The following is a 477,102-nucleotide window of genomic DNA, read 5'->3' as shown; positions in this document are numbered from 1 at the left end:
ATTCCTTGTATGTGTAAATGTACTTGGCAATAAAACCCAATTCTGATTCTGATGTAATCTTTAAAATTTATGTAGACAATTTCATGTGTCAGCAAGTGAATAAAAGAAGTGTGAAAAAAGAATGACGGATGCATGTGTTTCTGAACATTACCAAGCCCAAGAAAGCCATGGTGGCCTTTACAACCCACTAAAACATTTTAATTCATGCACAAACCAAAGTCTGGATGTCTGAAGGATCTCCTAAGAACCAGTAAGTCTCAAGACTGCTCTGCAAATGTTGTTATGCTAATGATATAGTGCAGAATGAGCCAAGCCAATTCATCATTCCTGAAACTATCGATTGATGTTCTTTTACTCCACCGGGGGAATAATTTCATTTTCTTTTATACAATATGCTTTAACATTTGTAAAGCCAGTCTGTGTAGATGTCTCCATCAAAACAAACCACTTCAATTAAAAGGCTGTCTTTTCAATATCCCATCACTTTGATTGTAGCCTTCTCTTAGAGAAAAAATGTTCAGCTCCTAATTGTTGAAAGTTTTTTGTTTGTTTGTTTTTTTAGATATTAGGACAACAATGTTTTGGCCTTGATAACCAGAGTTTTATGTTGTACAATAAATATAATTAGGACATGTAACGTTCACATCTGAACATAAATTGAAACCTGTCCGGTTAGAAAACAAGTAAATCCAAATGGGCAGTTGTTATAGTGTCAGGTTTAGGGGTACAGTGATGATAATGGGGGAAAAGATTGTGTCACTTCTTTGTCTTCACCTCTAGAGTCAAATGGCCTGTTTCACACTTGTTTTGTTTTGTTTGTTTGTTTTCCAGGCTATTTGAATCTTTAAATAAATTGTGAGGAAATCATTCAAAGCCAGGCCCTTTAAAACCCACTTTTGGGGATACTGTCCCACAGGCAATCAATTCACACTACATCTGCATAGTTGAAATAGTGCTATTATCAAAATCTGCAGTATATGTACATGTTGGTCTTCTCCAACCCAGATGTGTATTGGTACTGAGTACCAATAAGGTCTCACAATAACTCAGTACTAAGTAGTATTGAAACCATTTCAGTAAAAAAAAAAAACCTGCATTTGAATCTAGATGTATTGTCTTCTTTGATTTAATGAGACATGTGTTTGGCCCCCAGCAGCTACATACCTTACAGTATGAGGTGTGGTGAAGTAGAGCATGGTGTATTTGACGGTGTTGGCAGTTCAACGTGCCGAGATGCCACCAAAACTTTTGAAAGTATGGCTATACTACATGGCTATAGTGACTCATGGCATTTTAAGCAACTGAATGCTTCCATTCACATGATGGGTATTGAAAGAAGTAGGAAAAAGGGCATTAAATTAAGTACTCTCTTGGTATCAGTATCACTTTATGGTATGGGTACTACAGAAATGTTAAATTTTTAAACAATACCCAACCCTAATGTTATGTTGAAGTGTCTGATTTCTATACTGATATTTATTTCAACTGCTTAAGTTGCTACATGTCATAGCCACAAACTCATCATTTGAGGACATCACTCTGAAAAAAAACTACATTTTCACTTCGTTCAGAAACTGATATCACTTTAGGTATGATCAAGGATAGATTGCAACATCTTTTAATTACAGCCAAGGTTCAGGTTGACCCATAACATAGCAGGCAAGTTAACATTTAAACTATAGTGCGGTACATGTATTACTCTGTAAATGTAAAACTAGGTCAATAAACTGATATTACATTTCCCTGATTGCTTGTTTTCTTAGATGGAGTGTGAAGCTTCCCGTATACATTTAAACTGGAACGAGACTGTCTGAGTAGCAGTGACAACAATTTAAAATATCTCACCACATCTGTAGATTTTTATTTCTTTGTAGAAACCAAAGCGAGCCTTTGGGTGTGATTTCTCACAGTCTGTAGTTATAAAAATTACCTCTTTGTAGTGGCTTCCTTGGAAACACTCCAGACTAAAATATTTTCTACTTTAAGAAACATCAAGTTTTCTTTGCAACAAACCAGACAAAAATACAATAATTTCACGCAACACTATAATCTGTAAACTACAGGGGAGCTAATTGGACAACTAATAACATTAAACTAATTGTTTATTTATGGTGTGAATATTACAAAGTAGCACAATGGCTATTGCAAGCTTACTTAAGACCCCAAGCTTATCTCTGACCTCATTTAGAGATTTTTCAAGAACACTTTAATCTTTTAATAGCTATATTGGCAACTACAGCCGTATTTCTCTTGTCTTGTACACTGTAATGTGCGCAAATAATCTTGGCAATATGTCTTAAAAACAGAATAGCAGATTATTATATTATTCATTCCTTCTTAAATGAATATCTAACTTACAATGGATCATGTAAATTTAATCAAGTCGTAGGCCCTGGGAGAATTAGTAATTGCAGCAATCAGGCTAATGGGGAAGCCTAATAAAGTATTTAAAATCTTTGCAACTTCACTGCATCTGTCTTTATGCTTTCTTGTGCAGATTGTATTATCACGCAAGGGTGTGCTGTGGAGTTCATTAACATTAGAGGGGACACTGTGAGAGCAGTTCATAGAACCATAAAATCTTGACCTGTTGTCTGGCTAAGATAAAAGTTTAACTACCTTTATCCTTTTGTCCTGTGGACACTGGATAGTATTTTATATGTAATATGCTTTATGCAAGAGTTTTAGATTGCCTCAATACCCTTTCAGAATCAAAAGAGGTCAAAACAAATCAACACACACTTTGACATCTAGGTAAAAAAAAAAAACAAGCGGCAACCTCAGAGGCTAACAAATGAAGCCAATGCGGAGGTGCAAAAAAACTGCAGTTCATTGAATGGCCACTTGAGGTGGCTCCAAAAAAAGTAATCCCCAGAGACCCCCATGTTAAAATGCTTAAAATTACAGTAGAAATTTACATGTTCACTTTCTGTTACAAAAAAACAGTTTTGGTCTATATAGCTAATTTCAGCATTCATGACAACTGTACAGGGGTGATTTTTTTCTGTTTATTTATTTTTCTAACTCTAGCGTTTACATTTAATGAAGGCCCACAGGAACTAATATTTAAGGGCGGGGCTGCTTGAGTGACAGGCTGTCTGCTATTAGTGTCCTCGTTTTTTCACTCAGATCCACCCCTCACTCCTCCACAGTAAACCTCTCGTCCAAATATGGTCACTTCTGGCTCCAAAAAACACAAGATAGAAAATGTGTCAATATCCGTCCCTGTGATAATGAAAATCCTAATTTAGGTAGGTGTGCTCATTCAATTTCCTAACTCTTGTGATTGAAATCAATCTGAAACTCAATTTTGATGCTGTTCTGTAAATAGTTTTCTTATGAATACTAAATATAGCATCATCTGATCAACCCATATCAATATTAGGTTTAAAATAACAGCTTCTGGGCTGCATTCAGCCCCAACTTAAAGAAAAAGTCCCCCACACTGTCTAACTTTAAAAAAAAAAAAAAAACATTACTTTTATGCAACGTTTATGCACAGTCAGTGTTTGCCTGATGAAGATCTAGTACCCAAATGTCGCATTATACTAACAAAACATTGTAAAACATGCATTTAAAAGTGTATTTAAACAGAAACGGTGGTGTTGTGTAAGCAGGTGCACTGCCTTTTAATATGGCAGGGGATTGAATTCAATTCAATTCAATTCAATTCAATTCAAAGGGCCCTCATTGGCATGAGAAAATTTACATCTACATTGCCAAAGAAAGTGGGAAATAAAAAATGTAAGTACAATAAAGACAAATCTACCAGAATTTTGTATATATTCAAGTCACTGCTGATTGGATACACCTCCAACACACACCATATGGGAGAAAACATCCCTCAAAGCCCATTGCACATCTTTAAAACTGTATCGAGGAAACATGTCGTTCAATTTGGAAACTGTAGCAAACCATTGCACACTGTTTTGAGATTGAACCAGGCTCCAAGGAAAGCCTCTCCCCCTTGAAGCAAATTTTTCACAGTGGCCACTTGTGATATTGTAGTGAAAAAATCCCCTGCGCCCGGAGAGCATTTCCCTATTGACCCCCACTGTAAAAAAGACATCTGTAAAATTGTTGGCGGGACATCTGGAACTGCAAACAAGGTCAGTTATGAAACTTTCTATTCTGAATTTTTGAGCCATGGTGGTTCTATATTTGTGCATCTCTTTTTGAGCCAAGAAAAGCTTTTTAAAAATCAGTGACATCATCACAATGTAAAGTCTATGAGGTGAGCAGGAACTTGCAGGCGGAGCAGAAGTAAACATGCAAGCTAGAAACTTTTTCAACATTTGCACCAAAAGAAAAACTCCATAGGAATGAATAGGTGCCCTCTTTCGTCCACTATCTACTTATTATTAAAGGCTATGGATTGAATGTGCCTCCATCCATCCCAAGTACACGTACGGATAATTTAGCTGGTTGAACAGATACAGGTATGTTGTACTTGTTCATCCCTAATTCTGACTGTTGACAAACATAATGAAGGCACTTTAGAAGCAAATGTTCTTATATGAGTCATTGAACTGCTGTTCACACGAATGGACTTCTGACAAAAAATTCCCCGTAATGGATCTCTAATGATGACATACAGTTCACACTGTCTCTGACTTTACCTCATCACTGATGACCACACAGTATTGCACTGTGACGTGAGAGTTTCCCATTTTGACCTTGTCTTCTAAATTGACGAGGGCGATGAAATGTCTAACCATTTCATTGTCTGTACAGCATGACATCTCCTCATTCAATTTGCACGAACTGTCCTTGAAATAAATGGGAGATAAAATTGAGTAGCTGACTCTGTCGACAAATCACATAGCGGTGCGACACTACCTATTTCTACCCAAATACAACCGCGCATTAACAGCACGGCAAGACTACAAAAATGCCACTGCCCCGAGAAAGAAAAGGACAATTCAAAAGACACTGCAGAGGCATAAAACTTTGAAGTGAAAGTAAATGCGAGGGACGTTATTCACTTCTGTGTTAAGATTCTCTCAGGGAATTTTTCCGCTGTTTGTGACCGAAAAAAGGAGCTCTCTGTACCACTTTTAAGCCATGAATTATTGCACATCACACAGCAGTGATGACCATCTCCCTCATGGCATGCCTTATCCTTAGATCCGAGTCACTGCACCACTGACAAAAACTACATTGCTGATATGAATTTGCCCCGCATAACAACGAAACAGATGGTCAGACGCTTCACTGCTGCATTCTGATACAGTGGGCAATCAGATGACCTGCTGTCTGTTTTTCTATACAATACTGCTTTTCATACAGTAAATATAGGTCTCGAGTCTGTCACCATGTCCAGCCTTGTAAGCCTTTTAAACAGAGCGGCTAATTCAATTTGCCCACAGCAAACTGCAGCAATTAAAAACACATCATCAAACCAGGCTTGGAGGATAATGCTGTGTTGTACCAAAAATACCTTTGCAGCAGCATTTACCGGCCAGGAGCGGTAAGAGGCAGCATTTCTCCTGTTGGCTAAGCCATGATATTCCTGTCACATTTTGGTGGAGTCATTTTTAGAAAAGCCAAATAAGCCAGGGGAGGGGAGAATGAAGAGAGAAGAAAAAGAAGAGGCGGATTGCTTGTTTATGCTGCTGCATCCATCCTGGTGTTGCTGAGGAGTGGGTGGGGAGGGGAGATGTTGTGAATGACTGAGGCAGCAGAGCAGCTGAGTGAGACTAACAAGTGGTTGCCATGCAGCAGGAGCAAGCGTGCGTGCTTCTGGAGGGAGAGATAGAGAAACAGAATGATAATGAGTAGGAGGCAGCAAGTAAGGGAGCATGAGGAGAGGAGCTGTATCTCTGAGAGGAGACACATATCATAGCTCGACCCAGCCTCCCGCTCGCTCCTGCGTTTCTCTCTTTATCTCTGGCTTTGTGTTTAGATGTGAGGTTAGCCTCGCACATCAAGTATGTCAGCGACGGACGGATTAATGGATAGGTGTCCGAGGGCTCAGAGGAAGAGGAGTTGTTCGCAAGACACAGCAGCAACAGGTCTGTGAGGATGGAACGATAATGATGGTGAGACGCCTGCTTTTTTCCCCTTCCTTCAGACGTCCTCACTAGAGAATCTGTCAATGCAGTCTCTGTCTTTCACCCTACCTCACTCCCTCCCTCTCTCCTCTCCCTCTCTCAGCATGCATACTTGTGCAGTGTCCTTCTTATCATTCTACTTCCTTCTCCCTCGTCTGTCTTCCCCCAATTCTCTGTGTTCATTCCCCCTGTCCCTGTCTGTATGTACCCTCCCTCTCTCATCCAATCCCCCCTCCTTTCCTTCCTCTCACTCGAGCCACCTGCTGCTTGTGTTCATGTGAAAGATTAAGGCGGAAAAGAATGACAGACTTCCACTTGTGTGACCACACCAATTTTGTCATTATGTTTGGTCAATCGCCGTCGCTTTCTTGTCAAATGGAATTACGCTGTCTGGCAGGCATCTGCTCGCACGCAACAGGTAGAGATCCCTCTCCTCTGAAGCACACATGCATAACATCACATCTTCATGAGATGTGACGTTCTCATTGATACCTTTGTCTATGTTTAACAGCTGGCTAGGCACTGCGACACACTGTAATTCTAACCCGACTTAAAGGAATGTAGCCGTGGTATTCGTTGGTGTTACTGAACCCATTTTCCTGCAGTCTCTTCTGTTCATGTTTGCTTTTTGTAATTTTCTGCAAAAATTCCCCAGAGGAGCTGAGTGAGAGAGAGAGATCGAAGTCTCCGGGCATCTGTTTGATACCACATTCAAAAGAGGCTATTTTTAGATACCTGTAACCCTCCACGTTTCATGGTCAGCTCATTTAACTGTGGAATTTCTCCCATATCTGTTATTTCTCACAGCCTACACAGTGTGTGCATTAAGTGTGATAACATTTAAATAGATTAAATGGATCCTCTCTGCACAAGGCAGCGCTAATCTGAAGCCATCATGTAATGTCTGTCCAGGTAACATGCAGGCTTCTAAACGCCTGACCCTATCAGAGGAGAGATGAGGCACCTAGATGTTGGTTTACCATGTGTAGCGTCCACTACAACCACTCCCTTGCTGCCATGAGCGGAAACGACATGATGGCGCACTCTCTGACTCTGGAGCAGAAGACGGCGTTTGCCTTCGTGGGGATGCTACTGGTGTTCCTGGGGCTGCTGATAGTAAGGTGTTTCAGGATCCTGCTGGACCCCTACAGCAGTATGCCTTCCTCCAACTGGGCTGATGGCATCGAGGGGCTAGAGAAAGGGACGTTTGAGTACGCCCTCACTTAACACAGGGACACGCACATCCATAGATGTCCTCGTAAAACAGAAATGCCTATAGACACATACACACGGACACGGATACACACATGCAAACACACACACAAGCCCCGCACAACCATTGCACCTGACACACCATTAAGACATCTCTCTGTGACGGACCGAACCAAGAGACTGAAGCTGTGTATGTTGTTCAATGTGTGTGCACTTTTAGTTTAGAGCTGGTGTGGAGTCTCTCTACTGTATGTGACTACATGTCTGTTGTTGTGCGTGTCTGAGCGAGTGTGATGCAGATGCTGTGTCATATTCTTTGCCCTTCTGCCAGGGGGTGTGCATTTCAGCTCATCGATTTACACAGAAATGGCTGAAGCTCCCTTTAACCCATACCTACAAGCTGAATGTCTGTAGATGATGAGAGGTGGATGCTCGTGGGACAGGGTGGGGTATTAGGGTGCAGTGAGATTATTCAGATGTAGTTTGAAGACTCAGGGACAAGAATCCTTACGTGAACTCAGAGCGGGAAACAGAGCGGTTGCACCTCTCCACGGCAGAATGTGTTCTGCACAGGAATGTATATGGTTGGATACAGGGTATTATGTGAAGCTAGTGCTTTGTGGACAAATCAAATCCAGTCTGTTGGTGATCCAAAGGAATGCTGCTGCTGCTGCTGCTGCTGCTGCCGTGTGTACAGATTGCTCTTTTTCCGTGGCATCATGCAATGAAAGGCAACTGAACCAACTGTGATTTACATTATGGTGTTACTGTTTCTAAATGATGCAAAAACAACTCTCAGAGTTTGTACTGCTGCTGTCTTTGAGTGATGGTATTCTGTACGTTGCCACAATTACATGTCTGAGTGAAAGAAACTGTTTACTTTTGACTGTATGTCTGTAGAGACATGTGATGACTTATGGACTGTCAATTGTTCCGTCTGTCACGTCTAAAGGTTGGCTGATGCGATCAAGCCAAAGAACTTTTAAGGGAAATGAGACACTAGGAAGGACTCTGCTGCTCGGCGCTGCTAGTTTTCTAATGACAAGGATAAACTCTCACTACCTGTCTGCAGAGGAAAAGGTCACATGGAAAACAGGGGTGGGATGTCTGTCAGCACTGGACGTGAACATCTTTTTCCTCCTCTTCTCAGCCATCCTCACCTTTCCTCACCTGCTCTCCTCCTCCCACACAGAGGAAGACAGGACAGTCCTGAACAGAGATTCTGTATTATGGCAGACTGGTCAAAGTCTTGAGTGTTCCTTTGCTAATTTCTACGGTCTACGGTTTCTCCTTAGTGCTGTGAATCTGCCTTACTGTGACCTTCAATGGGTTTATGTGCCTTCATCTAGAAACATTAGAGCACCTGTATGTGTGTGTGTGTGTGTGTGCATGTGTGTGTGTGCGTGCGAGCGAGCGAGCGAGCGTGTGTGGCATATCATGATGACAGATAGTGCGTCTCCTGACCTGTTGCTTGCTCAGCTGGTGGTAGAGATTTCTCATTGATATAGATTTGATTCAACGATGTGAAATAAATAGAATTTCTTCCATTTAAAATATTGTCGGTCAAATCTTTGCTTTCTGCAGACTGTGGAGAACGCCGAGTATAAAATAATGTTTGCGAGATCCGTTTTACAAATTAGCATTAGGTTACAGTCTTGGTTACAAGACAGAGCAGAGGCTCAAAATACTGCCTTTTTGTCTCCTCTGCTTCTAAACTGTGGCAGTAGTTGTCCAATATCGCTGCGGCAACAGACAGAGAAGGAGCGAGAGGGTGCATGAGGACAGCAGATCCCAACCTTTTCCTGAAGGGACCCCTTTTCTATGATTGAGTAAGCTGACAATCCTGACTTACTGACATATTTTACGGATATTTCGTATCATAATAGATGCAAAACAGTATTAGTACAGAACAACTTGTAACCAATACAATTGACCCAAATAGTAAATGCAATAATTGCAGGAAGTTTGTGTAAAACAAGCAATTTAAATGAATTTTAAGATTATTTTCTGTAAATATTGCATCAGATATAAAGTTTCTTTTTGACAAATTCAGTTTTAACTGCATACTTCTCTATTGCATGACGAGGCTGTTTTGCAGAGAGGGAAGGCTTTTTAGATATTGTTCATGTTCACTCTGTCCTCATCCTGTGGTGTATTTTTTAAGTTATTATCTTGAATAGTAATCTAAACTTTAAAGATAACAATTTAATTTAGGTTGGGTTTTTTCACAGAAATGCAAAAAATCTGAGATGTAGTGAAATATTAGGATGTTTTACTTGAGTAAATGCAGTAATACTACAGTGTAATACACTCTTCTATTAGTAAAATCCCTGCATTCAAAATCTGTAAAGTAAGTAAAGTAGTAAAGTAAAGTACAAAAGTATGAGCATCAAAATAAACTTAAAGTACCAAAAGTAAAAGTACTCAGTCTGCATAATAATATGTATAATATTATTGTATTACAATTATTTTATGAGTTTAAGTATTCATCACTTTAATGTTGCAGCTGGTAAAGGTGGAGCTCATTTTAATTGCTCTATGTACTGTTGTGTGGCTTAACCTAAGAATACATTAAACCTATTTGCACATTTAGATTACTGATTTAAAATATAAACAGACAAAATAGCTAAAGCTTTAAAATAAATGTAGAGGAGTAAGAAGTATAACACTTAGCTCTGAAATGTCGTGGGATAGAAGCAGAAAGCAGCATAAAATGGAAATACTATTACACTATTCTAAGTACCTCAAAATTGCACTTAAATACAGTACTTGAGTAGATGTGCCTCAAGTCATTGCACCAAAGGGCTACAGTATATATATTTTTAAAACATTTCTTACACCCCTTAAAATCAACAAGGCCTCTCCTCCTTCCATGAAGCTTTGGCGACCTGTAATTGGGACCAGGACCCCCAGCTTGAGAACCAGTGCATTAGGGCAATACGAGCCGATCAAAATTTTGATAATCCTGGTAGGAGTAAAATATCAGACAAAAACTAATGATGTGTCTGCATGTTTTGTGCATGGTCTAGAGAGAGTTATGCACAAAGGCATCCACTGACAGTCTTGTGGCAAAAGTCAGGTCTTGATCTGTGGAGTCTAGCTGTTTCTTCTCCTGTGGCCACTTTACACTCAGAGTCCAGGCCACCGTGCACACCTCCCTCGGCACCCGACATTCATCGGGAATGCAATCATTATTGCGACATTGTCTCTGTCACCTGTGTGACATCCTTATCTGAAATCCATTTTTAGTGGAAAAAAACACTGCCCTTTTCCTTCTTGGCCTACAAGCCCACTAACCTTGGAAGAAGAACTAACCCAGCCGGTAGCAAGGGTTATAAATCTATCAATTTTTAACAAATGTGTCTGCTTTGCATTGTATTTTCATACCTTGGTGAGCGGTATGTTGTTTGAAGCTTATTTAGAAAACCAATAATTTCCTTTTTTTGATTGAAGCAAAGACAGAGACAACTGACCTCATCACTCCATACAAGAGGAAGAATTATAAGGAAACATATTACATTTCAGTGACATCTTCTTTATATTCTTCTGCACGCAACAGCAAAAACAATCACAGTGAAATACTCATCTTTTGTTGGTTCACTTCTTTTAGAGACACAGAAGTAGTTATGACACTAATGTGACTCAAAATCATTGATATGTAAGACCAATGAGTCAGCTGAACAGTGAACCTTACCTTTTGCTGATTATCAATCATCAGTTTTATTACTTGTGGTCTTTGGACTTCACAAGCTATGACCTTGATTTGTTGTGATAAGACCAGGAGATACAATAGCCTTTCTATTACCGAAGCTATCCAAACAGCTTGGTTGTATACAAGTAATGCTTATCCTAATATCTTTATTTACAAATAAAAAAGCTTGAGGCATTCAGGTTGATTAAGTCACGAATCTTGTACCCAATCTGTTTATATTGTTATTATTGTTATTATTAATAAAAAGGCTATATTTGATCCTTTAGCCTTTATGTATTTTAATTTTTTAGTATCACCAGATATAGTGGAGAATTCTGCTGCTGATTCAGAGCTGACCAAGGTGACAGGAACATCTCAGCCCTCCTCAAATACCTGGTGGTAGCTGAAGGGAGAGTTCACCGAAAAATTAAAAATGCACATTTTCCTCTTATCTGCAGTGCTATTTATCAGTCTCGATTGCTTTGGTATGAGCCGTTGAATGTTTGAGATATGGGCTGTGGAGATGTCTACCTTCTCTCCGGGTTATTGGAACTAGATGGCACTCGGCTTGTGGTACTCAATGTGCCAAAAAAAAAAAATACATTTCACAACACAACATCAATGTCTCTTTCCAGAAATCACGACTCAGTTACTCAAGATAAACCACAGACCTTGTTTGAGCAGTTTCATGTAGGAACTATTTTCTGTCTACTGAACTACATCCTCAAACCGCATCACCAGAAGGAAGCGTGCATCTACTTACGGACCAGAGGCTCATGCTCATGAGAGCGTATTATGTAAACATTAATGACTTCCTCCTCGGCTCAGCTGTAACGTTTGATAGCTCACTGGTGCAAGGTGAGCTAGCAAAAGGTGTCACATCCTACATTAAATTGCTAATAACAAGGTCTGTGGATTATTTTGAGTAACTTGGACATCATTTCTGAAAAGAGACATTGCTGTTGAGTTTTTCGAATGTATTTTTTCGGTGCTTTGAGCACCACAAGCCGAGTTTCATCTAGTTTGATTATACTGGAGAGAAGGCAGACATCTCTACAGCTGATATCTCTAAAACTCTGCAACTCACACCAAAACAAAACAAACTAGAGTGATAAATAGCACTACAGGTAAGAGGAAAAATATTTACTTCTAATTTTGGGGTGAACTGTCCCTTTAAGTCAAAGCCTTCATGTCAAATCTGATCCTGAGTTCAGGCTGTGTTGGATTTTAGACTTATCGTGTTGAACAGCTCTAGCAGCCTGTATGGACGGACAGGGCAATGATTACCTACCAGGAGATACACTAATGTTTCATATCAGTTATTAATGATTATAAAGCTATTACGTTTAATAATTTACTTTTAATGGAATCAAAACTACATTGCACTAATGTGTTTAGTTCTTTGATATCCTTTTGCTCATTATTTGCAGGTTTCTTATCAAAAATATTCTAAAAATAGTACACTTTTGAAATGGAAAATGTATCTTGAAATTCATATTTGACAAGTCTAAGCAAAGTGGGACAAACTCAGACAATTTTTTTGTTAATATCTTTTATATTTATGATTATTAAAAGAATTCAATAAAAGTTACCCCAGTTAAACATCATATATCATCATACATATATCTAATTTATTCTAATTTATACACATATATTTAAAAAAAATAACAAAGGTGATTGTTGTCTTGTTTTGTACAATAGCGATTAGTGCAAAGCTTTTCCTGTGACCACTTTATAATAAGAAACAGTTCCTGTTTCACCAGTCAAATGCTTTTGTGAAGCTGCAGCAGCAGGAAATGTTAATAATAATAATAATAAAGTAATAATATTAGTAATAATAATAATAATAATAATAACAGTGACTTAAAATATATTTTTTTCAAATAAAATCTTTGAGATTATGATTTAAACCTCTCTTATCTGAAACCTTTTGACACCGGTTGATAGAATTGATAGAATCTCACGAAGATTCAGGTGTAACATTCACATAAAGCATACATAATAGATCACGTTTGACTGGAGATATTTCCTTTTATTTGCAACTGAGAGATATAATTAGCAGGCCGGTGCTGACTGGAGTAGCATCACCCCTTTGAGAAGTAGTATCAGTAATCTCGTATGCTGCACTTTTGCACTTCATCACTTTTTTTTTTAATATTGCAGTGAGCAGAGTAAGGTTTGATAAATCCTGCAGAGGGATTTTTTATGCCTCTTTTGAGCCCTTTGGACTTTAACTAGAGTGCAGATTCCCTTGTTCTGTGCAAATTGGAGCATATGCACCTGCTGCTGTGGATTCACCATATAGGCTCAACTGTTCTCAGGGGAGTGCTACAAACTCTGAATTTACTCGAGAACAGCAGACCAAGTCTAGCAGCCTTGATCATAAAAAAGGAATCATGCTAATCTCAAGTCCAGACTGTGGGAGAGTCTGCAGGGCCTGAGGATCACTAACTGCACCAAGACAACTGCAGTGGGGCATGAGACAACATCTTGCTCTGGTTTAAACTCAAAATAAACTCAAAATCTGACAATGACAATTCAGTGGTGGAAAATATATTTACTCAAGTACTTTTTATCTCCTATTACTTTAACATCTGTGCTACTATAAAGAGAAATATTGTACTTCATAAGGCACTGAATATATTTAATAACTTTAGTTATGTTGCAGTAATGCTTGTAATATTATGAATACAACTTTAGATAAGATAAAATTTTATTGGGGGGGTACACAAGCCCAGTAGATAAAATAGTTAAAATTAGCTCTACCTCTCCCAGCTTCAACGTTAAAATGATGCAAACATAAATGCATCAATAATTATAATCTGATCACATAATATGCATTATTCTATTTCTTATTAACACTTTCAGGTATATTTTGATGCCAGTGCTTTTGCACATTTGATTGAGTAAAAATTTTAATGCATGACTTTTAATAAGTTAGAGTATTTTTCAGAGGTCTGGACTCGAGTCACATGACTTTGACTTGATTTAGACTTGAGTCACAAATTTGATGAAATTTTAAAAAGACATGCAACTCGACTTGGACTTTAACATGACTCGTGACTTGACATGGACTTGAGTCTTGTGACTTGAAAATACTTGATTCCCTTCCTCAGAGCCCAATTATTAAAAAGTATGTTATTTGAAAAGTCACATCCACTTTGTTTAAACTAACCTGACAGCATCCAATAAAGATGCAGGAGAGAAGCATGAAGAACTAATGTTATGTTACTAAGTGCCAGTTGGAAATTTTTTTCACCAAAGATAATTTGTTTGTGTTGAAAAACTAATCAGTGGTCAAGACAGAGAAACAAAGGGCAATATGCAAAATGTGTTGGTCGCAAATTTTTTTTATGTAAATACAGCAAGTTAAAACTCAGTTAACATAATTACTCTGTTGTTAAAATGGTATGTCATGTGGCATTATGACTTGTTTGGGACTCGAAATTCAAAGTAAGACTTGGGACTTGACTTGGGACTTTTTGTGCAAAAACTTGAGACTTACTTGTGACTTTGTGAAACGCTGACTTGGTCCCAGCTCTGTTATTTCTTCTCTCTACTTTTAAGTAGATCTCAGTATTTCTTCCACCTCTGCAAACATAAAGCAAACACAACACAAATATGAGGATTAATATCTAAAGATCATCATCACCGATTTAAATGACTCATTGCAGTCTGATTAAGACTGAGAAGTAAAGAGGAGAGCTGTACATTGTGTTCCATGTGGAAACTTTTCTTTCTACAGCATGACTCAGTCAGTATCATTCTTGCAGAAAACCATAACAGCATTGGAAGCACCGTGTTCTGAATCTGATAAGCATTGTGAAATTGATTGCCTCCTTTCAATCTGCACATAAAAACACGTGCTGGTGTATTTTTCTCTGCCTGAAATACAGCCAAGGTCAGATTTGGAGTCATTAGCCTGCCTTTCACTGTGTGCATAAATCACCGTGGTGTATCAGTAATAAGGAAGTTTACCTGTTAAGAGGACTTTTAAAGGCACTTTAGAAGTCATGCGGCTATAAAGAAGTGCCTCCGGCATGTTCCCGTAATTCATGGTCTTATATTAACTCTCATTTTCTTCATGAATACGGCTATTTCTTCAGTGTTAGGCGACCCATGCGCCAACTTTCGCTGTTAACACGTTGTGGCAAAGAGAATCATTAGAGATAATATTTATTTAATCAGTTATATACTGGAACGCTTATGGGCCCGATATCTGAGTCACTATAAGATTGATTTCCCTGCTGTTATCACACTAGTTCTATTGATTATATCCCATTGCTTATATATCTCGTGTAAAATGTATATTTTTCTATCATGTCATATTAGCTTTATCTTCTTCATGCACATTATGAAGGAGCTATAACCTTGAAACTTTTCCTACTCGATCTGCTGGTAGTGGGAACTTCCACGAGGATGTTTCCCGATGATTCATCCAAGAGGCCCACAGGTCTGAGGAAATACTATCCACAGCACCATAAACAGCAACCAAAGGACAACATGTGCTGTTGCCCTGCACTTCAGACAATAATATTAGTAATCAATTCTCCAGAACTCAGGCACTGAGCGCCTTTATCTCTCGTTCGGCGTTTATGACTTGGTTAATCGTTAAGCAATGCCTTTGTGTCCCTTGGGATGGAGCAAGGACATATCTGACACCCCTCGTTCAGTTTCTTAAGGGTTGATCCGGATAGTTAGCCAATAGCTGGCAGCCAGATTATGACCCTAGGATGCAGAGTATAAAGGTAGGCCATCTGAGACAAACCGAGCTTAAGCACAAGACGCTCAGAGTGGCGGACGAGATCTCAATTAACCCCATAGTCTAGTCTATACATCCATAAACAAGGGCAGCCACGCCAGTTGATGCTGTTTTGAAACACCGTCAGATGACCGAAGACTTAAGACCTACACGGCTGTTTTATCCTTGACTTTTTAAATCGGAGAGTCTCCTTCAGCATTCCTGATGGAGAGACTCAAGTCTAACGGAGGGGAGCATGTTAACGCCGCTTATGATCCCACTCTGGATGAACCTCCTATGTATCAGGAGACCAACTTCTCTAACGGGGAGCACCGGACGGTCCGGCCCTCGGTGGTCAGCGCCTTCGGTCATGACACTTTGGACCGGCTGCCTAGCATTGACTTCTATCGCAATGCAGGCAGCGTGAGCGGTCACCGGGCTGTGCGACCATCCCTGCAGGAACTCCACGATGTCTTTCAGAAGGTGAGTAAAGATACAGATCTCTTTCGCCTATTCTCGTCTTTCCCTGTAATACATGGTGTGCATGTTTGTCCTTCACATCACCTTCTGCAGAAAGTACTTTCCACCTGCCCCCCCCCCCAGCGTCCCAAATTCAAGTCACTGATTCCTTAACTGCAGTCTCCACTCTGCTCCTGACCTACACAGTCCATTCGCTCAGGTTAAAGACTCCAAACAGAGTGAATGGGATCTTTTACAGTTGTTTAATCATTCAAACATCATCACTTTCAGTGTCCGTAGTGCAGTCATTAAACCTTTACCCAAAGACTTGTGAAACTAAAAAGGACACCGAAAGTTATTTCTGGAACTTGACGGCGACTGACACACTTAAAGAGTTTTTTAGTGCTGTTTTATTAGGCCATTATGCTGCCTTGTGTTGCAAAAGAGATGGGGTTATAGGTCATTTGGGTTTTATAGGTTGAGCATTTCTGAGCTGACTGAAAAAAAAGACATATTTTTTTAGCAGTCTATCCCACCAGAAAATAAAATAAATTATGTGTCATTCTATTGTGAGACAGATGCAAATATGTAATGACATCTCTCAGCCAAGATCTTAAAACATTTCGCTCACTTCAAAAGACTAAGTATAGCTGACTCTGTAATACATTCCTTAATCACTGTAAAAAAGAAAAGAAAAAAGAAAAAAACAGAAAGGATCTGAAATTTAGCTGGGGGGGATTTTTACATAGTTTAAAAAAATGAGGGAAAATGTACATGAAACTATACTTATGATTCTCTTTATGATAATTTTAGAATTATGTTTCAGGAAAAAGAGAAAAATGCATTTTTAGCACTTTCTTGAGGCCTTTTTTTGTTTGTTTTCAGGTAATTTTCTTGTACCTTTTTAGTAGTTCTTGCTAGTTTTTGGGCCAATTCTGTTAAGTTGCTCATCACCCTCTTCCTTTGTTTTTTGAAGAAATCGAGCCAAGTTCCTCAGGTTTTAAAGGGTTAAAATTTTGATCAAATGAATGACCCTTCATGTAGTCAGAGATTTGCATGACTCACGAGTAAAATTCTCTTTAATGACAAACTCCATGTCGCCGCCACTGAAAGGCTGACACGTTGTAGCATAAAAATCTCTTTCTTTCAAGTAAATGAAACGCATCTGAGAGGTCTCACTTAATCAGACGTCAGACAGGAGAGTCATTGAGCAGTCAGTATCCATCTTCATAGAAAGTTCAAATTAGGTTTGTCTTGTTCTCTCTATTTTTCTCTTCAGTTTACAGGAACAGACACGCTGCAGAGTAATGTCGCTGCAAATGTTTTATCAATCTTCATCCAAATCAAACCACTGCGGATTCCTTTGCCTCTCTAAGTTCTCTCCTGTGTATTACAGACAGCAGGAGAAGACAAACACATCACAAAAGTTAGTCTGTGTCTCCTCGTGAGAGGACAGAAAACTTATTAATAATGACTCTTCTTCTTACAAGTGAAAAATAGTCGACATTTTTAGCCGACTGTGCTAAAAGCATCATCATCATGCATATATCCCAGTTGTGTCTATTAAGACAAATTTCCACGTTTCCATTCTGGTATATTTTCCTCAACATTTTCTCAACAGAATGGAGCAATCTCTGTGCCAGACACCGTGGAGGACGATGGTGAGGGGAGTGACGGGACCCCCTCTGATGACCTGGAGTCTGCTGCTCCCGCTGACAGCAATAAAGGAGCAGTAAAGTTTGGCTGGATAAGGGGCGTCCTGGTGAGTTATGTTGGGTCATGACGGATTCCCTCTACTTTATAGAAGCAGGAGCACTTTACATAACTGTGGCCTTGCAGAGGACGCTCAATAACAAAACAGGGTCATGTCTTGGGGCGATTTGCATTTCCTCAAGAGCTGCTGGTTGATCATTTGTGCTCCTGGAGTACAGATACAAAAAGACCCTAAAGTCTTGTTTAGTGCCTTTAGATTTAGTTCCAAATGTTTCGTTTTGTCACTGAAATTGAAATTGTGGATACATTTCTATATGTTCCAGTATGCATCTCATTAAAACCATGCTTCTATCCCTCATTCGACATAATAACAAACAATGACGCACCACACTGAAGACTTTGACCTCAGGTTGTTCTTCTCTTCCACAGGTGAGATGTATGCTGAACATCTGGGGTGTCATGTTGTTCATCCGTCTGTCCTGGATCTTTGGTCAGGCAGGCTGGGGTGAGTGAGACAAGAGTATATGTTTATCAGATGGGACACTCATTCATTTTATGTAATTTATATTTTCTACCTGAAGCTACTTTCTCCCATGTATTTACATGTGCTTTCATTCAGTGTTTTGAATTCACCTCTTGACGTCATGCAGGCATCATGACATCATGGCATCAGGCATCCTTTCCAATGTTTTTATGTCTAAGTGACTATGGGAACAACAATTTTTGATACAAAAATAGAGTCCGCACACTAGATGATGCTCCCATGAACATTTTAACCTCCATGTGTGACGTTTCCAGCCCAAGCCCTTCCTCAGACATGTTTCCACACGAAAAAGTAATAAATGTTCACGGGAGCATCATCTAGTGTGCAGACTCTGCTTCTGTATTTTTTGCATCTACTTTTGTTTTATCCAGCACCTAATATTTAACTACTTTTGGACGTGCATGCTGCTAGACTTTTTTTCAAAGACAATTTTTGAAACTGGTCCAGTAATGAGCGAAACATGCTGCAATGTAACCACTCAGGGTATTTACTCAAAGTCAATTCATTTCCACCGTAAGTGCTTGTTTTTGTCACTGACCAGCCCAGATTATCATTCTAAGTGTCTGACATCTTATGGAGAGATGCAGACGTTTTTGTTAAAGAAGATCCTTTTTAATTATCCACAAACAGCCCCAAAATCACTATTGCCAAACACATCTTTTTAAATAAACTGTTGTTTTTGCCCGTATATTGCCAGCATATTTCCACATTTAAATGATAAACATGAATTGATTTCAAACAAACCAGAGTTGGTGATTGTTGAAAAAGTGTTAAAGCAAACCAAGATGGCTTTTATGAGTTTTATTTTTTGTTGTTGTTTTTGTTAAATTATCAGACACAGCCCCGAAATCACTATCACTAAACACACTAGACTCCTTTGAATAACAGTAATTTTGTCATTGTACAACACACTTAATTCAAAGTCGACAGAAATAAAATAAAACTCAAAAAAGCAGTCTTGGCTTGTCTTAACACTGTTTCAACAATAATAAACTATAGATGAAACTTTTAATTTATCCAGCTAGTTGTGAAAATATATTGGCTATATAAATGCTTAAATTACTGTTTATTTAAATGAAGCCTGGTGGGTTTGCAATAGCGGTTTCAGGTCCGTTTCTGATTAAACAAAGACGATCTTTCTCTTTAACGAAAAGGTCCATCAGTGTAGGAATCCTTTCCATAATGTTGTCAAACACTAATAATCAGAGTCTGTCACTGGCAAAAACAAGCACTTTTAATGGATGTAAATAGGTGGTGCATAATTGCTCTGATTGCGGCTTTGTTGCTCAATACTGGACCAATTCAAAAACTGTTGTTCCCATTAGACACAAGACACAACAACTTAGACACAAAAATAGGGGAATCTAGTCTCCAGGATGAAAAATACAGTAGTTACCCTTTAATGTAGGCCTTAAATAAAGCATGATCAACCATCAGTGAACCCAAAAATGACTCCTTCAGGTGAAGTGGGTTATTTTCAGTTTTATAATGTTATCTGGAGCAACAGCAGATCCCACGTGTCTCTGTTCTGAGAAATGAGGGTGCTGTTACCAGTAATTCTAGAAACTAGAGACAATTAAAGGATTATAGCCCTCCACTCATTAGCGGTGAGTGATTGAATTGGGACAGATTCAACCGAACAAGCCTTTCTGAGGTCCCATAATGATCCAAACTTGCTGAAGGTCTAGTGTGAGAGCCAAACCTCTGTGAACAGTGTGCTTGTGCGAGAGGTGGAAAGAATGGGGAAATTGTGTCAATGGCTTCATGAGTGTGTTCATTGCTTGAGAACCTATCGATCGGCAGCATCTTTTGTTCAGGCGGCGTGACTAAATGGTTTTGAGAAGCAGGAAAAAAAAGCTGCAGGCGTTAGGCTGCGCAGGTACAGCAGACGGCTTCTAACTTATAGCCTCCGGGCTCCTCTGGGATTTTGACTCTGTGTGTTTAACGGTGACTGTGGGGAGGAAGTTCTATGACTGACCACTTAAATGAGTAAATTACAGCTGAAAACAAGTCTTTTTGCATTTCAGGTCTGGGTATTGTGGTTATTGTTCTCAGCTGTGTGGTCACCACCATCACTGGCCTTTCCATGTCAGCCATCTGTACTAACGGTGTGGTCCGAGGAGGTGAGACAATCCATCATCAGCCCTTTCATGCAGACATTTCACTCATAGCAAAAACTCACATAACAGCATCACTGCAGCCAACAGTTTAAACATTATTTATAAATGTATATAGCCCGAGATAACACGCACACTCCTCCTGACATAAAATCTTTCACTGAGAGAATAGAATGACCAGGAGGGCAGATAAAGACACATGGCTCACAACTGCACCTGAATGTCACCTCTCGAAGCCCTCTCTCTGTTTTACAGAGACTTCAACTTGTCCCCGACATTAAATCAATGAATCATTGATGTGGTGATTAATCATCAACCAACATTATGTATGTTGTGCACTTCATTTTGTCTTTTCAGGAGGAGCCTACTACTTGATATCTCGTAGTCTGGGACCAGAGTTTGGTGGGTCGATTGGTCTAATTTTTGCCTTTGCCAACGCGGTGGCTGTAGCCATGTACGTGGTGGGATTTGCAGAGACCGTGGTCGACTTGCTCAAGGTGTGTGACGTTATTATCCTCACATAACTGTAAAAGGGATTAAGGAAAGACACCTCAGGTGAAAACATTTTTATGCACAGATCAACTTTGAGATTTTGGACTATTTTGCTTTAATAACATGTCTTCTTTCAGAAAAGTGCAGGGGTCTTCAACATTTTCAGTCTAACGACCCCTTAGCTAAAAGAGCAATGGAGCAGGGACCCCCTACATATTTAAAATTGAGTTGCACATGAAACTGGGCCTACAACAACGTGTAGAGCAGCCTAAAGTGACAAATACAAACATACTTTCATATGGTCCATACAATGTTAAGCTATTAAAATAATAAGTATTATATTCATATATTTATACATAATGTTTTACAGATAGAAATCATCAGTGTCGTCTACTGTAAATTAAATTGTTTTAATATTGTTAATATACAAACAGTCTGACATATTTTTCTAATAAGATGTTGGATTTGTGTTAATATATATTTTCAAGCATTTTAATTTTTAGAGAGAAGTCTCTTTTTTTTACTCATACTCGGAACCAAAAATCTCCACTTCGGTAGGTCTTCTATACACTACGTTTTCCAGTTTTATTCATATCTATATTCTGAGTTTTTTATCAGAGAGTTTTATTAAAATCTGGGGTTTTTTTTGTTTGTTCTCAAAATAGATATAAGTCAGCACATATTTCATCAGATGATGCAGAATTTGCATATCTAAGCTTACATTTCCAGAAAACTTGTAATAAAAAAAAATATCATAATGTAAGTAATAAACTAATAAAGTTCCATGGTGATATCCATTAGTTGCATTTTTTAACCCTATTTGCCTTGTGTCTTAAAAATGTATAAAAATACATATCTATAGAGCCATTTTCTCAAAACAGTTTTTTTCTCATAAAAATTACTGTAGCACTTAATACGCACCAAACTTCCCAGTTTTATTCCTATATATTGTGAATGTTCATACAGAGGGGTTTGTTTAAGTATCAGTTGTAGCCTGATTTATATACCATTTCATTCCTAAAACGTGTCAAAAATTGACTTTTAAATGGCTGATGACTGTCTTTTCTGATTTATGGAGAGTTGTCCAAAATGTCCACGGTAAAATCTTTTGACTCTGATAGGTCAACAAAATGAAACGAGAATTTGAACCTGGCTTTATTCAATTTTCACATTTTTGTTGTGGAAATGTATGCAAATAACTGCGAACATCACATTTTAGATGACTGAATGACTGAGTAATGTATGTGATTTTGGGGAAGTATCATGGTGATATCTGTTGGTTAAATTTTTTACCCTATTCACCTGTTGTGTCTCCTGTTAATTATAAAATAGGCTATCCAAGATATTTGATCATACACTAATCTGTGTCTGTTCTTCCCTCCGCACTCAGGATAACAACGCCATCATGGTGGATGAATTAAACGACATCAGAATCATTGGCTGCATCACAGTCGTGTTGCTGTTGGCCATATCAGTTGCTGGCATGGAATGGGAGGCCAAGGTGAGAGATGAACATAATGCTGGTTGTACGACAATCATCTGGACTTGTTTTTGTCAAATGTTAATCACTTTTATTGTTTTTGTCCACACAGGCTCAGATTATTCTGCTCATTATCTTGCTGGTGGCCATAGTAAACGTATTTGTCGGAACATTCATTCCTGCAACCGATGACCAGAAAACCAAAGGCATCTTTAATTATGACTGTAAGACACCTTTCTCCAAACCAAAAAACAATAATAATTGAACTCACAAATTTTAAGATGACCTCTATTTCTTTTCTCTATCTCCATTTCTTTTCCGTCTCTTACAGCGAAAATCTTCTTAGAGAATTTCCCTCCTGATTTTAGAGAGGGGCAGACTTTTTTTTCAGTGTTTGCCATATTTTTCCCTGCTGCAACCGGGATCCTGGCTGGAGCCAACATCTCTGGAGACTTGCGGGTAACTTTTTCCTTCAAAAATCATTGCATTAAGAGCCATTGATAGGCATCATTAGCTGCTGTGATATGTAGCTTTCTAAACAAAAGGCTGGAGCTGATGGGGAAAAAGAGAATAAACCTCTGCATTTTTGTACTTTTTATACCAGTTTTGGACCAGTATCAAAAGCTGTTTAATTTATTTATTTTTTAAAATATTATCTTTATTATAGAAACGTTTCTACACAGAAATGTTGAGAGAAATGTTGTGAAAACTTTTAAATATTTAGCCCCCAGCTCATCTACTGCAGTCTACTGACAACAGTAGAGAAGTCGGTATACTATTTTTAGTAGGTTTAACTGTGTTTAAAAAAACTGCATAGGCTCAAATTTTGGAAAAAAAAGGGGCATTTTAAATAGTTTCAGTAGTCATTTTTTGCAGTGTCGATACACTGCTAGCAGCTGCCCATATTTTAGTTTTTCTTAAGGTCAGTGTCTGTCATTCTGTTGTTCTCTGCTACTAACCAAAGAAAGAAAAGTCGTCATTGTCATGTTTTAGCCTTGTTATAATTTATATTTTAACACAAAGTTTTTACCAAATGCTCTCAATCTCAAATATTCCAATTTTGGTATCAAAAAATGGTAGTGATGATCGATATTTTCCACGCTATTGTTTCAAAGTTGGATGCAAATTCTAGTATTGTGACATCAGTACTTCATAGTCACTGCTGTGTCTGGAATATGTGTCCATTGTTTTATAAATTGTTTTATAGGATCCCCAGGCAGCCATACCTAAAGGTACCTTATTGGCCATCCTGATCACTGGCTTAACCTACCTGGCCGTGGCCCTTTGTGTCTGTAAGTGCAGTAATCCATGAAATGCAACTCCAATGAGAAAATTTACTTATTTACATTTGTTTCTTTGTCTTGATAACACATACAGACATATTTAGGATTATTTTTAAGTCTGAGAAATACTAAACAATGCATCTGTTCCTCTCTCTGATTGGTCAGCTGCCACTGTTGTCCGTGACGCCACAGGAAACTTAACTAGCATCATCAACAATACACTGCCATATTCATGTAACGGTACAGCACAGGCTGCTTGTGAGCTCGGCTATGATTTCTCATCCTGCGCGGAGACGCCATGTGAATTTGGCTTGATGAACGACAATCAGGTACACAGCTTCTCAAACTCTAATCTGCATATGAGAAGGAGATTTTTTTTAATCTCTAATGTTTTCCTCTGCTCACCTCTGGTTCAGGTGATGACCATGGTTTCTGGGTTTGGTCCCCTCATCATTGCTGGAACGTTCTCCGCCACCCTGTCATCAGCCCTGGCTTCCCTCGTCAGCGCTCCTAAAGTCTTCCAGGTCAGTAATGCACCACAGTTTTTCTAAATGAAAAGTTTTAGAGGAACTATTAATAAGATTACAACTAGATTATTACTCTTAACATGTGAAAAAAAAGCTTTTTTAATTTAAGCTCTGTCTGTCCTCAGGCACTGTGTAAAGACAACATCTACAAAATCCTCCACTTCTTTGCCAAAGGACACGGCAAAAACAATGAGCCAATCCGTGGCTACATCCTCACATTCTTTATTTCTGTGGCCTTCATTCTCATTGGTCAGTTCAAATGTCACATCCATCATCCATCCTCCTTCACCCACAAAATTACCATTTATACATCAGTTATTCATGTCCAACACGTTCTCATCATGTCACATATTGCCGCTTTATTAATGGACGTCCGTATCTACATAGTAAGCTCTATGTATCCTTCTGCATATGCTGCTGACATTCTGGGATGATACAACCAACGCCAAGATGTCAACAAAAGCACATGCTTAGGATGGGGCAACAAGGGCACGAGTGGTTAGGTGTGGAAAAAAAGCATCACATTCAGATGGGAAGCAAACACGGATCTCCCAGGTGAAAGTCCAGGGTTTGTCAGACCCAATCACCACCCCTCCCACCCACCCTATAGGAACCTTCGTGCTACTCATATTATTTCATTACCAACAATGTCAACCTGTTGCCATGCAGCGGCATATCATGCAGACGCAACAGGTTCTGTCTCTCTGTCCGACAGCATATCATAACATCACACCTGTCTAGCCGCGTTTTCAGCTGGAGTCGCCCAGCAGCATATCATACTGCTGTAAAAGGTGACTTTTGGCATTGGGACCTTTTGCCCAAATCACTGCAAAAGTGGCAGCATTTGAGGACTTTGGAATAAGAACAGGTTGTCATGTTGTGTTACTTTGAATTTAAGAAGAAAACTTTGTTTTTCTCTCATGCATCTGGTGAACAGATAATCCAAAAACACTAAATATTGTTGCTAAATTGAAGTAAACAGCGACCAAATTTAACAACACTAACTGTTTACAAACTCCCACATTGTAACACTAACCAATGACTTGGACCAGACAAGGCTGTTTAAGGTTTCAACAGTCAGTCCAATTAATGAAAGCTAAGTTAGTACACAAGGGATCAGCACTTTTTGACGGGACTGAAAGTGAAAGCATAAGTAAGTTTCACTTTTAGACTGGATAAATGAGACTTTGATTCAAGATGTGTGAGAGGTAATAAATAAATTTTGATATAGTTTTGCTATTGTTAAATGTGATCCCCATTTACTTTAATTAATCACCAATTAATAACAATGTCTGCTGTTTTGGGATTCTTTGCTCAACGGGGCATGCAAGAAAAATAGACATATTCTTCTTGAATTCAAGGTAACACATTGTGACTAATTGATATATAAATGGTCATTTTGTGGGTGAAGTATTCCTTAAGCAGCTTCACAACAAATAAACTCTTGAGTGAATATGAAAATGACTTCATGTTTGTGCATTGAATCTAAGATAATTTCAGATTTTTATTGATGTTTTTATGTTTTTGTCTGTGAAGGAAACCTGAACACCATCGCTCCTATCATCTCAAACTTCTTCCTGGCATCTTATGCTCTCATTAATTTCTCCTGCTTCCATGCATCCTACGCCAAGTCTCCAGGTGGGTCTCTACAGACAAAGCTAGTGGCTTATAAATGAACAGCTCTGCCTGCAGGCTGCAGTAACTCTACACATTACTGTCCACTGATGTCTCAGTTTCGTTTTTGGAATTTTGCTTGAGTGCATGGAAATATATTCCAACAAGGTCACTAAAAACGCCAGCTTTAAGACATTTCTGAGGACAAACTGAGTTGCATTAGAAAATAAAATTTGAGTGTTAAGTGTTAAGGATTTTTTTTGTTTGCACAGTCTGTGTCATCACTTGTCCAATAGTTTGCAGTTACTAAATGTGGCCTATCTTCTGTTATGGTTTTCACAGGCTGGAGACCAGCATATAAATACTACAACATGTGGCTCTCCCTGTTGGGTGCATTGCTCTGCTGCGTCGTTATGTTTGTCATCAACTGGTGGGCCGCTCTACTCACATACGCCATTGAAATCCTCCTCTACATTTATGTCACTGTCAAGAAGCCAGGTGAGCTGCGTGTACATGTTTGCACGTTTAGAACATTCGTGACGCCTGCATGAACTAACCTGTTAGGATTTTCTCTCCAGATGTGAACTGGGGCTCGTCCACGCAGGCGGTGACATTTGTGAGTGCAGTCAGCAATGCTTTGTCTCTGTCTGGTGTCGAGGATCACGTCAAGAACTTCAGGTAAAAGTCCGTACTGCATCACTGTGGGTGCAAATATTTAAAACAATATAACTTGTACAAAATTGTCCTTAAAGGAATACTTCATCCACAAAAGGGTCAGTTACTTAACAGATGTTGCCTTCAAGTTTTGAAGAAAACTCTGTTTTTCTTGCATGCCTCCAGTGAAAAAAGAATCCAAAAGAAGGGAAAACAGCAAAACTATATAAAAATATCTCTTTAAAAAGTCTCACACAAATTGTGAAGTATAATCTAAGTCTCATTAATCCAGTAGTATGTGTAGTACTTCCCAAACACATGCAATTTTACTGAACATTACTAATTAAAACTGAATAAAAAAGATAAACTTATCTATGTTCTCTTCAAAGCCAGACTCTATTGACAAAAGCAGTAATTTTAAGTCACTGACCACGGGTGCTGCTGGTCTACCGCTGCTTTAATCGGTTAGTTAGTTGAAGTATTCCTTCAAAAGTATGACATATAAAAAACTGACACTGATTTGATGATATAAATCAAAGCATGTTTTAAAAATCCTAAAATGCTGAGGGGCATTGTAACACGTGTTTGTTTCTTTCTCAGGCCTCAGATTTTGGCACTGACAGGTTCAGCACGAGCCAGACCAGCTCTCCTGGACCTGGCTCACTCCTTCACTAAGAACTACGGACTCTGTCTGACCTGTGAAGTGTTTGTGGTAAGCTTATATTGTCATCTCATTATTTGCAAATGCAAAACAATGGATATTATCAAGGCAGCACATAACGTCTTTCCAAAATCTTTATTTAAATATCAACCTCATATTTAAATAAAGATTTGTACACCAAGCAAATTTAAATTTGTGCAAAGTGCAGACTTCACATGCAGTGGCTATTTAAGGGAATATCAAGCAGGAAGGAGGGAAATGCCAACTGTCTGGATACCTGAGACTTAAGTTTAGGGTCAGCGGTGTCTTCTGAATATGTAAAAAGGTGTGTTTCTCTTCAAACACTTTCACTCACACACACCTGCATGTTGTGATGTCCTCCAGGGCCCGAGGTCAGAGGCGCTTGAAGAGATGAATGGTGGCATGGAAAAGAACCAGCTGTGGCTGAGGAAGAGCAAACGCAAGGCATTTTACGCCGCTGTGGCCTGTGACAGCTTCAGGGAAGGGGCCGAGAGCCTGCTGCAGGTCAGTGTGGTTTTTATGACACATTTTTTCAACTGAAAAGAAAGAGAAAAAAAACAACAAATAAACCTGCTAACCCGGAAAATCCATTCGATTAATGTGTAACCTGTTTTGATCAGAGAGAGACGGCACATTTAAACATTGCAGAAACAGGTTTTATTGAGCCGTTTCACCCTCACAACAGCAAGTATCTATTGCTGTGTTATGACTCTGGCTTGGACTTGTCTTAAAGATCTGACCAGGACATTAGTGCAGGAGGTAGAGGAGAAGAGAGTTAATGAGGAGCAGGAAAACAGTCTTATGGCTCCGGCTATCGCACTTTGGAGATAAGGCCTCGGTTCATTGTCAGGATTGCTTACTTCAAACAGCACGGCAGATTAAAAGCTATAATTGATTAACACTGCATCGGATGAGTCCCTGCAGACAAAGTGAGATCTGCTGAGTGTTCTGGTCATAATTTTTGGCAGTGAAACAGCTTCACCGCCTTCTTGTGTGGGACATTTTGAACATTTTTTTGATTTTTTTTTTCTTTAGTTAATGAAGACTCCAGGTTTTCAAACCTCAGGGTAACATTGTGCCTGTGTTGCTTCAGAGAGCTGATTTGGGGTTTTATCTTAATGCTGTGAGTTTGGTGCTTTTCCCCACAGGCTTCTGGTCTCGGCCGTATGAAGCCTAACACATTAATGATGGGCTTCAAGAGAAACTGGAGGACTATGGGCGCGGAGGCAGTGCAGACTTATGTGGGAATACTGCAGTAAGTCACACATGAAAATGATGCACCCAAAAATTGAAGAGAGATCTTTGTGTTTAACTTCTGTCCTCATTGTCTATTCCTTTATGCAGCGATGCATTTGACTTTGAGTATGGGACAGTGATTCTGAGGATGAATGAGGGACTTGATGTGTCGCACATTGTCGAAGCCGAAGGTCAGTGTAAAAACTTCTTTAGACTATGTGCTTTAATCTGCAGGAACGCCACCATCACTGTGACAGTTATGTTTTTGAAGTCAAGCAAGCTAAAAATAAGGCTCAGGATGAAACACAATGGCAGGAAATAAGTGCCTTCAAGAAGCCGCATTTAACAAACATAACATGGAAATACCATTTGTACTAAATGTGTTTTAAGATATTAAGGTGAATGGAGAGCAGTAGTCAAATGGAAGTTACTTAAAACCAAGTCTGACTATGTTAAACTACTCAAAAGAAACAAAAATAACTGCTCTGCTGCTGAACTTTTATTCTGAAAATTACCCACAGTAACCAGCAGTAATAAAACAACACTGATAAGACAGGGCACTTTGTTCTGTAGATTATATGAATTTATAAAGGTCGGGTAGTTAACAGATAAGATGCTAAAATAACCACCAGTTTACAGCTTTGCCTCTGAAGAAGTATTTACAGTAAGAAAGATAATCGTAACGTGACACATATTGACAATCGATGGTGGGTCTTCCTGTGGACAACATAGCTGGCTGCCAACCCCTCAACCTTTTTTTAAAAAATGAACATGAGGGAAAAATGCTCCAAAGATCTGGTGTTTACTGTCAGTGTGTGGCATTCAGCTTAAAGTATTCATCAGTGAGTGATCATCACAGTCCGAACATGCGAGAGAATTAGGCATTTTCACAAAAAGTTGTGTTGATTCCCTAAAAGGAACTACCCACCTGAGAGCTCCCCCAGACAACTACATACCTGCAAGGGTTTTTTTCTGTCTGCATTTGCCCCGCCAATAGAGTGCTTATAGGGATGATGCTTTTCTGCAGGCTGACATGGATGTTAGCATTGCCCTGGTTCCCTTGTCAAAAAGCCTATGGGATTTTTCCATTGGGTTTTAGCTTGTTGCAGAAAATGAAGTCTGTGGTAACAAAAGCTTATGATACTCATGATATAGTCTCATTTAGCCACTTGTTAGCAACTGCCTTTGTTCCACACACACACATAAAACTTCAAATTGTGAAAGTCTCTTAAGCTAGTGTTAAACCCAGACCTCATTTCACACCCATTCAAAATCCCACTGACTTTGAGACGAGGGAACCAGAGGAACTGAAATACTAACTAAATTCCAAGTTAGGACTCATTACGTGCTGTTAGCCAACTGGCAGTTGATATGGCAATGCCACTTTTGTTTTGACGAGTCAGTTTTTTTTATTTCCACCATCATATATTGCTCAGTTAAGCATGGACTTCACTAAAGCATTTGTCCATGTTTCCTTCCCTTTTTTTTCATTGCAACCCATCGTTTGTTTTGTGTTGTCTGTTGTTTGCATGGTTAACAGGTTTTAAAAAAAAGGCACTGAACCAATGACTTGGATCCAATAACAAAGTCAGACAAAGCGGTAAAAGTTTAAACGATGAGTCCTTTTTTTGACTGCTGCAAGGCCTCAGTCAGTGAGGCAGGCAGACGTACAAAATTAGCAGGCTAAAACAGGGTCAATAAAGGCAGAAACTGGTCAAAAAATAAATAAAAATAAGACTTGCAGTAAAATTCACATGAAGGGAATGCTACGATGCTGCCACAAGGGAACACGTTGAACTGGCACAGAGGGAGGAGAACAAAAACACTAAATGCTGGACAGGAAATGGAGGACCTGAAATACCAGCTGAGTGTCAAAATAAACTCCTGGGAATTGCAGGGAATTCAGTGTTAACGTTAGCTGATTCAAGAATCAGATTCAAGACATAAAATGACTTTTAAAATGACATACATTTAATCTTTTGACTTGGTATAAAGGTATCAAATATTTTCAAGTCAAAAGTCTCATGTCCGAGTAAAGTAGCAAGTCACTGAAATTAAAGTCCAGATTGAGTTGCAAGTCTATTTGGATTTTGTCTAAAGTCATCAGATTTGTGTCTTGAGTTTAAGTCATTTTACTAAAGTCTACATCTCTGGAAAATGAAAAAATAATAGCTGTCGGGGGATGCAGAGGAAGCTTGTCATGCAGAATGTGCAAGGTGCGGCACTATTCACACTGATTACATATTTATCCTAAACCAGAAATCTATATCTGTCTTTCAGAGGAGACGCTAAGAGCAGCGAAGGAGCAACTGGCCCTGGACAACGAGATGATGCAGAATGGAGGGAAATCGAAGGGACTGTTCAGGAAGTCCAGAAAATCCTCTCAGCAAGTGCTCACGACCAGAGGTACAGTATCTCTCTCTTGATGTTACTTCTCTCTGTTCAGATTTTACCTGACATTTAAAAAAAGGCTTCGATCTAAGCTATGTAAAGCAAAGATTGCATCAAAAGACGACTGTGATCTTTAAATATGTAGGAAAAAGAAGTCTCTATCTCCCTCTCCTCCGCTGAGATAACATACATTTAACAAAAGGAAAAATGGCACACATCTCTTTTTGGGAACTTCTCCACACTCCCTTTGAGATATAATTGAATCAAGCACTCCCACTAAAGATGTCTCTGAGGGTGTAATCCAATAATATGGTCCCTTTCGTTCCAGCTTGAAGAGCATCCTTTAAGAGCAGCCCTTTAACCCAGACGGCAGAGGGTGCTTGCAGCCTCTCGCTCGATCCGTCTCCGTCTCTACGACACACACACACAAACACACACACCACTGAGCTGCGTCCTGGCAGGACTGCAATGGTCGTTAGTATGCGATCTGGATCCCACTCATTGGAACATTAAACCTGAGAGATGGCTGTTCCCGCTGATGTAGAGTCGGCCCTTAATGTTGATTTGCGCTAGTTTTCCCATCCAACTTAACTCTCCATGCTCTGTCAGTGAATTAGATTCCCTCCTACTGTTCCTCTCCTTCATCCACTTCTCATTTCTCGCATCTTTTTCTCTCCCTCTCTCAGTGTCAGTGTGCGGCCCTCCACCCCCACAGGTGGCCAAGATGAATGAGAGGCTGTTGGAGACCAGCACTCAGTTCCAGAAGAAACAGCCTAAAGGCACCATTGATGTGTGGTGGCTGTTTGACGATGGAGGTAGGTGCCGGTTCCCCGAGGCTGTTTTTCTCTTATGTATCTCGCCATAAAGACTGTAACAGATACGTGCTCAGACACACACCACTTTCCCCTTGATGCTGATGCAGACAACCTGCAGATTAAAGAAATCTGACTGAGCGAAATTAATATTGTAACTGAGCCCGGAGGAGCCTACGCCAACGTTTTCCAAAGCTCTCCTCAAGTACCACTTGTCCTGCATGTTTTTAGATCTCTCCCTGTTACATCACATCTGATTCAAATGAACTCCTGAAGCTGTTTGATAACAGGCTGATCATTTAACCCTTTGAGACAAAAACATGGGAAGAAGGCAATGTGCAACTTAACAGGAAATCGCCCAGATTAGCAAAAGAATTGAACAAAAAACAAAGGAAAAGGCAAAACAAACAAACATACAATGTAATTACCTGAAATGACTGCTGTAAATAGACTATTCTGGATATTTTTACCTTTTAATTTTTTTAATTGATTTCCTCTTTCTCTCTCTCTCTTTTGAAAAACACTTTTTTGGGGCCTTTATTGATGGGACAGGTTAATCTTGAAAGCAGGAGAGAGGGGATGACATGCAGCAAAGTGCTGTTGCAATCAAACCTACAGCCAAACGGGAGATACTTGGTGCTCTGAACCTAATTTTTAACCAATTTTCATGTTATTTTTGCCAAGTTGCTCATTACCTTTTTCCCCATTTTTTTTTTAAAGAAGTCAAACCAATTTCCTCAGGTTTCAAGGGTTTAAATGCTTGTGAAAGGCATCTGGATGCAGCACAAGAAAAGTGACGTCAATCCAGGTTTCAAAGCGTTAATTCAGCTGTGTTGCAGCAGAGAGAGATCTTAAACATGCAGAACAAGTCGCCCTCGAGGAGAGGTTCAGGAAACGCTGGCCTAAGCTAAAGTTTTCACAGATCAAACACCACCTTGAGACTTTAACCCAAAGTGTTTGACCCTTATTTTTGGTTCAAACTCACTTTCACTGTTTCTTAGTCTCAGAACAAAGGTGTTCCCTCAAAAGCAGACAAGCCCATAATTAAATCAGAAACATGGATTAAGAATGAACAATATTATTAATATTAAACATATGACAAATCACTGTGTAAACCAGGACAAGGAGATCAAATGTTTAAAAGAACATAACAACATAAATAAGTGTAAACAAACTATGAAATAATCTTTAAAAATGGAGGAACTATTGAAGCAACAGTATGCAACTTTTAGTTGATTGTTGAGTCTCATTCCAAGGTCGTCAAATAGCGACACATTTGGCTGATGGTCGGACCGAAGCACCAACCAAATTGTTTGTATATGACGATTTGGGAATGAGACAACAACAATCAGCTAAAAATTGCACACTGTTGCTTTAAGATAAATTTCAAGGATGGATTACAGTCAGCAAAAATTCACATCACACTAACGGCTAAAACCAAAATAAAACAGCTAAGACCATGCAAAGACAAAGAGCCATTTTATTTGTTTAGTCTCATTTGTTCCTTTATCCCTGATCTCTAAAATTTAATTGGGAATACATATTCATATATAATACTTATATCTTTGTGATAGCTCTTTGATTTTTTTTAACCTTTCAATAAAAAGAAAAATATGCATTATTTAAAAAAAAGAGCAACATGTCCACATGAATAGTGAAGATTCTTAAAATAGTGCTTCACAAATTGAGATTTAAAAAATAAAAGCAACCTATGGAACAAAACCCAATATTAAAATGAGCTAAAATACCAAAATAAAACAATCAAAAGGCCCTGATATAAAAAGTGGGTCATACTCTTTGGGTTAAAGTCTCAAGGTGGCGATGTTGATATTTGTTAGGTGATAACTTTAGCCTACGTCCCTTTGGGCTCTGTTACAATAGCACCTGAACAATAATACAGTTAGTTTTAGTACAAGAACAGAACAATCGACACACTAAACAATCAATAATAACTTTCAAATGTAATCAGGACTTTCGAAATCAAGTCTCTTGATGCTTTTACAGACAATAACAGTAATCTAATCTCAGAAATGCCAGATCTGGATCACGACCAAAATCTGATCGTGTCCTGGCCCACGCTTGATCTGTCCAACAAATTCATGGAACTGCTCCCATAAGTGTTAAACACTGACACACATAAACTGACAAGTCCAAAAACCTTACCATCTTGGCAAATTTGAAATACCATAATATGGATTTTCTACAATAACAACAGCTGGATTCATTGGCTTTACAGTTAAAAAAAAAGCGTTTCCTCTCTCTTAGGTCTTACCCTGCTGCTCCCCTACATCCTCACCACCAGGAAGAAGTGGAAAGACAGTAATTTGAGGATCTTCATCGCAGGGCAGCCTGGACGCACTGAAATAGATAAAGAGGAGTGAGTAAAAAAATATAATAAAATAATGTTTCAATATCTATTTAAGCTAAATGGCTGGAAGTTAGATTGTGGAAATTAATTGGCAAAATCCAGATATGAAAGCGTATAAGCCAAAAACATCCATTTATTTACAGGAGATGTTTTTTAGCATTAACTGAAAGTTAATCAGTGTGTAATAATCTGTCTTGCAGGATGAAGTCTCTGTTGCACAAATTCAGAATAAACTGCACGGACATCACCGTCATTGATGACATCCATGTTCCACCCCGATCTGACAGGTAATTGCATTTTTGCAGTTTTACTGGCGGCAGCAGGCCAGATGGTGCTACAGTAATAGTAAAATGTAATCAACTCAGTATTTACATATTATACAATAAAAAAGTATTTTCCAGTCAGCTCATGTTCTCATCTGCTTTCCTCCAGCCTGAAGAAGTTAGATGACATGATTGAGCCTTTCTGTCTGCATGAGGGGTCTAAAGACACTGCTCAGGCTGAGGCCATGCGGAAAGAGCATCCCTGGAAAATCACTGACGAAGAGCTGAGCACCTTTGAGGAGAAGGTAAAACCACTGGCACTAAGTCAAAGCAACAGATAGATTTTTCACGTTTACCTGTTGTGCTGTTAATTGTTTTGGTGTGGGAAGGCAGACAACTCGCACCAAAACAATCTAGACTGATAACTAGCAGGTCAAAGGAAAAATATACATTTTTAAATTTGGTGCGAACTATCGCTTTAAGATTTTAAATACTGCATAGTTATAATTATGCATTCGTTTGTTTTGGAGGTGGTTAAACAGCAAAGTCAGGTTAAAATTCACTTTTAAAAAGTAACTTGCGTTTTTTTTTTTTTACAGACCAACCTGCAGGTACGATTAAATGAGCTGCTGCAGGAAAACTCCAAATCAGCCAATCTGATCATTGTGTAAGTACAACCAGCTGCTGATTAACACTGAACTACCAGTCCTTAAAGAAACAGCGTCTAACGTACTCTCTGTACCCTCAACCCCCAACCTGCAGGAGCATGCCCATTGCTCGTAAGGAGTCTGTCTCTGACTTCCTCTACATGGCCTGGCTGGACGTTCTGACAAAGGACCTGCCGCCCACCCTGCTCATTAGAGGAAACCACAAGAGTGTGCTCACTTTCTACTCCTGAGTGTGCTATAGGTAGCTATTAAAGGAAATAAATGGCAGTACCATAATGATGGACTATGTTCATAAAGCACACCAGAACCTCGGATGTTATTCAGTCTCCCAGACCAACACAACAATATAACATAAGTATTTTTAGTCAAGTCCTGATTGGGGCATTCATACACACAAGTGCCAAGACAAGAAAATGTAAGAAATACCTAAAAAACAAGATGAAAAGTGGTCAGCGGGCAAAATTGATCAAGGTATAAAAAATAATTAGCTGTTTCAGTTACAGCTAAACCTTGTTAATATTTTAGCATTATGCTGTTTTTATCACCCTGCCTGGGCTGTTTTATATTATCTTGTGGAAATCTGTGATCTGGAGAACAATGACTTACACTGTGTGAAGTTGCAGCCGTCAACTCGGAGAACTTTATGTATGCTGTCAGTGAGAAACAACACTAGTATCAATAAAGAAAAATATATTTCTGACATTGTATTAGAACAGGTCAGACAGTCTGAATGTGAATTTAGGAGCAAAGCCAAAGTTTAAGCTCTTTGCAACAATTGGCAGGTACATGTATAATAATCAGAAGTTATTATAGGTATAGAACAAAAACCAAAAGCTCACATTTTGGGGGTTAGAACAAAGTCAAATCACATGTCTCCCTGACTCCATCAGATCAGTCCAGTGAACAAAGGCAGAGGCTGCTTTCAAGGGTTAAACTGAGGGACTGTGTTGCCTGTCCTTGTAAAATAAATGTACATATTAAATGTCTGAATTCACTAGTGCAAGTTTTTTGAGCAATAGAAGAACTCTTTCTTTCATAAATGATTTACAGCATCTGTTCTTTAAAACCATGTTAGAAATGGTTTGATTCTGAACATTTCTTGATATTCACTGAGTGAAAAATACACTGCTATCATAAAACTGTTTATTTTTTCCAAATTACACTGTTTAGATATGTTTAATGTTACTATCACAGCACACTTTGTTTTAAGGAAAAATTTAGTGAAATAAAATATTGTAAAGCCAATTCTGTATATTTCTGAGCTATTGTCTTAATTCCTATTTAAATATATGACTGCAATTGCTTGAGATGAATGATTAATAAAATCTAGAGCTGTTCTTATTCTTGTTTCTATCATTTATTATGAGATAAGATCAGATCATTTCAGATATTGTTTGTCCACAGGGAACCTGCACTTTTCTGTTGAGGTACACAAGCTGCAGTATTTTCATTTTGTGAAACTATACTTCCTACTGAGGCCTATGCAACGGTTGTTGTTAGAATGTAGCACACAGGGTTTTATGTGCAAAACACAAATATTAAGTCTATGTAAGACTGAAGGCTGCAGGACCAGCTGCTAAAACTACAAAATATTTCATGATCCCCATCTGTTTAAAAAACACAAAGTCTGGGGAAATCTATGACCAAATAGTCATTCTGACACGTGTTCAGCATCAAATAACGTATTTAATGCAAAAGGATATATTAATGCATTAGAGGTCACATTAAAGTCTTCAAATCAGCCCTGAATGTGAATCCTATCATCAACATGCTGTATGGCAATGCTGATTTATTCCCAATGGGGGGCAGCAATGGACTTGAGATCTCAGACTTTTGAATAGTTTAATTTCCAGCAATAACAATTTAAGAAGTTCATTAACGATTGGGCCACTGCAGATTCAAATGGATTTTGCGCACCAGTAGTCAATATAATGATTGTAATTACATAATGAGCAATTTGAATTGTTTTTGAATGACTTTTTGTTTTTCATTCTGTTCTATGAACAGATAATGGATATTAGGTTTATTGTTTCTAATTTATGAGGGTTGCTGTGCCTTGTTGGTCTAAATTTGTTGATGAATTGGAAAAATATTTGGAATCTTCCATACAAATATCTCCTTACCAACAACGTAAAGTTATATATAGATATTATCCAACAAGTCATTATCCTATAAGACATTAACTGTTAAATTTGTAAAAAGTATCCAGAAACAATGCTATACCTGTTCTGGCAGCATCTCTACACTAACAATTTCTGGAAAGATGTATGCAGATAACATTTACCGTGAATTTTCTCCTGATGATTATTTAAGCAAAGAAGGCTGATTGTAGCCTATTTATAAACACAAATCTAGCCATTTTAAACCTTAATTTACAGTACTTGAAAATTAAACTTTACAGAAAATTAAGACCATTTTTAACTAAAAAAAAAAAAGAACAAAAAGAAGAAGAAAGCTGCAAAACACATTGATTTATCTCAGCCAATGTTTTCCCCTGGCTTTGATTTTTTTTGTTTCTATGTCTGTATTACCAATTTCTATGTATATGATTTATATTGGTAATGAAGATTTGATTTAATAAAGCATGTAATTGCTTACTGTTGTCACAAAAAGTTAAGACTGTATTTATTTGCACAGGGAATAGTGTAGTACACTATATATGATGTATACTTTTGATTGTCTTGAAGATATGAAATCGATTTTGAGCTAGCTATATAGTGTTGAGTTTCCAGGTACTTTATTTTCTCAACTACTGAAGAGATAAATCATTATTTAGAGCTACTGTATATATTAGAGTCTTTGAGTTTGTGTTGATTGTTGTGTGTTGTATTGGTGTTGTAAAGTGTGTAGTCGAACTGTCGGTATGAATGTAACGTATATTTATGTAATCTAGTAAATTAAACATTGTTAATGAAGACAATGGAGACCCCGGAAAGAGTAGCTACTGTGTAAAATAGAAGCTAATCGAGATCTTAATAAACAACATTAGGAAATAATAAAATCATATGATCTCAGCCAAAAGGTGCTTTGTGTTTTAGCAAGTTAGACCTACACACATCCTTTACACAACCATAACAAACTACTAAATAAAATAGATTGCAAAAGTATATGCCGAAATAAGGATAAAATAGATTTCTTTGATTTCTATTTACCTCTCTGTTCTTCTATGCCAAAAAATGCCACTGTTTTACATGACAGTCAGCCACAGTCTGCAGAGGAATGCGGAGCAGTGTTTCAGGAGGAGGAGGAGGAGGAGGAGGAGGTGCTGCCAACAGCTGAGAGGACAGAAGCTGAGACATGTTTAGCCGTTAGCATCAGACGACGTTAGCAACCAAAATGACACCAACGTTGCTAAGGCTAACGGATCTACACCTGAAATGTTTTGCGATTTTTTACGCTGCTCCACGTGTTTTAGGAAGGGCAATTCATAATCAGACGCTCTTTCTAAACAAAGGCAAGCAAGACTCTAACATGGATAAGTTTTCCGTCAGTGCGTGTTGACGTTAGCTTTGCTAGCCTGCCTAGCATTTTGTTACCGCTTTAGCTTTAGCATGCTGCGTTATTTGTCTCTCGTGTGCTGAACGAGTTAAACACTACCAACGCTACCTCTGCTTTAGTCTCTGGCAATGCGTAAGTAACGTGACGCTTCATATCATACATATAATTTATTTTACTTTTGTCACATATTGTTCTTTTATAGGTTATAGTGTTTCTATGGGTACTTATCGCGAGAACTTGTTTTCATGATGGTACGTGGTGACGAAAGGGTTGCCATAGTTACAGAGCTTTCTATGCTACTTACCTCCTTGTTGATTTAAAATGTTTCTATCTCAGTGCAGTTAATGACAGCGATTTATCAAGTAATATAAGTTTTCGCAGTGGCTGTCGCTGCAGTCTGTGGAGTATAAAAATGTGTTTGTTCAAAGTTCCGTGTATTTGGGGAGGAGCTAATTTGGCGCAACTTCCAACGCGGGAAATTCGATTCAAATAAATAGCAAGACCGCGAAGACACTGCAGCAGAAGCTAGAAGGGATTTTAACAGTGCAGTAGTCTGACTCCTCGTTAGCCTTTAGTCCTTTTTTTTTTAAAGTGTTTAGTGTTTTATCGGTTTTTAACTGCGAAAACTTTGCCAATATGCCTGTCCTAGAAGTTACAGACGCATCTGCAATCTCTCCATCAAAAAGAGCAAGGACAGAGACAAAGCCTGCAGAGGAAAGAGTTGTCCTCAGGTTTGCAAAGCTCACTGAGCATGCCACGACACCGACCCGAGGCTCGTCTAAAGCAGCGGGATATGATCTGTACAGGTTGGTTATACTTTGAATTTAAATGATATTTGGGCTCACTTATAACTTGTGTGTGCAGCTTACGGACGGTTTTAAATACTTTGACCGCATATATGTTTTTATCAGAAGTTTTAACGACTCGACAACATAATTCTATTTTTAATCTAAACAGTGCATATGATTACACCATTGACTCTATGGATAAAGCCGTTGTGAAGACAGACATCCAGATCGCAGTTCCGCATGGCTGCTATGGGAGAGTCGGTGAGTGTTTTGCATACTGATGCAACAATAGCATAACACGGTTTTCCTGTTTTGCACAATGCATGTACTTAAAAGTTAGGATGATGTTTTACCACTTTGCAGAAAACAAATGGTCATAATGATTTTTTTTTGCCCCTGATCAGCACCAAGATCTGGACTGGCAGCAAAGCACTTTATTGACGTCGGTGGTGAGTCTCCGCCTATTTGACCTACTTATTATGAGAATGCGCCATGTGTGTGCAGGTAATGTTTTAACCCTTGTGATGACGGTCATTTTACTTTTTCTAATGTCTCCCTCCGTGTGTTCTCCTCAGCTGGGGTTGTAGATGAAGACTATAGAGGAAATGTTGGAGTTGTGCTCTTCAACTTTGGCAAGGACACATTTTATGGTGAGTTGTGGTATCAGTGGAATATGTCATGACCTTTTATCAAATATACCAGCAATTATTGCCCCTTATTTTATTATTTGTAGTGTCAGAGCCAAAATCTTCATGCTTGTTTTTGAACTTTTCTGAAAGAGCATGATGGTGTAAGGCTGGAGTGAAAAAATCCACTTTGCCAACAGTGTCATTGACATAAAGCCTATTATGTTGAGTTTAAATCTGCCCCATGTCCCTGTAGGTAATTATCAGATTATTATAAATATCATAAAAAATCTGCTATGTCGCAGAATTGTTGAGGTCACTCAATCTCTGATATTAAAACTACATACATACTGAAACTTTCTGTCTGTGTAATTAAGTCTTTCAGTTTAGTGGAACACAAAGCTTCTCCCCAAATTAACTAGTAGGAATTGATAACAGTTCAAATATTTTGCCATACACATATGTTTAAGTGGGGTTCCAGCAGATCCTTAAAAAGTCTTTAAGCATTGAGTTAATTAATCTAAAAATTAGGCCTTAGTATTAAAATGTCTTCAATAAATATTTAAATAGTTGTAAAAATGCTCAGACATTTCAAATTGGATTTTTTTTTACTTTGCATTGTAAAATCAAAAAGTAAAATTCATATTTATTTTTGGTCTTAAATTTCATTCCAAGTGGTATTTAAAAAGTCTTAAATCTAATGAGCCTTAAGCTGAAGAAACCCTGTCAGAGCTTATTGCACCCTCTCTAGATGTCATGAAAACAGTCTGTTCAGGTCATAGGTTCAATATAAAGACTGAAGATATGAGGATCTTTATAAAACACTGTATCATATATAGCAAATGTGACTTACACATTCTCTCATCTGCTCCTGTTCCTCTTTGCAGTGAAAAAGGGCGACAGAGTTGCTCAGCTGGTGTGTGAGAGGATCTGCTACCCAGAGCTGGAGGAGCAAAAGGTAAACTTCAAGTTGAGCGTAAAACACACACACACAAACACCCTGCTGCCAGTTTATTAGGTACATCAAGGTAAAATTTATGCAGTCTAATACAACAGTGCTGTAGGAATCATACCTTTACGACGGTTATAATGTTCCCTTTTCTGTTGAAACTGTAGAGATATTTAAGTTAAAGGTGTTTTAGTTTATTCACCCCATTTTTATCAGTAAGGACAGGCTCAATAATCTACATAATGCAGAGCTATTCAACAGCCTTCAAAATGATCGCAGTTACTATTTCTCAAGCAGTTTCAACAATAAGTAACCTTCATTATAACCTTCACACACAGTAGCATTTATTGCAGGACTGTCGTATTAGTTTGTACATTAGTTTTAGCCAGATGTGCCAAATAAAACGGGCAGCTGAGTGTCCTAAAATGCTTGTTACATTTCCCATTAGATGTTAGAGCTGCAACTATTAGTAAATTAATTAATTTGTTGATTTACAGAAAACTAATTGGTAACCATTTTGATAATCAAATAATCATTCGGGTAAATTCTTTTAAGCTTAAAGCCAAACATTTGCTGGTTTCATGCCTCTTAAAGCTTGTTCATAGTAAACTGTATTTTTTTGACTGTTGGTTGGAACATACCATTTGAGGATGTCACCTCAGTCTGTAGGGATTACACAGGACACCTTTCATTATTTCTGACATTTCATTGAGTTAAGGACTAATAGCTTACTTTATAATAAAAATGATAGTTTCCGCCCTGTTGGATATGTGGCTTTACTGCAATATCTGATCAGATTACTTTCAATCGTTAAACCGAATAAAAACACAGTTGTGTTCTTTCAGACTCTTGATGAGACGGAGCGTGGAGACGGAGGGTTTGGATCGACTGGACTCAACTGAAAGCAACCAGAGTTTTTGGATGTATATTTTAAATATAAAGTTAATAAAGTTTTCTTTTTTGTACTTTGGAGAGTCTAGTGTCTTAACGGAGGCTGTAACAGTTTTGAGTTTTATGATAAACATGGGTTTCCGCTGTCATAGAAAGGCTCGAAAAGTCGGGGGAATTAGTAAAACTCATTGAGTGGTTTTGGAAAAGTCTTAGAATTTTGTGTATAATTACTTCTTTACAGTAATCTTGCATGGAATGTAACATATAGGTTGTACTGACAGGCTTAAGCATACGCCTATATACAGGGTTCCCACAGATCCTCAAAGTCATAAAAGGCAATGAGTTCATTAATCTAAAAGTAAGGGTTTAATTGGTATAAAACAGACTTAAAATAATGTCTTCACAATTCTTGGAAATGGGAAGTAGGCTGTTAATGTTTTTTTTCCCGTAAAAAATAATTGGTAACATCTATTTTTTTGTTAAATAATTTAGCAAATTCCTCTTCTTAAACTCGTCATGATAACAATCCAAGCAGTGGAATCTCACATGCAGAATGAGAAACACAAAATTGCCCAGAAAACTCTAGAAAAGCCAGATACTTCCCACTTCTGTTGGTAAACCAAGCAATTTTATGATAATATCAATCAATCATTGTCTTTCATGTGTTCCATTCCAAGAAGGGTTGTTTTTTCAACATTTGCCGTAGATAATCTAACTTTTTCACTGGACAAAAAGTCATGTTTTAAATCTTAATTCAACCTTGGATTAAGCTGCAGGAACCCTGTATATACTTATGTTGCCTTTTTTTTTAAGACTTACATCCAGAAATGAGTTTGATATCAAATGCAATCAGAAAACATTAATATTAGAAAGTGTTCAGTTTCTCTCATACTTTCTGAAAGCTTGTTTTTCTTTTTTAATAATACAATATATTGACCAGCCCATGTTTTAAAGCAGCGGTTCCCAACTGGTTGGCTGCAGGTCCATTCTGAATGGACTGCAAGTGACATAAGAACATTTTAAGTTTGTAAAAAACACACTTTAGTTTGAAGTAAAGAGACTTTCCAGCTCAGAGCTTTTATTTTGAAATGCTGTTTCTGTTACTGATATGTGTTCTAAGCCAATGTATCGTTTACATTTTGTGAAATAAAACTGAATATGTGGTTATTTATTTTATGTGTGGAACTTGAACTAATTACAAACAAAAAATCTGGACCTGTTGGGGAAAAAGTCTTTGAAATGAATGTAAACATAACCAACCAGACACTGGAGAAGGCTGCTGTGTAATTTTGTCATTTGGGTTAAAATATACTATAGTTTTGTTTGTGTTATATGTTGTGAATAGTCATAAAAACATTTATTATTAGTTATTTAAGTTTTTAAATTTTGTCCATGAGAATGCGAGAACCCTGAATTATAGAAAGAGGTCTTCCAAATCTCCACAAGGGGGCAGTGCAAGACAAGAAATGCATCTCAGTCTAGAAAGTCTGCACCATAACTGGGGTTCCACAATGCCAGTTTCACCAGCTAAAACAGAATCAGATCATGTTGCACTTACTTGGGTTACACATGACTGAAGAAGAGGGATTTCTAACACGAAGCTAGCAGCTGTCTGTTTTGCTTCATTGCATTCAATCTGGATAAAAGGGGAAAGCACAGCAGTGAATACATATACACCAAAAAATATGTTTTTATTGTGAATTTACAACTAAACCCTCACTGATGTGAACAGAGAACACAGACTGGTGTCAGGCTGGTCCGTGGCAATGCAGCACTGATTGTATTTGTGAGAGAATGTGTGGCCACGAAGACCTCAGTGCATAATCATGAAGGCCCAGGTTTGGCATCATTGATGTGTGTCGTTTGTGTGTGTCTGTGTGTGCAGGTGTGTGTGTGTATGTATACACAGTTTACAAAGGAAGTAGTTGGTCATTATAAGCACCATTACAAACCCCTCTATTCCAGGGGCTTCCTCTAGTTTACAAATGCTTCATAGATTAAAAGTGGCATCGATTATTACAGTATAAACACAATTTACATGTAGTATAGAGGAGAGCAGACAGGCTATGAAGCTAGCTGTTACTGTTGCAAAGACATTGAATCTTCAGAATGACCAAAGGGATTGTATCTTGTCGACTACTGAGTTTTTGAATAGTAGTACAGTGCATTCAGAAGTCTATGTGGTTGTGATGCTAGCACCAGTAAATATGAATTATTCTAGTCAGTAGGAAAAGATGGAAAAGCATAGTTTAAATATGCAGTAGGAGTCATTCAAGCTCAGACATGGCTACATCTCAATAGTCCATAGTGGGTTCCTTTCCTCTCCTAAACATTCTCATAATCGTTTTTTTTTTTTTTTTTTTGTCATCTTCACGCCATTAAATTAATATCTGGGGAAGGAGAAGTGTGTTTTAATGCATCCATGTTTGTTCAAGTCATTTACCTGAGGGGAGGAAATGAATTTATTGCAGACTATTGGGACTCACCCTTTTCTTCCACCTAAGATGAGTTCTAAAAAAACTCCGCCTTTAGAGCTTTCTGCAGTCCTCATGCCCGTCAAAGTGGCACCTGATTCCACATATCATCATACAACATTTAAAAATTAAAAACCGTTCACACTCTCAATAGTGCTTCACACACAGCTGAAGTTGTGTGCCGGGGCAATATCTTCTTCATCTGACTCTCACACTGCCTCATTCAGCTTTCCGCAGAAATTGTATCTATGATATGTAGAATCATCTTTGGCATTCAAACGACGCAGTCCCTCCCCCCCACCCCCTTCTTGTCTCTTTGGTGGCGAGCCCTTCTCCCTGTTGGAGCAAGTAGAAGTTGCCCTCTAACCGCTGATCCAGAGTCAGAGATGTTTGGCCTTTTTTTTTGGAAAGTGTGAGCCTGACACTGGATTAGCAGCCACCGGCAACATCTGCCCGTCTCAGTCTTGTGATGGTTAATGGAGGATGATCTGCACCCTCATCTTCAGTATCTCTCCCAGCTGTCCTGTGAGGTAGTCTTTATCGTGTCTGTCCTCCAGCTCAGCCAGCTCCTTCTTCCTGTAAAGCGGCATGCTGCTGATCTGAAGGGAGTACGCCCCTGGGGGGAGGGCCTTCTTCTTGCTCAGATGCAGATAGCTGACGCCCTCTCTCTGGTTGATCTTGAAGTAGCCTTCCTCGTTGCCGTAGTCGATGCTGTAGCGCACGTGGTCGGTGAGGGTGGATAAGGCCGGGGTGAACTCGAGGATGTGGTCCCGGGTGCTCAGGTCGCTGATGTTCAGGTGGAACTGCAGGGTGTCCTCGATGTCCACGCTGGCCAGGCTGACCATGTCCTGCTCAGTCAGCTGCAGAAAGAAAATGTGGTCCAAGTGACTTTTTTAAAAGATTTTTTTGGGGGCTTTTTTGCCTTTATTAGATTGGACAGTGGCAGCGTGAAAGGTGGAGAGAGAGGGGATGACATGCAGCAAAGGGCCGGGGCTGGACTCCAATCCACGGCTGCTGCAGGGAGGACGTAGCTCCCTCAATTGAGCTGCTGGGTGCCCTCATGTCCAAGTATTTTAGAATAGAATAGAATTAGGGCTGCCAGTGTTGACACATTAATCACAATGCAATTAAAGTCCGTCATTAACACTTTTTCTTTTTAAATCGCATTAATCGCCAGCCGACATTCCGGTCTTTAAGAGGCTGTACATGGCTGAGTTTTAAAGCTCGTGATAATACTGGTATAATCTGAAACCAGAAGACCTGAGGAATCCAGTGGTACCAATGATGTTACGCAAACTTCTCAGGATGGGGGTGGAATAATGCTCCAAATTTAGGCTAAATTTTGGCGATGGAAAAATGGCATGGCCTTTTCATAGGGGTCCCTTGACCTCAGAATATCTGAATGAAAATTTCTTCCATGGTACCCATGATTCTCCCCTTTAAAGACATGTCCACTCTATGCCAGTCCCATGCAGGTTTTTGCTGTCATTTGATTCCTGATCAAGACAATGTGTTCAGAATTGCTTCACTTCGTCAATGTGGACTTCAAAACTGAATTCAGTTTATAAAACACTTACCTTGTATAAAGGAATATTTCACCCACAAAATAATGATCATCTGGAAATCAATTACGCACCCTGTGTTACACTGAATCGGGAAGAAAACTTTTTTCTGCATGTCTCCGGTGAAGAAAGAATCCAAAAACTGAGAAAATTCTGGATATTTTAAAGGAAGCAGGTTTACCAATAGCAAGACTAAGTATAAAATCTGTTTACAAACTCTCATACATCTTGTGCCGTATAATCTAAGTTGTATGCTCAGTACTTCCCAAACACATACATTTTCCCTAAAACCATATTATTTAAAACACTTGAGCATAAACAGTCTCATGCACCTACAAGTAGCACGGCTGAGTATGTGTGTGAGATACACGAGCAGACTTTACATGTACTCACTTGCCCAGGCGCGTTACTCATATGCACGTGAGGTTTTAGTGAAAATGCATGTGTTTAGGAAGTACTGATCATACGACTAGATAATTGAGACTTGGATTATAGTTCAGTGGTTCTTTCAGAGTTTGTAAATGGATGTCTTAATGTAGTATTGCTGTTGTTAAACACTTCAAATCAGACTTTTACCGTTTTTGGATACTTTGTTCACCATTAAGGCATGCAAAAAAAATGTTTTTGTTGCAGATTCAAAGGGTATACAAATGATCATTTGTGGGTGAAGTATTCCTTTAACTTTGTAATTGTTGAATATTAATTCTCCTCAGAATACAGAGGACATGACCTCAGTATAGCTACAGCCCTGCGTGTTGCATACAGACAGACAGATTACCTGCATGTCTTCCTGAGGATCCTCCTGTGTTGAGTTGGTGCTGCGACGTTTGCGTCCCTTCTTGGGATAGCCGTTGATCTTACATTCATAGCAGGCGTCAGGAGACAGAGAGTTATCATCCTCCTCACCTCCCTGTTCAGCAGTTGAACCAGGACCAGTAAAGCCCAGACCTGTAACACAGTGCCTGAAACGAAATGACAAAGCCATCAGTCAACAAGAATAATCTACGGACAGCTTTCACACTCAGTCAGTCACTCACTCACTCACGTACCCTTGTCCTGCACGGAAGTATCCAGGTGGACATCCACAAAGGTAGCCCCCGTCTGTGTTCGAGCAGCCAAACTTGCACGGGTTGTGGCTGGTGGAGCACTCGTTGACGTCCGTGCAGCCTCCGCCCGTCTGCTCGAAGCCAGCGGGGCAGAGGCAGCGGAAGCTCCCCAGGGTGTTGTGGCATGACGCTCCCCCGCAGATCTGGCTGTTTAGACACTCGTTCTCATCTGGGTCACAGGAAATTGATGGGAAGTAAACAAACAAGAGGTCGTTCCAGTTAAAGGACACAAACAATGCTGGGAAAGTCTGCCATGGACGTTGCAAATATGTGGAGAGATTCAAATTAAAAATAGAGGTTTAATTTACGAAAGCTCTTTATTTTGGGGTATACACTGAAGCACACTGTACCACACACAATTACCTAGTTCTATGCCTGAAATATTTCTAATGAATTTATGTCTTTACAAATTTTTACCATCCTGCTCTTTTTTCATTTGTTTTTGTGTCCCTTCTTCAATAGGTCTCTTTGTCCCTTTAGAGTAAGACATTTCCATAAGCCTCTCAGTGTCTCTTTTGTCAACCTCAATTATTATTTTTCAAAATGAATTAAACGTCCAGTGTGTTAAATTTAGTGGCATCTACAGGTGAGGACTGCATATTGCAACCAGTTGGCACTTTTCCGGGTCAGAATTCCTTCAGTGTTCACTGTTTCGGAGGTTTTTACCCAAAGCTGAATCATCTGCAGACATCTCTTCCTCTCCAAAGCAAACGCACCAGGTGATTAAAACCGATTATTTTTCCGTCAATTTTTTCTCTGACAATTTAAGATCCAGATGTTTTGGAGGTTTTAACCAGGAGCTGAACTATCCACAGAGGTGTCTTCCTCTCCAAAACAAATGAACACGGTGATTTAAACTGGTAAAGACACAGAATAAAGCAGTGTCACATTTAAAAAAACATTTTTTTTTTACACTGTTCAGCTCATCGCGGAGGGGCTATGAACTACTGTGGCTAATGTGAAACGTGAATGACCCTGTCTAGAGCCAGTGTTTGGTTTGTCCGTTCTGGGCTACTGTAGAAACACGGCAGTGCAACATTGCAGACTCTGTGAATGAGGACCCACTTTCTACAGCTTACTCCAACAACAAAAATTCTTATTTTCAGATAATTATGCACTGAAGGAAAACATACTTATTGTATTATATTCTGTTTCTGTCAGCATATCCCCCTAAATCCTACGCACTGGACCTTTAAGTGTGCAAACATAATTTATCTCTTTTGGGGTTGTTAGTAGGATATTGAGCATGTATTTTTAACATAATTTCCTTTTCTCATGACCTTACCACAATGGAAAGGGTTGAACTTCCAGAAGAAAAGGAAAAACATTGTTGGCGTATTTATATTTTTAGCGTGGCAGGAAAGAGGTGAAGGATGGATGACTTGTTTTAAAAAGGCTCCAGGCCGGGCTGTAGTCCAGAACATCAAGGCTGCTTGGTACATAGTTTGGCAACCGAGTCATCAGGATGTCCAAAAGGAAAGAATTTTAATATTTGCTGATAAAAAGAGCAGCGGTCTAACTCACCCACACACTGGTTCCACTGGTAGTGCTGGAGGTAGCCCTGTGGACAGCTGCACCTGTATCCACCCACCAGGTTCTGACAGCCATGCTGACACCTGTGGTTACCGTCACACTCATCCATGTCTGTGACGGACAAACACGCAACAAAACTACAATAAGAGCCCTTTTCTCCATAATGAATCAGCTGATATTTAGGTGGGTATTAATTGTTGTCAGACCTTCACAGGATTGTCCACTGGGATCTAATGAGAATCCCCGCTGGCACTCGCAACTGAAGCTCCCTGGAGTGTTTTGGCAGGCACCGTTGGAGCCGCACAGATTGGGGTCTGTTGCACATTCATTGTTGTCTGCACAGAGCGAAGGGAGAGTTCAGACAAGGGTAAAATAGGAAACATGATACAAAGGCTGATTATAACCCTGATTTGGATTTGCAGAGTCATTTTAAAATTCATGGAGAACCGACACTGGTTCCAAAAAATAGTCCACCATGGACTGTTGGTGTGAATGATCTCACAGTCTGCAGGGGTTTAGGAATACAGTCTCTCACCTACTGATTTGATCTCAGACCAGAAGAGGTAATCACAAACATCTGAGTGTGAAAGTTCATTCTTGACCTTGGGAATAACAGCTTGACGAAATAATCCAAACACAACATCCAAGCTTTTATCAAAAACCAAAAAAAAGGAAGTGAGTGAGTCTTGAGTTAAGATTATTTTTTCAAACATCACAAACATGTGTTGACTCTAAACCTGAACCCAATCATGCAGTTTAAACTATTTAGCGACTAAGATGAAAGTGGAGAGGGCTGTAATCTGGAAGTGTCAGTTGTTTAATGTGTGATCGCAGGTGTTTTCACAGTCTTCTCACGTGTTCCCAGCTTTAGATCTTTGTTTGCTGAACAGTCAACATGTGGGACATATTGAAGTGCTTAAAAGCATAGACGGTCTAAGCACTGCCTGCCAATCCAAATACAGATTTCAAACAAGTATTTCTTTAAAGTCTGTGTAAAGTAATAATAAAAATGTGTTCTGAGTTTGTCACATCACAAAAAGATGTGTTATTAAACACCTGATTAAAAATCGGATCATGGGACTATGCCAAGCCCCCAGGAAGTGCGCCATGCGTTGATGCAAAATTCACATAGTGGTCGAAAGTGGAATTACACCGTTTGAGTCAGTCATGTTATGCACACTGGCCCAGAAAGACTTTTCCTATTTGCTAACATGGGGAAAGAGAAGTCTGTATATCAGTAAATTATTTTTTGTGAGCATCAAAAAGAGATTTTTCTGCTTCATGCACCATTGAGCAGCTCTCATAGGAATGAATATTCTAATGATACTTCTCATTTTTATACAGCTACACTGTCAGGGGTGAGGTTATGTTGAGTATAGCTTCAATGCATCATCAAGCTATGGTTTTAGGCATGCCCAAAAAATCTTAAAACAGGAAAATGGAGAAAAAACAGTCCACCGTCTAACTCCACAATTCAGTACTATACAGTAAAGGGTCTTTGTAAAATTATTCAACAACCAGTTTCCAACATTTATAATGTGTTTTGAAACAAATCTCTGAATTCACTTTACACAGACTTTAATGGAGCATCACATCATCACCAGTCAGCGTGACTGACAAACTGATACCTAAACATTTTTATATTGGATAAGGACACGCGTGTTTGCAGCAGCGTAAAGGAACAGACGTATGGGATGGAATGAGACACTGAGTTCTAGTCCATACAGACACGGGTATTTTTGGAAACAGGATTTTTACCTCCTTCCTTCTTTTAAAAAAATCCCATACCATCAAACTGTTAAAAAAATATATCTCAGACAAAATGAAAAAGCAAAAACACAACTAAGGTGCTGTCAAGAGCCTGCCAAACTCACAGGCGGGGGTTATATAACTGTAACCTTAAATCCACGCAATGAAGATGTGATGGTGGCCAATCAGCAGCCTGAAAAAAAACTATTACTGGAAGGCTACCTGGAGCAGTAACCTCTGTAGTAAATTCTGAAGCGTCTGCTCCTCAATATATTGGAGAGGTAACTGTACTTTTATGTGTAAACATGTAAAAAGCTCTGTAAGCAAGGTTAGAACCAGCACTGTTTTAATCACGTCCACCACTGCGCAAAATGCTGCCTCACAAAAAAGATAACAGCTCACACTTTGCCACTACAAGACAAAAGTTGTGACCTAAAGAGTGCATGTGAACAGAAGGCCAAAATACATGAAAAAAGGCTACATTTACAAAAATACCCGTGTCCATGTGGACTAGGTTTAAAGCTGCATCCATGCCTACATTTTTGTTTTCAAACGTAGAGCTATTGACACATTTATGCAGTGCATCCACACTACTCTGATGTATTTGAACCCCTAAAAATGGTTAAAACGCCGCTAACCCCTTTTTGTTTGTAAACTCAGGAGTTTTGTTTTAGTCTGGACGGGCGGAAACTGAGACTTTTGAAAAAGATGATGCAGACACCCACGTTCACTCATCAAAGGGGTCTTATCAGTCACAGCGTGTCAAGCCCGAACATCCTTCATACTTTTGTGATTTCCTTCTTGTGTGGGCACTCCTTTTCTATTGCTTCCTCCAGTAATGAAAAATGCTCCCACCACTCTAACATATATCACTGTACTAATGAACTCAAAGTGACATCAAGTGAGGTTGCTGGCAATTTTGTTTGGGGAAAAAGTGGGGTGTATTCTGTGGTTTGTACACTGCACAATCTTGAGAGCAGTTTTTTCACTCTTTCTGGTTAATTTTACAACCTTGAAATTTTGATTAAAGAATAATGAGGCCATGGTGTTCGATTATTTTGAAGCCTGTTCTGGGGACCCTAAGGCAAGATATGAGAGAAAACTTGCCCGGATCAGCCTTGAATCACGCCTTGGCATGCTTTCTAATAGCACTATCTTTGCGCTGGCTTAAAACAAAGATTAAAGCATGTCAAACATGGCCTTCTAATGAGCTTCTCACTCATCCAGTAGCTCTTTGGGATGTTGGTGTTGGTGTGACTTTGAGATTTGGTTGGAAACAACTCCCAATCTGGTTTCCACTGCATGCCCGTGTGGTACACGTTACCTTCAAAAACAGTTCCACTTTGTCATCAGTCCAAGCAAATACATTTCTGGTCTCGCTTTTTCTCCGTTGTAGGCTATTTTCTGTAACTAAGCAACCAACCATAGAAAACATGCTTCCTGTTTACATAGGCACACGCATGTCCATTACATATAAATGGTCATGTGATGTGTTTTCAGACTTGGAGTATGGACAGAGATTATTTCTTAAACAGTTTTGTTGGGATGTTTGTTATTTGAAAATGCTGTTTTAAAATGAAGATGTATTAGTGTGAATGTAGCTCTAAAACAGTATTTACAATATCTCTGGAAAAATGTTTTGATCAGGAACAATGTTTTGGACCAATGAGCACCTACCATGAAGGAGTTTCAGAGTCCTATGTCATCAATAGTTACTGAGGTATGTGTTGTTTCATGTCACACCCTTGTTTCTCCAACCTCCATACATTAATAACAGGTCCACACCTAATCCACGTCATTAGTTGCCTGGGGTTATTCCTATAGTCAAAAGTGAGGGTTCCCTGTCCCTGATTTGATGTGAGGTCATGGGAGCTGCTTTATGGTCTGGAAAAAAAAAGCTTGTGGTAGTCATGGCAATGCGCTGCAAAGTTCCAAAACAAAGCATTGCTAAGCTGCCACGACTCCGACCCAGTCCAGCCTAATAAGATCAGTGTGATATCAGCCGGAGTCCATTAACTCTGAATGAGAGTTAGTAAAAGCTGGACAACAGGGTGGTTCAGAGGTCTTTTATGAGCTGGAAAATACGATATGAAATGACACTGTGGGAGGACATATTGTGTGTGCATTTGACACCACATAGCAGCGGAGGCTGAACTAGTTTAAGTGTTTTGGGAATAAACACAAAGTTGCATTAAGAGCATTTCTAACTACAAAATATTTGGATGTGTGTAGTGTTCCGTACTCTGTGAGTGTCATATTTACCAATGCAGGCAGTGTGATGCTGAGTGAAGCCAGGTGGACATTTGCAGGTGAACCCACCGATGGTGTTAACACATAAGAATTGACAGTTGTGCTGTTTGGTCGAACACTCATCCAGATCTGGAAAAAGAGGAGAAAAGATGTATAAAATACAACCAGCTATAAATCTGACAGAAGAGTTAAAACTGCTTTAGTAGTTTGAGTAGTTTTTTTTTCAAGATCCTGTGGTTGGAGCAGCGTCAGATCGCTGCGTGGTCTTCTGTGCTGCTCTTTTCTGCGAGTCAAATTCCAGTCCTTCTACAGTCACTGACCTACAAATGAACTGCAAATGAACCAGACACCGGAAACACTGAGGGGGACTGCAGAGGGGGAAACTAAATCTATGGTAAATAAAGATGAAAAGAGGACCCAAAAAGACTGAACACCACGAGCACATTTGTTTAGACTCACAAACAAGCCTGATAAACAGAGACACTGCCAGATGCTCTGTGTCACCGGCTCTGGATGTAGGGTACATGCTCATGAACGTGTACGTGGACACACTGGTCCAAATGGAGCATCTTGGGACAGTGAGCAGAACACTGGCAGAGGGCCCAGCCCACTCAGCACTACAGTGTCTCTAACCTGGAAACTAAGTCAAGCAAGAACTTCAGCTATATGTCCCAGAGGGGGAATTTGTCTTAGAGTAAAGTACCTGCTGCCAGTCGCTTCAAGAGCACCTCTTTCCAAAAGTATGTCACTGAACTCAAGTGATCTGAGTAGCTCTGGGCTTAAATGTTCAGTATGTGGGATTTAGTTGGATATATTGGCAGAAACTGAATATAATATGTTTTCCTTAGTGTATAATCACCTTAAAATAAGAATCATTGTGATTTTGTTATCTTAGAGTGAGCTGTTTACATTCACACAGGGAGCAGGTCGCCATCTACGGAGATCCTGAAGTCCCAGATATGGAGCGTGACTTTTTTTTTAAAAAACGTAATACTGCTTTATTAAGCATTTTAACAAGTTTAAATCACCAGGCCCTCTGTTTTAGAGAGAAAGAGACCCATAAAGAGATTTTGCTTCTGGCAAAAATCTCCTAAATGTTTGGGTCTAAAGTTATCATAAAGAGGAGGAAACCTTTGCGGAGTTGGCTCCTGGTAGAAAAACCCTGAAAGTCCAGACCAGAACTAAGGTGATCACACATTAGCAGGTCCCTGACTTGCGTGCCGTCTGCAACGAGCGAAATAAAAATACTGATTTGCAACACAAAACTGTTTTATTCTGTGCTTTTACAGTTTTTAATCACCTGGTCTCTGTTTTTAAGAGGAAGAGATCTCTGAAGATGATTCAACACTGAAGGAAATAAAACCTGGAGAAGTTTCAGCTGGTTACAATATAATCTTCAGTAGGCATGTTTACATTAACACTCAAAATGAGCAAACTGAAACTGCAAATATAAAATACGCCTAATGGAAACATGTCAATTTCGAAAAAAAAAATCCCATTCATCGCAAAAAAGTTTTTAAACGCACATGAGGTGGTATTTCAGGCAGTTTGAAAAAGCCACATTTTGCAAAACTGCAATGGAAACACTTTTTTCGCTTTTATAGGTAACGTGGCGCTTCGACTATATTTTTGTCGGCAGGAACTGGCTCCCTCAGGCATGATGCGGCAGGCACTAAAAGAGGTGTTACTGAATCACATAACTCTTCAAAAGTTGAGCCGAATCATCCGGAATATTTGAGTTCACAGTTCCGATGTGAAATCGTGTACTATCACCTCCCAGAAATCCCTCATACGTGGCCGATCCCACATTAGGGGCTTGCCTTTCCATTATCGCCCCTATGACACACCTATGTCACCTTCAATCAGAAATAACGACGGCTCATGCGGTGACTGCAGTAGAAATAAACGTGCTAATGTTTTGAACATCCATCGCTATGCTTCTTGGAATATTATCGCAAGAGGAGAAGACACATTACATCACTCAATGGAAACACATACATCTCGTCATTTTGTTTTTTATCGATATTTCGAAAATATCGCTTAAGTTTTGTGCAAATCTGTAATGGAAACCCACCTGCGGCTAGATACCACTAAATCCCTCTGACTTGTACACACTTCACCTTTAACACGGGCTACTCTTGACTATGTAGAGGTTATGTTTTGCGGTGAGTGTGTGTGTGTGTGTGTGTGTGTGTGTGAGTCACCTCTGCAGCTCTTTCCATCTTCTTGCATGACGTATCCACGGGGGCAGGAGCAGAGGTAGCTTCCCTCTGTGTTCTTACAGATGAAGTTACAAGGCTTTGGTGCCTGTATGCACTCATCAACATCTAGACGGAGAAGGAGAGGGTGATGGTAAGACAGCGAGAGAGAGAGTTTGATCCTGTAGCAATAAATTCCAAAAGGGAAGATGATGAGACAGACAGACTTTGGCTGCATTTTTAAGGGGAGTGTGTGGGCAGTCCACCCACGTAGTTTGGGTTCTTTACTAGACAGCAGGAATGAAAATGGGAGGTAGGCATGGTAGGAAAGGAGTCCATAAAGTGTAAGTGCTTGAGTTGAAGTTAAACCTTACCCACACACTGTGTGTTACTGATGTCATGAGTGTAGCCAGGATTGCAGGTGCAGCGGTAGGAGCCCAGACTGTTAATACACTGACCATTCTTGCACAAGTTGCCCATCACACGACACTCATCGATATCTGGACGGAAACAAGAAAAGTAATTTCCGCATTAACCACTCAAATGCTTGAGTGAGAATAACAATGTATGCTCAAAGTCTGGGTTCCTTTCAGCAAATCATTTTACCCAGAACTGGATTTTAAAAGTGAATATCAGACATTGGTATGGTAGTCCAGATCTGTCTTTGTCTCAGGACCACTTTCTGCAGGTCTCAGTCTCATCTTGGAATCAACCATAGCTTTACTAGAAATGGGTATGAGTACTTGAGTACTTGCTTGGATGTCAGTATTCATTCAACGTATGGAGTAAATAATGTTGAGGCGCCTTATGAGCAGAAACCATTTTAAAAACATTGCCTCTTGTTATTTTATGCAAAAAAAGATCAAATTTTATGACTGTTTGCTTGATGTCCTCAGGGTTTGATTTGCTGATATCATAGCTAATAAATGCAATGCTTTCCGGCCAGTTTTAAATCTTGGATGTTGCAGCTTCCATGAAAACAAAGACAGGTTTTCAAAATGATTCCAGCTTTTTACTGAAAGTTACTGAAATGAAGAGAAACCAGTGGTTGCTCAGCAGGTTGTAAGAATTAAACATGTAAAGTGCTAATGGCTTCGGGGCTGAATCATTCAACACTGCCAGTATGGCCATTTTAATAATTTTAGATTTAATATATAGTTTTGCCCCCCCCACCTCATGTTAGCTCAATTCATGAAAAACAACAATTTTTATCCAAACACGGTCAGAGAAAGATCGACAGGGATTCTCAGTTCACAGGGATTTTTAACCAGAGTTCCTACAGCATGAGGAAAGTTAGATTTAAGACTTTTAGGACTTTTTTTAATGCCACTCGAAATGGAATTTAAGACAAATTTTACAATAAGCCAAACTGAAGAAAGAAACATGAAGTGATATCAATTACTTCGAGTCAGGAACAATTTTGCCCAAATGTTTACTTAAATATAAAACATGACTGTATTGATCCAGTTAGATGATCTGTGTCAAATGCTGAATTTTTTAAAAACTGTCTAGAGTGAAACACAAGCAAAAAAGTGAACATATGTTATCACATGTGTGTTTATTTCTTCAAAAAGGCATTTTTCTTTGGATTGGATGTTGTAATGGTATATGGGTGTTGATGGCTTCCCTGTCCTGATCTGTGTGACGTTGAATTCGGCAAATTACCTTTAAAAAATGGATAATACCAATTGCTGAGATTATGCAAAGCAACGTCAGAAAAAGTGATTTTTAAATATGCTACTTCCAATGACTTAGCATTTTGAAGACTTCTGAAAGACGAATTTACAACATTTTAATACCAATTAAGGCCTCATTTATAGGTGAAGGAATTGAATACCTTTTAATTTTTTTTTCAAGGATCTGTGAGAACCCTGTTTATACTTCACTCCCAAAGTGAAAATTTTTATATCAATTGCTAATCCCATTTTACATTTATTTCTAGACAAAACTATTTTCCTTGCATGCTTTCAGTGAACGGAGAATCCAAAAACAAAGGAAATTCTGGATGAATTTATGTCATGAGGGCCGCATTTCACAACAGTAAAACTATGAGCTGAACGCTGAAACTATGAAATATCAAAAATCCACACAATTAAACTAACTACTTAACTGATAGGGGCAGTGGTAGACCAGCATCTCCTGTGTTCAGTAAGTTAAAATTGTTATTTTTATCTGGCTTTGAAGAGAATATAGATAAATAATGTCCAGTTCAGTTCCCTGTTGGAAAGGGCTGTGTGTTTGGGAAGTACTGAGCATAAGGCTGGATAAATGACTCGGTTGCTATACCAAATGGCTCTCAGATGCCAATCACTATTACATATTCTGGTCTTCTCTCTTACTAATTCCTTTCCGGCAGGATGTTCACACAGTTTTGCAGAGACTTTTCTGGCTGGACATTTAAACTACAGACCCTATATTTGGATGCCGAGCATATTGACAATGTGACCTCTGATGATAAGATATATCTAAGCGCTGCCTGCAGGAGAGTGGCTAAAACCAGCAATTCCCACAGTGGATAACTGGACTAACATTACATACTGTATGACATATTTAAGATGGAAAGGATTACTTTTACAATTAGACTGCAACAGGATAAGTTCTTAAAAAGATGGGAAAATTGGATGGAGTGCATAACACCTGTGACGTTCATCATTTGTTTAAAACAGATTTATTTTAGTTTATTTTGTATTTATTTAAAAAAAAAAAATTAATCTAATTTAAGGTTCTCACATACTTGTTTGCAAACTGACTAAAGTAGCATGAAGACAAACCACAACATCTTGGTTTTATTTATGAAGTTTGTTTTTTGTTTTGTTTTAAAAAAAATCTATATCTGTACTGTAGATTACTTTACTGGTCCTTTTTGGCTTCAGTATTTTTTATTTAAATTCTTTTTTGTAGTATCTCCTGATGTATCTGTAATTTACAGAAGGTTTGGAGAGTTAAGGCTATTAAGCCGTATAAGGACTATCTCTTTGAATCTTGTCAAAACTAAATAAAAAGAGAATTAAAAAAAAAAGACTGGATAAATGAGACTTGGATTACACTGCACCAGTTGTGTTAAAGTTTATATTGTAGTTAAAAGCTGACCCCTATGGCTTCAATTTAGCAATATTTTTCCTCTGTTTTTAGATTCTTTGTTTTCATCACAATTTATCATAACATAAGTTATTGATATACAAATGGTCACTATGAGGGTCAAGTATTTCTTTAATATACACCTCTGCAACAGTAAGATACCTTTGCCATCAGTGGTGAACCCAGGTCCCAGAGGACACATCTTCTTGTACTGCGTGGTCCCGGGCAGCGGGCAGAGCTCACAGTTGGTGCCCCAGCCTCTGCCTCCATTACAGCAACACTCTGACTTGGTCACCATGTTCCTGTTACTAGAAGTCATCTGACACAGAGTGGTCAGAACTTCAGTGAAACAGAAGCCTTCGCGGTTATCTGGAGGGTGGGAGATACAGAAAAAGGTAACACGAGAGTGAGACAAACAGACAGACAGACAAACAAAGTGGTGGACCCGAGGAAAGCAGACCAAACCACCCAGACAGGACCCAGTCTCAGAGAACCAGACGCAAACAGATAACCCACACTGCTCTATCACTACTGTCTGTAAGGAGGAAGATAGCCATAGGACCACAGAACTAATGAAATCTCTCCCTGGTGGGGTTTCTCACTGAGTTCAGCACATCATGTCTGTCCAGGAGTATATATTTAGATTAGGGAGGAAGGCTCTGAAAGGACTTCCTTGCCTCTATCTTGACAGTAACAGACGGATGGTTTTTAACGAGACAGCGTCATGGAATGTTTCAGTCTTCATTGAAATGAAATATGACTTTTTCACTTTATTAGCCAATATTCGATAGCATAAAACATCTCTATATAAATATAAATCCCATAAAATCAGTACGTTTTTATCCTCCTGGATAAAAAGCATTTGGCTATGTTAGATTCTAAAATAATAAAATTGTGGGTGATTTCGAGATAAGGAGAAATATATATTTTGATGTTCATCAAGTCTCAGTGGTTGAATCTTGTTTAATAAATTGAAAAAGGACCTCTTATACTTATCCTTATTTTCTGTCATACATAGTGTTACAGTTTTGAATTTCCATATTTAACATTCATCTTTACGGCTTAAGTTCCTACAAGCTGACTTAACACTAGAAGCCCCTTCTTAACAAATGAGGATAAGCCAAATTAAAGATGCCATGAGGACACAACAGATCTTGATTTTTTTTTTTTTTAAACGGACACTAAACTGAAAAATAAGAGTGAAAGCACCATAATTTTGACCACTGTGAAAACAAACATTCTGTTAGAGAAACAAGAACATTGCCAACAATGTACGTACCGATACATTCAGTTTGTGTCGGGTTAGCGATGAATCCTTGGTCACATCTGCAGCGGTAGCTTCCAACTGTGTTCTCACAGCGGCCGTTCTTACAGATACCTGGTTTGGCTGTACATTCATTCAGATCTAACACACACACACACAACATTAGGATTATAATAGACATATTTGTTACACAAGATTTTGTTTTATGTCAGACTTTGTTAAATTAAGCTACAGTGGAAGCTAATTGCATACTCTTTAGGCCTTTGACAGGGTTTATTCTAATTTTATTCTGTGTTATGAATACCTGCATATATAAAGTAATACATTCTTTTAATTGTGTTGGTTTCTTGTGGTTTAAATAACAACTTATTGGCAAAGGGAGGATTTAAAAAATAGACTAAATACTTGGTCAAAAATTTGAATATTCACCATTATGGGTTTTTAAAAGTGAACCCTGATGTTTGATTATATTTTATTGACTGAAGAGGCTGATTGCTCGTTTGTATTTGATTTTTATTGTGTCCTCCAGAACTTGATTTGTCTCTGATGGCTCCATTTTATGACATCTCCACCAATTACAAAGACAGCATGAGAGGGGGTTAACAACTCCCAAGATTAAATCCAAACTACATAACTAGCTTTATAAATTGTTACACAAAAGTCGATGAGTAACAAAAATGATTTATTCCATGCAAAGTGCAGCCAAGATCTAAGGCCATAAACAAAAGTGATGGTTCATTATTTCTTGCACTATGATTATCTCACCCATGCAACCGTCTCCGCCGGGTTGCCGTGTGTATCCAGGGGAACAGATGCACATGTATGTACCAATCAGGTTCTTGCAGGTCATTCCTCTGCTGGCACAGTCATCAACACCGTCTTCACACTCATTCTGGTCTGGAAAATAAACAGTATGCTAAGAGTAAGAGGCTGCACAAATATGAAGAAATATATGTGTGATACACGTGTGTGTTCAGGCTGCAATGACACCAGTGATGTAACACAGACACACTGCAGCCCTCCAGAGTTTAATGCAACCGCCTAATCCAACACAAAGCTCTGTAGCGCTAACAGGCGTGCAGTGGGAGGGCTGGTGGTCTGTTTGGAGATCTAATGTAAACAGTGACGCGATAGACACTGACAAGTTCCTCCTGTCTCAACGCTTCCCTCCAAATACAACCGTTGCCATGGTGCACGAGCTATCTGAGAGAACGGAGGTGTAAACAGTGACTCGGCCGGCTACAGTTTCCAAAGATTGTTTTAAGTTCGTCCGAGACAGAGAACTCTTGAGGATTTCACAGAGATAGTGCGTTATGTAACTTTATGGATGGGGCCAAATTGTCTCTATGAGGTACTTCGTTTATTTTCAACCAACACTTTCCACTTAATGGACCACGACTGAGAGAGCGGAGTGTTACGAGTGAGTCATTTGGCTGCAGTACCTTTACACATCCTCCTGTCCTCGCGCAGCACATAGCCGGTGGGACATTTACACTCGTACGAGCCCACCACATTAACACAACGGAAGGCACACAGTAGAGGATTCTGGGAGCACTCGTTGATGTCTAGACAAAGAACAGAAGGCAACATGTTGCATTAAGGGACAATAAAGACTGCATGATTGTAGTGAGAGTGCAGACATAATTTGACGTACCTTCACAGGTCATCATCGGCCCAGGCTCAAAGCCGTCATCACATGCACATTCGAAGCCACCGATGACGTTAGTGCATGTGCCGTTGCCACAGGGATTGCCAATCTCACACTCATTAGTGTCTGTATTGAAGAATAAACCCCATTAAGCAAATTAGTGTTGGATTATTCATTAGAATAAATCAGCGGTTCTATTTACATGCACACTGATACTCAAATATTTTTTTAGAATATGACAATATATTGAATGTGATGCAGGTAATGTAAAAAGCACTGAACTTCAACAGACAACTGTGCTCCCACAGATACGCACTACCACAGATACGCACTTTACTCATAGTAAAACTGAGGCAAAACTAAAGGCAAAGGCAAATTTGCCTTACCTGGGATAGCGAAGGAATGGCCCACCTTGCTCTACTTCTGACTGGCTCACCCTGACACTCTTACCGTAATCCAAACCAATCCTACTGCTCTTGCCTAAACCTAACCAATATAACCAACAAAGGCAACAAGTCATAGCCAATTATAGGGAGAGTGGTGTAGGTTATTCCTTCCTATCTAGGATTCACAATATTGCAAACAGGAGGGCTGGGAGGTGAACTTACCGTCCTCCTACTGCCAACATTGGGTGAAACTAAAAAGATGACCCTGGAATGTAACAATAATCAATAGATACACTGCTCTTTAAGGATGTAAAAACATATATGCACCAAAGCAGTTTTTGTTTTGTTAGCTTTTGTCTTTTGGTTTGTTATTCTGTTGCAACTGACATGTCGATGTCAGAAATATATGTGTTAATGAAGATTTAAGTGGGAAAAAAAAGAAACTGAATAGATGCAGCTGGGTTTACTGTATATACAATTTAAAACTAAGATCAGCATAGTGAGGTGGCTGGCTCGACTGCAGTGTTTTAAACTGGACTGGAGTTTGAAACAAGAGAGTGGAGCAGGCACAGTTGCCCTTTATATGGGTACAGTCTGCAAAATCACAAAAAAATGGGCTGCACGTGAACGCCTGCATAGGGGTGTGTGCAGAACATAGCGGAGGATATTGGTGGATGACAACATTTACGTCATAAAGACCATAGGTGGCTCTTGGGTGCACACAGACACAGAAATTATAAAATGGCACTTATAACAATTTGTAGCATTTTCTGATTAAGCATTGTGGGTCATGCTGATAGTCTTCTGCTTTTAGGAGTTTGTGTGGAGCACATTCAGAATATGCTCTCCAACCATGCTCTGCGCGTTATGCGAATCTGTGCGAATAAGCTCTGTGCGTTGTTGTATACAAACAAACTCACAAACAGTCTGCAAGGTTGTGGGGCTGAGATGCATGCTCAAAGGAAAAGTTCACATTTCTGTGGCTGCTTGTTAAGATGGGTGTTTTTTTTTTGTTTTGTTTGCTTGTGTGGTTGTTTTCTGGTTTAACTTGCCTAATTTTGGTTTGATTTTGTTTTATTTTTTATTTTTGGTGTTTGTTTCTGACTGGGGATCTGTTTATATCTATATAAGTTATGCTTGTGTACAAAAGTCAATATGTTTTGAATTATGCCAAAATGAATAAAAAATGTAAATGACAAAAAAAAAGAAGATGGTTGAAGGAATGAACGAGGAGGGCCGTGTTCGCATGTTCAAACAAGTTTGCCACCGGTAGAAAACTTAATAAAAAATTTAAAAAAATTAAATCCTGGCACAAGTGAGCTGTTCCACTTGTTGTTTCCATTTTCTGACATAATAAATGATGTGTTAAGGCACTTTAATTGGAGTATGCATGACTGTATGTAAACAAGAATATTAGTGGAATTTTTATTTAGCCATGTAAACAGCTTAGTAGGAATATTGTCATTTTCAGAATAGGGGCAAAAACCTAAATATTTTGTGCATGTAAACACAGTCTGTGAGAGTATGACAGAGAAGGAGAGAGAAAAGAGAAGATAAAGAGTAAACTGGCCTTCACACTTGAATTTACTATAGTCCAGACGATATCCCATGGGACATTCACAGCGGAAAGAGCCGTCTATGTTGATGCACTGGCCATTGATGCAAGGGTCATTGAGGCATTCATCAATATCTGCATTAAAAAACATCAACGTCAAATGAATTGCTTTCCACAACAACAATAGAGATGCAGGACAGTGAAGATTTAGTGTTAATAACACACATACCTTTTGGGCCGTCATCTCCCCGTGTGTATCCCAAATCAGGACAGAGAGTGGGATAAGCCTCTGGAACCATAAGATGTGAGAAGTCATGAATACCATTAGATGACACACATCATTTCATGCATTTTGTGTTTTCCTACATGTGTGTGTAAAAGTGCACGCACCCTCTCCGCTGGTGGGGCAGATTTCACAGGGGTCTCCCCAGCCTTGACCTGGCATCCCTGTGCAGCAGCACTCTGCCTTGGAAGTGTTCTGAGGCCTTGGAGCTTGGCAGCGGCCATTTTCAAACTTGGTATAGCAGTAGTTCACACGGACATCTAAGAGTTAACACACACACACACACACACACACATATACACAGAAGACAAATGTAGTGAAAAATTAGAGACTTAAGGAAACCACGAGGAAGAAGCAGAGGGAGAAATGGAAGCACAACATGTGCCAGTTCTTTGTTGCTTATCCAGTCACTTTTAGTTTGTCTTAAAGGAGTATCATTTTGGGAAATTTGCTTTTTTTCTGGTCTTATATAAAATCTCATGAGAAAATTGATACCACTCTCATGTCTTTCTGTTAAACATGAGGCCACAGCCAACAGGTAGTTCGCTTAGCTTTGCATAAAGACTGGACACAGAAAAACAGCTAGCCTGGCTCTTTGCATGATATTCGATTTTTTGCCGATATCTTATGTGTCAATATATAACGCCTCATTTGGGCAATAACCGATACCTATATGGATCTATCCACTTTTTTCCTCATCTGATTTTAGTAATCATCAAGTCTCTTCTGTGGTGGTATTAACATCATATTATGCATACTCTTATCGTGATGGCCCACCAGCAGATGGAGACATAGAATATGATGGTTTCCATATTTCATTTTAAAACCAGTATCTGCCGATACCGATGATATTATCCCGCATCCCAATCTGGCCCTGTCCAACAGTCAAAAATAGTCTGCTTATCAGTGACTCTCAATCTCACTAATTAACACTAATTATATCTAGTTTGTTCAATGTCTTAAAAAACAAGTTTTTATACTTCCTCAGCACATAGCCCCGCATAAAAATACAACTTGTTAAAAACTATAGAGTGGCGCAGGAATTAATTTGTATTTTCCCACTCCCAGTAGCTTCGTCTTAAAGTCAATAGTTTTTTGGACAGGGGTTTTGTTTAGAAAGCTGAAATAAAGTCTGTGGTTTACACAAGCGTTTCACATTATGCTCTTTGATATAAAATGTGTCAGTAAATACCCTACTCTTGAATTTTGAAGCCTTTATGTGTCTTAAAAAGATGGTTGCTAACAAGTGACTATTGAGACCACAGAAAAACAGCCCCAGAATTTTTAATCAAGTAAACATTATTTTCTTAGCCTTTATTGATATTAAGATAGCAGAGAACCATGAGGAAAGATACGGGGGGGTGGCGTGTAACATCGGTCCCTGGCTGGAATCATACTTAGAATATTGGTATAACAGTATATGATATGTGTTTTAACCACTAGGCCACAAGTCCCCAATCAATGATGTGTTTTGAATTAAAATGTTGCAGTGGTTTTGAAAATTTTCATAATCATGACCATTAAATATGTCGCCACCACCCTCACCACCATCAGCTTTATGTCACCGCTGTCAGACCGTTTGTTGGCCAAGTGTTTATTAATTCCAAATCTTAATTTTTCAAACTAATATTCCTGCCTTTTATGATTTTTTTTCCATTATTAAATTATATCTCTGATTTCAAAAACAGACATAAGCTTGAAATTTTAGGGGACCACAAGAAAGCGCAATTTCTGAACATTTGTATCATGTATCAGTGTACAAAACACAAAATGAAAATGACATATGCACATGCAGATGGACATGTGCATGCACTCATACACACTTGCACAACAGCTGCGCACAGAGCGCTGTAAATCTCTTTTGCGGAAAGGCTGACAAATCAGTTTCATGGAGGAGAGTAACATGACGCTCTTTGACATTTTCCTCGTAGCACCAGGTGTTCATGTATGTGATCCTTGCCTCCGAGCCAGGTGTGTGTGATCTATGGTGGTCAGAAAGCTTATTTGTGTTGAGTTCAGTGAAGGCCGGTGCTAGCAGGAGAGCGCGGCCATATGCTTCTCATTACAACTAAGTGCCTGCCGAGTCCAGGAGGAACAAGAGCCCTCAGAAACAGAGAGAGAGTGAGAGATAGAGACGCTGGCAAGCGCAGATGATTCAGGGTAATTATCCAACCTCTGTCCTCACTACACATACTTAATAGATTATAGATTAGATTACTTATTTTCCATCACTGCTGCAGCAGGAAGCCACGGCTTGACTACAAGTAAGGGTGTGATGAAGGGACAAAATAGCAGCATGCAATTAAAATTAATGCATTCTGTGCGGACCTCAATCGATAGCGGACAACACTATTTATTATGTAAAAAAAAACAACAACATTCTATTAGGGTTATACTCAAGAAATACCCAAGTTAAGAAAATTATTACAAAACTTCCCCAGCAAAAATTACCTGTGTTGCTGGAGTAACTAGTGACAGTAATGAAATAACTAAATAAACGTAGTTGTAATCAGTCACAGGTACTGAGAAAAAAAATGTAACTAAATTACAGTTACTATCAAAATGGTGATTATAAAGGGGTTACATATAAAAAATAATTTTTTTTCTGGTAAAAAAGTTTATGTGCTGAATAAAACATTCATTCTGTTTTTTTGTTTTATATCCCTTTTTCCTTAGAAATCCTTCTTTTAGCATATTTTGAGACAAATTTGAGCACAACATTTATGCACTTCCATTTTCGGTCTTTTCAGCTTAACTGCCCTGTTTAAAACATTTGTTAGGAGGTAATCAAAAAGTTATCAAATGTAATAAGTTACATTACTTTGCTGAAGTAATCAAAATAGCTACATCACTTATTACATTTTTTAACAGGGTAACTTGTAATCTTTAACCTATTACATTTCAAAAGTTAGCCTCTCAACACTGGTTGTAGACTCTTACTTGTTTTAAAGGAACAGAGTGGCGCAAGAATGACGTTTTTTTGTAGACCAACGCAAGTTAGCGTTGCCCTGGTTCCTTCTTCAAAAAGCCAATGAGATTTTTTTTCCCATTGGATTTAGGATTTAGGAGACAAGCTACTTGCTACATGACATTCTATGATCGAAAAGGGGCAGGGAGAAGACATCTTATTTAACAGCCCCTTTCTCAAAACTACATCAACAAATAGAAATAGATGGTCTCTCCATTATTTAACAGTCAATTTACAGAAAAATGAGAGTTAAAAATTAAAAGTCATACACAGCAACTCACCATCAATCAAAAAAAAAAAAAAAACCTGGCAACTTCATATTATCTAATTATTTTCTCCTTATACATATTTTTTAACTGAAAGATATAGATATTACTCTTTAAATCATTCTCTAAAGAATTCCAATTTGACACAACATACTGAAATTCACATTTGTTTTAAAATAGTTCATGCATATTGATGTTTAAAATGAAATTTCCTTCTATGATACTCATCATCTGAACTAAAAACCAATCATTTTCAGATAATACTCTCTTTGCCCAAAACATAACTAACAAAATCTGTAATTCAATTAGATCTTTAAGTTTCAGTAATTTCCCTAATGAATCACAACTGTCTAACTGTCTTGCATGTCTGTTTTTAATAAGTACACACAAAAAACCCACAAATGATTTTCAATCCTGTTGTTATCATGATTTGTTCACTGTCTTCATGCCTATCACGATTTGTAATAAAAACAGGGGTTTTCTCAGTGGGACAGGGTTTGTCCTTCTCAAAAAACCTTGATCTCTTTTACTGCCCATGTTGCTCACCCTCCACCCTGCTCCTCCTGTTTATCCCCACAACGCTCAGCCGAGCTCTCCTGACACCGGAGAGAAAAAGTGAAATGCAAACTGTAAACTGCCTCGCTGAACTGATGATGTCATCACTTCAGTGTTTGGAGGGGGAACTCCCTAACAGAGGACTCAGCGCGCCCCCACCCAACCCAAAAACACACATATGTACATAAACACACACACACACATACACACACAAGTGAGGAAATGGAAAAGTGATCTGTTCAGAGCCACCCTTGGCCTTGTTGAGGCAGCAGCAGCAGAACCAGCTGGAACACAGTGTGCTATCATGAGAGAGCAGGAAAAGTCGAACACCACTGACTGCTGCTTTGTCTCCACCAGCACTCAGAGACAGACTATACAGACACACTGGTATTTACACTTTGCACTTTAAACTTCATGCATAAGATAGTTTCAAAGCCTCTTTTCCTCTCTTTCTCAAACGCCCACACACACAATTACCGAAACATCTGCGTCCGGAGGCAGAGATCTGGAAGCCCTCTGGACACAAGCAGGTGAAGCTTCCTTCGGTGTTGGAGCAGGTTCCAAGTGAGCAGATCTCAGGCAATTGGGAGCACTCATCAATATCTGACACACAAAGAGGAGAGGCATCAAACACTTTACCAAACTTACAAATCAAATCCATCAAATCCCAATACGTACCATCAGAATTTCACCCTGCAGTGTTCACTGACATCTAATTTTTCAACCTACTGTCATAGCTGCAAGGATGAAGTCATACCAGTACGTCATGGACTATCCAAATGTGATAAAACAGAATATAATCTCACTAATGGAAAGCTGGATAAAGGCGTATTATAGCCTTCATGTCACGTGTTCGTTCATCTCAGTACGCAGCTGATGCTGTTACTGATGCTGAGAAGTCTGTTCCTCCCTGCTTCCAGGAACAGAGCACAAAGCAGGAATGTGTTGAAGTCTGCCGAATATCTCTTCATCAGCCCCACTGTATAAACAACCCAAAGTGTTCTGGCTTGGGCCCACTCCCACGTGTGAAAGGGAGACGAGGGGTGTTTTGTAGCAGCAAAGCAATTTAAGAGAGCAAGGGGCGAAAATCAGTTTATTCTCTTCTCGATCACCTCCGCAGAGCTGCAATCTGTGTGTGTGTGTGTGTGTACAGTATATCTATGTGTGTATGTGTGTGTGTGTTGCACGTCAGCAGGTGTTCTCGTCATTGCCTGAGGTGAGATTCAACCAGCCAATGCAGATATTTCATAACTTAATAAATGACTATTTTTATTTCTTGTGTTGTTGTTTTATATTTATGACCATGACGCACAAAAAGACTTTATGCCGCCGTACCTTCACAGGTTTCCTCATGGACAAAGTAGCCAGGTGGGCAGATACACCTGTAAGAGCCATCCAGATTCAGACAGGTTCCTGCACCACATGTGCCCGGATTTACTGCACATTCATTAATATCTGTGGAAAAAAGGAACACACAAAAGATACCCTGTAAAACATACACTCAGATAATCACAAACCAGTATTACAGCCTAGTGGTTGTATGCCTCCCAGAACCATGCAGACATCAGCATCTGTCCAGACTCATATGTAGCCAGAATAGTTGAAAATGCTTCACATGTTGCTGCAAAGAAACTACAAATTCTAAAATGTGGATGCTTCACACACATCTTTTACCCAGCATCACATAAGATCTATATCAGGCATGTCAAACTGGTCCACAGGGGGGCCGGTGTGGCTGCAGGTTTTGTTTCCAACCAAGTAGCAGCACACCAGACTTGACTCATTTAATCAACTGATCTCCGTCTTCAGACAGTTGATTGGTCAAACTGTGTGCTCTTGGTTGGTTGGCACAAAAACCTGCAGCCACACCGGCCCCCCTGTGGACCAGTTTGACATGCCTGATCTATATAATCAGCACAGTTCCAAGATGGGAACCCTACATTAGTGCCATCAATTCAGTATAAAACCCAATGTTTCCCCTCCTATACTTTCAGTAAGAGCCTGAAAAGTATTTTGCAGAACATTATGATGTCACTGTGACGTTAACGTTTGACCTCTTGGATATAAAATTTCATCAGTTCATCATCTTATTCTATTAGACATTCGTGTGAAATTTTGTCATTATCAGCTGATGAATTCTTGAGTTATGGCCAAAAACATTTTTTTGTGAGGTCAAACTGACCATTGACCACCAAATTCTAATCTGTTTATTCTTGAGTCGGAGTGGACATTTTTGCCAAATTTGATGAAACTCCCTGAAGGCCTTCTGACGATATTGCATTTGCGAGAGTGAGATAGACATATGGTCACAGTGACATTGAACTTTGACCATCAAATCTAATGAGTTCATCATTGAGTCCAACTGGATGTTTGTGCCAAATATTAAGAAACTCCCTCCAGGTGTTCTTGAGATATTGTGTTCACCAGAATGGAACGGATGCTAGGGTCACCTTGCACTTGAGCTTTGACCACCAAAATCAAATCAGTTCATCACTGAGTCCAAATAAACATGAGTAAATTTTTTTTTAAATCCATCAAGGTGCCACCAAATTCTAATCAGTTCACTCGTGAGTCCAACTGGATGTTTGTACCAAATTTGAAGAAATTCTATTATGGCCTTCTTGAGATATAACATTGGGATGGAAAGCCAGAAAACCTTGTGCCTCTAGCTATTGCTAGCAAAGAGGAATAAAGGTAAAAAAATGATGTTGTCTTACCTGCACACAGTCTGCCGTCCAAAGTGAGCTCATAGCCATCTTGGCAAACACAGAAGAAGTTGCCCACGGTGTTGATGCACTGGCCGTTTCGACACAAGCCCCTCTGCGTCACACACTCATCGACATCTGATCAAAGCACAGACACAACAACAATCACATAAAGACTAAAACGCTTTCTCTATTCTATTAACTCACATCCACAAACGCACGTACCGATGCAGTCACCGTTGTGGGAGTTCTGGAAGCCGGGGTAGCAGAGACAGTTGTAGGAGCCCACTGTGTTCTTACAAGTCCCGTTGCCACACGGCTGTCTCTCGCACTCGTCAACATCTGAAACACCAGGGCATCATCACAGTGTCACCTCAGACAGCACTCATATTTCTCACCCGCAGAGTGAGCTTTAGCAACAATTAAGACAGATGCAGACCGTTTAGGGATCTTATTATTGGCTACACTTGCAGCGCACATTAGGTGTGATGTTTTGTGTATCACAGGCAAAAACAAGACAGTTTACATTAGTTCTGGGATAATTTCTTCTACTTTTGGACAAGCACAGCTTTGTGACACTTCAGAAGTTTGTCTAATATGGGTCAGTTAACATCTACAGTCCACAGTAGGGTAAGTAAGGAACAAAGTTAATAAGCAACCGCCAGCTGGTACTGGTAAAATAAATGCCAACAAGGTGATCAAGACCCCAAAAAAGAAGACCCGATGATACAAAGTGGCCAATATGCAGTTTGGCTAATGTACTCTTCAAAGATAATTCTAAATTAACAGGTAATACTGGTGTAAAAATAGGGACTTATTGGTGGTGTTATTATTAAAATAATGTCCTGTTAAAACAAAAAAGAAAGAAAATGTCGGTATGCTGTGCTGTATGATGTGTACTAATCTGATTTTCCTGTAAATCAGTTAATAATATTTTAAAACTATAGTAACTTTATGACCCATTTCTGTGTAAAATGGTACACCTCAGAGCAAATGTCTATGGAATATGGACCACCTGGGTGCTGCTCTCATCCCTGGTGTGGCCAGTTTCACTGATTATTATGGTGGAAGTGTTGTGTTTCAGCAGCCACTGCACGAACAGTCTGCATCTGTTACATCTTCAATGCAGCCACATCATAACACTGCAGAGATGTGGAAGAAAAACCAGTACCAACAGGCACCAGCCCAGCTTACCGACACACATTGACTGGTCCCGTGTTGTTTTGAAGCCATTGGGGCAGATGCAGCGATAGCTCCCCAGCGTGTCAATGCACTGACCAGGACTGCATATGCCAGGATTCTCAATGCATTCATTACGGTCTGAAAAAGAAGACAAAAAATTGTTAGTGAGTCAAACCACAAAACCCGACACTGCACAGTGGTGAAATATACTACTATGCTATTGTTTGGGGATATCAAAACAATCCAGGCCTTAACTTTGTTGCATAATGGCACAACAATGTTGCATGATACAAGAATAACCTCACTGTAATTTATTTAAAGTGAAAAATATGTTCTTAAATATTTAATATAATATAAATCTATATTTTTTTCAAATTACTGTTTTATTAATCACTATTTTTTTCCACACATAAGGTCATCATTATCTCTGCTTCAGTTTTCTCTCTCGGGAGTCTGACTATTTTGTTTTTAGGACTTGCAGGAAAAGCAGGAAGCAAAACAGGATGTTGATTTAACATTTTGCTTATCGGTGAAGACTCTCCAGTCTGACAGCGACGTGTTTCAGATATACAGCAGCACATGTTCAACAGCTCAACACATGCTTCACATTCTCTCTTCCTTAAAAGCAAGCCCACCATGAAGAATTCCTCCTCAGTCCCAACTGTCATTGCGCTGCCTCTGGAGCTTCATCTTTGGCATACGACTGGCAAGAATGTGCAGTTCAAAGAGTTTCATATGACTAGGTTTGATACAATACTTTGGGGAGGCACGAAAGCATAGACCACAGGAAGATCCACAGGTATCACACACTTAAATGTAATGCTTTTTAAGACAATCTTGAACCAAAAAAGACTCTTTTTTTTAATTTAAGCATTTCTGGTAAGTATGAAGGAAGGCAGGGTAGGTGGTAGGTTTAAAGATTTGTAACCTTCTTGCAGAAGAGCTCGACTTATTTTGACAAAAAGAAATTAAAACATGGATAAATAAAATTAGATCAAATTTTGTGGCAATTTAGACCTCAGAAATTCAAAGACTGTTTACTTACTTTAAATTCCTAATATTTATACAGCTGAACTAAAGACATTTTCAGATTTTTTAAAGGAATTGCACACACTCTGCAGACACCACCAGGTGAAAACATGCACGAGTAAATTTTGAGATTTTGGGTTATTTTGCGTTCATCGCATGTCTTTTTTCAGACAAGTAAAAGAATATGCCCAGAATTCACATTAAGGTGTTTATTTTGGTTCAGATTTCTGTTTTAGAAATGTTTGCAAAAGGCACGTATTTAGGTAGATAATGCCTCATTTGCATATTCAGACATAAATTAAAAATAAATTATAAAACTAATACGAAAGTAATTGTCTTCATATGGGTAATTAACTGGACCGGGAACATGGGGATATATATTAGTTAATTATTTTACACTCATGTCTTATTTTTTGTCTAAAAAATGTAATGAATTTTGCAATATATAATTTTCGAAACTAGTTTTTCTTAAATTTGTGGCACTTATATACATAAAACTTTCCAGTTTTATTCACATCTACATTTTTGGGATTTGTATGAAGGGATGTGTTCACATATTATTTATTGCCTGATTTATCTAAAAATGTTATTACCAAAAACATGTCAAAAATAGATTTTTTTTATGGCTCTCGACAGTATTCTCTGATGAATTAAGTTACAAAAAGAGATATCCGAAACTCCCTCAGTGAAAACCTTTAACTCTAATTTGTCGACAAAGTAAAGCAAGAATGTTGAACCTGTCTTTATCCAATGGTTAAACTTCTGTTCTGGAAATGTATGCAAAATAGCACAGATTCAACTAGATGCCCCATTTGCACATTTAAACATACAACTTCAGAAAATTTGTGATATAAAAAAATATTTGTCTTACCTACTTAACTCTTATATGTCCCCAGTAATCAACTGGGGAAGTTTTATGGTGATATCTATAAGTTAAACATTTAAGCCCTATTCACCTCAGGTGTCTCCTCTTAAAAGCCATAGCTGAACACCAACACAGGTTTACCTAGACATTGTCCAGTGGGGGTGAAGCGATATCCAGGTTTACATTCACAGCGGTAGCTTCCTGGCATGTTAAAACAGGCTGCATTCTGCTGGCACACCGGTCCATTCTGGCACTCGTCAATATCTAACGACAACAGGGACAGAGGTGTTCAAAGACTGTCATCTACTTGAAATGCTTTTATAAAGAATGATTAAATATTAAAAGACTGACTTTGGTTTAAAAACCTGAGAAGACTGACAGAATTTTACATTGTTGCAGAATTTTCAGCAGAATTTTAATGGAGCACAGGCCTTACCTTCGCAAATCAGCAGCTTGTCGTTGTAGATGAAGCCAATGGGGCACTCACACCTGAAGCTGCCAATCATGTTGATGCACACTCCATTCTCACACACACCTGGGATCTCCCTGCACTCATCGATATCTAAGCACACGAGGAGGAGACAAGGGGTTTAAATGAGAACAAAACAAAATTTTCTTTTCAGCACATCAACCTTTGAAAGGCACAATCATACCAATGACCCGTCCAGTGAAGATGTCAATGTAATATCCGGGCCTCTCGCTGCCGCACAGGATCGCAAAGTCATCTGAGTGGACATATGACACGAGTTTATAATACCTCATTTTTAGTTCCTTAAATTTTCTACACAAATATGTGCTAGAATGTTTGAGACCTCACCAGTGCTGGGCACAGGACACTGTTCACAGGGTTTATTCCATGCACGACCAATGTTGTAGGAGCAGCAGCACATCTTTTTGGTCATATTGAAGGTCAGCTCTCCGTCACATGTCCCGTTATCAGAGTAAAAGTTCCTGTAGCAGTAGCTCTTCCTCATGTCTGCGTGTGTTTATGAGAAACAGAAAGTTAAAATGTCCTTGCATGTTACCACCACTTTGCTCATCGATACAGTCATGAGAGTGCAGCATGCAGACTTACCCATGCAGTTGTTCCCTCCATTGACCTGCATGTAGTCCACAGGGCAGATACAGGTGTAGTTCCCAATGGTGTTGTAGCACTGACCTGGGCCACAGATGCCTGGCCGTTCACACTCATTGACATCTGCACATGGAGAGAAGAACAGACAGAAATCAGTTCGTTTTTTGATGAATACAGGATACTGAGTCTTTACTTTTCTTTACAGTGTTTCCCACAGAATTACAGTGTGTGTAATGTAATAAAATCTAGGGTTCTTCTTTAGGAACTAATCATGTTTTTCATTTAACGCTAGGAAATGGCTTGTTGCTGCAACCGTCTTATCTCTTCTTGACTACGGTGACATTGTTTACATGAACGCCTCTGTCAGCTCTCTACAGATGTTGGACGCCGTCTATCACGGAGCATTAAGATTCATGATTGGCTGTAAACCGCTCACTCACCATTGCACTTTGTAATTTCTGGTCAACTGGTCATCATTATCAATATTTAGACTTTTGCACTGGTACAATTTCATTTACAAATCCATCCTTGGGCTGCTACCAACATATTTATCCTCCTACATGTCATGCAAACACTGTAATCATAGGCTATGCTCCCAGGCCTTTATTTCTTTTCTTACTCTGCCCCTTCAACCTGGAACACGCTACAGCAGTATCTGAAGCTGCCCAGCTTGATCCCACAAAGGGACTTTACACTTATTTTAAGAGCACTGGAAAACGCATCTTTAGAAACTTGTTCCTGTTTTTAGTATTGTTAATCTGCTTCCACTAGGCACTTTAACTTAAATGTTGTATATACTGTATTGATAAATCTGCCTGTCTGTAACTAATTGTTGTTATATTGTATGTTGTCCGAAACAGGTCTCTCTTGTGAATGACATCCAGTATCTCAATGAGATTACCTGTATAAATAAAGGTAAATTAAATAATATAAACAGCAGGGACAGCCAGCAATCAATTTAATCAATCACATTTTCTTTTTTCATTTTAACATGTGCGCATCCCTTTGTATTATTGTGTCCCCTTTCAGAGGTTTTTATGCATCTGTAGTGCAGGTGGAGCTCTCCATGAGTTCTTTATTTTCTCAGCAGCAGATTGTGACTCACAGGATTGATAATTTATCTGTCGATCTGTTCAGAGCTGATCAGAGCTGATCAGAACGAAGGACGAAAGGAGCAGCTGCTGCAGAGTTAGACTCAGTTTAGACCCTGCAAAATGAATTCACCAGCACTCCCAATGAACGCTCCATCTGCAAAACTAGAAAATCTGTTTGTGGCAGAAGATCTTTTAATTGTGGCGGGCAGCCACAATTAAATGAGGGTGTGGGAAACCCGGCTTAGTTGAGGTGCCACAGAATAATTATTTTACTTATTGAAAACTTATGACTTAAAAAAACAACCTGATCTAAAAGCCCAGAGACAGCAAACCAACAGTAAACAAAACAGTGGCTACGAAGGTTGGCTGTTCTGTAGTCTCACCGGGAATTGAAGCAGTTGCCTATGTTCTCTTGAAAGCCACCAGACTCTACTGACAGAAACAGCTACATAGTGTCCACAGCAGTATGTGGCTCAATGTTACAGTGACTTTGTGCAGAAACCTATGTCAAAACACTTGGAAAAGTGTTTCAAAGGGGTTGGGAAAATAGCATTTTGAGGCTCAAACACACATACCTTAACCCAAATTTTGACTTGAAATTTGAATACATCAGGAATACTACCGAAAAGCTACAGAACTATATAAAAACCTAAAAAGAATACAAAAAAGGAAGAATGGAGCCACCCTTTAATGGCTTATTTTTATATTATATAGATACATGTATATAATTACATGCATTTATAATGACATGCAATACTCTATACTAAAATTCTTTCTCTACCAACATTACTGCCAAACAGCGAACACAGAGCTGGCTTCGTCCAGCCCAGCTAACAGCTGAACTGCTGATTGACTAGAGACAGAGGATGTGCAGTCCTGGACTTTATGGAGCAAACACCCGCTTTTGTTCTCTGGGCCAACAAACACACGCTAATTAAAATGCCGCCAGCCACATGTCATTGTCTAACCCTCAGCCCCCTCCTCTCCTCTCTTTGTTCGTGTTTCTCTTTTCTAAACACCCTTCTCATTTATCTATCTTTTTTTCTCCTCCAATGTTTCGTTCCTGCGTCTCTCCCTCCCTTCGTCATCTCTGGCCTGTCTACAGGGGACTCAGTGTACTTCCCTGAGGAGAGGGCTGACCACATCAGAGCCCCGCTTCTCTGGACACAGTTAGGCGCTCAGCTGTCTCATCATCCTGACTGAGCTTTGCCGGGTTAGCAACAGACGGAGAACTAGAGCAGAGACATATTGAGCTAGAATGAGCTGCAGTGGGACAAACGGGTCCAATATTTCTTTGTCTGTTTTGCTCTCAGTGCTTTTTCCTCTCTCCATTTGTTCTCGAAGGCCTCGACGGCTGGACTCAATTTCCTTTCCACTGAAACGTCCCAGGGCAAGAGCGAGAGAGGAAGAGGTCACCTGTGTGTTCATGTGCATAGAAATACATGTGTCTCATACCTTCACAGACTCTGGTTTCTGTGTTGAGGGCGAAGCCTCTTGCGCATTCACACTGGAAGCTGCCAAAGGTGTTGATGCACTGTCCTCCCTGGCACAAGCCTGGCAGCTCCTGGCACTCGTTGATGTCTGCCAGAGAGAGGAAGGAAAAACACTCAGCTGTGTGTGTGTGTGTGTGTGTGTGTGTGTGTGTGTGTGTGTGTGTGTGTGTGTGTGTGTTTGTGTGTGTGTGTGAGTGCCTGTAAGGCAGGAGCAACCTGACACATGATATCATGTTGCTGTCTGACCTTCCAAGATGACAGTGATGGGGTTCGGTCTGAAGCCTTCTCCTCCAGGACACAGCGTCTTGTACTCAGCTGTAACACAGCACCAAATCACATTAACAAGCAACAATAACACACCACACAAACCACAGTCGAGGTCGCTTTATTGCAGGATTTGACCATAACAATCTGCTGATGGTGAGACGCTGAGTTAGGTCGCATTTCCAAAGAAGTTTCCTGTCACCCTCTGTTTTGCTTTTCCATCTCAGATCTCAGAGTTATCCACAGAGCCCAGTGGACCAGACATGACTGCAGCTTCTCAGAATTACAAAACGAAAAGAAAAAGGTTTTGTTCTCGTCATAGAAGCAAGCATTTCCTCGAGCTGAAATGGATGAGTCATTCCCTGTAATGTTTTGGACCATCTGGTGGTAATTTCAAGTAAGTTGCACAAAGCTGTCTCATCTTTACCAGCAACAACAATTACAGCAAATACACACTCATCGCATGATAGGAGCAGGCAGCATGTAGTCTGTGTGCTGGCAGAACAGCTAACTCGCACCGTGGGGCTAAACAACTAATAGAAGGATTTGACAGGGTTGTTGATTAAAGCCAGTGACTCTGAAATTACTTTGTCCAAAGTGTGCTCACATCTTTACTTGTTAAGTGATGGAGGACTGTGTTGTGAGTAGAGACTGAAACTTTAAGACAACTCTGCTTAATAAAATGAAGTAGAATTACCGCTTCACAGTTGAATGCATCTATGTCTGGCCAGACACGTTTAGTTAATATAATGAAGACTTTAAAGGAATTTAATAAAAAGTGTTCATTGTATTTTGGGGCAAAATGGAAGTTATTACTATACTGACATGTAGCCATAACGGTAGACAATGTTTCACATATAAATGTTGCAGCAAAGAAGCTTTAAATTCTAAAAACATCTCATCACATCTATGATGTGCAACACAAAACATCTATACAATCAGCAGTTTCAAAGTAGAAACTCAAGATTAGTGTCACTAATTCAGTATCTGATCAAATGTCTCCCCTGTTCCTGAGTTATCGTGGTAAATAATGACCAGAAAAGTGTTTTGGCAGGTCACAAACTTCACTACCAAACCAAAACATTAAAAATAAACATGCATAATACATGCAAAGTCTAAATAATGATGGGTTGACTCACTTGAGTTGACAGATGGGCACGATTCACATGGATTGCCCCAGCCCTGGCCCAGGGAGCAACAGCAGGACGCCTTGGAAACACCAACTCCAATCTCATTGGAGCAGTCCAAACTCTCTGATGCATCTCCTCGGGAACGAACATCCAGGTAGCAGCTTCCAGAGCGAGTATCTGTACACATACACAGGTGTTCAGGCATACAGGTATGTACAGGTGTGTGTTCATTCACAATGTCAGATATCTGGATCACACTAACTCATTATCCTTACAGTCAAAACTATTAAAATTTACAGATCTTGTGGAATTTCAAACAGCACAAATAATGTTTAAGGCTAAAACTGACCTTATACCAGAAAAAATAAAAAAATTATTCAGTGATCGAGAGGGTGGTTACAATTTAAGGGAAAAACTTAATTTCAAAACGTATAGTGTTTGTACCACAAGAAAAAGTTTTTGTTTAAAATAACGTATAAACAGGTATGGAAAGGGGGTTTGACACTCACTAGGTGTTTACAGGGGTTATTGTTTATTTATTTGGTTACTAAATATTTAGTTTTTTCCTAGTTTATCTTCCTCTTTTTTCTGTAAATAATAATGAAAAATCCTAGATATTTGATTTTGAGTATGTGGGCATGTGTATATATTTAATTAATTACAGTAAAGGTTTAAATGAATTGTAATTGTAATTAAAATTCAGTGATTTATGGAGAAGGGGTGGGATTAAATAAGTTTTTACTTCTTCTGACTCCTTTTCAAATATGTAAATCAAGTCATCATGTGTTTGACCGTTTCGTTTGCTTCATGTTTTTCTTTGTCTGTAAATATTCATTTTTTGTCTGTCTGCTTTTGTATAATTTTCGCTATTTTCTTTTTTACATGTTTGAAATAAATCAAAATCAAATCAAATCAAATATAACACAAAATCAAACACCAACAATGTGTGGTGATAACTTGTTGAGTCTCACCTACACAGCCCACCCGGGTGGGGTTGAGTTCAAAGTCCGGAGGGCAGTTACAGTGGTAGCTTCCAGGGATGTTGACACACATTCCATTAATACAGATGGTTGGGTCTGCACATTCGTTGATATCTGAGAGAGACAGACAAAGCAATTATTTCATTATTTGCCACAACACCAAGGAGAGTATTTCAGAGAACATGAGATATATTTATCGCTTCACTGCTGTTGCTCTATTTCTTTTACACTCTTTCAAATCTCATTGAACTCATTGGGGCATATGCAGAGCATTATTAGGGCAGGCAGCTGGACTTGTCTTACCCGTGCAGTTGCCTCCACTCCTGTCCAGTTCATAACCAATGTTACATTCGCATCTAAAGAGTCCTGGGATATTCTGGCAGCGTCCATTGACACAGATGTCAGCAAAGGTACATTCGTCTATGTCTGCAAAAGAGACAGAGAGAGAGAGAGAGAGAATGATAAAGAGAGGGAGGCAGAGAGAGGCCCAGCTGTGAGGGATTAGCGGATCATGGGATCATGGTGGAAAATTGGCAGCCAGCAATAGGAAGTGAAGGCCGCTCACCTCTGCTAAAGAATGACAGTTCTGGGGCAAAAAAATGCCCAGACATATCCAGACAGACACACACATACACGATCAGAGCAGCAGCCAAGGTTATGAAATTGTGCTCTTCCACATCATTACACTCTGCACAAGTCATTACTGTCCAGTCCTGCCTGAGCTGAGGCAGGGAGGACTGGACAGGTTATTTCAGGATGTTTGACACATCAGCACAACGAGGTCAGTCTGCTCGTTCAATTGAATCCAGCAATGTCTTATCACTGGAAGCATGAATCACACTCGTCTGCTACCGGTCGTAAATGTGCTCATATGTCAACTCTACAGTAGCTCAGCTCAGGACTCATACAAGACTCCTCCTTAGTTATTTAGGCCTACATACAATCTTACGTCAACTTCATATTTTATTCTACTTATGGAAATGCTACATAAGATATTCCTAAAAAGGTCTACAGTCTATGGGATTCCTCAACGCAGCCAGCCTGGATAGCATGAAAGCATATCTTGAAGGTTATAAATCCAGGGATATGTCTGAAAGTTGCATGCAGCCAGTAGGATGTAAGAAATTACTTTTAGATTCAGGCTGCATGTTATGTATCCTTTGTAGGTCTGCAGAGAATATATGCAGTCTATATTGAAAATAAAAGTTTCATGCAATCACAGTTTACACTTTCAGTAAGCAATCAGTTTTTTTGTGTAGATTTCTAAATAAGAATTCCTTTCACCCATTTCACAGTTTTTCTGCATCAGATAAACTCAAACAACTTCATCACTCTTTACTGTCACTCTTAACTGTATAAAACCAACACTAGGGAAAGACGGCTATGTTTAATTCAGTCAAGACAGCACATAAGTCCAGTCAACCATGTGTCTGATACCCCTTTGCCACCCAACAAGCTCTGGTTCCTGAACCACTTAAGTTCAGGATTCTTGAAACCTTGGTTCTGTCTAGTTAACCAGCCCATATTTTCTCTGGTTTTGGGTGAAACCATTGTAAGCAAAGATGAGTCATCAACGGAGGTTGTTGCATAATGCACAACAGAAATAGTGGTAGAAAGATGGTTGATCGCACTGATTACCTACAAGCTCTATTATTAAAGATATTTGCTTTTATACAAAAAGTAAGCATGAACCAACTAATAAGGATAAGACAATGTAGAGAAGTTTTTAGTGCAAGACTCCATCAAATCCTGGAACAAATTGGCTTCTGGTCTGATGACAATGAACCTCTTGGGGCGAGGACAGTAGATATCACAGTCAAGACTTCCTCCTCCGACTGCCAGTCATTTGGCTAATTTCAATAGAAAGATACATACATATGAATGTAGATGAATTTTTAAAAAAGCTAAGATGGCATATACACCATACACCATCCTCTCTTTTTATCCTCTCAACCTGTAGAATATGACACACCTATAGATGTTATCACGGTTTGTACTTCAGGTGAAGGAAATCTGCTATTTTTGGGTTGCAAAGGCGCTGCACTCATCTCACAAACAATTGAAGCAAATGGTAACCAGGGTTCAAAGGTTTAAAAAATACATAATAAAACAACAAAATGTCTCCATACTGTTATCCAAAGTAATCCAAGTGTCCCGAAGCCCCCGGCATGCCAAGTTGTTTTGAAAAATGTGAATAGCGCCATATTTTTAGCCACAGAGAGAGAGCAACAAGTCACTTTGTCAGATTTAAAACTACTGTGTGTCGGGGAGACTTCCAGGTAGCATGTAAACACTGGCACTCAGATAGTGTACACATGTAAACACTGCCGTGCAGGTAGCGTGTGCATACATGAATGTGGCTCCCACACTTGGAGCTACAGGCTACAACAAGGCTAAAAATGTGATGCCAGTGATGTTTTTCAAAATAACTTGGCACGTTGGGGCTTCAGGAAACTTGGATTACCTCGCACAAGAACTATGGAGACATTTTGTTGTTTTATTATGTTTTTTTTTAAGTCCTGGTCACCATTTGTTTAAATAAACGCTTTGTCTCCATGAATCTCTGGCAGTGTTTTGTGGACCATAAAACTTCAATCAACTTTCCCTCGGCATGAGGGTGAGTGAATAGTGACTGAATTTTCATTTTTGGGTGAACTATCCCTTTAAGTAGACCGAGGCTGGCTAAGTAAGCAGGCTGACTATTGCAGACTAATGTTAACTTGCTATTTACAGTTAGTCCTGTTACCGGTGATATTTTCTTACACTGCACAATCACACACATAGATGATGGGAGTGAAAATAGGTGAAAAAACCAGTAAAAGTAGACTGCATAAAAAAAGCTAAATAAAAATATCTACATTATGGTTGAGAGACAGGCAGCATTTCATTGGGAGTTAACAGATTATCTGACATAACGTTCACAAACTAGCAGATGTTATGATCACAAGGTTTTCATCAGCCTTTGTCTGCTAATTTAACCCTCTCACAAAAACAGAAAAGGGGATAACCACCAAACAAAATCAACAAATAAATGTGAAAAGAGACCAAGGCAAAATCCATTGTTTTTGTCCATCTCTTCGAAATGTTCTCACAACCAAAACCACTTAAATGCTGAGCATATTGTGCACTTTCCACATCCAAAATACTATCTCATGAGTTCCATTTGAAGGCAGCATCTGTTTGGGTTAGTTGTTTCTCCAAACAGGAAAACAAACAACCATTCACCAGAGCAACACCAGACCTTTTTGAATCACTCAACATAATTCAGGAAGCGGGCACCAATTCAGAAGTCTGGAACCGAGATAGTCAGGAATAGAAGTATTGTGTTGTCTTACCCTCGCAGGCCTTGCCGTCAGGAGTGGGGATAAAGCCCATGTCACATTCACAGCGGTAGCCTCCTGGCAGGTTCAGACAGTGGCCACTCTCACACAGGTTTCCATTCTCTGCACACTCATCACTGTCTGTAGTGGTGATCAAACACAGTCTGTAAACACACAATGCATATGTGTATCTCTTAAAATGCCAAAAACATGGTGTAGGATGTGTGACCTGAGCAGTAGAATCCATCTCCAGTGAATCCTTCCTTGCACGCACAGCGATATGAGCCCATGGTGTTGAGACAGTCGGCGTTGTTGCTGCACATGTGCGTCCCATTGGAGCACTCATCCAGGTCTGAAACAAAACAAAATCCAAAAGCAATTACATGTTTGCAGGTGGTTCTACTTCATCCAAATGTTGAGGGAACGATGCAGCTGGTGATATTCCATATTTTTCTAATTGTTAACAAAAGCCATTAAAATAACAAAACCAAATGCATTAGTCCATCGCTCAAAACTTCATGACTACTCTACCATGTCTGTGGCACTCAGCCACAAGCTGATTTATTCCAAATGAAGACATAAATCTTAAAAAAAGGTTCAGAAATATATTGTTTTCATTTAAAAAAAGGCTAACTAAGTCCATAAAACAGATGGACATTGTGGTTTTTAACAGAGGTTACACAGACAAGGGTAAATAGTGCATTTGTTGGGGGCTTTTTTCAGTTGTGGACTAATACACAGAAGCATTAACAGCACCAAGATGCTTAATGTTTCCCCTTGGTTGATTGCCTCGGCCTGGCAGATAGACCAGTGTTGAGGGTTGAGGGGGAGCTATCACAATTTCACACTCTAAATTCATCTGACATTTTGGGCCCCTGGGCCTGTGCTCAGTAGGCCCCTCCAGTAACCCATCCATGATCAACCTGGTTCCCCTGTTACTCCTGTTATTTCCCTCTTCAAAAGTGGTGAAAAACAAGTAAATTTCATAGAGAACAGTAAGAGAAAAAACAGCATCAGTGATCTGTTTTGACCGAATATTATCTGGTTTACTTTACTAAAAGCATAAACACAAAACTGGTCAGCACATTAGCCTATTGAAAACATTATCTTCACTTCACCTGTTTAAGTGACTTCAGCAGTTTAGACAACAGACACATGACTGTGTTGCTGTTATCACAGACAAGTGAACTAACCACAGACACTTCTCTGCAGTGCGCCGTCGCTTACAGAAAAAACACTGGAATGGCGTTATTTTTGGCATTTAATTTATTTTTGGTCTAGTCGGGCTTTCCTGTTGGCCTGGTGGCCTGCCAGGCTGTACACTTAAAGGGGAAACACTGTTGTATGTGTTGCTGTGCATTATAATAAAGCACAAAGAATACTGTTAGCTCTTGCATGTTAGCTACACAGGAAATACCTGATATGATCACCTCATTGTTGATTTGGGTCATTTCAGACCAACCTTAAGCAAAATGTAAAGAGGAACACCACCTAACTTATGAATTCCAATATATTATTTCCATGGCCTAGAAAAGTTCAATCAATATTTGTGAACATGAGCTAGCCTTTGTCAAAGCCAGAAAGCAGAGAAGCAGTCATATCAGAAGTCTGTGGCTGCTCCACAGAAAGTGACTGGGAGCCTGATTTTGTAGACCCACACAATGTTTTTCTTTTCCTTTTTTTAAACTTAAATTAGCCTAATAAAGCCATTGTATTTTTTTCAGTTCAGAAGCAGAAAATATACCCATATAGTGCTGCGTGCTCTTAGTTTCATCTGTAACATCTTTCCCAATTAACTTTATGGAGTAGCTCCAGACTTTATACCCCATCACAGTTCACACAAACTTAAGTTCGAGCACCCTAGCTTTTGGATTTGGGAGAAAGTTCTTCATATTTACTAATATTTTTGGAATGTGTTAGACCATATGAATAACATGTATGAATTTTAAAAATGGATGTATTTCCCCTTTATTTTTTGTCATGACAAGAAGGAAAATAAATATATATCCTTTTCCTTAGGTGTTGAATCCCGAACATTTCTTTAACAACTAGATATTCTCTCCTCTGAAGTCTTGAATGTCGGCAAAATATCCCAGTAATGTTTGATTCTTCTATCAGATACTACAGATTATATATATATTATTTAAATCAAGTAATTTATTGACCGTGTTTACCTGTGCATTTGAGGCCGTTGCCAATCCATCCTGGGGCACAGTTGCATTTGAAGCCTCCAGCTGTGTTGGTGCAGGTCGCATGTCTGTCACAGTTATGGGCTCCGATCTCACATTCATTGACATCTGACAAAAACAAACGAGAAGCCATGTAAAGAAAAAATAGATGTTGCTCTGATGGTCTGATGATTTGGGTCTGCATTCTCATTCCAGTGGGGTTCTTGGCATTGTGGAGTGAGTTGATGCTTCGTTTGAACTGCATAAAGACAGCAGCAGGAGACGACAGGACTAAGTCTTTCTGGGTCACTGTCTTCACTCATGTATTTCAAAGCAGAAGGCACAGAGACATTCTCATGATCTCTGATACTAATAGCCTTCCTGCGGAGGTTTAATGAGCAGACCCCGTCTCTGGATTTTCATCGTGCAAGTCTGTCCAGAGAGCAATAAAAGAGGCAAAGCGGGAGAACGATATCCTAATGCTGAGGCCTTGTTCTGTCTGCTCTGTCTCAACTAGTGTTTCTGAGGTTATTTTAGGCAAAGATTTCCCTCTTCACCCACAGGCCCACAGACACTGCACCGCTCATATGAGGCCCTTTTAATGCTCATGTTTGGTTTTCTCACCACCCCCAGATGTCAACTTTGGAAATGTAATCTTTCCCAAATATAATTTCTATAAAAAGGCAATGATTTGCCAGCTCTACAAATAAACATTCCTTCACGGCAAAACCATTATAATTATATCTGAACTCTGCCAATGGATGAAATATTGAGGCACTTAACAGATAATGTGGTTATAACAATATCACGCTATATGCGCTAACATAATGTATGCATCCCTGGATTCTAAAAAATGAACAACAATTAATGGTAACAATTAAATTGGCTACTATTAAAATCTGCCCTGCCCATGAAGCTGTTTACATCCTGAAGGGTGTAACCAATGCAGATCTCCGTGAAGCAGCTGGCAGCGATAAGACCCTGTGAATGTGGCTCTGCAGCTCTTGTTCCTTCTGACATGATCAACTGCATGGCACAATGGAAAAAGCCTGTATGGTGCTGCAACAATGACGCCTGCTAATATGAGCCAAAACAACCCTGTGAAAAACTGACCAACACAATACCTGGCCCCGAGCCTGAGGAGTGAGTGTTACTGCTTTGTGCATGTGTGTGTGTCTCTGTACATCAAGGGGAAGCCATGCTGTGAACTCGATCAAGATGTTAGGACTTATCAGCCAGTGAGACACACTCCTCTCTGTGTGTCTGTCTACATGAGGGTAGTAATTCAAAACACTGTCAATTAGAGATCAGCGCTGCTGGTTTACAGTCCTTCCTGAGGAGAGGGTACGTTATATTTACACTACATTTGATGATGGGCTTAATATCAGGGCTGGGAGCAAACGAATCTCCCTGGATTACAGACAGAATTAAAGATCATTTCCCCGAGCCTTTGATGACAGGGAGAGCACAACAAACACACACATGTTCTCATGTGGAAATGTAAAATGCAAACAGGGGTTTGTTGCATGCGAGAAGCGTGTCAGCGGTCACAGCTGGTGTCAAAGAGGAGGTCTGAGTTAACTAGAGCTAATGTTTGACAGACAAAGGGCAAAAAAGTATAAAAAGGGAGAATTACACATCTGCCTACCTGGCTGTGTATCTGTCTCCTGGTTTGTGTGCCTACGTGAATGCCTGTCTGTTGATCTGTCTGCCTTTCTGTCTGTCTGTCTGTCAGTCTCACTAGAAGTCTAAATGCCTGATAGCATGGCTGCCCTACTGACACCCTGGCCTTGCAGTAATCGCAATTATGCTACAAAAGACCAAAGGAAAGAAGCCATCCAAATGCAAAAAAGTGAGAAAATATAAATACCACTATATTAAATATTCTCATTTCTCTGCATTTGAAGGCTCTACCATTACTTTGTTTAATCACTGACAAGCGGTTTTCCTTTCAAATAAATGAAATGCAATTCAAAGTGCTTTACATTTTGACTGCAGAAACAAACACAAGAACATATGAAATAAGCAAAAATGAATCTTAAAAAATATAGAGAATAAGTATGAACCATTAAATAGTGATAGTAAGACATTACATGAAAGACAGACTACAAAAGGCTCTTCTAGACCTCTGAAATGTTATCGGACTAAATAGAGCAAATAGTGAAATGGGTCATTTTGTGGGGGTTGTGACACTAAAAAAATAGAACAAGTCTTTTTTTTGATATGGTATCACTTGACAGATTCAGAAGTTGTGATGCCAGTATGTCAAATTGGCATCAAAGTTTTGAAACCAAAATGACTTTTTCACTATTGGGATTTTATCCATTTGGTCCAATAACATTTTGAAAGTCTACCAGAGCTGCACATTTAAATCATTTTATCCCGATTCAAGTTAGCAGAGCACTTAAATGAAAGTAAGATGTTTGGCCAGCGGAAGTCTCTGATGCGCCTGCTCTATAGTCCACGCAATGCAGAGGCAGCGTCGATCGTCCAGGTCATTTTATATATATTGCAGCTGAACTTCTTTTGGTTCATGCGCTGCTGAGCAAATTTCATTGCAATAAATGGGGCCCCGGCTCCAACACTGAATCCAGTTCCTATCAAATTATCCTCATTATACATACATACATACATCCAGGCCTGACTCAGTGATGTCAAGCTCAAATTTGTTGACATTAGCCACCATATTGTTATTGTCGGGCACAAACCTCGTAGCTCCACATTTCACTATTTTCATTTTTTTCATAAATTAATTCTACTGGTCCCTCTCTACATCTATCAACGGGTTTTACCGCTTCTCAACCATTGAAATGTATTTTAAAAAAGCTTGTGATTAAACTTCCCATCTCTACTAGATCATTTTAAAAACACTGTATTGTTTCTAATTACTGAAAAATAGCAATTTTGGAGATGGGATATACTTTTTAAGTTACATAGTTTTGTTTTAATTGCTCATATTGTTTTACAGTTTTGTCATTTAGCTGAAACATGATAACGTCAACACACTTATAAGCCCTTATTCACCCTGATCCGTTCCTTAAAGCTAAGACATTCCCAGCCTTGTAAACTCCCCCAGTAGATCCCCACCCAGTCCTAACTTTCCAAAACACACGCAAAGACACAAAAGTACTTAAGTGTACATACAAATACTCACACCCTGCCCACTGAGGTCCCAGTGTTGTGGAATAAAACAGAGAAATATATCTTGTGGGAGCTTCATCAACAGCTGGATCAGATCTGGGTTTGAGAGCACCATTTACTCATTAACACTCACACACACGCAAGAGGATTTAGGCCATGCATACCAACGTGGTCACATAATGAATTTGGACAATGGCAACCAATTTCTTATGCATTTTTCATCTGAATATATTGGGGATTATAAGGGATCCAATCCAAAAAAAGAGTAGCAGGTTTGTCTATAACAAGACATCCTGCCTGCCTAAGAGGAATGAGTGTTTTGGTTCTCTGGTATTCTCAAGCTGAAATTCCAAACCTGTGAATCAGAACCGGCTGCTTTGCTGCGACCCCAGCTTTCTCAAAACAAGGAAAATACTGTATGGACATTTTAATGAGATTAGAATGAGCAAGAGTACGAGTGAGTGAGACTGAATCATACTTCAGAAAAAGCTGTTTATTTGCGTCTGGAGGAAGACGTGCTGCTGCTGACTGTGTGTCTGACTCATTTTGCAAGAAGAGGGCAGATTAAGATCATTGACCAAACTAGCCTTCAATTCGAAACTTTTAAAGTGGACATATAAATCTGACTTAACTCTGGCTAGACAAGAAGTGAGTCCAGGAGAGCAAGAGGACTCGACCAGCCGGTTGGACTTTGTATTTATGTGTTCTGGACCAGTTTCAGGTGATTACGTGTTGCAGAACTCTTCCAACCATCACGTAATGTTTAACTAGACTTAATGAAAGAGAAACAAAGGAATAAACAAAGGTGCAATGAGATGCATGCATCTGACAGAAGATAGTGATCTCACTGCTCCTGCTGCTGTTGCCGCTTGTACATGTGAGCATGTGTGTGTTAACGTATTTGTGTTTGTGAGCGTGTTTCTCGTCAAGTCAGACAGGAGCTCTTGAATGAGGGTGAGTAATGTTATAGCTGCTTCTGGTTAGCCCAACATTCTCCTTGTATCCTCTCATTTCTCACCTCTCTCTTGCTCTCACTCCTGTAATTCAGCAAACACACACACACACACACACACACACACACCTCCTCCACTACTTAATCAGCAGCAGCCCTCTACTGACTCACCATCCTTTCACTCACATCCTCGTTCTTCCACTGACAGGATGTTTTGTTGTGGGTAGGAATGCTCAGTGTGTGTGTTTGTTTCGCTCACCTGTGCAGCCTGTGGTGCCCTTGCGGACAGAGTATCCAAGATCACAGTGACAGATGAAGGATCCCTTCGTGTTTTCACAGCTCCCACTCAGACAGATGTTTGGATTCAGCTCACACTCATCCACATCTAGACAGGGAGGGAAGAAGACGAGTGGAACAAAGACAGGGCAAGAATGTTAATTTTCTAAACACGGCTACAATAAAGGAAGAGTTCATGACAATGAATAAAACCAAATTAGCTTTTGTTGATTCGACCTGCCACACAGGTTTTGATAGGCTGTGATTTATGTACGTGAGTCACAGAGGAATTACATCACAAACTATATAAAGGCTTTAAAGTGTGTTTAACTTTATAAAATACAGCAATAAGACAGTATGTGTTTGCAGAACCATTTAGAAGTCCTGACATCATTGATGGCAGGTTTTTGTTTTCTCACTCAGTGGAACCAGACGTCTAAATGTCACGCATTCTTCCCCTGCTCGACCCAACTAACACAATGTTCACCGTCTTGTAAATCAACAACAACAACATTAGACTCTGTTCTCGTACACAAACAGACTCATAGATCTGAGTCATTAAGTCTTATTCTCGTGACTCATATCTTGGATAACCTTTAAGATGATCATTATGTTGTTTCAGTAAATCTCTGTAAAAACCCCTGGATCTAATAAGCAAGGGTGTAGCTGCTGCAGTGTTTTCATTTCGGGCATAAAATGGGCATCCGTTACCCAGGCAGGTCTTCATATCCTCAGATGACATAAAACCGTCGAAGCACAGACACTGGTACGTCCCGGGGGTGTTGGTACACTGGCCTCCGTCACAGATGTCTGGGCTTTCCTCACACTCATCAATATCTGAAGATTGAAGATAGAGAGGTGTGTCAGAAATGAAAAGGGAGCAGACAAAGTGTAGAGGACAGTAATAGTTGTTAGTAATGCAGGCTTATGTTAAGGTATAATTTACCATGCAGTTTTAAAAGCCTATACTTTCCTAAACAGGGCAGGATACAAGTTCATTAACTAAATCTGCAAGGTCAATTCAGGACACAGCTGGTGCAATAAAATGAATGTTATGCTGAGCTATGGTGAAGTAATTTCCAGCTCTTCGTTTGCAAAAAAAACTAACCCTTGTACTGCCTTGATCTCTGTCTGTATATCTGTTTTCGGTAATTAAAGGAAGACAAATCACAGACAACATAAACAACACATGAAGCCTACTGTCATGGTCAAAAAGAACATCTTATGACTGAGAAATGGCAATAATTTATCACCAATAAGCACCATCTAATATTATTTAGTGACATTTTGGACGTAATAAGAAATGGTCAGTCTTCACATTTGTCCACCAATGTATATTTTCTTTGAACACGTGCCAGTCAAATAACAGCAGCGACTCTCCATAAACCAGGTTTCCTCTTAAATCATGTCTCCCTCAAAACACAACCTTTAAATTACTTCTGTAACACTACCACATGTGCAGTCTTTAGAAAATGTTCTGACGACTGAAACCCATCATTAAAAGGCAGTTTTCCTTAGTTGCCACATTTTGATGAATACAGCCAAAGTGCATTTAAAGGGAACTTGTAATGCTCTTTTTTTTGGTTCATACTTGTATTAAAGGTCCCTATAAGAACAAACTTGAATGTTCAAAATACTGTCTGTGCTGGCACACTTGTACTCACTTTACTGTCTACCATGAAAAATAACCAATAAAAGCTTTTAAACCAAAATCTTAAAACCAGACACTTTCTAGAAAAAATATGATCTGAAATTGGGGAGAAATTAACTAAATGTGTATCAGGATGTACATGTAGCTACATGCCCCGATGTTAGCATAACGTAAGCACCTGTGGCTGAAACGGACGACTGTGTAAAGAAAATCATCATGAGCTGACGTCAGCTTGTCTCAAAAGTGGAAAAATCTGTTGGAGTATTCAGAACGATCTGAAGCTTGGTATACCAGCATTATGACAGCATGACAGACAAAGAAACAGCAGAACTACTTACCAGTGCAGCTTCTCAGATCAGGCATCAGGGCGTAGCCACTGTGGCAGCTGCACTCATAGCTTCCCTCTGAGTTGGTGCAGAAAGTCTCACAGCCACCGTTCTCAATTGTGCACTCGTCAATGTCTGGGAGGCAGAAAAAACACATATTGCTTACGTTCAACCTCTAGATCACCTCAATAAAAACAAAAGGAACATCTCCGAAAAGAAACAGTAAGTAATACGTTCAATACACACCAACACACTCCAGTCTGTTCTCTGTAGATTTGTATCCCGTGTTGCAGGAACACTGGTAGCGGCCGATCATATTAACACACTGGCCGTTCCTGCACAGTCTGTCACTCAGATCACATTCATTGATGTCTGTGAAAGAACAAAGCACATTTTTTACACACAACTGACATGGAAATGATAAGGACAGTCTACATTTTTAAAGCTGAAGGTACCAGCAGCATATATGTATGATGGTTTTAAATCTCTGAATATAAAATGCAAGTCAGGATGGAGTAAATGAAATATGTGGGTCAGCACCATTACCACACCAGTGTACAGCTGTGGTGCGCAGAGTGGGCCAAGTCTGCACACCATTTGACAGTCATCATGACTGGCAGATCCAGCGACTTATCCAACAGAGAGCAGCATTTACATTACAACAGCCACATGGCCCATATGTAAACACAAACAAGGCAAGGGAGATTGATAAAATAGAGAACTACTGAATGTAATTTAGGCTTACATAAAATCCTATTTTTAACATCACTGGTCATGTAAGCCATTGTTTGTCAACTAGGAAAGCTACCGTGGCTTTTGCTCGGCAGGCCGACATTGTTGTTCGTTTTGTCAGCTAACACTTACATGGTTGCTGCTGACTGACAGATTACACAACATTTCAATATTTTATATTACAATATCTTTTACCTTCAAAGTACTATTTAGCAAGGCGCCGACCTATGACTGGTGCCACGATTATTTTAATTATTGATCAATCTGTTGACTATTATATATAATATATATAAATTCCTTGTTTGTCTGATCAACAGTGTAAAACATGTTGTTATTGAGTTTAACAATACAAAAGACTGGAAAAAAAACAACCATTCGCATTTGAAAAAATCAGAACCAACAATTTTCTGAGTTTTTAGTGAAGAATGACAGACCAATTATTCATTATCAGAATGGCTGCCTTTTAATTTTATGTCGATTGACTAATTGATAATATTTGAGGTCTACACCCGCTCTTAATTGCAACCATTAGAGCTTCAGTTTAGACCACTCATCAGCGGTCAAGTAAAACTTTGACAGATGTTTCATGATAGACTCAATGATGGATTTAATGGTGATAAATGGGACAGTCCAACAAGGAATCTGACGTCATTAAACACGCTGTATCACACCCATCTGTGTGAAATTTGAAGTATAACTGAAGTTTATTGTCATTTTAATCGTTTTAGCACTTCAGCTTGTTTCTTCACCAGAGATAATGAAGACCATCGTCTCAGAAGGGACGAGGTGGGCAGTGTTCTGTAGCGCTTTCATTGTTTTTATTACTTTGGGTGGCAATAAAGAAAATAAATGAGCATAAAGAGGGGCAGTGTTTGAGCATTAGGTCATGGACTGAAACATTCACACATTGCATTAGGTCATGAGAATGACACCCTGTGAATAATGCATGATCAGCTTAACACCATAAACTCAATGTGGGAAACTCGAGAAAGCACGGAAAGTCAGGGACTTCTTTTGTACTTGTGGAAATAGTGCTGCTACTCCTCTAGTCATCTAGGTGCTCAAGCAACCAAAATGTAAAAATAAATAAACATAAACTGACTTCCTGGAGGAGTCTGCTTGTTATTCACCCCACATGTTTCATTCTTCATTTAGACATTGTAAAGAATGGGTAAAAAAGTGCTTTTATATACACAACAAGATGGCTGAAGCTCAACGTCAATCATCCAATGAGAGCTGGACACATAAAAAGCCCGCCTTTAAAGGATGCTATAGCTCAAAAACAGAAATTTCAGAATAAAGGTCTACAACAAAATAATACCTAAAAAGTAAAAGCTACAGCACAATACAATCAAAGAAATAAGAATTGTATTAAAGACCCAAATAAAATATTTAACAGTACAAATTAAAGTACTGTTTTACTAGATAACTATAATAACTCTACTAATAAAGTCTTTTTTTATTTCTCTATGTTTGAGATCCAAGTGGACCGAGTCTTAAAAAACACAAAAAACATTGTACAGCTGCAACGAATGATTATTTTCATTGTTGATTAATTTGTTGATTGTTTTCTAGATTAATCCATTGCTTCTCTGTAAAATGTAAAACATGTTTAGAAAATGTCAAAAAATGGCGAAAAAAATGTCCAAAGGCGTTTCCCAAAGCCTAAAATGATGTCCGCAAATGTCTTGTTTTGTCCAAAACCTAAAGATATTCAGTTTACTGTCATAAAGGAGTAAAGAAACCCCAAAAATCCACATTTAAGAAGCTGGGATCAAAGAGTCTGGACCTTTTTTTGCTTATCAAATTACTAAAGCAGATTAATCGATAATTCAATTAGTTAGCAATTTATTCAATAGTTGACATGAATTAGTCATTGGAGCTCTAAAACACGCGGACCTGACAAACTTGCACCTCACACAGCGCCCCAGTGAGCCCACACACAGAGGTAGAAAGAGAGGCAGATGGAAGGGGATGATCCAGAGCTAATTTGTCATTCGAACTGTCTCCTGTGTGACAGCGTCTGGACTTACTGAACGTCTTTTCACCCTTTTTGTCTTTCTTTCATCTCTCAGAAAGATAAGAGGAGAAGCTACATTCTGAGGCGCAGAAGAAGAGGAAAAGGGCAAAAGAGAGAAAGAAAAAAAAGTTCAGAATTTGACCACCAAATCTCTCCGATGACCTCATCACTCACCTAGACAGGCCGACCCATCGGGTGCGATCTCGTGTCCTTCGGGGCACACACACTGGAAGCTGCCCTCCGTGTTTACACACTCGCCTCCACGGCACAGCAGAGGGTTCCTCTCACACTCATCGATGTCTGCGGGAGAACACACAAGCAGACAAGGAGATATTAGAGTTCAGTCTCTGCAAATATTTGTTTCGCCTGTCATCAATCACCGGTTTGATTTTGGTTACACTTTGACCTGCAAAACAGTGAGAGACCACTTAAAAGGAGATAGTGGGACTTTATTTGGGGAGTTTTTCCTTGTTTATGTAACTGCATGGTGAAAGAATACAAGCAGCAGCTCTATGGTTGGCAGTGATGCGAAGAACTGACGACTAAATAAAGAAAATAAGCGTCTACTTGTTGTTTTTTTTAGCCTGCTAGCCCCTTCAGTACCAGCAGCTTATGACTGCAACCCTGCCCACATTATTTCCAGTCCTGGCTGCTTTTTTTGCCACAGCCTGCAAGTAAATGTGACGCGCCAATTTTGGTCTAATGACAGCTTGAAGCCAACAAAAGTATTGAGCCTCTCCATTTTGTGTGTATGATTTCTCCCAAAAATTTAATCAAACGGCGTCAAAGGCAGACCAGGACAGAAACAGAGTATTAAGTATTTTCACAGACGGCAGAACTTTAGGACTTAGCTGCACATAAAAATAATTTTGCTGGGCAGCTGATTGTGTGTTCCTCACATTCAGGTCAAGTATGTAATGAAGAACAATTATCTTTTAAGACTTTATGGAGCAGTTTTGTGATTGTGACGACACTTGGGCTACACAGACTAGACCCCTTTCAACACCCCACAGGGGTTTAAATAAAGTCTGTTAAATTCTCCTCTCTCTCGCTCTCTCACACACACACACACACACACACACACACACACACACATATACAAACGCACACAGCTTGCAAATTTCAGATTACATCAGCCATCTAAACAGTGAGTTCCAGGTCTGGCATGTTAGCCAAAGCACCTCATCCAGAGCTTACGGCCCAAGAGGGAGCTTGGAGGAGACGGCTGGGTTGTGATTAGGACCGGGGTCGTGTGGCCGGTCTTCTCTGTATTTGGAGACCTTTACGACCACTTTAACAGGGTCTGTGAGAGCAGTTGTTGCATGGATCGAGTTTCTCATCCATGTCCTCACAGACTAAATGATTTCATATGAAAGAGTGCTGCCTCTGCATGTAACTGTACCAAATCATCGCCAGCTAAAGCAAAGATTAAACGTTTGTGTTTTTAGGAGTGGTTGGTGCGTGAGGATTCATCACTCACTTTTTTAACATATATGTGGCTTGAATTTATGTCTATGCGTAATACTGAAATGTATTTTGCATTGCATTGCAACCACTGATTTGCAGCTATTGTGGCATATTAATTGTTTTTATATGCATTTTGTATATACATCATGGCTTTTAATCTGGAGACCTGTATAAAGTACTATACTTATAGGGGATACATGATTTGTATATAAACTTTTTTTTATGCCAATATTTTCAATTCGTACATTTTTGCTCATATACTCATATGCTCATACTCATATAATGTATTCTTTATTATCATTTAATGATGATTTTTTGGTGAAATATATCATATGACTTGTACAGGCATTATGGTTATACAGAAATTAAAATTAAATGTTGCAGATGTGTGTGGTGTGCAGATCTATTTCTTTCTACTCTGCAATATCCAACACCCACTTGGGACACACTGGGATGTGCGTGTTTTGTTTTTTCACAGTTTTGAAGGGATTTGTCACTCACCCATGCAGTTTTTCATCATCATGAAGCCACTCTCATATCCTTCGAAGCACTCGCATTCAAAATCTCCTGGTGTGTTGATACACTTCCCTTGTCCACACAGATCTGGGGAGATGTGGCACTCATCGATGTCTACAAGACAGGAAAGCAACAAGATTCAGCATGGTGGAACTTCTCTTTAAAACAGCACTATCATTTATGCCTGCAGAGAAAAACATTTGGAGAGCTACCTGTATTCATTTTTATAATAGAGAGATATGAATAAAAAAAAACCTGACATGAAAAAAAATTAAGTTTTTGCAGAGATTTTCGACTCTGAGATAAGTAGCGAAGAAGCTATATATAAATGTAAGACAAACAAAGTTCAAAAGCACAAAATATTTACCAAAGATTACTACATGAAAGACAGACTATAACACAGGATTAAACTCTTCAATCAGATTCTTCCAAAGTCGAAAGCTAAAGGCCTGATCCCTTTTGAATTTAATCCACATTTTGAAACACTCAACAGAAAGACTCTGGGCTGGGATCTCACTCATATGGGGTTAAAAGGTCCCAGATATCATTTACTTACTAAGAGCCTATAAATTATTTCAGAATAAAGCCATGGCACAGGCATTTAAACCTAAAATGATGTGTGCACATTTCAACAGAGCTGTAATGCAGCTAACCAGACTGCAGGGACCGGCTCCAACAAGTCCAGAGCCGCCAGACTCCCATTAGACTGAATGAGCTGAATGTAGGCAATGGCTTTACACCACTTTACTGTGATTAGTGTTGGCAGGGGGATTCAGAGAGGGGGACTGATGAAGAATGGCTAGACTTGTACAGATACAATGGAGGAGAGATATGAAGCAAACATCCCAGCCAAAAATAGCAGCTGCATGTGTTTCAGCTCTTAAATTACTGGCAGTGTGTGAACAGCCAATTGCTAAAGAGTAGAGATGTTCTGATGGCCTTTTTTTTTCTTAGCGATACTGATTCAGATTCCTGAATTTGCATTTTCAGTCAATACCGAGTCCAAAACCCATACTGTGGGGTTAAATAAATAAATAAATAAATAAATAAATAAAAGCTGTATATATGACTGTTGCTATCATTTTTGTGCAACATAGCTCAGGTTACCTTTTGTGAAATATTAACAAATACAGAAAAGAATGCCATAAAACTATCATTTAATCTGACATTTTGCTAATGGCAAAAAGTTACACTATGTACCGAAAAACAACTTTTCTCCGCTGCTCTAATACATTAGTTGGCAGTGGCTGAGCAGCACAATTTGATATGTAGGCTACTGTTTTAGAGTCACACAGAATAATCGATTTGCAGGAAATCTGCCATTTTAGCTGAATGTAAAACAACATTAAAGTTTATTTATAAGTTATGTGGTTTCAGATCTATACATAGACTCGCGTACTGGCCTTGGCCGAATCCCTCATTAGAGGCATTTCTGATACTGGTATCACTATTAGAACCACTCTGTACTGGTAATAAACTCTTGAGTGTTGTACTCACCAGTAAGGCTGCAACTAATTATTATTTTTTATTATTATTTTTCTGTTCAGGTGTCAAGTATTTTAATAATCAATTTGTTGTTTGGTCTATAAAATGTAAGAAAATAGTGCTTTACGCCTGTCACAATTTTCATTTTATAGGTTTCTTGTTCAAATTGCCCCAAACCCCTAAAAACTGAGTTTACAATTATATCAAAAAAAAAAAAAATTTAAACAGTCCAGACTTTTGAATCCACCCACCCCCCAGTTTGAGCTGACTGATTCACCTGGCAGTGTGACATGGAACAGCTATTCTCAGTTAAAATAAAAAATGGCCCATCAGTGCCACATGGAGACTTGGTTAGCCAATCAGCGACACGAGCGGGACTTACGCCATTGTCATGCACTTGTCAAGCAATGCACTAGAAACTAATAAGGAGTGATAACAACAATAACAAGCGCTATAGACAAGAAAGACGCTGCTACTGAGGCTGCTCCAAATTGACACATCTTTTCTGTACTCCCTGACATCAGTTAGTTCTTCTTTGCTGTGTGCCATTCTTAAAACCCCGGCAAACCAGTATGTTGGCATGACTACACATCAGTGCGGACTCAAAATGACATTTGAGTCACTAATGATAAGTTAGAAAAAAATTGAATCCCCCTTTCCCATGAAAATCAGTTAGAGTTTTAGGCAATGTCAGACTAAAGATGGAAATGGAGCAAAGAGCTGTCAATTCTGTCTGACTTCAGGTTTAGAGAAAATCAACAAATCCTCATGTTTGAGACTCTCCAACCAGCAGATATTGGACATTTTTTGCATGAATTACTTCAAAGATGCATTAATTATTACCTTGTTGATACATTTCTTTGGGGACTAAATGGCTAATTGCTTTAGTGCTACTCACCAGTGCAATTCCTCTCGTCTGAGTCCAGGGCATAGCCGTTATCACAGCGGCAACGGAAGCTGCCGATGGTGTTTCTACACCTTCCATTTGAGCACAGGGTGTTGATCATCCTGCATTCATTTATATCTAAGGTGTAGATCAGAGGGATACAAACAGGTGAGAAACTTTGATGAAACAACTCATGTCAGTATTTGTAGTCAGTGGAGGGTATAGGTACCTTTGAGGAAGGGTCTGCCATTGATGAAGTCGCCTCTGTGTGAGAAGCCTGGGCCCCGAGGACAGAGCTGGGTATATTCTGGAGTGCCCTTCTCTGGACATTCATCACATTCAGGGCCCCAGGCGACACCCACTGAGCAGCAGCAGGCGTCCACACGCTGCTTCCCTGAGATGGGAGTCCCACAGCGCTCGTCCTCATGGGTGAGGTAGCAGTGCTCCATACGCAGGTCTGTAAGTCACACAAGTATTTGATATAAGATACCAAAAGTATTGAGCCTCAATTACTAATATTATAATAATAATAATAACGATAATAATAATAATAATAATAACTATATATATGTAGCACCTTTAAAAACAGAGTTTACAAAGTGCTTTGACAGACAAGACAAAGCAAAAGCAAGAACGGTTTCTTGCAGAGGCAACATAAGTATAAGAGCCAGACTTTAATGCTAAACTAATGCCAGACAAAATTTAAAGTGGAATTAAACAAGGGAGAAACAATTACAAAACAAAAATAACAACAACAACCAATATCAATTTGAGTAAATACAATTCAAATATTAGCAGTAAGCACAGAAACAATAGTACTAATATTGGAATTAAATACGATTGAGACAGAATAAAATAGTTAATCAAAAGTTAATTAAAAGACAAACTGAAATTAATTAATTAAAATAGAGAAAACAAAATAGATGACAAATTAAAATAGATGGCATCATATGAAAGCAAGTCTATAAAAATGGGTTTTGAGAGGTGATTTTAAAGTAGCCACTGGATCTGCGAGCCTTATCTCCTTGGGAAGGTTGTTCCAAAGCCGAGTGGTCCTGATGGCAAAGGCACCTTTAGTTTTAAGCCTCAACTTTGAAACGGCCAGAAGGCCCTCACCCAAGGATCTAAGGCTGTGAACTGGATCATAAGGGGTGAACATTTGTGTGACTTGGGGCCAGACCTAAACGAGCTTTAAAAGTGATCAGTAAAATCTTACAATCAGCTCTAAAACCAACAGGGAGCCAATGGAAAGAGGCAAGGATTGGGATGATGTGAGTATAAAACAGTATAAAATATACATTTAAGACAGGGCATTAAGACAGTAAGATGACATCATGTGGAAAACATATATATTCGGTACCCACCAATGCATGTCCTGCCGCTGACATCAACAGTCATTCCTGGAGGGCACTGGCAGAAAAAGGAACCTGGTGTGTTGACGCATTTCCCGTTGATACACACTCCGGGAAACACTTGACACTCATCCACATCTGATAGTTAGCAGAGGAGAAACAACATAAGAAACCGGTCAAGTGTTTGACATGATCTCAAATGAAACATAAGTCCATCAAAACATGCCTTACCTTCACAGACGTTCCCCTTGACTCTAGCGAAGCCCCTACCGCAAATTGGATCTGAAAAAGAAGAACACATAATACAATGTCAGTCAGAGCAGTTACTAAGATGTGGAATAAAAGGTCCATGTTGATGTTCTCACCTTTTTCACATTTGGCACATGGACTGTTCCAGGCTTCTCCCAGTGTAGCGCAGCAGTGGGACTTCAGTGTAGCCCCGTTGATGTTGACCTCACAGCGAGTATCGACAATCTTCAGCCAGCAGGTGCTCTTAGTTGTCTCTGTTTTTATTAGACAAGCCTCATTGTTACTAGATATTCGATTATATGGAATGAAATAACATGTGAGTCAACGCAGACTGGTCTGGCACTTACTGTATGTCAGGACATGTTGTTTGAGGCCAAAAGTCTGTATTTAATTATTAAATTAAGGCTACGACTTAAGTCATTATCAATTTTTCTGCCCATTTTCTTGATTAATCTTTTTGTCATGCCCTGTGTTTAATTTCCAAGGGTGACGTCTTTAATCTCACGTCTTTAAAACTTTAATTTATTATCATGTTTGACAAAGAAAAGCATCAAATTTCCACACTTAAGAAGCATGAAAATAGTTCATGTTTGGCTTTTTTGCATTAAAAAAAATGCCAAAACTATTATTGGATCAAAATAGCTGCCAAAATAATTGTCTGTCAATAAACCAAAATGATTAATCAATGGATCATTGCAGGTCTATTGCTAATCTAACCTTTAATTAATCTCCACAGCTATTTTAAAAACAAAAGAGAAAGCTATTTGGCTTATGTAATAGTAGTCAATGTGCCCTAGATATGAAAACCAGTTTCTCCAGGCTTCATTATGCACTCATTTCATTCAAGTGTTCCAAATGTTGGCTGTATTTTGCCAAACTGTAATGGGGACAGTGCTGGTACCGGGCATTCGACCCAGTTCTTATCACATTGTTTAATGTAGTTACTGACTGAGCTGCTGTACTGTTAAAGACCAAGTGAAACTAAAAATACGTTTTCCTAGTTTTATTGTGTCCCTGTGTTGATTGATCATTTATCTCTTGTTACATGCAACATATAGGTTAAGAAATCAGTAACAAAGTATCTTCACATCAAAATCACTGGCTTTTTTCCAGTTTTGTTTGAGGTTTGAAGACTCATGCGGCACTCGGGCGTGTTTACAAAAGTTTATCCAATTAAATGAGACTTGAGGTGACTTGTTAGTTGCATCAGTCACATAAAAATGCACTTCACTGTGGGTTGTAGGAGCTAACAGAGAATATGGAGAGAGATAGAAAGACATATGTGTTTGGATATCAGTGGGCCAAACCCTTGCTTTCATTTCCAAAACAATATGGCGGAGGTCTAATTCATTCATTTCTCCCTTGTCTTCCTCCTGATCTAATGGCGAGGAAGGAGTTCATTGAGCCAAAAGTCCCCCATATCTTCGTACTGCGCTAAAACCAAAGCCTGCTTTCTTTTTTAGCGGTCCAATCATATGTGAAGGTTCTGATTTAAATCCCTTTTGCAACTGTACCCCACTCAAATATTCTATTTTACCTAGAAATATGTTACAGTACAAAAGCAAAAGACCCTCTAATTTCAGTGTCACTGGGACTTTAAACTTGAAGCTAGAGAGCCTCTTTGTGTAAGTAAAAAGTAGGGAAAATGCTTCTTCTTTTAAGCCATATTGGACTATTTTTTATAACTGACACTATTAAATAACTATAGGTTTGAATAAATCATAGTGTCATATATTTTTGAAATTATTCTGGTGATGAAAAAAAATCAACATTTGCCATTTAAAGTAATGTTTCGATAATATCAAATTCAAATAACAGGATGCTCTCTCACCTATACACTCCAGCCCAGTGCTGTCCAGCGAACTGCCGACTGAACACAAACACACAAAGGACCCTGGGCTGTTCCTACATTCTCCATTGACACATGGGCTGGACAGACACTCATCCACATCTGTCGGAGACAAAAATAAACACCATTTTTTTTTTTCACATTGGCCATCTCTTATCAATCTGACATAGCAGACGAACAATAGATGGAGTGACAACAGAATAATTGAGTCTCTGACCTTCGCAGACATCTGTGTGAGGATTGAAGATGTATCCTTTGGGACACTGACATGTAAAACTGCCTGGTGTGTTTCGGCACAGACCGTGTTCACACAGCAGCCTGTTCATCAGACACTCATCAATATCTGAGGAAAAACACAGAGAGAGCCACACAATTACTCACCTCAAACTAGCTTTTTATATGAGGGGCGTTCACTTTAATTTTCAAAGAGGACAAGGAAATTAAAGAGCAGTTCACCTACCAATGCAGTTTTTGCCTGTCAGGTCTACCTCAAAGCCTTCATTACATGTGCATTTGTATGTCCTCAGCATGTTCTCACACACTCCATTCTGGCAAATGTCCGGATCAAGGGCACACTCGTTAATATCTGGAAAGGCAAAGAAGAACCTGTTAAATGTCGCAGTAGGAAAAAAAGTAATAACCACATCCAATTTATATGGCTCTGCTCAGTTTCTTTGTAAGCTTGCTTTGGTTACCTCTTGCATCACCACTTAAGCCAATGCCATTGGGGCACAGAGCCAGGAACTCAGCTGCAACGAAACACACAAACAGCACAGTTTGGTTGACAAAAAAGAAAAAATAACAGCGTCTGAGAAAGTATCACATTTGCCAAAATCCAAAAAATCTCAAAGCAGAACATTTAATACCATGTCATTATCCATTTCCATGCTTTCTCATTTAGCTGAGATGTATATAAAACCATCTCCTTAATGTGGTGCAGCTCTGGCGTCTTTTGATACAGAAACTTTAATTGGAAAGGACTAATGAGAAGTGACTGGATGATGTGTGTGTGTATGTGTGCGCTTGTGTTGAGGCTGTCAATGTCTCCTGACTGTGGGCGTCTCTGTCAAACAAGTTAGCCGTGACTATTCTGTCATTTATGAAATCCAGGCGGGTATGTCAGAGAAGACGAGGAATTTCATCTGGCCATCCTGACTTTGACAGGTGTGTTTTGAATTAAACCCAAACAGAGTGTGTGTATGTGTGTGTCAGGCAGCAGGAGGTGGCTCCATATGTGTAAAGGGTGGAGTGATTTGAATGGCCGTACCAGAGCTTAGTGGCGGGCAAGGTTGGCAGGGCTCTCCGTAGGCGTACTCAGTGCTGGCACAGCAGCACTCTGACTTGGTCACAGCTCCAAATAAAGGCCTCACACACTGCCCTCGCTTGTAGCCACCATAACATGTACTGCGCATATGTGTATCTGTTTGGGACAAAACAAGACAAGAGTGTGTGAGAAGCAGAGATGAGGCAAGAGATCTGGAAAGAGGCTAAAAGAGACAGAGCGAAGGAGAGAGAGAGAGAGAGAGAGAGGAAAAGGGAGGCGAGAGTCCGCAGCTCCAATAAACAACAACACTGGCAAAACAAACAGTTGTTCTCTCTCCATAATATCCAGGGATTTGAGGCATTCTCCTGCGCTGATGTCATCCTGACGAAAAACTCACCCAGACCGAACAACAGCATTTCAACACTTCCCCACAATACACAAAGAGATGTCATTTGGGGGAATATAGGAATGTTGAAAATAAAGGATAAACAGATCTGGTCTCCGAGTGCCAGTCCAGGGGAGAGGAGCAGAAGGAGGCAGGGAAACATTCATCAACACAGGCATCGTCACTGATAATGCGCGTGAGATTGCAACAGGTTAACGGGATGAGTTGTTCGTAAAGTTCATAACAAGATGATTATTCTGTGCTTTGTCACATTCAGTTTTGTTTGTTTTATTACTGGACTGGAAAATATGTGCGTCGTGGTTATTCTGGTTAAAATTTGCAGACAGTTGTGAGACTCATTATTAAAAACATGCTCACTCCGAGCTTTCAGTCACACAAAGAAATGGTAACAAAATATTTAGAAGCGTTTTGTACATTCATTAATGTGAGAATTATTGTGAGTATTTAATAGAAACTTAAGCATATGTGCTGGTAGGAAACTGCCGAATGTACCAATTATTTCCAAAAGTAGTCAATGAGCCTCTGAAACAGACAAATTGTGCAAATGAAACTGAAAAAGATCATTATCTTTTCTGTGCTTTCCGAACTTGCACCGTGCATCATTATAACATCAGAAAGACATCTGACTTTTAAATCAGACAGACGTAAAATTCTGGATGGAATGAAAATCTGGTTGACGATATTTTAAATTATTTTAAAATTTAAATTTAAATTTAAATTCATGTTGTGTTGATGTTACATTTTGACATTTTGCTCAAGTTGGGCTTTGTTCTCCAACGACTGAATGTTCTTATTCTATGTCAAAATGATGTTGACATAAGACATTTGGAAGACGTTGGATTATGGTTACTTATCAACACAACTAAAAACCAACAAAATATCAATGTCATCTGTCTTCAGTGTTGTACGTCAAACTAATGCTGACATTAGACGTCCTGAAGTTGAATTTAAGTTACCCGACATCACAAGTAAATTCAACAACGTGTTGGCCAGCTGGGTTCAGAGCAGTGTCAGTCACAGGAGCGACATGCAGGATATATTTAGAGTGTTTGTGTTGCCTGTGAGAAGACACAATATCCAAATGAACACATGAAACATTACTTCAAACAAAACATTTACTCACCAACACAGACACGTCCATCCAGGCCCACTGCCATCCCAGCCATACACTCACAGCGGAAAGATCCCTCTGTGTTGATGCAGTGGCCGTTCATACACATGCCCGGAGTTTCACACTCGTCAATGTCTGGAAACAATACAGAAAAATCATTTCTCCTCTTCATAAAATTAATTGTAAGAGGCTTCAGCAGGAAATCAACCAATTTCCTGCTTAAGCAGTCGTTATTTAAGTCCTCAGGTGCTTCATTCATTCATTAAAAAAATGCAGCCTGAACTGCTGCACAGTTTAAGTTTTATGACCTCAACTAAGAAAACATTCTTTTCCTCCCCCTTGATCCCAAAAGTGTATTACAATAGTTATTATAATGAGCGTAAACAATGATATGGCTTGCACGCATTAAGTGTGTGTTTGTGTTTGTGTGTGTGTTCTGTCTGGGTGCGTTGGGGAACAGACAGACTGCAGATAGAAATGATTAGGCCCCAGGGCCACTTTAGACTACACATTTCATTAATGACTGCATACATCAGGACACTTCACCCACACCCTGCGCTCCTATTTATTTATTCTGCTGTGACTTAACCAGGTCAGAGTGTCTGAGCTCAAACGTCTGTGTAAAGTCATGTGGAGCAAAATGGCTTTCTCTGCATGTGTTGCAGACTGCCTTCCCTGGTGTTGGTGGAGTGTATTACGCACACTTTTTCATCTATTAATTTTATCAGTGATATTAAAATAAAATGCCAATACAGATAATCGGCCAAATCTTAGCCCCAATAATCGGCTAGGCCGATAATCTGTCGAGCCCTAATTCAGAGCATCAGTGATTCAGAGTCTGACAAGGGATTGTCTGCACACGGCTTTTAACATGGAGACAGCTGAGCAGGCGGCTTCCAGCTCACGTTAAGAGCAAAAAAAAAAAGCCAACAACGGCAACAGTGCAGTTGTAACTATGTGAAACCAAGTAAACTTTGAGGCATTTTTAAGTACGTCATCACCATGTTTCTTGTTCTATACCTAACCTACATCACTTAACTTGCCCAAACCCAAAGATGGCCAACCATGAATCTTTTCCTTAACCTACCCAAAGTAACTTCAGTTGCCTTTACCTAACCTGCTTAGCTTTACATTAAGTACGGTAAGTTTAGCTCAGATATATAACGTCACTGGTGGGGAGCTAATTCATTAGATATCATATGAATTGTTGTATGTGGATATGTTACCCTTTGAAAGACATTGTGCTGTGTTCAGATGCGAGAGGGCAATGTTTAAAAGTCAATAATAGTAATTAGGGATAAATGCGTAGAAAAACTATATTAATTATTATTATTGTAGTTGTTAAATATTCTATCTATATATTTACATTGTTTTTCTTTTTCTGTTGCAAAACTTCATGAAATTTGCTTGAAACTCATAACTTGTAACTTCTTCCCATGTTTTTTAAAGAAATAAAGCAAATTTGCTCAGGTTTTGTAGGTTAAACTCTGTCTTTCATCTAAGATTTCAAACAGCATATGATAATGCCATATATGACAAAGTGGTTGATCAATTGTTATGTCACTCAAGTTTGTCTCTAATCCGGTGGTTCTCAACCAGGTGTCTTTGAGGTAGTTCTAGAGCCCCCTCAGAAAAAAAAAATCACTATAGAAGTGAGCCGAAAGTTAGTAAAAGTCACAAGAGTGACTATTCTGATCATAGGTTTCACTTCCTCCGCTTTTATTTATTTATTTATTTATTTTATTTTCAAATGGAGGTCCCTGAAGCAAAATCTTATCCAATGGGGGTCTGTCACCTAATGTTTATGAATTTAGGGGTCCTTGACACAAAAAAGGTTGAGAACCTCCATCCTATGGAAACCAGTGCTTACTGTGGCATGTTTTGTCAATTTTAAGAGAAGGCCAAATCTCTTTTCTCTTTGCATTGAACAGGTTTAGGGAAGGCTGACTGCAAGAATCTCAAAACAGGCGGGTCCCAACTATCTGCATGTCCAGCTGGCCTGCCAGGAAGGCTGGGGGATTTTTCCAAGGCTTTTATGGGGATTTTTGGCTTGTTTGCTAAGACTCACATAATAGAACCACTAACATGCCAGAGAGGTAGCCACCTTCCAAGCTAGGTCAAAAGAAAAACTGACTCCCAAGTATCTTCAGGTGATGTAGCCTGTTAATTTTAATGTAGTGATGTGATTGTAATAATCTGTGGGTTTTCTGACAAACACACCTACACACATGCGTCCACTGGTGTCAAGCAGGAATCCAGGTTTACAGATGCATTTGAAGCTGCCATCTTCATTGATACACAGCCCATTGAGGCACATGTTCCTGATCAGACACTCATCCTGATCTGTGGATCAACAATTAGACACGTGAGAAAGATACAGAAGTTAGAGGCAAAGACATGGTTTAGTCCACTAAATTTCATATACTTTGTATGTTTACTTAATTCTATCTTGACAATAAGAGTGTCATAGAACTTGCTTGCGTAAATCAAACTGCAGGGGCAAGAAAAGACCGTATTCAAAACCCTTGTATGTATGCTGTCAGAAAATCAAGCGCAGAGTACAAAAGAAAAACCCCAAAAAATTAAACATGAGAATCGGGAATTTTTTGGAAAAATTGTTTTTTTGAGCAGCCAGTTTTTTTATTTTGGATCTTTGAGCATACTTGAACAGAACAGACAGGAATTTTCAACACACCCCGTGTCTAAAATTTAATTCCCATGTATCAATAATATAATTTGACAAGAGATTTGACTAGTGTTAGCTGTTCTGAAAGGCTTCATTGGAAAAGCCAGTCATCATAGACAGGGGGAGACTTGATATCCTTGAAAAATGGGGATAACGGTGCGCATTTTCAGACAGTCTGTCCTGGAAGGTATTTATAAGGAGGGTTCCAAAGCTATTCAACCATCCGTAGCAGTTCTGATGGAGTATACTGGCCCCGTAATGGCAACAAAACGTTTCCTGTGATAGACTATCTATCTAAAGCAAGTTTCCAAGACTTCATAGTAAACTAAAATGAACGGAAACAAATGGATGCCTGCAAGGCAAGAAGTAAATATTATTAATATAGAGTCTTTTGGAAAAAGGTTGGTAATAATATAAAATGTACATATGTTGTAGTTAATGGGTTGAAACACACTAAAACCACCAGCATGATCATTTAAAATCCCAACTATTACGGCACATGCCTCCAACAGGCACTGGTATTAAATCACCCCCTCCAACAGATCCACAGTCCATTAAACATAAACACTACACATACTGTGGTTATGACAGAAAGCTGCCCTTTAAAATGTCTCTACTCCATAAATGCAGATGTCAAAACTTGACAGACCTTGACAGTTTTTGCCATCTGCTGTAATCTCAAATCCAGCATTGCAGACACAGTGGAAGCTGCCCTCCGTGTTCACACAGCGGCCGTTGTTGCAGATACGACCGTTGGCCACGCACTCATCCAGATCTGGCAGAAACAAACAGATACCACAGTAAACACATACATCTTCTTTTAGTGTGTGTACAAATGTTTGTGTCTGCTTGAGCGTGTGTGTGTGTGTGTGTGTGTGTGTGTGTCTGTGTGTGTGTGTGTGTGTGTGTGTGTGTGTGTGTGTAACCTCGGCACTCTGTCCTGGTTGAAGTCGTCTGGAATCCAACAGGACACTGACAGATGTACGACCCAGGGGTGTTCACACATTCTCCGTGTGCACATGGGCTTCTCTCACATTCATCATCATCTGCAGATTTAAAATAAAGCTCATAAACCAACATCACCTTCATGTAAACCGAGTTAAATGCTGGATAAACTGTCAGGAACTTACCAATGCACTCTCCTCTTCCGTCCAACCTGAAACCCATGTTGCACTCACAGCGATATCCAATGCCTGGCATTGGAATACACCTGCCATTCAGACAGAGATTGCGATAGGCCTGGCACATGTTGGTGATGTTCTGGGTTTGGATAATAGGGGGACCTGACAGGAGCATTCACAAAAATATATAATCTAAGGATCATAAAATTCTGTGATGAAAAAAACATTTGGTCAACAGAAATGTGTATGGTGTACGACCTAACAAAGTATTATAGGAAACATAACATCTGCGTGTAAAAGTAAACATGTTATTTCATTACGCATAGTCTTGCATTGGCAAGTCTTGGCATTGGATGTCTTCAGGTATTAGACATAAAATGTAATGCTTTTTGGACAAATAGTATTTCTTTGAAGCACTGCAGGTGAGTATAAAGGTGAATAGTATATATGTAATCCTGTGCAGAGGCAGAGGTAGACAGCACTGGGTTCAGAACTGGGTTAAAAGATTTGCCACGTCAGAAAAATGCATTGTCACTCTAAAGTGTTTGACTCGTTCTGACAAAAAGAAATTAAAAGATGGTTAAATTGAATTAGATAAAATGTTAATTCCAATTTAAGGCTTTTAAATGACTTTTGAGACCAAAATTTGATCAAATTGATTTTTAAGACATTTTAAGACTTTTTAAGGACCAGCAGACACCATGTAAGATCTGGCAGGACACACTTTTATTCTAATTAAAGCAAAAAAAATGCTCTGAGTTGTTTAACTTTCTTAACAGAAGCCTAAACTCTGCCAAGCTCGCTTGCAAAATAGTTCCAGAAGAAATGTTATTGTGGAAGATTTTGCCTAATTAAACTCTTGACAGGCTCTGGTCTGCAAACATGCAAGAATGTTTTCTTTTAGATAGGACATTTTCTGCACACAAACTCTGGGTAAACTTTACACCAACCAACCCTGATGACACAAGGAGCCCTACATCAGTGCCCAATTCAAATCTTAGTCAGAGTTTTCCAACACTGACGTGTAGCTGGAGAGTTTGTGTTGCTCAAAACCGGGATTTTGAACATAGCAACATGAGACCAGTGGGATGTGGAGCATTGCGCATTCATTGAGTCAGACCAGAAAGTATGAGTTGTAAACTATTACGGCACACATCAACCTTGAAGACACGCCACGAACCTGACTCAAGCACAAGCAGAAAGCAGAAGCATACCTGGCTGAGGAGGCGGAAATCCTGGGATATGTCCTGGGCCCTGGCCTGGAATATGTCCAGGAACCTGACCAGGGACAGGGCCTGGAACCTGGATGGGAATATGTCCAGGAACTTGCCCAGGACCAGGATATGGAATTGGGTAGATGCCAGGTAGGTCGGGACCCACTGGGACACGACCCGGAACCACCCCTCCACCGTTGCCATCAGGGATCTGGATGCACAGTTTCTGGTACTCTTCTAAAATAGCACATGAGAAAAACAACAGGAGGTCAGTTCTGTGTTGAGACACGGAGACACAAGGATGAGAACAAGAAATTCAACACCGTGTGATGATGAGACCCACCTGTTCCACGTATGGGGCACATTTCAGGGGTGGAGCCATCGGACCAGCAGCGTCCGCTATCACAGCAGCACTGGATTTTGGTCAACAGCTGTGAGTTTTGGTTGGCGCAGCGCCCGTTGATTAGGCTAGCATAGCAGTACCCACCACGAGCATCTGTGGGAAATAGCGCAGCTTGAAGTTAAACTAGCCGTGCTGTATGGAATATGGCATGTGTTGTCTGCATGTTGAGCAAATTGGCAGGAGAACAATCAAAAAGAAGTTGCTTCAGATTTTCCATCATTTGGACGATGAGAGCCAATAGTCATCACTTCCTATTTATGAGAACCTTTCCTACATCCTGCGGTTTCTGGCACTGAGCACCAGCATGACTAACACTCAGGTTCCCCATTAACATAAATATATCATGTCTTGTTTCACACCAAGCCCATCCAGAGTATTCACATGGAGAAACTGACAGGCTGCACTAGTGACTGCTTGGTTAAGTTCGACAGAATGTCAGGCAAGCATAGAGTTGGTTGGAGGAAAAACACTCGGGCCCTTCAGGGGTCGGAGTAGATGATGATGCTCGAGAGTTGCTGCATAGGAAACAGACTAAAATGTTTGGCGCAATAGTTTTCTGGACCAAAAGGCTCAGACATTCCTTCCTCTCAAACATCCTCTCCTGAGGGGGGTAACCTGAGCATGTGTTTGCATATGATTGTGTGTGAATGCATGTGTGTATACATGCACATGGGAGTACGTGCCGCTGCATCTAATGGACTATTCTGATCCAAATTCCTCCTTGGTCTGTTTTGGGTCAAACCGAGCTGAACTTGTGAGCTTTGCAGGCTTCTCTGATGAATCTGATGACTATGTGTATGTGTGTGTGTGTGTGACTGCACAGTTTTGCATTATTAAAAAACAATTCACCTCCCGTACAGTTTAATGGATGTGGAAATTAGCTATAAACATGTAAACATATTTGTTTCTGCTATAAAATTGGGCATTTCAATATGGACATCTGTGGGAATTGAGACTCTTTTGGTGCCGGCCGCAAGTGGGCATTCAAGGAACTGCAGTTTTTGGCACTTCTGCATTGGCTTCTTTTCTCAGCCTTGAAGGTTACCTCTTGGCCTCAAACTTCTATCTTTTTGTGCAACTTTAAATGCAAACAAAGTTGGAAGGTTTTGCACCACTTTTTTAACCCGCAATTTGTTTTTTTGTTGATCACCGTGCAGTTTTTGTTATCTTTGCTAGAACTTTTTCCAATTGGCACTCAGTAATGTTAGATCTTCACTGTTGCTGCAACTTCATTGGATGTTGTCAGATTGGTACAAATAAAATGGATTTCAGGACTTTCTGTGAATAAATAGCATTAACAGTGCCAGGCACAGACGTTTTCAAGGACAGGTGCTCAAGTAATAAAATAAAAAGGGCATTCCTTCTGCAAAGTGTTTGCAAAAAAAAATGTAACTCACATAGAACGCCCTGCTGGGAGGTTTCTATGCATCTACCAGCACCAGAAGGGCTCTTGAGGCTCAAGTAGAGACAGTACATTTGTGCGCCGTAATGAGCAGTGGAAATTCCTGTCTAGCTTACATATGAGGTGTCTAAAGATCTATGCTACATCCAGGGAAATAAATTGATTCGTGGCACAATTTTCAAATGACATATGTTTTAATCTTTGGGCTTGGTGTAAAGTATCAAGTATTTTCAAGTCAAGAGGTTCAAGTGAAGTCATGAGTCACTGGTGTTGAAGTCCAAGTTGAGTAGCAAGTCTTTTTCTATTTTGTCAAAACTAAAGCCATCAAATTTGTGACTCAAGTCCAAGTCATGTGACATGAGTCCACACCTCTGTTTCTCTCATCACGTCCACTCCTCAGTTTAAAGAGAATATAGCTATTATAGTATTGTTGTGGAACTAAAAACAAGCAAGTGACTACTGACCTACATTCTACCAGCTGGAACTTTGGACAGATTTCAGTACTTTCTGCGCTTAGTGCCAGGCATGAAGGGAGAAGAACCAAAATGGGGTGGAAAAAGGAAAGAGAAAGAGGCGGCACCTTTTTTTTTTTGCTCGACTGCTTTGTCTCATGTTTCATCTATCCCAATAACAATGAACTAAAGCAAATACAATGCAGTTGATTATGCTTTGGAGAGTCGTGATAGACAATGTGACAGATGTCTCACCTATACACCTGGATCCGTCCAAGGAAGTGTAATATCCCTGGGGACATTTGCAGATGTAGCTGCCAACAGTGTTAGAGCATTCACCTACACCGCAGAGACCTGGAATGTTTGCACACTCGTCCAGATCTACGAAGAGAAAAGGAGAGGAGAGGAGAGGAGAGGAAAAAAACAAGTATGTCTCAAAACATTTTAGATTGCTTCCTGTTTGCTAAAAAGTTCACAGTAATCATAACCGTCGATGAAAGAGATTAAACTGAAAACCAACTTTAAATGTGAATGTCTTCATACGCCTGGAGCACATGTTGGCAATGACAATGGAAATAAGGCATTGTCACAGGATATTAAATCCAGGGGCTGCTCCTCTGTTAGCACCACTGCACAAAGTATGTTAAGAAATGCGCTGTAACTTACACCCGTTTGAAATGTCTGTTACACAGTCCAGAAGTTTTCCGGCAATTATTTCTGGGCATAAAATAGCACATATTTTACTCTGCAAATAAGTGCCACAAAAACCAGCTCAGTCTGTTTCACTGGAGTTTAACTTGGTCTGGAAATTGTCATATTCATGTCTTAATGAGCCAATATTTTTCACAGGCTGACTGTGGGTCTTTATGTGTGGAAGAACAGAACTGAAGCAAAGCAAAGGATTTTATTTACAATTATTCAGAGCCAGAAACATTAAAAAATATTGTGTGTCTCTTAGTGGCCACCAACATTAAGTATGAAAAGACTGTGATCTAACAATTCTGTAAGCCAGACAAAAACTGAAAATTAGGATTCACAGCTGAGAGAAAAACAGTTTTTCCAAAACAGCATGTAGACATAATCTTTAGTGACAGTCTGTTGGTTCATGATGTGCATTGACAGAATTGGCTGTAAAGCTGTTTTAAAGACTATTTAAAGAAGCTGTGTAAATGATTGAGAGGGATATATTGGCAGAAATTGCATATAATATTCTTAATTATGTTTTCATAAGATATTTTCACCTAAATATCATTTTGTTTTTGTTACCTTAGAACAAGACATCTATATCTACATAGGGAACAGGTTCTTTTCCACAGAGTCCACCATCTTGCACCTCCATTATTCTAAGGAAGGCCAGAACTGACAAACCAAACACTTGCTCTAGAGATGGTCTTTAGCATTTTACTTGAAGGTGAATTTGGGTTTCCTAGAACTTGCATTTCCTAGGAATGCAAGGGCATAACCTGCCCTACTCTCCCTTCAATTGGCTAGCATTTGTTGACTTTGCTGTTTGGATTAGTTGGTTTTAGGCAAGAGATGTAAGACTGGGAAGAGTGTCAGGGTAAGCCAATCAAAAGCAGAGTAAGTCAGAGTAGGGTGGGTCATGCCTTCACTATCCTAGGAAATGCAAGTTCACCACTTGAAGGCCACCGCAGGTTTGCTGAAATGCTTGGAAAGGGAAGAGTTATTCAGTTGGTTGCAATCTGCAACCTTAATGCTAGATGCTACTAAATCCTGGATACCACTCTTTAAAATATTGCTTAACAGCAACAACTGTGGCTATTAGTTAATATTTAGCAAAAATGCTCAGGGATCCCACAAATTTTTACCAATACATTTTCAAAATTTTTCCATAACTTTTTCATAATATTTTACCCCATCTCCATGACTTTATTTAAGTATTTTAAAAGGGGAAGAACCTCAAACACGTACTTCCTAGGCATTTGTGAGAAAGCATGTTTGGGGATTTTTATGAACATATTATGAACAATACCCAAACATGGAATATTCAAAAACTTTTCCAAAACTTACTGCTAATTCCAAAACATTTCCAGGCCTGGAAAAAAACTTTTCTAATTTCATAACTTTTCCAGGCATTTCACGACACAGGAACCCTGTAAACTAATGCAACAGCAGCGCAAGTGGAGAAATTAACAAACATTTTGGGGGCCTCGGAACTGCATCTCTGCTCTTTGCAGATAATGTGATTCTGTTGGCTTCATCACACCGTGAGATCCAGCATGCACCGGGGAAGTTTTCAGCCGAGTGTGACGTTGTCATCTGAGGCCATCGTTCGCTGCCAGAAATCGGTGAATTGCCCCCTCTGGGTCGGGATAGAGTTACTGCCCAAAGCAAAGGAGTTCAAGTATCTCTGGGTCTTGTTCACAAGTGAGGGGTAAAATGGATTGCGAAACAGACAGACGGTTAGGTGATGCAGGTGTGCTGGTTCGTTGTGGTGAAGAGGGAGCTGAGACGAAAGGCAAAGCTATTGATATACCAGCCCATCTGCGTTGCGACCCTCAACTATGGTCAAGAGCTTTGGGTCATGACCGAAAGAATGAGATGGCGGATACAAGCGGTCGAAACAAGTTTCCTTCATGGAGTGGCTGGATTCAGCCTTAGAGATCGGTCAAGAAGCTAAGACATATGAGGGGAGCTCACAGTAGAATCGCTGCTCCTTCACGTCGAAAAGGCTCAGCTGAGGCCGTTTGGGTGCCTGATTAGGATGCCTTCTGGGCGCCACCTGTGAGAGGTTTTCTGGCATGTCCAACAGGTACAAGATGCCGGGGAAGACCAAGGTATTATATATCTCATAAAGCCTTGAAACACCTTGGGATCCTCCACAAGGAACTGGAAAATGTTGCTGGGAAGAGGGACATCTAGAGAACCTTGCTTAGCCTCTTGTCTCCATGACCCAGCCCCGAATAAGCAAATGAAAATATATAGCCACTATAAGCTAGCCTACTGGTCATACAAGACCAAGTAAGATTGTAGCAACAAAACCCCCTGAGTGTGTTGAAACATGCAATGTTGCGTCGTATTGCTCATGTATTCAACTTTTCATTTATAAGAGGAAAAAAGTGTTATTTCTTTTTCAAAAGCTACAGTCTCTCTTTAGAAAGGGGGGGGGGGTCCCCTTTAAGATTCACAACTAAGTGTTACACTGGATTACTGAGAAATCTGAGTGTTGCTTTGGTTTAATTAAATGTATTTCAAGGGACGGGCAAAGTGGCTTATGTGTGGTCTTTCCCCACAAAGTAATAATCATAATACCAAGCCTGAGGTGAAGTTAACCACAACTAGGAGGATGTGGCTTTTAACTCTACTTTCACATTGATAATTAGGCACTTTAAAAATAATTTCTTTTAGCCTACTCTGTCATTCAAGTTAACACTAAAAGCCAGACATTTCACAGTTTTTAAGTGATGCCTGCAAGCTTGATTCTTACCTTCGCATTTCTGTGAAATCTCATTGAACTTGTGCCCAGCGGGGCATTTACATTCAAAGGATCCCACAGTGTTGATGCAGTTTCCTCCTTGGCAGATGCCAGGGATGGCCTGGCACTCATCCACATCTGTACATACAAAGCATACAATTAATACACACCCAAACACACACATGAACACATGCGAATGGGAATACAGATTCCTTTAATGTACAAAACAGGAAAAATGACACAGAAATAGTAAAATAAACTCAGTACCGGGGCAAGGTGGTCACACACACACACACACACACACACACACATACACAGACTAACATTAAGACACATCTGCATACGCCTGAATATGCATGGATTGAAACTGGGTCTGTTTTAACAGTCTGGCTCTGACTTTCCTGCGATCAACAGAGTGACAAGGGAAAAGAGAAAGAGGGAGAGGAATGTCTCCTGCAGAAGGAACAAAAATTGCAGCCAAGTAGACCAGAGAAGAGATTGAAATACAGACAGTCAGACAGAAGGTTAAAGTTGTGATCACAAAGACTAATGTATATGAAGATTTGTTTGCAGGGGAGAGACACCGTGGCGTCATTAGAGAGTTGATGTGGGGACTTGCTTTCTCCATCAATCTATCCATCCAACAACTTCTGGGAAAAAAACTTCTGTGACTTTGTGAGTTAACACTGGCTATCAAACTAAATTCATTTAATGAATTTGACAGATTAAAATGTAGGTCTCAGGCTGAAAACCTCCAGGAGGCTGTGACCTGATGCAGTCTCCGAGCACTCCGTGTTCCTCTGGGTCCTGGCTCAGGTCCGCCTCCCCTGCAGAGGTTCTGATGTTGTTGGGTCTGGAGCAGACAGGCAGAGGGCCGTCTTACCAGAAATGAGCTCTCCCACGTGGCACCGCCACTGACCCGTGTTACTGACTCTGACAGTCCCGCCGCAGCGTGTGTCTGCGGGCATTCCATACACATGGGGGAGGCACTGCCAGCCACCCCAATTTAACCCAATTAGAACTAATCCTCTGGAGAGGGGATGATGGGTAGAGATGAGGGGACGACAGAGGGGTGAAGGCAGACAAGGAGGGAGTTAAAACGGGCAGAGAGAATTTACCTAGAACCCACTTCTTCAGGTACTTACAAATCCAAGACTTTATTCATAATCATTTCCCTGCTATTCTTCTTTTCACCTGGGTTGACACCATTTTTAATAATAATCCTTGCCTCAAGGGTACCATTCCAAACTTTCTCTTCACGTGTCAACCTTTGGCCTCTGATAATCTACACACTACTTGTTCCAAGGATACAAATATAGAGATTGAGACAAATGTATGGCAGTCAGTTATGAAACATGTCCACTGTCACACACCCTTTGGAGATCTCAAATTTTCTAAAATTTGGTTACCCTTCTTTGAACATGTAAGGTCCCTCCAGCTGGATGCTGTTCCTATTGGCTGAGTGACCCCCTGTACTGCACCAACATCCTGCACTTCCTGGCTGAGTCCTGTTTTTCCCATGCTATTATAATTATCGTCTTAAGGTTGTACTGCTGATGTTGTTTTTGGAGTTAAAAGTTTCCCAAATAAATCAGATATTTAAAAAAAATAACGGGCAGAGAGGACAGATGCTGCACACTACTTGAAGAAGGAGAGGGGAGGGAGGGTGACAAAAAGACAGAAAAAAAAACAGAGAAATAGAAAAAGAGACAGAGACGCTGAGGAACAGACTTTACCTTGGCACGCCCCAGTGCGGTGGTTTGGTATGAACCCTCTTCGGCAGGGGTGAGGCTGGGCTGGGCACATCTCACAGGGGTGACCCCAGGCCCGTCCCACTGTGGCGCAGCACAAAGTCTTTGTGCATACAATGCCTGTGAGCTGGCCTTGACACATCTGGTTATGCACCGAGGCGAAGCATGGCCCAGTGCGGTAATCTGCAGAGGAAAAGCAGGAGTTAGTTGTTGCAGAAACTTAACTTTGTCTCTTCATCTCCACTATAAACACAGTGCAAAGCAGCAAAGTTTAATAGCCAGTTAAACACATAAAAACTTATTTCAGTGGAAGTCTCATATTTTCAAAATGCAAAATGGTTCATTTGCAAAACATTTAAATCCTAAACCGTGATACAGCAAGCTGAAGCCAATCCCAAAAACAAAAAACCCAAATCTGAGCTTGAGTCTGTAAGTGAATAACTGTCTGGCGAACAGAAACGCTCAAACTGAAGGCAATCTTGCATGACATCTACAACTCACTTACATTATGTGTGATGAAAGTGCTGCCGAGCGGACAGTAACACACTCCATAAAGAATGCATTGTCTGTTCCTGGCATTTTAATCAGTCTGGCTCTCAGGTGCATTGTACATGCATGTGTGTGCGCGTGATAGAGAAAAGCAGAGATAGGGAAAGGGTCTGGAAAACCTTTTAAAGTTGTGTGGGCGGCTGTGGAGAGTAACAGACACAAGCTAGAATAAGCAAAGACACATAGACGATGAAAAATCAGTCTGGTGCACGTTATATGATCATCGGTTCTTCGGTTACCTGTATTGTGTTTTTAAAGCATTATGACACATTTACCATGTACTGTGCTGCTTTTTATCATTTTTCTAGAAATACAAAATCTAGGGGATAGGTCATCATCCCCAAGGCCGGCAGAGGCTGACTGACAGGGCGTGTCTATGGAACGCAGTAGGTGATTTCCACACCAGCTACAGCAACCTAGAATTAAAACTAAATTGCTTATAATAAATATGACCCCAAGAGTGTGAAAAAAAGTCCCTCTGTGGAGATTCTTCACCTTTCCTCCCCTTCAAACTGGTCTAATCCTCATTCCCTTGATCCCGCTGCTTGCATGCATGTATCCCCTCACTTCATCCTCTCTCCAAACACCACTCCTTACAAACTCCCTGAGGATTTCACAAAATCGCCAAATCTTATCAGGTGAAGGATTGGAAGATGGAGAAACAGAGATAGGGACGTAGAGAAAGAGAGAGGGGAAAGCTCATCCCTCCCAAAAGAATCTGGCCAAGATCCAAAAGCAAAAATCATTTCCACATTTCACGGCAGACAACAGACAGCGAGAGGAAAGAGGGAGACCAGTTCCAACAGCGCAGTCGTTTAAAACAAACGAGACATTGTGCGTTTCCCGTGTGGACCAGGGCCCAGCCCAGACCCCGTCACGTGCACCACAGCCTCCACGGTCTCTCTGCCTCTGGCACCAGCGCTGTGTGAAACAGAACTGGGTCATCTCTCCTTCTTTTTCTCACTCCCTCCTGCTCAGACTCTACTGAAGAACAAATGCTTTTGATTCTCAGTCTACTTATATGTCCACCCAGCGATGAAAAGTAACTAAGTACATTTACTCAAGTACAGAATAAAGGTACATGTACTTTACAGGAGTATTTCCATTTTGGGTACCCCTTAACTATGACATGTTTTAGAGGGAAATGTTGTACTTTGAAATCCACAAATTTAGTATGAAAGGAGACTCCTCAAAAACTGCCGGGGATGGTGCTTTACATCCTGCGTCACACAGAGGGTTGTGTGGCTGTTGCATGGTCTCTTCAGCTCACATTGGGTTGTCTTGGCACTTTTTGGATAAACTAGCAAAACCACTGTTTATTAACCATTTGAAACCCAGACAGACATCTTTTTTTTTTGTGCTGCATTCAGACGCCTTTTGGACTCTGAGCAAACTGGTTTCATTTCTTTCAAAAACATGGGGGGAAAAGAAAATGAGCAACTTGGCAAAAATGTCCCATAAATTGCAAGAAATTAGTAAACAGTGACAAAATATTACCAAAAAAATAGTTTTAAAAATGAGGGGAGGATGATGGAAAAATTATACAAAACATACAGACAATGTCCAGTAAACATATTATTACCACTTCTACTAAACTTATTTTATAATTACAAAAATTATATATATATATATATATATATATATATATATATATATATATATATATATATATATATATATATATATATATATATATATATATATATATATATATATATATATATAATATGTATTATAATTGTTACAGAAAAAAATAGTTACAGAAAGAAATATATGTTTAAATCTACAAAGGAAATACTTTTGTTTTTTCAGCACTTTTTAAAGTCATTTTCTTAGTTTTTGTGCTTATTTTCAGGTTATTTTGTGGTCACTTTTTTTTTTAATATTTCTTTGCTAATTTTTGGGCCATGTCCTGTTAAGTTGCTTGTTGCCTTCTCCTCATTTTTGAAGGAAATCAAACCAATTTGCTCAGGTTTCAAAGAGTTAACCTAATCTTTGCCTTAACCCTCAAGATGAAATCTAGGAGACTTTGCACCTAACTGTTTATATACGTGATTATAATTTGTTTTTTTAGATCAACATTTAATAAAAATACATTTAGATATGTGATTATTGTACTGCTGGCATGGTTGCAACCACAGCTAGACTTTCCTGAAGATTTTTAATTGACTTTTACCTGACTGCTCATAAATTCTCAAATTTTTCACCAATGCGGTATACTGGAAAATATGTACAACTAAATAGTGCTACAATATATTCACATTTGTAGACTAAATTATCTCCTACAACACAAATTACTCAGATGAAAGAGTCTCTGAATTCTGATATCAATGAAGTATTTTGCATCAATAGATGCCCAAACAGGCTTACAAGGCAGACTATCAGTTTCACACATCAAGTACATATGTGTGAGACCAATTACACAAATTATAGGAAAGCATTAGTAGTATATTCTTACCCTCATACTCGACATGCATCAAATAAACTGATCTCATTATGTATATGGACTAGTTAGCCAAAATTTTCAAGCTTTAGAAATAAGCTCCACTGGACAATCAAGAAGCTAACTGAAGCATGCACTGCCTGAAAAACCACGCCCATCCAGGTAAATTACCTCATTTTTAGGGAGTTCCTTTTTGAGAGGTACTACACAATTATTTACTATTTTGAAAAAAAATTGCATGCTAAACGAGAGCTACACTAATGCATTGTAACATAACTATGTAAAATATATAGTAGTGCTAAAAGTTTGACATAGCACTAGCTGGACCAGCTATATACTGTGATGAAATGCGTGATGAAATACAAAAAAGATTTGATTTGATTTGGTTGCACAAATTCAGACAATGGAATCCCATGTACTTATCAAATGAACAAATTATCATCAGTTGCTGTAGGGATTAATTAGACACTCCACCATCTATATCATTTGCAGAGTTCAACATTTTCGAAAACACAATTCTCACTTTCTTACCAAGAGTTTGATAAGACTGATACACTGCCATGTCTGTTAGATGTAACAATCTAATAAAATGGTGAACTTTACTGGTGGAGTAAGGCAGAGTTAACCTGTTTCCAGTCTTATGCTTAACTAAGCCAACTGTCTTGTCATGGTTCCAATCAATACCAAAAACTTGATTTGTTCTGTGCACTTGCAAAGATGCCTGGGGTTAGACATTGATCTCAATGGTTGGGGTCTGAGGAGCTCATTGGTCAGGGAATAGGACCTAAACAAATCTGGTTTTCCAGGACAGATCGGGTAGTGTCATGTCTTTTGGCTGCGGCTTCATATTAAACAGACAACTATGAGAGTGCTATAATTCTTGTCATTTTCTTTTCAGTGTCAAACTATTCTTTGAACCCTTTGAAACCTGCGCAAATTGGCTTTATTTCTTTCAAAAATATGGGAGGAATGTTATGTGCAAAGAAAGAAGACCCAGAAATTAAAGAGAAATTAGTAAAAAGTTCAAGAAAGTTACCTTAAAATAAGTTTAAAAAAACAATTAAAGGAAAGAAAGAAAAAATCTATAACATAGATATATAAAAATTCTATAACATATTTTAAATATGTAATAATGATAATTATAGTTGTTTCTCTAGCTTTTTCCTTATTCCCTAGACATTTACCCGAGCTTTTTAAAAAAATATTTTTTTTAATCTATTAATTTCTCGCAGTTTGTAGAACACTTCCTACCAAGTTTCTCATTGCCTGTTCACCATGCTTTTTAAAGAAATCACACCAATTTTCTCAGGTTCAAAGGTTAAAGTATTTGTGAAAAGCGTCTGAAAGCAGCACAGGAAAGGTGATGCCGCTTAAAGGAACAAAAGTCATTGTATTATAAATGTAGTACTTTCTTTGACTTCTGCACTTCTACTTTAACATTTTGAATGTAGGTATTTTACCTTTAATTAAATACTTTATTATGTCTTAACATTTTCACATATTTTGAGTTTTACTTAAGTAGGGGATGCACCACTGCTTTTAATAATGTTCAGCTTTGAGTCAACAAACCCTTCCAGTTGCCAGGTATCTTCTGTATCTACTGAAAGCCTACATTATCTTCCTTACCTACAACAACAAAGGAATAGACCGTATATAGGTAAAGCAATTACAGGAGCTATGGAAAGTTTTTACATGGCGCCCATATAAGCTAAGTACAGCAGGCTGTGCAAAGACCTCAAGTTTCTCTTTTCATCAGATTAAGGTTTATGTGTTATTACTGTCGGGCTGCCACACATAATCCATCTGACATAATACCTGCTCATTACAGCTGTTAGTGGAGGAGAGCAAACACTGAAAACACAAAGATCTGAGCACGAAGTAAAGCAAATACAAGCGCAGCACTTAAACAGTCAGCTGAGGTAAACAGGGAGAGGCGGACAGCTGTAGGGTGAAAGTGGTGTCATTTCATCTCATGTCATCTTACTGTCTCTCTGTGAACTGCATACAGCTGGGGGATCCACCCATGTCCTGTACATCTGGGAGCAATCGCACGTGTTCACACACAAACGCACTCAAATACACACACATACAGAATCCCAGCCAATGTCCCAGCCCCTCATCCGCAGTCTAGCCAGAGATGATCTCAAAACAGACCAAAACTTAAAAAAAAAAATGCTGCTCTTGTTTTTGCTTTACTGCCCTACTTTTGCAATCATGTCTGCATATCATTGTCAGTAAACACGCATCTTAATATGGGAGTTTGTTTTGACTCATTAGCAGGCAATTGCACGTCTGTGGAGAGGTTCAGTAACTTTAGGAACACAATAGAAATGTTGGCTTCCTCAATGACCGGTGAGTTTATGCACAACAACTGCCTCGGTGTGAACAGGAGGGAAGCCCGCCGGGAAGTGGGTCAAAAGAGTTTCCTGGATTAACTCCAAAATGTTTGTACACACACAAAAATCTGTCCACCTTTCCAGATCCACCCATCCCCAATCTACCCTCCTTTCAGATGGGGCTCACAGAATCCTTGCATGCCTTAACATCGGCGTAATTTGTGCGCATGTATTCGCGTGTGCATATGTTTGTGTGTGTTTCTTTGCATGTGTTATTGGGTCTTATATCTGGGTGGGGCCTTCCCTACTGGCCTGTCAGCAGATTTCTCCATCCTCCCAGGACTAACAAGTAGAGCACGCACTCAAACACATACACACTTGGTTATCTATCCACTGGGGTTTGCATTGGGCTTGAACAGAGCCTGATAGGGGAAAGTCAGCGAGGCATTAAGAGACAAGAGAGCGCCTCAGCTGACTGACCGACTTCCCTCTTGTGCTCTGGCTGCTGACTTACTGACTGTGTAACTCACGTGTTGCCTTTTCAGGCCAGTCTTTCACCACCGTCCCAAGTGAACTCTATGGCGTCACACCGAAAGCTCAACTTTATTGCTCCGTAGCTAAACGACTCTGCAGCAGGAGCAAAAAGCGATCAGCAGCGGCGTGGCTGGATCGCATCAATCCCACATTCCAGGCTAAATCACATTTATAGCCAACAAAGGACGCACTGACGTACCAGGCTGCATTTTCACTGCGGCCATCTGTGCCTGGTGGTGGGACCACTGGTCAGCAGATCACCAGTCACCTTGGCAGCTCAGAATCACACAGCCCTGCAGCAGGGATGTGTTCATGTTGAGCCCTGATTGCAACAGGATCTTTCCACATCCAAGAAATCTTCTGAGTCCTGAGTGCAGTTATTTCTCCTCTGGTCAGATCACGTGTTTGTGAAAAACCTCGTGTTCTTGCTAATGTGATAAGATCAAGCCATAATGGGACAAGGTTCTGTAAATTGCATTAACAGTGCAGGGTTGTGCATGTGTGCTTGGATGTGTGTACACATGTACTTTATGCATGTGCTTGTGTTGGTGTGAGAGCACAATGGCTTTCCCTTGGGAGGTGATGGATAGAAGCCAAGGAAATTCCACTGAAAGTAACTTAACCCAAAACGCCACTGTATCCGTTGGCCTACTTTCTCTACTTCTGAACGCCAGATGAAGGGCTAAATAACTGATACATTTAAAGGACTGCAAATACAGATTGTTTTCATTATTGATCAATCTGTTGATAACTGTAATGATTAACAAGTCAGTAAAATACTATTTGGTCGGTACAATGATGAATAATGCTCATAACAGGTCCCAAGAATACATCTTCAAACAGCTTTTGTTCATCTACCCAGTATTGCCACAAATATTGATTATTTTCATTGCCAATTAATCTGTTGATTATTTTCTAAATTAAACAATTAGTTACTTTGTCTTATGTCAGAAAATGGTGAAACATGTCCATCCGCACAAGATGCTGTTCTCAACTGCATTGCCTTGAAGCTGGAATCAGGGAACTTTGACTTCTTTTTTTTTGTCTCTAACAAAAAAGTATTTAAAACAATCAATTTATTATCAAATCAGTTGATGATTACTTAAATAGTTGACAAACTATTTGATTAACTAACAGTCCACAGCCCAAAGATATTCACAACAGAAAAAGTAGCACATCCTCGCTTTTTAAAAGTTAGGATCAGTGTGCATTTGGAATTTTTGCTAAATAAATTAACTAAATGACTAAAATAATGAAAATAAAGTAATAGTAATTCAAGGAAAAAGTTGTAATTGTAAACAATTAAAGTTATTTTTTGCATAAAAGTCAGAATAATACGTAAATAATTAAAAAGTCGTATACTGACAAGAAAAAAATTCAGGACTTGCCAGAAAGTCAGGTGACATAGTATAAAGAGTGACAAAGACCATGATAGAGAGTGGCGGATGAATATGGGCCAAACAAGGACTTTCACCCTGAAGGCTTCAGTTTAGGTTCCTTGTAAGGCAATTTTGTTTAACTATTTTTAGACTTAGTTATTTCTAGTTTTAAGGATGCAAAAAGCTGATGAAAGCACTGTGTACATAAACTTTAGCAGAACAGCTCAATATGGCTGTTTATGTTTATTTTATATTTTGAAATTGCTAAGACACCCAGGAAGGACATCCAGCTGATATATATACTGTATATTCAGCACTTTAAAATTATAATAATGCCCTGCACTGACCAGATCAGGCGTATCTAAATCTCAGATCCCATGGAAACATGAACACACAATAACACACCTCAATTCAGGACAATGAACTGTGTTAACATTAATAACAGAAGATGGAAGTTGGTCTCCAAGCAGCTGTTCCAAGTATACAAACACACACACACACACACACACAAAACAAAAAGTCTGCCTGTTTCACTCATAGAGAGACACTATCACTACAGCAGACATGACACAACCATTCATAAAGCAGCAGAAAGTGAGTGGTCAGTATGCATGCTTGTCACCTAACATGGCAAAACTAAGTTTTAAAGCCAGATATGGTCAAATCCTTTGCCTAAACATTTACTTTTCATCAGAAACCAGAACGCAAGACACAACAGCAGAGCATTGCTGAGATTACTCGTGTTCCCTGAAAAATATGAACATCTAGAAATACTGCGTGCTGATTTGAATTCCTCAACAGTCCCACAAACCCTTTGGCCAAGCTTCTACAGGAAAGAGTGGAAACCAGAGCCACAACATGTTGCAGTGTGCTTCAGTAGATAAGACCAGGCACTGACTCAACAGGCAACCAGATAGTGTCTTATTAGTTGCAGGGTTGAAGAAAACACTAAAGTAAACTAAAGGACGAACTGTCATCCAGACCTGACTGACAGGCCTCTGAAGCATGTTCTCGTTAAAAGGGACGTTACTAATTAGGAGCTCTGCTGCCAATCCAAATATTAGCTTTAAAAGGTCACCACTTTGACCTCTGCAGGTCATCACCTTCACAGACCCCCAACACATACACCAAACACAGACACACGCACCAAACACAGCGCAGGCCGCTCTCTGTTTGCGTGTGCTTGTATACTTTGGAGCCTTTGCTCACATGTGCGAGAGAGCAACCACAGGAGGTTGGGAGGTCTTCAGTTAACAAACACCGCACATTTAGAAAGACATAACATTCCCCAGAGCGTCGTTTGAGAGCAGATGTGGAAAATAATGGTCACTTCTGAGCTCAAGCTTGACATGCAAATGTTCCACAACAAACCACATTCCTGGAGCCGGTGGCATGACGAAGCAGGAATTGTCTTCAGTCACAAAAAACAACCGCCATTCAGCATAGAGTCACGTTTTCAGAAAAGCAGCACATGTGGCTTTGAAAATACACTCCAGCAGCAGTGAGTAGTGAATGTAGAGCACAGAGACAATGTGATGTCAGATGACTGAGAGAAATACTGCAAGTGTGGCACTCTTTACCTCTCTCACACTGAGCCCCGGTGAAGCCGTAGGTACACACACATCTGTTGGGAGCAACACACCTTCCTCCATTAAGACAGCCATTTTCACAAACAGCTGGAGACCAAAAGAGAGAAAAACAAACAATGACACAACACTGACATCAGGACAAGATCGTGAGTTAAAAAGAATTCAAAGGTTATTCCTGGTTTGTACCATTTGGGTCTCGTGTTTTTAGTTTTGTCCATCATTTTTATTGGTTACGGTGCAGTCTCTAAATTAATTGCAGAGATCTGGAAACATGAGGACATTGCTAAAAATAAGTTAGATGGGGCAACAAACAGAGCAGCCATTGATCGGACCAGCTACAGACAATCTGAGGCACATTATCTAAACCACTTTATTTAAAGGCAACACCCAAAACACTGGCTATTATCCTTCTTACACAGGAAAACAGTGCACACACAGCTATAGTAACAATGCAAGTTGAATCAGGAAGTTATTCTATGCAGTGATGTTTAAAAGAGATTGCTTGTATCTCCTGTCTTGTCGCACTTCTTTTTAGAAAGTTTGCCATGATCATGTTTTAGCTAGTAACTTGGTAAGTAAATAATTTTTATTGCTAATAGGAAGGATATCAAAGAAATTGTCTCATGGATTTGCATTGTGAACAAGATGTCTGTAAATCAGTGGATACATTTTTTGAGCATCACAACCCCAAAATAGCTCATTTCACTGTCAGGATTTGAGCCATTTGGCTTGATATTATTTTGATAATCTACAAGGGCCACACAATTCAGTCTTCATATCTCCATTCAAGTTAGCAGAGCGCTAAATTGGAAGTAGCTAGAACTGTGGCCCCACAGTGAGGAAGCAGTGCTGATTAACTGGGTAATTTTATGACTTGAGGGCTGGATTTTTTGTCTTGCTCATGTGCCACTGAACAACTTTCATATAAATGTATAGGGCCCCTCCTCAAATGCTGTTCCGTTTCTCTTTATACATGGGATCTGTATGTAGATATAAACGACTAATTCTAAGGTATCTAAAACATTTTTATTTTCAGGTGCTTATAAACTAATAGGAACAAAGTTATGAATATTATATATCATTTCTGACAATAGATGCCCCTAAATTCTACACACTGGACCTTTAAAAGAAAAAAAAACTTTAAGACATGGAGGTTAAATTGCATATTTATGTCTTGAATAAATCTAAATCATGTTAAAACATGCTGATGATGTTGAAAAGTATAACAGTGGTGTTTTCAGGACGATTCCTTACGTTGCCCACAGTGGTTTCCCACATAGCCTTTCTGACACTGGCAGTTGTCCTCAGTACATGTTCCCCCGTTCATACACCGAATATTGCAGTGCTGGACTGTGGGCACAACAGCACAAACACACACACGGAGCATGTTGGGAGTTAAATTCAGAGTACACAAACATGTGCTGCAGATTAGATTTACAACATAAACAGAATGCACTCTGAACCATGTTTTTTGAAAGTCATGCTCAGATATAATTTCCTAGAAATTTATGGTGTGCAAACAGATGAGCGCACTGGGTTGAAATGCTGTGAGCTGCAAGAAAGCAACATGGAGGAGATGTTGACTGTGGATGTCTTCCAAAGCACACACACACCCAAAACGACTCTCTCTTTCTCTCTCTCTCTCTCTCACACACACACACACACACACACACACACACACACACACACACACACACACACACACACACACACAACCCACAAGATTGACCGCTATTTGCAAGAACATGATTGCAACATATATCAATTGCTTGACGCAGTTTCAAAGGATGCTTTCTGGAGGTTCTTTGGCTTAGCATGTCATATTTTTTGTACCATGCCAGTTAGTGCCCATTACTCATGAGGAGAAGAAAACTTTAGAAATAAAAGCAAATGGCACAGTGTGGTTTAATTGGCTTTAAAAAATTAAAGCCAATTACAGTCTCTCATTTTTATCCCACAAAACAAAACATATGACAAGTGCATGTTTTATGTCTTATATCATTTGTCACTAGTCATTATTGTTATTGCATGGTGAAATGTTTTTCTTCAGATTACAGCTCCTTTATTTAAAAAAAAAAGACAGGGGTGTGGCCGAGGGAATGCTTTCCAAAAAGTTTTGACATACACTCCGACAGACACAAATCATGTCCTTATTATGTTATCTATAGGCAAAATACCAGTTAACACGCCCATCTATGCACACTATATACTCAAACCCATCAAGCTGAGTTCACTCCTTGGGAAAGGGGAGGAGATGTTTAACGACCTGACTTGGATCCACAGGATGGGGCAATCTGGCCGTTGGGACAGGTGCACATGTTGGGTCTGGAGCAGAAACCATCTCCACATGAACTCCGGCAGATTGCTGCAAAGAGAAACATGACACTCGATCAAACAACATAAAAACACTCCTCTGTCAGGTGCAAGATAAAACAACAGTGCTCACTTTACGGCGCCAGGATTTGTCTTTATTGTGCGTGAGAGAAAATCCATGTTATGTATCTGGTGCTTGTCAGCCTGTCCACTGCGGGTTTTGAATTTCAGGTTTGAATTTCATTTGGTGCAACCCAGGCCATGGTCTAAACCTCATACTGAACTCTAATCTATACTACTTCAAAACTTAAACAGACCATAGTCCAAATATGGCCCAACCTTCCTTTATATCATGGTTGAGTTTATATCAAGCCCACTTGGCAATGGCATCGAGCTATTTTCTTCTTTGAGCTTTGTTGCCATAAATGTGTACCAGTGTGTGTTTTCAGTTGGCGCTGGCTGTTTTTCGCTCAGTTGTTCCCTTTCCCACACACTGTTGCTGGCATGGTCCCCTGCCACCAGCTCCCATCAGGTAGAGTCCAGCCACTGACCCCTACTCCCTGAACCCCACTGCTAAACAATGTCATTAGAGCCGCGACAGGCATCCGGCCAGCCAACCAGCCAGACTGCAATCACACAACTCTACAGCCTCTCAGACCTTCCTGTCTACTGAGAGAGAGAGAGAGAGAGAGAGAGAGAGAGAGAGAGAGAGAGAGAGAGAGAGAGAGGTGGGGAGGAAATAAAATGAAAGAGAAAAGAAACCAGAAAAAGCAACCAGTGCCAGAATACCAGAGGAAATGGACCAGAATGAATTACCAATTTGTGCTTGTTTCATGCTATGTTATCAGCTTATCGCCATCATTAGCCACACTTAGGGGTAACAAGTAATCGTCAGTCGATTATTCTGTAATTTAGCATTTAATCGAATGTGTAAAATTTAATTGATTAATTGAAGCTATGCAATACTGTCAAAGTATATGCAACGTGTTGCTGTGAGCTTTGATATATGACAGAAAAACTCATTTGGTATTGTTTGAAATAAGCAGCTTTTATGTTTTTTCAAATAGAGATTAATCGATCGTTAAGTTTACCAATAACCAATTATGGAAAATTATTATGATTTGCAACCTTAGACACACTAGCCCATTGCTAATGTAAAATCATTGGGTGATCAAACACTTTTAAATATTTAGGTTGTGCCTGAGTAAAGGACCCTTAAATGAATAGTTTGTGCACTTGTTCTGAGGTCAGACAGGTGCATCAGAGAACATACTACTACTACTTGTTTTTAATATTTTTTATTACATAATGTTCAAGTCTGTTCTGTAGGAGTCATATTCTTACTGAATTTCTTCCAAACAAAATATTTCAGGTAACGTAACACTGACAGGCCAAACTACAACTTTGTATCCCGAGTGTGATATTCTGTAACTGGATGGCTCTAATAAAAACCAGCAGGGTGCTGGACTTTGAAACGACCGCTGGTGATGGTGTGAAGTTCAACCTGTTCTGAATTTTACAACAGTAGAGAAAGATTGGAGGTGATACTCACGAACAATGCACTGGTTTCCTCCAGTCAGAGTCTTCCAGCCCGGGCAGCAGTAGGCGTTGTTCCTCGAGCCGCACACATTTGGTCTGTGGAAGACATCAGAGGGTCAATGATCCTTGTCACAAAGGACTGGGCACTTAATTGATACATTGTTCCCACAATTTTTTATCAATAAATTACGAATAGTGTATGGGATTTTTTTTAAAAAAAAGCTAAGTAAAATGTATTGCAATTATATTTTCAAAATTATGTTACAAAATTATTATAAATTCTACGCACTTCTTTCATGTCATTCCCCTTTTTAACACATTTTGAGGTTATTTTCTTGTACGATTTAATAATGTCTTGCTAATTTTTGGTACATTTCCTCCTTGTTGCTCATTGCCTTCTTCCCATGTTTTTAAAAGAAATCAAGCCAATTTGCTCAGACTTCAAAGAGTTAAACAATAACCGAAACAATGTATACTTAAAACTTTTCCAAAACTTTCAGTTAATTTCAAAATATCTCCAGGTCTGGAAAACAGTTTTTCTGATTTCATAATGTTTCCAGGAATTTCATGAACGTGGGAACCTTGTTGATATTATATTAATACTTTGACAGGAAACTAGATATCATTTTAGATTTTGGATATCGTAATATTGATTGTGTTGTCTTTTTCGGTTTCTAAAAGCTGCATTACAGTAAAGTGATGTAATTTTCTGTTCTATACTTTTTCCTTACCCACTTCAAATGAGGAATACACTGAACAATTTGAGCCTGTTTTAGGAATGCTGTGCAATTCAAACTCCCACTGTATGAGTAAATTATCCGCCGCATTTAACCAAAGCTCTTGATTTATGTACTCACACTGAGCTGTCTGATCGTCAAGCCACAACCTAAGTGCTCACACTTTACATATAAAATAGACAATAAAACAGTCTGTCGGCCTCTGTATGCTGTTCTGGCTATTAAAATTTGTCAATAAAGATTTGTTTTAAGGAATTAATCCTGCGTGAAAGTAGAAGTTTGTTTGCTAGCGAAGGTATGATTCACAATAAAGTAGAGACAGACATCCTAAAAAGGGCTTAAAAGTCAATTGGGGAATTGACCCATGGCTATGCTTCAACTGTGCAAGAGCCTGACGATGGCCAACTAAAATTTCTGCCAGGCCAGAAATTCATCCAAACGGTTGATTGGGCCATGATTGGTCTACGCTCCCCTCTGTACACTACACGGCAAATAAAGCTAAAATTCAGTCTGACACCAAAACGCAATGTGCAGCTCAAAAATTGGGTCAGCAACAGGCTCAAAGTGTACCTTGTATGCCCAGCTTTTGTTAATTATTAATCAAAAATCTCATTGTGTAAATATTTTGTGAAACCACTATTAGTTAATCATACAATATTGTTGCTTTATTGATATCAAGGTATTTGGTCAAATATTGGGATATTTTATTTTCTCCATAATGCCCAGTCCTAATGTCACCCAGTGCAGATTGCACTTAAGTCACATCAGTTTTATTCCTATACACCACAACCACAGATTTATCATTGATGGCTTTACAACATGTAACACCCACCTTCCTTTGACCCAAGACATCTCCTACTGCATGATGGAAGCTCATCAATTACTGACCAATAAACTATAACAACAAATCTCCTGTCTCTGGACGCCCAACACTGCATAAAACTTCATCAGACACAGCAGGAATAACAGTACACTGCTCAAAGACAGCGGGATCGACATTCAGTCGTCACATTCCCCATATCACTCAATATTCAAATTATATTTGTTTGATTAGCAAATGCACAGCCCCTCCCCAAATAATGAAATCAAACTTTTACACACACACACAAAAAAGCATAAAATGGCCATGAAAATTACTAAAGACATCTTGAGCAACAACATCGCAGTACATGTTTTTTGCTTGTGACCCAAAGCTTTGATTTTCAGCCCAAACCCAATCCAACATGTTCAGGATGGGTTGGACTGTAATTTCTAGAAAGTTCCCTGGCCTTGAATCAGATCAGGTTCACTCCTATTTCCATTTTTTTACTTTTTTAAATGCAGAGCTTTTCTACTGTGTTATGCCATGAATAATGTAGGATTTATGTTGCCATCAACCCATATCAACTCCCTGCTCTAGTTGAAAGGGAGAAATGTTTAACAACCTCTACTTAATATATATGGCATACAACAGTTTTTGGGCTGTGCTGAACATCTGGTAGGAGAAGGCACGTGTTGGAAATCTTGTCACAAATGTCTGTTGCTGCACTGAAAAGACTTCAAGAAGTATTTCAATGACATAAAGAAGACCCTCACATAAAACTAGACATGTCTACAGCAGAAATTGGTGCCCAATTACCAGAGAAAAAGGGTGATTTTGCTCAAGAGGTAGAAAATCTACAACTACCAGAATGCAATGCGCTTGAAGTAATGTGGAATGGTCCTTGTGAAAAAATGGCGGCTGGCCAGATCCTGAATTACAGTTAAACGGTAAGCTAAAACATGTTTCTGAAATTTGTTTTGGCGATAAATAGGCAATGAGGTCACAGAGTCTTATATGCAATCAGCGCTGCCTAGTTTTACCGTTTTATCGCATTTCGGTCTGAGTTTGAGAGACAGAGAGAGGGGTGGGTGTGTGTCTTGATCAGCTGTATACTCTTTGTGTCAGTTTGAGGCGGCAGCTTTGGCAGGCAATATAAAAATGCATGAGTACCGTCTGTAGTTCAAGCAACAGCCAAGCTCCCAGAAAGTGTGCCAGGCTTTGAAGCAAATTTTACATAGTGGCCAAAAGTGGAATTACACTGTCAGCATCCGTCACGTGATGCCGTGGGGTGCAGAAACTTTTTCCCAGCGACTTACATTGGGAAAGAGATGTCTGCAAATAAGTGAATAGATTTTATGAGCATCAAAACCTCCGTGAAATGACTAATTTTACTGTCAAGAGGCTTGTTTTGATTCATATGCTACTGAGAAGCTCTCACAGGAATTAACAGGGCCCAGCCTCCATGGCTGTATCCAGGTCTAATAATACATCAATGGCCACAGGCCCAAAAGCCAGTGAAACTCTGTCCAAGTGGGCATATCTAAGCATTGATTAGATGGAGGAAAGTTTATCTCAGTAAATCTACACAACTACCCACATTGTATTGATACAAGGCTGGTTGAAAATCGACAAATTATCCCTTTATTATTGAAAAAAAAAAGTGCAGTAGTAAATAGGGATTTTAATCAGGCTTGGACAGAAAATATGTGGGTTCATGCAGGGTCAGGCCTGATTTTTGGGCCACTCATACCTCTATTGTAACCCCACTCGGTGAAGCAAAACCTTTTTACAAGCCTATGATCCCTCCTCGTGGGTGTCATGAATAGTGAGCAGCTCAGTCGAAGAGTGATTGTTAGATAAAACTAAATTTTATTACTTCACAAGAAAAATATCTTAAGACAAAGTATGGGATATTATTAAGTGCTACAATTTTGTTGTGATCCCTGATGTTGCTACCCACTATGGCTGTCTTAACCCTTATGTTGGGAACCAATGGACTATGCTATGGTGTTTGCTACTTGCACGGATCTTGCTGCTGTCGGGCGCGGCCTGGCATGCAGCATTTGGCAACACAAAATATTACTGTTGAGGAAAATATTTTGCTGCACAAGGTGTTTTAAGAAATTCGATGCACCTGTAAAAGAACATTTCATCTGACATGGAAGTGAACGCCTGAGCCACCCTGCCACCTACAGGTCAGTGACAGGCCAACATATGAGGATTTATAACCGCCCACCAGGCATGTATTGACCCCAGGGGTCAGTGTATATACTGCACAGCGTAACTCCAAACAGATCTATGAGGTGAGTAATGAAGCCCTTTGGATCTCCGAAACAGTCTCATACTTGCAAGTCAGCATGACACAGTATGCAGCCTGTATGCACTTCCTGCCTCTGAACCCAGATGTTCTGATAAATTAACTTAAAGCATGTCAAATAAAAATGCCTGTAGAGAACGCTCATTGAGCTGTCTACTGTGTGACCTTCATCAGCTGTTTGCTGTCATCACTGGACACAGACCTTCTTTATTTTCCTTCTTGCTTTCTTTCTGTCTGTCTTTCTTTTTCGCTCTCTCTTCACATGCATGCACGCACGCACACGCGCACACACACACACACACACACACACACACACACACACAAAACCTCTCCAGCAGTGACCCACTGTGTACAGCTGCAGATGTGATTTATCCACAACTGGGGTGTGGTGTTTTTGGCCAGAAAGAGGATTAAGCTGTTAGTCTCTCTCTTTCTTTCTTTCTTTCTCTCTCTCTCTCTCTCTCTCTCTGCCACAGCCACACACGACCAATGGCCTCCTTTGTTTGGATGTAATTTATTATTGCAGTCAGCAGGAATGTGATATTCTTGCCAGTATTTAATTACTAAACTTTGCTCCAAACTTCCCATCATAGACAATGTCACCCATGGGTCTCAGCCAGCCTGATTAAAACAGTGTATTCTGACCTTCAATGATCATGAAAGACTAGAAAAAGCAGTGAACACCTGCTCAAATATACACAAAAAGATGCTCATTTAAATTTAAAGTTGTTGAGAACTGGCACAAAGTGGAAGAAAAGAAACTGTTCCCAAATTGGACTAATAGGGATTATCATAGTCACATTACCCTCTGAGAACGTCCGACCCTCCCCTCCTCTTGGCCCTGCTGGCTCTGGAGTCGGTTTGCTTGGTCACCAGCTCGCTGTCTCCGGTGTCCACCACTTCTGCAGCGTCTCCAAGCTGGGCGCAGAGCGACAGCAAGGCCACCAGAGCCACGGCCAACTGCAGCAGCCGTCCTCTACACTTACTGTCCGACATATCCACTATCAAGTGTGAACAACTCCAGTGCTCGGAAGAATGAAAGTCTTCTAAACTAGTTCCCCAGCCCCGTCGACCTCTGCAGTCTGGAGTCAAAGCTGCAAAACAATAATATAAAAAAAAGTTTGGAAAAGACTCAGAGTGGAGAAGATGCTGCGCACAAAAGAAAAAAACAACTCAGCTGCACTCTGAGAAGAGGATGGTATGATATGACTTCTACAGTTATTAAGTTACAAAACAATAATTCTGCTCAGAGTAGCAAAAGCATGCAGTGTAAACATAATAACGCGCAAAATTGCGCACGAGTGAGTTTTACTTTACCTTGTCTCCCGAACAGGAGATTCGCCTCAGACCCGACAGAGGACTACTTCACTCTTAACTTGCAGGTATTGCTGAATAAACGTTTAGAAGAAAAACTGCGCAGGAGAAGAAAAGTCACTCAAACGTTTTGCTGAGCTGCTATAAATAGATGCGCATCGTAACTTTTGCTCGTGCGCATCCAGTTGCGTGTTGACTTTGCACAGATAAGTTAGAGGAGCTGATGCATTCCAGAGGATGAGAATGGCAGAACTCACTGAGTCTCTCCCTCACAGCACAGCTCTTTCCTCATCCCTCTGCTCTGCTCAACTTTCCCCAAAACTTTTTTTCCCTTTCTTCCCCTGCTCTCGCGATACAATAGCTTGAGTGCAAAAATGCATAAGTTAAGCTCTGGACCTTTGGCTTGCACTTTTAACTGTTGTAGTAACATTATAAGTCAGCCAAGCGAAGTTTGAAAGAAAAAATAGTTTACACTCCTCAAAATGTGTCATTGTGTGATCATAAATACTCTACTATGAAACCTCTTTTTCCCCAGTTTTTAAAAACAATGCACCTGTTCACTCTTTACTGTAAAATGCAGCATGCAAAAGGACTTTATCAGTGGTAATGCATGTAAATTAATCATTTTGTAGATCAGTTATATGTCATTTAAAAGAAAAACTGATCTCTGGCTTTTTATTTGGTAATGCTGAGTTATAACTATTGGTAGTCCAAAAATAAATGCTTGTAGGTTTCTCATTTTCTAATAAACAAGTCTAGCCACCCAAGTCTACAGGTAGAAATGTGAAAAGGGCATTACTAAAGTTAGGTGCTATTTCTTTTAAATACAGCAATTCAGGTATACTCAACTAGCTTTGCTTGGGGGCCACTTTTGCAAAATGTCAGGAGATCAGGAGTCAGTTAAAAAACAAACATTACTAATATTTATCAGTATAGTATATAATCAAGGAATTGCCTGTTTTCCACCTTTTTTGATGTTTGTTGTTCTCACTGTTCTTTGACAAGATACAAATCCAGTCACATAAGCCTGCATAGGTCAGGTGTATGCAGGGGCATTTCAAGGATCTGAGGACATTCAGGGCATAACTTGACAAAGATCCCCCAGACCCCACCACAGAGAGCCGGGGGATCTTTTCCTGGATGTATAAAGACAACTGGGTACAGAGTTGGAGACAAGATCCTGTTTATTTCTGTGGAAGTTGCTAATGGGGCACAAAGGCAACAATGTTCAAATGAAATGTTTTAGACAAAAGTAATTAGATGATCAGCACTGGTTCTGCATCACTGGGCCCATAAAGCAATTCAACAGAGACGTTCACTGGCCGAGCCAGCTACTTCCAGTTTACCAATCCACTAATTTGAATGGAGATAAAATCTTGTGGCTCTCCCAGACTTTCCAAATGTTATCAGACCATAATGGATCGAATTTTGATAGTAAATTTCACGGGGGGGCTGTGATGCTCAAAAAATGTATCCACTGATTTGCAGATATTTCTTTTGCCATGTAAGTCTGTAAGTCTTTTCATAGATGACAGCATCATGTGATGGATCCGGCAGTTGGAATTCCACTGTTTCACCACTGAAAAAATTGACTTCAAAGCCAGGCACATTTGGGGCCAGGATCTTTCCCTCAAACTTTTTTTTATTGTGTAAACAAGCTCTATTTTGATGCTGTTTTTATCTGGCACCTTATTTACATTCAACGTACAAAAAAATCCCAGTATAAATCAACTTACTTTCATTGTGAATTAGAAAATGTTCAGGGGCCACCTGGCACTGTGTTGCAGGCCACACTTGGCCCATGGGCCATAAGTTGAGTATCATTGCAGTAACCCATTGAAGGCAATGAACTAAATAAGAAGACTGAGCAAGAGTCTTGCATCTTGTTAGAGGAGAATAAACCTCTGCAAATGGAGGACTTTATTATCTGACAATGAAAACATTGATATTATGAACTATTATAATTACAGCTTAAAAAACGTTTTAAATGTAGAGACACATACCAAAAGGTAGCCAGAGAGCAAATCCAGATGTCAGGCACATCTAAACGAACGCACTTTGGTTCACAAAATCCCAATTGTCCAAATGAATACAATGTTTCATTCCTGTGCATTTAATATTGAATTATGTGCTATACATATTTACACTGTGCATACTGTACATTTTCAGGAATTTTGTCCAGTGCAGTGATAGTTTTCACACACACTGATTCATGTCTGCAGCCACACCCAGCAAATATAGAGTGAGCCTGACTCCTCTCTCAAGTATGCTATCACTCTAAAACCTCTTGACACTGTATTCCACTACATTAGTTTCCACTATCAGCTTTTTTCCTTCTTTCTCCTCCTCATTATCCTCACTCTCCTCTCACACGTGTCTGAACAAAGCCTCAACCTGCACTTACTCATAGATTACATGTTAATTTTGCACATTAGATTTTATAGTTTTGATCAAGACAATAGTGGCATGAAATATGATCACTATAGAACTTTGCAAGGTTAAGACAAAATATTAAATTTCCTGATTTTGTTAACCCACACCACTGAGCTGCAACCGTCAGCCCATTTCTTCACCTCTTCTTTGAAGCAAATGGTGTTGACCCGTCTAAATTGCTCCAACATTCATCTTTGCCTTATGTAGTATTTCATCTGCTACACAGGATAGTATATATATCATTAACTTCCACAACTTTTCTTTTCCATCCTCTGACACTCAGGTTGAGGCACGCATCTCCACGAGCCTCACTGACATCTCCAGTTGGATGTCTGCCCACCACCTCAAACTTAGTCTCAACAATACTGTGCTGCTTTTTTTCCCCTGGAAAGTCCTGCCCTCTGCAAGGCCTCTCCATCACTGCTGACAAGACCACGTTTACTGCTGAACCGACTGCCAAGAGTCTTTGCCTGCCTCAAGACAACCAACTGTCAGGCAGCACCCAGACTGCAACCACGCAGCACTCCTGTAGGTTTGCTCTTAATAACCTCCATCCTATTTTCTAATCCTTACAAAACTTTTTTTTTTGTATGGTTATGTCCTGCTTGGGCTACTGCAGCTCTCTCTCAGACAGCCTTCCAAAACACAGCCAGCAAACCCCCAACCACTCCACCAAAAATCTGAAGGCCGCCCCATCTTCAGTTTCATAAGTTTCTCAATTTACTCCCTTTGTAAACTCCCTTTCCTTTCTGCCCATGACCTTTTGCATTTCATTTGATATGCTGATGCACTCTGTTTCCATACCCCCATGTCATGGTCCTTTTTTTTTCAGGATCTTGCCCTGTGGTTCTCCTGGTAATCACTCCTAACTTATCTTTCTGCGAGCTGCATAATGGAGAAAATAAAACATTTTAAGATTTCAGCTGAACAGGTGCCTTATCTTATTCATCAAAAATTGTAGCACCTTCATCCAAGCTGTTCTTTGATGTTTTTTTAAATGTATTTTTTAGCCCTTTATTATGTATTTATTCATTTAACAAAATAAACTATAAAATGACAAACCCGCCATTTAATCTTTTGCCCTTGTTGCTGTATTGAGGGACTGTCTCTGTACCTTTCAGAGCTGTTGCTGCAGTGCGGCCTGTGTCTCAGTAACCTGAATGATCTGTATTCTGTTGAGTGTTTATTTTAATTGTCTGTCCATCTTTTTGGGGCATATAACCCTTCATTAATAAATAAGCCATGTTGGCTTTTTGCTTGCCAAGCTTGCATACTTGCAGTGGTGAGAGAGGTGGTAGTAAACTCAGCACCCCTGTCTCTGTCTCCTCTGAGCAGGGTGGAAAAACACCCCAAAAGGCACACTAAACTGAAATGAAAAGAGTACCCATAACTTTGGTAAATAATGTAGACAGTCTCAAACTGCATTTTCATTTATCCATGGAAGTAAAAACACCCATGTGACCGTTGACATGAAACAAAGGATCAGATTCTCTATAAACAAAGTATTCCGATACCCATCAGTCAAAAATGCCTTGATCAGCCCCCATTCCAATGTTTAAGATCAGATTGGGACATCCCTAATCTTAACCAGAGGTGGAAGACATACTCGGAACCTTTACTTCTGTAAAAGTTGTACTACCAAAGTGTAGAAACACCAGGCTGTTCTTATGCACTGTACGTATGCATATCCACAAAAGTAATGCCCCAGAATTTGTTTGTAACCTACATCATGAAGGCTGCCAACACATGATCAATGCACCAGGAGTAAAGCAGTAAGGAGTATAAAGAGCAAAAGTCAAATAAGGGGGTGTTGGTCAAACAAACACAGGACTGTCCCCACATTGTATGTGTCCCGTGTGTGAAACCAAGTTAATTTTGACTTATTTAAAGGAACATACATCGCTTGAGTAATTCATAATCACAGTTTCAGTCAGATCACATTTTCTTCTTTGCTTAATGTTTCTCGTCTCTGCTACTCAGTCAGGGTTCGCTGTCTGCTCTGAAAAAATCCATTCTGTCTCTTTGCTCTCTTACATTACCATTATCTTGTCACTGAGTCCAAGAACCACATTTCTGTGCTCCATAATAATGAAAGTAATAATATAATGGAAGATTTGGTAAGTTTGATGAAATAAGAATGTCAATGAGAATAGAACCTCATCTAAATATTGGACTCATTTTAAGATAAGAACATCAATTACTGTAAATGGTATGTATGAGTAGCAAGAGATGTTGGCAGAAGAGACAAAGGTCCAGAGGAAAGGATAAAAAGTCTTGAGTCGAGGAATGAGAGAGTCTGGGGGAGAGGCAGAGGGCAGAAGCGACCACTGTTGATTGGATTGTTTTGACAGTAAGAAAGCCTCTCCCTGGTCGTCTTAGAGCCTCAACTCTCTCTCTGAGCGTAGCTGAGATCAACCTTTGAAACATAAGCGTGACCTGGGTGTGAGGAGCTGAGATGAATGTAAATAGCTGAGTGTTAGAGCGCAAAGTGATTTGGGGTGTGCTGGTAGGAGTCAGAGACATCTCATTGGCTTTGCACTTGACATTGGCCATTGTCAGGCTTCTATTGCTATCTTTCCTTCAATCAGCTGTGAAAAGTAATGAAGTACATTCAAGAAAGTACTGTAAGGTATAGTTCCACATCATGTTAGTTGCTTTTTTGCTAGATGAAAAGATTGATATCACTCTCATGCCTGACAGTGTAAAACAGTGGTGAACCCAAGGAGGTCCAGGGTATGTCTCACCTGATTTAACTGCCAGCCCACTATGAAAAGAATTAAAATTACTATTAAAATGTTTAAGAGGCTGTGGCACATTAATTTCAAGCTAGCACAAAGGTAGTTTCTTGTGAAACCAGTGAACATAAGGCATTCATTGGTACCAACCATGTTAGCATAGCTTGGGCTGAATTATGCTCCAAAGTTAGGCTAAATTTTGGCAAGGGAATAACTGGCATGGCCATTTTCAAAGGGGTCCCTTGACCCTTCACCTTTACATATCAGAATGAAAATGGGTTCTATGGACATTCATGAGTCTCCCCTAAACTTGCGAAGACTTGTTCCCAGTAAATGTTTTGTTATTTACAATCAATGTAGGCTACCTTTTCACAGGGGAGTGTGTAGGGAGTGGCCTAGAGTTAAGATTGATTATCTGACCCAATCAGTTTGAACTGTTTGACGAGTAAACTGAATTTGAACCTGAGAGGCAGTAATGTGCCAGAGTGTGTCTAGCCTGACCAGTTTTACATTCAAATAAATTAGTACAAAATTGACGTTAAAAAGTTTGTTCACACAGGCTTATTTATTTTAATTTTTTGGAACTTTATACTTCCTTTCGAACTATTTACATTTGGAGGAACAATGTCTTTGATAAAGTATGGGAGGTTTGTTTTACATTTGTGTTGTGATTGGTAGGTCTATTTATCTTTTAAACTAAACTATAAACAGGAACGTAAGACACTGAAACATTAGTAATTTAAGTAGGTATGAGTAGTGGAGACAAAAATGGTCAATTAAAGCTATGCTGATGCATGTGCCCTCCACAACGCTTGTACTTCATGCCACCCCTGCATAAGTCGATGCCCCACCTGGGCCACACCAGTAAAAAAAAGTCTGGACACGCCATTTGTCTTTTTAAGGAAAAGACATCCAGCCTATTTAAAGAACAATTAATCACTCAACATATGTATACACAGATATATAACACATTAAAACAAGATTGCTTTGGAAGTCAAAATGTATCAGTATTAGTCTATGCAGATGCACATCAGATAAGTAGTAAGGATGCACAATATTAGCTTTTTGCCGATATCCAATATGTTAATAAATAACAATACATTTGGCCAATAACCGAAACCGATGTGGATATATCCACTTTTTTCCCCCCACATAATTTAGTGATTCTGTAGTGGAACATCATATTATGCATACTCTTATCATGATGCAAAATAAGAAAAATACTTAAATTTAACATTCATGTCTTGTACCTTTTAACTTTGTCACTAAAAAATATATATTGTGTGATATTGTCAGAAATTAGCATGTTGGCCGATTCTGATATTTAATTTTAAAGCCAATACTGTATCTGCCAATACAGATGACATGGCAATATTATTGTTCATCCAAATAGTAATATTAACTGTAAAATAGAAAACCACAGTATATCAGTCTGCAATTCCTTAACCCTCATAGTGACATATTTTTCACCTACCCTATGTGCTTCAACAGAACAATGAATCCCTGAAATTTAGAAATGGTTTTCAGTTTTGGTGTGCCACCCCAAGATTTGGATTTCTGGCTGCCCCTATGGAAAATTTCTGGGGGCGCCACTTGCTAAAATTGTTGGAGGGCCCTTTACTACATTAGGAACAATAAGCAAATTATTTGATGCATTTTGGATGACAATGCAGAGACACCACAGCTAAAGACAAGCATACTCAAACACAACACACACCACATTGTCAGAGTGACGTCAGAGCCGAGAGTACTGCAGTATTTTTTCCCGAGAAGCTTCGAGTCATGGTTCTCATCAACAAGACGTAGTGTGGGAGAAAACTGATGCCCAGCAGAGCAGGGTCGTCCTCTGCTCTTCCTCAACACAGAGGACGTGTCATTTACAGTAAGACATCACCTCCCCCACCCCACCCTTCTTTTTACCCCCACCCACCTCTGCGTTTCACCCCATCCTTTTCTCAGTTAATCCCCTCACTGTTAGTTACTGTGCGTAGGTTTCATTTTGGGTAATGTTTACTCCTCTGGCCTGAAATGGCTGAACTAAAAAGCCTGAAATAGCAAGACTGAAACAGAGGCTGGATAAACATTTTTTTAAAAGTGTAGTCTGATTGTTTCTGTGGAGTATTTCAACACCAAACACCAGGCAACCAAGTTATTACCATCTAATAATAACACAACTCTACTTGTTTCTTGCTTTAGCTTTCACTGCGACAGAAGCTCATTTTTCTAAGGCTACGTCACAATGATTCTCTCACCAACTCATTTTCTGTGTTTATATGTTTCATATATCCCGAGGCAGTTTTTTAATAGCTTAGATTGAGATTGTCTCTCACTGTGCTGCGAGCGGTAACTGTAGCGAGACTTTCTCACACTGTGTGTTGTCTTTGGCTCCAGCAGCCACGGTTCATTTCCTTTTGTCTTCTGCAGCACAACTGCTGCCAATATTCATGTGAAATATTTCAAGAAAATGAGCTGCAGCAGAAATGAGCCTCCCCGCCCCCCCCCACCCCCTTGTCTCTCTCACTCTTTCTCTCTCTCACACACTCTCTGTATGTGTGTGTATATATGTAATGGGGTTACTTGTGATTCTAGGCCTCCATTGCGTTTTTGTCATGAGGATAATGTCATGAAAGAATTCTGTCATCTGTTTGGGCTTGGCCGTCTTTTATCACACATGGCCTCCTTCGCTAGCACACACCACACATCTACAGTGCACTGCTGCAGCACAGAATCAAACATAACCACAAAATAACTCAGAGGAATCTTTTTCGCTTCCAAATGGATAATTTTCCTGGTGTGTACCTAGGCACTGCATGAACTCATTTCCCTTAAAAATTGCACTCCCAGAAGAACGGAATACAATTTTTTGGGTCATAAAATATTGTAATTGGTCCTTTTCATATTGAGGATGCCTCTTTTAAGCAACAGCTATGACGAGGAGAGGAGGGACGTAGAGGTTGACAGTATGAGTCAGACTGTCCTGGGAGCAGAGTTTAATAGCTGGTGTACTCACCCTGAATGTTTTTCAGCCGTGCTCTGCCTTTGGCGTCACTCCTGATTGAGAAAACAGGACATTGCATTAGAAAACCCCCCATGGATGTAGAAAAGTAGTTAGAAAGCCTCTCGCATCCCAGGTCCTTAATGTCAGCAATAAACACTCTTGAATCTGCTGGTATAATCACCCAGGAGTGTATGCACATAAAGTTTGGGTGTGTAGGAAGTGTCATACACATACACACCTAATGTACAAATAGAAGAGAGTTAGTAGGAATAGTTTGACAGTTTGGAAAAACATACTTATTAGCATTCAATGCTGAAAATAAGATGAGAAGATCAATATCAATCTGATGTCTGTCTGTTAAATATAAAGTTACAAGCATGCAGCAGTCACTTGGTTGAGCTTTAATACTGGAAATGGTGGGGAAAAAGCTAGCCTGGCTAAGTCACAAGGTAACAAAATCTGCCGTAACATCTGGCTTGTTAACTCTTTTAGCCCTGAGCAAATTGGTTTGATTTCTGACAAAAACACTGGGAAAAAAGCAATCAGCACTTTGGCATGAAATGTCCCACAAATCACTTGAAAAACAAACAAACTAACAAAAACAGAGAGACAGTCATTAGAAAAGTATCAAATATGTAAGGAACCCTAACCCTAACCCTCAAGAAAATATATTATATGATATATTCAAAATTAGGTTACAGAAAAATATAATATCTATATTTTTTTCCTTTATTTTATTTTATCACTTTTTTCAGCTTATTTCCTGTGTTTGTCATTTTAATTTCCTTTTCTTTTTTTCAGGTAACTTTCTTGTAGATATTTACCATTTTTATTTTTACTAATTTGGGGATTCTTTCTCGTTAAGTTACTCATTATCTTTTATCCATGTCTTTTTTTTCCCAAATCCATACAAACACTGAAGTGTAAAAATGACAAATTGCATTTTTTATTACCTGGATTAGGTGCTTGACTTTTTCTTGACCAGAGGAATTGACATCATAGGGTCGACCTAATAGTGATGACAAGACTGCAGATTACAAAGAAGATATATTGTGCATTTGAATCACTGGACTTAGTTTGTCGTCCCCACAGGACTCCTGCCATAGATGCTTGTGGTGTAGGATTTGATTTATGGTTCAACACCAGAATTTCCCTTGTTGATTTCACCTCTTGATGGGGCTTTAATTATATTTCTTGCAGTAATTATGATTACATTGTTTCTTTTGCTGTGTAATGAAGAGCCTCAGTGGGCTGTGACTTACAGTAGAGAACTGGTGTGACGTTCAGAGTGAGACTACTATTGTGCAAACACTGCGCTTTGTTCATCCATTCATGGTATAGAGCTGTAATTGCTGTGAGAAGGTTTGCAGCCAAGATGGCTTTGTTAACCACGTGTTTACCATCAACAGAGTGTCCTTATGATGGTTGAGTTGCATAACCACAATATCCTAGTTCTTACCCCTCTCTCTGCCCTTGTATTGTCTAAGGTGAAATGGCAAAAAAGAATGCAAGATCCAAAAGCTCACAGTTCTTGAATCTCCACGTGGTATCTCATACTCACTTTAGTACAAACAGTCTTAAATTTTTGAGGAGGTGGACATCAGATACAGTGTAGCTTTGGAGCCTGTGCATGTAGCTGCTCTCACTGCACCTTGACCTCTAAACGTAGAGATGTGGCAGTTCATTTTTTAAACCTAGCCAAGCTTGCAGGCTCAATGCAAGTTAAGCTAAGCAACTCTTGGCAGTAGCTTTGTATTTAATAGACAGATATGAGAGCGGTATCAATTAGGGGGTGTATCAATACATGTATCTGGATTGATAAATTGAGTCAATGCAAAGTAATAACAACAATACATATTGTCATTTTTAAGATAGGCTTTTGTTGTCATACTAGTCTGGGGACTACTCAGACAATGAGGCAGATTTACACGGGTGATAAACGGGAATACCCGTTTATCACCCGTGCTCGTTATGTGAAGAACTTTTAACTGCAGCTTGTCTGTCATGTAAATACACTGGGTAACAGGGAACCACCCTGTTACAGGCCATGAGCCAACTGGTTAGATCCCATCAGGAAGGAGATGAATGAGGTACGGGCACCAGCACTCCATGTGTATCCCTCTGAAGACAGCTCAGACCATTACCACATGCATTGAACAAGCCTCGTTTCTACATTCAAACAATGCTGGAGGCCTAGTACAATGCAGACAGTGGTAAGCTGCAGAGAAAAAGACAATGAAGATCTTTAGTGATGTCGCCTCATATCGATTGCAGTCCCCTGAATTCTAGCAAATCAAAATTGTATTGTGGCACACTTTGTGGTATCAGCAAATATTGTATCATTTCCAAAGAATCTATATAATACTGCATCGCGATGAAACTTGTGATTTACATCCATAGTTTCAATCTTTTCATCTTAGTCTCAGCAACAAAGAAAATATCAATGTGTCTCCAAAAATGTTGAACTGTGGCTTTAATGAAGCTGACTCATGAGGTAATGCCTTGTTGAAATACTTGCCCTGCAGTAAATACTATCCTTTGTCGGCTTTTAATATATGTTCATACACATAAATGTTGATACAACTTTACAATAATTCTCAAGGCTGTATTTTGAGATATTGAATTGTAATATATTTTAAGGCAGTCGTGCTATTTTGTCCACACACTGTGTTTGAACACACACAGATTTATTCAGGGTCTGTCCCCTGTGGGGCACAGTGGATAGTATTTTTGGCTTGAGCCATCCATCCAGGCTGGTCTAGCCGCCTACTTATCTCCCCTCCACATGTGATTTACGCAGAGTCAGTGTCCCCCCACACAAATCTGACCATCTTAGGGATGGAAAACATTCCCTGTTGAGTTTTCCCGCCAGGGGTTCGCCACCACCATCTGTAAGAGACACTCAGCACAGATGTAGAGACCCATAAACACACTCCATGCAAATAGACACATAGATGAATATACTAATATACACTCTACTTTAGTATTCATTTGATTCCTTTGTGTTAGGGCACCAATTCAGATATAAATAAACACTTTTTTTTCCACAGAGGGAGACCAGAGGAGGAGGTGAGGAGGATGACAAAGAAACTGGTTTTCGACAAGATACTTAGATAAAAAGATGGCGGTGTTGGAAAAGAAAACACAGAATTCAACCATTGACTCTTGTTGACAATGGCTGTGCTTTTTTGTTGTTTGGAGTACCACAGTTTTCACTACTGTATTTTCAGACCTTACAGCAATGCTAGTGAGGTGCTTTCAGCTAAATGCTATCAACAGCATAACGGTGCGGTCACAATGGCAATGATAACATGCTCATGTTAAACAGGTCATTTTTAGTATGTTTGTGTTGCACCTACAAATCACAACAGACACAGGGAATACATATTTTAAAAATATCAAAGATTTCTCCTTCTTCCAAGCACCCAAATCGCCGTGCTTATTCTTCAGTTCCTAGAGCTCTAGAACTGTAGCTTGAACTACAGATTGCACTTCCGCATTTTTATATGTCTGCCACCAAGGACACAAACAGTATATGCAGTATATGCCCCTCTCTCTCTCTTTCTCTCTCTGTCACACACTCACACCAGACTCTGATCACACTGTAAAACTAAGCAGCGCCAATCAATTTTACCAATATTCAGTTAATATATTGCCTATTTTGTGCCTAAAAACATATTTCTGTGTGTTGTTTGGATGTAACAGGATAATTTGTGAACAGGAAGTGAGCGCCACACTGTTTCCCGGCTAAAAAAATGAGATCAAATTGTAAAACAAAGCAGAACTCTTTAAATATGAATCAAGATTCTGTTACTGCGTTGCCTATTTTTTTCCTCAAATGTTTTCATGGACATATTTTAGCGGTTTAACTGTACTTTGACATTGTAACCAGCCGTTCACCATATTGTTTCCAACAGAGATGGCAAAAAACCATATTACTTCACCCACCAGCAGGAGTGTTTATTGATCAATTGTGGCACGGTATATTCTGGTAGTTGCAGATTTTCTACCTTTTCAGCAAAAATGAATGCCGTAGGCTATTTCCTCTGTTTTCTCATGTGCACCAATTTCAAAAGTAATTGAGTCTTTCTATTGCTCAGACCGCCCAGTATGATCTTTCCAGCCGTGAAATACTTTTTCAGGCCAAACCAGAGTGGTGAACCAACTGACCAACTGACCTACATTGCCATGAGGTGTGTGATTAATAATAATAATAATAGTAATTTCAAAATCATCCAATTTTCCTTACAATACTTTACCCAATACCCAATTTGCTCTTTCAGTGAAGGTGACAAAAAAAGAAAATTACCATGAAGCATTGTTATTACACTGAATACGTAAATATTTTCTTAGTTTTATAAGTTAAAGTACATGGGCAATGTGGGAACAAATTTATATCTATGTGTGTCAATAAGTAATTCACAGACAAAAACATGTACAGTATGTTATCCTGCCTGTCAATCAGACCTCCGGGCTCAAACTTCCTCTGCTGAACAATAAAAGACACTTTACAGCACATTTTACAGCTGGGGTCTCTGAGACACCAAACAGAAGTTATGCATGATTTTCTGAAGAGGACTTCTAAAACATGCTAGTTGAAAACCATATTTCTAAGCATGTTCTCATAAAATCAGGAAAAGTCATGAAGTATCAAGGTCATAAAACAATAAAAAGTATGTTTTCTGAGCTGCTAGAGACGCCCCGGCTTCTCAACAGAATATCTCAGCATGACAAAGATTCACTGAATCATCCCTCCTGGTGTTTGCTAGAATCCAAGTTTTGATCTCAGCCTCTGCCTGAAATCCAAGGGAGAAGTGTGCGCTGCTGGCCAAAGCATGAGGGAACGGCAGAGGAATGGAGAGCGAAAGAGAGACCAACACTGGAGGAAAAGTTGCCTTTTGAAGTTGGCCAACAGAAAAAGTTTTGATTCAAGTCTCCCACATCTGCCTTCTGCCTCGTGCAAGAATCCTGGAATCCCCCACCCCCTCATCATCACCGTGTCTCTCTCTCTCTCTCACACACACACACACACACACACACACACACACACACACACACACACACACACACACACACACACACACACACACACACACACAAATGGAGACTCGATTCCAATCCACCGGCACAGAGCATGAAAACAAACATTTTCAAGGAAGTTCTTAAGCCAAGTGGCAGATAAGCATTGCTGAAAACTGAACATGAACATGCACACACACACACACACACACACACACACACACACAAAGTCATAAACTTGCAGCAGAAGCTAATGGCATGAACTGACACTGACCTAGTTTCCAAAGGGGCAATGATAAAGAGAGAGTGGAAAGATGAAGATTTGGAAGAGGTAAAGAAACTCCAGGGCATGTTGCGCTTGAGGACACAGTGCATTGTGCATGCTAGTGTGTGTGTGTATGTGTGTGTGTTTCCGCTCCGAGAAGCCTGCCAACAGCCAACAGTCCACACACCCATCAGAGCTTCAGAGACAAGCCGTCATGCTAAGCCGGGGTAGAGGGCCGAGGCCTGAGAGTACAGGGAGGTAAAAGCTCAAGTAGAGCACTGCTGAGGAGTGAGGCGATCACTGTGGGGGTTACACACACACTCATCTATTCTGCACTGACTCTGGCCAACAGCAACTTACTGTATACTCATTTAACAGAGACTTTTGGCCCGCTCCTTTCTCTATGGCATGCCCTCACTGGTTCCTGACTTGTGGAAACAGGAAACAGAAACAGGCACAAAAACTAGAAACTCTTTGTTTGTGCGCATTTGTTTGCGAACCTCACATGACTCACGTCTCCTCCTCTGCACCGTCTCCAGAGGAACATACGTGTAGATTTTGGCGTGTCAGTAACTGCCGCAGCACGGCTCAGTCAGTGGCCAAGTCTTGTTTTGTTTCCTCCCCGATTTGAACTCTGTGTGACTCTGATAACATTGAAACGAGGAACAATTTCATGCTCTCGTACTCTGGGTGCTTTTTATGACTTTAATTGTTCCATTAAGGCGCTTCAGGGTCTGGGAATGCTTTGTCATATGCAGAGTGTGTGTGTTTGTGTGTGTATCTCAGAGTTAATGCCCTCAGGCTCATCAGCACTCAAGTTTATTCTATAAAGGAATTCAAAGAGTTCAGGCTTCTTAATGCACTGGATCTGAACCAAAGCCACAGAACCTAAAGATTACACTGAATGTTTATCGTTTCCTGTTTCAGAGTCATGTCATGTCATTGTCTGGGTTCAAGGAATGCACACACATGTACTAACAAATGCACACGCAACATGTGGTTGCATAGATTAGGATAATGTGTCTACTGTAGTTTCAGCTGCAGACTTTCAATTTTTCAGTGTCTAATAAGCATCCTGCTAAATATTTGTCCTCAAAGCTTAAAACCTCTCAGCAGCTTATCTAGACACCAGAAAGGAGAACTCATAAGTAATAATGTCTGCATTTATTACTGGTGATGATTTTATCAGTGATGTTTTACAATTGCATTATAGTAATATTATTTATAGCTGAACACAGTGGCCATTTAGGTGAAGCTACTGGACAAATATTACAGAGTAGTAATGGATATTGTAAGTATAGTTGCAACTAATAATTGTTTTTATTAATGCTTAACTGGCCAATTATTTTCTTAACTGCATATATCATATGTATTCTTATTGCTATTCTTGCGTATGTATATCTTGTTGTTCATTGCTGTAGCTTTGCACACATTGTTTTTAAATATTTTTTAACTTACATGCTAGTTTTCTACATTGTACTGTAGCATAAGGCACGGTTTTATATTTAACACACTTTACTCACTCAGCACATTATCCATATTTGAATTTAAATATTCACAGGTTAGTGCTAATTGTCTACTGCTGTATTTTTTACATTTATATTTTTACACTTCTACATAATTAGCAGATTTACATACTTTATTTTGAATATTTAAATATTTACATACCGTGCACAATTTCCCCCAGTAATCAATATAGTATTGATTACTGGGGGTATTAAGTATTTCTGATTCTGATTTTTGATAATTAAAGATCCAGTGTGTAGGTTTTCGAGGCATCTATTTGCAAAAATGGTATATAATATTCATACTATAACATTATTCATATGCAACTTTCATAGAAATGACCAGGCCCTGCCTTCAGCACTGCATCCAGTTCTCTTAATACATCCATGGTACACACCAAGAGTCCGCCATGTAGTTCCACAGCTGGTCAGATCAGTCAAATCAAACACTGGCTCTAGACAGGGTCATTCTCATTTTTCATCAGCCATCAGTTGACACACTTGGCACATACAAGATCTTTCAGCTCTGCAACCTCACTGTTAAATGCCAATAAATCCTACACACTGGACTTTTGATTCCTAAAATCCCTAAAATTACAGAAATACCTGTCACAGTTGTCTACTAACTCATGTTGACTGATTCAAATTGCTTTATTTGTCCAACCTACAGTCCAAAACACAAATATATTCAGACTAATGTAATGGAAGACTAACAAAACAAGCTGCACCTGGTGATTATAATTTATTTTGTTATTTATTCTTTTTTGTGTTGCCTTGAGTTGTGTGCATATATGTACTGTATGTGTGTATGTATGTGTATTAGTATATGTACATATATATATATATATATATATATACACATACATATCTTGGTTAAATAAAACATAGCTGTCATGATTTGATCAAAATTAAAACGAAACTGAGATTATTTTTGATAAGATTAATACGTCAGCAATTAATTTTTATATTTTTGAATAATGTTTATAAATAAGAATTCATATTTTATTAAGATAAATATTTTGGTTATTGATCTATATCTTGTAAGATAAAGGTTATTGGTAATTAAGATAATATATTAGAATAAGTCTGGAGAGTTAATTATTGTTTTGCTTTATATTTATGTGGAAGCTAAATAATTGACTATTATCAAATTATGGATAAGGGATGGGTTTGAATTAGTTAGAACTTCTTCCCACTCCTTTTGCCATATGTGAATCAAATCGTTATGTGTTGTTTAAATTTTTCATGTCGTCTTTTGTAATGTATTTTTTATATCAGTCCACTACTAGTACTAAAAATGTGTGCCTTAAAAGTTTGCTCTGTCAACTAATCAATTGTAAGAGCTTTGCAATATAAGCAATGGTGTTTCTAAATGTCCATTGTGCAGTATTTAGGGCATATATTAGCAGGACAGGAACATTTTAGATATAGAATGTTTTCTTTCACTCTTTGAAACTTGAGTGAATTGGCTCAATTTCTTCAAAAACATAGGAAGAAGGCAAGAAATTAAGTGATTTATGAAATGAATTATTTTTTAAGTACAACAAATTTTCTCGAAGAAATGATCCCAAAATTTGCAAGAAATTAATGACCTAAAAAAAAACTGCTGTGTTTTCCTTACCTTAGAATGAGTTGTTTATATCTAAACAGGGAGTCGGATCTCATGGATGAAGACTGCTGTGACTGCCATGTTTCAACAGCAGCCCAGAATGGACAAACCAAACACTGGATCCAGACAGGGCCGTCCGCATCAAATGTGGTAGTTAGAAGCCCATCTGCAACGAGCAGTGTTGGAGAAAAGATTTGTAACATGAAACTGCTTATTTCTTTGTTTTTATTGGTTTTCATCACACGGTCTGTTTGTTTTGGAGAGGAACACAACAGATAATTTGGCTCCTAGTAAAAAACTCCTGAACAATGAATGCTGAAGGGACTCTAACTGGGAGTCATGCTTCGCACACGAGAGAAGTTTCAGCTTGTTGCAGTCTGCAATCCTCTAGATGCCAGTAAATCCTAAACGCAGCTCCTTTAATGTTTTATCTGACTGTAATTACTGTATTAAGGACGTGGTTTATTTTCCATTATGTATTAACAGAAATAATTTTTGATCAGTTTTATTTTTAAAGACATACAGTGAAAGTACTAAGCCCACATAACTGCCAAAAATAAAGAAAATCTCATAAGACAATTACCCTTTTAATATAGAAGTTCCAATTAATCTTGCCTAGAGAGAATTGCTTAACCCTTTAAACCTGAATAAAAACATGAAGAAGGCAATGAGTAACTTTACAAGAAATGGCCAAAAAAGCAGTAAAAAATTGGTAAAAAGTTACAAGAAAAATAGCTTAAATGTTTAAGAGCTAAATTAATGGGATATTGACCTTCATCTCTTTGAGCTTATCTGAATTTAATGCATTTCACAAAGGTGCCAGAACCAGAAGAAATGGCTTCTGTTGACTTTTATGCTGCACAGAAATATCAGAGTACTTTTGAACACACTCTGACATCATCTCTAAAACAAATAGTCAGTATTGGTTTTCAGTACTTTTCATAAGGAGAATTGCTCAAGAAGTGACACCACACACAGGGTTCGTACAAGGTGCTTGAGGTGCTTGAAGTACTTAAATTCGACACTCAGAAACTTAAGCACTGGATTACTGTGAAAATCAATACTTGAATATAATAGAACAGAAAGATGCATACATTTATGAAACATTTTAGATAAATATTTTTAAACTAGGAAGCCAAGAATGGCCATGCTTGCAAGTATTTTAATGCTGTATAAGCAGTATGAGCTCAGAGCAGCAATTTGTTGGTAAACACCAGTAAGTAGTCTAGACCGGAATGTTTTGCTAGCCTACAAAACACTCGCACCGGAGCAGCGCCAGCCATTAGTGCGGGTTTTGAGCTGTAATTTGGTTGTAAATAAGCAGCCATGTGACTGTGAATGGTGGAGTGTATTTGCACAATTCTCTTGCAGCCAATGGTTGAAAATAAAAATGAGTGCTTGAAAAGGTACTTTAAAGTCCTTGAATTTACCTTGCCTCTGTCTGTACGAACCCTGCATGCAGGTTGCCAGCTGCTGCTTTGACATGAATGCGGTCGGTCAGAGGTCAAACAGTGACCTCACAAGTTTGACAACATGTGAGCGACAGCAGGCCTCGCAAGTCTGAAAAGAATGGCATCACACACTAGGTCATTGCTGTTCTTGGTGTGTTATTTTGGGCGAGGTCCGTGTGACTCAGAGAAAATCCAGAGGGACGTAATAGAGGCAGGAAAATCACTTGGTTGAAAAATCACTTAATTTCACACTTATGATGGCTTTCGTGTTAAGAGATGATCCGCTTTTGGCACGAGACACTTTCAGTTTCAGTTTGTTTACCAACTGAATCAGATAAGATACAGATGTCACCATTATATTTCACTTGTGCACAAAGTGTGTAGGAAAGAGCAGAGATAACACTTCTAGCATGTTCATTTCCTGCTCTTTGTGACAAACCAGATAAGCCCTCTTTTTGACATTGGATTGTGGAAAGTTAAATGCACGTGAGATCTGTGATTACATTTGACAGGATTATCTGAACAGAGAGGCTTTAAGTGTTGTTTTTCTTCAGATAACCTATCAGTGTTTGTATCAGTCCTTAGCAGAGCTGCTTCTCTCCCCATCAGCTGCCAGTGGTTCCCCAAATCTCAGCCTAACAAGCTGCGCTGAGGGTGATTAATGTGGGCGAGACCCTCTGAGCCTCTCTGAGGACGACGAGGGCCACAGCCCGAAAACAGTCAGCTGCATACTTTCAGCACACAGTCATCTTTCACTTCACCAAAATCTGCAAGTGACAGGCTGCTGAAAACCGAGGGAGAGGTGTTGCTTCAATTATTATAGGCTGTTTACTACCAGTCATTTTCACTGTGCTTTCTGACACACATCTGTTTCATGAACACCAAATTTAACTAACAAAATTCAGAATGTCACTGTTTTTTAAAGTCGGTGGTTTGAGCAAACATGCATTACAAATTTTCATCATTAACATGTAATATACAAGGTTATGGAGTAATGCAACAATAAAACAAAGACTTTTTTGAAGAGTTCTAAAAATCTATAGAGAGAGCATTTCACCAATCAAGAAAACATAATTTGGGATGTGCTGAAGCTGAATTAGCTCTTGTAAAGGCTGATAGCGCCATCGTGTGGCCTCATGAATTAAGGCAGTTTCAAAGTTTATGACTTGATTTCCATTGCGATCATTTTTCCAGGTCCAAAATGACAATTCTTGTATCTTTTTTGAAAGAACATTTAAAAACATCTATTTTGTGTTTTTTCTTCCCTTTACCGGAGATAGGACAGTTTAAGCATGAAACAGGGAGAGAGATGGGATGGCATGCAGCAAAAGGCCAAGGCTAGAATTGAACCTGCGGCCGCTGCAGTGAGGACATAACCTCTGTACATGGGGTGCCCGCTCTACCAAATGGGGTACTGGGGGCACCATCTTTTGTGTTATTTATAATGACCGTGTAAAAAAGAAGTTATTGGCCAATCAGATGTTTTTTAAAAAATCGCAATTAGAAAGGGTATTTGGGAAGAGAAAAAAAAAGGAAAATTTGAATATAAAACTTGAAAGCTTATTAGCCTTTACAGACTCAGGTCAAGATTCATGTTCTGAAGGTGCTGTATAAGATCTCCATAAAGTTTACCAGACATGCAGTGCAAATAATGTAAATTGCACTGCATGTCTCACACACTCTGTGCAGACCTGAAGTTGCTTTCAAGTTCCACAGGGATGTCAGAGAAAAGTGTAACATCTTGTCTGTATTTGAGCACGTGTACAAGCATTTGTGTGTGCATATGTCTCAAAAAATCTTACCAGAGGCTCTTGACTCCACGTGTCTTTGTCACACTGATACCAATTGTTCAAAATGTAATAAAAATCCTATGTTTTCCTATCCAGGATCAGCTAATCCATCTTATTTTTGTGTCAGTTTTTCAAAGCAACATTAATTGGATTGGATCATCCTGATCCAGATACAAAGATATAATTTCAAAATTATTAAATCCAAATAACCAGTGGGACTACGCATCATGATGCACGCTACCAGCGATGTAAAGAAAATCATGCAGAATAGCCAATGTGGTCACTTTCAGTGTGTTTTTCTAGTGACAGAACGAAAGCATGTAGGATGCAGCTGTTTGAAACCATTTTTGCCTGTGTCATGTAAAAATACATTTAAAAGTAATTAGATCAATCAACTCTGCTTTCTTTGGGCACTTCAATTGGCTTTTGAACTCTACAGGAAGCAGTAATGCAAGAAAGAAATACCAGAAAGAAAGTCCAGTAATCCATTTTGTACAAGAAATTAAGATGTATTTGATTTAGAATAGAATACAATAGAACAGAATATATCTTCATTGTCCACCAGGGTGGAAATTTGTCTTTTGCCCACCAGACCCTTAAGCCAACATAATAAAAAGTAGACAAGCAGTTAATAAAACACATAAACAAGTCATTTCTTACAGAAAGTGTTTGAATTAATTATTCAGTATTTAACAAATAAAAGGAATTAAATGTTATTTTCAAAGTTAATCATATAAAATAGGGACAAAAAGGTCAAAAGTGATGAACACAAGACAAATTTGTGGTGCAAAAAACTAAAAAATCTGCAAAGTTTTTGTGTCATTCTAACACCAGTGATTGTACTCAAACTTTGCGTTAACACCATCAAATTCAGTCTGGGAACAAGATGTTGCTTTTCCTATATTTCTTAACCAAGAGACGATGCAGCTCCATCACTCATGTCAAATTTAGAGCCATGGTCTCACACAAAAAGTGCCTCTTGCCACCACAGACAATGTCATCCCAGGACTTTAACCAGTTCTTCTCTCCAATTTTTGATGGCGGGACAATGGCAACACAGTCCTGTCCTGCCTGGCTTGTGTCCCAGGAGGCCATGGCGTTGTTTGGCTCCATGGGCTTCCAGTAAATGACATTTCTGTGGATTCTGTTGCCATTGACCCAGATGTGGGTACCCTCCTTCACCATGTCCTGCAACCCAATCCACGCTGAATGGAATAATACCTCCGGGTGCTGCTGTTTAAACTGAAAAGTCATGTTAGTCAAGAATGCCTGGTCTTTGGCATTCAAAACAACAGCAAGGTCACCTCCCAAGTCAAGACATATCTTGCGAGCTTTTTCCCACTTCTCTGTTTCCTGGGACAGGAAGAAGCAACGTGAAGCATGCTCAACCCAGCCAGGAAGGCAGCGGGAACACTGCAGCGTGTCCTTGTCGCAGAATCTCCAGAGGAAGGACAGTCTGTCAGAGAGCAGGATTGACCGCTGGTGTTTGTTTTCTGCTTCCAACTGCTTGGAGGTTTGTTGCTCCTTGTTTAAGTGCAGGCGCAACTGTTTGCTTTCTGCAGAGACCATGGTGATGATGTCCAACGATTCATTCAGAAGGAGGTTAAGTTTTCTGTTCTCATCTTCCACAAGGTCACAGTACTCAGAGGTTGAATTTAGAGCTGTGTTAAGTTCTTTGTTCAACACCTGCAATTTAGTTTTTTCTTGCAAAGTGTTCTTCAAGAGCAGGCTCATTTGATTGGTCTCCTTTTCCAAAAGGTCACATTTTTCCAGGTTTGAAGTTAGAGACGTGTTCAGCTTTTTGTTCTCAACCTGCAACTGTGTGTTTTTTTGCAAAGTGTTATTCAAAAGCAGACCGAGTTGTCCGTTCGTCTCTTCCCAGAGATCACACTTTTCCAAGGTTGAATTTAGAGATATGTTTAGTTCTTTGTTCAACACTTGCAACTGTTTTTTTTCTTGCAATGTGTTCTTCAAGAGCAGACTGAGTTGTCTGTTCTCCTCTTTCACACGGTCACAGTTTGCCACGGTTGAATTCAGAAGCATGTTCAACTCCTTTTTCTCCACTTGCAACTCTGTTTTTTCTTGCAATTTGTTCTTCAAGAGCAGGCTCATTTGACTGTTCTCCTTTTCCAAAAGGTCACATTTTTCCAGGTTTGAAGCTAGAGACGTGTTCAGCTTTTTGTTCTCAACCTGCAACTGTGTGTTTTCTTGCAATTTGTTCTTCAAGAGCAGACTCAGCTTTCTGTTGTCCTCTCCCACAAAGTCACAGTTTTCCAGAGTTGAATTTAGAAACATTTGTAACTCTTTGATCTCCACTTGTAACTGGGATTTTTCTTGCAATGCTGTCTTCAAGAGCAGGCTCATTTGATTGGTCTCCTTTTCCAAAAGGTCACATTTTTCCAGGTTTGAAGTTAGAGACGTGTTCAGCTTATTGTTCTCAACCTGCAACTGTGTGTCTTCTTGCAAAGTGTTGTTCAAGAGCAGGCTGAGTTGTCCGTTCGTCTCTTCCCGCAGATTACAGTTTTCCTGGGTTGAAATTAAAGAGGTGTTTAGTTCTTTGTTCAACACTTGCAACTGTTTTTTTTCTTGCAATGTGTTCTTAAAGAGCAGGATCAGTTTTCTGTTTTCCCTTTTCACACGGTCACAGTTTTTAAGGGTTGAATTCAGAGACGTGTTGAGCTTTGTGTTCTCAACCTGCAACTGTGTGTTTTCTTGCAATTTGTTCTTCAAGAGCAGGCTCAGCTTTCTGTTGTCCTCCACCACAAAGTCACAGTTTTCCGGAGTTGAATTTAGAAACATTTGCAGCTCTTTGATCTCCACTTGTAACTGGGATTTTTCTTGCGATATGTTTTTCAAGAGCAGACCCAGCTGTGTGTTTTCAGCAGACAACAAGGTGAGGTTGTACCGTGTTGTGTTTACAAGCAGCTTCAGTTGGCCACACTCGCTTCCCAGAGGGGTGAAGTTCTGATGAGTGGAGTTAAGAAGTTGCTGCAGCTCAGTGATTTTCATTTGCAGCTTCTTGGTGTTGTGTGCCATATGCTGTAATTCTGCTGTCAGACTTTGCTGTTTGTTCAGTTGAGCAATGAGGGCACCGGCTACACCACAAAGAAGTACTCCCAAAATAACAATCAAAACAACTTGAAGACTAGATCGCAGTCTCGTCACACAGTTGTTTTGTGCCTCTCTTTTGCCTATTTCATCTTCAACTTCCGTGACTGATTCTGCTGGCTCCTTACCAGGATCCTCACCACCAGAACTACGAGCAAAGAAGAGAAAAGGGATCAAGGGATGTTAGCGTAAACAACTTGTTTTAAAATCACAGTCAGGTAAAAACCATCTATCAATTATATAATGGTCTTCATGAATTAAAAAAACAACAACCATGTTCTCAAAATCCAGGTCTTCATCATTATCTTGTTCTTACCCTGCCGCCACAAGGCAGGCCACTTGTGACACCTCATCTGCAGAACTGATGGGACTTAAATATACGGCACATTAATGGTTATTTTACTAAACTTTGCACCGCAAATATAAATATATCCCCACAAATGATATTTAAATTGAAATATGAAAGGGTGTCAGAAGAGGACAAAGGGAAAGAAAGAATCCTGAGTACTTCACTGCAAACATCCAGGGGCCAGATGCATTAAAACCCTGCACAGATTCACCACTACAACTGTGTGTACACACAAAGGCAGAAATATGCGTGTGTGTACGCCTGATTCTGTTTTATAAATCTCAATAACTGTGGCGCTGGGCGCTCAGGCACCAGCCTCATATTCACACCAACAGTTCACCGTAGACAGATGTAGAAACACCCTTAAACATACATTCTGATTTTGACACATGTGCTTCTCCAACATTCATTACACCTATCAGTGAGAGATACAGGACAAAAAAAAGCAATTTCACCAACTGTGATGCATCAATGAGGTTCTACAACAGTGCCAGACCAGCCATCATAATGCATGGCTGTGGATATTTGTAGCTTCAATACCACTAATTCATGGCGTTTCTGCAAATCATTGCCGCAGTGAATTCTTGATCGTCATTATTATTAAATGTCAGAAGGATAATCAATCATTCAGAGGGCTCATATTGAAACTAACTTAATAAAATACTCCACGATAAAATGAAACAATCACTATCAGGGAGATAAATGTAAAATGTATATAAAAAACAACGCAGAAATGTATCACTCATGACTAATTTAAAATTAACCTTAACCCAGCCTTTGACTGTAAAATAACAGAATGAATTGTAAGCTGCAAAAATAATTAAATGACCAGTGAAATTGGGAAACAAACTTAAAACATTGTTTTCTGTCTCTCAACTTATATTTAATATTTACTTATATACTTACTATTATATACTTATATTAGCATACAGGTGGTGGCTGGTGCTTATTTCTAACCCTGTATAATAAATATTTATTGTTCAGACACTTTAAAAAAAATGCTAAAAAGCCAAAACAACTATAAAACAGTATTGTACTATTGATGTCCTTACCTCAGGGAAACTGGAATCTCCTCCAAGTCAATCATGTCCTCTGTGTTTCAGTGTTTCTTCTTCTAGACTTTCTGTTTTGAGCAGAACAATTGTTTTCTTAAGTGCATTTCCATCTACTAAAATGCTTGCATTCTTTATATAAGATTGGACTGTATTTTATTGTCAGATTTCTGTAAATTTTGTCTTAAGTAATCCATAACATACAAACTTAATGTGGTATATATCATTTTCTATACTCCCCTCTCTCCCATGTAGTAGCTCCATATTATCATCCAATATTGCCACTAAGATTACATTGGCCCATACATTGTTTAATCAAAAAACAAATATCAAATATTAATCATATAATCATATTAATCAATAATTTTAACACTTCAAAAAACTGCTAACAAGCCAAAACAACTGTAAAACATGATGTAGTCTTGATTTCCTTACCCCAAGGACACTGAAATCTCCTCCAGGTGAATCATCTCCTCTTTGTTTCAGCTGTTTTTCTTCTGGACTTTCTGTTTTGAGCAGAACAATTTTTTTTTTTTAAATCTATTCCAATCTCCTTAAATATTTGCATATTTTATACAAGATTGGACTGTATTTTATTGTCAGATTTCTGTACATTTTGTCTTACGCAAACCATACCATACAAATTTAATGTGCAATATGATATAATTTCCTTTACTCCTCCTCCATCCCATGTGGTAGCTGAATATTATCTTCCAATATTCCCATCAAGACTACAATGACTAATGCAACTTTTATACCAAAAATAAGTATTAATCGCTCAAACACTTTGAAAAACTGCTAACAAGCCAAAACTACTGTAAAACATAAAGAGACTCTTGATTTCCTTACCTCAGGGATACTGGAATCTCCTTCGAGTCAATCCCCTCTCTGTTTCAGTGGTTTTTCCTCTGGACTTTCTGTTTTGAGGAGAACAGTTTTCTTAAGTGCATTTCCATCTCCTGAATCTTGGCATATTTCAGATATTTTGGACAGCATTCTATTGTCATATTTCTGTGAATTTGGTCATGAGCAAACCGCACTATATAACCTAACTGTGCTATGTAATATAGTTTCCTTTACTCCTCCTAACTTTCATGCAGTAGCTCAATATTATCATCCCATATTCCCACTAAGATTACAACATTCCATACATTATTTAATACAAAAACAAATATTATTGGTTTAAACGCACACTAAAAACTGTAACAAGCTGAAACAACTTTAAAAGATGAATGTGTTCTTGATTTCTTACCTCACTGACATTGAAATATCCTCCAAGTGACTCACGTCCTCTCTGTTTCAGTGTTTTTTTCTCCTTGACTTTTTAGCAGAACAATTGCAGCCGCTCCGCCGTGAAATTCCCAAATGTTTGGAAATGAAAACGTTGTTCTTCTTTCAATTTGATTTGATTTTTGACCCCAATTTGCCATAGCAACCGCATGTGCGCTAGGAAAACAACTGGAGCGAGATCACGTGACTAACGCAAGCCGTAAGCTTGCGTTATTTAAAGTCATTAGCGGTTATTTTTTTATCAATTAAATGAAAGATGTAGGACCACACGTAAAGTAAAACGCTGCTTCTGTAAAACAAATATGATGGAAACATGAGATAATTTATTTCATCTTATCAATTATCAATGTATGTATTTGACTATCTTATGGACTGATTTTCAGTTGGATCTCCAAAGACATTTTAGCAAGAGCATTCACTTAAACAACCTGATTTAATTATAATAATACTAATAAAAAGCGTATATTTCACCAAGAATTAACAGTATATGATTAATTTGCTCAATATTTAAGCCATATTTTACATTCTTTAAATACATTTTCAAAGAAATAAATTACCACTTTAAAAAATCAGATCTAGTTACATACATTATAACAATATTAAAGTTACAATATGTAATTTAAAAAAACAAAAAACTGATTATGGCTATATTATAGAACTAATCAGATAAACCCCTGTGTGTGCTCACAATGGTGTCTTTTTTATTTCATTTTTGTCTGTCTGGTTTATACCTACTGATATGTTGGTAATATTTAAAAACCCCAATTCTCGGGGAATTAACGCATATAATACATTACTTATATATAAAATATTATATATATATTATTTGCTCATTACTTAAGCTAAAATTTGCATTCATAAAATACATTTTAATACATTAAAGAACTGTCCTTAATGTACCACTTTAAAAAAAAATCTGATCTAGATACATAAATTAAAACAACACTAAAGTTGCAATATGTATTAAAATAAACTATTAATTTAAGCTATTCCAAACGTATGGCTTCTTATATAACTAATAAGATAAACCCCTGTGAGTGTTTATAATTATGTCTATTTTAATTTATTTTAGTCTGTCTGGGTTGCACCTACTTGCCTTATTATTTTCATCTGGAAATGATTGCATTGACCATTGAATGTATTATTTTCAAAACTGTTAGTAAAAAGTTAAAAAGAAAAAAGAAAAATGCAGGCTATCCACGTTGATGCTGCTATGTTGTTGATGTTATTAATGTTATTTCCATCAGCTTGTACACCCGTTCAGACAGACAGTACATTTACTCAAGTGACATTAGCCTACTGTACTATTTCCATTAATCTCCACTGTTTCCATTTTATGCTAGGCTACATACACAACACTGCATTTCTTGGGAAATATTGTACTGTACGTCAGAAAATGTATATTATAGCTGTACCTATAGGATATACATCAAGTTTTAAACAGGTGAGGCTAACGGTTACCCTTGTGAGCTAACGTCGGGTTAGCTCTAAATAGCTTAGCATTATGTATACTATCACTTTAAATGTTTTTTTTCTGTTTTTATGTCGATGGGGACATGCTACAAATTCTTACAGCATAGAATTTATAAGTTTCTTCTCTGGAAACGATGAGTACAAAAGGAAAAGAAAAACTGACACGGCTAAAGTGCTGACTAACTAACGTTTGTTACCTTTGAAGCGGTCCTAAAGTCCGACTGTGTGTCCTTTCCTCCATTTATAAATGCTCCTTTAGTCCGTACGCTCCTTCAATTAAAAACATAAAAAGTGCTTTCCATAAAAATTAATCCAAGTTGTGAATATTGTTCGGTGAAGTCCATTGCTAACCTTGTATGCTAATTTCGCTCATCAAATGAACCATGATGCTCTCTTGTCTTGGGTATGCTTGTTTTTGTTACCCCGTTGGCTACAAAATAAAAGTGCCCCCCAGGTTTTCTGTGAGTTTCACTCCGGGACAACCTGTGGAGAACAGCAAGCGCTCCCAGTTTAGGGTTTAAAGGGCCAACAAGTCTATCACATATCTTTGTTTTTTGTTACTTTGAAGCCCTTTTTTTCTGAACACCATGGCTGAGTGACACACATGGGTTTATTTGACATATTGTGGCTGATATGTGAAGCATAAAAACAATACTGATAAAAATAAAAGCTTATAATCTCCTCTTTCCAACAGTTGAACATGGGGGACACATTTGTCAACATATACACCAAAAGGTTCCTATTGTACATTTAGCAACCCTGCAATTGTAATAGGCCCCATCTGTACAAACTGTAATAATGCATCCAAATCATCCACAATATATATAATATTATATATATATATATATATATATATATATATATATAATTCTGAAATGGACCATATTGCATGATGAATACTTCAGCTTCTGGATCTGTAAGTATATTTTAAGTGAATTTGTTTGTACTTTAAATGAATGCATGTGCTACAGTTGTGACAGAGTATTTCATCACTGTGTTATTGCTACTTTTTAAGTAAAAGATGACAGAATGTCTTCTGCCGCGACACAGTTTACTAATAGTCATTGCAACCAGTGTCCCTCTTCTGTGTCCACTGACTAAAAAGGAAAAATAAAGGGAAAACTATTTAAGAAAAAAATAGATACAAATTATATCAAACCTACAAAATAAACATAAATTATAGATTATCAAAATTATATTAAAATTGTAAATCACATATACATTTATAGATAATTAACTTTGTATGCAAATAACAAAATATATAATTTAAAAGAAATTACAAATACAGACAAAGATAAAGAACAATAAATGTGAAAATGTATTATTTTTTAAAATTAATTTCCCTTTATATTTCCAAATTTATTCATTCTTTATTTCTTTCTGTATTTCCAGATTTTTTTTATTTTCCTTTTTATATTTTTTATTTATTTATGTATGTATGTATTTCCAGTTTTTTTGATTTTTAATAATTGGATTTTTTATTCCTCATTTTATTATGGTACTCATGACTCAAGAAATAAAGTTGTAGTTTTATGGTTGGAGGACTAACAAGAAACAAATTACAGTCAAAGTTCAATAATCCACTCTGTAAAAGAACTGACGATGTTTAGGATTAAACATAATAGGGAGCAAAACATCACTATTTGCCATTTTATCTGAGACTAAATCTGTTTTTCTAGATTGAAATTACAAAGAACATTTGAATTCTTTATTCAGAATGTAACAAGTAAGTGGGATGAAGTTTCTAAAATCAAGCATAGAAAATGGGGACACAAAGCAATAACATATTAAAATTAATGAACACAAGACAAATAATAAGCATGTCAAAAAATATTCGGAAAGTCTGCCAACATTCTGCTATCTTTCCTCTTGACACCAGTGACTGTGCTTAGGATTTGAGTAAACATCATCAATATCAGCCTGAGAGCGAGAGACAAGATGATCTGCAGGCCTTTTCTCCACACAGGGCAAAGTGTGAGAATTTACTCAAATGTTTAGAAAGCCAAATAATTCACTGCACATACACAATATATGAACTTTAATGACCCTTTTGGGAAGGGATGTTTTACGCATTGTCAAGTCGAGTGAAAAAATTGAAAAGTGCTAAAAGGTTTAAACATGTTTCGCTTGGGCACATTGTCCCTCAGCTGCAAAACTGCTGGAGAACCGCTGCTGACGGCTAATGTATACATATGAAAGTCTATGAATGTGTATGTTAGTGTCTTTGTAGGATTGGCGCTTTCAGACATAGTTCGCTGCTTCCAGAAACGATGGGCATCTGGTTCTCCATGTGGAAACGCACTAGGTGACCGACGCTCAAAAACACTTGATCACGGGTCCGCACCTGGCCACATGAAAACACAGACAAGTGGTAAATATTAACAGGGTACCCCCAGGGTTCTCAAAGTTTAAGACTTTTTTAGACCTTTTCAATACCCCCTAGAATTAAATTTAAGGGCAACTTCAAGGCCATACTGGCAAGGATATATAATGCAACGTGGCAACTGTCACTGATAAACTTTTTTCAACACACGGCCCGTTCCCTGGATGGTACAACAACATCAGGTAATCATCGAGATGAATGAATGTAGTTTTGATAAGTGACATAATCATATCATTACAATGAAACATCAGCAGAGAAAAAACACGGTACATCCCCTGGACAGTGAAGCATCATGGTGACCGACAAGAGTGAATACAGCTGCTGTCACAGGGGACACTTTGCATTTTATGAATCTAAAAATACACTTTATGTATTTGCTCAGAGTTAAAAGGTGTAAAGGCATCAAGTAGCACAAGAAAAGTGATGATGCTCCAGGTGTCAAAGGGTTAAAATTATAGACATATGCTTTGTGCATTTGAAATCCAGCACTGCCTCTTTACCTGTCCATGTGGATCCACCAGCAGCAGGTGCCGCACGGTGGCTCCCTCCATCCCGCTGAGAACATACTGACCAGACGCAGAGCTGCTCTCTCTGACCAGGAAATCTCCGCTGCAGGTGAGAAGTGACTCTGCCTGCTCTCTGCCTAACCTGAGATGAAGGACACAAAGTTACTGAGAAAGGAAGGAGGAGATATACATTAGCAGACAGACACATCAAAGATGGTAATTCACTGGTCGCTAAGGTACAGAGATATCGTTACCTACCTGCCGTGAAACCAGCCTTCCTCCTGGATCAGTGTCTCAGAGAGCGGAGTGCACTGTTCAGCACTGACCTCAGACACCACTGAGTCTGATGGAGATACGATAGAAGAAGAATATAACAGTAGACGAGGATGGTTTGCTCCGAAAAATATTAAATGGAAACGAGGATCATAATATTGTTTATTTTACTATTATGATGCACCAAATCTTTTAATTTAAATTAAAAAAAAGATAATATTTCTTTCTTTCTAACTCTTAAAATGGCTGCAGCAAAAGAGAAAAATAGCTGACCTAACCCAGTCAAGTTTCATAATAATCCTGAATATTTAGTGCAGCTTCAGTGAAGTCTTCAGTCTTACAGACTCAACAGAAAAGTTAAAACTGCTACAAGACATGGGAGTGAGCAAAAAGCTTGCTGGGGCCAACCTTTCTTCTTTTACTGTATGATGACTATTGAGGGCTTGTGTTCATAACTGTTTAAATCTGGATCTTTATTCTCTGCATATAGTGTTTGATTGTGGTTTAAACTAATGTTACAAGTAGGTTTGAGTAATATAACTGAGATTTACTAAACTGAGTTTTAATACACACAATCAAGCACAGATGAGATCAAATTTAAATCTGATTTAATCATTTTTTAAAAGGTTTGCCTGAACTATAATTCATCCTAATCTTTGTTTAAACTGTGCTTTGTCGTGCATGTAGCCACAGAGAAACAGTGTAGTTACATACATGCATATGGAAACATGCAGCACATAGACACATTTTAACCGTGTGTACATGAGTTTTACCTGCAGGTGGAGCTGGAGTTTCTTCTGTGATGGAGCAGTTCTCATACAGTGAAACAGGCTGAGACGAACAAACCTGCAACGGCAAAAGATGAGTCATACACACAAGACAGATCTGGTGTGTAAGTGCGTGTGTTTGCGTGTGTGTACCTGCATTCAGCAGAGTTGGAAGTACCTCCTTACTATAAAAAAGTTGTTTTGTGAACTTGGTGTTTTTTAGCATTTAAAAAACAGTACTTCTACTTAAGTACTTTTTCTCACAAGTATTACACTTTGCTACTTTTCAAGTCACATCCGTTATAAAATAAGAGTCTCTCTTGTAAGAGTGTTGCCCAGAGTCTGTTGTTTGGTTAATGATGGTTAAGCTGAACTGATTGAATCAGTTGGATGTACAGGCTGCACAGTGCTGTCTGTAGAAATGGAATTTACTGTTGGCAGATGTTGTTTCATTAGTGTGTTTGTTGACATTTAAGGCATTTTATTTTGTAGCCTCAAAGTCGGACCGGCTGCTGACAGATTATCATGTATGTTTTGGTGTTACACTGAACTCTTGTACTCACCCCCTGTATGTCATCATCCTGTTTGTTCTCCTCATGTGTTGTCCTCAGGTCCTCTATTCCACCAGCAGGGGGCGTCTTCCCTGGGATCACATTGTAGTAGTCATGGCGCTCACTGAGTTCACCTTGATGTGCAGCCTGTTGGTCTGTTGTCGTCTCCTCTGGGCTACATTTGTGACAGATCCTCACTGCTGACCTGCACGCAGAAAGTGACATGATTTTCAACTAATTTACTATATATATATTATCGATAAGCTTAACCTTAAACCTCCCATAAAGGCACCATACAGTGCACCAGCGCTGCCCCAAAAACCACTGAAGTGGGGCCACTTCTAGCTGTCGCGTGACAGCGTCAGTGTGGAGCCTTGATAGGCTTCTTTGCGTGGGGCCCCCAGAGTTTAAGATTGTTACTGTCTGTTAGTGTCAGCTTAGATTTATAAACTACAGTATCTGTCTCCAAGACATAGAAAAAAAGCACTAAACACCCACATTTGAGAAGCTATAACCAGCAAATGTTTTGACATTTATGCTTGAATATTTACTCAAATGATCACTGGATTATCAACATAGTTGTAGTTTAATTTTCTGTCTAACAACTAATCAGTTAATCAACTGATCTGTTTGCTCTAAAGAAGCAGACAAACATATATACAAGTAGGCTAAACAAAGAATGAGGCACCCTGGATCAAACTATAAAAAACTATTATTAAAAATCAGTAAAAAGAGTTTTAGGCAGGGGTAGAGTTGCTAAATTGAACTCCTGAGCAGAAGGGTGAAATACACAGAACATTAAACACACCAACAGGACGGCTTAAGGAAAAAGAAGACAACCTGGGATTGGTGGAGAGAAGCGATGGCGTGTGGCTGAGAAGCTGGCGGAAACGAGTCTCAAAGGCCTGACCGATGCTGTTGATAACCTCACCAGCCCGACCCCGGGGACACTCCAGGATGTGACATGCTGACATAGAAACATACAGAGACTATTTTCTTCCCATAATAATGACAGCAAAAGGTTGAGCCATTACACAATGAAGCCAGAAAGTCCAGCTTATAAAATGACGAGTTAAACTGACCTCTCTGATTGCCGAGATCCTTGGCAACATAGGCAATATAATCTGCCATTTCCTGTAAACAGATTGAGATTAAAAAATAATAATAATAATAAAAAGTGTGATTTTAAGCATGTAACCTTTGCTGAACTGCAGCCACTGTGGCCATAAATGTCAATTGCAAGATTTTAAATGCTAAAACTATAAACATAGTGTAAATATATGTAGTTTGAGGCTTCAGTTATGCTTTTTTGTTCACATGGTTGCACAATTATGAGCTGATGCAGAATTGTGACAAGGAAACATTTGGAAATTTTATTCTCCATGCAGTTTCTCCAGGCCCCCATGAAGTGCCAATCGCTGTGCTCATGATCAATGGCGCTGCTCGCTATTGTTTGGATGGGTGTGCAACCTCCTGAGCTGAAAAATGAAGCATTTTATTTCTTCTTTTAAAAGTTACATAATCTCGTTTTAAAGGTACTCTCTGTATTTCTCTGTACGTGCACAAGGTCAATAATAAAATAAACCAGCGTAGTTATGTAGTTCAGTTATAACCTGTAATCTGAGAACTTTAAAATCTTTACTTCAGCTCATAGTTCTGCTCGGTGGCGGTACGTTTAATAATTAAAAACGCAGCAGACATTCTCAGTTATTGGTCATCCATGTGTATTCTCTGTTTAATTAATTCACTCCCTATCAGTGGTTCTCTGATACTAATACAAGAGCAGAGTCAGCTGAATGTGTTTCAGCATAAAGCCACCGTGGTAGCAGATTGATTTTAATTCCCCCCGCTATCTTCTATGTGTCCAAGCCAACTGAGCTGAGGCTTAGAGCGCACTACAAGATTATTTTAGCTAATTAATTAAACAGCGAGCTATAATCCCATCCATAGCTGCGCCGGTGTTGTGTTTCCCAGAGAGAAGCTGCCTTCCTGTTCTCTCTAATCTTTGGCCAGTGCAATGTCGCAGTATCAAAATGGCAATGAAATATTACAGTATGTGCGCAGCATTTGTATTCACTGTTAGTCTGAGATGAAAAAGCGAGTTCATGGACGCAAACCGAATCATTTATTACAGTTTTTGTTGGCTAAGCAGTTTATAAGGCAGGTTTGACCTAGACAGCAGTTCATAACTGACGTGTCCTGCTGGTTGTTCAGACATGAACAATGAATGGAGCAGCATTGATTTTTTTATTCACACAGGATGTATAACCCAAATTCTGTCATATGGAAATAATGTGGGCATGGAGGGGAAGAGAGGAAAAATAGATAAGAGCCATTAGTTTGAAATGGACTCATCGAGGTGTAAAGATATGAAAGCACATCCCGGCTTTAAAAGTTGAATTGGTAAAAGGAAAAGATTTCATGTCTTGTTGATTATTATAATGCATTATCCTAACAATTACACTTAAGAAGCCAATCAGAGATAAAATTTTACTTCACATCTGCCATGTTGATTATTTGTTTTATAAAATCTTCCATTTCACCCAGTGATGTTTTGTGAATTTAATCTAATCTATTTATAATATACAATAATGAGGAAATGTCTGTAATGGAAACAAAAACCAGACAGAATCAGGGAAGCAATTCTTCTACTACTAGAGGAAAGACATCTGATAAATCTTATAATAAGGGAATTTTTGTACCATATTCATAAGTGTAAACACTGCAGATGCATGGAAAATTATTGTAAATAAAATCAATGTAAGCTTTAATGTTGTTTCTTTGCATTCTGCAAAAAAGTGCTGCACTATCCAATTAAATGAATCAAATCTTAGTAGTAGGCTTCAAGGGACAGCAATTCTGAAGTATACACATTGCATTATTTGGTACAATCACTGAAATAAATGCCTGAGGAGGTGTGTGCTCACTTCTGTTACTGTTCTGCAGTCATCTTGAATCTACTCTTAAGACATCTTTTAGGCTCTCTTAACTTTAAGAGTTTTTTTAAGTCATAAGGGAATCTAATAAATAGCTCTTATTTTCAAATTTGTGTCCAAAATGTTACTTTTAGTGGCTCAATAAATGCAGACCCTGACCTCGAAACACCAATTAAAAATATAGAGGAACCAAGAGAAAATAATTAAATCCTCCACAAATGGCAGCAAACCAAGTAATCAAACTTAATCAAATTATGTACTGCATATGTGTGTGCGTGTTTGTGCCCTGACTGTAAACATGTTTGTGCATGCCAAACATTTGACAGTATGAACTTACTGGGTCTCCTCCTGAGGCAAATGAGATAGCCTGCATGGGGTGGTGGGCAATCTTCTGAGGAGGAGAAAATAGGAGAGAAACAAAAGCACAGATTTTTCTTTTAACTCCATGCCTCAAAACTACAGATGAGTGACAGTTATACTTCGGTAAAGCGTGTTGAAGCTGTGACCTGTAAGGAGGAGGCAGCGATCAGAGTCACGCTGTCTGTGGAGACGGCGAGGATGATCCTGCTGCCAGAAAACTGCAAGTTGATTTGACCCAGAACTGCAGACAGTCCCTTACATACAGGCTGATGAGGACAAAAATCACAGTTATTCTACTTATATCTGTTGACTGCAATGACTTGTGTGTGTGTGTGTGTGTGTGTGTGTGTGTGCTGTACCCTTTTAGTTTTCACTGCTGTCTTGGCCGATGTCCTCTCACACAGTCTGCTGATTGCCTCTCTGCACACACAAACACACACACACGCACGCACACAGATTATAAACATGTACACAAACACACACTAAACACAGAGATACCTTTGTAAATATCTGATCCAGTGCGTCCTGCTAACATGTGACTAGCATGTGAGAACATGGGGAAGGAAACTACATCACAAGAGGCTCATCTACAGTTTATCAGTGCAATAAAATATACTGTGACATTACTTTAAAAGTAGTGCGGCATGCAGCAGTGAAATGCAATACAAACATCCTCAAATACATTTGATAAAATGCAGTATTTAAGTACAATTTTGACATTTTTGTAGTGAATATGAGTATTTATGTTTTATGTTACTTTATGTTTGTTCTTCACTACATTTCAGAGGGAAATATTGTACTTTTTACTCTACAACAGTTGCTGTTTGCATGTAAAAAAAAAAAGTATTCTTATATGACATGATGCAGAATTATACTTTTAATTCACCCAGAGTTTTTAAAATTGGCCGCTACTTCCCATGTTGTTGTGTCTAACGGACCAATGGAGCCAAACATTTTTGGCATTGGTTCAGTACTGAGACAGAGCACTGCAGCCGGCAGCAGTGCAGCAGATGTTATGTAACCAGATAAGACCATTGTGTACCGTCACTGTAAGTAAATTAAAGGTGGTTATTTTTTACCACAAAAATGCTGAGATTGTTTTTAAAAGTGACTGAAGTATCTCTTTATTTTTTGCTAGATTCAGTCTGTTTGTTATGCATTTAACTCAAATCTCATAATAAAATCTAACAAGACATATCAGGTTCCTACAGCTTAAGCACATTAGACTTAAGACTTTTTAAGACTTTTTTAATGCCGCTTGGAATGAAATTTAAGACAATTTTTACAAAAAACAAAATTGACTATCAATTGATTGGGGACAATTGTCCCCTAATATTTTTTGTAACATAAAACGTGAAGTTCATGCAAGTGGAATTTGACATATTTTATACATCTAAAATAATAATATTACATTTATGTTACATTTTGATTTTACAATGCAACATCAGAGAAAAAATCAGAAAATCAAATTTCCAATGTCAGAGCAGCTTTAAGACTTTTGAAAAATTTAAGACATTTTAATTTTGAAATGTTGTACTTTTAATTCATTTCGAATTAAGAACTGTTACTTGTAGTGGAATATTTTTACACTGTGGTATTTCTACTTAAGTAAATTATACTTTTTCTACCACTGCCACTACTTCACTACATTTCATCGGGAATTCAGGGAATTTTTCATACTTTTTACTTTATTTATTTGACTAGTAAGTGCAGATTAGCACTTTACATGCACAAAAACACACAGAAAGTGTTATAGATTGAACTACTCAGCAGTCTATAAAGACGGTCAGTGGTGGAAGAATTCAGATCCTTTAATCAAGTAAAAGTACCACACTTATTAATATAAGCATACTCTAATACAACTAAAAAACACAAACTGAAAACAAAACATTGTTAATAAAAAAAAATCTGATTGATCTACTGACCACAATAATTCTCCTGGTATGTGTGCTCTGATTGCAGTTGGTTGTGTTCAGAGAGTTGACGGTCGGGTCAGAGAGGCCAAACCATACAAACAGCCACACACACCAAAGTAACATCCCATTATCTTGGAAACAGGACTTTCTTTCCAGGAAGTGCTTTTCTTCTCCTTGAAAACAAATTGTATGTAATGGATTGAGTGGATTGAGGTCCCTCTCCCCCCCCTCTCTCTTAATAAGACTATGAGAGATCATTAGGAGGAAATTCATCTAATTGGATTTTCTGCCCCATCATTCAGCAGTGTTGTTGTGAACAGAAGTAGCTGTGTCCTTTGGCGTTTTGGCATCCTGCACATCCATGTCAATATCAAATGATGAGGAAAAAGCCCCGGTTTATGAAACATTATACATTTAATTTGATTTTCTCCTTTGAAACATTTTTTAAATAAAGCACACATGTATTGCTCGGCAAATATATGTTGCAAAGCAGTTTACTTTGTCCTTTTTCTTCTTCCATGCGCATGCAAAACATCAGGTCATTTATAAATATTTTTTATTCATGGACTGTGTCAGCAGTTAGAGGTTTATTCCTATGTGTCTTAAATAAATGTGGAAGTGTACTGCTGTGTGTGTGTGTGTGTGTGTGTGTGTGTGTGTGTGTGTGTGTGTGTGTGTGTGTGTGTGTGATAGCGGGAGGACATCCTACCGTGTGACTTTCATTCTCGTATCAAAGTCGAGGGTTCTCATGGACTGGGTCACCTCCACACTGCCCATGTACTGAGAAAACACAACAAAACACCAGTTACTCAGCGCTCCAAGTGTTAAATAATTCATCTTAAAACAGCCACGATAAAAGTTTTAAATGATCTCAGACAAAGTGATGATGTGGGAAACGTTTCCATCCTGTTTCTCTTCACTTTCAGTCGGGTTGAAAGATGAGTCGGACCAGTTGTGAAATGATTAACATGAAAGGTGTCGTAGAAAATTATAACATATGAAAGAATGTAAATGTAATCATCAATAATTGTATGAACATTCATGATTCATCCATGGTCATGTTTAGGTAGTTTTTTAAAGGTAGTTTAGTTTTTTAGAATTACACTTCATGAGGAAAAATTATTGTTCTGCTTAAGTTGTTGGTGTGTCTTTGTCTATGTTTCAATCTTCACTTTTGCAGACTTATTGGCACTTTTATAATATTAATTAATTAATATTTTTGGCTTTTTGTTTGTTGTCTGCAAATACTGTACATATCTTTATTATTATTATTGTTATTTTATTTTATTCTATGTTAAGTGCCGTCCTTTGTATATATATATATATATATATATATATATATATAATCTATTCTATTCTATGTTTGTGTTGTTTCAAGAGCTTCTGAAATCTATGTTGTTATTAAACCTGTTTATTCATATAAGGTCAAGTTCAAGTCAGTTTTCTGACCACTCAAAGTGCTTCAACATCGCATGCCACAGTCACACACACACACACACACACACACACACACACACACACACACACACACACACACACACACACACACACACATTTATACACTGTTGGCCAAGGCTACAATACAAGGTGCCACCTGCTACTCATGTAAATATTCACACTTTCTCACAACCGAATGGCACAACCTTCAGGAGCAATTTGGGATTCGGTATCTTGCCCAAGGACACATGCAGACTGGAGGGACCACAGATCGAACCACGCTCCTATGATTCATGGAGGACAGCGCCTTAACTAATTACAACAAAATAACAAATACAGCTGAAGCAGAATGTTATTTCTTATTCAGGTATATGGTCATAAATTTAAGTACGAGACAAACTAATGAAACCACCACTACATGAAAGATTACAGGATAACCAACGTTGTTTCAATTTATCATGCGGAGGACATAAATGTTCTCTACACTTCATGATCAATCACAAAAATCAAAATTTAATGAGACTTTTCACACACAAAACTCCCTAAATGACACTATATGAAATATTAAAAGATTGAGGGACTGGAATAATTTAATCTGAGGAGAACGTATGTTTACCAAACTTTATGGTAATCCATCCAACAGCTAATGAGACCTTTGATGCAAAACCTAATGATGGCCTAGATGAAAAATATTTAGTATGCATCGTCTGGTACCCATGAATGTCTCAGTAAAATGTTGTGCATATGAAATTTTCTTTCCAATGCATGCAGTAGTTGTTGAGATATTTCAGTGGTTAACTTGACCGACTTTCCCGTCCTTTAAGGGAACTAGCATGGCTAATAAGAACCACTTTAACAATATTTCCTCCCTGTGACACACCAAACTGACATCAAAGGTCTAGTGGAGACAAAAGTCAACTGCTGCGTGGCCTCACATCACCTATGTCTTTGCCAAAAAGTTGCACCTGAACTAACTGCAAAGACTAAAGCCAAACGGCAAACCAGCGCGTTCTTTCTGCACTGACTAAAAAGGAAATAACTCCATAGCAACAGGTGGTAGTAGTCTGTATTCATCATTAAGAAAAGGAAAATCAGAAACTCAGCAGGACGGATTTAAGACACTAGTTAGCCAGTTAGCACATTAACGACACAACACGACGCCAAAAGACCAAAGGATATTTACGATGTGCAAACACAAACTATTACAGACTGTTTCTGAAAAGGACGTCAGCGGCTAAAAACATAATCGTACCTAGTTTGTTTCAACTTTAGCAGTTTGCTTTTCTCACTTCCATTTTCTTTCTTGTCCACTGAGGTGAATTGCTCATCAGAGTAATTTAACTCAACAACGGCCTCAGCTGATAAAAAGGTGACAAGGGCCAATAAGGGCCGACTAGTGTCAACAGTGTTGGACACACCACAAAAACTAGGGCGGCAGACGCTCACCGACAGCCCAACACCGACCAGCGGCCGACCATCGGATTGGTGTGTCAGGGCCTTAAGAATGTTTTTTTAAAAAACAATATATAAAACATACTTTTAGTATTACAACATATATGTGACTGTCCTTTCCACACATAACTGGAGGCTGAGCTCACAGAGCTGTGGAGCATTAAATGTTGTGCTTTTGAACCAAAACTGTGACCCGTCCATAGTTGCATCTGACATGCAACATCAGCACGTAAAAATAGTTGTGCACATTTTGACATGTGGTTAAAGCAACCAGAGGACATTTACACCATTTGCTCGGATACACTTTGGCCAGTCCCGCTTCTATTGGCCGTGAGCTTCAGCAGAGCCGACCCCATAGGCTGGAGGCAGGATGAGTAAGTCCACTGATGAACATCGACTTAAATCGATACGTGTGTGTATACTGTACGTGTGGGTGGGGTGCGTGGGCGGGGGTGTGTAATTCGTGTGTGTATTTGTTTACAGAGGACAATCAGACTGTCGGCTCTTATTCCCATCAGCGGTCAGCTCACAGGCCCTAATCACCCATGCGGACACACCTCCGGTTCTAGGACAGCATGGGCTCTGCTGATACCGGATACACACACACACACACACACACACACACACACACACACACACACACACACACACACACACACACACACACTCACTAACAGAAGCCGAGCAGATCTAGAGAGGAGCAGAGAGCCAGGATGAGTCACTTCTGCCTACACAGAGAGCTGTTTCTGAGAGGGAGGGGACGAACGTACGAAAGTGAGTGTGATGGTGTGGATACAGGGAGACAAAGTGTGTTCACATGCATGTGTTTGTGCTCGCTCCGGTTATTAAACTGCGTACCTTAACTCGCCGATGGGACCCTGGGTGTGAGCTTAGCTGCTCTGTATTTGCATAGTTTGAAAAGAAGAGGCTTCACACTGACACACAATCCGTGTTTGAACAATTTTAGGCAAATTGTTCACATGAAAAACATGCAGGAAACATCACACACACTCCGTGTTTCAGTCTGCTACACAACCAGATTTCAACCAAAGTGTATTCATGGACTGTTTTTAGTTAACCCTTTGTAACCTGAGCAAAGGATAAACTCCAAAAATGTGTAAAAAAAAAACCAAAACAAAAAAAACAAAACAAAGAAAGTTACCTGAAAATGAGCCAAAAAACAAATAATTAAATGATATAGGGAGAGAAAATGTACCTAAAAAATCTGTAATGTAAATCAAAATATTAAATATAAAATTATTAACAATTTAAATATAGTTTGGTGGACATTTATCCTATTTTGGGGATATTTTTTCATAATTCTCTTTTATAAAATCTAATTTTTAGGTGATTTACTTGTCACGTTACTAATTTCTTGTTATTTGTGTGACATTTCTTGCCAAGTTGCCCATGCCTTTTTCTCCCATGTTTTCAAAAGAACTCAAACTAATCTGCTCAGGTTTCAAAGGGTCAAATAGCTCGTGAAAGACGTCTGAACAAGAAAACTGATGTCGATGCAGGTTTCAAAGGGTTGACATGTGATGGGTACCTTGATGTGATGGTGAACCGCTCTGTTCGCCGTACAGTCATCTGCTGCAGAGGAAGTCTTCAAACGGCACAGTCCATCTCTGTGTTGGGAGCACGGAGGACAGCCGAGCGTCCAGGGGAGGCTGGCCATGCGATGCAGGGTGATGGGTCTTTTTGTGCAGCGCAGAGCCGAGTGACCAGCGGATAGCGGCACATTTAGGGAGGGTTGGCTACAAAATCTCTGGTTGGCCCCTGAACCCCATTCTGCTCTGGACAAGTCAGCGTCAATGGTGCTGTCCCGGGCTGTCTGTCCCCTCAGGCCTCGCAGGGAGATAGGACTTTGCAATCGGATGTTGGCCACACGGGGGATGAAGTCCCTCAGGGTGGACGGCCCGTGGTGGGAAGGCGAACCCGGATCAAGCTGGGCAAAATCAGAGTCTAAGCAAAGGTCGCTCTTCAGGGGCAGCATTCTTTGGGGCCGGTCCTCCAGAGACGTCAGCGAATCGTTGCGCAGACGGCTGTATTTGGTGCGCTTCAGCATGCCTGAAAGAGGCGAAACAGAAAGTGTGACAATCAGAAATGAAGCAGAGTGGTTTTAATTGTGCTAATTATGTCTGTGAAGTGATAAGCTACCTGGTAAAAGTCCTTTTTGTGATTTGAGCTTGGGTAAGGATTGCTCTCTCATAATCAAGGAACTGGACAAAGGAGAGCGCTGGGACAAATTGAAAAGAAAAAAGGAAACCCTGCAAGAAATTAGACCAAAAATCACAGTTATTACACAGCTCATAATGTAGATTTGACTAAAGATAGCAGAAAACAGGAGAAGCATGAATTGCATTAAGTTGATCAGCTGATCATTTAGTAATGATCTTAGCGTCTGGCGTTACGCGTCCTCAGATTATCACCGTACAGTAGATTCAACTCACCAGAGTGGGACTGGGGATGTCCTGTCTGAAGTCCAGTCTGCTCCGCTCCAGTCACGCTGAGTACAGTCCCATCATAACCACCCATACACTTTCTCAGTCAGCTGCTTCCAGCTCTGCTTCACCTCCACATCAACTTTCCTCCTCTCTGTCTTTTTCTTCCTGAGGCGCAGCAGCTTTTATGAATGAACTTTTCTCTTTTTTTATGAATGAGAAGCTCTTGCTTACTCCCTGTCTCTCCCTATGACGGTGCATGCAGATGAATGTGTGAATGGAGTGGAGGAGAGATTGACAGACGGCCCCTAAGGCTCTCTCCCCCTCCCTCACCCATAAACTACCATCCAATCAAAGGCGGGTAGGGTGACTCATGCTGTACACACACACACTTACACACTGAGGCAGAGCCAATACAGTACATAAGTGCTCTGTTCCTCTCTTCTAACATCAGTTGCACCTCGGAGATGCTGTTAAAGTGTGTTATTAACTGCTGCTCCGCCAAAAAAAATGAGGCTTTAACATCTTTTGAAGAAATACATCAAACTGACTTGATTTACACAACTCCACGGTGCACCGGAAACATGAAATATTCAAATGACGTGCATGAACACACAAGAGGAAGGGGATTAAACTGGAACATTTGCATTTCCGTTTGATTCCAATCAAAGCAATATGCCAGGCGCCTGACCAAAGAGTGTTTTACATACTGTTCTTATTCCTGATTAAAAGATTTATATCTAACAACAGCTACAAGGCGGACAGAGTGAAGAAGGTCTTCCATACATAGGCCTGGACTTGTAGGTTAAATTAAAAAATATTTAAACTGTTTTTACCTCCATGAAACCTGAATCAACATCAGTTTTCTTGTGCTGCATTCAGACGCCTTTCAAAAGCTATTGAAACCTATGAAACCTGAACAGTTTATTCAGAATTATGGGGGAAAAGACAATTAGCAAAATGGCAAGAAATGTCAAAATACAAAAACTTTGTAAAAGGTTAAAAAAAAAAAAAAAGACAGACTGAGAGAGAATTATTAGAAAATTGTCAAAAAACTAGGGTAAAATGTCCCCAAAACCATAGTTAAAAAATATTAATAATTTAAAGTTAAATATTATAATTATACAAATATTCTTAATACTATGTTACAGAAAGAATATATACTTTATTATTATTATTATTATTATTATTATTATTATTATTATTATTATTATTATTATTATTATCATTATTATTATTATTTTATTTTTTCACTTTTTCCCAGGTCATTTCCTTGTGGGTTTTTTTTCTTTCTATTTTTTGCTATTTTTTTAAATGAATTTTCTTGTTACTTTTTACTTTTTTTGTCATTTATTGTTAAGTTGCTCATTGCCTTTTTCTATGTTTTTGGATGAATTAAGCTAATTTTCTCAGGTTTCACAGGGTTTAGTGAAGGATGATATCTGACAACTGTTTTTTTTTTAAACTATTAATTCACTATTTTTCTCTGTTTCTATTACTGATTTTGTTACTGTTGAACATCTGACCACTGGACTCTGCATCTGTTACATGGCTACTGTATTGTCTAGTGTTATTATGTTTTGTTCTCATGTCCTGTTATATGTTCCTTTTACTACACATGCCCCAGGTATTGCCCCTCAGGGATATTTTTTTAAATAAAATTGAATTGATTGCTTAGGCACTTGCTTTGAAACTAATCACAAAACCTTAAACCTTACCAGCAAAAAATTATGAATCTGCTGCAAAAGCAAACAATTCTAGCAAAACTCTTCAAAATCTTTTAAAAAATAGTGTTGTTCTTTGTTTAGTTACTGTCGCTCTTATGTAAAGCATAGAGAATTGAGAAATGAGCATTATAATAAAAAAATATGTGAAACATGAAATAAAAATACCTGAATTGCGCTGAATTTCATGCCAGCATGTAAAATATGTAGAATATACTGAGTAAGTGAAAATATAAAAATATGTGCCTTATGCTACATTACAATGTGTAAACGCAAAAATATCAAAAATACGTGCATTATACTACAATGTACAAAACAATATATTAATTGGCCTAAGTAGAAATACATAGTTAATATGTACAATATGTGTGCCATATGTTAAGTGCGTTCAGTTTGGCACACGTGATAAATGCATTGGCTGCAACTGTCAATGGTTTCACAAAAAGTGTTAAATGCTAAGGATTTAAAAAAAAAAACTAATTACAGACAACTTAACTGCATACAAGACAAATCTACAAGTGTGAGTGCATTAAATAATGTACAGCAGAGTTTTGTTCCCCCTAGTGGTCGTTTCGTAAAACTGCAATGGAGGCTACAGTTACAGTAATGAATATTTTAAGTAGCAACTATCTGAGGACTATTTACTTGATTAATTAATGCATCGCTTTGCTACATGTTACATTTTCTAAGAGTTCAACATGATTCAAATAACTTGTTTTTTTCCAACCAACAAAAGATATTTAATTTATCATCATATACAAATGTGGAAGACATAGCGGCTACAAACCATGTATATTTGCTTATATATGGTCTTAAGCTCTATTGCATTGGTGTTATTTAAAAAAATATTTCGAGTTTATATCAAGTTTGATGTCTGTCAAGTCAATATTTTTGGTTTAACAAAATATGTTCAGATGGGGAAAAAATCTGTTTTCATTGCGTGTCGTGTTTATGATTTAGGGGGATATATTGACAGAAATGGATTATAATTTCAAACAGTATATTTAATATACTTACCGGAAAATAAGAAACATTATGTTTTTGTTACCTTCAAATAAGCCGTTTTCGTCTCTTTAGGAGTAAAGTCCTGAGGCCGCCATGTCATACCGCCAATTTTCTACAGAAGCCCAGAATGGACAAAACAAACACTGACTGCCACCGTAGTTGCCATCTGAGTAGCGAACCGAAGAGCGTTGAGAAAACGTTGATTTTTTTGGTAAAACTGCCCAATTCCGTATTTTCCACGGCTAAAATCCCCGGATCTGGTTGATTTGGCAGGTAAAAACCTCTGCGCTTAATTCGGCTTTTGGTAAAAACCCTCTGAACGTTTGGATATTAAGAAATTACAGACAATAGGTGAGCAAACTGAGCTAGCCCTCTCTCTACCGAGCCGACCAGCGTCGGAAACACTTCTGTAGAACTAAAGCGACTTTATTCAGTGTTTTTACAGGGTTTGGTGATCTGTTTAGTTTGTCTTGGCGAGACCTCTGCAGATAATTTGGCTACTAGTAAAAACCGCTTGAACAATGCACACTAAAGGAGTTTACATTACACACATGGAAAGGGTTTCAGCTATATGTCACTAAATTAATAATAATAGTTTAAAATCGAGATATTTTCTGAGACAGTTATCATACCATTAAAATTCCTTACCATTGCAACCCTACATACAAAGAAAAGCTTTGGATCCTTTTTTTAGCACCTGGAAACTGCGAGTATTTGACCCTTTTGCTTGCAAAGTGACTTAAATCATTAATCAATTATCAACCTTTTGAAATCTGAAAAAAAATGAAATGTGCCAAAAATTAGCAATAAATTTGTTAAAAAGTTACAAGAAAAGCCTACCCCAAAACAATAGCATGAATGGGGAAAATTTAAAAAAAATGTTTGAGCAAATGAGATGGAAAAAAGTAAAAGAAAATAATGATAAAATAAATTTTTCTGCAACAAAATTAATAACAATGATAATTTTATATATATATATATATATATATATATATATATATATATATATATATATATATATATATATATATATTTCCTCATTTTTCACCTTTTACAAATGTCTTGCATTTTGCAGGTCATTTCCTTGCCAAATTGCTGATTGCTTTTCCCCCAACGTTTTTGAAAGAAATCAAACCAATTTGCTCACACGTCAGAGGTTTAAATGATTGTAAAAGGCGTCTGAATGGAGCACAAGAAAACTGTTGTAGATCCATGTTTTAAAGGGTTTAACTGACTCATTTTCTGTTGATCTGTGAATAGAGGACAAGTGGACACAAGACAAGGCATCAAAGGATTTACTTAAACAACATTTTAATGATGTTAATCATCAGTCCATATAGGTTAAGAGCAATAACAGGATTATGAGAAACAGCCTATAACAATGTTGCTAGTGATGTACAGTCTGAAGGAGACGGTCTTAAATATCCATATAAAGACGAAGAACACGCTGAAAAAGTACTTCATTGAACCGTTTTTTGTTTTTTTTTGTTTTTTGTTTTGTTCACATTAGTTACAAGACCTTTACCAGTACTGTATTTACATAGTGCAAAAAACACACTTGCTGTCAATTACTTCAAACACTTTGATGGAAGTCAACAAAAAAGCCTACACACAGCATACCTTTTTATCAAACTAGAAATACTTTTATAATCCCAAGTATGATATTCAGTACACCGTCATCTCCCATCTTGGGGCTTCACATTGCATACAGCCCGACATACTGCATTTTTACACACACCGCATCATCATCGACTGGCTGAGATCTCACTGTGATTCACTGTCAAATACCATGATCTAATTGGATTCCAACTGTTAACATGTTAAAACTATCAAATGGCTTTAAGAAAAGGATGATTGTATTTTTTAATACAATGCAAAATCAAAATCTCTTTTGTACACTTGTATTTACAAGGGTTTATCATTAGCATGTGCATGACTTTGTGACGACTTGTTTGACCTCCGGTGGTGACTCGGCCCTGATGAGGGAGCCTCACAGCTGTGGTGAATTAACTTTAGGCTGGGGTCTACACAATCTAGAAGAGCTCTACAAGGATTGATTCACTTTTAAGCGACCATATTTCCTTTTTTTTCCACTTGGGTTTTGTTAAACATCATCAATACCAGCAAACACTCGCTTGTCATATTCATCAATTTGATTTAAGTAGATTTTTTTTAAAGTGATAAAGTGAAAACTGGTAAAAACAATGACTTTGTAGTAACTTTGTAGTACCCTGATTCTTCATAATAGAGTGCTCCAGTGATGAGTCCTAAAACCTGGAAGTGGGTTAGCATCTTGACACCTCCAGTTCCCTCGTCTTGAAGTCAGTGGGGTTTTTTGAATGTTTTTTGGGGGTTCGATGCCTGAAATAAGGTCTGTGGTTAACACAAGCTGAAAAGACTTTCACTTTTCGTTCTACAACATGAAACTGAAAATCAATGAATAAACCACTCGAGAATTTTAAAACTTTTATGTGTTTTAAAAAGGCAGTTATTAACAAATGGCTGAATGAGACTGCAGAACATCACTCCAAACCGCTCTGAACACGGCTTTAGTCTCGTTGTGGTTGCAGCGTTAAATCATGTGAACACAGTGTAGTTTGTTTACAGACTAACGTTAGCTGTTTACTTGTGGCGATTGTGTTTAGGCTTCAAACATCCAAGTGTTGTTCACTTGTGAAGATTATCTTGCAGAACAAAGCATCTAAGTATCATAAACGTTTGATTTCCTCCAATAATCCAAAAATCAATGGAAAAATCCCATTTGACGAGGGAACCAGAGCGGCGCTAACTTCTGCCTCGGCCTTCAGAAAAGCATCCACGGAGCGCTCTGCTGTAAACTACACAGACAGGTCTAAGGCATCACAAGAGTCCTGTGTCTGACTGCGTATTTATCAAAACACTTGCAAAATGTCTTTTGAGGTGGGAGAAATTTAAAATTCAATATTTGGGCTTCTAAAATTGGTTACAGTTCTTGAAGGCTCCCCCAATTAGAGAACAAACTCCACCTGCGAGAACAAAACAGGAGCACTTTTTTTTTTTATGAAGCACAAACAGCATCTGGGAACTCAAGACAATTCCAGTCAGAGGAAAAACAACCAGAATATTTTCACACTAGGCAAGATCAATATGACAAACCATTATATACTGTAGTAGAACCACATAGACAAGGTTATATACACAAAGCTTGTTTCGCTTCTTAGAAGTTATCTGAATCATCTGAATAAAGAATGGGACACTTATTATTCAAACATTAAAAAAGACACTCTCTAAAGACTGATGAGTGGGAGTGGTTTTGGTAGAAAGACAGGACCCCTGACACTGTAATATTCTGTGAGGAAAAGCTAAATACCAACCAAGAAGTAATTAAGAAATGCACGTCTTTCATTCACTTACGGAGCGGGTGAAAAACACGCACATTATTTACAAAGATAAAGCTAAAGAACACAGCAAAAATAAATGTGCCTGTAAACACTCACACACGCACAAGCACACAAATACTTGCAGAGCTGTAAACCTGCGGAGCTCTGTGTAAATTAAAACGGGAGCTGAAAGGTTCCTCCTCTGTGAGACAGCAGTTTTGTTTTGTTTTTTTTTTGTTTTTTTTTTAGCGCTCATCACTTGCTCCCAAAATGTCCCTGACTCGATAAAGAGTTCAGCTTCGGAGGAGGAAAGTCAAAAAACTTCCCTCTGGATTCAAGTTTAGCAGGTTATGGGCCGAAGAAGTGAGGGCGTCCTTTTAAATAACGAGACGAGTTAGTGTTGGTGTCGGGTGGAGCCCCTCAGACTGGTGGTTGTTTGGTCTGCGACGCTGTGTGAGTTGGTCAGTTTGTAATGTGTGTGTGAGTGTTGGTCAGTTGGTTGGATACCTGAGATTATGTCTGGTGTCAGGGGTTAGAGACGAAGGAGGAACGCTGCTGGTTGCTGTGACGACGTATGAGAGAGAGTGACAGAGGGGACGAGTGTATGTGGAAGCAGACGAGGAGGAGATGTGGCATCAACCGGTGACCTTCTTTGCCTCGGCTTGCTCATTGCCCTCCGTCCTCGTCTCTGTGATGTCCGCTGAATCGAGGTCCTCCTCCTCTTCACTCTGCCCTCTCTCCTCTTCGTCTTCCTCCTCCTCCTCTTCCTCCTCTTCCGTGCTCTCCTGACTCTTTCCCAGCTGCAGGTTTTCCAGGGTCTTTGACACCCAGGATTCGATGCGGCTGCTCAGAGTCGGCACCTCCACAGAAATAGGTTCAGGAGTGTAGTCCTCCTCCTCCTCTTCCTCCTCCTCGGCCTCCTCCAACATCCCCGGCACCAGGGTGGAAGTGGTGGAGGTGATGGAGGAGTTCAGCGGGCCCCTGCAGCTCCCATCCAACGAGCCCGTCTCTGTGCTCTGCTGAGAGGCCAGCTCCAGCCGGTCGTCGACACGGACCTCGTCTCTCTCACTGGTACTCTGTGTCAGTGTCGGCGGCGCTGTCCTGGGCTGGGGGGCGGCGGGGCCGGGCGTGGTGGTGTTTGTGGCGGCTGTCAGGGCGTCACTGTCTTTCTGGGTGGTTGTAGAAGGCGCAGGGCGACTCGGCTCAGCCTCTACAGGCTCCAGGGCGTCTGAAGTCTCCACCATACTCCTCCAGTTGGTCTCTGAAGGAATTAATAGATTTGTTATGCTCCGTAACTGGTAACAGAAGTCGCCTTAACCGAATAATTCACATCATCGACTGATTTTTTTTTATCAAAGAACACTGAGCAGAGCTCCTGCTGCTTAAGGCAAAGTAGATTTAAGACTTTAAAGACGTTTTTTAATACCACTCATAATTAAGTTTAAGACTCATTGTCTTATCAACAGAACTGAAGAAGGACTATTTTATTTTGCCTGAATGTTTATTAGAACATAAAACATGACTTTTTTTGGCCAGTGAAAAGTTGGATCATCTACGTCAAATGTTCCCTTTTTAGAGTGGAGCACATAGAAGACAAAAAACATATTATATAGTCATAAAGGGATCTATTTGGTTTACCAACAGAAGCTGGAAGTATCTGGCATTTCTGGCCTGTTTTCTGGACGATTTTGTTTTGTCATTCTGCACGAGAGATTCCACTACTTGGATTCCCATCACAATGAGTTTAAGAAAAGGAATTTATTAAACTGTTGAGTAAAAAAATATTTTTGAGATTTTACAATGCAACATGAGAAAAAGATTCATAAAATCCTACTTCCTATGTCTGAGAATTTTTAAGATTGTATTTAATACCAATTAAGGCCTTATTTCTAGATCAATGAATCGAATGCCTTTAAAGACTTTATAAAGGTCTGCGGGAACCCTGAGTGAGGGCAATTTAATGTAACTTTAACTAATTCACACCCCTGTCCAGTTGGTGGTGTGTGCATATAGCCATTGTCTAGTCTCATCTTTGATGTCATGTAGGTGATCTTGTTGTCTCACAGGCTGCAGCCAAACAGGTTACCTTGGGCTTCCTCTTTCCTTTAGCCGTTGCATCGGTAGGCTTTATCGCTACTCATCATTGCAAAATATCAATAAAATATCAATAAAAGCCCAGCAGATCAGAGGGCAACAGCAGCAGCGTCTAACATCCGACACTGAGCCATATCTGTAAGGTAACGTTAGCCGTGTGTTGCAGAGTGAGACCTGGCGAAGGAGTCAGGCAGAGTAAATCAAAATCCTTTTTGCAGCTTTACAGTGAAATAAGATTTTACCCATTTCAGCTTCGAACATTAACTTCTTGATTACAAGCATTTCTGAAATTTTGGAGCCCAAAAAAAAAAAAAAACAGTCAAAAAGAGAGACTGATGTGGTGGACAATGAAGGACAAGCAGGCAGTGAGCTACTGATGAGGTTCATCAGCCAGCTGCAGTTAAAATTCAAATGACAGGTCGTCTAATGCTGGATTATGATGGTATTTTTATGACCCCGTCTGTTAAAATGACGGAAAACAATAAATTCTAAAACAACCTCTGACTGGTACTTTTTAATTCGAGCTGCAGTTGGTAACATTTATGAGAAAATGTGTTCAATCCCAAAAAAATGACAGAAAATGAGGGAGCTTACCGTACTCCTTCTCATTGACCTCCGAGATCGGCTCAGAGAAGATGGAGCAGAAGGAGATGGCAGAGGCAGCGGAGTGGTTGCGGGAATGCCCCATGTGGTGTGGGACCTTCTTGTCGTTTTTCAGAGCCTCCTCGGCCTGCTCCTGCTCCAGAGCGGAGACCATGTCCTTGTAGGCCTTCCTGGCCTCTTCTGTCAGAGACACCAAACGGTTGAAGAGACCCTGAAGGAGACAGATGGATTTAACAGATTTAGTGAGACACATGAAAAACATGAGATGCTTAAAGATGATCCTATTTTTCTAAGGTCACTCTGTACCTACTGACTACTGACCAACTGTATATATTTCATTTATGCATGTGTTTTTAAGATCAATATACTGTTTGGATAGATAATAAAGTATTAAGTTTTACATTTTAGTAGATGGGAGCGACTTACCTCAGCTCCAGAATAGTTAAAAATGCCAACCACGCTAACAGGCACTAGTTTGTTGACGCAGCGTCCAAGAGCTTTTCTGCCCAAGGCAAACACAAATGGGATCTCCTGCTCCCTCGCCATGGCAATGACATTGTAAAGAGCTTCATCCAAACCACCTGCAACACAGGAAACAAGAAAATAATCAATGACTTTAACACAAAAATGTAAAAACCCACAGTTTTGGAAATGTCAGAGTTGGGCCTGTGAGCTTAACAACTCAGCATCTATTAATATGTGAGTGCTTGTACATGTGTATGCCCTCTGGTGAGTGTTTATCATGAGTTTTTTACATTTCTATTTAGAAACTTAAACCTGCAGTAACTGAGTTTTTGGTCCACTTGTGTGCAGCGAGTTGCAAGCACAACATTGACAAATCACCAAATGCACAACTGCACCAAATCTAGCAGTTATGGAGCAAAATTTTCACTCATCTTGAGTGATATTTCTAGACAGCTGGTGAATCAAAGTCCAATATCCGCCTCTCTTTTAACTCTGTTTTGGCCTGCAAACTCCTGAGGGAAATACCCCTACATTCACCTGCTAGTCTGCCTGTCTTTTTTCAAACAGGTAGCATTAAGTGGTCTTTTTTAAAAGCTTTTTTTTTTTTTTTTTAACTGACAATAGGTTAAAAGCCACGAGTGAGTGAAGAGTGAATTAATACGGTAAAGTTGCAGGCTGGACAGTAAAACAATGAGCCGAAATTTAAAGCTCTGTAAAGCTAAGGGGCGCTACAGATTGAGGCGATAGTTCTCTGTAGGTTCATAACTACAGGTGACCCCTTTCACATTTTGCATTTGATAATATTCAATTAATATATAATATTAATCGATTAATCGAAGATGTTTACAGCTTAAGTGGTCAGACCTCACACAATCACATATAGACTGATGCTAGATGGTATAACAACGTTCTTTACCTTTGGCCTGGATCTTCTCACAGTTGGGAGAAATAATGACACACTTAATCTTATGCAGCTTCATGTGCTTTGTGACCTCTCTGAGACCCATGACCAGGCGGCGTTTGGATTTGGCCTTTGTGGGATCCTTCTGGTAGACTCGCTCCTGGAAGCGAACCAGTTCCTGCAGCAGCATCGTCACACTCTCATCGATCTCTTTACTCAGCACTTGATTACAGTACCTACAAAATAAAAAAGTAAAGTGAGATTAAAATAATGGGTGTCACAGATGATAAAAACAAGTGTTTTCATATTGCAGGTGGCTACAAAACTGACAGTGATGACCGATTGTTTAAGTTAACTAGCACAAATAAAGCTGTAAAACAAGTCAAGTAAAAATAAACTAAATAAGGCAGGACATAAATTTGAGGAAGAAATGTGACATGTCAGAATAAAAAATAAAAAAGCAGAGCGAATTCTGATTCTAAGCAATTTTATCATAATCACTTGAATAACAAAATGTTGGTCAAAAAGAAAAGCAGCATTATGTAGATCATTCAAATGTAAAATACTTTTTAAGCACTTTTGTTAAATTAGGTTTAACAAGGTTTAAAATTTCAAGGTGTTCCAGCACTTGATTTTTCCCCCCTCATAATTCAAGCACTTCAAGGACCTTGTGCAAACCCTGTATCTATCGTAAGATCTACGTAACGTGGCCTGAGGAACAAGGGTCCTGGCAGTCAGAGCTGAGAGGAGGGACTTGGCTACAGAGGCCTTTTGGAGGATTTCAATTTAAAATCTGTTAGAGGAGGGTGGGCTGGGACAATAGGCCTACAGCAGAGGACACAGAGGGACAAAGCTGTGTTTGTGACCACTGGCATACATTTTTGCTGAGAAGAGACAATGTGCTTGGCATCTTTGCCATACTCTACAATTCTTTATTGTACAGTTCCGCCCTTAAAAACAACCGTTTACTTTCAGAGTGCGCTTCTTGCAGCCAAAGCTCTGGTCTTCGAGTGGGACAAGTATCTGCTTGGCTAAATATTTTTAGTCACCACATGGTGCATTTTTGAGATGTAGCAATGCCAAGGATTCCTACAAAAGGTCTGCCCTGATCAATGTCTGTTTCTTGCTGTTTGTGGGGTGAGCGTGAACTTACTCTCTGAAACGTCGGCTGTGGATTTTGGTGATGGCGTTTGAGGCCATGGGACTCCCGATGCCAGAGCTGGCAGGAGAGCCCTGTGACACCGGGGTGATGCTATATGGAGAGTTCTGACTGGCTGGAGAAAGGGACGCATCACTGGGCACACTCAAACCATTATCTGTGGTACAAACAGCAGACCAGAGACTAATTAATTATGTACCCACATTTGGTTTTTTTTTGCCATAATATATTTTCTGACTTGCTCTCACTTCTTAATGACAAATAACCCTCACCTTCTTGGGAGGCCGGTTCTCGTGCAAGATCATCAGTGAAATGTAAACTCTCGTCTCCGTGCTCCTCCTGGCCTGAAGACTCTTGCTCTACACTCGTTTTCCCTTTCTTCCCTTCACGTTCCTTCAAGATAATCTGTCAAAACGCAGAACAAAAACGTCAAAAACAAGCCCTCATATAAAGTTCCAAACATATCCATCTTCCTTTCATAAACGATTAACTTTAAATTTAATCATTAACCTTCTTTAGGGCTGTTGGCCGTTTTACTTTAGGGATCTCCCTCTCCTTCCCTCTCTTGATTCGGGGTGCGGTGGAGTCAAGGGAATTATGCGGGGCAGAGTACGGCTGCTGATGACCCTTCAACATGGATGGCACGCTGGTCGAGCCTGAACCGTGGAATGGAGTAGTTGTTCCAACTGGAGAGAAAGACAGAAAGAAAGTCAGTATACAGGCAGGATATGTGCACATGTAAAAAAAAAAAAAAAAAAAAGATGCTTAGTGAGCCTGACAGTTACTTAATTTTTGAAAATGGCTTTTCATGGGGAACACAGACATTAACAAAAACATGCAAATAAAAAATCCCATATACAAAATCATGATAAATTCTACACAGAAAAAATAAAAACTTGCAAAAACTATTAAATAAACTTCATAGATTATTTGCTAACAATAATACGTGCTATTCCTTAAGTGTAATCAATCCTTTAACTGTGTAAAGCCCTGGAGAATTCACAGGGAGCGATTGGGCTTGTTGATGATGTTTCTATCATGTGGCTAGCGCAAAACTACACAAAAGCAAACACCTGAGAATGAAGAAGAAGGGTTTTCTCCATGAAGATGGCGATGAAAATGTCTAACTGGGGAGATGATGAGAATTGGGAATTTCTGTCTGTATGGGCTGGAGGTGAAACTGTTAGATAGATTTGAGTAATTTCCTGTTGTTGACCAAATTATGAAATGGCTACATGACCGTAGTGAAATCTGCGTCATGTCCTGCCTCCTGCACACCCTACCCAGATGCACCCCTTGCCTAACAAAGTATTTCTAGTAAGAGAGGATGCGTCTGACAAACAGTCTCCTGTTGTGTGCAAGAGGTGTTAAAAGCAAACTCAGGACAATGTCTGGACCAAATTCTGTGGACACTGTCCAGAGTTCAAATGAGAAAACAGCTCAAACTTAAACCCAATAATATTTGTGAGATGTTCACTTTTTTATACTGCTACAAGCCAGATAACGCTTGCTAATGTCTGAGTTTATAAATACCTGTAAAAGACAGTGGCTTGGTATTGGTGAGTTGTCTGGCCTTCATAGCCTGCTGGTGTTTCTCCAAAGCTGCCAGCATGTCTCCCAGGTCCAGCTCCACAGAGGTTTTACTCTTCTTCCCTGCTGCTTTAGTGAATGCCTCCTGCCGGGCGAGGAAAGAAAAGGCAGAACAAGGTCACACATGTGAACCAGTCAAACCCAACTGAAGTCAGGAATGGTAATCAGAGGCCAGGCATTCAGTCTGCTGGGTGTGAACCCATCCTACAGGCAAACTGACACAGTGCAGGTTTATACCTGTAATTTCTTCTGTTCCATGCTGATCTCAGAGTATTCCTGTGCGGTGGCCAACGCAGCAGCCAGAGCCTTCTTCCTCTGGCTCTTGGCCCTCTTGGGAACAGAGGTGGTGATGGGAATGGGTGTCTGCACAATGTTGATAGGGGAGTTTTCTGGCAGGTTATCCAGCTGTGATGCATGTAGAGACAAAAATTATTAATTAGTGGGAGTGTAAAGACATTCAACTACATAGATCACAATTAACAAAATACTTTGACCCTGCACTTCTTCTAGAATGTGTGTGTGTGTGTGTGTGTGTGTGTGTGTGTGTGTGCGCCTGTTATGCCAGTTGTTGACATTTCCTATGCACATACTACATCAAATGTTCACAAATTTCACACACTGAGAGAAGTGTTTCTACCACTGTGAATGACGCTGCCTTATGTTTACATCCTATTTACAGTCTTTAAAACATGAAGTGGTTTCACAAAATATGTCTGGAGCACCACACGTTTAATGTTGGATCTGGCTGATTAGCATATTTGTCCTCTGGATGATGTCTAGATTATTTCAGGCTTGCAGTGCATGTGTGGAAGGGACTACAGATAGTCTACAAAGACGGTCATCTTTCCTTTACCAGGTTTTTGGGCAGTTTAGGTTGCGCGTGTGTTTGGGCTGCAGCAGATTCTGGTTTGGTGTTACGTTGGACGGCTGCTCCAGTAGCAAGATCTGGGAACTCCTCTTCATCCTGACAAATATGTAGAAAACATTTTAGCACAGCAAAATTTGATGCTGCACTGAGAAAACATGACAATAATATTCACAATAAACTATGACTCACCTCAAAGTAGAGGGGCTCTGGTGTGAGCTCAGTGCCAGTGACAGCTGGCTGCAGCCTTTGTTCAGACTGATTGGGAGGCACACGCCCTGGATAGCCACTGTGGAAATCCTAAAAGGCGGAGACGGACAGCGAACAGAGCAGTCAGACAGGGTAATACTGGTATTTGAGAAGTTTATTACCCTCTGTGCATTTGTGCAAAATTTGTCAAATGAGGGAAACGTGGTAGGAAAGGAGGCAAGAGAAAAAAAAAGCTTGCAATATTTTTGGTGACACTTTTCTTGCTCATGAAAGTTTTCCACAAGGTGGTGTCATGTATTTAACCCTGTGAATGGCGGTTGTGTTTTGTTTAAATTTTAAGTTTACTATGTGAGATGGACAATACAAATGTGAGACGTGTGTTTGTGTAGAAAGACGTTCCGACAGCCTTTCTGCTTGAATTTGTGTGACTGGATGCCCACTCCATGTTGAACACATTTTCTGAGAATTCTTTTTTTCCAGTGCCACCAATAATCAATAAGTATGCTAATAATTCATATAATTGTATTACTGCATATATGTTTAAGTGTTTCTTAAAACTCTCAGGGAATTATCGTCACTAATTTCAGCCCATTAAGGATGCTAATATTGCACATCATTCTGTTCATGCCAATGTGTTAAGTTGTGCCTAAACTTCTATTAATTTATTGTTTAAGTACATTTTTTGTTCCCTCCAACACCAGTATACACACACGTGGGCTCTGTTCCCAACAGTTACAGTAGCAAATGACTGTACATTGATCCCTGTTCATCTGCTGCTCAGTGAACTTCAGTGCCAATCAAAGGACAGAGCCTTAGAGCAAAAACTAATTGCATTTTCCTATTATCATTACTTAATACCAGAGTTGTTCCCCTGACCTACAGCTGACTTTTTCTCAGTGTCGACTCCAGTAGGATGTACTGCACCTGTGAGAAGTTTCTCTGTTCAGGATTCTTTCTCTGGTCTCCTCTGTGAAACTGGCCATTCCTGTCCCCCCAAGACTTTGGGGTGGCCTGAGAGGCTACATTTACCCAGGTACCTGCTGATGAAAAACAACAATTAACAGTAATTCTCAGGTAAAAGAAAAATCTCCATTCATTATATAATCTCCATTAATTTTATTACTTACAGAATGCATAAGAAATATGGCTATGACTGCACTGTGTGAAGATTATCAAAATGTTGCATCAAACATACCTGTCATAACACCAGCCTCGACTCCCTAAAAAACACAGAAAATAAGGAGAGGGTAAAGTAAAAAGACAAGTTAAGATATCTAGTGACTGTTTAATACTGTAATAACACAGTGAGAGACAAGCACGGGTGATTTAAGGACTAAATTACACCTGTCCCATTGGTATTTGCTCTGTGACTGATACCATGTGGCTGAAAAAATTAAGTCAGCACAGAAGTGCCAAAAACTGTAATTTCTCTAGCAGCTACTTGAGGTTGACTCCAAAAGCAAGTCAATCCCCATAGACCCCTATGTTCAAATTAACAACTTTACAGCAGAAATAAACATGCTTACAGCCTGGTACAAAAAACTGTTTTGGACTCTATAGCTTATTTCCTCATTCATAACAGCTATATAGGGTGTGAATTCACCTGTTTATATTTTATAAAGGTTAAAGTTTTGTGTAATAAATATATGGCGCGTTCCCATACCAGCTTTCTATTAGTTTGCCATAAAAAATGTAGTATGCTTCAGTACATAGAATGTAAAATGCAGCATGCCAAACCAGGATGTTCAGCAGCATCTGGTCGCATTTTGCAGTGTGCAAGCCAGCATGCTTTTCTGGTTATTCTGATCCACAATCCTCTGCATGGTGGAAGATACTTCACATGGACTGATCCACAGACAGATGACAGCTGACAGAAGCTGCAATAATGTATGACATTAATTTCTGGGGCGGCGATGGATATATGAGCAGAGGGAATCAAGGCGTAAAGTTATAATGAGTAATTGTATGCATATGTCAAGTATCAGTAAGTACTGAAAGTAAAAAGACAAAAGTATTCTAATTGGAACGCAGTAATTGTCACTTCAAAATGCCAAACTTGAGGCTTCAAAACGTGAGTCTAAATACCAACAGGTGACATCACAGTGGCTACCTTTATTACTTGTACACTGTCTGTGGCTGTTACAGAGGTGGAGCCTTGCATGTTGTGACATGGCCGAGTTGTTCTCTCTGGTAAATCAATAGCCTCTACTTGTTAATAAAAAAAAAAAACGTAGTATTGATTAGCACTTTTATGATAAAGTATGTCAGGGACAAGCACTCAGGGTGTGATTTAGTGTGTACTCATTTTGTGCTACAAACGTTCTGCTACAATCTGACCATTTGTAAAAAAATAATTTTTTTACTCTTTACTTCTGTTCAGCTTGTGGACTTGATAAGTAGCTGTTGTAAAAAATACATTTTTTGGAGCGGAAGTCAGCTCAGAATAGGCAAAGCACTACCAACTTAAATTGAGAAAAAATAATAGTTCAGGGTGTTCAACTTCCTACTTCCTGATTTTCCCTCCTGCATAGTCTTTTTTATGCTTCACATTTGCTGTAAGTTTCACATGCCTTTATTGACAGCACAAAACAAGAATCAAGGAACTACTGTACTGATGAATTATTGAATAAACTGGTTTGCGAGTTTTGAGTTTCAACAATTTAAGCAGTTTCAACAATTTAAGCAGTTCACTGTAAACCTGTTGTGTCTAGAGCTGAGGCCGCGTAGCCGACTTACTGCGGGTGCTGGTGTATTCTCTGCGGTTCGTTGTGTTACTCCTGCAGCCTGGTTGTGTTTGGGGCTACAGTAACCACTATCACTGTCTATATCTGCCTCACTGGCGCCCTGCTCGTTGTAGCTTTCAGCTGGATGGGATGCCCGTCTTCTCTTTGTTCGGTTCTTCCACAGCAGGGGACTGGCTCTCTCCGCAGCACAGCGCCCTGACACCTCACCTGGGAAATCTGAGGACAAAGTAGGAGAAGCTTAGACCTGAAATGAACTTGAATGAACGGTGTAAAAAGTGGAATAAACCTGCTGCAATGATAATAAAAAATGGACTATCAGTAGCGATTACCTTTAATGTTACCTTGAGTCAACTGTATGATGTTTTTATGTGACATGAAACAACTGAGTAACCAAACTATATTTATAGCTGCTCATTAGCGTTCTCAAGGATCGAGACATCAGGGGTGACATCATGAGCTGCACACATGTTCACCTCTCCGACTGGAAACTCTGCATTCCAGCTCTTTCAGAAGTTCAGCATAAGCATCATCAACATCAACCTGTACAACAAGACACTGCACTTACTGGCATTGTGTCCTACTTCCTCTCTGCAAGATTCTTGTTTGCAGGCAAAGCTGAGAACTTTAACGAAGTTTGGAATGTCTTAAGTAAATCTTTCCTTTCAGCCGCAGGACTGAAGAACATCATTGACGTCTGCTGAAAACACTCAGCTGGAAATTCAAGTTCAGAATTTCCTTACTGGTACAACAAACAGGCTTCTCATCTTTAGTTGGCAGTTTTTGATTGTTTATTTATTGTTACAAACCTCTGTATAAACCCAGCATGGTAAAACTTGTAGGATGTATCTTTACTTATTGCCACAATATTCTTACCGGTTTGCTGTGCTGCATCCACCAGCATGACTGTCTTGGTCCTACCATCGGGCCCCAGGGTGCAAACCTCCTTCTGCACAGCTACACTCCTGGTTGGAGGCCGGCGACCCCGAGGAGGCTGGCACACACCCAACTGTTGCTGTAGAAGAAAGAAAAAGAGGCGGGACATGCTCACTAAACAGCTCGAGGATGAAGAGGGACACTTTTCAGCGATAAAAACAATAGATGACGTCAATGTGACAGTATCACAATGAGGCCGTTGACCTTCTGTACCTTTGGGAGAACGTTAGGTCGGACCATGCCTCGCCCTCTCTGACTGGCCATCCCATACGCTGGCCCCAGAGGCAGAGGTCTTTCACTGACATCTGCCGAGAGCGGGTTGACCACTCCAGCTTGTACAGGACTAGCATAAGTGCCCGGGAAGGGCTGGTAGAAGCCCATCACAGGCGGGCACGGAGCAGGCATGATCTGGTAGTAAGTGTAGTCATTGGAGACAGGAGGCTGGGGCGAAGACAGGATGGGGTAGGCCAGGTAGGAACCACCAGGGCTGGGGTTAGGCTGCTGCCAGCGCAGCTCCCCTCCATTATACATAGGATGTTGCCTGTGAAGGAGTGTAGAAGTAACCTGTTAGATAATTTAATATTTGACTCTCCTTTCCTTGATGACGGCGGCTGAGGCTCAGAGACAGAGCGGGCCATCCACGAATTAGAAGATATGTTTGATCTCCGGCTCCTCCAGTCAGCATTTTGAAGTGATACTGAACCCCAAATTATTCCTGATGCTGCACCATCGGTGTGTGAGTGTGTATGATCGGTTACTGAGTAGCAGGTGGCACCATGTACGGTAGCCGTGACCATCGGTGAATGTGACATGTAGTGTTACAGCGCTTTGAGTGGTCAGAGGACTAGCAAAGTGTCCATTTACCATTTAACTAAGAAAAGTCATCAAAGTCAATTTGTCTCTGCAAGTTCTTTGATCGATTCTGGATTTCTAACTCATTTTTCATCTATTTCTGTGAAATTTTGAACTGTGCTCTGGAAAGGATAACTGCATTTCACGATCAGCGGCAGCTGTGGATTGAGAGGATGTCCTGCCATAACATTAACAGAATAACGCTACTCCTGATGGATATTATACAATATTCTACAGGACAAATGTTACATGAAAACATGAAAGGAAGGCTGTGATGCAGGCAATCCAGTTTTAATACAGACCTACTTATTAGCCGTCAAATGTTATTTTACTGTAGGTCACCTTTAGGCTTCAAAGATTAAAACACTTTACTGCTTTGTGTTAGAAAGGAAGAGACTTAAAAGAAACATATAATTAAACTCTGTATTGGCAGATGGTATGCAGATTTTTTGGGGGTTTTTGCCATTAAAGATAGGAAAGCTTGAGTGTGAAGGGGGGAGAGAGAGGGGATGACAGGCAGCAAAGGACCAAGGCCGTAATCAAACCTGCGGCCACTGCAGTGAGGACATAGCCTCTGTACATGGGACGCCCGCTCTTCCAACTAAGCTGCTGACTTTTCAAGAACCCGTAAAGATGTTGTTTTTCTTTCCTTGCACCACTAGCCTGGTGTTTATGATTCAAAATGACTCAAACTATTTTCAAACATAATTTCAGCTTGCAGGCATACAGGAAGGAAGATTAAATGACGAAATGTAGGTGATGGTAAACAAAACGTGTCACACATCGACGCATATTTGAGCTATGTTACCTCGGCAGCCACAGAAAAATACTTAGCCCTAACATTACATGACGTGGAAAGTTGTCCATGGAAGATAATTGTTACAATATCATTATACACAAGAAATTTCCATGACTTTTCCAAAACTTTTTGTTTTTTTTTAAATTGAGTAATTCTATAACTTTTACAGTCCTGGGATATGTGATTGTGAAATTCCATGACTTTTCCAGGTTCTCATGACCATGGGAACCCTGGGTCTCCCGTTTTAAAGTCTTGAGTTTGGCATTGTGGCCATAACAGTCTTGGTCTTGTGGAGCCAGATGGTCACCACATTTGAACAAGACGGCGGAGCTGTGGAGCAGTGAGGGGTGAATCTGAGAGCCCGAGCAAACGGCCAGCAGACAGCTTGTTGCTCAAACCAGCTGGCTCCTTAAACAATAAATTACCAAAATGTAATAAGGTGTTATATAAAAATTTACCCTCTGCACAGTTGTAATGTATGTGAATTTGGGCATTTTAACATGGAGACTGATTCACTTTTGAAGCCAGCCTTAAGTGGCCATTAAAGGAGCTGCAGTTTTTGGCACTGCTGTGTTGGCTTCATTTTTCTATCCAGAAAGTTGCCGCTCAGTATCGACACTGTAAAGAGCAAATACCAATGGGACGGGTGTAATGTAGTCCTTAAATTAACCTTGCTTTCGTGCTCACTTTATTTTTCAATTACTGCTTAGCAGATACTCAATATTAAAAAAACTTGCATACTGTAAAACTTCAAATAAAAGCCTAGTCCATATTAGATGCCCAGTCCTTTATAGTAGCCAAGTGTGGCTTCACATTTTGACAAATAAAGGCCTGTCTCAAATAAAGACCTGGTCTGGTTGCCATAAAGTTCATTTTTATAGAAGTTCTTTTAATGTGTAAAACCAGGTTGTTGGCTACTTGCTGGAGACAATGTTAGTTAGCTGCTTAGCTCATTCATGCAAATATCAGTGTTAAAACTTTTGTCAATATGATTATGTTACACATATTGTTAGCTCGCTAAGATTCTCTACAATTTAGTCATTCAGGTCATTTTACCCAAACCATGAGTACCACAGACAGTAATACTGGCATAGTAAACAAGACAGATGCAAAAAGGAGGTTTAAATTCACAATATGATTGTATCTCCCATTTGAGCAACAGGTGAGCAAAAGTTTTGTGTGAAAGGATTTAAAAGCCTGTCCAATATAGACGCCTGTCCCAAATTCCAGCCTGTTAATTTCAGTGGTTTAAGCAAGTTATAGCCTGGGCTAGTAATTGAAATTTTACGGTACTCAGTTTTGAAAAACATGACTGTGACATCCTGAACTAATCACCACATTGTGTAAAGTTTTTTGGACTTTGTTTACTTACTTCAAATATTCCACACACAGTTTTTTCTCGCCACATGCAACATTGTTAAGGATACTAATTAAAATATGTTCCACAAAATACAATCAAAGCCTTTCCTGCAAGAGAGGGGCTCAGGAGAGGGCTGACGCTCCCTGGGTTAACATCTGTGATGCCGCAGTGATGTGCATGATGGTTGGTTTGTTATGGGGGTGTGTACATGGTATGCAGAAAAGTTGATAAGGATCCAGATGACATTTTTACAGCCCGATCTACTATAGCGGGCATTTCCTTGCATTCAAATCGGGGGGAAGGAAACAAAAGAGCGGATGTGTGCAGGATACAGCAGATCACTCTGGACAAAGAAAGAGCCACTGGAAACACAGATTGTGGTTCCATGTGAACTCTGGGGAGGTTTCCATTCATAATTAAGCAGGTTTAAACTACCGCACAGTCTAATGGCTCTAACTCCATGCACTATTTAAAGGATCTGATCTCTTTTGAGAAACACTACATTAGGGAGACTGTTTTCTTTTTATTATCATAAACAGTGCAGTGAACAAGTTATTCTTTAAATAGAAAGGTCCAGAAGAGAGCAGACAGTTCTTGGGCGGTTCAAAATGGGGACAGCAGACTTCCCACAATGCCACAAGGAATTACAATATTTCTGCCAGCATCGGCCAAATCCATAATTATCATGAACCAGAACCACTACTGCCATTGGCTCAAAAGTTAAATACAGTTGATGTGACTGTATTTTGAGTTTTACCCGTTGCCCAAACCCCCCACCCTCCTCTACGGTGGCAGAGAGGCAGTACCTGTTGGGTTGGTTCTCCTGGACGAAAGGGTAGCAGGTGATGAGGTAGCTGGGTATGGGAGTGGTTTCCACCCCTCCACCGCCTCCTCCCATACCTCCGCCCCCTCCTCCTCCTCCTGCTTCTCCAGAAAGACTCATGCTGACAAGGGATCCTTCGAGACCTTTCTTCTGTGGGATGAACGGTTCCACTTCGGCTGAAAGCTTCACATCCTGCACAAAAAGACAAAATTAGCCATTACTGTCACACTGTGAGCAACAGCAGCCAATTAATGACTACTTTGAGTAAGAAGTAGGTCTACACCTAAAAGCAGAGATTTTACAAATAAAGTTGTGCAAGTCTTGTCTGTATCTACACAGTAAAACAGATAATAATATCTTATTATAGTTACTGCTATCACACACCTATCAAATAGGATAATTCTCGGGTGGAAGCAACAATCCATATCAGCACCGTCATAAAACTCACCTACGTTCTTCCAAAAATAGACTTTATTGTTTGGGAAGGTTTGTGTTGTTTGTTAACCTTTATCTCCAGGGCTTAAAGTTCATAACACCAGTGACACAACTTACCAACATCAGCTCTCAAAACATTCAAGAGCTTAAACTGTAGGGATGTGCATGATTAGTTGAGTCGTGATTTAAAGTTGCTACTCTCCCTAGTCGGCACCAAAAATACTTGTATAAACTTTATTCAAATTCAAATTGACAATTTATATGATTTGATCTAAAATTATTATTATTTTATGCAATGGAATTGTCCCAGTGAAAATGCATTAAATAATAATAATAATAATAATAATAATAATAATGCACATTTCCAAAAGATTTATTTTCCTAATAGTCAATAAATGTTATTTGTGTACTCATTTTGTGAGTAGTTGTTGTGTGCAATGTTCATTATGCATCGATTAACGACTTCAAATGGATCTTTTGATAAATGCAATACTTTTTTAAGACAAAGTTTAATCTTGTAAATTAAATTGTGTTGAATTTTGACTGTTTTCTAAATATGTTATAACTTTAAGATGAGTCAACTAGTCTAAATCTAAACTTCAGTTAAAACTTCGGGAATAGGAGTTGAATGAGAAGTTGTATGTTCAGGCATTTTGGAGTTTTTCACATGAACACTGAATGTCTGGCAGGGAGAAAGCTGTCAACTGATCAGCCTCTAATTTGTTTAGTGATAATCACAGCTATGCACTGATTTCCTCATACTGTTCCAGTTGGTGTACAGTCTTGAGTGTCTACCGCCATCAATAAAAATGTATCAGGCCTTAGCACAAGCACGTAAAACCTTTTGGAGTTCAAAGATGACGTTACACACACAACTGCCAGAGATTAGGCAAAGTACACAACACGTCAAAGAAAGGCTCCAGCTATTTTTGACAGTCAATTTTTCCTGTGACTAAGCAGCCAGATAAACAGAGGTGAAGCATATAAACAATGACCAGCTTCTTGTTAATGTGGTCGAGGTGAGTCTCTGTGTTGTCATAGCCAAAAAGAAGTTTATAATTTGTATGGAAGACATCTAATTTTATAATGATCCAAAGTCCAAATGTGTAAGGTAACCGTAGGTGCACGTTTAAAACTAGTGTTCAAGGCCTTAAATTCCAGGTTGTTAAATTCCCTCAAAGCTATTGACAGATAATGGCACCAAGGGACAAACTGCAGATTATTTTATCAAAGTACAGCCCTCACTAAACAGCTATCAATTTATTACCACGTCAATACACAAAAAAAGAAAAAGTTAAAGATGGAAGATCATCATGTGGGGGTGAATCAGAACCAAATCGGCACTGGTAACTCATTTCAGCAGGGAGTATGACTCTTGATGAGCATTAGTACTATTGACTCAACTCATGCAGTATAGGTTGGAAACAAAAAACAGCTGAGTTGTTGAATCTAAACTAATAAGTTGTTGAAATATGATACTATATAAACTTTCTGTAGGCGGACTATCCAAATAAAGTGTTTCCACTTCCCCTAAAATACATGTAAACACTGTGTTGATGTGATAATGACTAAAGAGCTACAAAACATTCTTTAAAAGGGATGAAAGGTTGCCTGGGGAAAAAAGACCTGTCAGCACAACTTTTGCATTATGTTTTATGCAAAATAGAGCTTTGGTGCACTCACAAAGGGCAATTTCCTGTGTACAACCTGCCACAAAATACGCATACAATCACAAGGTTAACAAATCTATCAGTGAAAAAATTTGGTTAAAATCTGTGACACATTTACGGCAGGCGGAGGCACAATAATGTCCTCTCTAAGTCAGTGTGCCATAACTTGATGTCTTCTTCAAGTCAGTCGGCTTTAATGGGTCTCCAGATTTATGGCCCTGACACACAGCCAACACTCAGGCTGTGGTGGTGTGGGACGTGGTACAGCAGGCCACAGAAAGGCCAAAGATTAGAGGTCTGCTGCACTTGTAGGCAGGCTTGGAACTGCAACACAAACTGCAGTCTCAGATGGGTAGGATATGTGATGACAAAGTTACAGGGAGGCCTGCATATCTGATAATTAATCACAAGCAAAAATCAAATAAGAAAACCTATTGTTACAGCAAAATACAAAACATACTCATACAAACATACTATTGTTTAATGTTGAGATACTGTCTACTAAATGCAAAAAAAGGTAATGCATGTAGTGATCCTTATTTTAATGTCATAATACATGTCAACTATTACTATAATTATGTTGATGTAAGTTACGATTTTCTGTATAACAAATAAAGAACTATTAATAAAAGAAGTATCAATATAATATCATGTTTGCTAGTGTCAGTTTCAGGGCTTGGCATACATACTTGATTTGGATGTCAGTATTTGTTCAATGTATAAAGTAATTAGTAGGTTTTTGCTTTGTAAAAGATAACATTATAAAAATAAATATAAATTTGCCTTGTTCTATATTAAAAGTTTACATTTGTTGGATGGGATGCAGTGATGTGACTGCTATCTATGAATATCTGTACAGATGCATATAGCAAACATTTTAGATCTGCGCAGCCGCAGATAACTTTCGGTGTTTTCAGTCAAACGTCACTCCATGTGATGTTACAGACAGAATGGCAACCAGGCATAAGAGTGACATTTCAAAGTATTTCAACAAACTAAAGTCATCATTTATCATAGCAAATCTCTACAGTCTGTGCAGCACATAAAGTTGGGCTAATCTCAACTCTTGTACACATTTTCAATTGTGTCTCTATTTTAGACCTTATTTTTTGTGGTTACTCAATAAAAATGTATAGAAAAACTCAAATATGAAAATTACTTAAAATAAACATCCACAGTCAGAATACTTTCTTTCATTTCCTTCCATATGCTTATCAGACAAAATAAACCAATATATCAAGAAATCCTGCTGAAAATGAGAAACACACCAACACTGTGCCAAAACTACAATTTCCTCAAAGTGAATTTGCTCAACAAGTTATTGTTATGCCATCAAACATTAAATTACTGAAGTCATTTAAATCACCAATTTGTCGCAATACCCAAAAGACAGGACGGAAGGGGCAGTTATGTTATTTTGTCACTGTCTCTTTCCATTGCTGTCTGGGTGCATCTTTCACACCTCTGACTGCTCCTCATTTGACATCATGGTGACACTGGTCCAACCCGAGGTGGCAGCTCTGTCCAAGAGGTCCCATTAAAATAATCTGCTATTTTGCAAAGGATGAGGAGAGGTGACAGGGTTCAGAGTACAAAGGCGCCCCCTCACTTCTCTGAAACAGTGGTCAGGATGCATGAATAGCGTATCAGTGTGGCCAGTGGATCTCACACACAGACAGCTATTGTCTCCCACTGCTACTGTCTGTGGGTGGTTCTCTCACTTTTTTCTTAGATAATCTATAGATGGCATCCTGGCTAAGTGGAACCATGGTGAATGGAGCCTGCTCTACCAGTTCAGCAAAGACGAGCGAACTAAAGTGAGGGAAAAATTTTATGAGCCCAAAAGTAGCAATAACAGCACCCATGCCCAGGCTGACATGGCTGCAAGGGTTTGGGACTGCAGTAATTAGTCTGAACCCGTAAGATGGTGCAGTATAGCTGATAGGGTGTTGTTATAGGATTAAGTTTGAGAGGATAAAGTAGGGACAGTACTACAGGATAAGCTAATTATACAGTAAGCCATAGCATGGAGACCTCATGTGCACTGGTGGTGCATCTTGAATTCTGAACACAAGTGGAGCTACTATGAAAAAAAATAAAAGTTCTGCGAAAGAGGGAAAACAGAGCCGGTCAGAGGGTCTTGAATCAGCCATGTGTGTCTTTGTAGTATCTGTGTTAGTGAGAATAGCTGTGATTGTGGAAAAGGCAATGAGGTCAGAGCCAGATGTGCATTCATTGTGGATGACAGATCTCAGAGTGATTAGACTGGGGGCTACTGATCTCACAAGCCTCTGTTTGTGCAAGCACTTATCCTCACACCAGTTGCTTTCAAATGCTAACAGACAGTATCTGTTTCTGTGCTGAAAGCCGGATGGGCTGTGTAGAAAACAGAGCATATGTATTAAAGCTTTGAAGGGGTTTCAAGACAGAAATGATGAATATCACAACACTAGATTGTACATTTTCAGATTCAGGGTGTTTGACCTGAGGAGCCCCCATGCACCCAGAAAACAACACTAAATACCAGGTTAATCTGAGGCACTGGCAATATGCCTTGAGACACAAAAGCAATCGTAACTAAACTAAACTGTCTGCATTGCAAACAGCGTCACAAAAATGCCATGCATGCAGAAGAACCAGATATTCTTCTACTGAAACATCTCCGCCTCTCTCGACAATAACAAAGCTCCACTGCACACACATTCCAACTGGACTGAAACCTTTTTGATAAGTCATCTAATTGTGACTAAACAATATATTTCCCAAATATACTGCTAGCTGTAAATGTCCCTCTGTTTTGCAGTTTTTCTACTTTGGTTGAACACATTTGTCCATTCAGAAGTTGTGTTTTTAAAACAGTTCACACACCACTCTGAACTGAAGGTCTCTGGCCAAATTGACGCGTTGTTTGCAAAATACTCCAACACTCACAAAACATTAAAAATGTGAAACCAAAGCAAATATTTCCACTAATCGACACACCTTGTGGCCAAATGAGTTTACTTTCATTACAACAATGGACAAAAAAATGCATATGTAAGAATGATTCAATGCAACATTATGCCTGCTTCATTTCTTATGGTTTTTGCCAAGAAATTAAGAAATGCAAGAAAGCATGAGTCACAGCATATGTATTATTTTCTCCAAATACGAATTTACTGGAGAAAAGAAATTTTGCTGCGCTCTGCACCTTTTTTTTTTTTAACACCTTTTTGAGGTGCACTGATGAAATACAGTAAAAGAGGAGAAATATTTCTTTATCTTTATTTTATTATTTAATTCATTTGAACGTGTTTTTGGACTCTGATCCATGCTAAACGAAGGTGTCACCTTTTACAGATAGGAGGACTGATTGCTGATTGAAGAGTTTTGTCAAGGAGTTTCACACAGTTGTTTTATGGATTTACAGTTAAGAAATCGATATCTCTCAGCTGTAAATAGATATTTTTAGTTTGTTTAACACAGTTAATCCAGCAGAGTTCTGGGTCTTTCTATGAGATCAGTGTTAACTATAAAAATGTATCAAACCAATAAAAAAAGTGCCAACACATTTGCAAAAGAAGAAATCAGACGTGCTGAAAAGGTGATGATGAAGATTACGTGGACCCTAGTTTCATTTACCGTGTGTTAATAATCGAGAAAAACAATAAATGACAAGCGTCAGATGACAGCTGAGATGTTTAGCATTAAGGCTAACTGGCTAACCAAGCTACCACAAGACTGTCTACATGGGCTATTCGCACATAAATATTGTCACGAAAATACATATTGCTTTGTAAAATGTGCGAAAATGCGTGAAATGTGACAGACGAGAATAAAGGCATCATCCGTTATCTTTTGTAATGAAGCGACGGTGTCCGTTAGCTGTTTAAACGTTAGCTTGCTAGCCAAATAGGATAACAGTTTGCTTTCCGTCACAAAACACCAAAACCTTTTCATACAGTTATTATAAGTCACCACTAAACAACACTGCTTTTTGTAACTGTAATAACGAAACAGCTGTTTTTTTCGTTAACGTTAACGAGAGTGCGATGTTTGGGCCTCGGTGCCATAAACTAACATTGTGTCCCATCGTCCACAGGCTAAATCTTTAGCCAGACCTCATTGGAAAAACAGACAATTTTAAAATAAACTGTACCTTAATGTCACTAGCGTCCATGTCAGTCACCGACACCGCGACAGACAGTCATTGACCAAAATGCGGACGTCAGGATGCGGGCCTTTTTAGTTTCTTCATTGTGAATAATAATAATCACCGAAGGTTTACAGAAACTCACACCCAGTTCCCAGTAACCGCTAGCTGCGCCCCACCGCCGACTGTTGCTGCGTCAGCTGGCTGCCTCTCCACAGACTAACGTTAGCCTGTAGCTGCTCCAGCTAACGGCTGTCACCGTGGAAATGGGAGTCACCTGGAACGGAAGCCGCAGAGGCTCAAAAATGTCTTAAAACGCACCATGCACCAAGTGCGTAAAAAAATATTTGCAAACTCTTTGGAGTCACTTTGCAACGACCTGCCGGAGGAGATACGGCTCGCAGAATCAGTTACATCTTTTAAATCATTTCTAAAAACTCACTTTTACAGACGTGCATTCATGTGATGTCATTTTTATTTATTTACATATTTATTTATTATTCATTTTTAATCTGTCTCCCTCCATTCATTTTGATGTTCTTACTCTATTTATCCGGATCTTATCCTTCTTATGTCCTGTTTTTAATATCTTTTAATTTTTTTCTCTTGTTCATCTTTGTCTTATTCATCTGTTTTTTTATCTTATCTTTTCCTTATCCCCACTGATGTGATGTTGTCTTCTTATATTATTTTAATTGTCTTTAATTGAATTAATTCTTATTATTCTAGATATTTATTCATTTAATACTTTAACCGCCTTTCAAGATTTACCTGTTTTTATACTACTACCACTACTACTACTAATAATAATTATAATAACAATGATAATAATTGTTAATAATATTATAATTATCATCAGCATTATTACTTATTTTATTTAGTTGCCAAGAGTTCCTGCCTTAGATTTGATCTGTTGATTCTGATTTGTCTGTCTGTTGTAAATGTCTGTTTTTATTATTATTATTATTATTATTATTATTATTATTAAATCATTAGATTTTTTTTCAGTATACTTTATGTTTTTTTCTGTCCATTCCAGTGGATGAAGAATCTTAACACAGAAAACACAGTAAGTACTGTGTGCAGCTTTGATCGGTTGATTTATTGTAATTGTTTTATCTGGTAAGTGTCCTTGAGTGCTGAGAAAGGCGCTTAGAAATAAAATGTATTATTATTAAAAGAAATAATAATAAAAATCCAAATAAATGGTTTTAAACTCGTATTAGTATATAAAGTGATATTTTAAACACATTACACACATTTTTTTTTATCATGTTTGCCATTGTGACTCAAAATGTCCTTGATTCCTGAAGTATCGCCTGAAAATAGCATGTGGAAAACTGCTTCAGTTTTGGAAATCTGAGAAGCTCCCAATATCTGATATGTGGCTGAAATTTTAAGGCAATGTTTCACATTGAGAGAAAATTAGATTCACTGTGTCAAATAGACTCACAAAATCTGGCAACAGTTTATATTCCGATTGGAAAATTAAAGTGAATAGTTAGTGGTCCAACAGGTTAACTGTGCCATGGTGTCAGTACCCTGTAACTTCTGTGATAACTTATGTGTATTATTTTCCTTTTTTGTTTTATTTCTTTTTTGTTTTATTTCTCCTCTTGTCACTTCTTCTTTTGTTGTTTTTTCCTGTGCATTTGTTATTGGTGTATTTATTTTTACCGCTTATTACACAGCTCTTAAAAATCAATGAACAGATATAAATATATTCAGAAAGATTCAAATCCAGTAAAAGAAAGATTTCTATATGTATTATTTAGAACAGTTGAAAACATTTTATTCAACTACTTGCCAGTAACAGTTAAAACTGCTAGTCAAAGGCAGCTGAATCCTTTTAGTGCTGAGAGAAATCTGTTTATTACCAACAGGCAACAGTATACATTAAAATACTGTGTACACGTTTTCATACACATTTTGACTTTTTTTTCAAACAACTGAAGCATTTGTGTGTTGCACATGGAAGGATCTGCCAATCAGGAGCACGAAAAACAAAAAAAAGTGTCGGTGATGTCCTCTCATCACGACAAAACACACTTTGAACACGTTCTTGGGGTTCCTGGAGTCTCCTTGAAATTGGTGGTGGCATTCTCAAAACTTGTGCTGTGCATCTTGTCTCAGAGGATTTACTTGAAGAAGCACAGTAGCATACTTTATGGATGTATTCGAACATGCCATTTTCTTTGTCTCTTTGATTTTTACATGCCATCATGTGAGCTTGCTAACAATGGCTTGGTTGAGAGAGTTCAGCTGATTTGTCCATTTGTCTAAAGCTGTGTAGCGAGCCCCTCCTCTCTTCTGGTAGTCCAGTTCTAGTAGCTGATTGACTTGGTCAATTCGGCCGTGGATTGTGCTGAGGAAAAAAATAAATAAGTGAGTAAAGAGGCCAAGTTAAACGTTAAAACGATTAGATTCTCCAAACAATTTAGTCAAGCTCTTATAGTTAAGTTTTGAAATGTATTCTTTGAGTTACCATTGTTTAATCTGGCTGTTAATTAAGGGACAATAAAGCAAAGACAAAGTGACAAAAATAAAATATGTGGCGTAAATTCTTGAGAATACCTTGTTAAAATAATCTGATAATCTGTTAAAAAAAAAAACTTGATTTTTTTTGCAATCAACATCTAACATTTTAAAGTACAATTGCAATAATAAAATCACTGTAAAAGTTGAAACACTTTACTCATCAGTTTCGAGTAGATTAAATTAACCCAGTGTTTCAACTTCCTTGTGAAAGTCATTTGCGTCACAGAACCAGTACAGCTGGGACGTGAGGCTGAAAATAGCAGATCACTGTTACAGTATGACGATCAGTTTAGCACAATCTGTGACTGAAACTGTCAATTCATACCACCTGACTCTCTGAAGGGCCAAAAGATGCAAACTATGAGGAACAACAACTAATAAAAGGAAGGGAGCTGTTTTTTCTCCTTCAATTTCTCGGCAGTCACATAAGAGTGAAACTTACTTATCCAAGATGCACTGCACCAGCAAACTCTCCACATCACACACGTCGATGTTCAGCTCCTGAAACACGAGGCAAACAGAGTTATTCTCACGTCTGTAAAAAAAGTATGTCAAGTAGTAATCATTTATTATTTAAGGATGTGCAGAATTCAACACACTGCACACACAGGCCAAATATCGTGTTAGATCTTTGTTGCCATTATTTAAAACAACTGAAGTCAGTTAGGTGAATATTCAGCAGCAGCATGGAAAAAAACCACAAAATAATACAAATAAGTTAAGACTAAAAACACAGTGCACAGTGGCCAGTGCATGTGCCTGTTACTGCTCTTTGCAGTCAGTTTTTCAGTTATTATGTGTTGCACAAGACACTTGCGTAGAAAAGTTCAAGTCCAAGTACATAAAGTGATATATAAATAAAAGAATAAATAAAGAGAATGTGTTGAAAAATGATTAATAGATACCATTGATGTTCAAGCACTAGTGATGGTTGTCACGTGCACTGATATCGGCCTGTGAAAAACCATTATTACTTCCTTATATAAATACTTAAGCTCCTCTTCTTTTTGTGTCATTTCAACTAAAACACACCCTTTACTATCCCTTGTGAACTTGCACAGTTCAAAAAATGATAAAGAAAAAAGTTTTATTAGCATGGAAATCAATAATTCAGCAGAAAGCTATGATAAAAAATAACAAACACAAAAAAAACTAAGTGTAATGAAAAGATCCAAAAGCATCAATTTGAGATTTAGACTTGTTTTGTTTAGTGTTGCTTTCCATGTGTGGATTTTATTTTCACTTATGATTTATGTTAATGCTGAGTCTGTTTGACCTGTTAAATGCATGGCATGCTATTTAAACACATTTTTCTCTCCTTTAAGTCTGTCATCATCTAATGCTGTCGTCTTATACAATTTTATTTAGGCCAACTGCTATTATTATGAGGAAATGCAGTGTTATGAAAGCCAACCTGTTTCATATATTACCATAGATTCATTCTGGGGAAGTTATAACCAGTGTCGTCTAAATTCTCCTGAGCCTTGTTTAGTGTGTATGTTTGGGCAAAAGGAAGGTTCAACGTTATACTACTGTTAATATGCAATAATGTGACAATGTGTCTTAGGCGATGTTGTGGAGAATTGTGACAAATTACCTTTACTTGAAGGAATTAGGTAAAGACACACCTTAATCTTTTTTTGAGTAATGACTTAAACACCAATTTCATATACTTGTAGCATATGCTATCTAAAAAATGGCAAAAAGCTCTGCCGCCCAGCAAAGATCAAATCTTGCAACATCCGTTTTTGTTTTAAAACCTGCTTCTGAAAAAAATGTGAGCATCTTTATCATTATTATAATTATATCTTTTCTTGTCATTGATATGTCTGATACAGATCAGTTTAAAGGAGCATGATCCAGTCAAAATGATGCACACAAAGAGACATCGTCATCAGCGCAAATTAATGTCTAACGATAATCCAACAGAATGTGATCAAAGAGGAAAGATAAAGTCATTATACAGGATGTGTTTTGATCACTTGAACTTACCTTAGAAATGAAAGGGATGTGTATTCTCGTGTACGGTTTGATGAGTTTGATAAGTACTTGAGTTCTAATGTTCCGCAGGAGCTCTGCAACACAAAATCAATGATCAGCCACACTTCAGAAAATGTTCTACGACACATTGATCACGCATGTGAGCTGAAGTCACGTTCACCACTCACCCTCTATGTGCTCTCTAATAAACGGGTCGTCCATTATGTTACTGTGATTTGTTTTCAAGATTTTCTCAAATTCAGTGATGTCATTGTTCTGGTAGGCGCTGGAAGGAAAAAAACAGTCAGTGTTGTTATAACATATATATATTGTGTCAGTGTGACCCGCACGAAAACTCTTATCCTGATTGCTGTCAAACACATTTGAAAATATCAGAGGTTTTGTAAACACTATTCTTATTACAGTTTCGGGGGTGTGTTCTTAGGTTTCTTGTTTATGCAATATAAATGCTGAATGTATGCATGGAAGCTGAGCAATTTGAGACAGTGCCAGTTATTTATGTAAATATGAGGACAAAAGAGTGCAAACAAGGAAACAGAAGACAGCACGGGCTCAAGCAGGACAATAGTCATATTCCATAATATATACAAATAATGTGAAATGTACACTAATGTTTACACTGCACTGTTTAGGCAACTGGTATGAGTGATATTTAGACCATTATTGCAAATCTTAGAATATTGCTTATTTATCATTTTGTACTAATAGTGAGTAATACAAGGCATCCATAGAAAAATGAAAAGAAACTACAAATACCAAACTGTTCCAACTAGTATGCAGCTGGCACACAGAGAATGACGAGCACAGATGAAATTCTGACAAAAGTCTCACTATTTGTTGCTTGTCCTTTTGTGCTGCTTACTGAAGCTGTGGCTGATAAGATGACAAAGATCTCAGACTAAAATTGTTGAGTAAAATGTTATAACAGATAGAAATATTAGTAAAAACTATAATACACAAGACTTCTGTCATAAACAGAGGACAAAAAGTCCATTTACACATTAATGTATGCTTACCTTACTAAGTTTGTCATTGCTAGGATCTCCGGGTCATTTTTGTAGGGTTTGGCCTTTGGAAACAAAATATGAAAAGTTAGTCCGGCATCAGAACTTAAGTAAATGTCAGCTGATAAAGAACAAGCAAATCATTCTGATTAGAGATGTTCTGGCTGTGCTTCACCAAAAATTTAACTGCACAAATTATTTGGCAACCACTAATCTGCGTCTCATCTTTTACACTCTGCCAAACAGTATATTTATACTTACCAAAAGCAAACATTTCAAATGGTAACAAGTGCTTTCATACCTCTTGAGAGTCAAAAGGGTTTATTCCTGACTTCATCAGCATGTTGGCTAGGACCAAGTACTTCAGGCATGTCGTCCTTCTTGGGCTTCCAGACTCATCATAGTTTTTAAAGGCCTCAAAGAAGTCTGTGTGAGCTTTCTCAAACTCACCCTCTCTCAAATGCATCTTCCCGCCACATTCTGGTCAGGGGCAAACAAGCACAGGTCATTCAGCAATGATAATACACAATGTGACTGTCGCACTTATTACACAGCAGATCTATGAATGAAGGAGATATACACATCGTCATACCTCGGATAACTCCCATAATGAGCGGGTGAGGAATGGCAGATTTAATGTGAAGTGACTGCTCATACAGGGCTTTCAATTTCTTGTTATTTTTTTGTGCTGTGTACATCTGGATCTCCAGAGCGTAGATCTCCAACAGCTGCGTGCCTTTCTTCAGGTCATCCTCTCCATCATCTGTCTGTAGTTGATATAAAAATAGAGCAACCACTTATTTGACTGTTATATACTGTATATGCCTGAGAAAAAGAAAATGCACAACATTTCTAGTCCTTTAAACGCTATGCAGAGTTTTCTTAAAAAGCAATGTATGGCTTCATACCGAAGTAATCGCTCTCAGTCATCACTCATGACCATGGCGTGTGTGGCAGTGTAATTTCCAGTAAAGACTCTGCCCTCTGCCAGTATTTTATTTTTTCTTTTTTATGTTTGGGATGTTTATGGGTGTGTACTCCCACAGCGCTCAGGTGAGGTCGGGGCTTTTAAAACAGGTAGTAACCAGCTGTCAGACTGTAAGCAGCAGGCATCCAAGAGACAAGGTGCCAAAAATGTTGAGGGGAAACACCTGCACGATTGAATCTGGGGCGGCTTTTTCTTTTACTGGCAATCACGTTTAGAAACTGTAACAACAATCTTGTATAGCATACTTTAAAATCATTGGTTACATGAAACAAGAAAGAGTTGCTTCCAATGATCATAATTATTTATACAGGAGAATTATTTGGTCTCATGTACTGGGATACTCTTTGCTGATTATTTTAACATATACAATAAACAAGTTGAGACACCACAATGTTTACTACGAGATTTGCAACGAAAAACCACAACATTGATCTAATTACCTGACACGACTGGTGAAGTTGCCTAAGGATCTTCTGCAGTTTCCCATACTCCTCTCTCTCCAAGTACAGCTTCCCCAGCTGCAAGAGAGAACATGAAAAGAGCATTTTTTTAGGACCTGTTTAGTAAGAAATGATGATATGAGACCACCTGGAATCAGTGTAGAACTTTTAAATACCTTTGTATTAGTTTTAAACCACAGTCTGTCATTTTTGGCATCTTTCAAAGCCTCCAGTGTGGTTTCGTAGAACTCTTGTAGCAAGTCCATCTAGTAACAAAGGAGACACATTTCAGAAAACCAGATGTAAAACACTTTGTATTGCAAGATGCAAGGTTGAAACAAATTTGGATTTACCACTGTCTCACATTATTCATGCACACCTGTTTGGAGGTAGAGATGTAGTCCAGAATGGAGTTGATGGACTTCTCTGAGTAGTTCCTTGTGACAGCACTTCTGATGTAAGTAAGGAGTTGTTTGTATCTGTTCATCATCTCTGGAAAGTTTGTCTGCGGGATTGAGACACACAGAAATCCACTCTTAAAGAATTCATGTGTGGTGGGAAATGTGTAAACAAATCACGGTATGTGATGCACAGCCTACCAGCTTGAAGTTGATTTTGATCATCTGTTTCAGCGCTTTGAATCCCCATTCTCCTTTCTCTCCTTCCAGTTCCAACACCTGAACATGAGACAAAACCAGGAGATGTGGGTGATTCATGAGCGTTCAATATACTAAAATGATCAATGAGATTTTAAGAACAGATTGTTTATTTTGGAGTATCACTCCACCTTCTGGAAACTGCTGAGTGCTGCTTTGGGATCGTCCTCCTTCAAGGCTTTAGAGTTGTAGTACTGGTTCTCCAGGTCCACATTTGGCTCTGAATTACTGTCCTCTGAGTATTCCTAAGTTTGAGCACATATCAAAGTTAAAAAAACATAGCCCAGTACAAACATAGAAGTCACACGCGTGCTAACAAAGCATATCAAACTTTTAGTTAGCTAACACAAAGGCAGGGGCAGCAGATTGCCCCTGAATAATATTCTGCAAGTATGAGCCTAACGTTATTAGCCAACGCCATAGCTCGCTAACTAGCCGGGTAGTTTGCTTCACATGCTATTAATATACTCCAACGCAAGCTAGATGAGTGTACGCTTGGTTAGCCATAAAGCGTTTATAATATTTATTGATATTGACTGCATAGTGGCCAAAGTAGACTATCGTTAGCTAGCTAGGAAGCTAACGTTAGTCATCCGCTGTCAGCTTGATGTTAGCCCACATGCTAACTAAACAGCTAACACTAGCTAGCCCGCTCTGTCGGCCCTTCACTGTTAGCGCTCAGCGGCCAAACGGGCAAAATATTAGCGCAAAGTAAATACTTTCAGTCACACATACCAGGTCGTAATCTTCTTCATCATCGCACATGAAATCGTCCTCCATGTCAGACATCTTGAAGGTCTTCCGTGCTTTTATTCAGGTACAGTCAGTAGCCCGGCCTGTGCTGTGTTTTGCAGCGGCGGTGAGGTGGTGTGTGTCAGGGAAGCGAGAAGCAACGGCCCGATCTCCGTCCAAAGATGGCGCTATTGTATCACCTCAGATACACAAATAATGTTAAACTGAGTGTTTCAACAGCTGCAGTCCTCTGGATGTTGCAGCATGACATGGCTGTATTAGATGGATTTTAAAACTGATTTTTAAAAAAAGATTTATACTACATTTATACAGGTAATGCACACTTTCGAGGTAGCCTACTCGCACTTTACATAAGTGTATTTATCTGCCATCTTTAGGGAATTATAGGTTAACCCTTTGAAACCTGGGCAAATTGGCTTGTCTTCCAAAAACATAGGAGGAAGAAAATTAGTAATTTAAGAAGAAATGACCCAGGAATTAGTAAATAATAATAATAATAATAATAATAATAATAATAATAATATGTTGTTTTTAAAGTACCTTAAAATTAGGGGGAAAAAATACAGACAAACACACACACACAAAATAAATTAAAAAACGGAAAAGTGAACAAACAAACAAAAAGGAAATGAAATGAAAAATTATACTAATTCTTTAAAATGACTGAATGTAATATGTAATTATGATATAGATTTCTCTGGACATTTTCATCTAATTTTCTAAATCTACTGATTTCTTGCAATTTGCAGAAAATTTCTTGCCAAGTTGCTCATTGCTTTTTTCTCATGTTTTTTGTTTGTTTGTTTGTAAGAAATCACACCAATTTTCTCAGGGTTCAAAGGTTTAAATAGTTGTGAAAGACATCTGAATGCAGCACAAGTAAAGTGATGTTTATTCAGCTTTTTAAGGAGTGAATGTCCAGACTCAGAATATACATGCAAAACAAACATGTATTTTGTAAGCACATAAAATGTGAACCATTATTGCAGAAAAACCTGCACTGCACGCTTCTGCAAAATCCAGTACCATAATATATAATAATATAATACTGACTGAGGCCATTGTGTTGCTTAAGATAACATTTTAATAACATTAAGCTGAAATTTGTTGTTATTGTATGTTTTTATCGATTTTAAATGACATTCAGCTATCCTCAAAATCCCAAATCCTGCAAGTGGGTTTTAAAGACATTTTTTCTTTGCAGATCTCAAAATCACACATTTTTTATAAAATCCAGAAACTGTGAAATATAGTTATTTATGGTGAACGGAGGGTCATGGTTTTCCCCCCCAGTCACTCAGGGTGGCTCAGGGAAAAATGTTTCTAGCTCGAGAGAAGGTCATAATATCTATATATCTATATATCTATATATCTATATATATATATATATATATATATATATATAAAGTCACATCCCAGCCACCCCTCTACCCTGATACATAAAGTGCAGTTCCTATGAAGTATGATGGGTTGTACCTCAGAAATAAAATGGTTAGGATATTATATAGCTCCTTTGCATATAGCTACAGTTGTTCACTGTGTGCATACAATGTTTGTATGTATGTGGAAGAGCTGCATAAAAAGTACAAATAAAGCACGTGACTTGACTACCAGTGTCCCCATGACTGACTTTAGGGTCTTTAGCCACAAAAACTGTGGGGAGATCACAAGCAGTAGCCAAGCATAAGTAACCACACACACACAAATACACACAACAACCATGGCCACAATCTACCCAAGTGCACCAGGTTCATCTGAACTTTGGTGGTGTAAAAGATACAGGCAGGGCTACATGACAAAAATGAAGTTAGATTTTCTTCTCACGAGGTGGAGTATATGTTAATACGTGTACATCAAATATACTTTGGTGAAGAAAGTACTTAAATCTCTTACTTATAATATACAACTTTTATCAGTGAAATGTAACTCAAATATTAAAAGTATTTGTAACATAGAATGTCCCCTTTTAGAATTCCATTCGATAAATGTTACTGTATTATTATTATTATTATTATTAGTAGTAGTAGTAGTAGTAGTAGTATTGATACATTAAAATATAAGCAGCATGCTTCAGCTTATTTGATTTGGAGATAATTTTAACTACTTTATCAATGACTTTGTATACTGTTTGGCATGTTAATCAACAATTAAGGATATTTAACAAGTTGATTAAATGTTTGGTATGAAAAATATTTCTGAGCAAAGTAACTATAGTTGTCAAAAAAATAAAAAGGAATACAGTATCCCCCTCTGCAATGTAAACTATAAGTATAAAGTACCATAAATGGTCTAGGTAAGTACCTCAACACTGTACTTATATACATTACTTAAGTAAATGCAATGGCATAATGCAACTATTTACATTTACTGCACTGTACTTAAGTACAAATTTGAGGTACTTGAACTTTACTTGAACCTTTTCTCGCCAGGCCACTTTCTATTCCTAATCCATGACAATTTGAAGGAAAATTTTGCACTTTTTACTTCATTAAATGTATCTGACATCTGTAGTTACTTTACAAATTAAGATTTTTGTATAAAAACATGAATGAGTGAATAATCAGTTGAAAATTAGCTCTATACTCAATCAAGTACAACAGCAAAATCATGCTTTTACATTAATGTATTAGTAATAATAATCTGATTTTATTATATAGTAGTATAACAATCACAGAGGACATTTCTCTGCAGAGTAGTTTTAATTCTTTAAGCACAGTTTCTGATTATATTTACAAACTTTTACTTATTTTTATTTATTTCCCATTTGGTATCAGTACTTTTAATTAAGTACAGGATCAGAATACTAAGTGTAAGCGTAGAAGTCTATTCTGTTCATTTCCACTGCTGCGAATATCCCGTGAACTCCATTTGTGCGTGTCAGATTTCAGTCAGCCCCGTGAATCAGGTTCATGTCAAAAGGATTTCGTGACTGTTCTCTCAACAGTCTTGGCTACCACACAGAGAGACCATTGGCAGCATCACATCCCTCTCCAGCCTCTCCGCCTCACCCAGGGAGTCATTCCACACTGAACCCTGTGAAAGATTTTTTATTACTGAGCAGATTATGTTCCTGTTCCGAAAATTTACGCAATCACCTTGTGTATCATCAAGTTATGTGTCATAAGTTTATTTCAAAAAACTGATGAGTGTTGGTGAAAAACTCAAGTCCATCATCCTACGCAGTCAGTTTGGCCATAATATTTATAATAACCAGACATGAATCACCAACACCAATACTGAGGGGAAAATGTATCCACAGACTGAGCTATAATAACTTTAAAAGCGTTAAGAATGCCCAGAGTAATATTACTTGTGTGAGCGTGTGTGTACAAATGTTTCATAGACAGAATACTTTCCTCAGCCATGTGATCCATCAAATGCACACTGACAGAGTTATTGCATCTCTTACCTAAAGCCATACTGTGGCTGTCTACTGGTTTTTGCAAAGAAACCAAAGAATTCTAATTGCTCTGCATCAGCACTGAGATCGTGACCTCGTGTGTGTTTGCCCCGACTATAATGACATAATACAGTATGTACACACCCATTTGTTGCATGCGTGAGATGCAGCGGCGGTGTGTGTGTAGTATCTGTCAGCATGTCATTAATTGCACTGTGTTTGCATCAACACAAAGACTTAACGAATGAGCAGCGCTCCTCTGTTAGAATCAACAACACCAGAAAAGCTGGGGTACTACATGGGTGCTAATACACCCTGATTTGTCATCACAGCAGCCACACAACCCTCTTCAAATTATATGGCAGCAGGCTTCTTCACATACCTGAAATACACCGTTATTGCCACAGACTGACTAATCTGTCAACACACTGACAATCTCTAAAGAAGGCGGCATTTCCCAGTTGTGGTAGGACAACACTGCAGTGCTTGAAGGGCAAAAGAGGACCCTGCTTACCCAACAGTGGCACCCCCAAAGAGGGGCCCCTTTGATGTAATTGCTGCCCCCCCCCAGGTGAAAAATAATTTGAGGCCAATATTACTGTTTTTAAAAGGCTGCGGTGCACTTTTTTGCAGAATAGCTTTTTGCTCCACATTCCCCAAATCAGAGCTGAGCCAGGAAAAATGTCATCCTCTAGTCTAGTGCACCTTATACATGGCATAATCTGCAAAAGAACTAAAACTTGGGCACTCTTCCACCATTATGGCTGTTCAAATGCCTTATTTCAGATCTTCTTTTAATTGTGTGTAAATGTTTTTAATTATACTTCTACACCATAATACTTTTGTAATCCTGTTTTGTTTTTACAGGATATATGCTCCTACAACTAGTACTTACATTGCTATTGTTATTTGTTGTTTTGTATTGTTTTATCTCTATGTTAACTGCTTTTGTTTGCTTGTTGTTTTTGATGTCTTTGTGCTTGGCATCACTGAAAATGAGGGTCTTCCTCAATTGATTTCCTAAGTCTTAAATAAAGGTTTGAATGAATGAGTGAATGAATTTATTAAAGGTTCAGCATGTAGGATTTAGTGAGATATATTGGCAGAAACTGAATAAGTATGTTTTCTTTAGTGTAAGGTCCCCAGAAAATAAGAATTATTGTGTTTTTATTTCCTTAGAATGAATGGTTTATATCTACATAGGGAACAAGTCCTTGTTTATAGAGATCACCATATTGTACCACCATATTTCTGAAGTAGCCCAGAATGGACAAACCAAACACTGGCTCTAAACAGCTCAAAGTTTAAGCTCAGTGTTTGTAAGGGAAAAACTGGCTTGGCCATTTTCAAAGAGCTAAATGAAATTAGTCCTAATTGTACCCATGAGTCTTCCCTAAACTTGAGAACACTGATTCTCACTAAATGTTTTGTTGCTCATGATTGATGTAGAATACTTCTTCAAATTAAAGCTATATATTTGTCTTTTTAAGAAAAAGGGCAACCAGCCTATTCTAAAAACAAGAAGTTTCTAACACACATAGACACCTAATATATTCAACAGAATAGTTGTGCCACTCAAAAGTTAGCAGATAATAAGAAATATTAACTGTAAAATAAGAAACAAAAGTATATCAGTGTGCAAGTCCTTAACTCTCCATATTAACATGTTTTTCAATCACACACTGTATAAAAAATGGACGTAGCTACCATGATGACAGCCACTGGTGTGTGGAGTGCTGTTTTGAAGCCTTGAGTATAATATAACATGGCATTTCAGCCATCACCAAAAGTAACCATATTTGGACGAGAGGCTTGAGCTTTGGAGGAGTGAGGGGTGGATGTGACCCACACAGACAGCCTGTCACTCAAGCAGCCCTTAGACATGTGTGACTTTGGGTCTTAATAAATGGGTGAGTTTTAAAAATTAATCCCCTATGAAGTTGTCATGAGACTTGAAATTAGGTATAGAGACCATATCTGGGTTTTTTTGGGACCAGGCTTGAAACCTGTTTATTTCTGCTGTAAAGCTAGGCATTTAAACATGGGGACTTATGGGGATTTACTCTTTTTGGAGCCAGCCTCAGCGGGCCAGTCAATGAACTGCAGTTTTTGGCACTTTCACATTGTCTTAATTTTTCAGCCTCAGAAGTTGTCTTCAACATGCATATATACAACAACAGCACAACAACACATTCCTGAAATTCAGTTATGACTTTTTGTTTTGGTGTGCCATCCTAGATTTCCATTGGTCCAATTGAGCCACCTTTATGAAAAATTTCTGGGGCGCCGCTGCTGCCCAAACTCAGTACAACTCTATCTGAAGCATCAACCAACGCCAAAGACTTTTATTTATGTGACTGAGTCAGGGCGATGGTGTGATAAACACAAGTTCATCATGTTTAACCTTGCCATGTAAACCTACTAACCTTATTTAGAGATCCACAAGGGTGGTATTAGGCCTTATAAACACCTCCGAGCAGCCCGTCTCCATTCAGATGATCTTTGATGATTCATTTGATAAAATTAGCACATTGATATTATTCTGATGGCGTCAATGTATACACTTGGTTTTATAAGCCGTTTAATTTTTGGTTGCCAAAAACAGTTTCATGCCGAACCTAATAACCTTAATAGAGTTAACATAATCTGATTTCTGACAGTTCCTTAAACATGAGACAAGAGTTTTTATTATATATCTCCAGCATGGCATCTGGCAGCAAAAGCCTGTGTACCTCTCTCAGCAGGCTGCCTGCTTTGTATATTCTACACAAACGGCTCTCACCACTTAAGTGCTAACACAAGGGTGCTTACCCTCATTGTACCACTGCCAACTCCCTTGTAGATCATTACTCATACATGCACAAAAATGCACGCACAGTCACACACATATAGATATTCAGATAGTATATGTATAGGGTCTAATATACACATCTGCTTAATCACTTGCGCCTCTGCACGAATGCTGTTAAATGCCCTGAAAATCTGGAGTTGCCAACCTTGTACAACCTACCCTTAGGTCATCATAGCTGCTCTCACTTCTCAACTTGTGCAAGATGCGTGACTAGCCTGTTTGTTTTTCTCTTTTTTTCCTTTTGTTGTTGCTGTTTTCATTTTTACAAGGTATGTAGAAGCGTGTCTCAATTTTATGCAACAACTTCCATCAAGTGAGGCTGTTATTACAGATGAAATCCAACTTCCAAGAGCTGAATCAGCCACTGCAGCCAAGTCCACACGCACCCCCCTCTGCATCACACGCGAGCACGCTGTGGTATGTGTGTGGTATGTGCTTTGAGTGGGGTATGTGGGTTGCAGTTTGAGGGTGTTGGGGTAAAGTTTGTGTATATTTTATATGTATGGAGATTAGAAAAATACTATGCACAAACACTTTCACGATAAAACAAAGCTTGGCTGAGCTCATCTGGGCCACTGCAGTGTGGTTTGGGGTTTAGGACTCATTCTGTCGATTTTAGCTCAGTTTGCATTGCAATGGTGAAACCCCAAATTAAAAGGAATATTTTAACATTTTGAAGAAAATGTGATTTCACTTTCTCACCAAAAGTTACATGAGAAGATTGTACAATAAATATGAAGCCACAGCCAGCAGTTGGTTGGTGAAGCTTGATTTTTTGCCTTCATGCGCTACAGAGAAACTGTCATAGAAATAAAGGGGGCCCAACGCTCATCACTGATTCCGGTGAACTGGAATCAGGTCTCCTAAAACAGCAGACCACTAAGAACGCAGGAAGAGGTGATGGATGGGCCGCAAAACACAGGGCTTTACTTTGTACTTACCTTGGAAGACCAGATCAAAACTGTGTGAGCCTGGAGTGAACTTTGACTCATTTTAAGGTACATCGTCACCATGTTTTTTTCTAACCTTAACCACAGCTAATTTACTTGCAGAAACATAATCTCTGTAACATTATGTTAATTAATTAACTTTACACTTAGTATGTCATGCCATTCGTTGAGTTAAAGTTCGTAAGACATCATATAATTCATTGTATGAAAATCTGTTGGTGTTTATTGGTAAGTTAACCGGTAAGTGTTTATTATTTTGTGAAACTACTTCTTTAAGGATGACTCCACAGTCCACATTCAACACTTATTAAGAACCACTTAATTAAAAACACTTAATTAAAACCCTTATTAACAAACTGTGAAGGCAAACATTTCTGTGTTTTTTGTCAATTAAAATAAGTTTAATTGCAGAGCAATTCTCCCTGCACAATTACAGTGTTAAGGATATTACTTGTTTGAGTACCTTGGAGGTGGGTAAGAGCTTATTGTTGTTTCATGACTGCAAACATGTCATGAAGTCCACCCAGCCTGAGAGGCAGTATATCCCACCCACACTCCCTGATGTGACTCCCCCTCACCCCCACCTCCATCCCCAGGACAATGGGATGGCAGGCTAACAGTTCTAAGCTGCCCTGTTTTTAATATTCTCCTCTGAAGATAAAAATCAAAACAGATGTGGCACAGCACAAAAGTGAGTCCAGTATTAAGGTCAGGTCCAGGATGCAGAGTGCAGAAATACCCATCGTCTCTTCTGCCCTCCTCTCTCTCCTTCTCCTCTGCTGCTTCATGCCCTCTCCCCCTTTCTTGGTGCATCCCTGTGAGTTTGGTTTGGGAAATCATACCAGTAGATGGTTATATTTAGATACCCTTACATATTTAAAATGCTATGGTTGAGACTATGGTTAGTGGTTTCCAGCTTCTGGTTTATGCGAAGCAGGAGGATCACATATGATACCAGCCTGACAGGAGATGTGTGACCCTTTAGATGCTTTCATTAACATGAGAAAGTGTCAAATCCTTTGGCAGGCAGCATGCTGGTTCATACAGTGAGACCAATGAACTTACCTGCTGTTGTCACAGTTTTGACCTGTCAGAGAATGCAGTGATTTATGCCCTTAGCTGACAGCCGAGCTCACAAACGCCACAGCTGTGAAAGTGCTTGGAGTAATAAAACCTCCACTTGTGCACAACTTTGCTTCTGTTGAAAGGCTCACGTGTGTCTACAACATCCACACACTGTAAATAAAGATCAAATATTGTGCCTATTTCCAGAGGCTCTGGAATGCCTACTATCTGTGGATTATTGGCTTCTTCGAGGTCCCTTCTGTTCTTGCAAATTTCACCTCATAGTTAGACTTTCTGTCACCATCTGCCCGATTGTGACTCTTTCACTGGAAAAGAAGATGACAAAGATGACAAAATACTGTAAGTGAAACACCAACACATATTTCTTTGTTGTGGAAAAAAATACAGTGATTATCTTCCAAGCTGTACTGAAGCTTTATACTATTGTGTCTGTAGAAAGGTTTTAGAAGTTTTTCATTCCAAGTGCAATGAAGATTTGGAATGAAAACAATTGTAATTGTAACTCATATTCTTTGTATGTGGTTTCCCGGGAGCACTGGCAATGATGATTATTCATTGTATGTTTCCATATGTTAGTTATAGTTTTTGTTCTGTCAATTTGAATGCACTTCTGATTGTCCTGGGCTCTCTCTACTGCACTGTGAGTTCAGATAACTGCTTCACATTGTGGGATAAATACTATAAATAAGACTAAACAACACAAATACTAGCAGTGACATTAATATGACCAATTCTCCCAGTGTGCTACTTAATACCAATACATGTCTGGATTCGGATCAGTGACTAATTACCTCTATTTGATTCACTACCTGATGAGTAAAACACAGTTTTGCTTTAGTAGAATTAATAAATAATTAAGATTGACGACATGATGGCTCACCAAAATTGAAGCCAAAATATCTTGATTGCCCCCTGGTGGCCTGCAGTATAGGTCATAAACCCCGCCTCCTCCGGGTTTATGACCTTGTAAGTATAACATGAGCCAAACTAAAAACTCAAAGCACACATCATACATTTTTTTCCAAAGATTATTTCTGTCACCTCATATAGTTCTTATCACCCTGATGTTTGTCCAAGTGTTTGTTTGTTTTTTTATCATTTTGATTTTAATTTATTATTGGATGCTATAAAAATGGGTTTTACAGTCAACGGTGTTTCTAAGGAATGGCTGCACAGGTGCATCGGTGGGAATTCCACCACCCCGAAGATTGCAACTGCGCACACTGTGGCTGCAAATGACGTCACCAGCAGCCATATCTGGCATATTTGGCTTCATTATTGAACAGTGGGAGGAAGTGGAGATGTGTCGGCCGTCTTTTTATACAGTCTCCCGTCAATCAGAGAAATCCGATCTGGGGCTTTAGTTGGTACCGAAGTTTGACTCAGATTATCTGGCACTGTTTACAGGTCTTAAACCTCCTGAATTACTCATATATACTCATCCGGGCCATTCATTTTTAACATTTGATGTTTGGGATAAAAGTCTGGATGACCATGGTGATGATTACGTCAGCAGCAGTAAAAAACTGAGCCATTGATGTTAATGTCTCTCTCTCATCTTCAGTTCTTCACACCAAATAATAAACAAGCCATGTTGAATACATCACCACAATCATGTTCTCATCCAGACTTGTTAGCCTTCTGCATTTGTTTTTCTCGCTGCAAAGCATTGTTTACATCATTGCAAGTTGTCATGTCAGTCTTCGTTTTGTTTAAATCTGTTTCCCCATGAGATAACCTGAGGCGGTGCATTCATGCTCCCTCTGGCACGATAATCTTAACAATATCCTGTAGTGTGCGATGCGCCATTATTTTTCAAATCGTGTTGTGTGTGCATGTTTGATATTACAGAGAGGAACTTCTGTGAAGTTTGTCCAAATGTGCATGATGAAACCCCACTTCAAAATCAGTTAGGATTTCAAAAGTCCTGTAGTTTGAGCCCAGCTTTGGCTCAAAGAGAGGGAAATGATCTTACAAGGACAAAGCAATAGAAAGCCCCAAAATGTTGTTGACAAGAATAAGAGCCAAAGCTCACAACAGCAGTCAACTTGCATTAACACATATATTACAATGACTGAATGTACACCGTAATATATGGCAGAGAGTCTTTGTGTGTCTGACCTTGTTATGTCTAAGGCTAAAGTCTGTGAGCATCCCCCGGATCAAATAAAAGCCCTCACATTCATCCATTAGGATCTACTCTGTTTATTCCTCTGCGAGTGAGTCGCCCATATAGTGAGCTGAGAGCGGTGGTCTACTACCACAGAGGCATGTGAGATTTTCCAGTCAGTCACAAATAGTAACTTTCCATTGCATGGAACCAGGGTCCTTGCTGAGAGATTACTTTGATGTACCTTATCTGTCTTTGAGTGCCCTCAATGTTAAATGTCAACAAATTACAGTTCTAGGAAAGGCAGTGGGAGGAAAACGTCTTGATCGTAGTGTGGAGTGATGGCCATTCATTGGCTCTAGCCTTGTTTATGTTTGAGACAGCAAGTGTCCATGTATGTGTCTTCCTGACTGTTAGTTGGTGCATCAGTGCTTGGATGTAAGTTGTTTCTGGCCCTGTTGCACAACCTCCCCAGAGACGGATGCTCTGCTGTGATCTTCCATTTCCCACACTTGATGAAATCGCTGCTCATACATTATTGGGAGCTGCTGCGGAGGTGACACACAAAGCTGTCAACACTCTGGCAAATACTAAGTCGTATAAATAAGTCTAATCGTTACAGATCAGCATAAACAGAGACATTTAACGAGAGCCATGATTAAACCCACATCTTAACCACATTTGCAGCATTTAACAAATCCAATGAGGAGGGGAGGGGAGAGAAATAGTAGTTCAGCATTCAGTGTTTCTCTTCTTCTGTGGCCCCATATAAGTAAGGTCCCGCCAAAGTCTAAGGGCCAATCCATGGTTTCAAAGTCCATGTGTATGCGAGGCTCTGCTTTGGTCTGTGTGACGCAAATGAGGACCCAGTGTGGACGTCTGTGTGCAGCCCATCTTTCTAACCACGAGGACTGTATGCATAGTGTGTGATTCAATCTCTTGTTCCTCAGTCGAGTCCAAAACACTGCAGTGACGCCAGGCGCTGTACCGCTGTGAAGACAGTTTTATGTTCGATATTTGACAGACATGCACTCCAGACCCCACAGCATCATTCTAGTTTCAGTTTCATCTGACGTTGGTGCTGGGACTGTAAATTCACCCCCTGACCCTCAGGTCAGCTGGGGGTGCAAACAAACCACCAATTGTATTACTAATAGAATGGCTTCCCTGGATGTCCAGTGCAAAAAGTATGTCCGAACCTTATGATCTCTGACACAGCAAGCTGATGATCTGCCATCTATAAATGTCGGGCTATTGCTGAGTGTCTGTCACCCTGGTTTTTGAGGTGTGTCATGCATTGTTGGCATTAGTCTGCCCTTGTCGGCCCTTGTGGAATGTTTTTCTGTGGATTCAGCATGGTGAACCGGCAATGGGACCAGTGGGTCCAGCGGGGCCCGTCGGAGAGTGAAATCACTCTGATTGGCAGTGAAAGTCAGTGCACAAGAGGATAAACTAAGTGGGGAAAGCAAACAAACAGCTAAAGTCAAGAGGGCATGAGATCAAAATTAACTTGTTAAATGAGGTAAGATCATGTTTTTAGTCATTGAGCTTTTTAACAGAAACATTTCATAACTGTATCACTGTTTGATGGTGCGCAGTAAATATCATTTTTCTGTTCAACATTGGGTTGTGTTGTTAATGTGCTAATGGCTAACTAGCTTAAGATGCTAATCATCCTGTCGATCTTCTGGTTTCCCTTTCTGAATGACGAATACAGACTACCACCAGAGAGAATTATTTTTCTGAAGCACAAACTGTACGCACTAGTTGGATGTTGACTCTAGTCTTTGTGATGTGTTCAAGTTTTTGGCTAAGATGCAGGTGACACGAGGCAATGTAACAGTCAGCTTTTGTCGCCACTAGTTCTTTAATGTTGGTTTTGTGTGTCTAAGCCCTAATGAACTGACAAAGGTCTATGGCACAAACTGGGGTAAGACCAGAGCTGAAGCCAGGACCAAGGCACGCTGTGGGGCTTAAGCTGGGGCTAGTGTTTACGATACTAGGGCCAGCGCTGCATCGGATGACACTATGCGTGCAGACGTTTTTATGAACCTAATCTCGGCTGCCACAACATTTCAGATTTATGAGCACAAGATTCGTGCTAAGTATAATACAACAAATGTTATTACACAATGTATTACTGACTTAGATGAAGCATATGGCTCAGGTTTAGCCATGTCCACAGTAAAGGCTGGCAGACTGCCAACGCCTCCATGTGATTGTAGACTCTTATGCTGTAAAGGGGAAACAGGCAAACACTTTCCCCCTGGAGTAAAGTCATGGGTTTAATGCGTAACATACAACACAATATAGTAAATCTATATCATTCACAGTGTTGTCTACATGTAAACTGTCTATGTTATGTTGTAGTCTGCTAACCACATATTTACACAGAAGCAACGGGCTATAGCGTAGTGTGCGTATGTTCCCAAAATACCACAGAAATGAATACATGCGACCAAACCTGTGAGGCTTCAGCCAGAGAAAGATAAATATATATTGGGTTTTTTGCGTGACTGCGTTTTTTTAGGGGGTCTGTCATGACCCACAGAAAAAAAGCGTCGAGAATCTCAGCGAAGTAACCTCTGATAGAAATCCAGAGTTTTACAATCTGTAAAGAGTTAAGAGGCAGCAGAGAAGAGAGTTTACAAATGGTTCTGGGCACATTTCCCACAAAGGCGGGAATTCCATCCCGCTTCACCAATCTGGAGATGTTTACCTACAAAATGTGGAAGCATGATGCAGTGTCTATGTGTTAGTGTCAGTGTGTATGTGTGTGTGTGTGTGTGTGTGTGTGTGTGTGTGTGTGTGTGTGTGGTCAAAGGAGACCCTCGGCTCTCGTGACTCCGGCTGGGGATAGGAGCAGGGGGGTGGGGAAGATACTATCAGACCCTGATTTCTGTGGTTATGATGACATCCAGATAATAGCATGCACGCACACACACACACACACACACACACACACACACACAATAGATACACATGCACAAGCATCTCTTCTGCTTCAAGCCCGCCACTGCTGGCCTCTCACACACACACGCACACACAGAAACACAGACACACACACCAGAGCCTGAAAATTACAGCTTAGCATGCAAGCACTGAGCAGATGGGTTGCCTAATGACTGTTGTGTACAGTGCAGAGGGAGTGTGCTGCTTTCCCATTACACGTCCCCCTTACAGCTCACTAGACCCCAAAGCACAGGTCTGGATTTCATTTACTTTATGTCTTAACTGGCACTAGCATGACATGTGCAAGTTGCAGGTGGTCAGACGATGAAAAAAAAAAGAAAAAATGAAAACATATTGAAGCTTTGCACTTGCTTTTTTCGTGAGGGAGGGGATTATCACTTGTCAAATGCAATGTGAAGTTCCTCATATATGGCACCGAATCACTTGATTAAGTATCATCATCTACTTTGTTTTTTTATACCTGTTTGTACTCCAATGCGGCATAACGTGATGAAAGTCTATTATTGTCAAAGTGTCCACAAACAACAATACTTTCAGAAGAGGAGGCCTTAAATGACATCAGCATGTTAGCGTGAGAGTCGAAGGTAGACTGCTGAGGATCTGTCATGATTGCTGTCAAGGGATGATTACTTTAAGATGATCTCATTTAATGATCTAATATTTTAAAAGATATCGCCCCGCTCTCCTATCATTAAAGGGGGATAATTTGCCTCTTAAAATCAACCTGGGCTCCTCTCTTCCTCCTTGGAGAATACTTGGACAATATCCTTGCGTATCAGAGGATTTCCAGAGAATATAATCAATTGAAATTGGAAACATTCAGAAATAATCCATTATTAAGGCTAATGCAAAGAGACAAGACTAAACCGAGCAGTATTGAACTGTGTGATTTACAATTTGAACAGCATACCACTCTTATGCTGTAAAGTCTCCAGTATTTTTGTATAAATTACTCTATCGTAAGCCGTATTATTTTAGATATTTACAGCTTTACAGAATTTTCTGCCATTTCAAAACCACTTCCCACTGATTTTAGACAAAATGACTGACGTATCTGACCTACAATCACCTATGGTCCAAGAATTATTGTATATTTTGCAGCTATTGTAACCAGCTGACATATCCTTTCAGTGTAATGGTGATGCCTCATGGCCATTAGACAATTGTGTTGTGTTACAGTAATAAATCACACTTCTTGTGTAAAACACTTGTATACATATGCAATTTCGTCTTAGATATAATACACTTAGCAAAGTTCATTTGGTAGTGTCATGGCCACAAACAATTATGTGATCAAAACTTTGTAGAGCTTCCTCTGTCTGAAATATAAGTCTTTTCAACAAAAGACATAGCCAGTAGATTTTTCAGAGATGCTGAAACAAAAATACATTAATCTAATGTAGATGCAATTTTGTTTTAGCTATTATTTGAGGTTTTCCACAGTTTGTGTTTGTGTCTTGTTTCAATTTGCTGTTTACATTTTTTACATTTTTTCATCATTATTCTGTGTTGGCTTTAAACCACGAGCAAACAACTTGGTGAAAGCTAATGGGGATCTGTCACGGCCACGGCCATGCCGCTGTCTCTCCCTTGTGTTTGCCTGTGTTCTCCACTTCTCCTGTGTCTTCCATGTCCCTAGTATGCTTCTCTTTGGGCATGTGTGTGTGTATGTCCTCATGTATTGCTGTTAACCTTTCAGCTCACCTGCTTACAATCTGTCCAGCATATCAGCTCCGGCTCTTCTCCCAATCAGTGCCAGATCATTGACTCACATTGGATTTCTGGTGGTCTGTCCAGTGTTTGAGTTCATCTTACTAAAACCATAACAGAAAAATCTGTCCAACATGAACCTAACACGCACACACACATACCCACCCAGCTGCCCTTCACTCGGACTGATTTTGGACTGACAAACAAAGTGTTTTTTGGTCATGACCCTGGCTACTAGAAGGCCTTCTCCATCTTATGCTTGTGTACGGCCTTATTTCCGGCTTGTCATCACCCCTGTCTGCTAACCTTCAACCTCCTTCCCAGTCTGCTGGCCTCCAGGGTGCTAGCAACCAACCTGCACTCCGGTGATTTAAGGTACCATGAACTCTCTCTCTTTTATTAAGATATATTATTATTTTGTGTGTTTTACAGATATACAAAGTGCAAATACGCAATACATACCTATTTTCATATGTAAATTAAATTCATCTGACAAACAAGGCAAACAAGACAAAACAGGGCCAAGTGGTCGAAACAGACTGCAGAAGACCAGATGGACAAGACTAGCAGGATGGGACTGGACAGACAAGACAGGACCAAACGGACAAGACAGAGGCAGAAAGATTGCACTGTTGGGACAAACTGCACATTGTGATTGCTTGTAGCTTTGTTACCTTAAAAAAAAAAAGGTGTGGTGAGGCGCCTCAGACTCTCGATTGCCAAGCACCTCGGCCTCTTTGCTGCCCAGCACAACAGAGCTGCTACTTGATCCTTGTCCCCAGATAACAACCTATCCAACACCATTCTTTGGTCCCAGTTGGTGGCAGGCCTCCAGGAAAGCCATTCAGCCTTGCAGCAAATTTTTTTGTCCTGTGGCCTCCCACAGTATTGCAGCAAAAAAAATCCCCTTCAGGCCATAAAGCACTTTCCTCATAGACCATCATTATAAAAGACAAATTTATAAAACTGTTGACAGGACAGCACATAATGAAAACAAGGTCATTTATGACTCTATCAATTCTGAATTTTTGAGCCATGGTGGTTTTATATTTTTTTATATAGTTTACCTGTGCTGAGAGAAGTGATTAAAAAATCAGCGACATCATCACAATGTAAAGTCTATGAGCCCAGCAAGAACTCGCAGGTAGGGCAAGCAGGAAGAACACTACTGTGCATATTCAGTGGGCGGCAAACTGCAAAAGTAAAACCGGAAACTAGAAAACTTTTTGGGCATATGCACCAGGCGAGAAACTCCACTGGAATGACTGGGCACCATCTTTGGTCCGCTCTTTAGGCATTATTAATGTCCACGGTCGGTGACTGACATCTATTATTAGTTCTAGTTGGTAGCCTGGCTAACACTTGGCCAGGCCAACCTCTGTTCCCGCTAAGCTGCAGCTGTCTCATGTTTCTGTGCGCTCAATGGTCACCATCTTGCTCTGCAGCAGAAGGGGAGGGACCACCAAACTCATGGAAATGGTGGCACACAAAGCTGTTTCAGTTACTCAAGTGAACAAGCCAACAAGCTGGAAAATGTTTTGGTAGGCGATAATGGCGGTTGGTGGCAATGCTCTTTGTGGGTGCAGTTTGCCATTTAGAAGAAGAAAAAGAAGCATTCAGATGTTGTGAATGTCATTTCTAAAAACTGCACAATCGTTTTCGATTTGAGACGATACTACCCTGGCAGAGTTCACTCATTACACAAGTAGGTACACTGTGTACACAGTGTACTACATGTAAGAGTGCTCATGAATGTGTCTGAATTGAGACACAGCATCAGTTAGAGTGGATTCCTACTGGTCTGCCTGCCGATCTAATCTCTTCTGCCGTCACCAGCCAACCCTTTCTTCAACCCGTCTCCATCATCAGTAATCCTTGCAATAAACCTGTTAACCTTCATCTTACCCATGTCAGTGTGCTGCGTTTGGGTCCACCTTACAACAACCGAAACAGGATCCAAATAAAGAAAAAAAAAAACAATGAAAGTTAAGTTTATATACTTCGATCTGAGACATTCCCTCAGCCTGCTCATTTTCTTTTTACTCACCATTATGCCTTCGTTTTCCAGATGGGGTATTGAAGAAACAGGTAGTTAAAAACAAGCTGTCAGACACGCACATATAACATTTGTAGAGCTTTTGTATAATCTTAACACAGTTATTCCACAATGCAGTGCAGACTGTCATTTTTTGCTCCCATATAATATTTATTTAGATTAACCCTCTGAAACCTGGAGGCACATCACTTTTCTTGGGCTGTTTTCAGAAGTATTTAAACGGTTTAAGCCCTCAACAAACTGGTTTGATTTCTTTCAAAAACTTGGCAAGAAATGTTTCACAAATTGCAAAAAAGTATTGATTTGAAAAAATGTTTTTAATGAAACTAGGGAAAGAAGAAAAAGAGGAGAAAACTATTTTATCATTATTATCATAACTGCATATTTAAAATATTGTTACAAAATTATCATTATTTTTTAAGCATTTTTTCAGGTAAATTTTCAGGTAATTTTCTGCACTTGCTAATTTTTGAGCTATTTCTTTCTTCATTGCTCATTGGCTTCTTCCCATGTTTTAAAAAAAACAAAGCCATTATACTTAAGTTTCAAAGGGTTAAAATATAAACAATCACGCTATAACTTCTAAAACTGTTAAAAGGTCTACAGCACAGACATCAGCTGACTGAAAATGTCACAATGACACATCTGACCTGGCTTCCCAGATGCAGTCACACACACACGCAAAGATAAAGTAACCACGTTTATGAAGCCAAACCAACTAAAACGCACATTGAAGAAGCACACATCAGGTCACACTCAGAGACCTACATTTACACACACCTATCTTTATTACCAGCTCCCTTTAAGAGGCATCAGTCAGCAGCTCACTGAGAGCCATACAGCGAGCGATTGATGTTGTCTTCATGTGCGTGACCCCTCTTTATGCATGTTTAGTGGGTTCGTGTGGAAGAGACAATAGGGGGGAAAAGCCTGTCTGCAGGCCTGTCTACTAATCTGCTGTTGCATGCAAAAGGTGGTGTGTTAGACAACCATGAAGGTAACTTCAGATGGACAAACGGCCGCTCTGAATTACATCACTTTGTGAGGATGCCTTTGTTTCTGTGAAACCAAACACATCCACATGAATGACATGTCGAGCTGGCTGTAATTGAGACGTCTACGCAGGAAGGCGTGTTGAACTTCTGTTAGTCTCAATTTCTCCCCTTCTCGCACGATATCTCATCCATGATACCTCCCTTCCCCATTCTCCTCTCTCTCCCCCTCCATCTTTATCCTCATCACTCTGTCTCTCTGTGAGGCACAGCGCTGTGATATCCTATACAGTCTGCACTTTTGACCAACGGTCCTGGATAATGGTTTTCAGATTCTTCAAGGTGGCCTGAAACTGTGCCAGAGCTGAAAATGGAAAGCAAACACGAGTCCACCACCCTCTGTTCCTACTTAGCTCCAATGTAAGCTGATTATTCAGGTTCTTAGAAAATTCTGTCATGCTTTTTCATGTGAGACTCCCATCCTTCAATGGCCGCACAGACAGACAGAGCGTGAGTTTGTTTTATTACAGCCTGACTTTATGTAATATAGTCAACTATGGAGGAGTCAGTCATTAGTTTTAAAGAGAGGGCAGCGCTCCAAGAAATGTGTTAGTATACATACTTGTGAAACCTCTACATGTGTGAGCCATGTCTGTATGATGGCGAAGCTATTATGGGGTATCTCTGGATCAGTACACACAGTGGTGTCCATAATCTCACATGCATTATTCTGGATGCTTTAACAACCACTGCTCACATCCCACACAGCCTTGGTGTGTGGTTCCTCCGGACCACAGAAATATGTTTACTCTACCAGCCTCCTTTTTTTCAAGTCTTACAATTGTTGTGGTCTCTGCTCGAGACTTGTCTGGCAAGCACGGATCCCGCTATTGTGTTACTACTGAACAACTGAAAAGTGAAATTAAAGCTGGGATAGGCAGAAATCTGGCAAAGGGAAAAATGGCAGAATTTGAATAAACACCCTCCTCCTGCAGCTCTCTGCTCTGTGTCCTAACCCCCTCCTACCAAATGACCACAGGCATATGCGTACGCTTCCTACATTATTTGATCTTATTTCATTGTAGAGTTGCATGCAGCACATTCACTTAACACTGTCTTGCCCCACTCTCTCTCTCTGTCTGTTCATCAGACCACAAATCAGACAAGAATTAGCCATCCCAGGGCGCCTGGTGGCTCAGTGGATAGTGTGCCCTTGCCACAGTGGCCGCAGGTTCGATTCTGGACTCGGCCCTTTGCTGCAAGTCATCCCCTCTCTCTCTCCCTTTCAGACTTGTGCTATCCTATTAATTAAAACACCCCAAAAATATCTTAAAAAAAAAAAGAAAAAATAATTAGCCACTCCTTGATTCATCTTGCTTCAGCTGCTGTGGGTTGCTTTGCTGGGAGGAGAGTGGGCAGCAGAACCTTTGGTGAGCGGCTGCAGAGGCTGAATTCGGCCTCCGCAAACCCCCCAACATCCGGCAGGGTGTCGCAGCAGGCTGGTGGCCCGTGCCAGTTCTAATCTGTGAAACAGCAGCAACAGTAAGTTTGCTGATTCTGCAGGTGGTCCCCCAGACCTAGGGTGTGCGCTGGCTAGATTCAGGTTGCTAAGGCCGCTGACAGAGGGTCGGTCCCTGGAGCTGCCGCCCACTCTCAGCTCGAAATGAGGCGGAGGACAAACTGTGGTTCGATGCTCTAGCAAACATTAGCTACATAAATGTGAACCTGAAGCCAACAGCTGTGAGTGTGTAGCTCCATTTAGCAGAAAGTTAAACTATTAATAACATTTTGTCCCCATCTCTGAAACCCTCCACTGATTTTTTTTAGCTTGTTGACTTTATTCAAACAGGACAGCTCAAGCATGAAAGGGGGAGAGAGAAGGCATGACATGCAGTAAAGAGCCAAGGTCGGAGTTAAACCTGCGGCAGCTGCGGTGAGAACACAGCCTCTGTACATGGGGCGCCCACTCTACTAGGTGACCTATTGGGTGCCGACACGTGTTTTAATCCGTCTATTGTCAGACTCTCCTTAAGGCTCTCTTTTTAAGAAGTTTGTCTTCTTTTTTGGGATGCTCTGCAGTGTAGGCAGCTCTTACCAAAGCTGCAATAGCAACTTTCTCTAAAGGGACTCTCTGCCATTAAATCAGGCCGTCACTGAAGGAATGTGCCTGTGCATCTGCATTAATAGAACAGCCAGAGGGAGTGCCCTCTCTCTCAAATAACCTGTGATTAGCCAAAGTCTCCTGTCACAGGTTGGCTTTTCAAAAGCCTGAGCCCAGTGGTGCATACTTCTAGTGTTGTCTCAGGCCATTTGAGATACAATATGCTCAAAGCTTATTATGAGATTTGTGCCCAATGATGCCAAAATAATTCTACCTACCCCAGCTTTAAGGATATTGTAATGGCATGGTGATTTATTTCATTGCTTTGGAATTTGCCATGTAAAGAGCCAATGAGTCAATTTGATCAATGATACATTATCCCTGTGAGGTCCTTGGTGAGTAATCACCAATCACTGGACAGCTTGGGCTATTTTCTATAAAGTTCTAGTCAAAGTATGGCTGTCTGGGCAGGGCATTAGATCTCAGGCTTGTTAATCACCAGGGTTCATTTAAAATAAAGCAAAACCCCTAACAACAACAACAACAAAAATCCTGTAGCACGACCGTCAAGGAAAACTCTTAAGTTTGTTTCATTCAGTTTAGCTCAAAGATGTTTTGTCACTGATTAGCTGCTTCATTCTTTCAGCAATAATTCTTTTGTTCCAAGATGGACACATTAATTTCACCTTTGTAAGCATTTGCATCACCAATCAGTAATTTTATTTGTAAGTAAACTCAGTCTAGTGATGGTTCTAACTGTTTTGTTCATGTCAGTACAAAACTAGTCCTAAGTTAATTGTATCATGATTATTTGCTTTTTTTCTTAATGTTTTATTCATTTATAGCGTATAGTAGAGACAAAAATGGAAATGAAGGGAGAGAGAGATGGAGAACGACACGCCACTTAGGTCACCTGTCAGTGATGCCAATTGTAATCTCCTCTTCTATGACCCCTGCAACACTAGTCTTTGGTACAGGTGAGTAGTGTGACCACATAGAAGTCACACAGCAGAGAGGATATTGATGAGCTCTGAAACGGATTCATGCATGCATTCCACATTACAGGATCACATAGTCTATAAACTGGGGAGTATTTAATCTCCAGAATGTGAACTGGTGTGTCCAATTGCTGAGTAAGGCCAGCAGTGAGCTGGAGAGAGTCTATTCTGTTCTCTGGTTCACACGAATTGTGTAATTTTAAAGATCAAATAGAGCCAGCATTTTAGAGCATAAACAGCGCAACCAAGAAGTGATATATTTTACCAAGTATTCACATTATACAGTGGAAAATAATGTCAATTATAGCCTATAGTGTATTACTATGTACAAATGTAATGATAAATATCAACAATTTGGAGTAAGAGGCAAAATGAAGACAAAAAATTGCATGCTTAACCTTTTTTTTTTGTTTTTGTGGGGTCTAAATATTCCACCATGTGAAGCCCCTCCCCCCTCCTCCCCCTACAACACAGACCTTCTTCCACCTCACCCACCCCCGCTCTATAGGTGTGAGGTGTGTGTCTGTGTGACGGGAGCAGGGCAGGCGTTCCTGCAGTCCTCGGAGGTGATGAGGCCAGTAAATCTGCGCTGAGGGGTGGTCTCTGAGCCTGCCCCAGCCTTGGCAGGACCCCTGGGCCCAAATTGAAAGCAGACGTGTTTGGAGTTCATTCTTTGAGTTACTACTGTTCAATTGTGATTTACAAGAGTGTGTGAGATATGGAAATCTCTCACGCAACTCAAGATATGGGCTGAGTGAAAGCACATTGTGAAACAGGCCCCTCCACCCTGTGGGAAGGACTAATCTGTAAACTCATGCTATCCCTTTATTTGGCCAGGACTGTTTATTCAGTGTTTTCATCCTTTCAGCATGTCATCCCCTCAAATACAGGAACAATGTCCTCTTTCGCTAATGGAAAAAGGATGCCAGAAAGACTAGCCGTTCAAGGTTGACATAATTTTTTGGAGGGTAGCTGATCACTGAGGCAAGTATTATCCTCTATTAATCCCTAAATGACATGAAATAGTGCCTTCTTTGATAATAAATGTATACATTTGACAAAAAAACAACAACTAATAATAGAAATACCATTGCCTTCTCTTAGATAGGGTTATTACACCACCTGCACTCTTGGTCAAATAATGACTGGGGCCCCTGACCCTGAATGCAACACTTACATTTATTTATTTGGCAAATGCCTTTGTTTAAAATGACATGCAAATGGGCTATGATCAGAGCCACAACATCAAGGCTGGACCTTAATCTACAATTCTTATTTATATTTGCAAAATTTAATGAACAATACGTATAAATTACTTAACATTGCAGGAACACTGACCAGTTGAGTGACATTTTTCACTGTTATTCATACTATTTTATTTGTCAAAATGACATCAAAATTAGAACATTTTTAAACCTAATCTAATTTGGCATCAGAATTCATGCAGTTCAATGCTGATATCAGTAAATTCATTTTTTTGTGAGAGATGCTTTTATTTATTTTTTATTTAATTTTCAGACAAGTTGGATTACAAAGAAACACTACAAACAGTCCACAGTTCCTTTCACTTCCATAGTTACTGTACTGTTTAGAGTCAGACTGGACGCAAAAAGACCAAAAACTGAGGAAAAACAGTCACATTTTGTTTGATAAAAAGAGCAGCATATGGATTGGAAGACACAGATAAGCCAAAAAAGGAGCAGATATTGAAGATGGGATGATTGGTAACTAGGCTCACACTTTTTTTTGATTCATGCATCAATGTATTAACTTGTCCTGGGACTAGCTACACTATGCTGTAAAGAGAAATTACTCAATGTGTCGACTTGCACTGTCATCATTGAAAATGTGGACGTGGAAAATTACAGATGTGGAAAATTACAGATTTCAGCTTTACGTTACAAAAATTGTGAAAAAGATGAATAAAGCAATAAATTACCTCTAACCTTTTATTTTTCAATTTTACATCATCTGAATACTATTCATAGTTAGCTGGAAACATTTATTTTAAAAAAAAGTTCATCTGCCTCAATTTAGTAATTGTTTTAACATTTTACTCAAAAATGTTAACTGTTCTGCCTGTGCGTGCTTTGTTACTAAGCAGAATGGCAGTTAAGTAAATGTTTCAAGTGCTTTTTATGACTAATTCCCTACAACAGATGTCACAGGTAAACAGAAACACATGTAGGTTTGGCAGTGTGTTTCGTTCAAGTGGACGGCAGCAGCACACCTTTGGTTATATACCAGGCCAGTTCAGGACATAACTGATCTCAAAAGTTATTTCCTCTGGCCTGTGGCCTGGCCTCTTGCATGCATGTTGCCTCACATGGGTCTCCATTGGACAAACACACCCAAACACATACACACAGACAACACCCAGCAGGCTCTTTCCTCTAGACAACACCTGCTCTCCACACGAACAACCCCCGATCATCCATCTCTGTCTCGCTACAAAGCTCTCTTCCACTTATGGTAAGTGTTGGCTATCCAGGTGATAAAGGACTCTAATGAAACACAAAGAAACTCTGACCTGTGACCTTTCTAGAATAATGCACAGCCAGTGATGTTGAGTGGCACAAGATGAAGGAAAAGAGATAAAAAGGTGCGTGGAATTACAGATAGGAAAAATGGTGGAAAAACAGCGCTGATGCCATAAAAATAGAACATCGCCTAATCACCTAGCAAGTTTAACGCCATTCGCATGAGGCAGACAGAGAAACTTCCTGGCGAGTTAGCCACTATCAGGAATTCATCGGGCTAATGCGTCTGTTCTCCCTCCAACATCAGCTTCTGTTCTCAGCTCTGCTCTGCATCTCCCACCTCCACCATTAAAAAGACATCCATCCTTACAATGAGACAGAGAGGGAGGCGCGACAGAGATTGAGAGGCACCGTTATCTAAAAGCCACGGAGAGCGGTGCTTTACTTGTCGAAAATAAAACCACATGGATACATCTAATGGCCGTTTAGAAGCTTCAGCAAGTGAACACGCAAAAACACACAGATTGGCTTCCACAGGACATCTGCATAGATGATCCGCTTAGACAAACACACGGCTGATGACTAACTTGTGGATGCAAATAAACACGTAAATACCACCAAGATTATGTTCAGTGTTGAAAGCAATAGATGTAAACCTGATTAAAGATATTTGTTTTGCTCCGTGTTGAGAAATCCTTGCATATAAACTGTGTGCGAGCACACTTGTGAGTCCGTGAACTTGTCAGCCTTTTGTAATGAGGGTTATGAAAATAAAACACAAAATACTGGCACTCGTTAACTCCTGTCATAACACATGACACAGACATTCCTCTCAGAAGCTAATGAACAGTTGAGTGACTCAGTGTTATGGTTATGGCTCCACTAAAGCCAGTAGCTATGAGAAGATTAAGGAGGACTTCAGATGGATCCAAAACGAGCTCAGCCCCAGAAGGAATCTTATTTGGCCTTTCACTTGAGGGAGATTAATTCTGATCACGAGTCCTTCTTGTCTTATTATTTTACACTAATTGCCATTGTGGATAAAAAAATGAAGGACAGCTGATTAGTGTGTGTGTGTGTGCGTGCCTTCTGACTGACTGGAGGTGTCTCCCTCACTGGCCTCTCCTGCTGTCTCTATGTCTGTAACAACTCCAAACCACACCACAACTCAAGTGTTCCATACGAGTGATTCACAGAGCATTTCCTTTCTTTGTTTATTTTAGGGATTTGGTTTTTGTTTTGTTGAATCTATGTTCAGAGCACCCATTTTATGTCTGGATTCTAAAACCAATGGCAATCACATACAGTACAAGAGTGAAAAGTGGAAGTTGTGGAAGCAGTGAGCTCTAATGCGATATCGTGTGACTCTGGAAGGTGGCTGTAAACAACAATTTCTTCAGTAAAACTGGAACAGAGGTAATGATACATTGTGTGAGGGAAGTGACCACACCAAGACTGATCGCTAAAAATGTGCCCCTGCAATATCATTATTTTCCTATAGATGTTGAGTGGGCAGTCCCTATCAAGATAATTCAGCCAATGTAGTTTGAGTCACAAGTTCCTTGTCATTAGAGCCAAAGTTAGTTGCCCGTTTTCTATTGACAAGACAATTTCTAAGTGAATCTTGTCATGATGCTAAAGACACAGCAGGGCCTAAATACAGCTGAAGCTCACAAAGAGTAGCTGAACCAACCCACAATCCAATCTACAAAATTAAATGGTGGCATTGTGCCTTTCTGAACCATGGATATGTTACGTTTTTACATCACTATCACAAACTATCACAAATTTGTTGAAATATTACATTTCAACAATGCTGTGGTTACCTGAGGTTATATTTAGGCACAGAAACTACTTGGTTATGGTAAGTACAGATAATTATTTGGCTTAAAATACCCAGTTTGGGTGACACAATCACTGCTGGAAATGGCTTGTTAGAAAATGCCACGTTTGGTGACTCAATCTCCACTGAAAACACAGCGACGGCTCTCAAAAAAACTCACGCTTTTGGTGGAAACTCATTACACAAGAAAACACCCCCTTTGGTGCCACAATCCCCACTGAAAATTCAGCTGCAGCTTGTTAGAAAACCCTCTTTTAATGGTACAATGCCCCCTAAAGCAGAAATGGCTAGCTATAACACAACTGGCTTTGTTTTTTCTTAGTCTCAACAGTGGTCTCCAGTTTATCAGCTGTCTCATCTAGGTGTCTTGCCATCCACATCCCCCACACGCCCAGAACAAAAAGTCAACTTATGTATGTATTCAGAACTATGTCACATTAGAAATGTTGGTATACATATAAAAACATACAAATACAACAAGAAACACTGCCAACAAAAGGCAGGAAAGAAGAAGACAGTTAGCAAGCCTCTTGAGCTAAATACTAGATTAAAATATATTAAGGTTGTAATAAACTATATTAAAGTATATAAGTTAAAAGATAAACTGGAAGAGTGTAACTGCTGAGACTGATGTGACATGATCTGATAGAAAGGACTTATCACTCTATTGGGGTTGTTAGAACTACAGAAACAGTCACACACAGAGCTGAAATCATAACATCACATCCGGGGTAGTCTAAGTTATACTATAATCTCTAACTCAGTGCAGTCTCTTATTCTAAATTTCTTTCAAGTCTTTCGGAAAATATTAGCATGTTCCCAGGGCTTACTTATATTCCAAGACAAAACACCACCCACTGCAGTTGTTAGAAAACATGCATTAATGTCGAGAACGTCCATCCAGCCCTCCTTTTCACATCTCCTCCAATGCCAGATAGATGCCAAGTTCATTAAGTGCCCCATTTAGCCCAGTGAAGACCCACACATGCCTTTTTTTCATTACGTTAATTCACTTCTACAACACTGTGTGTTTGAATCTCACCTTATTATAATTGCACCCTGCTGTGTGAAATGCCTCCCATCACACACACTTTTTATGATTAGACTAAAATGTGAAGTGCCGCACCCAGATGAGCCATGGCATTTTATTAGCACGCTATTTACTGGTCTGTTTTTAAAAGCATGTTGTGCAGGGGTTTTATCATGTCATTATTATCATAAAATAACCTGCAGTCAAGCTGTACGGTTGGGGAAACCAGAGACAGAGGAAGACCGTGAAGTGAATAACAGGACAGAGGGAGTAATTTAGAGACTCGGAGTAATAATGAGACACTCATCTGGAAGTATTTTGTGTCAAAGAGGAAAGCAACTGTAGCTCTTAAAACGGTCATGACAGCAATCTCCTAGAGAACAGAGTGTTATCTGACGTATTAATTTCGGATAATTCTTTAAATAAAGCTCTCTTTAGAGAACACATGGCTGCTGGGAGTTATTATGACCACAATTTACTTGTTTAGACCAATTCTGATAATCAACTCACCATCAGACGATGAGATTTTTTTTTTACTTAAAATTAATAAAAATATTAACAAAAAATAGTGCATTTTGATTGCTTAAATGTATGTAATGTATACATTATAGTGTGCGTAACATGTGTAGAAAGCCACTTTTTGATGAAAAATATCTATACAGCACGGCATTGTGATATTTTATTTGGCATATCGTTATAAGGTTGCAAAGTATTGATTACTTAATTATATAAATGATCAGTATTGCAAATACAAATCTAACTTTTGGTAGCCTACTCGAATAATAAAATAAATCGCTTTATCAGTGGATACACTTTAATATTAAAAAGGATTAAACTGAGATAAAAAAAAATGAAATCTAAGATAAGAGAAATGGTGATAAAGTTTGCCTTTGGGGACATAATTTGCAGTTTGTAAAAGGTAATGACCTATAGAGTTAGGGCAGTCAGAGGAAGAGGCAACTGAGTAACTGACTGGTGGCTGAGGAGAGCAACACAATATAGCTACATGGAGTTTCTAAGTTCACTCCTTGTCATAAGCATAAATATTTTTTCCTCACAATATTACAGTTGAGATAAGTCAAAAGCAAGAGACCAAACCAAGTAAATAAAACAATAAAAACATGGGAGAGGATAAAGAAAGAAAAAGGCAGCCAAGACCTCCATGATCACAATCCTCCACCAAATCCTGGAATTCGCCATTTACCATTTTACAATTTTTCGGGGTTTTCACAATTGGTATATTTTCAAATAAACAATTTATTTGAGAAACAATTGTTCCATGAATGTTAACTGCCTCAGATTAAGACATGAAAGGTAACAAAAACTGAGCGGTGCTTTATGTGGATGAGACCACAGCAATTTAAGCTACCAGGAGTTGACTGAGCAGAGAAAAGGGCACCAAAACACCAATAAATACCAAACAAAATGCAAGGTTTCGAAAAACTTTTACCGAAAGCTTTTACCACCCACTGTTTCGCGTGATGCAGTACTTTCATGAACTGCTGTTAAAATGAAAAGTTACTATCACTAGGATGGAGTACACTCTGAAATTAGCATCTCTATGTACTGAATCCAAAATGGATTCTGAATCGGGAATAATTTTAAATTGAGAACCAATTTTGTATTGAATTGTGACCCCAAGAATCATGAGATACCAAAAGATTCACACCCCTAATGTATATGTCATTTATTAAAAAAAACTGAGCATGTAAGAAGAGAATATAAAATAACATGAGGGTTAACGACAAGGTTCTTGTCCTTGTACAACTGTAAAATACATAGAAATTGCAATTGAAAAACTACAGAATATGAAAAATGACTAACTCACACCTCAGAAAACAGCTGGTATCTTTTCGTGATGCATTTAGGCTTCAAATTGTAAATACAGCTGAATCAGAGGCTTGTATGTAAACTGTCGACTGCTCTGACTCAGAAAACTCAAAGTGCTTATTTTAGACCCTCTTTCTCTCTTAAAGCCACTAAGGCTGAGCATGTCTTCATAAGCAAGGCTCCACTTTTTCTGATACACGAACAGATATGGTGAGCAGTTAAGACTATGATCCCTGACAGCTGTTCCTGCATTAGATGGGATCAGAGTATTCCCCCGACAGCGTAGCACCACGCTGGTTCACATTCTCTAACAAGGCCGATTACACCGGCCCTAATGCACTGCAACTGCCTACGGCATCGTAAAGAGTGACTACCAACAAATCGCTGTGACACAGAAAAATTTTGAAATGTACTTCTGATATTCACTTCTATCACTTTATCATTAGCTAGTATTTACTGTCAGCTCAGGGTGGTGTTAACATCAGATCTGACAGAATATATTTCATTAAATATACTCAGGCTGCATTCAGAAGAAACTATTATTGAAGGCGACTAAAAAAATTTAGCTACCTCCATCTGACACCTCGGACCAAGCAGAGATATCAGTGACAACCTGAGCTGTGACCATGTGTCACTTTACTGCACTAACACTCAGTGTGTCAGCAGGACCCAGGAAGAGAAGCTTCAAAGAGCCGAGCAGAGTGGAAGTTTGTGGCTGTGTGTGTGTTTGTGTGTGAGAAACCGTGTATGTGTACACGTGCTGTGTTAACACAGTACTGCAAAGCCTGCGGTCACAGACAAAGCTCTACTATTCCTCTTTGTACACTACCTTAAACGGTGAGTACGGCCTAAACAATTGAAATGTTTTGTTTAAGAGAGACAATATCTAACTTGGGGAAAAAAGACACATTTGATGTGTGTGAAACAATTACAGAGACAGATGAATCTTAACTAAATGTACTGGCAGCTAAGGCATCTCTTATTTGGTGAATTTATTATTTTTTCATATTTAATTTAGTGCATGGGCCATATGATTAAATGATGATATAAACTGGAAAAAAGCAAGGCAATCCAGATGAATTAAGTATTCTGATCTGTTTCCAGAGAACTCAACTGGCTTCGGAAGCAATTCAACTGATTGATGCTATTTTATCAAAGCAAAGTTTCACCATTGTGCCATTGTGTGTGTGTTTGCACGAGCGTACAGTGTGTGTGTACAAGCGTGCGTGTGTTTGTAAGCTAGTTATTTATAGTTGGAGCTAATGTTGTGAGGCTCCATCCCTAGAGATCCCCAATTATCATGGAATTTAGAAAGCAAAAGCTAAACCCAAACAGTCTAAAACAGTGCTAAGAATAGACCGACCTTAGACATAATCCATTCTCCCAGCGTAAATGCAGTCATATCAATATAAGACAGGGTAAAGAGCACACACACACACACACACATACACACAGGGACGCACAGACACAGAGGCTCTCCTCTCTCCAGGAATGCTTTTAGAGTGTTGAGAACAGACACTGTGTGTAGGCAGATGTCTCGGCCATAATAGTGGAAACTATCATAAACTCTGGATCTAGCTTCGTGTGCTAACGCTTCAGGAGGTTCTTCAGATATAACACAGTGATAAATCACGTAGCAATAATCGGGTCTTGCACAGGAGGGGTTGGAAACAACTTGTTGAACAACTGTATCAAGTGAGCCTGCAGCCAGTGAGTTTATGTGTGATTTGCATGACAACAGTTTTATTAAAACAAAGTCCCCAGAAAGCCCTACAGCATTTTATTTCTTTCAGAAAAGCAGTAAATAAATCCCCCAAATCCTTGTGTGAATAATGCTGTTGACCCACCATGTCGGAATGAGTTAAGTTTTAAAAACAACACAGCACTTTTCTAAAAGCTAGACAAAAAACTAATAACTTTTTCTAAAATTATCTTATTATTTTATCATTTTTTAATTAAATCATGATGTTAACTAGTAAAATGGTACAATGGTGTTGGACAAGTTAGAGTAAAATCTTCTACTGACTAACTGATGTTCGTGTCACTGTGAGTTCATGCTGGATGAAGCAGGCAGACACACAGCAGGCTCTCCGACTGAAGCTGGAGGTTATTCTGAATTTGGAGTTGGAACGGGATTTGAGTTCATGGCGAGCTGTGATTGGTTTGCGTGTTACACTGCAATCATCCAAACCCTCACAGACTCTCTACTGGCTTCAACAATGTTCAACATAACATTCGACAATGGAAATCAATTAAAAGGAGTTGTAACATTTTAGATGCTGACTTCCACTCGTCAAAACAGCAAAAAACTCAGACAGAAAAAGAGAAAAGGGGGGAGAGCTAAAACAAAGTAGCGAGGCGGACTGATGGAGGTAAAGGCACTGAAATTTAAAGAGGCTCACTCACGCAGATCTAGTGAGTCTGCCTCACGGCCACTGCACTTCCTATGCTACTGTAAACTCCAGACAGAGCTGGGCCTTTGATCACTGAATGGCAGCAGGCGGCCATGCGGGCTATAAAACCAAACTACCTGCACACACACATATCTGTATCACCACACGTACTGTGGATGCACACACACACACACACACACACACGAACAAGTAAGATCTGATAAGAGCATATGCACTCAAAATGACATGTCAACTAAGGACACACATTCAGCATTCAAGGCTCTGATTCAAGGCATTCCTGTAGCCTGTTGAAGTAGACTTATGATGCTTTTGTTGTGGCATTGCATTACATTACAATTTCACTTCTACTAAAGGGACAATGTGTGAGATTTAAGGGGATTTAGTGGCTTCTAATGGTGAGGATTGCAGAGGATTGCAGATTGCAGATTGCAGATTGCATAAGCTACTGTAGAAAAAGCACAGTGCAACATGGCAATCAACAAGTTAAGGACCTATTCCCTATGTAGACATAAACGGCTTTTTCTAAGGAAACAAAAACACAACTGTTCTTATATTCAAGTGATTATACTACTTCCTTGTGTCCCATATAAATCCAAGCTATTATTGTTATCATTATTATTATTATTATTATTATACGCATAAGAAAACCTACTTGTCAAATTATATTCCATTTCTGCCAATCTATCACTCTAAATCCTACACACTGAACCTTTAAGTAAAGCTTATACAACTACAACCTCTAAAAGTAATATCTAATATAATGAAGGAAAGAAGGAAGAAAAAGTATAAGAAACAAAAGACAGCTGAAAGAACAGTGTGTCCCGATTTGTTTTGAAGAGTGCTTTAAAATTCAATATAGATGAGAGTAAGTGAGTTGGTCTTCAGGCAGATTATTTTACAGTCTCAGCTCTGATGGCAAAATCACAAATGGGTTGGACAGAATACAACAGCACAATAAATTTGACAATCAAAACAGGGGACTACTTTAGCAATGAATGCCAGTTCCTGTTACAAAGATAATTGATTCGTTCAGAGGATAAAAACCGATCTGATATGCTGTGACTCAAAGCAAAGGTCACACGGGTAAGCACAAACATCTTTTTAAAGAACAAAGTGAGCGTACAAAAACCTAATATGTTAAAAAGAATCTGAAGTCTGAAGAGTTTACAACTTCCTCGTCTCCTCTTTCCTCATCATTTGAGGGCAATGGTGCTACCCTTAACCTGTGAACTTGGGGCTGCTGTAAAGCTTGTACGAAGAGGTACATTTAACTGCTGCAATCAACTATCCCAAGAGGGGCTCCAGCTGCATGCTGTTTTCAGCTTTCAGCTACTTAAATTTATACTTCTACATTTTCACATGACTTGGTTTTTTCAATTAGGGCAGAAAAAATGTCAGACATCTCCAAGAAGCCTCATTAGACACCATTTCCTTGTTCCTGCTGATCCATCACAAATGAGGACAAGGGTCACTGACTGAACAGTTACTCATGTAGTGATACACATATACCTAAGTATATTCTTACAGGCTCCCAAACCCATACCAAATGTCATGAAAGGTTATCATGTTGATGACTGACAGTAATGAAAGTGACCTTTCCCCCAGAGCAGGGACCGGATACCTTTACTATTGAAAGAAACATTTTTGGCCCAAATGAAAAAAAAAATCTGTGTGCTGCCACAAAACATATTTGAGCCTCATAATGAAGATAACAGCCATTTAGTTGAAATTAGCCGATCAACATTGCTAATAGGTAGGTCTACATGAGCATTCGTTGATATGTTTTACCACAAGGTGGCAACACTGCTGTTGGCTTTTTATGATTATTTGGTACTTTAACTTTGCAGCGTTGGTAGTGAAGCAAACAAATCTGTCCATGCACTATCAAATTATCTATTTTCCACTGAAACTTTTTTTTTGGATTTGGAAGCCATGTTTGTCAAGCTAGGGAGACTCAAAACAAGCCATTGTTATTGAAATTTGACAAAATATAGAGAAAAGTTGTCTGACCGTAGACATATGACACATATTTTTGTTGACAAAATGCTGAAACATATTTTAAAGACGGTGTACAAGCTATACATTCATATGCCTGTACACCGTGTGATGACTCGTGTGATGAAGTGTGTTCACTTGCAGGGAACACACTTGCAGTGAGCACACCGCATCACACGAGTGTGTCAGCTGTCAGCTTGTGTGTGTGTGTGTGTGTGTGTGTGTGTGTGTGGGTGGGTTGTTTTGTTGATGTGTTTGTTCTATGTCATGGACACGCAGGAGAACAGGTAAACAGTAGACAACAGCAGGAACAGAGGTCTTTGAAAACTTTTCAGTGGTTTCTTCTCCTTATATATGTCTTACTTATTCAGTCTATCTTTCAAACTTGGTGCAGATGTATTTGGATCTGTGTTTTAGTGCTGCTTAGGAGGACATGGACTGCAGTTAGTGATGGAGCATCGTTGCATCTCAACAGTTAAAAAGCTGAAAACAGGGCGTTCACCTGGATGTTGTGTTCCCATCAGTGCCGATCGGAGGTGAATAAGGCCTACTACTACTGCAGAGTCATTTGACTAGGGTGTGAATGCCAATCGTATGCATTCTCATTGCATTAAAAAGCGGAAATTAGGCTACTAAGTGACTTAGCTGCCTAAGGCCTAAGTGCAGGGTTGGAAATTAGTACCAGCCACCAACCAAGTGCTGATAAAATATGCAAGTGGCTGCTAAATTTTCTTCACCAAGCCAAAAAACAATGGTAATCTGTTGAGTGACTGGTAGATTTTGGAATTCAGACACGGTGGCAGGTGGACTAGAATATTAATGTCCAACCCTGCCTAAGTGTCAGCTCACTTTCATCAAGTAAAAGTGGCCATGGTTTCACCTTAAGTGGAAAAAAAAAATAGACATCTCAAGGACATTATCCAGAAATTCAAAGAAGACTGAATACTCCGAGCTGCTGTTTGGCGCATAGCATAGTAAGTTGAGGTGAGGCCAACTACTCTGCTGGCTCCACCTTATTTCCCACCAAAGAAGTGTCAGTCTGCAGTCAAAGGTCAGTCCTCAAAGGGGCCACCTGTTGCCCAACTGACATGGCACTATAATCAAAAACAGATCCTTACAGGAAGTGGGCCTACATGGAGACCCTGCATTGTTTTGAGCATGACCAGGCCCAACCACTAAGGTCTCGCCTGCAATCTCCCGTAACAGCCCTGTCTACAGGAGGGGGCCCAGTTTCCCGATTCAAGGCAAGGTCATTCATTTCTGTTGGGGTCAATTTAAGGGTCCTGGAATCGTGTTGTCTGGCCTCTCTCCTGGCAGAAATGTGCCTCAGGGGGCCCTACCAGGTGCTACCTGCCCCTGACAACACAGCTCCGAGGGTCACACAAACCGCTCCAGCATGAGGAGGTGGCAATTTAAAGAGAGTGGTTCTGTAAAATTTTCACAAACTGCAGTCTTGAAAAATATTTCCTATTCAAGGCAGCGGGAGCTCAGCCCATAGGGACTTGGCTTAGGAAGTGGGGGCCGCCGGTTCAAGTCGCCGTCCAGATCAAGTATGGTGTGTGGACTAGCTGGACAAGTGACAGTTTGCTTCCTGGGCATTGTCAAGATGCCCTTAAGCAAGGCACTGAACCCCCAACTATTCGGTTAAAATAAAAAGGATTCAAACAAATTATTGCCTGTAAAGTACATGTGCATGGACTTGTATGTCAATTGATATTGAAAATCCATGATTTTGCATTCATTTTAATGTCTAGCTGTCAGGTATTTGTAATATAGTGGCTGCCTGAAGTAATTTATTGTTTCCATAGTCTATACGTCCAGAAAAACTGTGTGTTAACTGCCTCTGAGGTGATAGAAGGGACAGATGAACAGGCCTGAGTGACACCTAATAGATCAGGTCTTTACGACCCCCAGTTTAGAGATGAGAAGGCGACCTGCTGCAGCCAGAAGTCCTTCCCTCTCAGGCCTGCAGTCCTGACCTCCACAGGGGAGCACGTCATTAGGGCCCATATAAACTTTTGAAGTGGTGAGTCCAAGGAAAGGCCAGGTATGTAAAGGCAATAAATTTGACTTTAAATACAAACACGAAAAGTGAAAGAGTGCACGACCCCTGACACAGAGATGACTACTTGTGAGCAGTTATGTCTTCTGTTTTTCTCCCCTTGGATAGATACCTGCCAGCCGTAACATATTGCTTCCCACTATTACACTCAATAAGAGCAAAAACTAAAGAGCTTCTTTGAAGTTCTTTTTACTTGAGCCAATAAATCCTTACCAATGATTCAGTACAGCTAAGTAAAACCACTAATTAATTGTGACATTTGAAATGATAGGGAAAAAATTCTTTAAAGCTTTGTCATCAGAGCAAATATCACAAGCTTAATGTGAGTCATTATGAGATGCTTAAAAAGTTTAGCGCAAACCTATTCAAGTGCAAGATGTTTCTTGGAAAAGGCAGAGAGGTTGTAGTAAGTTCTGCAAGGGTGAGTGTGCATGCAAATGTTATTAAAGTATTTAGGAGTGCATACCAAGGAAAGCCTGCTATTCCTGAGAGTTTATAGCTCCCTCTCATGTCCGGTGGGTGAGTGACAGCGAGAGGCAGGCAGAGGGTGTTTCTCCATTGCATCTCAGCCAGGGACAGCTGACTGGTTGGGATCTAATTGCTCTCAAGTGAGGTCAGCAGGAGGCATTTATCTAAGCAGAGTGCACAGCAACAGTGGAAGATGCACAGAGTCAGCCTGCCAGAATCAGGGAGACATCCATGGGAATTGACAGAATCTCCAAGCTCTTGCTTAGCTTTACTGCACTACTGGGCTTGGTTTACAACTGAGACTACAGCTTTAGAATTACAGAGTCTTCAAATTAAACCTCTCTCTGAAAGGGAACACACCTTTGACAACTCCTGTCATCCCTCTGAGCACATGTAAGTCATTAAACTATTTTGTTTGTTTTTTTGTTTTTTTAAAGTAAAGAGGAATAGTTTGTTTGAAAGTACATACTGTATGTGTGCTGATGCAGAGGAGATTACAGAGCATAGACTTGTGAAGGAATCCAACAACAGTGACGCAATATTTTACTGTTCTGGGTCCATGATAGGGAGACATCTGCCTGTCAAAGTGCACCACAGAAAATTTAATTTATTCTTAGTAAATGTACAGTTCATATTTGTATGAAAACCAGAGGGTATTTGAAAGGTGTTTGTTTATGTGAGCTAATGGTGAATCTGTTTTTTTGAGACAGCTTTGACAAAAATATTTCATCGTGCAAGTGTTCTTTTAAGTTTATTTTTTCAACTGTAATCTAAAATCATATGGGTCTACCTTTTTTTATAGTGATATCCTGTATAACGTTTCCTGAACTGGATTATGACGTCCCTTTTCGGACTATGGCCCAAGAGGATGGAGCAGTCACCGCAGACCGTCACTGAGGACTAAAGAGACGTCTCATAATACCGTCACCTGTCTTCAGACCCCACTCCAGCTTAAGCCAACCCCAACAAGCTCCGCAAAGTCTCCTCCACAACCTGTCTCAAGGTCCCACTAGAAGCCCCTGCTGCAAGAACAGGGACCAACACAAGGGTCACAAGTGAGGGAGCAGGGGGTCGCCGGGCTGAGGGATAGCGCGCAATCTCTGTCTCACATTTAAGTATGTTGTTCATTGATCCCCACTGCATTGTATTATAATGCGCAAATGGATGCTGACATGGAACCTTCAAAATCTGTTCTCCGGACTCTACCTGCACGCAATTTTCCTGTTCGGCAGCGTGTGTGTGGTCTACAGTGACTGCACTCCAGAGCAACTTGCCGCCATCATGAACTGCTCCAAACACGAGCGCCACACTAGGAACTACGACTACATGGAGGGAGGGGACGTGCGCATCCGACAACTGTACAGCCGCACGCAGTGGTTCCTGACAATTGATGACTTTGGCAATATCAACGGGACTCAAGATGTCACCAACTGTTACAGTAAGGATGACTCTTTTGTTTAAGTATCATATCATGTTTTGTCAAGTTGTTCTGCATTTACTAGTGATAAAAAATGCCCAAAAATATCTTCCAAATGTGAATTAACTTGAGTTTTGGTGTGAACCTAGTCCTAGAATTTGTTATAATTCAGCCATGCAGAGTTGTGAGATCTTTCCACTGAGTCAGTAAAGAACCTTTGGCATGTCAAGGTGACAGAAGCACGTGGGAGGTGTTATTGTGCAGATCTCTCTGCAGTGTAATCACAGTGTTAATGGGTCATGCTTCTCTGTTAGAGCAGCCAAAGTGACAGAAGTAAAATGAAGCAGGTGGGAGCTTTGGCTTTTTAAACCATAACACCATGTAAACAAAAGCTGTAATGAAGTAAACTGAAGGGTCTTGGAGTGTGACGGCTGCAAGGTCCCTGAGATCTCGTACTCACGCATGTTTTACACACCTAGACATGTCAGAATGAGATCTTGGGACAAAGAACTGGCATTAATATTAGATTAGTAACTGACAGCTCACACAAAGAGAGCCACCAAAATGACCCTGATCCAAAATTACTGTGGCAAAATGTGCCATAAAGCATGCCAATTCACTACTGACTGACTAATTTTATGTAATGGCCATGGTAATTGTGATTTCACATGGTACTTTGTTAAAACTGCTTCTTGTGTATCATTGGAAATCTCTGTCACGGTGAGGATGTTTTAAGCAGATATCATTTCCTCCTATCTGACAGTGTGGTTGCAGCTGGAATGTTGGCTTGACAGGGATATGCCTCATAGAGGATGGAAAAGATGCTTGTGCAACAATTGGCAACGAAAGACAGAAAAATTGATACACCCATATGTGGCTGATAATCGCACGCTAAAAGCAGACAGCAAATTTGACCAATAAGCCTTTGAAGAGACGAGCGTGGTGCAGATATATGTGTAATAAATCAGTGAGTCATGTCTCTGGCTACAGTGAAGAAGAGTTCCTGAGAAGCTGCTTGCATAAAAGCTTTGTTTAAAAAAAAAAAAAAAACAACAAAAAACAAGAAAACAGAAAAAGACAAAGCCAAAATGAGAAACTTGGAGCTCCATTATTTTTGGCCTCCACATTCCTTGTGCCTCTGCAACACAAATATAGACTTACTTCCAGAGAACTCATCTCTTGCACCACACAAAAACTTTTTTTTACAACTTTACTGTATTTCAAGGTTTGTTTAGATCTAAAAACTAAATCTTTTTTAAAGCTTTTGTATGTGTAGAGAAATAAAATGTCTGATATTGAGCATCATAAAAAATAAACAGTTGCTGTTTCACTAATGAAAGTGGTATGGCAACAATCTCTAGGACAATTTTGTTCCGAATGTGTAAACAAATCCTCAAAAGCAAACAAACACATGTTAAGTATAAGTTAAAAGACTCACTTCTAAGAAAAAAGGAAATGGTAATCACTAACACATGTAAGTTTGTGTCAAATGGAAAGACTATGGCATGGCTTAAGCTGAGTAACAAAATGTGTTAATAATATCAATAAAAAAAAGTTGTGTTAAGCCACAGCAAAGAACAGATAAATGACTTCAAAGTCGGTAATCAACAAATTCCAAACCACAGCATGACAACTGGAAAGCAAGTAATTCAAAAGTTAGGAGACTTTATTGGTGGGTAGAAGTTTGTTTTAGTCGCGTTCTCTATTAAGTTCCTACTCAATTTTGTTGTACAGCTGTGCTATGACAATAAAGGCACTGAAATTGTAAATCACCCAGATTGTGACATAGTAGACCTGGTTTCAGGTGCAGCTAAATGGCAAAACCACAGACTGATTGTATCCTAAACCTGCCATTAAATTCAGTGTAATTTGGGAAATACCAAACAGACGTTTAGATAATGTAATGAAGATATGGAGCATTTTTTTTTAGATTCAGGGCCAATAAAGATTTGCAGCCAAAGACAACGTCAATAAAAGTCACTAAAATTTTGCTAGATATCTGGAGTTGTCAAGGCTTTTAGTTCTGAAGCAGTCAATATTAATCTCAATATTGCAACATCTTACCGGTGGCTGTAAACAATTGATTCAAACTTTGTTCAGAGAAAGTAGTATCAGGGATTGCCCACAAGTTAGTTTACTTCGCCAGAGGCTGGACAAGCCAGTGATGACAAATCTGTTCAAGCTGAGGATAGGCTGTCTGCGTCAGAGCCAAAATGTTAACAATATGTGTGTGTGCATGTGTGTGGAAATGTGTTCCATCTTTAGTAGACCAAACAACTGTAGCTGTTACATGTAATATTATGAGAATAGCACTTCCATGCTTCTTAACAACCATAAAAACACACTAATTGAAGCACACTGATTATTGAAATTAAATCCCTACCTGAGAAACAAACAGTTTCATCTACACTTTTTTAGGAAACGAACGATCAATGGTCTTAAAATGCACAGTGAGAGGTTTAAAAATTAAGATGAAGTTCTGACAATATTGATCTAAACAGCACCATAAGCCATGATAACTTAATTCAACAGTGGAACAGAAAAATATGGTTAAACAGATATGATTTGACAGTCAAAGGGCACTCCTATTAAGCCAAATATCAAGTGCGTGCAGAGCACAAACAACATTCCAAGATTGGGACGCTGCCATCTGTTTGTGATCACGCAAACACTAAAACGCAGCATGCTCAATGTCAGTTTAAAGACCTTTAATAGAGCTCTTCCCTTTTTTCTCTCTCTCTGTCTGTCAAATGAAGAATTTCTGCAAAAACAACAAAGATTTTTTTATTACCAAAAACCAATTATCTGGTTCTTGTTGGTGTCCTCAAAATGCATGTTCTTATAAATATTACTGATTCAAGTTATCATATTAGTAATTGCAGCATCATCACACACCTATGAAGGCTGAAAACATTTTGTGCATTGCCTGACAACTGGTTAAGTAAACTCACTCAATGATGCATTTCTGAGTGCAACCCTCTCATTCTATGGATAACAGCAACATTACCTTCAATTACAAGAACTAATCAAACTAGACTAATGATCAGCAGTGTGTTGGATTATATGATAAATTAAAAAGCATTCTTCCTTTTTATAGGTCCTGCAAGATAATTTGACGCCGTCAGTTTCATGGGAGGTGAAACACCATAACTCTCATTTGTTCCTAAACCAAAATAGTTAAGCACAAGTGTTTTTACTCTCCCACAGATTTGAAGAGCAGGCCTAAAACATAGCGTGCAAAGCTCATGCAAGGAGGTAGTTTCCTCAATCCCAGGAGAGAGAGGCCTAATCTGTCTCCCATATGTGCTATGGCATAGGTTGTGGCTTGTGTAATGGCCACCCAGGCCAGTTAACAAGGCTTGAATAAAGCCAGAGAGACCACAGACTGATTAACCACAGGAACCTTCATCCTGTTTCTTAATGAAGATGAATGTCGAGGGCAGAAGCGCGGAGCTGGAGTGAAGGCTGGGTGCTGACAGTGTCTTATCTTTGCTGTGATATGTCTCGTTTTGACTAACTGTGTGGATGTCTGGCAGGTATCCTGGAGATCAGGACAGTGTCCGAGGGAGGCATACTGGCTATCAAAGGAGTGAAGAGTCAGTATTATATCTCTATGAACAAGGCTGGACAGCTGCAAGGCAAGGTAATACTTTTCCTTAGTGAGAAAAGTCATACACTTCTTTCAGATGATTCATTGCCAAGCAGAAATAAAACAGTTTTTGCAAAGCATTTCTTTGAAATAACTAAGGGTGGGAGAAAAAATCAATACAGCATACTGTTGCGATAATTTGTGTGGCAGTATTGTACCAATCCAAGAAAGCCAAGTACCATTTTTTTAATTATATAAATTATTAGTATTGCACATACAAATCAAACTTTTGGTAACCTACCAAAAAAAAATAAAATCAATTTCTTTGTCAGTCCATTGAATGCATTTTTCGGCAATAAATTATTGGATAAAACAGATACTGACAAATTTTTCCTTTAGGGACATAATTTTCAGTTGAAAATAGGTAATACATTGCAATATATCGCTATATATGTTATTGCAATACTCAGCATATCTCAAAACAACATGTTTTCATCCAAACTCATCAGATACTTCCGCCATGTCAGTGGACCTTTACATCTAAATATGACGCGCTAGGTACCCTCCTGTAACTGTTGTTGATGTACAGGCATGGCATGTCAATTTACGATTGTTATATGAATCGTGTCTTTTTAAAATACACTTTTGTTTTCACAGGAAATGAACAATACACTTATAGCATAGGCAAAAGTCTTCCTTTTTTCATACATTTTCCTGTGCGCTAAAAGTACATGGTTAGGTTTAGAATGAACACATCATGGTTTGGCTTAACATTCATACAGGAAGTGATCAATGGGCTCAGGTGAAAGTCCGGGTTTTTTTGAAAACTGTTTGTTGGAACAGCAAAGACTGGTGGGGATGACTCACAGACAGCTTGTCACTAAAGCAGCCCCACCCTTAAATATACGTAACTTCGGGCATTAAGAAAATGTAAACAAGTGAGTTATAAAAAATTCACCCTCCGCACAGTTGTCATGGATGTTGAAATTAGCTATAGAGACCAAAATCTGCTTTTGCTTGAGGCTGTAAACATATTTATTTCTGCTGTAAAGTTGGGCATTTTAACATGGAAGTCTACGGGGATATGGGATAGCTTTGGCCTCGAGGTTAATTTCAAGATCCATGACAGTGTAGCAGAGGTGATTTTTTTAAATCCATTTACATTTTATTAAGGCCAAAAGTTATGTATATTTAGGGGTGGAGTTGCTTGTGTGACAGGCTGTGTGCAAGGCGTCATCATGGTCTGTAAGTCATATCCACCTCTGGCTCAGCCACAGCTCCACACTCTTGTCCAAATATGGTCACTTCTGACTCCAAAAAAACAAGATGGTGACAATCAAAATGCTGAACTTCAGTCTTCAAAACAGAGGTCTGCAAACCAACGGCTGACATCATGGTCACTATGTCCATTATTGTATACAGTCTATGGTATATCGCTGTGAAGTGTGCCTCTTTGTGGTGGCATCTGATGCTAACACTACTGACATTTGAAGAGTTGGGAGTGAGAACAGGCAACCGAAAAAGTAAAAAATCGCAATAATATTATATTGTTAATATCGTATTGTGGGGCCTCTGGTGATTCCCACACCTAGAAATAATCAAGACCAAGTATTGACAGTAAAGACAAATGCTGATTGTATTGTTTGTCTCATCCTTTACAGAGGATCTACAATGAAAACTGCAACTTCAAGGAGGTTTTCCTAGAAAACTATTTCAATGCTTACTCCTCTGTAAAGTGGACTAAAAATGGCAAAGAAATGTTCATAGCTCTGTCTCAGAAGGGACGGCCAATGCGAGGGAAGAAGACCAGAAGGGAGCATGTAGCATCTCACTTCATCCCTATAAAGTGCAGGGAGGAGGAGAGGAGGGTGGACTCATAAAAGCTAAAAAGGACTATTTGTGTATGATTTCCGTCAAATATTATATATGTTAACAGACACATGTAAACTCATTACCAACATCACGCTCCACTCTTCTCCAGTTGTAGATTAGTTATATAAGGTTCCATAATATGTTGTAATTTACACAAGCAACAGATATCAGAAGGGCACATTGAAGTATTCCAAAAATCCTCAAACAAGATGTTGAGACAAGGAAATATTTGACATAACTTCAGCTGGTAAACAAACTGTAAAATCACTACTCAATGTTATTGTTATTTTGAGTTAAATATTATATTTCCTTATAAAACAGTTAAGTGTTTTCTTATAAAACAGTAAAATGTATTATGCACAGTCGGGACTGTATCCTTTTCCAAAGATGATCTACACCCAGCCAGATGAGGAGACCTGTTTGATCAACACAAAGGTCCAGAACGGAGATTTGGCTTGACCAAGATGTGCTGAAGCAAGCTGGACTTGTCTTTTTTTACTGGTACAAGTGCTCAGAGCACACAAAACAGAGGCACAATAAACTACAATGGCATGTTCAGTAAAATTAAGTGTGTGTAGGACAATCTGTTTGTGGATGATCTGTTTTTGATCTGTCTGTTCTTCCTGCATTGAAGACCAGACTCTGGTCGAATGCATTGTAGCTGCTCACTGATTCCCTCTTCATTATCAAGGTGTGATTTTGAAATGCTAAAATATTCTGCTGCTGCTGAAAAGATATCCAGATTAAAATACAAAATGAACAACATAATAAACGTGTATGCTATGCAATCTCTTTCCATCAGAATTAACATTTACATACATTAAAAGATCACATATTTATTTATAAGGGACATTTTTTTTTTTTTTTCAAGGCATGACAAGTGAGATTTAGCCCTATTTGCACAGGTCTAATATTACTGAGGACCTAATGTGATTAATTTTTTAACCACTAGGGGGTATAAAGGACTCCAAAACAAGCTCACAGGAAATAGCCTATATGAAGTTTTGATTTATTCTAATATTCACAAGCACTTTTTCCTGCTTTGGTCTGTCAGTTTTTGAAAAAAAAAAAAAAAATCCAGCACTCACTGACTTGCTTAATGTTCTATCTTTAATCAGCAAGCCGTTATTTCACACCCAACATCTGGTAATGTACAACCTATGTCTGTGAGTCGTGTTGATTTTAGATGATTTGGCAGTACTGGCAACAATTTCATGCTACAGAAATACACTAAATTTGATGTTAATATATAAAATATTGCTTGATGCACTCCTGGGAAATTATTCTTCACATTAACCATGCCTTTATTCTGCCACGTATGAAACTATGGAGCGCAGCGGCAAACTCTGGAGTCAGATGACGAGAATTTTATCCAGCTGACACACTGTGATCATGTTCAACACTCTCAATAACTCAATGAATCAGATTTAAAACATGAAAACATTTTGTTACTATTTGCATGCCGACCATTAATAAGAAAGAGGACCTTGTTATTCGGTTAGCTTTTTAAATATCTGTAATCTCAAGTGATCTGGCCTCAATTTTGGTACATTATGAAACTGTATTACAATATTAAAAAAAAAACCCGCATGATCTGGCAATTACTGTGATTCTGATCTTATTAGAAAATGTCTGTTTGAGGATAAGTCCTAACCTTATCATTGAATATCATTTGATAAAATTGGGGTTATTCAGCCTGTAACTCTATAATATGAAAAACCTGTTGAGGAAACATATTACACATTAAGGGACTACAGTCTTTTGAACTCTGATATGTCTACAGTCCTCTGGAGGTATTAAGCCGTCCGTCTCACGGCTAAGCTGGTTTAATGACAAGATAATCAAATCTGTTGATGTTCTCTTTATGAAGATTGAATACACATTGAAAAGAAACGTTTGGGAAAACTTTAGTGTCCTTGGAAAATTGTCCACACATGATATGCATGAGCAGAGTCATTCAATCTGATAAGGGAGGTTGAGATGTGGTAATACATCTTGAGGATAAATCTATTCATTTATGATGGAAGATAAAAATACACTGACATGGTTCAAATGTTAATTCCCTCTGAGTTTATATTGTATTGAGTACAAGTGGAGTCTTGTCAGTGCAGAAAAATATTACAGACATATTGGCAGGCTGCCCACACCATACGCTCATAAATGCGCACGTATAAACACATGCGTGCAGGCACGCACGCACACCGACACAGCATGAGATTTACCTTTCGCCTGAGTTCACATCTGGCTTGGAGAACCCCTGTCAGATAGACAGTCAAATTGAGAGAGCAAACCCCTGAAATAAGTTTGACCCAAACAACATCTGAGCAAGGTGAAGGCTTCTGCCAAGTCACGCAAAGTTAGTCTTAGCAGATAATTTGTAACATGCTCAAAATGTAAACACATTTCAGACTCAAGGCTGTGTATTCCCAGCAGGACGAGGAGAGGCTGAAGCCAAGGAGAATGAGAGAGAACTGTCATAGACGTGAAGCGACGGACTTCCAAGGAAAAAAAAAGACATAACACAGGCACGGCAGACATATAAATTATATTTACAAGGTGTTCCAAGACCTACAGATTTTGTTTAATAAATTGCTCCTGAAATCACAAATCCTTTTAATACTTTTTTTAAAAATGTTTTTTCCTCCACAAAATGTGGGATTCCCATGCAATTTTCTTCATCTGCTGCACATTAGAGTTATCAAATAGCAAAATTATGAAAGCGGCTGTACTGTTTCCAGCTACGAGACAGAGTTTCTTTACAGTCAGAAATATTGCCTTGTAATGTTATCACTGTATATATGCCAGTACATTGTTTAACAGCATGTCTAAATAGTTTTTATTTTGTAATATTAATAATTACATATTGGTAATTGCTTACCAAATGCAGTCATAAATTAGGGTCAATAAGTTAGTTATAATCAAAACAAGCCAGTAGAACATCATTAATTAGTGTGCTGTAGTTTTAAAGCACAGCAAAATCATAATTGTATAAGTTAAATTAGCTTAGAGTAATACTATTGTTAATGTCACTTCTTTATTTCCTTTGATTTGAAAAAAAAATAGCTATAAGCTACTGTGCAGTTTAATGGACCTCCCTGGTTTGGAAATGACTTTATGACAATGCTTTACAATTTATTGCGACGCTTAAAAATAGCAGTGTTATAGTTGCATTTGTGTGGAAGCATGTATACAAAAGACCACGTGTGCCATAATGCAGACAGCATGTGCAGATAAACGTCTGCTTGAAGCAGGTCTCACATTGGCTGTGAACAGCACTGCAGGGAAGAACAGATGGAGACAAACAGAGAGAGGGTTGGATGAGAAAGTAAGGCAAGTGAAGCTAAACAGGGAGAGCGGCTGGGGAGTCTCGTGCGATGTGGAGAGGTGGTGTTGGGGCAGCGGGAGAAAGTGGAGGCCAGGGGGTAGGGGGGGGACACGTGAGTTGAACTTGATACATTTCAGAGCCATAAACCTTCATTTCCCCCGAGAAAATCTGCGGTTATGCAATGTGGGGAATTCTGTGTTTGCAGCCCTTCGTACGGAACCCCCCAGAACAACAGATCATTGTGAAAGAGGGTCAGGACCTCCAGCAACTCGCCGCAATATTGCACTTTACCTGACAGTATATTAAATGCATAATCATAATAAATTATGATTATAATAAAATGTTTATACTACAACATTAGAGACTTCACAGACTACTAACTTATTCAAGTTTGCTACAACAACTGATACTGCTGGGTAAACTACGCTGAGAAATCATTTTGGCCAAAAATACATAAAACAAATGCCTCAATTTCAACACTACAGGAGTAAAAAATGCTATTTTATGGTCAAGATTTTACCTCATCAGTAGACCAGTGTAAGAGACCACAATTTTAAATCTGCCGTTCTTAACAGGTCCAAGTTTACTACCTGTTGCAGGTTGCAACAGTTAATACCTGAAACGTTGGACCCAAGTTTAAGCAATACAATTCCAGTTTTCAAATACAGCATGAAAGACTTTTCTGTGTTATCCCATACAGATGAGAGTTTGTTTTTCAGCAACACCATATTTGTGAACATCAGAGATAAGTCTGCAAGTATGACCATATTTGGAGTCGAAAGAGTGTTTGCTCATGTGGCAGGTCACGTGGGATGACTGGTTTATTGTCAACACAAACAAAAGTCTAACAAAGCAACAGATTCACACTGATAGCCAGAAATGCTGGATAGACTTCTGTTAATAACTTTATAATTATAAAACTTCCTCAAAGTCAGCACGGTTCTGTTTTTAGTGTGTTAATATGCTATACACATAATTTCATAAATCTCACTGGAAAAATATGTTTATATAGGATTTAAACATTACACGTTTGTGTGCAAAAAGTAACTCTTTGGAGCTGAACATTGCCCAGTATCAGAGTGAATAGTCACCTTTTTACACTTCGTTTCCATCTTCAGTCTGACATTGTCCGCACACTAGCCAATTTCCGTGGGGGAGGGGAATTCGACTTTCCCTCACCAATCACTAGAGACCAACATATCGGCTTGAATCTAACATCATTTTATGTTTACATTGGTAAATAGCCATGCCAACATACTGTATATTTATTTCACTGATGCTTCCAACGGTAGTAACAGTTGCTGCAGAGGTATAAAAAGTGGGAGATGGGCCACTCTTTTCCACAGATAATATAATGACAATCAGGATAGCTACTACAATTCATCTTTGGTAATTAAAATTGAAAATGGGCAAACGTGACTACTGACTCTGTTATCAACCTCGGCCCTCTCCTGTCCTTGAAAGGCATTATCAAGAATTTGGGCAGCAGATGTTACCATTTTGATCACATCAAAATACTTTGAAACAGTAAACCATTTTCACTAAAACTGCCTCATAGTGAGTCAGTGCTTCAGAAATCATTGCTTTCCACATCACTAATCAGAGGTAATGAGTCTGTCTATCGCTGTAAATAATTGTGAGTTCCAGTTGTTGGGATAAATATTGCGACGAGTCAAAGAGAAGCTTGGACTGACATCTAGCTCCTGGATCAAAATTTGCTACAGCCTAATTTCTAAGATCAGCATAAATGCATTCCAGTAATGATGATTTGAGACGAGATGAAGATGTCACATTGACACATTGTTCATCACACTAAAAAGATACATAGGATAAAGAGACAATACTTTTTCAGAATTTGCTGCAAAATGAGGGTAACATTGGATGATTTTAAAATGCTAATATTTCGTACATTGCATCACCATTGGTTTGTGTGAATGATGATGGCTACCTAGTTTGCTTATCGGTCCAACAAATATTTTGCCAACTCCACAATAGTGCTGAATTTTATCAGAGTTTGAGGCTCCTTCTGTCTTTCGGATACTAAGAAAGCAAAACCAAGTAGTGTTCAGTGGTTATCTCAGGGGCTTGAGAGTAATTCCTTGCAAATACCCTGCTTGTTTTGAAAACTTAAAATCTCAGAAACTTTTGTATTAAAAGAGAAGTGTTGGCATTGGTTAGCACATTTTTTTAACCCCAGTGCTGCCTTAGGGTTACTGGATTGGAATTAGATCCCACTGCATGAATAGTGCTGATGAAGTGTATTGACAGCAGGGTCTGTGGATTATCGAGAGAAACAGGGACACTGTTGTTGGAAGGACATGCTGTTATTGAGTGTGTTTAGTGTCTAAAATTCTCTTTTGTAGAGTTTTAAGACATATCCAGTTAAATAAAAAATAAAATTAGATTTAAGAATGAAGGATTTTCAGTTTGTTCTCATAAATCTAATATGGATGCTTAGTAGGTTTGGAACTTGGCTTCTTCTTTCAAGCAAAAATCACGCTGGGCTTCAGGAGGTTATCCTGGAACACGTTAACACATGCACAAGAGTGCAAAAACACACTTTGAGTCTTACCATAAGCAGGGTTCTTCTCTTTATATTCATCTCCAGCTGCTGTAGCGAGCCAACTTAAGTTCTTGTGTTGCCATGAGAAGAGTTTGGGTTTCACAACTGAAAGTAGATGTTGCAACTGTTCAAAAACTCACACTTTATTAAAAATGGAAAGTCTGTTAGTCTGAAAGGCATTGCAAAAATATATGATCAGCTTGTGGTTACCTGAGAAATGTAAGAAAACCAAAACATCAGTCCGGTCATCTCGTCACTGTTTTGATTTAGGTAACGCTTGATAAACTGCTGCGTTGACTGCTTGAGCCAATAAGCCTTGGATCTGGATACACCTGAAAGACCATATTAGATATCTGATTTAATATTTTCATTTTTCTGACTGTATTTAGAACTGGCAACAATACAGAATACAGAGAAAAATTATGCATCACTAAAAGTTTTCTTAAAAATGTATCTGGACTGCCGTCAACAGCAAAACAAACATTCCTAAAATCCAGCTGTCAGACAATTTGTTTTTCCATTCCTCTGTGTTAGACTAAACAGGAAAAGAAATAAATTTTAATGATAAGACATGTCAGGAACAGTCAATCCATTCATATTTGACAAAGGCAGATGGATCTAAACCATGATATTGTTGTGTCTAGCTTTGTGACAATTTAATGCCAAAGGCAATACAGAGTATTAAGACCAAAGCACAGTTCAAGATACAATCAGAAAAATCATAAATCCTGTCTACGCAATCTAAATCTGCAAATTTAAAACATTCTCTGAAGTTTAAAAGAGCTGAATCATCTTGAACCTGTGGAGGAAGAACTACCAGATGATGTCTTTAAGCATGGCCCCATAACGCAGAGGGAAGGCTCCTGGACCTTGAACAACACAGCCTGCAGGGATGACAGGTAAGCACGGTGTGAATAATGTGAATATTAAAAACTATGTTTCACCGCAATGATTCTCTGAGCAAGCTGGCACACAGTGCACATTTTGCAGATTTCTGATTGCCTGGAATCTAATATCACTGGAAGATCTCATTCGATACACATCTGTTTGCCATGCAGGTCCGCATGCGATTGTCTTTTTCATAAAAAAGTGTAACAGCTCAGGTATCTCTGAAATCTGACATAAAACAATCTGTTTTACATCACATCAAGCACATCTGGCTTTGAATGAGAAAGATGCATATTGACATTTCATGTTTGTTTTCCCTGAGCTGACCTTTCAAGTTTTGATCACTGGGGTAATATTATCTGTGAAACTTGAATTTTGCTACTGCACCAGCTTCTTAAGAATGACTGCTTGCATGGCATCCAAGAAATTTCCACTGCAGCAGAATCAAAACCTATCATAAAAATTAGACTGGATTGCCATTTTATTTGAATATAGTACTCATTTTTAATAAATCACATTATTTTAATATCTGAAAAATGCGAGACATGCAGGGTTATTCAATGTCAAATCCAGGCTATGAAGAAACATCAACTAAGAAATTATATCAACAAGGCAGTAAATTGAATTACAAAAAGTACATCATACTAAAAAGCCATCACATAAGCATATTTGTAAGTTCTGTTAGACAGTAAATAATATCTTAATATCCTATCTGTTTTCTCAGGCTAAACTTTGAAAGCCCAGTACCATAAAATTTAACAAATTAAGACTTCTTCTATTCTAAACGCAAGTAAATCTTGTAACTTGAGACTGTTTTATGACCTTTTCATGACCTTTTGTCTGCTCAATTTCATCAAGCAACATCTATAGCATTCATTGTTCACTGACAGTTATTTTCTGTGGAAGGGGAGGTGGTTTTGAGATCAGTTAGGAGTGCTGCAAAAATGTAAAATGTCCAGAGTATAAGCTCAGAGTGAAAAGTCCAAAGGAAAAAAAGACGGTTCAAGAGTTTAAAGTTTTGTTGACAATTTTTTTTAAAGGAAATCTCTGAAAATGTTTCAAGCTGAGTTAATTTACATCATTTCTTTCCTAATTATTTGAAAATAATGCCCATTTCGATGTATTGAAATGTTATATAACTTGACAAAATACAATTTACTATACTGTTTACTTATTTAAATAAGTACAGACACCCCCCTAACACTTTCATTGTTTTTAAACCCCAACAATAACCTAACTAACAGCTAGCTACTTAGCCTACTGTGTACGCTAGAAAACAACACTGACGGAGGAAAAAGTTCCCTGACGGCTGATAAGCTAATTTCAACTTTCACGACATAACAATAAACCGACTTAAACGTCTTGGTTCATTTACCTAGCTAACCTCGAGTCTTCCGTTTACCTTAACAGTTAAATTATTGTCATTTTTTATGAATTGACGTTGACGTTACCTTGATAAATAACTGTGTACGAGTTTTTTCTTGTTTGACAAGCTAACTTTACACATTACCTTCAGTGCAGTGCCTTAACTGTCCACCGCCGGCAGGTAACGTCGCTCCGCAACGGCTCACGTTCGGAATTGGGTGCTTAGCAACCTGTTAGCAACGGGTATCCACCGCCGTTTCCTTCACGCGGGACAGTGTTTCCGGCGTAGAAGAAGACGCTCACGCTGTTCTACATTAGCTGTAGCTACACACCATGCTACACACCGGTAGACACGTTTCAGTCGCGATTGATTTGAGTGGGCAACGTATTGCTTTAGCGGAACTACACCAACGTATGTTTTCTTTTAGGCTTTTGTATTAGCTAACCTAACTAGCCACCGTGATCTGTAGCCGATGCTCCAGATGTTGAGAATAACTGAAGCTAGCTAACAGCAGCTAGCTTGAATCAGGGACTGTAGTGCACTGTACTTTATCTACTGTATGTACGCTGGGACAGACGTGCAGTATTAAGTGCAGAGTTAGATCTCTCTTAGCTAAAGAGAAGAGAAAGAAACCCCAAGGATCCAATGGTAACTGAACGGGTTGCTGTTCATCAAATGCTGGTTTGTGTACGGTAGGTACTTGTGCTCACTTTGCATTCATTCGCTAGCTGTCTCATCCAGGCTTTTAACTCTTGCACCACATGCCTCTTATGTTGCAAAAGTTTTTTGACTGACTTTGTCATGTGTCAAAGTCTTATAGCTTAACCCTTTAACACAGGATCGATATATTTGTTTGTCCTGCGTTCAGACGCCTTTCACAAGCATTTAACCCTCTGAAACCTGAGGACATTGATCGGATTTCTTTCAAATCATAGGACAAAAACACAATGAACAACTTGACAAGAAGTGTGCGGCAAGAAATTATTAAAAGGAGACCCAAAAAATGAACAGGAATTTAGCTATAGGGGTGATTATTTGACATTTTTCAAAACGGGGAAAATACTCAAAGAACTACATGTATGTATCTTTTTTGTAACTTTTTACTAATTTCTTGCAAATTTTTGGGCCATCTTTTTTTGGTCTCATCTTGGTTTTCAAAATGTTAAGTTCTGAATGAATCTTGTTTAATGCTCTGATGCATACAGCACGTTTTCTGTTTTCTCAAGTCTGCTGTCTGACAAAATCAACTAGATGTTGTTCATATTGTGACAGTAATTTTAGTGTGAATGTTGATGCTTTCAAGTTTAAACTAGGACTGGTTTAATGTGATGTCAGAACAGATAATTATTTTGTCATTGTGGATACAAGCAGAAAGAGAATTGTTGATCATTTCACTCTGATTATCAGTCAAATCAGAAAATTGTGTGACTTTTAATAACAATGTAATGATAATGACTTTATTGAGGTCCATAATATACTAATGAAAAACAATCAACTGTATACAAAAGTAGAATAGATACAGAAAATACAATAAATATCAGGAATCACCATCATTAATGATGATAATGTTTATAAAAAAGTAAACAAAAAAAGAAAAACTAAGTAAACTATGAAAACGTAGCTCAACTAACAAATATAAAATCCGGAAAAAGGACAAATAAAATTCCAATAATTAATATTACTGCAGTCATCAAAACAGCAATGGTACTTAAATGTATGTACCTAAAAGCATGCACATAATTATAATTATACACATACATTTACACACGCACATATTGGCCACTTAAAATGGAATTATAAGAAACCCCCCCTTTTTAAACTCAAAGAATATATTGACTTACATATCTGAGTTTATTCATCAGCTCATTTCAGAGTTTGGGTATCTGAACAGAAACCCTTGATATGATACTAGATTTTGTGTGGAAATTAAAAACACAGCATTCAAGCTACGTCATATTATAACAATAATTAAAACCAAAGACATCATCAGTTCTCATCACAGTATTAATGTTCTATCAATATAGCCAATATCTCCTTAATCAATAAAACATATTAGCCTGAAAAATGACTCCTGAAAGGCCTTTTTAAAAACACTACCTTGTTTAATGACTTTTCCACATTTTATTACCTCTCACTTTGCTATGTGGTTATGTAAATGCTGGATTATTTCTGTCTGCCAATATTTGCATCATTTGTTTTGTCGTTCTTGTTCAGCTTTGAATGTAGGGCTTGCATACTTCAGCACTGGTCTATCAACCTTTTAAGAGCAAGCATGAGCAGCCTGGCTCAAGACCAGCGTCTCCATCCTAGTTGCCGTGACAAAACAACAGTCTCCAGTGATTCATCAGACACTTGTGAGCTTGCCAAGCAGCCTTTCCAAGGTCTAAAATTGGCATCACATGCGGTGCTGGAGAAGGTAAAGGAGAGGGGCAGGTTGAAATGCTCTAAATGTGGAGGATCAAGGATGTTCTTCTGCTACACATGCTGCTCATTACTGGGTGTCAGCCAGCAAGAAATCCCTTTAATCAAGGTCAGTAAGAGGTCAGGACTCTCTTGATTGTTCTTCTAAGAGAGGCCTTCAGCTACAGTATGGGGTTGCTGTAATAGTAGTATTCTAATGTGGTGGAAAATGTTAAGTCATGTCTTTCATGTGAGATCTATAAAATGTGTTTTTTTTCCTCTGACTTCTGGATCTGACTCTACGTATCATATGCTGTCCTCAGCTCCCTGTGAAGATAGACATCATCAAGCATCCCAAAGAGACAGACGGCAAGAGCACCGCAATCCATGCAAAGATCCTCGCACCCAGCGACGTCACGATATACACCTACCCCTGCATACCTGACTATGAAAAGGACAAGGTTAGTTGTTTTCCATCTTGAAAGAATGGAGTTTATTTATATATGTTCTAGGAAGGCTTTCCCTAAAAAAACAATATATAGACTCATACTGTATTTTCTTCTTATTTTCTGTGTTTGGGACATTTATGGGCGTGTACCCCCACAGTGCTCAGGTGAGGTCGGGTCTTTATAAAAAACATAGTGGATGAGGTACCAAACCAAAAGCAGCAGAAATCCAAGAGACACAGCACCAAAAAAAAATCTGCAAACATAGTTTGACAAAACAGCAAACAAGAGTGAATGTGCCGTTGGCTTTTGCTTTTTCTTTCAGTGGTAAGCATGATTACAAATGGTATCTGACATTCAAATAGCATTCCTTAAATTTACACCTTTGAGTGTCATTGTGATGATGTGACCTACGGCTGCAACTAATGATTATTTTCATTATTAGTTAATCCATGCATATCTTATCCCATTTCAGGGTCACGGGGGGGCTAGAGTTGATGTTGTTGGGTGAGAGGTGGGGTGCACCCGGGACAGGTTGCTAGACTATCACAGGACTGACACAGAGAGAAAGACAACCATTAACGCTGACAACGCTACTGGCATTTAGATGCTACGATAAACCTCAAACAATGAACCCATAACCCTCTTTATGTGAGACCACAGTGCTGCCTCTTAGCAGTTGATCTGCCCATGGACAGGTGCTCCTAGCAGTTGGAGGTCCTGTGCCTCCCTCAGGGGCACCTCGGCAGTGCCCAGGAGCGTGAACTGGCACCTCTCCAGCTACCAGTACAAATTCCATGTTCAGTTCATATAGGGACTTAGACTGGCGACCCTTCGGTTCCCAACCCAGGTCCCCGCAGACTGAGCTTTTGCCGCCTCCAACTGCTATCACATTACACAAAGAGAAGCACAAGTTTTGATCCATGTTGTGTGTTACTGACTGAAATAAAAAAAAAAATCTTATATAACAGATCTTATCTAATAGTTCAGAGGATCAAATCAATTGCAGCATTTTCATTTCATCCTTGAAATTTAAATTTCATGGTACTAATTACATGAAACATATTCTGATACGATAATTTGACTTGTCTTACAGAATTACAGTGGCTTTATTGCACAAGCCTTGTCTGTTTATTGGATTTGACAGTTTCTTTCTTTGATTTTTTTTCCCCCTCTTGCTTTGTGTTTTACCCAACTGAATGATCTCATGTTTTGATTTTTGATTTTTCAACTTTATTTTGCTCCCATCAAACTGTATTTCTTTCTTTCAGTGCTTCCTAAATGAAAACATATATAAATCACTACGCTGTAAAAAAAAAAACACGTCTTTGTATCACTTATTTTTCACACTCTTGGTTTGTATGATAATGTTCTACCATCAGTCTTTGATGTGTCTGTCTTCAGGTGGTGTTGGTGTTTCCTGGTCCAGGGTCAGTCTCAGTTCATGACATGATACAATGCTTGCATGACATGACAGACAGCGGGTCACATGACTCCTCTGATGAACCCTGCGTAAAGAGGCTGAAAAGTGAGGAAGATCAAGGCGCCACACACATGGCAGAGAGCCCGGAGTCAGGGACCCCAGACGAAGCAAAGGGCTCGGAGTCAAGGGTGTTTCCCCTTCAGAGGGTGGTCTTCATTGACAGCACATGGAACCAGACCAACAAGATCAGCACAGACGAGCGACTGCAAGGTAATCATGAAAGATTGCATTTGTGCAGCTTTTCAAACAGCTCTGACTGCTGGTGATTATTAAGGGCAAAAGTACTTCACCCACAACGCTGTTTAACATGATCTCACTCTGCGTTCTCGCGTGCTCTCTGACTGACATGTGCTCTCCTGCAGATTTGCTCCGGGTAGAGCTGAAGACTAGGAAAACGTGTTTCTGGCGCAGTCAGAAGGGCAAACCAGACACCTACCTCTCTACAATAGAGGCTATTTATTATTTCCTTAAGGACTTCCATGAGCTCTGCCTCACTCAGGAGTACAACGGAGAATATGATAACCTGCTCTTCTTCTACTCTTACCTGCACTCAGTCATCAACAAAGCTAAGACGGATGCTAGAAAATGCTGAGATCAGCTTCAAGAGACTGTTATGAACTGTATATTCACAGGCAAGCCCTCGTATGTCCAGTTTTATTTTATGTCTGAGTGATTTTTATTTTGTAAGGGACATCTATTTGTATGAGAACATGCAATAAAAGATGAGGGTTTACAGTTGCCAAACATGAATGAGGTGTGTTTGATATGAGTAAATAGAAGACATATAGCTCTGAAATAGGAATCCTAAAGTTGCAGCACTGACTGGATAACGGAAATCTATCAACAAAACCGGCTGCAAAGTGACACACAAACTGTTTATCAGGTATTTTAAAATAAGATGGGAAATAGTGTTGCCTTGGCCTTTTCTTTGATTCGAAAGGTTTGCACTTTTTTAAAATTTTGGTGCAACCCTGATAATCAAATCTCAAACCTTAAAAATCTGTGTTCCAGGGTTTTTTGTTTTTGCTCTTCCCACTTTAATTCATTTAAGTTGCAGTGAGTGTGATTCATTTATTTAAATCTTAAGGGAATAATTCACCCCACAAATGAGCATTTGTATATCACCCCATGTTACACTGAATTTGTGAGGAAACTTTTTTTTTCTCTTGCATGTCTGGTGAATGAAGAATCTCAAACCAGAAAATTCTCAATGAATTTAAGTCATGGGGCGGCACATTAAACAGTAAAACTATATTTAAAAAAACAACATCCTTTTACAAACTCAAACAGTATTTTTACCTCACTGAACACAGAAGCTGCTGGTTGAACACTGCCTCCATGAGTCAGTTTGTGTTATTGGGTGACTTTGGTGTTTTAAAGGGTTATTTTATATTTATCAAAGTTGCACAGTAATGCCAATAAACTTCAGTTCGAGGCAACGGGAGACCAGCAGCCTTCGTATTAAGTGAGGTAAAATGACCATTTTTGTCAATAGGAGTCTGGCTTTAAAAGAGAGCATAGGTAAGTTTAATTTTTAGTTATCTGTCAGAAAGGGCTGTCTGTTTGGGAGATACTGAGCATAAAATGAGACTTGGATTATACTGCATGAGATGTGTGAAAGTTTGTAAACTAACATTTTAATATAGTTTTGTTAAAACACAGACCTCTGACTTCGATTTATTAAGATTTTTTTTTAATTCTCTGTTGACCTTTAAAGCATGTGAGAGAAAAAAGTTTTCTTAAAGGGGGTTATTCCTTTAAATATTAAAAAAATGCAAGGAAATAGACTTCAGATACATTTAAATATTTTATTTACAAATCATTGCACATCTGTGTTTTAACTTTGTCATATCCCTTATTGTTCAAAACAAATCATCTTTTGAATCTTGGGCATCTTTGTAATCGAATCACATTTGTTGCAGACCCAATAAATCTCTTCTCCAAAAATATATAACCTGAAATCTAATGCTGGAAATATGGTTTCTGTCAACCTGCCTGTGCACTTGAGAACTTCTGTCCGTGACGGTGAGATCACGAGGGGACTCTAGTAGTAGGCCTCTCTGATCTTTGCTTGCAGGCTGTCACACGTCTTCTTGGCATCGCCCAGCAGCATTGACGTGTTGGGCTTGTAGAAAATGGGGTTATCTACTGCGGCGTAGCCCACGCCTAAGGTACGCTTCATCACAATGACCTGGAGTACAGTTTGAAAAAGTCACATGGTCACTTTTTGTACTACAGGGCTAAAAAAGGTGCAGCAAAACATATCAAAGATAATTTAAAAAAAAAGGTACGCTAACCTGTTTGGATTTCCACACCTCCAGGACCGGCATGCCAGCGATGATGGAGTTTGGATCCTCTTGCGCAGCAGAATTCACCGTGTCGTTGGCTCCGATGACCAGTGTCAAGTCTGTCTCTGTGGGCCACAGACGTTTACACATTAATACACAAGACAGACAAACCGCTGGCTAAATGCTCTGCAATTGTCCTCCTCACTAATGTTATTGGGTTCCCCAGCACCACACTTATCTCCCGCTGTCATAAACAGAACCATGTGTCTCAGACTGCATGCCTGGTTGCTAAGAAAACAAGTCTGTTGCCCTGATAACATGGCATGTCTAAATATCAAGACAACACGAGGCTGCGCCAAGTGTGAATGAAAGAGGGAAAAGATTATTACATATAATTGATCCAGTATTATTATCTGACACCTTGCTGCCAAAGTGACAAACATGTAGCAGTAAATTTTCTAATAGCTCACTAGAAATATTTTTTTTAAGAAAAGTTTACCTGGAAAGTCCTCGTTGATCTCATCCATCTCCAGGACCACATCATAGGGAACGCCAGCCTCAGCCAACAGGACGTTCAGCTGGCCGGGCATACGACCAGCCACTGGGTGGATACCGAACCTGTTGGAGGCGCTTATTGATTAGCTGCTCGCTGATTAATGATGCCCTGCTTCTTTTGTGCCGCACGTCCCTTATATTGTCAATATATGTTATTTCAATACTCGATATATAACTAACGGTTTAAAAATTGAAATAATACTGTATCATGGGGCCTCTGGTGATTCCCAGTCCTGTAAGGAACAGCACAGTATAAACATGTAAGTAGTATTTTCATGTTGTAGTAGGTGGAGATGAAGCTAGTATTAAATACTTGATATATTGCTGGGTAAGTTAATCTTTAACATGTTCATATGTTTATTTGGCAAAATCTGTATCTGAAAAGCAACTAGAAACAATAGTTGTCACACAAATGGAGTAAAATTATATTCCTATAACATGTAGTGGTGGTGAGATATAAAGTCGCATAAAAGAAAGTTGAAAGTTCGGTACTTAGGACCACTCAAAAATGCTACTTCTGCCTCGCTCTTCTTTAAAGGTCCCGTGTGTAGGATTATTGGCATCTAGCGGTGAGGTTTCAGAGCTGAAACTTCTCCTTTCTGCCAAGCATGTAGGAGAACTACAGTGGCTACTGTGAAAATGCGTGTAGATATAAACAGATCATTTTAGGTAATGAAAACATAATGATTCCTAGTTTCAGGTAGTTAATGACAACATGGTTATGAATTTTATATACTTTCTCTCTGACGTATGCCCCTCATCATATACACTGGACCTTAAATATGGAGATCAGAATAAATCCACTGAGGAAAAAAAGCAGCAATAATTTTGTTTATAGAGAAAATGAAGACGAGTGTAGACTTTCACCTGACAGCTTTGCCCTGCTCACTCAGCATCTTCACCATGTCTGCAATCGGGTACTGAGCTTTTGCTGCACACAGACCCCAACCTAAAAACCAAACACAGAAAATAAACATACAACAGCCTCAGAAGTTGCAGACATTATCTGAGGATATAATCGTCTTTATTTTACTAGTATCTAGGGATTTTGTAATCCTTCCTTTGGTTGAATCTATTATCCAATAGTATTTCCTATTCTGGTTTTGTGTTTATGGCCCTATTGAAATAAATGAGAATTTGACACAGTTATTGTTCATTTTTAAATGAAAACACAGCAATCCAGCAGGGGTTCAACAACAATAAAACCAGTGATTCCTTCAGTCTTTTGTCCTCCTCTCCGTGTCCTCACTCACCACAAGTCTCCTCTCTGTATTAAATCACAGGGGTTCATTGGTCTGAGACACATTTTTCTTGTGAAGCCTTTCACATATGTGGTGTGCATTTGGGTCCCCTGCGTGCAAAGAACTCTTTTCGCCGGGTCTGCATAACCCCCATTTAACCCTGGCGGTCCGGTACCTTGTAGAGTTCAGCATTACCCCTAATGGAGTTTTTTGAAGCCAGTCGCCCGTAACCTGTATCTTTTAATTCCCCAGACAACTGGAGCCTTCTGTTTCCTCACTGCCGTGCTTTGTTGTTGACAGCACATGGAGAAATCTCGAGTCTGGACTCAATAGCTCTTATGACTTTTCACTGTTTCTCTAATCAAAGCAGCATGTTGGACCACACAGCTGTCCTTGCGTTGGTTTGGAGCCACTGGAAAACAACAGCAATCCAAGTATCCAAGTTATTCAGCAGGGTTCCTCCTGCTCAGGCCATTTGACAACTACTTGGTTGTCAGACAGACAAGTCTGGCTTTTTCCATTTAATAAATCAGGATGTGGGCTCCATCTCACACTCAAAAATCCGATACATCATCCTTTACTCTCTGCTGACAAACATGTAAAGACACACTCAATTTATGTACTTCGAGAGTCCACGAGGGAATCATTCATGGACAAACTGCTCCCTCTTGTGGTTACTGTGCCTCAATATTCAATATAGTTTTAATTAATTACTGTCACATCAATCAATCCATTTCTAAAATGCTTTGCAAAAACTTTTTGCTTTTCCAGAGCTGCTGCAAAAACATTTCTGATCCCCATTTTGGCAGAACGGTCAGACTGAGGGTGAAGTTAATGAGATGAGAGAGAACTTTGACGTTATTGATCCAGACAGTGAAAGCTGCAGCTGGAGTCCAGAAGAGGATCCGCTGATGATGAGAGAATCTGATATTAAATCTGCGCTCCACCTCAGTCTCTGTTGTGGACCCAAATCTCATTATACATCTTTCTCTCCAACAGGATCTGGTCTTTCTCAAAAGGGTCTCCATTTTGTGTTGGGGAAGAAGCTTTTGCCCCTGTACTATAGGTACGCAATGCATGGTTTAATATAACACTGATGTATTTCATCACAGTCTCGTCATAATTTAGTTTACAGCTAAAAAAGTATGTTTAAATGTGCAGTACCTCTTTAAATGGACACAGAGGTTCCCTTATATTCCTCTAAAGTAAGGCTTTAAGGGAAACGGCAACAATTTAACACAAAAAACAGGTCTTGTGGATTACTATTACATATGAAAAAAGTTGTGTAAAGTCTTTGCGGCTCCAGAGGGATCTGCGTGAAATGTGATGAATTGTCTCAAGTGATATATCCACCATCAAGATTGTAGGCAATGCTAAATCAGTGGAGTACGCATTTAACTTTCCCATGATGTGACAGGTTTTTGTCAAAAGAACAAAATGTTCAATTAACCATCTGTCACCTTGTTTACTGTTTTGCACAGAACTTGAATTAAAACAGCAAATATTAATAAAATAATTCATTCACGTAATTATTTAATTTTGGGTGAATAAAATACATTTTGGATGAATTTGTTTTGGCCGGTGAGCCAGATTATTCATTTTGGACACAATATTGAGAATGACATTCCTTGTGAACTCAGAAATGCATTGCATTGCATGTTCAGTGTGTACCTGGTGTGATGATGATGCTGTTGGCCTCTTTGATAATGTCAATGGTCTGGTCCACGTTGACCTCAGTGTGAGTGCCAACAATCTCCATGGGCTTACCGCCAGCTGTGGAGGTGGTGCCGTATCCACCCAAGATCACATTGGGCAGCGAGCGGTTCATAGCCTTGGAGAAGAAGAAGACAATAACTCAGGCTCGGGTAAATGTGCTGAGCACTCTGAGCACATCCACACATGTGGGTGTCTACTCACCACACACATGATGTAGGAGAGGATGGCACCGGAAGAGCCAATGAGAGCTCCGACAATCGTCATGAGATTGTTGTCCAGCAGGAAACCTTCAGCACAGAGCGCCCATCCAGAGTAGCTGTTCAACACGGTGATGACCACGGGCATGTCAGCGCCTCCGATGGCTGCAGTCAGGGTTACACCCTGTGCAGAGGTTGGATAAGAAATAATAAATCAAGTTGATAAAGACATTTGAGCCACTTGAGGTCTAATCTGGAGGATTTAGGGGGAAATATTGGAAGAAATGGAAGATAATAAGTATGTTTTCTCAATCAACTAAAAATAAGTGTCTAAGAATGAGCTGCTTATATCAACAAGGAAGTGGGTTTTGGGAAGTGGGAGATTGCTATGTTACACCATCATGTTTCTACAGTAGCTCAGAATGGACAAACCAAACACTGGCTGTAGACAGAGCCATTCATGCTTTCGTGCCAGCCTTCGTAGTTAGCAGCCCCCTCACCAACAAGAGCATCAGAATAACGTTAAATAAAGCATTTTCATGTCAAAAAATCTGTCTTTACAGGTTTAAATCATATGGTCTGTTTGTTTTGGAGAGGAAGAGACTGAAAACTGAAGGAATTTTTACTGGGAGTACTCTCAGCTGGTTACGATCTGCAGTCCTCACAGCTAGATGCCTTTAAATCTCCCTAAGTCTTACACAGTGTTCCTTTAAGCCAATTAAAACCAACTTGTTTCCAAAATGAGACTTCTGTTCTGCCTAATTTGTAACAACAGCCATTAGTTTAAAAGTATCATGTCCAAAAATTAATTTTATACATTCTTTTACCATTAAGATCTATTTTCACTCACTGGTTACCCAGAATACAGGTCACAAACTGAAAAAAGTACTAACTTTTGCTCTAAATAAGAATATTTAATCCTTATTCATACTTTCTAAAAAAAAAAAGATAAAATTTGTTTTTAAGAAGTTGCACATCTTCAAGCTTTTCCAGCTATTTGTAATGTTTTTTGCTTCACCTGCTCTCAGCTAAGTGAATTGCTGAAACTCACCATAACAGTGGAGAGCCCAGACACTCCTATTAGACACCCCATGCCAGTGCTGTAACTGGAACTGAGCATGAAGGGCACCATGCCTCCCACTGACGCCGCCATCAGACCGGCATTCAACGCGTGTCGTCCTGGCAACAGCAGCGGGGCGGAGTTCAGAAGGCCTGCAGAAAAAAAGTTTCCAGCACAAAATCTTCAGAGAAGCCAGAAATGACTGTCACTCTTTTTGTAAGGCTGAAGGGGAATAATTTGACAAGATAAAACATGTAAACACACTTTTCTCCTCAGCAGTGTCGAGTGTCTTTGAACTCTCAGACGTCTCCATGGAGGCCTCTAATCAGCCGTCTAAGAGTCTGTCCCATCCACAAATCAGACAGCCGCCCTCCAACAACCACAGCCACGCAACCCCTACCCATAACAAATTACCAGAAAGCTTCTCATGCGTTCCTCTTGATCAGTGGCACTGCAATGTAAACCAGTGACTGCTGACACATGCACACAACCCCCCTCCCCAGTCAAGGCCTGGATTTACCAGAGGATCTTTGGCTTTAACTAGATGAAAGAGACAATCAGCACCAGAAGACGCAAAACTCAGAGTGTTTATATGGGTATTAGTGTGTCTGTGTCAAATAAAGAACAATGATCAGATGTGTAAAGGACACAGTCTACAGACTTTAAAACATGTCACACACACAGTATATATATATATATATATATATATATATATATATATATATATATGCATTTTTATACTCTCCTTGCTCTATTTGTTATAGGTATAAGGGGATGTATGAGGTACTTATCCACAGTCAGTGTATTAAATAAATGTTGCATGCCCCCCTTTGGAGAAAAAATGTACCAGGGCCACACGATTATGATAAAACCTATCATTACTTATCTTGATCAATATTAAAATAAAATTATAATAAAATATAATAAATGACTTTTTTTTAATTAGGATTTTTCACTAATTGCAGGGACAAAGTAGTTTTATTGTACTCTGTTGTGCTGTTTTCAGACACCTTTCACAAGTATTTAACCTATGAACTCTTAGCAAATTGGTGCAATTTCTTTCAAAAACATGATGGAAAAGGTTTTTTAAAGTATTTTTTCCAGGTCATTGATTTTTAGAACTCTCTTTTTAATTTCTTTTTTTATTTTTTTTTTCAATTTGTGTACTCTTGAACTGTTATGGATTTTTAAAGTGGGGACTTTTAGATGGTTATAATACATTCTGTTTTTGCCCCCGTCCACGGTAGTACACAGCTTAGCTTCCATGTGTACTCCTGCAGCTTCTCTAAACTGGGAGAGTGCTGACTATACAACCTCACATAAAAAAATAAAAAAATCAATCTTTAAGTAAAATCTATTACCTTGAAGCTTGCCGTAGGCCACCAGTGAGCCGCTAAAAGTGACGCCTCCAATGTAGGTGCCCAGATACGCCACAGTCTTGAGTACGCCGGCAGCTGGGTGAGTGTCCAGGTGGGGGTACTCAATCATGAACTCGGCAACACAGGTGAGAACGGCCGCCAGCCCCACAAGGCTGTGGAAGGCTGCCACGAGCTGCGGCAAGTCTGAGATTTCAATACGCTTGGCAATGGTCAGACCTGCAGAGGAGATATGAAGATCCGACAAACAGATCTCAATAAATCTCTCAGAGTTACAACAGTTTATCTGGCTGACTCAAACACCAGACACCACACTTCTTGGCTATGATTGAATAAAAATAATTTCAAAAAAGCAAAATGGTTAAAAGGCAAACACCTGATTTCTGTAACTTTACTCTCCACAAATGGGGCCTGATCTTCAAAGCCTGTCTAATGAGTCCAAAGTATGCTTTCTCGAAAACACGGGGTCACTAATTTAACACTGAGTAAACCCTCATGCTCTGCTGCCTGCGTGTGTGCATGCTGATTAAAACATCATTTATCATCCTGCTTTCTCAAATTACTATTAACATGTACAACATTCACACATGATGACGAAATCCACTCATCTCTGAATCTGGACAGCATGATGGATGCTCTGTTATGAATTAGCAAAAAAATCACACTCTTCAAAAGACCGGGGCAGTCGCATGCAAAGTTAATAACATGTAACTCATTCATGATGGTCTTGGAGTTTTCTAAACAAACTGTTAAGACTTTAAAAGGACCCATGCACAGGCTTTATTAATTTTGTTTCTTTTTAAATGGAGACTGAAACCCAGAAATGCTCTGGTCTCTTTGTCATGATGCAGCACAGCATGTTTCACAGTGGGATTTAGATAGTGATCAATAACAAGGGACTAAAGTAAGCAGTGCTGCGGCAGATGATAATCCATGCCAGAGTGGGCCTAAAAGCAGGCGGCTACCTACCCAGGGTTCCTCCTGTGGCCATGGCCAGAGACATCTGAGACAGCAGCTCTGGTGAAGGTTTGAGGGCACCGAGCGTGGCAGCAATGCCCCCCGCCACTCCCATCATGCCCAGGGCGTTCCCCAAACGACTGGTGCCCTGAGCAGAGAGGCCTGCCAGCGCCCCGACACAACACAAGCCTGAGCCCAAATACATCATCTGAAATAACAAAAAAGAAATGACTTATGCGTGTAGCGCTTGATCATGGTAAGAGTCACAGTCAAGTCACTCATACATACATATATATCCAATTTGTTTTTTTTTTCTATGACCCATATTGTTAACCTGATTTCGGCAATGTATTTATTGAACATATTTTTGGATTTGCAGTTTGTTGGTATCTTAGACTTTTTATATTTGCGCTATTCATACTGGCACTATTGTCACTACTGCAACTGCTACACAGTAATTTCCTTCAAATAATAGAGTTTTATTTGATCTCAACAAGCTGTCCTTGGATCATCAGTAAGAAATAAACAAATGAATAAAACAAGTTCAACAATGAATAAAGCCAAATTAAAATACTCATTAAAGCTGAAATTATTAGTTGATTAATAAATTGACAGAAAATGAAGTTGTATGTCGCTATTTTGATATTACAGTATATTATATATTATTATTTTGATGGTTTTGGAATCATTTTATAGTCCTAAAGACAATGTCCCCTTATACCAATCAATGCAATTTATAAACTGACAAAAAAAAAATCACTATGAACACAACCAAAGCCATACTCTGACTGTTATTTTCATTTACTGACAAGCTACCTAAAGGTACTGTAGATAACTTTTACAAAAAAAACCAACTTTATCATATTTGCTTGAACTGTCACTATGTTCTGACGTTAGTACATTAGAAAAATAAATTATTTTTCCATGGCTCCTGTTAGTGCTCCTAATAACATTATCAAGAATCCATCACACCTGAATGAAAACAACCAATCAGAGCCAGGAGTCTAACAATGTCAATCACTGCTCGTGCACATGCTGCGCTGCTGACAACAGCACTAAAAACAGATGAAACAACAGTAAACATCAGAGCAGCCTTTGCAAGGTGGAGTGAGTTCATGGGACCCGAAAGGATGCAAAACTGAGACTGAAGCTGCACGCTGAAGACACTGAGCTTGACTAAGTAAGAGTATGTGCAGGGTGTGGAGACTGTGCAGTGACACTGCATCAAAGACTCCTCCTGACTCTGATTGGTTGTTTTCGTTCAGGTTTTGTGGATTTTTGCAGTTACCATTAGGGCCAGAGACAGAGGAACATGATTTTTTCACAGATTTTCTGTCTCTTGCACTACTGCCAGGGTATAGCTACAGTTTTATTATTTTATTTTTATCTTACATACTAGTTTTATACATTGCATTGTAGCATAAACAGTTTCATATTTTACACAAATTACACATGCACATTATCCATATTATAATTCAAATATTCACATTTTAGTGCTAAATGTCTATTACTGCATTTCTTACATTTAGATTTTTACACACACTCAACATACTATACATGTTTTTTTTTTAATATTTAAATATTTAGACACTGTGCTAATTGTTTGCTCTTACTGTATTTCTATTTTACATTTCTATATACTTTTGCTGGTACTTATTTCTACTTGTGATAATTCTCTATGCTGGCATCAGAGCAACTGTAATCAACAACAACGCCCCCCCCCCGGATCAATTAAGTATTTCTGATTCTGATTTTAAATATGAGCACTCTTTACTGTTTTTCAGCGTTTTTATAAATGTTACCTACTGAATCTTTAATGCTACTTATTTCTTGATGCAATATATTTTTAAATGAGAACAAATGTGAGTGGAATGACAGGATGTATAACCTGCTCGATGTTGTATCCGGCGTACACTGAGGCTCCGTATCCTCCGACAAACGCAGACCCAGGCAGCAGGTACAGGTAGTTGTACTCAGGAGGGTCAGTGGGACGCTTGAACATGTCCAACATTCTCTGTGTGATCAGGAAACCACCTGAACATACACACATTTTTCTTTTATTAAACTGGAAAGGAAATTAGTTCTTTGTTGGGTTTTTTTGTGTTTAAGTGTTGAACATCAGACCTGCAATGTTGATGGAGGAAACAAAGGCTGCAGCAAGAGCGAGACTCTCAGGCAGGGAGGAGGGTGTAAGACCTCCACCCATCAGCACCAGACCTCCAACTGCTGTCAAGCCTGCCAGAGAGGACAGACAAGAGAGAACAAAAAAGTTACCATCGCTGTTAGAAAAACAGCAATTTTACATCTGGCCATAATCATTTTATACTGACTCCTGACCTGAGATGGCATTGGTGACCGACATGAGGGGTGAGTGCAGAGCGGGGGTCACGCCCCACACAGTGTGGTATCCCACAATCCCAGCCAAGCCGAAGGTGGTGACCATCTGAGTGAAGGCGGCGTTGGGAGAGATGATGCCCAGAGCGAGGCAGGTTGAGACACCTACAGAGACACAGCAGTGTTGCCGTTACGTTTGTATGCTTGAGTAAAATTCTTTCCATTTTGATGCAGTGGAACAAAATATGCAGTTGTTTTTCCCCCCTGTCCCTTTTGAGCATTAAAGCAACTGAATAACTGAAGAGGAAAACTTCTAATTTCATAACAGGTTATGCAAGTGTGATGATTCATAGTTTCTCTGAAACTTCAAAGAGCTGAACGTCATACTTTACTGAAAAATGTATTCCCCACTGAGCCCAATTATAATGTCTACGTTCAAATGTCCCATCAAGATGTGGTGATCTCAGTGCTCCCAGTGAGAAAAACCTTAGGCAAAAACTTTCCACACAACACAGTTGAGAACTACAGCTGCAATTAACAACTTATTTTTTAATAATAAATGAATGTGCAGATTATTTTCTTGATTATAAATTCATCTTTCAGTCAATAATATAATAGAAAAATTGTGAAAATAATTCTCTCAAGGAGGCATTTTTAAGCTCATTGGGACATCACATTGCTTTTTTATTGTCCAAACAAGAAGTCTGAACCCAAAGATGCTCATTTTTTTAAAGATGTAAGAAAAGGAAAGGCAGCACATTTTTACATTTGAGAAGCTTAAATCATCCAAATGTTTGGCATTTTTGTTTGAAAATGTTCTTGGGATGAAAATTGAGAACAGCCTCCAAATTGTTTGATCCATCAGATTTGTATGCCTCCAAGTAAATCATTTCCTTTTATTGATCCCGGCATGTTTCTGTTACAGTTGCAAAACAATGGCTTCAAACTTGTGCATCTACGCTGCTGGAAACTCGCAACAAGAAGGAGACAGTCCAAAGCGTGGCTTCACTCCATAAAGAAAGATGACAACAATGCTGCTTGTCATGTCTATAAAATTTCAAGTAAGGGTGGAAACACCAGCAATATGCTAAAACATCTTCCAATGATACATGGGCTTGAACTCCAGAAATGCTTTATATTTAACACATAGTATTTGATACATGCAAGCGCCACAGCTTCACAAACAAGCAGTATGTGTTATTGTCGGTAAGTATCGCGTTTTAATAAAAACAGTATGCATATATAAAGTAACCCTATGCAGGCAGACTTAGCAGATTTTTCTTTGACTAAGAACACCTAAATGAAAACAAATGCTGTACAAATATTCCCTCATTTCATCTATTTTAGATGATGAATAAAACCACTAGCACACAGAAAATTGATAAGGAATCGATAAGTAAATTGACAGAATTAATAATGGCACTTGGATCACTAAAATCTTATCAATTCCCAGACCTAAAATGTACTTAATTGATCATAAAGATAAATGGTGATTTATTTTCAACCTATTGTTTCAGTTCTATTTGGAACTGCTACAAACAATGCTAAATAATTCCATATATTGACATACAGTTAAATGTATAGCTGAATCTAAATTTTGAGTTTTCCTCAGTAGAGAAGGACCATTTTTCTGGAATTGGGTATTTTTAAGAGTATTGTATAAGAGTATAAAATGACTTCATAGAGCATGAAATTGTGTCAGATGTCCAGTTGACTGAATGTTTCTGTGTCTGTGTACTCGTGTCTGACCTCCGGTGTAGATGCCAGCAGAGGTCATTGTGCGTGTGAAGGGGGAGATCTCCGACGCCTTCTCAGCCTCCAACTCTGCGACTGTTTTCTGTTTCACCGGTGCTGGGGGAGCTGTTTTGGGGAGGGGGGACGGGAAAATGTTCTTGCCTTCCTGGACACATTAGAAAACACACACGAGAGGACGAGTGTGAGAACACAGAGGACATCCACAGAGTTTTGCGTGAGAAACAGACATCAAGACTTGCATTGTGGGAGATCTCGGCTGGATGGTGGGAGCACTCAAAACACAAATTCATGGACCGCATAGGAGATTATACTGAACAAACAGCAATCACGAACCAGTTACCAGTGGTTTTCAAAGATAAATTCTCTTTTAAGGGGCCTGAATAATGCTTAGTTTAACAAGGGGTAAACCGATATGTCCTGTTGAGGTTGCATGCTTTCTCTGCCATAAACAAAGTGTCAAAGCCAAAATTCCTGGAAAAGTATATTTTGAAACGTTCATAACATTCTTGCTGGGATCCAACATGAGCTATTCCCAGCTGGGACTGGGTTTTTAGTACTCATTTGGCGCAGTATCGTAGCATGACAGGATCTGATAGCTCATGCCGAGAGGGAGGGAGGGATGCCAGCAAATTCGGAGGCTGCCAGCGGACAGTTACAACAAATAAAAAACCCACCTTCATAACAAGAGTCCCACGGATGACATGGTCAAGTGTTCCATAGTCAAACTCGTCTTTGGGTTCATAGTGGAAGTACTCCTTGTCTGGGCTGATGGCTTTTAGCAGCTTCAGTACGTTGTTGGAATATAGAGTGCTGGCCTGGGTGGCCATGCGGCTGGGCAGGTCTGTGTAGCCAATGTGTGTCACTCCCTAGTTACAAAAACAAGTACATCATCAGTACATTTTACATTAAGTCAGGATTTATTTATTTATTTTTTTTATCTGCTGAGTGCAAAGAAAACTCACCTTGTGAACGTACAGCTCTCCAGGTTTGGTGGTCTCAATGTTGCCACCTGCCTCTGAAGCCAGATCCACCACCACAGAGCCGTCCTTCATCGACTCCACAAACTCCTTTTTGATCAGAATGGGAGCCCGCTTCCCTGCATGGGAACAGCAAACATAAAGTGGGTTTCTATCCCAGTGTGGTGCGAACTTTAACTGAATTTTCAGAAAATATGACAAAGAAAATGCAAAAATGAGTGCTTTTCAATTGACTACTATTATGCTAATATTGGGGGTTGGTTTATCAAGATAAGCAGTGGGTGGTGCTAACTCTGCAGTCAGGTGCAGAATGCAGAAGAGGGCACAAAGAGATGACTTTATTAACCCTTTGAAACTCAAGCAAATCATATTGATTTTATGTCAAAACCCTGGGGAGAAGGCAATTAGCAACTTGAAAGAGATGCCCCCCCCCAAAAAAAAAATTGCTGAAAATATATAAAAACAATAATAAAATATATATTTAAAAATGTATAAAGATTTAAAAATCAAAAATATAGTTTTCGTATCATTTTCTAATATCCCCCCATTGAGACATTTCTCTGCCAGGTAGATCATTGCATTTTTCCTGTGTTTCTTTCTTTTTCTAAGAAATAAAACCATTTTGTTCAGGTTTCAAAGGCTAAAATACTTGCAACAGTCATCTGAATGCAGCACAAGTAAAGTGATGTTGATCCAGGTTACAAAGAGTTGAAAGAGCACCACTCAAACCCCTTGGAAGAGTTCTGGTTACATACTTGTGCATACTTGTGCAAATTTAAAAAAATAGGTGGATGGAAACGCTCCCACAGGGGCAGATGAGATGCACTAAATGTTCATAATATTGTGTGATCTAGTTAACAGGACAATCAAAGGACAGTGAATCCATATCACAGCTGCATTAATCATTTTTTGGCCACAAGTTGGCAGTAAAACGCCTGAACAAGCATCAAAACAAGCATCATATTGTTATGGCTAATGTGTTAGCAGTTAAGTCCCTACTTAGACAATCAATAGCATGAGGCAACACTGGCATTGACTTAAAGTCATGTCTCTGGCCAACTAGATGTGTTGCTGTTTCTATTGTTCATAGATTAAAATTATATATACCTTCTAATGTGAGTGCTCTGATTAAACATGTATTATTTGATTTTGAAACACTACCTTTAGAAGGTAGAAGGTAGATATATTTGTCATTTTTTTAAACAGATTACATTTATCCTTGATCCTGCTACGTCTTTGGAGTTGAAGGATGAGTTGATTAAAATCGGCAGCTACTTTAAAGATTTCTTCAGGTTCCTTGGGCATGTCACTGCTGGTGGCATCATTCAATCCCTGCAGTGCATTTTTTGAATTTGCATCAGAGTCTTGTGTCCTGTCGGCTCTGAACAAGGTCTGCCCATCCAGTGCAACAGTTTGATCCCAGCTGTTAGGGGTTGTTGTTGTTACAATCCCAATGTGCAGTTAACTGTAGTGCTAGCATATGAAACATAAAGGGAACATTAATCATTTTTTAACATCTACCAAGTGTGCATTTGAGGTGCTTAGGGGACATCTGTATTTTGCAGATAAAAAGTAAACTGTGTCACTTACTACTAAATTGTATAAACAGCTGGAACCTCTTTTTGTCCTTCTATACCTTGTGTATTGAATGAATTTAATTCTGTCAATATGTAAAAAAAAAACCAACTTTCTTCTTGTTATATATCCAACAGATTAGGCGTTTCACAGCGGGCAGTTGGAATATGTAATCAGAATGATTTCAGTCAGATTTAAGAATATATTCAACGTTTGGTTTGGTTTTACTTTGCCAAATATATTGATGAATACAGCTTTAAACACTGAAAGAAACAGACAAGAGAGGGAGATGGTGCTCGTGTGACTGACCTGGAATCAGAGCTGTGCTGATGACAATGTCCACCTCTTTACACTGCTTGGCGAACAGGGCCATCTCAGCATCAATGAACTCCTTCGACATCTCTTTGGCGTAACCTCCGACCCCCTCGCCAGACTCTTTGAAGTCTACCTCTAAAGGCTCTGCCCCGAATGATTTGAACTGCTCCAGGGCTGCTGGCCTGACAGTCAAAAAACACTTATTATTTTTAAAGTTATAATAATTCTTACCATCAGTGTGCAGTCTGAGACATAAAGGCTTCTTGCAGCAACATTCTCTTAAATCTCTCTTATATTTTCTCTTAATTTTCTGGTAAGAGAAAAACAACCGAAGTAAACTCCAGATGCACCAAACACTCTTAACCACCCAAATCTGCTCTCACTTAGGTGTGTTCAATGATGAATCCCACTTGATCAAAAGTCACCTTTAAGCACAGGTAACCCCCCCCCAAACACTTTATAAAGGGCAGGTTTTGTGACGTATGCAAAGACTCACATGTCCAAGACTGGAGACATGACACCAAAAAAAAAGATTATAAAAAGGAAAACTTCTGCAGTTGTTAAATTGACGTAGGCCTTCTGTTAGTAAATGTCATTTCAGGAAAGTGTATTTCAGTATTAAATGTAAATTGTACGCATGCAAAAAGGTTAACATAATTTAATGAATCAAATAATTAAAAGGAAAAGCAGCAAGTCCTCATACATAACGGTATATATAAGAAACTTGAACCATGAAATGTTTTTTGCATCAAAAATACAATTATAAAAATGACTACCATTTAATTTTCTAATTAACTGACTAATGGTTTTAGCTGCACTTATATAATTTTATATGGTTTGTGCACATAGATCTTAATTTGTAAAGTCATTAGCAAATAACTGTGGTGGAGTATCAAGTACAATATTTCCCTCTATAGAAAGTGGCAGGAGATAAAAATACTCAAATAAAGTAAAAGCTCCTCAGATTTGCACTTAAGAACAGTACTTATAGTAAATATACTTAGTTACATTCCAGCACTGGTCAACAGAGGGACACAGAGTAACTGAAATCACAGTAAGAAGATCAATGCACTAAGTATAGTAGTATTTCTTTAGCCCTGAAATCAAATAATCCAGTCATAATAATTACTCTGAAACATTATCTAAATTTGATTAAATGATATTCATGCATTTTTTAAATGTTCGTCAAATATAAAATGTATTTTTTCTTGCACAATTTGCGGACCATAAAAAATAAATGTTTTTATCTTATTTTGGTATGAGTGCTCTCGAACAATCTCGTTATCAATCTCGTAAAATTTTCTCTAACCTAAGAGAAAAGCAAAAATAAGAAAACACTGGTGAATCTAAAAAATCAGAGTACTAACTGAATAAGAACAAAAATAAGAGAAAATGTATCCATATATTGTTCCTTGCATGAGGCCCAGTGTCTGTTTTTCTTCTTCTACCTGGTGTCAAACCCTCTGACTATGGCTCCCATCGACTTGGCTGCACCTGCTGCTGCCAAACCAGCCACTCCGCCTCCGATAACCAGGACCTGTGGACAGTAACATTAATGAGGACATACTGGGAGAAGACTGATGACACCCATGTTGACTTGCATTGACAGTTACCTTAGCTGGGGGTACTTTTCCTGCAGCTGTGATCTGACCAGTGAAGAATCTGCCAAAGTGGTTAGCAGCCAGAACCACAGCCTTGTACCTAAAAAACAAACATTCAAGTGAAATCTACTGTAACTAATCACTTCTGAACAGCTAAAAAACTTTGAATCTGCCTGTAAATGTTTATTTTTTTACCCAGCGATGTTAGCCATGGAGCTGAGAGCATCGTAGCCCTGTGCGATGGTAACTCTGGGCACCTGGTCCATGGCCAGCACATTGCTCTGCCTCTCTGACAGCTTGCTCATCAGCTCGGGGTTCTGGGCTGGATAGATGAAGCTCACCAAGGTGGAGTTAGGCTTCAGGAGGTCTGCCTCGCTCAGACTGGGGGCTCGAACCTACAGCAGAAAAAAGTAAGTTACAGGAGTAGAAATTCAGTAATATCTAGACTCCACTAGAGACAGACTTGTTCTGGGATAGAAACTTGTTCGTGTTCGAACCTTTAGGACCAAGTCTGAGCCAAGGGCTCCGTTGACATCAGTGATGGTGGCTCCAGCATCTCTGTACTGCTGATCAGAGAACTTGGATTCCTCTCCAGCTCCGCTCTCCACCTGCACCTGGAAGCCCTGTTTGACCAGCGCCTCCACACCGGCAGGAGACAACGCCACACGACGCTCATTCTGTACCGTCTCCTTGGGAACCCCAACCACCAGGTCCTTGTAGAGCACACCTTAACACACAAACCGGCTGATATTTGAGTCTGCAGAACATATAAAGCTATGAAAAGCATTACAGGTAAGTAAGTGAGTGAGTGTCGTAATGAGAGCTTGTCTGTTTTGACACAAGCAGCAGAGCGCTGAACAGAGTAAATGTGTGATTCACCGGTCCTTAATTCATGTAGAAATAGAAAGCTCAGTTTCGTAGACCTGCTCTCTCAGTTTAGTCTTGAACATCAGATTAGATTCATGAACGCACCCGATGACCTGATGTGCAAATTCCCCAGATTCGAATCTAATCGAATATTCCTGGGACATGGCGGTACCGCAGAGGTGCCTCTGATCCAGGGTGGGGCTTCCTTGGTTCGAACGTGGCTCTGACCTGTTGAGGCATGGACACAGGATCTCTGTGGGTGCCCTGTGCAGTCTGGCCCCGGGGTACTGGTGGTGAATCCTCTGAGTCCTGTGGGTTGTGAGGTGGGGTACAGATATGTCCCACGGATGCTCAATCAGGATTCAGGGACTTTGGAGGCAAGAGGGTCTTTGTCACATTCATGGGGCCACTCTTAAACCGTTTTTATGGTGTGGCAAAGCACACTGTCCTGCTGTCCTCTGCCATCAGGGAGTGCTGTTCTCTTGAAGGGGAAGTACTTGGTCTGCAATGGTGTTTGGGTGGGAGGTGCACATCAAGTAGAACCCACATGGATGCCAGAACCAGAGTTTTCCCAAAAGAACATTGCGTTGTAACGACTTAATCAATTTAATTCACATCACCCACCAGTGGTTTTATTGTTTTGGCCGGTGTGTAATAAATGAATTGCTTGTTAAAGCTTTCAACATTTGATGTCCTCACTCATTTTCGCACAGATCAGGTGTACAGAGTGGTGTTTCTGGTGTTTTAGGACATTTGGGGCTTAAGCTTCTGGTTTGAGGAATCATCTCTTGACACGCACTTTAATACACAAACAAGCTCTATTTTTATGCCATTTTATGCAATCTGCAATCTTATTTACACTATAAAAATACCAAAAAATCCCTGTATGAATGAATGTATTTGAATTGTGAGTTAAAAAATGGTCTTCAGACCAGATTTGGCCCACAGGCAGTAAACTGAAGTATCACTAATCTAAGAAAAGAGGGTATTGAAGGCGTTACAGATTGTTAAGCCCCTTGAGACAAAATTTGTCTCAAATTTGTGGTATTGGAAGATATAAATAAAATTGATTTGAAGCGTTCATACAAATAAACAACATTGCTTTGTAAAAAAACAGAGAAGCTTTTGTTTCTTTACCTCAACACAGGAGAGCATGCGCACTGAGTCAAGATTGTGCAGCAGGAGAACAGTGTCAGGTTACACATTTCACTCCATACATGGTGTGGTGACCTCGCCACCATGGAGACATTACTAGCAGGTGATTGGCTCTGAGCCAGCGCGCACACGCAGAGAGGCCTGCACTCCCACATGTTCAAAATTCAAACTTTAAAGCACTCAGTAACTCGCAAAACTCCCACAAACACTCTGTGACATGTGCCCGGCGAACAGACTCTATAAACAAACGCCTATGAACATGACCTGCCGAACTGCAGTGACACTTTTACATGTCACCTTTAACTGACCTCTCATATGTTCTCACATGTTAGCAGCGAGTACAGTGCGCACAGCCGGCCTCTGCCTGCTTCGCTACAGCCTTCCCTATTTTGGGAACATCTCTAGCAACCTGCTGCAAACAGTTCACGATCTGTGGAGTTTTTCCACTCTTCTGGCCAGAGGGAGAGTGTCCTTGAGTGAACTCTCATTCCTCAACCTCAGACACAGAGGAAATCCACAGTAAAAGAAAGCATGCAGGCTGTCCTCTGTGAAAAAAAAATCAAAAATATTGCAAGGTTAAGCAGAGAGATTTTACATTTCCTACCTCTGGAGGCCTTTTGGTCCCATAACACAGGGAAAGTCCTGAAATGCCTGCGTCCAGGTGTCCTGTGACGGACCCCTCGCTGGAACAAGACAGAGGAGCTGGAGAAGCAGCGCAGGAGGGTCGACATGGCCACTGAGCGTCCGGCCTGAGACTCCCTCTGGCTTTTGAAGATGAACACAAACAAGCAGAGGTAGGTGGAAAGTTAACAGCTGTCAAATAATAAAGCACATTTTAATGCCCCCTCCTCCAAAAGTAAGTCCTGAGCCCCCCTAGTCGCAGGTTGTCTGTGTAGCGAGGCCTACAGACAGCAAAGTGACATTTCAGCTCTGCAGGACACACACACACACACACACAGGGCCCAGGGTTGATTACACACCCCCGACTTGTTCGCGAGATCTGGAATTATGACGGCACAGGGGGGGAGACTGTGCCAAGTCTGGGCTGGTAGTTGTGAGCCGGAGCAGAGACAAGTGGGCAGGGAATTAGATAAAGTGTTGTGGGCCTAGAGAGGACAGATCAGGACTCAGGACACAAACACACACCTGCTTACACAACCAAAAGTGTAACAATAAGTGTTTCAAAATGCTGATTTCTCAAAAAAAAAAAAAAAAAACACCCACAAATTTTAAGTGTGAAAAACAGTAGGCACTCTTCTTGGTGTTTTGGCACCTGAGTCAGACCAGCTGTACACTATTTACCATTTTTCATTCATTGTATCACACAGTCAATCAGTGCCCTTCACACTCCACCTTTTTACTACTTAATTCATAAATTAAAGGATTTGCGTTTTTATTATTGTCAGACTTGCCTTTCAGATTCCCAGAAAGAGCAGGTTAATGGTTCAACTTTCCCTCAGCAGCAGGGTCACCTGTCAGACGTCCTACCCCCAATTTCCGTCGTCTGCTCGCGAGGGCAGACAGTCGACCTTCCGCAGTTTCGATATCACTGCCGCACTATTTATATATAAATAGAAAGTCATGTGACTTCACTCATGACCACCCCTGGAGCAGATAAACTCCCCGCCGTCTCTGCTGCCAGACAAAATGCGAGTTAAAGGCTGAATTAACATGTTTCTCAGAAATAGTAACAATGAATTTGTTTTAAAAAGGTAACTGTTGTGCTTACATGGATGGTCTCGCGACAGTCTCGCGCCTCCTACGCAGCTCTAAAGTAAAATAATGCTAAAGTCACATGCACACATATAATTCTGAAATATGTGAGAAAAACTTTGTTTAATTTTTTTAAACGTACTGCATTTTATTTTTTGTACGCAGGGTGACGCCAGAGCGCCAAAGAAAAATGTAGGCCTAACCTATAAATTGTTGGACGACCAAGACTTTTCCCTTACTTCTATATTCCAAAAACTATTAATATCCAAATATAATTACATATATCAAATTGTTATTTTTATTCTTAGAAAAAAATAAGATTGGTAGTAGTATTTATTTGTTGTTATCCTAATGTAAAATAACAGTGATAAGGATCAGATAGTATGCTTTGACTTCCATAATAATACAAAAAATGTTTATTCCTTTGTAAATTCACAATAATTGCAACATTTAAGGTCTGTTATGTATCCGTTATTTATGGGAAGTGAGGCAGTGGTTCAAAACGGGTGAGAAACTACGCGTGTGAAAAATGGGTTTGTAAAGATTTTTTCTTTAAAAAATCTCCAAAATCCCACCATTTATGGTAACCAGAAACTGAAATATGCAATTAATATCGGAGATGGGGTTATGCATTTCCCCCAAGGCACTCATTGGGGTTCGAAAAAATATTTGGGAGGGTCATGATGATATTTTCAAAAAAAAATTTTAAAAAAAGAAGTCAAATCCCATCCACCCTCGTACTCGTACTCTGATAAACACAATCCCTTTCGACGCGGAAACCAGGTCCTACGTCTCCTCCCCCTTATAATACATGCATGCTCCTCTCGTGCAGGAAAAGGTTTTGGTTGGCCATCTTCTTACAGAGCCACATGGATTTTTGTAAACATTACTCGGCTTGTTGTATCTGCACCGCCACGCGCTTCACACTGACAGCATTTTAGCCACCATTCACCAGTGTCACCTATCATCTGGTATATAACTATCTCACATTTTGGTGTAAAAAAAAGTATTTTTCGCAGCTAACAATAAAGTTGTAGCTAGCAGCTAGTAGCATGTAGCCTAGCTTGAGTTTAGCTGCAGCTAAAGTGATGCACGAGCTTCACTGCACTGTTGTTTTTTTTTTTGTTCTGTGATGAAGAAATAACGTTACTTATTTGGGTTTTCTATATTTTACCGTCAGTTTGTGAGGCTGCTGGTGGACTGAAATGTCTTTGCGGCTGCTGTCAGTGGATCCATTAGACCGGGGCTCTCAGAGGTGCAGGCTGGGTCCGGGATTGATGTCAGCGCTGGGTCTGAGTCTGGGCTCCCCGCTGTTGGTGTCTGTCCCAGGGGGGAGCTGCCTGTGCACCGCCTGGCCCCGGCCTGACCTCGCAGAGGGCTTCCTACAGATGGACCTAAAATGCTCCTCTCCCAGTCTGATCTCCCACCCACCCACTCACCTGAACGTGGACCCTGAGCAGATCACACCTGTGTCCTGCCCCAAGCTGAAAGGTGTTAAAATCACTGTGGTGGTCCAGGGTGCTGACTTTAAGAAACACACACCTCCTCGGCTGGTTCACGAGCTTGTGAAAGACATGCTGAAAGGTGTTTTGGTCCATGAGAAGCATGTGATCAACCTGGAGGATTTTGATACAGAAATTAGATATGTTGTCATTGAAAGCGTCAACCTGGACACAGACAGTGCTGGATTTATCACCTCAAAAACTGCTGTGGAGATAGTCTGCATCCAGACTGTGCGGCATTACAGGAGTCAACTGCAGGACCAGCAACTGGTGCCACTGGGGGGACTGGAGGAGGTCAGCATATATTCATTGTAATTAAGATGATAGTTTATTGTCAGTTTTCATGAAAATTTGTCCTGCATCCCCAAGCTCTCAACAACCATTAGAATAGCATAAAACAATAAAAACGCATCAAAAACATCTTTAAAGTCACCCTACAGCAGTCATCATAAAGACAATACAATAAGTGACCATTGTGTCCCTTTGACAAACAGTGTTATGTGAGAAACACATTCAAATCAAATGATTATAATGTGAATGTGTTGTACAGTATGTGTATTCATCCACTGTGTGTATTCCCAGTATGTAACAACTAAATTTGTTTTGGTTTACTGTATTTTAGGTGAGTGCCTCCCTGAGAGAGATGCTGCAGGTACCTCTGTTTTATCCAGGCACCCTGAGCTCTCTCGGTGTGTCGTGTCCCAGAGGTGTACTCCTGGTGGGGCCTCCAGGTGTGGGCAAGACCCTGCTGGTGCGCAGAGTTGTGGTGGAGGTGGGAGCCAGCCTGGTGGTGGTCAGAGGGCCAGAGGTAAAAATGATGTTCATCTACTTTATGTGTCCACATGATATAATAATGATTCAATTCAAACTTGCAAACTAACAAAAAATAGGAGGCAACATAAAACTACCACAAATAATCATTCAATAAAAAACAAACAAAACATAAGCATTTTTGGGTTAGGTACTCCTTGACATGCTGAAAACTCAGAATAGCAAAAAAAAAAACAACAACAAAAAACTCTGACCGTTGACAAATAAATGCCATTTTAGGGCTTATATGGTGATATCTAACTCAGGAGGAGAGTACCTAAATATAATATCCAAGCAGCAGTATATATCACTATGTGCAATTTAAAACTAGTCAGCACTGTAGTTTTGTAGTATATACTGACAAGGAGATAATCTTCACAATTTCACAACCAAACCTCAAAAGAATTTAACAATTTCTAGCTGTCAGAGTCAATTTTCCTTAAATACAATAATATATATATATACATACATATATATATATACACACACACATATATATATATATATATATATATATATATACACACACACATACATACTTACACACATACATACATATATATGTATGTATGTATTTATTTTTGCATTATATGGTACAAAGAGTTTTAGTATCAGAGAGCTATTGATGTATATTCTGAATGATGGATTGAGATTGATTAAAATGAATTACTTTGGAAGTTTCAACCAATAGAGATCCAAATTTAACCAAACTGGGACACATTTTACACTTCATTTTTTTTAACTTCTTATTTTATAAAGAGCCACGTGAAGTCTTTTTTTGTTTAAATTCAGCCTATTAATATAACTGTATATTATTATTATTCATAGTGATTCATCATTACTTTATTTATCCCTAGTGAAATTTGCTGTGGACATAAAGGCTGCCACAGAAAAATACACAGACGAGTGCAGACATAAAGTGTAATCAAATGGTTGCACTACCCCAAATTTTACACCCTCCTCTTTTTCCTGATTTTAAGTGAATATAGGAGTTTCAGAGACATCGGTATAAAAGTTTTTATACCTATTCAGTATCTCCTCCTGTATTTAACTGGAACTATATAGTGTCTATCTGATGGTAGAAGTTTGTATTCTGAATACAAGACATTGAAGGGGTCTGCATTACCTTTCTTAGCCTTTTTAACTTTAGTCTTTTAAAAGAGCATTTGTTTGGTTCTGTGTGGACCAATCTGTTTATTTGTGACTTAAACTTTTCAGATAAATTACCAAACCAAGCTGATTGTGAATCATTATTTCAGGTGGTTGGATCACGGCCTGGTGAGAGTGAGGAGAAGCTGCGTGCTGTGTTTGAGCAGGCGCGATCTGCAGCTGAAGAGGGTCCGTGTGTGCTGTTCTTAGATGAGTTAGACTCACTGTGTCCGAGGAGAACCGGCTCGTCGGCACCTGAGAACCGCCTGGTCGCTCAGCTCCTAACACTGATGGACGGGATGAATCAGTCCGATCGCTTCCTCATCGTTGGAGCCACCAACCGGCCGGACAGCTTAGACCCAGCACTGCGCAGACCAGGGAGGTTTGACAGAGAGGTGTGGATCAGAAAAATAAACCTGATAAATAAAAATAAATGTAAATCATTCTTTGAGACTCTTCATTTTTACATCTCTCCTTCAGATTATCATCGGAGCTCCCACCTTGCAGCAGAGGAAAGCCATCTTGTCGGTTCTGTGTGAGAGGATGCCTGTGTGTCCCAGTGTGGACATGGCAGAGCTTGCACAGAGAACTACAGGATATGTGGGAGCGGACCTCAGCGCTCTGTGCACAGAGGCTGCCATGCACGCTATACGGGAAAACTCAAAGGTAAATACAGTGATGATGTATCACATAGAAACAAAACATTCATATTTTAATACTTTTTAGCTCAAAATTTGCACTGCATGTGAGCTAAATGTATGCCTGTTGTCAGAATATTTACAGATTGAATTACAGTACAGTATCTCAAAAGACTCATATTTGATTTGATACGTTAGGCAGAACAGGAAAAATGCACTTTAGTGCTCGGCTTTCCAGCTAGACACAAGTATTATGGTGGCTCTTTGGCAACCTAACGTGTGTATCCACATGTGTGAGTTGGGGCACACTCAAATCAACTGTTTGGAAAGTGTGTTGTGCTTTAAATATAAAATATATATAAATCAGGCATTCCACTAAAAAACATGCACTCATATTCACACTGCAGTGCATCTATAGTAAAGGCATATGGAAATTTCTTTTGATCAATAATTTCCCAAAATGAATGCACATAATAAAGTATAAAAACAACAAGGCCTTAAATTAAAATGATAGACAAAATGAAAATATGGAATGTAGACCGAAAAGGTGTAGGCTCATTACTAGGTTTAGGTCATACCAAAAAAAAATGGAAAAGACAAAAAAAAGAGAGAAACTATACCAAAATTCCAAATAATTTAATCCGCAATAATAGTCATACCCCAGATTTATATGTTGTTGTTGTTTTGTTTTTTTTATATAAAAGCTGGTCCTTCAGTGTATTGAAGGCAAAGATTTATGAATGTGTTTCTTCTATTGCTGCCTTGTTATTGTTGTCTGCAGGGTTCAGGAAAGCAGGTGATGGGTATGACGCACTTCCAGGAGGCCCTGAAGGCGGTGCGTCCCTCCTGCCTGCGGAGCAGCCTGGGCAGGACAGAGCTCTCTCCAGTGACATGGGAGCAGATAGGAGGTCTGGATGAAGTCAAACTCAAGCTAAGACAGGTGACTGAGCAACAGTGTTTGAATTAGACGATGTAAAACATCATCTCATCTGTTAATTGAGAAAGAAAAATACTAAATGGAATTTATGGGTTTTGCTTCCTCTGCATCTGTCCTCTCTTGTTTCTGAACATCAGAGTATTGAGTGGCCGATGTTATACCCTGAGGCATTTGTCCGTCTGGGTCTGTGTCGGCCCCGCGGTGTGCTACTCTATGGACCTCCAGGATGTGCAAAGACAACGCTCGTCAAGGCTGCAGCCAACTCGTCTCACTGTGCCTTCCTGTCTGTCGGCGGTGCTGACCTTTACTCCCCCTTTGTCGGGGACTCAGAGAGGGCTTTAGCTCAGGTATTTTCTTTTCTGTTATAACACCTGTGATTGGCTGTAGTGTTTGCATCCTTCAATTTCTTTCATAAACACCTGCATCTGTCTGTCCACTCGAAGCTGTTTCGTCAGGCCCGCGCCTGTGCTCCCTGTATCCTGTTCCTCGATGAGATTGACTCTCTGATTGGCTCGCGGTCAAGTAGTCAGACACCGAACAGTGTGCAGACGCGCCTCCTGTCTGTGCTCCTGAATGAGATGGATGGGGTCGGACTGAAGACGCTGGAGAGGAGAGGGACAGAGAAGATCCTCCAGGCGGAGGGAGTGGAGGAGAATCGCACTCAGGAGCAGGTCAGATGTTAAAAGTGTTTCTGATGCTGTCACTCCTCCTTCTGTTAACACATCTGATCAGTAGGAGGTGATTCAGTCAACATTTTATGCTGTAAACCGTATCTGCTCTGCAACAGCTGGATTGCCAGGAAGTCTGCAACAAAGATGTGATGGTGGTAGCTGCCACAAACAGACCTGACTGTTTAGACAGCGCCCTCCTCAGACCTGGCAGACTGGACCACATCATCTACGTCCCACCACCGGACCAGCAAGTAAGCTATTTGTTTAAAATGGAGTATAATAGCAGTAATATATGAGCATTTTTGGAAGCAATTTATTAAATCAAAATCATCTTTTTAAATATAGCATTTTAAACATAAATCAGTTGACCCAAAGTGCTTTATAGCAGAAACAAAAACAAAGAAAGGAAACAAACAATTTTACATAGTAATGAAAACTATATTGTTAGTGGAGCTGGTTAGGCACAATTAAAAGCTAATGAGTGGAAGTGAGTTTTAAGATGAATCTTGAAGTTCAGTCCATAGTGGGGGAGAATTGTGAGTCATGAGAAATCCATAGTTTTGGTGCAGTCATAGATGGCCCTGTCTCTGTAACACCAAGTCCTGGATGTCGGGACAAACTGTTTCATCAGAAGATCTCAATTCTCTGACAGTGTAACACAAGTTCTGTTATACAAGAAATGGTGAAACCATTTAACACTTTGAAAACAATTAAGATATGTCTCCACATTGCAGCCCTCTTTAAGTTTAATTTATTAGCAAATCCACAAATGACATTTAAAGCTACTGCTCTTTGTCAGACTTGTCTGAAGAAGAGTGTTTGCTCCAATTGTCACTTCTCGTGGTGATAATAAATTGCCCCTAAGGCAGCTCCAGTGTGTGGACCTTAGTTTTTGCCTTACACAGTTTTTGGCTGTGTGGGACTACTATGTTTTTTTACATAATGAAAACAAACATGAGGATTTTAAAATCAATTGTGTTGCTAACTGGCAGCCAGTGCATTGAGGCAAAAATGGGAGAAATTTGCTCTTTCTTTCTTGATCTTGGACTTTTGCTGCAGCATTTTTAAGTGGTTGGAGGCCAGATAAACAAGACTGGGTGATACCAAAATACAAAGATTTGCAAAAATCAAGGTGGGAGCCTTATGAAGGCATGTGTGGCTTTTTTAGGTCACAAGTACAGAGAATATATCTGAATTTGCAGATGATGTATAGCTGCATGAAGCTTAATTTTCTTAACATATTGATTTGTTTGTCAAACTCAAATAATTAAATAATAATAATTTTTGCATGTGGTTTAACTGAGGGAGCCAATGGGTTAAGTTTAGGAGAAATAATTTTGTCAAATGGTCCAAATTAAAAAAAACTTCAGCTCATTAACTTGGAGAAAGCCATCCAGGATTTGATGCTTGTTGTAGTTATTAGCCTCAAGGGGAAGGGAGATCTGTGTATCATCAGCATATCAGTGTAACTTTAATTAACCTACCTCCTATATTTGTGTGTCTAGGCCCGTCTTTGCATCCTGAAGGTGTGTACAGCGTCGATGCCCATAGATGCTGATGTGTGTCTGGAGGAGCTGGCCACAAAGACTGAGCTCTACTCTGGAGCTGACCTTGAAAATCTGTGTAAAGAGGTAATGTGAAGACTTTATTTTTTAAAATACAAAATGTAATCCTAGTCCTAAATTTATCCAGAGACCAGTGGGCAGAGTAAGAATTCCTGAAAACATTTTTTTTGTCTTCCAGGCTGCTCTGTTGGCGCTACAGGAGGAGAACATGGAGGCTTCTGCCATCAAGCACACACACTTCCTCCAGTCCCTCAGCAAAATGAGCCCCTCTCTCACCGCCCAGCAGATCCACGCATATCAAACACCACCCAGATGATAAACCACATATGTCCTTTAAATTTTATTATTACAGAGTGTGTGCTCTGAAATAAAATAAGTAAAACTCGATCCATGGCTTCTGGTATTTTCTCGTGTTTTGTCACTGATAAGCACTTCATCACATCACATCACATTTTGAGCCATTGACCTTCACTTTCCCAATGTAGCCACAAGAGGGGGCTGCGCACTCAGAAAATTTATTGATCATCAAATTACATCTGTTGATGAATTCAACTCCACTGGTGCGGTTCAGTGCAGGAAGCTCTGTCTGTCTACGTGCCTTTCACCTCGTACTAACCTCTCATCCAGCCTACATCAGCCGCCTCACAGGATGCTGCGCTAAGAGACCTCAAGGACTTCTCAGCAACAACAGGTGAGCCCTCCCACACTACTGCAACTGTGACTTTGACTTTAATTCACTGAATGGACTCTTAGCCTCACTTTTAAGTGGAAATATAATCAATTTATGTTCTAGGTGTTAAAGAAATCTGAAAAATGGTTGGGTTTTTCCAAATGTTGAGGAAGAAAAAGGAGGTTGGTCGTCTACATTTTAAGTTAAAAGTTATTTTATGTTGTCCGGATATTGGATTTACAGCCCATGTAGGAAATTACATGCATTCAAAAATTATGATGCACATCAAAAAATTTATTTTTTTTACATGTGTGTTTCAGCTGATCCCTCTCATAGGGTTCATGGCTTTTGCTGCAACAGGAGCCACCACTGCTTCTATCTACTTTCTATTAACTAAACCTGATGTTATGTGAGTGTTATTGCTTTTTTCTAATTTGAAGAAAACTACATTTCACTTTATTTTTTTAAGTGCTTTAAATTGCACCTAACTTTTTACCTGTTCTCACACTTGAATCTGACTTCTTTCTTTCATTTGCATTCATTGTTTTTAGTTTAAACAAGACCAGAAACCCAGAACCATGGGAGACACTGGACCCATCAAAACCCCAAAAGGTAAGTGTAATCATTACACAATATTTTATAATCTTTGGATGATTTTTAACGAGCTTGACAAGATGTTTTATTTTGCTTGGCACTGAAATATGAGCCAAATCTTTGAGAGTGCAGCTGCAAACTGCTGAGTCACTGAGGAGGAAATGTTATCTGATTAGTGTCAGCCTGCTATTGCAACATAAGATCAATCATGTCTATGTTGCCAAACATGTTTGTACATGCTACTTGTGTGCTTAAAGTTGAACACCTTAAAAATACATCATATGAAGCCTAATTTTTATTTCTGGTGCTGCAGCTCATCACCATCAATCAGCAGTGGAAACCAGTGGAGGAGCTGGAGTTGGTGAAGAGTCTCACCAAGTAAAAAAGGCAGGTGTCTTCTAGAGAGATCCACTGTGAGACCACCTGCCTGCCCCCCATCAGTCCAACAGAATCCTTTCTGCACAAACTAGGATGCTTTGACAGTCAGTGTGCGGAAATGCTTCTGCTCCACTGGTGGGGTTTCACCCGGCTCTGGACATCCATCCACAACTGTAGAACAACTGTAGTCATGCTACCATGAAGTGAAAAGCTTCCTCTGGAAGTCTGTGATCATAGCTAGAGAGCTACATTTACATCAAATAAGCTGTGGTGTTTAATTTTAAGTAGATGTGAGTAGTGTCTAAATATGAAAGACAAAATGTAAACTCAGTAAATAATGTATTGTACAGTGTCAATAAATTATTGTTGTGAACATGCTGAATGACTTTCTCATTACAGTGTTGCATTTGTTCTTAAAAATCAACAAAGTATAAATATATTTATGCAGTACTATTTGCAATGCTGTCTTGAGATATTATTATTATAATTTGGTTTGTGTTACAGCTCTAAAAGTAATTTCTCTTCTTGGCATCATCTGCCTCCCAAAAACTGTTGACACTATAAATTCAGTGCTTACAAATTGAACTTAGCTAGGAATGGTGCTGCATGCTGTTTTTGTTGTATGTCAAGGTAAGGATTATTCCTGTTATTGTCTTTAGATACTTATATTTTGGGCTTGTGTTGCATAACTAATAGTATTATCTCCTTTTTTGCATCATCTGCCTCCCAAAAAGAGTTTGAACTATAAATACGATGCTAAAAAGTTGGATTTGGCTACATGAGTAAACACATCAAAGCATAGTAAAAGAAAAAGTAAGGTGGTAATCTATATTTGTCTTTGTCAACAAGTCCAAGGAAAAGACAAAAACTAATCATTAATCTAAGTTTTAAAAAAAAGTATTGTCTGTGTTGTTAAAGCCTGATATAGCTTTTTGCTCTCTGACACAGTTGTTACTAATAACACTGACAATGAGCTCATTGAATTCACACATTACAGTAAATCAGCACTGACATCACCAACACATTGCTGTTGAAGCAGTTAAATTAATTTCATTTTCATAATTAATTTTGTCATTTAAACCTGTGCATGTTCTGCTGTGACAGGTCAAAAGGACCAATTTTAAACAGCCCTCAGCATGTCTTTCAAAATATCCTATGTGATTAACACTATATTGATTTATAAAGCAAGTTCACTTTGCATTTATTTTCATTCACCACACAATGGCAGGACAATCATACTTTTTGTAGACATGCACCAAGTAGGAACTGCATGGGCAAAATATGCAAAATTTTAACAGTTATCTAACACCAGATATTTCCTGCAATGTAGCAGACAGATCAGCGAGGGCTGCTGCTTTCAGGAGTGGTGAAGAGTTAAACATTTTTCCACTTAAAGATGAAACAGTTGTGTTTGTGTCATTTGTATGTGTTTTAACAACCCCTGTGATGTGAGAAGTAGCTGGCCCACAGGTATTTTCACATTATCTAATCTGGCCCCCATTCAAAAAAAGTTTGGACACCCCTGCCCTAGGCACTTTTTCACATACCTCTCCCTTATTTATAAGGACAACACGCTAATCAACACTTCTGTAAATGTGCCAGTGTTAGTCATCTGGCTAATTTTAACCATAGTCCTTTGGCAAAATGCTTTGAAACCCATAAAATGATTAAAGGGTAGGCTATTTGGATTTAAAAAAATATATTTCAAGGGGAGTAGCTACATTCTTGAACGATCTAGAAAAACTGTTGTTGCACTAAATGTGAATTTATCCACCACTGACAAAGTCCCCAGTAGGGGCACACATTTTGTCACAGTCTGCTGTGTCCTGATGCCTTCAGATTTTTGGGGAGACTGGACTGAGTGTCTGCAAAAGACTAATTTAAGTGGCCTACATTAGTTGGTCTGTGTTTGTTTTCACTTGATTGGTGTATCATTAAGAGGACTGTGCTGTCTTGGTTTTGGGATTCAGTTTACTGCATTTTTCCCTGTCTGTGTTCCTGTGCTGCCTCTCCCTCATTTACCCAGCTGCACACCTGTTAGGCCGTCCCTAGTCCTGAGTTTCCCTCCCTGCCTGTTCTTCTGCCTCATCACCTCATTCATAACTCTGAGCAATAACTGACACACTATTCCTTTAAAGAGAAATGGGTTTGTGGCTGAGTGCTTCAGACAGGCTGGGCGACTCCGAGTGTATTGTGAAATTGACTAATGCATTGTTGGCATTAAGAAAGATTAATGTCAGTCTATCATTTCAAACTGTGTTTGTATTCAGCACATGCATCAGTGACTAGACTTTTTTACTGCAGATAGATGACTTAGCTGAAATAGCACAGGTGTACCCAATAATAGTAACAATAGGCCCCGTTTTAGGTTTCCCAGTAAAACCTGCTAGTAAGGAAACATACAAAACTAGTTCCCTGGAAAAGGTATTATTAATGTTATTTTGATGCAAGTGTGATTTTCTTGCAATAAATAGAAAAAGAAGATCTAATGCTTTACATGAGTAGGTTAAATTTTTATATTTATTTGAAAATAGAATCTCCCACACAAGTTCCCACATGATCATCATCAGCCGATAGAGTTTGACATGTTGTCATGTTATAAATGTGTGTAATCTTATGAGAGGTAAGTTAATCATTTGAGAACATTTGAACATCTACAATTTCATGATAAGTAAGGAAACTTCATATAGCTCCAAAACAATTACTAAATGGACCTTAAGGTTGATTGATTGAATTTATTTGATGATTAGAGATATGGAATAACAACAATTACCGAGGAATAACACAAAATAAAGACTAAGAGGTGTATTTCCTCTAAAAAGGTGAGATTGTTTTGTCAACCGCTGAACTGAACTTGAACGCTGAAAAAAAAAACAAGTAAGATGTTGCTTTTTAAATCGTTGCACTTTTTATTTAAAAGATGCAGTCAGTTTTTGTTTAAATGTTTGCAGACAAGAAGATGGCGAGGTGTTGTTGGCGAAGAACAGCTATAAAGTAATTACTGCCATCAAGCAATGTCCAAATGCACTCATCTGCTCAGTTTACAGCTGCATGAGCATTCAATGCTCCCATTGTGTTCCCTAATGAGAGACAATCCTCTTAACATCCATCTCGTATCTCAGAAGAGAGCAAAAACATCAGAAAACACCTCTACGGTGTCTGACTAGGGCGTAGTGTGGCAAACAGCCACTGGACTGCTGAATCTGAAAGGGTTTTCATGAATTATTAAACACTAAACAAAGAGAGAGGCGAGTACATTGTTTCCTGATCAGTTTCAGGAAACCATTCTCCTGTTTTGTTACATGCACGTTATGTCAGAAACAGTGTTTCACTTTTTTAAACATTTCCCTCCTCTTTGCTGCGACTGTTTCTTTACATGTTTTTAAATCTGATTTTGAATTATTCTTTTATAGTCACATTTCATAGCTTTAGAGAATGAAAACAGGAGATACTGTGGATGAGTGCTGACTTGTTTTATGTCCGGAAGGCATTTCCAGTTGTCTTGTATTTAAAAATAAAGGTAGAGTGAGAGAGAACTTGATTTCACCTATCAAGCAACTGTAAGGTTATTTAGGGAAACAATGACCAAAGAGGAAGGATGTCGTTGCTGGAATTTGTGTACGTGACTCGGTCATGGACGTAGTGACACCACAGAACACGTGAGCAGCAAGTAAAGCAAGTAGTCGCTCTCACAGTGCAGGAGAAGTAAGAAATGGAAATCCCCATGTGTGAGTGGCGCACTTCAATGCTATTATTGTGAAAACACAAAGAGTGACTTTTTTTGACCCGGATATTGTTTCTCTCGCTGGTTTAGAGACCAGTGAGTAAAGAGGGCTCTTTACAGCAGTTTATGGCTCTCTGAGGTGAAGCACGGCGGTCAGGTGGATGCTGTAAACAATTGGCTCTACTGCAATGCAAACAGAGGAGTTGCCTGCTTTTGGTTACCTGGAAACTGAGACACTCCCAGTTAACTCATTCTGTCATAATAAACCTTTGATATGTCTATTTTAAACATTAACTTTGTTTTGTGTGAAAATCCTTGGTAAGATGGTGTTTTCATGTTTTAAATATACTTATTCTTATATCTTTGCTCATTTACCACTAGATAAATATACAGACACTCAGCTTTGACATGTGAAAATGAGCCTTGTATTTATTAATTTTTTAATTTTTCATACTGTATTGAAACTTCATTTTTCTCCATGGTGAAGGATTTATTTGCCTCCAAACTTGCACCTAGTAATGCAAGAGAAACTACAATTTAAGACAGTTTGATCATGTAAAGAATAATCTTTTTAAACATAAATTTGGGTCTTATGTTGCCGTTCAGCCCATGAGTGCACCATCATTTAAGAAGTGAAAGGTGGTAAATAGAGAGGTGTAACGCAAACAATGTGTATGTATGTTATCTTATCAAACTGATCATGTCATAAAAAGGATTTCTCAGCTGTTGTAGAAGTACATCACCTAGCGGTGAAAAGTGACAGCACACTAAATGCCGTCAGCAACATTTCACCAACTCACACAACAGACCAGTTTCTATATATGTTTTATAAAATCTATATATCTTTATATGTTTTACAAAATTCCATATGTTTTTAGATGACAAATACAACATTACAGGTGAAAAGGGTAGGAAAAAAATGAAATATAATAAAAATAAAATGAAGTAAATGTTAAGGCTGAGCTCATGAACCCGACAGCATGTGAATTAAACAAAAAATTAGATTTTATTTAAATTGGTACGAGACATCCAAAACAGCCACACAACAAAACTGAAGATGCTGGCAGGAGTAACTCAGAGTACAAAGGAAAAACACAAAGATTAAACTGATCGCAAACTAGGGTGGCATGAGGAACAAAGGACTAAGGAGACTGAAAAAAGCAGGTGTGCAGGAAAACAGGTGGGAAAATACACAAAGACCTGAAGTAAAACAGGAGGTGACTGACTTTCAGAATAAAAGAAGAAACAATCTACAAACAAAATCCAGAATCATGACACCAGACATCACCATTAAACTTCCCTTCATGATTACTGACAGACAATTATTGTTTGTATTTTAGGTTTTCTGAAATTTTATATTCAAATTTGCAAATCTAATTAGAGATTTGTCTTTTGTATACATTTCCAGAAAAAGAATCAAAGTTCAAAAATCAACTTTTGCTGTGTTTTTCAGAATATTAAAGCCATATCACATGAGAGGGATTGCTGTTGTACCTCTTCAGTCACAGGTACGAGGCCAAAGATGCCAAATATAATCACAGCCGTGATGATATACAGTATAACAGCACTACCTCCAGTGTGATAATGCTTTTATACAACAGTGCCACAACCGTCATATATTAGTTAACAATAATAATAAGCAACAACAGATTATGATTTGGCTGTTCATCTAATGATTTTTTTTTTTTTTTTTTTGCTCCACCGACACCAACAGTTCCGGTACCGCTGAAAGTAACAGCTGTTGCCTAGCAACACAAAACTACATTGTGTTCCTTAGGTTCAGAGCCGTTGCGCTCTAGTTATGTCTACATATTATGTTCAGGGCAGCTGCTTCGTATCATGTACAATTATCTGTGTGTTTCCAGTGAAATAAAAGTCTCTTAACTGCAGCACACTATTGTATATTGTGTGGCTCTCCTGAAATACCAAGGCGAGGAGGAATAATCCTTACCGGCTCATAACTGCAGTCTCCCCCGCCGGGCTAGCAACTGTCAAACATCTCCGTGCCGGGTTTAAAACGGTAAAAGTCTCGACGCCACATCTTCGTAACATAGCAGTTAACAGTCTTGAAGCACCATGCAGGGGTTAACCAGCTAGCTATACTGAGGCAGCTAAGCTAAATAGCACGGGTAAGGCTCAACAAGTCCACAGAAAAGCCCCCACAGCGGTTTGCTGAAGAACACAACCGCCACCAATGTAACCGAGCGACCTAGCTTCGCCTAACTGGCTAATTAATAAAACAATAAACGGGATGAGATGTGGTCTGACAACTTCAACAGCAACTGCTGCACTTTTATTTTCGCTAATCAACGCTCACACACAAGCACGAGCCCCGAAAAGAGTGGAAGTTCCCGCCACAACTTACATTTTTACCCTGACATACGGGAAGCCCAGAGGGACAAAAATAGACCTCAGAGCACTGTTACATTACAATCTACAGTAACATCAGCTAACTACCACAGGCCTAGTTAATGGTTTATGACAGCCGTAAGGTGGAGTGATAAATAAAGAGTTAAAACATCCCAACGCAGTACTCATGGAATGAGTACTACACTCATGAATGCCTCTTGACCAATCAAATTGCTTGGTGGGATCTAACTGTTGTATAAAATGTTATATAAATCAGGCTATTCACAATACACCGGTATGTTTAACCCCACTGTTAACAGCATGGGAATACAACTGAAAGGTTTGGTGTATGTACGAGATAGGTATTTTTTTGTATATCAAGTTCTCTGAAGATTTAATATGAAATGAGGCATTATCTAATTAAATGTGCCCTTTGCATGAATTCACAGAACAGAAATTTTGTCTCAACTAATCTGAAAGAAGACATCATATGGAAGCAAGTGTGTAGGTTTTATTTCAACATTGGGGGGAAAGCACATCAAATACTTAATTGTCTGCATTCTGGAGCACCAATTTGTCAATTTCCTGCATCAACTGAAGGTGTAAATATCTTTGATTTTGTCAGATAAAAGTCATCTGCTACTTTTATGTTTTTATTGGGGGAGACAAATGCATACTAAATATTGAGGGGGACGTTTCCCCTGCATCCCCCTGGAAATCTACACCAATGTACGGTAGCAGAATAGCCCAAAATATCAAAAGTGCATGAAAAAAATGTTTTGGCCTATGGTATCTCCTTGTAGATTTTGTGAAATTATCAGGAAAACAAAATACTGAGAGATTAAATACTTAATTATAAACAAAAACAGTGATCCAATTCCTGATTTCTCTTTATGATTAATACCAGAAACATGAAAATGTTTACCACAAACCCTCTTCACAGCCTCTTAGGGAAAACACTATTAACACCTTTATTGGCAAATTTCAACTCACACCTCCCTCCCTGAAAACACTGCAACTCTGAAATACTGATGACTCCAAATACCTGCCCGCATTGTTATACTGTCAGTTAATGATATGAAATAAAGCTGAGCATAGAGTGTGAAGCTGGAGCCGTACTGACATCGGTCCCACCACTGTAGCATTTATCCTTTTCCAAAGTCAGTCACACTGTGATTGTCAGTTGCGTGCTTCCCATAAATTAAGAGACATGCTAAAATGTTAAGTGTTGACATTTGAAGTATTGGTCAGTACAGACTGTTTTAAGAATACCTAATGCATTCAAAAAATCTGTGTTAAACAGACTTTGGCTAAAGAATATTAATAATTGAGTGCATTTGATGAGATGTCCTGTCTGCTAAAGTGACACAATGATAAAGGGTTTTTTCGCCTCTCTATGCGCCGGTGGTGAGGCGGACAGCTTATATGCACTGCGACCACAGTTATTATCCAATGACATGAGGTAACTTTTCATTTGCTGACATCCTCAATAAAATAATACAATCTTAGTTTACAGTCCTCACACCCGGTAACATAAATTTACATCTGACGACAAAACATCAGGTGTGATAAATCAAACATCAAAATACAAAAAAAAAAAAAGTTAACAGTTGGAATAGGCTGCAATGGTGAATTAAGAGCATTCTTCTCATCTGAGACTTCAAGCATTCAAACTCCACCCCGAAAGCTTTGTGAGCGTAAGTGCATAAGGTCCCTGGATGCTGTATTGATCCTCTAATTAGAAACGTGTGGTTCATTGACTGTCCTTTGGCACCAGTCTTCTTTTACTTACATACTATGTCTCCTGCTATGGCACTGAGTTGTGACAGCGCTGTGACATCCAGGCCCCTCCGCTGAACTCTCCTGGCTCCATGAAATGCACTGTGGAAGTCAAAGTAAGCACGAGTCTCTCTTTTTAGGCGCTGGGCTGCTGGCAGTGTGAACAACTGTGTACCGGCCTCAGCCTGTGTGTCTGCACCTGCACTGTGCACCTGCTGAGACCGTAGGTGTGAAGCATCAAGTGGCGGGCTTTCGCCTGGACGTCCTCCCAGTTGCTGGCACTAGAGGGCGCTGTGAACGCACAAATGCATTTGAGAATTAACCCTTAGAAAACTGGATCAACATCACTTCTCTTGTGCTGTTTCATATGCCTATCACAAGTAATTAAACCTTTGAAACATGAGCAAACTGGTTTGATTTCTTTTCATAACACGGGAAAAAGGCAATCAAATTGACAAAAAGAAAAAAAGTAAAATGTAACAAGAAAATGACCCTAAAATTAAATAAGAGGGAGAAAATCTTGAAGAAAATTTATTTTCTTCAAGCACTTTTTTTGGTCATCCTCTAGTTTTGCGCTTTTACCTTTTTTTGATAATTTTCAGCTAATTTTCTTGTAACTTTTTACTAATGTCTTGCTAATTTTTGGGCAATTTCTTGTTAAGTCGCTCATTTGCTCAGGTTTTAAAGAGTTAATGAGATAACCTATAGCACTGTGTGTGGCAATACACTTTATCCACAGCAGAAATGTTTACACGTCCTATCAAGAACAACACAGAAATTAACTAAATGAGTAACAAATGCATTCCAGTTAAGTGAGTCAATTTCACAGTAAAGGTTAACTGGGGCACTTAAAGAAGTATATAACTAACCATTATATTGGTCTCTGATTAATTTCTTTGACTAATCATACAGTCAACAAAACATAAGAAAACAGCAAGAAGAGCCTGTAACAATATCCTAGAAGCTAAAGAGACTTCATCAGTGTCTTGTTTTGCCCAACCAACATTTCTTAACTCCAAAATGTTAAAATTACTGTATGTAAAACCAAAGATGTTGGACTAGGAACTAGTCCTAGGAAATCACATTTTGTTTGTTTGTTTGAAAAATAACTTAAATAATTAATTGATTATCAACATAATTGCTGGTTAATTTTTTGAGTTAAAGTACATTTGCTGCCTTATATGATAACAAATTGAATACATTTTAATATCTGACTGTTGATTAGTAACTTGTGATGACATTTTTCACCGTTTTCTGACATTTTATTGACCAAGCAATTAATGGAATGGTCAAAAAAATAATCTGTTGATCAGTCCTAATGAAAATTATCATTAGTTGTATCACTGCACTTTAGAGTTACAAGACAAAAAAAATAACAAAAAATGATTAATCATAAATCTGGCCTAAAACACCAGAAAAAATCAGGAGAGATGTTGTATAATATATTCTGGAGCCTCTTTATATTATATTACCATTACCTACTTTCACATAAATGGCATTGCAAAAACTATAAGTGAGAAATTTGTAGATTGTTAATACTAAATAATTCATACTAAATCAATAATCACTCTACAGAGCTGACAAAAAAATACCTTGTTTTTTTGTTCGAAAACTAAAAAGGAAAAAGTAAATAGGGGCAACTATTACTGCTTTGTCTGAATAACAGATTAGAGAGTTGACTGTACTCCCTCTCCCTTATGGCATGCAGTGATGTCATAAATCTACTCACTGAGTTGGAGATGCACTATGGCTGCCGTCTTGTCAGCTGTCAGCGCCCATACATTCAGCTCATCGACCGATTGGACGTCCTCCAGCTTCAGAAGGTCCTCTTTGATTCGTTGAGTGTCTAAATGTCTGGGAACACCTGACACAGCAAGATACAAACAACACCTTACTGCACCTACACCACTCTATATACGACACAACATCATCTGACAGGACTCTGGGACTACGGCCAAAGACTCACCCTCCAGCACAATGACGGTTGTGTCTCGTACGATGCGGAATGTGGTGAAGAGAACCAGAACAGAGAAGATGTAGGTACAGATAGGATCCGCCAACTTAAACTCCGGCTGTGAAGTCAGAGTTACATCAGATAAACTAACAGTTAAAGTTTTCTTGAAGTATAATTAGTTACTAAAATGAATGCACCTATTGCATGCTGAGCCATGTCGGCCGTTTGTAAATGTCAAGTAATTTCAATTCAAGAGTTTAATTTAAAACCAGATTACAGCCAACAGTTACACAGAAATAGATTAACGGAAAATGTATGACTGCCAATAATTATCACCTCCTGCAAGGAGGTTATGTTTTCTGCTTGGTTTGAAAAATTACTGGCCCAATTTTCATGAAACTTGGTGGAAAGGTGTAGCAAGGGCCAAGGAAGAACACATTAAATTTTGATGCAGATCTGAATAATGGGGCAGAAACCCAAAATATTTTTTAATTTTGATTACATTACAGGATTGTGGGGCATTGGGCCCTAGCAGTTGTGCTCTTTCCGACTGCCCTTCTACTTCAACAAGGTGTTTCTGACAAAGGTCAAACACTTTCTAAATGACCAGTAGTAGGTTCAATAAGTAAATTTTTATTTTGGCAGGTACAAATTACTTTTATCCACAATGTAGCTGTATAGCAGAAAAGGGAATTAAGCAAGTCTACTGAAAGAAAAGTTAAATTAATTTAGACAAAAGACATTTTAGAAACAGAAAGAGAAAGTTCATGGAAGCAACATTAAAAAACAGCTGTGTTAATAATTATCACTAAATCGTTGGCAAGTTGGCAAACCGTTCTTTAGAAAGGGCAGGTACCTTAAAGCGGACGATGTAGGCAGCTATAAGCACCCCGATACTCTGGACGAGGTCTCCCAGAGCGTGGATGAAAGCAGCTCTTACAGCCAGACTGCCGTGCTGCCTCTGCGGCTGACCTGAACCAGCCGGCTGTGAACTCGAGCTGTGAGAGTGACCGTGGCCATGAGAGTGACCATGGCCATGAGAGTGAAGGTGACCACCTTGGTTTAACAAGAAACCCATTCTAAAAGACACAAAAACAAAGAAAGGGGGATTTGATTTAGGTGTTGACATTACATGTATACTTCATGATTTCACTGCAGTTGGTGAGTCTTTAGTATATATGGTCAAACACTGAGGATCAGCAATTTAAAGCTAATAAAGTGCATTTAAAGACAGTACTTTGGGATGAACTGTTGAATTTTTGCTGACACTCAGTGTCTTTGTACTTCAGCTTGTGACAGCCTCCCAGTTTTCTCTAAACACACATTTACCCATCAGCGTCTCTCTTACATGAGGTTGACAGCCACTCCGACAGCTGCAGTGATGAGCATGACGTCTCCGTCTATGTCAAAGTCTTGGTGGACCGTCCTCTGCACCGCCTCGTAGAGCAGGATGGCCGTCAGGATGTAGATGAGCACCACACTGAGGACTGCCGATACCACCTCTAGGTCAGGAAATCACAGTCAGTTGTGTATACAAAACATGTTCATAACAACAAACACAGGAGCAGCTGGAAGGAAAAAACTGATCTCAACAGGAAGAATGTGCTTGAATAGGATGAATAACAATGGTTAACTGAACAGTACAGGGAAGGAAAGTGGTGTAGGAAACAATAGACAAATATTGCCAAATACAATGGCGTGATATACTGGATAGATTTAAGTATCAACTCAAAAAATTTAAATGATCCAATCTGTTAAAATCTAATAATTCCAAAAGAGAGTTTGGACCTTTTCTTGATCTCCATTTATATAAATGATATTATGTCTTTTATGTGTGCTTAATGTAGCTGTATGTAGCTTAAACATGACCCCGGGTGCTGACGAGAGGAAGTTAACTCATGCCCTATGGGACTGCACCAAAGCATGCTATTTTTTGACATCAGTTCATGACTGTATCCAGAGAATAGTTGGTCAGGAAGTCCCCTTTTGTATTTGTTTATTATGGGAGTTATTATATGGCAGTAATACTCAACTTTTGACACGCAGGCAAAATCTGGCCCCCGATAGGGTGCTGGGTGGCCCGGCGACCATTTTCCAATTAAAATAAAAATGAATTGATTCATTTTTGGTACTTTAAATGTAAATAAGAGTGCATAAAATACATCGAAATATAGCTTTAAAAAAATCAACACAGGTCTGAGCTAAGCCCCTCATGGTCCTCAAATCCTAGAAATGCACCTGTGCACACCTGATCTACATGGGGATGCTGTGACAGGATTTTCTGTGTTTATTCTGATAAATATTAGTAACATTTATTTATTAAATGGCCCCTGGCCGCTTGTCATTTTGAAAAGTGGCCCCTGGGGAAAGCAAGCTGAGTAACCCCATAAAAGGGGTCCAGACCAGCAATAAATAAATAAATAATAAAAGTAAAGTAACAAACAAAAATAAACAAGAAAATGCCTTAAAAATGCTTAAGAACAACAATAATTCTGTAATATATTTCCAATATATAATTATGATAGTTATAAGTATTGCTTTCTAGACATTTTTCCCTCGCTTATTTGTTAAATAATTTTTGAAATCTACTAAATTCTTGTTATTCGCATGTTTCAAGCTGCTAATTTCCTTTTTCCTATGCATTTAAAAAAAATCCAACCAACTCACTCACAAAGGTCCAAAAAGTTGTGAAAGGCATGTGAACACAGCACAAAAAAGTGATGTCAATCCACATTTCAAAGGGTTAAGACGGACACAGGCAAGATCGCGTACTTGAGAATCAGATCTGGTGTTATAAAAGTGTTGCTCCAATATGAATTGCTCAGTGCATAGCGAGCATGTAGTCAAGCGTGACAGATACAGACTGACGGTGGCTCCGCTCGGGGCAGAGAATAAATCCACAGTAAAGTTGTCTTGTGTTAGTAAATAAATAGTGTAAGTTTCAGTTTGGCCATGAATAAATAATGCAGCTCCTCAAGACTCACGTATGGTTAATAGGAACCAAAACAGTTTATACACACTGCACTGTGCAAGTCTGAGTCAAGAACTGAGTACGCTTTAATATCTGTTTTTTTATTGCAAGTAACATTGTTATCGATATTCAACTATGTTAGAACAAAACTGGTTCTTATCTCCATGAGTGATTGCAGCTATTTGGCAACAGTGTAGAGTTTTGTTGTAAATCAGGAAAGGTACTAATAAAGCAATATTTGCTAGACATCTACCAGCATCGAACACCACAGTCACACTGTAAGAGGTAAACTTCACTGGTGGAAACTAGACACACACAATAGTGTTGTAATGATGACAAATATTAATTTTGGTAACAGCTCATGTAATCAAAGTGTACTAGATATTGGTAGAAATATCATTCATCTGCATTTCTTCTCATAAAACTTAAAAATATCATGTCTGAAATTTGATCTCGCTTGAACACTGCAGAGCACACACTTTCTTCTTTGAACTGATTCATTTGCAACAAAACCACACGTATCCTTTGGTCTCACGCAGAAGCAGAGACAGAGAGGAAGTGGAAAGCGGAAGTGTGAAGGGGTGGGTCTGAGATCAGAGACTCACCGAGGCGATGCAGTCCGAACGTGAACCTCCTGGTGGGTGGCTTGGTGGAGAGCCAGAGGGCCAGCAGAGAAAATAAAATGCCTACCACGTCTGTTAGCATGTGCACAGCGTCAGTCATTATGGCTAAGCTGTTTGACACGTAACCACCTGAAAGAAAAAGACAATGCGAACAAAGAAAATAACATCTGTTGAGATCTCTCAAACATATTTATACATGTACTGATTTTGAGATACGAAAGAAGAGTTTATACGGGCTTCAGCTCAAGTGAAGACACACACCAAGAGCAAGGTTCAAAGCTGGATTTCTGGGTATGCTGTGAACTCACAGAAACCACAGGTACATTTGAAGTTTTTTTTGTGATAATTCGCTCAGTGGAGAATTGAATTTTCCAAACAGTGACAAAAAAAGTATATGATCCAAAGTGACTCTTGGAAAATGAAATCTGATTTAAAAAGTGCTGAACTGTCACACGCTATCAGCAAAAATAAGTCAGTAACCACTTTTTCATTAGAAAAAACTGACTGATAAAAAAAAAAAATGAGAGCCCCATCTCATATGTCATACTGACGTAAACTTTCCAACATGGGCACCTTATAAGGACTAAAATTATTAATCTAGGAAATGATTCAGCATAGGCAAGTCAGCAGGACGAACTTTAAGAGGTTGATATGGCAGTTTGACATGTATTATCACTTATAAGGGCCTCCGGCTGCTTTCACACTGACAGAAACTACAGCAACTGTGGTCTTGATGTAGAGCTATGAGATACGAGTGATGGACTTGATAATATAAAGATGTGTACAACCCATGTTTCAGCCACAGCTACAACTACCCTGAAACCAACATTACAGAGCTTCCTTTCAAAAAAAAAACTGCATCAGATAAATGATTATTCAACTTCAGCTCCCTCTGCTCATTTTTCCAAAGTTAATGTTTTATGACGTAAGCAAAGGTCATTTTTGTGAATGGTGCACCTTCACATTAAAAAAAATGCTGGTGGAAACCAACTTTATAGGGGGCATCAGAGTTCATTTTCTAAACTTACTTGACTGTTGATAAGTGAAAGCAATGCCTCTACCTGTTTGATCATGTAAAGTTCCTGCAATACTCAGTTTCCTTTTAACAGCCTTATCAAGACAAACATCTTCAAAGGCTGTTTGTCCTCCACTTCTCTGTAAAAGGCATAAAGCCTCCCTGATATGAAACAGTTATAAAACAGTTTTGTAGTTTGAGGTTCTGCACATGCTTACCTATGATTTCACCTGTCATGAAAAGGAAATAAAGCAAAGCTGCAATGACAAGCCTCTTCATCACTCTCTTGTGTTTGATCATCTCCCTCTTCTTTGTGCAGTTGTCACAGGGGTCCATGTTTAACCCCGGGCTACCCAGGCTGGAAGAGGAGTCCAGCAGGGAGTCATCATCATCCGCCACCACCAGCGTGTTCACAGCCACCCCGTTGGACGGAGCTCCGGCAGAGTAGTCTGACATCTCCCCGGAGACCACCACCTTCAGCTTGTTGAATTTGGGCGTCTCATCCTCCACCAGCTCGTCGGAGAAGTCAAAGGGCGCTGTGTCGCTCAGGTCCCAGTCGCTCCGCTCCCTCCTGAAGGCGGACCGTACCCTGCTCAATAGGTTCCCACCTGACATTTTTAATAATTAGATGAGCTCTGTATGTAGATCACTGTCCTCTGAGGTAATCATTCATATTTCTTTGGGTTGAGATCTTGGATTTTCTACTCCATTTTTGCACCTAGAGGAGACAAAGAAAGAAACAAAAGTTTATTATATAAAACTAAAGAAACCTTCATCCATAAGTCATTATGTATACTATATTGTGCTCTCATACTTCCATACATTACTTACTTACTCCCTCTATTTATTAACTTACATGCTTTAAAATTCTGTGATATAGTTGATTTCAAAACTGCACAAATAATGTACACATTAAAAAAAATCCTTCTACCTGTATTCAGAGGCTGTTTGAAATCAGAGGGAACAAGTATTAACTTAAGGAAACAGATGTATTTTCAGAAAACACAGGGTAAGGACAAACATAGAGAGCTGATGTGTATCTATCAGAGGAGTTAACTTGTGGAATGGCTGTGATAACATATAAACACTGTGCAGTTCACTATAAAACTTGAAAAACAAAATGTATCAAACTGTGGTGGTGAATAGCTATAAAACAACGTATGATTATATTTCAGTATGAAATATTACAGAATCAAGTTACTGTTTCCCGTTTTTGTCCTGTTGTTGTTTTATTCTGATTTTAAAAACTTAGAAAATTAAGGAAAACACAAGATTTTAAATGGCAGTGCGTAAGTGAATAAGTTATAATAAGCTTCAGCTTAAACTTTCACCTTTCTGTCTATATATTTAGTGTGCTTGTTTTGTTTTTCGTTTTGTTTTTCCTTTCGATTTAACGCAATCGCGTTAACTTGAATTACCGAAATAAATCACCGTTACCATCACCAAAGTGACACCGGAGAGCACCGTTACACGTCCGGCGTCCGGGCAGCTCCGCAATTTCAACTCGTAATCCCAACATTTATTTAAGTAAAGTTGGTGACTTCATATGTTAAATAAAAGTCCTTGAGTCACTCTCACCCCCCTCATGATCTGACAAACTCTCAAAAAACAGGCTCGGCTAAACAGAAACAAGCTAGCGATTAACGGTTAGCTATCTTCTCATTTGAGCTCGCGACACACAAACAACCGTTGTAGCGTGGTAGTTTTTAAAGAAATAAAAGCCGAACTTACCCGATGGATGTACTTTAACGTTGTACTAACTTAGTTTGTCATCAAATTAAGGACTGTCATGGTAATACTGGTGTAAACATCAGAGTCGTAGACAGCCCTCTCCGGTCTCAGAAATAACACTAGCAAGTTTGGTTTCGCCCGCAGTCACGTGACGACGCACGAATCACATGATGTTTTTTTTTCCCTCCAGACGTTGCAACAAATCCAGAATTGTGGTTGTTTCTTCTGCGTTTTAGTCGAAATAAATCAACTCCTCACAGCTAGAGCTACTGTTAGTAAACAGTCAAAGAGGTAAGACGGCGCTGACTCATGTTTACAGGTTGTCTGGTTGCTAATTGGTCACACTGTTCACATTATGAGGCAGTTCAGCAAGCTAGCTAAAATACTTCCTCAATGATGTGATGTGATAAGCTAACCTTCAGCTGATAGTTTCTATCTGATAAAACCTGTCTGTCTTTTATTTATGACTCTTGTACAGGTGATAAAAGCAGTGTGGGTGAACAGAGTGGTTTCGCATGGAGGTAGAGGAGATGGAAGATGAAGGACCTTCGCTCCAGAGTGAACCTCCACACAGTGAAGGTGTGTGTGCTCTGTACACCTGTCTGCCCTGCCATGACCAGGCTGCATGATCCTGTATAAAGATTTTTTTTTTTTTTTTTTTCCAGTTATTCCATACATGGCTCAAGCATATTTACAAATTCAGTTATGTAACAAACAGGAAATTGGACACTGAAAGTAAAACATCAGAAAGACAGGACAAAAAACATGCAGGACAAACTATTTACAACTATTTACATATATACAGAGGGGGATCAACCAATTTATCAAAAAAAAATGTTTAACGAATTACAAATGTCCAGTGTTTTCTCGGCTTTGCTGTCTTTCAGTCTGTGTAAGTTTGGATGAAATGTTCATTTCTATTTTGAATACTATTATTTTGTTTTTTTTAGTCCATTTACATTCACAAATGTAATATTTTTCATAAAAAATTCAAAAAAACATTTTGTGACTATCAAGTCCGTTTTATCATACAAAAATATTATGTTTTGCTTTTTTATCGAATTATTGGAACTAGTCAGTGTTACGAAATAATTTTCTATTTCCTTTCAAAATAATTGAATGCAGAGGCATTCATAAAATAAATAACAAATACTTTTGATATCATTATTACAAAAGATACAGTCCACATCTCTGAATTTAGCGATTACCTGGTTGGCAGGATAAATTCAATGTATGATTTTAAAGGGAACTTCTTTAATTTTGTTTGTGGAACAATATTTGTTATTCCACATGGATTCCCATTTGATGTTTTCATATTTGGATTTCCACAATGGTTTGGCCAAAGGAGTTGTAGTTCCTTGGCAAAGTCCTCTAATATGATTATTAGTACTTAGTACCATAAGATCAGCTTTGAACTACACATTCACCTCATACCTACCACTACCTCGCAGTAAATAACTTCAGTGAATATTAGCTGAATCCAGCCTCAGTTTATGCCTTTCATAGGGTAGATGATGCATCCTCATTCACTTGTGAGTCGTGACTGACTATTAACTAAGGGGTCTAAGGAAGTGACCATGGGGCTTCACAACAATGTTTAGACTTAAAGGTCCCATATTATGCTCATTTCCAAGTTCATATTTATACTGGCGGTTTATACTAGAACATGTTTACGTGTTTTAATGTTCAAAATACACTAAAAACTGCGTCATACATTTTTTTTCTTAAATTTTGGACAGATCTCCAGTTGGCACAGCAGGAATCGCTGTGTCTGGAGAGCTCGGCCCCTGTAGAGAACGTGTTTGTGGATAAGAAAGCTGTGGACAAACTCACAGAAGGATTACTCTCTCACTACCTACCAGATCTACAGAACTCTAAACGAGCCCTCCAAGAGCTCACGTGAGTATTTCTCTGCTCGATGTTTCATGACCCGCAACTCTTGATTATTTAGGGTCCAGATTGTTTATAAAGAGTATCAGAGTTGTAGCGTAGCCACACTTTTTTAAAAAAAATTTTTTTTTTAACCCTTTATTCACCATTTAGGGCAGCAAAGTGATGATATTAGATTTGATATAGGATAAATTCAAGAAAACAACAACAATAACAAAAACGTAAAGATTGATTATTTGGGTTTAGTTACATTTAATGAACAAGTTTTGCGATATGGGTTTTGTACACATCCACACTATGCACATACACTTTTTTAAAAAAAACTTTTCTCTTTTCCTTTCCTGCTTTCCTCCTTTTCCTTCCCTTCCCTTTGCCAGCTACACAGTTGTTTTTACATTTATATCTGTAATGTGGCATCAGCTCGCCAGCAATATGATAGAGCTGAGAAGTGTTGAATGTATTTTATTGAATTGTTCAAGTTGGGTTTTTTTTGCAGAGCAGATTGTTTTTCCAGTGGTATCTGTTGTGTTAGGAGATCTATTTTAGGAAAAAGGAGGGGTTATATGCACATCTCTTTTTTCTTTTGGGTGAAGGTGCAGGGCAATTCAAGAACAGTAGGGAAAAGGAAGGTATGCCTGCACACTTACTCAATGCCACAAAAATGTTTTATTGGATCACAGTGTCTCGACAAAAGCTCTTCCTCAGATGATAGCTTTTTTTGAACAAAGGGGACCAAACCCATATATATAGATATCAACACCAATAGGCTAGCACCATGATGCAGGTGTATATAAAAATATATACAAAAATATATATATATATATATAAAAATATATACTGCAATCCAAGTGAACCATACAAAAATACTATACAAAACAATTATATTTTTATGTATATATATTTTTTTGTATGGCAGTATATCTAGGTATTGCCAAATATGGTGATGATATTATTGATTTTCTCTAAAGATGACCACTGCATGTATTGTCTCTATATGTATTCACTATGCAATTATACTTGTTTTGTTATATTTTTATGATCTGTGAAGTTTTTCTTCCATTGGGGTTTTTTTCTATACGGTTTTCCACACTTGCATCATGGTGCGTGTCAGCCAATTGGCGTCCGATATTTAGATATATGGGTGTGGTCCCCTTTGTTAAAAAAAAGCTATTACCTGAGGAAGACCTTTGGTAGAAACGTTGTGATCCAATACAACATTTTTGTGGCATTAAGTAAGTGTGCAAGTTAGGAGATCTAACCATTGTGAGATATTGACCCTTTTCCTGCCTGTCCAGTTTAGTAGTATTGTTTTCTTGTGGTGATAGTTAGGGCCTCAAGTATGGCTGTAGGGTAGTCACACCTGCTAGGAATCAGCTTGAAGGTAAGTGTCGGGAATTCATCGGGTGCATAAAGAGGTCAGCAGCTCGAGGCAGATGGACTCTTGTACGTCTCAAATTTGTTAAATTAGCTCTGAGACTTCAGGGCCCAGTTGTTCAAAACATTTCATCTGGATCAAAGTGATGTGGATTTGGGAATCAAATGTCTTGCTGTCCAGGATCACCATTTTACTTTTGTACCAGTTTTCCAAAGCTACATTGCATCGGATCGCCCTGATTCAGATACAAACTTTTCAGTATTACCAAACCAGGGTTACAAGTGCTCTTAATGGGACTACACATCACAAGGCTACATGCTCTGTATCGGGCAGGGAGCATAGCCGGTGTGGTTCACTATACGTTTTTTATTTGAAGAGACAGAAAACAGCATGGGGGATGCAATGTTAGAAACTACTTTAGAAGAAGGTAGAAGGTAGATTTACTGGTTATTTTTTAAACCAAGTTTAAAAAAGAAAATTAATTTTGTCCTTGATCCTGCTACATCTTTGAAGTTGAAGGATGAGTTGATTACAGTCAACAGCTCACATGAAAAAAATTACATCCAGTTCCTTGGCCATGTTCCTGCTGGTAACATCATTCAATTCCTGCAGTGCATTTTTGAATTTGCATCAGAGTCTTGTGTCCATGTATCTCATGGTAAAGTAGATTAAAAAGAAAGTGGTGAAGAATTATGTCTTACAAAATCTTCTCTCACAAATTTCTGTGAATTGGTGTGTGATTGTTAATAAGAAACGTCTGTAAAGACAAGCTGTCCCTGCCTGCACAGCAGTCAGTCATGTGATTCTCAGACATTGATATACAGAGACGTCAGTATGCAGTAAACAAACGGGTGATACAGGATGGACTGGGTGGATTGGTTGACCAGCTGCTGTAATGTGCTGAATGTCCAATCCTGGAAAAGGCATGGAATTAGTAAAAAATAATTGGAAGTTTTGGAAAAGTCATGAAATTTTGTTGTGTAGAATGACATATTTACAATAATCTGCCATGAATTACCTTTCACATAATGTAATATAAGGGCAAGTAAATACTTTGTAGCTGTCAACGTAATGTAGCTCTACTATGTGTCAATGTTTGACTATTTTATTTTATTTTATTCACCCTTTATTTAATCATAAAAACCTCTTGAGATTAAAAATCTCGTTTTCAGGAGTGTCCTGCCCAAAACAGCAACAAAAGTTACAGACAGACAACGTGGAACAAAAATACAAAATCAAAATGTACAACTCCAAAGCAACAATCTAAGACACAAAAAGAACAAAAAATAAAGTTACCGCAAGGAACAACCAAAAAGTATGTTAATATATGCTATAATTAAATTAAATTATTATGGGTCACTGAAAAGTCATGAAACAGTTTGGAAATTTTGTCCATGAAAATGAATGGGAACCCTGTTAAAATCAATCTGATGTGTCTTTCTCAAATGTAAAATTCAGCGGGACACATATTAACATCCTGTCATTGACTGAGTAGCATATATTCATTTTTGAGACTTAATGAGAAGGTGCACTTAATTTTCTCCTCCTTATTTTTGTCTCAACCAGACAAAATCAGCTGATTCTGTTGGACACACTGGACCAAGAAGTCACCAAGTTCAGAGAATGTAATGCCTTATTGGACCTCAACTCACTGGTATGTTTGGCCTGAATTATAATTTCATTTTTACACATTTATGGTTGTCTTTATTCTCTACACCAGCCCACAGGAATGATTTCTGATCCAGTTTATTGTCTTTAGTTTACAGAGGCGAAGGTTTACCACAATAAACTGGTAAACATAAGGAAAGAGATGATTATGCTTCACGAAAAGACAACTAAACTAAAGGTACCTCTTTTTAACATGAATCTTTTGCTTTAGTGTAGTTGTCGCCATGCTCAAAGTTAAGCAGCAAATATTGGTGGATGGATGCAAATTAAAGGGAAACTTCTAAACCCTTTTTCTTATGTTTTTGTTTTTGTCTTAATGACAAATGGACACAACACATTTTTGAAATTTGGGTGAGTTTTAAGAAAGTAACAAGCATGGTGTAGGGCACGCAGATCCAAAAGACTTTTACAGGTGCTGGATCAAAAAATCAAACCAAAGCAAGAGTCATACAAAAGATCCGCATGCTGTATTTTTGTTAGATCGAAACATTTCACAATTAAAATTTACTGGGAGCTTTTAATACAGTGTGCAGATCTTTTGTTTGACTATTGCCTCAGTTTTTAGAGAGACCACAGCAGCTGATGCAGCAAAAGAGCCGCACTGTAATCCCTACAGGCATTTGTGCGACATCAATTTCCAGTGCTTAGTTTTGCCACTGACAATTTCAGATTGTTATTTTAATTGCCTGAAAACGTTACAGGAAAGAACCTACAGAGAAATTAAATGTTTTTCTTTACCTTTCACTGGTCCGCTCTATTTGTTATTGTGTTTTAGCAAGTCTCAGTCAAACAGAGGCCTTGTTCTGAAATCTTGAAGACTTTTCCACATTGTCGAAATTAGCTAAATGTTCAGCCATGATAAAAAAAAACCCTTTAAGATGACACTAAGCTACACTCTCTACACTTCAACAAAGCAAACTCTTCCCAGCACACCTCTCTCTAACTCTCACTCACATTTCCACTGTTGTTTTTCTGCAACAAGTCACCTCTCACAAGATTTCAGAGCAAGACTTCTCCTAAAGGGGTTTGTTTTTTTTTCCTGTAATGTTGTCAGGCCCTTACGATAACAGTCTGATTCTGTCAGTGGCAAAAAATAAGCATGTTTAGTGGATGCAAACTGACAGTGTACAATTGCTCAGTTAAACAGCGGCCAGTGTTGCTGCTGTGGCTGCGCTGGTTTCTCTCAATACTGAACATATTTCAGAAATTGTTGTCTCTATTAGTCTCTTTGACACAAAAACTGAAAACAGGAACCATGTTGAAAAATACCGAAGTTTCCCCTGAAACAGTTCATACACTGATTAAATGTTGACTGTTGTTTTCTCTCAGAAGAGAGCTCTGAAGCTGCAGCAACAGAAGCAGAAGGAGGCGCTGGAGAAAGAGCAGCAACGTGAGAAGGAGCTTGAGAGAGAAAGACAACTTATTGCCAAACCTGCGAAAAGAACTTAGGATCATCCCCAAGTATGTCTGCCGTAGTAATGGACCATACAGGTGCTTTTGCATGCTTTAGCCTATTTATTAAATATCAACTATACATTACATTACTGCTGACCATTTTCCAAAGCAAAGTATTTTAGCTTTGTTTGGTTTTTTTAGATAATTTTTAGGGCATTTTGCGTTTTATTTGACACAACACAGTAGAAAATCAGACAGGGAAAGTGAGAAAAGCGCCATTTTTCCACCAGATCCGAGTCACAATTGTATCAACTCTTCTGATATAGTAATAAAATCCACTTAAAACATTCTTGGTACATATAAGCGATCACAGTGAAAATTATGAAGTAGACATGTTTTGTTTTTTACAGTACTTCAGTACTTTTTTGCTTATTTCAAGCTGTTTTCTTGTTTTTGATTGGAATTTGGGGGTTAGAAATCAATTTCGGTCCAAGTTTACCACCTGAAAAACACATTTAAAAAGTTTTGGGGGGACAGCTTCTGCAGAGAAATGGTATGATTTTGTTAGAACGGGACTGAAATAGCTTCAAACATTTTTGGTTTGTCGTTGTTGACAACAGTATTACAGAAAAGACTGTAAATGTATGAAATATCATTATCTGTATTTCTGGTAGATATGCTTGACTTTAGGGATGTGAGTTGTTATCTGGTAGCTTGACTCCTACTGTTTATTCACTTGTATGAGACTTATTCATCTGTATACCAACACTGCAGTAGTAAAAGAGATGTTTGTTCATTTGAAAACATAAGATAGTCTTTATTGAAGGAAATGGATTAAGAAAAATCCATTTGAAAATATTTAAGACTGATAAGAGTAATATGCTTTGGAAAATGGTTCACTTCATAGAAAATATATGTGGTTCTTAGTAAATGGGCAAAAATGTGCAAAAAGTCAGGTATGATCCTTTTAGGTCAGACATTGCCAAGATCTCCACAAACCAAAGACATGGACTAAATCATCAAATGCTGGTATGTCCCACTATCAACCTCTGACAACACACACAAACTGGAGCACTTCCCTGAGAAGTGAACAAATCACTCAAAGACACTTTTTCAGCCATCAGACAATGACCAGGAGGAGAATCGACACCTTTGCCGTCTTTTGTAAAAGACAAAGTGTTTATGTTGTTGTTTCGGGGCTTCATGTCCTGTTAGTGTTGAATGTTATAAAACAGGTAAGTGTTTCGAATCACATAGGTCTGCACTAAAGTTAACTGACTGTATTTTTTGGGGGCCCAGATTATAATGTGTACCAAACTTTGCCCCAGCATGTGTAAATTGTTTAACAGACCTTTCAAGAGGCTTCTATGCACTACTTAACGCCTAGAACTCCACTGTTTCTACAATTAATAATAAAAGCAGCACAAACTGTTTTGTTTTAAAATAACTTAAAATTTTAATTATTCTGCTTACTAATACATTTTTTTCAGCTGTGCACTACAGTAGTGGTTCCCAACCTGGCAGTCCAACCCTAACGGCGGGTCGGCAAAGCTTGACAGGAGGTTGCAAAGCTGGCTTGATTTTAAGAGGTGTAGAAAAAAATTAAGAAAAAATAATTTCTGAGAAGAAAACTTTTTTTTGTTTAGATTATTATTGAAGACATTTATTTAAAAATAGCCTCACAGGATAAGGACGCAGTAAAGGTCCGAACAGAAGATATAAGATAAGATAATCCTTTATTAGTCCCACAGTGGGGAAATTTCCAACATTACAGCAGCAAAGGGATAGCAAAATAGAAAGATAGCTGTGCAAAATAAACTATATTAATAAATAAGTACAAAAACAAGGAATGTGCAGGATAAAGATGAAGGAAATAAAGCACAGAGGACGACATAAACAAACAATATATACAGTATTTACAACACCGAGAAACTCAACAGTTAAATAAAGAATGTTTACAGTTGCATGAGTGAAAGTGAAATTGCACTTGTGGTATTAAGCTGTACAAGTGGAGTCAGTTATTGTTGTGTGTGGTCTACTGGGAGCAGTGCTGGTTGTACAGTCTGACTGCAGCAGGGAGGAAGGACCTGCGGTAGCGCTCCTTCACACACTTGGGGTGAAGCAGTCTGTCACTGAAGGAGCTTTCCAGTGCAGTCAGGGTGTCATGCACGGGGTGGGAGTCGTTCTCCAGCATGGATGACAGCTTAGCCATCATCCTCCTTTCTCCCACCACCTGCACTGAGTCTAAGGAGCACCCCAGGACAGAGCTGGCCTTCTTGATAAGTTTGTCAAGTCTCTTCCTCTCAGCAGTCGTGATGCTGCTGCTCCAGCAGACCACTCCATAGTAAATGGCTGATGCCACTACAGAGTCAAAGAAGGTCCTCAGGAGTGCTCCCTGTACTCCAAAGGACCTGAGTCTCCTCAGCAGGTATAGTCTGCTCTGACCCTTTTTTTTTGTCTTATGATATGTCTTATCAGCCTCGTCATGCATTAAACAAGTACTCTGTTAAAACAACCAAACAGCTTATAGAACAAAGGTCAAGCATCAGGGAAAGAAAACACTGAATTTGCCTCCAAAAAAAGCCTGTTAAGCATGTATGATTGTTAAAAAGAAAAAAAGCATTAAAAGTTATTTAAACAATTAAAATAAATCTACTCAAAATTCATTCAAATTACTCATTACATAAATGTCTTGCACTTATTGCATTTATTATTTGGGTTTTGTTATGACCTAGGTCAAATCACCACAACAAAATAGAGACAAACCATGGCAGAGTTGTTTAAAATATATTCATTTAACCAAAATAGGCCAAATAAAAATTAAATATTTACAGCCTGGAAGTCAGTTATGTCAGTAGTGGATTTGATACACTGGTAAAAAAATGCATGTGGTTGTTGTAAAGGTGCATAAAAACAAAACACAGAACTGAAGCAACATAACCAAAGAGGCAAAAAGAGATACAGCAGCAGCAAATTGAGTCAGAGACAAGCTACCAGCTGCATGCAGACTTAAATAATCCTGCAACACTCTCAGGTGTTCCCAGTTGATCTAATGATCATCTGCCTGCATATAAAGAGCATAGTTGGGTAAATCAACCAGCACAGAGATGACACTTCAGGGATCAGCACAGTTAATTTTTCACTTTATTAGTTGTTCTTTACTCTGATTGTTATGCATTGATTATGAAAATAATAAATGCCACTTCAGGGGTCATCAATCTACTCAATGATAGAAAAGGGGTCCCTTTAGGGAAAAAAACTGGGAATCATTGCACTACAGTGTGTGTGTGTGTGTATGTGTGTGTAAGTGAGGATATGAACCTGCTGCTGTGTATTTGTCATGGTTGCACACATTTGAATTGTAATGCAAAATGGGTTCTCAAGTGTGTGTGTGTGTGTGTGTGTGTGTGTGTGTGTAGGAGAGTATAATGTCTCTCTCATGTCTAACATGGTGTAAACTCGCTCTTTTCAGTCCCAAATGCACAATCATTGACTCTGTGAACTGTATTAAGAATCTCAGTCCACCAGGTGTCAGCAGAGACCAGAATTCATTTCACCAGATCTTGAGCTGTGAGAGGCAAAATGTGGTTGGTGGAGTTTCTGCAGGTTTTTCGGGTTTACATTTCTGCACCAGCTGATGTTACTGATAAGCACACCTACAAGCAGAAAGGGAGATCTTATCAGTGAGTTCATCCTTGCCTTTGTAATCTTAGCTTTAAAATGAAAACTGTAAGAATCTGTCTTCAATGCATTGTGTGCAATTGAACATTTAAAATGTAAAGTTGTATGCATCTAATCAGGGCCAGATCACCCGCTCACCTGGGATGCCAGGTGGACGTAGTTAACTGCAATTAACAAGCTGCAGAATGAAGCACCAGGACTGATGTTGGTTCACTGGCCTTGGTTGGCTTCAAATTTAGCCTCAGCTTGCCCTCATGAACCTCAGATTGTCACAGAATTTGTAAACACTATGTTTTCGACAAACATTGTCTCTTTTCACGCGCATTTTATCTACCATTATCACGCACCAGCCGTACAAACAGGCATTTGTTGACAGAAAAGTAGGTTACATTCCTCTGTATCCCAACACAACCATGTGTTTGCCCCACCCCCCCTCCTTTTCACATAAAACTCTAATTTTATACCTACTACTACAGCAGGAAACTCAGTCAAAACCAACATGGCCTGATCCACCCCCGCCCAGCCGGCCCTTGGGGCGGAAACTACACCACAGTGTGGCCATGGAGGGGTCCAGCTTCAGGGAGAGGGGCAGCCTGATCCCAAACTGATGAAAGTGAGGCAGTGCAGTGGAAACCACACTTTGAATATAGTTTTCAGTACCTTGACTTTGGGTTTTGTTTAACATTTTTTTCTGCGTATGTCTAAATACAGCAGCTCCATGTGCCTTTTGCTACACTGATTGCTGTTGTTTTTCTGAAACTGGGTCAGTGTGATGTGAAGACCAAAAAAGGGAAGTTTTGCTCGGGTCTGGCCTATATAAATGTTGGTCAGAGGCTCATTGAAGGCAGAAATACTCCTCAGACATAAAGAAATCTTGCAGGTGCAATAATATTGAATCAGTAATGAATCTTTTTAGTAAAAGAGACAGTTCACCCCCAATTCAAAAATACCCATTTTTGCAGTGCTGTAGTGCTATTTATCAATCTAGACTGTTTTGGTGTGAGTGTTGGAGATACTGGTAGAGATGACTGCCTTCTCTCCAATGTTATGTAACTAGATGGCACCTGTTTTGGGATGCTCAAAGGGACTTTCCATCTAAAAGGTGAAACAGTTAGCGGGTGTAGTTTGGTAGAAAGACAAATGGTCCTACATAAAACTGCTCACAACAATGTCTGTAGGTTATCATGAGTAACTGGGTCATGATTTCTGAAAAGAGAGATTGCTGTTGAGTTTTTCAGATGTATTATTTTGACTTGTTCAGGCACTAAACGCTAAGTGCAATTCATACTGAACAAAAATTTAAGTGCAACGCTTGCTTCCATTTTTCACAGGTTTACGTTAAAGATGAAAGACTTTTTTATGTACTCGGTGGATGTATTTCTCTCAAACTTTGACAGCATATTTTAATGACCACTTCTCTTTTTCCAAGATAATCAATCCAGTTGACAGGTGTGATGTATCAAGATTATACAGCATCATCGCTACACAGATGTAGTTCAATGTATTATACTGCTCCGTTTGTGGTATTGTGTTTTGTGATCAAACTGCACATTTAAGAGAAGTCTTTTATCATGAGCAGCCCAAGGCACACGTGTAGTAATGATGTTCAGTCCACATCCTGTTATTGCCACACCTGTCAGGTGGACAAATGCTCACAAAAATGGATTTAAACAAACTTGTGACCAAAGTTTGAATTTTTTTTGTTTTGGAAACATAACTACTGAGCTCACGTGGTAGAGCGGATTATCAAATATGAGGAAAATCCCCCTACAAAGTAATCTTTTTTGGAAAAAGTCTTAAATCTTTAACCTAAACCTGTGAAAATGGGAACAAAAACAAAAGTGTTGTGTTTATATTTTTGTCCAGTGTAGTTCCATAATATTGGAGAGAAGGCAGACATCTTAACAGCCGATATCTCCAACTCTCAACTCACATCAAAACAATCTACATCGGTATATGGCACTAAAAATAAGAGGAAAATATGTTTTTGATTTTGGGGTAAACTATCCCTTTATTGTGGCACTTTGTATGCATTTTATTAACTACAATGCAGCATAAAATAAGAAGATCCCATATTTTAGTGATTTCAGGTGACTGAAATGTGTAAATGAAGGATGGGAGCAAATTCCTTTGGCTCATTTATTCTCCCTTTATGTATAAAAATAGATATGTTCATTTCACACATGACAGTCACAGCCCACGTACTTCCTTGTTGGCATAAATATATCCACATGATGGCACCAGAGGGTGGAGTCAAAAGTTTCTGACCACAACAAACATGGTGACGGTGGAGGAGGTCATAATAATGTTCCTTTTAATGGAAGCAGCATTGTAGATGGCGGTGGTCTGTAAGGCCGTAATAAGTACTTTGCTGCATGTGGACAGACAGTTCTCTTCACTATATTATAGATTTGTTCCGTTCTGGCATTTTTTAGATGTCCTTGTCATCTCGCTATGACAGCACTAGACTGACCCCAAAATCTCTGGTGGTACCACTCAGTTTCATCCCAGTTTGTAGGCTTCAGAAAATGTGCACATGTACAGACAAAATGAACACATAATATGGAAATAAGTCTCCATTTGTGTTCATAAATATATGTTACCTTGAGCATAAATAAGCCTTTAGAGTCCCAGAAAGGCTGTGGCTGGCCCCGGGATCACCAATCAAGGGGCAAAATACAAAACAAATGTTTTCAGCAGGACAAAGTGATCCACTGATTCATAAAACTTAAAAAATCAGACAAAAAATCAAGCTTTTATTTATATTTATTAACGTTAAAATTACTTTTATTCTAACCAACCACATGCTTTTGTTTTTTGAGTTTTCACACTTTGTGATATTTCACTAAATCCCCAACAGGGTCTGCTCTTCATTAGTGAATCCTCTGATTGAATAGGACCCTGTTTTTCCAGGAGGAGGGGGCGTCCGAGGCTTCAGACAGCTCAGAGGAGCAGTGGTTTCCAAGGCTGGGTTCTTACTCCTCCAAGCATTTGGTTTTAACTTGTCTCTGCTTTTAGAAACTTGGCCGTCGGGGAAAACACAAACCCCTCTTTGCCAAAGCCACAAGCGAGTCACAGACATGGAGCAGCAGTAGATGATGATGTTGTATAGCGGACGGCCTTCCTGTCTCAGTAAACAGTGATTCAGACGGGAGAGGTGTGGGAGGCTGTGGTCGGCTTCAGACTGGCAGCACCAGGCCTCACCCAGACCCACCATAACAGGATATGGTCCTTGGGCCCACACTGATGGTTGGATGGTTGCATCATGTTATTATTTCCCTCAGGTTTTACCATTTGGCTGGTGTGGTAGTATTCATGCACGCTGTGTACCATGTGAAGAGCTGGGTTGAAGGTTCTGGAAAACATATCTGTTTGTGGTGTTTCTGACCAAACTGACAGTGAATGAGGTTACTTTCCCTCCTCAACCGGCTCTTATATAACGCTACATACGCACGTCTGGATAATTGGGCTCGGAGGACATTAGTAATTATGTGCAGGATTCTGTGACTCAACAGATGGTACTGAGTAGATATTTAAGCATGAGCGTTTACGATGTAGCCACCGCATTGTTCCAAAACAATGATTCACTTTTATTTAGATATCATACATTGATGGGAACCGTATTAACCCATGTACAGTTTTGAGATAATTTTTACTGTGTTTTACTGTTCGATTTCATGGTTTTCCAGTACAGTTCAGAGGTTATTTGAACAATTGTCAGAGGTTATATGTACAACACATTATACTTAAGATAGCCTCATCTTCATTGCTCCACGGATGGACTTACTTGCCGGAGGCCACAGAGTGAGACTGATTTCGGAGAATGAAAAGTGAAAACCAGTTGAAGAAGTATTCAGATCCTTGCCTTACTGTTAGTAAAATAAAAAGCAAATGAAAGTATATAGTAAAAGTACATGTTCTGCAGAAAAACCTTGCCTTTAATTGTCAATTGTTTATATTGCTACATCAATTTGTCAGTACATTTTAACAATTGTAGCTGGTGGATATGGAACAAGTTTAGTACGTCTTGTACAGTTAGTTATTTATTACTCCAGTGGTTCACAACCAAGGGGTCTTGTGCCCTCTGATGAATCACAAGATCAACCTGAGGCTTTGTGGGATGATTAACAGCAGAGGAAAGAAGATAGAACAAAGTCTTGCTACACCAAAATCTTTTCCCTAATCTTTGCTTTTTTGTGAATATTACAATGACATGATAGTTTTGCCTCTTTGAATTTCAAACAGCAATGTAGACAAAACCCATCAGACACGTTCAGAGGGAAATTGTCTCCAGTGAAACTGAATCGACTATAGAGCCACTGGTTTCATCTTAACTAGTGCATTGCATTTTATTAGTATATACTTTATGTAGTTATGTCAAATAATCTGGAAAATAAGTTGTAAATTGTCGCGTCTGTCATTTTCCACCTGCACATCTTGCACTGTGTGGTTCTTTTTTTATTGGCCACCACATAGTTTTTGGATGTGAACAAAATTATTGTTCACATTATTTTTACCAATTTGTAGGTAACGTGATATTTGTTCTTTATGGTTCTTCAAACAAAGTAGATCTGGGAAATTAAGTGTCGACTTGCTGGTGATGAATAGTGTTAATGTTAGTTGACTAAGGAAATGAATTTTTATGAACTGATTCTTGACAGACTTTTTAAAAAACATACTTTTTAAGTACCTAGTACTTTCAGGTCAAAAGGCTCATGTCCAAATTAAGTCACCAGTCAATGATGTTAACATCAAAGTTGAGTTGCAAGTCTTTTTTTAATCTTTTCAAAGTCATCAAATTTGTGACTCAAGTCTGACTCAAGTCCACGGCTCAGTTAAACATATTTGTTGAATAAAAGAGGAGTAAAAAGTATTACTTGGAAATGTAGCGGGACTGTAGTATAAAGTGGCAAAGTACGTAAATACACATGTTCCTATGAGCAGTGTTTGAATAAATGTACTTGGTTACTTACCACTATTAATAAAAGCACAAACCTGAAATAATAAAGGTCTTTAAATGCGATTTTCCCCCTTTCAATGTATATTTGTTTGTACAAACGCAAAACAGACATTAAATTATAAAAAAAAGTAAGTCATAAGGTAGGATGCTCTTTAAGCCCCCATCATTCCAGTTAATATAGCCTAATGCTTTAGTAAACAAATTCTTAATTAAATTAGTACCAATGTGTTGATTCAGTAAGCCTGGAGCTTTCTGAGCTCCTGGAGTTTAGATTGCTTAATGGGTTAGTTGATATAATACAATAATAAAATAAAGCTTATGTAAACACAACATGTGTCCTCTTAAACCCTCAGTACACTGAGCATATAATGCTTATGTAACTGTATTTCAATAAAATGCACTGTGACCTGTAGCTAAATATTTTCACCACCACTTGTGTGCTGCAGCAGCAGCAGTGCAGTGTGTACACTTAAAGTGTCTAATGCCATGTATGCGTAACACAGTGTCTTGTTGTGTCTGCACTGTGGTCAGGCCAGTTCCACTCAGCGTAAACACAGACGCAGCGGGTGAACCACAGTAGGTGAAAGGCTGTCCTCATGCCGGCCCCACAGGTGCAGCTTTAACCCCGCTCAGCTCGCTGCCATGTGGCCTTTAGAGGATCACATTCTCAAAACAATGCCCCCTCACAACATCCCCCAGCATCACTAACGATTTTATGGCACCGAAAGCTGGTTTTTGTGGGCTCGTCTTAGACTGTAATAAAAACAGTAAATATAGAAACAACTCTGGAAAGGAGGCTTTGAAGAGCGGCGTGGTTGGTGGAGGGAAAGCATGAATTGATTAAATGAATGTTCTTGTTTTCTTTGGTTGGGTAACAGAGGAAAACAGGAGGAAAAATGTCAAAGGACAAACTGCAAATCTGCGAGCGAGACAAAGAAATTGTTTTCAGACACACAGACACAGTCACCTCCACCGCCAGGATGGTTAGTGGTTGCTCGGCCATGTCCTGTCTGACCTGCGTGAGGTGGAGATGTGATAGTCCAAACCTTAACTGTATAGAGTTAGAGGTCTGAAGGGAGGATTTATAGTGTTGTTTATATGGTCTATTTAAGTCAACCACAGCAGACTGTTGCTTCCTCTGCTTTTTCGATGCACTATGGAGAGGTGTGTAGTGGCGCAGACACTCACGTACATTCATGCAGACGCAGAGACAGGCAGACACTTGCTCACATACACAAACAAGAGCTAGTAAAGAGTCAGGACTGCAGCTCTCATGCCAGTGTGGTGGTTGGTGCGGTTTAGAAAACCGCAGGGTTTGTTGTCGTCCAGAAAGATGGGTGTCAAAAAAACGATGTGCTCTTTCACCACAGTATTATTCATCCATGAAGTATTGTATCTGCAGAGGACAATGAGTTCACAGTAACCTAGTTTTCCAAGCAAGGAGCCACTTTAGTGAAAAAAAAGTCTTAAATTACTGTTTTTGAGCTGTCCCTGTTCATCACATTGCTGTGTTAAGTAAGACACAAAAAGGTAAAGGTCATTAAAGCTTATGCAGCCTTAATGTAGTGTTGTTTTTTTTTAAGGGAGGCCATACCCGCAGCAGTCAAGCTTACATAACTGTTTATCTCTCACATTCAAGTCCAGCCTGACCAGCTTGTGTATGTTATGAAGTAACACCCATTTTAAAATGAGTTAGCCTCCCTTCGAGGGAATTAACAGTGTCTCCAAATGATTCCTGGCACAGAAGTTAAGCATATTATGAGTCACTGTTAAAATGTTGAGCACGCTGGGACGTCAGCATGCAGAATACTGGCTTTTTGAACAAGACTTTCACATTGAAATGGGCATATCTGGCAAAAAATGCATTGAAAAGTTTGATTCAAGCTAAATAATCACATTGTTAACAAGTATTTTGGTGGTTATGCTGCAGGAAATACCCAAGATGGATGGGACTGTAACAAGATCTCCGACTCCCTATCTCGTTTCCTCTCTCCGCAGATACATTTGAATGTACTGGTGGACTGAACTACTCAAACTCCACACAACAGCCCATAGACTGAAGTTACATAACTTGATCTTGAATGGCAGCCAACAACTAGAGAACATATGTATTGTTTAGCTTGTGGTTGTGTTTCAGAACAGATTAATGAATATATGAAGCTTCAAGTTAAACAACCATAACAAGTACACGCCGGACGAGCTGGAAGTTCATGACACGTGAACTTTTATGTGTGAGGACAGATACAGCAGGTATGTTGTAACGTACCAGAGAGGACAGGGGTGGAGAAGAACTTTAGAAGTGAACTGAGGGTAAAAAACTGTATGAATATGAAAATAAAACCTCAATTTAAAAATGAGAAGTGCCCCACATAGCTATAAACCGTAAAGGACTGTTCATTATTTATGAGAGGGGAGAGGATGGTGCAAAAAGGGGAAGGTGTGCCTGAGATCTTTTTTTTTTTTTTGGCTTATGGGGCATACAAATTTAAGTGACTGAATTTTGTATTAACTTTACTGTCGATTTTTAAAGAAAACATGACATCCAAACCCACCGGTTTGGAGGGCATGCTTTCTTCAAAATTCGCCAAATTATCATAGCCAGAAAGTGTAAAAACAGAAATTATCACTGGATTTTCAGATTTCACTTATGTGGAACAAACGCTTGTGTCAGAAAAAAAAAACATAACCAAATCATATCTTAAGTGATATTTCAAAAATAAATAAATAAATCTAATGGGTCTGACAAACCCAGTTAATTTATTGCAACCAGCATGATTTGCTTTGACAATGAAAAGCTTAATCAGGTTCAACCAATTTATTATTAATCAAAAAGTTGTGGTAATATTCAGTTGACAACTTGTTTTATTTAAGCCATTTTAACTCATTTATTTTAATGTCATCCTACTCAAATTTGTCCATTCAAATCGGTTCCTTAATTTTTTTACTATTAGTATGTCTCATTTAATATTTCTTCCAAAAATAAACCATTTGTATAAACTAACCAACAAACACAGCCACAACCCCATCAGATGTAAAGAACAGTCCCTGACTGCATAACTCAAAGCTGCATTGAAAAAACATGCTGTTTAAGACAGATGTTCACTGTCTGCCCGTGTGTGTGTGTGTGTGTGTGTGTGTGTGTGTGTTTCTGTGCTGTTGCTGCAGAGACGCTGATGTGTCAATAATCATGCCATCTGTCTGGAACCAGAGAAGAACAGCTTTTTTATGCTGTGTGAATAATACACACGTGCTCTCTTTGTCACACCTCCATTTTGTTGGTGTAACATCAACATTTGAGGATTGTTTTATTTCGGAGTGACACATCAGTGGTAAAACAGTGACTGTTTAATGGAAAAAAGATTTCAGGCAATAGATCTAAAAATATAAAGCGGCTTGTTTTCAAAGGCAGGTGAGGTGAATGAGGTAAGGTGAAAAAACACTCAAATGAAAACATAACATATCAAAAGTCATCTTTTAAGCTCTTACTTTAACTGATTGTACACAAAACAGTAAAAACCTTCATGCAGACTACAAAGAGGGAGAATAGACGACTTCTTGTATGTAGGCCAAACGTTTTTCTTCCCCAACTTACAGCTCTGACCTACTTCCTTTTTCCATCCATACATGTCCATAGTAACATTACATAACGTGTGCTTTCACAGCAGAATGAAGAAAGAGGGGCCTGACACACCCATGACTTTTGCTGGTGTTTAATCTAGATTTCAACACAGTATTTTTCCGTCAACGGAAAATGAATATTGTATACGCTTGCACAGTTTAAAAGCATTATCTAGTTTGTGTACGTTTGACGTCTTTTTTCAAGGAAGTATTTAAACAGGAATGTTAATATACGGGCTCAGTGCTTTATTATGGCATCGCATTACTGCATATTACTGCACTAGTCGGCACGTTATATCAGTTAAAAACATTCTACTTTTCTTTTCTTCAGTCTGCAACTATTTATTTGCTTTGATTGTCCTTTAATGTTTGTTCTTCCCAATTGATCTTAATTTATATGCAATATTAATGTTTTTTTAATGTATAATGTATATTTTATGTATGTTGCCTTCTCTAATTGAATGAAAAGTTGCCTTTACCTTTTTTTTATTATATTAACATTTTGTATTACATTAACTACATATATACACACACAAGAACATAGGAATATATCATATTATGTGTCCCTGCAGAAACAACTCAACAGTTTTAACAGTGTTTGCAACCAAATTTACTGCAGATTATGGAGAATCTGACAAAGTTTGAGCTAATTTGTTGCAACTGGAGGAAAGCATTGTTTAAGATAAATGTCTTAGCATTTGGGATTAATCCACGACTTTTAAGACAAAAAACATTGGTGTGGGAGTGAAATTAGGTTGTACACCAACCACTTTCTCCATGTGATGGTCCACTTGCATCCAGTGATGCTTTCCTGCCCAGAAATTCTGCTCAGCTTCACCTTGTTTACAGCAACCAGTGTGTATACCAGGCTTTAAATATGTTTGTGGACACATACATTATTTACTGCATGTGCTTTAACACCACAGTTCAACATTTGGACTATTTTCCAACATATATTGTGTAAATCATGCATTTACTTATTCACCTGGTCTGCATTATTACACAAAGCAAAAACAAAGTAAAGGGGACCTCTGAAGTGGTTTATTCTGAAGGCAACACTTCCAGGGAAAGCACACAAGTGCGTCTGACTTTAGATAAGGTTGTGCTCCAAACCTGAGGTCACGAGTTTTAACTTTGAGATTCCACTTATCACTCACACCAACTGCTGCCTGTGAGCAAGATAGCGAAAGCCGTCTGCTCGCTGTGCTTAACTTAGCAGCCACCCAGGGCTGCAAGTGTTGAAAAGGGGGCCTATATTTAAAAACTACATTTAACAAATGTGGGCTTCACACATTAAGACTCTTAGCAATGTCTTAAAGTTACATTTTGTCTGGTTTTCACTTCAATATGAGCACTGGTCATTCTTACAATAATCAGAAGAGCACAGTGTTGGCAGGAGGATCATTTATTGACACAAGTGCAACCATCCTCTGAATGTTTCCATCAACTCTCTTTGGAGTGTGGGCTGTAATAAAGCAATAAATATGGTAGATATAAAAACATGCCAGCATTTGATGCCATCAGTTAAACATTTACAAAAAATCGTAGCAGTCAGCTAAATGAGCTGCCAGGTAGAAACTTTAAGGCAAGGCGGTGTTCTGCTTGCAGGCTGAGTACATGCTCCTTTTAGCCGATCGTATGACCTGAAACACAGGAAAACAAAATCAGAAAACTCACATTTGGACACAACGATTTTTTGTAACAGGCAGCTGGACGATTTGTTTACCTTTGTTTGTTAGAGAGACTTCTGGATGTTATTCAGGATGTCACCGTAGACAAAGTTGAACAGTTGTTCCTTTGACTTGGTTCCATCAAGCTGCACTGTGATAGCAAACATACATTTAAATCAACAGGAGAAACTTCTTTAAATATGAATATGTATATATATATATTTTTAAAATGCAGACACTTACAGACGTCAACATCTGAAGTCTCCATGATGTTCTTGTGTTTCAAATACATGGGCCAGACGTGGCCATCGAACAGACCGGGGGGGTCTGGCACCGCGTAGTTCCTAGAGCTGCACAGACACAGAACCAATTATAAAAAAAGGTAACAAACAGCAGACTAGACTATAAGTCGACAACAGTATTTAAGGTACTTACCACCTCCTCTTTTTGCATTCTTCATATGGGATGGAAATAAAGTAACGTTGGTTCAGCACGTCGATCAAAGGTCTGCAAGGGAAGAGATTAATTAATTTAATGGCTTACTGATTTTTTACAGTGAGAAACACTAAAAAATGCAATAAGCACACATCCTTACCCATAGGTGTAAAGCAGAAAGCCCTCCACAATAAGGATGTGAGTCTCCTCTTCCTCGTGGTCAGACTTTGGGACGATCTCGGTGTCCAGGGTGTTGTTGACGCCGTGAGACTTCTCAAACTTCACTGGGTTGTCCAGCCATGCATAAATCGTACTCATCATGGCGTCCATGTCCAGAGCAGTGATGACTGAGGAGCAAAGCGGGGAGGAAGAAAGGAAGGAAAAGGAGAAGCGTATAGAAAATTGCAAAAAAAGAAACAACGTAAGAAACGCGTGTACTGTGATCATGTTTGTCTATATTGCATGCAGATTACACACACAACATTGCAGCAGGAGCAAACATACAACATAAACACTCATACCCACACTCACACTCCTTCATTAAAAACCCAGGCTTACCATCGTACTGCTTAAAGCCATCTTCACCAACTTCAATCTGATCTTGGGGCTGAAACATACATTGATAAGATGTACCAAGGTACACTACACTCTGCTATAAGGAAGGCTCTGATGGTGTTTTACTTACTCACTAGGTTAAACCGTATCTAAAACACAGGTGGCAAAGTGTTACCACTCTGTTGCCAAATAATGTTACTCGGAGAAATTCCTTTGGTTATCCAAAATTCAAACAGCTGTGTGTCTGTGACTCACCTTGAAGAAGTCATCCTGATGTACCACACAGCAGTTGGGCAGGTTCTTGATCAGTCGGTTTGTGAGGGTGGTTTTCCCTCCATTAGTTACGCTGGACGGAACAAAGTAATAAAAAAGGAAATGAACGGTGGACAATAAAACCCACGTAAAGTTGTAAAACTGATGAATGATTAGACACGAGTTATTGTATCTGGCACGTCCGCATAAAAGTGCGGTTATACATTATACCGTTTGGGGGGGCAAACATTGTTAAACATATGTACATACACATTACATACGTGTAATTTTCACATATTTCTATAACAAAACAACCAGTTTTCAGCCAAAAACACATATTTTCAGGAGGTTTTTTTTAACATTAAATTAACACATTTAGTTGATTTTAGGTTTTACATTATGTGGAGAAAAAAGGGTGGGTCAACTGAGCATAATGCAGGTCCGCTCATCTCTATTACACGGAAGTAACCCTTAGCTTTGGCTTTGTTTATGTACTGAATTACACGTTTGAGTGTTTACATTAAGTATAAAAAAACGCAGATATTTTTGGTTTCTCAAACGCACGAAAACAAAGTGGACAGCAACATTTTATCGGATGTCATCATGACCGCCCTCTCTCTCCACGTGTGCCGGGCTTTCAGGGCCTAGCAATTTTGGGTTAGCTTAGCTTTAGCTGCCCATTCATCCGGAGGAACTCACCCGCCGATGCCGATGATGTACTTCATGGTTTCAGATGGTCAAAGCTCGTGGGGAAATATGTCGCCGAAAAGTCAAAAAACGTCAGTTAACCGGGTCGCAGTGATCAGACGGGAAGAAAGCTTAAAAAGAGAAGGTTGCAACAGGTAACGTCAACTACTTGATTCCTCCATGGCACTTGAGTTAGTTGAGAGAGCAGGGACGATGGTGTCGCTCGGACGCGGTCTTCCACCGAGAGAGGACCGTCACTTTTCTGCAGCTGCTACACATACTGAGCTCCAGCTACCTGATTGGCTATTTAAACACCTCGAGCAGCACAAGAAAGCCGCAGCAGCCAATCAGGAGCGGGTTTTTTTTTACCGCAACTCCCTCCCCCTTCCTGCCTCCGCCCACATTCACCTTCTAACCAGAGCCCGTGATGTAATCCCAATTTTTAATGCAAGAAATTAGGAAAAAAGTAAAAATAAGGCTGTATTTATACCATCCTTTTGTATTGCAAAAGAAAGTGTGGGTGTGTGTTTATTGTATGACAGTCAGTTATTATCAGAGTCACTTTACTGACACTTTGACATTACGATAAGATAAGATGCACCTTTATTGATCCCTGGCTGTAGACAGAAATAAATATAGATAAGCAGGCTGTAGAAAGAAGCAGAAATATATTGGCTGACTAAAGTTACCTAAATTAGAATCGCAGTGGCCACTTTTGCTACTCTTTTACTAGTATTATTATTATTCTAATTCTTTTATATTCATTATTAATAAGTTAAGTGCACATCTTTTACATGTAATCAGTTGTTTTTACATTGTGGCACAGCTGCTGTTTGGATACTTCTTCCACCACTGTCCTTTGGTTTAGCTGACTATATATATATATATATATATATAGGAAGACCCCCTACATTTGTAAGCCTGACATAAATTTTAATGAAGACAAAAGGAACATAAACATTAAGCTATTGCTTATTTGTTATCAACCTAAGATTTTTTTATTTTGCAGAACTCTACTTTGATTACACTCTTTCCAACTGTAGATGGATACATTGTTCTTAAAAGGCTACGATTTCAAAGTAATTATGAGTTGCTATAGTTTGATTCACCATTAAAAGCTGTGAAGAGGACCACTCCTTTTTTCTTAAACAAATTCTTTAGCAAAAGATTTTTACCAAAACTTTGGGTCTTTTATGTATTTCTGGGGGTTTTCATTGTGTTGGTGTTACTTTGCCTTAAGTTTTACCCATCATTACATTGCTGCAAAATTAATGAATTGCTATAGGCTAAATTAGAAAAGACAAAAAAGTAATGTCTCAGTATAGAATATTTTTCACAGTCTAAAATAAAATTCTCATAACGATAGAAAACACTGTGAAAAGACACATGAGAGTTGCAAAACCTCAAAGGAGACTTTTGTTGCAGTTCATTGTTGGTTGCATTTAACTTATGTAATCTATAGGACGATGGGGCCTCTTTTACCACATGGTTCCTAACAGCCACATGTTAATTATAGGGCAACTTTGCATTGTGTGCATGGTACAGATGATCTGTCAGTACTCATGCCTCCCCTTATTCATTTTCCATGTAGCATTCAGCACTGTTATCAGCCACTCACTTACAATGCACACAATGATAAGGCTGCCAGTATAGAGAACAGTTCCTGTAAGTGTCTGAATCAGAGACACAGAAAACAAAAGGTAACGTCTCCTGACACAATCACATTGCTGTGGTGTTTATTTCACCAGCCTGCTGCTGACCTCTCTCTGTTTTGTTTAGAAACTTCCCAACCAACTCCATGACACAGTTTCCTGAGGTTGCACCAAAATATTACTTATGTTGGGGTTTACACCCTCGAGAACCTCAGCTATGAAGAGGAAGTCGCCAAGTGAACTGGAATTCAGTTTGTAAGATTTCTATTCATAGTCTGACGTTCATCCTGCCAAGTTGGAGGAGATTTTCTTGGATTTTTTGAAGTCTGCAACAATATAACAGCTTTTATATTCATGGTTGGAATCTGGTGGACAGTTTACAGGGTCAAGATGATATGAATAAATAAATCAAAACAGATGGTATGGTTGATATCAGCTCCATTTACAGACCAGATAAATATTTTCTACCAAACCCGTGCCTTCTCATTTGACGACTTTGTGATACACAGACAAGACAATCACCTTCAAAATGTGACCGAGAGATTCTTGGAACTGAAAGCGTAACACGTTGGGCTTAATCATGTTTTTCATGCAACTTGGTGCTGAAGATCTTTTCTTCGAATCCTCGATTTTGTTCACTCCTGTTGTGTTATTGTTAATTTTACATGCATGCATTGTTTCTTACACTTGCAGCTTTTTACCCCATATCCCGATGAAATATTTCAATTACAGCATGAATCAGATCCTTTAAATGTTCAGTGGGTTGGATTTAGGGGGATATTTTGGCAAAAAATTGAATATAATAGAATTGAATATAATATAGTAAAGTATTTTCTTTGATGTATAATCTCCTGAAAATAAGAATTATTGTGTTTTTGTAACCTTCGTATAAGCTGTTTATACTTTCATAGGGAGTAGGGTCTCGTCTAAATCGCCATGTTGCATCGCCATGTTCCTACAGTAGCCCAGAATGGACAAACACTGGCTCCAGACAAGTGTAAATATTAAATAAAATAACATGAAAGTACATACATGTTACATTCTAGCACCTTCCACAACAAAATCATCAGTTTTTGAAGTAATAACAAAAAATATTACTTCAATATTTATATATTATAAAATTAACCAAACCTAAACATATATTTTGTGTATTTGGCAGTATTTTATGGCTTTTTTAAAATTTTATTTTGTTCCAGTTCTGTTAGATTTAGTGGTATACAAACACATGTAAAATGACGCAGTCTGCTCTTTTCTTTTTCCATGTAACTTTTTTCCTTCAATAAAATCAATAAGCCCTAAATAAACCTAATTAGTGTAACTACTCACGCAGATATTGTGTCATGCACTTTCAGTCATGGGTGTCGAGGTCAGAGCATGAAACTGCTTCCTCTTCGAAGAATTCCAGTTGTTGTGGCTCCATTTTACAGTTTTATTCATGTGGATCAGGACTTAATGTTGTGTTGACCTTTCACATGACACTACCTCACTGCTCATGCAGCTGTTTAGTCTATATGGACATTTTGTGTAATCTGTTTATCTAAATAGCCCATATGAACTTGGATTCATCATCCAATGAACATTTAGCTGTGACAGGTTTATAGGTCAACATTTTCTCTCTGTGATTCCTGACATGCAGACCTGAGATGCTGAATCAGCTGCAGAGCAAATATTGCACCGTCCCACATATGAATGTCTCATAAAGCTGAGAGATACTGCGGGGTCTGTGAACATACTTCAGTGACAGTACACTCTGTTCTTTGATTTTTTTTTCTTCCCTCTGAACTGTTTAAACGTCACATCTCACTTCAGATTTTCATCAGTCACATTCATGTCAGTCTGCATTCTTCACATTTAATCTGATCGTATTTCCATAAAAGCCAGATTTTCTGTGTAACTGCATGGAGTTTGTTCACAGAAAACTTGTGGAAGTTGATGAAATCTATTGTACAGTCTGACTGCGTGATGCTGCTTGTGAATCATCTTAAAATCCGGATATGAAACCTCAAGTTTAAGGTTGCAGATGTTATATAACAGAGAACTGAATACAGTCAAATACTTTCTGCACATTTTGTTCTGGTCCTACTGTTGTCATGAAGCCTCAAACATCTGACTGCCATCTGCTGGCTGGGATTAAACCTCAGTTTGTAAAGATCCTGTGCAGTACGTCCACTCCATTCACTTTGAAAGACAGAAAGAGACACACATGTGTCCTCAAGATATATTTTTCAATGCAGGCAATCAACAATTTGGAAAAAAATGTCCTGCAAAGTGCAAGAAATTTGTATAAATTGAAAAAAAGAGAGGGGCTGAGAAATTATTAGGAAATTATATAGCCAAAAATAGACAAAAACTTTTTAAATGATACTATTTTACTTGTGTGTGTGTGTGTGTGTGTGTGTGTGTGTGTGTCATTTCTAGTTTTACTCTTTTTTTTCTATTTTTCTTTATTTTTCAGGTAATTGTCTTATGCCTTTTGAAGTACCTTCTTGCTAATTCTTGGGTCCTTTTTGTTCAGTAGCTGATTGCATTTTTCCATGTTTTTTTCCATGCTAATTTTCTCAGGTTTCACAAGGTTACATACATAATTTAAAACTTAACTTACTTTTAAAAAGCTACTATATTTTTCTTTCAAAAACGTTTTAACCTTTTTTTTAAATGCATGTTTCATGTTTTTCCTTGATCAAGGTTTAAGTGTTGCTTTCACTCACATTTTCTTCATAATGTTTATTTTCATTGACTGTATTGGTGGTGATTTTTGACCAAGGAAGGACATTTTTGGCAGTGAGGGAGAGAAAAAGATGGCTTGCAGTAGGGATGGATGCACATGAATTAACAAAGGACAGCATGTGAGTGATGTGACAGTAAAAAAAATTCTTGGAAACAGCTCAAATGTAGGCATCCCAGGAAGCAAATGCATCACACTCAAGCCAATTAGGTGCTAATAATGTGTGTCAACAGCAGCTTTTAAGTGTAGTAAACAACAAGCAAACATGCATAGACCTATACAAAAAGAAAAGAATGGGGGTCGATAGATTATCAGCCTGATTTGGCATTTTACTGATTTTCTGTATCTGCATTTAGTTTTAATGATTTCTTAGAACACTTTTACTTTGTAAAACCTCAGGGAGATATTTTTATTTATTCATTTTTTTTAATTTAAAATTTCACTTAACTTGCTTAAATTTCTGTATATGATGTTGAGTTTTGTGTTGGACTTTTTATATGGCCGTTTTTCTTTTTAATTTTTGTGTGATTTTAAAACAAAACTTCTGCCAATTTTCCCTTTTGTAAAACATCTTGATGATTTTTTTGTGACTTAAAAAAATTCTGTGATTTTTTAAAATTATGTTGCTTTTTTTCTTCAACGCTTTTGGCGATTCATTCTCTTTGAAACTTTTGGGCGATTTTTTTCCTTGAAAACTTTTGGCTACTGTTGGCGAGCTGTTGGAAATGTAATTCTTTTTCTATTGTAAGTTTTGGACAGTAAAGTTATGTTTATTTTCCTTGCTGTCCTGTGGGAGGCGATAATGCGCTTGTAATTTAACTGCCCAACCACCATTGCAGACGAAGAAGAAGTAGTAGGAGGATTTATAGTAGTAGAAGAAGAAGAAGACCACAACATAACTTTGTAGAAGTTGTGAACTTTTCTGACCGAAGATGGACATTGATCCACACCTCAAAGTAAGTAAAAACATTAATAGTCAACAGTTATTTTGGATTTATTATTTTTTTTTTTTTTTTTTTTTTACTTTACAGTCATTTAAAGGACTAAAAACTTCAGAAGTTGTGCTCCTTACTCGCCTAGCTGTTAGCTAATTGTCTAACGTTAGCCAGCTTTGATCTTTAAGGTAACCAGCTAATGCTAATCATAAAAACGTATTTTAACGCTGCGTTAAAGTGTAAATTCTACTTCAAAGCACGCAATGGTCATTTTGGGGATCCGAAAAGATAACTTTAACCTTTAAATACAACATTTTCCACCATAGAAACATTAAAACAGATCAACGGTTAGACATTAAAAGTTAGCCAGGCTAGACGAACAACGAGAAATAAAATTGTTCAGGCCTAAAAAAAAATGTTTAGGCCTTTTCTGTTTGTTTTTCGTTTGTTTGTTTGTTTTGTTTCAATTTTAGCTTGCTCCTCTCATCTTTTTGCCCTCGAACACATTACATTTACATTTCCAGGCCAAGTCACTTTTATTTAAGTTCTTTGCAACTAAAGCAGATTGGCTTGTTTCCTGTTATAAAAAAAGCAATGAGCACCTAAAGAAGAAATTACCCCCAAATTAGCAAGAAATTCGTAAAAAGAGCAAAAAAATTACCTGACGTTTTGTTAGAATTAAACAAAAACACAACAACAAATAAACACGAAAAAGAAAGTTTAAAAAACAAACAAAAAGGGTTATTAAATCATTAATATTTCTGTAACGCCAGTTATTTAAAAAACGTGATTTTGATATTTATGAATAGAGTTTTCCCCTAACTTTTTCTTTTTTTTCCCCAATAGATATTTTCCGCTAACTTTAAATAAAAATCATTTCCATATCTACTAATATCTTGCAATTCACTGAACATTTCAAACCAAGTTGCTCACTGATATTTCCCTCGTGTTTTTGGAAGTAATTGCACCAGGTGGCAGGTGTTCAAGGTTTAAGTACTTGTGGAGGGTGCCTGAAAGCAGCACAAGAAAAGTGATGTTACTTCAGGTTTCAGAGGGTTAAATAAGCTGCATTTCATTCACAAGGGCCGCAGTCAGTGAGACTGTGGGGTTGTCTGAGTTACTTAACCACAGTCAACGTATTCTTTACAATGGCGGTCAGCACCCCCAGTTTGGAGAAGTGAGCAGGACCATTGGCACAGAGGTTAAGCAATGTACAGCTGTGGACAGGGTGAGCAATAAAACTAGTCTCCCATAAAACAATAAATGTAATGTATACAATATCAAGAGTATTTTCACTGCTTTACGTTTCTGTCAGACAGTGATATTTTATGGGGAACTGAAGCTGTTATATTGCTTTGATCAGGCCCAGACTCCACTGAGAAAAACAGTGATTCAGTGTCACTGAACACAGGAGCTGCTTCTCCGCTGCTGCTTAATCATTTTTTTGGTCTCACTGTGTGACTTTGCCATTGAAAAGGGTTTAATTTAGACTCACCAAAGTCACAAATAACACAAACTAACTAACTGATCAAAGCGGTCAGGTGGTACACTAGCAGCTCCTGTGTTCAACGACATTAAAACGCTTTTTTTTCCAATGGAGTCTGGTGTCTTTAAAGAGAGCATAGATGAGGAAATTAAACCATTAATAACGGCTTCGCTTTTGGAAAAGGCTGTCTGATGTGAAGGTAAAGTGCTGAAAATACTCCCAATATAGTGTACACTTGAACTATTGTAGATTTTTGTTAGGTGTGACCTTTTTTGGGAGCTGAAATACATTTTGCTACTGCCCAGTCCACAGCACTATTTTGTTCAGCTTCTGTTTCAGAACTCCTGCCATTTCTCTAAACTGGGGGTGTGCCGACAGACATCTATTGTATGTAATACACTGACAATGGATGAGTACTTCATACAACCCCACTGAAAAAATCTGAACTGTCCCTTTAAGTAGTTTATAGACAGTTGATGTATCTGAAGCTGTTTTATTTCTAATAATTTAATCATCTGTTGCAGATTCATATAACTATCCAGAAGGGATCCTCCATGCCGCCTCTGCAATTATGCAGTGACTGCTGCAAACCTCCCAAATTTCATTGTCCATTTTGCTTACCATCTTTATTCAAACCTTCAAAACACTCGAGAGCTGTGCATCATTTGAACAAGCATCAAGAGAAAGCCATTACTGCTGGAGGTAAAGTTTTTACATTTTCTATTTTCAGCAAAATTATTAATCATGTATTCATTCATAATGAAATGTCTTGTTCATATTTCAGAGTACAAAATCTACAGATGCGCACTGGAGTGCAGAAGGTATACACATTACCACTGTTTGTACTGCGCCTCCACGCTGATAAGGAGAATAGACTTCATCAACCATCTGCCACTCTGCCGGCAAAATCTACCACGAAGATTAAAAAAAATATCCCTACTACAGGAAGCCGCGACACAAAGAAACCAAACCAAAACATTGATTGCTCCATCTTCGAGCCCTGGAGTGGGTGACATCCCCTCATTTGAAATAGTAAGTCTGTGATTATGTAGCATGTAAATTTAATCAAGATGTTGCTTTTAATCTTCTGTCATAAAGAAAAAGTAGCTGCACTCTCAGGGATTCCTGTTCTGGTGGGTGAAGTAAATCTTATGTACGGATTGAGCTCCTCTTCTTCATAAACAAACAGACCTCTTTTAGCTTCCCCTTGTCCATTTTTATTATGAACAACATTTTAAATGGCATGGCAGCCTGAAGTTTAACAGTTTCATCTGTTGACTTTACAATCAGTTTGTGCGCAAGTCACATTTTATGATTAAGTTCTTAATATGATGTCCGAGTATCAGTTGTGTCTTTAGTATCTTTGGAGGGTGAAACTCTGATGTCCTCTAGGAGCATTTTTGGAATCCCAAGTTGTGTGTGATATGGTGTAATTGATCAAAAAACATCCTGTAAATGAAGTCATCAGTCACAACTGTTTAGAGGGCGGGGTCTTTGTTTCTCAAGGATATTTGAGGGAAAAAACTCTTAATTTAGAACACTTTGTCCAGGAGGAAAAAAAAAGCAACATTTTTTGCAGGGACGATCGGTGGGCCAAATTCTCATTGCGACCAAGCTTTCCTTTGGTTGAATACAGCCCTAAAGTTCTTGACTGTTCACAAATTCAGGGAGAAAAATTTGAGATTCAGAATCTCAACAAAATAAATCCAGGTTGCTCATATTCAGATCAGATCCGATTCATTTAGATCTAAAAATTCAAGTTGAAAACAATTCAAATAGATCTTTTTTTTTTAAATTTTGGATCTGAATTGAAAAAAAATCTAATCAGCTTTTGAAATGTACATTAGGATCTTTCCTATTTTATTTTAAAGAGGTGAATCAAGAACATATACATTTGAATAATACATTGTATGCATTCACTACCGTGTACACTTCAATATTACGTATTTTGTGGCTGTTAAAATTCAAACACTTATGCGTCTTATTTGCATCTATAAAAATGCTCTTTGGATGCCCATGCCAAAACTCAGAAACTTCAGATTTAGCCAGCTTTAAATGTTGTCTTGTTTATCACTAACAACATTGCAATACCTACGTAAATGCTAAATCAGTCTCATTGAAGCCCACAGATTTTATTTCACTGTTAAAAACATGTGTGTTGTCCTCACAGGAGAGCGATGATGACAGCAACAATGAAGATGTAACCATCATCATGGATTCAGACGACCAAGGAGCAAGCGCCCGGAGAAGCAAGTTTGTGACGGAGCCGAACTCTTCTAAATGTGACCAAACTGCACAGACAAACATTGAAAAACCACAAGACTGCGATGAGTTCTACTTCATGGGCCTCGTGAAGCTGTTCAAAAAGCTGACCCCTCAGAAAAAGGTCGAGGTCAGGATGAAAATCGAGAGGCTCCTCTTCGAAGCCGAGTTTGAGTAGGAAAGATTGTGCACACTCACACGGCTACTGTCTGTTACATGTTTTATTGAAAGAATCAGAGTTTAAATATCTTGGCTTTAATTTGTCTTTTTGTTTTGTTTTTTTTTAACGGACAAATCGTGAAATATTTTTGACAGCATCTTTGTTGAAGCCCTCTGCATCTTCAGTGGAGGTGAAACACTGTTTACAAGCTCTGAAGCATTGAGTCTACAAGGTCACCTGAGATGCTTCACTGCCTTCTGGGGCCCATTTTACCACATTTGCAACATGACATAATTTCCTCCCACATATATATATATATATATATATATATATATATATATATATATATATATATATATATATATATATATATATATATATATATATATATATATACACACACACACATATATATACTTACATACATAGATAAATACATACATACATACATACATAATAATATTTTAGCAATAAAAGCAAACATCACACTTGAAAATTTATCTGCAGTCTGTCAGTGACAATCATTTATGAGATGTTGAGTCTACAATTTTGAAATTTTCCCAAAAGTAGAGCTTTCAAATTGCCTTTGTGAAATGGGCTGCTGATGTTTTTGAATTTTTTGCATGTTTTAAGTTTCTTTAAGTTTGACCTAACAAGAAGGTTGGACTGGACTCGGGTACAACAATCTACCCTGGATGAATATCTGGTTCACTGTGCTGCTAACAGCTGCATTTCACAGATTCTGTGTTTAGCTGTATGAAAACACTTGTTATGCTTTAGATTAGTTGTAAACAAAATAGATATAAGTGAAAATGTGTTGTATTAAAGGGAATAGTTGACATGTATGTAAAAATCCTTCACTTCTGACACTAAGACAGAGAGATGTACTTCTATTAAACGTCTCATTTTTCCCGCTACTCTGAGTTTCCAGAATTTACGGCATTAATGAAGCAGGTAGGTCAAAATAGGGAAATATATTTTCAAGAAATCTGTGCCAACGTTGATATTTTTGACCTGGTACAAAACAGGAATAGACCCTCATTTACCGCCTGACTTGTAGCAGTAGACTCCATACTTGTGCTGAGGAGGTGGGAAGCCAAAGCTGCGCACCCCTGGCTCAGGGGGACCACAGTTTCTTCGTGGCCTGGTGATGGGATACCGAACGCTTCCATCAGCCAGCCAGCCGGCGTCACAGCGGTCCAGCCCCGTGAGTTTCCAGGCAGCGTAGAGCTGTCCAACTTTGGCGACCTCAGCTCCGTCCTCCTGACACGCCCGCTGAGCCTCAGTCAGGGTCATCTTATGAGAGCGCTGAAGATAGTAGACTTTACCTTTAAGGCAAAAATGCATTTAGAAAACCTTCCACAGGTAATATTAGGTTATGCTCCAGAGTTTCTTCTAAATTTTTTATGTTGTTTGTTTATTGTTTATTCACAGATTGATCAGATACACACATGATTTAAGTAAAATTAGACATTTGAAATGGGACAACCTGATAAGCTATTCAAAGCTTGTAAATAGGGGCCCAGACATTAAAAAACATACAAGTTAGCAACTGTAAATTTCATCCTTCGACTTGTCTCTAGTCTAAAACTTGGAGAGCATTTAAAATTACTCAAATATCCTAAAATATAATTATAATAATATAATAATATAATGCTAATTTACTTTTAACCGTGGAACTATCTGTCAAGCACATAAAGATATAATATTCAAGCAAAAAAAATGTAGAATTATGCTATTCATTCTTTATCCTAATATCCTGTCATCAATTTTCTTTTTAGATTTATTGAAATGCTCGCTTATTTAGGTGGTAAATCGGAAATGAAAACAAGGATGAAAACAGGAACAAATTGTGATATATACAGCAAAATTAATCTTCTGCAGAAGAGCTTTAAAGGTTCAAATTGTAATTTCAAAGGCCCAGTGTGTGAGATTAAGGGGGATTTAATGGTCTCTAGAGGTGAGGATTACAGATTGCTACCAGCTGAAACTTCTCCCAGTTAGAATTTCTGTGATTATTTTTTAAACTATATCTTTAATGGGGTTTTCAATTATAACAGATATTACATATATATAAGATAATGTCAGCAAATATAAATTAAAAATGAACAGGCAAAAAAAAAAAATGCAATAAATAACTTAAAGCAGAGGTGAAAAACAGATGTTGTTAGCAGTTACAGCTGTACACTATTTACATCATGGAGACATAAAGCTGAAAAAGCTCTTTTGGGCAAAGACAGTTTCACAGCAGTGAGATGAGAACACAGAGTCCCTTCTCACAGAGGACGCTTGGACACGTCACAGTAGGAAAAGCACAGGTGGAAATAATGACATTAACAGCTGCTGAATTCCATTTAGCTGTTTTAGATCCTGGTAGCATGCACGCTGGCTCGCTGACACACTGCCAGCTTTTACTGAGTCACTTAAACAGCCATCGTTAATGTTATCTGTAACACCTGTGCTCCCCCTGCTGTGACAAACTGACCTCTGCTGTGAAGACGGTCTTTTGAACGTGTGACATGGTTAGTCTCACGCCCTCACCTCTTAGTGAAGAGGAGAAGCAGAAAACATCGTAGCGATGAAGCTGCAGGTGCCGTCTGCCGTAGCTCCGGACCCCTGGCACAAGGCCGTGCCCCCCGCATGGCACTCTGGGCCGTGTGATGGGGTACTGGACCGTCCCGTCTGCCAGCCAGCCTGCATTGCACCAGTTCAGGCCCTCCTTCCAGGACTGGAAGAGCTGTGTGAAGGTGGCCAGCGTGGCGTCCTGCTCCTTGCAGGCCTGCTGGGCTCCCCTGAAGCTGAACTGGTAATGACCACGAGCGTGCTGGTAGGGAAACACCACACCTGGATGGAAGAATTAATTAGTCATTGATACAAAAAGTATGTTAGCTTCAAAAGTTACTCACTGGGACGCTTGAACACAACAGGGACATTGTTAATGTTATTATTAGCACCTGTGCTTTTGTCAAAAAGTCTGCTGAAAAAGGCCGTACAATTAATGACATTCAACTACAACTAAAAGATCCACCACTTTTCATAAGATTTTAAACTCCAGTACTCTTTGCTACTGCTTCCGCTATTATTACTCACACTACCAGTGATAACGAGGCTTCTGATATTACCAGACATGATTACATGTCTATGTTAGAGGAGAATAGAATATATCAGTGTGGATGGATTATTTTACATAACTACAAAGAGGAATAAAACAACCACAAGGAGACTCAAAAAGACTAATAAGAGACATGAAAGAATATACATAATAACCTCCTACAGACACAAAATTACCAAGAAGAGACACAAAATAACTCCCAAAAGACAGAAAATGGCCTAAAAAACAACAAAACAACCAAAAATACATAAAATACATTGGAGAGACATAAAACAATCACAAAAAGACTCAGAATTACCTTCCAGACATAACTTTACCTCTAAGACACACAAGATGACCTCAATAAGACAAAAATGACCTCAAAGAGACACAAAACAACCAAAAATACACAAAATTATCTCCCAGAGACACAAAATTACCCCCAAAAGACTCAAAAAAGACACACAAAACAACTAGGAGACGCAAGATGTACACAGAGAGACAAAAAAGGCCAAGAAAGACACAATATTATCTTAAAAGAGACACAATTATCCCAATAAAACACAAAATGACACAAAAATACAACAAAGACACAATTAACCCACAGAGACACAAAAAAACAGAGACACATTTTGTGTATTTAGTTATTTTTGTCATTTTGCATTTCTTTGAGGTATTTTTTGTCATCATTTGGGGGAAATTTAAATCTTTTTTTGTTTCTTTCTGGTCATTTTGAGGCTCTATTGGGTGCATATGTGTTAGTTTGAGAGACATTTTACAGGTGGAGGCCAGCAGCAGGCCCCTCATACTTTGGGCCCCTGAGTCTGTGCCCTGTAGGCCAAATCATGCATGGAGAAAAGAAGTCATGGTATCAGTATAGAGGGACATATTGTACCTGACAACTCCAGATAAACTGAAGTGCTCCCGTCCTCCAGTCCGTCCACCACCTCGCAGCGGTAACGGCCTGTATCATTCAGCTGGAGGGTCATCATCACAAGTGCAGCATCTCCTGGGAAATCCTGTCTGAGCTGCACACGACCCCTGATCAACAACAACAACAACAACAACAACAACAACAACAACAACCAACAACACACGTCTTATCAGTCAATAAAAGACAAACATGCTCATACAGACACTAATGATAGAGAATACAAAATCATAAATGAATCATTTATCCTGTCAACAACCTGAAGTCTCCAAAACTTCGACAGTGCGAGCCGATGGCCACCAGTACGTCTGTCTCATGTCCTCCAGCAGCAGGCAACCAGGACCACTTGACCCGAACCTTCCTCTGCGAGCCCAACTCAGGCTCATACCAAAACCTGCACGGTATGGTGGTATTCCCCCCTCCGACTGCAGACACCGAGGGCTGAGCAGAGTCCACATGCAGCTTCACGCCGCTGAAATGAACTGCAGGGATATAGACATAACATCTTAGGAACTGAAACCAGATCAAATACACCTGGCTTTGATCTGAAATATATTTTATTGATCATGTGCGTACTTTCTTTGTTGGCATTTCCTTTAAGGAAGTCATGGTAGAAGAAGTTGTTGTGACTTGCAGGGGCAGTCAGGGTTAAACATGCGGGTCCAAAAAACAGCAGAGTTTTCAGAAAACTCATCATCATCCTAGCTGTGAAGAGGACAAACCCTGATCCTTAATCAATGTAATATAATAGAAATCTTAATATTAAAGTAACTTTATACAATAAAACATATAAAAATAGATCAACAAAAATAAATAGAAACAAATAAAATGGCTCTAGTAAAAATTGTGAATGAAATACATTGTAAATAAAACAAATAACCAATGTTATATAATAGAGATCTAAAAAGAAAATTAACTTCATAAAATAAACAAAATAAATATAAAAAAAATAAATACAAATAATATTGAATCTAGAGACAAAATCATTTAAAAACATATGGTAGAAAAAAATAAGTAGTCAATTTAATATAATAAAAACAATTGAGTTACAGTATAATATAATAATATATATTATATTATATACATTTATTTATTTATTTCAATTTCTGGCTGTGGTGGCAGCACATCGCCAGTAGATGTCAGCATGACACCATCTTATTGCACTCTGTCGCTTCATGAAAATAAGATTTTGCCACTTGGGAAACTTTAATGCTTTTTATAAATCGGTAAGATTAATGTTTCTGAGGCACCACAAAACTTCAAATAACTAACAGTGGAAGAAGTAAGTACAAGTACCTCAAATTTGTACTTGAGTAACCACTTGAGTAAATGTACTTCGTTACATTCCAATCCTGCAAGTAACTGAGCCTGCCTTTGCAGATCGGGTACTAGTAGGCCTATTTCAGCAAAGGGCATAATATGAATCTTTATACATTCAGCCACATTTACTTGATGCAACACCTATGACAATTTTTGACTCAATTTGGAAATATCTAACACACTCGGATGCCAGGTGAAAACAAAGTGTGCACATAAAAAAGATCGATTTTAAAGTGAATTTCAGAAGCACATTTGACTAATGATGTGATTCGTTTAATAAACATTAGCCCTACGGATTGTTATCATTTTTTCTCACTTACCGTAGCTCACTCCGATATTCCGCTTGCTTCGAGGCGTAATATTTGATGCTGCGGAGCAGAAGTCAGAAAGTTTTCAGCTGTGACTCCAGAAAAGTGTCTCCAGAAGCTTTGACGCGCTGGTCTCTGGCCAAAGAGCATAAACCAGCAAGTTTAGTCTCCCTTAATCTTTGTGGATGAAGGTGCAGCTATGATGATAAAGTTTATCCAGACTTTTCTGTAGAGCTGCAGAGCTGCAGTGCTGCTCTGATTCTACCAGGCTGCTGACTGGAAACACACCTGCGTTGAATGAATGGAAGGATGGTGGTGCCAAAATGGGATCAATAGACATGTCAAGACATGGACCAAAATTGGCAAGAAATTAGTATAAAAGTTACGAAAAAATTTGCTGAAAATAACAAAAGAAAAACGTAAAAAACAAGCAAGAAAATACCCACACACACACACACACAAAGTTTGTATGATATATGTATATGTGTGTGTGTGTGGGTGTGTGTCTGTATAATAATATAATATCTAAAAACTTCCGCATTTTTTATGTATTCCTTTAAAAAAATCACCCCCCCCCATGTTTTTTGAAAGAAATGAAACTAATTTTCTCAAGTTTAAAGGGTTAAACAGCTTGTAAAAGTCGTCTGAATGCAGCACAAAAAAGCTGATATGATCAGGGTTTAGAAGGGTTAACGCATTGCCATTGACATTTATTCTGCTGAACCATTAAGCTTTGGAGGAGACATAACAGACCGCAAAATCTTTTTTATAGTATGATTTTATCAAATGCTATAACATTTTATACTGTGAAACAGTTGCACTTGGTGAATTAATGTCCTAAATCACAGATGAATAGTTTTGGTCTAGCCCCCAACAACATAGGTTTTTTAAATATTTAAATATATATATATATATATATATATATATATATATATATATATATGTGTGTGTGTGTGTGTGTGTGTGTGTGTGTGTGTGTGTATAGTAGGACAACCATAACAAACAGTATCGTGTTTTTTAACTGTTTGTGAAAGAATGTTTTGGGGCCAAACTCCTTTGCATTCCTCCTAAACTCTCTTTCAGCAGATGTTTGTTGCAGAGGGTCCCTATATACTACTCCATCACTCCATCTGGTAGATGTGTTTTCTTTACGCACTGTGACCTTTTATAGGAAACTCTGCTAAGCTCCAGAAAACGTGTGAATTACACGTCCACATACAGTCAACATAGTGAGGACAGATGTGTCAGAAATTTCCATCCATTGCGTTCATGTTATAGAGATGAAAGCTGTTGCCAGGGGCCGGACATACCAGGACTGTGAGCGCAGAGGGGAGAGGAGTACCCAACAAGGTGTAATTACTCTTGTGAACAGCAGGCTGAACGCCTCAGCAAGTCATCTCATGTTATGTGGTTGGGACAGTTTGTGCTTTGTGCAAGAACACAGAGTGTGACTGACAGCAGGGTCTTCTTGGAAACCTTTGAGTTTAATTCTCTTTTATCTGAATGCTTTAAATCCTACTATACCTACTAAACCTAGAGTCCTACTATACCTTGTTTCTTGATAGTTGGTGTAGTGATATGTCTCAAAAAAGACATTTTGGATTATATCAGCATCTGAGCAATGCAGAGATGCCTCCAAACATGACCATTTCCTCTCCTCCATGCAGCTCCCTTTGTGTCTACTGTACATGGTCAGTTCATGCAGAACAGCCACAAAAGAGAAGTACATCGTACAGTCAGAGAAGACTGCAGTGGGATATAAACTGTTATGGTGACACTCAGTATATCAGCTCATACTAAAGCGGGACAAAGACATGTTTTGCATCCCTTGACTGAAAAACACACACACAAAGATAGATTTTTTTAAACATTTAATAAATGGTCTCAGTTTTAAGACCAACAATGCATAACAACAATAAAAAAGAATGCAAAACGTTTATTTTCTACACATCTTTCTGCACATTTCACATTTGCTGTAAAAATGATTATTTTACAATGAAATTAATTGTAAGAATAAAGTGGAAGATGCCGCTAAAATTTGATGTCACATGAAAAACTTTATGGAAAAAGCCATTCAGTTTGCAGCTCTTGGACATGTTATCTCTTTTAAGGATGGCTGAAAAGGCTGAAATATGCTGAAAATTGCACAGGCCCTTTGTCATAATGCTAGTCTGTGCTTGATAAACAGTTGGGTGTTGGGTCATTTCTTCTCTGCAGACTGTTAAAACGACACAAAATAGCAGGGCTGTGAACTGGTGTGGGACTGCAAAGGGGGGACCAAAATGTTTAAAACTAGCAGTTAAGTTGAGTACAACTGGAGGAGGCTCTGAGCACTATATCATCAAGTCTCCAGACTCAAATTTTAACTCTTAGAAGGAGCAAATAATATGAACTAAAAATAAATCTATGCAAATCTATCCAAATCTGTTAAAATTAAATCATGGATACTTCATAGAAGATTCTGTGTGTGCAATAACAAACAATGTTATTAACATAAACATTAAAAAAAAAAGTCTGAAAGTGCTACAAGTGTTACAGTCCAAGCAGCCAACAGGATCTTTATCCAGAGGAACAAATGGGAGTAGCGAATAGGGGTGGACCGATTATCGGCCTGGGTGATTATCAGGGGCGATATTTGGCATTATGGCGATTATCTGTAACAGTGTTTTTTATTTTATTTTATTTTATTTTATTTTATGATGAACTTTTTGAGTAACAGTAATGTTAAGAGGACTGTAACTGATTGTTTCTGTTGTTATTGCTAAACTTAATACAATTGCAAAAAAGAATGGTAGATATAGAAATGTTGGCCATTTGTTCCTATTTTTACTGCGGCTTTTGTTATTAGTAGGAAAGGTGCAGGTATTATAAGATGTTCTTCTTTCTGCTCCTGTTTGTTCATGTAATGTGTATAAGCATTGAGAAAAAAGCATGGAAAAGTGTGTATTGCAACTAAACCAATGCCAGGCAAGGCATTCTGCAATACATGCGAAGAAAGTGTCAGCATGCGAGGAATTTTTACTTTATAAAACCTCAGGGAGATATTTTTGTTAATTTTCAAGTCAAATTTTCACTGACTTTATATAAAAAGTTGCTGGGAACTTGCTGTAAATGACATTGAAAGTTTCAGTATTGATTAAACATTTGCTAAAGGCATTTAAACAAAGTTTTGTGTTGGAGTTTGTTATATTCCAAATTTAAAATTTCAACAAAAATATTTTCATTTTTATCATAAATGCATATTGGTTCCAGATACATGTTATTTGTCTCATTAAGTACTAATAATCGGAATCCTATCAGCCCTGAAAAACCAATATCGGTCGACCCCTATAGTACAGAGCAGATTATTCTGTTGGAAATCAGTTCCTTGGCTGCGGTTTCAGGTGTTGGAGCGACCGGAGGAGGATGGAGCACTGTTAGATGAATGATAAATTTCTAGTCATCGCAGCCCAGCAGCTCCATGCGTAGAGTGATGCGCTCATGCCATTCCCAGGGGACGACTCGAACGTATCTGGCATAGAAGGGAGGCTCGAATAGATTCTTCTTGTGGGTGTTGTTGTCGATGTTTCCTTGAAAAAGCTGCAATTAAATGATAAGGTTGCATTAACTAATTGAGCAGAAGTTGCTGTATATAAAGTATGTTCAATTTTCCTGAGAGACAATTCTGTTGTGAGAAGAAACAGGTGATACAGACATTTGGTGAATACAGCCACCAAATGTCTTATTGACCAGTTGTCACCAGGCGTTGTTTGACTTCTGGCAACCTTACGACCCAGATCGTCACAGCTCCACCCCGACACTCAGAGCATTGACACAAAGCCGTGGGACAGCATCATTATGTCATGAGACAGTAAAAACATCAAAGCTTGTTAAACTGTTTTATTGGATCATCTGGGTCCAGCCAGACGAGTCCTTGTTCTCTCAGAGAAAGAGGACATGATGAGGAAAACGGGCCCTTTAGAAAGAGACGTAAAATATGTCTCATCTTGAACGGAAAGTGAGAACAGACGGGGAAATAAAAAAAAAAATGTAGGCTTTGTGTACTTCCTTCTGGAGAATAGAGTTTGTGGAAAAACACACAAATGAATATAATAAAAACCCTTAGATTCAAGTGAGCTAGTACTATTGGTGATTTATTTTCTAAGTCTGATATACATTGTATTCTCTCCTGTTTTTATGACTTTAGAACAAGTGAAAAAAGGTCAAGATTTGACAGGTATAAAGATGTTTTTGTCAGAGTATTTATTTTTTTGTTGCTACATCAGTATCTTCTTTTTAATATTTTTTTTTCTTATTCTTAACCGGTGCATTACACTGTACCTTACACCTCACATTACACTTAAGTCGTGAACGGCTCTATATTTGTTTTAAATTCATCAGTAGTTTTAACATTTTACCTCTGTGTTTTATTTCCGCTTTTTAATTATCCATTCTTCTTTCAAGTTTATTCCCTTTTCCTCTTAGGCTTGTCTGGTTAGTAAAACATTTGCTGTGTGTTTTATTGGAGTGTCCTTATGTGTAAAGCACTTTGTAACCTTGGTTTTGGTTGAGTGCTATGCAAATAAACTTTATTTTTACTTATTTCAGCCACAAGACAGTGAAGTGCATCACCACCCTTTCTGAATACCCCTTCTGAATTCTGAATATGACGAAAATACTTAAATAACAGCAACCTCGTGTGTAATAATGACTCGTGTAATGACCTTAATTTTCAGCAGTCAAAGTGTTAAATTTTCATTTTTACAGTTTTTTTGTTGCTTTTGTTTATTTATTTCCTGTAAACACGGAAGTAGTTTTATTTTGACGAGCAGGCGGGAAAAAGACGGAAATTGACCGGAAGGAAAACACGTTCAGACGAATACAAACAAACATGGAGAAAATATAAGTAAAAAAGACGAACGGGGAGATTTTAAGGGAGTTTAGCTCCAGTCGAGTGGACACCAAGGTATGAACTGAATCTATTGTGTCTTACTCATAATGTAGAGTTTTTGTATTTTTGTTAAAAGTTTTTGTATGTATTTTTATTACTTTAAGGTGTCATTATGACAGAAATTAATGTATTGTTTTGCGTTCTGTTTATTTCATTTAGCATTTAGCTTTACACTGGCCAATGAAGTTCCTCAAGAAAAAATAAAACTTCATTAAAGCGTCAGTCCAGGCTTGTTTTTAATTTTTGTGGTAAACTACAACTCAGATGACTCAGATTAATGCCGATTAAAATACATTTCTAGTCAGTCAGTAATGTTACATAGTTTACTAACACATTAATTTTTCTTTTTCTTCCTGTAGAGTTTTAATTTCTCCACGCACTCTAAACCTCAACAGGAAGAAAAATTTAGATTTTTTTGTCTTATTTAGAGCATGAGCTGGTGGTGCACTTATGCCTCTTGTCACCAAAGGTAGTATTACAATAACAAATACAGAATAAAACCCTGATACAAAAACAAATTCACCTGCCAAAACCTTTTTCTACAGGGCCCCTACCCTACCCTTACCATGTTTTTTTTTACCAACATTGAATCTTTTTTTCATACCATCACATTTTTTCCAACATCATTTTTTAAACAAATATTGTTGTTCATCATATTTCTTTCACCCAATTTCTTTTTACAACATCTAATATTTTTCCTTTCGGGAGCTCTGTATATTTCCACCTGCTTTGACAGATGAAAAAAGGACATTAGAAAGATCATCCTGGCAAAACTTTTTTCACCTGTTTTTAAGTCATAAACACAACGTAAATTATTCAGCACTATACAAGCCCTTTTAAAGGCTCTGCATTTAACAGAGACTCATTAACTCAGTGTGTTACAGCTGTGTACGTTTCTGTGCTGTTGTTCCTTCTCCCTTAGCTCTGCCCAGGTGTGCTGTATTGCCTGAAAAGATGCATTGCTTTGCGAGTTGCAGCTGCTTCAGAGCTCCCGTGCCAGAACAGAGGCTTCTGGTGTGGCGACTACCAGCCTTGCACCTCGCCAAACAATGCAACTTAAAAGCGAATGCAGCACATCTGGACAGAGGTAAGGAAGAGAGTTAAGAGGGACAGCAGCACAGAAACACATACAGCTGTAACACTCAGACATATACAGTGTACTGTATTAGGAAAATTAATTTTAGAGCTTCACATGAGTCTGACCTTATCATTGTTGGTATTCTCCTCCTTCACCGTACTCCAGGACTCTCCATCATTACTGTAGGCAACTTTAAACAGCGATACAAACTGCACCACCCCGAAGTCCTTGGCCCCCTGAGTGATGATGCCTGTGAGGCGCTTGGTCTTCTCCAGATCAACCTGGTGAGGGAGCAAAAAACAGTTATACTGTTATACACCTGCAGGTTGCGATGCAAATTTTAACCACTGAGGTTCAGTTTCCCCCTCACCTGGATCCACTCTGAGCGGTTGTTGTGTGCAGGAGACCAGGCGTTTGTCTTTCCCTGCTTGTCCAGTCGCGCGAACTGAGGGTGCCACGTGAAGGTATCGATGCCCCACGTGCGGAAAGAGCTGGAGGCTGAGAGCTGCCCATCTGAGATGAGGCGAGACTTCATCCCCAGAGGCTCTGAGCAACCTGCCGTGTTTGAATAAACTGTGAATCGAAAGCAGACGGAAGGACGGAGGGAGGGGAAACCAAAGCGACAGAAAGAGAAAGAAGAAAGAAAGAATACACCCAAGGGAATTAACTTCACCCTTCATCTATTTGAAGATAATTAGAAATATTTAGAAAATGATTTTTACACCCAAGAATGACTGAGAGGAAGCAACAGAGCGAGGCCCACAGAGGAGAAGAATGCATGCAATAAAGCGTATAAAACTAAATGTGCAGTGTGTAAACATGTTTCTGTGCAAATGTTTTAGCTGTTGTGTTCACAGAAGACAAACCCACAAAATGTGTTGCTGTCTTTGCATTTGTGCCAGGAATTGCTGCTTTTATTGTTACATTTTGAGGCTTACCCACAAAATGCTGTTTATATTATGCGTTTTCTATCCAACCATGGCTGAATGGAGGCCATGATGTGTGATTTAAATAAACTCAGGAACCACAGCAAGGAGACATAAACACAGTAAAACAAGAGACAGAGGAGAAGCTAAACAAAAATCTTTCCTCACTTTTCAGGAATTTATCCTTTTTTTTCTCAAAAGTTCACTGAGGTTATTACTTGCCTTGACTCTTGAACTTACTGTAGTTCATCTCTCCTTTTTCATTCATATCAAATATGTTTTTCTATCCGTCGTCATTATATGCCAAGTTAAATTTAATGTTTTTTCTGTGCGTTTACCATTAAGTTCACAGCCCACCAGCTCCATGCGCAGCGTGCAGGCCCTGCGACAAACCACAGGGATGATGCGGATGTACTGGGCCACGATGGGAGGGTCAAAAAGGTTGGTTTTTGTGCCGTCGTTATCAGTGTTGCCAACGAAAACCTGCAGAACACAGACACAAGAAATTAGGTAAATTATGTAGAGAAAAAAACATCTCTGTTCTGATTCGATGGGCATTAAACGATTTAAGCATCCTATATTTAAAGGCCCAGTCTGTAGAATTTAGGGGGCTTTATTGGCAGAAATGAAATATAATGAGTGTGTGTGTTTAGTGAGTTAATTACTTAAGAATTAGCTGTTTATATCTACACACAGAGCGGGTCCTCGTCCACTGCGTCTGCCATGTTTCACCTCGATGTTTCTACTGAAGCCCAGAATAGACAAACCAGTCACTGTCTCTAAATGGGTCCATTTGCGTTCTGTGTCAACCTTTTTAGTTAGCAGGCCCTCAGCAATGAGCAGTGTCAGAAAAGCACTAATTTTTCAACATGAAACTTATTTATTAAGTGTTTTTAGCGGTTTAAATCACAGGGTCTGTTTGTTTTTGGAAGAAGGAGACCTCTGATAACTGGTTAAAACTTCTGAATGGTTTGATTTGATGTTATCAGGGAGTAAATGGTAAGCACACATTAGCAGGTGCTGGGGTTGCGGTCCAAACAGCATTGGAAGAACACCGATTTGTGATGACAAACTGCTTTAATAACCACGTCCATTTGTTTTTGAGAAGAAGAGACCTCAGCAGATAATTTGTTTTCTGGTAAAAACCTCCTACGTGTCTGGATCTTAAGTTATCAGAGAGAAAAGAAGAGCACTCGTTACCAGATGTTAGGCTAATGGCCCATCTCCAACATGCCAAACAGCATCAGAGAATAATAGATTTGTTACATGATCCTGCTTTATTCAGTGTTTGACCTGTGTTAATCACTGGGTCAGCTGGTTTTGGAGAGGAAGAGACCTCTGCAGATAATTTGGCTACCAGAAAAAAATCCTCCTGAACAATAAACATTGAAGGAATTCTAATCTGGACAAGTTTTAGCTGGCTGTAATCTGCAATCCTCCCCGCTAGGTGACCCTAAATTTGACACACTATTCCTTTAAGCCCACTAACCATATCTCTCCGTTGTCCATCTGCTCTGTAAGTGACATAAGCGTGTCCATCGAGGCTGCTCGCCACCTTGAAGGCCTTGATGTACTCAGATGTGCCCATGCGACTGGCGCCTTGAGTGATGATGCCCGTCAGACGCATCTTTTTCTGCATGTTAATCTGTTAATGAGATAACAAATGTTAGTCAGCTTCACAGCTCTCATGTATTAACCCTCGTGAATTTAAAGCATTCACTTCTCTCACCTCGATCCAGGGGTTCCTGTCATGAGCTGCTGACGTCCAGGCGTTGACGATACCTTGGTTGTTGAGTCGAGCCAACTCCGGGCCCCAGCGCTGAAGACCCAGGATGCCGTAGTGCACAGATGAAGCTGAAATCTGGGACTCCACGATCGCTCCTCCCTCCATCCCCAGCAGAGATATGCAACCTGGGACAAACAGATATCCAGTTATTATCAAGTGCGGAAGCAGGTAATTACATTTACTACTTTATTTTTGAGTCTCTCAATGTGTTTTCACTTTCAGTTTAACCGTTTGAAACCTGGATCGACAACATTTTTATTGTGCTGCGTTCAGACACCTTTTACATGACAGTTTGACTTCTTTCAAAAACATGGAAAAAAAGCACTGAGCAACTTGTCATGAAATGTCTCACATATTGCAAGAAATAAGTAGATTAAGACAACTATTTTTAAAAATGCCAGGAAAAAATGTCCAGAGAATTATGTTTTTAATTAACAGAATGACATATTTAAAATTATTTTATTATCAGGTCAGTTCCTTGTTTTGGTTCTGTTTCTGAGACAAGTGTGTGACATGAAATGACATGATAATTGGTAAACGTACGTAGCTGGCACTGCTTTCCAACATACGGTGAGGGGCACTGGCAGGTGTAGTCTCCATCCAGATCTCGGCACATCCCTCCATTCTTACAGGGCTGGTTGGCACAGTCATTCACATCTGAAAAAGACAAATAAAGTATTACTTTAAACTCCTCAAACCAACTTTATTAGGAATCACAAAAAAGCTGATTGTTAGAGATGTGGTGCACACCTGCCCACAGGGAGGCGAAGGCAGGTGGAGGACCACAAAAGCCTCACTGTGTCTCCAACACACAGTTTTTGACAAGTAGTTTCACTTAAATTGAACATGATGACAGAAACGCCCCTGAGAGCGACACCAAGGAGACGAGGCACTCTTGGCAGCCAGTTTAAAGGTCACAGCAGGTTAGAGGTGAAAAGTCATGGCGGCCATGACTTGATGAATGGGAACAGACACAGGAGATTTTAGGAGGTTATGCCCATGTTGTGCCACTATCAGACTCACCATTGTGAGTTGTACATGCGGAGAGGCTCTCACATTGGTACACCTTTATACATGAGGCAATTCTCAGTCTGCCCCCACACTACCTATGTGTTTTATCATGCAGAAAAGTACCAGACAGTAATTATTGCATTCTCAGGACCTCTTTATGCTCTCTGTCCCAAACGTTTGGACAGAAACCGGGAAAAGGGCTTTTGGGTATTCTGCACCCTCAGTCTGGAACTGCTGCAAAATGATTTGAAACTCAAGGAGCTGGTGTCCTTAAAAGTTTTTAAATCTAAAATTGAAAGACTTCAAAACAGATTCTATAGGATGTCAACATTTTTAGCCTGCCTGGTTGTACAACTGACTCCCGGAAAGTTCTCTTTTGACTCATAGATAGTTTTAATGCAATGTTTTTCAATGCAAATTTTAGTGCTTGTGGATTGTATTTTGTCTCCCTTTGTGTCTCTGTCTGCAACTTTGTGTTTTCACTGCTGACTGTCTTGGTCAGATCTCCCTTGAGAAAGAGATTCTCAGTCTCAATGGGACCAATCTGTTAAATGAAGATTAGAATTAAAAAAACATAACAGTTTGTCCAAAAACTAACTGTCTGCATTGTGGCTATGAGCAATAAGAGCTCTGATATCCACAAAGGACAAATGTACAAACTGGGCTCCTTAAAATACATTTTGTATTCCAGTCAGTGATTGAAATTAGACAATATGTGAGGTTTCCCAGCTTTTTCTCTTCCTGCGTAAAATCCTGCAATTCCCTTTCTCCACAGTAGCCATGGTAACAGAGCAAATCTGTGGTCTCTCAACACAACACACAAAATGCTCACCCTTCTCCACTAGATGGCACACTTGTACAGCATGTTTTGCTCAGTGTTAAATGTGCATGATGATATCATTAATCCACCTGATAAAGGCTTAAATATTTTCACAGGTGGATGCTAAATTAAATGGGTAGAGAAATGATAATAAGCATAATTTAATTTAGTTTGGTCAACTCAGACAACTCAAAATACACACAAAAAATATGATAATAGACAATAACAAGTCTTTATTTTTTGAGCAGTAACACAACAAAACAGGGTCATGCTGGCCAAAAAAGGTGTGAGCTGAAGCCTTATTGCACTCTTCCTTTCCAAATTCCAACACTATTCAGATATTAGGCCAAAAAACACAACAGACCTCACTGACATCACCGTTTTCTAAAAATAGCCTCGCTGGGGTTTTTTGAGGACACGGGTGACTGCAGGTAACTGGTAAGAGAGAAAAACCAGCACTGCTGAGTGACTGGAGCGGCCTGTATTAGTGATCCATATATACATTATGGTCTGGTCAAAAACAGTAGTTTTCTCAGAAAACTTTTTGGTTTTGACTGTAATGTATGGGTACGATTTTTCCCTACACCGAACAAATGCACTGCAGCACGATCAGGACTGAGAGCAGCTCCACTTTCTGCTGTTTGGTCCAAGTGGATACACTTGAACTCAAAGCTTAAAAAAACAGTGAAATCACAGTGAATCACAGTGAACTGGGTGGATTAATGTATGTCTATCTGTCTGTCTGAATTTATCCATGTTTGTGTGTGTGTGTGTGTTTTGTGTGTGTGTATGTAAAGCTACTCTCTGTGTCTGTCTGTCACAAAAATATCTGTAGTTGTCTGATACAGAAAGATGATCCAATGTGCTTCATTTTCTTGCATTAAATTGTTTTCTATAATAAACAGGAGATCTATTATATCTCAAGTTTAGCTGCCTTGAAAAAAAGCCCTGAGGGACCAACTGCATAATTATTTTTAAATGAGAGGAGGTCCAGATTAAAATACATTTAGTCTGTAATTTAAAAAATGAGAAAGCTGTTGACAAAGATCTGACTTCAGCTCCTACCTGTCATCACATCAGGCAGTACCCTGTTTTTATATGATCATAAGGTAAAATACCGCCTGTAAAACATCAGTCAGCTTTATCCTGCACTGAATGTCACAAATACACTGAATTTATCCTCTAATGAATATCTGCGTATTTATCATAAACCTTCACTTCTGTGTTTTTAGTCTATAGACTTTTACATTCTGGTGCTTCTGTATTATTTAAAGGCCTGCTGGTTTCATATTGTACAGACAACAATCACCTGAATAACTTTTGATACAGAATACAAAGTATGAATCTGATGATTATGAGCCAAACTTTGATTAAGTTTAACACTGTGATACATTAAATGTAATTTTTTGTTTTATGTCAGCAGTCATACTAACTCTACTAAAGTACAGACACTAAAGCAGATGACAGTTAGACGTAATGCCTCATGGGTCGGTTTAATTCTTGTTCCCGTTAACACTAAGAGGATTGGTCACAACTTAGAAACAAATGGCTGTATGGCTGTATCAACAGTGGCACGACGCAGCTAATAACACTGAAAAACAGGTGAACCTACCGAGGGACAGGCCGTGAAAATATCCTCACTGATTTGATCTTAGACTAATTTCTTACAAAATCACTTTGCCTTATTAACCTCTGAAATACAATTGAACCACTATCATTGCATTAGTTTTAACTATGAATTTAAGTGTGTGCATTTCCTGCACACAGTAGTGGAAGACGTACTCCGATCCTTTACTGATGCAAAAGCATTAATGCCACACTGACAAAATACTTCACTGCAAGTATAATTCCTGCATTCAAAACTTTATTTAAGCAAAAGTATGTGTACTTCAAGTATCAAAACTTAACATACTCATTGTGCAGGAAAATGTTTTCTGTCAGTGTTTATGATGTTTTTGGATTCATTTTACTGCTGCAATAATGTGCATGTTGCATTTTAAAGCAGTAGATGTTAACTGTTGAACTCTTTTATACTGTGTTGGGTAGTTTTAAAGGGATAGTTCAGTTTTTTGAAGTGGGTCTATATAGGGTACTTCATTCATAGACAGTGTATTACATACATGCCAGTTGACATGACCCAGTTTGGAGAAGCAAGCTGGAGTCTGACATGTAGGCTCAGCAATCTGGCTTCCTCTTCCGAACAAGCTGTCTGACAGAAAAGTAAAGCATTGAAAATACTCTCAATATAGCATGTACTGAAACTGATATTGATTTTTTTTAGGTGGGACTTTTTTGGTGACTAAAATACATTTTGTTGCCCCCCATCCACAGCAGTACATCGCTTAGCTTCAGTGCAGGAATCCAGCTTGCTTCTCCGAATGGGGGAGTGCGCCGACCAACATTTGCTACATGTAACACACTAACTAACACTTTAAAAAAAATAAACTATCCATATAATCAACAGGAATGTATAATGTTATTTATATTTTGTATTCTCTATATAATCATGTTTGTAGTGTGGCCATCCTGTGAGAAAATGTCTCTAAAATGTGAAAACAGCCCTGTTTTCAGCTTTCTGACTGTGCGTTTTCCAGCTGATCTGGAAAGGTTTTTAAATTACTTAGTTTAGTTTATTTAGCTTAAGAAGGAGGAGAATTTTCTAAACCCCAAAAAGGAACAAAATGAGCTAAATCTGTAGATACATGTTTTTCACTGGACTGGAGGAGGATAAAAAACTGTAATCTGAAAGTTAACTAAAGCTGTCTGAGTAAAAGGTTTAATTTTTCTCTCTGAGTGGAGTAGACATTTAAAGCTTGATAAATGGAAATACTCAAGTAAATTACAAGTATTTTGGGTTATTTTTGTACAGTACTTAAATGTAACTCCTACACCTCGACAACAGTGTGGCCTATGATGACGTCTGCCTGAATCAAAATAAGAAAATGTTTGGGTGTAGAAGACCAGAGAGCATGAAGACTGCAATTGGTGGTCAGGCTGTGGGCCGTGAGACGGAGAGCTATTGATTCACAAAAAAATGTCTCTTTGGTAATAGTATGAATTAAAGTCCTGCGGGTTTGTCTGTTTCATCCCTGTGTGTACAGTATATACGTACTGAGCCCAAACAAACAGAGCTTACAGCTGTTTCAGTTCCAAATTCTGGGTGTCAGTCAGAGTTCAGAGGCTTATGATAATCAGATTCACGCTGAAAGAAAATAATCCTCCGTCTTTCGGGTCTTTGCTATGATGGAATTCACTATTATCAAATTCTTCGAGCTCAAGCACAAACAGACGCAGTGTTGAATCTGTGTGCAGGGCGTCTGCATGCTAAGAGACTTGGAGTGGTCTTGCACTAATTAGCCAAACAGGATGACCACAGAAGCCGCTGAATGAGGCTCTTTCATGGAGCTGCTGAGCCGACTACACATCTCTTTCTCTCTCTGCTGGTGCCATGACAGGACGGAAAAACCTCATGTGTTCACACTTAGAGAGAAATCTGCTGAAAGTGGAGCTGCTATTTGTCAAGTTTTGTCCAACACTGCTTGTTGGACAAAATTTGACTTAACGTTCTCCCATTTGCTTGCTTTTTTCTCAGACTAGAATCCATTAGTTTTATTATTTTTTGGTTTGGATGTTCAAAGATTCAATATACTTTATTGTCTATCATATAGGAACATAAAATTGCCTTTGGTTAGGGGCTCAAAACAACATGAGAAAAAGAAAAAACATTCACACTCGTGAGACTCACATAAAATCATACAGCAGTTCCATAGATCAATAAAAACGTGTGCAAAGCTACGTTAAAAAAGTAGTGACTATTTTACTTTGTTAAAAAGTATATTACGGTGGGAATGAAGAGTTCCAAGTTCTCCTTTTGGCCTTACAAGAACTTTTTTAGTCCCACCACAATATACTTTATAAACAAAGCAAAATAGTCATGTTTTTATCAATCTGTTTTTATGTTGTGTGATTTCATGTGAGTCTGCTTTTTTATCTAGGTCATACATTCCTGATGATAAATCTTTCATGTCAACACTAAATAAAAAGCAAGATATCTCCTGAGAAACTGACAAGACGGTAAACAGATGTGCACTCAACTGAGAGGAAAATTCGAATATATTTATGGTCTGCACAGTGCAAGAGAAGCAGCTAATGAATCAAACCCAGAAGTAACTTACTGATCTGGCAGTGCACCCCCTCAAAGCCCGGCTGGCACTTGCAGATGTACTCGTTGAAAACGTCTCCTCGTCTGGTCGGAGCGATGATCTCACATGTCCCATCGTTCTTGCAGGGGTTGGGACTGCAGGGTCCTGAAAGCAGGAAGGAAAGAGATTGGTTTAAAGTGAATGATTAGCCATGATATGCTCCAAAATGTTCCAAATTTCCGCACCTATCTCTGTCAGGTTGCAGGTGTCTCCACCAAAGCCATCTGCGCAGATGCAGATGAACGGATCCTCTCCTATCCCCGTCACACATGTTCCTCCATTAAGACAGACGTTCACCTCACAGTAATCACCTGAGGAAATGAGAAAAACAGAAAGCGGATGTTATACAATCGTTTCAATGATTATCAACTCCCATAACACTGAAAATAACAGCTGCTGTCAGTTCAGGTCACAGTCAAACCCTTTTGTTTTACACTGATGGTGAATTTAACTTGTTACCATGGATACCAGGCATAAATTCCTCCACTGCGAGTAGCTACAATATACTACACAATAAAACTAAGCAGTGCAGCTGCAACACATGTTTTGAATCAAATGCTGTTTCTTGAATGGGTGAACTATCTTGTTAAGCTAGTCCTTCTGCTCTCTGAATCCACAAACCGAAACTGAACTCAAAAAGCTCAAACTCATACTCTGGAGTTTGTCACAAGTCATTCTAAAGAATTCAGTTTGTTAAGTTAATAGAAAAAAGTGTGGATTGAGGCAGAAACGAAGAGTAATCATCACAAAATCATTCCTGGCATTTTTTTAAGTAGCTTTATAAGACATTCGGAGCATATCTATAATTCAGAATCTAAGCCAGGATTATCTGCACACGTATACAAAATCTCTAAGATTCCCTCCATCAATTTCTTATTGCACTTGCATTAAGTAGGGGCACTTGTAAGAGAAAGACTGAATAAAAAGAGTCATTTCACCTCATAGCCATAGTCAAACTCCACGTCCCCAGTTTTTAATGCAGGCTTTCTGCTAAAAAACTAGTCTCCTAGCCCAGGCCAAAATAACCCTGATGACATTGACAGGCCTCTCACAGGCTGAGCAGAGCTCTCTGCGATGAGAAAAAGGAATGAAAACATAAAATTGCCTGAGTGCCTCTTTAATATCAAAGCGATGGCGGTAAAATAATGTGCTGAGTTTGGGAAATGTTGGCTGATCTCTTAGTTCTCATTGAGTTTCAATCAGAATCTCTACTGAAAGGGAAAAAAGATGGATCTGCGTTTCCTCTTTGTTGCTGGAGTGTCTGGCCCGAGCGTCTGTAACAACTGTGGTGCCGCAGCTTTCTGCTGTGAGGCCCAAAGTGCTGAGTCACAGATCCTGACTGGATAAGGAAAATGATGGTACAAACCTCCAGTGGGAGCGGCAGGGCACCCATTTATGAGTCACACTGGAATTGTCAAATCTACAAAACCTAAACTAATAATCTTTTTTTTTTTTTTTTTTTTAAACCAGCCAGTTGAGTCACTGGATGCCACGTCAGAGTCAACATTGAAACCCTGAGGAGTGCCAGGTGGAACCACTGAGGTAAAAACCTGTGTGAATACTGCAGACTTCCTCAAATATACTGTATGTTGTTGGTGAACATGATTTTTTCAGTGTACTCAAACTGTTTGATACTAGGACTCTCTTCTGACAGTTAAACCTTGAAGAACTGGGCAGACTGGCTTTGCCACAGAAGTGACATGTTTCAGCATGAAAACAAATCTGAGCATTTTGACAGACACTGAATTAACCACAAGGAACAATTTATAGAGCCAAAGGTGTGACTTATCAAGTTTTATGTGATTTAATAAGACTGGTTACAATGTGGAAACAAAAGTTCCCTATAAATAAATGTTGGAAATGAATTTATAAGTATTTTTAAGCTCTATATTTAAGGTCTTCATAAGCATAAAAACAAGCTGTGAGAATAGCAAGTATTTCCTATTGCTTAGATACTGAAAATAATATTTTGTGACATTGATTGTAATGGGAAATCTGCTTTTATGCAGCCAGCACTGACAGCAGAACGTGTCTGTGTGCAGGATTAAGAGCTTGCAGGATTAGCCAGGTTGCACAGATGCATGCAGCTCTTTCAGGAATGAGCAGTTACACAACATGACAGTGCAGCAGCTCATGAGAGACTCAGGACACGCAGCACACCTGACACACAGGTGGCAATGAGCAAAGCAAAATAGACCCTGAATGTACACAAACATCATGGCAGCGGTGTCATTAAGCCTGGGCGTCTACAGCTTCAGCTGCGAATGTTATAGGTAGCTCTGGATCTAACTATATATATATATATATATATATATATATATATATATATATATATACTCTCTCTCTCTCTCGCTGTGTATATATATATATATATTATATATATATATATATATAAATAGCAATAGGCCAAATAATTAAAAAGCCTCAGATCTAATAATCTGCTATTCCGTTCATATTTGTACATGATTAAATATTCTTAGTTATGTTCCACCACATACATTTAACTATTTCTCCATCTCAAATCAATATATTTTTAATTATATCATATTTAAAATATTCTGTACTCAATACTAATATTTTTCTTAAAAGTGGTTTTAAGGGCAAATACGGTGCCAGAGCACATAAAAAAGCATCAAAATAGAGCTTGTTCATATATATCTGTATATAGATATATGTCTATATATATTTACCCAGGGAAGGATCCCCTGAGGTCTGGGTTAAGCCCCCCCTAACGTCTTCAAATCCAACAAACACTAAAAGGCAGTCACACACACTCGAAACACACATTTGACTCAGAGAAGTGCTCCTGATAGGAGGTATATTTCAAGGTGGATCTAAAGTCAGATGAATGGACAGCTGCTTCATGTTGACTCCAGACAAGAGCACATATGGTGTTATTTTCCTCTCCATCTGCACTTGCTCTTTGTGTGACCGCAGAGAGACAAAAATACATTAAAAAGCAAGCACAAACAAAAATTTCTTACAGAAAATCCCACTTTGAGATGCAAATCATTACATTTCACCACTGCAACTAATAATTCTTTGACAAATCTGCCTCTTACAATATAATCATTGTGTAAATAAGTAATAACAGAGTCTCACATGTTATAACAAAGTGAGCTCACATTTAATCACCCGTTCTACCATGACAATAATGATGCCATGTTGGGATGAAGGATTTACAAATTACATATTGACTGCTTTGCAAGGAAAAAAAAACATTTAATGACTGAATTCTGAAGTTATTAGTTAATTTGGTGATTGGAAATGATAAATATGAGAGAGAATATTGTTATTATTATGTTAAAACTGCAGTAAATTACAGACCATAGGCATTACAGCAGCTCCAGACCAACCTGTTGCACATCTCCCCTTTTGCCATTCATTAAAACCCACTCTTTTCCCATCACCTAGAGACCTTAACACAAAGTAGGAAAAACAAAACTGGAGCTGAGTGAGTCAGAAAATGTAATAGACCTTTGAGCGGAAGGCTGAACTAACACCGTAATGGGAAAAAATGCCCTGGAAAATAAGACTAGGTGGCATATTTTTGTCTTCTTGTAGCTTAAATTATATAGAAAAAAAGACCAAAGACTAGAAGTAGTCTATAAACAAGTCAACAACATAAACAGACAACAGGAGTTCTGTATGCATGCGATTAATCAGAATTATGTCGATGGTTTAAAAGAATGACTTACCTCTGACTGAACACAAACAAAGTAGAAGACCACATGTTATTATAGTCGCTGTTATTACATTTCCGGGACGTTTCATTTTTGTTTACTCTCTTTTGTTTGTTTGTTTGTTCGGAGCGACGCGTTGCCGCTAAACTTGCAACTAATGCTGCCTTAAAGTGCCGTCGGAAATATCGCAATCCTGACCGGAGTGTGGAGTGAGGGAGTGAGGGATTTTTCGATAATACCCGAGTTAAAGACGTGACGTTACAGGGGCGGAGAGCTAAGAGCCGTGTCTGACACTGACAGTGAGACGTTTCCCGGCATTTTAATTCGTGGTATTGTCTGTTTGTGCAAGTCTTTATTTATTTATTTATCTTTTTAACTCTTTAAAACTTAGATCGTCATCAGATTTGTTTTGCTGCATTCAGATGCCTTGTATTATTATTAATTTATTATCTATTTATGAAACCCAAGAAAGTCAAAGGTGACTATTATTAAATATTATTTTTAAAAATCGAGGGAAAATGATCAGAAAATTATTATATATTATCAACCATTACATATTAATAAATTTTAATTATATATTTAAAATTTTGTTACAGAAAAATTTAAATGATTTTTAATTTTTAAAGCACTTCCTTGAGGTTATTTTCGCATATGGTGTTTTTTTTATTTTAACTTCTTACTAATTTCTAATCTCTCCCCTGACCCAAAGTAAAAACCATAAGTCCATCCCTTGTAGCTTAAAAAATATTTGACATGCCTTCCTCTATTTTGCACCACCCCCTCCCCTCTCATAAATAAAGAACAGTCCCTTACTTAGGCGAATGAAACACTGCGTACAGGCATTATACACTTGATTCATTATCTTTAATAAACTCTGACACCTGCTAATCACAAATGAAAGTCATTGTACTCCATCACACAATCTTATTAGGCTAGCTGTCATTCAGAATCTCAATGGCACGATAAAAACTTGTGGTCTTAAATAACCTGTTTTATGATGGACACTTGAAGGCACCACGGGGGGTTTTAGATTAGCCCCACGGATTATAGACGGGCTATTTGCGCACCCACTCGAATAAAAATATCTGCAGCTGACACGTAAACACAAGTTCATTAAATAACGATCATGCTCTTGTTTTTAACGAATCATTCCAGTCTTCATCGGTGAGTTTCCACCCACTCCCAGCATCCAGTCTGGAAGAGAGGTGTGAAATTCGGAGGGATTTAACACTTTGGTACTTTGAGTTAATCCTCGTGGGAAAACTCTTCATTTCAACCTCGCCAGCTATTTGGGAACACAGCAGGGACAGTGTCCAACCAACACCAGCTCTGAGCCCACTAATGCCTTTGGTTACACATTAGTACCACACATTAGACTACTATTAACTTTGGATACTTTGGCAAAAACTAGAGGTTAATTTGCAATTCCATCACTGTTATATCACTGATTATATTATAATGAAGCCACAGAGGCATGGTTCGTCTTGTTTCCAGTTAGAGGAATTTTACTCTTGCATTTTGTTATTGGCAGAAGGGTTGCTGAAGTCAATAAATACACATATTAATGTCATATAGCCTACCTAAGGCCTATATGGTCAGCCTGAATGCTCTCTAAATGAAACAATTAATGGAATCCTTTACTGTATAAATTGCATTTTTATTATGTTTTCGCAGCAAAAGTGCAGTATTACATTTTCCTTTACTTAATCGAGCTTGGGAACCTGACGAATGTGCATATTTTCTTTGCTTTGGCAGTTTCCAGATAATTAATTGCGTATTGGTGTAGAAAATGTGCATCACAGGGATTGTGAGCCTCATTACAGAAACTGAAACTCTGTCGCCATCAGGTGGATATTATAGGCCACTGCTACCGCAACAGGGGCTGCATGTCCTCGAGCTGTCCAAGAAGGACTTTGCTGCACAGTGTCAATTCAAGAATTATTCCTCCAAAGCTGTGATTAATAAAATATCTAAGTAAATAGGAGTATACTTTGCATACAGTTTAACTAGCTTCTGCGCATCTTATTGTAGGCCTATGTGTAAGCTATTCTCTTTGAATGACTGAATGTATGAAACCTATTTTGCCCCACGGGGAAATGTGAAAGTATCAAAAACACATAATAATTGTAATAATATAAATAAATAATTGAAGCTTCACATATAGAGATTATATCGATTTCTAGTTTCTAACTCCTGTCCGTAGTTAGCCAGGTTCAAGAAATTAATTTTGTAAAAAAAAAAAAAAAAAAAGTAATGCAATGCAACATTTATCTCTAGAACACCTCCATGATAATGTGAAACATATATTACAAAAAAAGACACCGTTTGATCATAGAAATGTGTGAAAAATGTAAATATTTTACATAAAGGGGGGCGTGGAAATGCGGTCTGGGTGTTACGTCATCATCATGTTAACCAATGAAAGCGCCTGTGTGCAAATTCCAGACTCTTCCAGGATATGTCAGCGCCGCTGCTGCTGCTGCTCCGGCTAGTGAGGCTAGCTGCGGCTCTGTGAATCAGAGGGCGTATTACACACCTTGCAGCTATGATTTAAAGGCGCACAAAGCTACACAAACAAACAGGCAAACGATATGCTACGAATATAAAACGAGGCCCGTCGCTTCTGAGCAGCAAGGAGCTGATTCATTTCTTCTTTAGCCGAGGTAAGTGAGCTAAAGATGCTGCTGGTGTTGTGCGTGGATTGGTAACGCTGCTCAGATGATGCTACCTCGTTACATCGGTTATTAACGGCTGAAAATGCACCGTTGGAGACTCTGATGCTGTGATCCTTAAACTAGGCAACATAACGCTAAAATTAAGAAAGAAATCTAGCCATAACTGTGCTGCTTTTTGTCTTGTTAATGCCTTAATTTGAAGTTACTGCGCAAAATATTACGGGTGGTCAGCAAACTCGTCAAAGAGGCGATTTCATTTTCTGGACCAGGAGGGCTGACGGAGATGCGGCGGGGACTGTTGGCCCTGCTTTCGGGACAAACGTACAGATGTACAGGTTAACTTGTTATTTTTTGGCGTTCAGAAATGTGCTTATTTATAACCATTTCTTCGCTCTGTGAGCTAGCCAACAGGAAGTGTGCGCCCTTGTGTATTTAAACTCCTCTCTGGCTTGTTGTGAGTCGTGACAAAGAAGGAAGAGCTAATGTTAGCAGCTGCTGTGATGCCAAAGAGGATCTTTTATTAAGTGACAACGTTGCTTATAATAAACACGCTTTCTCTTGGCATTAGTTAACACAACTGCCAGATATACTTGACTTACTCTCTGGGTTTGTTTACAGTCAATAACTGTGTGGATGGTTATTTAATTAACCTCGTTTTGTGGAGCTGGGGGTAATTTTGGCACCATGTTTGTTTGCGTTGTGTTTACAGGTGGTATTTGTAAAGATCTATTACTTCTAAAAGAAAAATGTTTAAGTTAGTATATGAGTTGTACCACACCACTGTGTTGAATAAATATATTGGCTAGAGCAGATATTATCTCATATTCTGATATGATATTTAAGTGATTATGAGATGTGTTGTTATTATTAACAGGATGCATATTGATACAGGACTGGCAGAGTCACACAAACACTTTATGGCTTTATGGTAAACAGAAATATGTGGGCAAATATATACCTGCCCCAGATACCTCAAGAGGTGCTTTGAGATCAAAGACACTTCGAGATAAGCAGTGATAAATTGAGGTGGACTGAATGTGTTTGTGTTTTAGGATTAAGCTGAAAACACACCAAATTATTAGAATTAGAATGATTTTAATGTAGAAAAGCAATTAACTCTTTATACATTTGAAACTCCCATTTAGGGTTGTAATGGTCAGAGTTTTACAGGGCAACAATCTCACAGTCTCACAAAATATTGCAGTCATGGCATTATAGAAATATTATTATTGCTTTCAGTGACTCTTAAATGAATGAAAACGGGAGTCTTTTGCATTGAATAAACATTTTTGATTATAATTGAAACTTGATTTTTAAAATGAACTATGTCTAAAAAGTCTCTATTTAAAAATAGATACAAGAAACGTGATATTCTCTGTACAGTAGCATTTTCTTCAATACTGTAGATAAGTAAATGTACATGGTATGATGACTGTCAATTTTCATACCAAGTTATACCTTGAAATCGGTATACCGCTGCAACCGTAGTCCCATATTATGCTAATTTTTCAGGTTCATACTTGTGTTTTGAGTTTCTGCTAGAACATGTTTACATGCTGTTATGTTAAAAAACACATTTTCTCATATTTTCTGCCTGTATATACTTTTATTCGCCCTCTTTATGAAATACTCTATTGACAAGCCTCAACAATACACATGATTCACACATTTAAAACATGTGTTATAGGCACATAAAAAGGGACTGTCAAAACTGCAACTTCAGGTTTATTTAAGTTAAGCAGGTTATATTTGATAAGACATGTAAATCTGACTTTTCACGATATGAGACATTTAAAGAGTGTTTTTACTTGATATATGATTAGGGTTGCAGCAATATATTGTGAAACTTTATACAGTGATATGAAAATTCACGGTTATCATACTGTGAAGATTTGCTTATCTATGGTACTGAAGAAAAATGTATCCGGACATAGAATATCACATGTGCAGGCACTCTTCTCCACTACCGCCTGTGTGACTCTTTGCACATACTTTCTTTTTAAAATGTTTTCATATGTTTTTAACTGAAAATTATGTAATATCATATACCTTGAAACTGTAATATTGTCTGAGATGGTTATATCCTGAAAGTCTCACAGCATTTTAACCTTATATATGTCTAAAAATTAATCCAATATCAAAATCCACAGTCATTCCAGCACCAAAGTAAATTGCGGAGATCTATGAGAGAAAAGCTTCTTTCAGGTCCAATTCTGCAGGTTCAGCTGAGTTTTTATGCACTGTGCAGTGGAGCAGACGCTCACAACAAAGCTATAGAATTCCCTCTCAAGATCAATATTCAGAAAAGGGTTTTATGATATTACATCAGGGCTAGCCGTAAACACTGGGTTGTGTGCTGGATTAATCAAGAGATCTGAGTGACAACAAAGGTGAACAGAACTCAGGAAATCCTGGACAAGCTTATCAACAATACTGTGATTCAGTCTACCCTAATCCTTGCAACACCTCATCGACTGTCTTCCAGGATAAGAAGTTCAAAAACTACACACAGGGATCTGTTAATCAGAGTTAAAATAGTTTGTGTCAATGCGGAGCAAATGACATTCAGACCTGCACAAACTTAATAGTGAACAGGACCGACAATAATGGACGATAAAACTACAGCTATTAGGTAATACATTGTCTTCTTCACATGCTTCATGGTGCATTTAATCCAGAGAGAGTTTGTGACAAAACTCTAAAAAGGTGCTTTTTGTGGAAAATAATACTCGTCGGTTACCATTATCTTGATGAACTCTTGATTGAACTCTTGAAGCCACTTGGATGAGAGGTGAAATGTCTTCAAGAAACTCAAGCAAGTCCAGTTGTTTACCATATAGCATGTAGCAATATAATCAAGAGCTAAATGTATTTTCTGTATTTGTCTTCAGGTTTGACCACTTCACTGTGACTTCACCTCTTCACCTTTTCAGACGTTTGGAACAAGGAGGCTAACTAACATAAAACGTAAGTGAAAGACACATTTTCAACATTGCATTTTGATTTTACGCAATGTATCTGAGCCAATAGTAGCAACATGCAGTCACAGCATGTTTTCTTTAACAGCAGGTTTATGTGACTTCTTGAACATCACAAAGGCAACACCGTCAACTATTTTTGTGAAATCCTGTACCACAACTTCTCTTTTTTTGTGGCGACAGGTGGGCACTTTGGCCATTCTGGACTCTCTATAGTTCCTGTTTTTCTGTAATTTCACGGCTCAGATGACTTTGTTTCATGCTTTGAACATCTGTGTGAAGGTATAAATATATTGGTGCATTACATTAGAAGCAATGTGTGCAGTCTGTCTGCTAAATGAAATGATTTATTTTAAGTAGTGTCAGCACCTCTGTATTCTGCGTAGTGAGAATAAGCTATAATGTAATTAAGGTGAGTGTATTAAATAATTTGACTGCTTTATCTGACTGACGTGCTCTCACTCTGTATTCCCACAGATCTGTCGCTGCAGCGCCTTTGGCACCAGGAGGAATATTTAGGTCAGTCAGACATCGTCAGATATGTCCCCTTTCCGTATCTGTGCTTTATTCCATCTCTAACTTAATCACAGTTACCACAAACTCAAGAGAATGCTCTTATTTTGTACAGGGGTGCTTTTTATGAATTAATATATAAAAAATAAGTAGGAGTATAAGTTTGTTTTAAAAATGCAGTTCTTCAAGTATAATTATTACTGAAATTTGAAATTTAGGTTCATTTGTGTTTCACCAACCAGACAATTAAACAAATGTGGGCCGTTTTTTTTGTTTTTCAGAATAATCATGAACAACCACGAGTCAGACGTGAACACCATCTCACCAGAGCTGCCGGCAATGTTCGACGGCATGAAGCTGGCGGCGGTGGCCACCGTGCTCTACATCATCGTCCGCTGCTTGAACCTGAAGAGCCCAACCGCGCCCCCGGACCTCACCTACCAGGACACGCCCCTCAACCGCTTCCTGCTCAAGTCCTGTCCTCAGCTGACCAAAGAGTGAGTTCTCAGCTCTGTGTCTGTCACTCATAACGTTACCATGGAGATGTCGCTGCTCGTCGGCCATCTGGGGCTGTGAGGTAGCAGTTTGTCTGGCGGGGGTCCCATCTGCCATCAGTGCTCCTGAGTGTGTCTGTACCAGAGATGTCTGGCTTCGCCGGCAGATCTAGCATGAATTAAACACCAGGCGTGTGTTTTGGGGATTATCCCAAAGGTAGACTCGGTTTGTCACACTTGCATCACAAATATAGACTCGTTCACCGCAGGGCAACAACATTTGCATATATGGCGATGCAAGTCTCCCCCTCTGGGCAACTCTGATGTTGACTATGATTTGAATCTTCCATCTGGGTTTATGATGCCTGATGCAAAGCAGTGGTTGTTGGTGCAGGGTATTGAGAGGCAGGTCTTCCCCATGGAGGCCAAACCAGGTTAGGTGCTAATGTCCTCTACCTGCCTTCAAACAAAGTATAAACTTGATTGTTTTTCCTGAATGGGTATCTGTGTCCATGTCCTTTGGTCTGCTGGTGTTGCAATGCTTTCAGCTCTGTAGGGTGTTTTTCTTGAAGCCCTCATCACGAGTGTCTGCTTATATAACCGATTGTTACTGAGCCCTTTGCCTTTCAGCTGCAGTGTCAGTGAATCATGAGGCCACACCGGTGTTTACATTTGTGTCAGGCTTGTTATCATTCCCTCTTGTCCCAATGTGTACTTGAACTGAGATAATTTAAGTCCTGGGCCCCATTCTTTGTGCGTGGATAACTAGATTATCCATATTCAACGATAGATAGATAGATAGATAGATAGATAGATAGATAGATAGATAGATAGATAGATAGATAGATAGATAGATAGATATTTAGAAAGAGGCGGAAATTCTCCTTTGAAAAGGCTTAACATTTCACATTTAAAACATGGTAAAGGCACATTAAAGGGAACTGGTAAAACAGCAACTGGTAAAAGCAGATTAATGTACAGTGTCTATTTTATACAATTTGACAAAAGTCTGGGTTTTCATTTTTTTATCAAAGCTGGCTTATTTTTTTCAGGAATTGTGGTCACTGCAACAAGTCCTTGAACCCAAACCTTCAAATGGGCAGGTTTATTAGCACTTGGCTGGGTCATTATGACCCAGACAGGTCACTGTGATCCACTAAATGAAGTCACTGGCAGATAACATTGACTCGCTCTCCTAGATTCATAATATGTTACAAACCTATTAGATTTCACAGGTAAGGGATGCAACATGAAGCTGATGTAGTAACACAAACGCTACCATTTATTGTTTAGCTTTCTGACAAAAGCAAAATAACCAAAATACACACAAAACTGCTCAGCAGAGGAGGAGTCAGTGAGGTGAGAAAAAGGGAAGAGTGGTGTGTGGCGCAAAATCAGAGAACAAAGAAAACAGGACACACTTCCTGTGTCTCTAAAAAACATCCCCACTGACTCCTACAGCTGACCAGCAGGGAAAAAGAGGTAAACAAAATCTACCTGGATACACTAATCTAACCTTTCAAACCAAAATACACACTAGCAGCCACCCAGAAACCCTAGTGTTCAAACAAATACCCATCCGTGGTGCAGCTTTGTATAAGAAAGCAAAAACAAGCATACTAAGCGTATTGCAAAGATCCCAAAACATCACGGTAGAAAGCACAGTCACCTGACAACCATAACATAGTAAAATAAAAAAAATGAAGCTGAAAAAGAACCAAAGCAAATTTAACTGAAACTTTGAGCAAATAAGTTTAAATTTAATTAAAAGATTACCTAACCTAAACAGACTAATGGAGCCAGAAAACATGGCATTTAATTTGGTCTTAAAATAGGGATGTGAACACTTTAATGTATTAAACTGAAAATTATTTATGCATAAAAAAAGAATACTTATCCCACAAAATGACTATTTTTGTATAACAATTACTTGTTACATTTTGCGTAGGATTAATAACGAAAACGTTTTTCGTACATGCCTCAACGGTGAACTAAGAATCCAAACAAGGCAAACATTCTTTGTGAACTGAAGTCATAAACAATAAAGAAAAAAATGCAAAACTATAAGAAAACATCTGTTCACAAACTCTTAACACAACTCGTAAAGTATAATCCAAGTCTCATTTATCAAGATGTATGCTCTGTACTTCCCACACATGCATTTTTGCGAAAACATTATGACTTAAAACACTCCCACTAAGAACAAAAAGCCCTAAGCGTGTCTGGGCCTGTGCTTGCAGAGCTCATCAGACACTTGTGCTCAGGCACGTTTACTTTAATTCATAAAGAATGTACTTTTGGATTTTTTGTTCACTGTGGATGCATGTGTGAAAAAAACGTTTTCTTCACAAATTAAAGGTAACGTGGCGGAAAGTGGTGAAATGTTCCTTTTAAAGCTTTAAAAAAATGAATATTAGTAACGTATCATTTTCGTACAGGCTTATGATTATCAAGTGTCTTTCTAGTCCATCTGTGACTGTTGGCGACTGTTGAACAGTAATGAAAGCGTGGAAGCGTTTTGAAGGATAATGTGAAACAAAATGACGGCGGTAACAATGCATGAACACACATGAAATGAGATCATGAACGAATCTGTTGCTCCGGTGCATGCTGGGACGGTTCTCAACACAGTGACCGTGTGTAACTGCAAACACATGATCAGCACTCAATCATAGCTGTACTGCTCTTGGTTTATACTTTTCTGTAATTGTTCCTTTATTTCAAAATAAGAGCATGCTGTCACCCAAGATGACTTCATCCATGAATAACAAGTGAATCCTCAAAGTGCTTTCAAGGAACCAAATTAGATGGATGCGAATAAACGGGATTAATTAAGCAGCATTTGAGGAACAGGGACCTGGAAGCTGTCAGCGCTGTTGATGTTGGCATCTGCGCCATTTGTGTTGTTGAGAAGTCACGTTTGTGACCCTGCGGTGTTGTATAACAGAGATCAATTACATAGCAGAGATCATAGGAGGGGTGCTCTGAGGTTAACAGTGTCAACAGCAATTTTGTTTAACTGTGCATGCAGACATGCACGCAGGGCTATTGGCTTACAGAGAGGACAGTACAGAACAAGTAACCTTTTCTTGAAGTTCATATTGGTGTTAGGTCTTTTTTTATCAAGGAACTTATTTTGGTTTCATCACTTCAAGTTTTTTAAATGTTAAAGAAGCAGTGATGTTATGAGTGCTTATCAATTTTGTTAAAAGACTAATACCAGACTAAACATAGGCAGAACTATAGTTAAATAGAGTCCAACAAAAACAAGTGTCAAAATCAAAAGATAAGAGCAATAAAGGTCCCCTGTGACTTTACTTCTGGACTTTGATCTGGACTTCAGATCTTTGCTTCATCAAACCACACTGTCACATCTGTTTCCTTTTTCCGTTGCCTAATCGCGTTGAGGAACAACAGCTCACATCACCGTGTTTACCAGTTTATAAAAACAGTCAAATTCAAACAAAAGTCTTCCCTGCTATCAGTCCCAAGATTAAAAGATTCAACTTCAAGATCATTGTTTTCAAGTTTTGATCAGTGTTTGTTTACATCAGTAATATTTGTAAATTACAAATAATCAGTTAAGAAACACAAAATGCTTATTGTCCTCCAAGAGGAAGTCAAACTCCTCAATTGTATGAATACACATAGATTTCGGAGGGGTGCAGGGGACCATTCACCCTCTGTATTTAGCACATGTGCTTTTGACCACTTCAGTAAAAACATAAAAGCAGCAGAGGACTTTTTTTTTTACTTTGTTGTAATTAAAGACATTTTTGCCATAAATTGATGCAGAAAATACACATATTAGTGCATATTAGTACAAAAAAATGTTTTTTCACTCAGAATTTCCCAGGAGAGGATCCCCAAACACCCCGTTTCATATGTCCTCACTCAATATTGAAACAAAACCTACACCCTTGAAAACACATTCCTGTAATTTTCATTGTCAAAAATGTATTAATTTGGCATGTGAATAGGGACTTTTCAGCTGTATTGAATAGAAGACAAACAATACCACCAGAGCAAATAGACAATTAAGTTTAGAGGTCAACAGATTATTGGGGCCAGTATTCGGCAATTTGCCTATTATCTGTATCTGCATTTGATTTAATAATCACTGATACGATTAGTTGATTAAAAAGTGCAAAGAAAGTGTCAGCATGGAAGGAATTTTACTTTGTAAAACCCCAGGGAGCTATTTTTGTTTATTATTTTTTATTTAAATTTTCACTTTATTCAAAGAAAGTTGCTGTATATGATGTTTAAAGTCACGGTTTTGATTAAACATTTACTAAAGTCATTTAAACAAAGTTGTGTGTTGGAGTTTGTAATATTCCAAATTCTAAATATTGACAAATATTTTCATTTTTATTGTACATACATCTTGGTTCCAAATATCAGTTATGGGTCTGATTAACTACTAATAATCGGCCTTGCATTGGCATTGGCCCTGAAAAACTAAAATCGGTCAACCCCTATTTAAGTTGTCTGTGGCCTCTTGTCGATGAACTAACTTGGCAGTGTGCTTATCCTCCTATCCACATTACAGCAACGAGGTTATCCTCTTCCCTCAGTCATTGATTAAGCCTGTAGAGTACCTTCTAGAAAACCACGGTTAAGCTTCAACTTACAGCATATGCTGGAAGTAATTACATTATCACCGAATGGAAGGGGTACTTTGTTTTGATTGACAGCTGTCTTATGTAAGAGTGTATTTTGTAGGTGCAGTATTTACTGGGAGGCACATTAGCAAAGGTGAAGCTTGTGTAACAGCTGATGTCACTGAGCCTTTCTGCTCTTTGCTGCTACTTACTGTCTCTGTTTTGGTCTATGTAAAGTATGTACAACACGAGTGTCCACGTTGCATCCATGCTTTAGTTGACAGTCATGTTGATATTGTTTATCTCATCTCTTCGCCTCTGAGAGGGCCCACTCCTCACCTCTTTGTCAGCAAGTCTAACAAGATAGGATGTTATATAATTGAGGGAAAGTGAGAAAGAGGCGCTGTAATATTTGCTAACGTGTCATTTATTCCAAACACTGAATAAGATCGATTTATTCTGTTGAAAGCTAGTGTTTGCAGATAGAGTCTGGTTTGTCTTTTCCTGAACCTATGAACTACAGTTTTCCCGAGTCACGCCTTGAATAGTTTCCTTTGTGTACTGGATGACGGTGTCACATGAACTTAGCAGTAATTTATCACCTTTTTTATGGCTTATTACACCACATTGGCGTGGCTTCCCTTTACATGTTAGGACATGCAGTTTTAAAAAAACACACCTTAAAGGGGTTTTCCTGTCAAGTTGTTCACATGCTTTTTGTCTCAGTGTGGAAATAAGATGGTGATTCATAATAATGCACAACATAGGGCACAATCTTTAAAAAAAATATTACATAATCGAAAGACTTGACTCCTACAGCTAACTCCTACAGAGGTGTAACAGGAATTCAAGTACATGCTCAGCATAACTTCCCAAAACAACAAACTGACAATGTCTGTCGGAGGCAAAAAGCTGCAACAGAAATGTGACTTTGTATGCAAACTATGTGTCCAAATGTTCACGTCTGTGCCATAAACCACCAAATGCAAATGCATGCTCTGAGAGCAGCTTTGTGTTAATGTTATTTCAGGACATTAACCTTGTGCTGTTATTGAGTGCATTAGTGGAATAAGATCATGTTTCTGGATCAAATTTAATAGCAGAGTTCAATATTGTGTTTTCCAGGTACATTCCTCCCTTACTGTGGGGTAAGAGCGGTCACCTCCAGACGGCACTGTATGGTAAACTTGGCCGAGTGAGCTCGCCTCACCCCAGTGGAGTCAGGAAGTACTTACCTATGCAGGACGGGGCCACTGCAACCTTTGACCTCTTTGAGCCAGTGGGGGACCATCGAACAGGAGGTGATTATCAAAATCTTTACAAACATTTTTGTCTTTGTCGGTTGCTGTTAGTTCAATAATACTTAGTAGATGATGCCAATAGCTTCCTTGCATATGACGTCATACATCAGTGCGCTTTCCAGATGGAGGGCAGGCAACTGGAGGCAGCGACTATGGCAATTGATTATATTTGGAGCAAACGGGCCACTTTAAGTAGAACGAAAAGGAAAGATGACATAAAACAAAAAACAGCTCTCTGAGAAATAGTGGCAGATATGGATCAAAACTAGTATCAAACATTAATGTTAAAGGGTTTTCTTTAAACATGCCTTGAGTTGGATGCAAATAAAATGTGCTGTAACAATTTCTCTGTTTTTAACTACAACCTGGATTTATAACAGTGTTTCACCAGATCTCTGGGAATTGTTGACTTAACATAGCTTCGGTAGGTAGAAAATAGTATCTAAAGTTAGTTAACTCGAGCCAGTGCATCCACATACAGAGCTGAAAAATAAGCAAGTTATAGCCTGCATAAACACATTTACTCACCTGGCCAAAAACAAGACAGCAGTCGTTTTACTCATGGACCCAAATTGCACTCAAAATAGTTATAGTCCACTAGATTCTTTTACACTTTCATCAGTTTGCTGTGTAATCTTAGCAACATTAGGAGGTCTGGAGGACAACGTAAATTGTAACAACGATCCTGTATACACCGGGCAAATTGGTCAATTTGAGAAAATCACTTTTCCCCCCATTTTTTTAATGGATTGATTCCAACTCATTTTGTGACATCCAAGCCTTTTATGTAGTCAATTGTGTTTTTCTAGTTCGCACTATTTATGGATTCATCACTTTCTGCCCTCCACTGGAATTTTGTGTTCTTTAATGCCATCCCAAACATAAAGATTCATGTAATTTGTAGTTCTTAGTTCTATTTTGTAATTATTTTTCTTTATATTGTAGTTATACTGAGGCTTTTATTTGTCAAGTGTGTTCCTGTAATGCCTGTTCAGTGTCTGTCTCTGCCTCAACTGATCGTCTTGAGGGTTCTCCCATTGTGTTGTTCCTAATAGAGTTTATACTTATGCAATTGGAGGGTCCGTGATTGAAGGAGTCATGGGACTAGGGCTCTTTACTTTACTGACTTTACCTGACTTTACTGAAGATATATGGAAAACATAAATTCACCACTGGCATTATGTCCATCTTTGACTGTTAAAGTTTTCCAGCTCAGCTTCAGATAAATACAATGACTCAGTCTTAAGTGATTGATTTTTAAATGAGGCATGTTTTGAACCCATGGATTCCTTTCTCTGAATCCCTCAGCTGAACCCTGATCCCACCACCTCAACTTTGATCTCCTGATCCTCTCAGAAAGCTTAAGACTCACATGACATTTAATTCCTAAAAAAAAGTAGCGTTACGTTTTCCAGATTGTTCTGCTAAAGCTACATATGACAGACTAAAAAAGCCCTGTCCTTATTTGCTCCCAGTGATGTGCTGTTCAGGAGAGTGACAGTCTCTGTGCTCACATATCTCTCTCTGGCTAATATCTCTCCAATCCATCTGCCTGTTTCACCAGATGACATCACCATGGTGATATGCCCTGGTATTGGTAACCACAGCGAGAAGCATTACATCCGAACATTTGTGGATCACTCCCAGAGGGAAGGTTACCGCTGTGCTGTGCTGAACCACCTGGGAGCTCTTCCCAACATCGAGCTCACCTCTCCACGCATGTTTACCTATGGTGAGGCTTTCACTTTCACTCTCTTGTCATCCCAGAGTCTCCTTTTTCCTTTTTACCTTTTTATCTTGGAATGATGACTCAGTTTTTAAAGCAGAAAAAGGATTTTATTTGGTGTGATGATCAGTAATACTGCATCATCATTTTTTTTTAACCAGAAGCCCTTCTCATAGCATTAAATATAATTGAAATGTCAATATCGGTCAACTAGGGGTTGACCGATATTGATTTTTCATGGCTGATACAGATACTGATTATTGGTAGTTAATGAGACTAATGTCAGATATTTGGAACAGATATGCTTTTACAATAACACTGAACATTTTTCTGTCAATATTTAGAATTAGGAATATAACAAACTCCACAAAAAACTTTGTTTAAATGCCTTTATGTTTAAATCAAAACTGAAATGTTCAATGTCATATACAGCAAGTTCCCAGAAATGTTTTTTAAATAAAGCCAAGTGAAAATGTATATAAAAGATGAAAAGATAAAAATAACTTCTTGAGGTTTTTTAAAGTAGAAGTTCCTCCCATGCTGACACATTCTTTGCACTTTTTAATTGATTAATTTTATCGTCGATCATTGAAATAAAACGCCAATATAGATAATCTGCACAATGCCAAATATCGCCCCGTTAATTGGCAAGGCTGATAAGCTGTTTACCCCTTATTGCAATTTAAATTTATTTGGATGTAACCTGGTTTAGTTAAAGGTATTTAATGTAAGAAAATCTCCAATGCTTCTAGGATTGCAAATGAAACGATATTTAATACCTAAGTTTATTTGAAAAACAAAACAAAACCAAAAAACTGGAAGAGACATGAATTAATTGCTTTAAGCCAAAGGCACCTTCAGCTGTCACTGCTGAGCAGAGAAAAAACATCCCGTGCTACAGAGGTGTTATGTATTGATTTGTAACTCAAGCACTGTTTGCCCTCATAGGGTGCACATGGGAGTTTGCAGCCATGGTCGGCTACATCAAGCGGCAGTATCCTCAGACCCAGCTGATCGTGGTGGGCTTCAGTCTGGGTGGAAACATCGTTTGTAAGTTCCTGGGCGAGAACAGGACGAACCAGGAGCGAGTGCTGTGTTGTGTCAGCGTCTGTCAGGGGTACAGCGCTCTCAGGTGGGTTGTGTTCCTCTCATCTCTTAATTAAAATGCATTGTATCATCAAAGCCCCTTTATACCACTAGCACTTGATGTGCACACATTTCTAAATATAAATGAAGCTCAGCATAATGCCACAAAATGATTAGTGCTTGCATTATATAATCACATGTTTAGTCTACCAAGAAACTCTTTTCAGCTATTGAAATCATTCAGCTACTCTGTTTGTTATGGACTGAATCACAGTCTTTGTTTACAAAAACTGTACCGAGTCAGATGCTGCACAAATTCTACCCCAATTTGTCAGTTTTTAGCCACCTAAAAAAACACCTAAAAGAACCAATATCAGCTTAAGTGTACATTATATTCAGAATATTTTTTATCACTTTACCTCACGCTCAGACAGCCCTTTCTGGTGAGGAACTGAGGCTGTCATCTCAAAGCCACCGTTGCCAAAAACAGATAGATAAATTAGATAGGTCAGTTTAAATAAACATATCCCTGCAGGTTCATCTTCTAAATCAGCCTGCAAGATTTGGAAATGTATTTTTGAGAATGCAGTTTCACCCTCAGGCATTTATTGAGAAAAACCTCCCTATTTAATGTAAACAGCCTGTGGTATGTTTATGATTGTCACTATACAGTGTATTTTACTTTTTTACTCTGTATCTCTATGTATGATATTGTAGATTGTCACAGTGAATTGATATCTGGTTTGTATGCCTCCTCACTGCATGTTGGGAATGCGGTTGACTGCAAACTCACAGCTACTCCCTACTTAAGATGTCTTCTCTATATCACAAAACGTTTTGCCTGATGAAGTTATAGTTACTGAAACATCTCAATAAATTTTTGTAATTGATTTCTTTGTAAGTTAGATAGTGTGCAGTTTGTCTGCGTGTCATTTCAAGTGACTAAAATGCAGCCCCTGTTCACAGAAGCACAACACAAGACCGATATGTTTTAGAAATTTGTCCTGAAGGGCCATCAGACGATTTGTTGTGTGGCTGGTTTGAGTGTTCAGACTGTGGATTCTATATTATGCATCCTTGCTTAAATCCCTTTAATTAATCAGAGGGGCATAAAGACCAGAAGAGTATGTCGTTGCAGTGCAGTAAACTGAACCAGCTGTCTGACAGCATGTTAAGAGTAAACATTTTGTGTGCATAGTGTGACATTTGTGAATCATGCGGGACAAACAAATGTACTGCAGCGTTGTTTTTGAACCAGCAGTGGATGTGGGTGTTAGAGCAGAGTCTGTATCCTGTGCTCATGTTGGACCGAGCCACGCCTTCTGTGTTTTAGATGCAGCCAGCGTCTGTTGGCAGAGATGACAGGCTGGGTCTGTTAAAGTTTGGATGAAGGCAGTGGAGAAGGGTGTGTGTTGTAGAGACTGGCCTTTTGTGAAATTGGATGCAGTTTTTCCACTTTAATGAATTCTCCTCTCGAATACATGCCTTCAGAGCTGTGGCTCTCCCTCTTTTCCAAGTATAAAATCATGCTTTTGATTATCTTTATCAATGTAATCAAACGTGATTGGCATTGCAGTGCCAGAAAGAATAAGAAAAACATCCCTTCTTATGATTAGTTAATTGTTAAATATCTATAGCAGTTGTGTTGGCTTAGCTGGCTCTCTGTCAGTGAGCTGCATGTTAATGCCCGACACCATTGCTGCTCTCCACCAGCGTGATTCTTTGTCCAGTGGATTACACAGGACATCTAGTGTGTTGTTGGAATGCAGACAGGCTGCACAAAGCTAACTTCCTGTGTGTTTGTCTTTTTCTCTCAGAGCACAGGAAACATTCCTACAGTGGGACCAGTTCAGACGCTTCTATAACTTTCTCATGGCTGACAACATGAAGAAAATCATCCTGTCACACAGGTATGACTGTTGATCCATGCAGTACTAATTTTAGTTTCCCCTACCGATTGTTCATTTTTGTAAACTTCTGTCCACATGATGTTTGTCGGTGTTTGCCAAAAAAAACAGTGCTCTAAATTCACCAGAGGGTGGGTGTCTTGACTTCTGTGACGCCTTCCTGATATCAGCAGTAATTACTGCATGAGTTATTAGATAGCCAATGGGATACAGACACACACACACACACACACACACTCAATCAACCAATCAAACGGATTTTATATGTATTGCACTTTTTACTCTCACACTCTCTCTCTCACACACACACACACACACACACACACACACACACGCACACACACACACTCAGTCAATCAATCAATCAAACGATCAGATTTTAGATGTATTGCACTTTTCAGACAGACACACACACACATACATACACACACAGAGATCCAAAGCAATGACTTTTTAATTAAAAAAAGTAAAATGGAAATAATAATCAATAATGATAATAATAGTAAAATGATATGCATGTAAAATGTATAAATAAATAGTCAATAAATTAATAAATAGGTAATGTACTATTTAAATCCATACTAAATAAATAGGTCTGAGTTTGCTCTTAGAAATATAAAGTACAGCATTTTGTAAAAGTATAGCGTATTGAGTTAGAGTATTGGCGCCCTGAGCACAGAATGACGTCATTGCTACCTTTGTGTCACGTCCTCTAACATGCACATGCAGCAGCACTGTCTACCACAACAAAGAGAAGATAAGCTGGGATTGCGACACACACAGACAGGGTGCAGGATGTCATTGTGTGCTCAGGGAGTCATTACTCGACCATGCATTTACATCATGCTGTAATTAATGTTCTGAATGTTGCATTCAGCTCCTTTAAATTCTTTTTACTTTTCACTTTTTGTTAGAGTTGAGTTGTGCCAACTTTTTTATTTTTAACAGGAGATATTAGTCAAAGGCTTTTACAGTTTTTTTAAAAGTCAAGAGAAAGGTCAAAATAAAAAAGTTAGAACTTTCTGTAGTCTTGCTTTTTAAAACAAGTTAAACACAAGGTTCACCCCACCCTACATACCCCAGAAATGTCCATACAGTCCCGTACTGCACTCCACCCCTGTTTGAGTTTTAGCGCAAGCTGAGCAGTCACTGATTTCAACATGTTTTATATGAATAATGTTTGTGTGTGTGTGTATACACTTTGTGTTGTTTTTGCATGTTACAGGCACAGTCTGTTTGGAGGAAGCCCGGTTAAAATGATAGATCTAGATCTTGGTCGCCTGTACACAGCGACGTCCCTCATGCAGATCGACGACAACATCATGAGGTATGTAGTGAAACATAGTTTGAGATTCCTTCCAGTGAAAGTCACAGCTCCCAGTGCAGATCTGTGTTTTTTTTTATGATAATATTCATTTATTTGTCAGTGGTTAGAATTAGAATATGTATTTGTGACTTCTTTTTATTGTTTAGCATTTAATAACACTTCCTGTTTATTGGGTTTCAACAGAAAATTCCACGGTCACAGCTCTCTCAAAGAGTACTATGAGAAGGAGAGTTGCGTTCATTATATTCACAATGTAAGAACTGCCTTTGCATACACCACACATCAGCTCATCTTATCTTTCTCTTTTTAAATGTTTTCTCATTTGATGCATGGATTTGTGCTGTTTATGTTCCAGGTAAATGTGCCACTGCTGCTAGTGAACTCTGCAGACGATCCTCTGGTTCATGACTCACTGCTCACCATCCCTCGCACACTAGCAGGTAACTAACAGCATCTGTCATAGCAACAGCAGCAGTACTAAACCTCAGTGTTAAAAAACGGCTATTTTATCTACGCTCGCCGCGGCAACCAGAAACTAGAATTTAACTGTATATTTACTTGGTAACACTGAATTTATGTATTTCATTTGATTCAGCTCACATTTAAATGATTGGAACAAACAGTATTAGGCTTGTTGTAACTGTGCTTTGGCTGCAACAGGTGGAAAAACAAATCTCATAGTCAAACTCATGACCTCAAAAGATGCAGCTAAATATGCATCTTAGTTAGAACCAAGTAAAATTCCCTTTTTTTCTTTGACAAGAAAATGCTCTTCAGTGCATTTAAGAGTAAACTCTGTCCTCTTTTTGGTGTAGAAAAGCTCTCGATGTTCTTTCATTAAAAATGGGAAGAAAAAAGGGGTGAAAAGGCTCAAATGCTGCAGATCAGAATTACTAAAAATATTCTAAACCAAAAAACCCCCACAGATTTTACACTACGTATGGACCCCCGCTGACACTGACGCTTATCCCCCCCATAGTCACTACATAATAAACGTCTTCACATCTGTATATATGCCTTACAGTGACGCACATCTTTTGGGCTATTATCTCTGTGCATTAATTTGCACATATTATATTTATTCTTCATACTGTGAACCTTTGCACATCCTCTAGACAATATTTTGCATATTTGTCAAAAAAAATCCACACCTGTGGTGAAATTTTTCAGCTCTTTCATTTGAAAACAGTTATATTGGGCATATTTTTAGATGTGACCAACAGCTTTGTAGGTTGCTTTATCTGTCAGGCAGTCCAAAAATACGTCCCTCACCCTTTAGTGCCCATAGTTTCTGCCCTATGAGGATTGAATTTGGAATGGAGGTCAAGTGTGTGTGTGCGTGTGTGAGTAAATATATGTGCTGGTCAACTGGAAAATTATGGGCAGTGAGAGTGGCTTTTCATAAAAAGGTGCATAACTTTAAAACAGATTCTCATAACATAGCCAAACTTTATCGACAGACACACACACAGATAGACAAACATGGACATACACTTTTGCTGCGTCCCTTTGCGTAACTTGTGAACTGGTTGTTGGGGAGAGGCATCATTGGACTAGTGAGTTGTGTGTGTGTGTGTGTGTGTGTGTGTGTGTGTGTGTGTGTGTGTGTGTGTGTGTGTGTGTGTGTGTGTGTGTGTGTGTGTGTGTGTGTGTGTGTGTGTGTGTGTGTGTGTGTCTGTCTGTCTGTCTGTGTGTGTGTTTCTCATATTTTAACTGTAATTTTTCCATTCTATATTTATTTTTCTTGACTTTTTTCTTACTGTTAGTAGTTTTGCACCAATACTCCATTACTATTCTTGTACATGAAAACCTACTTGACAATAAACAGGATTCTTATTTTTAGGATTTTGAATAATACTGACAATCTGAAAAAAAGAATAACACTCAGTCATACTGAATATGTAATACTGCTGACAATTCCCAGATTCAAAAAAAGCAGAAATAACGGACTGATAAAGTAATGTAATGTCAATAGTTGTCTCCATACATTGTAACTCTGTACTTAAGTTTTTTGAGTACCTGCAGGAAGATCGTTGCACTTATTTGCAGTTGGTCCTGTATTGACTCACAGGGTTTTTAAATACAGGCTGGTCCTGTTTGAGTTATGACTGCAGTTAACACCCCAGATTTGGTTTTCAGAAAACATGTCTGCAATCTCAAAAGAACCTCTGATGAGTTGGCTCTGTACCTCGAACAGGACAGGGTGCGGCACCAAAGTCAACTCTATAAGTAAAGTCTTTAGGTGTGTTACAGCAGCTGCAACACTAAGTGACACGTTAGCTGAGTGTCCCTCCTTCAGTCTCTTTAACCCTTTGAAACCTGAGCAAATTGTCAGAATTTCTTTCACTAACATGGTAAGACGGCATAAAACAAACTTAAGAAGAAATGACCTCAGAATTTGCAAGAAATAAGTGAAAAAAAAGAAAATGCACAATAAAATCACTTGAAAATTAGTAAAGAAAAGAGAAAGGATGTAAAACAAACAACGAAATGCCCTCGAAAAAAAGTGCTTAAAAATATAATTATCTTCTGTAAAATTATTTAAAATATGTTACTGCTAATTACATTTTTTAAAAATGTATTTATTCCTTCTTTTGTTTTTTCTTTCAAAATCCACTAATATCTTGCAAATTGTGGAACATTTCTTCTCAAGTTGATAATTGCCTTTTCCCCACATTTATGAAAGAAATAGAACCACTTTGTACAGGGTTCAAGGTTAAAATACTTGCAAACACACAAGAAAAATGATTTGACTCCCAGTTTCAAAGGGTTAACCTTAAAGGGACTGTGCACAGTGTTGAGCCTCATTTTACAAACAAGAAGAGGGAGCCTACACTTTGCTACTCATCAGCTTGTGCTATATTTAAACTTACTGACCACTTAAACTATTTTGGAAAAAGACAGCCCCTCATGTAATTGTGTGTGGGGGTGGGTGGATGAGTCCTGACTGGAAGTACTTGTGACTCTGTCCTACATGTGTCTCGAGAGAGTGACTCTTACTGAAATGAGGATCAGCTGCCCTTCGACCTAAAATTTGCTACAGTGACTCAGACACAAGGGACTCAACAGAAATACTCTTGCTGTGTTGGAGCTGTAATTAGCTTGGATTATATATGTTTGATGATAAAAATTTCAGCTTCCTGTATAGGTGGTTATGTCAAAGTAAAAGCGTTACATTTGGTCAGTTCATAGGTTAGTGTTTCTTTATTGCATTATACCAAACATGGCTGAAGTACAATGTTAGATAACATTTAACAAGGATGACTGCTGCACAGGAAACAGGTTTTAAACTACAAACAATAATTTTGCATCCTGACATGCCTATGTGTTTGTCCTCAAAGCTTGATTTTTTTTTTTTTTAGTACGAGCCGTTCTCTAGCCCGTTCTGTTCACACCTGTCACACAGTTCCCGTTTGGGTGGTGGTTCCTGGTCTGGACGAGCACACCCAGCAGCTGTCATGAATAGTGCACAGTGGTGAAAGCCCTGCGGGATCTTAATCACAAGTCAACCGCATCAGACTAGCCCACTAACCCAGATTAGAGCAGGAGAATAAAGAGATCCAGGCCAATCCTTTTCAAGAGACCATGCTGCCTGGTTGTCCAGAGCTGCAGTGCTCTGCATAGGTTCATACAGCGATCAGAAAGAGATTAATGTTACATCTGCAGTTTGTTGGAGGTGACCTACTTTAAGCTCAGGGTTTATTTATTGTTAATGAAATAACAAAAATTTGCTACCTTTTACCGTGCTAATAGACTGTGGAAAAACACAAGTTCAGTCAGTCAACACCCATTTGTGTCTAATGGAGAGTTATATAAATTGGTGTGCAGGTGTAGCCCTCAATCCTGTTTTGTCAGTTATGGATAACATGTCCAAAAGTATGTGGACACCTGAACATTACACCCATACATACACAGGAAGGAAATCCAGGCACTGCAAAAATGTGAAAAACTAGGAGGAATTACGTTAAAAAGCCTTTATTATAGTGGCTAAATCATTAAAAAGGCCAACATGTTTGCTGTCAGTCAAACTCAGACATGCATGTATGTTACAGCTGTGTCAGTGTCCATAAAATTTCCTTTTCTTGCTCTTTGATGCTCCATTAAGGTGCTGCCATCTATAAATAACTAGTTACACACTACCAAGATGCTCAATAAGAAAAGATAACGCATGAAAAACTGCACCAATGGTATGAAATACACTTTTGGTCTCCTAAGTAGTTGCAGTTGTCGCTAGCCTGCATCCCCCCACTTGGTTATGAAGTGTTGTGGACGACGTGTGGATGGATGAAAGCAGAATCAGAACAATGCATCACTATATACAGTACAGATTTAATGGCTGTTCCTGATTTCGCCACCTGTTTTTAAATGCTGGCTTAATACTTGAAATCAACCAATTGCAAGATCATTGCAGTTGTTGGGAGATCTTGAAAGAGTGTGTTGCTGAGACGGAGACATTTCCTCGTGATTTGTCAGTCTGAAAAATTCCACTTTATTGTCAGAATGTTTGGGAGATATGTGGCCTCTGGGTTCAGTATTCATCTCAGTATATTGGAGAGAAAGAATTGCTCATACTCTGCTTTACTTCTTCACTGGAATGAAAAGATGAAGAATGGCCGCTGGTCTGCTGAAGGGGTGGGGCAGTGCAAAACTGATGTGACATGGATAGAGGAAATTACTATGAAATGAGTTGCACAGATTATCAGTGGTCTCTGACATTAGCACAACAGCCTGAAATGTTAAAAATGTCTCTGAGAATTGCATATGCTGCCATACTACAGTCGCATGGGCATCTTTTAGATAATGGCGTCATCACTAAGATGTAAAGTTTGGTTGGTGCAACCGATGTAAAATCCGTTTTAAAGACTGACTTTGCGGTTAGGACCAGGCTTAGTAAAGACCAGTCGATGCACCCTGCTCCAATTTTTTTCTAGTGGCCATTTATTGATTAGCTCAAACTCTCAGCTGTGAAACATACCTGCCAGAAGTTGAGTCATGCTCTTATCTGTTCAACCATGCAAACACACCTTCGTTATCTGTAACTGGCATGAAATAACCCCTGGCAAGCCCATACTTGGACGTTTGCAGTGTTGGTTTTCAGATACTGATGATGTCACTCCGTGCAGACTACAGCAGCCTAATTACTGTGTCGCTGTGTCATCCTTCAGCAAAGAAGCCGAATGTGATCTTTTCCTTGACGCTACACGGAGGCCACCTAGGCTTCTTCGAGGGCGCGGTGCTCTTCCCCCAGCCGCTCACCTGGATGGACAAAGTGATTGTGGGCTACGCCAACGCCATGTGCCAGTGGGAGAAACAGAAACCGCCGTGCCAAAGTGGCCACCTGAGTGAGAGCTCCTGCGCTGAGAAAAAAGCGTAAACCTCTGACTTCTGTATCTCTCTCACTCTCTCTCTCCTCCCCTCTCCCCCTCTCCAACACCACTGCCCCAGCACTGAGGAGACACCTGAATTAAACTTTAAACTGCTCTCTCTTCTCTGCCTTCTCCTCTGGTGCTACTCACCGCTCCCGACCCACACATCCCGATCGAACACGTCTCGCCTTCACCACAGTTCCCCTTCGTAATCACAATCACCTTACAGTATGTGAAGGAACAAAAACAACTAACTGCCTTTGTGCTCTTTTTTCCGTTGCAAAGACTTTGAAATCAGAGCAGGAACATTTTGTTTCTCTTCACAACAATGATCCTTGGCTCATGGAGGTGTCGACCAAATATGAGGAGAGACGAAGTCAAGCTGGCGTTTAAAGGAAAGTGAGAGCACCACTTTAGAGTAGTCCAAGCACACAAGAAGCCTCCTATTACAGTAATCAAGGACTGTGCTGCAGTCGGTGCTGATTTACTGCACCTGTAAGAAGCTCACTGCTTATCACCGCCAAGGCCATATAGCCTAGTCTGCTGTCTTAACCAACGCAGCGTCTTTGTAGTGTGTATGTAACTCACAAATGTAGTGTGTATGTGTGTGTTCGCCTGTGCAGAGCGAGAGTTAGAGACCCGTGACGGAGCATGTGATCTTTGTGTTCGGTAGGTGTGATCCAGATTCTCTGTTCATGGTCTGTCGGCCCTTATAACGTCTGTTTTTTTGGGTGACCTGTTGCTTTGTTGTTTGTAGAAAATGTACAGTAGAAAAGTATTATGGTGGGATTTTACGCATTATTTCCAACATCCCCTGGGCACTTCATGACCAGGGATAAACCCCAGAGGGGATCCGTGCACATTCCCACCGTCGCATTTTATCACTTTGATTCAATGCACTTTACACCCTGTATGGCACAATCTTTTTTTTCCCCTCCTCATTCGTCAAAGCGCAGGTGTATGGAGATTATTGACGGTTTAGCTCTCATGTGACCGAGAGCAAGAACCGGAGGGAGCGAGGATGATAACCAAAAGTTAGATGACTCAAATGTTCCCTGTGTTGTCTGTTGTCTTTGAGCCCTCTTACTCTTTCATCTGCCTTTGATCAGCTGCAGGTCCAGCCAAGACTTTGATATCCTTCTTTCACTGCACAGACATTAGCAATCCACCCTCTAAACACCTCATTTGGTGCAAACATCTCAATATGATTTTGAATATTCTGTGGGGTCTGATTTTGAAGATGCAGCCGACTGATTGGCCGATGTGGTCCTCCTAAAGTTCACCAGTGCGCTGCAGATTTCTCTTTATAATCTGAGCTGTGAGGTGTGATGAGTAGGAGGGCTAAGGATACCAACACTAAACCAAATGTTTATTTCTTTAGTGGGTTGTTTGTACTACTGGTCATCATGGTGGTGATTGTTATATTGTGTAATTAGATGGAGAAGACTGCATGCAAGAAAGATGAGACAGATTTTAATGCAAGGGAATATTTTTGTTGCAAAGACAGCATTGAAAGGCTTTTCTTGTTTTTTTGACTGGGCTGAGCGTTAGCTGTTGAAACGTGTCTGGATGAAATCATACTGCAATAATGGGACCTGTGGACTTTCTAAAACCTGAATCTAAATGAGGACATGTTGTAAACCTTGTTGTAAGGGCTTAGGAAGCTTCCTCCAAGGCATTTTCTCAGCCAAGTAATCTGAACACTGTGATAAGACAGATGGATGGTTTGAAATGATGAAGGGACACGCAGTGATTGACAGCAGAGCATCTTGTAAAGCTGTTTAGGCCAAAGATTAGTTTGTTATGAGATCTGGGTTTAATAGTATTTGTAACTGTAACTGTTTTTTTTTTAAAAATTTGAATCACAGGAAGTTTGGGATTGCATGACAATTGACCATTCCTGAGTCAAGCCCCTTTTCGCTCCATGCTCCAAAAACAGCTGAGCAAGCCTGAAACCCAGCAAAACTTCAGCCACCTTTCCTCTTTTCTATTATACTTTGATATGCTATGTGCTAGTTAAAAATGTTGATGGTTTAAAGGTGTGGCTGGAGGACTGTCACAAACTTCAGGAACGTTTCGTTGTGTTTGGTCACATCTTAAGTTAGCATATGTTAGTAAAACGCTGGCTAACCTATAGCTACATCTGTAGTAATGTTAACATTTTTTTGATACTGTTGGTTGGATGCTGAAAAATTTTGACCATGACATTAATATTTGTCAGCCAGAAAAGATCCCTTAGTTAATATTATGTCTTTGAGGCTACGTGCCGCCCCAAAGTAATTTTAGGTAAACTGTCCACCAACATCAATTGACGTTGATATTTGGTTTAATCTAGGTTGTGACGTTAGGTGATAAAAATTATACGTCAAGATAACATCAAATGCCAGCACAGCATACTAACGACTGATGACTTTAGTATTTTGCTGGTTTTAAGTTGTGTCGTCAAGTAACCAAAATTCAACGTTTTAATCATAAAGTGTGAAGAACAAAATCCAAAGTCTACAAAATGTCATTATGTTAACGTCCATACAGCATGAAATTATAACATGGCTAGACATTTAAAATATCGTCAACCCGATTTTCATTTCAACAAAAAAAATATCTGTCAAATGCAACAGTCCAGCGACTTCCCGACGTCAAATTGACGTCTGGTGCCAGCTTGGTAAGGTCAGCACCAAAGTCTGTAGTCAGTAATGAATACATAGATAACAAATACAGATCCACAGATATCTGGCAGTGCAGGAGCAATTTTGACTGATAATCTTGTCATCCTCGGTCTCCACTTCTGCCTTCTTTGTTGAGACAGAAAGCCTCAGTTTGTGTAATTTTGCCTTGTTCATGAAAGTAAACATGAAAATATTTCTACATCACATACTGTAGTCTTTGCTGTCTGCCTTTTAAAGCTACATCGCCGGATAATTGGAAACGTTGCCCTCATATCTCTTTCGTCTTTTTTGTCCAGCCCAGCACCAGTAACTACCGGGGCAGGACTTAGGAAAGAGCTTTAATTTTTGTGTCCATCGGTTGCAACATTACAACTAAAAAATAATTATCTTGACCATGATAGTTCATTTTGGACCTCGGAAACAGTAGTTTGGGTCATATAGCACTGCAACGGTGATTCTGATCACCACTCAAATTAAATCGCTTGTGCTTTGGCTCAAGAATAATTTCACAGTTTATAGAGATCTGTTGGTTTTTGAGATGTAATTGGCTTAAATTTAACCTCCTTTTGTGGAGATTATTCTGTGCAAATACTATGAAATCCAGGTATTAATCTCACTGATGCTGGCTTAGCTAAGATTGAAAACAGGGATCCAACTTTATCCCTCTCAACTCAGGGTATGTGCCAATACCAAGCACGGCTCCGATACCAGTGCCCTCTTTTAAAATCTGTATCTGTGTGGGACTCAATCATTTTTATGTACTGTTAGATAAAAAAAGAGCAGAGATGGTTGTGGCAGTAGGTCGACAGCCCGCTATTCATGACCCTGAATTTTATAACGACATTGACAGTGAAAATGTATTTAATGTGGGTCAGTTACATCAAGGCTGATTGCAGACCGACACATTAAAGCGTTTGGCGTTTGGTTTGGTGCCTCCCTAACTGAGATGTGTAGATAATGTCTGTCTGAGCCACCACCTTCTCGCTCTGCAGCTGCCCTGAATCATTCAAACCACAAATCACTGTTGCCATCTGCTGTCAGAGAGAACAAACTACAACTGCAGACTTCCTCTCATTTAATTCACCTGCAGTGAGATTATATTCATCGTGGTTCATGGTTCACTCTGTCCACAGCTCTCATTTTAACAAAATCAGCTGTGGATTGGATTTACTCTGGCTCGCAAAGAAAAAAAAAAAAGATGAATATTGATGACACCAGCACAAACCCAGTTTCTGCAGTAAGAGTCGTTTGTGTTCTTTTGAGATTCTTGCCTCTACCCCAACTTTGCACAAAAATGCAGGTTTGGATGTATTATTTGGATATATTTTTTTCTAGTCGATTTTTCCGGGGGGATTTTTTGTATTTTGTATTTTTATTTCTTGTGTTATTTGCTTGTGCAAATGTATCAGAGCGTGAGTGTTGATGAGTACACATACTGTGTCATATCACCACCTCTGATTGACAAAAACCAAAACTTCTTCACTTTAATATTGAAAAAAAGCTAAAGAGATATATAAAGGAATAAAGATATATAAAGGAATAAAGGCAATAACCAACCAGGAGGGATTCTTTTATCATTTTAATGTGACGGGAAAATATGTCATACATTAAGATAATTTTCTTCATGGAGTGTGGGATCTGAAATGTTATTTTACTGTGTTGATATGAGAATGTGCTACTGTGTATTTAACCCACCCCAGTAATTCAAGTGTTTCTTTCAAGATTGTGAGCTCATTTTTAATTGGAAACTTTCAAAATTTCAATTGACTTTATATGTCAGTGATAAAAAATCACAATGGATCCAGACTAACATCAGTGTAGTTTTTTTTTTTTAAATGTTTTGTTCTTATCAGCACAAGCAAGTGGATGAGAGCCCACAGTGAGTTAATCTACATTATACAGCTTTAATTTAATGTTTACAGACATTTTGATCCTTTATGACGGTTAAGGGAGACACAAGAAGGGGCACACAGAGTCACACAACATGATGTACTTGGACATTGAACACTGGGTGTTTTTGTTGAAGAAAACCAGTGGTGTGTGTGATCGAATTATGTGAGGAAATATGGTTATTGTGTTCCAAAATAAATTATTTTCTCAAAAGAAAAAAGTTTCTTTTTTATTTTTCTTGACAGTTTTGTTTTTCTTATAAAACCTCTTGAGCCCAAATGTTGTAGAAGAATTTGTTTTCTGGTTAATTTTACAGTTTACAGCTTTCATGGTGAGAATTTGGCTATGGGACTAAAGGAACTTGATAAAGATTCCCCACATCCCAATCCGACTAAACATTTGTGGGAACCCACATTGATCCCAGAGGTCAGAGGCACTGTGGAACTAAATGAGCGCCAAAAGTTTTTATTATTTAAATACAATAATTGAAAAAACAAAAATTGGAAACTGAAAGTTAATGGTTACAAAAGAGTAAAATTTAGTTTTTTAATTATTGAAACTTTTGGACTTGATTTACCCCATAAGGCCTCACCTTCTGGGAAATTTGGAGGCCACACCATAAAGACCTATGCTATGGTCTCTTAGTTTAGAGACAAAATGATCGAGTAAAAATGTTTAATATATGAATAACCATTTATTTACATTGCTTTTCCTTTCCCAATAATCAAAAAGACTTACAAGAAATCCTTGTCAATATTCTCTCATAAAAATGAGACTCATAATTAAGACAATTTAATTAACTGGTGCTTACATTTAGTAAATACATCTAAATATATACATTTTTGTTAATTTTGATTATAATAAAAACATGTTGATTTAAATCAGTAAAAATCAGTGCAAACTGTTTTTTTTTTTTAGTATGTATTTGTATTTGAGCCCTTTGTCACATTCCCCAGAACATTCCTGAGCAATTTTTGCAGCATGTAGGTTGGGGGCTACTGCCATCAGGGAGTGCTGTTGCCATGAAGGGGTATCTACATGAATGCCAGGACCCAAAATTTCCCAGCAGAATGTTGTAACTAATTGTAACTATTTACTTCACCTGTTACTGGTAATGTTATGGCTAATCAGTGTGCAGTCTGTGGGTTCAGCTGGTAAATCTCATGTTCTGAAACTGCATCAGGTTAGATGAAATAACAGGAAAACAAATGATAAAAAAAGATAGTTCATATTAAACAACAGACACACACAAGAAAAAACTATTTATTTGAAGATTTCCCAATCCAATGCAAACTGCAGAATGGATCTTTGTGGTTCATGAGGCATCTGAGAGTCTCAACTCAAACAAGGCTGTTGAGACTGTTTCCATGGCACTGCATCAGGAGGCTCCTTCCCCTAAAACAATAATCAAATGCAGGCGTATCTGTCATCAGTTTCCCTCTTCATATCTTTCTGAACCCCTGAGACTGTGATGCACTTCTGTTCTCACTCAACTGACAGGATCGTAGGCACAAAGCTGTTCTGTATGCTGTGAAATTCATTTTTAAGGCGAAGAACAAATCAAACTGACTCACTCTGGATGTGAGCTACATCATCACATAATCAGCTCTCTTGTTTTCCCTCGGCTCGTTAAGCAACGGCGAACGTCGGTGCACATTAACCATCAGTTATTCTCTCTGTAGTAACTAAACATCCTGTTTCTTTCCCATTTATATCAACATTTTTTTTACTTGTTTGCAAACCACCCCCTGCTCCTAACTCTAGACACTTCTTTTTGCTCTTAATAATAAAAGAAACCTAGCTTCAAAATAGACCTGATCTGATCACAAAAGAAGCACCTAGGACGAAGGACTCTATAACTCTCTTGTTTGAAATGGGAGGACTGTTCTTTCAGAGAGCAGTGTCTTCAGAGCCAAAAAGCTTGTTGGCGATGGCCTGGCAGTCTGCGACAGAGGCTTTCCCATCAAAGTCTGCTGGCAGGATGTCTGCGTCGAAATCTTTGAAGTAGTTGTCGAGCTCGTCGCCGTGAACAAAGACCTGAGGGAAGTTATGAACAGTATTCAGAGGAAATGATGAAACTGAATGTTGGTTTTAGATAAAAGGGTCAGTTCTTCATTCGTACCCTCTCCAGCAGCTTGCTTTTCATAAAGGGTTTGACCACGTTGTATGTAGTGGTGAAGTACCAGGGCTGATGGGTAACGTGGACCGCCTTAAACCGCGCCGGGAAAGAGTCCTGCATAAAAACACACAAAATATTCAGAAAAAAAATAGTTTTAAAGTCGCCCATCAAAACATTCTCAGCTTTTCTCATTGCATCTGCTCTGCATGGAAGATTAATTCGCCCACATACACTTTCATTCATGAAAACTGAAACAGCTGGTGCTGGACAGATGCAAGAGTATCGATGGTTACACCGTGTGCAATAAAGAGAAGATATGTTTTATCACAAGACACAATTTGATAGACCAGAGGAACTGACATTATTCTTGACATTTTAACTCTATTCTTGTAGTGCAAAAAAAAAAAAAAATTAAAAGTTTCCTCCTCTGATTTATTTTTTCTTATGCCTGACCCCTATTTTAAAAGTTTAGCTTTATCCTTGATATTTTGATTGCTTATTGATTTTTTATTGTTGGCATTTCGACTCACTCTAGTTATTCCTGCTTTATTTAAACATTTTAACTTTATTCTCAACAAGTCAACTCTATTCTCGACATTTTTACGTTATTTTTGACAATTCAACTCTATTCTCGACATTTTTACGTTATTTTTGACATTTTGACTTTATTCTCGACATTTTGAGTTTATTCGCGATATTTTGATTTTGTTTTCAGCATTCCAACTTTAGTCTTGACATTTCAACTTTATCATTGGCATTTCAACTTTTTTTGACATTTCAACTTTATTGTTAACATTTCGACTTAATTTTTGGCATTTCAACTTTTTTTCTCGATATTTCAATTTTATTCTCGACATTATTTCTTTATTCTCAACATTTTAACATTATTCTCGACATTCTGACTTTATTCTCGGTATTTCAACTCTTTTCTCAACAGTTTCTCTCAATTTTGACTTTGCTCTTGACATTATGCCCTTAGTCTCGGCATTTTAACCTCATTCTTCATTTCAACTTTATTCTGGACATAATGACTATTCTTGACATTTTGACTTTTCTTTTCTCAACATTTCAACTTAATTCTTGACATTTCAACCTTATTCTTGACATTTTGACCTTATTCTGGACATTTCAATTTTTTTTTCTTGTAATGCAAAATATATAAAATCTTCCTCCTCATATTGTGTCCTGCTTTATCCCTGGCCCAAATACTTCTCCTCAGTTCTGACCTGCAGCATGTCCACCATCTTCTTGAGCTCGGCCGGCTTTATTCCTGAGGCATGCTGCATGGTGAAGCCTTTGAAATTCTCAATCAGGACAAAACCATTGATCTGAGTTTCTTCATTCTCCAGCAGCTTCTCCAGAATCACACAGTATGCTCTTAAGATCTGTAACACACAAACACACACACACACACACACACACACACACACACACACATTTGTAACAAAACTTTTGAATCATTTGCTCTTGCAGCTGTGCTCTAACAAGTTGCTCTACAGCTACCTCATCGAATGTGATCTCCTCCAGATCCCAATTCTCGATGTTGAAGAGCAGTACCACGCGGCCGTACTTGTCCCGGCTGGGTAGAACCACGGGGTAACCCGCCTCAATGGTGCTGCGGACTGCTTCAGGGGTCAGGTTCTCAAACAGCTCAGGATATTCCTTTCTGAAGCGCACATAACCTAGAGGACCCCCAAAACACATACACAAACACAGACACATGCGAGCACACGCGCACCCACACACACACACACACACACATCACAACCGAGAGATCAGCTGCATTCTCTTATCAAGCACTAATGGTTCACAAACCTTTTGTGTACAGTACGAGTAGAGGGATCAGTGCAGGTTGTTGATGTCCCAAACACAATGAAACCACTGTGCATCTACAGTGCCGCTCTAAGCCCCTTCATACCGAGGCACCAATTAACCCAGAGACTGTGTGTGTGTGTGTGTGTGTGTGTGTGTGTGTGTGCTCTCAGTGTTTTTACTCACCAGCAATTAACCCCACAAAGCAAGTTCATGTTCACATCACATTCCCCTCTCACACAAACGAGTTCTGCTTCAAGTAATAAATGTGTGTGCATGTTTGTGTGTGTTTTCTTGTGCTTTTGTTTTTGTGACGACCAAATATTCTCACATCAACAGCAAAGTGGTCTAGTGGCCTTAGTAATTATTACACGAGCAGAGGAGAAAGTGATGAGACATAGCATAAAAAGTGACCGAGTCTGCGTAATGTTATTTGAATATAGAAAAAGTTGAAGATTAGGGTTGGCGAGACAGATTGAGGATCAGTCAAACAAACACAGGACTTTCACGCAGAGAACGCTGCTTGTGTCCGAAAGTCAAGGTTGACTTCTTTGAATAACAACGTATCCTGTCCTTTAATTTTCTCCTCTAATTTATCTTTTAACATATCCTTTATTCTGTGTTGATTCTGCTTATTATTATCATTATTCTTAATGTTCAGTGTCTACTACCTTTATTTTGTTACTGTATTTTTCAGACGTGTTACCGCCTCTAATCTGTTTAATTCTGCCCTAACACTTGTCTGGCCTTTGTTTGGCATTATTGACTAACTTCAGTTGTTTTTTTAACTCTGGGGTTTACTGCCTCAGCTTTTCTTTGTTTGTCTAAGCACTTTGTAAACGGTATTTTTGAAGGTGCTATATAAATAAAGTTATTATTATTAGCCTAGTATGTTAGTATGCCATTGTCACTCCTGTCAGCCCATTTACCCGTGATAGCATCCTTTCAAAAAACATGGGTTACGCATAAGTTAGTTGCTGTTTTTTGACTTTAAGGACTTGTTTAAAACTGTGCCTATAAGGACAGCAACATGTGTTGTTTTTGGGCTGGTCATATGTGTCATCTTGGAAGTCAGTGGACATTGGTCCATGTAGTTTAGATATGAAAGAGTATTAAAGGTTTAGACTTTTAGACTGAAGTTTAAGTTTTAAATTAGGGTAGTCGGGAACTATTTGTCTTAAAATGGCTGATTGAATAATAATACTAATAATAATTTTGAGAATTAACAACCATTCTACTTTTCAATCTCATCTCCTCTGTGACCGACACAATCAGCACATGGGCTGTGAAGTTCCCAGGAAAACACTGCAGGTTCACAAGTAAAGTAAACTTGCTGTCCTATTTGAAACACAAAGGAGGGCTTTGTCAGGGGAAACGCAGAAGCATCTCAAAGCCCCCAATTAATGAACCCATGCCTGGCTGTCTCAGTGATGGGCAGGATTCATGCAAACCGGCAGCACAAAAGAGATCTCACCCTCAATTACTGAGGCTACTGGAAAAGATCTGCAGAAACACAATCAATATTGATGCCAAAAAAAATCACTTTTGATATCTCAGTTTGTCTCTCTACAATGAAAATAAAATAGAAATGGGCGAATAGATGGTGTCTTCTACCACTAACCCTTCATGAGCTCGTGGGCTCTGACAACCTCAAACTTGCGAGCTCTGAGGAAGCGCAGCAGCAGAGAGTCCGGTTTGTCCCCGAAACGCTCCAGCACCAGCTTAGCCAGGTCGTCTCCTTCCGCCGCTCTCTCGTTCATCATGGCCCGCAGGTCCTTCAGTGACGACGCCCGCCTCTCATCCGTCTCACTCAGCTCATCCTTCGCCTGAATGAACAGAAACATTTTCAAGATCACAGCAACAGGGTCACATCAGACAAATGTTTGGGCCTGCAGGGACTCTACAGTTTGGACTATTCTGATTTAAACTCATCTTTATATGTGGCTGTCCAGTTCCATTTTTTTTTACCTTTTGCACAGTGTGTCCAGGCAGTTTGTGGCATGGCCCAAACACCGGCCCATGATCCTTCACTGTCAAATGCTCCAGTTTAGCCCTCATGGCCTGCTCATCCTCCGACACCATGCGGAAACATCCAGTCTGCAAAAAGGACAAAAACTTTTAGAAAGAAAAGATCACATCGGCATAAGCAGGATATAATCAATCATGCAACTTTTGTCTTTAAATCACTGTTTTAAGCCTCCGTAGCTGCAGTTTTTGAAACAACTAGACATATTTTACTGCCTGAATACTTCAATTGAAGCTCATTACAATGACTTCTTTTATCTGTGAACCAACGACCCAGTCTTAGCCAGAGCAGACCCCAAATGATGCACACCAGCGGACGGCTTCTTAATCTGCTTCACATGATTACAGAAGGGACTTCTAAAGCCACTTCTTAAAAACAGCTTAAGCGTCCATCCCAGAGCCAGCATCTACTGGCACAATAACAGTATTAAGCAGCATCATGCGCTGACAGTCGAACCGCAAAGAGCTGATGCTTTTAACCCAGGACCAACCACTGAAGTGAGGCCAGACACCGACACATGGGCTTAAACTGAGACAAAGCGACATTCAAGTGCTCTTTTCTCTCTTAATTTGTTGTAAAATAAACTCACAGCAGCCATGGTTGCAGTGTCTCACAGCAGCTTCACCAACACTGTGAAGAAATGAGAATTGGCAAAAACAGAACATGAACACATCAAACCTTTCTCTCAGAGCTTTCCACACATTCAGTTTGTTCACGGCGTAGGATAAAAATACATCCATTTATTGGTATATTATGAAACCTACACATTTGATCTACAAAAATGCAACAGGTGGTGTTTGCAAGCCTTACACAGTACAGTAACAATGCAGCACCACCACTCCTCCATAAAACCCAGTCACCCAATATAGTCTGAATTTGTCAATATAGTCAAAATATATATATATAAATGCCTAGTGATATTTGGAAAAACAAAAAATATAGTTGAACAAAATTTGCTGCTGTTGTGAAGTTATTTCCAGAGTCCCGGAGAACTTTTAAACTATCCAGTGCAGAACAAACTGGTTGAAAGCAGCGACCAGCCTGTACAGTACTGATCTGAATAAAACAAAAGATAATTAATTGAAGTTTTGGGGGGTTGTTTGTTGTATATTGTTGTTTTTTTTAATGACATTTAAAATGTAAGCATGGTTGTATGTAAGTGTATGATGTGTGGATGTGTACAGAGATATGTATAGTTCTTACATAATTCAGAATTGTATGAATGTAGTTATATTTTTTAAAAATAAATTCCTCATCTATTCCATTGTTAAATGTGACTATGAATGTTATAAAAACTTAAACTCACCCCAAATTCAACTGGATGAAAAAAATATTCTGCTTGCTGCACAGTCAAAAAAAGATTTTTGACCCGTTTTTCAAGTTGTGTCTCTTTTTGTAAATCGCAAAACAATATAATGCACAGATAATATGTGCAAATTGATAAAAATATGAAATTTCTTGCTCCCATAATTGTTGGATTAGAAAACAGAGGTGCAACTTGATTTAAATATAATAATTGTTATTTTTTGTTATATGCAAATGTATTCATTTGGGATTATTACTTTGAGATGAGTCATCTACTTTTTGAGATGACCTCCAGATGATTAGAATAGACCTTGACCATTTTGGAAATAAGATACCTGTGTTTGTTTTTTTGTAAAATCACATGCTCAAACTGGGGCTGTACCCATTATAACTGCTATTTAAAAACATGTACTGGACATTGTACATTGAAAGTATACAGTACTGATCCAGAAATCACATTTAAACCCATTCTTCAAACATTATTTAAACATTTAAATAAAACATATATAGCCATATAATATGAATTTAGTGTGACATAGGGTCACATACTGACTGTTATTAGTTTATTTAAAGTCTTTAACCAAGAGTCATTACACAGACACCTTGAAGCTCCAAGAGCAAAAATATATGTGTGTGTGTTAATCCATCCCTTAGGATGTAACACTTGTAACCAGTTATCCAGGCAATGACATGTAAAGTTCATATATGTCAGTCAAAAACAGAGCATCAACAGTGCCATGAGCAAAACATACACAGTATGGACACTAAATAACAGTCATTTTTACAGTAAACAATGCTTATCAATAGTCATTAAACATCCAATTAAAACAAATGTTGTTTAGCGCTTATCTTCTAATCATCACACCGAACAGTGTATAATACTTTCATTATTTCATTCATCTGTATTCCCTGATCGAGCTGAAGCTGATTTAATTAAAGAGCAGAGCAGACTTACCTTTAAGCAGACAGGAGCAGAGGAGTCGACAGAGTGGCAGAGGAGACAACAAGAGGACAGAGGATCAGGAGGGGAGGAGTTATTGAAAACGTCACTCAAAGTAGGATTAAAATGACACAGTGGATTACAATGAGGAGCTAATCTACATCATGCAAACTGGGAAAGAAAACATTAACTGGGATGGAGGAGGAGAGGTGTGCTGGTCTGGACCATTTGATTTTGGAACACATGCAAATATAAGCATATCTCAAACAGAAAGTAAACTATAAGAAGATATGTAATTATTATTTAGATTTTTATGTTTTGTATTAATTGTTTGTTAGGTTAGGTATTTATCACTTAGACATCATGTTGTCTAAAATTAAAGTGTTTGCATGTTTTTTCTCTCATCATAACTTGTCTCCAACACATTGCTCTTGTTACCTGTTCAGACTGGAAGTTAACCAAGCTCATGTGATATGAGAGTTGGAATTTTACTCTTGTGCCTGTGAAAATGTCACATGAGAGAAACGACCACCTGTGAAGGACTCACACTTTCAGCTTCATATTACACATTCCTCTTTGCACATTCTTTGAAATCCTCATTGGAGGGAACCACTTTGTTTTGGACCCAGATTATGGATTACTCATCCATGATTGCACAACATCAGACAACTCGACTCTCTTTTTGGCAGTTTTGTCAATTATAGAATTGAGAATCAAAACACATTTGCTTTTGGTTTTTTGACACTGATGCATCATTGTCTATATCTTTGTTAGTTATAGCAATAGATCATTTGATGTCATTTTTGCTTCACTTGCAAAAATGTTCATTTTTTTGCCATAGAACCAACTTTTAGATTTACTTGGGACACAAACACCCGTCTCCTGGGTCAAAGTCCTGTGCTTGTTGGATCTGGCCACCTTAAGTGGACTTTTTTTTATACTACATCACTTGGCCTGAACGTCTAAAAATGCCGTGGATGGGTTTACATCGGAGTTGGTTGAAGGTCTGGTGAATCTCATACAGATGCTAAAGGCTGCATCGTGTTTCCCTATCTGATGTAGAGGGCCACTGACCAGGCAGTGTTTTATTGACGCTGTGGGAGTAAAACCCGTCTGAACCACATTGGTTGCTCTGGTCTCCACTTAGGTCCAGAGGGAAATATTAACTATTAAATGGACTGCCATTGTACAGATAGGCATGTTCCCCAGATGATGTATCCAACTGACTTTTGGGATCTCCTGACTTTTCCTCTAGTGCCACAAGAAAGTCAACATTTGTGGTTTTGAGCAAAATTTTTCAACGACTACTGGAAAATTTGCATGAAATTTGCTACAGACATTCGTGTCCACCTCAGGATTGTGACAACTTTGGTGATGCCCTGATTTTCCATCTAGCATCATCATAGGGTCAAAACGGAAATTTTCCAATTCATCATATTTCCATTAGCTTCAGCTGTACGTTGTGTTAAGTGTTATTGGTGAATGTTAGCATGCTAACCTTTAAACTAAAAGGTGAATATGATAAACATTACCTCATAACCTCACCAAATTACCAAATTACCAAATTACCTCACCAAAAGTTGGCGTTAATTGTAAGGATGTTAATACAGTGATTCATTGAGCATTCAGTTCAAAGAGCCACGGCACCTTAACATAACATGCCTTTAGAGTTTCAATGTTCATTTTCTCTATTGTAGCTTACTGGTTACCTTTTTCTGTTTATTTCACTTTACCTGCTTAGATTGGTCTGTTTCCACTACATTCTGTTTAGGGGGAAAACCAAAAATGCTAACTGGAGTATTGTGAAAGAAAGCACCATGTACGTGGGTCATATGAATACCCCGGTTTCTCTGTGCTCATGTTAACACCATCTCCCAAATATGGTAATAATTTGGGATAAGCCTCATAAATGGGTTATTCACGTTTATGTAACTGCACTCACTGTTGCGTCCCACTCTAAGGCAGCCCTGTGGGGCAAACAACACTCCACCGATGAACTGCAGGAGACACCTTTAAAATATCAAATTTATTAGCATAAGACATGTAAACAAGACAATAAAGTCCCGGGCTGAGAGTCTGCAGTCCCAAAACCAGAGGCCTGTCTCCTCTGCTGCTGGTAAAGGAGCTCTGAAGTGCCTCCCTCCCCGGCCAGGTGCACCCCGTTAGGCAATCCTGCACACCTGGGCACCTCAACAGGAGAGGAATGAAGGACAACAGCACAGGAACACATCCAGCCATAAGGTAGGAAACCTTTTTTGTCATTAAATGTGTTTTTGTGCATCCACTTTCTTTTCCCTTTTGTGTATTAAGATGTCAAAGATGATTCTCAGTCATCAAAGTTTATCTAAAGGTACTGAGGAAACAGGACATGCTGCTTTTATTCTAGATGCCTTTCGTTCCCCTGACTGGTAAAGAAAAGTGCTTTATAATAATAGGCCAACATTTTTGGCAAATATGTATATCCATTGTCTTGCGCAGAGTTCGATGGGAACAATACAAGAGTCTATAATAAAAGAACTGAATTAAAATGTGCATTAATCTAATAATTGTTTATATAACTGAAAAGTTTTTTCTTTCTTTTCTCTTGACATTGTGCACCCTGAGAATAAATCATGGCATGAAAAAGCAGAGCTAGTGTAAGCTTGCAGGTCATAATCTGCATCATGTCTGAGAGAGCAAATGGGGGAAGCGCACAGTTGAGTGCCGTGGCTGAGCTGATAGAAGAGGTTAATGAGCTGTGGGTGAACAGAAGAAACGTCCATCCCACACTGGAGCTGCAGGCTCTGCTGGGTCTCCCTCCTCCACACACTGAGGCCTCTGTCATTCAGAGCTGGCAGACTTACTGTACTCTGCTATTGTTCCTCCAGCAGCACCTCTCATTAGTGAATGCTCATGAATAACCTCCTATTCCCTCTCAAACACACACACACAAGGGTTAACAATGCCTCCATGTTTCACATCAGACGAGGCCATACAAGCCTCTGGTATATGGCTCAGTTCTTTGATGTGAAGGAATTTCTGCCAGTTATGTCACCCTGCGAGCCAACAAATAGGCTGCATTGTTACAAATGCATACAGTAGATAGTTGATGCATATTTAAAGTTAAAACAGAAAATAGATATACAAATCTAATCAACTTTTTTAGTAATTTTTTAAAGCAAATGTTTATTTAAAGTTGAATTATACATTGCTATTTTCTCAGAAAACAGAAAAAAAGTGGCTTGAAGAAAGAAATAATAATATACAGCAAACGAACCTTTCTCGTATTCACAGTTATATCTGGGATTGCACCTAAAATAAAATATAATGGGTCTAATGGTATGTAAATATTCAAAATGGTCAGTATCTGTAGGAATCCCCTTTTTAAAGTGACATCAAATTGTTTTATTATTATAATGGTACCAGTGAGTTATTTCATTTGTGTCAAACTTACTCAAGTCTGAAAACAAAAAGGAATCAAAAGCACAGTTCATCCCCAAGTCAAAAATACATATTTTTCATCTCACCTGTAGTGCTATTTATCACTCTGGCTAGTTTTGCTGTGAGGGGTCGTGTTTTGCAGATATCAGCCATAGCGACGTCTGCCTTCTCTCCAATAGTGGTGCTTAAAGTGCCAAAAAATACATTTGAAAATCTCAAATGTTTACTTCTCGCTAACTGTACAATCAAAAAGAAGGATGTGTACATCAATAATAAACAATACAATGTGAAATGTACACATTACAGGCATCCTCAGGTTCTGTTCAGATGGCCAAAATATTATATTTTACTTATGATAGCTGCATTATATTTAGGGGAGGCCCTGGTATTGTCCATACTGGCTCACTGGAATAGCTTACTGGGACACGTAATAATATTAATATTATACAATAATAATATTGTTAATTTCACCTGTGCTTTTCCTACAGTGACATGGAAAAATGTCTGTAGATGGGGAGATTAATCAAGGGTTTTTTTAAAGTTATAATAGCCTTAAAGTTTCATGTTTGTAACAATTAACATCACTGAAGTATATTCCTAAAACTAATACACCAGTCCACTAATTTTGCCTTTATGATAAACTGTCATTATTGGTTGAGGAGATCAATCAGAGGATCAACACTCCCATCTAGTGGCTCTAGTAATCTGCTGCCATTTTAAAACACATTAGCATCAAACCCACTCAAACCTTCATCAGAAACAGATAGTAATATAACAATTAATACTGAACTTTAATTCAAATTTTGGATTAGGATTAGAGGAAGAGGAACTAAAATCAGTTATATAGTTTTAGATGGTGGATTATAATAACAATAAACTCACTGGCACCAACACATAAAGGAGGTTAACACCACATTTTATCCCCAATGATCACACACTGTCCTCGTTACCATGTTTCCATTTATGATTAATGTATCTAAAGTGTGCTTTCTCTGACATATTTATATCACACTTAATGTGCTATATACACGTACTTGACATGGTGCAGTTAACTGTGCCATGTTGGAACACCATTAACCTGCACTTAAGTGAATCAAAGTAATAGATTAAATATGTACTCTATGTATATCAAATGTACATTTCCTAATAACTTTCAAACACCTATCAACAGACAGCATGTTTATTATACAAATAGAGTTTTTTTTTAATATACTTTAAAAATGATCTCTGAAAGAGTCATTTGTGTAAATTGAAGTTGTATTTAAAGAATGTATACATTATTAATTTATTATTATTTATAAACCTTTGAAATCTGAGCAAATCTTGTTGTTTTTAAAAAAAACCCAAAACATTAAGGCAGGCAATGATCAACTTAAAAAAAAAGACTCAAAAATTTGCAAAAAAGTTGCAAGACCCCCCAAAGAAAGAAAAAAAAACAGGAAATGACTAATATAAAATAAAAAAATAATATACATAAATAATATTAATTTCTGATAAATCTAGTGATTAGAAATATAGCTTTCTTGGTAGTATTCCTTAGTCATTTAAAAATGTTCTAATGACTCTCTCCCTATTTTTTTGCATCATGTTCTCATCTACTTTTACTAACTTTTTTTTGCAATTTGTGGGACATTTCACGCCAAGTTGCTGACTGTCCCACATTTTTGAAAGAAGTCAAACCAATTTGCACAATGTTTAAAAAAATTCAAGTGTTTGTGAAGGGCATCTGAACACAGCACAAGAAAACTGATGTCAGTCCCAGTTTCAAAGGGTCAGTTCCCTGGAGGTTATCTTAGCTGACACTGGGCGAAATGTGGGACAACCTGGACAGGTCGTCAGAATACCACAGGCTATCACAGACAATCGCTCATGCTCACATTCACACTTATGACCATATTAAAGGCACCAATTAACCTGCATGTGTTTGGTCTGAAGGCGGGAGCTGGATAACCTGCAGAAAACCCACACCGACATGTGAGAACATGCAAACCGCACACAGAAGAGCCCAGATGTTCTTGCTGAGAGGCGACAGTCTTGACCACACAAACTGGTAGGCAGAAATTTCCTTTCATCTTTACTTTAATCAAGTTTACACAACAGATAACTAAGTCTTGTCTCTTCTGGAATTAACGGTTATAAGGCACAAAATAATATATGTAGGTCTACATACAAAAAGACAGTGGATGTTTTTGTAGCGTACAAACACACAGTTTTTATACATTATAATGCACCGGTTGGTATTCTGACAAAAAGCACATTAACAACACTGTTTCAACATATAACATGTCATCAGTCTTGATCAGATAGCTTTTGATGAAAAACGCTGACAATGTGCAAATCTGCACAAAATATGCATGCATGTAACTTGCATGTAACATGCAACTTTTAAACTGGCATTGACAAAGTGTTTTTTGCTGACATGCACAAGTTTTTCTTGACACCCCACATCTTTCCACTTCCTGCAATTTGTTCTGATGAGGAAACAATCTGATTATCACATGATTGTGACTCAACAAGAGACAGTGTTACATAATTTCAAACATGGAATGCAAATACAGGTTCATTTTTCAGTGTTTGCAGGCTGAAAGCACATGCATACATGACCTTTTCAAGCGTGTGCTATGCTGTTTAAAATAGATGTTTTTCACTTATTCTTTAATACACACTTTTCTTTGTTTACTCCACATTTAACACATGTGGACAATGAAAAAAAACAGTTTTGGCTCTTGGCTTATACCGTATTTTAAGACTGCATTAATGCAACCAATGTTCTGCCGTACTGTAGTTTCGTGCTTGGTTTGATTTCTCCACACAACTATGTATCTTGTACTTGTCTTTGTGCTGATGTTTAAAGCTTCTGTAGTTGTCCACAATCCAAACAGAGATGACTAAAAGCACTGTACATGGAAAAAAATGTTTCAATGAAGCAGCATGGACAAAGTGGCAAAACAGAACAAACTAAAATGTGAAGGCCAATGGTCAACATAATGTAAATATTGGTTGTCAGCTTATTGAAACAGTGGGTTGTTTAAAGCCAGTGCCATTTCCCATTTGTAGAGGTAATCACTGACTATGCTTACATGCACATCGTATTCTGGTTTTTGCCCTTTACCTAAAAAAAGGTGTTCTTCTAACTAAACTGTTGACATGGCTAATGAAAATGAATATTCCACTAATATTCCTGTTCACATGCAGCCATGCATACTCCACTTCAGGTCCCCTAACATGACATTCATCACGACAAAATGTGAAAAAGTGGAACGGCCGGGGCAGCTTGTGCTATTTTTTGTGTTTGCATTAAAATAGGATTTAGTTTTCCACCAAAAGCAGACTTGTTCGATTTTACAAACAAAATTATTACCAATTTATCAGCCTTGATCTTTCATTCCTTCAGCTACCTATTTAAATTTCTTTTGGGCATGCATCTCAATCTCACAGCGTCGCAAACTATTTGCTAGTTGGTTTGTGTACAACGTTTCCATAACAACTCACAGAGCTGGCCGGATACAGACAAGAGTGTTGCAAACTGCAAAAAAAATCCCAATTGAGACGCATATTCTGAATGGGCTGTACAAAAGTCAAAAAAATGCTCCTAGAACCTGAATAATGCCTGAATGTCCCCAGGGCTCCTGCAGCTTAAGGCAATGTAGATTTAAGACTTTTTAAGATTTTTTTAATGCCACTCAGAATTGTGTTTAAGGCCAATTTTCCAATTACCAAAGTTGAAGAAGGATATTTTTATTTTACCTAAATGTTTACTGTGACATAAAACATGACTTCTGAAAAAGCCAGTTACATTATCTACATCAAATGTTGAAAAACAATCCTTTTTAGAGTGTAACACATGGAAGACAAAGGACATACTGATACAAGTTGTGCATATCTGGTTTTTCTGGTTCTCTGGGACGATTTTGAGTTTCTCAGTCTGCATGTGTTTTCACTACTTGGATTCCCATCATGATGAGTTCAAGAAAAGGAATTTATAAACTATTTAACAAAAAAATTAACTGATGTTACCAATTATTTTGAGACTTTACAATGCAATGTCAGAATAAAAACGATTTATAAAATCTTACTTTCCATGTCTGAGCATTTTTTAAAAACTTTTTAAAGACTAATTTAAGTAAATTTAATGCCATTTATGGCTTTCTTTTTTGATTAATGAATTCAAGAGTTCTTCAAGACTTTTTAAGGATTCGCAGGGACCCTGATCCCACACGTTGTAACAGGAAAAGGCCAAATTTGGAATATCAAAATAGAAAATGTTGTTTAGATGACCTGTAACGAATTCAGAATATTTTCGTATAAATAGTGGAATATTAGTGTGCATGTAAACTTAGTCACTGACTCTTGATTGGTAAAGTGCAAACAGTAAAAAGAAATATCGTCGTACCATACTGCCGTTCTTTCTTTTTGGCATGCAACTTCTTAAGGCATCAGGAAGTCAGCTTACATTTACACTATTTTACTACACAACTGTTAGAAATATTGCTCACGATTCTAATTTGTAATGAAAAATAAAAGCAGCTTGATTTTAGACATCTAAAAGGATTGCACTAAAATGCCAGTAAATAAACGTGGATCAGAGGAAACACCACTAATAAAAAGTTTCAAATGCCAACCCTCCAGCTGAGCCTGAAATACAGAACACACAACACGAAATACTTAAACAAAAGGCACAAACACTTCGTTTTGGAAAAAGGAAGCTTCCCGTTTGAATTGAAATGAGGTGTAAACGTCAAATATCTGGAGGTGCTGATATACTGGCATGATTACATACGTATATATACAGCATGGCCCTTTGTTTCCAGTGGTTTCCTCAATAGTGTCAAAGGTCAGTGGCTCTGGTTTAGTTTGCAGATTTCAGAGCATGTTTCAAAACAATGCCAGTGATAAGTGAGCGGGCTCTCTGATTTGTCATTTCTTTCCCCTGTGATCCCCCCGGTCACTTAACACGCTTGTTGCCCCTCTATTCATAAAATTATCTTTGAAATAATTGATACATACATAAATTGTCCTCATTCTTCTTTTACAAAAATGTTTTAAAATCATATTGAAAGCATATGTACACCAACCTCTGCTGTCACGCTCCCTTTCACATTAAAAGCTGCAGAGTTAGGTGTAACAACGACAGTTTGTCTTTCCGTACGAAAGTGATGTTCCTGTGAGCTGCAGTAGTTTCCACAAAGCGTCCAGCTGTCCACATCTGGATAGCTGCAATGACGACCGGTCTCAGCCCAAAAACGTCAGAGCTGCCATGATGCTGAAGCCCAGCAGGATGAAGAGCACCTTGAGAAGCTGCTTCCCCGGAGAGTTGAGCTCGTGTGGGAGGATCTCCAGAAAGGTGATGTAAATAAACGTGCCTGCGGCCAGCCCCTCCAGGATCGCCTGGATTAGGGCTCCAGATTGCAGCTGAGCCTCCATCACACTGATGCCGATGGCGATGCCTATGGGTGACATCATGGCGAACACGCCGATGTAAGCAGCCACCCACAGTGGACGTATGGCGCTCTGGACCAGCTTCACCGACAGACTGAACACTATGATGCTCTTGTGGACGAGTATAGCGATGCAGATCTCTAATACCTGAAGAAAACAAACAGCTGTTATTTCTGCCTCCTCTAAAAGCTGCTATAACACAAACAAAATCAAATGATGCTGATTTTGTATAAAAAGAGATGGGTTGAATTTTGGTGAAGAATACGACGACCTATTTTGCTCGACAATATAGATGTGGAGATTTTTTGACATACTGTTTATACAGCAGCTTGATTTCTCTGATAATATTTGGTCATTGTGGCCAATAAAAGAGCAGATCTGCTTTAAAGCTAAACTTGCTTTCTATAGTATGTTCATCAATGAAGTCCACTGATTTTTTTGTTGTTGTTCTTATTCAATTTGCTAAATTGGCAAGAAACAGACACTGAAGCTAACTTTTGATAACTTTTATGATTTTTTTTCCATATTTCCTGAAACTGTGACTATATTCACACAGCACTAAATCATATCAATCAAAAAATTATATTCCTCTCGCAACTCTATTGCCTCCTTGTAGCATTTCTAATGGCCTTAATACATTATACAGAGTCTGACTTTTTTCATATGGTTTCATAAAATCAGGCTCCTATTTATTGTCTATGAAGCAGCTCCAGACTTTATGCTATATGACATCACAAATGTGAGACTTACATGAATAGCTCAGGTTAACAAATATTGATTAAACTTTTATCTGTCATGAAAATAACACACTGCAATTCTCAATTTAGGTGGTGTTCCCCTTTCAGCTACTCAATAACCAGACTCCCCCCTATTCATACAATAAACTCAGATCAGATTAAAATCTAATTGTTTTACCGGAGTGATTTCTGATTTATTGTTTCCAATCCATAGTTTTTTGTTTATTTGTTCTAAATGGCATTATTGTCCTTTGGTATCTTGTTGTTTCTAAATAGTGGCATGAACTTCCAGCTGATCACACACATGACACACAGTTATATGTAGACGAAAAGTCCTGAGGGAACATTGTTAGTATGCTCAGACTGTAAGCCGTCTTGTGACCGGCAGACACAGATCTGACTCTCATGACAGCGAGATTCCTTTCCTATCAAAGCGTCCGGACGCTACAAACTGAAACTGTTTGCTTTCTTCTGGTAACATGAGAGCGCTGTGAATATAAATCCAGTTTTATTTGTGCAGCACTTTTCAGAGGCATGACATGTAAATAAATCCAAAGAGTTAGAGGCCTAACTTTAAATAAAGAAAAAAGAGAGTGGAGCAAATGGCAAATGCTTTATATTATCTGTAACTTTGAACATATTTAAAGTCTGTGGAGTTTTAGACCTCTATATAGCTTTATATGTATTTCTTTGAGTGTGTCCTTATTTGTGTGGTGATAACACACCCAGATATGCTGCAATATGTCAACAAAGCCGTGGAAGACGTAAAGTGCCAGCTAGTAAACAGGGACGTCAATAATGCTGGATTTAAAATACTTAAAAACTCAGCTTTGAGACACACAAAACAAAAACTCCTCTTACTTTTGAGTCAGTGCTCTGCAGACCGATAGCAAGACCCTCGAACACTGAGTGGAGTGAGAGGGAGAGGAAGAGCATGAAAGAACGAAAGGGAGAGTGAGCCTGAAAGTCAACATGGACGTGGTGGCCGCTGCTCTCCAGATCAGGGCTTGTTCCATGTCCGTGTCCGTGCCCATTTCTGTTGTCTTGTATGAGGGGCGCCCTCTCCTCCTGAGCCCCTCCCGTCTCCCGACAGTTCAGAACAATCCTCTCCAGTATGAGGACCGTGAAGAAGCCGGCAGCCATGATGAACTCTGGGAAGGGGAAGTTGGTCTGTTTGAGACAGAGAGAGAGACATCAGTGAATTAGTAAAGCCAGGAATTAGGAAACAGAGATTATTAACAGAAAAGAGTCTGTCACGAGCAATCACCAGAGAGAGGATATCTAAAAGATACAGTCAGTGCAAAGCTCTTGTAGTACCTGTCGACTGCTTGCTCTCACTTTATTTAAAACATGTATTTGTCTTTTTTTGTTTATTGATTAAGTGTTTAGGTAAATTATCGAGTAAAAACACCTCATTTTTTGGTTCAAGGTTCCCAGGAAAAATAATTGTTAGCTGCATATGTATATAATGACTTTTTCCAAATCAGTCCGGTACGTACCTCCACCTGCTGAGCAGCCAGCTCTGCATTGATGTCTGACAGATAATCTGGAATAATGTCGAGCAGACATGCTGCCAAAAAAACTCCGCCAGCAAAACAGCTGATCAGACTCAGAACTGTGCGATGGGTTTCTGCAAAGACAAAGGCAAAACATCTTGTATGTATGACATAAACCTACTCACAGTTGTACAATGAAAACAAATAAAATGCCATAAACTGCAGAGTAAACAAAGTAAAATTTCGAATGTCAGCCTCAGCTATGATTTACAGTGCTTTTGTGTATTTCTCATAAGAAAATCTATATGTGAATCATGATTCTCTCTGTGAATGAACAAGACACTGAATAGGGCAGTTAATATTTTCTAACTTATTATCAATTAGTTCAATAGAAAACATCATTAATTAATTTGCATATAAGTGAAGTGTTGGTGGTACATATGAGACATGAAGGAAATCACTGCCAATCCTTCCACAGAATAATTTGTTGAAGGATCATGTGATACATCATGAGTATGAAGTCAAGATGACTCAGCAGGGCACTAAAACACTTGCAGATATAATGGAGAGAAACTGCCCTTTCACTTCCATTTTATCAAGTTCAGACATCCTGTTCTGCCTATTGTACAAACTACATGTGACCACGTGCTGAGAGGGCTTAGTGCTTTAGGCTACATCTCTGTCAGCTGACTCCAGGGGCCAGAGAGGGGTTTGTTAATGACTGTGGTGAACTTTAACATTTAGGCTGACATAAATAACATACAAATGGGTCTACAGTGTAGTAATAATAATAATAATAATAATGATAATAATAATAATAATAATAATAATAATAATGATAATAATAATAATAATGTAATGGTGCAGTCATTTGCAATCAGTGTCAGATCACATGTCATATGCAAATTATCTGAGAAAATACAGAATGAAACCATATATGCTTACAGTGGTAGCTGTTTGATTATCAGTGATTAAAACCCACCACATTCTCTGTTATCATAACGTTAATGGCTTCTAAGTCCCACTTGATAAAATCAGCAGCCATTAATTGCCTTTAAAACACTGTCTGCAGCTAAAACGTGGTTCATTTGGACAGACAGCTGGTGAAACCACTAGGATCCTGTACCTCCCGCTAATCTTCGGCGGGACCATTTGACCAAACTTTATAAAAACTTTTGTCAATTTGTGTGACTTGCCTATCTGCAAATTTAAGACATTAAAAGCCGTGATAAAAACGCAAATTAATAACGGACTTTTCTTTTGTGGTTCGGCACTAATGTAATAAGGTTACAAGTAATCTAATCAAAGTGAAATGTAGAAATTATTCGTCATAATCCACATTGTTTATTTGAGACTGAGAGTGACTTCAATGCCCCCTCTCATCTTCAACGGAACCAATTCACCAAACTTCATTGGAAATTCTGGCAATTAAAATTTGACTTGTTTATCTGTAAATGGTAACACACTGAAGAACAGGGATGAAAACTACAACTTAATCGGTGACTTTCCTTCTGTAGTTCGGCATCGGTGTAGTGAGCAACATGTAATCAGTTCAAAGTAAAACGTACATTTTGATCGCCATGATCCCCATTGTTTATCTGAGGTTGTTTACGATCTCAATGTCCCCTCTACTTTGAAATACGATATATTCCTAAACACAAGCACAGTTGCTAATATTATTTTAACGTTTACCTACCTGTGCCGTTAGTGTTTCTGAACCATTTGACCCGAGCAGGGATGAATCCAAAAAGAAGAGTTAGGAGCAATAAACCCACCAGAGCGCCTATTTTAACCTGGAGAAGATATTCCATTTTGGATCATAAAACTGTCTGTTCAAGACTGAGGCTCGTAACCTCACTGTAAAATCATTTGACTGACTATCAATGAAGCTGGTGCCTACTGCCAGCCAACACAGAGATATGAATTTCACTGCGGCGAGTAGACACAACAATATTGTTATTTAGGAAGTGGTGTACCGTTCAGTCTACGGTGGCCGAGAAGGGTCAAGCATAGTTATCGCGAAAACTATGAATAGGGCGCCCCAAAGGACTTTCTTCAACTACACATAGCATATGTTGCAAAAACACTATATGTGTATGTGCTATTTCTTTTTTATTTCTTTTATTTTATTTATTTGTTTTTACTGTAACTGTATGTTGTAATACTGTGTGATCGTTTAAATTTCTCTTTTTGTCTTCTTCTTCTTGTTTTTTTTTACACCATAACAGTTATTGTATGCATGCTATTGTATGTAACATTGATATCTAATCTTTTTTCCTTCTTTTTCCTTACTCAAAGCTACTCTAGCAATATCTATATGTATATAACATCAGTTACGAGCTTGTTTGTTACAAGCGGACGTTGTGCTATAATAATTCACATCGCCCCATCAAATAAAACCAGTGAATAAATAAATAAAAAGTAATTAGCTGTCAGTATTGACGGTTAATTTATACTTAAAAAAAAAAAAAGTTTAACAACCCACTAAGTTTGCAAGTTAGTTTTCCACGCCCATGGGAGGAAAACAAACACTAGTCAAAGCTGTTTTCTGGCAACCCAGAAGACAACTGATTAATACAGCATTAGAAATAATAATAATAATAATAATAATAATAATAATAATAATAATAATAATAATAATAATAATAATAATAATAATCGTCATCATCATTTTTATCCATAATATTAATCTACTAAAAAGGTTCATATTTTATTGTTATTATTATTTTTTATTTATAATTCTTTATATATCTTTACTGCATACTACAACTCCTGCACATTTTATACTGCTCATACTGTGTGTACAGTTAGCGACTTCATATCTAACTCTAACTTTTTAGTTATTATTTATTTTACGACATTAAAGTGCATTAAATATGCGTTAAATAAACAAAACAAAACAAAACAAAACAAAACAAAACAAAACAAAACAAAACAAAACAAAACAAAACAAAACAAAACAAAACAAAACAAAACAAAACAAAACAAAACAAAACAAAACAAAACAAAACAGTATTCATTTATTCATTCATTCATTTATTTTTTGCTACGGCATCAGCCTTGTTTCTGTTTTACAAAAGGTAAAAACAATGAGAAAAACATTATGCCTGCATTAATAACCCCCAAAACAAACAAACAAACAAACAAACAAACAAACAAACAAACAAACAAACAAACAAACAAACAGAACTTATCGTAATGTCTGTAATTGCGAGTCCTTGTGATAACTGCATTTTTTTTCTTTATCAATTTGACTCTTTATTAGTTATTTCGATGAGCAGCAGGTGGCGCTCTGTCACCAAACTGCACCGATCACCACGCGAGGATTTTGATGACGACATTTTCACGCGCCGGATATATTGATCCCCCAGCAGAAGGCTCAAATGCTGATGTGTTACAAGAAATCAGCCCTCGGGGACAGTCCAGAGTTTCTTCTTTGATGCAGCGATAATAAAATAACGCAGAGAAGCGGCGGCGGCTCACAGGTCGATGTCAAAGAAGACACAGAGGAAGAAAACGGCAGCAGCGGCTCAGAATGGCGGTGAGACACACACACACACACACACACACACACACACACACACACACACACACACACACTTACAGCTGCAGCAGTGACAGGGACAGAGACAGGGACAGAGACAGAGACAGGGACAGAGACAGGGACAGAGACAGGGACAGAGACAGGGACAGGGACAGAGACAGAGACAGGGACAGAGACAGAGACAGGGACAGGGACAGAGACAGAGACAGAGACAGGGACAGAGACAGAGACAGGGACAGGGACAGAGAACACTTACTGATTCACGGACACATGAAGCAGTTTATTATAACTGAAGCTGCTGTTAATAATGACTCATACAGTGACAGCAGGCTGCAGGACTCTGAGATAATACACACAGAAATTAGATTTATGCTAGTTTTATTAAATTATTTCTATAATTTTTAACTGAAATGAACAAAACCATAAAAAAATAGTTAACAAAAGTTCGCAAAGCATTCGCAGTTCACAAATTCAACATGAATGGGTTAATAAATGGAGTAATTTCATGTTACAGGATTACTAAGTTAGCAGGTGAGACAAATGGAGAAGAAAAACAGTTCTTTGTTATATATTTAATCCATTTCTCCCATCTGTCTTCAAATATATGTATTTGGTTTCTAAATTCACATAATAATCTTTTCCATTTCATATGTTTCATTCACAAGATCTTTCCATTTATCATTATTAAGTTGTCATTCTTTAACTAATTTCTTGTTATTTTTTAATGATTGCTACCCTTATTATTAAAAACCAAATATGAATCTTTCTTCTCAATTTTTTTATGCCATCACATGACCAGAATATATGGCTGTGGTTCATGAACCACAGATTTATGCTAGTTTTATTTGGTAATTTTAATGCACATCTCTTTGACTGTTATTTGTGTGCATTAACCATATTTTTTTAAAATACTTTATATGGTGAACTTTTGCACGTTCCTTGGACAGTATCTTGCCTATTTCTACACCTATCTACCAAAAATACACAGCTCTGTATGCGGATATATTGTATATGTTTTTCTGGTATTGTTAAAGATATATTTTAAGAGATAAATAAATGGATAGATAGATAGATAGATGAACAGATTATATTGTCCACCTCAGTACAAACTTGTCTTTTGCATCTTTCAAACAACCTCAACAATACACCTTAAAAACGTGTAAAAATACAAGGTACAATAGTGAAAATAGGCAGCCAAATAATGAAAAATAATAAAATAAAAAAAATAATGAGCCATGAAAATAATAAAAGAGATCAAATCTCTTAAAAGTGTTGATGCAGTCTTTCTAGTTCAATGCCTGTATGGTGTAAGGTATTATTGTAATTTAACATATATTTATGTCTTGGTTTTTGCAATACTTGCTGTTGCTGTTAATTTAATCTTCTCTCAATATGTTTGTGTCATGAATCAATACTCTAAAACACATTTCTTGAATATGAAGACCTACTTTTAATTAATTTGAGTCTGATTCAGATTTTTTTCCGCAATAAAAAGAATATTTGACAAAGCCGAATCCCAAATAAGATTAGTCAAAAGCAGGTTTAATCACTTTCTTGACATTATTTGGGGCTCTGCTCAGATGAAGTGTGATGCAGCCTCCCGTGTTATTCTATTTAAATTCCTACTCATGAGTTTTGTTTACACAATACACAAAAACATCACAGAGCACAAACAGCTCGATAAATATACAGTGAAACAGATGTAAACAAATGTTAAAAAGTCGTACTTTGGTCATGCTTTTTTAAACAAATTTAATTAATGATTTAATATAAGAAAGGGGCTCTAGAGTTACAGGAAATAATATATGGGTAATTTACTTTTAACAAAAAAAGACAACTTAATCATTAGCTTTCATTTCCCTTCTAATAATATAAGATATCAGTGTAAAACATATTTAATCGACACGCAGAAATCATCAGTCAGGAACCTCACACCTCCTGTTTCCAGTGTGGAGGACAACAGATGGCAGCAATACCTTTTTACTGAAGTGATTGAAGTGATTTAGCTCGGTCGTGTTTGTCGGTGTTGTACTTCTTATCTTACTAAACTATGATTTCATGTCCATAATAATGGGAGTGCCCCATAATTATTTAAGTTAAGGTCTAAATATATAAATCCTAAAATACAGATTTGCAGATTTAGTGAGCTCTGAGTTACTGTTGTTAAGCAGAAACCGTCGCATGAACGGCTGATAACACTGAAACTGCTCTCTGTTTTGTCAAACAGCCCAAAGGTAAAGTCGGCACAAAGGGGAAGAAGCAGATCTACGAGGACAACGAGGCGACGCTGAAGTTTTACACCAGAGTCATCCTCGGAGCTAACGTGAGAACCTCAGCGCTGCAGACCGCGATTAAGTGATATCACGTTTATGTTGTGTTGACCTTATTCTTATTAGATCAAGTCTTGTTCTGTAAAAACAAACTACAGTTATTCACACTGTTGTTTTACTTTCTAATGCTAAACCCAATTTTAGACATTATAGTATGTTTCAGGTGTGTCACAAACATATGTTTTAGATATTAAATTATCTAATAATTAATTAAACAGTTAAAATGTCTGTTTTTGTTTGAAAATGAAGGCACATCATCACACTGATGCAAAAATACTCTGAATTCAAAATTACCACAATGGAGTCCTGCTCATTGGTTTGCAATGGCCTAATATTACCAGAATACTTTATTGTATTGTTGCAACTGATGTTCATTTTCATAACTGATTAATCTGCTGAGTATTTTTGTGAGTAATTGTTTGCATTCTTAATTCTGTCATTACTTTCATATTAACAAAAACTGTCAAATCACCACTTTTGAGAAGCTGAAACAAGATCGTATCAGCATTTTTGCTTGAAAACACAGTGAAATGATTGTTTTATTATCAGATTATTTTAGATTTATCTTGTCTTGATGAATTTATTGATTCATCACCTAATTGTTGCAGCTCTCTCAGATTGTCAATCCAATTTTAAATACACTCCTCCTCCTCTGCAGGCAATATATGCTGCTGTAAATCTTTTGGTTTTCTACAGTTCGTCTACATTTTGGACATGGGTGAGTGAATTCATTCATTAAGATTTAAATATCCACAGATGTAATGCAACACTACTTCCTAACACCTTGTCTGCCTCCTGCAGCTGCTGCTCGGGTTTGCACTAGCAGTGTATGTCGGGAGTTACCGCTCCATGTCTGCCATGGCCAAGCCAGTGTTTGCTGAGGATGGAAGTCTCCTGGACGGAGGAATAGACTTAAACATGGAGCAGGGAATGGCAGAGTGAGTAATTACCAAAACACAAATATGATTCTGATATATTGGGAAGATAAACTGACTGACTGTCTGCCTTTTAAGCTCAACTGGGCATCTATTAATGCAAATACTGCACTGATATCAGAGCACAGAGCCCTCCATCTGAGCAGATATTTGTTACTGAACATAAATTACATAAATAAGTCACTATGTAGTTGAACATATTTTTCAGCATCACGCTGTGATGGTGAATTTGAGAATTTACTGCAGTCAGGAATTAAGAAATCATCTCAGTTTGAAGTGACAGTGAGGCATGAAGTCTCCTATAGATTCAATCTTTAGGTTAAGGCAAAGATTCTGTTCATAAAATTAAAAAATATTAAAACTCTCTAGGTTGTGGTTTTGGTTTTCTGATGAGACCGTGCATCAGTTCGACGCAGGACATAAGGCACCGCCCCTGCAATAAAAACATGCTGCCATTGAACATTAGTGATGTTTGTATTCTGTATGTGTTTATTTTGTGGTGTGTTAATAGAGCCTTACAGTATATTAGACTCACCTCTTTGTTAAATAAACTAAAGGTAATATTTAGTAGAGTTTGTGTGTTTATAATTTAGAAGCTCTGGCCCAATTTGTGTGTTTGCTGTTGAACTTATTAACGGCACAAAGACCGTTTTGATTATATTACTTTTAGGGCTGTCAGCATTAATGCGTTAATCACGATGTGATTAAGGTCCAAATTTAATGCACTGTTTTTTTTAATCGCATTATTCGTGTAATGCTATTTTGTCCCTTTGATGCACCAGTTGAGCCACAGCAGCAGGCTTAATGCTTCCTGCTGTATTGATGAAAAATAACGACACCACTGCGCTTTTTAATGACTCATTTCCTTTATAAAAACTCCAAGACAGCTCAGTTGACAAGTCAAACATAATTTATTCACCTTGCATTGAACAGAATTAAAATATCAAATATCAAGACCGCACTGTTGCAGCAGTGCAGCCTGATTTGAAATAAAGAAATCAAAGTCAACATCATAAGAAATTCATTTTTTGCATTCGGTGATTTCCTATCAACACACTTCACCTTCGTCATGTGGACTTCAAAACTGCTTTGAAATGCAAAATAATGGAATTTTAAACATGCGTTCATTTGACAGCCCTAGTTATTATTATGATTATTATTATTATTATTTCTCGCTTGGTATAAAAGTACATTAATAAATGCCATTCACATTCTTCTCTGGTTGAAAAAACCCTTGATTTATTGTCTCCACCATCTTCTGAATCTAAACCTGCAGCCTTACTAAAGATGAAGTTCTTCTGTGTACACAGAAACATGTAACCTTTCAGCTTTTCAACTCATTGCGTTTGTTTTTTGATTTTAGGCACCTGAAGGACGTCATCCTGCTCACAGCCATAGTTCAAGTGCTCAGCACAATCTCCTCTTATTTCTGGTATCTTTGGCTGCTGGTAAGAAGATGTTCTGTGATAACTCCTACGACATCGCTGTTGTTTTTCTGACTGATACACTTTCAGCTTTCCTCACGTCTGATAATTTGATCCTGTTTCGTGTGCGTGTATCAGGCCCCGGCCCGAGCTCTCCACCTGCTGTGGGTGAACTTCCTGGGCCCCTGGTTTATGGCAGAAAGCCCGTCGGCACCAGAGGAAGTGAATGAGAAAAAGCAGAGAAGACAAGAGCGCAGACAGATGAAGAGATTCTGATGCTGCAGCGCAGACAGAGCAGTATTTTTATAGAATCTAATACACAGATAGCGAGGAACTGATAAGTTATTCAGGAAGAAATGTTGTTATTAAGTTAAACTCAATCCAAATCTGATACTGTGGAATCTTGTTTTCCATGTTTTTTTCTTCCTGCTTTCTCCTGTAATCCAATTTTCTCTCTAAATTATGAAATGAAATTTTCCATACTTAGATATTGTCACGGTCCAAATCTCATTTGTCCTCCTCATGCAGAGATTTATGTTTTTTTCTTGTTGCACAATCTCATCGCACTGCCCCCTGCAGATTTACATCAAACATCCCCCTAAAAACCCACAAGTCATAGTGACGAAAACGAGGCAGGACCATAGCCAGCCAAATTTATTCTGTCAGTGCCACTTTTGTCATGGCATGTCTTATTTTTTTAATTTAATTTTATTTTACAAATATGTTTCAGATGTAACAGAGTTCATAAGTTATCCTTCATTACAGAGCTGATTCTGTTTGTGAGCTGTTAAGTCTTATAAAAATCAACTGGATATAAAAGTTTTAATAGGAAAATAACTTTTTTGCAATAAAAATCTCCCTCCAGTTTGGGGGAGGTGATCCTCAAATGTCTTTTCTAGAAGTTTGATTTTTCAGTGTGTCTGTTTTGTTAACATCATGCCTTCAGTCCTGACCTAAAGGTTCTGTATACAACAGAGCATTAATAATAATGTTTAATTCAGAGCATTCGTAAAGCAGCCTCAAAAGCATGGAGCCATAGATTAAATTTGCTATTAGAGCATAAGAAACAACAGTTTTTTTAAAATGACTGGGCCTTACATACTATGTTCAAATTAAGTTCCCATAGAAAAATGTGAAATTTTATTCTCCTCAATCAAAAATAGGAATTTTTAGTCAAAGTTAAAGTCAAGTGTGCCATAAAGGTCATGATAGTTAACACTGGAGATGCCCATGTTTCCCACTAAAGCCAGAACAGAACTAGCAGTAAAAATGTTTACTTCTATTTTGTTGCTCGGTATATCAACCTGATTTCATTATTAGCTTATTAAACCATGGCAGTTATTTTAACATTAGTAATTCAATTTTTGTTCATCCTTATTGAAGTGTAACCAATCCTGAAAACTTCCTTTGGGGTCATCTTTTTGGTTTGGCATGCAATACACAGCCTAATAAACCAGTCCATTCATCCAAATAGAAATGGCTACTTTTTCCAGCAGAGATTTGAATTGGATTATGCATTCATTGGAAGAATAAAAGAACCCACCTGACATCCTGTTTTTCCTGTTAATACTTTTGTTTATGAAGAGCGGGCAGGATAAGCTGTGATGTCAGGATTGCATGCAGAGCCTACTAATGTAAAGCTGTACGCCACTTTATTCAAAAAGCAAATTAAAGGATTATATCGAAGTTTGTTAACCTTGATTGAACCATTTAAGAGCTACAACTAAAAATAATTTTATTATAGATTAATATGTTCATTTTTTTTTCATCAATGGCTTGTTTGGACTTAGTTTTGTCAGAAAATAGTGAAAAAAATCTCAATCACTATGTTCAATCCAAAATCCTAAAGTATTCAGTTTTTTTCCTTGTAAATTACTTTAAAAACATTGTTTAATTTTCTGTTGATTTGCTTAAGCACTAGTGTAGTTTAAATGGCCATAAGAGGATGTTTTCAATCAGTCATAATCCTCCAATTTACATCTGAAAACAAAAAGTAGTGAAACTTGAGATTTGTAGTTCATATTGGACAGTAACATGCTTTTATTTAAGTTATCAGTCCATAAAAAGACTGAATCTTTTAAAAGATTTGTTTTGATTTCCTGCTCAATATTTAAATGTACATTTAATTCCCCAAAGACGTGAGCACTGCAGCATCCTTCATAATGTGGCAGCTTCAGTTATAACTTTAAATACAGTTTGATATGCACACAAACGATGTCAGTCTAATTAATTAAGTGGAAGATCATATTAAAGTTACTGGCTACAGCATTTCACACACCATCACTTGTTTTTTTTCCCAGTGGCTCTTGAAACTGCTTGAGAGTACAGATTTAAGATTAGAGTTGACAGTTTAATACCCAAATACTGTAGAAACGTCAACCACTTGGTGTGCAGCTACATTCAACATTTCTGCTTCCATACGATGAGCTGAGCTTTGTCCTCGGGGAAAATGTTGTTTATCATCAACTCCCCTAAGTGACTTTATATTTTCTATCCAGTGTTGACAAAGTGTGTTTAGTGATTGTGTTCCTGCTTGGACTCCAAAGACGGTGAGGGGGCTGACAAAGCCCACATCTGCTCCCAATATAATTACAGATTTCTTATTTTTGTTTCATGCACGCTCAACAGGCTACAACCTGCAGCCTTCAGGTTTGAAAAGGAATCACTGTGATGGTGTGAATCCTGTTGACAGAAAACAAAACAGCATTTATAATGGTCACCTTAATTTATTACATTCAGCAATTTAAACATCTATTTTTTTTAACCTAACTTTATACTCGTCCTAAAATCCCCAGAAGCTTTTTCAAAATGACTGCTTTTACTTTGTGTCCTGCCCTCCTTCATTCCTGCCCTGTGGTCCTGTACTGTCTCTATTATAGGGTTATAAACAAAGTAACCAAAATTAGAGCAGCACGGCATCCAGTTGTCAGGGCCAATCCCAGATGTGGGCTTTGAGAGGGACCATGTTGCAGTGTAATTTAGCACTGGGGCCACTCACTTGCATGTAACCCCACCCCCTCAAAACTCACATATGTACTTTTTGTTTTCTGACTGTTTTATATTCTGTAGAAAGACGTGCAAAAAGTCAATTTTACATATTTATCTCAAACAAATGTCAGCTGAGAAACTCCCCATATGAAAGCTTTAAAACAATGTACCTTGTGGTTGGAAAAGGACACATGGTTGTTTTTGTTCTAAGCTTTTTCACATGCAAACTTTCCATTTTTCCTTCATAACTGACATTGTCTCTGCTCTTACTTTGAGGTGCAACACAAAACAGAGAAGTATCTCCTAAAATAACTTGCTGCATGTGAGAGTCCCTGTCTCAGCTGCTGATTTAAGATGGAGAAAAAAGGAAAAGAGTGGGAGAGAGAGAGCTTCTTGTTTACTATGGCAGAAAAAAGGGTTCATCCTGACAAGATGAAATAAGGGAGTTGAGGCTGCATTCCATTTTCGAGGCCTTGTGTGTAAAAAAAAAAAAAAAAGAAAAAAGTTTAAACCCATTATACTGCTACTGGAAACTTTTAGAAAATCTTACATATTTAGAGAAATGTGTTGATACAATATTTTCAGCATTATTTTACTGACATCATCATTTCTGCTACCATGTGTCTTTTCCATCTCAACAAATTGATGGATATGACTGGTGGGAAATTGAAAAAAAAAAAAGTCATGATATGTTTGCTTTCTATTGTCTGTTTTAGAGTTAGTTACAAAGCCAGTCAAAACACCACAACAAATCCAAAAACAGGACGACATTTCACAAAACACAACAATATTTCAAAAAACTACATTTCACAAAACACAGTGTTTCACAAAATATAACTATACACAAACACATTTCATAAAAGACAACAGTATTTCACAAAACATAACATAAATACATACATAAAACAGAGCAACATTTCACAAAACCCTACAAGGCTGTTGTTTTTTTGTGAAATGTTGTGTGTTGTAAAATGTGGTTGAGTTTTCTGAAATGTCATCGTGTTTTAACCCCCAGGGCCTCTTTAATTTAGCACTAAATATACACAAAGTACACAATATAAAATTAGATGGAGCTTACTATCCTCCAGTCATGTGTTCTCCTGTGACCTGACTGCTGTACTCACCAAATGTACAAACTCAAAAAACATTTTGTACAGTGTCATGGAAATAACAGTAACCCTTAGGGCGTCACAGTCCGCTCTGCCACTCTCCTGCTGCTGTGGGATTTTTTCCACTTACTTTGCGCCCACCTATCTCTTCACCCGGCCACTCCCCCTCATCAGCCTCATCACCTCCACCTGGTGCTGCCAGCTGCTCTTCATCTCCAATCAAACCAGCATTTAAGCAGCAGCCTCACTCCACTCACTTTTTCCCAGATTGTCTTTGCTTTCATGTCTAGCACTCACTATAGGACTGTTGTCCTGGTTTCGACTCGGCTCGCCTCTGACCTCCTCTCCTCATCTCTGTCCCTGTAAACCTAACAGCCTTCTGTATCTGACAACAAGTTTTGCTTGTGCATTTCCTCGCTCTCGTCCACCCGTGGCTGTGCTGTGTTTTACTGCTTCCGCTCGGTCAAGTGAGATCGCCATTCTTCTGGCTGTCTTCAGAGCATCCCACTGAGTGAAACATCTCTTCTGTGTGAGTGCCACTGGTGTTTATTGTTCTGATGGTACATCGATTCCCCGCCTGTCCTTGCTGATCCCGCTGCCTGCTCCTACTGGATTCGTCTGCTCCGCTGCCTGCCTGCCTGACGCCAGCTGTTCTTAGTTGACCACACAAGCCCTGCCTGCCATTCTCTGGAGTCCCTGCTTTTCCCACAAGCTCCCTGCTGTAAGTGTTTCTGCAATTTACTTGATACATTCACCTGCCAGTCTGCTCCACCTTCACAATTTCCCCACTCAAACTCTGAAGTATCACCTGTGAACGTGAGCTCACCCCAGTCTCTCTACGAACTTTGCTCCACCCCAGAACTAAAAACTGTCCCTACTTACCTGCAGCCTGATTATACTCTCCTTTGCAAGGTCATTACCAACTACTCACCTGCTCTGTTGTGCTGCAATTGGGTCCTACCACACCCTGTTAAAGGGGTGTTCTTTTTATGAATAAAGACATAAAATACTAATTTATTTCACAACACACTGTTAAAATGGGCATCTTTTGCATGTTCCTGTGATGTAAAGTATGCTGTGTTGGACAAAAAGAAAGGGATTTGTTCTTATTTCTGACAGGTGCACAAAAATCAGTAGTTTAAAAGCGGGGAGTGGAAAGCAGAGAAGGAATCAGCTGAAGTGGAGCCTTTTCTTTCTGGCTCCAGTGAGACATGGCCCTCACATTTTAGACCCCTTTACATTCACAGAGCCAGACAAAACAGGAAATTGGGGGGCATCTGGGCAACAGTCGAGTCTTTGACCCTTGAACTACAGCGCTCCCTGCCTTTTGAAGTGAGGAGAGAGAATCACAAGCAATTACATGTGATGCAGAGTGTGTTCCCTTGAACATTTAGCCTCCGCTATGTAAACAGAATCAGAGTGCTCTGAGTGTGTTTGGCAGAGCCGTGGGTGTAGTCCAGTTTATAATCTCTGCTCTGTTTTGTCCTTGTTTTGACTCAAACTAAACTGACCCAAACACTCATCGCAGTTGTGGTTGTAATGAAGGAGCGGTTGGTATTAATACAAGACATGAAATATTAATTTATGATCCACAAATTTTGTTTTGCTAATAGCAAATTAACATCCCTATTTCAAGCATCCTTTAATTTAATTGTCTATGATGAGCCAAAACTGCTTCTGAGAAACATTAATTTGTAATGTTAACTGCTTTATTTTGTGTCTTTACCGCTTTTAGTCACCTGGGGTTATAACCTTATTGCTATTTTAGTGAGTGTAAATGGTAAATACACTGCACTTGTATAGCGCTTTTCTAGTCTTTTGACCACTCAAAGCGCTTTCACGCGTTACATTCACCTATTCTCACACACTATGCATGGTCTCATCTGCTACTCAGTAACCATCCGTCACACTCCAATGACGCAGCCACGGGAGCAATTTGGGGTTCAATATCTTGATCTTGACTTCGATATGTTGCCTGGAGGAGCCGGAGATCGAACCACTGACCTTCCAATTAGAGAGCGACCCGCTCTACCTCTGAGCCACAGCCATCCCCATCTTGTAGATATGGGTGTGGTTTAGGCAGGTGGTGGGAGGCATAGTCTGCACTGATGTCACACATGGGGCATTAACTCATTAGCTGCTATTGGTGGCACCTGTGGGAGAGCTCTGGTCTGGAGGCCTTTGAGCTGGAACGGGCAAAGCACAAGGAAGAAGCCAGAAGCAAGACATGCCAAAGACAAAAAGACACAGAACCATTTGTCACACACACCATCAAGAACTCAGTGTACATGCACATTTCGCTCTGAGCATCCACTTCAAAGATCGAACTGGCTGATGGCATCGACGGAAATGCGCCAGAGAGGGTGTTAAGCAGAGCTGCCTGGTCCAAGCGAGCTGATCACGAGGATCAAGAGCAGTGGCCTGGTGGTAAGTCAACCACACGAAAGCCCCGAGACAGAAAAGTTAACTCTCACCCAGGTCAGTCCAGGTTACATTTTCATGCCTGACCGCTCCAAAAACACCTTGGAAGCGCATCTGGAAAAACAGCAGGGAATGCCTGTGGAGCGGGGCTGCGTGCACATGGCAAAAAGTGACATTGATGAGTGGTGTGACTCCAGATCTTGAACTGAAATATTTTAACTTTTATGTGCGCCCGAAAACTGCCAGAAAAATGTGTCGTGCAAGAGTGGAGTGTCAGACAAGCGTGCTGTGCCATATGGAAACAATGGTTTTGCTGACAACGCTTTTCTAGTGATGCATTTAGGTGTAATCATCCCCTAAGGGTGCGTTTCAAGTCGCATACTTTTGATTCATACTTTTAGTCACTACTTTGACTGGCATTGTAAAGCATTTACTGTTTACTGTTGCTGTCAGGGCCGTCATCTGTTTTTGACTCAGTCGATGTATCTTCTGCTGCACAGAGGACTGTGGGTCAGAATCACCAGAAGACCATGCTCGTTTGCATTCTGCAAAATCCCACCAGATGTAGTGAACATCCTGGTATTTTGGCATACTGCATTTGACATATAATGTATTGGGACATACTGAATCTTGTTTTGCTATACTGTACAGTGGTAGTACAGATATTGGAAAACACAGTCGCGGGTTTGCTAGCTTTTGCTAATAAGGAGTCACAAACCTGGTTTAGCATAGCAACGTTGCACCTCCATTTGTTATGGATAGGATGAGACTTCTGTGAATAATGTGGCTCGTGGTAAAAACCTCCTGAGCAATAACCGATGAAGGAATCCTAACCAGGAGTTCAGATTTGGCATATGGAAGAAGTTTCAGCAGGTTGAAATATGCAGTCCTCACCACTAGATGCCACTAAATCCTGCAAGCTGCTCCTTTTAAGATGACACCAGCCAGAGAGTGTTCACACCTCCCTCCACAGCCTTAAAAGGAAGCTGTCAAGAATTCCTGCTGACTTGTGTGTGTGTGTGTGTGTGTGTGTGTGTGTGTGTGTGTGTGTGTGTGTGTGTGTGTGTGTGTGTGTGTGTGTGTGTGTGTGTGTTAAAGCATCTTGAGCATCAGACTTGGTGGCAAATACTCCCCCGTCCTCAGAGATTGTCACCTCCATCTGACATCTCGCTGCCAGACACTCATCTGCTCCTGTTTGTCACTGACTGCTGAAGACGAATCAATAAAACAACCCATCTCATCTGTTAATGGGCTGCAGCTTTTAGCAGATTAATCTAACATATCTAACAATTTAGTGATACTCCTGAGTATATTTATGGGGCATGTGCTGCTTTTGGATTACAGCATATTTAGAGCTGAACTAGGTGTCTGCACATAAACACCTGCCTGAAAACGATCTGCCCCGTTGTCTGCCTGTTACAGAAATTAAAAATAAAACTGTGAACTTTTATATTGTAGTTCAAATGTAGCTCTGGCAGAGTGTAACTGTCACTGTAAGGCAACACTTTGTTTAGATGGGCTGATGTTGATATTAAACTAAATATGAGATCACACATAGTTGATGTACAACAAAATATCACTTTGTTTTTTGCAGCATAACAAAGCACACTAACTGTGTCCTTTGCCTGATATCAGACAGAATGGCCAACTCATTATACTTCGTGTCAATCAGGCAACTCAAACGGATAAGAGTGGGCATGTTCACAGGTCTGGATCCAAGTAAAGCAGATCAAAAACAGATCAAAAACCAAATAAAGCAGTTTTGGTTTAAACATCCATGTATTTCTGATGCACTTTAGCATGCTGCTGCAGGCTGCTAGTGCGACACATGCAAATGTGTTCTCTGATAAGATCCAAACATTCAGAAAGATTTCACCAAAAGCAGAATTATCCACAAATTTCTCTTCCTCCCAAAAACAAACGAATCTGGTGATTTTAACTGCTAGAAACACTGAAAAACTCTGGCGCTGCTCATTGCATTTGGCCAACATGAAAACGTGAATGGCACTATCTGAAAAAGTATTCTAATTTTCAGGTGATTATACACATAAGAAAACATACGTACTATATCATATTCCATTTCTCCTCATATATCCCCCTAAATCCTATACACCAGACCTTTAGACAGGAATTGCTTCAGAGCTCGGCATCAGAGCAGCAAAGATAAACTCCTGATTTCAACCTGGCCTCTGATAAACATGAACATCATGACTGAAACATCCTGAGGATCTCAAGGTTTGTTTGACTCATCAATCTCAGTTCAGCTGTCAGGCCGTTTGTATTAAGTTACCCACCATTGTTTGCTATGTCTTTGCTATGTTTTGGACATTCAAATTTGCTGGCTTAAGAAACCCAGTGCAGCTGCCATATCATGATGAAATTCCTCACTGGCAGAGACAGAGAGAATTAGCTTCACGTTATTCTTGATTTGGAGAAACATCATCTGCATGAAGTGCTTCATTTGCGGATACCTAAATTTGGGGTGATTTGAGGACAAACTAACAAATCAGAAGACGGGCAGAAATGTTAAGTTAATGATGGATGTTCTGCTCCGGAGTTAAATGGATCATAAATAATTCACCGTACACTGAGGAATGCGTTACATTTTTACACACTCTGAGTCTGTAATAACTTGCATAAACTTTGTCAAAATTCTCTGCAAACTAAGTTTATACACTTCAATAATGTGTGTCCAAGACATTTGCCAAAGGAACATAAAGTACACCTAATTTAAATTTAATTCAATCATAGACAAAGAGTCATCAGTCCTCAGGGTCACAGAGCACAAAGCTCCAGTGCTCCGTTGGTCAACACGGAGCAGTTCTGTGTGCATCAGCAGACAGTGTTTTAATAAGCTAACTAAATAATATGCAGCTGAGCAGTCAGCAGAAGACTAGGGGTGAACTCTGTGTATACTATAAGGAAATGCAGACAAAACTGTGTGGAAATGAGGAGAAATCATTGTGAAATATATTTAAACAAGTTTTGTAAAAAGGAAATGTAAAAATGGAAAAGGCTGTTAAATAAAAGTAGCATACATTCTGTTACAGTGAAAAGAAGCATGATAAAATAAAAAAATGTTATAGCCCAGCTTTAAAGCAGCTAAAAAGTGTGAGACATGTGCATAAAATTAACAAATAAAGGGATTTATTAAATTAAAAGTAATAATAACACGTCACACAAATAGGAGAAATCTGTAGTGTTAGTGTAGGGAGAGGAGTGAAATTGTGGTGTAAGGGTGTTGTGCTGCAAAAACAAGGTAAAAGGAATAAAAGACAATCTTTCATTCTTCTTTTTTGCAGCTGGCACACAGACCCAGGTGTGTCTCATGCTGCTGACTCAATCATGATCTGCAGCCCTGGAGTGAGAAAGCACAGACACAGAAAATGAACCAAGCAGAGGGACCATCATCTGGTAAGCTGAGTTTAATTTTTTTTTCTCAATTTAATGGTTACAAGACATATTCTGTCTGTATTTATTCATACGATTATTGCTTTTATAGTGTCTCATTTAATTCGCGGGCTGTATTATAACGTGTTTTTTTTTTTTTAATGTTAAACACTTTGTCTCCAATGATTTTAATTTTTTAATTTTTTTAATTTAGAAGCGCTTGACTACTTATTGTTAATTTTGTGAAGGAGGGATCACCCCCAAACCTCCCCCTCTCACATCCGAAAGACGTACACCATAAATGGATGCAGACAGGACACAAATCGGTGCATAAATATTCACTAGTATGCAAGAAATTAAAATTTTCTGTTGGAGGATCCCCAATCTGCCCCCTCATACAGTATTTGTGTCACCAACACAGTCCCTTAATTTTTCTGTTTTTTAGCATTGCCTATTTGCTAACGTTAAAAGCAGCAACAGCAGTGGCACACTGGTGACCTCGAGTGAAGGCGCCTACCATGAACCACAACGCCTCTGTTGTAATCTGACTGTGATCTTTGTTGCGTGACATCAGCCACCCCTCCTCCTCCTCTGTTTTCCTGTTGTCTCTTCACTGTAATTGCATAAATGCTTTAAATGCCCCAAAATAATTATAAAAAACAGGCACACAACAATGCATTGACATTCATGCAGTCTAAATAAATCATATGATCCATTCATGTGATGCAACCGTTAAGCTGTAAACTCTCAGATATGTTCTCCTCCTGAACACTTGACCTCAGTAAGTATCAGTGACTGATTTTAAGTTGTGATAACAACTAGAAAAGGCCACATAAATTCTCCCCCCATTCATTACTTTGTTTGGTTGTTTGTGCTTCATTTATAAAAAAAAGAAATAAATAAATAATATGTCCTCCTTGAGTGACCACAGCCATTAGTTGCAGCGGTGGCGCCACTGTCCGCATGACTCCGGCTGAACCAGGATCAGTGAGGGACAGGCTCCATCACACTGGGTTCCCTTCCTCTTCCTTTGTTTTCATCCCGTTTCCTTCCTCGTTTTCTTAGATACTGTTCCCCCCAGTGGAAGTCTAAACAAAATACAATACTGTGAAAGTAAACAAACGCACAAATATCATGTCCTACAACCTTGGCCTTCACCAAAACCACACACAATTTGTGGGGATCCAAGGGAAAGGGTTTTGGTGTGGTTTTGCCCAAGGAGCTTTAATATGGATTGACTGGAACTCCATATGAATGTGGTTTGCATTTTGCATGTGTTTATAAAACTTAAGTGAGCATGCTGACTTAGAAAGACAGGAGATGGTATGATAATTGGATGACAGGTGGATTTTTTGCCTGTTTGCCTCAGAGAAACAGGAAAAGTTATCTAAGAAACAGGCCCAGTTGTCAAAAGACAATGCTGTCATTGTATGCTTCGGCAAACCACATATACACTTTCTGCATATAATATCAATGCTTCTGAAGCCCTGTAATATATGAGCTCACTCTAACATCAGGAGGTGGAGGGGATGTTGGATGGTGTGTCACCTACACCTGCCAGACACCTGCCAAGCTGCAGAGCACTGCTCAAGAGCAGCAAACAGTAAAACTGATTTTTTTGGAGAGTAATTGCTTTGTTTCCATCAGTCTTAAGGCTCTAAGCACATTTCTTTGTACCAGTCAGTGTTTTTTCCAGTGGAGATAGTGGCTCAAAAAGCAGTTGTTTCTTACAGAGACACTGCTGCGTCTCTTGGGATATTGGCACAAAACAGAGTTTGTTTTTTAAATGTGTTTTTACAGACGTTGCTGCATTTCCTGCTGGGATAGTGGCATCAAAAGCATTTCTTTTTCATTGCTTTTCCTATCAGACTGTGCCCTCAAAAATGTTTATTTTAAACCAAAACATTATCTTGTCCGCAATGAGTTTTGTGTTTAAACCTTATGACACACAAACCATGATATCATATCATAATATAAAATTGAAACATGGAGTCTCAGCATATCCGCTACTAAAAATCATACAAATTTAACATATTCTTGTTTGCAGGAACATACAAAGCCAGGTTTTTATGTTTAGTGTAGCACTAAGTGCAGCACAAAGTACTACAGAGCATACTTCTAGCAACATTTTCATTTTTGTGTTTAATTTTAGACCAACAGATTCACATGAGATCTTATTTCCTGAACTTGTATGCTGTCCCAAACTGCCAAAATAGCCATTTGTCAAACTGACATCAAAACATTTTCTTGAATGCAATGTTGTGCTCTGAAAACAAGAGTGTTTTCTAGCAACAGTGAGTCCACTGAACTGGTTGATAAGGAGGGATATTGTAAAAAATTGAAGTGTAACAGAATATCAAATGAAGGGGAATTTCTGCTGAACAATCTGCAGCAAATCTGTTGGACATGAGGAAATTTGATGCATCCAGTGATAATGATTAATGGCCTAATGGTCTGTGGCACATGGCAGTTAATTACAATCTTCTGTGTGTGAGTTCAGACAAGAATCTGTTTTGCATGTTATCCCAGTCACTCTTGAAGTCGACTAATTTAAGACATTAAGTAAACCACTTAAAACTCTGCAGACTATCTGAAGTGTTACCTCCATAACTTGTTTTGGTTTTCTGCTACATTTCTGTGAAGAAACTATGTTGCTGATGACATGTTCAAGTAAAATGGGACAATGTTAGTTTTTTGAAAGGTTAAATCTGTTTATCATTTCAGTTACTGATGAATTGAATCATAATGTAACCTGTGGCAATTATGTAACCTGTGTTGCCTTTTTCCTTGGTGCCATATTGTTTATATAGACATGCATTGTGTGCATCAATTATGGCTAATTCTGGAGTGCTGTGGTGGATATGGACACACAGCATCATATTTAATATTTTTTAAGTGACAAAAATACAACAAAAAAAAAGTCTGAATTGTGATAGGATGGCACATAATAGCATAACTCATGATTTTATGGGACCTGATAGCCTAAAAGCATTTTTAGCTGATTTTTTTTTGTCTGATGTCTTTTGCCTGAATGCATCAAGTACTCACTCAAAACTCTTTCCCATAAAAAGTCGTCCTTTGAAAATATTCTGATTATAAGTCAGTTAATAAAAAGCAGCATCCTACAGTATTTTTTGTTGTTATACCCTTGTTGTTTTAACTGCATAACTCATTTTTTGACTCTTTGGCTGGCCAGCCCATTCTCATTCTGAACTTGTTGAATAGTGCCGCTCTGTCAGTGCTTTTGGTGTATGAGCATGATACTAAAAACCACCCTCCGCATCCACCTGAAATATGGCTAGACGGTGGCAGATGAAAACGTGGCCTGACAGAACCAGGCGCATCCATATGCTACATGCATGGGCGGCGTCGCTTGAGAACATTGCAGGATGAAACTGGGTGTGTGCGCATGAAATGCAAAATGTTGGCGATGGTAGAGAAACTGCCGGTGATGAGGTAATATAACAAGATGACTGTACTTATAGGGCGGGTGGGGACTGGGTCCCACAAAAAACTGGCTTTCATGTGGGAGCCCAGTGTCTGCCTTCTGTGCTGATGTGATTTTTGTTTATTTATTTTTTTACACCTTACCATGTGCCTCTTTTGTGTTTACCTAACTGTCTTTGACTTTATTGTCTAATCCTAACCATCGTGATGGTCCACGTTAGTTGCCATGTGCTCATGTTGTAGAAACATAATGAGGTGCTGCATCATCCCACCATGTGCATTTGGCGACATCAAGACAACGGCATCCTGGAGCATAAACAGCTGGCGCCGAAGGATACCCAGAAGGTCATAAGTAGACATGTAAGCTCACCGACATAGCAGCACTATGTGACAAGCTGGGATGAGAATGTGTTACCATAACTGGCATCTCAAACCAATAGAAATAATTGTTTCATGTAAAGCACATTTGTAGCAACAGTCATGAACATATTTGGTGACTGGCTGCTAATATTTAAAGATGTGAAACCTTATTTGTCCCATTTTACCTGATGTCCCACATTACCTGACTTCTGCTAAAAGTCTAAAAATAGTCAACAGTCTGCATTAGTAAACATAACCACTTAAATAATCAAAGGTGTTTTTGAATGTACAGCTGGTGATGCAGCATCCATCAACCTGCACAGTTGTTAACTTGGCTAATACTTACATTAATATTAATGAGCTTTTATACACATTTTTTAACGCAGCTCTTGTTTCTAGCAGCGTGTTACTGCCATCACCCTTTTCCACCGTTTCAAACCCATCAATCCCCGCCCACCTCATGCTATTAGACCTATAATGGAAGTCTAGATTAATGGTTAATTTCCAGGAAACCCCTGTGTTCTGTCATAAAGTGCTTTCCATTAATTAGTGACTCTGTTTCTCAGAACGGAGGGGGAGAAGAGTGATTAATGAGCTAACTAGTGCAGCCAGCGGCTCGCCTAGCTCCAGTGGTGAGCGTGAGAAGAGTCGGACTCGCAAAGAGAGGGAAAGAAAATAAATATGTGGCCCTTGAAAAAAAAGTGCATGGAAATTCATTGAAAGGGTAGCTGAGTGCAGTTTCAAAGGGATGGTGGAGCATTAGAGCTGAACTGTGAGTGAGAGGGCAGAGAGAGGCCTGATTACGCCCTCTCTGGTGCCAGAAGTCCAGCAGACGGGGATGGGTGTGTGCTGCTGAACTGAGAGCTGTTAACAAGAGGGAAAGCAGTTCAGGCGGCTTCATGACTTCTCTCGCTCTCTGAAGGTGTCCGGTTCATTCTGCTCAGGGTTCAGATGACATATTACAGCATGACTTGGTGGAAACATACAGGCTGAATATTTTGTGATGCTGAATTTTAATTGAACTTTGTTTCTTCAAAAAATACATTATGGATGTTGTTTTAAAGTTTGCAAGTTTGACTTATTCTGGCAAATATACTTTTTCACTTTCTTGCAGGGGATTCGGCCCCGCCTACGTATATACAGATATTTTCCCCTTCATTTAAAAAAAAAACAAAAAAACATTCTGTCTACTCGACCTTCATATTGTCTCTGTACACACGAGAACGCAAAGTATTTTCCAAATGCTCATCTGGGCCAGTCGGCGTCAACAGTAGTTGACTTGAATAGAAGATTCTGAGCTTTTAGTGAACAAAGCCCCAGAAACAATTTGACACGTTGGCCAAACTGTGGAATTACAACTTGCATGTATATTACAAGATGCAGTTGGGTTAAAAAAGACTTTCTGAGATGTCTCTCAGTGGATTCCTTTTGATTTTTTTTTTTAAGGTCACCACCCCTGGGAAATTGTTCATTTTCCTATCTGGTTTTGATCCAAACAGTCCGATAACATTTTGAAAATCTGGAAGAGCCTTACAATTAACTTATCTTATCTCCGTTTGGATTAGTCTACAGGTAAATTGGAAGTTGTGCTGCCTTCACATGAAATCAGGCAAAAGGCACATGGAAAATAGCTTTTGGACAACGCAGCAAAACAAACAGCCTGAAGGAATGGCAAGACGCCAAAATAAAACATGCATGACAATTTGTTGCAATAGTGATGTACTGTTTACAAAGATTGGAAGAAAATGTTAACTAATTATTCCAGTAGTGTCTTGTAATTGCCCAAATTATCTATGTTTCTTTATGTGAGGAAGCTGTGTAACATAGTAGCAACATGTAAGCTCCTTTACAAGGGATGGCAAAAAGTAAGTAAAAAGTAAGACATATTTTAAATTTGGACAGCTGTGCCGTCTATTGTTACCGTTGCCGATATTCTCTGCCAGCCGAACGTAATTTTACAATCCTGCTCTTGGCTCCTAAAATGATATCTGGTTTGCCGTCTACCGTCTCCCTAATTCCATGTGACCGCAGCATTAACCACTCAGCCAGCGGGGGACTCTGGTGCGCTTGCTCTATTGGTTACACAATGCAGAAAATTTAGTAATTTTATACCTGAGAAGTTTAACTTTTTTGGCTCCATGTGCTACTGAACCATCGTAATGAACAGGCCTTAAATACTGTGACCATTTCTTTCAATACACACAGCTAATAATATCTTTACTTATACTCGACATCATTGTAAATGAGGGCTCACCCTTAATGATTTTTCGAGTCTAAATAAAGAGAATAATAACATATTTGATACCTCTTTATTTAATGTCTTTCAGGTACACGGCCCAGGCTACTGTGGAAAAACCGAAATGTGAGTGCAGATGAGCGATGAGTTGCTGCTGAGCGTCACCTTACAATAAAAGGCTAGTACTAACAAAAAAGGTAAACAAAACTGGATCTCTGCCATTGTTGCTGATGTTTCTGGTGCATGCACATTACACTGTGAGCGTGTACACATTGAAGAGATGACTTCATCTTTTACCAGATGTTCCATTTTACTTGTTTACACGGATACAAAGTAAACTGAGTTTTGAAAAATCTTACGTTTTAGTCATCTAAAACTCAAAACTTCATACGTGTTGACTGGGCCTCAGATGATAAGAATGATACCATTCTTACATCTGACAGTGGAATCAATATTCTCATCTTAATGCAAGAAAAGAATACATGTATTTCCCAAAATGTTAAACTGTTCCTTTAACTTCGGATCGGCTCCAAACAGATAAATATTTTAGCTGGCTAACGTTACTGACCCTTGGCAGTGTTTCTGTGCAGAGATTTCTATGGACGTCAGATTAAGAGGGCAGCCTGGCGTGAGTCCAGAGGTCTGGCGAGACATTATCTCCAGCACCGCTGCATGTTTTTATAAGGGGGCCTCCTAGTCTCTCCAGTGCTGGCCTGTAAGTGGCTGGGAGTGGGCAGCAGGAGTGTTTGTGCGTGCATGAATGTTTATGTACTCGCGCATGTGTATATGTGTGTGTGTGTGTGTGTGTGTGTGTGTGTGTCTGTCTGTCTGTGTGTGTGCAGAGTAAACTGCCGCCTTGGTGGGGCAGCACACTGTCTCTGGTCTAGAGGAGAGCCATTAGGGGAGTGATGAAGCTGATGACATGTTGTTCCTGTGACAGGCCGCCGGGCCCCAGACTCCTCTCTGCTGCCGCTGCTGCTGCTGGTACTGTGGGAGCCCACTGGTCTGCCACTGGACAGACACTGAGACGCAGGGACTGAGTTTATTTTGGGAGGTGGTTTGGTGCCGGACACCCTGTCTGCTCTCCCACCAACCTTGATACACCACCACCCCCCCCTTTCCACACTCACAACACACTCACAACACACACACACACACACACACACACACACATACACATACACACACACACACCTTATCACCAAACCACACGCAACCAGGACACTTTCACATGGCTCCAATAACAATTGCTGGACTGACAGATTCTTTTGAAGGGTCACTTCACCTAAATTATACCAAAAAAACCCAAAAAAAAACAGTGCAAAGAGAGAATAGTCCAATAAAATAAAAAATAAATCTGACTATAAGCTGGTAAAACCTACTTTTATCATAAAATTTTAAGTGCTGCAGGTCATTTCTTTCTTTTCCCCCATTTTTGATGATAATAACAGCGTGTCATCAGTATCAGCAAATATTGGCTTTAAAATAAAATATCGGAATTGGCCAACGTGCTGATTTCTGCTGATATGACTAACCATTTATTTCTTTTGTTTTCTTTTCGTTTCTTTTTTTTTTTGTTGGACAAAGTGAAAATGAATCTGGTTAATGATGAAGTATGATCCAAGTATGTATGGAGAATGTAAATGAAGAGAAAGCTGATATAAAGATGATAAAATAAATAAGTAAATAAATAAAAATACATGTAGAAACAAAAAATAAACCAGGGGACAGGTACACAAATAAAGAGGTCTATTCAGTCAGAGAATTTGGTAAGAAATTTATATAATTTTTCAATAGTGGTGTAAGTTATCGGTCGAATGAGTTGTTATATATATTGAATATCAGCAAAAAAATCCAATATCGTGCATCCCTACATAAATCCCTGAAACATAGTTTTCAAAAAGAGAAAAGAACATTTATGATAATCTATTGGCATGCTGTTTTAATTATTCTTCGTTTTACTGAATAAAAGCTACAATTCTCCTCGTCTTCTATTCTTTTTCCAATGTTAATCTTCTATTTCTGCTCAGGGAATCAATGCACCCTTGACAGTAATAATGAGCTAACATGTAATTCAATAATGATGCGGCTGCATAGTCTATTGCTTTTTTGTCAAGTGTCCAATAACCAGTTGCTCTCAGGTCAACCGACCAGTTTGTCCTCCCTGAATTTTAGACTCAACAGTTCCCTGACTATTGACTCAAGATTTAGCTCATTTAAAAGAGCTTTGTTGTCTCAATGTAACTTCAGTTGCACATCCATGGTGCCGAGCCAAACAGAGTTATGAAAATGATATTATTATTGAACCAAAATATATAGTATAGAATAATAGTTTATTATCAAATTTAACAACAAAGATGAAAAAAGAAGTAAATATCAAACTGCTGAAGTATATACAAAGTTGTTCTTATATACAGAATTGTTTTATGGCACTATAATATAACATTATTGCACCTGGTCTCTATAAAACATGATAATGTACACAGTTATTATATTACACAGTATGGGATTTTTTTGTAGCACCCTGTGGCTATTTTTCTGTGGGCAATAATGCCATGTATAGAATTTTTTGACTGTGATATTGTTGCATTTCCTGTTGAGATAGTGGCAAAAAGGAGGATGTTTTTTTACAGAGACATTGCTGGTTTTCCTGCAGGAATGAACGCAAGAAAAGTTGTTTTTCTTTACCAAGATTTTGTTGCTTTGCCTTCCGGCATAGTTGCACGAAAAGCTTTTTTTTTTTTTTTAAACAAAAACAAAACAAAGACAATGCTGCTTTTCCTGCTTAGACTGTTTTTCATGGGTTTTTTGTTACAGACACATCACAGTTTTCCTTCCAGAATAGTGCCACCAAAATTTATTGATTTTGAATCTTAATAATTCTAACTAAGTTTTTCCTTGCCTGCCCTATGTGAGTGTCCTTATCATGAGTTTTTGATATGTCTGACTAGTAAAATAGTATTATTAGTAATATTATAAATATTATTAAAAAATGCATCCAGACTGTCTTTCCAAATTCAGGCCAATAATAAACCTGGTAGAGCCGCACAATATATATTTATTTATTTATTTATTTTAAATTGTCACTGTGATGCCAATAATGCTGATTATCATAAACAACTGCAATGTTACACTCATGGATTTTTTTAAAGAAATAATTATTTAAAAAGTAACTATAGAAAACTGCACTTAAAAATCTTTTTGTTTCCACTTTAGTGTTCAATTTGTTTAATAAAGGAACATTGAAAATAATTTCCTTTTTTATATTCAGCAAGCAATTTGATGTAAAGCAGCAGAAAGGCAGAACTGAGCACACCTTAACATCTGTTTAATTTTCACAAGTAATACCGTTGTCATGATATTCAACATCGTTATAGCATGTTTTCGTCATTACACTTTGATAACGTGCCATATAACTGAATTCTGGAAACTTATGTTATACCTACACTGATTAATTTTTGCGACTCGGCTGATTTAATAACCCCCATCTGACTTTTTCCTTTTTATTTTGCATGAATATACAGAAATACATGATACACAGATACACAGAGCAGTGTCACGGTCAACGCTCCTGAATTTCTCAAAGGCCTGTGATCTATTTGTAAAAATGTCCTGTATATGGTTATATTTATCATTTTAAAGACCAATAAATCACGTTTCCTGAGGCTGAGAGTCCCAGTGGTGTTTATGTAGCCACTGAAACATTCGACTCTGCACGAAGTGCTTCCAAAACACTTCCCTCTCTGCATCTCTGTATCTGATTGAGTTACACAGGGGAACACATTTTGAACAGGTGCCCAGTGAACCCCTCTGCACACGCACACACACACACACACACACACACACACACACACACACACACTGCTCTCCTCCTCTTCTTCGACTCTCGCCCTCTGTCATTGTAACTTGACTCCCATGTCTTCAGCCAGCCCTGTCGTCCCTCACATACCCCAGCAGAGTTTGGGCACACTGGTCCTGACACACAGCACACACATACACACACACACACACTGTAACTGGACATGCCACTGACACGCAGGGTTAACTCTACTGATACGAGGTGTGAACGGTCACCCATCAGGAACACTGTGCTAATCCCACAGTCGTAACATCCACTTTAAACCAATGCTTGTAGAGTTGTTAAAATGTCAGTCTCGAGCAGTGGTGGAGCGGTCATGTTGGCGCGGTGACGGGTAGTGGGAGAATTGGCATGATGCCATGAGGGATACCCTAACCCCCTGTTTACCCCAGTTTACCCCCTGTCCTCTTTGCTACTGATGTTCAACAGGTCGTTTCACTGAACTGTGTGTACAGTCACTGTTTTGGAGGTTTTGTTTTTTAACGATCCGAGTGATTTACAATTTGCCTCTCATTCACCAATTCACACTCACACAGCATACAAGGTGCTGACCTGACTGTTTGGAGCAAATCAGTAGCCCTTTTTACACAGGGATCACTCTATAGAGCTGCTATAGTCCCTTCTTTATGCCTACTTTGCATTTTTACACAAAACCAAACAACAGTGGCATCATGCCGCTTCAGTTTGATTTTAGAAGACATGCCGGCATTGCAGAACCAACAGAGGCTTGACGGGTGTGATGTTTAACACAACAGTGTTGGCCTCTCCGGTGACATATAACTTACATGTATGCAGCTCTTTCTAGCTGATATATGATAACTGATCTCGTCCCCTGCTCGGAGGGCAAGGAGCTCCTAAATCTAATGGTTTTCCCAATCTGCGGAAATTTAAGGCTGCTGTTCTTCCGTCCAGTACATAATCCCGTCCTGCTGGTTGTTCTGCTAATACAGACACCGATTTGGTGCTGTTACTTCCTCCAGTGCTGGTTTAAAGTAAACCAAACTAACCTTTTAAATGTCACTAACAGAAAAAACTAATTTATCAAGGCAGTGGTAGACCAGCAGCTCCTGTGACAGGGGTAAAACAACTGTTTTTGTGAGTTTCACTTTTAGCTTAGTTCTCCAGTGGAAAGGACTGTGTATTGGGGAAGTACTAAGCATAAGGCTGCATAAATGAGACCTGAGTTGCATGATTAAGTTTTGCTCTTGTTAAACTCAGACCCTTTTTTGACTTTAATTCATCAAGAACTTTCTCTATTTTTGGATTCTTCACAGGAGGCATGCGAGAAAAACAAGGTTTTCTTCAGGAATTCAAGGTTACACAGGGTGAGTGCTGATATACAAATCATGAGGGGGTATAGGTATACCTTTAAGAAGAAAATCAGAAATATTCATTGTGGTGAAAATTAACATTCAGAATGTCTTGTTGATATACTTTTGTGGGTAATTTAGACTAATAACTCCAACCATCATGCAGTAGGGTATTTAAAAAAACACGTTTCCCTATGAAATACTGTGATAAAAATGTGCAGCACTTAGATACTTCCCACCTTACGGGGCCGCTGGTTAATACTCTTTAAAAGGAAAAAAAAATATCAAGAAAAGTGGCATGAAGGTTTTGACAAAACAGGACATTCATTTGAAACTATTTTTAAATATAGCATAAAGTTAAAGATTTATGAAGCTATAAAGTATGATGATAATAATGATGATAATACTACTACTACTGATGAATATAACAACAACAACAACAACAACAACAATAATAATAATAATAATAATAATAATAATAATAATATAAAGTATGAGAATATAATACTTTACTGTTTCATATTTCCTCTTTATACTACTTGATACTTATCCTCCATTATATTTCAGAGGGAAATATTGTAGTTTAATTTTATTTTACAACTATATTATATTGTCAGTATAAATTGAAAATTAAGATTTTACATATCAAACATAAACACATAAACATAAACATAACAACAAGAGTTAAATTATTCAACAGTATGTAAATCAGTTAGTTAAAAAATATGTCAATAATATCACTTTAAAGCAGTCATACTGCACAATTACCTACTTTTGGGGGTAGTTTAACCCTTTTTGGATTTGGTTTGATTTCTTTCAAAAACATGGGGAGAAGGCATTGAGCAACTTAAACAGCGCATGGTCCAAAAATGAGCAAGAAACGTGTAAAAAGTTACAAGAAAATAAACATAATATAAGAAAAAATGAGAAATAAAAGAATAAACAAAAAATGCACAAACAAGAAAATTACCTGAAAGAAAGTGCAAAAAATTAAAAATATATGTATATATTTTTTCTGGAACATTTTTAACGTATAATTATAGTGATTATAAATAGTTATAAATAGTAAAAATGTTCTAATAATGCTCAGTGTGGATTTAAGGCACATTTCTTGCCAAGTTGGTGATTGCCTTTTTCCCCCATGTTTTTAAAAGTAATCAAACCAATTTACTCAAGTTTCAGAGGGTTCAATATTGTGAAAGAAAGGCATCTAAACACAGCACAAGTAAACTGTCAAATATGAATCTAGGTTTTAAATGGTTAACTTAAGCAAACTCTTTCTTCCACAATATGAAAACAGAAAAAGAGGAGAATACACACACTTTAAACATAGAGCTTCAGGGCAATTAATAGCTCTGTGCAGCTCAGAGTAATTAGTATGCCTTTAGGTGTTATATTATCATAAATTTCATCATCATTATTGATTTTAAGGGGGTACTTACTCCATAATATGTTTTCCTTTTATACTGCATTGCAAATGCACACTAACAGGCCGTGAAGACACATATATATTTTTAAGTATGGATAATCATCTATGTGAGAGTCCTGATTGATGTGAGTTTCAGTGTGATCACCACCGAGCTGCAGGACGTCTCCACTGTGAGCAGAGCAGAGCAGGATGTTGCGTCTTTAAGAGTTAAGAAACTTGAAACCGAACCGTGTTTGCGCAACAATCAGTGCAGTGCGGCTCCCAGCAGCCGCCAAAGTGTCTAGACTGGCACATGATGGCGGGAATCAACCAATGGCTCCAGAGCTTTCCTCTGGGGCCCCGAGAGAGAGAGAGAGAGACAGAGAGACAGAGAGAGACAGAGAGAGAGAGCTAGAGTTTGTCAATGCAGAATTACAAAGGAAGCTAAGCAATTCGGGTTTCAAAATAAGAGCATCATGTTTACGTTTTGAAAAAAATGAAGTGTTTACTTTTTAACAGTCTTTAACAGTTATGTAATTAAATAGATCCATATTTTTCCTGGAAATAACTTTATTATCTTTAATTGCCATTTTATCCTTTTGTGTGGTTTAGTCCCTTATAGCAGGTAGGCTGAGTAAATAAGTAAAGCTTTGCTTATATAGCACTATTAAAACATGCAGTTACAAAGATGTGCACACACACATACATATACCAAAAAGAAATTAATGAATAAATTAAGTAAAAATAAATTACAATATAGAGCACAGCAGAATGGGGTCAGTTGAAATGAAAAAAAAAAAGAATTTGTCACTGTGCAAGGACACAAAAATATATGATGGAGAAAGTTTCCAAAAATACATTATCAATGAATTGTTATGTACTTTGGTTTATATGAGGCTATTATTCAAAGAAACAGCCTATTTTCCCTAGAATTAGAAACAAATACATGGGTCAAGAATCTTCCCAGGACATTATTGGGAAAATATAGATATATTTTAAGATAACAGACTCAAAAAGCTTCTTTCATAGTAACTTAACTTTTATTTTGCAGTGTCGCTGCATGAAGGCTACATTTTAGGATACAAAAAAAGAGAATTATAAAGTTTTTTGTAACATACTGTACATCACCTTACATTACACTTGAAGTATAAAAAAAGATATTAAATGAACAAACAACAAAATCCATTTTTTTTCCTTGAAGAAAAGTCGAGTGAAAATGAAAGTTGACAGAAATATAAAAACTTGAGTAAAGTACAGATACTCCCAAAAAATACTTAAGTAGCCTAGTGTAAGAAAATATAACTACTTTGTTGCATTTTTTTCACAGTTTTTCCCCCCACATTTAGACCTTTGTCTTAAAAACTATTTCATATTTTAATTAAGGGCTTTTCGTCAACAAACATTTCCAGATCATGTTCTCCGTTTGAGTTTTATTTTGAAAGTCCCAGTCACACAAACCCGGTTTTATTCCGTGTGGTTTGGCTCGAGTGTGTGTGCAGGAGCGTGTGTGCGTGTGGCTGTGTGTGTTTGTGTGTGTGTGCGTCCGTAAAGGAGTTGCAGGGGAGTGGAGAGTAGAGTAATTCCAGCTCTCTTTAAAACAACTTCTCAGCACGGAATCCGTCCCGGAGTTTGGCACCGGAGTCCCCGACCATCTCTGCTTCTCACCGGGACTCTGCAGCGGGATCACTGCTCCCACCACGCCGACACAAATCACCGGGATTTCAGCGTTGTGAGGATTTATTCCGGGGTGAAGGAAGGATTTTACGGTTCAAGGGGTTCACGGAGCTCAAGGAGAAAGTGTGGAAAAGTTGTGGATTAATGTTTCTGATGCTCTTTTTGTAAACTGGTCTCGCTCCTGGACTGGACTCGCTATGGTTTGTGTTTTGTGTGCGGGATCTCCAGAGTGTTGGAGAGTTGAGGGCTTTGTGAGAGAGCTGGCAAAAGTTGTGGCTTAATTGAGTTGGCGACAGCAGGTCACTGAGCAGTGACTGTGTGTAGCCTTCTCCCTCTGCAGACGTTTGGTGATGTTTAACGCGACGCATGATTGAATATCGCTTTCTAATGGTGCTCGAGAGCCAGAAAACGGTGACCACCGGCTGCGCATGTTGTGCGCACCGTGCACAAACCCCCGGTTTTGCGCGACGAGTGTAAATCGATGTGGCATCTCCCGAGTCCCGGACGGGACCGACAGGACGCATCCAAAACTGTCTAGGTTGTCGTATGTTCAAGTCGAAACGCTCAGGTCTTGTACGGCGACTCTGGAGAAGCCGTCTGGTCACCGAGAGCGATGGAAGCCGGCGAGGTGAGGGAGGACGACACGCAGGGAAGCTTCACAGACACGAGCAGCGGTCGGTGACACACACTGACCCGGCTCCGGGACTCACAGGGGAGGCTGGAGACCTGACGGAGAGCGCGGAGAGGGAGGAAGAGGAGCAGCCTGACGATGACCGGGGTGCCATGTGCGTCCCGGAGCGCAGAGGCTCCCGGAGAGGACAGGAGGGCGACAGTAGGACGGTGACGTGTTGTTTGTTTGGAGAATGGGATCTGAGACCTCGGAGCCCTTATTGGGCCCCGAGGAAAGACGGAGGAGGCTCTTGTCAGTGCGCACCGAGGCATGCGGGGCTGGAGGAGGAACTCGCGAGCACTGCTCATGCGTTTTTGAAAAGACTCAAGGAGAGATCTCTGGATACTTTGGTGAAGGCTGTGGAGACCAGAGGAGGGATACCCAGCGAGTGCGTGATGGTGCCGTGTACTGAGCTGCGGCTCGGGGCTCAGCTCATCTCTCCACAGTATCTCCTGTGTAAGATGTACCGCTGGAGCGACCTGCAGCTCTCGGCACGGCTCAAAGCGCTGTGCCAGTGCCAGAGCTTTGGAGCAGGGGATGGCGCAAAGGTGTGCTGCAACCCCTATCACTACAGCCGCTTATGTGGGCCAGGTAAGGACATAAACATTAGAGGGGTGGGGTGGGGAGGGTTAAAGGGCCCCTTTCCTCTCAAACAGGCCTTCAAACTTAGAAATTATCAAATTTATGAGTAATATCTGGAGATAGCAGTAAATATTCCTGTCATTATGCCCTGTTAACACCACATTAATCCTAGGATAATTGATCTTCAAGAAGGCCCAAGTGCTGAAACTTCATCTGCAACACAACAGACAGAGAAATGCATATGGAGACAGAGTCTATTAGCACCAATGCAACCCTTGATGTACATTACTTTTCTATATTTAAACCTGGATCGACATCGGTTTTCTTGTGCTGCTTTCAGACACCTTTTACAAGCATTTAAACCATTGAAGTGTGAGAAAATTTGTTTGATTCTCTCCAAAAACATGGGGGTAATCAGCAACTTGGCATTAAGTTTCCTGCAAAATGCAAAAATAAATAAATAAATAAAATTAAGTAGAAGGTGACAAGAAAATTAGCTTTAAAAAAATCATTAAAAAAATTATTTAATAACCAATGGAGAAAGATAATCAGAATTTGATGATAAGAAAACAACGTTTCTAATTAGCATAATTATATGTTTACAATTAGGGTTGATGGGGAAAATATTAATTTTATTTAAATTTATGTGGGGTTTTTTATTTTACCACTTTTTCAGGTCATTTCCTGTTTTTGTTCTTTTATCATTTTTTTTTTAATAACATCAGTTATTTTTTTCTTAACTTTTTACTAATTTCTTGCAAATTTGCCTTCTTTCCATGGTTTTGACATAAATCAAGCAAGTTTGCTGAGGTTTTAAGGGTTAAACACCACATTTAGTCATCTTCATGGGGCCCAAACTCAGGTGGTGGGCCCTGAAGAGACTCAGTCTCATGAAAGTGAAGTGCGTCATCATTGAAATTGGATTTTATACAGCATAAAGATTGATGACAAGATAGCATGAAATTAATGAGAGTTGAATGTTGTTATTGTTGATCAAAGTGTCGAACAACGTCACAACCACGATTAAAAAGCACCCATTATTTATTTTTTCTTACATTTGCAATTAATGCAAAAGCAAATAAATGCAGCACTGAAACTCCATAGAAAAATATCACTAATGCACCTCTTTATGTTTCCTGCCTGCCTGCAGTTCTTATAACATTTTCATAACTTCAGCTTTTACTCTGTTCAACCATTACTTTGATTTCCTCTCGACATTCCAAACACATTACACATTTATTTAAATCTGCGCAAAAACTCTGCTGCTTCCCACATCATCCAACTGAAGGTCGCTCTCAAGTTGCACTTAGGCTCTTTTTTTCTCTGACAAGGAGGTCCTCCTCTTGTTATTTAGGTGAAGGAGTGCCGATAATATACAGTTTGCATAGTGCTGGCGCCAGACTGACTCGCTGGGTATCTGACTGACTGAGGACTCCGGCAATTACTGGCTCTGCTCTTAAAGGGGCCGCAGCCACAAACCCATGTCCACTTTGGACTGAAGGGACTGTCCCAGCAGCAGCAGCAGCAGTACTGGTAACAGTTTATAGAGCTGCTTTCACACAAAAGTCATCAAATGTCTTTACTGAAACTTAATGAGCATGTATAATTTTGCGTATTTTTGCACATTTTAGCACAAAACTGTACAGTTGTCTTATTCTGAAACAGCTACATTGCGCATATTTTCTATGTTTTGGTGCTGTATAAAGTATCTCTACCATATTTCTATTGTATTTTTTACTAATTTATACTTAAGTTCTTGAGTGTTGAAGTACTTTCTCTTATTTTTATTATCATTCTTATATTTTATTCCTCTTAATGTGTTTATTGTATGTTTAATGTGTACATAACATAAAACCTCGAAGATAATATCAAAAATACTACAACCTAGCAAATATGTGCAGTATAGCTGTTCTAAGAATGAAAAAGCTGTACTTTTTATAAACTGAAGAGTCAAACACTTTGACAATCAAATGCAGCTCTCTTTAAACAAAAACATACGGTGTTTCGGATGACAAACTTTCAGGTTCAGACTGGATCTGTTGAATTATACATATTAGAAATTCCAAAGGAAGACTACATATGTTAATTAATAGATGGGCAATAGGTGCAAACTGGTCTTTAAATATGTGCAAAGGGGAAGATAGTCTGTTGATTCAAGGTGAAAACCTGAATGATGAATGTATTATCTCATGAGAAAACAACTTGCATAGAGGCTACACTTACATTTGGGTACATACTCTTTGCATAAGGGATGTTCCTAGATTTATTTCTTTAGGTTAAGTTTAAACTAGTCAACAAGTCTACAAGTAAGAAAACTGTAACAGTCAGAATTACGCACAGTTTAATTTATAAGGTTATACATTGTCCAAAAAAATGTCACTTACTGTATATTGTGCTGCATTCAGATGTCTTGCATAAGTATTCAAACCTTTGAACTCTGAGCAATTATTTCCAAAACATGGGGGGAAAAGCACTGAGCAACTTGGCAAGAAATATCTTGTAAAATGCAAGAAATTATATTCAGAAACATGTTAAAAAAAAGCTTGGGAAAGTTTCCAGATAACTATATTTATGATGATCATGATTAATATTTAAAATTATTTTACAGAATTATTGTTAATTAATTAATCATTTTTAGGCTTTTTTTTCCATGTATTTTTTTTCCAGCTTTTTTTTGTTAGCTTTTTTACGAATTTCAGGTCATTTTCTTGTACTTTTTCCTAATTTGGTTATTCCATCTTAAGTTGCTCATTGCCTTCTTCCCATGTTTTTGAAAGAAATCAAGAAAATCTGTGCAAGGTTTTAAGGATTAAGGAGCCCTTTGAAATTGCTAATCACATTTTCTACTCAAACCATGCCTTAAGTGCTGCTGAAATGTGTTGCACTTTGCACCATGTGTTATGAACACTGCACACTGTTGGAGAAAATAGAGAATAGAAGTTACTTTTGTTTTTACATAAGTAACATTTATTGTAAACAGCATTCTTTAGAAATTTAAACCTTTAATAAGATAATGATGATTTCATGAATAAGTTTAACCAACCAGTATTTCTGGCACAGACGAGTGAGGGTGGTAACGTTTAATTGATTAGTTGAACAATCCCTGCTCTACATTACCATTAACTACAGAAACATTTGGGTCTTATGATCCATCTGAAGAGGAAATAATATGTTTGATATATGAATTATAGGAGTCAGCATTAAGTCAATTTATTGTTCATTGTATGATGATTTAAAGACTTCAGATTTTATTAAAATGTTCTTCTGGATAGATGATTTTCAGAAACTGGAGTCGTGTTTGAAACCTTTTTTTATGGTGGATTATATTTTTTTAGTTTGGGACAGAAGACAGTTATTTGTTTGCAATGTGCTGTTCTTCACGACACAATACATAGAATATCAACTAGCTACACAAATTGTAAGCATCTCACACTGTCAAATCAACAGTTTTTGGATTGTTTCGGTACTAATTTTCGATATTATCGATATACCAACACCAGCTGCACTTTCTTGCTCTCTCCTATTGTTAATGTCTACTGCAGTCATTCTCTGCAGCTAACCTAGAAAAGTCATATAGTTGTCACGTTAAAGCCTTGTTATATTTATTAAAAAATAAAAATTCTAACTTGAATGTGCTCGGTGTCAAGTTTTCCCTGTTGAATCAAAAACGGTTTCTAATATTGATATATTTCAAGGTATTGTATTGAAGTTAAAAATTCGAGTATCATTACAACACTAGACAGAAGACAAAGTTATCTGTTTTCAATCTACTGTTCGTGTACATTTGTGACACAATACGTTGAATATCTGGTGTGCAAATTTTAAGCATTTGACAATGTAAAATCCACAGTTTTTACAACTTTGTGATTGTTTCATGCAGCAGCTTGTGCTCTGTGAGGCATGATCAGTTCTTTCTCTCTGTTGATAATTTAAGGCCAAACAGTGTTTAACTTCAACTTTTGTTGTATTTCCAGAGTCGCCTCCTCCTCCGTACTCTCTGTCCCGTTCAGATGAACACAAGCCACTGGGTGAGTTTGGAAAAATGGCGACCACTTTGCAAATCAGTAAATGACACAGAGTTTCATCACCGTTATATTTTCAGACTGGAAACACAGATAATTGTTGAAAAGCTGCTTGTGTTTTTTCCTGTTTTGACCCTGACATCTACAGTTCATAACAGGAGGGAGTCTGTATGTGCAAGCAGGCCGTCTGCTCCATAGTTTGAGGGACTGTATTAATATTGTAAACAATGCTTATTTTCATTATTCATTCTTTAAAATGTCATGAAATTTGAAAGTTTACAAGGTGGTCTTCGAATATTTCTTTTTCTTACCAATCATCCAAAAACTCAAAAAATATCTACAATCAGGATGGACAGAAAAGTCCGTAAATGAGACCCCCCAAATCTGCTTTACTTATACTAAAGCGTGTGTGTTCTTTCTTCCTCTTTGCTAGTTTAAATCAGTAAATTTCACAGGTCATGTGGCTGGCCACCCTTGTTTTTTGCGACGGTTGCATCCAAAAAAAAACTCATACCGTTTTTAGGAGAGGGATTTATCATTATGAAACAAGCCACATTTTACTGAAGCAACAATAAATTTAATGTTGGATTCTTGTTTAACCCTTTCAACCCCGAGCAAATGAGTCTGATTTCTCTCAAAAACATGGGAGGAGGCAACAAGCTACTTAAGATGTGACCCAAAAATCTGCAAAAAATTTTCCTGAAAAAGTAAATGACATGGTTTTTTAGGTAATTTTCTTCTCTCTTTTGCTAATTTCTTGCAATTTGTGGGACATTTCTTGCCCAGTTGGTTGTTTCCTTTTAACCCCATGCTTTTGAAAGAAAAAAACAATCTGATCAGGTTTCCAAAGGTTTAAATGGTTGTAAAAAGTGTCTGAACGGGGGCGCCTGGTGGCTCAGTGGATACAGCGGGTGCCCATGTACAGAGGGTTCGATTCTGGCCACGACCCGTTGCTGCATGTCGCCCTCTCTGTCTTTCTCCCCCTTTGACACTTCACGATTAAAGGCAAAAATGCCCGAAAAATAATCTTAAAAAAAAAAGAAGTGTCTGAACACTGGTGAGAAAACTGATATCAATCCAGTTTTCAAAGGGTTAATAGGTAATGGTGAATATTGTGGTTCAATATATTGTGGTTGTTATTGCTTATATTCAGTATGAACATTACTAATGCAGTCGTACATGGGCCCCCCTATCGACTGGGCCCCTGAAAGCTTTCCCTTGTTTCCCCTCAAGTGCAGCCCTGTTATAATATTATGAAACTTAAAAAACAAAAGCAGCTCGTCAGATTTACGAAGCTATAACCAGAGAACGTTTAGCCTTTTTGCATCATAAATGACTTAAATAACAAATTCATCTCCAAAAATGGACTAATAATCTAGATCTCACTCTTCGACTTTCTGTTTGTGCTTTTTCTACCTACATCAGACTCATCTCTGTCTTACACTGAAACTGTGCCCCCCCTCTCCTCCAGTCCGCCTCACATTACGCCAAGAGACTACACAGGTGAGTACCTCACATTACTGCTGCAGAGGAACAGACTGCGCAGATGTTTGTTTCGGTATTGTTGATGTTGAAAGTTCTTTTGCATTCCCGAAGACTTTTCCCACAAATAGGTTTGGAAGCACAAATGGAAAAAGTTTTGGAGTGTGTGCGTGAACACACGTAGCATGCATCCTCTCTGACTGTTTACACAAAAGGCTAAATTGCATTTACTGGTGTTATGATGTTGTGCTTTGCTTCCTATTTTCAAAGTCTGTTAAGACAAGCAAAAACTCCACTGCATAAAGCTTCTATTGTCAGAGCGGCATGGGGGGCTCTGTGGGGGTCTGGGGTCTCTCACTATCTAGATGCCACAGCAGTGTAGCCTTTCTGTCTCTCTTTCCCCGTCTGTCTCTCTCTCCCTGCGCTTTCTCCACAGCAAAATATTTCACTGGGATGAAGCTGCAATAAGATCCCCGTGCATACTCCCAATCCCCTTTGCCTCTCGACGCACCCATCCCCCTCTTTCCCTCTTTCTTCCCTCAAATCCCTCCATTCCTCTCGGCAATTGAGCAGTGGAAAGAGGCTGGCATTTTGGGGGCGGGGGAGCCGAGCGGCTCTGATGAGGCGGAGGTGTAGAGTTTTGTGTGCGTGTATATGTGGAAAGAGGGGGGGCTGAGGGCTGCGTTTAGACAGGAAACAGCCCCCTCTAGATGATGAAACTGGAGCTTTATTTGTTTACGTGCTGGGGTCGGGTGGAGAGGTCCTTGTAGCATTAGAAGAAACCCACAAACCCACTCGATCAAGCCTCCCCGGGTTCGCTTTTGGATGGCGTTGAAGGGTGAATGTGCACCTATGAAGTCTGTGTAGTGTAGTCACAGCATGACAGACCTGTCTGAAATATCTGCAGCAACCCAGTGAAACTTTCTTGAGGTTTATTTGTTTGTTCAGAAAGTTTTGTTAAAGTTGATGTTAAACCTTTTGAAACCTAGGCAAATTAACAACATTTCTTTCAAAAACATAGAGAGAAGGCAATGAGCAAAGAAGAAAAGACCCAGAACAAAATCAGTAAACAAGAAGAACAAGAAAACAAGAAAATTACCTGAAAATGAGCAAAAACACACAAACAAAAATTAAGAAAAACAAACAAACAAACAAAATGAAATGACCTGAAAAAAACTGATTGAAAATTCTAATATTTCTGTCAAATATTTAAAAAAAAAAATGACCTGAAAATTCACTTCAAAAATCAGAGCGGGAGAATCATTAGGACAAATAACTAGGGGAAAATATCAAGAAAACTATTTTTAAACAATATTTATATTGACTTTGTACTTTAAATAGGGTTACAGTAAAATATATATTAACATTATTTATTATAATTTTTAAAATATATATTTTTTGTATTATGTTATTTTAGCACTTTTTTGGGTAATTTCCTGTTTTTTTCTTTTTTGTTGTTCTTTGTGTTTTTTTTTGGGTTTTTTTTTGCTTATTTCAAGTAATTTTTACCAGTTTCATACTATTTTTTGGGTCATTTCTTGTTAAGTTGCGCATTACCTTCTTTCCATATTTTTGTAAGAAATCAAGCCAATTTGCTCAGGTTTTAAAGGGTTAATTTCTCCTCATTAAGGTGTAAATGCTGTTTGAAAACCCTCTCCATACTGTCAGGAAAACATTCTGGGGGATAAACGCTGAAATGCACTTTATTTTTAGTGTTATTGGTCTAAAACTCAATGTCAAATTGAATACACTGAGTGTAGAAATGAGCTTAAAAAGTACCCGCCATTTGTAAGTTTTTAATTGCAGAACGTAAATATCTCCCAACCCAAGTTACAAAAACCTGACCTTGGTGTCCACAATGATAGCTAAACTGCCATGTTTAGAGTGTTTTTTGTGTTGACTAGAGGGTTGGGATTAATAATCAACATGCATTTTTAATACGAATAATAACGCACTTTCTACTACAACAGCACACACTTTTGAAACATGAAGCAAATCTGTCTAACTTCAGTATTTTTAAGTTTATTTACATGGATAAGAGTGTTGTTTTTGGAAGTAATGTTCAAAGATCTGTTTGTCTGTTGAGTCAAGGTCACGAGTCAAACGAGAGTCAGGTTTATAGGTGATTTTGAGTCGTGAGAGAGGATACCTCCTATTGTCTGCCTGGCGAAATGAGTGGAAATAGATCAGTTTTCTTTCACAATGTGGTGTGTTTAGGTGTGCGTGTGTGTGTGGTCTCTGATCCCCTGCCCCCCACACCAGAACGCTGGAGCCGAGCACTGGAGCTCAGGCCAAGAGCACGAATAGGAAAGAGACTAAACAGACGTCGCCAAGAAATCTGCATGTAGCTTTTGTCTTGACAGGTTATGCGACTACAGCTGGTATAATAACAGGAAATAAGCCGAACATGAAGCTTGTATCAAAGAATTGAATGTAGCTTTAACAAAAACCCCTTGATGTTGGCTAGATCTTTCAAGAGTGTAAATGAATCTTTTTTTGTGCAGGTGATCCTCACCCAAAGCCTGTGATGTTTTCTTTAGAACAAACACAAGCATTGAACATGTGCTCCGGCACTTCAGCATCTTTTTGATTCCTTTTAAAGCAGCTATGTACCCGAGCTTTAAGGGGAAAAAGGCTGCGGCGGGGTGTGGTCCATACATACCTTTGCCCCGGCCTCTTTTATCATTCGATCAGTTAACGTTCCCTTTAAACCGCAGCAAACAGAAATGCTTTGAAAAGGGAAATGTCTACTGGAAGTTTAGTAGGCTTATATCTACTCTTTCCCTCTGTGACTCCAACAAAACGTGTCATTCAGCTGCTTATTCTCAGTGTGTGTGTGTGTGTGTGTGTGTGTGTGTGTGTGTGTGTGAGAGAGAGTGTGACGGGGGGGAGAAAGAGAGGAATTTCTGTCTGACTCAGTGATAAGATCGTCTCAGAGTGCTCACATAGGGGTCCTATCAGGACAAACACACACACACACACACACACACACACACACACACACACACACACACGCGCACACACACATAAGCAGACATGCACCAATCACACAATTAGCTGTTAGGAAGGCAAAGTTCTGCTTTTTTTTCTTTTACATTCTTGTATGATGTGTAACAGAAGCTACGTGTTTGCTGTATATCGTATTTAACAAAGCTTGTGTCGCATTTCTTTACATTATTTGAACTATCTGCACTATTTTCTGCCGCCCCTTGAATTTGTCAACATAAACCTAAAATCATGATTACGTTTTGACATAACAAAAACAGTGTGGCTGTATTGGCATTCCTGTTTGTTTGGTTTTGGTTACTGAAAATGGCACTGACATTTGTGAGTCTAATGAGTTTGGTGACTTTTCTTTTAGGCTACATCTACATTACTCCGTTTTAAATTTAAGATGCATCAATATTGCCATGTTTCAGCCTGGCGTCCTCACTAATCCGGCTTCTTAGCGGCCCTAAAACAGAGCGGTTTGGAGACGCTGGGTCTGTGTTTTACTTTTGAAAACTCTGCCCTACTCTGTGTTTTGCTATGAACAGACAGAAACAGAGGAGTTTGGAAATGCTAATGCAGACACCCCTGTTCGCTTTCTGATTGGGTGTTATAAGCCATGACATGTCTTTCTCTGATTGATCACACCCAAGTCATGTGACCATTTCCAGATGAAAACACGCTACATGAGCCTGTATGTATCTAGGCGTTATTTGGATAACAAATTACAGGCGTTGCTGACCTTGTTGTCTCTGCTTACTGTCTTGCTCGTTTCCATTGCTGCTCACCGTCTGTAGATCTGTCTTCAATTGAGGCGACCACCCGAGCGATCCTTCCTGTTTACATCGACTTGCGTATGCAGTTAACCTAAATGGTCATGTGATATGTGTTTTAGGGCGTTTTTACTGTGGATGGAGATTAGAGATTAGAGAGATTAGAGATTAGTAACCTGAATGATATTTACATCTAGAATAATCAAAACAACCGTACTTATGTGTAGAAAACTACTTATCCACCAACAAATAGCTCTAACAGTTCATATTTGCAGTCCATGCAATAAAGTTGAGTCTGACTTTTATTAGAAAGTCTATTTTAATATGACGTAAATGTGACACACAGTGTCATAAAATGCTGACTGTACCTTTGTTAAAGCCTTCCTCTGGCACACTCTCAGGCCAAATGTAACATTTTTGTTATGGACCTAAGAAAAACAAACTCTCTGTCTCTCTGTTTTTGTTTTATTGTCTGTAATGAGCATTACAGAAAGCGTCATAGCGTTGCTGGCATGACTGTTGACTTTTAGTCTTGTTTTCAGCAGCGTTTCACCGTGCAGTAGTTATTTTTTTGAAAGAATTGTCATATAGCCCCCCCTTTTTTCAGGATTGAGAGTTTTTATGGACAATGCCAAAGGAGTTGGTAGTTTCCTTGTCAGTTTTTTACTTCATATGACATCATTGTTCATGTCAAGCTTTTATCCACCTTGTTGTCATTAGGCTCTGGCTTTTGAACATGTGGAAACAAGTAAAGCAATGATACTTAGTGGACATTAGTGTGGCCTGGATGCACTGAAGTAAGACAAGAAGACTGCTCCCTCTCTGCCCTCAGTAATCATATTTTGGTGGCTTGTTTGCTTAAGCAGAGCAAGGTATCAGCCAAACATCCTGTCTCAAAGCCCTGTCTGCACTCGCTGCAGCATTAACCCCATGAATTGGCCCTTTGACTGATGGGGCACGGCCCAGGAATGTTGGGAAATTGGGAAGGTGAGGGGGAGAAGGGTCTCGGAGTGAAAGAGGTGGGAGGAGGATAAGGGGGTCTGACTCTGGAGAGTGACATCTGATACATGTTTGAACATATCGCCGTTAATACTTAAGAAACACAGAGCTGAGCCGACATTCTTGGACGCTTGGAGGACAGTTTTAAGAGTTTGACTGGTGCGTGCTGTTTTAGTGAGCGCAGCTCAGAAAGTGCGAAGCTTTCCAGTTCAATCCAGGTTGACACGGTTGGACACGGTTTTGTAAATCATCTACAGAGGCTCTCAAGTAAAGATTTGCATCACAGAAGAATGAATGTTGAATGAGAGACAAGCAGAGTCATTTCAATAGTAAGTTAAAGTCTTGAGATGTAAAAATAGTGCAAAGAAAAACAGTAAACACCCACTTTATGCTGCATCCAGTGAGAATCTATCCGTCTCGGTCTGGACGGGTCCTCTCAGTGACCTGAACCTCCAGCCTGTTTGCTGGCACGCGTACAACACTTGCTCTTATGCCTCACTGAGACACATTAGACTATGGAATTCAACATCAAGTGCTGGCCCATTAACCATTTGCCATTTCCTCAAATATTTTCCATCACGGCTCTTTTTCTCAACACAAGCAGGGCACACAGCTGAGGACGCAGGGCGCAACTCACTCACAGCTCTTTTATGTCAATCTGCTCATTTTTTTTAGTCCTTTAGTTGGATTTTGAACCTTTTACAAATTTTAGGCTGAATGCCAAAATTTTTAACTCTGGTATTAACCCTTTGAAACCTGGATTGACATCACTTTTGGGCTGCATTCTGTATTGGAGAATTTAAACCTGAGCAAATTGGTATGATTTGTTTTGAAAATGTGGGGAAAAAGTAACTTGGCAGGAATTGCTCCGCAAATTGCAGGAAATTAGTAGATCTGGACATTTTTTTTTTTTTTAAGCTATGGTAGAAAGTCTAAAAATGTATATATTTGCAGTATATACTTAAAAAGACTTTACATTATTATTATTATTATTATTATGTTTTATTTCTAAACACTCTCAACAAGGTCATTTCCTTGTTTGGTTGTTTTCTTTTTTTTTGATTAATTATTTAGATAATCATCTTGTCCTTTAAACAAAGAAGAATGAGTCGTTTCTTCATAAGTTGCTTATTGCCTTCTTCTAATGTTTTTTTTTAAGAAATCAAGCCAATTTGCTCAGGTTTCAAAGAGTTAAACCCCTATCTCATAAAAATTATGCTTATATACAACTAATGTATAAAAGCTAATGCTTTTTCGGAAATATTTGTAATTTCATAATGAGAAAATGTTCATGTTCATGTATTTGGCCAATGGTGCCCCCAGAAATGTTTTCATAAGGATGGCCAGAAGGGGCCACTGAAGGTTTTATGGGTGGCACACCAAAACCAAAAGCCATGACTGAATATCAGGAATTATATTATGCTGTGGTAGTATATAGGCTAGTTGAAAACTAAATCAATGTGAGAGTTAATATGTAGCAAAAAATACTTGCACGCAGAACAAAACAAAAAAAGGCCTGGCCTGTATAGACAGTAAAAACGATGTGCACAGAGTGCAAAAAGTGCAAAAGTTTCACTCCATGTTGGACTTTCCGCAGTGCAGAATCATTGTCCAAGAAGTCCAACATGGTCTGAAATGTTTGCACGTTTTGCACTCTGTGCACATTTGCACATTTTTTTCACTGTCTGTGCAGCCCTACAACATGTAAAATAGAAATACTCGAAATTCAGACTTAAGTCTGAATCTCTCTGTGTGCGAGTCTTCTTTTATTACATTGACATTCTTATGTTCCCCACCAAAAGAGAAGACAAACATACCTACCAATATAAGAGTTAAGGAATCACATACTGATATATTAGTCCCCACAAGACTTTGCAGTTGCCTTAAAATGCCTTATTTCACAGCAGCTTTTCTTAAAAACTTGCAATGAATGTTTAATTGTAATGAAATTGTGGAAGTAAGTAAAAATGGCAAAAAAAAATAGCTGCATTTTTTTGTATAATTCATTAAAAATGAATGGCAGTTTGTTTTGAGTTTTGATTGATATACTAACATTACCACTAGCCATGCACATTTAATCTAACTCACTCTGATTCTTTCAGCATGTGATCTGTTACAACAGCCTCTGTCATGCTGATTTGTCTTGTCTGTTGTCAGCGTGTTTCAGCCATTCTCCAGGTGTGTTTTGCAATAGAAAAGTATTCGTCAATTGATGTAGTTCCATCACAGAAGTGCATGAGTTGTAAAACAGTTCACCCCGACTTTTACCTGTCACTGCTGTGGTTGGCCAAACTCATTATGATTGGTCAAATCTGCAGAAAAGTATCATGCAGAATTCACTGGGATTGGATGAATTTCTGTAAATTGTTGTGATCGCAATATCCTGGAGGGGTTGATATACTTTTACAGTTACGTTTACATTTAAACACACAAACTTGGTTTTCTTGTATCAGAAGTCTGAAGACTGTCTCCTCGTTTTGCTTAAACCTGACTTAAAAACAAGTTTACTCTGTTTGACAACACATGCACAAGAAACAAGAGCTAACAGACGTAATCACTTTCTTGTTTTTATTATCTGTATTTATCGCTCGGATCAACAAGCTATAAACTCAGAGCTGCTGGAGTTTTGTCACCTTGAAGGCTTTAATACTGATAAGACGTTCAGCTAAGATATATATTAATGTTTTTTTTTGTTGATGCACAGATACATTTAATAGGCATACTTCAAAAATATGTGTGCTATTGAGGTTATCTGAGGTTGAGCATGAAAGGACATCCGATATTATGGCGCTTCATCCAACATGGAACTAAAGAAAGAACCAAAACCACAAATGTCTTTATTTTATTTCCCATTTTTTAACATTTTATTTTTAGGGATTTCTGTGTCTGATTTTGGGCCTTCGTGCATTCTGTCTCTGTGTTCAGTGTGCAGACATTTTAATGTGAAACAAACAGAAACAATCCTTATTATCACATTTATTAAGATTTTATTGTTAGAATCACAATAATGTTCTAATTAGCTGTGCATTTTTTTGCTATCCCCCATCTTAACTCTCATGTCTTTTTAGCCGACTTTTACTGCTCTTTGTCTTAGTGTTAATTCTGCTTTTGTTCTTGCAGCCTCTACTGTTTGTTGTGCACACATTTTTTACTCTCTTGTCTTCCTCTCTGTCTTTGTGACTTGTATTCTCGCCCCCTCTCTTTCAGTCCATGTTGTCAGGCCATCACAATTTAAAATAAGGTTTAAATTACAGGACTGGCTGTGGCTTTCCGTTGTTCCCTCAGAGTTTTTGCCAACCCGCAATTTGGCTTTTAATGGAATCCTGCCATGCTGCTGAACCTAAAGATTCTTTGCAGATGTCGACAGGCTCTCTGACTCTACGAAATGTAGGAAACTGTCGCCTGTGCTGTGAGCTCTTAGTGAAACGCTGAGTTAAGACCAAAGTGTGTTTGAGGGAAGCAACATTTTCAGAGTTTTCAGGCTGCCTGTTGTTAGTGACAACAGTTTGTGTGTGTGTGTGTGTGTGTGTGTGTGTGTGTGTTTGTGTGTGTGTGTCAAGCGTTCACCCATGATACTGAAAACCACACTGAAAGACAAACATCTACAGTACTGTATTTAAACTTCACTATCCCAGTTAAATGAGAAATGTAAGCCCAAATATATGTTTATATATGCAGACACTCATCTTTCACTCACAGAGCTGTCAGTAACCACTGATCATTCTTCAGTTCTTTCTTTAAAACTGCCAACTACTATAAGTGTTTGCTACTTTTCAGTGAAGTTGAAATCTTTTAATTTAACAGCTAAAAAGAAGTTAAATGTTACCTCTCTTGCTCTGAATTTATCAAAGAAACTGCAAAGCTAAGATGTATAATCTGCAGTAGCTGTCTTGTTATAGCTGAACACTAGATGGCTAGGAGGTAGATTCATGTTTTGGGCAAAAATGATCTTGTTTATACGGAAATTATGTCCTGAGTTGTCGGTATTTTATTAAAATGATCCATCTTTTACTGATTTGAAGGAGTTTCAGTGGCTAAGTATATGTGATTAACTCAACAGAAGCAAATAATCCTGTTTGTCATGTGATTCTTGGACCACTCTCACTTAAAAATGCTACTGATTTCCATGGAAGAGGGGGATTCGATTTTCCCTAACCAATCACTAATGTATTAGCCTGAATTGAATGTCATTTCAAGTTGACACTGATGCATATCCAGAGAGTCAAACCTGTTTTTGGCAGTATTTAAGATAGGGGAGAAGCACTGTCTAACTTAGCTCGTGCCTAACATTGTTGTTATCACACCACATAACGGCAAAAGCCCCCTGCAGCGCTCATTGGTCATTTTTTAATTAAAAATGAGAAACTCATGTTTAATGTCACAGTGTCAGATGAATCAGTTAGCTCAAACTTGGTGGAGTGGATGGATTCAAAGGTCGAGATCAATGTAACTTTCAATGCCATATTAAAAAAAAACAATCATTGAGAGAGGGCTTTAAACACAAAATATCTGTTCAAAGCAATAATTTTCTGCAATGTGTAGGCCTGCACATGTTCTTAAATACATACTGTAATGGATAAAGCTGCATCTAATTAATTTCTCTTTTAAAAATTGATCAAATATGCATGTTATAAGGGCTAGTAGCACTGAGCCCGCAGATCAGCCGACTCCTCAGTTCCCCTCCATTCTACAGAGTCTTTCAGCTCATTGTTTAGGTTTTACTGTCCACAACTTTACTTTTTTGGTTCACTCTCATAGCATCGTTTCCAGCTGGGCCAGGTAGCTGTTTTTCTGCAAATAAACACACTGCACGCTGCCTGCACTAAATGACAGACAGGCACAGTTAGCAATTAGCTAGAGAACACAATGGAACATTTAGCAGCTTAAGAGCCAGGAGTTTTTCGCAGGACCAGCTGAAGACTAAACCAGAGCTAAACAAAGACTGAAAATTGGACTTAAATTTATCAGGTAGACAAAACCCAACTACTAATGAATGCAAATGTTTCTTTGTATATTCTGAATGTATATTCCTAATGTTCACAAACTAAAGCAGATTTAATGTATGGAAAATGTGGGTAATGTGCTTTCGCAAATACCAACAAGTCCTCCAAACCATATGCCCACGCAGGCCATATGGTCCTTCCTCTAAATACCACCAACAGTAGCAATTCCTACATTAGCGCCCAACCAGTAGATGACAGAATAACTTGTATGACCGCTAACAGTCCCTGTTTTAAACACGTGATTAATGTTGTGAAACAGTCGCAGTTGCTCCAAAGCTACATAGACCGTAGTTTGGCTTAAAATAGGTACACTTGTTCCTGAAGTACTGTAACGTGATATACAATATATCCCTTAGTCAAATAACTGAACGTTGACTTTTGGTGTCTCAGTGGACACAAACGCTGGTCTCCTGGATGAAAGTCCTGTGTTTGTTTGACCTCTTTAATTGGTCAGCTCCAGTGTCGCCGCCTAACACAAATCGTAAAAATGGCGCATAATTTCTGCTCATAAAACCAACCTATTTTGGAGAAGAATAGTCTCTATTCTATTCTTCACAATTTATAAGAGAGGTCTACTAAATTATTGCAGGTCTCACTGTCCTCGTGTCACCCGCTGACTGTGTGAGGTATTTGTAGTGTTTGTGTCTTGTATTGTTAGCCCATAGTCTTGTTTTTCTATATGAGATTCACATTCAGATATTTCTCCCAAATTAAGTTTGTTAGTTTAGTTTCATAATTAACTTTTAATAGTGAAACAAATGGATTTATTCCACCAATAAATGTGTGTAATGATGTTGTGAGGGCCATATAGTGAGACCACGTGAGGCTCAATGAGAGACTTGTCAACTTGACCCCTGTGACTGGCTGAGCAGGGGGAGGAAGTGTCGAGGAAGAGGGCCTGTCCAGGAATGTGTTGGGAGGGGAGGCTTGTCAACTGCAGAGCTCTGCTTCTCTGCGTCGGCTTGTGTTGCTCTGTTCAGGTTAAAATCATCTTTCTTTAAATTACTTGTGCAAAACTGAAGACCAGTTATTCTTGAAACAATAACATGCCGTCTTTCTTCTTGAGGCAGTGAAGTGTCGTAACTGAGGCTAATTTATGTCGCAGTGTGGTGGCAGCTGTATATGTGCCTTTAGTGAGTCCACAGGTAACTCTTGAAAAATGTAACCACATGTATAGGGGCTACATAAGCAATACACTCACCACATGAACTGATGATAGCAAGGGAGCAGACGGAAGAAATGTACTCCTTATCAAAAATGGTCAACAGATTACCTCATACTCATCCAGCAAAGCCATTACCATGCATAGTTTGACTTTGATGTGATTGTTTTCACCTCCGTGTATGAATGAATGTGATTGCTTCAGGAATAGCAGGAATGCACTGCAATCGATCAAGCAGTCTCCTTCAACAGTGGTGCAACAGCGCAGGAGGATATGCAAGAGGAGAGATAAATCACTATATACTGTAGCTGCTGTGACACCTTAATGTACTCGAGAAGTATAATTTAGGATTCAGTCCCACCCACCTTCTGCTAGGTTGGTTAAGCTGCACTAAAAACTGTTGCAAATGTTGCAGTGAAACTAAACCTGCTACAAGGAAGTAAACATTAGATAATTTACAAAAACACACAGTCACTATTCTGTTTTACTCAGATTAATTCAGCTTCAAGATCATTTGTGCACCTTTAGAAACCAAAGAAGTAGGCATACCAACCGAAAATGGTTATTTTAGCTGCTCATCAAGCCAACAAAGCTCTGTTGTGAGGTAGCTAGCTGTCTGATGGGATTAATAATATGGACAATCCTTAAACTGCATTGTTGTTGGTCATCGTCTCTCACTGAATCGTGCATCTTAAATTTTAAAGGTACATTTTACAGCACTTCTTGTGCCACAGCAACTTGTGTTATTCTTGCATTTATCTGCAGAATAATTATCCAATGGCAAAGGAGACAGCATCAATGATAGCTGTTACTGCTGCTGAACCCCAAAACAGCTGAACACCAGTGATGAATATGTGCCTTTGTGCATGTCCTACAAGAGCAGGTTGAATGATTGGATGTAAAGTGATACACTGTTTTAGTACATTTTCCTCAATCTGAATTTACAGAAACTGAACCATGAACAATAGGTCCACGGTTACCTGATTAATTTCTTACATTCTCTGTGTGCTGTTGATATTTGAGATATTTTAAGTATGTTGCAGACATATTTATGAGGGTGGCAATGTAAAGTCTTAAGTAAAGCACGTTAGATGGGATAATATCCATGCGTTTTTAGATTTATATGATGTTTATGCCTTAATTTGATATAGAAACACCATCAGTATGTAGAGTAAAGGGTTGATAATGTGACACGTTACTTGTATATCTCTTCAAGAAGTATTTCACTGCTTGAAAGATGGTCTTTTCATAAAAATAGACTGTCAATGCAGTGGAAAGACAAACTGGTGTTGCATGACCAGAGAAAACAGAAGTAAAGGGCTGTGGCATTTGCTTTTGCTCAAGAGGTAGAAAACCTACAACTACCAGAATGCACTGCACCACACTGGACCAATAAATGCTCATGAAGGTGGATAATGTAACGTGAGCTTGTATGTTTTTAACACAGAAAACGATATGGCGACTGGCTGGCACCACTGACCTCGAATTACAGTTGAACAGTAAGCTAAAATATGTTTTTGAAAACATTTTAGGTGAGAAACAGGCAACGCAGTAACAGAATCTTGGTTTCAATTTGGTCCGCGCTGCTTAGTGTTACAGCTTTACCTCAGTTTTCTCAGTCCCCGTTTTAACAAAACAGTATGGTGCCCACTTCCTGTTCATAATTTCTTGTATTACAGCCAAACAGTGCACTAAAATATGTTTTTAAAGACTAACTCAAAAATAGGCAATGCAGTAACAAAGTTTTGGTTTGTTTTTGATCAGCGCTGCTTAGTTTTACTGTTTGATCTGAGTTTGTTCTGAGTATGAACAAACCGCCTCTATACCCTTTGTGTCCATAGTAAACAAACAAATGGCAAACAAGAATGCAGAAGTACAATCTGTAGTTTGAGCACCATGATACCTGTAAGAAACTTGAGAGGACGACAATGGTGGATAATTATTTAAGCATATAATCTAGACTTGACATCAACTGAAACCACCTTTTATTTTCAAAAATGTTCGTAGTTAGGAGAATTTCTTCAACTATAATCATATGACTGGAGCAAAACAAAAGTTTGGATTCCCTGTTTTTTTTTTTACGTCCACAGAGATAACATGAACTTGGTGTCTTTGTGGATGATATAAGACATGACAGCAGTGGTTGTCCAGGATGCAATGATGTATTCAAAAACCTGAGACATTCCTTGGCTTAACTTGTCTGGCACTTTGAAGTTGCAGCAGAAATGCAGGAAACTGGTTACTTTCTCTCTTCCTCTTGGAGGAGCTTTCTAAACTGCCTCCAAACACGTCTTCCTAGGAATTTTACAGGGACACACAGCTACTTTCCTGTGACTCCGTTGACCTGCAGGTTCAAGGAATGCAGTCGTCTGTTTGTATGAAATAATGGATTGCATTTCTTGTGCAGAGGCGGCAGATAAAGATGTTTAGTTGCACGCTGCAGCAGGCTACATCATAAGATCCACTTTACAATGGAAAAAGAGGGAGAAGGAAGGCGTGTGTGTGTGCTGTGTGTGTGCAAGAATGTGTGTTTGTATGTGTTTGGGAGCCCCGTTGTGTTGGACTGTGAATGTCTGGCGATAACGCAGCCCTCTGATGGCAGAGATAGTCGAGACGCCAGCTTAAATGTGGCTTGCTGGATTGAAGTTGCCCTGTAATGATAGTTGTCTCAAACAACACAGAACCTACCATTTGTAGCCAGGGAGGGGTGTTTTCTTTTTTACCCCCGTTATTTTATTTTATTTCTACTTTTTTAGAGCATTGGGAGGAAATGTGAGGAAGCTGAACCAAAACAAAGCATCTTAGCGGCGGCTGACAGCGGTCAGTAGCTGAATTCTATCCTCCCCTCTCGTCCCTCTGTCCCCCCCTACGCTCCCCCCGTCCTCGCTCTCCCTCTCCCCAACCCACCCACTTCTTTCAGCACAGTGGAAGAGTCTAATAACTGGAGGGGAATCTAATCCTTGGCACTAGATGAAAGACGAGGGTCTCCCTCCCTCCCTCTCTTTCTCACAGTCTCTTTCTCTCTCTTCATTTTTTCCGTGGATGCTGGTTATGCTTGGCAGGTTCTCTCTCTCGCTCTCTCCCTCTCATTTTCCCGCTCCCTCTTTCACCCAGTCTCTCTCTTTTTTTTTTTACTCCTCTACTTCCCTTTTTTCTCCCCCCAAACTTTCTTCCTCTCTGTGCAGGTTAGCAGGAGGAAGCCTCCGCTGCTCAGACTGGAGGCAGAGAGGAAAAGAGACGGAGTTTAAAGTAGTAGGAGACAGTTTAAACTGCTTGAAAATAGTTTGACATTTGGGCAAATATAGTTTTTTGTTTTCTAACTGTGACTTAGAGGATGAAGTTACAAGTATCTGGTTAGCTTAGCATCAAAACAAGGGGAAACAGTTAGCTTGTAGCCAAAGATAAAAATCCATGTAGCACCTCTAAAACTCAATAATTAACTTGTTTTATCTAGTAAGGGTATATAAAGATGGAAAACTCTTCTCCACTTTTTCCCACTGAACAAGAATGATGCCAAAACACCCCAGTGAAAGCCAGCACTATCTTGCACAGGTGATGTAATTTGGAGCCAGAGTCTGTACAGTCTCTGTCATGTCGTCAAACCAATTGCAGCCACACTGTTTGGCACACATAGCTGTCAATCATAATTTCCAACCCCCTTTTTATAGCATCAAATAATTAAGTAAAACCAAATTTATCAGAAAAATCAACACTGAAACAGGGGGTGAGGTGTATACTGCAGCCAGCCACCAGGGGGCAGTCAATATTTCTTGGCTTTACTTTTGGGGAGCTGTCATGTCATCCATCTTTATTATGGCTGTATCTTGTTTGTTATATTTGTACAAAAACCAAAGCAGTCAAAAAAAGTTCAACGAGTCCTCCAACCCATACCACTGCATTGCTCTTTTGTGTTTCCTAAATTAGCACTCTTTTGGTGACAGGAGATCGACATGTCTATACATAAATGACAGAATAAGTTGTATATGACCTTAAACAGTCACAGTTTTAAACACGTGGTTAACGTTATGAAAGGGTCGCATTAGCATCAAAAGTGCTTGTTTAGGTTTAGGAAAAGGTCATGGTTGGATTAAATTAGGTTTCTTTTGTTATGTAATTTAACTTACGTACATAAGTTCACTATGTAAGATTAAGCCACATCACGTGACGTGACTGACTTAGTCAAAATAACTCAGAACTGACTTTTAGTTTGACACAAGACACAGACAACGGTCCCGTGTGTGAAAGTCCTTTGTTTGTTTGACCCATTCATCCGCCTTGACCTCCTCTTTCAGGCTGTTATCATGCCTTGTTTGTACCTCCGAAAAGATATGCACTACAATTTGTATATATTCCATGTAAGCCAACTAACCCTAACCACTGACCCCTAACCCTTCTTTCCCTAAACCTTACCTACGTAATAATACATCATGTATGTAACGTCAAATTTTTCATTTGTCATTTGTCATACGAACTATTACATGAAGATACGTCAGGTTTTTGTGTCTTTATACCGACTATACTGCCACCTGACCTCCCTTCTTGCTCCTACTGCGGCCACAAGAGGTCGTTGCCCAACAATAAACATAAGTATAAGTCATAATAATCTTGTTGTATAACAATCTATGTGGTCATTTTTGAGCGTAAAGATGACATTATGACATTGTGTAAGAAATAAATGAGTAAGAAGTGACGTCCTGGAGCTCTGTCGTCATAGTAAGGTTGTCACACAACAAGCGGAGACTCCACGGCAACAAATAATTTGGCACCTAACCCCCATAAAACCAGAAATTGTTTCTACACGTCTTTATTTGTATAAATTAAACAAATGAGATGTAACATGTTAATTAGTGAGCTTTTGAAGAGTTGTGAGGCAGATTTTGAACAACACTAGCTGTTTCTCAGTGTTTCCAGTCTTTACGCTAAGCTAAGCTGACTGTCTGCTGGCTGTAGTTTCATGTTTATCTTACAGAGTTGGGAGGTGTCAAACTCCTCATTAAACTTTCAGCAAGAAGGAGAATGCTGGTATTTCAAAAAACGTCTTAAATATTCTTGTAATATCTACAGACTTGTGATTGGAGGAGGAAAAAATAGGAAAGATGAGTGTTGTTGTCATTGTTTGAAGTCCAGGTTCGTCAGTCTGCTGGGAAGCTGGCAGGAAACTGCCTGTCTGACCCCTGAACTCAGATTGCCACTGCTTTTTATCAGTCTGAAAAACAAAACAAGTCCATACATTTAACTTGTGGATTATTGTGATTTAATTACAGCAAGTAATTTGTTTTATATTTCACTTTTATTCCCACCTTTGTTCAGGCTTTGGATAAAAACCGTAAAGTGCACCAGGGCGTTTCCATGAGATTGGCACTAAGAGACAGTGATTTTGAAATGAAATAACAAAGGCTACTTATCTAATTGGTAAACAGAGCTGTTAAATGGTGGTTGGTGTAAATGCTTGCAGGACGCTGTAATTGCTGCCAGCCCTCACATACAGATGTAGGCACGCAGGTTCACGCAGTCACACACTAACACACGTTTTTTTTTTCTTCACTTCCTCCCCTCGAACATAAACATGCTGATAACCTCCAGTCTGAACCCGTCTTTTAAAATTCCATTGAAAAAGTTCGGTCGCCCCCTCTTCCCTCCTCCCTCGACATTCTCACACAAGCTCATTATACCTTTTAGTTGGATGATAGCCAGGCTGAGTATGATGACACTAAGGACTGTGCCAGAAACATTAAACATGACATGCTGTACCACTCGCGCTGTCAAACACTGGTGGAAATCATGATTGAGTGGTTTTGACTTCACAGCAGATCAGTACCAACACTTTTTGATTATTTTTTAAACTTTCTTTTTGTATCCATTGATGCCCTTTGAGAAGTTATTCACTGTATTGTGGTCAATTAAACATGGCGGGAAACAAAGAAATATAAATAATGTAAGTTAAGAATGTAACAGTAATTGAAATCAAATATAAATGCAATACGGTTAACAAGTAAATTACAAATAAATAAGCAAATGACTCAGCAAGCAAAATAATATGATATATATATACTGTAAATATACATATATAGAATAGTAACTTAAAGGAACACTGTGTAAGGTTTACGGAGGATTTAGTTGCATCTCGTCATTAGAATTGCAGATTGCAACCAGAAAAACTTCTCCTGGTGGGAATTTCTTCAGTGTTCATTGTTCTGGAGGTTTTTACCACAAGCCGAAATGTCTGTAGAGGTCTTCTCCTCTGAAAAACAATCATACAAGGAGTTTGGTATACTTTTTTTCTCTGATTACCAAAGGCCAAATTATCCACAGATGTCTCTTCCAAAAACAAATGGACCAGCAGATTTAATATGGTAAAAACACAGAAAAAAAGCAGTTTCATGTTAAAAAAAAAAAAGTGTTTTTCTGATGCTCTCTTTGCATAGGCGATTGCTTACTATGGTTGCCAATACGATAAACTTTAATGGCCCTGTCAAGAACCATCCTGGGCTACTGTAGGAACATGGCGGTGCAACATGGCAATCTCCGTAAATGAGGACCTGCTTTCTATGTAGCTATAAACAGCTCATTCTAAGATAAAGAAAACACAACAATTCTTAATTTTAGGTGCTTTTACACCAAATATTATACAAACATATTTATTAAAACATATTCCATTTCTGCTAATATGTCCCTCTACATCCTACACACTAGACCTTCAAGCAACAAAAAAATTAAGTGCTTTAAAAAAGACATAAAAGGCATTAAATGAGACATAAAAGAATACAAAACAATAAAAAAAGATGTATATATAGGATTTAAAAAGAATAAATGAAAGAATAATACACATAAAGCAGGAATTCTTTCAGATATGTGGTGCAGAAAAACTGAATCAATTTAGGTCACTATAGAGTTCAAATTTCATTTGAAACTTAAAAGCCAGGATTTAATACTATACTCTCTCCAGCATCATTCATTATAAGCTGGAAATTAAAGTGTACTATGTCTAAAAAACCCTAAAAAGTCCCAGTTTGTTTTATGTCTTCTTTGGGAATTAATTTGATCGTGAGCTCATAAAGTCTCCCTGTGTTTCCCCAGACATGTTTGTGTTGCCTTATTACAGGGAAGAGCATGGCTTGTAAAAGTGTGTGTGTGTATGTGTGTGTGTGAGAGAGAGTCAGAAAGAGATAGAGCGAGAGAAAGAGAGAGATCCTGCGAGCTGAGCAGCCTGCTCTCTTATTGGAGAGCTGTAAAAACTCCAGACCGCAGGAGTTGCCAGCCTGGAATTCACTAATGACACACGTGGGCCTCAGATGAGAAGTGCAATTTTGTGTGTGTGTTTGTGTGTGTGTGCGTGTGTGTTTGTGATGTAGTCGTACTGTTTGGATCAGAAGTTCCAATTTGTGTGTGTACTTGTGCATGTGTGAGGCCCTATCTCATCATCTAGTGTGTGTCTGCGCTTGTATTTGCGTACAAACACTCACACACATCTCCTCCTCCTCTCAGCTCTGCGCACTACCACCGCCTCTTCTACCACCCCCCTCCCCGAAACAAAAATGGCCGCTGTGCAAACATAACACACCTAGCCTAATCTCGGTCCTGGTTTCACCCAAAAGCAGCTTGTTAATGGGAGAAGGGCCGCAGCCATTCTGGCCCCTGGTGGATGAAGAGGGGGTGCTTGCGGGAATATGAAAGGAATGGGGCCAAAGGCACATGGGTCTTTAAATCCTCTATGTCAATAGAGTCTCTGGAGCAAAATAATGGCATCACTCTGTGTGGGAGTTAATGTGAGCTGATAGCATGAGGGCTGGGGGGTCAAGGGTTCACGGGCATGCGCTAGGTTGACAGAGAGCTGAATGCTTCCCGCCCCCCTGCTCCCCTCTTTGCTGCTACTCTTTAACTCTGGACCTGAAGGAGTGTTTCTGAGGGAGAAGATGAGGGATGTCAGAGGAGGAAGTGGGCTGTTAAGTGTTGGCAGTTTAAGCACCTTTTCAGAATATTCAGACCAGTGACAAATCAAAGGAAAAACAAGTGAGTGAAGAAATGTAGTGAATGCAGATGCTTCCATATAGAGTATAAGGGGTCACTGAGGGATTTGATGAGTATGGAAATGTTGTTTCAAGTCAAGTTGATTTAATTTGAATTGCTCAAAATGTCTTAAATCACTAGAGCTGATTTGATTCATTAGTTGAGGACTCCTCAGATTCTTTAAGTCAAGTTGTCTTTTTTTGTTTTCCTTTAATCGGTCAGTGCACGTTCAGCCCGTTTTCATCCAGAAGTTCCTGCAAATAAAAAACGTAACTACACATTTCTAGTGTGTCGTTAATGACGAATGAGAGGGATTGCTTCTGTATGAGTCAATACATCTAATGCAGGTTTTTCCTTTATTTTGTCACTCACAGGTTCAAGGTCGCATGAATTTTGCTCAAGCAGTAAAAGAAAATATTTTTGGAATATATAATATTTTTGGGTGGAAAGTTGAAACAATATCCTTCTACAACTTGCTGCTGTTTTGACTTAAAACATGTCATTGGTTTGAGGGATGCGTGTGTTCTGTCTCAGGGTGAAGATGAGGGATGGTCTTGTTAGTCTCAGTATTGATGAGCATGAATAGGATCATTAAGTGGGTTAGGTCACATTCTGGCTGCGTGAACACTCATCTTCACACATGCACTCTTTGCCTCCAATATTAATTCTTCCGTCTCTCCTCTCTCCCTCAGACACTGGTACCTCCCTCGGCTCCTCGACTTTCGGCGGACATCGCTCTCACTGGTGCAGTGTTGCCTACTGGGAGCAGCGCACACGCGTGGGTCGCCTATATCCAGCCTACGAGCCCTCGCTCAACATCTTCTATGACCTACCTCAGGGCACGGGCCTCTGCTTGGGCCAGCTCCACGCCAATGCCTACCACAGCCGCCGTGACGACCCGGGCAGCCACGGCACATCGGGTCTTCATGGACACCCCAGCCATGGAAGTGGAGGGAACAGCAGCAGCAGCAGTGTGCAACAGATACGCAGTAAAATCGGCTACGGCATTGTGCTGAGCCGTGAGCCGGACGGAGTGTGGATGTACAACCGCAGCCAGCACCCGGTGTTTGTCCACTCGCCCACTCTGGACCCACCCAGGGCTCGAGGGCTGAGTGTAAAGAGGGTGATGCCAGGCTTCTCCCTCAAGGTGTTTGACTATGAGTGCTCGAGCTGGATGACGGAGCACGGCGTGAAGCCTGAGTGCCAGGAGGGGCCCTGGGACCCCCACAGTGTTCGCATCAGTTTTGCTAAAGGATGGGGCCCCTGCTACTCCAGACAGTTCATCACTTCCTGTCCGTGCTGGCTGGAGGTGTTACTTAACAACCACAGATAGCACACAAACACAGAGACTCACATGAGCTTTCCTGCCCCAGTATCCTAATTGTAATCTACCTAGATTTAATATAAAATTTATATATTATATAAAATATATTATACATGTAAATACTTGAGTCATTTTTACAATGCAATTATTTATGTATAGTGTAATGTGTATATGGACAAAATAAAAAGGAACAAGAATATGCACTTTTGATTCTATATATGCATTACAGTCTCTCAGCGTCATTTTGCAAATATAAACTGTAAAAATAAGACAAACCTGGTTTATGTTCTCATGATTTAGCAATTCCATCAGAAAGTATGCCATACACACATTGTCAATAAAGTATTTGTATTAAATGAAGGTTTTGTGTGGTGGTCTCAAGTACTTTTATGGATTAGTTGTTTTCTGTGATGTGCAGGGTTATGACTCTGACAAACACTTTGCCGGTTTTCTCCCAGAGCGAAGAGATATTCTGTTTACACCATAGATGCACTTTTCAGGGTTGACATGAATGGTTCGAGGTGACGGTTGACTTTTGGACTAGTCTCACTTACCAGGTGTAGACTGTGTCTGTAAGCTTGCCATTGGCTGGCTATTTAGGCCGGCATTCTCCCTCCCTTCCAATATCTGTGTGTTTCCATTTTCAAATTCAGTGAAGAAAAACACACCAGCCTATGCTCCCATAACTACAGTACTTGACTTCATTGCAACAAAGGTGATGTTTTGAACTACATGCTTGGCATCATTCATTTGCATTAT

General features: G+C 38.9%; 24 protein-coding genes and 7 long non-coding RNA genes across 42 annotated transcripts; 16 read left to right on the top strand and 15 right to left on the bottom strand.

The window, feature by feature from the left end:
- The first annotated feature begins 5,503 nt into the window (after positions 1-5,503).
- ctxn2 (cortexin 2) lies at positions 5,504-9,189 on the top strand. Of its 2 annotated transcripts, none has more exons than XM_088075526.1 (2): positions 5,504-6,041; positions 6,966-9,188. In XM_088075526.1, exon 2 carries the CDS (start codon positions 7,035-7,037, stop codon positions 7,278-7,280), a length of 246 nt encoding a protein of 81 aa, XP_087931652.1. In that variant the 5' UTR covers positions 5,504-6,041; positions 6,966-7,034; the 3' UTR covers positions 7,281-9,188. The 2 variants fall into 2 exon arrangements, with proteins under 2 accessions (XP_087931652.1, XP_087931657.1); XM_088075531.1 differs by lacking the exon at positions 5,504-6,041 and adding an exon at positions 6,065-6,471 and having other exon boundaries at positions 6,966-9,189.
- Positions 9,190-12,649: 3,460 nt separating this feature from the next.
- On the bottom strand, positions 12,650-27,739 carry LOC148190370 (uncharacterized). The gene is made up of 5 exons (XR_015776202.1): positions 27,603-27,739; positions 26,484-26,625; positions 24,191-24,332; positions 18,256-18,369; positions 12,650-14,547 (listed from the first exon to the last, which is right to left on the bottom strand). It is a non-coding gene; the product is annotated as an uncharacterized LOC148190370 (long non-coding RNA).
- Positions 15,718-36,341, top strand: slc12a1 (solute carrier family 12 member 1). The gene is made up of 26 exons (XM_042492055.2): positions 15,718-16,180; positions 17,778-17,918; positions 18,299-18,374; positions 20,441-20,536; positions 20,888-21,027; positions 22,413-22,523; positions 22,615-22,726; positions 22,834-22,961; positions 23,710-23,794; positions 23,951-24,114; positions 24,202-24,309; positions 24,438-24,561; positions 25,849-25,950; positions 26,269-26,424; positions 26,505-26,604; positions 27,181-27,292; positions 27,626-27,766; positions 28,411-28,517; positions 28,607-28,689; positions 30,779-30,904; positions 31,576-31,704; positions 33,967-34,078; positions 34,270-34,356; positions 34,502-34,637; positions 34,932-34,999; positions 35,095-36,341. The coding sequence occupies exons 1-26, from the start codon at positions 15,923-15,925 to the stop codon at positions 35,228-35,230; spliced, it is 3,138 nt and encodes a 1,045-aa protein (XP_042347989.2). The 5' UTR covers positions 15,718-15,922; the 3' UTR covers positions 35,231-36,341.
- Positions 36,342-38,290: 1,949 nt separating this feature from the next.
- Positions 38,291-41,826, top strand: dut (deoxyuridine triphosphatase). Of its 3 annotated transcripts, none has more exons than XM_042492028.2 (7): positions 38,291-38,454; positions 39,148-39,304; positions 39,456-39,547; positions 39,691-39,735; positions 39,862-39,936; positions 40,800-40,870; positions 41,707-41,826. In XM_042492028.2, exons 1-7 carry the CDS (start codon positions 38,337-38,339, stop codon positions 41,761-41,763), a joined length of 615 nt encoding a protein of 204 aa, XP_042347962.1. In that variant the 5' UTR covers positions 38,291-38,336; the 3' UTR covers positions 41,764-41,826. The 3 variants fall into 3 exon arrangements, with proteins under 3 accessions (XP_042347962.1, XP_042347977.1, XP_042347970.1); XM_042492043.2 differs by lacking the exon at positions 38,291-38,454 and adding an exon at positions 38,471-38,630; XM_042492036.2 differs by lacking the exon at positions 38,291-38,454 and having other exon boundaries at positions 38,818-39,304.
- A 1,592-nt stretch (positions 41,827-43,418) lies between these two features.
- fbn1 (fibrillin 1) lies at positions 43,419-133,614 on the bottom strand. Its single transcript, XM_042492016.2, has 65 exons — positions 133,424-133,614; positions 128,776-128,858; positions 127,177-127,275; positions 126,165-126,260; positions 124,902-124,997; positions 116,066-116,263; positions 114,342-114,467; positions 111,149-111,274; positions 108,980-109,132; positions 108,637-108,873; positions 107,432-107,584; positions 107,228-107,347; positions 106,951-107,076; positions 105,836-105,958; positions 103,628-103,750; positions 102,102-102,254; positions 101,530-101,583; positions 101,295-101,420; positions 101,052-101,177; positions 100,817-100,936; positions 99,102-99,239; positions 98,968-99,018; positions 98,749-98,874; positions 97,614-97,841; positions 97,397-97,522; positions 94,999-95,127; positions 93,205-93,330; positions 90,525-90,650; positions 90,291-90,413; positions 89,013-89,138; positions 88,285-88,410; positions 83,939-84,061; positions 81,994-82,116; positions 81,780-81,905; positions 78,748-78,870; positions 78,436-78,558; positions 77,474-77,641; positions 76,317-76,385; positions 76,033-76,158; positions 73,484-73,606; positions 73,226-73,384; positions 73,062-73,133; positions 72,845-72,970; positions 72,550-72,672; positions 70,527-70,652; positions 69,558-69,674; positions 69,345-69,470; positions 67,963-68,082; positions 67,105-67,230; positions 62,946-63,098; positions 62,785-62,844; positions 62,571-62,690; positions 60,621-60,740; positions 60,409-60,531; positions 59,732-59,863; positions 58,982-59,107; positions 57,865-58,071; positions 54,999-55,124; positions 54,631-54,753; positions 52,439-52,555; positions 48,634-48,762; positions 48,419-48,538; positions 46,838-47,063; positions 46,567-46,750; positions 43,419-45,086 (listed from the first exon to the last, which is right to left on the bottom strand). The coding sequence occupies exons 1-65, from the start codon at positions 133,612-133,614 to the stop codon at positions 44,700-44,702; spliced, it is 8,706 nt and encodes a 2,901-aa protein (XP_042347950.1). The 3' UTR covers positions 43,419-44,699.
- Positions 133,615-133,676: 62 nt separating this feature from the next.
- LOC148190369 (uncharacterized) lies at positions 133,677-137,423 on the top strand. The gene is made up of 3 exons (XR_015776200.1): positions 133,677-133,816; positions 133,952-134,000; positions 136,649-137,423. It is a non-coding gene; the product is annotated as an uncharacterized LOC148190369 (long non-coding RNA).
- A 4,687-nt stretch (positions 137,424-142,110) lies between these two features.
- LOC148190368 (uncharacterized) lies at positions 142,111-161,502 on the bottom strand. The gene is made up of 4 exons (XR_015777418.1): positions 161,207-161,502; positions 150,509-150,662; positions 143,052-143,107; positions 142,111-142,151 (listed from the first exon to the last, which is right to left on the bottom strand). It is a non-coding gene; the product is annotated as an uncharacterized LOC148190368 (long non-coding RNA).
- On the bottom strand, positions 154,311-160,245 carry LOC121942431 (uncharacterized). The gene is made up of 5 exons (XM_088081869.1): positions 159,499-160,245; positions 159,096-159,163; positions 158,682-158,752; positions 158,247-158,317; positions 154,311-156,993 (listed from the first exon to the last, which is right to left on the bottom strand). Exons 4-5 carry the CDS (start codon positions 158,279-158,281, stop codon positions 154,674-154,676), a joined length of 2,355 nt encoding a protein of 784 aa, XP_087937995.1. The 5' UTR covers positions 158,282-158,317; positions 158,682-158,752; positions 159,096-159,163; positions 159,499-160,245; the 3' UTR covers positions 154,311-154,673.
- A 1,201-nt stretch (positions 161,503-162,703) lies between the features above and the next one.
- Positions 162,704-179,095, bottom strand: LOC121945679 (SHC-transforming protein 1-like). 2 transcript variants are annotated; one of them, XM_088075499.1, is made up of 15 exons: positions 178,807-179,095; positions 176,044-176,202; positions 175,751-175,860; positions 175,140-175,660; positions 171,411-171,481; positions 169,145-169,205; positions 168,932-169,051; positions 168,763-168,813; positions 166,572-166,623; positions 166,330-166,456; positions 165,502-165,694; positions 164,945-165,017; positions 164,157-164,241; positions 163,893-164,040; positions 162,704-163,353 (listed from the first exon to the last, which is right to left on the bottom strand). In XM_088075499.1, exons 3-15 carry the CDS (start codon positions 175,800-175,802, stop codon positions 163,225-163,227), a joined length of 1,683 nt encoding a protein of 560 aa, XP_087931625.1. In that variant the 5' UTR covers positions 175,803-175,860; positions 176,044-176,202; positions 178,807-179,095; the 3' UTR covers positions 162,704-163,224. The 2 variants fall into 2 exon arrangements, with proteins under 2 accessions (XP_087931625.1, XP_042345916.2); XM_042489982.2 differs by having other exon boundaries at positions 168,763-168,816; positions 178,807-179,093.
- A 962-nt stretch (positions 179,096-180,057) lies between these two features.
- secisbp2l (SECIS binding protein 2-like) lies at positions 180,058-204,012 on the bottom strand. 2 transcript variants are annotated; one of them, XM_088075479.1, is made up of 18 exons: positions 203,764-204,012; positions 197,504-197,712; positions 193,900-194,227; positions 193,627-193,765; positions 192,746-192,969; positions 191,205-191,229; positions 190,934-191,049; positions 189,992-190,099; positions 189,788-189,898; positions 189,172-189,339; positions 188,878-189,019; positions 187,855-188,030; positions 187,617-187,749; positions 187,339-187,501; positions 186,201-186,421; positions 185,246-185,400; positions 184,811-185,030; positions 180,058-183,383 (listed from the first exon to the last, which is right to left on the bottom strand). In XM_088075479.1, the coding sequence occupies exons 1-18, from the start codon at positions 203,782-203,784 to the stop codon at positions 182,758-182,760; spliced, it is 3,285 nt and encodes a 1,094-aa protein (XP_087931605.1). In that variant the 5' UTR covers positions 203,785-204,012; the 3' UTR covers positions 180,058-182,757. The 2 variants fall into 2 exon arrangements, with proteins under 2 accessions (XP_087931605.1, XP_087931612.1); XM_088075486.1 differs by having other exon boundaries at positions 190,934-191,046.
- Positions 204,013-205,604: 1,592 nt separating this feature from the next.
- On the bottom strand, positions 205,605-212,298 carry cops2 (COP9 signalosome subunit 2). Its single transcript, XM_088075492.1, has 13 exons — positions 212,120-212,298; positions 211,516-211,629; positions 211,328-211,405; positions 211,108-211,233; positions 210,905-210,994; positions 210,729-210,806; positions 209,893-210,067; positions 209,602-209,780; positions 209,313-209,365; positions 208,464-208,561; positions 208,288-208,370; positions 206,738-206,796; positions 205,605-206,122 (listed from the first exon to the last, which is right to left on the bottom strand). Exons 1-13 carry the CDS (start codon positions 212,171-212,173, stop codon positions 205,978-205,980), a joined length of 1,332 nt encoding a protein of 443 aa, XP_087931618.1. The 5' UTR covers positions 212,174-212,298; the 3' UTR covers positions 205,605-205,977.
- Positions 212,299-219,014: 6,716 nt separating this feature from the next.
- LOC121941545 (uncharacterized) lies at positions 219,015-262,782 on the bottom strand. 4 transcript variants are annotated; one of them, XR_015776184.1, is made up of 5 exons: positions 262,651-262,782; positions 261,052-261,136; positions 260,463-260,584; positions 260,262-260,357; positions 219,015-220,729 (listed from the first exon to the last, which is right to left on the bottom strand). It is a non-coding gene; the product is annotated as an uncharacterized LOC121941545 (long non-coding RNA). The 4 variants fall into 4 exon arrangements; XR_015776186.1 differs by having other exon boundaries at positions 219,015-220,153; XR_006105761.2 differs by lacking the exon at positions 219,015-220,729 and adding an exon at positions 256,896-257,639.
- Positions 247,627-255,176, top strand: fgf7 (fibroblast growth factor 7). Its single transcript, XM_042489048.2, has 4 exons — positions 247,627-247,879; positions 248,289-248,924; positions 252,440-252,546; positions 254,154-255,176. Exons 2-4 carry the CDS (start codon positions 248,639-248,641, stop codon positions 254,370-254,372), a joined length of 612 nt encoding a protein of 203 aa, XP_042344982.1. The 5' UTR covers positions 247,627-247,879; positions 248,289-248,638; the 3' UTR covers positions 254,373-255,176.
- Positions 262,783-262,808: 26 nt separating the features above from the next.
- dtwd1 (DTW motif tRNA-uridine aminocarboxypropyltransferase 1) lies at positions 262,809-267,579 on the top strand. Its single transcript, XM_042486471.2, has 5 exons — positions 262,809-263,198; positions 264,721-265,036; positions 265,230-265,367; positions 266,757-267,045; positions 267,198-267,579. The coding sequence occupies exons 1-5, from the start codon at positions 263,152-263,154 to the stop codon at positions 267,425-267,427; spliced, it is 1,020 nt and encodes a 339-aa protein (XP_042342405.2). The 5' UTR covers positions 262,809-263,151; the 3' UTR covers positions 267,428-267,579.
- Positions 267,580-268,629: 1,050 nt separating this feature from the next.
- Positions 268,630-288,372, bottom strand: nnt2 (nicotinamide nucleotide transhydrogenase 2). Of its 2 annotated transcripts, none has more exons than XM_042491974.2 (22): positions 288,213-288,372; positions 287,409-287,565; positions 285,280-285,509; positions 284,978-285,177; positions 284,795-284,882; positions 284,630-284,718; positions 283,176-283,363; positions 281,277-281,410; positions 280,989-281,180; positions 280,309-280,459; positions 278,563-278,724; positions 278,350-278,460; positions 278,114-278,259; positions 276,238-276,433; positions 275,254-275,487; positions 273,884-274,044; positions 272,837-273,016; positions 272,591-272,750; positions 270,546-270,627; positions 269,623-269,741; positions 269,133-269,248; positions 268,630-269,026 (listed from the first exon to the last, which is right to left on the bottom strand). In XM_042491974.2, exons 2-22 carry the CDS (start codon positions 287,533-287,535, stop codon positions 268,880-268,882), a joined length of 3,213 nt encoding a protein of 1,070 aa, XP_042347908.1. In that variant the 5' UTR covers positions 287,536-287,565; positions 288,213-288,372; the 3' UTR covers positions 268,630-268,879. The 2 variants fall into 2 exon arrangements, with proteins under 2 accessions (XP_042347908.1, XP_087931573.1); XM_088075447.1 differs by having other exon boundaries at positions 288,217-288,360.
- Positions 288,373-289,329: 957 nt separating this feature from the next.
- Positions 289,330-296,176, top strand: afg2b (AAA ATPase AFG2B). Its single transcript, XM_042487008.2, has 11 exons — positions 289,330-289,488; positions 289,698-290,313; positions 290,642-290,827; positions 292,089-292,373; positions 292,459-292,644; positions 293,398-293,556; positions 293,691-293,900; positions 293,997-294,224; positions 294,341-294,475; positions 295,730-295,855; positions 295,968-296,176. The coding sequence occupies exons 2-11, from the start codon at positions 289,723-289,725 to the stop codon at positions 296,103-296,105; spliced, it is 2,244 nt and encodes a 747-aa protein (XP_042342942.2). The 5' UTR covers positions 289,330-289,488; positions 289,698-289,722; the 3' UTR covers positions 296,106-296,176.
- A 173-nt stretch (positions 296,177-296,349) lies between these two features.
- Positions 296,350-297,813, top strand: coxfa4l3 (cytochrome c oxidase associated subunit FA4L3). The gene is made up of 5 exons (XM_042489769.2): positions 296,350-296,480; positions 296,583-296,641; positions 296,780-296,868; positions 297,011-297,071; positions 297,367-297,813. Exons 2-5 carry the CDS (start codon positions 296,603-296,605, stop codon positions 297,433-297,435), a joined length of 258 nt encoding a protein of 85 aa, XP_042345703.1. The 5' UTR covers positions 296,350-296,480; positions 296,583-296,602; the 3' UTR covers positions 297,436-297,813.
- A 6,182-nt stretch (positions 297,814-303,995) lies between these two features.
- On the bottom strand, positions 303,996-313,727 carry slc30a4 (solute carrier family 30 member 4). Its single transcript, XM_042491950.2, has 8 exons — positions 313,578-313,727; positions 312,065-312,564; positions 310,814-310,960; positions 308,586-308,739; positions 308,094-308,316; positions 307,250-307,355; positions 307,013-307,147; positions 303,996-305,574 (listed from the first exon to the last, which is right to left on the bottom strand). The coding sequence occupies exons 2-8, from the start codon at positions 312,459-312,461 to the stop codon at positions 305,420-305,422; spliced, it is 1,317 nt and encodes a 438-aa protein (XP_042347884.1). The 5' UTR covers positions 312,462-312,564; positions 313,578-313,727; the 3' UTR covers positions 303,996-305,419.
- A 5-nt stretch (positions 313,728-313,732) lies between these two features.
- bloc1s6 (biogenesis of lysosomal organelles complex 1 subunit 6) lies at positions 313,733-321,359 on the top strand. Its single transcript, XM_042491963.2, has 6 exons — positions 313,733-313,868; positions 314,056-314,156; positions 315,317-315,476; positions 318,409-318,496; positions 318,602-318,688; positions 319,840-321,359. Exons 2-6 carry the CDS (start codon positions 314,093-314,095, stop codon positions 319,957-319,959), a joined length of 519 nt encoding a protein of 172 aa, XP_042347897.1. The 5' UTR covers positions 313,733-313,868; positions 314,056-314,092; the 3' UTR covers positions 319,960-321,359.
- A 12,194-nt stretch (positions 321,360-333,553) lies between these two features.
- On the bottom strand, positions 333,554-336,050 carry mibp2 (muscle-specific beta 1 integrin binding protein 2). The gene is made up of 8 exons (XM_042491939.2): positions 335,776-336,050; positions 335,080-335,170; positions 334,828-334,876; positions 334,430-334,616; positions 334,270-334,341; positions 334,078-334,184; positions 333,891-333,985; positions 333,554-333,807 (listed from the first exon to the last, which is right to left on the bottom strand). Exons 1-7 carry the CDS (start codon positions 335,799-335,801, stop codon positions 333,900-333,902), a joined length of 618 nt encoding a protein of 205 aa, XP_042347873.1. The 5' UTR covers positions 335,802-336,050; the 3' UTR covers positions 333,554-333,807; positions 333,891-333,899.
- A 4,909-nt stretch (positions 336,051-340,959) lies between these two features.
- LOC121944900 (uncharacterized) lies at positions 340,960-345,900 on the top strand. Its single transcript, XM_042488851.2, has 4 exons — positions 340,960-341,096; positions 343,086-343,263; positions 343,346-343,593; positions 344,732-345,900. The coding sequence occupies exons 1-4, from the start codon at positions 341,073-341,075 to the stop codon at positions 344,999-345,001; spliced, it is 720 nt and encodes a 239-aa protein (XP_042344785.2). The 5' UTR covers positions 340,960-341,072; the 3' UTR covers positions 345,002-345,900.
- LOC121945188 (hyaluronan and proteoglycan link protein 3-like) lies at positions 345,892-350,911 on the bottom strand. Its single transcript, XM_042489233.2, has 6 exons — positions 350,646-350,911; positions 349,582-349,710; positions 349,265-349,487; positions 348,970-349,115; positions 347,525-347,827; positions 345,892-346,311 (listed from the first exon to the last, which is right to left on the bottom strand). The coding sequence occupies exons 2-6, from the start codon at positions 349,703-349,705 to the stop codon at positions 346,022-346,024; spliced, it is 1,086 nt and encodes a 361-aa protein (XP_042345167.2). The 5' UTR covers positions 349,706-349,710; positions 350,646-350,911; the 3' UTR covers positions 345,892-346,021.
- A 2,389-nt stretch (positions 350,912-353,300) lies between these two features.
- On the bottom strand, positions 353,301-369,293 carry LOC121942568 (lactadherin-like). Of its 2 annotated transcripts, none has more exons than XM_042485826.2 (10): positions 369,085-369,293; positions 365,572-365,697; positions 365,360-365,491; positions 359,897-360,010; positions 359,297-359,478; positions 359,057-359,212; positions 357,906-358,050; positions 357,012-357,196; positions 356,767-356,922; positions 353,301-354,212 (listed from the first exon to the last, which is right to left on the bottom strand). In XM_042485826.2, the coding sequence occupies exons 1-10, from the start codon at positions 369,158-369,160 to the stop codon at positions 354,069-354,071; spliced, it is 1,416 nt and encodes a 471-aa protein (XP_042341760.1). In that variant the 5' UTR covers positions 369,161-369,293; the 3' UTR covers positions 353,301-354,068. The 2 variants fall into 2 exon arrangements, with proteins under 2 accessions (XP_042341760.1, XP_042341752.1); XM_042485818.2 differs by having other exon boundaries at positions 357,012-357,214; positions 369,085-369,292.
- On the top strand, positions 355,115-367,251 carry LOC148190366 (uncharacterized). The gene is made up of 5 exons (XR_015776178.1): positions 355,115-355,578; positions 356,807-356,925; positions 357,913-358,008; positions 359,307-359,521; positions 366,857-367,251. It is a non-coding gene; the product is annotated as an uncharacterized LOC148190366 (long non-coding RNA).
- Positions 369,294-371,505: 2,212 nt separating the features above from the next.
- On the top strand, positions 371,506-397,822 carry LOC121947036 (monoacylglycerol lipase ABHD2). Its single transcript, XM_042491914.2, has 12 exons — positions 371,506-371,732; positions 374,636-374,711; positions 375,200-375,241; positions 375,517-375,732; positions 381,459-381,634; positions 383,199-383,366; positions 384,309-384,492; positions 386,264-386,356; positions 387,579-387,680; positions 387,864-387,933; positions 388,036-388,120; positions 392,846-397,822. The coding sequence occupies exons 4-12, from the start codon at positions 375,524-375,526 to the stop codon at positions 393,052-393,054; spliced, it is 1,296 nt and encodes a 431-aa protein (XP_042347848.1). The 5' UTR covers positions 371,506-371,732; positions 374,636-374,711; positions 375,200-375,241; positions 375,517-375,523; the 3' UTR covers positions 393,055-397,822.
- Positions 397,823-398,849: 1,027 nt separating this feature from the next.
- LOC121947045 (retinaldehyde-binding protein 1-like) lies at positions 398,850-405,929 on the bottom strand. Its single transcript, XM_042491926.2, has 8 exons — positions 405,820-405,929; positions 404,149-404,189; positions 403,502-403,630; positions 403,155-403,359; positions 401,225-401,403; positions 400,948-401,106; positions 399,725-399,835; positions 398,850-399,639 (listed from the first exon to the last, which is right to left on the bottom strand). The coding sequence occupies exons 2-8, from the start codon at positions 404,155-404,157 to the stop codon at positions 399,493-399,495; spliced, it is 939 nt and encodes a 312-aa protein (XP_042347860.1). The 5' UTR covers positions 404,158-404,189; positions 405,820-405,929; the 3' UTR covers positions 398,850-399,492.
- A 1,874-nt stretch (positions 405,930-407,803) lies between these two features.
- LOC121947031 (uncharacterized) lies at positions 407,804-414,513 on the top strand. Its single transcript, XR_006106058.2, has 3 exons — positions 407,804-408,045; positions 411,160-411,274; positions 414,379-414,513. It is a non-coding gene; the product is annotated as an uncharacterized LOC121947031 (long non-coding RNA).
- On the bottom strand, positions 411,286-418,892 carry slc39a1 (solute carrier family 39 member 1). Its single transcript, XM_042491897.2, has 4 exons — positions 418,593-418,892; positions 416,900-417,030; positions 416,262-416,570; positions 411,286-414,810 (listed from the first exon to the last, which is right to left on the bottom strand). Exons 1-4 carry the CDS (start codon positions 418,705-418,707, stop codon positions 414,457-414,459), a joined length of 909 nt encoding a protein of 302 aa, XP_042347831.1. The 5' UTR covers positions 418,708-418,892; the 3' UTR covers positions 411,286-414,456.
- Positions 418,893-420,228: 1,336 nt separating this feature from the next.
- Positions 420,229-426,016, top strand: tmem208 (transmembrane protein 208). The gene is made up of 6 exons (XM_042487558.2): positions 420,229-420,437; positions 422,668-422,763; positions 423,429-423,488; positions 423,572-423,708; positions 425,069-425,153; positions 425,268-426,016. The coding sequence occupies exons 1-6, from the start codon at positions 420,432-420,434 to the stop codon at positions 425,403-425,405; spliced, it is 522 nt and encodes a 173-aa protein (XP_042343492.1). The 5' UTR covers positions 420,229-420,431; the 3' UTR covers positions 425,406-426,016.
- A 3,482-nt stretch (positions 426,017-429,498) lies between these two features.
- On the top strand, positions 429,499-444,740 carry LOC148190365 (uncharacterized). Of its 2 annotated transcripts, XR_015776175.1 has the most exons (5): positions 429,499-429,947; positions 434,950-435,061; positions 441,172-441,277; positions 441,671-441,795; positions 442,021-444,740. It is a non-coding gene; the product is annotated as an uncharacterized LOC148190365 (long non-coding RNA). The 2 variants fall into 2 exon arrangements; XR_015776173.1 differs by lacking the exon at positions 441,671-441,795.
- Positions 444,741-449,110: 4,370 nt separating this feature from the next.
- On the top strand, positions 449,111-476,703 carry LOC121947018 (SMAD family member 6-like). The gene is made up of 4 exons (XM_042491886.2): positions 449,111-450,592; positions 454,558-454,611; positions 456,031-456,108; positions 475,712-476,703. The coding sequence occupies exons 1-4, from the start codon at positions 449,878-449,880 to the stop codon at positions 476,350-476,352; spliced, it is 1,488 nt and encodes a 495-aa protein (XP_042347820.2). The 5' UTR covers positions 449,111-449,877; the 3' UTR covers positions 476,353-476,703.
- The last annotated feature ends 399 nt before the right edge of the window (positions 476,704-477,102 follow it).

Source organism: Plectropomus leopardus, chromosome 1, assembly GCF_026936395.1.
Source record: "Plectropomus leopardus strain MGB_pleo_1.0 chromosome 1, ASM2693639v1, whole genome shotgun sequence".
Taxonomy (NCBI): Eukaryota; Metazoa; Chordata; class Actinopteri; order Perciformes; family Serranidae; genus Plectropomus; species Plectropomus leopardus.
Note: the sequence above shows the minus strand (reverse complement) of the source record. Positions and strands in the feature narration are given on the sequence as shown.

Bases quoted from the DNA above. Each gene is read 5' to 3' on its own strand.
- ctxn2 (XM_088075531.1), top strand. From the start codon at position 7,035: ATGTGTAGCGTCCACTACAACCACTCCCTTGCTGCCATGAGCGGAAAC.
- slc12a1 (XM_042492055.2), top strand. From the start codon at position 15,923: ATGGAGAGACTCAAGTCTAACGGAGGGGAGCATGTTAACGCCGCTTAT. The intron at 16,181-17,777 runs GTGAGTAAAGAT...TTTTCTCAACAG, and splicing joins TCCACGATGTCTTTCAGAAG to AATGGAGCAATCTCTGTGCC. The intron at 20,537-20,887 runs GTGAGACAATCC...TTGTCTTTTCAG, and splicing joins TAACGGTGTGGTCCGAGGAG to GAGGAGCCTACTACTTGATA.
- dut (XM_042492028.2), top strand. From the start codon at position 38,337: ATGACACCAACGTTGCTAAGGCTAACGGATCTACACCTGAAATGTTTT. The intron at 38,455-39,147 runs GCAAGCAAGACT...TGCCTGTCCTAG, and splicing joins GACGCTCTTTCTAAACAAAG to AAGTTACAGACGCATCTGCA. The intron at 39,305-39,455 runs GTTGGTTATACT...TAATCTAAACAG, and splicing joins GCGGGATATGATCTGTACAG to TGCATATGATTACACCATTG.
- fbn1 (XM_042492016.2), bottom strand. From the start codon at position 133,614: ATGTCGGACAGTAAGTGTAGAGGACGGCTGCTGCAGTTGGCCGTGGCT. The intron at 114,468-116,065 runs GTAAAGTCTGTT...TTGTATGTACAG, and splicing joins CCGCACTGGGGCGTGCCAAG to ATGTGGATGAGTGCCAGGCC. The intron at 69,471-69,557 runs GTACGTGCGTTT...TGCTTTGATCAG, and splicing joins CCACAACGGTGACTGCATCG to ATGTCGATGAGTGTGTGACG.
- LOC121942431 (XM_088081869.1), bottom strand. From the start codon at position 158,281: ATGATTGACTTGGAGGAGATTCCAGTTTCCCTGAG. The intron at 156,994-158,246 runs GTAAGGACATCA...CTTTGCTCGTAG, and splicing joins GAGATTCCAGTTTCCCTGAG to TTCTGGTGGTGAGGATCCTG.
- LOC121945679 (XM_042489982.2), bottom strand. From the start codon at position 175,802: ATGAGAGAGCAATCCTTACCCAAGCTCAAATCACAAAAAGGACTTTTA. The intron at 169,206-171,410 runs GTAGGATGTCCT...TTGTGTGTGCAG, and splicing joins ACGAGAATGAAAGTCACACG to AGAGGCAATCAGCAGACTGT. The intron at 163,354-163,892 runs GTAAAGAGGCAG...TCATGTGGCCAG, and splicing joins TGGTGGATCCACATGGACAG to GTGCGGACCCGTGATCAAGT.
- secisbp2l (XM_088075479.1), bottom strand. From the start codon at position 203,784: ATGGACGCTAGTGACATTAAG. The intron at 190,100-190,933 runs GTGCAGTACATC...TCCGCCTTTTAG, and splicing joins AACAGAGAAACTTCTCACAG to GATTTCCACAGTGGCTATCC. The intron at 189,899-189,991 runs GTGAGTCATAGT...CATATTTGTCAG, and splicing joins CAGAGCCCCTCTACTTTGAG to GATGAAGAGGAGTTCCCAGA.
- cops2 (XM_088075492.1), bottom strand. From the start codon at position 212,173: ATGTCTGACATGGAGGACGATTTCATGTGCGATGATGAAGAAGATTAC. The intron at 211,630-212,119 runs GTATGTGTGACT...GCTCAAACTTAG, and splicing joins ATGAAGAAGATTACGACCTG to GAATACTCAGAGGACAGTAA. The intron at 211,234-211,327 runs GTAGGCTGTGCA...TCAATCCCGCAG, and splicing joins TCAAAATCAACTTCAAGCTG to ACAAACTTTCCAGAGATGAT.
- fgf7 (XM_042489048.2), top strand. From the start codon at position 248,639: ATGCGCAAATGGATGCTGACATGGAACCTTCAAAATCTGTTCTCCGGA. The intron at 248,925-252,439 runs GTAAGGATGACT...GATGTCTGGCAG, and splicing joins AGATGTCACCAACTGTTACA to GTATCCTGGAGATCAGGACA. The intron at 252,547-254,153 runs GTAATACTTTTC...CATCCTTTACAG, and splicing joins CTGGACAGCTGCAAGGCAAG to AGGATCTACAATGAAAACTG.
- dtwd1 (XM_042486471.2), top strand. From the start codon at position 263,152: ATGGTAACTGAACGGGTTGCTGTTCATCAAATGCTGGTTTGTGTACG. The intron at 265,037-265,229 runs GTCAGTAAGAGG...TGCTGTCCTCAG, and splicing joins AAGAAATCCCTTTAATCAAG to CTCCCTGTGAAGATAGACAT. The intron at 267,046-267,197 runs GTAATCATGAAA...GCTCTCCTGCAG, and splicing joins CACAGACGAGCGACTGCAAG to ATTTGCTCCGGGTAGAGCTG.
- nnt2 (XM_042491974.2), bottom strand. From the start codon at position 287,535: ATGTCGACCCTCCTGCGCTGCTTCTCCAGCTCCTCTGTCTTGTTCCAG. The intron at 275,488-276,237 runs GTAGGTAGCCGC...TCTCCTCTGCAG, and splicing joins GGCCACAGGAGGAACCCTGG to GTCTGACCATTGCCAAGCGT. The intron at 269,249-269,622 runs GTAAACTTTTCT...TGTGGCCCACAG, and splicing joins GATCAACGAGGACTTTCCAG to AGACAGACTTGACACTGGTC.
- afg2b (XM_042487008.2), top strand. From the start codon at position 289,723: ATGTCTTTGCGGCTGCTGTCAGTGGATCCATTAGACCGGGGCTCTCAG. The intron at 293,901-293,996 runs GTATTTTCTTTT...GTCCACTCGAAG, and splicing joins CAGAGAGGGCTTTAGCTCAG to CTGTTTCGTCAGGCCCGCGC. The intron at 295,856-295,967 runs GTAATGTGAAGA...TTTGTCTTCCAG, and splicing joins TTGAAAATCTGTGTAAAGAG to GCTGCTCTGTTGGCGCTACA.
- coxfa4l3 (XM_042489769.2), top strand. From the start codon at position 296,603: ATGGTTGGGTTTTTCCAAATGTTGAGGAAGAAAAAGGAG. The intron at 296,642-296,779 runs GTTGGTCGTCTA...TGTGTGTTTCAG, and splicing joins TGTTGAGGAAGAAAAAGGAG to CTGATCCCTCTCATAGGGTT. The intron at 297,072-297,366 runs GTAAGTGTAATC...CTGGTGCTGCAG, and splicing joins ACCCATCAAAACCCCAAAAG to CTCATCACCATCAATCAGCA.
- slc30a4 (XM_042491950.2), bottom strand. From the start codon at position 312,461: ATGTCAGGTGGGAACCTATTGAGCAGGGTACGGTCCGCCTTCAGGAGG. The intron at 310,961-312,064 runs GTAAGCATGTGC...TTTTTCTTTCAG, and splicing joins CATGACAGGTGAAATCATAG to GTGGTTACGTGTCAAACAGC. The intron at 308,740-310,813 runs GTGAGTCTCTGA...TTCCTGACCTAG, and splicing joins GTTCGGACTGCATCGCCTCG to AGGTGGTATCGGCAGTCCTC.
- bloc1s6 (XM_042491963.2), top strand. From the start codon at position 314,093: ATGGAGGTAGAGGAGATGGAAGATGAAGGACCTTCGCTCCAGAGTGAA. The intron at 318,497-318,601 runs GTATGTTTGGCC...TATTGTCTTTAG, and splicing joins TATTGGACCTCAACTCACTG to TTTACAGAGGCGAAGGTTTA. The intron at 318,689-319,839 runs GTACCTCTTTTT...GTTTTCTCTCAG, and splicing joins AAAAGACAACTAAACTAAAG to AAGAGAGCTCTGAAGCTGCA.
- mibp2 (XM_042491939.2), bottom strand. From the start codon at position 335,801: ATGAAGTACATCATCGGCATCGGCGG. The intron at 335,171-335,775 runs GTGAGTTCCTCC...TGTTCCGTCCAG, and splicing joins TACATCATCGGCATCGGCGG to CGTAACTAATGGAGGGAAAA. The intron at 334,185-334,269 runs GTAAGTACCTTA...GTGTCTGTGCAG, and splicing joins GAATGCAAAAAGAGGAGGTG to CTCTAGGAACTACGCGGTGC.
- LOC121944900 (XM_042488851.2), top strand. From the start codon at position 341,073: ATGGACATTGATCCACACCTCAAA. The intron at 341,097-343,085 runs GTAAGTAAAAAC...CATCTGTTGCAG, and splicing joins ACATTGATCCACACCTCAAA to ATTCATATAACTATCCAGAA. The intron at 343,594-344,731 runs GTAAGTCTGTGA...TTGTCCTCACAG, and splicing joins ACATCCCCTCATTTGAAATA to GAGAGCGATGATGACAGCAA.
- LOC121945188 (XM_042489233.2), bottom strand. From the start codon at position 349,705: ATGATGATGAGTTTTCTGAAAACTCTGCTGTTTTTTGGACCCGCATGT. The intron at 349,116-349,264 runs GTTGTTGACAGG...GTTGTTGATCAG, and splicing joins CGAAGTTTTGGAGACTTCAG to GGGTCGTGTGCAGCTCAGAC. The intron at 346,312-347,524 runs GTGAGGGCGTGA...TTTGCCTTAAAG, and splicing joins CTTCTCCTCTTCACTAAGAG to GTAAAGTCTACTATCTTCAG.
- LOC121942568 (XM_042485818.2), bottom strand. From the start codon at position 369,160: ATGAAACGTCCCGGAAATGTAATAACAGCGACTATAATAACATGTGGT. The intron at 365,698-369,084 runs GTAAGTCATTCT...TCATTTCCTCAG, and splicing joins TTGTTTGTGTTCAGTCAGAG to GTGATTACTGTGAGGTGAAC. The intron at 360,011-365,359 runs GTAAGTTACTTC...TGTCTTTTTCAG, and splicing joins GGGGGTGCACTGCCAGATCA to ATGTGAATGACTGTGCCAAC.
- LOC121947036 (XM_042491914.2), top strand. From the start codon at position 375,524: ATGAACAACCACGAGTCAGACGTGAACACCATCTCACCAGAGCTGCCG. The intron at 375,733-381,458 runs GTGAGTTCTCAG...TGTGTTTTCCAG, and splicing joins TGTCCTCAGCTGACCAAAGA to GTACATTCCTCCCTTACTGT. The intron at 383,367-384,308 runs GTGAGGCTTTCA...TTGCCCTCATAG, and splicing joins TCCACGCATGTTTACCTATG to GGTGCACATGGGAGTTTGCA.
- LOC121947045 (XM_042491926.2), bottom strand. The intron at 401,404-403,154 runs GTTAGTGGTAGA...GGGGTCCTCTAG, and splicing joins AGCCCACGAGCTCATGAAGG to GTTATGTGCGCTTCAGAAAG. The intron at 401,107-401,224 runs GTAGCTGTAGAG...TGTGTGTTACAG, and splicing joins AGGAGATCACATTCGATGAG to ATCTTAAGAGCATACTGTGT.
- slc39a1 (XM_042491897.2), bottom strand. From the start codon at position 418,707: ATGGAATATCTTCTCCAGGTTAAAATAGGCGCTCTGGTGGGTTTATTG. The intron at 417,031-418,592 runs GTAGGTAAACGT...TTGTCTTTGCAG, and splicing joins CAGAAACACTAACGGCACAG to AAACCCATCGCACAGTTCTG. The intron at 416,571-416,899 runs GTACGTACCGGA...TGTCTCAAACAG, and splicing joins TGGCTGCTCAGCAGGTGGAG to ACCAACTTCCCCTTCCCAGA.
- tmem208 (XM_042487558.2), top strand. The intron at 423,489-423,571 runs GTGAGTGAATTC...TGCCTCCTGCAG, and splicing joins CGTCTACATTTTGGACATGG to CTGCTGCTCGGGTTTGCACT. The intron at 423,709-425,068 runs GTGAGTAATTAC...TTTTGATTTTAG, and splicing joins ATGGAGCAGGGAATGGCAGA to GCACCTGAAGGACGTCATCC.
- LOC121947018 (XM_042491886.2), top strand. From the start codon at position 449,878: ATGTTCAAGTCGAAACGCTCAGGTCTTGTACGGCGACTCTGGAGAAGC. The intron at 450,593-454,557 runs GTAAGGACATAA...TTGTATTTCCAG, and splicing joins CAGCCGCTTATGTGGGCCAG to AGTCGCCTCCTCCTCCGTAC. The intron at 456,109-475,711 runs GTGAGTACCTCA...TCTCTCCCTCAG, and splicing joins TACGCCAAGAGACTACACAG to ACACTGGTACCTCCCTCGGC.